The sequence below is a fragment of the Semicossyphus pulcher genome, unplaced genomic scaffold (assembly GCF_022749685.1).
Source record: "Semicossyphus pulcher isolate SPU_LCO1_2020_fin unplaced genomic scaffold, fSemPul1.0.p SCAF_13, whole genome shotgun sequence".
Classification (NCBI taxonomy): Eukaryota; Metazoa; Chordata; class Actinopteri; order Labriformes; family Labridae; genus Semicossyphus; species Semicossyphus pulcher.
This window is the reverse complement of record NW_027211637.1, coordinates 23,453,209-23,992,840: the sequence shown is the minus strand read 5'-3', so window position 1 is coordinate 23,992,840 and position 539,632 is coordinate 23,453,209. Positions and strand designations below refer to the sequence as shown.

General features: G+C 42.2%; 18 protein-coding genes across 31 annotated transcripts; 8 read left to right on the top strand and 10 right to left on the bottom strand.

Moving 5' to 3' along the window:
* The first annotated feature begins 77,733 nt into the window (after positions 1-77,733).
* On the top strand, positions 77,734-83,843 carry hmga1a (high mobility group AT-hook 1a). Of its 4 annotated transcripts, none has more exons than XM_069660326.1 (5): positions 77,734-77,808; positions 78,745-78,864; positions 79,797-79,877; positions 80,888-80,944; positions 81,710-83,843. In XM_069660326.1, the coding sequence occupies exons 2-5, from the start codon at positions 78,766-78,768 to the stop codon at positions 81,770-81,772; spliced, it is 300 nt and encodes a 99-aa protein (XP_069516427.1). In that variant the 5' UTR covers positions 77,734-77,808; positions 78,745-78,765; the 3' UTR covers positions 81,773-83,843. The 4 variants fall into 4 exon arrangements, with proteins under 4 accessions (XP_069516427.1, XP_069516430.1, XP_069516426.1 ...); XM_069660329.1 differs by lacking the exon at positions 77,734-77,808 and adding an exon at positions 77,963-78,047 and having other exon boundaries at positions 78,745-78,849; XM_069660325.1 differs by lacking the exon at positions 77,734-77,808 and adding an exon at positions 77,963-78,047.
* Positions 83,844-84,462: 619 nt separating this feature from the next.
* On the bottom strand, positions 84,463-88,751 carry smim29 (small integral membrane protein 29). Its single transcript, XM_069660478.1, has 5 exons — positions 88,687-88,751; positions 87,951-88,231; positions 87,797-87,822; positions 87,569-87,674; positions 84,463-86,075 (listed from the first exon to the last, which is right to left on the bottom strand). Exons 2-5 carry the CDS (start codon positions 88,050-88,052, stop codon positions 86,007-86,009), a joined length of 303 nt encoding a protein of 100 aa, XP_069516579.1. The 5' UTR covers positions 88,053-88,231; positions 88,687-88,751; the 3' UTR covers positions 84,463-86,006.
* A 1,515-nt stretch (positions 88,752-90,266) lies between these two features.
* Positions 90,267-93,600, bottom strand: LOC138589381 (homeodomain-interacting protein kinase 2-like). Its single transcript, XM_069659643.1, has 9 exons — positions 93,436-93,600; positions 93,128-93,319; positions 92,858-93,039; positions 92,501-92,624; positions 91,820-91,942; positions 91,353-91,507; positions 90,993-91,079; positions 90,480-90,646; positions 90,267-90,379 (listed from the first exon to the last, which is right to left on the bottom strand). The coding sequence occupies exons 1-9, from the start codon at positions 93,598-93,600 to the stop codon at positions 90,267-90,269; spliced, it is 1,308 nt and encodes a 435-aa protein (XP_069515744.1).
* A 4,596-nt stretch (positions 93,601-98,196) lies between these two features.
* On the top strand, positions 98,197-138,694 carry pacsin1a (protein kinase C and casein kinase substrate in neurons 1a). 3 transcript variants are annotated; one of them, XM_069660272.1, is made up of 11 exons: positions 98,197-98,353; positions 104,824-104,895; positions 123,316-123,445; positions 127,617-127,773; positions 127,888-128,123; positions 130,040-130,195; positions 130,756-130,931; positions 133,668-133,788; positions 133,877-133,983; positions 134,555-134,754; positions 136,292-138,694. In XM_069660272.1, exons 3-11 carry the CDS (start codon positions 123,386-123,388, stop codon positions 136,399-136,401), a joined length of 1,323 nt encoding a protein of 440 aa, XP_069516373.1. In that variant the 5' UTR covers positions 98,197-98,353; positions 104,824-104,895; positions 123,316-123,385; the 3' UTR covers positions 136,402-138,694. The 3 variants fall into 3 exon arrangements, with proteins under 3 accessions (XP_069516373.1, XP_069516374.1, XP_069516375.1); XM_069660273.1 differs by lacking the exon at positions 98,197-98,353 and adding an exon at positions 98,505-98,524; XM_069660274.1 differs by lacking the exons at positions 98,197-98,353; positions 104,824-104,895 and adding an exon at positions 117,380-117,444.
* A 1,271-nt stretch (positions 138,695-139,965) lies between these two features.
* On the bottom strand, positions 139,966-143,108 carry LOC138590330 (SAM pointed domain-containing Ets transcription factor-like). Its single transcript, XM_069660945.1, has 5 exons — positions 142,688-143,108; positions 141,425-141,622; positions 141,210-141,254; positions 140,961-141,098; positions 139,966-140,144 (listed from the first exon to the last, which is right to left on the bottom strand). The coding sequence occupies exons 1-5, from the start codon at positions 143,106-143,108 to the stop codon at positions 139,966-139,968; spliced, it is 981 nt and encodes a 326-aa protein (XP_069517046.1).
* A 6,069-nt stretch (positions 143,109-149,177) lies between these two features.
* LOC138589718 (protein ILRUN-like) lies at positions 149,178-157,444 on the bottom strand. Its single transcript, XM_069660134.1, has 5 exons — positions 157,221-157,444; positions 155,371-155,525; positions 155,055-155,252; positions 152,685-153,004; positions 149,178-151,233 (listed from the first exon to the last, which is right to left on the bottom strand). Exons 1-5 carry the CDS (start codon positions 157,376-157,378, stop codon positions 151,198-151,200), a joined length of 867 nt encoding a protein of 288 aa, XP_069516235.1. The 5' UTR covers positions 157,379-157,444; the 3' UTR covers positions 149,178-151,197.
* Positions 157,445-158,824: 1,380 nt separating this feature from the next.
* bltp3a (bridge-like lipid transfer protein family member 3A) lies at positions 158,825-177,332 on the top strand. Its single transcript, XM_069660913.1, has 21 exons — positions 158,825-158,879; positions 161,455-161,617; positions 163,257-163,295; positions 163,491-163,582; positions 163,681-163,870; positions 163,975-164,115; positions 164,241-164,411; positions 164,730-164,910; positions 165,094-165,180; positions 165,883-166,053; positions 168,489-168,634; positions 169,784-169,925; positions 170,360-170,553; positions 170,665-171,863; positions 171,978-172,162; positions 172,249-172,376; positions 172,498-172,648; positions 172,951-173,210; positions 173,401-173,509; positions 173,705-173,796; positions 174,540-177,332. The coding sequence occupies exons 1-21, from the start codon at positions 158,836-158,838 to the stop codon at positions 174,654-174,656; spliced, it is 4,002 nt and encodes a 1,333-aa protein (XP_069517014.1). The 5' UTR covers positions 158,825-158,835; the 3' UTR covers positions 174,657-177,332.
* Positions 177,333-177,815: 483 nt separating this feature from the next.
* On the bottom strand, positions 177,816-179,756 carry taf11 (TAF11 RNA polymerase II, TATA box binding protein (TBP)-associated factor). Its single transcript, XM_069660682.1, has 6 exons — positions 179,500-179,756; positions 179,091-179,305; positions 178,638-178,768; positions 178,441-178,528; positions 178,265-178,361; positions 177,816-178,139 (listed from the first exon to the last, which is right to left on the bottom strand). The coding sequence occupies exons 2-6, from the start codon at positions 179,265-179,267 to the stop codon at positions 178,009-178,011; spliced, it is 624 nt and encodes a 207-aa protein (XP_069516783.1). The 5' UTR covers positions 179,268-179,305; positions 179,500-179,756; the 3' UTR covers positions 177,816-178,008.
* Positions 179,757-180,504: 748 nt separating this feature from the next.
* On the top strand, positions 180,505-254,727 carry LOC138589450 (ankyrin repeat and SAM domain-containing protein 1A-like). 3 transcript variants are annotated; one of them, XM_069659728.1, is made up of 27 exons: positions 180,505-180,970; positions 194,690-194,770; positions 194,995-195,151; positions 195,960-196,022; positions 207,751-208,047; positions 208,678-208,753; positions 208,829-208,930; positions 209,024-209,110; positions 209,218-209,387; positions 209,630-209,680; positions 210,211-210,337; positions 211,883-211,926; positions 212,641-212,734; positions 218,240-218,718; positions 231,360-231,429; positions 234,504-234,616; positions 243,672-243,770; positions 245,148-245,294; positions 245,728-245,835; positions 246,018-246,188; positions 246,273-246,410; positions 246,495-246,566; positions 246,673-246,759; positions 247,825-247,962; positions 249,005-249,184; positions 251,751-251,845; positions 253,074-254,727. In XM_069659728.1, the coding sequence occupies exons 1-27, from the start codon at positions 180,792-180,794 to the stop codon at positions 253,075-253,077; spliced, it is 3,429 nt and encodes a 1,142-aa protein (XP_069515829.1). In that variant the 5' UTR covers positions 180,505-180,791; the 3' UTR covers positions 253,078-254,727. The 3 variants fall into 3 exon arrangements, with proteins under 3 accessions (XP_069515829.1, XP_069515828.1, XP_069515830.1); XM_069659727.1 differs by having other exon boundaries at positions 251,751-254,727; XM_069659729.1 differs by lacking the exon at positions 195,960-196,022 and having other exon boundaries at positions 251,751-254,727.
* A 2,760-nt stretch (positions 254,728-257,487) lies between these two features.
* LOC138590091 (specifically androgen-regulated gene protein) lies at positions 257,488-265,374 on the top strand. Its single transcript, XM_069660647.1, has 4 exons — positions 257,488-257,629; positions 262,583-262,777; positions 263,323-263,467; positions 263,587-265,374. The coding sequence occupies exons 2-4, from the start codon at positions 262,673-262,675 to the stop codon at positions 265,083-265,085; spliced, it is 1,749 nt and encodes a 582-aa protein (XP_069516748.1). The 5' UTR covers positions 257,488-257,629; positions 262,583-262,672; the 3' UTR covers positions 265,086-265,374.
* Positions 265,375-274,710: 9,336 nt separating this feature from the next.
* On the top strand, positions 274,711-360,995 carry scube3 (signal peptide, CUB domain, EGF-like 3). Its single transcript, XM_069659549.1, has 23 exons — positions 274,711-274,810; positions 293,818-293,940; positions 299,457-299,582; positions 308,985-309,119; positions 322,679-322,825; positions 324,945-325,061; positions 329,860-329,907; positions 337,464-337,580; positions 339,858-339,980; positions 345,154-345,270; positions 350,039-350,161; positions 350,269-350,385; positions 350,468-350,563; positions 350,712-350,828; positions 352,498-352,659; positions 352,827-353,030; positions 353,225-353,386; positions 354,458-354,625; positions 354,728-354,889; positions 354,971-355,168; positions 355,268-355,420; positions 356,855-356,934; positions 357,129-360,995. The coding sequence occupies exons 1-23, from the start codon at positions 274,711-274,713 to the stop codon at positions 357,279-357,281; spliced, it is 3,048 nt and encodes a 1,015-aa protein (XP_069515650.1). The 3' UTR covers positions 357,282-360,995.
* Positions 360,996-360,997: 2 nt separating this feature from the next.
* Positions 360,998-366,541, bottom strand: LOC138589321 (complement receptor type 1). Of its 2 annotated transcripts, none has more exons than XM_069659550.1 (11): positions 366,445-366,541; positions 366,133-366,330; positions 364,654-364,753; positions 364,489-364,562; positions 363,620-363,841; positions 363,345-363,539; positions 362,003-362,099; positions 361,847-361,920; positions 361,586-361,765; positions 361,310-361,495; positions 360,998-361,226 (listed from the first exon to the last, which is right to left on the bottom strand). In XM_069659550.1, the coding sequence occupies exons 1-11, from the start codon at positions 366,497-366,499 to the stop codon at positions 361,201-361,203; spliced, it is 1,407 nt and encodes a 468-aa protein (XP_069515651.1). In that variant the 5' UTR covers positions 366,500-366,541; the 3' UTR covers positions 360,998-361,200. The 2 variants fall into 2 exon arrangements, with proteins under 2 accessions (XP_069515651.1, XP_069515652.1); XM_069659551.1 differs by having other exon boundaries at positions 363,345-363,536.
* Positions 366,542-370,032: 3,491 nt separating this feature from the next.
* pfkfb2a (6-phosphofructo-2-kinase/fructose-2,6-biphosphatase 2a) lies at positions 370,033-384,142 on the bottom strand. Of its 3 annotated transcripts, none has more exons than XM_069659827.1 (18): positions 384,057-384,142; positions 383,126-383,325; positions 382,155-382,280; positions 381,645-381,741; positions 381,357-381,423; positions 380,359-380,433; positions 380,213-380,269; positions 379,993-380,117; positions 378,112-378,319; positions 377,707-377,853; positions 377,500-377,604; positions 377,020-377,149; positions 375,415-375,477; positions 375,265-375,329; positions 375,007-375,069; positions 373,157-373,354; positions 371,522-371,590; positions 370,033-371,433 (listed from the first exon to the last, which is right to left on the bottom strand). In XM_069659827.1, exons 2-18 carry the CDS (start codon positions 383,214-383,216, stop codon positions 371,398-371,400), a joined length of 1,722 nt encoding a protein of 573 aa, XP_069515928.1. In that variant the 5' UTR covers positions 383,217-383,325; positions 384,057-384,142; the 3' UTR covers positions 370,033-371,397. The 3 variants fall into 3 exon arrangements, with proteins under 3 accessions (XP_069515928.1, XP_069515927.1, XP_069515929.1); XM_069659826.1 differs by having other exon boundaries at positions 383,126-383,304; XM_069659828.1 differs by lacking the exon at positions 375,007-375,069 and having other exon boundaries at positions 383,126-383,304.
* A 2,648-nt stretch (positions 384,143-386,790) lies between these two features.
* dlgap4a (discs, large (Drosophila) homolog-associated protein 4a) lies at positions 386,791-477,895 on the bottom strand. The gene is made up of 12 exons (XM_069660034.1): positions 477,856-477,895; positions 407,211-408,488; positions 406,602-406,834; positions 406,140-406,217; positions 405,433-405,580; positions 402,825-403,065; positions 393,536-393,966; positions 393,333-393,430; positions 392,174-392,604; positions 390,947-391,038; positions 390,359-390,511; positions 386,791-389,248 (listed from the first exon to the last, which is right to left on the bottom strand). Exons 2-12 carry the CDS (start codon positions 408,417-408,419, stop codon positions 389,024-389,026), a joined length of 3,339 nt encoding a protein of 1,112 aa, XP_069516135.1. The 5' UTR covers positions 408,420-408,488; positions 477,856-477,895; the 3' UTR covers positions 386,791-389,023.
* A 14,821-nt stretch (positions 477,896-492,716) lies between these two features.
* On the top strand, positions 492,717-498,795 carry LOC138589573 (poly(rC)-binding protein 2-like). Of its 2 annotated transcripts, none has more exons than XM_069659927.1 (13): positions 492,717-492,866; positions 493,672-493,804; positions 493,989-494,012; positions 494,104-494,136; positions 494,266-494,382; positions 495,230-495,361; positions 495,450-495,578; positions 495,687-495,761; positions 495,992-496,033; positions 496,398-496,470; positions 496,567-496,622; positions 496,740-496,909; positions 497,552-498,795. In XM_069659927.1, exons 2-13 carry the CDS (start codon positions 493,736-493,738, stop codon positions 497,586-497,588), a joined length of 957 nt encoding a protein of 318 aa, XP_069516028.1. In that variant the 5' UTR covers positions 492,717-492,866; positions 493,672-493,735; the 3' UTR covers positions 497,589-498,795. The 2 variants fall into 2 exon arrangements, with proteins under 2 accessions (XP_069516028.1, XP_069516027.1); XM_069659926.1 differs by having other exon boundaries at positions 495,992-496,051.
* A 522-nt stretch (positions 498,796-499,317) lies between these two features.
* Positions 499,318-510,758, bottom strand: map3k12 (mitogen-activated protein kinase kinase kinase 12). The gene is made up of 14 exons (XM_069660992.1): positions 510,571-510,758; positions 508,395-508,915; positions 506,837-507,020; positions 506,546-506,737; positions 506,288-506,446; positions 505,972-506,130; positions 505,692-505,800; positions 504,507-504,616; positions 504,153-504,269; positions 503,931-504,065; positions 503,096-503,816; positions 502,941-503,008; positions 502,484-502,781; positions 499,318-501,073 (listed from the first exon to the last, which is right to left on the bottom strand). Exons 2-14 carry the CDS (start codon positions 508,852-508,854, stop codon positions 500,918-500,920), a joined length of 2,868 nt encoding a protein of 955 aa, XP_069517093.1. The 5' UTR covers positions 508,855-508,915; positions 510,571-510,758; the 3' UTR covers positions 499,318-500,917.
* A 759-nt stretch (positions 510,759-511,517) lies between these two features.
* aaas (achalasia, adrenocortical insufficiency, alacrimia) lies at positions 511,518-516,382 on the top strand. 2 transcript variants are annotated; one of them, XM_069660560.1, is made up of 17 exons: positions 511,518-511,593; positions 511,826-511,954; positions 512,202-512,329; positions 512,606-512,661; positions 512,745-512,836; positions 512,931-512,977; positions 513,242-513,340; positions 513,526-513,669; positions 513,943-514,063; positions 514,158-514,282; positions 514,484-514,544; positions 514,637-514,727; positions 514,922-515,015; positions 515,126-515,193; positions 515,284-515,365; positions 515,464-515,548; positions 515,811-516,382. In XM_069660560.1, the coding sequence occupies exons 2-17, from the start codon at positions 511,844-511,846 to the stop codon at positions 515,964-515,966; spliced, it is 1,560 nt and encodes a 519-aa protein (XP_069516661.1). In that variant the 5' UTR covers positions 511,518-511,593; positions 511,826-511,843; the 3' UTR covers positions 515,967-516,382. The 2 variants fall into 2 exon arrangements, with proteins under 2 accessions (XP_069516661.1, XP_069516660.1); XM_069660559.1 differs by having other exon boundaries at positions 514,919-515,015.
* Positions 516,383-516,596: 214 nt separating this feature from the next.
* LOC138589302 (collagen alpha-1(II) chain-like) lies at positions 516,597-536,902 on the bottom strand. 2 transcript variants are annotated; one of them, XM_069659524.1, is made up of 54 exons: positions 536,587-536,902; positions 534,561-534,767; positions 533,486-533,502; positions 533,312-533,344; positions 532,573-532,605; positions 532,354-532,407; positions 531,945-532,037; positions 531,565-531,642; positions 531,106-531,150; positions 530,898-530,951; positions 530,555-530,608; positions 530,249-530,302; positions 530,101-530,154; positions 529,936-529,989; positions 529,797-529,841; positions 529,641-529,694; positions 529,484-529,528; positions 529,332-529,385; positions 528,957-529,055; positions 528,778-528,822; positions 528,566-528,664; positions 528,418-528,471; positions 528,201-528,308; positions 528,039-528,092; positions 527,774-527,872; positions 527,551-527,604; positions 527,141-527,239; positions 526,956-527,009; positions 526,800-526,853; positions 526,640-526,693; positions 526,362-526,415; positions 525,769-525,813; positions 525,505-525,603; positions 524,504-524,611; positions 524,335-524,388; positions 524,182-524,235; positions 523,994-524,047; positions 523,642-523,695; positions 523,440-523,547; positions 523,254-523,307; positions 522,013-522,066; positions 521,741-521,902; positions 521,496-521,603; positions 521,118-521,225; positions 520,973-521,026; positions 520,754-520,861; positions 520,610-520,663; positions 520,386-520,493; positions 520,240-520,293; positions 519,553-519,660; positions 519,161-519,449; positions 518,891-519,078; positions 518,535-518,777; positions 516,597-518,429 (listed from the first exon to the last, which is right to left on the bottom strand). In XM_069659524.1, the coding sequence occupies exons 1-54, from the start codon at positions 536,678-536,680 to the stop codon at positions 518,283-518,285; spliced, it is 4,464 nt and encodes a 1,487-aa protein (XP_069515625.1). In that variant the 5' UTR covers positions 536,681-536,902; the 3' UTR covers positions 516,597-518,282. The 2 variants fall into 2 exon arrangements, with proteins under 2 accessions (XP_069515625.1, XP_069515626.1); XM_069659525.1 differs by lacking the exon at positions 534,561-534,767.
* Positions 536,903-539,632: the final 2,730 nt, after the last annotated feature.

The window sequence follows — 539,632 nt, the reverse complement described above, 5'->3', positions numbered from 1 at the left end:
CGAGACAGGGGTCCACAAAATTTCTAACAGGGCAAGATCAAAGGTGTTGGCCTCTCTTCTCTGCTTCCCCAGAAGCACTCGGGTGCATTTAGCGCTCCTTGTGGTGCTTCATGCGGGCAGAAAATCCGAGAGGACCAGGTGGGCTCCACAGCAGGCTCCTGCAGAAAGAGAGGAGAAGAGTTAGGCACTAACAAAAACACCAACTTTTTTTTCGCATTGATCTGCTCATCAGTAGACTTCTCTGTGTGTTTATGCAGAGGGTTTGACTTGCATTAGTCTCCAACAGTCACTCACAGAGTCCTGAATGGCGTTTAATTAGTGTCAAAACTCGCGCGCTCATGATACGAGCGCACAAAACAGTAACCGTAAAACTGATCAGCACTGCAGCATATTGTAAATAGGAGATGTTGCGGCTTAGACCTGGAAACAGTTTAATGTGGAAGTGTGTCTTAACCACCGGATTGGTCAAACTAAACAGCCAATCAAGGGTCATAGTCCAATCAAATGAGCGGAGGCATCAGCCACTGTCCGCTTAATCCCCTCCCCCAAAGTGTCAAAAGTTTTGTCGAGCGAGCGTAGATTCTGCAACCGATCGCGCGTGTTGAGCAGGTGCGATGTCCGATCAGATCAGTTTTATGCTTGCGGTTACTGTCCTGTGCGCTCGCGAGTTTTGACACTAATTAAACGCCATAGTCCTGCTTCAGTCAGCAGATGGGAGACAAGCTCCTACGTCATGCCTTACATCATTTAACTAACATTATGTTCCAAACTGCACAGCACATTTGCATTAATTAGACAGTCGGGGTTTCCGATCTAGTTTGCGCATCCTTACAATTCAAAGCAGAATAATACCTGCACCCAGCTCTCTGTGCTGGAAATCTGGTCTGTGTTGCACCCATGCCTCCACTGCTTTCAGAGCACAGCGATGAATTATTTCTATGTGCCTTGAGCATGACTGATTCGCTGCTGCTTGGCACCGCTCCACAGACTTCATAACCTCACACTGCTCTGCTCATGTAGAGCCTCCCCAGAGTGTTCCAGCAAAAGGTTATGGAATATGACGCTAAATTAACAGCACAGGATTCTGATAATCAAAGATACAATATTCTGTGAGTGTGAACACGTCTGCTCTTTGCGTATCTCCGCCGTCGTTGTCTGTACTACCCTTTAAACCAACAGCAGTACTTGTTCTCTCTCTCTTTGTGTGTGTGTTCTCTCAACAGTGGGCCGGCTTCCTCTTCAGTGGCAGACTAATAGAACGGTGGATCTGCACACAGTTGGAGAGGCCTGCAGCTCTTTCTTTCTCTCTCTCTCTCTCAATTGACCATCACACACACACATATCTGTCAGGCTTTACTTCACGCTGCTTTTGTGTGCTAACATACAAACCCCTGCCGCTGTGTGGCCTGTAACAGAGGACACAAAGGGCATAAACTTAGCATGGCATCAGAAAGTTGGGCTGCACCGCACAGCTGTCAAACCCATCACTGTGGAGACGTGATATTTGCAATAATTTGAGGGATTTCACAGCATATGTTCTTTCTGCTGCCAGAGCTCCTCCAGTCATAAGTTATAAAACACGTATGATGATGACGTCTTGAGATAGCTTGGGATTATGGGAGTTGTTAACCACTGATGATGAAAATGTATGATATGAGTCAGAAATCACACTCACAGACGAGGTACTGTTTTAAAGTTTTATTCATGTTTTGTTATGTCATTATGAATAATAAAAACGCTGCAAGGAACATTAGCTGACAGCTTACAGGCTGCCTTCCTCGCTCTCTGACGTATCATCTGGTGTTTCCAGGGCTTCCCAGGAACTGAGGCGACACCGCTTCCTTAAATAAAACTTTGGATGTCTTATGGTTTTAACATCGCTCCATCCGTTACTGAGTAAAATATTTATCTACGGATATTGCGAGCTAGAAAGAAAAACTGACATGGATCAGACACCAATCAAATGCATCACATCAAGATTAAAGTGTCGAGCATCGCGACAAACCAGCGGTGCCGGCTGATTTTCACTGAGTCCGAAGCGGAGAAGGAAAGCTGGGCTGCAACAAGCCGGGCCCGACGCATAGCGTTAGTGAACCATGAATGGCACAGAAGAGAGTTCGGAGGAAACACCACCTTTAACACAGGCTGAAGGAAGTTTTTTGTTGAGCCAGAAACAGCCGTTAGATCGCTCTCTTCAAAGCCACCAGACTCCATTAACAAAACAGTCATTTTTAAGATAATCCTTTATTGATCCCCAGGGAGGAAATTCGGGATTTTTACCCCGGAGAACACGGGACTTGCTGATCTACCGCTGCCTCGTTACACGCCGTGACACACACTGGTTCGGAACCGAAAGAACCCTTTAATACAGCACACAATAACACAAACAAACTAACCAAACGTGGTAGTGGTAGACCATTAGCAACTCCCGTGTTCTGTGAGGTAAAATTACTGTTTTTGTCAATGGAGTCTGGTGGCTATGAAGAGAGAGACATAACTGTTGTCTCTGGTTAAACAAAGGATCTTACTCTTTCACAAAGGTCCATCTCTCGTCATTTTGACACCAAAACATGCCCAGGTTTGAACATAGCAAAGTTTCATTTAATTTCATTTGCAGAGGATGCATGTGTACGGTAACCATGGATACATTTGTTACTAAGTAACTTTGAGTACTTTTTAAGTGAGCTACTTTTTACTTTTACTTGAATGAATATTTCAGTTCAATTTCAGTCAAATATGTAACATAGGTCCAGTTGTTTTCAGACGTTTTAATAGGGAGCTACATGTTATACCGTGAAGTGGTGTTAAGACGTTTGCTCCGACTCATGAATTAAAGACAGCTTTTCCGTTTGTTCGCCATCTTTGTTTTCTTTCACTTGAGACATAAAATCAAAGAGTGAAGATGGCCCTGCTTTAACACTACACTGAAGCCTTTCTTGTGCTGCCTCTCCCACCCTGCTGGGAACCAAAGGGAGATATTTATACCATCCTGAAGAGATCAACCCCCTAAAACACAGCATCCATAATGGATGAAGGCCTACCGGTCGCTGCGAGGGAAAGCCTAGAAGAGACGGAGGAGGGGAGTGTGGCTTAGCAGGCCTGGCCCTTTGTAAAGGAATGTAAAACAGACAAACAGAAGAAAGGGAGACTGATGCACATGCTCGAAGGGGTGCATGGGTAATGATGATGGCGCGACACCTGCTTTTTGTTTTACCAGCGTCACCTCACCAGAAGGAAAATGGTCCATGTTGTATGGACTGTAATGATTCTCCGGAGCTTTACTTTGAAAAGATTTGCAGCACTGATGACCTGAAAATTGCTTTTTAATTTGAAAATTGCATTTATCTTTTTTGGCATCGTTCATAATATTGTTGGATTATTTTGCATGTAAGTCCTGAAAGTAGCAAGAAGAGCTGCAGGCAGGGAATTTGCTTCTCATATCAAACCAGCATATCCTTCAACATTGTGATTACAAGCTCATAAAACCACAGTTCAATAACGATGCACCGTTGTCAGTGCCGGCCAACACTCTGGTAATTGAGTCAGGTTTTGAGACACCTCAGAGATGAAGTCCTGCCTCTGGAGATCTTTTTTTTTAAAGGGGTGGACAGCAGCGGCCCCTTCACTGTCATCACTCTGCGAAACACTGCATGCACAGCGGCAGCTCCACCAGATGTTTCGTCACGAGGCCCAGATGGGCAGAGCAGATAAACATCAGCTGTCTGCAGAGAGCGGGAGTTAGGGGAAATTGCAGGATCCACACAGAAACCGTCTCCCCTCACTGTGACGAGGGGAGGCTCAGGCTTCCTCTGCACTCCACCACAGTCCCCTGCTGCTGTTTGTACTGCCACACTGATGGCTGACAGAGCTGGAGGCTTTTTACTCCTCAGAGTTTCACGAAGATGGAATTATGTTTTTCTAATGGACTCAACTTTTGAATTCATGAGACAGCTGTGCTTTTTTTGTTTGAATTTATGTTCAGTGAGTGGGAGGCGTTCACTAAAGTTCAATAATCTCCATTTAAATCTGTGTGTTTACATTGTGTTCCCACATTATCAGATATTCAACTATAAACGTCTTTGAAGCAGGTTAAAGCGCACCTGGTGGCATCTAACAAATGCAAATGAAGTGGGTGGGTTAAGTAAAGTCCTGTTTCAGCAGCCGCTCGTACACTCTGTTCTGACGCTTTAATTGAGTGCAACTTACTTAAATTTTTTACAAGCATGGAAAAGTTTAATGCCCACTCGGGAGTTGCTCTCGGGAAGTATCGGAGAGCGAGTAAAAGATAAAACGCTAAACTGAAGGGACAGATAAGAAGTGCCTCTGAAACTGTTTAGAAAAGCACAAATCATTTCTCTGCCAAATGATCAAAGATGGCCGACAGCGAATCTAAAATTTGAACCAGCCTTTGGCGTTTGGCCAGCCACCAGCAAAGCTGAAAGAGAGGGAAGCTCAGTCTGCGTCTGAGGCAACTCAGCCAACAATCAGTAACTGTGGAACATTTTCGCTACTATCCACAGCATCAAAGCCGTCTTTAGAGACGGGAATCACACAAGCACCAACGATAAAATAGTCGATAAGTGTGTCCTTATCTGCTGGAATTTTAATGAATGCTAGAGGAAGCTTCAACACTTGACCCAAGCAGTAAACAAGGTGTAAAGAAAGGGAACAAAACAGTGAAAGCTTTATAGAAAACACTGTGGCTACAGGTGAAGCGCTACTTCACTTTTTATGTCATGTTTTGATGTTTTATTCGTCCTCTCTTTACTCTGAAAAGCGCCACAGACACACCTCTCGATTTTACATCCTGTCTTCTCCGCAAAGCCTCACATTGACATGCGTCCTGCTAATAGGTCTGTCAGAGAGGAGCTGCGACCGTCTGACAGTGACGTCCTAATCCGACGTGGAACCGCTGTTTGGGGCGCTACGCTTCAGCAGAGGAGCTACTTAGACCCAAAAGACCAATATGATCGCAGTGGAGAATGGAGATAAAGACCAGTGTGCTGAGAGTGTTGCTCTGCCTGCGTGTCTGTCTGCTGGTCTGCTCGGATGCATAAATGGCTTTTGTGGCTTCAGATTTGTTACGCATATTTCCCTCGGTGCTTATTTAACCATGACGTGGTGCTAAATTGTAAGGATCAGGTGCTGCGTAAGTTCACCTGCATGTCAGGAAGAGGAGAAGAAATGGTCGCGGTAACTTCTCAGGACTCCGAGCACAGCTGTGTTGCAGTAATTTTTACATTTTGTTCCGGCAATCCATCAGAGGAAAACTGTTTAAGCCGCTGTATAATGCTTCTGTGATATAAGACATTTTCTTCTGAGATACAAGAGAAACTGACGCTTTGTATTATTGGCGTCAAACTGACGACTGTGGCTGTTTTTTTTAACACAGTAAAGGAACTGGGGGGAAAAAAGCCTGTCCTCATTGCCGAGGACAGAAGCGTTAGATGCTGCAGAAGCAGTGACTCACTGGCTTTGGTATCTGAGAATAATGCAGTTTATTTACACCTCTATGTATTGTGGGAGGAGAAAATGTAACGCAATCTACAGCATGTTAGGGCAGCTTGTTACCATGTTTATACATGTCATTGACACTTTATGGGTGTAATGTAAATGCAAGTCGTAAATTACATGGATGGGAATACATATCAGATTTTGTAGCTGCTTTGACTTGAAACATAATCATCCCCTTGGATTTGCAACTACAGTTCCCATAATGCTTTGGCCGCATTAAAAGTATGCCGAATTAGCTCATAGCAGCTTCTGTTTGTAATGCACTCATGCATAAACAGATAACTATCACTGGGTTACTTTGATACTGAAGAGATCTTCAAAATGTTATTTTTTGTAAGGCAAGTTCTGTAGTTCTAAAAGGAGCGCTTTTTTCTCGCTGATCTTTTTTTGTGTATTTTTTCATTTATATTCAAACTTTACAGCTGAAATATTGATATCCTTTGGAACTGCAAGTCAAACTGAATCTAAAGATATGTGCATCATGTCTGTGTGTTCAGATATCAATGAGTTATGACTCAGGGAAGGATTGCAGGATTTGGTACAAGTTGCAGAAATGAGGCAGAAACTAACTTAATACCTTAATTGCCTTTCATCTCACACCTTTAACGCTCCTGCACCTGACAATTTCTAAACCGCTGTGCTAGGAAAAGATCTCAGATGCAACACAGATTTCTTTCAGAGTACAGAACCACCTTTCTGGCCGATGTTACGCAGATGACACCATGCTTTGAGTCAGTGTCACATTAATTCTGTGTGAAACGCTCCTCGTATGATGAGTCAGAATCAAGGTAATGAAGGCGAAAACACAAGGGTGCGGGGGCATGGAGAGCGCTTGAAAGAAATGTAAAACAGAAGGGAGCGTGAGCAAAGCTTCATTACATGCATTGTAACTCTCCATACGAGCCGATCTGTATTCACCTCATCTCTTCAGCAGACATCAGACACCCACCTTAAAGCTAATTCCACTTTTCTCCATTACCCTCTTCCCCCTCTCCAGGACACTGTCCATTAGCTCGCTCCACCAGCGCTGCGGATATTAGGGCCGATTCATATTCGCTCATTAACACTTTCTTCATGCAAAATGCAGATTCCATTAACAAACAGCCTGTGTTTCTGCCCTGGGCTAACAGGGAAGATGATTCAAGATTTCTGTGGAGACGCCAAACAGTGAAAATGCAGGATGGAACAAAACAAGTCTTTAAGGAGGTCATGGAGGCAAAATAATGATATTAAAGATTCACAAGGCTCTTCTTTTCTCTTTATGCTGCGCATCTCTAATCATCTGGCGCCTTTCTTACTGAAAAAATCCCAATTGTGTTTTTTTTTTTCAAGAAATGAACAAATCTACCGATACAGGTTGCCTGCAAAGACACATATCATAAAAATATACCCTGTTTGAAGTAATATCTCTGTCCCAGCTGGAGCCCCTTTATTGCCTCTGCAGATCAGTTTGACAGAAATGAATCCCAGGATTGAGCTGTTGTTCGGACTCAGCGTCACAGCACTTAAACGCCTTCAGATTCTGTGCAGCATGACGCAATTTTCCACAATATGCAGTTTCAAACCATGTCTCCTCTGCACTGCATGTATGCACAATGTGAATTATTCATGGCTGCGTCCTTCAAGGATCCGCCAACACATATGTGCAATTATTGGTAGAGGAGTTGCTTGGGTGGAGCGCTGGTGTTTCCTTTTATTTTCTAATTCAAGACCGATTTTTTTCTTTAGAGAGAGAGAGAGAGAGATAAGGAGTGTTTGTTTGAGAGGCAGTGAAGCATTGAACAAGAGGCACAGGCTGAGGCTTTGTGTGTGTCCCACTTTGCTTGAACTAATTTTTCATGTCGCTCTACAGTTTGCAACATGAACACACAAAAGCACCCTTTGAGCTTTGCTATTTAGGAGTCGGTTTGTTCAAGTCCTCGAATCACAATGTCCTAAATGTGCCAAATGGGACACACTTAAGAGGTGGAACGTATGAAGATTCACCCCGGGTGCTTTTATTTAAAATTTAAAGGGGGGGTATTATGCTAGCTTTCAAGCTTCATATTTCAATCTGCGATACCTGTGGAGTAGCTTAGCGTAATTTACAGTTAAAAAAACTTTGCTCTGTGCAGGCCCTCATTCAGCCTCTGCCTGAAACGACTCAGTCAGCTCTGTCTCTTTAAGAAACCCCGCCCCTACAAGCCCACTTTCTTCTGATTGGCCAGCTGCAGCTGCACTTTGTGACGTCACAAAGTGCAGCGTGTAGAAAAAACAGTGTGAAACCTGGCATTCACAGCAGCCTGCAGACTGAGCTGAGTAGCCTGGGGATTACTCCAACATACTTTTACCTACAGATTTGAAACTTCACCCACATTTAGTTTGAACATCCAACATTGTAAAATGATATATATGTCTTAAAATGTGAAACAGCATAATACCCCCTCTTTAAGCTCACGACAAGCTGAAAAAAGCGATAAATTCTGTTTTCAATTGTTAAATTGCTTATTTGCTTTGCTGTGAATCATGTGTCAAAAAGAAGCCCTGGTATAGATCCACCGGTCTGGACTTTATTAACTCAACAATAACATGGACGATGAAGACGGGACAGCTCCTCACAGTTGCTCCACATGTGGCATTTCATTTTTTCAGCCAAGTGAGAATGAATGCAGCCGATCGAACTGATTGATAGTTGAGCCAGATGATGCTGTGACACTTGTATTCTGCGGATCAATAAACTGCTGTCATGCATGTAGAGATGAAGGATTGGGGAGACGAGAAGGGCTTGTGAAGCCAGAATAAAAGGATGGACTGAATTATAAGTTGATTTTCAAATTAAAGGCTGAGTTTTTTTAGAAATGTTTCAGAGGTAAACAACCATTCTTATGTGGCACTTTCATCTTTTAATTACATCTCTGCCTACAGAGTTCGAAAACAAAGTGATGATTTGGTTCGCTTTGTCTGAAGGAACAACAAAGCTGAACGTTTCTTTCAAGCTTGATCACAGGAATGAAACATTTCTTGTTTCTGCAGCACAGAAATCACCTGAATGAAGACTGTGGCAGCTGCCATGTAAAGCGCTCTCTCAATCCAATAAATCTCTCCCCGAGAGCGGCGCCCTAATAGTCAAGTAATAGCTGGCTAACAGAGCCGAGCACATTTCCAAGTGTGCAGGGGAGATAGTTCTGTCACAGACGCGAACGCTCCGAGAGCACCTCCCTCGGTGGTGACAATAGGGGGGCAAAGAAGACGTATTTGCGAGGAATCACACATTTTGAATCACACATGGAGCTTCTAAGTATAGCCCGGGTTTATCTGTGCTCCTGGAGACAGAAGCCATGAATACTGCATCCCTCCGGTTTCTGCCACCCTGTCAAAGAGGGTTTCAATGTTGAGGCACGCTTGAATGGATAAAGAGGAATTTTTATCATGAGAACACCAGCGTTCACTTCTTTTCTGTGTTCCTCTCACAAACAGGGAAGCGGAGGAGAGCTGACTGCTGCTGACAGACTCAGAGGTAACATTATATCTGAACACATAAAGGAAGAAGAGGAGCATTATGAGAGCTCCCACGTCTTACCCGAGAAATTTAAGCAGCACAAGTTGATGTATGACGGTCTTAAACAGCCACAGTCCCAGTTTAAAGGAGGTCTGTGTACTGTGTCTCTCTCAGCTGCTGGAACTCAGCTGTTGTTCCCCCTTTCTTCCAAGGTTTGGTGAAAGCATGCAAAGTAAATTCTCTCAATTCAAAGAGGCAAGGCTCTGCTTCTCTGCCATGATTCAAATATTTGGACCTCTTTCCCGCTGGCTCTGTAATTGGTGGAAATAATCGTGCATCACTTTCATGAAGCATAGTTTGAGCTCCAAACACTACTGGCACAGCGCTGCGTTGTGCGCCAAGTGGGTGTGGTTTCCACATCATTTAGATTTGGCTCATGAAATGGGATATGCGAAGGCCAGACACAGTTCCTCTTGGAACAAACAATGACGAACTGGAAAACACATTAGTTTCGAACAGTTGAATCCAAATGAGGAACGATTATCTTTGCCAACATCTGCAGGTTGCGCAAACAGGAAGTAGTTTGACATCAATCGTGGCTCCTGCAGCTTTACAAACCCTGCAACTTATAGTTATAATTTTGACCTGATTTTTTTGTCCCCGCTGAGAAGTGCCCCCACAGCTCTAACCCTACAACCTGCCAATAATTTTGTCAATCAAAGTGATTCAATTTCCTACCTGCCATTCTGTCCTCTAAGTGGCTCTCTCCACCCCTGTCACTACACAGCATGTGGCGAGCTGGCGAGGCCGAATGCAGCGCTCCCTGAGTGATTTGAATGAGTGTCAGGAGGTCACAGCAGCAGGACCTTAATAACACGTCTCTGCCAGAGCACACAGCAAAGCGCGGACGCTCGTTTCATTCGCCCTCTGCGCGAACGCTCAGCTGAACTCTCGGGAATTTTAATCTCAGGATTCCTCTCTTTCTTTTTTTTTTATTGCCGTATTAATCACTTTTACTGTTTCCTTTTCCAACGACATCATTGCTTCTAGTGATTTTATCGATTTGAACTCTTCCTGCGTCTGTTATTTTACTGTTTCTAGAACATCTTAGTGTCAGCCGTGTTGTGGGATGTAACCTTTGCTACAAAACTAATCGCCCCTATAGGGAACAATAAAATTACAGATGTGTGCTGATCAGTGACAAACGCTCAAAATATGGCCGGACTGGACGGCTGGACTGGAACAAGTAGCGCCTGGAAAAGGGCAAAGTGACTGCTAGCCTGTGAAGCAAATGTAAATACACATACACATTTTATAATACGACTCATAGCTGAAGCTTTTGGTCCAAAACATTCCCCATTAAGAAGCTAAAACCAATCAATGTACCAGTAATCAAAGACTGGTTAAACTTCAGGAGCTATCAGTCTTGGCTGCTTGTCGTTCAACTGATCCCAACCCAACAAGCAGCTGATTGCGTAACCGGCTCTGTGACACTGATCTGTTATTTTTACACTTCCTGTCTTGTGTACTCGCTGCACAAACAGGAGATCTTTTGGGGCGTTAGGTGTGGTTTCCACATCATTTAAATTTGGCTCACACAATAGCGTTTGTGAAGGCCAGGCACATTTCCTCAGGAAGCCACTAATGACAAACTGGAAAACACATTCATTGCACTCGGTTGAATCCAAATGAGGACTTATTATCTGCGCCAACATCTTCGAGTCGCACAAACATAAATGTATGTGTTTATTTTGGATTCAGGGGGGACGTGTTGCAAACACCGGGACTGTGTCAAACATGCAGACAGCAAATAAACTAGGAGTTATAGCTAATATGCACTCTTTAATACTTGTTTATTTATATCATTAGTTCAATATTGAACAATGTAATTGCACACGTCTCATATCGTGAATGCCTAATATGTAATTAGTTAGCTTTAGAGGTGTTGGTGGTGTAGTGGTTAGAACACACTGTCGCCTCACAGCTAGAAGGTTCCTAGTTCAAACCCTGGTTCGGATGAAGTGGGCCTTTCTGTGTGGAGTCTGCATGTTCTCCCCGTGCATGTGTGGGTTCCCTCCGGGTACTCCGGCTTCCTCCCACAGTCCAAAGACATGCTCGTTAGGTTCATTGGTGACTCTGAAATTGCCCGTAGGTGTGAATGTGGGCGTGTCTCTGTGTGTCAGCCCTGTGACTGACCGGCGACGAGTCCAGGGTGTACCCGCCTCTCGCCCAATGACAGCTGGGATCAGCTCCAGCCCCCCAGCAACCCGGAACAGGATAAACGGTATAGATAATAATGGATGGATGGATTGATAGAGCCAGTCTTTAGCTTAGCTTTGTTAGCCAGCTGCCAATGCAAGCTTTGTTCTTTAGCTTACAGAGAAGGCAGTAGCATCAATCTTGCTATCTTACTGTCTGCAAGAAAGGATAAAAGCGTGTTTCCCAAAACGTCAAATGTTTCCGTTTACCAAGCTAACCAAGCTTTGATCTTTTGCAGACTTCAGCCAGGTGTATTTGCAGCCCAAAGCTAACCACAAGCAGGCTTCAAACCACCATCCACTCTAAATGCATCCATCTGGCTTCCTTGCAATAGAAGAACATCACAATTAATGGGCTAAAAGACATTACAGTTCAACATAATTTATTCTGCTGTTATATTTCCTGTCAGACATTGGCAAAAGCATGTAGTAGTATTTGAAATTAAGGAAGGAGCTGCCCTAAAATATCCCAAAAATGATCAAGCCTGCGTATCTCTTCCTCATCATGTCCTTTGATCAGGCTTCTGTGGACAGGGTGTTCTCACACATCACATTGTTTTGTGGTGCAGTAACTCATTGGAACACTTTGATGGTCAACAGTAGATTGAAGTTGAGCTTGTGGAGTTTCCGGCCAAACACTCTTTGGCACTCCTGAGCTCATATCAAAGGTCCCTGTCAGCATCCCAACCACTATCAGGCACACTCACTTCCTCTCGCTGTCATCCTCCCTTTTCTCTGCTATCATTACTTAAAAAAGTAGATAGCAGAGCCCAGCTTGCTTAATACTGTCTGCCAACACTTAAAACTCTGCACTACTTTTTCATTCATCCCTTCTTAGAGGGATCTATCCGGCTTCAAAGGAAGCCCGGCCAGCCTTTGGTCTGATGACATGGATTTAATCCCCAAACTAAAGTGATTTTTTCTCTCCTGTCGTGTGTGCTCGCTGGGCAGCTGGAGCGTGTCTGAAAGAACATGTTATAAGCATGCCAAGAGGAGTGGAACTGACTATTCAATACAGGGATACAAACAGTGAATCAAAGGGTATTAGGTTGTAAGCTTTGCATCAGTGCTAATTGGGTTGCCAGTGCGCTCTTATTAAAATCTGCCACTTTTCTTTTTTCCTCTTCCAAGCAGCATTCTGTGAATCTTGGCAGAAAGTCTCTTGCAAATTATTAGAGAGGTACAGTACTGTGCTGCAGGCAGGAAGTGCATGGTGATTGTTACAGTCAAGTGAACGTTACAGTAGCTTAGAAACCCAACCGTGCATACAGAATAGCAAACCGCAATAGCAGTAAAAGCTCGTTTAAGAAGTCCACGCCTAATCTGCTTTGGTGCACAATTGGAATTCTCCTCCACCTCAACAATCTTTCTCCTAATGGATGTTTTAGTAGCAGGTCCTGCCAATACTCTTCTGGCGGTGTGAGGTAAGTTTGGTGGAGTTAGTCTGTTTCATGATCCTGCTATTAGGAATCTTTCCAAGGTTATATTTGTAGTTAGATGTGGCCTTACGAAGCATTTCAATTCAAGAAGTACTAAAGATTCATCAATCTGTCCAAGCAGGTGGAGCACGAGGTTCAGTGACAATAGCCTGGAGCTTAGCTGCTGGCCCTTTTCACTCTGACCCGTCGGCCATCAGAAGCCTCTGACCTGTTCTAGGAAAGACGAGTAAGTAACAGCCCTCAGAGGTTACAGGAGCTCTCCTCAGGGAGCGCTGAGTCTGTGACAGCCATCTGCAGAGATTTAAGGTGTTAATGGCTGAATGAGATGTGAAGATGGTCTGTCCAGCTGTCCATCAATACCACCTGGCTTAGACTCCAAAGCCAGGTCAGTAAACACAGTCTATATGCTGCACACTCTCAATTAGCATGATGCAAGAGTACGTCAACGCTCTTGATTTTTATTCTGTAATTGTGTAAAGAAACATGGAACTAAGCCATGACATGACACCAAACTTCAAGGAAACTGAAACATGAATGCAGTCCATTAAGTGATCATCAGAAGGTAGGGGCGCCTGTTTAGACAGAGGCTACAGGCCAGTGTTAATTTCATTAATAAAGTGACGAAAAATGTTTCCATGATGAAGACGAGACACTGAGCTAAAAATAACAAGATAACAAAAACCCTAACGACATGTAGGCTATGTTTTGTTTTCGTTAACGAGACGAGACGGGGGCAAAGTGTCAGATATTTAAAATGCATATTTTCCCCCGCTGTGCGTCTAATCTGCCTGTTAAAATACAGGCAATTCATTCCTGTAACTGGGTAACCCAGTTGGAGGTAGTTGGTAGTTGTGAACTTTTTCTGTTAACTCAGGCTTCCTGCTTCAGCCTGTGTGCGCACTCACAGAAAAAGGGGCGTTTAACGCGTCATTTGACGCCTCTTCTGCACAAAAAGGAGCGATCATCGGCTGACTGCTTCAGTCAGACTGTTTGAATGAGAAGCGATGATGAAAAGTAATCTGTAGATGCAGTGTCTACATCGTTCTTTCGCTGTATGATCTGCTGAAATTGAAAGGGTTAATTTGACCTGAAGCAAAGACCGGAGGGAGGGAGGTCCTTTTCTAGAGAGAAAGTGTTTTGACTGAAAGTAATGACTAAGATATTTTGAGTTTTCGTCAACTAAAACTAGACTAAAACTATAAAGGGTAAAATGTGACTAAATCTAATAAACATTTTCGTCTGAAGACTAAGACTAAATCTAAACTAGCTGCCAAAGTTAACACTGCTACAGTCCGCGATGCGACGGCCCCGGGCTCGACTCCCGCCCTCGGCCCTTTGCCACGTGTCATCCCCACTCGCTCTTCCCCTGTTTCCAACACCATCCCCTGTCCTCTCTCTTGTAAAAGTAGATATAATAGTAGAAGTCACACAGTTTAACATGACGTTTGACTCAATTCTTCAATCTGAAGCGAGACAGATAAACTCAACATTGTACCTCAGTAGATCAGGTTTTCGGAGCCAGGAATAAAACATACACATCGTTGGAATGCATCGATGGCAACGTACAAGAATACAAGGAACGTAAGATTATAAATAATATGATAAAGATGTTCCAAGATGTTCTGAATGTTGTCAGAATCATTAATAACCACAAAAATAGCCTTTTACAATACACAACATCCAGGTTGAGATGAGTCATCGTTCTCTCGCGTCGCTGCAATAAATAAGAAAGCACGTCTTCCGTGTCAATACACACACGGAGCACATACTCGGGGCGCGGCCTTGTGCCTCCTTTGTGGCGTTCAGCAGGAAACAGATTTGATTCCAGGGTTCTTCCTGCGAAGTCTCGCTGCCTGTCTCTAAACTTCAAGGTCTTTGTCTCACAAACATCATTTCCACAGGGATGAAAGAAGGCACCTTAAATTCAGGGATCCTTTGACGTACATGGATTTTCAAACGCTCTCTCTCTCTCTCTCTCTGCAGTATCCATATTTACAGGCTTGCTGTGTGCATCTTGGGTTTTTACAATTGAACACAAGCCATTAATTATACACCCCTCCCTGCTCTATCACAGCCTCCTTAGTCCTATTTATCTCCACTCCCCAGTGCCTTTCGTTGAATTTGCTGCAGCAGATAGAGGGGAGAATGCGAACCTCCCTTTGTAGCACAGTTTAGCATTAAACCGAGCTAACTTTGAGTAAGGCGGTCCTTAAAGAGAAACGTGGGACCTGGTAATTGTTCCTTTCATGTGTCTTGTTAATTCTTGGATCAAAGCAGATGAGGCAGACCATGAATGGGACATTGATTGCAAACGCACACAGCTGAAGTGTTGGACGGTTTAGCAGCCCTGCAACACCGCCATCTGTTCTCACACATCAAGGCAAAACATTTCTTTTCCGTGAGAGACGTCAATTCTTCACGTCCCCGCTTGACATAACTGCTTAAAAAAGCGGCTTCAGCAGAACTCTGTGAGAGTTTCCAGGCCTTGCGTGTGCCTCTTCAGTCATCTTGCATATAGCTGAATTAAAAAATTTTTTGTTCCAGTAATTGTGCTTAAAAATTAATGCAGGTTTTGGGAGCCGGTCTACTGCTAGCATTCATCATGTTCTGACAGCTTCCCCTGAAGATTAAGCATTCACCCTCAACGCCAGAGGAAAACAGGGAGGAGCCCAGATGAGAAACAGGGTCATTAACTCCAGGCTGCACGGCGGAAATATGTGTCTGATTGAGCAGTTGGGATTTTCGCAGAAGAAAGCTTTGAAAAAGACTTTGATCCATAAAAGGATCATGTAAAAGATTTGTTTGAGTATCTTTGTGAAATGTGGGACAGCTGATTGCTGGGTGATGCTGCGGTGAAGATTTGAACTGGTGCAGAGTTTTTCTTTTCCTGGTGCGCTGCTCTTTTGGTTCTGTGTGAGAAAAACAAAAGCTGGTCGCTCTAATCCCATCAGGTGCTGTCTGTGTGGTAATCTACGGCGGATTTGGAGTAGACTCACTGCACAGCAGCTTATCAGTCTAGCTTTACACTGGAGTCAAGTTATTTAGCAGATTAGCTGCTAAAGAGTGAAATGATGACACTCGAAACAAGTACTTTCAGATTTCCACTTAGGAGCAGACGAGGATCCGAATTTATACAGGATCTCGGAATCCTCCACTTCCTGTTCTTCTTTCTAAAGTTGTGTGGGAAACTTTTCAGTCTGAGTACTTGTCAAACAATTACATTATTCCTGAGCACAAAATGATCATTTTGTCAACAAGGTCAACATCATTTCTGTGATTTGTACCATCATTAGTGCAAGAATGGTGCAATTATTGGGCAAAACCAAGAAAATCAGCTGCAAATTTTCTCATTTTGTTGAGTCGTAATTGCTTACTCCGACCGGGAAGGGTGTTGGCAGATGAAAGCCTGGTGCTCTTTTCTGAGACGTGATCCCTCGCTGGCTTCACATCAGAGTAAACAACGAGTATTGTTCGATGGAGCAAGGCCACACCTCCAGGAAGTGAGCCAGGGTCTTAACAAACCTGTAACCTGTGTGTGCCACATGTTATCATTTTGAAGAGTAATTCCCACTCTTGTCGAGGGAAGAATGTATCAGTAAATCTGATAAAGATTCGGTCCTATTGACTAAACCATTGTCCAGGACGTGATCCCTCACTGGCTTCCTGCTTGGGAGAACGACCAGTTGTGTTCGATGCCTCCAAGCAGAATCACATATCCTGTAGCTGTACCTTTAGCCTGATGTGGTTCAAATTAAAAAAATATCAGCACCAGCTGTGCACCTTTATGTTAGGCCAAAAGATGTAAATATATTTTTATGTGTGAAGTATTTTCTCTATAAAAAATGCACTTTGCCAAGTACCGACTACACCTTTCTGCTTACCTTCACAGCTGCACACAGTCGCAGCTGGAGGCTGCAGAGAACACTCAAAGTTTTATCTGTTCGTCACTGAGCAGCCCCTCTGGAGCGATTCTCTTTGACTTACTGCTCTCACTACCTCTGGAAGTAAAACCTAAAAAAAAGACACAACTCAGAAGTTTGCACAGAATTCTTCTGCCAAGCCGGGACACAACTAAAATGAATGTTTGAATTTTCTACACTTACAATCCCTTTTGTGTCTAACTTTAAAACAGCGGTGACTGTGATTATTAGTGTGATGGTAACGTGTTTCCTAGCATGCAGTTGCAGGAAAAGGAGACATTTTTAATGTCCAATGCACCTACCCTGCATGTCTTTGCAAACTGTGTGACACATAAAGATTATCGTTGGAAATTATCTGTTTTTTGCATTGACAACTCGAAGCAGCAATGCAATGATTTGCTTGTATCTTCAGCTCTACAAACAAGGATGCATATGTGTGTGTGCACAAGTATGCATGTTACTGCACTTGCGCAGACGGTAGCTCAGTCTGTAGGGACTCGGCTTGGTAACCGGAGGGTGCAGACCAAACATGGCCTAGCTGGAGAGGTGTCCGACTGCTCGTGGCACAAGTCCACGTGCAGCCGCCTCACTCTGACATCTCTCTGTTAATGCATGTCCATAGAGTCCTGTGTGCATGTGTGTTTTTCGGGCCTGAAAACATTGAATTTCCCTCTGGAGATTAATAAAGTACATCTTCTTCTTCTTGTAACTGCAGGCTAGAGTACAAGCTATATGACGTTTAACCTGCTAATCAAGAGTAGGTAGCAATAATGTATCACAAAAGATTTAAATGCACGTAGTTGAGAAGATGACTCATGTAAATGTGCATATACACATGTTGAAATATTCAAAGAATAAGAAGACAAACACATTTTTTATGCTTGACAAACACAATGCATTCGACAGGAAAGCATCTGCGGGGCGCCTTTTAAAATATGGGCTGTTATATCCAGAATTCATGTATGTAATATAGCAGGACTTAACCACACATGAGTTCACATTTTGAATCCATTTGCACGATATGCAGGCACAGCAATGCGCTCACACAGTGTATAAATGACTGTGGCTGCACCCTCTCTGTGTGTACTCTACTGTATATGCTTCCCATGTCTTGTTGCTAATAAAGGCCCTGTCAGGCTCCGTCTATGTTTGCCAGGGGGCTGCTTCGCTGTGCCACTGCATAATTGTACAGGTCTCCCTTGTCAGCTCTCCAAAGCTCCGAGGGCTCGACACGAGGCATCACAGCAAGAGAACAAGGGTCACGAGCACTAGACATATCATTAATCACAGAATCTGGGGGTTTCAGCCTGGGATTATCCGTCCCCGGGGGTGGGCTGAGTCAGTCGTGGAGTTCCCCGTAGGTGCTGCAGCTGGAGGGAAATGTGAGTCTGGTGGAGCCTGATAGACTCTGCCCCGGGTTGAGGCAATCTGCAAAGAGGATGAAAAGGGCTGGAACATTGATTTCAGTTCAAGAAGCAGGTGGGAGGAAAGGGGAATAGGAGCGAGTGAGAAAAGCCTTAAAACTAGCAGTCTATCCCCAGTCGAGGGAAATTTAGTCCGATAAAGTGTGGCAATGCCCATGTGGCCGCAGAAAAAAACCAGAGTCAAGACTATTCAGGTCACTTTCTCGTCTCCTATGATTACTTGTGCCCCTACTTTCATCCACTTTACATTTTAATCAGGGAAGTAAAACACATAATAGCCCCAGAAAAACTCTCTTTAGTGAACTATTAAGGAGGAATGTATTTTTCAGCCACATTTCGTGCTACACCGCGCAGAACAGTCGAAATGTTTAAAGATGTGACTTCACCCTGAGGATGTGCACCTTCATTTTCATATGTGAGCAACACTATAATTCTAAGTGAGACAAAACAGGTGCGGTGATCAGTATTATACGTAGATATATTCAGAGAGGATTAAAGTCAGAGCTTCTTTCCTGAACACCCCGCTTTATTCTTTATGCAGGCTTTTGAAGGTGCAAGTTTCCTGCCCGTGTTTTGTCCCGTCTGGCTTTAACACTGCAAGGTTGAAATGGAAATAATGTGCCAACACAAAGAGGTGACAGTGCAGGGCAAAACACACAAAGTGTCTCTGAGTACAATATTCTCTCTGTTGTCTCACGGAGCTGCATGTCCGGGGCGTTCGAAAGGATTCCATGAGCGTCAGGGACAAGAAAAACAGTCGCCCTGTTCTCTGACCGCCCCCCCTCAAAGAGAGGAGGGGTGAACTGCCCCCAAGGCTGTTGTCTTAACCTGTGTGATTAATGGTGCATTAACAAGATGGCAGGTCTTTGAGCACATCACGGCTCTCGCATTGCCTCTGCATTATTAATGCGGGCACAAAGAGCCTGTTTAATGAGCCTGAACTCTCTCAGTAGATGTTGATTAGGCATGCAGTGTGTGTAAAGGCTCGCCCTCCTGAATGTATCTACATTTCAGAGGATTGTTATTTATTTATTTGTTTATTTGGACTTTTTTTTTGGACCTGAAACTAAAGTATTATAAGTTATTTGCTATATAGACCAATGCTGTGAAATTACTGAAAACGTACATACAGGAATAGTTAAAGGACACGATCGATACAACTTTAAAGACTGTTTTGGGAATATGAAGCTCTAGCCCGCAGCCATTAGCCTAGCTTAGCGTAAAGACTGAAAACAGCTCACTTAGCATTTTAATAAGTAAGTTGAAGAGGTGCTGGAAGGCAAATTTAATAACCTTTTGACAAAGCCAGCTAACTGTTTACCCATGCTTCCAGGCTTTATGCTAAGCTAAGCGAGCAGTGAATAGGCATATTTCCCAAAATGTCTCACGACTGCTTTTAGCTGTTATAATCACTGCATGTTGTTTTGTTTACAGATTGCTGTGTGAATTTATTTAAGGGACATTTAATTAATTCTTCGATATTCATTAGAGTCTTTTTCCACAGGGAAAGCAAACAACCAACAATTCATGTATAATGTAATATAATTAAAGACAATGGTATAACCTGTTCTTACCACGAGCTTAATGGCTGTTTGTGAGTATCAACTAGCAATTATTTTTTAGCAGTTCTGCTCGATGATTCCCTGAAAAAGCTTGACATAATGCTAGAACATGCTTACTCGGCGCGAGTGTGCGCGCACTGCCTGCGCAAACAACAACAACAAAATTAAAGACTAAAATGTCACAGATACTGGAGCCAATGAATAGAAGACAAACAACTTTCACAACTCTTAATTAGCTAACAGTTAGCTCACATTCTCTTCATTTTACCGGACTTAACAACATCAAACACGCCGAAAATACACTCGTGGAACAAAGCTGAGGTTAACAGAGTGTAACATAAACATCAGTGCAAAACTAACTTACATATTCATGGATGCACACACGATAAAAGGAGTCGGCGATCACTGATGTCTCCGTAGCAGGTGCAGTAAACAAGTCCGGGCATGTCTCCCTAACTCTTTCGGGGGGATGCTGCTTTCAGGTGCGCTCAGAAACGTGAGTGATCAGACACGTGACCTTTTGTACAACAAAGGGTCCGAGATGTCTGCGGTATGGCAGTTTTTGGCCACTACAATTAGAGTAGGCATGAGATCATCTGCACTACAGTGGAGACTTGATGTTCTTTGCAAGTATGTAGAAAAAACACATTAGCCTAATATATCGGTATTGAAATGGGCAAAAAATGGTTTTGAAAATATCGGCATATCGGATACTGGCAAAAAATCCAATATCGTGCATCCCTATGTTATACATAACATAACAGAGCATATCAAATGTAAAAGGTAAGAAGTTCATATTGGCTCTTTTAAATAAAGACGGGTGGGATGTTGAGATCGCGGCCCAGGGAAGCGAGAACTCGGTGAGATAAATATTCATTATTTGTTACAGGCCTAATGAGAATGTGTGAGTGTAGAGCTTGTGTGTATGCTGCAGCTTTTATAGCTTTTACTCGCACTGTGCAATCTCTGAATCTGGAGCAATCCATTTTCCACTCATTAAAAAGAGATAGATTTTCTCATCTGCTGTCACAGAGTCTTTATATGATGATGTATCTGTGTTCATATACATGGCCTACAGCAAAGTGGTTGGTTAATCATCATTTTTGGGACAGTGCCGGACAATTGAAAAAAAAAGTGGGTTATCTTTCTGTGTGTGTTAGGTTAGTAAAACACGACCACAGCGAGGCCACATTATGCGTGCCGTCACATTATCTCTGCCGCTGTGACAGGGTAGGCGTAGGAGGGAGAAGCACAGGCATGGTAATCACTGTCATTGACCGGCATATCAATTTCAGAGGGCAGGATTCAGGCTGCCACTTGCCTTTTACTGGGGAACTTAAAGGTGTACACTTGCTAATGATCATCACTGCATTCTTTGCTTAATTGCATTAATTTACATACCAACCAGAACCGTTTTCCTAATTTGACTTCCCTACACTCCTTGCAAAATGTTCCCTAACTTCTTCAGGTGGTCAGGATTTCTTGCTGGGGCATTCTTTTGCTCATGCAACAAGATTCAGCAGCATCCCTGCAACAATGCCGCAGCTTTGAGAGCAGAACAATAACCAGTTATTACGGGGACGCATTCCAGCACAATTCGACAAATGAATTCATAAAGCGACAATTACTTTGACCGGCTGTTATTATCCTTTCAAACAGCAGCAATGTTGCGACAAAGGTAGCAATTAAGCAACGTTCTCCTTAAAGACTGTGCTACGTTTGTGAACAGCTCTAATTACCGCAGAGAATAAACCTGTTCTGTCTGCCGTGCTCCCATTAAAGGTCCGTGCTGTTGTTACCGCTGCGAGGGCTAAAAAGGTTCCCACATTACAGTAATCACTTTAATTTCCTCGCACAATCAGCATAATCAGAGTCCCTTTTAGATTTTGTGCAACAAGGTTGCAGCAATTCTTTGTCATTGACATGGTAATGATGCTGAAGACCGTTCAGTAAAGACGCTTCATGAATACAGAATCAAATGTTCGGAAAATGTAAATTCATAGACAACCTACAATACTCGTGTCTGTTCCTTATTCTCTTCTAAACTTCACTTCCTGCATTGTTCTCGGGCACTTTGTTAATGGTCTACTGATGGTGCTGAAAGTCTGAGACGAGACGGCACGTTGACGAAAGAGAAAACGCTCGGAGCCTCGTCGTTCATCTCTTTGAAGTGAGATTGCTTAGTAATTCTCCGCTTTTAATGGTTTCTCTTGTCCTTAAGCATATCGGACGCACTTATTTTTTTCCTCTTTTGTCACTTTCCACTGGACACCGGAATCTCACCATCAGTCTTCAGTGACTGCAGCAGATGGATGGACCGTCCTGTGGCAGACACAAACACTAAATGCTTGCCCAGTCAGCCAGCACCCCTGATGGAAATGCAGCTTTTGAAAACGTTGTGTGTGCGTGTGTGTATCTCTCCATCTCAGACTATTCAATATGTATCTAGACAAAGTTAATGATCTACTACAAAAACAATATAGATACATTTAAACATTGTCTTGCATGAATAAAAGCACTACTTTGAGTTATTCTTTTCACTGAAGCAGCATATGCGTGAGTTAGCAGGATGCTATGGGTGACTAGCTTCTCTTGGGCGGTTTGGGAACAAAATAAAGTGGGAAAAAACAACCTGTCACAACGGAAGATAACTGAATATATTGTGAGCATACCTTAAAGTAATAATCGTAAAGATTTTCATTTAAATAAATGTCTATTAAGTCACAATCTATCACCGAATGAGGTAACACAATGGTGATTAAGCCAGATACAACTTAAAAAATACGTGAAAATCCAAAGAAAAATAAACAAATTTGACGCTCAGATGAAGCAAACAGTCTAAAAAGGAGCCAACCGTGGACTTCATACATGCAACATCTGTCTGGATATCTGGGGAGTGTGCTCCTGCAATTATCGTTTATCCCCATAGGTGCCACCAAAGAGAACGATCTTGTGCTTCTGATGATAAGAAGGTTGACCTGACCAAGTAGCCTCAAAGAGCTGTAACAATTGAGATTTCAGGGTCAACTTGTGCTATTCATGGTTTCACTAACAGTTAAGCTAAGCTAAACTAGTCGTACACTAAATAAAAAGGAAAAGGGATTGTTCCGGTTAGCAATTGTACAGTTTCCATCATTTACCAACAGAAGATTAATCCCCTGAACTAATTTGTCTGCTGCTAACACCTACATTATGAGGTATGTTCTACCTCATCACCAGTAGCAACAGCATCAACAATGTAGTTTAATGTGCTAATTCACATGAGGCTTCTTGGACAGGTTGTCCTTCCATTGCTCACTTGTATAATGCAGAGTCACATTACTTATTAATTACGGTGTGACAGGTTTTGTTTGCACTCCATTTCTTTCCAAAATGGTTCAATGAAAAATAAACTGCTAACTTGAAACAGCAGCTTCTTCACTGGAAGAGATAATATTAAGTCATGCCAGTAATTACGCAGGTTATCATGGAGTTTTGCACTACTTTTAAAAGTTGATTTAAATTGGATTGAAAAAGATCTTTTGCTATTTCAATATTATAATACAATATTTTTGTCCGGAAATGAACAAAAACAACAGTTAGCAAAGATAGCCCCAAAAAGGCATGTATGGGCTAATTTACTGCTGACTTGTTTTTCCTTATTTCCTAGTCCAGTGTCATCTTTTAGCATTTCTGCATTTCTAATAAGTTCTTATGGGCACAAGTCTGTTTGACAAATAGTTTTACCATCAACTGGAAGAAGCTATGGAGAAGTTAGTAGTAGCGTTAGCTGCTAATGCAAGCGTTAGCATACTCGTCGTAACTTGTCTATCAGCAACCACATTGCATGCATTAATTCCTCATAGACTTTTCACATAGTTTCAGTGTATGACAGCTGTGTATGATCCCATGAATATTTTCCTCTGTTAACAGTTTCCCAGTACGCATGAGTCTGTATTCCCCTAGCATATTTACATCTCAGGGTTAGCTCGCCTCATTAATACTGCTAGTGTAGTGTTATTTCTTTCATGGTACAAGACTACATTTTGGATGTGAGTTCCCACCAAATGTATCATATTCAACCCTCAGGTCCTCACATGCATTTAAACTTACAGCACTATCCTTTGCTTTGCTTATTAGAATGTGCGTACCTGAGCGTGTGGATATTTGTCTCTTATGCAACCTTGACGGTTCTGGCAAACACTTGAAATGCAGTCAGTTCATTTAAATTGAACCTTGTCTATTTAATCAGTGTTGGTGGTGATTTTATAAAGACTACAAATATTTTACACCAAGGCAAAAGCTCCTGCACAACATCAGGAGCGACTTATCTATAAGTGGATACAGTCAACGCAGCAGAACAACCAGATAACGTGCAACGTGTTTTGTAGCTCCCCATACGGGAACTACATCTTTCCTTTGCCTCTTTAATAAAATACACACTTTCCATGCTTGGTTGATGCCCATAGGGTTTAGATATGGGATTCAAACCATAGAACATGCATTCAGCATCTGCTCCCCCTCCACAGAGACCACAAACCCTCTCTGAATCTTTAATGTTTCATCAGATCCTCTCTGTCTTAGCATGTTCTTGGAGAAACCGCATGCTTATATGGAAACTGCACAGCACAGATGCTCTCTTGAAGTGCTGCAGGAGCCCCTACAGATGCTAAGCTAGCATGCTATAACCTAGAGAACATTATTGACATGGATTTCTGGTCATTAGCATACTGACATTTGACAGTGGACAAGAGAAGAGCTAATGTGCTCCGTGTGACATTTCCCTGTGGACCTGTCAGATGAACTCTCATAACCTCTTTAGCTTTTCTCATCTCAGAGAGTGTCGCTGGAGCGAGGGTCAGGTCGCCGCTTCCTTATCTGTGACGGAGACACAAGAGGACGGAAATTGGCAAACAAGAAAAGAATTCTCCGGATGTTTGCAATATGCGGTTATGGATCTACTGCGCTGTTCTGTGTGACGACTTCAAAATGGCTTGTTGGAGGCGCAGGGAAACGCTGCTTATAGGCACATAAACTGAAAAATGATTGGATGAAGTTTCTCTCCCAAGAACAACTTCATTTAAATGTTTGGCTTTACCAAGTTTCAGTGAAGCTTTAAGCTTTGACCTAGAAAAGAAAACCACCCCGGGGAAAGCACTGTCTTTGGGGAGGGATGTCAAATCATGTGTTGCGGAGGGCCGAGAGTGTTGGCGCTTGTTCCCTTATAACCATCAAGACACCAGAGGCTATACACAAAACTCTCATGTGATGTATTAGATGTGTCAGTAGGAAAATTAAAAAAAGGACCCAAAATGAGATTAAATCCTAGTTAATATTAAGGAAGCATAGAGGTAATAGTGCAGGCTTTTTTGGTGCACATGTTAGAAGTGAGTAGGACTTGTATTGATCTGTGGGTCTCACAGAGGAGGAGAAAATGGGAGGAGGCCCAACAGAAAGAAGCTCCAAATCCTCAGAGAAACATGGATCTATAAGCGTCCCACACATCAGATTGTACGTAGGTTACATTTGTGGTTGATCTCCATCTCATTAGGGACAAGTTTGTTTTCCTTCACTCAATAAATCAATGCTACTACACCATTAACACTGTTCCGAGGCTTCAATTAATTTCATTAACCATAGGATGTGTTCTCCTGTGAGCCAGTGAAGCAGCATTAATGGACGTAGCAGACTCTCCGGTGTTGTTGGAATCAGAGATGAGGCGGCGTGAGCTTCATCTGATCATCAGATGATCACATAAAAGAACATGTTTGTCTTGTTAAGGCTTGGCACTGTGGTCAAAAGAGAAAAACATACACACAGTCCAAGTGGTGATTCATTATCATACAAGGAACACGTGACAGAAAAACAGACTTTGAAAGGTTTGTTAAAAAATCCTCTGAACATATAAAATAACAAAAGAAGCAGCATGTATCTAATAACCATTCTAATTTTAACATGTAGAGACTTTTAATGCACTAATGTTAACTCTACATATAGGCGCCCCTATAAGCATCATTACCAATATGATTGCAGTCTTTTTTAATTTCTTTAAAGGGCCAGTTCGGCGATTTTCAACCTCAGTCCTGTCACACTATTATGGGGAGCTAATGCCATTATGGTAGGAAGAAAATGCAATTTTACTCTGTGCCTTTGGAGGACGCTATCCGCTTCTCCAATGGGCCCTGGAAAACCGCCACCAGACTGCGTAAAACGCTAAACTACACTTCCTCAATCTAGAACGCCCGCCTCCGATGTCATGTCTCGTTCAAAATCGTCAGGTTTGAAATGTAGACTGCAGACATGGAGATTTTTTAGACGATCCACTGTTATATTCTCATCGTATTTCAGATTTCTGTACCGCTCTGAGTCATTGCATGCAGCGAAAATGGTAGTACTTCACTCCAGCGTCTCTCGCTGGGCCGTTGCTTTCAAAGGAAGGGGCACAATGCATGCTGGGTGTTGTAGTAATGTAGAATGGGCGAAACCACGAGCTGTTTGTACAACTTTCTCCACAGCTATGGCGCCAATTTCAAATATTATCGCTTCTATTGATTACAGAGAACACCAGCTTTGACTGACAGAGACTTTTTCGAGGAGCAAATTGCTCCTTTGAGGGCTACATACACATCACGGTCAGCCCGACTTCAGTCCAGATCCAGGTCCTGAACCTGATTGGTAAAGGCCAAAAACCCATAAAGACTATACTTCAGCCATATACATCAGTGGTTACAACAGTGATTAAATTATCCTCCTAATAATTACTAAAAAACACAGATTTTTCTTATCTGTTGGCTACAAGTGAGACAAAAGTTCAATCTTCACAGCTCTGGTTCATCAGGCTTTCTCACCCACGCACATCCTTCAGTGCTTGAACTGATCAGGGATCAGCTTCAACAGCTCAGTGCCCTTTCAGTGCGACCAAATGTGTTGAAATCTGTTATTTCCTGAAGCATTAATGAGACAGAACGGAGGCTAATTCCAGGGTAATTTCAGGTTTACTTTGGCTGCCATCGTCGCAGGAGACAGACCCCGTTAGTGGCTATTTCTGCAGATCACTGACTGAGGTTGTTGCGCTTCGGCGGAGTAAGGAGAGACGTGTGCATTTAGACCTTTTGAACATTTAGCTAGAATGCATTATAGAGAGAGTTTGAGCAGATTCCAGACAGTCCTAATATTGATATCGCTTCCCAATCAGCACAAAATGTGAATGGGGTCTTTGATGAGACGTGTCTGCGATATATTTTGGTTCATTGGAAAATTAATGCCCCATGCAAGCAGACCTTAGGATGACTGCTTGTTCTATAAACGGGAGACGCTACCTTTTGTTTGATGCTTGTCTGCCCGCTGATTCTGATCAGGAGGGCTGAAGCCAATCACAGCTGTCATTGGTCGAGAGGCGGGGTACACCCTGGACTGATCGGCAGTCAGTCACAGGGCTGACACATACAGACAGACAATAGAGTCAAATAAAGGTCAAAAACATTTTGAGCTCGCAGAATAATGTTCTCAAATAACTTCACAGCTCGCAGTTGTATTTCATATTTGTGTGCATGTTGCACTGTACTTTTTGTGTTTGTGTACTTAGAATTTGTGCTACAATATATTCTACTTTGAGCTAGCAACAAGCTACGAGTTTCGAGTTACAAGCACTAAATCTTTACCTCTGAGCTAACCAGCCAATTGGCTTGACTCCACGTTGTCCGCTGACCACCCAAACAGAGGAAGCTAAACTGTCCAATCAGGGTGCGACTGCTTCTAGCGTGCGCGTTCCTGATGGCCTACAACAGACTTATTATTGACGGAAGAGAAAGGGAGACATGACAGTGAATTTATTACTTACTTCTTTAACATGCACAAAACGTCAAATACAACTGCGAGCTGGGAAATTCTTTGTGAACATTATTTTGCGAGCTTAACATCTTTTTGACCTTTACTTGAATCCACCTTTCACGCTCACACTCACACCTACGAGCAATTTAGATTCACCTAACGAGCATGTCTTTGGACTGTGGGAGGAGGCCGGAGGGAACCCACGCATGCACGGAGAGAACATGCAAACTCCACGCAGGAAGGCCGAACCAGGAACCTTCAAGCTGTGAGGCGACAGAGCTAACAAAGGCTGCTACAATAACGCACCAGGGTAATAAAAACATGCTTATCTGGCACGCACAGGGCTCGTTTGGAGGCGTCCTTGTTTCTTCTGGGCTACAACAGATCCTGAATATATTGTTGAGGCATTTTATTGCTGAGGTCCATAAACGTTGAACTTTTGGCTCAGAGGCATTTAAAACGAGGACCTCACTCCCAGCCTTGGATATACATCACTAATCGGAGGTGATATACAGAGATTTTTCACGACTCTTTGCAGAGCAATCGGCCAATTTCCGAAGCCGGAGACAAACAGACTTCATCCCTGAGTTAAAAGTTCTCGTCTTTTCATTTCTCCGAGTCACTTTGTGAACTTTCCTAAATCACCTCTAAGCTGGAAGTGCTCTCTCTAACTCCGAGTGAAGTGTCTGAATGTTTGCGAATACGACCCCAAATGATTTCCCTAATTACTCCCTCCCCTTCTCCTCATCTCCTCATCCTCTCAGAGAAATCACCAGGTATAATCTGAAAGCTCCCTGCCCTTCATGGCTCACCATATGACACGCCTGGATTAGACTCCTTGTTATCCTGTGTGTAGTTGCAGGAATGTTCATGCGCTCCAACACCAAACTGTTCAAACCAGCGGGTCCCGTGGGAGCTGCGTTGGAAGAGCGTGCAAACCCCGCCGCTTGTGCATTTTCAACATCACGCTATGCATTCCTATGGCATGCCGTGTCTCGAAGTGTGCGCCGCTGAGAAGCCGTGTAGCTTTAATATTTGATATTTCCTATGGGGTCCGCTGTGTAACGATCAAAGATGGAGACAACCTTGAAATGCCTCCCTCAATTTACACACACAGGGTATCAATGAGAGGAAGTAGGCTGAAAATGAAGGGGGGGCAGAAGAAGATGCAGATTAAGGAGAGGAGGCTGAGGGAGGAAGGAAGTGAGGAAGAGAGTGAGCTGCATGCAAGCAGTGGGAGGAGGATTCACAACCTCAGACCCCATACTGACAACTAATTAAAGCTGTTAGGCCTTTATTTATCACTCCTCGCTTCTATTAGAGGAGGCCAGGCAGCATGTTGTGTTTTTGCTTTGGACCCAATTTAAAAAGGCTCGTCTGTCGTCCCTCCTTATTAAAACCCAAACACATTTCCCAGACACGCTTTACATCCCCGCGCCATTAACTCAAGAGTCCAATTTGGAACTTCCTTCAGCGTTTAAACGAGGGTTAATTTGCACATATTGACAGAATGTGAATAATGGTGTTTTTATCCGGTTTTTCTACATGGCAGCGCATAGAAACGGAGGACGAGGACTTTACACAGTTCAGCTCAATCAGCTCAAATTCTAATATATAAAAAGATTTATTTATGTGATCTGACCAAAGTGGCATCTTTCAATCATTTTTAAAGCTGTTAACCCTTTAAAGACAGGGACATTGCTGCCTTCAGTTTTCTCTTACAATATTACAATATCCAGGGTCATGCTCATGTGATATATGTCCCCTTGTGCCTGAGATAGTGGAGCAGCTGTCATGAAAGAAAATTGGAAAATATAGGGAAGGAGACGGCTGGTCTGATTGTTCCTGAAGTTGTATTGAGGGTTTGTTTTGTTGCCTCTCTTGCCCTCAGTCGCACAGCGAGAGCAAAACTCTGACTGCTCTGACATGAGAAGGATTTCCATAGCAACATGTAATCTGCACAATCACAGTTGTTTTACAGTTTAATAAGGTGATTATATTTGCTTGCTTTGTATCTTATGGTAGAAGTGTATAAACATGATCAGGGGAAGAAGTGCATTTAATTTCTCTGCTTGTGTTTAACCACAGGCTGCTGCATCATTCACTCTCATCTGAGGCATTCACTTCAGATTTGTGTCACACTGGAAGTTTTACTGTATAATCAATCAATCAGTTATGTCACTGCCTTTTCATTTACAGCAGTTCTACTCTTTATGGTAATATTTACAGAGACCTGACGAACTTGGCGACAGATGCGAGGGGGGAAACTTCTTTAACAGACAGAAACAAACTGGTTTGACGGCCATCAGCCTCGACCAGTTAACTGAAAGAGACCCCACACAAGAGGACAAACAATGATAGATTTAACAGGCTTGTTCCTGTAGTGTGTGGAGAGCAACAGTATGACCAAAACAGCACACCACATATTAATTCACCAACAACCAGAGTGTCGACAAACATGGCAGACGACGGGCAGGAAGTTTCAGCTGTTGAAAATTCATGAAGAAAGAGTTGTGTAGACGGCGTGAGCTTGGGCTGTACGTGTTACTTTATGCTTCACGTTTGCTTTTGCCGCCATGGCTGCGGTTGATGTGCTTCCTTCTGCAGTCAGCTTGCTTCCCACTTGGCGTAATCGTAAATCTTAAATATTGAACATGTTTAATATTTAGGATTTGAAATCGGTGCGGCCCTGGTGTTCTTCGGGGGAAGTAAAATCCCTCTTAACATCCCTCGCACCACAGGAAAATCTGGCAACATAATCTTTACAGCCCACACGCTCAATGCCACAAAAAGTTTAATATGCTAATCACAACGTTTCGACGCAATGGTCTTCTTCGGGCTCTTCCTGTTTTTCTTCGTAGTGTTCTTTGATTGCCCTGCACCTATACGTGATGTGCGTATAACAACCCTTCTTCAAGATAATCTTTAGAACCATCAAAAAATCAAGACTTTGCCGGCTTTTGTCTTAAGGGGGGAATCAGGCCCAAAATCAGCTCGCCTATCTCGTCGTGTGTACCCCGCCTTAGGCTCAGAGAGAGTGGAGACAGAGAGAAAGGTCACACTAGAGATATTGCTGTTGTAATCTATATGTAAAAGTGGTCAGATTCTAAGACGTGTAAAACTGCCAAGGTTGCATATAGAGAGAGCCAGCAGCTTTCAGAATACACACAGCAGTGCTGTGTATGTATGTCGGGTACGTAGTGAGGAGCTTCAGTGGTCTGAAAGCTGCCACAGCACTGCAGAACTGAGATGTTAAAGGAAAGTCAGATTTCTGCTCTGCTCTCTCCAACGTCTCATAAAGTCTTCATGTTATTGTGTTTGTGCTGCTCATGGAAGCTGTTTGACTTCATGCTGCTGATCGTGACGGCACTGCTGAGTTTGTTTTGGTGACATTGGAACATGATGAAGCTCGGTGGGAAGGAAAAAACACCATTCCTGAGAGTTTCCAACTAGTTTCCATTTTCTGTGCATGTTATAAAGTTGTTGTTTTGGGGTTTTCTTTCTAATTATAAAAGGCATTTTTTAAGTGTTCTTCACACTTTTAAATTAGCCACATTTTCTACTTTATCTGCCTTTCATCATGTCAAACTTCATCATGTTTTTTTACTGTGATAAGAGGAACTGTTTAAAATATTTTATGTAGGCCCTAATGTTATGACCCTAAAAACATCCCTGATGATTTTGTGAGGTATAAATTAAAGAAGCTTCTCTTTATTGGTGATTCTGTTTTTCCCAGTTTGTCATTCTGTTATGTCTGATAAACTGAGGTTGTTACCCAGGGCAACATCGATTCTACTGTCACTTTTCATCAGAAAGAAATGTTTAAAGCTCTGAAAAATAACGTTCATAGCATAACTTAACATACCGTTTAAACCATGGACTATATAAAAACATGGACGACATGACAGCTCCCTAAAAGTGAAGCCAAAACCTCTCTGTCGCCCCCTGCTGACTGGCTGCAGTATAGGTCATAAAGCCCGCCTCCTCCATGTTAACAGATGGGACATGAGTCAAACTATAAAATCAAAATACACGTCAAATAAAAGTTTCTCAAACATGGTTTCTGTCATTATAGTTCTTATCATGCTGATTTACATCCAAGTGTTCATTTTTCTGACAAGATTATTTTTAATTAGTTATTTGATGCTGTAAAAAGGATGATTGACAGCTCTGTTGACAAATACGGCTCCTGCAGACGATCTGTTCCGAATTGGCAGAGTAGAGGAGGAACGGCGAGAAGAGACTTAACTAAAACAATCACTACAGTCATTGAAGTTTACATATCTGTGAATGTCTGCTTCAGACCAACACAAGAAGCTGTTCTCCTGTTAAACACGCGGGGTCTTGAAAATTCTCTGTGCTTATTGCCGTTAATGCTTGCTGGACATTTGAGAAAAGTTAAAGCCCTAACCTGCAGTTTGGATTATAAACTATTTGACCTTTTTTCCTTCTTATCTTTTGTGGTTTGTGTGACAGAAGTGACTGGCGGACTTACTTACCCGACACATACACACTTGTGTTTGGTATTCGGCTCGATTTGTCTCAGATGCTCAGATGTCCTTGAAGTTCGGATTTATTTACTTCAAAGATAAAGATATTTTTCCTCCGGTTGTTCCAATCATTTTGCCCTTCCCTTTCTAGTGAAGCGAAAAACTCAGTGCAATTAAACTGTTTATCTCCAAAAAAAAAAACAGATAAATGCACTTTGTAAATGTTATCACTGAAGAGTTTTCTGAGACCATCTGTAAGAGTTTACTTTGAAATATACTTTACTGCATTACACTTAGTCAGAACGCTACATGCTGAAATGACAGCTACAGGATTTTCAAACTCCTTTTTCTGACTTGTTTCAGGTTCACAGTGAATAAATGAAGGTATCAGCCCGGCTATAAGTGGGACGAGAAAGGAGCAAGAGAGAGAGAGACAGACAGGGTACAAATCGGCTTCTTCTGTCTACCGACTTTTAACCAGAACGGCAAATAGCAGTGTCTCTGTGGCACCTCTGAAAAGCCCGACTCAATCCATTAAACTGGCAGTTGTGTGAACTCTGTGCAGCCCTCGGAGCTTTAAAGCAAAAGATATATCCTGATGCTCCCTCAAGGCGCTGATCCTGCTTCAGGAGAGAAGAGCTGCTGCTCATCTAACAAGACTTTAAGTAAGTTCAAGGTCCTGATGTCTATGATACATTTAATACAGGAATCTTGACTAGTAAATACAGCAGATTGGACTGGGTGATCGGTCTGCAGCTTTTTCTTAACCTTTGGGTCGGCTGCTCTAGAAGAAGAGAAACGAAGCACCATGTTTCTGAAGTTTCTCTCAATGCAACATGATTAGATCTGACCCTGACATGATGCCCTGAAGAGCGCTTGCGGTTGAGGCTTTAACTGCTCTGCCATTTTTAATCACTGCAGGCGCCCGGGTGGAGACAGGCGACAGACTAGCACGAGCTCTCATCGCAACATCACCGCTTCCAGCCGAGCCGTCGTGATGACAAGTGTCACCGTGCCACGCTGATATGTTTCCCCTCAAAAAAACGGACGCCTGCAGGAGCACACCAGACCTCTGTTATTTCTGCAGGCTTTTAAGCAGAAAGGTCAGTGGAGATGGATAGACAAGTGTCTGTTAGACCTGTAGTGTTGTTCTCCAACTGCGGTATACGTTGCCTTTGTTCGGATTCGCTCCTGATCATTCAATCTCACATAAAGCCTGTGGGATTTAGAGAGCAGGCGTTTACACTCCCTGCCTCCTCCCTGTAACCTCGGCTTCTCTTTGTTGGCTCTTCCTCAGAGGAGAGAGCCGGGTCCCCTGTGTCAGCACAACCCCTGGTGACAAGCCTCATCACATAACCCCGGGCTCAGAGTGAAATATGCAGCAAAGACGCAGACACAGCCGCAGTGAAGACAGCTTTGATATCCCAGACGTGACTTATTATCGTCAGAAATTACAGCATCTAGTAAGATTATTATTGATGCTGTATCCTTACATTGTCTCTCTTCTGCTTTTTGTATCTTTGAATGCCTCATCGCCCAGTGAACACCAGCCTTATGGCTAAATTTAGCACATTTACATCACGTTGATGTTAAGCCTTAAAGGGGCAAGAACCCAGAAATAATGAAGGAAATTAAGTGTTGGAGGATACATTTGACCCAGTTCATGATTTTTCCCCCCACAAAAAAATTAATGAATGAGGAAATCTCGGGCAAAGCAATAGAAAGGATGCTAAAACGTACAGACAATAACAGACGTTTTACAACATACCTACTACTGATGTCAATGGCAATGTGAAGCCTCACTTTGCAGTTACACATGTTACATATTACACATGCAATATGTCTATCCAGTGGAGCACATGCTGCTTAAACTTTCCTCAGAATGCATAGACACCGATTTCTGCTCTAAATGTCAATGTCCTAAAAATGTACAATTCTTACTACCAAATATACCAATGACCATTTATCCAGGTTTGTGTTGTCAGTCCTCCGCCTTGTACTTATCATTCACTTCAGTCAATCATTGGTGGCTCAGCTGCAGATAGTGTGCACAGTTTGCCCCCATGGATAGATTTCATCCCCTCTATCGTCCTCTCTTGTTCCCTCGTCTGAATCTGATCAGCCACTGAGGGACGAAATTGGCAACAACAATTGGCAATGTTGACAAAAGATTCAGAAACTGATAACCCAGTGAATGGTAATTTGTAGTTGACAAACTGTTGAATTTTCAATGAGCTTAAAGGTATAGTAAGTCGGATTTTTCTTTGCAGTTTGCAACAACACATTCAAACTGGGCCCCTCCTCCTGGGCTCTTAGTCACCAGAAGCTCACTCTCACTCTCTCGTGCGAGAACACGCCCACCCCGCCGAGCTAACACCGACAGTATTACGGTTACCTTTGCGCTAGCATGCTAACCGCCGTTTAGCTTGTCCTACCCGGTTTGAGGCACCTACCTGTCCAACAGAAGGCCAACTCTGCAACGCTCTGTCGCCATGTTCGCCGGTCTGAATGGGGCCCAGTTGCTAATTTGAACCACTCCCACACTCACCTATACGCTGTGATTGGCTCAGGGAACCACGAACAGCGCCCCTCCTGAAAACGTCCCGAGCAAAGCAAAACAACAGAATAGATGCAGAGGGAAGGGTCTCACAAGAGTCTGCACACACTCTCACCAACACACATGTATAGAGGCCCATAAGTGATGATTTATAAAAGTCTGTAAAGTGAAATGTAGGGCTGTCTGTGTTTGTTAGATCTTCTGGTCTGCAAAATGTAAAACTGTAAAGACAAAATATCCAGTCTCACATTTTCTCAGAGCCCGAGGCAAAATCGTCCAATGTGTTGTTTTGTCTGACCCTCGGACCAAAATATTTAGGTGCTAATGAGAACTGAGAAAAACAGCAAATTCTCACATTTATAGGGCAACAAGAAGAAGATGTTTTTGGATTATGTTTGAAACGTCACTGAAATGATACGTTGATAAAAGAGTCTATTATTTTCAGGCAGTAGCAACAACAACAAAAATGTCATTAAGAATGTTTTTATGCTCCCATTTGGGCACCATGTACAACAACAAGGATACAGACATTTGAACTAAAAGTGGCTGAACTGTAAAACTAACTTGTGTCAGGATGTTGTGATGCCGCCGCAAGAATATCAACACTGACAGTTTTTGCGTCTTTTAACCGCTATTGCTTGTGTGATTAGATCTGCATCCCTAGCAACGATCTGTTCTTCATAGCAACAGTCTGTTATCAAGAAATAACAGACCTCTTAATGCCATGATTAACAAATCAGAGTCAAGTATTTAACACAGCTGTGTAAGACCTCTGTAGGCTGTTCTTCATCTCTGCTAAAGGCGACTTGAGGCCACTAAACACTTATTGTTAGCAGGGGATGCATTGTGGGTAATGTAGGCATTAAGTTTTCTATTCTAATCTATTATTATGATGTTTTTATTTTATTTCTTGTATTGGTTTTTTTTTAAGAGGTGAAATGCTAACTCGATGGAGTTGTTTTTTTAAGAAGCATATTGTGATTTATAGCCGGACAAAATGACAAACAATAACTTCCAGATACAGTGAGAGTGCTTTCACCAATCAGCGCCCTTTTCATTTGAGAGCCAGATGAAAATTTCAGCTCCTTGTTTGTTAATTAGCCATTTCCTCAGAGGACCGGCGCTATTAAATCAAAGTTAATTATCATCCGGTGCCCCACGAAGGAGGAGAGTGACAAAGGAAGAGGGAGGCATGTCCAGTAACCTTGGCAAGCGAAAGCCATTTGTGGATCAACAGGCGGGTTAACTGTGGATCGGTCGACTAACAACCACAGACAATGATCCTTTTCTCCAGCGGCATGCATGTACGTTAGCGCTGCCCTCTCTGCTCAATGGAAAGCTCTGTTGTATATCTGAGTCGTATCTCGAGTACATGCTCTTACTTTGAAGGTCAGGCCAAAATAATGGAGCTCACTCTTCTCTAAAGCACCCTGTCAACAACATGTGACTGACGGTTGACTTGCGTGTCCGTGATGTAGCGAGGATGAGAAGCGGGAAACCGCTAACAGTGAGATCTCTCAGATGGATCACGACCTTTTGAATTTAGTTCAAGGATTTTACACAAAAGCATCTTCAGATATTCTGAACTCTTCGACTCTTTTTCTAACACAAAGTCATTGTCTAACAGCCAGTTGTGTTTGTGGTCCTCCGGGGGGGCTTGCTCTGCTGCTGTTATCTTTCAAAGAACAGTAAGTGTTATCAGCCTGCAGATGAGACATGAAAATAATGATCCGAATCTGGGAGAGACCTTTGATAGGAGAGAAAGATGATGAGGAAGGAGAGCGGTGCCTTCTTCGATCTGTCACAAGCTGGATATAATCTCCTACATTGAGACGCACAGGGCGATCATGGTGTCCTGTCACCGCTAGTCCTTGTCGTTGATTAAGGCTTTTCATCCTCCATTGGGCTTAGCTGTGGGCCGCCCGCGCCTTTTCCTGTGACATGCGTAATTTCCTCCTCACAGTCTCCCCCATCTTGATAGAGAGCTAATAGAAGCTCTCTACAGATCGCCTCCTAATGAAGACAGATCCTCAGATGGCCACACGCTCTCACTTATATTAGCAGTCTATCAACTTGTTTTAAGTAGATTAGGCTTGTCCTGTGTGACAAGTAAAGAGCGGGAAACCTACGTGTATAGAAATAATTTGAGTTTTATTGTCATTTGAGTCGTATCAAAGCTCGGCTGAAGGTTTGCTTGATCTCTCGACAATGAGGAGATGAGAGGACTTTACACAGCAGATTGAAAGTGGGATCAGATTGTTGTACATATTCACTCAGGCTTGTCTGGAGGAGTAGATTGGTTTGGATAGGAAGGATACTGAATGGTAGGTTTTGCAAATATCAATTATTTAAACTGTTGATCAAAGGAGAAATTCTCCCCTGGAAAAAGCCCCTGTCAGTCAAAGCTGGTGTAATCGATAGAAGCAATAATATTTGAAACTGGCGCCATAGCTGTGGAGAAAGTTGTACAAACAGCTCGTGGTTTCGCCCATTCTAAGTTCCTACAACACCCAGCGTGCATTGCACGCCTCCCTCTGAAAGGAACAGCCCAGCGAGAGACGCTGGAGTGAAATACTACCGTTTTGCTGCAGGCAACGACTCAGAGCGGTACAGAATCCGAAATACGACGAGAATATACCGGTGGATCGTCTAAAAAATCTTCCGGTCTGCAGACTACATTTCAGACCTGACGATTTGAACAAGACATGACATCGGCGGCGGGTTCCCTAGATTGTGGAAGTGTAGTTTATCAAGCTCCCTGGCCTCCGCCAAAGGCACAGAGAGAAATTGCATTTCTTTCCTACCATAATGGCATTAGCTCTCCATAATAGCATGATAGGACTGAGGTTGAAAATCTGTGAACTGGCCCTTTAATCTGGTTAAATTTGAACCGTTTTCTTCATCTCTATGAAGAGATATCTTCATTTGAGTGATCACTGTCAACTCCATTTTTTTGCATCTCAATATGCAACAATGACCAGCACACTGAAAAAGAATTCCTGCCTAGAATATCAGGTTATGTGCGCGCAATAAGGGAAGTCCAGGAATTTTTGCTGTCGCCCCCCGAGGCTTAAACGTCACCAAACGTTAGCCGATGGGCTCAGAGGTTCTCTTCACATGTGTGTGTAGTATTCATAGACTGTATAAATAGTGAATGTAGCCACCGTGACGTCATCAATTGGTTTCTCGACTGCATAGATGAAACCTCGAGTTAGAGATTTGGCCGTCTCCATGTTGGTTTTTTGTTATCAAAGCTAATTTCAAGCTTCATACTCTGTGATACCCCGAATCCCCGAAAGGCTCCAACAACACATGTTGATGTCTAGCAGACAGACGGCAGCATCTTCTTACAGTACATTTAAAAGAAAAAGAAGCAAATTAATACATTTTAGGTGCCTTTTTTTTGCATCTTAGGGCTGTCAGTAGTTGTGTCAATGACCACTGAGATTTGGCACGCTGCTAAATCATAGAATTCCTTCTCTGTAGACTGACAGCAAGGCAGGTAAAATATGGAAATCAAGCGTCAGTTCACAGGTCCTGTAGAGTGTAGGTGGTTAATGTATCAATACATTAGATCTAAAACATAAAGAGATGTTGCCTCTAAGCTTGCCATGTTTTCCTCTGTAGTTGTGTGCTTTCATTACTTCAGCAGCTGACCTCAACCAGGCTGACATTAGCCTCTAATGATCCTGTGCTTCCCACTCACAGAGCTCCGGGGAGCAGAGCGCTCTCTCTGCAGAGGCTCGGCTTTACGGGGTTTGTTAACCAATATTATCATTAAAAACTCAGCTCGACACTCTAATAGGTAAATATTTCTCTATAATAACATACAGTCTCTCCGCCACTTTAGGCTTTTAATTAAATGTTTCTAACATTTGTTGTTCTTGTGATGTTATTCAGGTTCATTAAGGCCTCGTGCAGAACAGTAGTGTGCTGTTATGTAACAAAGTGGAACGCATGATTGAATATTGATAGTGGTTCTTTGTTTCCCAGTGACTTGAAAACCTTTAAAACAATTCTTGATCACTGAAGAGTTTTACATATTTTAAAGGTTGTTCTTTAGTAGCAACAACTCTGTTTTTTCCTTAAATAATTCCTATTAAGTGTTTGGTGGATAATTTGTCAAACAAAGAAAGACATAAATGCTCATTACGACTCATCAGAGCTCAAAGTGACGTCTACAAATTGCTTGTGTTGCTAAACCAACCAACAAAACCCATCAAACAATGATTTAAAACCAGGCATAGCAGCGAATCCTCATATTTAAGAGACTGAAACTAAAGAATGTTTGAGCTTATAAGTGAAAGAATACTTTCATTTTAGGCCTAGCTTTTGGGTGTTACAACTTTAAGAAGTGCAAAAACGTCAAAAAGGCTCAAATGTAAATGAATGTTGAATACTTACTAAAACATAAGGACGTTTTCTGCTCTTATAAGTGCTTTAATTCTGCCTGGATGGATGTCAAAGTGTGCAGAACCGCGTGCAGGAGGATATTGAACTATTCTTCAAAAGGGAAGCCTCCAGCTCTTTGACATAAATGTTCAATGACAGATGATCGGGGAGTTTATGTAAAATATTTGACTTCATTTAAGGCTCAAACACACTCTTCATTAGTGCAGCTGCGCGTACAGTAGCTGTTTGTCTGCCTTGTTATTTTTGGATGCTTGAAGACTTTGACGCGCTGCATGATGGTCTCATTGTGTCACAGCTACAATTAACAGAACAAACAAATGACTGAGATGAAATGTCTTCACAGGTGGTAACTTAAAGTGATGCATACTCATAATACAACGACAGAGACAACCTATAGATTCAAAACAAGCCGTTTTACACATTCCGGTTACTTCCTGTCTGATTTCAAAATATAATTAGTATTTTTGTTTTGTGTATTTGTGTTTACACCTCTTCCTGGTAATTGATTGATTGATCGATTGATTGATTGATTTGAAGTTAACAAGATAGAAGTGGATAAATAACTAAACAAGAAAAGCAATTAAAATATGAAAAGTAACCTCAACAATAACATCGACAGCCATATTCAACACAAGCCCTGTGATTGGCTGGCGATCAGTTCAGGGTGTACCCCGCCTCTCGCCCAATGACAGCTGGGATAGACTCCAGCCCCCCCTTGTTGATCTTGCTGATGATGATTATTTAAAAGCTGCACTTACTGACTTTGTTCCCTCCTGTCTTGATCGTTGCTTGCGTTGTATTAACTCTCAGATGTATGTCGCTTTGGACAAAAGAGGCTGCTAAAAGAAATTGTAACAACTGTAACAATTGTAACAAAACAATCCATCCATCTATTATCTATACCGCTTATCCTGTTCAGGGTCGCGGGGGGCTGGAGCCTATCCCAGATGTCATTGGGTGAGAGGCGGGGTTACACCCTGGACTGATCGCCAGCCAATCACAGGGCTGACACATAGAGACAGACAACCTTTCACACTCACACTCACACCTCGTCAGTGAGCAATTCCCCTAACGAGCATGTCTTTGAACTGTGGGAGGAAGCAGGAGAACCTGGAGAGAACATTCAAACTCCACGCAGAAACGATCTGAACTGGGATTCGAACCGGGAACCTTCTAGCTGTGGGGCAACAGCGCTAACCACTGCACCACAGGGCAGCCCGTTTTTAAATAAACTCTTATTTTGAAAAGCAAATATTAATTACGAGTATAGTGTTGTAAAGCGTTTCCCTCTGAAATGTAGTAAATATTATAAAAAAGAAGTAATCAAGTAAAGAACCCGTGCCCCGTACTTTAATACAGTAATTCCGTGCATGCGTGGCTTCCCTCCGGGTGCTTCAGTGTTTTTTACCCCTGCATGAACCAAACTACATCAGATAAGGTCGTTGCCATAGCGTTCATATGTTGAGATTCAGCCTAATTAAAGCAACTTGATATTTATTAAGTCCTATGCTGGTGCTTGCAAACCCTTATTTTGGCTCTCCAAAGTTGTCACACCGGATGATCCAAGTAGCTGCAAAGTTGGAAATTTATTTTGCACCCTGTGGGCAAATACAGTGGTCTAAATTCCAATAAACATCTAAGCTACGCCATTACATGCAGCCCCAGCACTCTGTTGGAGGAGATTACTCCCCAATTCAACCCTGTGGTCATTTATGTGGAGTGCAACTTTAGAGGAAGTGTGTTGTGTGTCGGACTCGGTGGATGCTAAACCCTGCAAACACATTAACATCAAAGAAAACTAAGCAGCTCGCATACATTAAACGTCAGACGCTGATCTGCAGTTATCTGCCTCAATTTGTAGCGAGGAGAGGCCACCAAACGGGCTGGAAAATTACAAAGGAAGTCATCTTAAACTCCTTCGCAAAAATCCATAAAACCGCCGCTCACGATACGACTTCCTGATGAAGCTAAAGAAAGGATCCCCCCTCCTTTATAATTGAAACAATGCTGCAGGATAGCAGAAGTCAAAGGCACATAATGCATAACAGCGCATGAATGCATGAGGCTTAATAGATCGTGAAAATAGCAGTCTGATGACAGAGATGGAGCGTTTCATTAGAAAGCCTGAATGGAGTCGGTACGGGTGGTTGCTGCTGCACTCGAACACACTGTGATGAAAGACTGGCTGTTAGAGAGCTCACACAGTACACCTGGAAGGATGGCCTTTTGTTCACACGATACCCTTAATTAGAGCTTCTGAGAGCCGCTGCTATTCTGGGTCCAATTTTAAGTTTGACTTGTTAAGCTCCGAGTGCAATCTTTTGTTTTTATAACGCTGGAGAAATGTACAAATGATTAAAGCAATTAATCCATATAGCTAATTTTCACAGTTCATGTGCGGGGCAGCTGGGATAGGACCCAGACGCAGACACTGAGGAAGAGGATGTTGAATTAAAGCCACATCACTGCGATCGATGTTTGAAATAAGAGCTCATGTTTGGCAACAAAAAGACAAATCTGACAAAGCAAATGCAGGGAGGCAAAACAGCGAATCCAGCACATCTAAAAGACAAACAGCAATAAACTCGCCCAGTTTGGATGTCCTCATAAGCACGAAAGCACTGAACTCTCTCAGACATTATAATCCTCTCTCTCTGAGGGTGTGATGGCTCCATGCTGTGTGAGGAGTGTGGACTGTAGACGGTAATATGCGGACCTGAAATCTCACACTGCTCATGGTTTAACAATCTCAAGTGTTTGCTGAGAAGGAAACACTGAACATATTTGAAGAAAATATAACACCAACCACTTCATACCTCTTATATATCTGGTCCATAATAACATGTTTGTTGGTAATACAGAGAACTTAAACACATTGCTGATTTTACAGTGGGACGTCTCTGAGCCCTTTCAGATGAGGCAGAGACGCTGAAGTAGTAAAGGGGAAATGGGACGCTAATTTAAAAGAGAAGAGCTTGCAGAGGTGGACACCTGTATTTAGGCAGCTGTGTCGGTCGTCTTTCAATTGGAAGGTCGGTGGTTCGATCCCCAGCTCCCTCAGTCTACATATTGACGTGTCTTTGGGCAAGACACTGAACCGCAAATTGCTCCCGGTGGCACAGCCGTCAGTGTGAATGTGATGACTGATTGACAGTTAGGCAAAGTAGCAGCCTCTGCCATCAGTGTATGAATGTGTGTTCGAATGGGTGAATGTGACATGTAGTGTAAAAGCAGCTTTGAGTGGTTGCAAAGACTAGAAAAGTATAAGTATATAGTATATAAGTAAAAGCTATATAAGTACAGTCCATTTACCATTTTACAATATCACCAAGCAGTTTAGCACCACCTGCTATTGAAGATAAGATGAGATAACCTTTATTGATCCCCCATTGGAGGACAAGAGGAAAGCATAATCAAGAGTAAATTAAAAATACATTAATTCTAGCTCATCCAGTTTTAAGCTGTAACAACTGAGATGTTATGAGTGTATATTGTGGTGAGCTATGTGTTTCGTAATTATGAAGAAGATAGCAGTCGTAATACATAATATGTATGCTGTTAAAGGGAGGGGGGGTCAAGACCCTGAGAGATGGAAAGCTCACTTATGGTTCACACTAAAATTAGTAACACAAATGTAAAATTATTGATGTCTATACACAAAGGCATCAACAAGCACATTGTAAGATTACTTAAATATAAGCAAGGCATATCAGCTCGATTCTTTAACAACATCTGAATATAAAAGTCTGCCCCAGTGCATGCTGGGAAAGTACCCCTGGACTGAAGACAGAGCCACATATCTGCACAGTGAATGTAATTTCATCCCCCTCTTTTTCCTTTTAGTACTTCTCATATGTTACATATCTGCATTTCATGTGCCACCCTGTATCATATAATGACGATAACGCTGAACCTGAAACCAATTTAAAGTAATGAGGTTTAAAAAAAGATCATTCAGATTGAGTGACATGCTTTTAACACCCCTAACCAATATCATGTAACATGTATGTCCTATATAGCAAGACTAGGCAGCTGAGCGTTATTTCAGACATGCTCCTTTCATCTCAAGAGGCCCCATATTCCAACCCATACACCCTGCAGTATGTTGGTGGCACAAGCACAGCTAAATCCAGTGGAACGTTTCAGTACATCAGATGCACTCGCTGCCATGTACATATATTTCTCTACATGGAGGACACATCCAGAGAAGAACACCGCAAGGCATTCTTATCGCCCCGCTGTGTTTGCGCCTGCGTGTGTGTTCTTCGTGCCGCCGAGTTATGAAGCAGCTGGGGTCTACAACAGTGTTTGTATTGACTGAGTAAAGTCTACAGAGCTCCTATCACAGCCAGCGCTGTAAACAAAGACAGGACACAGTGTGTAAGTTAGACGGGGAGTCTGAGGGATCCTCAATCATGAAACAAACCGGCTCTGTCCACACGGAACATTTGAAGGAAATGGCACTAAGGCAAACTCTCAAACACTGGAGGACCAAGTACTTTATGTTTCTATGCATTTAATTTGATTTACACTCAGATGACATTAATTTTATTCAAAGATGCTCTTTGTAATAAATGAGGGTAATACATGCAAATTATGCAAAATGTTCACTGAACTTGAATGTGTCTGCAAGACGTTCTTAGTCAACACATTTCATTCGATGTTGGTACTATATCCACTTGTAGATACCAAAGTATGGTAACGGCTTTTATAGTTGTGTTTACGTAACTCAAAGTACTTGGTAAGAAGAAAAGAAAGTGTCATTCTAACACGTATTTGCTTTATTCTCTGCAGACTTAAAGCTCCTGTGAGGAGTTTTTGATGGTCTTGAAACCGACTGAAATTAATTCTGATGACTCTATATGAGCTACAAAAGCAACCCAGAACATCAGCGACAAGATTGATTATTTCTATATAGTTATTTTTAATGGCTCAAACTCCTGGCGGGGGGGTAGGTGTCAGACGAAGCGATTAACTGCACGCTGCCTTTGTTCACATTTTACAGGGCAAAAATTTAAAGGGAGTGATACATGACTGTTAAAGAAAGCATGGTGAGATTTTGTGTTAAACACCACTTAAGCATGTACAGGACAAAATCAGCAAAGAGATAAGAGGTACAGCTTTGTCCACAGGGGGCGCCAAAATCAACACAAATCCTCACAGGAGCTTTAAATGAGAAGATTGATACCACACTCGTCTGTACAGGTCCTACAAGGCTACAGCTAGCATACAGCTAACGTAGCTCAGATGCTAGTGGGTAGATTTTGTTGCCTTTGGACGGACGCAGGCTAGCTGTCTCTAGGTTTTATGCTAAGCTAAGTGAACAAATATTTACATATTAGTTTTTTCTCATCATTACGGTTAGTTTTAACCATAGACTGTGTATTCAGTTGAAGTAGCCCTCAGATTCAAAGTGAATCCAAGCCTTAAAACTGAATTCCTTCTAATGACCAGCAGGGGGCGACTGCACTGGTTGAAAAATTATGTATGGGATCACAATTGCTATTTTCACGTCTTCTTCAATATATCATTTTGTAAATATAGGTCCCGTTTAAAGTGAAAATAGATGTTAAAGGTATTCTTTTAGCTACATGTGATTGACATCTCACTACTTCACAACAGTCACAACTAGGGTAGAGACGTAGCAATGTGTACCCGCCCATGTAAAGGTTGGCGACGGTGTCATGGTGGCCATGTCCTCTTCTTTTATACAGTCCTTGGTTATGATGTAGAGAACAACAGGAGCAGTACATCTGCACCTTTGTACACAGGATTAGCTTTGCTTTTACACACAAAAGTATATTTATATTTCTACATGCTTTATGTATTCCCTCCATGATGTATATGTTGTTCTGTTTCCCGGAGATAGCGGTTGTTTGCTTCGCGAGCCCCCCAAATCTGCCTCTGTGCGTCTGCACATTTGCAATATGAGTAACCGCCTCTAATTCCCTACTTACAGGTGTCAGACATGAAAGCTGGGAGTGGTAGACACAGTATCCCATACCGCCGCCTCTGCATTAGTAATCAGGACCTGGTGTAAATACAGACATCCCATTACGGGAGAGCTGAAGTGTGGTACTGAAGAAGGGCAAGGGCAATGACAAGGATCCTCTGAGTAATGGGCTCTAACAGATCTGTGCGGCATTAAGTGGACCTGCGGTGCACATAGTAGCCCTACAGGCCCATTATCAAGCAAAACACAACCAAGTGAGACAACTTAAGCCTCTAATGGCTGTCTCCCTTTACAGTTTAATGACGTAACACACACCTCGAGGGGTGTTTTTCAGGAGTGCAATATGATTTCTCTGCTCGATAATGTGCCGAAGATGTTAAATAAAACAACCCTGCATGTTTTTACTCCTTTAGTTTATTAATTGATTGTGTGTTTTCCTGTACTTGAGTTAATTTGATTTAGCCAATCAACAGTGACCTGAGGTAATGATGATGATTCACTCCAGCAAAGTCAATATGCTAATGTATTTTCCTGCAAAACAATGACATTGTGCTTCCTCATATTCGTCCTCAGCTTCCTCTAATTCTTCGTTGACATTCGATCGCAGAGATTGTGGACTTAGGCAAAACAAGGAGAATATAGGATTGCAATTAATCATGTCTATTGTCTGTGATACCTATATTGGGCTCTGGACCATCGTAGGTTAGAGGATGAGCGCTGTTTGCATCCATCTTTCTCGAAGGTGCTGGCAGGCTAATGATGAAATTGGATCTGAATGTTGGATCTATAAGTGTTCGCTGTGAGAGGAACAGGAGTGAAATAAGATTACCGCCTAGTAGACAATGTTTGTACGGGATTTGCTTTGCTTTTACAACCTGTCACTCTGTAAACACTCCCCAAATTCGTTCTCCCTTTATGTTAAATACAATTTCTAAATCCCTGCAGTAGGCCATCCAGACCGACTGCACACATAATTGAATATTTCCATGTGGCCCCGTTTTTTGGAGCCAGCCACTGTGGCACACAAATCGTAATCAAGGCCAGGAGCAGAGCACAGAGAGCCGGGTGGCTGTTGACTGCAGGATTTAGGAACTCGGCTGTGCCTTCCCGCTGCTGCTGGCAGGAGATTTCTGCCAGACTCTGGTGTGCAGAACAAGAACTAATCTGGAGTGGTCTGTCGCCGCTCAAAGGAACCGGCCCTGAAGTCATGCATCATGGGAAGAGAGGGGGTAATTTGCCCACTCATTTCTACTTCTTTCTGATTATTAACTGTTGTGTTATTACAATGCCATCCAACCCGATCGATCTGAGTTTTAACAGCTGATTTTTTCACTGTTGCAGAGCCGTCACCTCTTATAACCTCCACAATCAGACTCTCCTCTTTAAGTATGTCGTAGCAGTAACTGTTTCAACTTCTAAGCTCTGAAGGTTTAGTGTTTAAAACACTTGGTGAGAGTTTGTGAGAAGGATCTCTATATTGTGCGGATATGTTCATACATATTCATGAGTAGTGGGCAGACCTTAACATTGACAAAGAATGTGGGAAAATGCCTCGACTCACACTTTGTGAATTTCAATAGAAACAGCAGAAGTGGGCCCCTTTGTGGAACACAAACGCTTGCAGCCATTTTTGAAGCATAGAAATGCAACGGATGGATGAAGCTATGTATGCCTATACAACGGGAATGAAACTTCAGCTATAGGTGTACATTCACACTTCTGCCAAGCCTTTAAAGGTGCATAACTTTCAAACTTCAAATCATACAAGTCATAAAAATCACAATAGTTTTGTCCTCCTTTTCTAAGGACAGTCCCAAACACCACCACAGAAACCACTGAGCTCAGCCGTGTAGGTAACAGAAAATAAAAACTAAAGAAAGACATCTATAAGCCAAGAATTGTGCTTAAGTGAAACAACCTTTTAGCAGCCACAGTCATAAAGACTTTTGACTAAAGTAGAGTTTTTATAAAGCCATAAAATCCTCTCAGGTAGAAGGTCGGGGTGGATGGATGGGACACCAAAACATCTGACTGTAGCACAGGGGACCAAATTGGCCAAAAGTCAAAAGCTGTGTCCCAATTCAAAGGCTCCTTCAGATGCAGCCGACAAATGCGTCCTCCGTTTACCCAACCGCAAAGGATCCATCAGGTGCATCCTTTGCCGTCCATCATATCCCGAGATTCATTGCACGATAATTCAAACAAAATGGCTGACTTTTAAACGGCAGAGGAATACACTTTAAAATGTAAACGTTTTTGGTTTCAACACAGTCGAATAGCTAGTGTTACACATGTTTAAGAAAACAAATGATAAATAATAGGTTATGCAACGTTAGTTATGTGTTTCTTTAAACCTTCCATAACTTTATCCAAATGGTTATTACTGTAACCATGACAACAGCAGCCCCCCTAACCCCTATCCTCAACAAAGTAATCATTCTAACCCTACCTGTGAACTCTCCCTTAACCTAACCTCAACCAGTGAATAAAAGGCATCAGCTTACAAGCCTGAAACAAAGGTGATGGACACACTTAAGTGAGGCCTGTTTTGTATTGTCTGAGATACATACTAACACACCGTGCAGCCAAATCCCAATCTCCATCCATCCATCCATCCATTATCTATACTGCTTATCCTGTTCAGGGTCGCCGAATGCCTATTCCAGCCTGATCGCCAGTCAATCACAGGGCCAACACATAGAGACAGACAACCTTTCACTCTCACATACACACCTACGGGCAATTTAAAGTCACCAATGAACCTAACGAGCATGTCTTTGGACCGGGAGGAAGCCGGAGTACCTGGAGGGAACCCACGCATGCACGGGGAGAACATGCACACAGAAATACCTTGGTCCAAGCCGGGACTCGAAGAAGGAACCCTCTCGCTGTGAGGCGACAGCGCTTTAAATCATCTTCGTAAAACATCCTAATCAACAGGTCTGTCAGATGCACGACAAACCCAATGAGAGAGCAGCCATATCTAGAAGCTTTCCTCATTTGTAACTAGAACCAGTCCTGACTGTTCAGAGTAGAGCCGCTGAACTGAGGAACTGAAGCAGGAAATGAAGACGAAGACATTAATGTAAAGAGAAGCGCTGAGCAGTCGATGTCATTTGCAATCAGTGATGGTAAAACCAGCAGCGTCATTAACACCTATCCCGTGAAGAACGCATGATTTAGAGCTTCCTGCAGCTTTTTCTAACCAAGTGATATTAGAGGATCAATATAACAATCATTCTGCTACTACTGCAGCCATGTGTCAGAGGGATAAACATTACGGCTGTGTCTCATTTTGGGGGCTGCATCCTTCGAAGGATGCGTCTACAGAGGGTGACTCATTTGTAGCCTGTGGAGACCACTCAGGCCGAACTGAAGTTTGGGCTACAGAGGATTTCCTGTTTGCGTCACCAGCTGCTTTTAACCTTGCGTCACCAAACGTGGCTCCTGTCGCCTAGCAACAGGTAGCTAGGGGGCTAACTAGCTATCATAACTAACGTCACGTATCTTAACCTATTATTAAAGTTGAAGCCGTCTCATTTGAATTGGCGGGCAATGAATCTCGGGATACGTTGGGCCGCGAAGGATGCACCCAATGGATCCTGGGAAAAGGAGGACGCATTTGAAGGAGCCTTCAACATGGGACAGCCTTATACGCAATCGGCCTTCAAATACGGTCAGGACACAGCTCACGCACTCACTCAACTCTTTGCTCACTGCTGTTACTTGTTCTTTGTCTCACTTATGTTCAGCCGAAACATTCCCCTGTCTAAGTTACACAACATGTCTAAGTGCTGTGGATCATTAGAATAAACTCGACCTGTCAACAGGGACAAACTTTTTGAAATGTGAGCCGCAGCCAGTTTTGCTGAGGACAGCACGCGTCATTCTAACCTTTATAAAACGAAGATTAATTGGACACCTTGTCAGACGTGTCTCCGTTAGGATGAGGGACTCTCTTGCAGGGACGGAGAGATTATTTGCTCTGTTGTTTGCGTTGTAAATCTTGTAAATTAACCTGAGTGCTCGTGGATGTCCTCTCTGATTAGTGTCAACAGGCCTCTAATGAAGATGTTCAACCATTGGGCGGGCCGCGGATCTCAACCGCTGACTGCGTGATAGAGTGTTGGGTTTTTACACACGAGAGCATCTGGACTTCTTCAAACTTTATCCGCAGCAAACTTCCAGAAATAAAGCTATTTTAGTAACACACGCATGTGGCAGAAATGACAAAGCCATCTGAAACGGAAAGCTTGTTAAAGGATGAAAGAAGAAGAAGAGGAATCAGCAGTTTGGAAAATAGGATTGTGTTGGGAGTGTGAGGAATGGATCTGGAGATCATCAGACTGTGGTCAGCTCAGCGAGGCCACACAGACACAGGCGGCCCCCCCCGACGAACAGATGGACCGCCAGGAGGAGAGAAAGCAGAGGAGGCGATCCAGAGAGTGGACACTCTGCGATCAAGAGGCAGTGATAAGGAACAACAGAGGGATGGATGTCTGAAACTCCTCCAAGACAAGAGAAGACGACGCTCCTTCTGTCTGTCTCCACCCTGTGTGAATATCAGCGCTGACGTATGCTCTCACTTTCAGCCCGAAGACAAGCCGACGGAGGGGAATAATTTATCTGGGCCTGTTCCTATAATGTCACACTAACTCACCGCAGCGGGGAAAATGAATTACCAAAGAGGGAGGAAATGACAGTAAACATATCCTGGATGATTTTGCGGGTATAAGAGGAGCATTATCAGGTGTGGAGCAGATTAAAGAACAAGGATACATGTGGATGCAAAGGTTAAAACTAACAGGCTTTGTGCTGACAGATCCTCTGTTTGTTGGCGCTCCTCCAAGCTTTGCATCTTAATGAGACGTGTCTTTTTGTTTCTGGGACGACGTTTTTAATGAGGGAAAATACTGAATAATCACTTGTTCTGTTAGAAACTTATATAACACTGTGCAGGTATCCCCTTTTAAAGAGGTTTTTTTTTTTTCATTATGCAAGCTTTCTCAGGGAGGCCGTCAACAATAAATTCTGCAGTAATTGTTTCTCCCGCTGAACGAGGCCTCTGGGGGAGCGTTTCGGCCCCGGCTGCCTGCAAATCCCTCCTCTGATTGGCAGAACCCGAGATGAACTGTGGCCCAAACTCCAACCTCGATAACAGAGAGCGAACGCGGACTTTTAATTGGTGGATGGGGTTGGGGGAGGGGAAGGGGCTCCAGAGAGGGGTGTCAGTTCAAAGGAAAGATTGTACCTGCACATTTTGGTGAATTTAGAGACATTTTCTTCCTCAAATGCAGAGTCTGAAGAGGGCGTACAAACTAAAAACGTCTTGTTATTTGGTTTAAAAGCAAAGCAGCAAATAAGTAACTGCAGGGAACATGAAGCTTGGCATATAACTAAAGGAGGAAACCCAAGAATAAGACGGAAAATCAAGAACAAATCTGCTCTGATGAAGACCAGCAAGCCAAAGAGTTTGTCTCTAGCTTTGGATCAGAGTGAGTGAAATTTAGTTCCTAATGATTTTGGATTAACAGGCAAAAGAGTGCAGCTCAGCTTGTCTGCAACTCTTGCAAATCTTATAACGGATCATTTTCAACATTGTTAGAAAGCAAATTTACGATCCACCCGATTTCAGTTGTCCACAGTTGCACATAAGCAGAAGGTTTAGAGGTCTGTCCTTTCCTCCTGGATAGTCCCTATCGTACACGCACTGTGACTGCTGATGGATAGACACTGCACTCAGCAGGATACTGGTCAAAGACAGGAGAATTAGGCCTGCAAACATAGAGCGCACCTGTCCTCTTGTTGTGAGAAATATTAAAGGAATGACCGCAAACAAAAAGGAAAAATGTCCGAGACAAGGATTCCTAATTGAGAGCTCTTCTTTTCGGGCTTCAAAGATCTATTCGTGTTTTTCTAAAATCCAAATAAAATGATGCAAGTAAGAGTTTTAGTGACACTTCTGCAAATGTGACTGCTCTTTAAAGACAGCAACATTGCTATTTTGGGTTTCACTTCATGTTTGTTTGTTTGTTTTTGGGAACAAATGAGGTTTGAACTTGAAGAGTTTCACCTCAATTAATTCATTTCCACAAATTGAAATCCAGTCAAGCATCTAAAGTAGATGTGGATGGTGGATTCAGAAGAGATCCCAAAGGTTATAGGAAGGAAAATAAGAAAACATCCGGCGAAACAGAGAAGAGCATTAAAATTAGATAATAAGTGGAGCTCAGAGATCTTCCAATATGATGCGTGGATCTCTCCGGGACGTCTCTGCACTGTTTCTCTCTTCCCTTCCTTCTTTGTAAAGCCATAAAGAACTGCAAAGTCCCCTTAAATCCTCAAGAGATATTTATACGTGAATGTTTCACCACATTCAGACAATCATCATGTGTTCAACAGCCCACAAGCTGCAGAAATATGAGCAGCAATTAACGCATTCCCTGACAGTGATGCATAATGAAGCGAGGCGTCACCAAACCATATGACCCACCGGGGCGTCTCTGGGAAACGAGTCAATGCAAAGATGGATTCATGCAAACACGCCGGCTGCCTGGAGCGCGTCTTCAGGATTTCCACCTACATCCTCTGTCTTAACTGTAGTCTAAATGAGCGTCTGGTTTAATCTCTGCAGTGATTAGACATATAGTGTGTTCGGATTTGCTCGTGTGTGTGTGTGAAGGGGGGGGGGGGGGGGGACAACAGCGAGCCAAGTGGAGCGGAAAGCAGAGAGAGAGAGTAAGGGGGGCTCCCAGAGACACGCAGCTGATGAAGGGGTTCATTGTATCGCCAAGTCCCCCCCGAAAAACGTCAGCCTCCAAAATCCAGTCAGAAAGAAGGTGATTCATCTGTTGAGTCTGCGATCACAAATTGGGGCAGCAGCCCCCCAGAACGCGTACGCACAGATATTCGCAAAAAAGGGAATTAAAGTCGAGTCAAAATGTCACGAGAAGACGCAATTATCTATAAATACCCTTTAAAGCAGCCCAACATTCTTACAGTAACAGATAGAGATATCTGTGCTGCATATTCTCAGACAGAAGCCACAACACAGCTGCGTAAATGTGATGCATGACAGTCACACCGCTGTGAAAGCAAGGAAACACTCTTACCTTTAAATCCCCCTCACACAAGTGATCCTAAAGTGTTGGAAATTAACTTCTACGATCTCTGATTTCGTCCACTTCTTGTTTTTTCTTCTTTCTCTCTGCGTCTTTTTTTGGCGACGCCAGCTCCAGCTCCAGTCCTGTTTGAACGCTCCTTTGCCAAACCCGCCAAACGGATGGAATTAAAGAGAAAAAAAAGAACAGATGTTGCAAGTCAAAAAGAAATAACGAGAGTTGTTGTTTGCGTGCAGATGCGGTGTTACTCCCAGTCCAGACTCGAGGTTTCTGAACACATCTCCGGTTTCTCGATCAAACTCCTCCTGCTGCTGCTCAGGCGCTGTCCAGAAGCGAGTGGTGCTGAATGAGACTCCGGTGGGTTGCACAGATTTCCTACTTTTCTTCTTCTTCCTCCTCTCGTGCTTCTTGAGCGCACGGATCTCCCCTCCCACCGCATGAGATTAGAAATGATCTCCCCCCTTTTTTTCTTCTTCTTCTTTGAGCTCCAGAAATGAGATCCTCTCCATAGACATTGGGGAGCACTGACACTGCTGGTTACACATTCCACAACAACAACAACATAATGATTAAATAAGAAGTGAGGGGGCATGAACTGAAAATTGATGCTTGCAAAATTAAACTGAAAATCAGCTGGATTTTAAAAACAGATCAATAAATTAACCCTGAGGTCGAAGCTGCTTTTCTCACTGGAATTAGACAAAATGAGGAAATATGTGTTTTTCAGTTTAAAAGTCTTCTTCGATAAAGTTGTAAAAAATAAAAATAAAAAAGATAGTTCTTTATTGATCCCCAGAGGGCAATTCGGTTGTTGCAACAGCACAAAGACAAGTAAGAAGGCAGACACAAACAGGAATAAGAATACATTACATTACAGAATGTATATGATGTAATATGATATGGAATATTAAGTCCAAAAATAAAAAATGTAATATAAAGGTAGAATTATACAGTCTAATCGTTTAATATATTGTAATATAATAAACAGTATATAGTATCACAATATATGTTCAATAGAAACGTAGCAGTGTAATAACAGCATGTCAGATGAATAAGGTGTTGTACGGTACAGAATGTTCTGTATGATATGAACATATAAGTATAAAATACTAGAATCTAATACTAACAGTAACTAGTAATCATAATGATAATATAGTGCAGTATAATATGGAGGTAAGTAGTAATATGAAGATATAACAGTGGGCTATATATAGCAAGTATATAAGTAAGTGGGATGGTGTGAAAGAAGGTTTGAATAATTTCCTAAGTTGAATTATTTGCAGGCAGGAAACACTTTGAGAACGTGCACGCACAGACGCGTCTCTGCCTCACTGCACGGTTTGAACCAAGTCAAATGACTGTATGGCTGTTTTATCTGCTCCTTTATGAGCATGAATGCTGTTATTGGAGGTTTGAGGACCCTCAAAGTTTAATAAACCGCGCAGCTATAGGGCTCCTCTCTCAGTGCACTCTGGTCCTCGTTCACTCCACACGAGAAATATTGAATTTTATTGTGAAGGCGCCGACTAGCGCATCTTCAGCCGCACTGCTGCTCTCTCTCTCTGTCTCTCTCTCTCTCTCTCTCGCTCTCTGAAGACTTCCAAGTTCTGCAGTTACATGTCACGCGCGCAAACACGGTTCAATCACGCGCGCACACGCTGACGTTTATGTACTGTTCACCTATCAATGATCACCTCGGATCATCCCTCGGGTAATTTCGACTTGTCCATTGGAATCGCTTTTCTTTATATGTTGATCATTACGGCGCTGATTGCACGTATCGATTCATCAGTCTAATCAGCGGCAGCGCAGTCAGTCAGTAATGAGTGAAGGGAGCTGATCAGCTGCTGCAGCTCGGCGGCACTTTGAGCTCACAGGTCCGTGGAGCCTCTGGAGCTCTACAGAGTCCTCACAGCTGGAACACAGTCACACATTTTCAACACATCTGAACCGCTCTTTGATAAGACGTTCTTTATAAAGAGTTTATTGGCTGTAACTAATGGCTTTATAAATGGTTATTAAATATAACTATTAGCAGTTATAAAAAATGATTCTTTTCTAACTTTCAGGTCGCCAGGTTGTTGAAAATCTCTTCAGGAAGACCTTCCAAGGGATGTTTGGCTCCTGACAGAATTTTGGGACCCAAATCCATTCATGATCAGCATTTACGATGGCGTACTTGACTGAATAACAACCAGACTTTAGCCTTCACTGGTTCTGGTGAGTGTGAGCATATCTCCCAGGTACGTACATCCCTCCACTTGCTTTCTGTCAGTCTTTGTATTCATTTAAAAATGTCATTACTTGTTTTTATATCACTTCATATTCACTCTCCCAATTAATTTATACTCCACCAAAACCACTCCACTCACTGAAGGTTGTCTCTAGAGCTAGATGGAAGCCCCCCACACACACACTTTAGTTCTTCCCCATTCATTCAGTCATTCGAAGGACAGCTCAAAGCCCACGTTTTTTCTTTATTCACGATCACCACGTTTTAACAAAAAAAAATGTATTAGCAATTTTTTCATCTTGATCTTTGCCTGGTGTCAGCGTTATTTCTTTTCTGTTAACCTTGTTTTCTTTGCCTGCAGCACTTAAGTCAGCTCATATTGTTTTAAATAAGAAATAACTCAACTTGGATTTATTAACATCTAAGCAATAAATGTCGATGAAAGTGACACAGTTTTAAAAGCAAACCTGATGGCTTATTGCTTCCATGGTTTTCACCTGTTCTATAACAATTGCAGATAGTTTGTAAACCTTCAATATACATTCAACTCTTTATATCATAGACTGTTTAAAAAGATGGACGACATGACAGTTCTCTCATAGTGAAGCCGAAACGTTTCGAGCGCCCCCTGCTGACTGGCTGCAGTATAGGTCATAAAGCCCGCCTCCTCTATGTTAACAGATGGGACATGAGTCAAACTATAAAATCAAAATACACGTAAAATAAATTTTTCTCAAACATGGTTTCTGTCATTATAGTTAGTTCTTATCATGCTGATTTATGTCCAGTTGTTTATTTTTTCTAACAAGTTTACTTTTAATGAGTTATTTGATGCTGCAAAAAGGATGATTGACAGCTCTGTTGACAAATATGGCTCCTGCAGCCGATCTGTTCTGGATTAACAGAGTAGAGGAGGAACGGAACGTCTGCTTCAGACCAACACAAGAAGCTGTTCTGCTGTTAAATACGTCGACGTGCGGGACATCACCATCACAAGATGGCGGCGCCCGTCACGGGGGCTATTTTGGCATCAATTTTGTACAATGAGAGTTAAATAGTAGAAATGTAGATGTTAGGAGATGTCTTATTACATTTGTGAGTAAGAAAGTTTCCACTTTATTCCTTACGCTTTTCAATAAGTCATCAAGTCTGCAGTTAATTGTTAATGAAGGTTAACGGCTCTTTTTTTAATAATACAACAATTCGGCAAGTGGAGGATTTTCACCAACCTGGCAACCCAAGAAGTTAAGTTTATCCTTTTTTATTTTAAGAATTTTTCTTGGGTAGGACGGTGGATGGAGTCGGAAAATGAGGGAAGGGAGAGTGGGCTAGGCCGAACCCAGAGCCGCTGTGTAGAAGACTGGTCCTCTATACATGGAGCGCAGCTTTAACCGCTGAGAGTTTATATTTATGTTTAAAGAAAAGAAGGAGACTCAGGGGTTCACATTGCTGAAAGTCTGAATCTGTGTGCTGCAGATGTTTGGTTATTTGTATCCCTCAGCAGATATGACAGATCAAACACTGACTGTGTTTATCCCCATGTGTGCAGTGCATTTATAAAGGTGAACACACTCTAAACACTCTGGACTAATTCCCCTCAAACTGTTTCTATCTTTGGGTTGTCGGTGCCTAATGTTCCAGCTGAGTCAAGTTTGGTTCTCATGAAAAATGTAGATATCATTATTGTTTTGATTTTCACCTCCTCTGTCTGCAGTGTGTCATAAATTATGCACAAACACACCTTGTAAACTCCTCTGAGGGAACTCGAAGAGTAAAAAGACAGCGTGCCTGTCTGATCGTGGAGTCCATCCCAACAAACCATTAAAGCAGAAGCATCCTGTCGTCTGGAACATCTAGTTACAGTAGCATGCTCTGGCATCTCTGCGTCCACGCTGGAAAAACAACATCGGCTAGCCTCATGTTTTTTCCTGCGCTTGTTAGTGCAAAATTCATGAGGAGCTGTCAAATATGAAAAGCTTGTCAGCAGTTATTTTAGTAAATCAGTGAAACAGCTTGTCCCGGCTGCTCGGAAGGTAACACAGCTTTGCTGCGACTCTGAGACGATGTGATGTTATTATTTATATTTCATGTTTTCAGCCACATTTATTCACCAATTTAAAGTCTGAGAGATTAAACCACAAAATCACGACTTCATTAAAAAACACTTGAAGAACAAATGCCCACATTCTTAATTATGTAAGCTGTGTACATATTATTTTTCTCACCTCTAGACTGAAACTAATATAGACTAGACACATTCGTTTCCCCAGGAGCACTCGCACTTTAAACAGTAATAAAAACACCATCAGAAATTTAGACTTTAAGGCAATATGGTGTTTATTAGAGGAAGGTTTTATGAATTTCAAAACCAAAATACAAGTTACCTTAATGATCCACAGGCTTAATTAGTGAATTGATGAAGGGAGGCAGGATAAATAAATAATCGGGGTCTACCTTCACCTTGGACAGAGTCATAAGCTCGAGGGTCCATGAATTATTCTGCTCTTCTCTAACCGTGATCCATCCAAATTGGGCGTGCAGCAGGATTTGATGAGCCCTCCTCGAGCACTGCAGTGATGGACTCACGATCCGGAGAGTGATTCAGCCTCAGTAAATGCAGAGTCACACTTTCAGCAGCTTTAAATCCAAGTAAATCAAAACACACTGTGCTCTTATATGTCTGCTGAATGAATCAGGTAATTACCGGGCGGGGATGTGATGGAGCTGGAAACTCTCACAGAGCAGATGAGATGCTGTTATTTGTTGGGTGTTCAGTATTCCTGCTCATATTTATGTTGCTGTCTGTCTGCTGTTAGGATGGTGATGCAGTGCAGGCTGAGGGGACCGGGCTAACAGGACTCCTAATGAAAGCACAGAAAGAGCTGCAACTCAACACAGCACAACAAATGTGTCTCCTGCAGTGGACTTCAGCTCTGCTCAGATTCAGAGGTTTGTGCAGTTCTGTATTCAAAGTGAGGGTCAAACATGTAGATATTTACAACAATTTTATCATGATTACAAAATTAAAAGGTGATACACGTCATATTTTAGTATTTAGTTGTGAACAATGACTGTATAAAAAGATGGACAGATCGACTCCACCTCCTCTTGATATACAAAAATGACCCCTGGAAGTGGGTGCTGCCATCTTTCACATTTGGAGTCAGAAGCCCCGTTTACACTGCCTTTTCAAGGCGGGATTATTACGCCTCCGTTATGTTCTGCACAGAGGCAGAATGGTGGGGCGAAGTTGTTCTGCTTCTGAGCCGACATCAGAGGTAGTAACCGAGGCGAAACGGCGTCTGTATAAACTGCAGAGCAGGCAGGGCGGAACAGGGCGGTGAGTGTGTATTTGAAGCATGCGCTGTTTGTTTACACCTCGCGCACGTTTTGCTTCCGCATCGCCAGAAAGCTGTGTAAAAGCACACACTCGCCGGGTTGCTTGGTCCGATGTAAAATGGCAAAGGCTGCATGACGGCGGAGCTTCTTTACGGTGCAGAGGTGGAACCACAGCGTGAATAGGGCTAGAGTATGCGCAGTAAAGTTTGCCTTGTGGAGCCACCGTATTGAAGTCCCGCCCCTTCTACTAACCAAAAACACTCATTTAACTTAGCGAAAAAAAATGGCTAAGATCCCTAATGGTTTTGTAAAGTTGAATGACTGCAGACATTTTTTTAGTCCGGAACAGCAGGAGCCACATTTGTCAACAGAGCTGTCAATCATCCCTTTTACAGCATCAGATAACTAATTAAAAATAATCTTGTCAGAAAAATGAACACTTGGACTTAAATCAGTATGATAAGTACTAACTATAATGACAGAAACCATGTTTGAGAAACATTTACTTGGCGTGTATTTAGATTTTATACTTTGACTCATGTCCCATCTGTTAACATGGAGGAGGCGGGCTTTATGACCTATACTGCAGCCAGTCAGCAAGGGGCGCTCAAAATGTTCGGGCTTCACTTTTAGGGAGCTGTTTTATACAGTCTATGGTTGTGAATTTTTGCCTTTAATTAATTGTTACTGTCAGTCAAATGGCACCATGCAGATTGATTAAATGGCCCAGTCCTTCAAAATAAAAGCTCAGTATAAAAGAGCAGTATATTTGTTGTTACGTGCTTAAGAAATTAGGATTGTTTTACACCTTTCTTTAACACATCCTACGTCAATATACAGATGTACAGTCCTATCTTTAGACGTGTGTTCACACATTACGGTCCTTGCAGGGAGAGGTGAAAGTGACACATTAAAGACTGAAAAACCACCTTCAATCCAGTAAAATGCTCTGTAAACAAAGCCGGCAGTTGGGCAACATTGAGCTTTCAGCAGATGAAAGTACCCATCTGTGATTGCACCTCAGTGTAACCACAGATGGATCAGAAATGTGCTACGCGTTACGTAACCCAAACAGGGAATATTGAGATGCAACTGTACAGAAAAAGTTGACTTGTGGCGTGTGCATGTGTCGTGCATACCTCGTGGACGTGGCTGCAGAGGTTACACGAGGAGCAGGTTGGGACACAGTTTGAGCCTCGGGACGGAGCAGCACAGTTCTGGGCGTCGGGCCATGGATCTGTCTGGCCCACTGTCCTGCCTGGCATCACTTGAGCTGTCCACAGATGTAAATGTAACTGCAGGTGGCCTTCATGGCATTAACTAGTGCTTAACAGTGCAGTAACCTCTGCGGGTCGCTTAGATGTGGACTTTTATTAGTGTTGATGTGAGTGTTTATTGTTTCAGCACGAACAAATTGCATTTTCTTTAATCAGCATCTCTTTTTATTTCTGCATCGACAAACTCAAGCTGAGGAACAAGATGCAGCTGCAGAGGGAATTCAACAATTACGAATGATGCAAAGTCTCACCGTCACGACGAATTTTTATCAGATATGGCATGAGAGATAATGTCTGACCTTTGAAAGTGGAAGCAAATAACACTAAAGGCCCTCTCACTCTGTGTTGTTTTGGATGTCCCAGATGAAAGATGAACCTTGGTGCAAGAGAAGTCAGACTGTGAAGGTGTTAGTCGTGTAAGGAATAATGTTCACTATGTTACAATGTTACAATTTCAGTTAGCAGACGCTTTTGTCCAAAGCGATCTGAGAGTTAATACAACAGTTAATACAATTATCATGAATATCCTAATCAACATCAACAACATCCTCAACATCAACAACATCCTCAATATCATGAAGTGCAGAGGTGTTGATGAAGGACCAAATGGAGTTTGGTAACTCATTCCACCAGCTGGGGACTTCAGAGGAGAAGAGTCAAGCTAGCGACTTAGGGCCCTGTTGTGATGGGAGTGATGTTGCTGTTTTGTAAGAGAGCAACAGGGTTTTGAATTTCATGCAAGTTTCAACTGGGAGCCAGTGGAGGGACATGAACAGTGGAGTGACGTGTGCTGTTTTGGGTTGGTTGAAGACCAACCGGGCTGCTGCGTTCTACGTTCACTGTTATTGTTTCATCAGAAAAACTCAAATATCACATGCTGTAAGTAGGGCCAGGGCGCAATATACGGTGGGAAAAAGCCTGTAGAGGCTAGCAATAACCTTGTTCATCCTAACTATGAGCAATGGTAATAAACCTAAATACTCACCCATACTCGTTAAAACCACAAAAATAATATTTTTATTGTTGCCAAAGTAAAGCCTGTTTTAAACACCTTCTCCACAAGTCTTTATTTTTAAACACAATGTCAAAATTGCCTCGAGGCGAGGGTTGCTATATTCGAGTGAATCCTTGACACAACAGGACCAGCACAAAAAACAGTTAGAGGATTAAGAGGAAGAATAAGAGAAGCTAAGTTATTGACACAGCAAGTGAAGACTTTTTTCAACTGGTATTTAAACTTCTTCTGTGGATAATAATGACAAGCTGCCTGAACAAGAGTCTTACATGTGCTTATGTTTGGGGTCATGAAACAGAAGGCAGATGCATTTATATGAATGACTCAGATTTGGGATGGGTCCTTTCACTTCACCTTTCAGGGGCCCGGCTGTATCTGTGTGAGGGCCTGAGTAGAGCAGCTTGTCTTCCTCTATGTACTGTAGACAGATTACTCTGCCACCTACTGGACAGAGCAATAATTGTGTAAATACTTTTTAAAAGCATTTAGTATTTAAAAATGATAACAAATTATGAGTTATTTTAAATATACATATATATATATTTGTATAGGTGCCACATGAGTTAAAAGTGCTGGTCTTGTGTGACACAGTGTGAGGCCACAGATGGAGCTTCAGCGACCAAAGACCCTGAATGTCCTCAGTGATTGTTGCTTCAGGCTACATTTACAAACTAACCAGGCAGAATATGACATGAAGTGACCCAAAGAAAACATGGGTGAGCCAAAAAAAGAAAATGTATTTACCTCAAATTCACTAAAAAATAGGGTTTTACAGTTTTTGACTGCAGCCGAGACTTTATTAAATCCAACTGGTTGTTGTTTGACCAGCAACAGGACCTTTAATTTATGCAACAATGTGGCTCCTTTTTGGAGATTTTAGGTTTAAAAGAATGACTCAACGTTTGCTCCAGCCTGGCATGATTATATAGCAAACATTTCACGTTGTTTTTGCCTTTAAATATGTTGCATCAGTGTCAGCATTATTCCATTAGTCATCATTCATACGAGCTCCAGTGTTTGTGATTCAACATGTGGTTTACATACGGTTTATTTTTCCAAGCATGTGACATTAAATGAGCGATTCACTCCTCTCATCCAGCTCATTTTAAACAATGTTAAATGAAGTTTCTTTCTGTTGCCATTCATCACGAGTTCAGTCTGTCTCACAGGGCTTCACAGGGATCGAAGCCACCAATCAATCACACAACGACATCGTGTAAAACAGAGGTGTAAACAAAACAAACCACAAGCAGTACAAACCTCCAGACCCCACAAACACGTGTTGAAAAGACAAAACAAGTGAGGAAAGAAGGAATAGCTCCAAAGATGGAGCATGTCCAGAGTGTTAAAGCCTTTGAATGCACAGTGTAAGACAAATGGACACCATTTACCTTTGCTAAACACACAGAGCTGCACGCTGGCACAGTTATTGGCAGTGAGGAATATTTCGGTTTGAATAAATGACCGTGCTCTCGCTGGTGATGGCCAAAGATTTCAGTATTTAAAGCGATGTCGAATGTTTTTCTGAATGTTTCCTAAATGTGAATGTATTTCTGTTTTATATAATTGAATATTGATTATCTTTAAAGTTTGTACAGTCGGTCAAACAAGACCAGCAAACTGAGTATATCGCCTCCAAGTCTGGCAGAGGTTCTTGGGTATCGTTCTCAATTCTGTGACATTTTATTGGAAAAAATAATGAAAATAATAGTTAACTTGCACCTTAATCTAAATTAAAATTTCAACTATCTGTGCAATGCATTTCTTCATTGTGATCTTTGAGAGAAAGATGCCATATATTTTTATGAAATATGTTTGATTTAAAGTATTGTTTTTCTAGCTATCCTGTTTAATGACCATGTTTTATGGAAAAGAATGGTTGAACAGCAATTAGATGTTAGATTTGAATAGATGCTGTGTGTTTCCAGTTATATCTGGCTGGTTATTTTCACCATGTTGTCACTATCGTGTTGTTCCACTCCTATGTAGTCAGCTCTACACGAACACAAACAGGCTGAGGAACGAGGTTGGCAATTTTAAAACAGTGGCAATACTTGCACACAGAGGCAACAATTGAACTACATACATTACATAACAGGGAAAAATATGGTACCATTTACAATTACTTGCCAAAGGTATTGTACAAATGAGTAGTACTGTTGGAAAGTAAACTGGATTCACAGAGTATAGACGAGCTGTCAAATGAGTTACGCTGTCCAGTGTGCCAAGAGGTAATTGCCAATAAAACATTTAGCCCCCATAGCAAGTACAGCACAAGAATTATTCTGATAAACAGACAGTGTGCACAAGAGCAAACACTCACACTTAGAATGTAGCAACATTAGGCTAGCTAGAATACATCATCTTTGGCTAATGGCTAGCTTATGGCTAGCTTAATTACCAGTACACTGATGCCATCCATGGCCAAGCAGGTTGAGGCTGGAGCCTATCCCTGCTGTCATTGGGCGAGGTACACTGGACTGATCGCCGTCATCACAGGGCTGAAACATACACAACCTTTTACACACACACATATGGGCATTTTGGAGTCATCAGTTAGCCGAAGGCTCATGTCTTTGGACTGTAGGAGGAAGCCGGAGTACCCGGAGAGAACCCAAACACGCAACTTTCCGAACCAGGAACCATCTAGTTGTGAGGCGATTAACCACTGCACCACAGTGTCAACAGCCATGAGACAAGACTGTGAGCAGTAACAGATAAAGCTCCAGCTGGGGTCTTTTGGTAGCAGATAAAAAGTGCCTGTCAGTATATGCTGTGTTGCCCCTAACAACATAACACCCACCTCAAACCAACCGCTACAAGCAGAATAATACACTCTGACGTTATGAAGGCCGCATACAAGTGATGACACATGATATCTAAGCAACAATAATCAAACTATGATGGTTTATCTCTTTAACTCACCTCACACTGTAGATACGAGGCTAAAGTGCAAAAGGTAAAAGACATTAACATAAAGAAGCTGTTAAAAACACACTCAGGTAATTCTTGGATCTGTGCTGTAAGCTATAATGTGCTTTGCTCCTTTCTAGCACATCCACCTCTTCACTTATGCAAAGAGGCTGATTCCAACAGTTTTAATGCATTTTAATGTTTTAATACAGATACTTGGCCTCGAGAACGTAAATAATGATAAACCCAGGCTGGCATTATGAACGTTCCACATTCAGGTCGGGTGTGTGCAACATCTATCACTTAACAAGAGCCTCCAGGACTACAAAGAAGTCAATTCAGTTGCAATGCTTCACAGAAAACAGAAGATGTTTTAGGAGTAATGGTTATAATTTACGCTTATCTTCAAAGTAATTGAAAATATGCTAATTCACTGTATTGCTGAGTGTTAGATAAGAAAATTGATACACGCTCATATCTCTCTAATATATAACTAATCTTAGTTATAGCTTAGATTAGCTTAGCTTAAGTTTAAGACTGGAAACAGGGGGAAATGATTCACTGAGTGCTGTTTAAAACGGACAAAAACCCACCTACTAGCATCTCCAAATCTAACTAATAAACAAGATAAATTGCATTTATTTATTCCATACAAAAACCAAAGTATCCCTTGTTTCCAGTCTTTATGCTAAACTAAGTCAATCCTGTCATGGCTGGTGCTTCATACACTGTAAACTCTAACAAGTGAAGATTACGTAAAGATTAGGAAACTGGTTAGCTTGGGGAAAGTAATTAAAAGAACCTAACTGTGTCAAGTATATTTTTTCAATAGCTTCCATGTCATGTGACGCAGTGTCCCCAAATCAATGTCAGATGTTAATACTCACTTGGACAAATAAGACACACCTCATTACAGTGGATTTAATTGCTGCTAATATTTGTATTAATATAAATATTTTTATTTTCATCAGACATGCACCGTCATGATCGCCATGGCAGCCGCCACCCTTACAACAATCAATGTTACCGTAGGCTGCCAGCTACCGCACTGGTAACATTTTTGAGTTACTGCTGATTCATTGGGATGAGTTACATCAAAGTTCTTTGAGGATTGAGTTAAGTTAACTTTTCATTAAGATTGACTGTTGGTGTAACAGTGTATTTAACAGAGAGGTATGACACAGGCAAATAAGCAAACATCTTTTTTTTTTTTTAAAGCACAATTCCTTAAACAGTGAACTTTCTTTTAATAAAGGACTTCCATTCTGCATACACACAGCGCTCTTAAGTTTCCTGCTTTCCTATTTCTTTTTTTGAAGAAGTCACTTCTGCCCTCAGAGCTGTGCTTTTGTCCTTCCTCTCCTTTATCCATCGCCTCAGTTTATCTAGGATGAGGATGCTGCCGACCATATATTGTGTGAATGTAATCCAATTTAGAGAAATGTTTGCGGCTGCAGCCAAGAGTCATTGTTATACATTGAGACACCCTATCAGCAGAAAGCCACCGAACCGCCTGTACAATCGCAGCGCGCAGGATAAGTCATGTTTGGTTTTAATCCTCAGAAGCAGCTGCAGTCAGAACACGGCTACAATGCTTTTTGAGAGCAGATGAACCTGTATGGTGAGGGAGAGAAGGCAGCCTAAGATGAACCCGGGAAAATATTTACACATGAAAATTATGTTTATTCAACAGGATTATCAATGGCCAGCTAAGGAGAAAGGCGCCTTTGAGGTTATATTAGCAAAATATACAAAGATTTAGCTACTGTGGGAATGAAGCAGAAATATTAGCTCTAGCATTTGCATCCGGCATCCCATAATCGTGCAAACCCTCCTGGTCACAAAGGAGCATTTTAAATAGAGTTATGGCTCTGTCTGAACATGCAAAAAAAGTACATTGAGCATTAAAGCTTATCTTAATTGCTTTTGCTGCTGATATTCCTCAGCAGTCCATCAGAGCTAAACTGCCTTTACAGTAACAGTGTGGAGGATGTATCCGAGTTTGTTCTTGCTACAGCTGCTTCTATGAGGATTAGAAACAGCTCGAATATGCTGAGAACACCAGATAAACCTGCAAAGTGCTTGAGACAGAAACCTGCGAGATATTTACTCGTATTCATGTAGATTAATAGTAGCCAACAGCAACACTTTTTCTGCTCCCAAAAGGATTTAAAGGGAGCTCTAACAGGCTGTTACCTCAACTTATTGTGGGTCAGCAGCCATGTTTGTATGCTTAAAAGCTGCAAGTTGACACAAATGAGTTATAGATGAATAAAGGAAATCTCCATAAGACGCTCTCAGATCACCATAATGCATTATTATTGTGATATTTAGACCGATGATTTCCTTCTGTGTGTGTTTTCTTTTAGGCTCGCGCGTGTTGTCAAACTCTAATTAGCCCAGCTGTTCTTTTGTCTGATATAAATAGGGGCCTGGATACATTTCTGTGTACACCAGCTTGTGTTTGGTAATCAGCAGAAATGGTTGAGGAAATAATCTGGCTTCAATATGAGCTGCATCAAAGGACGCGCAGCAGATTCTATACATTCGGGAACCTTTTACTGCTGTGACAAATTTCTATCAATCTGAGCATTAGACGAGACTCCAATATCCCCTCACCTCTTTCTGCAATGTGTGCAGTTAATCTGTGTTTTAAATGGAAAATGAAATGCAGACACTTAAACCATTTTTCTCTGTGGTTATTTTATTTTATGTATCTACTAAACATTTCAATAAAACACATTTTTAAGGATTAAAAAAATATATAAGGTGGATCTTGTTACTTGTTGACAGAGCAAGGCTACCTGTTTTCCGAAGTGTCAAGTCTTGATGCTAAGCTAACTGGCCGCTAGCTGTAGTTTTATATTTAATACACAAACTTTACCTTACAGAGTGGTATGAATCTTCTTTGCTAACTCTCTGCAAGTAATGTATGGAGAGGGTTTTCCCAAAATGTCAAAGTATGTATTTAAATTTGCAATTTTTTTGGCCAACAATGTTGACATTTTGTCAACCCAGAAAGTTGTGCTTATTGTGTTTTATACACCATGCAACATTCTGATTCATTTAGAGCCATGGTTCCCAACTGGTGGGTCGAGACCCAAAAGTGGGTCGCAGAGCTGTTGTCAGTGGGTCGCGGATGTGTGCTCGAAAAAAAAAAGAGTTGTGGCAAAAAGCTGATGCTGCGCTTTTATTTTGAAGGACATGGGTTTCCTATGACGTGCGTGCAGTGGTAGTGTACTTCATTCACAGTCCATGCGTCCACTGATTGGGTAATCCCAGCTACAGTTACATTCTTGAAACTTGATGAGCCCTACAGTAGTTGCATTTATGTTGCACTTTTTTAGTTTATTCCTGTTGAAAAATGCTGCTAAGTGCATGAATTGTAGAGGGAATATTTTCCTTGCACTGTTACCTGCCTGGTCAGGTAGCCGTCTCAGGTCCAAACTGCAACACTTTTTATTCAATAAATTTTAGTGGTCATTAAGGAGGTGGTGGTGGGTCCTGAGGCTAGACCAGTTAAGAACCACTGATTAAGAGTGTGTTCTCTATCAACATGACAAGTCTTAGTCAGATATTCACTCTCCTTTTAGCTCTGTTTTGGTCTCCTCCAACTCCCATATGCTCCACTGTTTACACCAGCTAGTTGCTAATTTTGTCTCACACACTGTATACAGTGAGTGAACCACAGCTTTTTTTACCCAAAAGAAAATGATATTGATGATGAAAATAAAAATAAAAATAAAAAAACTAAAGATCAGTACTCAAAACAAAAGAGGAACAATTTATTGCATAGTCAGTTGCACTTTGAATGTGTCACCTTTCACATACCTCTGATGCATATGTCACTGATCTTAAAGAAAAAGCCGCTGCTTACAAACACAAAGCAAATTCCTGGCTCATTTATATTAATGATTACATCTGTAAAAAAGTAGTGTACTAGTTTATACTCCTTTAGTTTCTATGTAATAATAGTGGAATATGCACTTCAAATAAACACCACTATTAGTAAATAAACAGACTTTAGCTATTTTGTGTTCTGTTCTTATGATAAAGTTCAACTTATTCCAAACATTCGGCAGGCACACTCAGACCCAGCGAAGCTTCAACTTTAAAAACTGAATGTAACCTTTAAACTGGAGTTGGTTGGAAATGTCACGTCCACATTTACCTTCTCCCTGTTGCCGTCGTGAAACGAGCCTCACATGCTGGAAATAGAAAAGGGAAAGTTTGTTATCTACTGCGCTGCAACATTTTGAATAGAGAATGGGAAAGAGTAAACAATAGCAGGGCACTCTTTCTCCCATTGACCGAACTCTCCTCCAATTACTTCCTTGTCTTTCCTTTCCTCTATTCTCATTTGTTACATCCTCTGTGACCTTTCTATTGGATGTGGCAGCAGTCAAACGTCAGCGTGTGAGCATATCATTGATAGAGGGATGGAGGTCATTACCAGCAGTTGTCTTGGAGAGGGCTTTAATCCCCCAGAAAGCTAAGGCCAGGGCCTGGCCTCTGGAGCTGGCTTAATTACTGGCTGAGTCTAATTGGCTCCTTGTCCGGGCTGCGATGAAAGCGGGATGTGACACTTAAGGCTAGACTTCCCTCTGCTGTCTGCCCTTTGTGTCAGTACCATTAACCTTTCCCTTCCACCTTCTACTCTGCCTTTTTATGTTCAATTAAAGGCACTATTTAAATCAGATGGAGTAGTAGGACTAAGAGCTTTGTCCGGGGTTTAATAATTGCACCTTGAACTACTATTATAGGCTTGGCCTCTTAGATGTAAAAATCCTTCGTGCTGCTCATTTATTTAGCTGCAGAATATTGTGCTTTGCAACAAGTCTTAGCTTGAAATTGTTGCACATGATTTATGTATGTGGGAATTATGTGCATGCATGTGTGCGCTTGTTTGTTGGTTTGTGGGATGTTCTTTTATTTTCAAAGTGGACCACGCATTGAAAATATGCTTAATTAGTTGCTGTACGTCGGCAAAATGGTAAAAACTTCCAATAAGAATATTCAAAGTGAACAATACTTGAAAGGAAGCAAAAATCTGCAAAGTAAAGCCGTGCTCTGTGTTTGCCCTTTGGGGTATTGTGAGCTTTGGTGTGCATTGTCACTTCTGTGTAATTAATCATACAACCTAACTGCATTCACAGGGTCCCCTTTGGTTAATTGGACTGCAGCTGCAGAATGGACTAAGCGATGATTTATTCAGCAGGCAGGTGGAACGCCACCCTGCAGCCCCCCTCCCAGGTACCGAGGATGGATGGCTCATTCCTGCACCCCGCTACTCCCCGCGCTCCTCCATCCCTCAGGCCAATCGACTCTGAGGGCACACTTACAAGATGGGCCTCAGGGTGACAAAATGAGAGGAGGAAAGGTACAGTGGAATCAATTTCCCCTCTTTTTCCGTATTCAGGACTCGTACTAGTAAGAGCAGGAGAATGGATGAAGATATTGACCAACTGTACAAAGTTGAACAACTGAACTTCCTCCCAGTGCCTGTTGTCACGTAACAAACAAACACTAGAGCCAGCCAAAGGTGACGCCCTCTAGACATTTACTGCACTCTCCACTTCATGGGTGTTTGTTTCATTTACTGGTCGTGCTGTGAGGCAGACCGCCGGTAACTACATCATTTCAGGCTTGTTGGCAAGCCGAGCAACTCTGCCAAGCCTTGTTACACTGTTTTATCTGAGGTCAGGATTGTTTGGTCCTGCACAGCAGAATGAAACTTATGTGGTTAAGACAAAAACATCCTTTTCAGGCGGATTAATCGACTGTAAAGAGTCCAAATTCAGTCGTTGAATAAACCAAAAGCCATATCCAATTTTCTATATTCACACGGGGGGCTATTTTCCTCTGCTAATCTGCTTTATAATGTTCCACAGCTGTGTTTCAGGTTGGTATGTCAAAGGGAATGTGACAAGTTATATTTTCACTGCTTCCCCATTGATCTGTTATTAAAAATTCATTGGATAGTAAAAATCTAAAGGTACATAGGGCCATATATCAAGTAAAAACAACATATTCGATAACCCATTAGCTACCGTTAGACAACAGCTAATCTCTATTTACAGATTCTACATAGAAATGTAATGCGGCGTAATGACATTCCGGCTCCCATCAGCGGCTATCTGAGGATGATTTAGCTTCTTATTAATCTCTATAAACAGACATCTGCATGCTAACAGCTAACAATCTGTTCTCGATCTAAATTTCAACTTGAGATAAATTCCCTGACGCGTTACGAAAGCTGTTCAGCGTTAGGATTTCCCGATTTACTCGAATGCATCAGAAGTGATCGATCCGACCTCCATTCACCAAAAAGCATTTTAAAAGTTGTTTTCTTCTCCTCTTGAGGACAGACCTGACAAAGCTTCATTTTGACTTTTTACTAATCTGCATCATGATGTTGAAATTTCGGCTAAGGTAAGACCCGTTAATTAACAGAAAAACAGTTTCTTTTTCTGTAAACAATGCAGCACGCAGAAAAGGAAGTCTTGACTGGAAGTCGTTCGAGATCCTAAAGCTAAATCGTCGTCCGACTATACCCGATGGGATCTGAGATTGGACAACAGCTAAAGTTAGCTTCAAACAACTTCAGAGCTAACAAAACAGTTTGATAGTGTCACATCATCTAAAAGGCATAAAAACCTAGTTAATTGTAACATTAGCTAAAGGTTATGTGAGCTAGGAAAGCAGTGACATGATAATGTTAGCATTAAACAACTTTCTGGCTAACCTTACAGTTTGGTAGTGTTACACACTGGGAAAGGCATTTAATTCTAGCTAACAGTAATGTGAGCTAGCTTCTAATTATGTTAGCTAGGGAAGCAGTTTAGTGATAATGTTAGCATTCAAGTATTTCCTAGCTTACCTCATTGTTTGATAGTGTTGGGGAAAATATAATATCCTAGGCAACAGTAATGTAAGTGAGCATTTATGAAAGCTAGGGAGGCAGTGATATGATAACCATGTGTAAGATTCCCTCATACAATTTGCCTGAAATACAGCAGTATGAATTAAAGCAGTGTGTGGGCGTCCCACTCGGAGTGTAGTGTCAGAGGAAAATGGCCACTATGTGAATACAGTGAATAGTATCACATTAAGGTTAAAGACTCATTTTAAATTTAGAACAAGTTGTATTACTCCCTTAGATGAGAGTTAAGTGTATAGTTCTTAGGTCTCTTTCATAATGGAATGTGCTGGCCATACAGTAGTTTGTCAGATTACAGTGTTTTTATTTATCTTCCTGTTCAACCCTCTGTGACATTACACAGATAATCCGTCAGATGGAGAATAGACTTTATAATATACAGGACCAATACATCAACATTAGGATCACCCCTTCTCTTGCTGTAGTTTGTTTCAGTGCTGCTGGCGTACCATTACCCTGAGATAACCACACTTTAATAGTTAATGCAGCTGTGGGGCTCCCTCTGCATTGCAAATGGACCCATCCGTCTCACCTAGACCCCCGCGGGTGGCAGCGCCACAGTCCATCTTCAGCAACTCTAATCATTCATCAATAGGCAGCTATCTGACACCCGCTTACACAGGATACCGAACACTGTGATGTGGTCAAGGCCAGAGACGGACATCCTGGTGTCAGGGAGGGGATCTGTCAACTGATATTACTGCAGACACCACTGTGGGACTTCCCAGCTACAACAGCTGGATTGCAGGCTCCAAGTACAATCTAAAACGGACTCTGTTCAAACCTGTCTAGACACCAGAGACAGAAAGGAACCAATGCATTATTTACATGATAAGTGCTTCACATTATATAAGGGGGCGCTCAACAGATTTTACACATCAAAGTGTGTTTATCGGTCGCTGGGAGTACGACTGCTTATGTAAAAGTAAAGTTGTATGACACTAAATGTGTCTGACAATGAAAAAATATCTGGTCGTGTAGAGTTAGAGGAAAAGAGTAGACGAGAGATCACTCTGCACTTCTGCTTGGGGCTAGCGGCTAGAAGCTACATTAGCCGCTGCTGCTAACTGATCCCTTTATTAGGTTTATAAAGGCACTCCAAATTTTATATTTGTACACAGTTTTGAGTCGCATCATGGCGATTGTAGGATCAATGCTTTTGGAAGTTGTTTTGTTTTTTTTGCCCATTCATTTCTTGTGATTGCCTAAACATCAAATTTCTACCCTTTAAATATATTCATAGTGTGTAGATTATGAAGAACAGTTGAACATATATAACAAGTTTGGGGCGGTGTTCTTTAAATGTCACTGCCTGGCCACTCTTTGTTTATACAAATTCAATTTACTCCGGTCCAGAGACACGAGTGCCCTCTTTCCAATTTGCCTGACAGGGGCAGGCCACAAAGAATGCAATCAATAAAACAAATGCTGAAGTGACTCAACTCTGCAGCTGAGCCTGGCACTTGTTTTGTAGAAGGAGTGTGTAAACCTTTTATCCCCAACTGTAAAGCCTGCTCTTATTTGCTGTTGTGGTCATCACATCAGCAATCCGCCGAGAGAATCTGCTCTCTATTCCCGCTGGAAATAAAGAGCAGTGATAAAACTGAGCCCAGATCTCTTCGATAAGTAACCGGCACAGATGCAGCCCAGGCCGGCTGCCTTCTCCTGGGACTGCAGCTGCCATGCTGGGATGTGACAGGCCCCGAAATAGGCAGGCGGGCCCCTTCCCTTTTGATCAATCAGGTAAGATGGAGAGGGGTAGCATGAATTCCAAAACTCCAGATGCACCATCACCAAGGTGACTCATCTATTACCCCTCCCAACCACTCTGAATTCACTCTCATCTGTCAGGCTGACACTGGCCCTTCGCTGTCTCTACTTAAGTTGGCTTTAGACCTGATGAGGGTCAGTAGAATTAAGCAGTGACTCAATTTAGCTCCCTCCGATTGTCATTTCTAGAGGGCAGGCTTTAAATCACCTGCAGTAAGTGGACTCTATATTTAATGAGGGAATTGGAGCCACCTTTTACCTTTACCTTAGGTGAATATTAGCACCTTTTTTCACTTCCGAAAATTCCTAACTCCTTCGAGAAATGTTTGATGGAACAAGGTTGTCACAGTGATTTCTACATAACATCTTTATCGATTCACGTTTCCTGCATTTCTCATGACAGCAAACCTGCAACTCCTCGGCTTCAGGTGAAGAATCATAGCTTGTTGGGTTTCTTCAGGGTAACACCACCATCTGCTGGACATCATCACTAATGTGCCTGGCTGCTTGAGGGAGACGTCCTTGACCACCGGCGCTAAGGTGTGTGTGTTTTATCACTGAGACATGTGGAGAGGTAAATACATCAACACAACAACACTTCAGCAGAGATTCATGTCTGCAGAGAAAATCTGTTCATGGTGGAAGAAGGATAAGAGGCAACAATTCTTCTTCTACTTCTGCTGATGGTTCTTAGTGTTGTTGTTTTTGTTGTTTTCTCCTCACATGTAAATAAGCTGTAAGAAAAAAAGTTATTTTCCTAAAAACCATAGTAACCAGTGCTCTTCATGTTCAAGAACCACCACAAGATGGTGTCATTTCTCAAAGATGTCGCATGTTGGTTTCAGTATTATTTTACAAACCTAATCTGTGACTGCCACCTATTGGTGAGAGAGAAAACTGCACCTTATTAGCAATTATTACAAACACTGGCTCTACATGTAAATATACAACATATAAACATCCATCCATCATCTATACTGCTTATCCTGTTCAGGGCCACAGGGGGGCTGGAGCCTATCCCAGCTGTCAATGGGCGAGAGGCGGGGTACACCCTGGACTGATCGCCAGTCAATCACAGGGCTGACACATGGAGACCATTCACACTCACACTCACACCTACAGGCAATTTTAGAGTCACCGGGGAACCTAACGAGCATGTCTTTGGACTGTGGGAGGAAGCCGGAGTACCCGGAGGGAACCCACGCATGCACGGGGAGAACATGCGCACAGAAAGGCCGTCTTCGTCCGAATGAGGAGCCTTCTAGCTGTGAGGCGACCGCGCTAACCAGCAGCCGCATATAAACATATAAATATAAAAATATAGGTAGCTAAATAAAGCAGGGTGTTGTACAATCTCGATATTAAAATGAAGATGTAAAAAGCGGTTGCAATACAGATCTGTCATCACATAATGAATGTCAGCTTGAGGAGTGGTGCACTGCTGCTGACCCTGACCTCTGACCTCCCTGTAAAGGCACCGAGCAGGAAGCGTTCAGGGACGAATAGATTTAAGGGGAAATATGGGTTGTGTGCATGATTCTTGACATTAATACACTCAATTTATTGGACTGCGTGTGGTTTAAAATGAATGATAAGAAGAAATAGACCCTAATAGTACAACACGTAAGAAATTAGTCATAAAGAAGAAGGACCTTTTGGCACGTGATGGCTGATGTTGCCAAAAGGAAGTTTCAAATATGGCTTTATTTTCACCCTTAGAAATTTCACAGGCTTGAGTCACAGTATGACTGATGCACCCGCTGGATCCCGGTCCAAAAATCTCAGGATGTGGATCTGAAAGTATTCGAAAGGGAGAGTGGAGCGTTGACTCAGTGACCGACGGACGGACGGAGGTGAAATTAGGTAGTGTAAGAGCTGCGATTATTCCAATACTTATAGGAGTATCACATAAATACAGCTCTGTGTTCACTAAACAGGCTGCACGCGCTACTTCCTGTGTTTGTGTGAGTCAGATACTACTCATGACTGAATCAGCCTGGCCCCGGTCCCCCCGCCCACTAACCTCCATCCGCCCCCTCGCAGAAGTATAAAAGACACCCACACACATATTCCCATCTCCGCCCACCTTGCCTTTCAACTGCTCCCACACTTTTCCTCTCCCCTCCCGGCGGATTTTCTCTCTCCTCCTCTCTCTAATGCTCCTTTCTCCCTCTTTTTTTTCTCTTCTCCCTCTCCTCTGAGTGGCGTGTGTGTATGTGTGCGTTAGTCATGTTCGGGCTCATCCAGGGCCAACAGCAGCACAAGCACAAGGGGGAAACCCAGGCGCAGGCAGGAATAGGATGTTTTGTCCACATCTGTTAGTTGGTTTGGCTGCAGCACTCTTGCGGTTTACGCAGCGCCTAAAAATGGATCGAGCTAAAGAGAATGGGCTGCTGGAGGGGAAGACGGATGAGCATATAGGAGGGGGGGGCAGGAGGACATAGGTGGGGGGAGGGGGGGAGCATGCCAAAGTGGGCTAAGACCCCCCCCACCCCTGATGGTTAATAGGATTCTGTCTGCCCTGAGCTGCTGCAGAGTTCACGAGCCAGGAGACGGCTCTGAGGAGGACGTCTGAGGTGGAAGTGTTTGTCTCTTGGAAGATTTGATTAGCATGTAAATTCAAAGTGAGTCACCGGTTTGTTTTTGTGGGGGGGGGGTTTGTCCCACAGGTTCAAATCCGGACCAGAAAACAATTAGTCTGCGATAAGAGGCGGTGATTTGATTTAGCGTGACTTCTGAAATTAATCTCTTTGAGGACCCTGATATAATTGACCTCCGAATGATTGTCATTGCTCAAAATCCAAGAGATATTTTTTAGACTTTGAGTACTCATTAGGAGTTGAATTCAGCGGAAAATGTGGACTTTATTTTGTGCTTTTTTAAAGACACAAATTTTACGAACGGTCAGGACAGGAAAGCATCTTTTATTCAAATTGCTGACACGACTATTTCCTGTGTCTGTACAGTGGTTTTTATCAGTTCTTCGCAGCATCAAAATGAAGCAAAAACAGCATCAGGACATTGTAAACGCGTAATTGCAAAATATTTTGCTCAAATTTAAAGACTACTCTCTTGATGAACGTCAGAATTAAACCCCACACTGATGCGGTTACAAGTGTCGGCACTGATTTCACATTTATTCTAACCAACTGTTTTCCCTCGCGTCTAAAAATGCAAAAAATTTGTTTTCCATCATCGTCCGCCCCGGTCACATTACCCAGTCCCCTGATCGGTCTCCAGGTGGTGCCAGTGGTTGAGGAGGACGACATTCCTCACACACACATACACAGAGCGGACCTATTTCCCTGTCTCCATCCACACACACTGAGGGGCTGGTATGGCAGAGATGTGTGAGGGTGTGGGGGATGGGGCTGAAGTAGTTGTGGAAGATAGAGAGGAAGGAAGTGAATAGAGTGAGAAATGGGGAGGGATGGGGGTGGCATGCAAGGCAAGCACATGCTGAGCGGAACATTGGACTCATTGAGAAAAGCGCTCTCTCCATTCATGCCCTATCCAATCCCCTTCTCACCAAACTCCCACTCCTCTGCTATCATGTACGTACTGTACACTGATATCTATCAGCTGCTTTAAAGAGACAAAATAATGTTTGTTTTATCTCAACTTATTTCTCATAAGTCCTGACAGAACTGATGCAGGAGGGAGATACACACGCAGCAAATGGCCGCTCGAGCGCTCTCAGGTCACTCTACATTCTCAGTATCTGTTTTCAATTGCATAGTGGAGGACCCATCAACTCCAGATGGGCGGCCCATTTACATGTGAAACCCTTGTGTGAAAGTAGTGGTAGGTGGTTTGATTAGAGCACAGTTTGGAGTGTGTCCTCTGTATCCACCACACCCCTGCAACAGACATCACATGTTTGTTTTATATGCAAAATGGGCTCATCAACACCGGCTGTGAGCAACATGGAGGGTTTACCTGTGTGTCTCTGCGGACGAATGAGCGGTAGGTAGCAGACGAGGGTGTTTTAAGGAGCACAAAAACTTGTTTATACTCAATTTAATAGCAGAAAACCAAACAGGATTTGATATGTGCTTTTTATTTTGTGTAATTTTTGTCTTTGTCTTTGAAATCTGCTAAAAAAATTGTCCTACTTACTGTGCAAATATATTATTAAAGCTTGCTATATTTAACTTGGAAACTTCTTGGAAAGTCTTAAAAGCTGTTTCAAGAGTGTTCTGGTCAAGAAAGGTAGCTTTAACGCAGAAATAATGTTTGACATAAAACACAAACTGTTCCAAAAATGAGAACTAGACAAACATGTGTTCATAAAATGATTATTCATTTATAATAAATACAATTTTCTAATACAATCAGTAAAAGATTTCATCCAAGAAACAACCCACAAAGAACCATAAAACAACACACAAGCTGTCAGTAGTAATTTGCTGCGAGAGGTTTTTTTCCACATTTCTCCAATATTTGCTTTACACGATAAAAACCCTCTTCATAGAAAAAATACTTTAAATAATCATTTTCACTTGGTTATAACTCGCAGACAAAAGCTGCTGTTGATGCTGAGCTTGTAGTCAACTTTGCTTCTTGTTTAAAGGTGTTACACAACAAAAAAGTTGGAACCGCTGTGCTAAAATTACCCAACATGCCAGCAGCATAAAGAGAGCGCACACTGTTTCTGCAGCAATACTTTCAATTCAAAGACAGAAAGCACATTCAGTTATGAGTAGTTTGTTTGCACATAAGCTTTAAAAGACAATAAGACGTGTAAAAAGTTGTGCAGAGGAGGTTAAAGCCAAAGTCTTGAGGAAGATACCTCCCTTATAAACATCAAAAGTGACAGACAAAAGATTGTGTATTGCATCAAGGTTACAAGACAAAGCAGTGATTAAGTTAAGTAATAGGTTAAGATGCTTTACAACCATATATATGTAAAGTGTTATAACTCTTTGCTAATATAGACTCGATGAATTTAACTTATGAAGTAACTTACAGCGGAAAGTTTCAGGTAGAAGGAGAAGCAAATATTAAAAGCTCTTTTATCTGTTTTAGTTCAGTCTACAGGATCGAGCCCTGGGAGCAAGGCTCATAGTCAGTTACACCTTTTGTCCTATAAAAATACAAAGGTAAGGTTCCTGTAATCCAATAATGCCTTTGAAGAGTAATAATCGATTCTTTTTTACTCTAGTATGTTATAAATAAGTCGCCGTAAAAACCCAGTAAAGCATTTTTGCCTGGTAACGCACCGCATCAGTCTTTGTTACACCACACCTATACTTGTTTTATCTATTTACACCCCGGTGTTTGCCGACCTAGCCTCGTGTAGCTTGGCATGAATCGGGATAAATTAGTCATCTGTAGTTAAAAAAAAATGGAAGTAAGTCTCAGTGAAATTCCACCAACTCTTACATCACTGAAACGCTTGAGAGAAGCTTTGGGAGACTTACACTTCCATCAATTTCACTTTATACTTCCTCGTTACAGCAGGTCAGGTGGAAATGTTATACTTTTTAACTCCATTTAGCCTATCTGACAGATCATTAAAATAATCACAAAGATATTTTATATCAAGATAAATCTTATGATATACCTATATGTATATATATATATATATATATATATGTGTGTGTGCTGAATTATATAAGTACTCTAAAGTAAATCAAATAGACTATAGCTCCACCTAGACCAGCTATAACAGTAAACTACTAGTTGCACATTAATACGCTGTAATAATAAGCAGGTGAATGGACCATTTGTCTGCCTTAAGTTTACTAAGTTAAAGGTACATTTTACTCATTTCTACATTTTGAATGCAGGACTCTGTAATATTCAAATGGTGGTACTGCCACTTTAAGGCGAGTAATTTACCTGAATGCTTCTTCAGACCGTGTCAGGGGTCATGTTTTAGGAGGAAAATAACAAGAAATGCCTTTCTGAGCTCAGAACCGGCTTGTTTACATTGGGGGAGGTCACAGTTCACCCACCATCACTGTGGAGACTGTGGTATGTAGGTGATGATGTCAATGCAAACCATCATCAGATCCGCTTTATTTTGAAAAACTTTATTTTTCTTTTTTTTTTTGGTGTTGCTAAAAATGTGTTCCAAAACTTTTTACACATGTTTGTGGGTGTTTTGTGATCAAACCTGCATAATATGAAGGATCCCGGCGGAGGAAGAGGAGGTGGAGGAGGAGGACGAGGAGGAGGGGGCAGCAGAGCTCCTTCAGTGCTGTTGGTGGCCCATTTATCATATCTCCGCCCTCCAGTGTTTCAGCTCCCATGAGGGCGGCTCTTTAAATTGCCCCAAAACTGCTCCTGGCTGGCGCCTTTTTCCCCCCTTATCTGCTGGAGACGAGACGCACGTGCTATTTATAAGACGTCGTTGGATCAAACTTCTCAACCGGCAGGTAAGACATTTTAATTCTTCTTTCTTCTTTACATATGTAGTGCTTTTCCTTTCCAATTCATAAGTGTTTTTTCAGCGCTGCATGAGCTGGGATTTGGAAGGGGCGGGCAGTGTGTGTCTGACGAATAAAAGCTGTAGCCTATAGATCGGTGCAAGGCTTTTAACCGGGTACAACCAGCCAGGCTTAAAGGAAACATTTCGTCTTAAATTTAGAGCAGAGGTTATATCAGAGCGATAGAGGTGAGTGCACAAAACGACAGCGGTGAGCGAGAGAAACTTTGCATGCTTGAACCGATTTAAATGTATTTTTATTTTATTTAAAGAGCCGGAGCTCCGGCGAGAGGAGGCTTGCATGCTCTGAGAGCGCTGCCGTCTATTGTTGCTTTGGCCCGGGCTTTCACCGCCGCGAGCGAACCCAGTTACCTCGCTCGCTTGCATTTTTTCTGCGCTTGAAAAAAATCATGCAGGGTCTGATTTAGCCTGCAAATCCCACGGAGCACACACCAGTCATTGTGTATATAGGCGTGTGTATTCGGCGTGCAGACATGCTGTGAGATAGTTTCTTGCGCAGGCCCGATTAACTGGCCACAACAACTAGGGCCTCTAAACATGGTCGGTGCGGGGAAAGGGAGCGTCGGGTTCAGCCGTGTTGTGCAGATTTGTGCGTCCTCAGACCGCCTACGGAACCCGGTGATATCATCCCCGGCCGGTTTGATATCAACCCCCTGTTTGTGAGGCACATTCGGCTGTGTAATGGAGCACGGATGAGACCGAAATAGAGCTGGAAATAAGTGCGGATTAATTGAGTTAAACGCGTTACCGGTTCGGTTTGTTGTTGCGGTCAGTGAGTTTAAATGCCCTAGTATTTTCTCTGCTGAGTGTGAACTCGACGCCCTGTCCTGCAGTAAGCCTGAGCGGTGTGATTTATCTCCTACAGGTCTGAAAAAGCGAGGCAAACATGAGCGACAAGGGGACAGTCTCACCGAAGGAGAAGGAGGCTACAGAGAAGAGGGGGCGTGGAAGACCCCGTAAGCAGCCACAGGTAAACACCTCTGACGTAAGTAATTTTTATTTACATCTACCGGCGAAAGTATTATATGGCTGTTGCATGGAATAACAATATGCATGAAGAGTGTAATAGCAGAAACAAAACAAGCCCACATCTGTTCCAGTTGATGGTCAGGTAGATACTGCAGGTCCATGTCATCAGCCCCTGTTATAATACTGATCAATGTAGATATGGCTGCAGAAAACCCCTGTGACCACGTCCTCACCCCTTATCTCTGTAAATGAAGAAGTCTGCGACAAACTTCCTGTGCGTCTCACTGGTTTGTAAGCAAACCTGTAACCCAACACCTTTAAACTGGTTTTAACCCCCCCGCCTCGCCTTGCAAACCCACCTCAGCTCTCCTTGTCATGTAATGGATGACATAGCAGCGTGGAGGCTCAGAATGGCTCATATAGCTGTCACTCAGCGCCGGGTGTTTTAGGATTGAATTGCTCGGTTGCTACGAGCTGCGGTTGTAAACACTCGAGAAATGCAACAGGAGATGAGTCGGCCATGGCATAGCTTACAACCACAAATTTGCACATGAACAAGATGTCTCCTCTCATACTGAGGTTACCTTGCATGTTGGCGTTGATGGTAATCCCCTAAAATTTTAAGTCAGATGTTCCTCTTTCTACACCTCACTGAGGTGGCTCTGTCACTTTCATTTTGAGTTCTTAGCAGGGTTTAGCAGCCAATGTTTTTGTTTGTCTTATTGAACAGTTAAGTAAGAGTGCGGTTTGTTTACATGTCACACCATGGCAACCTGCAGTTCTGACCACCTGTCAGTCTCCCTGACCTTCAACAGTGACATTTGTATGCAGGAGTTTTGCATGATGAAGTGTGCCATTCATCTATTTTTGCACAAAGTTTGCCATCTTTTGTTTATGTTGTTTTGGTATGCTAACTCTCTTTTCTTCTTCTTCTGTCTTGATTATCAGGAACCAAGTGGATCTCCCACTCCAAAGAGGCCCAGAGGACGGCCGAAGGGCAGCAAAAACAAGACCACCACCAAGGGCAAAGTAAGTCAACGCTGCCTGCTGTCATGTTTTTACACGGTGACAAGTCATGATTTCTGCTTCAGCTAACATGCATCCTGAGCCAGAGTGACATCCACGCCAAAAAAGATGGCATTCAGTATCCCATCATCCCCCTCTCTCGCAGGCGTTTCCCCTTTGCTGAACCCTCGATGCCTTTCAGTTGATGCACATTTTAACGGTAGCTAACCTCATCCTCTTAAAAGGACGTCCTGCTGTTACTTGTGATATATCTGCTGGCTGCGATTTAGCAGCTTCCTTTCATGGTGTCAGAAATAGCCCGGCTAGGGTTTCCCATTGTGAGGACCCTGGTTTACTGCCTTACTTTTTTTTTATTTTGAGTGATGCTCTCTCTGTACTTCCTGTCCTCCAGCTTCCTGCAGCTTGTCATGCACAGTGCGGTGCAGGTGCAGAGGCCGCAAAGACTGTTTCCAAGCTGACACTAAGCACCCCTCCGCCCCCACCCAGCACACAGCCCTAGTTCTTCTCTGCCTGTCGTCTCCATAGCAACAACTGATTTTCTCCCTCGCCCCAACCCTCCAGCTCCCCCGTGCGCTGTCTTTTCTACTATGTATAGGAAACGGAGAGAGAGAGGGAGAAACAGGGAGAGAAGAAGGCACAAACATGTATGATATAGGTTTTAGCAGCGAGGGCCAAGCTGTGGAGGGTTTGTGTCTCTGCGCAGTTCCACCAGCTGTCTCTGAGCCTCAGACCAGGTGGCCAGCGAACTGGAGTGCCCTGTGTGCAGTTCCTGTCGGCCTTCCAGATAATAGCCAATGAACCCAATGCCCCCTTCCATCCGCCTCATTACAGGGGTATTGCTGCCATCTGCTGGCAGCTCCAGGAAGAGCTCTGTGGAGATATGGATTGTTTATACCACAAATTTTGCAACCAAAAATAACCGAGCAAATACGGAGATCACTTGAGGATAAAACATCCCAACATAATGAAAAGGGCTCTTTTTTTTTAAACCTGGCTTTTGTTTGCTTTCCCAGAAGGCAGCAGCAGCCCCATCTGCAGGCGGAAAACGCAGGGGAAGACCTAAGAAGGAGGTAAGAGTTCGTTCAAGAACAGTCGCTGCTCACATTTGTTCAAACCATTCCTCTAGAAATTGAATTACGATTGGTATGACTGTCTGCAGGGCGAAATTGCATTTTCCTAATTCCCCCTGCCTCCTTCCTCTTGGACGAGTCATTTTTTACTCATCACAGCTATTTTGGTTCTCGTGTGTTGATTTCAAGACGCTCCTTGTTCCTTAAAGTGTTTCTACTGGTGTAACCGGCAGCATGGTTTCCTTTTTGTACCAGCAAAGCGAGCCGCCAGCCGGTCAAAGATGCATGTTTAATCTAGGAAGAAATTGCGGTCTTGTAGTAACATTCTGTCATGTGCATGAGTGGTCAGGGCGTACTCTGAAAGAAGAAGTCTGGATTGAATTAGTCACAGAAAGGAATGACCCAGAGTTACCCTCCTAGCGAGCCCGCTCATTTTTATGAATGAACATCTCAGGCTGCAGCGAGTGTGAGGAGGGAAAAAAAAGGCAAAAGCAGGATGCCTCATTGTGACTCACCACTCTTATGAATCACTTTTCACTACAGATGGCTCACCCTTCCCCTGGGTGTTCTTCATGCCACAGTGGTTTATCAAAGAGATTTATAATAACATTTTTTTTCATGTTGGTACTTGGGGTTTTTAAAAGTAAAAACAGTCACGTTGAGGCATGAATCACAGGCAGCCACTGTTGATGCCACTTGAGAGGCATTTTCCTTGTGGGTGCAGTCAAAGCCTGACCGAATGTTCTCCACTTCCTTCTGTCGCAGGAGAAGGAAGAAAAGGCATCCCAGGAATCATCTGAGGAGGAGGAAGAAGAAGAGGACCAGTAATTCACAACGCATGCTACCTCACTCAACATACTGACTTACTGTTAACCAGAACTGGGCTGTATCTCCAACACCAGTGCCACCACATGACCACTGTTCACGACAAAGCCCCTCTTTGCCAAAAAGAGAGGGTTTACACAGTACAAATATCATGCAACAGCACTGGATAGAACGATGGACCTTGCTCAAGCATAGATCTAAGAATTACATGAAAGGTGTCAGCCCTTTTCTCTACATGTCATGTTATCACAAAGTCTTTTATACTGGACAAAAAGTGTGCTCTGAGGAGCCTGGACGTTTCCGTTTGTTCCCCTTAAAGATGGTTCGTAGGACATTTTCTCTGCTTAATGTTACTTATTTGTTGTACCCGCATCTGAGATGGTAGGGCGTATAGATTTTTCTCCATGTTTTGTACTGGACAAAGGTGAATTTTACCGATACTTGCTGGTTTTTTTTGTTTTTTTTTGTTCCTCGTGTGTTCGTGTGAAGTGGTTAACCTCTCCCTTTTGCATCGTGTTATAGATGGAGTTGAGCTTCAGCGTGTAGGATGAGAATAGGTAACTGATGGTAGAAGTGTTTATTCCATTTCTAACCTGCATAACTGATTGTTTCCCCTCCTCTTTTTCTCACTAGTAGAGCTGAATCATGTTAACCACCTCTCCCTCCCTCCTCCTCCTCCTCTTCTCCTGTAGATCAGTTTAGAGTTAGCTTCTCGAACTTCCTGCGCAGTCCTCAGCGTGTAGAGGGGAGATGTAAAGTGTATCGTTAGTGATCAGAATAGACTTACTGTTTTGTTCCTTCGGGTTACATACCATTTAAAAAAACATGAGTGTGCTGCTTTTCATGATATAATAAACTCAACCTTTTTTGGTATATAACGTGTGTTTTTAAGGATACGGTCGGCAGAGTTTTAGGCTGAGAGCATCAGTGTCGTTTCTTCAGGGAGCTTTTACAAATGCTGTTACATTGGCGTCTTTGTCTTCACATGGGCCCTCCGTTTTTCCAAGCGCTCGCCCAATCACTCGTCAGGCAAATCGCAATCGGTCAAACAAGGAGTTTGATTGTAATAGAGGATAGTCGGTGGCACTTCTATCCAACAGGGCTGTACGTTTTTGTCATTCCATCTAGCTCTCACTGCTTCACCTAGCTTGGTCCTTCTGTCATCACTTAGTACAGTAATATACTTTTCTTAGTCTTGAACATGTGTGTTGTTTGTATGCTGTCCGCTACAGGAAATAAAAGATGTTTGTGTATTTCTAAGTGTCAGGGAACCCGCGGTCACAGTCCACTTAACTGGGTTTTTCCACACACCTAAGCTGCTACAACCTCAGTTACGAAACCCGGAAAACTGCAAGCAGGCAATACAAGGCCTGGGATTTCATACCTCACTCAACAGCTTACTTTACCATATAATGATTGCATTTAACTGGTTTTCTGTTGTTTTTAAATGTAACCTCTGGCATGAGATGGAAAGATGTCGTTATTACAAAGTTTGTGTATTTTTTTTTTCTTTTTAACCTGACTGAAATAAATCAATTTGGTGATTGTGTGTGCATACACAGCACGTCTTGGCTCGTCATAACCGGAGCTCGCAGACAGGTTTTTTTTATTTTTTTAAATGTGTGAAGCAAGTCAGGGAGACCTGTCAGCTTGACAACTGTGTTCGCTGACTGTGGTAGATTAGCAGGTGTGTTTTTAAATTCTTCTGGTGCACTGAAATGTTGGTTCAGATTTTCATGGACAAATGTTTGTGTGTTTGTGATAGACTGGGCGCTCTTTCCACTAAACTTCTTCTGTTGGCCTCCGTGTGTTTGGCACACGCAGCCACCCTCGCCATACTCATACAACGGTCATTTCATGTCATTTTTCAAAATCCTCCAACAACTCTCGACAATATCAGTGTCATTTCTCATACCAACAATCTTGCATCCGTTCATTTATATACTGTAAACTCAACAGGATGGGATCATTCTTTTTAATGTACACCGTATATAAATGTACAATGTCTATATTTCTATGGTGCCCTACAACAATTTGTATCAGAAATGGTCAATAAAGAGAATTTTCTTTGTCATTCCTGTTAGTGTTGTCTTTGTTTTTAGGCATATTAGCATAGAGCTAAAATTGTAACTTGTAGCACAAGTCGCTCTTCTGATGGACTAATTTCCAGAACTTCATGTGGAATCAACCTGGATGTTACAAAGATATTAATTTGGAGAGCCGGTTTTGCTCAGCCGTTAGAGCGCGTGCCCCACATACAGAGGCGCAGCCCTAGGCGCGGCCCTCGACGCAGCGGCCCCGGGTTCAACCCCAACCCTCGGCTGTATGTCTTCCCATCTATCCACTGTCCTACTCGAAGGCAAAAAAGTCATCTTAAAAAAAAAAAGTTTTATTAATTTGCTGAATAAAGTGTTCAAGTTTTGACTTGTTACTGCACACTCCTTAAAAACCACTAGATAATTGCTTGACCTGATTTATTTATCAGGGTTCAGGCTCAACTACTCTGGTGAGAGCAACTGTGTCTGTGACATACCGTATTATATATAAAAGATGGGCAAGAAAATTGCTTTAATCTATTTTTCTGTTTGTCAATACATAAAAGGAGGGTATAATACAGATTGTACTTTTCCTTTGTAGCATATGGACTACTAGGCTGGTAAAGCTCCACATACATGACATTAAAAGCACAAAAACAAAGTTATATTACTTTATTTACATCTTCAATGTTTAAATCAGCCTTTCAATTCTTTCAAAGCAAAAAAAAAGGAACGGTCTAAAAGAGAAACAGTGCTGCCAAACTCACATTTACATCAGTAGTTCTTTCTTTTCTAAGTGCAACCTGTGCCTTCAATGAAAAGCGTACCAGTGTTTTCACCAGTGCAAATCAGTGTGAAATGATTGGATTCTTGAACAGCTTAAATGATGAAGAAACATTTTTTCACAGTGCATAGCAAATTAAACAGTGAGATGTAAATATGAGGAGAGCACCTAGGAACATACTCTAGGATGAAGATGTGTCCATCCAGGGAGGATGATAGGAAACATCAATGTAAAAAGTCATGGTGAAGTGATGTCATACTTCATAACATAAAAAAACTAGGCATTATCGGTCCAGGAAATTCATATTCACAATCAATACAACAAATGTTCCCCTCCAAGAACATTTCTCTTGTATATAGTTTACATTCACAAACACAAGGCAAAGTAAGTCTGACAAAGTTACAATTCATGAGGAAATAAAAAAAGCGATGTTTCCTGAGTGCCTGATACAGTCAGACCTATGGCATCCATCTCCGGCTGGAGGTAAATCTGTGCTGGTGCCATGCCTCGTAGACAGGACATTTTTTGGGCACTAGTCACGACTCATTGTGAGGATGAGAGGATGTTGGTGTTATTTACTTCCATATCTGGCTTTTCATGCCATTGATGGGAGTCATAGGATTTGGCAAAACCACAAAGAGATCTGGATTGTGGGGCCGCTAGTTAAATTCTGAGAGGAAATTAAAACCAAAAGTTCAACTTTTAGCTCATAATGAAACTCAAATAAAAATGTACCAAACCCGCCCTAATTTTAACAGCTATTTCTATCTTTATCAATATGAAACTTTGCATTTTAAACTCTTTTTTGGAAGTCATATTGCAGTGTCAACAACTGTGGCTGTTGAATAGCATTTCATCTTGAGAAGTCATATTTGTTTTTAATGCACTGCGAACAAATTCACACAGCAACCTATCCAAGCAGATATCACAAACCCTCACACAGCAGGAGAGAGGACTTTTATAAACAGTGCAGAACAATCATACTCCACCAAACTGTAAACACCCCCCTCAAACTCTACTCAGTACAAATGCCTACTGCAGGAACATAACCGCTTGCATTATGTTCACAACATTGTTCATGTAAACCTCCAGGACCTGTATCTTTAGATACAGACAGTTTGCCTTCCTTTACTTTGAATCATGCCACTCAATACCACAGTAAAAAGTTTGAATAAATAATTTCAAAATAAATAAATGTATCTGTTAGGTACACAGATATGGCAATCAAACCGCACAAATGAACAGTCACTCTGTCTGTACATAAAACAGGAAGATGTTGCTGATCTGCTCAGAGATAACGCTGAATTGTTGCAAAGAAAAATGAAGAAAGTCTTGTGCATGACTTCAAAAATGACTGATCTCTGTGGGTGAGGGTCGTCTCCACAGTGAAAATGTTCTGTGCCATGGCTTACTACCATCATGCATTGACGTCTTTGGTCAGAAGAGGGCGTCGCTGTTGATAACTTCTGGCCCAACCTTGAACAACCTGAGGACATACAATGCAAAGTGCCGGTTTAGAGCGGCACTTTCATCTTTAAAAGGCATGACTTAAGCACAGTAACATTTACAAATAGGGTTTGTTTAACTGTTGAGATTATGCTGAGGGGTCAGTTTATCAAAATCACACACATAAGAACAAGTTTTCTGTCTCACACCAATAATATCACGCTGTGACGATAGATTCAGTTGTATGTGTACAGATTTCTGCGTCAGAGTTCTGCTGGCATGCTGCAACAAGTGATGTAAATGATGTTTCATTTTTTATGGAGAAATTGTTTAAATCTTCTCCACAAAGAGTGTTCTGGTTACTGACAATTTTCCTCACTGCTGACAGTATCTTTATAACTTAGCTTAAGAAATTATCCTACTGCTACAAGCTAATTCTGTGGGCTACACTCATTAACCAGGGCAGTGTTTGTAAACAGCTATGTGGGCTTCTAAGCAGCACAAATTAATTACTATTCACTTTCTACGTATTGGAATGGCAGCAGGAAACTAAGGGACCGTTATCAAAACAAGTCGAGCAGATAAAACAAAAAAACATCAAGTACAAAGTCCAGCAGGAATGATTGACAGAAAGTTGGTTTGTGATTTGCAACCTGTCCTTTAAGGACATGATAGCATCCTCTATTACAATACAGAACTTGGTGTAGTGGGGTTGTTCTAGATTCAAATGTTCACTTTGCAGTAAAACTTGATGAGCTTTGATCTTTGCCTCTGGACAATACTGCCACCTAGTGTTTCAAATGACTCAGTTCATGCTTTTGACAGGAATCAACCAAATCAATAATTGAATGTATTTAGTTTTATTCCAGCTATAACCACCAGTATTTGTACAAACAGGAGTTTAAGATGAGCTTCAAATGCCTTTAATTTGATCTTTATATAACATATATTTGGTTTTCGATCCTGCCCTAAATTAAGGTTAAACAAACCAGGAAATGTTTGAATGGCCAATCTTTATGTATGAAGAGAAGTCTCTTTTATGTTGGTTAAACTAAAACAAGCTGCTGACTGCTATGGTGAGGGTTTTGAGTCATGCATATATAAAACAAGTAGTGCAACCTTTGGACTATACTGATGCTACTTTTACTATACTGTACAGCTATGTTTTTATGTGAGGGAGGAAGTGAATGAACAATTGAGGAAGTGCTGCGCTGTTAGAGTGAATGACGTTACTATACAAAACCACACTGTAATAATAACTATACACTGAGCAAACAAGGAAGCAACACACTCTTTCTGTCTTTTGTGGAAAGTGTGGGTTGTTTCTAGAACTAAGTAAAATGTTTAATCTGACTGTCTACGTTTAGAAAGACAGCAAATTCTCTTTAGGGGAGTTATAACTAAATGTTTTTAGGCCAACTTAATGATCTTAAGAGCTATTTCCATCTGATTCCACAGTGACAACTTGACCCACTTGCAGGTGTCCCGGAGAACCCAAAACTCCTCAAATGTGAAAACCAATGTGCATCTTACCCTCGTGTCCTCTTCTCTCCACAAGATTTCTTGTTCAGCCTCATTAAGCTCCTCTGAAGGATCATATGTGTAAACTGGTAACAGCTGATGTCGCAGTCTGTCAACTCTGAGGGGCAAAATGAAAGGAAATCAAACACGTAATGGATTAAATTTAGACAAAGAAGTGAAGCAATCAAGCTTATTGCAAAAGAATTGGGCCACTAAATCAATATAGAGTAAAAGTCTCACCTTCTTTTCTTACGAATATACATGACCTAAAAGAGATCAAATTAAGAGTTACACATTCTGTGTATAAGAGGTATTAAGTCTAACATATTACAGTGAGTTTTAATTTTGCTTTGAGAAGGTCGTCCTATGCAATCCAACCCCAGTAGCTACTTACCACAGCAGCTATTCCAATGATGGTGATGAGGAAAAATGGCACCAACACAGAGCTGACCACATCCCCGCGTATGCCAGGGGCCTGAGTGGTGCTGTTGTTCATTGCATATGTTCAGTCAGGGGGGACACAGGGGGGCTGCTTTTGCAGGGCCTGTGCAAGCAGCAAACCCCCTCTCTATGGCAGACAGTGTGCAGCGGCTGCCCCTTGTTGTTTATGCCTCATCCTTGTCGTTCATGTGACTACCACATGGTATCACCGCCCTCCCTTAATCAGCGAGAAGTCTGAGGGAATACGGTATGAAGAAAATATGTGCTCAGTTGCAATGAAGGAAGTTGTAAAATCACAAGGTGGCGGGTATCCTACAAAGTTGCCAGTTTTGATTAATAAGCAATTTTGAGCAAATGTCTTTATGCAACCGTCAGCTGCCTTGCTAGTATTTTTTCACCGTTTAATTAAAGCAGAATGCCCTTCCTTACAGCGCTGACGATCTAAACTCAATTATGACTACTACTGTTAAAACATTCAGCATTTAAAAGCTCCATGTTAAAACAGGGCTATTAACCCATTAGCACGCTCAACTTGCTAGCATTATAAACATAGCTGACGTTACCGTTAGCTGCGCTAGTAGATGACACCATGACTGATAGGCTGTTTTATTGCACAGACGAGTTTAATTTCTCTCCTGCACTAATAGACAAACTCTTCTATATTAAATTCAAAGTAAATTCATACTCACTGTAAGATGTGAAAAAACCTGCCTGACTGTCGACAAACGTTATGTTGCGTTTCACTTGTCTTCCGTTAGCAGCTGCACTTCCGGTGTGAATCCTTCAGCGTAAAAGCACCATGACCACACAAAACTGCTCAACTTAGCTACCGGTATGTGTCAAAAAAAAAACAAAAAAACTCAAATGTACCTTGAAGTTATTATCACGCAATTGTTTTTTTACGTGTTGGAAATGCATAAAATTAGTCCCACTCCCGTGTTGCGTTTGGTTTTAAAGTTACATTTCGTTTCAAAATCATCTCATTCTTAGTATTACCTGCTAGCATCACAGCTTCACCGGTGAGTTTAAAGATATTGCCACTGAAGAAATGCACTTAAAGTATGATCAGCAATTTACTTTAATTTACTTGACATTTACTGTGACTGTAATAATTGATGTGCATTCATTTAGACTTAAAACCAATATGATGTGTTTTTTAATTCTCAGAAAACTATCCAGATAATATTGAATGATACTCTTAGCTTTGCATTGGGATTAACTGCAAAGGTTCTTCTCAGACCAAATATACAGTTTCATCTCACAAGAGAACGAAAGTAGGAGTTAAAGAGTAAACAATCCCCCTTTACCCAGGAACTGCTACAGTTCCATAACCTGACTGGTGGCACTTTTGCTTTTGACAGGCCGGGACTCTCTCTGACAAAGACACCTGTCTGGAAAGAATTATTACAGGGATTCATGAAAGTACCTTTCCGATTTGTTTATTATTAACAACCCTTAAAAATCAAATTGCTGCAAGATAAAATTCAGAGCAAATGATCTGCATAAAGATTTAAAGAGATTTCCTCTTATGTGAGAAACATAGCCTATAGGCTAGGCCTACCTCCAGTGTTTCTAGAGTCTCCTGCTTGTCAAGCACGTATCTGTTTATTTATTCAACCATATTACAATTAATACGTTCACTCTCTTCTTTACTACATTGTGTGTGTGTGCCACTACAATGCCCTGCAACAGCCCTAGCTTTTGCAGGGCCGTTTTGTGCATTGCAGCCTTATGGCCAGCAATGCATATTGCACACCAGAAACATAATTGTTGTATGAAACAGGAGAGACATAACTGTTTCTTTCTGAGATCCTCTGGACTACAGTGAGCTTAAACATGCTTGATTACAATGATGGTATTTCCTGAAGTGCTCCACATATTGGAATATTCACAGATGGATAAACGTAACCACCGTAACATATTTGCTATCTAGAAGATTGATTTAGTGTATTTAAATCCCCTTGAAACCTTCTAATGTGTTTCGACTTGTTTTAATTGAGAGTTCGACTCATTGTCACAGAGATGATATACACAGACAGTACTTCACTCACACTCTGACAGAAAAGAAACAAAGCTGAAACAGGACACAGTTAAAATAGAAACAAAAATAAATGTACCAACATCTCTCCCCTTGCTATAAAGGTTTTAAAGTTAAACTTGTGGGGACTTTAGTGTTGAGCATCCAAGTTGGAGTTTGTGCAAATGAAACTAACGGGCTCGAATTAAACTTCATAAAATGAGTTTTATTACAAAACCTTCACAGGTTACTTCACTCAGTTTGGATCGCACGCCCAGGGAAGCAGGACAGAAACCTCCTCCTCATGGTGGAGAAGAATCCTCGGACTCCTTTCTTCCTCCTCTTCTTCTTGGGGTCAGTGACCTCTGCAAATTGAAAGTGGTGTCAATAAATTTAGAAGGAACAGCTGTTAAGGAGAGTGGAGGGACATTACATATCAGACAAGTGAAGGTGAATAATACCTACCAGGTGTGTGCAAGGAATCGATTAGTTTTGATTTCTGGTTTAAAACAGAGTCAGCGATGAACTCCATCTCCACACCACTGTCATTGTCATCGTTGGCAGGTTCTGATACGAGGTCTCTATCATCCGTAGCATTCAGACTCTCTGGGCTGTTCTGTTCATCCTGTGGACTGCACAAACACACAGAGTCATTGTTGGGCCTGCAGGATCAAAGGAGCAGTGTCTCGTCCAGATTAAAGGGAAACAGCGACATTATCTTTTAAAGGGCAAGGGTGCAGGAAGGACCAATCAACCTACTGTGGGCTGGTTTGATGGCTTCAAAAATTAAAACGCAACAATTACGTTTACTGGTGGCCTTATGCACTGATATACTGTGAAGCTGTGCTTGGGCCTCCTCGTGTATCTCTCTAATTTATGAACATGATCTTTTAATCTGATATCGTCTAACTCCATGCATCTTTTCTTTGACTCTCATCTTAAAGGGATTGGTGATATGACCAGAAGAGGCGCTCGTACCTGATGGCTCTGCTCTGTTTGGGGGCGTCTTCCATCTGAACAGCTGGCTGATCAATTGTGACACCATGCGGCAGCTTTGAAGCGCATCTGCAGAGGGGTTCGTATACACAGAGGTTTCACAGGTAAGAAAATAATGCACACTTTAAATATGTTGTGCAGTTAGAGATGATGTCTCACAGCGCTGTACCTGTCATCAGTCTGTGCTGCGCCTGTGCCTGTTAGACGCGTGCTTGTTTCAGCGGCTGCAGTTTCATTGCTACAAAAGGATAAATTTAGACTTTTACCATCATGTTCAAAGTGCAAATTACACACATAACACCAGCCAGTAAAGTTTTCTGTCACTCATACAGACACACTTACCTCGAGCTGTTTCTGTTGCTGAGGTAGCTGCTTGTTATGAACGGGTCAGCCAGGATCTTACTCGGGGTAATCCTTTCCCTGGGATTCATCCGAAGCATTTGTTTTAATAGCTCAACACAATCACTCCATTCAGCGACCTCTGTGCTGTTTTCTTGCTGGAAGGGAAACTAAGAAAGGGTTTGAATTGACATAAGTCAAGTTAACTTACTTGCTTATGAAAGGGGACTATTTTATGTGCTTCTCTACAGGCATCATTAACCTGACAACCTACTTCTTTCAGCTCATCCAGAGACGAAAACTTGTGCTTCCTTCTTTCCAGCGGCATGATGCCAGTTTTTAGGAAATACTCCTCGGGCTTCTAAAAGAATAATAAACCTACTTGAGGTATCTCTTCATCTGAACAAACACTATTAATAAAGCTAATTTAATTCTTATTTGGCAAGTGGAAGCAGGTTGTGGTACTTTACCTTGAACTTCCAGTGAGTTAACAAGTAATACTTGTGAGTTTTTTTAAAGAACTTCTCTGTGGTCAGCCCACCATTCAGAAGTCTTTTAGGAGGTTCACCCAGCAGGTCGATGATGTAACGCAACTGGAGACAAAACACAGCCTACACTTATTACTGAGAACTCTATATGTTTTTAATTTAGTACAAACTAACAGTCATCCTCTGAATTTTCCTCTTGTGCCACCATTGGTTGAAAATTTCAAAACTTTATTCCATTTATTCCCAAAGTTAAGAATGCCAAGGCCCAGTTTGAAATCTAAAAATATTCTGGGGCTCGAACAAACCGCTGAAGACACAACTCAGATTAACTCTTCAGACTAAAATGAAGTGTTTTGCAATATATTTATATTTCATAAATATAAATGATATGTAAAAGTGGGCCTATAGTTTTGCAGTGCAAATAAATTATCCATCTGCATACATGTTACAATTAGCAAAGCAGCAAAATAAGTCCCAAATGTAAATTGTACGTGAGCTGTCGCTAACCACCTGCAGTACAATCGCAGCCCATCAGGGGGCAGCGGCACACACTCCAACCTTTTTTCATCTGAGAACTACTTTAAAAAAATGAAAGTGGCCAAGAGTGACTTGAGTATAAATATGCTCAAAAGAATGTTTAAATGAACCAACAGTAGTACTGACCACATCATACTGATGTTTCCCTGGGAAAGGCGTAAAGCCGACGAGCATCCGTGCCATCATTATGCCCAGAGACCAGATGTCGATGGCTGCGGTGAATCTGTTGCCCAGAAGGACTTCAGGAGACCTGAGTTTTGAAGAATAGCAACACACAAAATAAAGAATAGTCACATGTTTAAAAGCTTCAATATACAACTAATAATTCCTGCCGAAATAAGAGAGCTCTGCATTAGAAGACGCCACAGGTACTTTCTTTTGAGCCCTTGGATTCAAATGTTTACCTGACAAGCTTGTCTAGCTAGACTCTGGTTAGATAGAGTAGCAGTTATATATGAACAACATGGTATTTAAAGTTCCTACCTGTACCAAAGAGGCTGTACAGTCACTCCCCCTCTGGCTTCAGATTTCTCAAGAGTTAAGCCAAAGTCGATTAGCTTCGCCCTGAAAGGCCGTCTCTGATGATCCACCAGCATGACATTGTCGAGTTTTATATCTGTGTGGATCAGTCCAACACCTTTGAGGGCTTTTAATGCTGTGGCCACCTGCAAGTAAAATCAGTCACAGAATATAAAGGATGTACCGACAGAGAGGGCTTTAAATTGTGCTTCCTATCTGGCACTGTGTCCTTACATCTTTGACGATGGTCTTTATGCCATTTAAAGGCACTGTCTTTTTGCCGGACTGGTTCATGTAATCAAGGATGCTTATATCCAGAATTTCAAACACCATGCAGGTCTGGTCGATGTGGTGGAACGTTTCATGGCATCTGATGATGCTGGATTTATCAGGGTCCAAACATCGGAGCTTTTCCAGCATGCGCACCTGAGGATCAACAAGTTTTAAATGTCATCCAAAGCTTACGTGAAAGAGCATTTTTATGATCATTTAGGGAATGAACTCAACAATCCTTGAATGGGCATCATCAAACAGTATCTCACCTCTCTCACGTCGCCGAGCTTAGAAGTCCTTGTTTTTAACACCTTCACAGCCACAGTCTCTTCAGTGTCCTGTTTGACACATTTCATGACTTGTCCGAAGCACCCCTTTCCCAGAACCGACACTATCTTATAGTTTTCTGAGATAGTAACAGGTCGGTTTCCCATTTCTGCAGTGAAAACTAAAAGCAAAATGTGAGTATGGTATCAGCCGAAAAACAATAGTGGAGTGTATTTTTGCACAAATTAACTTTAAAGGTATAATCTCCAAGATTTTCTGTTAAGTGACTATCTATCGCTGAATGAGGTAACACAATGGTGACTGAGCCTATGGCCCACTGATGATAGCCTTTGCATTTGCAGTGTTACAGACTGGGTGTCTGTGGCGACTTTTCGCGGAAAAAATCACAAGCGGCGCCCAGTTAGCGACGCGTTTTCCATCAGCCAGCAGTGGTTGGTCTGCCAGAGAGGGTAGGCGGAGCTAAGCGGCTGCTTTTCCACTCTCTGCAAGTGTTGCGAGTAAACAGTAATCTATTATGGCTGAACAAACAAAGAAAAATGGATGACTACAGATACAACTTCAACAATAAGTGAAAATCCAAAGAGAAAGAAACTAATTCGACGCTCAGATGAAGTTGCCTTTTGTCGCCATAAGGTGCCGCCAAGTAGAACAAAACTGAGATCTTCGAAATTTTATCTTTAAATTATCTAACACATAATTCCACCTGCATACACAGCTACATCATCCAAAACTTGGATGTGAAATTGCCAAAAAGTTGCATCAGCGGCTTTATTTAAAGGCCTGTTTGCAAAGTACACATACTTAAGACATTCCCACATATGCTACACTTTGCATCTTTCTATCTAAATACGTAGCCATGAGGGACATCACTGTATGTTTTCCAGCCTCAAAACACTTTTTTAATCCTAATTAAAGCCCAACCTTACTGGTTTTGATCAGGCTACCCGGCTTTTGTGCAGATAAAACATTTGCAGCTTGTTCCCTGTTACAAACGAGCATCTTACGTACTGTAAGTTTAAGTTAACTAACTCCTTAAAAGGCTCTTACATTCATGTTTTCAGTAGTAAGCAGCCAGGCAAACTACTAAATACACAGTTACTCAGCTTTGACCAGAAAAGGCAGATCAAGCAGTCGCATGCTGCTTCCTCTCCCATCACATCTTGCTCATTTAAATACTTCAGTTATAAATTTAAACGTAGATAGCCCTGTTTTAACTTTAACCCACCTTTCCACTTTTAACTTAAGAGTTTTGTATGTAAAGACTGACTTCAGCTCTGAGACTTTGCCAGTGGTCTTACCTGTATCAGCTACAGATTGCTTCATGTTGTTCACAGTTTGTTATGTTTGCTTCAGTTGTTTAGACTTAGATATGTTAGATTGTTTCAGAGGTTGTGTTCAGAAGTTGTTTTCTGTCCAGTCGTTGAGAGCAGGATGACCGGCTTCCACACTTCGACACGCAGAAGCCACACTAGAACCTCATTATGATGTTTCAGTGTTCTGCTCTAGAACTGTTTGTATTCGAACCAGTGCAAATGATGCAATCACCAAAATGTATGACACAGGTTTTATTGTGTACAGATGTATTTTACATTCATGACTTATAATTCACACAGAAGAGCAAACTTAGATTCTAGTACAGATTTGAGTCACTCGTACTTTAACACTGCTTCTTTATTTCCTCCCCTCCCCTCAGATTAGACCTGTTTACTCCATCTGTAGGCTGTAATCACAATGTAGATCAGTGTTTACATACAAAATATGAATTAAACAGTGTTGGAAAAGCATTCAGATCCATTCAATTAATTCAAGGTTGCAATATAACATAACATAATAACATAATAATATATATGTAAAAATGCACTCTTGCATGTAAAATGCTGCAGTTAAAGTAACTTACGGTCATTATAACTCCAGAAGAATCATCAGACCTGTGCTAACGATGTCAGCTGTAAGAACTCCAGTGACGGTCCAATGGTTTCCAACCTAGGGGTCAGGTCCCACCAAACGGCCACAGGATAAATCAGGGCGGCGGTTAAATGATTAACATGAGAATACAGACAATTAAGACAAAGTCCTCACATGCATTTCTTTGTTCATTTATTGGTCATTTTATAAGTTCAGACAGGCAGCGTAAAACAAGAACAAACCAGTGTGTTTCATAAATGTCATATTCTTTTCTGTTTGTGTCTAAAAAGTAAAGAAACGGTCATTTTGTCTGACTTACTTCTGCTGAAGGCCCTGTAAGAGGAATGAATTATCAGATGTAGTTAAATAAATGGAAGTTGACCTCATTGATAGATTTTCTGTTTACGTGCTGAACAGATGAGATGCAGTAAAGTGACGCAGTCTGCCACAAGTTGTTTGCACTGGTGTCATGTTTTTTTTAATCCTTTTCTTCCATCATGACAAGACATGCAACAGTACTGATATTTTTATCAAAGTATGTAACTCTCTTTATATATAACTAGAATGATTGACCAGAATAGCACCCCTACTGATGCCACCACCACCACCGACCCCAGCATCCACCTGTAGGCTCCGGCTAAAGGGGGTTTATATGATCTCATCACTCCTCCAGATTTCTGCATGTAAAGTAGATCCGCGAGGAGTGATGACGCCACACACAAGCTGTGTTCTGCTGCTGCGATAAACATTTCAAGCTATCACTAACGTGAGTTGTCTGACTGAAATAGAGTCATATTGTGGGTTCCATTTGAAAACAGTTGTTTAGTATGTTTATGTTGTATTGTTTTATAGAATTATAACATAAAACTTCGCTCTGAACTGTTCGATCATTCTAAGACATGGCAAACAGACCAGCTGAAAATAATTGTTTGTATGTATATAAAGTTGTACACATAGTATGTTACATAAAACGTAGCTTATATAATTAAAATAAGGGAGGAAAAGTGTCACAGTGTCTTCACTGTGTTTGCAGCAGGTTTGGTTTTTGCATTGCACTGTCAGCCTGTCGCCACTAGATGTCACTAAACAGCTTTCAGTTCACAAACAGAGGGCATTGTTACATGTGGAATACATACATGCATTCAGATGAACATGTAAATGTTGTATATTCAGTTAAAAACGGCCCACATGTTTAGTAATCGTCCTTTAATGTAAACGTGTGGCATGATCTGTTAGCTAATGCTATCGTGTAGACCAACACTAAAGGTCAGTCACAGTGGATCCCAGAACAAGTCCAGCCCGAGGCTTCTCCTCAGAATGATTCATTCTTTCTAATATCGGGAACTCAAAAAGAATTTGATAAACGCAGAAAAATCTGTCGATATATTCGCCTCCGAGGAGATTAAATTTCCCTCGACAGTTTACAATGTAATCACAGCAGAGAGGAGGAGGCCTTCAGGTTATATTGTTTTATCAGAGTGGAAAGCAAGGAGGGGAAGACGAAACAGCCTCCTAATGTTTTATTGTGTCTTCACTTCTAGAAAGAGCTGCTAGTGTTAAGAATTAAACATTGAGATCAAAGCATCATTGTGTGATTATTTAATGTTCTGTGCAGATTGGGCATGCAGTGCAAACAGTCCCTGAGCACAAGACAGAAAACGATCATGCATGAGAGTGACTGTGCAACCAAGCATTGATGCACAGCTCCAGTGTGCTTCAGCAGTGATCAAACAATGTTCGATGGCAGTTTTCATTACATCATTAGCATAAAGTTATTTCTCCTCAGATTCAGACCAAAGCCAGCATCCTGCTAATCTGCTTCAAGGCATTTGCTCCTCCCTTAACCTCATCTCCCCACAACAAACACCTCCTCTCTTCTTCACCCTCTCTCGGTTAGATGCTGAGCGGCCCTGGCAGGGCGCTTTGCTCCTCTGAGAGCTGAAAGCATCGGCGCTGCAAAAACAAAAATATTCCTTGCCCTGATTTAAAAGAGGTGTTTGATGATATCTAACGTCAGTGTTTTTATTTAGTTTCTTTTGGTAGGGACGTAGATAATTAGCCCATTACTGTACCGTAAAGACTTATTATTGTAGCAGTCCTAAAAGAGAGGAGGCAGATGGTGTTGTGTCCACTAATACAGACTGCATAAACAGGGAAGGTCCACACTATGATCTCTCCATCTCTCTATGCTTGGTCAATCATGTGTTGACAAGGGGTTAGGAGTGTTTTACTGTCATATTACACCTTTATTGTGAGAGAAATGTGATACAAAATGTTATATTTGCATTGTGTACTAACTGAACCTGCAGGTAAACAGACCTTCCTTGTTTACCTGAAACAGTGGAAGCAGAATCAGTGGGCCTGTGAAGCAGCCAAAGGACAAAAACACTCCATCTCCCTCCCCTGCAGTGTAGTGCAAAGTGGGCGTGATTGACAAGAAAAACGTTAACGCCCATTTTAACCATCCCCTCTTCTGATTGGCTGGAAAGTGGAAGTCACATTTGGGGCTCTCCCCATTATAAATTATTAACATTTCACACGTATTTTTAAAAATAATAGTCGATTATTTGTAATGGAAATATTTTCTTTACACTCAAATATGAGCCACAAAAAATGTCGTGCTCGTAAAACTGCTAAATAAATGACCCACTTCCGGTTACAGGCGCAGACAAAACTGTCAAATCTCCCTCAAGTTCATATTGTGAGGACATTTTGAACAGTCCCGTTCTCAAGTTGCATGAGCTCACTCTTTCTCCTGCAGCCTATCTTGTGTCGTCCATTGACAGGAACTCGCTGGGCCATCCCCCCCGGTCGCGCGCCTGTGCCGTGGAGCTCCCCCTCGCTGCGTGCATCGTGATCGTGTGGATGCAGAGTCTCGCAGAGAACGCAGGGTCACCTTCTGTCACTGCAAGGGGAAATACTGAACAAATTGCAGCGTAGACTGTTGGGTAGAGGTGCACCTCGGCAGCAGCAGAAGCAGCAGCAGCGTCTCTGGTAAGTCAGAGTGTGTTTGTGTTTGTGTGTGTTGATGAAGCCACATTGCTGCACTGGGAAGAGAAGCTGAGCATCCTTTCAGCAAAGGGCGACGCGGGGATAAAGGAATCTCGCATCATTTTCTATCGTTTGGATAATGTCTCATCCTCTCTCTACTGCAAGAGCCACTAAGTACTACAGATTCATCACTAATACTTGAGATATTGCCGTTTTCAATTATGCATGCGTCATTTTATATGCTGTCTCGCTGTTTGCATACGCCAAGGGTGAATAGGACCATCTTGCATCATCTTGAATTACTATAACAGGCTGTGCTCGCCTGCAGAAGCCGTATTCTTGGCTCGTTTAGTTTGGTTTTGCACAGTCAACCTAATGTTCTCACTTCCTGTTGAAATGACAGCATGATGCAGGGTGTTGTTTTTACTATGCAGCTGTTTCTGTTGCCCTTCGATTTGTCAGGATGAGCTAATTTGACCTCAGAGTCTACATTGTTTTTGCAGTGCAATATGTGCACCTGGTTGATTGGTGTCTACAGAAAAGAAGCAGAGGCACAGTCAGTGTGATTTCAATGAGCGTTGCCATATTAGTGCACTGTAGTAGAGGGAGACGGTGGTCAAGGCTGGGGAAGGTTTGCCATTTTATGTTCCTTTCCGTGCGTCAAATGGGTAAACAAGAGCAGGAATGTGAGCTACGTCGATCAAATATGTCGTAATCGCCACTATTTGATCTTCGTGTTTGGTTTTATTGGTGCAAAGACGCTGCTGTGGAGCCAGGGATCTATTTTTTTGAGTAATTCTCGGTGAAATGGACGCGAATGTTAATGAGAGCTCTGACGTTATGTAATTGGTTGTCAGAGCGCAGCGAGAAGCCATCTCTAGCGTCATTGTTTTCCTCTCTGACAAACCAGCAGGACCACAGAGGAGGAGCATCCTGCTTTCTACATGGGATTAGGTGCATGTGCTCTTTTAATCATTCATCAAATCTACTCCCGGGCTGAAATGCATCCAGGCTCACAGCTGACATAAGTGCCTCATGGCCATGTTTATGCGTTTGTGTGCCGCGTTTCATCCAGGCTCCATCCACAGAGAATGCATGGCGTATTAAAGGGCTGTGTTTTTTTCTTTCTTGCATCAAACCCCGCAGCTTTTCTCCCTAATGATGACGTAGCGTTTGACAGACAGGTCGCTCGTGCCCGCCTCAGCGTGTTTTGGAGCTGTCCGCGGTGCTGAACTCACTGTTTGCTGGAGCGCGTGTCTGTCAGCAGTCAAGGTGCCCCCAAGAGAGCTGACACGAGGCTGCAGAGAGGAGACGATGACACTGTCAGGGGGGGTAATCCAATTGTACTGTAAAAGGGGGGAGTGAGAGAGTGCTGGCTATTTATTAGAGGACTCCTCACTCTTCATGAAGGACTCAAGTTAAATCAGAACGAAGTGCTATCTATCTATCTATCTATCTATCTATCTATCCATCCATCCATCCATCCATCCATCCATCCATTCAGTTCAGTTCAGTGTCTTGCCCAAGAAAACTTCATCATGTAGGCTGAGTCAGCTGGGGATCAAACCACCAACCTTCCAACTGAAAGACAACCAACTCTACCACTCTACCACTGAGCCACAGCTGCCATCCATCTATATATCTGTCTTAGTAGTAGCGGTTAACCATCTTTATGGCATGTGACCCTTCACAATGAAGTGGTTGTAACCACAAAACACACAAAAATGATGACCTTTGTGGCTTTATTTTGAAAGGTTTTTACGAGCCCAAGGACATAACAAGAATTCGCTTTTTTATGTGGGGTAAATGGCGAATTAAAGGAAAATTATATGCAACTGAAATGTTCTAAATCATCTTTTGAATCTTCAGATTTCTCTTCAGATTTGTCCAGAGGTTTGGAGCCACCGATCTCTATCAGCCTACCGAGGCTCAATTTTTAGCCTGGTTTGTATCACTGGGTATTGAACCTCGATATTTTTTTGCTACTGATGTAAATTTGTCTGTTGCACCAAATAACCAAAAAACTCTTAAGTATCAAAAGCTGGCCTTGGGGTGCTGGTGTAGCTCTGTTGGTAGAGCAGGTGCCTCATGTACAGAGGCTACAGTCCTCGACGTACTGGTCGCAGGTTCGACTTCTGGTCTGCATGGTGCATGTCGTCCGCCACTCTCTCCTCCCCACACTTCCTGTCTCTCTTCAGCTGTCCTGTTGAATAACGGCAAAAGCCAAAAAAAATGTCTTGACAAAAAAACAAAAACAAGCTGGCATCAAATTTCAGGGCTGATTTATAATCTTGTTGTATTCTCTTTGATCCGACAGTCTCCGATTTTAATCCAAATTTCACCCAATCTTGGAGGACTTTATCAGGGCAAAGGTCATACAGCTTTAAAGTATAGCTGCTCGCATTCATGTGTTGAAGTTTTGCTTCTCTGATGTAGAAAAATGTGTCAATAGCTTCAAAGAAGCTCCTATAATAAGTTTGTTTTGCTCTCAGGTATTACCTCTGCCTGCTTTTATTTCCTTCTCTGTGCGTACTACGAGCTGTCTGCGTCCTTGAGATCCTCACAGCTATTAATTAAGTCACAACTCTGCTTCCTCTCTGTTAAAAGACTGTTTATTTTCTAAAACCACAAATAAGCCCTCTCTGACTTCATGTAGTACTCGCACTGAGTCTGCAGCGGTGTTCATTTTGTGTTTCGCTGCTCGACTTGTGATTACGCCGAGGCGGCATCTCCCTGCTGAGGAATTTAATTTGCACTTCTTCAACCACTGGCCTGATCTGCGGTTCATCTTTAACCACAGAGAGAGAGCGGTAGTGGTGAGCTGAGCGTTATCCAGCACAGGGAGGGAACAAAGTGATTGTTTGACCCAGAGGTGGAGAGTGGGATAGTTTGGGGCAGTTTTTAAAAATGGTTTTAGGTAGTTTTTTAATCCGACTCTGCTTCAATTTGGTTTCCTTTTGGCCATGTTCATATTTACTGACAAAGGATTAACAGGAGTGTGGGATTTGTTGGAAGCATTGCACTTCACGCTATTGTCATGGGGCTGTTTTTCTTCTATTTGCTGTTAGATATCTAAAATAGGCGCAGTAGCCTAATTCTGTCAAGTGTTCTGGTCACATTACGAGATGTTTAAATCATGATTTCTTCTACTTTAAACGTAGAATTTCTCCCTTTTTCAGATGAGATTTCACTTCCTGTTTGTTGGTTTTATGGTTTAGTAGGATGCAGGAAACAAGCCTGATATCTGAAAATCAGTTTGAAGATAAGATTTCCGGTTGTTTTTGTTGTTTTCATGCACTGCATTAAGAAAACATGAGGGCTAATAGAGGAACAGCTGCAGAATATTGATACCAGCAAATCCATTTTCAGCTGCAAACATGCATCCGGTTCCTCCCGTCAGATCCGCTCCTTGTGTCTCTCTCAGTGCATCTCACATGTAGGAACGCCGTGTTTACTCCTGACCTTTCCATTGTTGTGTTACATCGTCAGTCTTCGCAGTTTGTCGCCCCGGCCCTGAGACGTCACACGCGATGGGAAGAAGGGGACAACGTGTGAAACAGCGGGGACGTGTTTTTTCGTACCTCCTTTAACGTGCTTGCCGATGAAAGGGTTAAAGGCGGCTGCTCCTCTGGTAGAAGGGGGAGATAGTGGTGTCTGACAAGGTGTGAAAAAGGGGGGGGCAATGTAAGAACGGAGAGAGTCTGAAGGGCAGCCGGAGTGTCTCATTTCCCTGCGTGCGGAGGCGAACACACACACACAGGGGAAGACTCCATCCGGGGTGGGAGATTTATGATGGTAGAAATTCTCCACGGCACCACAGAAAGTCTCATTTTGTGTTTCCATGTGTATCAAATGGAAACACACGTAAGAAGCTATTAATATTTAGTAAAGTTATGCAGCTTTCTCCACAGTATTGGCCCGTTCTTCTTCTATGATCAGAACGAGGTCCATGTTACCTGCTGCCTTTCCTGCAGTGTCATCACAACATGTCACTGCATTCCTACTCATGTGGCTCAACTGAAGCACAACACTGAAGCATGTTTTGGGCAATTCAAAATGGCCTCCAAGCGGCCCAAATCAAGGGTATTAATCATGCACAGGAGTTTGGAATCAATGATCAAATAATGAAGGAGTTTGTGTGCATGGTTTGGTGACGGTTGACTGTCCCTTTGATGCAGCAGCTTCATTGCTCTGAACACTAGAGGGTGTGTTCCTCATGGAGGTTGAGTGGGAGAGACAGATGCTGTAATGCTGCCTTCTTGACTGTAGAGCAAAGGAGCTCGTTATAGTGAGTGTGTTTGTGGTGCTGAGGCTGAAGATCTTACGGCTGCAACCAACCGGTGTTTACCTGATTAATCGTTCAGTCCATAAAATTCAAGAACACAATGAAAAAAGGACATTTTTAAATCCCCAGATGTGTTATTTTTGTCTTAAAACCAAAGAGATTTCATAATTTTGTGCACATCAGGATAAAAATGTGCAAATTTTCACATTAAAGAAGCTTAAAGCAGATATTTTTGGCACTTTTGCGTTAAAAAAATGCACAAAATGATTAATTTTCTCTTTATAGACGTCGTGCATCAAAACGGTTTCTACAACAAGCTGCTCAGTGATCGACTATGCATGCCGGGGTTTCTCCGGGGGAGCTCATAAACCGTCAGCAGTGGCATTAAGTGACCGTGACTCAGCATTTGCCCACGTCTCAGTTTCCTCCGTTTGATGGGTAGGCTGATGTATCCCTGTTTTGCCTGAAAATTCAGTCCACCCGTCTGTTATCTGAGCCGCATATCCTGTTCAGGAGGCGCGGAGGCTGATCAGAGCCAATCAGTGGGTGAGAGGGCGGGTTCATCCTGCACAGCGAGGAGGATTCAAGTCACATGACATGTATGACTGAACGCACAGACTTATGTGATCATGAATGAAGAGAGAACATGAGGCAGCCGCATCTCATTCAGTTTAAGTCATTACAGCCTCATCGACATTCTGCACATGATGTGTAGGTATTAAAGAGAAGACAAAATGGCCGTGTAATGATGAGCATGATGTTGAATTTAGAGCTGCTGTTTCCATTAAATGCTCCTAAATCCAAAGATGGTCTGTTTATAGCGATGCACAGAGAGAGAGCAGCATTTGTTTGCACTATAGGAGTTTGAACCAGTGATTTTTTGCCCTTTTTGCTTGGAAAACGACATGAATTATAAATGGATTTGAATGTAGAATGTGGAGTTTAAAGGGGATGTAAATACAGACAGTAAATCTAGCTTCCCCAACGTCATGCAGGCAATTAACTCCTAAATCTCCTGAGGGAAGGTGTCTCTTTCTACATCCTGTCCCTAAAACATCCAACTGCCCTTTAGCCCATGCACTTAAATTCTACATGCTTTAGTTACATATTATAGTGCAGTATATTTCACATGAAGTTGTCTTATTGCGTCTGTTTGTTCTTGTATTCGAGCAGCTGGCTGATGAAGGCAAACTAATTCACTGTGCTTGTACCGTCTGCATCAACATGTGACAATAAAGATCCTTGTTAAGTTATGAACTCTTGTGATGTTTAAGAGACTCATGAAGAAGTAACTGCACTCTGTCACTGTTTTTGCTTTTCATTATCACTTATTGGAAGAGTCACTTGTTTAATGAATTTGCAAATGCATGTTTGAGGTTTATTAATGCGAGATTCTATGCTTGTGCTGCTGTTGTATTGGATTATAATCTCATTAAAATATAGATATTATAATATTTTTATGCTATTGTCCTACTTCCTTTGTACTAGCTATATTTATGTTCACAGTTTTGTAGTTTGGGGGGCACTGGTTTGGCTCAGTGGGTAGAGCGGGCGCCCCATGTGAAGAGGCTGCAAGGTCAACGCAGTGGCTGCAGGCTCAACTCCCGCCCTCGCCCTTTACTGCATATCATTCCCCATTCTCTTCTCCCCATGTTTCCTGTCTCTCTTCAGCAGCCCTATCTTTAAAATATATTGGTTTGGTGAGCAGTATGTGTTTAATGTAGTGCTCTGCGTGGTCTGACTACTGGTATTATGTGGTTTGTGTTAAGGATAGCAGAAAGGTTACACTATCTTTTAGTGAGTTCTGAATAGAAACATTATAATTCCCTGACCTTTATATGTGTGTAACATGTTGTCTGCAGAAATATAACATCCACTGTACTGTACATTTTTTACCCTTCACTTTATAACTTGATCCTTTTGTATATGAATGTTAGTCATGCATCATCAACGCCTGCTTGTGTATTTGTTTACAACTTAAAGAAACACTTATTCAGTTTGCTTCTTTCCACGTTGTCAGAGTTCACTCATCTCCACTTGATTGTGATCAAATTAAATTCAGCTTATCTCTTAAAGTCTTTCAAAGATAATAAGTGTTTTGACACTTATTAGAGCCATTTAGCCGCACTCACTGTTACCTGATGCTCGAAGCGCTGACCCCGACATGTTCTGTTTTTTGTCTCGACAGGTGATCTCCTGCAGGGGACCAACAGCTTCTCTCTCAGGTTTATGGAAACCTGACCTCCCATTGGTGGAGAAGGTGAGTCCCTACGTGTGCTGTGTAAATCTCCCTGTTTGCTCGATCACTATTTAGATTCACAGGTACAACAGAAGGTCCACATCTTCGGCGCAGACTGTGTTAGGGACCTTTTGTATAATTTATTATGCTAAACACACCACTTTTGGTAATTAATAGCTCTTTGTCAATGGCGTTAATATTTCATGAGGGTGTTCCGGTCTGCCATTAGACTAACTGGAGGACAGGACCAGCATTTTTGTTTCTTATTTGAGACTTTTATTTTGAAATGTGGTCTCCTCTGTGCGTGAGAGTGTGCTGCATGATTGATATCACATATAGGGTTACAATGCTAATGCAGGGCTGCGTTTCAGCTCTCAAGCTAAAGTCGATCCCACTTCCTGATCTCTGTTTGTCGTCGTTACTTTTTCACTCTCTTCATAATTTTCTGTTTTTAGAGGAAGAATTAATTTGATCGCCTCTCTAATCCGAGCTGCGTCTGTCTCACCGGGGAGAATGATAACTCCGGAGTGATTATCGATTTCCCTCTGTGATCTCTTTGTCTTGTGTTCATCATGATAGACCCGCGCTGCAGCAGGGAGGTTAAGCAGCTGTTTGATGATGTTTGTATATGCAGGAGGGCTTCATCAGAACACGGTGGCCCAGTTCAGTACAGGCTCCTCCTGGGATCCTGTGGAGTTTGGACTGGGAGAGAGAGCTGGGTCAGAGGAGTGTTTATACTGTAGGTGAAAGGAAGCCCGAAGGTTAACACGGACTTAAAGGGATGGTTTTGCTTTTTATTGTGAGAATGTGAATGCAAGTGTAACACAGTACAACACACTAAAACATGGTGCTTGGGGACAATAAAGACAGTTATGATCAGATATCAAAGCTCAAAGCAAACATACAAACAGACGACAGACACAAGAAAGAACAAATAAACAGAGAGAAAAAAGGAAGAAGAAGAAGAAATCGGAGGTTTTGTTTGATGGCCTTGAGAGAGTAGGGAGTGAAATGAGAGCGGTTTCTTTGATCTCGCACAGTCTTGTCAAAAACTAAATGTTCAGGAATAGCTAGACAACCGTAAATTAGGTCGAGGTTTGACATTTTCCTGTAGCGAGCTAACACTCAGCCTCACACACACGTGTCTGGGGTTTGTCTGGCGGCAGGTCTGCAGGTCGGTGCGCCCCACGGCTTTCTGTTCGGCCCTGCTCCATCCAACCCCCCAGCAGCTCCGGCCTGTTTCTTCATCTGCCGGAGGACTGTTCACTGTCCCGGTCACTCACTTAAAAAGGATTTTTTTAAGTGGGGTTGGAGGTACTTATTAATACATAGTATATTAGTAAATCATATTTAAGGTATAATCTGGAAGATTTTCATGTAAATAAATGTCTGTTAAGTCGCTATCTATCGCAGAATGAGGTAACACGATGGTGATTGAGCCTATGGCCCACTGATGAAAGCTTTTGCATTTGCAGTATTACAGACTGGGTGTCTGTGGTGAAAAATATCACAAGCAGCGCTCAGTTAGTGACGCGTTTTCCATCGCCCAGCAGTGGTTGGTCTGCCAGAGAGGGTAGGCGGATCTAAGCAGCTGCTTTTCCGGTCTCTGCAAGTGTTGCGAGTAAACAGTAATCTACTATGGCTGAACAAACAAAGAAAAGATGGATGACTACAGATACAACTTCAACAATAAGTGAAAATCCAAAGACAAAGAAACAAATTTGACGCACAGATGAAGGCAAACAGTCTAAAAAGGAGAGCGACGTCTTGTTGAATTGGGAAGTGTGCTCCCGCAATTACCGTTTATTGCCAAAGGTGGCGCCAAAGAGAACGCAACTGAAATCTTCGCGATTAGACACCCCTTAATGTCTTGTAGCACATGAAAACAACACATGGAGATGTCTACAAAGTTAAACACTTGGTTTTCACTGGAGGGGGTCTTTAACCTTTCCATGAGACAGCCCTCTCCTTTGGCACTATGTTTTTCAGCCGCGCCCGTATTCCTACGCATGCAGAGAACTGCACAAAGAAATAAGGCTAGAAGGAAATGCCTCTTTTTCCTCTGTTGTAGCTGTGAACCACTAAATGGCTCATCAGATTAGCGGATTTCTAGAAGTCAATTATCTCGTTTTCAAATCAGGACAAGATGTCTGAATTTGATCCCTAATTTTCACAATATTAATTTGGGACTATTTTTAGGAAAAGAGTTTCATATTCATTGACCAAAACGTCTTAGAATCACTGACAGAGCTTGTTTCGGTGTTTGGTATGTGGGTTAATTAAAGTCTGGATTTGGGACAAGTCTCAATTGAGTAATTGCATTCAAATAAAAAACAACCATTTGATTTAATTTAAATGTTACCAGCTCACAGCCACACTTTGCTCCATGGCCTATTAAATCTCAGAAAGTGGGTTATATTCTAATTTCCAAAGTCAGATTTAGAGTCGACGACTGCTCCCTCCTGGTGCCAGCTGAGGCCGAGTGTTTATGTCTTCAGGCTGTTAAGCCAACTCTGACATGGAAACATTTACACCGCACTTATTTATTTTCCTTCCTTCTTTATTTAACCACCACCAGCGCTAGTTTGGCTCGTGATTGGGCGAACCCATCCATCACTCTCCGAGCCAAACTGGCTTCTGTAGTCGAGGCTTCAAATAAACACCACATACATGAATGTGTCAGTCTGAGGTATGAGATAAAGTTGCTTGGATCTTACACTGAGCTGCTGCGCGCTTCGTTTTACAGGCTCAGTTCTCTTTTAATGTGAGTTTTTGAGTGCTGTGTTTTTGAAACTCAGGTGTGTTTGGGTCGCAGCTCTTTAGTTCTGTCCCTGCACAGGCAACACAGCGGAATCAGTGTCTTACTTTACCTCCCTGTCCTCTGGGTATTAGAGGCAGGTATAAATAGGGAGGTAAGATGATTATAGTCTGGACATTCACTTGACATTTCTCTGCGCAAACTGCTGTCGTCGCTTCTCTTCTGCTCTTGTTCATCATATTTTACCGGAGACTTTCATTGCATTGACACGACATTTTTGAACATATTGCCATGCCAGCTGCTAGCTTTGAGGGAGATAGCTTGTTGTTATGATGTGGTCAGTATTTAAGGAGCATGGGATTTCCCATCCATAAGCATATGAAGCCGTGCTTTGGGTTCCAATGTTGATCAGCTGTTTTTAAAATGTGTGTTGACATTCATGGTCCCCGTAGGATTAGTATTACTGACTTGGGTAATCTCCTTACTTTATCCTATAGCTCCTCTCTGAGACGTTTGTGGTTCAGGTAAATGAAAGGTAGAGTACTGGACGGATGAAAACGTATGAATATTTCTGCTTCTGAATTTTTATTTTTTTGCCATCATTGGTATCTATTTGCCCAATAATTTATACGACGTGTTTAGTGCTAATATGCAAATTTTAGCATGCTAACATGACAAACAATTTACATCTTTCCTTAAGGACAAATATGCAGCATTGTGAAAGATTTTCATTTTGCCACTTAAGCAGCTCCTCCTCATTTCTTTGATGTTCAAACAAAAGCAGAGAAATCATTTTATCCTCAGTTTGAAAGCAGTTACATGTGTAACATTTTTAAAGGGAAGCAAAGGATGTTACTAATGGAGCTGTTGTTGAATAAATGATGTTTAAATGAAAATAAATGTTGATTTTTAAGAGACATTTCAAGATGTATATCCCTTTCTAGTCGTGATATTCAGTAGCACTCTCCTTTCAATGATTCCCTCTTCCACTCTCCGCATACCTCATAAATTCACACACACACATGGACAGGCGGTGCGTTTGAAGACAGCCAATCAGTATTCAGCGCAGCATCAGGCAGCTAAACGGGAAGAAGGCAGAGAGCCAGTGTGTGTGAAGAGCAACATTCCCAGATTGACGGTTGCTCATTTTCTCCCACCCTTCCTCCCTTCCTCTGTCTGCCCGGACATCAGGAAAAACTGGACTGGAACCAGAGCCTCCATCCTCTCTGCTCCATCACACAGCCACTGCTGCATGTCTGCAGTTCATTCCTACATCACCAGCCATCACAATATGTCTGTCTCCCCCTCCTCGGCTCCGCTCTGGTCCGTCTCTCTCTGCCCTCCCCCCGGCCGTTTTTTCCCCCCTGTCTTCACTACACTGTCACCGGGAGGCTGGAGAGTTACATAACCACTGCAGCAGCGTGCGGGACGCTGTGTTAAATCACAACTCAGTCGCAAGTGTTGGTGTGTGTTTATAGGTGCTGCCTGTTGTAGAAGGTTTTTCTCAGCTTAACAGAAAAAATGGAGGATGGATCCTCATTCTCTCTCTGTGTCCCTCTGTTTGTTTACAGCCGTATGGGATCCCTCACTGTTTACCTGTTCATGAAGTAGGATCTTCAGTGTCTGGCCTTGATGGTTGAAAGGATCAGCTGAATGTATGTTAGCGGAAAGAGCAGCAGCAGCTTTATTCAGCTTATTCACATGACTTCAAATATGCACAGGAGCCTCCTGGATCATTTCATAGTTCGATAGTTAATTTTCAACAGTTGTAATTCAACTGTTAGCGACGCTATTGGCTCTGTTGTGTGGTTAGGCTAAATGCTAACATAATTATGCTAACATGCTCAAAATGACAATGCCTAAGTGTCGATGTTAGCAGGTATAATGTTTAACATGTACATCATCTGTGCTTAGCGTGTAGCATGCTAGCATTAATTGGTGAATGGAATGCACTTCAGATTACTCAAAGTGCTTTTACACTTCATGTCACATTCACCCTTTCACGCACTGACGGGAGAGGCTGCTATGCAAAGTGCTAATCCCCAAATGATGGCTCTGTCTTGGGGAGCAATTTGGGGTTCAGTGGACAATATGACATGTAGACTACAGCAGTCAGGTATCGAACCGTCAGCCTTACGATGGAAAGACGACTGACTACCATTAGCACTTTACACATTGTAGGACTAATGCTAAGACTTGTCAGTAGGTTATTTATTTAGCATAGTTTTTCTTACTTACATTTTTTTAGGCCTTTTTATGCCTTTATTGAGAGAGGGGGGGATAGTGTTGGAAATAGGGGAAGAGAGAGTGGTGATGACGAGCTCTGTGCCCCTGCATTGAGGACTGTAGCCTCTGCATATGGGACGTGTGATTTAACCGCTGAGATTAACCGCCGCCTCTACACATTTAGCATAATTAGGAATCAAATATTGGACAAAATGATGTTCGAAGCTATTGTAGTTCATTTTGATTGGAGGGTGAATGTTTGTACCAATTTCATGGCAAATAATCCAATAAAACCACAAGTTTCCATCTAGCGGTGGCCTAAGAGGAACAGTCAGTCACAAGAGTCGGCAGGATTGATCCTCTGAGGACTATAAGTGTCTGTACCAAATGTTATGGCAATCCATCCAATGGTGGTTAAGATGTTTCATAGGTAGCAAACATCAGTACCCTTGAAAATTAGCAGTGAAGATACCAGTCTTACGTCGTAGTAGTTTATAAGAACCTAACAGGTCATTGGTAAATGGTAAATGGACTGATGGCAGAGGCTGCTACTGTCAGTCAGTCTTCACATTCACACTTCGACATGTAAACTGAAGGAGCTGGGGATCGCACCTCCGACCTTCCGATTGAAAGACGACCGACAGCCGCCCGAGCAATCAGTGCAGTTTGCTTAATCTATCTAAACTCTGTGATCGTCTGTTTCTCACTGCAATGCTGGGATTTCTAACTCTGTCATACAGTTTTAATGTTCTCTATCTATCCTTGACTTTTGTCAGAGAGCTGGACGTGTTGAATGCTTTTGCTAGTAGTTTTTATACAGATGGTTCATCAGGGAGTTTAAAGCGCATCCAAGGGTAGAAAATGCTCCAGCAGCGATGAACCAAACTGAAATGCTCTAAATAAGCATGAAAAGGCTGCCTAGTTATGAAGTGATGCTTCAAGTAACGTCTGCACAAAGCCTAATTTGTAGTAATAGTTGTAAACAAGGTTAGAGAGAGAGATGAGTCATGTCATCGGGACTACGGCTCATTGATTGATCCGGCTGAGTGGCTCATTAGATGATGTTTTTCAGCCTCTCGTTCCTAGTTAAAGCTATTAAATTACATACCGTCTTAGATTGCATTACAGAGGTGTTGCAGCGCTCTACAGGAGCATAATAACCGCCAGCAGAACATTTTTCTTGAGCAAGAAGACAACTGAGGTCGCGGTAAGGTAGGACAGAGGCTTGTATTAAAGAGACTGTGTGCAGAGAGGGGAAGATAGAGCAGAGGGGGAAACACAAGGCCAAGTCCTTTCACTTTGTGTCCCGGAGTAACACCGGGTTAATAGGCTGGACTCACTTTAGTTTAAGATCGATAGGTTAGTTTTAAGCTATGTTAGCTGTATGACTCCATATATTCGTATTCACAACTTTTGGAACATTTATAGTCCCTAGAGGATCCACGTTTACCTCCAGCACCATCCACATCTTAGTTTTTAGGTGAAACATCATGACCTGATGATAAATGAATGTTCATGACTTGGATGCTCCTTAAAACTTTCTTCTAGGGCTGAGACTTAAATTCGTCTCATGCTTTTGTTTAAGGTCAAAGTGCAAAGCTAATGACATTTCCATCTGCCTCAGTGATATTTTGTGTTTGTGCTAATTAGCCAATGTTAAGTTATTTAAGAAGCATGTAAACATTGAGTCATTGTTAGCATGCCACCATGCTGCTTTAGCATTTAGCTAATTGTCCCTAAGTAGTATTTTATATGTAGATTTGAATGAGACTAATTATTTTCTCTCTCTAGCCCCTTATACACTGCCAGTTAAAGGCGGGATCATAACGCCTCTGTTACATACTGTCTTCTATGTTTAACGCACAGAGGCGGAATGGTGGGGCGAAGTTGTTCCTCCTCTGAGCCGGCATCAGAGGTAGTAACTGAGGCGAAACGGCGTCTGTGGACACCGTGGAGCTGGAGCGGGCCGTGTGTGTGTATGTGAAGCACGCGCTGTTTGTTTACACCTCGCACATGTTTTGCTTCGGCAAAGCCGGAACACTGTGTAAAAACAACACTCTGGGGCAGCGTTACGCCGGCGTCGCACGGCCATGGAGCTTTGTTACGGCGCTGTGGCGGTAACCGCAGCGTAAAAAGGGCTTCTGTCGGCCATATTTGGGTCTAAAACCAAATAGTCATGATTCTCTTATAGCTTTACTGTTTGATTGTCCACTTGATTTTTTAATCACACTTTTATTACGTTGTCCCGGCAACATGCTACAAGTTCTGTCCTTTAAGTGTCTTTTCTGAGGGTCATTTGTTAGTAGATTAGGCTGATTTTCTTTAACATTTTTTATGAAACACACTGAAATATTTCCATTAAATGTAGTTTTAATCTTATATTGGTCCCTGAAACACTGTGCAAACCTAGTCTTTGTTTACATTTAACGTGTACTCTATAAGCACATTGCATAGTACCATCCTGTTACCTCATCTCTGCGGTGACATTGAATGGTCCTTGTATTAAATATAGTATTGGAGATTGAATCAGATTACAGCTAGTTTTATGGGCAGCGTTGTGTGTCATCATCCACCCTACCGGCTCCATGTGACCTCCAGCTGACCATGACCTCTGACCTCTGTGTGTGGTGGGTGGAAGAGAAAGAGAACATTTCCCTCCAGAGATCAATATAATATTAATGCTGCCGGTGCCTTTTTTATTATTCACATCCCGGTGCTGAGGAAATATGCTGTGGTCTGTTGTTCGGGGAGCTGAGCAAATGCACACCTTGCTGAATCACAAAGTTAAACAGACTCTGATGGAAACAGGCAACAGGAAAGGAGAACCCTCCCCACACACACACACGCACACACCCAACAAGGAGCAAACAGTGAAGCAGGAACTTGATTCTAGTGCAGCAGAGACATCCATGATCAGATAGCTGAGTCATCCTGCGCTTGTTTGCTTGAAATCTTGACCCACACAGCCTGCACAAGCAAAGGCCTCTGTGGACTTGGTTGCTACATTGCAGTATGTAGCAGCTTTAGTCACACAGAGACATTATTATTCTGAATGAAATATGTGATTAATCAGCAGCTGTTCTTTTGATATCAAGACTGGTTCCCGAAGCATTCGGCTTTTATCCTCTGTCTAGTTGTACCACCTTGACAAGGTGCCGTATGAGTTCCCTCTGAACCTCTCAAACTGTTTGAAGTCTTAAAAGCAAAGAATCGAGACACATTATCTCAGGACTCCTCAGGATTATCCACCTGCCTCACCTCCACATGCTGCTTTTAATGCTTTAAGTAAATTCTGCTTATAATATTTCTGAACACTTTAAATGCAAACATTTCTTTAATGTTTGAGTGTTTTTACATTTGGACTTATCCAATGTATGTATGATAGCAACTTTTATTCCTCACATGTGATGTTTGGTGCTTAGATTCTTTGACATTAATTGTAACAACAGGGAGACCTGCAGACTCTCGCGATCTCCTGACTCTTGATCTAACTCCACAAGCAGCTTTAAGTTGTCACTTTTCCAGCGAAATACACGAATATAGTGTATTTTTGTCGTTTTAAAATGACAGGCACAAATCATCGTAATCATTTGTCCAATACTCCCATCAGCATATATGTTACACATTACATTAGGTCAAAGCACCTCTGTGCTTCCGAGGCCAGTTAGACGATTTTCAACCTCAGTCCTATCATGCTATTATGGGGAGCTAATGCCATCATGGTAGAAAAAAAATGCTATTTCGCTCTGTGCCTTTGGAGGACGCTATCCGCTTCTCCAATGGGCCCTGGAAAACCTCCGCCAGACTACGTAAAACGCGTCATCTCATTCAAAAATCGTCAGGTTTGAAATGTAGACTTCAGACCCGAAGATTTTTTAGACGATCCACCGGCATATTCTCGTCGTATTTCGGATTCTGTCCCGCTCTGAGCCATTGCCTGCAGTGAAACTCTCCACTCCAGCGTCTCTGGCTGGGCCGTTCCTTTCAGAGGGAGGGGCGCAATGCATGCTGGGTGTTGTAGGAATGTAGAATGGGTGAAACCACAAGCTGTTTGTACAATTTCCTCCACAGCTATGGCGCCAATTTCAAATATTATTGCTTCTAACGAATACAGAGAACACCAGCTTTGACTGACAGTGGCTTTTTCCTGGGGAGGATTTCTCCTTTAACAATTAAGTGCAGCTGATTGTGGGTGTCATCACATTCTGCACATGGCCAAACATTGCAAAACACCACTTTATTATAGCTTGTAAATGATAAAGAGTTTTGTCAAATGTTTTGCAGAGCATGCTTCGCACAGCTGCTAGCGTGACTGTAGCCTCTTCTTGTTCACAGATCATTTGCTTCCTCTTGAAAACCACATGGGTGGCACATTTATCTTCTTTGCTCATATCAGACATGTTTGTTTTCTACCTGTTCTGCTCATTACTTGTTTGTATAAGGCAATATGTAAAAATCTGTCTCCCTACACAGCTGTCTCAGGGGCTTTCCTCTGTTGGCTGGCTCAGAGTGAGCTGTTGGAGCAGAGAGAGAAGATGAGGGCTGGTATTTTCCTAAATTCTGTAGCAGACTCCCCGTCTGGATCAACACGTCAGTTCAGATTTGACTCTCCTTCTCCATTCCTCAGCGAGCGGTGAGGAGGTCTCACTGCTCTACGTGTTCAACTGATAAATACAACACAACAGCACCGCCATCCTCCGCCCTCACTGGTTCTTCCGTCATCTCCCATATTTCTTATTTACTGCTCTAACTCTGATCACTGCGTCTTCTTAGATCGGCTCCTCTCAGTCCTCTGTCCCTCTCTCACATGGTTCAGTACGCACTCGCACTTCACAAGTTCCTATCTTGTGTGTGTTGTTGCATGAAGCAGGCTTCTTGCTCCTGTCCAAAGCGTAGGTCACATGTCCAGCTTAATGACGACCTCGGCTGTTACGGCGTGTCTGAAGTCTGCACAAGGCAGCTCTGTCTCCTGGCAACATCCAACAGCCTGCTTACTCCGTGCTGCACCATGAGATGAATCACATCTCTGTCCTGATGTGTTCAGCTGCCGTTCTGCCCCTATGGCTCTCTATACCACTCGGGAACAGTCCGGCTGTCTGAGCTAGTCCATGTAACGTCCTGAGCTTGCTGCAGCTTCTCCCCGCCTGTGTCCCCTCCTCTTCTCCTTCACCTCTCTGCTGTCACGTCCGTCCTTTCTTCCATATCAATCTTCATCATTGCCTCAATCCCCCTTCTTCTCGCTGCTTCTTTTTCTCCCTGCTCATATCTCAATGAAAGGCCTCCTTCTGCCTCTCCTTGTGTGTCCTTTTACTCAGTCGCTGCAAGAGGAGGGCACGTCGCGCATATCAAACAGAAGGCACAATAATCAGAATGCATCGTAAACCAACAACTGTATATCAAAGCATCAGCTGAAGGCTCGACACGCCACTTTGATTCTGTCACGTATGGTGGACGCAGAGAGGACCCAAATGCTGATTGTGATGTCAGAGCTGCTGCGGTTTTAATAGAGAAAAAAGGAAGTAGTGGGTAAAACCAGAGAGCAGACAAAAGCAGGCATACAAATCCAGAGTCAAGGAGAATTCAGGAGTCCAGAAAACACAGGCAGAAATGTTGGAACACTTGGCACTTGTGGCGAAGGCGAACTGGCACCGAGACAGAGGAAAACAAAGACTTAATACACTGGGAAAGTGAGACTAATCGGACACAGGTGAAACTAATTAGGCACATGTGAGAACAATCAGGGCGGGGCGACCAATCACACAGGCAGGAAAACACACAAGGACAGGAAGTAAACGTACAGACCAGAGAGGAAAGTAGTTACAAAATAAAACAGGAAACAACAAATACATTCTCAAAAGAGGACACAGAGACACCACAGATTTTATGTTCAGCCATTTTATTTTTTTGTTAATGGCATAGAGAGGAAGAATCACAAACTGTAATCTGAAGTGCTCTTGGACAGTATATATCAGGTAATTATTATATTAATCAGGAAAAATGAACACTAAAGTTGTAATCTCGAAGATCTCAGTTTCGTTCTCTTTGGCGGCACCAATGGCGATAAATGGTCATTGCAGGAACACACTTCCCAGATATCCAAAGGGTGCTACATGTGTGAAGTCCACGGTTTGCTATTTTAGCTGGAGTAGCATTTATATTTGTAATCATTAGAGGTACCTGCCAGTCCAAGAGAACGAGAACCACATCTGCCCTCAGTCTCTTTTCTTCTGTCAATGCTCTCCACCTTGGCCAGGCAACGCAGATTGTAACTCTTGATTTTTCTCACTGATCTTTTTAGACTGTTTGCCTTCATCTGAGCGTCGAATTTGTTTCTTTGTCTTTAGATTTTCACTTATTTTTGAAGTTGTATCTGTAGTCATCCATCTTTTCTTTGTTTGTTCAGCCATAGTAGATTACTGTTTACTCGCAACGCTTGCAGAGACCGGAAAAGCAGCTGCTTAGCTCCGCCTACCCTCTCTGGCAGACCAACCACTGCTGGGTGATGGAAAATGCGTCACTAACTGGGCGCCGCTTGTGATTTTTTCCACGAAAGTCGCCACAGTCACCCAGTCTGTAATTCTGCAAATGCAAAGGCTTTCATCAGTGGGCCATAGGCTCAATCACCATTGTGTTACCTCATTCAGTGATAGATAGAGACTTAACAGACATTTATTTATGTGAAAATCTTCCAGATTATTACTTTAATCAACAAGAGTTAGCTAATGAGCTAAATTTCATCTGTAGTTCCAGGCATAACAGATATGAGGTTGTTTGTTAGTCATTATTGCAGGTTTGATTTAGCCATATGTAAGTCTATGTGTGACGGTTCTTAAATGAGGGCTCTTTCCTAATTCAATAGGTTGTCTAATGAGAGAGGACAAAGTGAGGTTGATTGTGTGCCGGAGTAAAGTTAGTTCATCTCTCTGAAATCTTCTTACCGTAACAAGCTTACATGTTTGTTGTGGTTCCCATTCAATGCTTTAAAAGCCTTGTTATCACTGGGCCTTCTGACTGTGTCAGGAACTTTTGTCTCTGCAGAAACACGGGTTATCTTTTTCTCTCATCAGGTACCTGCAGCATTTAGTGCCATGGTGCTGAAATAGAAGTGCAGCTCTGTATGTGCAAGTTGTGATTAAATTGATATTTGGAAACTTCTCATCCGTCAAAATCACACAAACCCTCATGCATGTGTCTCAATGCAGACACAAAAGCTTTTCTTTCACTATCTAATGTGTTAATTACAGATTAATATCAACATTACAGATCTCGCTCTCTCCACTTCTTCTCTCTCTGTCTCACTTGTCCTATCCGCTTCTTCGCTCCTCTCCCCAGCTAGCACCCTCCCCCTCTAAAGCTATTCAAGTGGCACACTGCAGGATTATCCCTCAGCCTCTGAGACACCCTGCTTCTGTCAGACTTATCGTCCTCTCTGGGTTCACTTTGGCCACCGAGGTCAAAGCTGCAAAAATAAAACAAAAAGTAGCAACTCAAAACAACATATTTGGACTACAATTTCATACATCCATAAGGAGTCTGTTGCTTTAAGGATTTTTGTTTGTTTTTTTTCAATCATGGAGCCAAACATGGTAAGTGAATTTGCAGAAAAAATGTTTCTTATATGTGTGCAAAAGTTTGAGTGTTTTGTCAGCTTCAGACAGCGATACCGCCTCTGCTATCACAACAGACTCCTAAGAGACTCAGAAGAGATGGCTCTGACAGCTGCAAGTGTTTTGGCCACTGAGTGGGCTGGTAACAGTTTCAGACTGAAAGATACATCCAAATGGATACAAGTGTCGCGTACAGACCAGCTTTTATTTTGATATTTAACTCTTGAATGCTATTTTGTTACTGTTCCTATTCAGATATTCTAAACAGGTCTGCTTCATTATTCTATTTATATAAGATTGTTTTGGGAGAATCTATATTAAAACCAAGTATTCTGCTGCACAATGACTTCCTCACCAGTTAATGCACTGGGGACTGGGAGGTGTGTTCACAGCCATTGAGGTGGATTAACCTCAATAACTGTAGTATAAGCCCTTCTCCACAATGCCTACAACCCCCGTCCCCCACCCTTATCTACATCAAGGGATGCTGACAATCATTGACAATGGACCAAAAGTGAGAATTCACTTCTTTGTGTTCTCCCTTTGTCGTAAAACTTTGCGAGCTAAGGCTGACCTTTATGTCTGCACTGTCTCTAATAACAATCTGTCCCAGTTCCCTTTGAGTGTTTTCAAATTAATTATCTTTTTGCATTTGAAAATTCGATCTTCACTTTTCACTTTCGTAAACATCCACATATATTTGTCCGTTCTACAGAATTATTCGACCACAGTCTAGTTTGAGATTTAATCAAATGTCTGGTAAGCTATCTGGGAATTATCGTGTTAATCCTAAAGCCTTCTAAACATCATCAAGTGTCATGTTGGTCGAAGTGTGTGAGTTGGGTTGAATGTATCTTCTTCACGCATTGGTTTTGTTATGAGCCGGGATTCTGGCGTCGTGCCGGAGCTTAAATGGATTTGATGTCACTAGGTGTTGTAGTCACGGATGCAGAAGCTAATTGGAGGACTGTTCTGATTAACGAGTAGATGGTCCAATTGCTGTTAGTTTGTTGTTGCTGGGATGAGGACATTAGAGCTGCTTAGCTGCATGGGGCCTTCTTGCATCACATTGTTGACTTTTTATGTCAAATGGCTTTTAAGGTATATTTATGTCCGAAAAGTTCTACAAATCATTTAAACATTTTTACATCTATTAGGTATGAATTTGAGGACTATGGCAGCTAAAAGTCTAACTGAGATTGGTAGCTAAAAGAAGCTAAACTTAGCAGTGGTTACTAAAGCTATGTGTTTATTGGGAGCTATTTCTCAACAAAAAAAAGTGTGTGATTTCTTTGCTCATGTGCATCATTGCTCAATATTATTAGATGCATTTTATAAGTCCCTTTGGTTACACATGTGAAGCTAGCTTAGCATAAAGACTAGAAAGACACTACAAGACTGTTTTTTTCTCTATGGATTAAACAAATAAGTTAAAAAGTGTTACATGGTTAGCTTTAGGTGAAGGTTGGCCATTTTTTCTTATCTTTAAGTAGAGCCAGGTTAGCTGTTTACCCATGGTTCCAGTCTTTTTGCTAAGCTAAGCAAACAGGCTGCTAGCTGCAGCCAATCTCTTGATCTGGTTCTAGGGAGGAAATCGAAGTGTATTTACCAAAATCCTTTTTTTTATATAAATATAACTCCTCAATTCACTGTGTCCTCTAGCCATGAGTAAAAGCTGGATATTGTGGGCGTTGAATCCATTTCCTTAGCAGAGATCGTGTATGGTAATTGTCATGAACTGTTTTTACTGGTGCCACGCATAAACTTTTGAATTTGTCCATGCCCCCTCAGTGTTTGTGGATGAAAGAACGGTGTCGTGTCCCAAGCGGTAACTTTGGAGCTGAGAAATGAAGCCAATGTGGAAATTCAGCTACCAGTTATGCTAGCAAGGAAGCAGGTGATTGCTAACGTTAACTGTTATCTGATGGTAGCTTTGGCTTATCAAATAAGTTGTTTTCAAAAATATAAGTCTGTTAGCATCTTTTATATCGTATTATATAACACACTTAAAGATAATGTTAGCATTCAGCTTCTTAGTTAATGGTAATATTAGCTAGGAGATGGCTGAATGCTAACATTAGCTGTTGCCTGATGGTAGCTAAGTGGTAATTGTTGTTTTAACTTTAACCAGATGTTCCTTTGTATTTTCACTGTTCATTTTCAGTTACTAATCAATCTGGTGGAAATTATAATAATTTGTCAGATTACATCAATGCAACTTAAAAACTGGAACGCAGCAGTTTGACATTATTTTAGCACAACACGTGATGTCAGAGGAAAAATGGCCGCTGTGTGAATAACTTTCCAGCATATTACGATAACTATAGCAGGGATAATTACACATGTTTAGAGTACTGAAGCCTTAAAGTCCTGCATAATTAGGGGCGTGGTTGTTTTGAGTGACAGTTGGTTGCCTCTAGCTGTTTGCTTGACATCAACACTTACAAATTCAGTCAATGAACTTTACCTCTTGGCCAAGTTTGTGTTGTTCGTGCCTTTGGGGGGTTATCGTGCAAATATTGGACAAATAGTAAGGCTGTCTGTGGGGTTCATTGTACTAAGACCGTCGAAGAAGTCTGTGCTCCAGCTTTTTAGGTGAGTGGGAATCTAGTATTATGATATTTATATGTTAGCACTCATTAACAGTTATCGTAGTCTGCGCTCACAGTACCTGGCTTGTTAGTTTGTTCAGTGTTTGTCATACATTATTACTTATTTGTGGCGGCTAGTGCATTGGAGTCAGGTTGTCGTTAGCTTTCCCCCGCAGGGAAGACGGCGGGCCGTAGTGATGAGACGATGGTTATTTTCAGTTACCCGGTTCGTGCCGTTCATTTGTTGTTCTCTTAGCTTCTTTAGTCTGATAAATAAACAACTCCAATAAACTATAACCACAAATATAATCGTATTCCGGTAACTAGCTCACTTGCTAGCTAATGAATTAGCCACGGGCACAGTTAGCTTTGTTAACTCGTCCAAATATTCCGAATTTGATGCCAAAAAAATGCAGTCAACTAACAAAGGGGTGACGTCACGTTGGCTACGCCCATTATTTATACAGTCTATGGTCGTGTCCCCATTTTCTGGAGTTCGTCACAGTCACGTTCTTTGAAAAATATTGCAGCAAGTTCAAAATGGCCAAAACAATGATACAGATCTATCAGTCATTTTTCACTTTAAATAGCAATGGTGCAAAGCTTCCAACTGTATCAAACCCTGAAGGTTTTTAAGAGAGTAGGTGCACACACATTTCTTTCATTCATTTACTCTCTGAGCCGTGGAGCCCTCTTCTCAGAAAATAAGCTGAATTATGAGTAGACTCTGCTGCTGATCCCTTTCCATCTGAAAAGCTCAAGTTGTCTGGGATTCAGACCTTGACGTTGAAATTGCTAAATCATGAAATACTTCTTTGGCTTTTTGTGTTGTGTGATCACTTCAATAGCGAGTGTCTGAAAGTCTTGACTGTTAAGAGCCCCGCAGACTGCTGGGATGGCTGGTGACAGTAACCAAGGCCTTTGATAAAATACAGCTCTGCTAAATCAGTCGATGTGAAACCCTGACTGAGCTGGAATAGATTGCCTGTTCTGTAGCTGAAGCCAGAAACAATACCACTGGGTACAATTGTTCCCCTGATAAGATTTTGATGAGTTGTCCCCCCTGTGAAAACAATATAAATGTTGCAGGAGCTCACACTAAAAATACTCTCCTTTCAAAAGCTGACCTCATACTTCCAGGACATCTTATTTTTCTTTCAAGGACAATTATGTCGTTACGTTGCGTATAAGGAAAGTGAGGTCAGGCGGGTTCAAATTGAGCCTAACGCAGAGCGTCATTTTTCATGACTCATTCCAGGGATGAAGGATAGTGCAGGAGTGAGTTTGCTCCTGACTGCGGAGGGAAGTTGAAGGATGAAGCACGGAGGGTGCTGGTAATATCCGAAGAAAATACTCCTTGTGATCCATCAGATTGTAGAGTGCAGACTCAGCTTATTATCTGAAATGGCCACGAGTCATCCTTCAACTGCGCTGACCTCTATCTAACACACTTAATTTGCACTGTGCATGCTAAGAATCAATTATTACACCGTGCTCTGCAAAACATTTCACAAAACTCTTTATCATTTTAATTAAAAGCTATAATAAAGTGGTGTTTTGCACTGTTGGGCCATGTGCAGAGTGGGATAAGACCCAATATCAGCTGCACTTAATTGTTGAAGGAGCAGTTGGCCCCTGGAAAAAGCCACTGTCAGTCAAAGCTGGTGTTCTCTCTAATCGATAGATGCAATAAGATTTTAAATTGGCGCCATAGCTGTGGAGAAGTTGTACAAACAGCTTGTGGTGTCGCCAATTGTACTACAACACCCAGAGTGTATTGCGCCCCTCCCTCTGAAAGGAACGGCCAAGCGAGAGACGCTGGCGTGAAATACGACTGTTTCGCTGCAGGCAATGGCTCAGAGCGGGACAGAATCCGAAACACGACGAGAATATACCGGTGGATCGCCTAAACAATCTTCAGGTCTGCAGTCTACATTTCAAACCTGACGATTTCGAACGAGACATGACATCGGAGGCGGACGTCCTAGATTGAGGAAGTGTAGTTTAGCGAGCTCCCCGGGCCCTGGAAAACCTCCGCCAGACTACGTAAAACGTGTCATCTGGCGGAGGTTTTCCAGGGCCCATTGGAGAAGCTGATAGCGTCCTCTTCCATAATGACATTAGCTCCCCATAATAGCATGATAGGACTGAGGTTGAAAATCAGCGAACTGGCCCTTTAAGACCAAGAAAGCATCATTATCAACACACCTCATTAATATTGGCGCAGACTAAATATTGCTCGACCATGTTGGTTGTTGCGAGGCAATGAAGACCTCTCCGTCAAAGGAAAGCCATTAGTCATGTGAGCGAAATGGATTAGGCTTCAAACACAGTTCAATACCAATATAGCCTCCTGCAGTCTCTCCTGTTTTAACCAGGGTGGTAAGATATCGACGAGACGTCAAACAAATAAATATAAATCACCTTAAACGCTGGAGGAAATCCAGCGGGAACTGTAGTCAGTGGGGTGCCTAAAGTAATAGGTGATTAAACCACATTATTAAAGGACACCTTAAGGTGTAAAAATAGATGTGTTGATCTTGTTTCAGTCTATTTGTTTCCATTCTATTTCAGGGTTGTAATTACACAATACTCCCCCCCTGAATTTAACCAGAAAATCTCTTTAGCAAGGCTTTTTTCTTTCTTTGGTAAATTGTGCAAAATGACAGATCATGAGGAAGATTTCACCGATATGATAGACACCAGAAAACAGACACTGAGACGATACACAAAGACAGACAAAGGACAAGGATGACGCACAAAACATACTCTGTAGACTAAACAAACAGCAGGAAAAAAGGGAAACAAGAGCAAATATTTAGTGATGATAACAAGGTAATAACAGTCACTGGGCTTCTCTGCGGGGTACGCATGTGTGCTGTGTGTATCTCTCAGATGTAATGTGCCAGAGGAGCGAGTGTCTGCGCTGTGGATGGATTCAGGGTCAGAGCTGTGTGATGGCGGTGATGCTCCACTCTCTCTGGCTTCTTTTCTAGGACACGGCACTATAAGAAGCCCTTCTCATTCCTCAGGGCACGGCGCTATATGCACAGCGAGCAGAAGACTATTTATATCTCATTATTATAAACGTCTCAAATAGAAACCCTCACGCTGAAAGGTTGCCGGCAGAATCCAGGGGAAAAATCACTACATTGCTTCTCCTCTTGCTTCCCCATGTTCTCCTCTGTACTGCATTGTTCCTGTGTTTGTGTTAATATAATATCTCTGTGTCTGACATTGTCCTTTTTGTCTCTTTCAGTGCATGAGGAACCCAGCTCTGCTGCAGAGGACAGGTTTAGTCATTAGAGTGCTTTGCCACATCCAGGAAAATGTCTGGCTCCTACGATGAATGTGTTGGTGCTGACGACACCATGGACAGCTTCTGGGAGGTACGCACTCACCCACATCTTTCTTCTGACAGGTTTTCAACTAAACCTTTGCCCTCTCTCTTGTAGTGATCTAGATTTTGAAGCCCGAAACAGTTATAGCTGACACCATGAAAACAAGCTTTATAGGTGCTTTTTGACCAAAAGCACCAGGAACTTTTAGATCCAGGCCATTGTTGTCTGCATTTCCACAGCGGCCTAATGTCCCGGGAAGATTATGCAAATCAGGTCAATGACGTGTGGAGAAGCAATAAAAGTAACCGCCAGTCCTGTAGGTGGCGGTAAAAAGAAGAAGATAACGCCATAAAACACAGCAAACAGGCCGGCATCATCATTTGTACGACACCACAGTTAGCCTGTTAGCATGGAGGAGATTCAACTTGTGCTGTTTTTGATCGTGCTTTATTGCATAGCAAATGGTTTCATTTAACCAACACTGGAAAGGAGACGAGCGCTAGTAGCAAAGCGGATTCAAAACGGCAGAAATGCAGCTGCAGTCTTCTAAACATGGCGGGTGAAATAAACCGCTGCCAGTACTCGACCAATCAGAAACAAACAGCGCCTGAAAGTTCCTGGACCTTTGCAGAGTGCTCCCCATTGAGCAGGGACGTCTCAGGAGGTAAATCAATTACCCTAAAAAATTTAGACCCTGGTTCCTGCTATCGAGTTCCTCAAAGGTTCCTAGTTCCTGGGGAAAGTTCCTGCTGTCGAAAAGCACCTTAAGTCACTACATTTTTACATGAAAATTTGCACAACATGATGTAGCAATGCTGTTTGATACCCATCAAGGTTCAAGGCAGAGGGAGAGAGAGATTTAGGGTAACTCACCTACTCGTCCTCCACCGAAAGTTAGATTACAAGATTGATACCACTCTCAAATCTGGGTCTTAAAACTGTATGCTAAGCTACGCTCACAAGCTGCTAGCAAGTTTCATGAGTCGTTTCAGTCTTTCCATCCCCACTTTCAATGTGGAACCATCTTGAAGACAAGGAGCTGAAAAAACTCATTTACTTTGAACAGACTGCTATAATTGTTTTCTTGGTGTAAATTGGCTCCCGTCATTTACTTTCATTAGTTAGACGCAAACTAAATGGATGAAGGAGATGAACACGTGTTCACAATCAGTAGTAGTCTGACATTGTTAAAGATGTGAGTGCTACTTCTTCAGCGTAATCGTTTCTGATTTGATAGAAAGTGTTAAACTTTGTCATCGCAGGGAAGATGACAACAAATACGACCATCGTACTCGCTCCATCCATCTTCACTTGTCCCACGATAAAGTGTGTGTGTGTGAGTGTGTGTCTAACAAATTGGCGTTAATGAATTCCCTCAGCACAGACTCTTCTTTGTATTATAGCTCTTAGCCACAGAGACACAGACAAAGAGCCTCAGTCATCAGCTGCTCTGAGGCGGCCTTTCACCACATGCACCTGCCTATAGCATCTCTATACTGGCAGCACAGCTCTGCTCAGCTCATAGTTTATAAAGCCAGAAAAACACTTTGATGTCAGGTTTACTCATCAGAAATATTGATATTTGACACAACTGGGCTGAGAAGAACAATCAAACCGTGAAAACGTCCCCACCCTGTTGAATAAAGCTGAAAATACAAGCGTTCAAGTGTTTTCATGTGTGGAACGGGTCCACCTGTGTGTTGTTGTTGTGACTCTGCAGTCTGCCACGCAAGCCAACACACATACCGTCACACACCTGTCTCACTGCCTCCCTGCAGCGCCCTCATCTCAAACAGTATCCACACATGCATGCTCATGTCAGGACCAATCACAGTGCAGCTCCGCAGCCAGCGAACACAGCACATACACTCTCCGTGAGCCGTGTGTGTGTGTGAGGATGTAAATGAATGTATGCATTTAGAGCGCACACACACGCAGTCTGTGGTTTCTATGTATTCCCGTCTCTACCTCGTCATCCATTCCTGAGAATCTGTCTGCCTGTATTACACCACTCAAGAGGATTAAAGCGGTCGCACACACACACACAGATACACACACACACAAACACAAGCCCATGTCATTGCATAACTACACATGCACAGGCACGAGCAACCCCCACCCTCCCCCCTTACTACCCTCCCTTCATCATGCACCATGAGCTCACGCCCCCTGCAGGCACCGAAGAGGCGGAGCCAGCCACACGGCCTGGCACTGCTTTTTTTTAAGGCAGTCTCATTTAAGGTGGCGAGACCTCAAAGCGAAGGCAGTAATATTATTTTGACAGAAAATAACGACGGTGTTTTGCACTCAGCAGGGTGATAAAAAAAAACGTAGCTTTGATGTCTTTATGAATGTGGCTGAACCTGTTTCTGTGCAAGGATTTAAAATGCACATGCAGCGTATCATACTGCTTATTTCAGGACGTTACGCAGACATGTTCAAAATATATGAAGCCATTTTGCCAGCCAATAACTTTATAGATTTCTATATCCAAAACAGAGCTGGAGTGCAGTCTTTGTCGAGTAAACAGGGCAAGATGCTCCTCCACATGCAGCTCAGTCAGCACCCAACAAATTCCAGTAACATTCAAGTCCATTTGCTGCCTTTATGCTGTCAGAGCTGACTTTTTTTTTTAACTTTATTGACACTGTTTCAAGATAACAATTAACAGGAACAAAAGAAAACACTGTCACCTTGAGGTTAGGCTTCGTTTCACATACATGTTGATATAGGTGAAGCAGCCCTTCACAGGGTGAGAACATATACTTATCAGTTATACATTGCTACCTACAAATATATTCATTCACATGCATACATTCATTCATACACAAGCACACTTACATACGTATGCATGTAATTATACATCTGCATGCACCTGCATTAACATACACATGCAAATAAACTGACATACTTACCTATATAGTTGTACAAAAAGAGTCCTAACTGAAGTAGTTAGTAATTGCTCTCCATCAGTTGTGAGCTAACATTTTTTAATGTCTGTAATGTGTAATGTAATCTTCCCTGCTTGTGTTTCTGAAATGAAAAGTAGATATAATATATTTAAATGTTCTGTGTATTTTGATAGTATAGTAATGTAAAAACAATATATAACAATGTATATCATGTTTATATCATGTCATTAGTGAGAAATTACCTCATCCTTTGATAATCTTACAAACTCTTAACAACTTGAAATTCACTCATTTTAAGAAATAACTAGTGAAGAGTAAAACAAAATGAGGTCATATATCTCTCTTCAAAATGTAGAGATGCAGAGACAGAATTAGATTATGTTTTATGTACATGTATGTATGTTCGTAATTTTGTTTTAGAAGAGATCCAACTAAATTTTAGACTTAAAAACAGACAAAAACATAGATTAACTTCACCGTTAAATAATATCTTATCGTCTCATTAGGAAAAATCATTCAAAAGAAACGGCTCCAGAAAAAGACCACTGCAACAAAATGTTGTTTTCTGGTTGTACTATTTATAGGTTTGTGTTTCAGTTAAATTATCTTTTGTGTTAGTGTATACAACATTTCTCTGTACTTCAAAATCAAATATTCTGATTCAGGTCTTTTGTTTGCAGAAAATGACGACTGGTTAAGAAAACCAAAAGATGCAAAAAAGGATGTTTTTCAGAGCTCGAATAGTGCAAAGAAAACATGTTCATGTTCAAACAACAGAATATTAATGCTGTAACTCAAGAGTTCACAAATCAGTGTTTGGTGGAATAACCTGGTTTTTAATTACAGCTTTCATGCATCTTGGAAGTCTGTCACATTGCTGTTGGGTTACGTTAGGCCACTCTTTGCTCAAAAATTCAAGCAGCTCGGCTTTGTTCCTCTTCCTCTTGATCGCATTCGGGAGGTTTTCATTGGGGCTCAGATCTGGATTGGGCTGGCCATGACGTGAAGAGAGAGATGACGATTTGAGGAATGTTTGGAGTGGTCTCTTGTTGCATTCAAAAACCCCATACTTTTCTGTAAATAGACAATTTTCATAAGGTGAGCATCCTTCACCATGTGAGCATTAACAAGTTAAAGTGTGTAGTATGTCATATTTTGTTAATGATGTTTAAAAACACATTAATTTCTCTTTTTCTGAGGTTATTTTTTTTCTCATCGTGCATTTTGTGTGCTTGTTTCCCCTCTGAGATAAAAGTCAAGGCTGATTTGTTTTCTGTCACTCATCCTGTTTGTCTCTCCGTCGTCAGGTGGGGAACTACAAACGTGCTGTCAAGAGATTCGATGACGGCCACCGGCTCTGCAATGACCTCATGGGCTGCCTGCAGGAACGTGCTAAGATAGAGAAAGCTTATGGTGATCAGCTAACTGCCTGGTCCAAGAGATGGAGGCAGCTCATTGAGAAAGGTCGGGTTAAATCAGTCAGATAACTAGCTCGACACATTGATGTACGCACAGTGTTAGTACAATGTTTGTGTACTGGTATTATTTATGGTGGGGTTTTTTTTGCCTGATCCGCAGGTCCACAGTACGGCTCTGTTGAGAGAGCCTGGCTGGCTGTGATGACAGAGGCAGATAAGGTGAGCGAGCTGCACCAAGACGTGAAGAACAACCTGACTAACGAAGACGTAGAGAAGGTGAAGAACTGGCAGAAGGAGGCCTATCACAAGCAGATGATCGGAGGCTTCAAGGAGGCCAAAGAGGCCGAGGAAGGATTCAAGAAGGCTCAGAAACCGTGGGCCAAGAAGCTCAAGGAGGTGAGTGTATATGAATCATCATCTTATGCTTCTGTTTAACAGAACATTTCATGAGTGTAAGACGTAGATGAGCTCACACCTTTTGCTTGTCATGTTGTGCTGCTTCGTTTCCAGCTGTGTCACATCTGCATTTTTGTCTCTCCTTACTCATCTATACTCCTCCACTCCCCAATCTTACTGACCATTAAAGCAGAAGAAGTTAAAGTAGCTTTATGAAGACCAGAGGCTCTCAGATAATGAGATAATGTCGCCCACACCTGTAGCTCCCCTCAGCTTCAAATTGATTTTCACCTAATTGTTTTTCTGTTCGGCCCTCAACTTTATCTTATTGATTCATTCCCACCTCTCTCATTGCATCATTGTCAGCAGCAGTAGGCAACGAGCGCTCAAAAACAAATAGCCCCAATAACAGACACACACTGTTGGCGACTAGCTGCTTAACATGATTTAGCGTGTCGTAGCTAAAAATGCTGGAGTTGGTAGAGACCAAAAGTAGAGCTAAAAGAGATTGAATTTCATATTCAGCTTGCTGATTTTCAACCTCAGTCCTATCATGCTATTATGGGGAACCAATGGCGTTATGGTAGGAAGAAATATGCAATTTGGCTCTGTGTCCGCTTCTCCAATGGGCCCTTGAAAACCTTCACCAGACTACGTAAAACGAGCCATCTGGCGGAGGCCAGGGAGTTCGCTAAACTACACTTCCTCAATCTAGGACGCCCGCCTCCGATGTCATGTCTTAAAATCATCAGGTTTGAAATGTAGACTGCAGACCTGAAGATTTTTTAGACGATCCACCGGTTTATTCTTGTCGTATTTCGGATTCTCTGATCCATTGCATGCAGCAAAACAGTCGTATTTCACTCCAGCATCTCTCGCTGGGCCATTCCTTTCAGAGGGAGGGGCGCAATGCATGCTGGGTGTTGTCGGAATGTAGAATGGGTGAAACCACGAGCTGTTTGTACAACTTTCTCCACAGCTATGGCGCCAATTTCAAATATTATTGCTTCCATCGATTACAGAGAACACCAGCTTTGACTGACAGTGGCTTTTTTTGCTCCTTTAAATTGCCCGTTTACAGAGGCTACAGTCCTCGATGCAGCGGCCCGAGGTTCGACTCCCTCCCTAGGCCCCTTGCCGTGTGTCATCCCCACTCTCTCTTTCCCTTTCTCAAACACTATCCACTTTCCTCTCTCTCTAAAAAAGGCCAAAAAAATGTGCGATGGTGCGTTAACAACTTGTTTCTGCTGCCCCTAAGTGGACAAACAAATCTGTTTTTCCAGGTTTCATTATCTAAATGTCAACAAATCTCTGAATCCTGGAGCTTCTCCATCACACTGTCTGTGGCTGCACCCATGGTGCTTTTACTGGCGAGTTCCCTGACTCACAGCCCTCAGACAGTTCATTTGCATGCGATATTTCAAACAAAAACTCTACGAGGCAACAGACTCGATCACTAATTAATTGTCAGTGGACCGTGTCGTGATTTCCAGCTTAGGGAGACACTTTGTAGATGCTGACTTCACTGCCTGAAACCATTGATACAGAGACTGTGCTCAAAGTTGAATTTACCTTTGTCTGACTCTTTTGAAGGGCTGTTTGGGACAGCTTTTTGGGGGTAGAACCTCAATGATATTTTCTTGACTCTGCATGAAAAACATAGAGTCCTTCTTTTTGTACTGATATTGAATGTTTGCACTGACTTTTAAGCCTTAAATAGCAAACTGTGGCTCCTGTCCTGGAAATAAGGACATCATGATTTGCATCTAGTTATAGTGATCACATTAGAATAGATTATTCTGTCCGCTCAAGGTCAATCCTGCTCTGAGTTTAGTAGATGTGTCTCCTTTTTGTTGCTGCGGTCAAATCAGATCACGTATTTGAGACACTGACGATGCCTGCGTTTGCACATGCAGATGGAGGCAGCTAAGAAGACATACCACATGGCCTGCAAGGAGGAGAAGCTGGCTGCCGCCCGAGAGGCCAACGGCAAGACCGAGGCTTCTGTCACGCCAGACCAGCAGAAGAAACTGCACGAGAAAGTGGACAAATGCAAACAGGATGCGCAGAAGGTGAGAGGAAGGCCGGAAAAACACGTTATGAGATAAGAGTTTGCTTGTTTGGTTTTGGGGCGAGTGGAAAAACAAAGATGCTGTGAGCAAAGTCAAGGCCAAACGAGTGAAGAGCATCTTTTGTTACATTGGTGGGTAGATGTAATCAATATTTCTGTTTCTGTCACCTTGTCTTATCCTGATGATCTGGGCTCTACTGGCAGGGTGTTCAGTGGCTAATTGATCGGGCTAATTGATCAGGCATTTGACATATTGTTATTCAAATTAACAGTGGATATTTAGAATTACTTAGTGTCATAATATTCCGTCAATCCCTTTAAAGATTTATTTATGTAATGTTTATTTGTATAGGGGCAAGTATGTAGCATGTAAACTAATGCCACACACTACAGGATATATAGCCTAAGCCAACTTGCAGTTCCTGTCCCTTAGCGTAAACATTTTGGATCAATTAGCGTACCTGAAATCAAGATGGAAGGCCAACAGTTAGAATAGAAATATAACTTTAACCACGCTGGTTCTTTCAGTAATCCGTCTTTTCGTTTTGTTTTCTGTCTCAGGCTAAAGAAAAGTATGAGAAGTCTCTGGAGGAGCTGAACAAGTGCACCCCGCAGTACATGGAGAGCATGGAGCAGGTGTTTGACCAGTGCCAGCAGCATGAAGTCAAGAGGCTGACCTTCCTCAAGGAGGCCCTGCTGGACATCAAACGCCATCTTAACCTCACTGAGAACCCAAGGTAAGCGTTTATGCCGATGTCATTAGAAGAGAACACAAGAGAAGATATATTTTATTACAGTTATTAGAAACATGCTACACACACAAAGGCCTGACATACACACATGCACAAACAGGACCCTTTGGACATGCATTAATGGAGAGATGTCAGAATGTGCAGGCTGCACACGGACGAGCGCACCAAGCAGTTTCAATTTGGTGCCTTGCTCAAGGGCACCTCAGCACTTCCCAGGAAGTGAACGGGCACCTCTCTAGCTACCAGCCCCAGTTTCCATACCAACCTAACAGTTCCCAAGCCCCTTCCCCAAAGTGTGTTTTCTCTGACGCATGATTAAGTAACATGCAACCCGGTTATTCAGCTCTTTTTTCCTCTTGTGATTTTAGACTATTGATTCTGTTTGGGGCTAGTGTTTATTCTTCTGTTTATTATCTCTGTATGTTTCATGCTACATCGCTGTAGTTAATCTAACCTTTGTTTTATTCCCCCTTATTTAGATACATTTAAAGGGATTCTTATATAGACTTACTAGTGATAATCTATGTTTACTTTTAATCAGAAAAAATAACATTCACATTGTGTCACGGTGGCTACACTCCACTTCAAACTGATGGATGTGAACACACTTCTCCATCAGGCATGCTTTTCTCATTAGCGTTTCAGACTCACGGCGCTAATTAACGGATGATTCAGTCAATGACGTTTCTGACAAACTGAATTTTGTTCAGAGTGAACGCCTGTCATATTCCCAGCTGTTTTTAACCTGCTCGGAACAACAAAGCGGCACCAACGGCACAGTGAAGTTCTTTAACCGAACCTGCAGTGGATGATTAAACCGCTTTTCTCTTTAGAAGATTAGGGTGTACTTTATCCAGTTGGTTTCTGTTAACCTTTTCAGACCTCTCCTTCACTCTCCCTGAACTCAATTGTGTTTCTGTAAACGGCTGTTCTCTTAAGGAAGGAAACAAACAAAGTAAAAGAGCAGACACATTCAAGCGCTGCCTTTTCATTTTGTTTATCACTGAATCCAGAGCTCTCTCTTCCCCAGCTACTAAATCATTTTTGGGCATAAAACTAGCATATTTATAAACACAAAAGCAGAGAAAGCTTTCTAAGAAATTATTGTCAGTCAACACTAACAACTATAAAGACTCATGTGTGAATTCCAAACCGAAGATAAAAGCACAAGTAAACAGAGATAATTCGTTTCATGAGTCATTCAGAGGAAAGCCATAAAAATGAAAACTATTCTATTCTGTGTGTATTTTCTTGATTCATGAAGGTGCAAGAAAGCCAAGCTTTATACTTACATAATTCTGTGTTCCCACTTTGACATATACCTGTCACATTTCTGCTGAAAGAAGGCACTTTATTCTCTAATCCTGAGAGACTTTATTAGTTTGAATTCAAAGATGCACAAATGTAATATCCTTAAATATTCCTCCAGGATCCCTTAATAAAACATAATTGAAGCATCGGCTCCACTGCTCGACACCTCAGTACATTATTGCTTTTTGTGAAGAACATAAACTCATCTTTACTAAATCTAATTGTGGAATTTTAATTGGTTTGTTTTCTGTTTTTAAAAATGTGCTTCAATCCAACACACCATCCACTTACAAAACACATACAGACCTAATCTTCATCCTTCAAAAAAGAGTCATAAATAAATCTAATTACAGAGAACAAACAAACCCGCTCCTCATCAAACTGAATACACTAAAATTTAAAGACCGACTTCAAAACTATTCTAATCAAGTACAGGGTAACAACAGGTACCAAACATCCAAAGGTTTTTTTCAACCTAGGGAAAGTAAACACAATCTCAGAGGAAGTACCCGTAGTAAGGCCCAGTACCAAACGGCATTGTGTCACGACAAAGGGGGTTAATCTGGAACAGCTGCAGAGAACAAATGAAAACATGTGAAACAAATTATTTAAACAAATCTTCAAAAATAACATATTCAACAGATAAAGGATAGAAGGACACAGAGCTAAACTTGACTAATATCTCTTAACTAGTGTTATCTGTATTATTTAGTTGTTGCATTTTTGTTGATTAGCTAGTTACCTGTCGTCTTTGGTGTTATTTTGAAAGCTTCGGCCTCGATCAAACTGGTGTAGCTTAAAGATATCCATAGCTATAAGCTATAGCTTAAAACGTACTTCATCCTACAACTGAACAGAGATTATAGAGTTATAAATGGAGACTTTATACAAAGTATGCTGTTCATGCTATTTGCTTTGTTTGCCTGCATGCAGTATTTTATGTTATTTTTATGTTTAAAAAAAATAATGTTCCAGCTCTGGAAAGACATTTGGATGTTTTGCTTAGTTTGTTAGCTGAGACTGTAAATTTAAAAGATATTTTAATTGCATTAAAATCAGGAGCATGCTCACATCGGTTCATCCTTTATTTTAATTAAAACAACTACAAAGCAAGCAGCCCTTTTTAAGTATATTACACATTGCAGAAATGTGGAAAAAACCAAAGCTACATAAACAATGAAATGTAATAAGGATTATTAGGATTATTCAGGCCAAACACTTCCACTGTTGTCTGTGTCTGCTTCAGAGGAAAACTCAGGGAGACACATGGGTCTTGTCCTGACCCGATGTTGGGTCCCTGTCAGCCCAGAATTTGAACTACATTGTGGGTTCTGGAGCCAAATTGGCAGCAGCCCCAGGTCTCTTCTGGCACTCCCAGTGTCACTATTTGTTCCATTTCTCTCTCCGCAGCTATGCCACAATATACAGAGAACTGGAGCGCACGATCCTGGCTGCAAACACACAAGAAGACCTGAAGTGGTTCAGCAACAACCACGGGCCCGGGATGCATATGAACTGGCCTGCGTTTGAGGTACAGTAGACCTTGGTACACGATCGTAAGAAACCTCTCCTCTTTGTGTGAAATGATTTTTTACTCTGCTTTCATGTTTGGTCTCCAGGAATATAATCCAGATCAGGCCAGTGCTCCTCCAAAGAAGAAGAAACCAGACGGAGCCCCACCCACTCCGAGCACCGACCATGTGGCTCCACCTGGTGACCGCAGCAGGTTAGTTCAAGGACTCGGTTGTTTACAATCGCATCCGTCACTTTGAAGCACTCTATTTAATCAGGAACTTAGATTTACTGACAACTGTCATCAATAAGTTGCATAAGGTTGCTTATATTTCATGCTGTCATGCTTTAATTGTAAGGGATAAAACTGGTGAAACTGATACTTGTATTCATTTGTGTTGGTCTCTAATACGTCCTGACTTCTTTTACTTGCTAGTGGCTCACTGGTTCCTACTGAGCACATTCATCTTTAAAAATGAGTCACAAATATCTACATTTTATTTAACAAAAAGGCAAAATAGTTTCTAAAACAATTGGGGTCTGTATATTTTAGTAAATGTGTCTCAAACTGGAGAAAAACTCGGGGACGATTTTCAGCTGTCGATTAACTAAAGAGGCTTTCTGATGTGTTTTTTTTATAGTCTTAGATATAAATAATTAGCAACACAGACGGTAAATGTTAGGAGGATGAAGTTATTGTTGAATTTTATTAAAGTTTTTCTTTTAGTATTTGGTTTTGGGTCACTCAACATGAAATCTCACCCTGCACGTCCTCTCTCCTCCAGTGTGAGCAGCTATGATAAAAACCAAGCCTACTCGACCGAGTGGTCCGATGACGAGCAGCCCGCTGCGTACTCTGGCAACGAAAACGGTGGGAACGGGAATTCATTCGAGGACGATTCCAGCACTGGGAAAACTGGGGTCCGTGTTCGCGCCCTCTATGATTACGAAGGCCAGGAACAAGATGAGCTCACCTTCAAAGCAGGTAGGTTACAGCAGCCAGAGGACACTGGATATATGATTTAGTCTCCCATCATGCAGCTGAGCTTATTTTAACGCATTTATTTATTAATGTATGTAAAGGCGCTGAGAACCTTTAGGCAGGAGTTTTATTATACGATGAAAGCTGCTGCATCACACAGGTGATCAAAGCTCCCTCCTCTATTGTCAACACCAGTGATTAGTCGATAATAGCCACGTGGAAAACAAATCGCACGCACTTAGCACCAATTTAAACAAGCTCTGTAGAAAATGGTGTGAAAACAGGCTTCAGAGTCCAACACAGCGACATGACTAACAATGTAAAGACAAGCTGTGCACGTAAAAATACCGAAGTAGCCCCAGCTGTACAGCTTCGTCTTGATTCCCCGGCTGCACATCCAGGTGCTATTTTTTACATCACAGTTAGAGATCAGTCGTTCAAATTGTCTCAGGGACACCTGGCAGTGAAGGAAAGCGGTCTTAAATTACTTCTTGTACTCGCGCACAAATTCTACTGGATTTTCTGTTTTAAAAAGTATTAAAGGTGCCCTGTGGAGAACAGAGAAGGTTTTTATTTAGATTAGGTAGGTGAATTATTGTGTGTCCTTGACGTGTATAAAAAATGAATGCATTTCTTCACACAGAAAACATTAGAATTTGATCTTGCCCTTGTGTTTTTTGGCACTATTTTTGCGTGTATCAGCGCCTTACTACAGCTGCTAAGCCAAAGGAATGAACTCATTGGCAGGAATTTGAACTTGTGTCCTTGCACTTCCGGTTGGGAGTAGTTACAGGTGCAACAGAGCATCAAACAGGTGTAAAGTTTTCAACAAAAGAGGGCAGCAAAACACTGCTTTTCTGCCTTACAATAAGTTACTCAATAATGATTTTGACAATTTTTTGGGACAGAAAGAAAAAACACAGTATGGAGAAACCTTGGAAACAGCATCTAGATAATACATAATATACTGTAATTTAAACAGTTAAATTAATGCTTGGACATTTTGGGAAGCACACTTGCTCACTTTCTCGAAGGATCTCATGTATGTAGGCTAAATATGAAGCTACAGCCAGAAGATGGTTAGCTTAGCCTAGCAGCTTGTTTGTTTATTCATACAAAAATCTATGTGCGGTTTTATTAGGGAACTGCTTATGGGAACATTAGCGATCTTTAGAGGTGCTGATAGGTGGATATGTTTTACCTTTTAACACAGCCAGGAGTCTTTCTAGTCTTATGCTAAGCTAACTTGCTGCAATCAGTAGCAGCTGCAACAGTGTTCTCATATAACCCTCCAAAAATCACAATCTATTTCTTTCACTTACTCGTTTAAATATGAAGAATTCTTATTATTAAAAATATGTTTTTGTCTTTGGACCATGACCTTAACATTTTTTTAAATACTGGTTATCAAACGGCACAAAAACAGACGTGAGATAAAAAGTATTACAAAAATCTAGGGATCATAAATCAGCAGAAATATGGAGCGTTTTAAGAGATCATTCACATCACTGTTGATTAAGCAGTGCTGTCTCCTTCACAGGTGACGAGCTGACCAAGACTGAGGATGAAGACGAGCAAGGCTGGTGTAGAGGTCGTTTGGACAACGGCCGAGAGGGACTGTACCCGGCCAATTATGTCGAGCCGATGTAGTCACGTTACTGGACAAGGACACGCCATTGGAGGCAGCTTGAACTGTCCCGTCCAATTGCACCGCACATAGCCAGAGACTTAAGAGCAACACATCCCTTGCCCAACAGATGCGCCAAGCAGTCTTGCCTAAATAAAAACTTAGTAACCTAAAAGACAATATATCAGTATAATATATTTTATCCAGCATTTGGGGTGGGTGGACTTACACATTTAAAAACAGGAGCAGCAGTTATTCCAGTATATACACACTCAACTATAACATCAAAACAGTGCAGGAACACATTGCTTCTCTGTGTGGCTGTATTTAACGTATAATGCAGCTTATTTAAACTTGCAGTATACTGCGGTCTGTTCTCTTGTGAAAATGGGAAGATAATATAATCAGTTGAACCCATTCGACAAAGACGAGCTTCTTTAACCTGCATTGTGTATATACGGTGTGATGCCATTTTTGTGTAGCATTTTTAATGCTGTGTGTGGTCAGTCGTCATTCTTACATTGGGAATGCTGTGTAGTGTTAAAAGTACCACAGACAGTATCCTCTAATTTTTTTAGTTTGTTTTTTTGTTTTTCTTTGTGATTTGGTCCAACCTCTTTTCCGGTGTGTGCAGTGCTATGTGTTTTTAACTGTTTCTGAACTTGCATAGCAGCATGTGCTATGCAACAACTTGCATTCCCTGAATCCTGCAGCCTCGTTCAGGCTACAACTTGATGCAACACTTCAACTACAAATGCAGAGTTCACTTTTAAGCATCACAGGCTTCTGTTGTCATGAAAGGAAGCTTGTTCATGAAGTGACTTCCTGTTTGTTTTGTTTTGAACGTCATTTTTTTGTTTGTTTTAGCATCACAAATTCACACCTTTTGACAATATCATCTCCATGCACACCATGGAAAGGATATAGAGTTTGTCCAGAAGCTTTCATTCTTGGTTCAGTAATTCAGGTGTCATTTTAATCCACTACTGCTAACAAGCAACACGAGTCCCTCAGAGCATAGACGGATCAAGTCACCTTCTTGAGTTTGCCACTGCAGTGTAAGAGGAAGGTTTTGAACAATTCCTGTGCCGGGTACTTTTCTTCCAGAGCGAGGGGCCAATGGAGGCATGTCAATGCGATACTGTGCTACAGACATTTGTCTGAAGATCGAAGCCTCTTCAACAGGACATGAATGTACTAGTGTTTGGGCTTGAAAGAGGGCATGTTGTCTAAACATGCTTCTTCAATGTCATTTAGTGCCCTACTTAGCAAAAAGCACTAGTTATGTGGCCCGTTTCCCTGCTGAGCCAAAGAATGACCCAATACCATCAACTATCTGTTTTCTCTCCATGCAATAACCTCACATATCATGTAAAACAGCTTCAGCGAAGATCAACTTGTAGCTGCCTCCAGGTCCACCCAAACTTCATTTGTCTGCAAAACACTGCACATGACACAGGGAATACATTTAGCAGCAGTAGTGCACTCCTCGTAAGAAGACTATTACACAGTGCACTACATGGTTCATTTTAAACCTTTAACTCGCTCCATAGGTATTAAACTTATTACAATTATCAGATGTGAATTAGTGAGTTATCTCGCGACGAGTTGCACCTAAATCTCTGATTAGATGCTTTTTATAACTTATTTGTCCTGAGGTTTTTAAATTTCACTGGACCAACAGCCGTCAGATGTGTTTAGCTCTGTGTCTGGAACAGGATTCGACAGGTTTGGGTCTCACACATGAGGAGAAACACATCACCAGCTCACAAGTTGTGTCTTAGAGTAAAGCTGTCCAGCATAGCAAAAAGGACTCCTGTCATCAAACTGTCCCACATTATCGATGCGCGTATGCACACGCACCCACACGCATACACTAACACATGCATTAAACACACTATATACACGACACACGCAAGATCACACACATAATCCACATTACCAGGTTAATATTTCGGGGGAAACATCTTCATCATCCAGTGTGTATGAGTTGTGTAAATGTATCAGAAAAAAAATGTTTAAAAAAAAATGCAAGTGATTGACTATTAAGACAAAATGTAGTGTTATACATGTAAATGTGTTTCATTAAAATAACAGCAATGGAAAACATATTAAGTAATAGGTACCATATCGTATGAATTTCATTGCAATGGAATTGTCAGTGTATCATAAAAGCGTGACGTTATCCCACGCTGTCAGATTTGTATATGATGATGTAATTTAAAGATTATATTCTATTGTAACTGTACAACTGTGTTGAGTTGAAAATGAGACCTAACCATGTTGAGGCAGTAAAAAGGTGTACATGTAAATGCTTTTTTATGTTGATGATCTCTTCCTTATGCACACAGGGGACAGCAGCTCATGTTGTGGAAACCCTATATTAGCGGTCTAGAAGATGTATGTTCATAGTTAGTGATGTACTTTTATCTCCTAACTGGTGTAGTGCCTGTTCATCTTGATGTAACAAGAAGTTCATTTAAATATGCATAAAGATGATTATGATCACAGATAATAATGAAGATAGTGATGAAAAACCCGACTCAAATTTGTTGTGATGGTGTCAATATTGCGATATTGGTTTGAAAGGGAAACAAGTTTGTTGAAAAAACTAAAGGTAGTGTCCGTGTGTTTTTTGTTATTTTAATAATTCATTATACTATTATACTTAAGAGGAGAAAATACTTAGTGATTAATTGCTTTATTGGAGATAAAGAAACACAAACCCAAAGCAAGAATTGTAAAAGGGAACGTCATTCAAGGCAGGTTTAATAAAATGTTCACTTACTTGTCATTGCTCTGCAACTTCTAAATATTATCTACACTTTAAATGGAAGAAACGTCATTATTAAAAAGAAAAATTTAAAGAATAGTTCGACATTTCGGACATCAAAGCAATAAATGCTTATTTGCTTTCTTGCTGAGCGCTGGATGACAAAAATTGACACTACTGGCTTGTCTGTACACTAATGTTACCTATAGCTAGCTTAGCCTAGCTTCGCACAAAGACTGGAAACAGCTAGTCTGGCTCTGTTTAAAGGTATCAAAAAATTCATTTAAGGACATTTTCAAAAGGATTAAACAAAAAAGATGGAGTCAATGTGTTTTTTTCTACCTCTGGATAGAGCTGGGCTAGATGTTTCCAGTCTATAGGCTACGCTAGCGGCTGCTAGCACTAGCTACATATTAGCCAGACAGATTTGGGAGTGGCGTCGATATCCTCATCTAAGAACGAAGGCAAGAGAGCAAAAAGCCTATTTCTCATAATTTTTTTTAACTGTTTTCATAGTTAGAAGCAGAGATATGTTTCCTTGTGAGGAAACAAAAGATTATATCAGAAAATAAATTTAAAACGAGTTTCACAGAGTGCTAAAGACAACGAATATAAAACAAAATAAAAAGTTGTCAAAGAGTAATAAAGTAGAGTGATTCTGTGATAGGCAGGAGTGCATAGTTCAATAGGCAGTCTTTACAATTGAAACGAAACATTAAATACAACAGGATAACGAGCTTTAGAGTTACTGTATGTCCAGCATATCATCAGGTCCTCTTTAGCCCATTCTCCTTGTATCATCAGATCCTCTTCATCATACAGGGTTGACAAACTGGTAGACCAGTCTGCGTGATACATCCGGCTTTCTAATGATGCCTTTCTTGTAGTACTGACGTATCGAGCGACTCAGTTTGTCGTAGTTCATAGCGGGCCGGTTCTTCCTGATGCCCCATAGCCGGGCCACGTGAGCTGAGTCTTCTATTTTGAAAATCCCTGCGGACAGAAGAAAGAAAACTTACTCAGTCTCCAAGAGTCTACAACGACAGTGGCAGCCATGTGCTTCGCTAACGTCAGCATGCTAACATGATAATGCATCACACTGACAATGCTAACATGCTGATCCAAGCAGGTATAAAGCTTCTGAAGTTTGAACTTTTTGTTTAGCTTGTTAGCATGCCAACGCTTGCTAATTAGCACTAAACATAAACTACAATTTAGACTAACAGGAGTTTAATAAGTTGTGTAGGTATTTTGTCAAATGTTAAATGTGTTGGACATTTAAACATCGAAAAATCAGGGGGTCACCTAAGTAATCAGGTAATGGAACAATCTCTTAAAGAATTTAGTTGCAACTTAGTTTATCTAATAGTTGTAGGATCATTTCACTTAATGTTAACCTTAAGGTGGTGCTAAAGGAAACGTCATTGCATCTCAAACATCAGTCGGATTCATTAACTATAAATGCCAGCACAACATTTAGTGCCAAACCAAACAGTAGAAAAGGTTACATTTCAGGGATGGGCTGGGATACGTTTGTTTTCGAGCTAGTTGAGTATGGCTGATATTTAGTGACTGAAGTTTAATTACTGGTGTAATCTGTTAAACCAAATAGTTTTGACATTTGCTCAGGACAATTTGCTTTCTTGCCAAGACTTAGATAAGAAGAATGATACCACTGTATGCTGACTATGAAGCTACTATAAGGAGACAGCTATCTTAGCTTAGCATAAGGCTTAGCTACCATATTTATTAGGGGTTGTGTATAGGACTATTTTTTGGGGGGCATGTTGGCTTGTGTGATTGTTATACCTTTCTCTTTGTTGAGCCAGCGGATGCAGCGGCTGTAGTTATGAGGCTTAAGGAGCAGCTCGCGCAGGAACTGCCACAGGTGGATGGGCTGGTTGGGATAGTTACTGATTACGTCTGACCAGGAATCATCATCAGCTGCTGGCATAGGAGAGATATTCAGAAACCAGATGTCACACATACTTCCTTGTATCTCAGTATTTTAATCAGGGAAATGTGCAGATTGAAATCTAGTAAGAGCCAAGAACTTACAAGATTTGTTGTCTTCAGGTGGGCAGCGCTCCTTCATTGCTGCAGCTTAATAAACAGACAAAAATAGCAGTTTACCCCACACAGAATACTTAAAGCCAAGTCTTAAATTTGCTCTTAGTCACGGTGCGTTTGCTTCACAACCAGCCTCTCCTAATTTGCCATCAGCAGAGTTAATGTGCTGTAGTTTAATTTCCCAGTGTTTCTGTTGTTCTTACTCGATCTCCAGATGTCCAGATGAGCGTACAGCATGTCCCCGAACTGCGTGGAGCGTAGTCTGAAGTCTGCTTCTGTCATGGAGCACAGATCCCTCCCAGTCAGCTCCTGAAACACGGTGCTGACCTGTGGCAGCCTGTACAGGTGCTCCGTCCAGAGGAGCCACTTCTGAACGTGCACACAGCTCCAGTCCAACGGGTCTGTAGAGGGGAACACAGAGAGACATTTTACTGTAAATTTTTCTTTCAAGAGCTTAACTCTATGAAATTACAACACTAAATTGTTGGAGTACAGCCGACAGAGAAGAGGAGGGAACATAATTAATTTGGCAAGCTGAGTAAACTATAAAACTGTCATTAAATTCAAAATGATTAAAGGATACGGTTAAAAAAATGGTCACCTTTGAAGATCTGTTAACCACACCAAACAAACTGCCGCCAAGGTAATGTTACGTCATTTTAAAGAACTGTTTGACTTCCTCATTGACCTACCAGCCAAAGCGAGTAATACTAAGCCTGTAGAAATGGTTTATACTCCTTATATGTGACTCTACTAATTTAAGCACAGAAACTATCGACCCTCACCGAACAGTTCACTTAATACATTTTAATTGCAAGTGCATATGACGTATATTTGCTGTCTTTGTTTCCAGTGAGTAGGCCCAGGCAGGTGTGCAGAAGTTTTGCTTTAATACCTTTAAGCTGGGATCACAGCGAGGGGAGTTTTTGTGGAGACTATTTAGGCATATATTACAGGAAAGGTCAAACAAAAAGAGGTTATTAGTTGCATTATGGGAAATGTAGGATCTAGGTACAAAAATATCTGGTCTGTTGCATTATTTAAGACCATCTGGTCCTGTAGTTTGATGGAAAATGAACCCCTAATAGTTTTTAATATGATACGTGTATTATGAGCCACCATTAATTTGCCTCCTATTTCCTCAGTTAGGTAAGAAGCGTGCAGTAACAAAAGCAAATAATCTCGCACACAGTGTCTGTATGATTTTAAGGCTCTAGAATAAAGACGTTCATAAGAAGTGAAGTGGATCTTTCAACAGAAGTGTTTGCACAAGCTGGGCAGGGCCCCCGACGCTCTGCAGGTAACACTTGTGTCACTGTGTGGATGTTGATGTGAGAGCAAACAAACAAATGATAGCGTTAAAAGGTGTTTTTCATTAGACTGCAGCCTCTGCCAACACTTTCTGCTGCAGGTTTTTCTGCCTAAATGGCTGTATGATAATACTGTGATGTTTGTTTTATAGCTACCTGGTGCGATGTTGAGCAGTTTGCACGCCGTGTCCACATCCTTCAGCACCTCTCCCACCACCATGGTCTGGACCTGCTCCAGGCAACGCTCCTCCGCCTGCCCCTCGATCTCAGAAGGGGGGTCCTGGGCTTGGCTCGGCTTGTTGGGGCTCAGCTCTGGAGTCCTGGATGGAGGAGCAGCAGCAGGAGCAGAGGCCTCTGTCATCCTCAGCACCCATGGGTTCTCCTCCATAGCTAATCTGTCATAGCAGGGGAGGTAGACCCCCGGCCAGCTGAGCTCAGGCAGCCCCAACAAGCTGCGGGGGGGTTTGACGTCCTCGCCTTCGTCCAGCCAGGCCGTCCTGGAGTCAGTGTGCGGGTTGCTGATGTAGACAGGTGAGTGTGCAGTGAAGCCTGCGTGCTCACAGCCTGGACTCCCCATGCTCAGGTGTTGCTGGAAGAAGAAAGCATAAAGAGTTGTCATCACACCCTGCGTGACATTTTCAGTGGGGACATTGTCTTCAGAGACAGAGATGCATTATTGCCAGGTTCAAACCGTACCCAAATGCCCAATATTTAAACAGCAGCTATCCCAAAGTAAACTTGACATTTGTTCTTTGATATTTACTCTGCTGGGACTTACTTTGAAATAAGGAGTCTGTCAACTGAAGACTGTCATATTCACTCAGACCATTGTTTGTCTTCCAAATGTGTCTTGATGTCGCTCCGAATCGAAAATTATATTTGCAAATCTTCACTCGTTAGTCCATATATAAGAAATACTCAGGTCAAACGGGTTTACCCTGGGTGACGTTATCACCTTATCTGCCATTGTTTTCAACATTTTATAACAACATGAGAAAGAAAACTACTCCACCTTTTCTTAAATATGGATACGTATCAACGCCTCAATGTGTTTTAGTTTGATTTAACATGCATGTGATATAAATAAAGAAGTTATTAATCTCAATTAAACATCACATGCCTTTTTAAAACAATAAGTAAGTAGGTCACCAAGATGGATCACAGGTTAACAGCCAAAGAAAGCTTGATAAAATACAGTACTAAAGGTGGGACGTCTTTAATGTGAGGATAAAGGAGAAGTAGCTGCAGCGTATTCATCACTCTACGAGTAAGACGTCGGCTCACCAGGCTGGGAGGTGCTGTGCTATTAATTCATTCAAGTATTCAATGTAAAGTGATGCAATTACAAATAATTATGCATCTCTTTAGTACATACTACTTTTAATATGTTTTGCCTCCGTTTATCCACCGCTACCCTGAACACACTGAGCAACACTGCGTCTGAAGTTGGCAGAGACGAGTCGATTGATCATGTGACAGCCGATCCTCAGTCTAAAACATTTCCAAAACAGTAGCACATGTTTGCGAGGGTGGTGTGAGAAGCAAGGAGGCAGAAGCTGGACCTCGGTAATAAAACTGAAGACATTAATAATCGATAACAGATCTAATTGTTGTAGTACGTTTGCAGGAGAAAAATAAATGGGAAAATGGCACGACTAGCCATTTAATATTGCCTCTCCAACAAATTACTTGCAAAATTAACCATAAAGGTCCACCATCTTCAGAGTTGTGATTAATTTAGTAGAATATCTGAAAATAAAAATCATTATAAATGTTACATAGAGGAACGTTTGTGAACTGTGACAGCCCAGCTTGGACACATGGTCCTATGATTCCCTCCCTCCAGGCGTGAGCAGTTGAAATGTTTAGCAGCAGTAAAAAAAACAAAACTTGCTCTTCTAGATTATCCTTTCTCTCTCTCTCTCTCTCTCTCTCTCTCTCTCTTTTTCTGTGTGTGTTCTGTGCTGCGTGAATGAAAGCAGCATGCTCATATAAGCAAGTCTTATACTTGTACACTTATGTTTGATGCTGTGTTTAACACGTTAGACAGCAGCCGAGCTGATATGAGAAGCTGTGGTCTAATGGCCTGTGTTGGACAAAAGGGGTTTGATAATACACTTATAAATTGTCTTGTCAGTATAATATCTGATTCTGTGATGAACCTGTGTGCATGCATGTGTGTATTTGTTATAGGCTGAAGGGTGGCAATAGAAGAAGTCTGTATTTTTATCAATACACATCATTTAACTTTTATTTCGGAAAAAAAATAGATCCATTAAATATGCTAGATGTTTTTTACTTAATGGGCTCTTACAAAAAGATTAGTGCAATTTATCCCATTATAAAAAGCGCACATTAAAATGAGAAAAAACACTTATGGCTTTTAGTATGTTCTAGTAGGAAAACAACTGGTATTAGTAACAGAATAGTCAGCGGCTGTGGCTCAGGTAGACTCGGTCGTCTTTCAATCGGAAGGTCAGAGGTTCGATCCCCAGCTCCCTCAGGCTACATGTCGAAGTGTCCTTGGGCAAGACACTGAACCCCAAATTGCTCCCTCAACAGGTATGAATGTGATATGTGATTGACAGTTAGGAACTTTAAGTAGCAGCCTCTGCCATCAGTGCATGAATATGTGTGTGTGTGTGTGTGTGTGTGTGTGTGAATGTGAGAATGTGATATGTTGTGTAAAAGCAGCTTTGAGTGGTCGCAAAGACTAGAAAAGCGCTATATAAGTACAGTCCATTTACCATTTATATAATCATATAATAATAATAATAATAATAATAATAATAATAAACCTTTATTTATATAGCACCTTTCTAAACCCATTTTACAAAGTCCTTTACAACAACAACCACATAAAAACAGATCAGAATAATAAAAACAATGAGCTGGAGAGGTAATAGTGTGGGCTTATAAATACATTAGAGCCATTACAGTATTACCACTAACAGTAGTAGGCCTATATGCTACAGTGAGCAAGTAATAGCTCTGAAAAACGCCAAAAAAGAGAGGATTTTTCAAAATAAAAGCATATGGAACAAGCATGTTAAGGCTTGGCTAAGTTTCATTAACTATCCTTTGATGGGCCTTTTAAATACACAAGAGACAAACTATATACAAACAACAAGACAACCTCAAGCATCAGAGTCATCATGAATGTTTACACTCTAAAAACTGTTTTAACTGGAGTTTTAAAAGACCCCAGACATGATCTGTTGAAAGTTCTGTGGAGAGTTCCTCATTTGGATCCCCCAAACTGTTCACTCTTAATACTTTTACTTCTCTAAAGGGTCTCAATTCTGCTCCCACTTCTGGTACATTAAGTTTTAGTATCATGAGGTGGTAGCTTTATAAGCATAGCAGCAGTAATATCCTGTCAGAGTAGAAGCACTGAGGCCTTTCTGCCGTCTTACCTTGTCGGAGTTTCCAGTGCTGATGCTTCTTCCTCTGAACTGTTCCTCTGTCTCTGCTGGTGTTGACAAATGTCAGGATCTTGTGTAACTTGATTGCCCTCAGGTGAAGATGTGCTGTGTGCAGTTTGTGTCTCCTGCCCCGCACTCAAGAGCTGGATCACTTCTGTCCACTAAAACCGCCGAGACACTTTTATTTGACTCCTGGTCCGAGCGCTGTGAGAGTTTGACTTATTTGGGACACAGTTCCTTCGTGACTTATCAATTCTGTGAGAGAAAGGGTGTGTCTCAGTGAGGGAGGCTGTTCTAAGAGCCTACTTAATAATGACTTGGGGCAGTATTCATATAGAGAGCTCCTAAAGTAAACAAAGCAGGTGAGTCTTAACAACCTGGGGGGGAAGCTGTGTGAGCGTCTTTACAGTTGTTACAGTCATCTCAAGAACGGCAGTTTTTAAGGGTGATTTTTTTTTTGTGAGCAAGAGCCAGAGCGTGTGAAATCATCGGGAAAGTTCACCATTGTGTTTGGATAGTGAGGAATAATTTCTGCTTATTTTAGAACAAATCTGAACCTTTTCTCACAGCGCAAAACAAAAGGTTCAGTCACACTTGACTCACACTCGCAGTGAAGTAGGTGCATTGTAGGAGGATTAGCACAATGTTTGCTTGTAGTAGCCATCCATAGAAGTCAAACTAAGGGCAGTGAGAGTGAAAAAAAAGACAATCATTTGCATTCATTAGAAATATCTCACTTTGTGGATAGGCTTGATTTCGGCCTGAACTCGTATGACACCAGAGAGGCTGTCTGTGTAAGCATACGTGGGATCTCTAGAGGATCCACGATGCATCCATAAATCAGCCACAGGAAGACCATTAGAGATAAGAGTCGCTCTGAAAGGTGGAAACTATTACTGGAAAAGTGGAAGAACTGGTACCCAGAGCGTGTGCGGGAGTCAAAGAGAGGGAAAAGAAAGCAGGAGTGTGTAAATGTTTGCTTAAACTCAACAGTAATGTTTGAGCGGTTGTGTTGAAATATTCTAAGGAGCTGCTGCTTGTGAGTGCTCCCACATAAATAAATCATCTTCTAAGGCTTTTCGTTTGGTAGAATTACAGCTTTAACGGTCAAAAAATTCTACAAAATATGCAACAGAGAAAAACAATAAGATACTATCGTCGAAAAATCACCTTTCTGAGGCTTTTTAGACCCTCACAGTGAGTCATCCAGCAGCTAGTCTCGTGCGTACCGTGCTACCTGAATATTTCTCCCGAGCCTGTAAAACATTCATCCTGAGCAAATGTCAAGTGAGTGTTGCCCCCTCGGGGCAGTTTGGGTCTGCAGACTGCTGCTGGTCAGAGCGGTTGACAGACACAAAAGGCCCTAATAGATGGAAGGGCTCCTTAGACCAGTAAAGCTCCAGGCTAACAGGTAACCTGACACCTTCTACAAGTGCAAAAAAAGAGACAAACCTCATTAGATGAGCTGCTGTAAATCTACCGCTCATGTTGTGACTCCTTTTGAACTTCAGTCACTGTTTTCTTCTAATAGAAAAATGCTCTCACTCTTATCGCAATCTTGAGACACTAAAAACCTTTGCATTTGTCTTGATTTTGACCCTGTAAGCCCTGTTGCTTTGCCTCCCAAAGAGCACACACAGCACAGCACATGCATTTGGTAAAGAAAATATATACTTACTATATTATTTTAAGCATTTCCCTGCCCTTAGAAAAGACTCTGTTAATTCATAAAAGACCTAACCTTTTAAATACATAATTTCCCAAATACAGTAAATGCACAAGAGCATTCACTATCACATTTGGTAAAACTGCCTGTCAGTGAGCATAAAATTAGGGAAGCCCGAAGCGGACATGCATCCATACATTTTATTTACTCCGCTTTCCCGTGATAAAATGGATCTCGACTTATTTATCATGTTATCTCGAAATAATGAGATAGATTAATGTTACAATCGGAAAACCAGCTTTGTTATCTCGAAATAATGAGATAGATTAATGTTATAATCGGAAAACCAGCTTTGTTATCTCGAAATAATGAGATAGATTAATGTTATAATCGGAAAACCAGCTTTGTTATCTCGAAATAATGAGATAAATTAATGTTAAAATGGGAAAACCAGCTTTGTTATCTCGAAATAATGAGATAGATTAATGTTAAAATGGGAAAACCAGCTTTGTTATCTCGAAATAATGAGATAAATTAATGTTAAAATGGGAAAACCAGCTTTGTTATCTCGAAATAATGAGATAGATTAATGTTAAAATGGGAAAACCAGCTTTGTTATCTCGAAATAATGAGATAAATTAATGTTAAAATGGGAAAACCAGCTTTGTTATCTCGAAATAATGAGATAGATTAATGTTAAAATGGGAAAACCAGCTTTGTTATCTCGAAATAATGAGATAAATTAATGTTAAAATGGGAAAACCAGCTTTGTTATCTCGAAATAATGAGATAGATTAATGTTAAAATGGGAAAACCAGCTTTGTTATCTCGAAATAATGAGATAAATTAATGTTAAAATGGGAAAACCAGCTTTGTTATCTCGAAATAATGAGATAGATTAATGTTATGATGGGAAAACCAGCTTTGTTATCTCGAAATAATGAGATAGATTAATGTTAAAATGGGAAAACCAGCTTTGTTATCTCGAAATAATGAGATAAATTAATGTTAAAATGGGAAAACCAGCTTTGTTATCTCGAAATAATGAGATAGATTAATGTTATGATGGGAAAACCAGCTTTGTTATCTCGAAATAATGAGATAAATTAATGTTAAAATGGGAAAACCAGCTTTGTTATCTTGAAATAATGAGATAAATTAATGTTTTAATGGGAAAACCAGCTTTGTTATCTTGAAATAATGAGATAAATTAATGTTTTAATGGGAAAACCAGCTTTGTTTTCCAGAGAGAAAAAAAGTTGAGATCTCAAGAAAACAACCGGAAATAACTCGTTATCACAGGAAAACTGAGTAAATAAAATGTATGGATGCTTGTCTGCTTCGGACTTCTGTATAAAATAATTTCCACTTATATGTAATTAAATCTTTTGCTGGATTTAAAAGTTCCAACAAAATTGGTTTAATATCTAAGAGCAACTTAATCTGACATGTTTAAAAGTATAAAAATGTAATGTAATGTAAAAAAGTATATGAGCAAAATCTTAATGTCATAATGGACTCTGTGGAGAGACAACAAGACACGTCTTTAGTTTTCAGTGATAATTTAATCATACAAACATTCATCAAACACACAGGGAAAAAAGCTTTCATCTGTTTGCACTTCCTCACTCTCAGAAATGTGCTGTTGTATGAGTCGAACGCCAACTGATTCATTCTGCAATCTGGCCGGTGGAAACGTCAGAGAGATTTTACACAGAGAACAAAAAAAACACGTTGCACTTGATGAGCTGACACTGACGGCATGGAGAAACATTGATCACCAGCACGATTATTATTGTGTGAAACAGCAAGTAGCCCAGAGATCCACTCACATGTGTTATTTATCGGCTGGTATTGTCACGCAGACAGAGCTCAGTAACCCTGGGGCTAACAGTTAGCGCCTTTATGAAAGCGGGTGTTTACCTGACGAGGTGGTCTAACTCAGTGTCTGTGGAGGACAGATAAAATCACAGAGGTGATAAACCCTTCAGGACTTAACTGTACTTGTTGAGGAGGAAAGTACGCACAGGCCGTGTCATGGAGGTCGCATTACTCAGTGCATAGATCAGCCAGTTAGTGCAATAAATATGCAGTAATGTGATTCTGTCATGTTCTTGTAGTTTTACTCGTGTAGTTTAAACGATCAAACATGATTGAATTCTCGTGTGTTTAAGGAGCTCATCGATGATTAATGAGCACGTTTGTAGGACTCGAATGTGGAACATCCGAAGTAACAACAGACAGGAAAATTCAGCACAATAATTACACCAATAAAAATGTTCAATGCAAATATACAATGTTGAATCTTTGGGTAAAATTAATATGTTTCCAAATACAATATCTTCTACATTCATCAAATACATTCAACTTAATATGATAAAGCACGTCAGAGACCGCTTTAGGATGAAAATTTAGATAAAAATATGTTTTCATGATGTGAAGTTATTACTTAACCGCCTTATATGGCTTGAATACAAAGTTTTATGGCATACTGTGCATTAATCCTGTTATATTGTATGTTTTATTTTAATGCAAGTATGTAAAAATAAGCTAAATCTTAGATTCTGAAAGTGATAAATCTCTAATACTTCCTTAAAACCAATATTTAATATTCTACTTATATTCTTCTTCATAGGTGTGTATATGCCGAGTGCCAGCAATGACTCTAAATCATTCATTGTAAGAAACCTACTCTGACTCTTCTAGCTGTCATACCGGTTCTTTTTGCTACTTCTATTTCCAGAAACTGTTTGTTTACAACAGGCAAAATAAAACCATTGTCTAGTTTAAGGGGGGAAAAAAACCTGCACAAAAATAAACTTGATGTAATCACAAAAGCTACACAGAAGATTAGAGTTCTTTTTCTCAGTGTTGATCGCGTCTTGTTTGTAGGAGTAGTGGTCGACTCCCTCCAGTGGAGAAAAATGGCATTGCATCTAAAATTGCAGATACTACGACAGCATAGAAACTATTGCCCTTAATACACAAGCTGTTCTGAAAAACTGGCGGCCTTTAAATGAGCTTCAGATATATTTCCTTCTTTTAAAAAGTGTATATTAAAAAATAAGATAAAAGTAAATAATTATGTCTAATATGTTTTTTTTCAGAGACGCACAATGGTTGCACCAAGAGTCAGAGCAGAAACTGGAGAATCAGTTGGCAAAAATAAATGGCTTTTCCTCCAAAGTCTCTCTTTCAGGTTGCACACACATATACACACAGTTTCACAAATACACACTCCTGTCATTTTTTTTTCTTTCATTTGCACTCTGACAACTAAAAAAAAAAATCTGATAAAGAAAAAAAGTATTCACTCAAAAGACTCATAGCACTCAGTTTTAACTTAGCATTCACGCGTGCATACAGTGGGTTGTGGGATGTTGGTTGAGCTGCACGTCAGGAGCGTTGGCCTCTGGTTTCTCAGAAAGAAAAAGTGTAGCTGGAGTTTGCATAAAGTGTTTTTGAATCTCCACACTCTCCGCCAGCTACTGATAAAGCCTCTTCATTCTCTTATTGGTGTGACAGACTCCAGAGGTACGGTTTAGTGCTGCTTCACTGTGACAAGTCCCATGATTTTAAGAGTGCCCAAAAGGATAGGGCTCCTGTATACCCTGCAAGAAAACAGACAAGAGGGTTGCAATGTATGTGGGAAAATGGCTTAAGTAGACAAAACAAGGACTTTTGTGTACGATTTGACTCCACCCTCGTTAGACACTGTGGTAAGAAGTGTCTAATTTTATGATTGAGCTATTTTTCAAGCTAACATTTGCACGTTCCAGCTTCTGCTGTGTGTTGGTGTGCTTTTGGTTTCGGCTGGATGTATTGCTGTAAAATTTGCTACAGAGATTGATACTCTAACTTTTCATCTACATCTAATACCATCATCAGGTCAAATATTTAACCTTGATTATAGTTGGGTTTATGACCAAATAACTGCAAAATTAATGACATTTCCATTGGGCGGCTGTGGCTCAGTGGTAGAGTCGGTCGTCTCTCAATTTGGTTGGAGGTTCGATCCCTGACTGCTATACCCCTTTCCCACCAGCGCGTTGACGCAGGTTTTTCATACCCGGGAAGACCCGCTTATAAATGAAGATTGTCTCTTTTCCCATTGCCAGTGGAGTATACTCCTGTCGGTCTCTTCTCTACTGCGTCACCGTGTGACGTCACAAACGCACCGGAGACAGGGTTAGTAAACAGTGAAGATGGTGGTTAGGTCTTTATTGTATCTATTACTTGTTCTGTCTGTTTATCAAACTCGCTGACAAATTTGGAACGATGTTTGAGGACTGTTATTGACGGAGCATAGCATCGCGCCGGAAAGGGGGCCTAGATTAGCGTGTCGACCCGGGTGTTGTGTTGCTGTCATTGCCGGTCGGAACTGAGGCGATAACTACCCGGGTCTACTGCTGAGTGATTTGAACCTGGTCTGAATGGCAATTGTAGCCTTTCCCATTAAGCAAAAAAATGGGGTATGAATGCATAGACCCTGATTAGAAATTGGCACTTTGGTCATTGCCATCAGTGTGTGAATGTGTGTGAATGGGTGAATGTGACATGTAGCGTAAAAGCAGCTTGCAGAAGACCAGAAAAGCGCAATATCAGTACAGTCCATTTACCATTTCATCAAATGTTCCTGCTTTGAGTTTAGCGCTATTCATAAAATGTTAGCATGCTAAAAGGCTAAAGGCTACTGACATGATAAACCTGGCTAAACATTTGTACGTAGACAAGTAAGACTGTAGTCTCGTTTGTTGAATGATCAGTCTACTGTAAAATAGTCAGCGGGAGGAAAGAACTTCTCTGCAGCTAAAATGAGGGGGGAAAAAAGAGGATTACGGGCATCCAATAAGGTATCTGGGTTGCTTTATTACTGCAGCCCTGAGCATTGTTTTCTGTGGAAAGATAGATTGAAAAGACTCCTAAAGTATGATGAATATTTCAGCTTAGCTTTGTAGATAGATAGATCAGATTGATGGATAGATAGACAGGAAGAGAAGAAAATAGGCCCAACAAGGATCCACTAACACGGTGAACCCCCTCGCCCTTTGATGTGTCTTACCTGGTTATATGAGACTACTGATAAATTGCTTTGTAGACTGTTTGCTACTATATCCACAGAGTTGTGTGAAAGTCCGTTCTGATCTTGCTGCAGCTCGTTGGCACTTCCCTGCCAATGCTCCTCTGCGACCCGGTGACCGCTGGCATCGTGGAGGCTGTTGTTGTTGCTGTTGGGGCACTTCTCTGGCGAGGCGAAGGGGTTGTAGTCTCCTTCCAGGGTGCGGTGAGGCTGGGTGTTGAACTCGGCTTGGAAAGAGGAAAGCTGCTGTGTGACGCCGAGGAGGCCTCCGACCTCCACACTCAGGATCACCCAAATTACATCTGTCAGAGGTAACAAACAGGATGTCATGATAAAACTGCCCCACATTTACTACTTAACAAACGACTAGAAACCTTTGAAACAACCTTAAGTCATGAAATACAGCGCTCCAGGTCTGTATGTCTTTTCGTTATTAAAGCCACAGGGAGACTGACTAAAGTGAAAAATTATCCCAATGAACACCCACATGAAATATTAAAGACAAGTATAATTTTTTATTGAGTATTCCCATGCTGATTAATTTGTGAGTCCCGGGGGTCTTCCTGCTGGGATCCATCATACAGGTAAAACTCGCAGGCGGACATAAATCAAAGAAATGAATGAGCCTCCATTTAATTTGGGCCATCTGAATGGCCATCTAATCTTTTAATGGATTTTACTGAGGGAAACCCAAACATAATTACCTAGCACTTTACAGTAACCACTGTTGCCTTACTACTGCTTACCATTGGGCATGGCTGCATATTAAGTGCATCAGGGTTTGGCCAGTTGACAATGTCCTTTGCTGACGGGTGACAGTCATCTACAGTGAGCTCAAGATTCAAGATGTTTATCGTCACTCTGGTTATACTAGTACAATCGTGTGAAATACTTATGCTGGGACACTCTGATTAGAATATTGAATATAGAGACATAAAATAGAATAATGAAAACATAATAATAATAAAATCAGGAAGCAGTAAAGCTCTCTACAATTGGAAGATTCAAATTTAAAAGTTTCACCTGTCCGCACCAAAACTATTCAGAGACGTTTGAAACAACAGACTAAGGAACGGTCACACGGAGGGATTATGGAGGGGTCTTAACTGTGACTTAACTTGTGTCTGTTTCCCAACGTTTAATAAGCCCCACCCAGCTTCAAGACGTGGGATGCTACAAGCTAACTATATCAGATGGAGCGTGAGACATTGTCCAGATATACTACAATATTGTTGCAGTGCTGCAGGGGGGATAAGAGTGGCTGTGTTTGAAATGGCATTCTATGTACTATATACTGTATACTATGTTGGGCAGTAGTATGTAGTATGGAGTGTGCTACGCCAGGCGCCAGTTTCTGGTTTTGAAAAACATAAGTAAAGAAAAGTCGAACAAAAGCAAATCGCCGCTGCTCTAGCTATAGTGCCCCCTTTGGCTTGAATGCTGCTGCTGTCCGCCATTTCAACTGCTGTTGTAACGTTCCAGCACTTTGCATTGTGGGAAACAGTAGGCGAGGTAGACTGGTCCGATGCATACTGGAGATTTTTTCCAAATCAGTACGACAACCAGGTATTTCTGGCATACTGCACATTTTGCTTTTGTTTGCATACTGCATGTTACATTTTGGTCACATCAGTACGTACTGCTAGTGTAGTAAGGCAATGGTCCCCTTGTTGATGAAATACGAGGGTGGGAACTTTACAGAAATATAACTAGGGGAGTCTTGCTCTGCTTGTTCCCTGGTGCACCAAGCAGGTTAAGACATCGTCATCAGGAGAAGCTGAAACTACCTGATTTTAGCTTGATCATTTACCTCGGGCCATCATTGTTACACTGATTTCTGTCTGGAATATTCCACCTCGTTATATCAGCATTTTTAAAGTGTTAAGGCTGTACGTTTGTGCTTTCTGGCTGGCTGATTTAGCTATTATCATAATGGTGTGCGTATTTGCACAGCATTATGATAATAGTTATGGAAAGAATACGTTTGCTTTGGCTAAGAGAACCACAGGGCGGAGTTCCTCACCTATTGTTAAAAAAGACTATGCCGTACCCTAATTGCATGTTGCAGGCATGGTTTAAAATAAATAATGGTCTATTTGAAAAAGGGAGACCACTTATAACAAATGAGTGGCATTCTGGTGCTCACAAATGCCATGCACACACAGCAGCGTGGGTTCAACACTGGCAAGCTTACCCTTTAATTAAGCAGTTGTTTCAATAATTACATTTTAGAATAACTTCTCTACAAATATTAGCTTTTGCAAACATGACCTTAGCACTGAAAAACCATTACATTCAGCATATAAAGATACCCATAATGTTTGTTTTCAGTGTGAAGTTTGCCGTCCTTACCTCCAAAATAAAGTCCAGTAGCAGTGCACATTCTCCACTGGCCCTGGAACATGCCAGGAGACGCGGGGCTCTGCATCTGCACACTAACGTCAGCCATTTCCTGCGGGTCTAGAGACCGCACCATCACCATGTTTACGTGACCAAACTGATCGCCTCCAACATACTTCAGACAGACCCCGGGAGGCCACGACTCTGCACCTGGAGGACACACAGACGCACATGCTAAATTCAACATCACATTTGAGTTGAATCATTTTCAAAAAGTAGGTCTTGTATCGGCCCTGTGTGATATAAGATTATCATTATGCAGACTTACCTGTGTTCTGTATCCTCCAGGTCTTGGTGAAAGGTGTGTCCGGTGGAACTGATTCGCCCTCCCCAATCGTCACATCCTTCACAAGGGACATACACGGTGCACTGATGTTGGGACTCTCAAAGTCATAGTAGGCTCCGATGGCTGCTTGTAAATTCCTAGGAAAGCATAAGGCAGAAATCCAGGTGATCACTAAAGATATAACTTAGAATATAAAATGTGATTGTTATAGGGGAACCCAATGATTTTATATATGAAAGTCCCATCCCCTTTTCTAGTATTACATTACATCATATCTAGGGCTGTAACTAAAGATATATTAACAATATTTCTTAATTTCCTGCTTAAATTTTGAAGTAGGCTAATCAATAATCACATGGTCTACAAATGTTAAAAATGCCTGTTATAAAATCCTTAAGCCTAAAAATACAACTTAGACCACTTAGACAAATAATACAAATGAAATGTTTCAGCTCTAAACATGTTCCATGAGTCTAAAATATTGCCATTCGGTGACATCAACATGGAAGCTGTAGCTATTGAAAGTAAACAAAATGTCTTTGGTAACCAATATTACACAGAATGTTGAAACCACATGAACAATCTGACAACTAATGGCTTAAAAATGTATTCTACAAGATACATTGCTATTTTTTTGCTTTACGTGATTAAATTATATTTATGACTTGATTTTGTATCATTTGAATGATGGGGTTTAAATGCATATTTTGTCGCAAACAGCTGAGATGTCTGCTGACCAAGAGAGAGTGCGAGTGGGTGCTTCCCTTGACATGCTGGTCATCCATAAACCAGCAGTTTTATTTTTAGAAAGCCAGTTGCAGTGCAGCTATTACACCGCGTCACGTGATATTACTACAGTCTGCACTGCCTATGGACACACTGTTTCTTTAATCTTCTATAGACCTGCACTGGCTTAATTCTGCATCTGCGCAGAAAATATATTTCAGGGACGATTTTAGAATGTTAAAACATCTTCATTTTTAGTCTAGGACTTAGCACTGCTCGATGTTTTATTTTTTAATATGCTGCAGGAATCTCCATTTAAAACAGTCCATCAAATGTAAAAAAAATAATTCACAGACACAGCAAGGTAAATATTCACCAGGCTTGCACAAATACAGTGTGAGCTTTGAGCTGCACTCACGTTACGTCGGAGGTGTTACGTAATAAACAGTTGCTCTCCCCACTGTAGTTGCGGTCAAAGAAAGACAGACATAACGTTAACGTTTCATCATGTTGACTGTATATAAAGAAAGAGTGACGAGTGTTTCTCACATAGAAAAGCATAACAAGCACCTAACAGACTGTAGGACAGTAATAATAAACTTTTAATGATCAGTTTAGGACAGTAACAAGCTACATGGCAGCACCTAGCTTAGTGTAAAAGTGGTCTGCAGCCTCGACAACCATGAAAAACCTTCACGGAAAACACTTGAATGTATCTTTAGTCACATTCCAAACCTCCCAGGATACGGAGTTAAGTTTTAACTGGAGTTTATTTATGGTTATAAGCCTTTTAAAGGGTATACATCCCCCGCTAATCTACGTTCACTGCGTCCGTGACAGGCAGTCAGAAGTCGGAGACACGGTGACTCAGCTAACGCTCGTTACGTTACCGCGGCGTCGTTAGCTGTCATTGTACCCACGCTAACGTAAACGCTCCCACTCTTGTCACAACGAAGGATAACAATCTGTGATTAAATTTCCTTGCTCCCTAACGTAATATTTGTGTAGAATGAGTGTATAAAGGTGGAAAGCGAGCTAGTGTACAGTATCGCTGTCGATTATCTAACATAAAGCACACAGCAGGCCAGACGAGTCACCGAGCTCACCAGTTGGTCATGTCCAGAAAGAAGGCGCATCCGGCGGGGTTAAGCTGAAACCCGAGGAGCCTCTGAAATTCCGATATCAGAATATCTTTGTCTGTTGTACCCATGCAGCTGAATTTCTGCATGAGCTCCTGGTCCAGGTCCAGGTCCATGCCCTCCATCGCGGAATCGCCTGGACAGAGACAGGGGCTACGCTCCTAATTTAGTCCGAGGCCTCGACTTGTCATAACAAACTCAACAACAGGGCCGAGTGCGCATGTCACATGATTGTATTTTGTACCTCAGCCTATGAGACACAGGCCTGGTGGAGAAACGAAAATACTGTTCTCTACTGGAAATATATTCATACTAGGTTTGCAGTTATTTATAACAACAGGGACGAAATATAATTAATGAAAATTCTAACAACTCATTAATTTCTTGAGCTTAATTTACGAAATATTTAGTAAAATACTAAATTTTACCCTAACATATTTGCTCTATGCTCTCAAATGTAAGGAAAATTATAACAGATTTTGGTCGGAATTGACCAAAAAAAAGGATGCAAATGGACGTGGGTTTCCATGATCTTACTGTTTTGTCAACATATTTGTTTGGAAAATATGATGGATATATTTGATTATGTTTCATGAGTTCATTTGAGGAAGTTGAAATGCCATTCAGTCAGGTGCAGGATAGTCTTTTCAAGACACTTTATAGAATTGATGGTTGGTTGTCACACTGTTACAGCTGCAGTTGCATGGTGCCTTCAATAATGTCATTTTTCACCACTGTGCCTTTCCAAATAAGACAAGCATATTTTCCTTGGATATTTACATAAACACACACACCATTTAGTTAGTTCCCATTAACTACCTGAGACTACTTTAAAGAATAAAATTAGTTACACACATCCAACATGTTGCCGTACGGAAGCCTATTGCTCAGAATTGCAAAAAAAGTAACTGTATCACGTTATAATGTGAAAAGTTTTATGTTATAACTAGATATTTTCACGTTATAACTTAATCATTTATTGTTATAACATAAAATGTAACATGTAATAACGAGATAAGTTTTATGTTGTAACAATATAAGTTATCACGTTATTGCATGAGAAGTTTCATGTTATGACAATATAAGTTTTCACATTATTACATGATACGTTTAATGCTTTGATAATGTAAGTTATCAGGTTATAAGGTGATACGTTTTGATAACAATAAATGATCACACGTGTTACTGATCCTTTTTATTTCCATTCCGCTTCTTTATTTTTTCTATTTTCACCTTAATAAAATGTGTTGTCCATAGACTATATAAATAAGGGATTCTCCGCACTTCTGTTGTCCCCAGAAAATCCAGAAGATGGCGTCGTTGCGTCGTAGAAGCTACCGTGTTTTGTTAGTGGAGCTCTAGAGTGTTGGTGTGTTCGTGTGTGTGTGATGTGTGTGTGTGAAAGGGGGTCAGCGGCTGTCCGGTGTTTTAGCGAGGTAGCAGCTAGCCTGTGCTGTGCCAACAGCGGCTAAAAGATGCACACAGCTAGCGCTATGTACGAAATAAAGATGCCTGGAAGCTAGTATATGTTTTTTTTTTAGGAAAAAACGCTGTTAGTGTTACAGCACAAACACTAGCAGAAATGGCCGGGATTATTAAAAAACAAATTCTGAAACATTTGTCAAGGTAAGTGAACATTTTTGCTGTGTGTTAGCAGAGTAGCCCAGCTGGATGATGGTTTTAACGTTAGAGCTCAAAACACAGCAAACGGTAGTTCGCTAGTATTTGAGCTACATTGATTTCCATAGTGGTTACCGTCTGTTAGCTTAACGCTAACGTGTTTGAACAGCCTCACGAGACGAACGTTAGAATAATTGTCAGGGACAGTGAACGCAGCACAGAACCCTAACCTAATAACGTTAACCATGTTACTTTTCAAGAATATGCATATCTGTTCTTATTACTATTTGCTATATGACAAAGACTGCCGTAATGCTTGCTTTGGAAAACAGATATATTAAATATTGTGGGCCTAATACTACCTCACATTACTGTTAAAACGCTCTCCTACTTACTTTTGTCATTAAGTCGTCATGGGCCATAAATACATGTATTTATTTAGCTGTTGAAATATGAAAAAGACTGTACCCTTATTGAATTACCATCCTTCTCTGATTATCTGTCTATCTATATGTCTATCTATCTATCTATCTATCTATCTATCTATCCTATTGAATTTATCCTCACTTCACCTCAAAAACATAGATATGACCTTGCACACAAATTTATTCAGGTACGGAAGCCCCAACTCTCAGAAAGTCTAATCTTATTTAGGTGTGTTGTTCTCGTTTGATTTCATGTATATTAATGAATGAATGAAAATCAGCTTAGGTTTGTTGTCTTTAATATCACAAATTCCCTATCACAATCTTTTTTTCAGGCATTATTTATTGACAAATATTGTATTCCCGTCACCTTCAGCCTCAGCTCCAGAGCTGGCTGCAGTATTTTCTCTGTACCTGCTCTTACTTCCTCTATATGTGATGCTGCTGCTTAGTCGATACACACAGAGCTATGCAATTATGCCTCCTTTTGTATGTTTAGTTTCAGAATGTATAGTATTTTCTGCTGCTGTCAGTTTGACACAGCTGGGAGGTGCTTATGATGGAGGGAAATGTTATGTTTTTAAAAGGCCTGTTTTACCCCAGCTGGATGGCTAGGGCTAAAGATGATGACAAGATTTGACAGTAGCTTTGTGCTAAATCAGTCAGAGCGCTTGTATTTACTGACTCATATTCTTCTCCCCTCTGTTGTCTCCGTTACTGAATAATTGAAATAACTTTTGCACCACATAAGAGAGAGTGGACACATACTTGTTAGGCAGACATGAAAGGGTTAGCATGCACTGCTCGTTTATGTTGTTGACCATGGCTTGTTTTAGGAAAGGAAATGGGTTTATCTTCAGCTGTCTTGCACCCTACTTTCAGAAATACTTAGAACCATTTTGAGATGATTCTTTATTCTTTACTTTTATAAAAACATTTCCTCATAAGAGCTTACCGTAGCAATATTTATGTAAAAGTATGGCCTTTTAAGACAAGATCATGCTATCAGTTTTCCCTGCAATGCATGTCAATATTAAGAATCTGTGTATAAGTTCATAGCTGCTGTAAACCTGAAACTTAAATACAGTGGACTCCTAAAACCACTGTGGCATTGTTGGATTAAAGTTGACCTCTTCAGGGGTGATTAGTTTGAATTATTTGGTATGTTTCATTGTAAAAGTTTGCACAATACCTTCTCTCTTGCCATTGATAAGCTGTGGAATGTCTGTCCTCTCTAAACCATGATAATCTTGGTAATAAGCCTACAATGCTGGTTTTATGAATAATAGTTGCTCTGTATAGTTATCTTTGCACAGATTTAGCTCTTAATTAAGAGTAACATTAATAATATTGCACAGTTGAATCAGAGCTGTATTGTATTTTCAGACATGTGGACTAGTTCTCACTTGATACTTAACTTATTGAAGGCCCTTAATGGGTGCTAATATAACATTTAATCAAAGCAATTAGCCCAGGTTTTGTCAACATTAGTAAAGTGTTGTAGTTGTTTGTTGCTCAGTGTCAAAGGGAAGCTTTTAAGCTTCGACTGTATTTTTAGGCTAATCAGGTAATGTATGTTCTTAGGGTGGACAGTGTCAAATGTTTGGCAAAATTGGACCCCATTCACGACTCATGTCATTTGTTTTATGATGCCATAAACTTACTGTGAGCCACACTGTGTATCTCTTTTGCCTGACATGAAGCCTGCTGCTTTTTCCAACAGTTTCTCTTGGTTGCTGTCTGAAATGTCATGGTGATACTGTTTGTCAGAACAGTTTAGTCATGTGGTTTGTGTGAAATTCAAATACTCAACAAATTGATTTTCGCTCATCGCTGCTATATTTACCCTGTGTGCGGTTGTAGCCTTGTCTCCGTTACACAAGAACCTCACAGAGGTTAGCCAAGATGGAGAGTAGAACTGTGCGAGGATAGTAAGGAGGCTGCTTCCCCTTCTTCCTGGGGTGACTCATTCAGCTGCACTACTTCTCATCTACGCTGCATAATTGAATTTTGTATATTTCTGTCTTCCTCTAGTGACGTACACAGATGATGTCAAGTGTTTTCCTGAGAAATGTTTAATGAACCTACTACAGATTTGAGTATTCACCTTTAAACATTATGTTATAACATTTTATCTGGCTCTTTTTCTTCGACAGGTTCACCAAGAATCTCTCCCCGGACAAAATCAATCTAAGTACGTTGAAGGGCGAGGGGCAGCTGTCCAACCTCGAGCTCGATGAAGAGGTTCTGCAAAACATGCTCGACCTGCCTACCTGGCTTGCTGTCACTCGGGTCTACTGCAACAGAGCCGCCATCAGGGTACGTTAGAGACTAGTCAAACCTGATTGTGTAGCTGGTCTGACCGGTGAGCCTGTCTCCCTTTTTATAAGAACACTATTAAAACACAAGCTGGTACAGAATCACTACATACTACCTGTAATTTTAGTAATTCTCAAACCAAACGAAGGGTTTCTGTTTGTTTATCTGTTTGTTTGAGTGCATGGGGTGATAGAGAAAATGAGAAGTGGCAGTAACACAGAGATAAGCACCACTACAGGCCCCCCTGAGGACATGATGGTCCTTCAGACCAGCGCTGGTTGTTGATAAAAGGGAGACGGGCCGTGATTCAGAGGGACACAAAAGGCCAGAGGCCAGAGTGATCCTGAGATGCACTGGCTGCTGTGCATGGAGCTGTCAGGATGCTTGGTTTGTGCTCCCAGATAATATTATTAATACTACATTTTAGACATTTGCGTCACATCTGAATTCATTTTTATTTGTATTTTTATAACTAAAGAGTATTCTACACACACAAATATTTGAATCCCTTAAATTAAATTTCTTGTTAAGTTTCCATAAAAGGTTGTTCAAAAGGAGCAAGCATTTTTCAATATTGTAGGACTGTATTGCTTATAATATTATGTGTGTATATTACACAATATTTATTAGCTTTCCTCTAGTTGCTTATGTGTCATTTTTAAACCCATCTCCTTGTTATTCAGCCTGACTGAGCTCCTGATAAGTGTAGCATTCTCTTCTGAGCTGTATCTTCATGAGGTTTGTGGTGTTGCTATAAGTAGACAAGAGTCACAGCTGACTCAAGTGAAAACAACTGCCTGCTTTGAGGTGTTAACTTATTTGTTTTTTTCATATTTTCCCTCCATCTGAAGTACCCTGGGCTAACATATTTTAAAGAAGCTCTAACTAAGGCCAAAATATCTTGGTTATATTGATCCAAACAATCTCTGCTTTGATGTACAGTTTCCAGAGACGGTGGCTGCTTCTCAGTGGATTTCTCTAAGTTGAAGTAACTTTATGTTTTGAGAAGTTTCAACTAGAACTACTCTTCTGAAAGTGAATTGTGATGTCCTTGTTTCTCTTTCACCCGTCTTATGGTTAGCAATGTGACTAGGGCATCCACGACTTTGGTCACACTTTTAAAGATGGACAGTAGCAGTGACAGTTTGTATATAAAGTCATGATCCCCAGAGCATGAGTCCTCGTGGCTTTGGTGTCCCCCTGTTTTTTCCCTTTTTAAGTACTGAAGCAAAAAATGTCACTGAAAATATCACATTCCTTCTCTAGGTTTATGTGAAGAATTAATTTTAAGCTGCGCATCTTTGATCCATTTTGTCTGTATTAGCCAGTTGTGATGATGAGCCATGTTTGTAGGCTTAATGTAATCTTTGTTTGTGACCGTACTTTATTCCTCTTTTCCTCTTGTTTAGTTCCTTAGAAACAGGCAGGGTAAGAATATCTTTGTTGATGGTTGAAGTTGATTTTTAAATGGTTGAGCAGAAATACCAGTGTGACTACAAGTATTACAATGTGGCAGTTATTTTTGAGGCTGTGGAAGCTCGCTGTGCCCTTCTGCCCAGTGAATGATAAACAGTGCAGAATGCTGCTGTAGCAACTGTTTGTGACTGACCTTGTGGACCCTGCTGTCCTTTCCTCTTAGATACAATGGACCAAGTTGAAAACCAGCCCCATCTGCCTGGTAAGAATGATGTTATTTCTAATCTTCTCCAGAAATCCTGTAAATGTATGCAACACTATTCATGGTCTGTCGCAGTAACCTACATAGTTATTTGATTTATTGTACTGCCCTGTTATCATCGGTAAACATTAGCATACAATAGGGCAAGAATAAACAGAGGAACAACATAAGATAACTGTTTCCTCCTTTGTGCAGTTCTTGGATAAGGTAGAAGTAGAAATGAGGACGTGTGAGGAGCCCCGTCCACCCAATGGCCCCTCTCCTATAGCCATTACGGAAGGCCAGAGGTGAGCCTGCAGGATTCCTATGCCATTATGATTCCTATGTCATGTATGTGGTGACCACTGCCTTGTCCATTGCTCATGTTTGCATTGTGTGTTCACAGCGAGTACGGCTTTGCAGAGAAGGTGGTGGAGGGCATGTCTGTGAGGATCAACTCCATCACCATCAAGGTGCAGTCTCGTGCCTTCCACGCCTCCTTCGAGCTCTGGCAGCTTCAAGGCAACAGCCTCAACCCCAAGTGGCAGCGCAGTGACCTCCGCTACACCCGTGTCACTGACCCAAAGAGAGGAGAGGTACAGTGCTCACCCATCTCTCAATCTGTTAGAAGGCCCAACACCAGAACATTGTGTTTTGTGTTGATCCTGATTGGATTATTTTATTTGTTTGTTTCTATCAGGTGTTGACATTCAAAGAAATCAACTGGCAGAGTCTGCGAATCGAGGCGGATGCCATTGAGAGTGACGACCAGGACCTCGGTAGCACCCCTTTACGCCTCATCACCAATCAGGGTCGCATTCGCATCGCTCTGAAACGCAGAGTAAGGCTTTGTCACTACCTTCACTGTTTTGTTATTTAACTCGTTAGATATCGCATAACTTACCTCATCTAAATTGCAAACGATTTATCACAAGTCAAGTTTGATTCTTCATTGTTCTCCTCTAGATAAAGGACTGCAATGTGCTGGCATCCAAGCTGCTTTTCATTCTGGACGACCTGCTGTGGGTGCTGACGGACTCTCAGCTCAAAGCCATCATCCATTACTCCAAGTCTCTCAGTGAGGCCATGGAGAAGTCTGCCCAGCAGAGGAAGAGCCGGACGGCTGAATCCCTGCAGGTCCTGCCTCCCTCTTGCTCATGAATGTTTGGAGAAAAATCACTGCAAAGTTGAACTTTATAATATCTTTGCTGACCTTAAGTATGTCTATGATGTATGATGTTTAAATAAGGTTATGGCACTATAAATAAAGCATGTTAACTATATTCATAGATTGTTAGACAGACTCCAGATAAGTTTGTAGATGTACATTCTTCCAGTAAGACTCAAGAGCTTTAAATCCAAATCAGTTGGCACAAGACTATTTCTTGAAATGTTTCTGGACATTGTAGATCATCTTTCAGATTTAGATTTTTTATGTCTCTATTGTGTTTACAGACTGCTCCTCCATCGCCTGGCATCCACAACCTTTGGACTGACCCCCCACCTGCGCCCACTGGCACCCCCAACACCACGAGTCAATACTTCGATCTCTATGATGTCAAGGAATCTTCCTATCATACCTTCATATCCCGCTTGGACTTACACATATGCAACGACAGTTCTTCAATGGATGAAGGTTGGTTGGAAATAAGTCACCATGTGCCAGAAAGCATAAATATGTAACTCAAATATAAGCAGTTTGACATCAGTATAAATCCAAAACTGTGCTCCAGTGAATCCCTGAAAACAGTGAATGTTCTGGTATGTGGATAATTAAAGTCAAGCTGGTTTTAAAAAGCTATCATGTGATATTTTATAGATGAGCCTCCCCCACCGGGCTTGCAAGGTGCCATGCAGCTTACATTCAAGAAGCTGGGTTTTGACTACTACCCCATCCACAGACCGGGTGAGTGTGAGGACTTTCTCTGGCTATAACTCTACTGCAGCTTACCCAGAGGCTCTCTGTGCTCTAACTGTAACCACTGCATTCATTCATTCATTCATTCTGGCCTAGCTGTTAGGAGGATTACTATTCAAGCAGACTAATGGCCCGGGAGAGCGTGCCCGGCGTCATTATTCTTTCTGGAATTCCTGGAGTGTCGAATGTGGGGCAGCAGAGCCTCTGGAGCTGATTATGGTCAATTAAACAGAGATAGAAAACATTACAGTTATAAAACAAAAAGGGATTCATTAAAAACGATGATGTTTTTGAAGTGTAGTCAAAAGCGTAAAGATTTATATATCAACACAATACAACTTTATACACAACATATACAGTATATGTTGTGTATAAAGTTATATAAGTAACTGCACATAGTGAGCTCACATATGTGTGAATACCAGCGTTGAAAAGTGGGCTGCTTTGTTGAAACATGCAAGGAATTTAACTGCAGTTCTCACTCACAGGAACACATTTACAGCACGGCACAGATATCCACCTGATAAACAAACTTACATGTTTACATAAAGACAGCAGCTGGACAGATCCGATTTTTACCATGAACTGTGTGCACAGGCTCTCAGAGTCTGTGTCAGGCGTTCTGTGTAAGCCCTTGAATGACTGCTGACTCATAACTGCCTTTTTCCCTTTGCCAATGCTCTGATACAGCCGATGGATGTCGACACTGGGAACGCCACTGTGGAGCCATGGAGGCTCAGCTCCAGTGGGCTGGGAAACTGCTGCAGGAGTACCAGAAGAGAGCAGAGGCTTCTGGGTTCCCTGGGCCACATACTGAGGCGCCCCAGCCAAACAATGACTCCCATGCAAGGACAGGTGCAGGTATTACAGCATAAGCAATTTCTTTGTGACAGCTAAACACGGTTACAATTATACACACCTAACATGCGTTGAAAACAAGAGGGGAATCTTAAAACACGACTACAAGCCTTGTAATGCTACACTTAGCAGACACCTGACCATCACACGTATGAGCTTGTCAGACATCCTGCTCTATAAACAAGGGCATAAATAGAGTTTTGACCTTCCTCTGTGGCCATAACAGCCCCTCCCCCCTCTTCTGGTAAGGCGTTCACAACATTCTGTGAATTTGTGCCCCCTCAGACAATAGTGCATTTGTGAGGTCAGGCTCTAATGTTGTGTGAGAAGGCCTGGCTCGCAATCGGCGTTCTTATAACTCACAAAGGTCTTCATTAGGATTGAGGTCAGGCCGCTGTGCAGTTTCTGTACACATAAGGAAGCCAACAATGTTTTTATGGTTATGCTTTGTGCACAGGGGTACAGTCATTGCTGAAACATCAAGGGACTGCCCCGAACTGTTGCAATAATGTTAGAAGACCGTTTTTTCAGGGCCGATACCGATTAGTAGTAGTCAAGGAGGCTGATAACCGATATTTGGAGCCGATATTCATTTGCAGTAAAAGTGAAAATATTGGCGTCAAAATTTTGAATAATACAAACTCCAACACTTAACTTTGTTTAAATGCCTTTAAGCATATGTTTATTAAACAAACAAACAAAAAGCGCAGGGAGTTCCCAGGGTCAGCAGCATCTCTTATGAAGTTAACTGAAAATTGTAATAAATAAATAAATAACTTCCTGAAGTTTTATAAAGTAAATAAAACAAAGTTAAATAAAATTAGCAAAGAAATGAACTTTTTCTCCTCTCAGCCCTGTGTGTGAGCACTCTGCATGCACAGCTTTCACTGCTGATTGGCTGTTACCCGTGCCATCAGAGCCAAAATAACCCAGTTTTAAATTGATCGGCCATCGGATTAAAAAAATAAAAAATAAAGGCCGATGCCGATATGCGTCAAAATGCCGAATATCGGCCCTGATAATCGGCCCGGCTGATAATCATCTATCCCTAGTTAGAAGCCCCCAATTAGCTAAAATCTCTTTGTGTCTTGTAGCTTTAAGCAGACCCGCCACTGGAACTGACAGGTCAAGTCTTAACCTGAAAAAAGGCCCCAGATTATTATCATTATCCCAATTCCCAACCAAAATGTCAGTAGCCTGTGTGTATCCTGGTAGGTAGAGTTTGCCTGGTAGCCAACAAACCCAGATTCCTCCCTCAGACTGCCAGATAGTGAAGTATGATTCATCACGTCCAGTAGAGGCACTCTTTACCCCACTCCAGCTTCATGGTCTGCGTTGTGGATGCTGATGTGAGACTTGGTGACCGATGTAATGAAGCTCACAACACGCAGCTCTTGTGCTAATGTTGCTTCTAGAAGCAATTTGAAACACTGTAGTGAGTAATGATAATAATAGGCGCTTTTAACACGCTACACGCTTCAGCACTTGTTAGCCCCAGCTCTGTGAGCATGTGTAGTTTATCACCTCGTGGCTGAGCTGCTGTTACTTCTTGACGCTTCTACTTTGAAACAATAGCACTTACAGTTGTTTGGAACAGATGTATAGAGGTGTGGAAAGGTGGCATCCAATTGCAGTATCACGTTTTTATTCACTTAGTGAGTTACAACCCAATCGAAATGTTTGTGTATGTAGATTTATGCCGACATTCTGGATTTTGTCTGGACTGTTAGAAATGAATGTGGCTGATACACCTAAACATAATAATTAGTGGTGATGTCCACTGACTTTTAGAAATATAGGTATGACCCCATCCCCCATACAAATCAACAGAAGGCTCAGTAACAACACAGAAGGCACAAATTCTAAGCTGTAAAAATATTTCTGATCATCACGACCCGGTTAGAAATTAGTGTTTCTCCTCTGTAAGGGCCCGATCAGACAGGACGCGTTTTGCAGGCATAAAACGCGAGGCGCACCACACTGCCTTTTTGTGAAAGTAAACACCCGATCAGACAGAGCGCATTTTAGCAGCTGGGTGCGGCTTTTTTCCCCCTACTGTTGTTAAGGCAACCACCGAATCATTAGCTGTCATTAACCTAACCGTTACATTGTAAACTGACAGAAGGCTCGCCTCTCCTTTCATCCGATTGCACAAGGAGAAAAAACGCCCATGACCTCGGGCGCTTTTCTGCTTTGAGTTTAACTTTTTTCAACTCGAGGCGCTCGGAGCGTTTCCTCAAAAACGCGATGCGCACAGAGCGGAAAAAGGCGAGGGGCTCTGCAAAGCAAAAGCAGCACGCAAAAAGCGTCCCTCTCATTGAAAACAATGACAAAAAAGCCGCCCCCAGCTGCTAAAACGCGTCCTGTCTGAACAGGCCCTAAGTGATTCTTTCTGCCCTTCTCAATGTGTTCTGTTCTCTCCCATGTTCATACTTCAGATCATCAAACCAGTCCCAAGTCCAGCCCGCCTGCAACAGAGGCGGGATCGAGAAGGACCTCCGCCGCAGCTCCCTCAAGACCCTCTCTGAAGAGGCTGCGATCGTGCTGTGTGGTGGTCAGGATGGATGACGTGAACATTCACCAGGCAAGCTTTTATCATCCGCTAATTTGATTTACTTGCTTTAACGGAGGCCTTACGTCAATAAGTGCACTAAGGGACTGAAAGCAGGCAGGCAGAACCCCTCCTTTAATCATGTTTGATTACGGCTCACATGCAGTTGCTAAATGGATTAGGGGTGACTTTTAACATACATGCAAAAAAATAATTATGTATTGGCTGTAGCTCCACAGATAGCAAGATAACTGCTGTATGCTCATCACTTGCAGTTTGCTAGAACCAGAGGAAGGCGTGTCAAACTGGCAATCCTGCAGACATCTTCCTGACAGGCCTGACAGAGGGAACAAAAGTCTCTTTCACACCATCTCTTACATTGACGTGATGGTGTTTAAATGCTTCTAATCAAATTGCCTTTTTTGGGAAACAACAGAAGATGTATTCTTGTGTAATAATAGCATATGTGACAGCCACAGCTTTGTAATAAAGTGTAAGTTAAACAGAATGGTTACTTAAGTGGCAGTAAAATAGCTCAGTATGAGAAGCATTCAACCCCATACATGCCACCTCATCTGGCTGCTTCACTGCCTCCTTCACATTTCTTTCTCAGGCTGCTTCTGCATTTTCACTTGGGAAATGTCACACTTTGCATCATGACAAATCTTAACAGTTCCAATGTTATTTTAGGTTCAAGACACTTGTAGTTCCTCATTTGCAAGAAACACCCTGGGGAAGTTCTGTACAGGTCTGGGTCTCCACCTTCAGCGACAGGATGTCCCTAATGTTCAGACTCAGGTCTTTTAGTTCTGTTATGTGCAACATGCCTTTGTTGAGAAATAAGAGTTCTTTTTCTTTCTTTGTTATTGTGTCTTGAACAAGGCTAGTAAATGGAAAAAAAATCTTTTTATTTGTGGTATTTACTTGTCTGTTCTGACCTCTGCACCCCTCACCTTACCTGTTGGACATATTTTGTATTATATTGCTTTTTTACATCTTATTCTTATAGTCAATTTTTAAATCTTATTCTATTTAAGGTCCCTGACAGTCGGAGTATTAATGTTTAATAGTTTTTTAAAAACGTATTTTTATTCTACTTTGATGTGAATTGTTCTGCACTTAAACACCAAGTCAAATTCCTCATATGTGTAAACAAACTTGATTCTGATTCTGAACATTTAGGTGTCGACAAGGGGCCGTCAAAACAAGAAGACCCAGTCTTTATTATCCTGCAACCGTAAATCCCTGCGTTTGCCTGACAACGTACCAGCAGTTCATCTGCAGTTAACTGAGTACTACTTTCCTGACAACCCCACTGTATCAGGTATCGCGGAAACGTTAACTTTATTTATTGTTATCAACTTTTATAAGTTTAGTTTTGTAAGAACAATGTATGTCTTTTTGCTTCAACATTTTTCTCTAAAATTCCTTAACAAATTATTTTAATGACAGCACAACCCTCCTTTCATATAAAGTGTAGTAATACAGACTTGTTGACTTTTACCGTATTACATTTACATAACAGAAACTTAACTTTACGTGCAACCTTGTAAAAAGTACTTTTTGATTTATTGGGTGTAAATGTAAGTGTTGGGTTTAACAGTAAATGTGTGTTTGCACAGTATTTACTGAAAACCGGACGTTAGTTCTGAATTTCTTGTTACTTTTCAGCTTGGTTTTGCTATGTAACAAATGATGACGTGTGAACATCAAACTTGTCATCGATCAGCATCTCTTGCCGTTTTTTCCTTCTCCCAGTTCCCACCACAAACCTGTATGCCCAGCTGAATGGCCTCCAGCTCTGTGTTGACCCAGCCAGCGTGCTGTGGATCAATCTGTTCTCCAGGGGTCTGCTGCACACCTTGGACCAGGTCAAAGCTTTCTACCACCTGCAAGACAGCTGCAAGGCTGAAGAGCATGTAGACATCTGCATGGATGCAACTCAGCTCAAGGTGAACAAACGATTAATGGTGTCTTCTTTTTGATGACATATATTTGTATTGCACTTCATACAAATGTTTGTGAACTCCTGGATGAAGTGACTGTTTTGTTTCTTTTTCTAGCTTGTAATCCCTTTGGACTCATCCATATTGGACCATCCAGAGCGTCCGCAGTCCCTCTCTGTCACTGTGCCCCAGATGGTTCTAAGCAACACCCCCTACTGCCCTAATGGCTCCAGGGCTGACCTCAGCAGCACATATGACAAGTTTGCAAGCTGCCCTTTCTTCCAGACGACACCTCCTTGCCCCTACCCCAGAGACCAGAGTGCCTTCCACCCCGTCCCATCCACCTTCTTTCAGCTCTCTCAAGAGACCGAGCCCCGACCTCTTGACATAAAGAAGCTACGATCGCGAGATATCTGGTCTCTCAGTCTCTCCCGTGTGACTTTAGGTTTTGATGGAGCTCGGCGTTTCCCCAAAGGCAGAACCCAACCTTTTGTTGAACCCTTTGCCATGTCTGTTTGGATTTGTCAGCCGCTTGCCTTTAGAAATGGTTCACCGTCTTCCTCCTCCAGTCCCAGCGGGGACCAGCAGGTTTCCTCAGAGCAACAAGACACATCCCTCGCCTCAATCCACTTCTTGGCCCACACCATCACTCCAGTAAAGATGTGGCTCAACCACTACCAGTACGTGGCCCTGCTGAGGATGAGGGACGCCATGGCTCGGTTGGGGGCAGAGCTGGGCCGGGATCTTCGGGACGTTAAACAGGCTCATGGCCAGAAGACAAAACCTGCCACCGTTTGTCTTGCCCTCCTGGTGGACTCGGCGGAATTGGGTCTCTTGTTGCCGGCAGTGTGCACAGAGCCTGAGGGTGAGGTCCCCCACACCCCAGAGACAGACAGCCCGAGCATGACAGACTCTGACATGTCTCCCACTCATCACCCTGAGGATGTGGTCCCCGAGGACAATGGATTAGAAAACGGCCTCTCCATCAATGCCGTCATTGATCAGGACGAACAGGACGGGGTGGTAGAGGAGGCATGTGAGGCAGTGGAGGAGGGGTTAGATGGTTTGACAGCACAGGAAGACACTCCTGTTCTCTCACCTGCACTCTCACCCGGACACTCCCCCGTCCTCTCTCGTGAGCCGTCCAACTTCAGCCTGGAGGGAGAGCTGTCGAGCGCCATCAACGTCACCAAGGATGTGACCAAAGATGCCATTAGTGCCTCGCTGGACCTGACCAAAGGGGCATTTTCAATTACAAAAGACGCCTTTAGCATGCTGAGTCGTGGCTCAGGGATGAGCAAATTGTTCAGCACAAAGTAAGTGCTAGTGCTCTCCTGCTGGGCTGTTGGCATCATAATGTTTGTGTGTCTGGAAGCCATGCTGTGTGCCGCATGCTTATACTGGCAGTTTTTATGTGTGTGTGTTTATAGGGACCAGGTCCAGCGTTCAGAGGAATCCTCCTCCTCTGTGGCTGCAAGCCCACGCCACAAATCCATGAAGCAGTCGCCCTCCCAGCATTCCTTTGATAGTGCTATCTTAGATGGCAGCCTGCCCGATGAAAATCTCTCTGTGCACAGTGATTTCAGCGAGAATTTTGTTGTTCTCATGGACTCAGGTGCTTAAAAAAAACATTACATTTACATGCAATTCTTTCAAATTACAACATGCGACCTCTACTTTAAGTGTGTATCATGTTTCCAGAGTCTATGCGTCCCAGCAACACTCCTCTGGGCAGTAGAGGAAGCGCAACTCCAGGGACAGATAGACGCTCTTCAGCTGAACTCAGCAGCTCTCTGTCCCAAAGCATTGAGGATGTATCACAGGATATGGTGGGTGACTATGCTCATGTAACATCTGTTGCATTGTCAGTGGAGTCCGAGCAAATGCTGTTTTCAAATCCGAATTACAGTGGTTGAAATGTTACATTATTGTGATGTGCTGTTGTTGCAGTCCTCTGTGTTGGTGCTGATCCTGAGTGGAACAGCTTGTACCATGGAGGTAAAGGGAGAAGACCAAGTTGTAGCTGTAGAAACCCAGAATCTGACCCCTGTGCAAATGGGCAACATCAAGGTAGCAGACCTGCATGCTGGACTCGTACAAGGTATGGTTTTGTTTCCTTTCAACAAACTCTTATAAAATAATTTAAATGTAATCCTATTTAAAAAGACTATGTTGAGATTTTGGACAGGATCAAGAAAAAGGTCTGTGAATGTAGAAGAATGTAAAGCAATCCTGTTTAACGTTCTTTGGCATCTTAAGGTCAATTTACTCTTAAATGACAGTGTGCGATCTGACACAGGAAAAGATGCTGATCACGTTCCATTGTGGAAAATATGCTGGAACCTGTTGCATTATTAAATGCCCACATGGCTTACAAAGGTATTTCCTCATTTCTTTCTGCAGCTCAAGGAGGATCCGCTCAGAATGCCGAAGGCAGTAGGCTCTCTCCTGCTGTGTGCATGCGATCAGAAATGGGTCCATCTGCTGCCCGACACTCGGTTCTGGCTGAGTCTATGGGCTTCCTGGATATCAGAATACAGGACTTCAAGGCGGAGCTGTTAGCCTCCACGGTGTCGAACATTGGTCCTTTTCTAGAAGATGAATTCAGTGTTGACGGTCAGCCGATGCAGTTACACTTAAGCAACATCACCATTACTATTAAGGTGAGTTGTTGATGCCGTCAGGATTTGGGGTTATCATTTTGAAATGGCTGTTGCTGTTGAAAATGAATTGTATCTATGATTATGTCTGATATTATCACGCGATTTTGCTCTCAATTCTTTACATTGAATGTGAACAAACAGTGTTGCAGTGTATGCATCTGGTTGACTGTTACGAGTGTGCTTCTTTTAGGATGATAGCCCCAAAATCTACCCAACAGCCCCTCAGCCCGTCCCAGCCTCTTTTATTGTAGATAAGCTGCTCCTCGAGCGCGGTGAAGACGGCCTGATGAGGCTCAAAGGTGAGCAAGAAAATAACTTGTCAGTTTGAGGTTTGTAAACCATTACAAATGTCATGCTTGTGAGAAATAACGTTACACAATCTCAGTAGGATCATGAACCGTAAAACGATAAATACTCCAACTCACAACATCTGCTGACACATCTCTCCAGAAAAGACGAACAGAAAGTTATCGCACCATTTCCTTTTATTGCAGCTGGAGGTTCAGACCCTAAAGACTCACCAGGTGCTCATGTTGGCGGCACGGACAACGCGAACAGTTTCTTCTCGGTTCAACATCAGTGGGAGGTAAGGGAGGAGGGGCAGTACCAAGCACTGTATATGCTTCAGCTCAGTGTGTCTGCAGACGAGGGCAAAGCCAGGGTTTTAGAAATACTGGACCTCAACATGCAGTTGTTTTTTTTTTAATCTGAAATTTTTCACTGCTTGGTTGGATTAACAAATGTCTTAAAAGTTATACTTAAAATACATTTCCAGGCACTTTTTATTATATGCCTCCAAACAATGTTGATGGTGAAATATATTGTTGTAAACTCTTTGTTTTGTTTTGTTAAAAAAATCAAATCTCTCTACAAAATTAATTAGTTGTAATTAGTTGGCAAAAACATCCCCCAAAATACAGAGTAGCTTGGCGCTGTCTGTATCACTTTCACGGTGATTAGGCATACAACAAACAAAAGGACCTCTTTGTTTCGTATTGTAATGTGTATGAATGAATATAGACACTGTACCAGGCATGAGGCTGCGAGTAGCTCTGAGCTACGATACTTTTAACAGGACTTTTTGTTTCTTTAATCTTTTATCCGTCGGGTCAAGATCTTGAAACCTCAGCTGAGTTTCTACTCATGTTTTAATCTGCAGTCATCTGCTCTGTCTATCTTAAACACAGCTGTAATACTGAGGTCCTGTTACTTGTCACAAGATTGTGTAATGGAGTTGTAATTACACCTGTTGCTGTCTCTCTGAATCTGATATCTGCTCCACTTGCCAAAGCTCTAGCTGCAACTAACCAACTGAATAACCTGTTACAGATACAAATCCTGGAGTCCCAGCTCTCTGACACGCAGGCTGCTCTCACCCAGGCCGTCACTGACAGAGAACGCCTCCTCCTGGAGGTCAGGAAGTATGACCCCACATTTAATCTCTGAACACCTCTGGTTTTTCCACCACTCCTGCTGAGGAACAGAGATGGGATGTATCAGGCTGGATGTGGGGAACCAGCAAGTCATTCAAAGCATATCCGGACATTTGGATGTGTTTGTATAGAGTTGCCGCTTTGGATCACTTCCAATTTATACACTGTTCATGAGATTACAAACATCCCCTATAATCACTTACTAAAAAGGGGAACCTAGTGAACTAACTGGTAGGTACATTAATTGTACTACTTTTTATCTGGCAGTCTAGATACTCCTCACTGCTGTACTAAACACCAATTGTTCTGCTTATTTCTCATCCAAAATCGGTGTGAACAGTGAAGTTATTGTGTGGTTTCTGTGTTTGTCAAACAGCATGCAAGGATAAATATCATCAAGCTTTAATTTAAGTATTTGTGTTACAGAGATGTTAAGTCAAGCACATGCCAAAACCTCCTGTTCACATGCACTAACACTGCCAGACAGCTGCTAGTCCATCAGGCTCTTCTTCTCCAGAACACAAGCATGCTTTGTGAACAGTAGCACATGTACAGAACGCTAAGTAGACTTTGTAACGTAGCTTGCTTCTGTTAGGTGTGTGTTCCTTTTGAGTTTTAAGTATTGTAAAGAATAATATCAGCTGTTACATGTTGAAATGTGTCGTGAAAGGTAGGGAAAACAATGCACTTTTTAAAAGAAAAAATAGAAAGCAGGACTTCACTGCTTTCATGGAGATGCATCTCAATTTCCGCCTCTGTTGCTTTATCACCGGGGTGGAATAGTTACACACTCTTATCAAGTTCTCACCTTCTCAGAAAGCGGGTCGAATCATTCCCAGTGTTATTTTTACTTTGTGTTGTGAAATGTTTGATCATGCTGCTGTTGTGCCGTGAAACAATGTGCTCTGTGCTCGAACGTTCACTCAAGATGACTCGCCTTTTTACGATTCCTCCCTCAGCTGGGGGAGAGCAGGTTGAGCAGCTTACATTTTGTAAATGGGTGATTCTGTGTTCACTCAAACCCTTTGGTTTAAAGAAGTTTGCAAGGATTAAACCAGCTACCAGAGCTATACCCCTTGATCTCCTTAAAACTTGTTTTGCAGCTCGCTGAGTCGGACTGCTGGTGTTGCTACTTCTGTGGGCATAGAACAGTAGTGAGACATCACTACTAAAAGCTCATTCTGGATGTTCTCCTTGTTTGTATTTATTTAGGTTTCTTAAAGCATGTTTTTTATTTGTTATACAGCGTTTTGAAGCCATATCAATCAAAGAAAATGACATGAAAAAGGTTGTGGTACTTATAATGTATGCACGCACAACACAGTGTGTCTTGAAAATGACCAAATTCACTACAAAGGCTGATATTTTTCAGTTTGTTAATCTTGGTCTGCTGCAGATTTTCTCTTTCAGGCCAGCTGCCTGACAAATTTTTTTGTCACTGTCTATTTACCATGCATAAATCTGTTATATGCATAAATTGAAACAATGATGATGTTGTTCATCACAAAGACTGTAACAGTATAACATTCATTTTATGAATGCTGTCTTGGAATTGACGTCTCTGTGAGCTACATTTTATGCACAAGTGTTCTATTGTTAAATCAGTGGTTTAGCATTTTGCCTTCGGAGGTATGGTTAGCCATCTTGGTGGTTGCAAAGCTGTTATGTTCACTTACATTTGTCATTGTCCCATTGTGTGCTTGGGAGACCCCTGGTGGTTGTGATGTGCCATTGCACTCCACATTCCAAACATAATTTTTTATCTTTCTGTTCTCCTTTTTTAAACACTGGTGGCCTTGCAAGCTATGAATGACAGATTTGCATTCTTACGGAGGAATGTAAAATATTCAAGCAATAGAAAGACAGCTTTGGTTTAACCAAAAATATTAAAAAATACTGTAACACTACACATTTATAATGTGTAATTCTTTCATTTTTAAGTTGACTAATGTCAAAATAAAAATGGTTACTTGACTCTCATTGTTGAACTGCATGTGGTCATCCTCACTCCATCAGTGTATTAAAGCAGTTATACTGCCCTTTAGCCTCAGTATCACTTCTAGTTATGAGCTCCTGCTCAGTTTTTGATGTTAGTGTTTTTGCATGGCCTTAGTGGAAAAAGATACACTTACATAATATTGAACTTCCCAAGCTGGAAGCAACATGTAGCTGATAATGTTTATCTAGTTCCCCCTCTCCTCAGTCAGGTGTCAGTGTTAAGTAGCATCCATGTTGTGCAGACAAACTGGTGCTCTGAGATCCATCTGCTCATAACCCTGCAGAAGGAGGAGATGGACAGAGAATGAAGCAGGACTCACTTCATGATAACTGGTTTTCTCCCTTGTCATATGACTGACCTGGCAAAACGTTTGCCACTGTAAGCAGATGCATGTACTGAAGTGATGCTGTATAGTTTCTGTGAATTACTTGCACTTGTGTGACATATTCACTGGAAATTGCACTTGTTTTCACTTCGAGGATTGCAGAGGAGTCCTTGTGAAATCTTCCTGAGTGACGCAAATGTTGGAGACTTTGTGGACAGTATTTTTGTCAGTTGTGTGGAGTTGCATTGAATTTTGTAATGTCTTTCACTTCATTGAGACTAATATAAAATTGGTTCTGTGAACCAAAGCTAGTATGTGTAAAATATTTTAAAGGTGAAAGAATAAATGATTAATTGCTGAACACATCTCAGTTGTGCCTTTAAGTTATTATAGAAAATGCATGTTTTTTTTATTTATTTATTTTTTACAATCTCTTGCATCCAAGCACCATTTGCCTTTAGATAAACAGAAACTTGTGTTCAAGTCTCACCCCAACTAGTTTAGTAGTGGTGATTTTGGTTGAACGTAACCTAAAAAAAAAACCCTACACATTTCAAAATAAAATCTATAACAAAGTTCTTTATTGTAGTATTTTGAAACACACAATGAATTCATGTGAGCTGAATGATAACAGTAACATCTTACCTGAAACGATTTTCCTGATCATTAATAAAATAGTCCAAAAAGTTATAACATGATATATATGTAATAGCATAGCATTTTGACTGAATTGGGAAATAAAAACAATTACATTTTTTGTATAAAACTTTATTTACAACCATTTTGCATGAATATTACTTCACACCATTTGAACTTAGGGTTGCATGAAAGATTAACTTGACAATTATAGGTGAGAGTGTTGACCTCTATTGACCAGTCTTAAACACTACAGTCACTGATCTGGACTCTGATTAGTAAGTACAGAGTAAACAGTGTGCAGTTGCCTGCAGAATAGCTACATTGGCTTCACATCAAGCTATGGCACCACATTTTATAGCAGACATCTGTCCATGGTTCGCAAACATTTGAAGCACAGTTGCTTCAGTGAAAGAGAATGTTCTTGTGCTTGGAGTTTGGAATCTGATCTCTGCTCTTCAGCCTCCTCACTGCTTCCCTCATGTGTTTGGGCTGAAGTGGTGGTGTGTCTCCCCACTTCTCACAAACGTCCAACGCTGTAAGGAAAAAGACAAATCATTAAAATACATGGTAGTATAGTTTAAATGGCATGCAAAAGTAAATAAAAAATACAAACTATGCTTGTTAATGTGTTTCAGTGTTCGGTGAGTCTGACACTCACCTTCCTCAACAATTTCTCCGGCGAAAACCTTGGAAATACCAGACATGGCAATCACCACATTCTGGGACACTGATGACCCTGTTATGGACTGGATCAGCTTAAAGAAAAAAATGACAGCAGGTTAATAATGTGGTTTCAGAGATTTACAAATGCTGTCCATGTTTTTGATCACTTACCCTCTTTATAGCAGCCTTAGGGAAGGCGGAGCGTCTGTACATCTCATAGCGATTCAGCTGCTCTTCAGAAAAGGACGACACCAAAACCCTGCAGAAGCAAGAACAACAGGGGGTGATTGGTGATGTCAACTTGGCATGAGACTTCAACACGTGATCTTTTTAATTGAATTATCTTCTGTTAAAAATCCCAGGCTTACTGCATCTTCTGTATTTCATCCTCATCAACTTTGTGGCGTTTCTCCTTTTTCTTCTCTGGTTCCACCTTTAGTCTCTTAGAAGCAGATTGGCCAGAGGTTCCTTCATCCTCATCTTCCCCAGCTGCCATTTCCTTTACAGTGGAAGACAAAACTTTTTAGAGCCACTAAAAGAAAGATGCCCTTGTAAAACGACATTAACATTGCAAAGACAAAATAAATCCAAATAGGCTGTAGAGTGAAGAAGGACTAACTGTTAAGAAAACATTAGTATTGTCCATAGTTGGTCGACTTTTACCAAACTGGCATATAACCATGTCCAAAGTAAGACATCACCCGACAGTAATATTCTTAACATTAGAAAATATCTGTCATTTAAAATGATGCTCTTACTGGCCGTTTATCTTTATTAACCAAACTCCTTGTCCTTTAGTAATCAACTTGAGCAGAACTCACAGATTTAAGCTCATGTTTGGGCTGATCTTGCGAGGATGACTCTTTGTTTTCATTTGTAGGTTTTGCAGTGGTTGGTACACTCTCGGTTTTCTCTGGTTTAGTGTCAGGATGCTCGTCCTTAGAAGAAGATGTTCTTTCAGATGTGCTCTCGGCTTTGATCCTTGCAGGGTCGGCCATAATCACCCAGTCCCTTCACCGTCTGACAGCTTTAGATTCTGTAATATTAACAAGGTAGTTGAATTGTTAACGTAGGTAGCAGTTTGGCTAACGCTTGATAGCCAGGTTGCTATCTAGCATACTTTTTGTACTTGCTATCACGTAACAAATCTCATCAAGGAGTTTACGGGTTTTCTGTTAATGGTCACAAAAAATAAAACTGAATGGTAATTTTAATACAACATGCACCTACCTTCTCTGCAGCTAGGCGTCAACAAAACAGCATCAATAGCCGAGCTAACAGTTATGGTAAGCTAACGTTAGCATCGATTTACTGTATTATAAGTATGCGACGCTAGCTATAAATGCAGCCACCTTAACACATTACGCGAACAAAATCGCACATACAATAATTCAAATACAAAGGTATATTCCTTCCACTTTAGCCTTCGAACAACTATAGCATCAAGATGCTAGTTCTCTCGGATTATTGACACAGCAGTCTTTGAATTTCCGTTTCCGGTTTGAACGAACTTTATAGACACAGCTAAAAGATACAAACACAGAGTCATTCAGAATCAAATACGCTAGTATTAAAGAAATTTTATGTTTTTCTCCTTACAACTGGTATAAAAACAACACACTGTCCCGATTTTACAAATACAGCAGTTCCACCGATGATATAACAGCGAGTTAAATCAAACTTTGCCAGTCATCGCTACTTTGCAGTGATAAAACAAACTAACAAACAGAAAAGGATATTTAAGAAATATGTAATTTTTTTCTAAATATATACAACGGAGGCCAAATATACACATTTAAGGCAGAGGCGGAAATATACAGTCACTGGTAGGTATTGTACATTCAGGAGTGAGTATTGGGAAAAAGGGGTTTAATTGCTCTTGTGTGTGTTGAGGTTTTATTTATTTAAAAGTCCTATTGACTGGTGGAAAAATGTTATGTCGACAACCAGCAGTGAAGATGGGTGACTAATATGAGTAAATAATTAAAAGGGTAGGTTTGGAATTTTGTTCTGGATTCTAAACGTGGAAGTATAACAGATATTATAAGCACTGGATGGGTAAAATTAATCTCTCTGCCCACTTTTAAACTAGAATGTAGTGCAGACGCCATCTTGCTTATGCCCATCCACTTTATCGCCAAAGCAGCTAGGGCGGGGGGGTTGTAGGTGCTGTATGTGTGCGTCTAAAGGGTTTCGGATTGGAGACGCAGAAAGAAAGGGCAGTTTCGAGGAAGTGACGGACGAGACTCGGGGGCCTGGTCAGAGGAAGTTTGCTCGATGATGGTACCGTGCAGCTGAACGAAACTTTTCCCCCTTGAGCGCGAGCGGCACCGTGGATCGGGAAGGACGGATCCAGCGGCGTAGGGAGCTTTTGTTTCCTCGCCACACGAACAGTACTGAGGAATAACTTGAGGCTGGGAGGGGGAAAAAAGGGGGCTCGCAGAGGAATTTCACTCCCACTACTAAGCCCCCCTTTCTCTTCTCTTCCCCGCGCCTCCTCTGTGTTTTTTCTGGGATCCGCGATGGGGAAGGAGCAGGAACTTCTTGAAGCGGCGCGGACGGGAAACCTGGCCGCAGTGGAGAAGCTTTTATCTGGGAAGCGACAGTCCGCTGGCACGGGCAGCGGATCGTCTGGAACCGGTGGAAGCGGCAACAGCGGCGGGCACGGCGCCTCCTCTCATCCGCTCTCCAGTCTGCTCAGGTAGGCTCTGGAATATGTAGAGGAGGCGAATATAACAGGGAGAAAGCCCGCAGTGTTTCCCCTGTCAAATCCTCTCCGATCATGTACTTTTATAGCTTTTAGTGTAGTATTCTAAATACTCTTGCCTAGTTGCGCACAGTGATGTTTTTATTTGTATTGCCAAACAAACAAAACCAGTGCAGCGCAGTAGCAGTGGCATGCTTCTTTGTTAGCTGTGTCCCTGCCAGCTGTACTGTAATGTGCACAAACAGCCTGGTAGGTTATTAATTATGCAACCTAACTACCGAAATCTGCAACAAAACAGCCTATGGCCACTTGAAAAACTAATACAGATGTATAATTAATTGTTTACAGACAGTCTAGACCTGAACCAACACTTATAGTTGAAAGCTAGTTATCAGAGCCAGACTCCAAATTTTTAGCAGCAGTATTTTACTGTACGAAACATTTTTAAACAGCTAAAGATAAAAAAAACAACACATGTATTTAACTTATGCTGTGTAGGTGCAAGCCTGACAGATTTCACTTCTGTAAGTGGTAAGATAAGGTGAACATTTGATGTGGTTTTTCACATCGATGAAACCCCTTTCATGTGAGGTTTTCATGGTTTATGGCACAACGTTTTGCTTGTTATGAATGCTGTTTCACCTGCTCCTTTTATAAACTGTGAGTTCTAGTTTAGAGACACTAAAGTAAACTATTATCAGTATACAGTTCCTGTAATTCTTGCTCTCATGCCACCTGTTTGTTGGCAGATACCCAGATTAAAATGCCAAAAAAAACCAGATATGGTTTGCTGCTCTACAGAACAGGCCTAATGTGCCTAAAATAGAAGATATTAGTGAAGGCTTTGGCGATGAGCTACTTGTTTCGTGGTGCCTGTCCTTTAAAAACGATAGCATCAAAGTCATCACAGTGTTATTAAGAGGCAGCTTGGCCAGGCCTTCGTCTCCAGTACCATCCCTTCATTGTTGTGCAGACGAGGGCTGCTGGGTAATATGAAATTATATGATGAAATATAAAGAATCAGATGAGTTCCAGTTTGTCCTGCAGATGTTATCTGAGTCATAGGCTCACCACAACAGGATTGTTGACTCCTTTGCATGAAAGATATCGTCCTGAAACCATATGATGCAGCTTCTTCATGTAGCCTTGTAGTTAAGACGCTGTATAAACTTCAAGTGACTTCTCTTTACCCTTATTTAAATGCTGAGCACATGCAGGTGAAGGTCTGTCAATCAAAACGTAATATTACTCCTCTGGGAGCCAAATGCCAGCTACCTTCATCTTAGGGACAAGTGTAACGCTGAACCTTAAGGTGATGCATCGCCGTGTTACTTAGCGAAGACTGCAAAATGTACTCAAGGTAATTACATTAAACCCTTCTAATCGGAAATCCAATTCTCAGATGTCATGCAGTCAAGGCTGGCTCGGGCTCTCCCTCGCAGGTCTGTGGGCGGACTGGAGAGACCATTGTGTCATCTAATCTGACTTGGGCAATCAATGTTTGGCAATGATCGCTCTGGGAAAATATTGGCTGGACTTTGCAGGAAATGAATTAACTAGGGGTGTATTATACTTAAAAAAGCCTGTTGCCTGTGGACACCTCAGCTTATTATAGGACAAGCTTTTAGATTAAAACAAGTTGCACGATTAGTGGCCACAGTGCAGCCCGGGGGATTGTTGCTATTGTGTGTGACATTTGATTTAGTTTGCGTAATGGAAATGTCAATATGTTTTAAGAAATCAGAGTTAATTACTGCTGTGGGACGAGTTGTGGGTTGGTGTGTGTGTGTGTGTGTATGGTTCTTTTTTCCCTTTACCGGAGTTTTTTTGTAACTAATTTGTCATTGTTAGAAAGTGTGGCTGTAATCTTACCAGAGGAGTTTTGGTCTGTCGGAACTGTTCTGTCTCAGTAAGTGTTTTAATGTCGACATGTTTAAGGAGATGTGTGTCATTTAAACTCCTGATGCAGTCCACTTTATTACAAGCACATTAACATTCAGTTGTGTAAATAGATATCTTTGTAAGTCAGTCATTTTGTAAGACCTTTTGTCTCTCCTCCTCCAATAGCAGGATGGAAGGCCTTGCACAGTATATAGTCGTTAACAACATGTTTACTGTATAGATTAAACCACAGGCTATGATCTGCCCTAATCGACTTCATCACTATACTTTGAAGGTGTGTTGTTGTGTGTGTTTCCACTAGATTTCTGGCGTTCTTGCTCTGGAATGGGGTGCATGTCAAGACTTGCGGTGTTTTTGTAACCAGGCCGTTGTACGGCGCTCCTCTGCGGAATGTCAGCTTTCCCAGGAGGCTGCATCCCAGCGGTTGCCATGGGATAGACACTGACCCCGGCATGTTTTACACCGCCGCCGCCGCCCCAAACATTTGTTCTGCGGCGGTGCTCCATTAACACCAAAATGAGCTGGGCAGGGCTTCCTATAGTAGAAAGGTCACGGTGTAACCTTAATAGTACCACAGTGCAGTGATGCTTGCAGTTTTGTTTAAGTAGATGTAAGTAGTGCTTGACCGATATTGGATTTTTGAGGCCGATATCAGTACTGACCTTTTCTGTTGGAATGAAAATTTTACTTGCCTACATGGAAATTCAAACCATGCCATGAGGTAGACAGTGACCCCGGCATGTTTTACACCGCCGCCACCCCAAACATTTGTTCTATGGCGGTGCTCCATAAACACCAAAATGAGCTGGGCAGGGCTTCCTATAGTAGAAAGGTCATGGTGTAACCTTGATAGTGCCACAGTGACGGGATGCAGATGTAAGCCTAAGTAGTGCCCAACCGATATGGGATTTTTGAGGCCGATATCAGTACCGATTTTAAAAGGGGGAAGAAATCCATGATTACCAATATTATGGCTGATATAGTGAATTTTTTTGTTGGAATGAAAATTTTACTTTTCTATGTGGAATTTAAACCTATATGAGTATTGGTCTTATAGGTCTACATCAATATTCATATAACTGTGAAAGGTCCTTATCAGCCTGACAATATCAGCTTACTGAAATATCTGTCGTGCTCTGAAAGTAATGGGAAGTTCATTCTGTTTTTTTGTTATTATTTTTGCCATTTTGGTGTCAATTTTTAGCGCTTATTTTAGGGTGTGCATATGCCGTGTTTTCTTCTAATGTCGACTTTTTGCATGACCCCTTCATGACCCATTTCGATCCCAAAGCTCAACAGGAAGAGCTCTTCACTAGCACTTCCTGGCCATGGTTATTCAAACACAAGCAGCTGCTGCAGTCAGACCGGAGGTAAGACAAGTCCCTGGCAGGGAAAGTGCCTGCCCACTGAGGGGAAATTAACAGAGGAATGCATGGAGTTCTGGACAGACGCTGTGAGAGCTTAGCCAGATGAGGGCTCGTCTCCCGGCTTCACAGCCATGTCCTTTGTCCGACTGACAGAGCGTAGAGCGATTGCTTTTCATATTCATATCACTTCCTTAAGTCCATTCTGAAGCTGCTTGGTATTTTTTTTGTTTTACAAAGAAAATTGAGCCGTCATTCGGAGAGAATTGGACCACCTATTTAGAGGACTCTGCTCATTCAGTGTAGTGTTTCCTGCAGGTGGGGCTTCTGCAACATTCTGTGATACGAATCAGCTTAAGAAAGTTTTTCAATAACATGTTATTCCGTTCTCTAAATGCCAGCGAGGAAGGGGTTTTTATCAGTGTGATGACTTGGTTTGCATTTTAAGAGGCTTGGGCACAACTCCAGATCATTCCAATCCATTACATCCACAATTTCTGGCTCGTCCCAAGCAAACCCGAGCTGTCAGCCTGGTGTAAGCTGAGAAAGTATCTGCTGCGCAAGAAGAACTAGCACATACTGTCCTGTTTTTTTAAAAACAGAATTTCCCTGGAGCTCCTCTGTTATTAGGAGCTCGGCGCTTGTTGTATTCACTGAGTGTGAAGGTGCACGGCAGGACTCGGGATGGTGCGTCTGCAGATGACAGGCTCACAGCGGGAATCTGGCACCCTCCGTGCTTAGCAGGATTGCATAGTAGCTATCAAAGTTCACGCAAGCTGTCTCACTGCCTGCTCTTAGTGCAGACAGGCAGCTTCAACAAGGCAGTTTCTACCTTTTACAGTGCTGGAAAGGGCCTCATATCCTTCAGAGGTAGCTAAACGCTGGGCAAACAGCACATCTGGCAGTCACATTTCATCAATTGCTGACCTCTGAACCGAGAAAAACTGTAGCAGCTTCCACCCATGAGGGAGCAGTGGTAGCTGGGAAATCCAACACCACCATGTTAGCATTCCAGGAGCATCTGAGTTTGGGATTCTCTGCTCCGCGCGTTATGTTTACGGCATGTGTTTGTGTAGTCTGAGAGAGCAAGCAGGGAGGCACTCAGGAGCTGTGATGAATTCCACATATGTGTGTGTGTGTGAGGCAGAAACTAACAAATATAGTGTCCTCTCCCGGCAGTCTGTAGCTGTTTTTACTTAATGGTGGTCCGCTAAAAATAGCTTTCATTCAAGTGGGTCATGGGATTCTTGATTAGATTGGAGAGGGGAAGTTTCCTAGGGGTTGTCTGAAGTAGAAAATATACCTTGTGAGGATGCCAATCAATGATTTTATTATTATTTTTTAGGACTTTTCACAAAATATTCAAGTGCTTAAGAATTAAGACAAAATAAACTCTCATTTTGAATAAGGGAAGAAATGTTATTTGCAGTTTCTTCCTCTCTGCGCTTCCTGTTTTAAAAGAAACTAAAAGTTGCTTATGTATGAGTCTTTTGTGTGCATGTTTATGTGAACTCTGTTTCACCCTAGGCACTGAAAACCTTATAAAAACAAATGGACAAATGGAAAAGATAAGGCTGCTGACATTGCGGTGAATCCCTGTATTTAGTAGGTTGAGGTACCAAAACGACCCAGTCTAAGAAGGCCCTAAAATGAGTGCGAGCTAGCAGCCCCCGACCTAGAAAATTTCATGTGTCTGGCCTGCTGGCTGGCGTCTTCCTTTCTCTCCCACTCTGCTGCTCTCAGCAGTCTCTCTATCCCACCTGCTGCGCCCACGCCAACCTCCACCCCACCTCCAGACTTCAAACATGTTGTACTTGGAGCCGGAGTAATGGCACTGCCCTCAATAAGTTCACACAGGAAACAAATTAGCTTAGATCTTTATAAATATAGAATTCCCCCTTGGCTTTGATGTCTCGCACAAACAAAACAAAGTGTTCTGGACTGGATTAGCATGACTAAGCAGATTGGCAACAAAATGTAATAGAGGAACACACCTACTTTCTGACACATAGAGCGTGTAATGAGTAAGGTGTGACAGAGATAATTCTAACTACCTTTAAATATGGCAGTTGCAGAAGTTAAAAATTAATTTGCTGATGCATTTCGTGACCAAACTGAGTCGTATACGACAACATCTTCACCCATGCAAACTAGATCAGACAGAAGTTGTGTGCTATTTCAAGAAGTGTTTTGTCAGCAGCATAGCTGACCGTCCGCCCGGCAACATTTTAGCTTCAACTGAACATCGGCTCACTCATTCACGCAAAACATTCAGGGGATGGTGTAAGACAGTGAGATCTGTGCTGTCGTGCAGTGGCGTCTGCTGTGAAGTCAGTGCGGGAGATGCCAGCTTGTGTGAAGACAGGCTGTGATTGAATGTGTTTTCCTTCTCTTCTCGCCTCGTCTCATTCTCACTGTCTCCTTTCTTCTGTATTCATCCTGCCTTTCCAGCCCGCCACCAGTGTTTTTCATGTCATCCTGATTCAGCTGGAGCCCGTCGGACTGCTCTAATCATAGTCTGTGTGCATACACACTTCATTCACACCTCCTGCTGCAGCAGAGTTGATCTGTGAAATGCTCACTATGGCGTGTTTATGAGCCATGAAGACTCAATCGGGCGTTGTTGAGACTGTGTTGCTACAGTAGAACTGGCAAATTAGCTGAGATATTCTCGTCTTCATTTCAATACTTTCTGTTCCTTTTTAACTGGAGCTGTTCACAGAGAACTAAAACAAGGTTCATGTTGCAGTAGCCTTGAGAGAACATTTATCGTCAGACACTTCTTCAAATAGATCTCTCTAAATGGTGAAGGCTGTAAACTCCATGCTTTAATCATCTTTTCGGCTGTCCTCTTTGATGGCAGTGCTGGTAATCCATCCAATAGCTGTTGACATATTTCAGTATGGACCAAAATAGTGGACAGACCAAGTTTGTACGGACATTCATGGATGAATCCTACTGATTTTACTTACCTGACTTTACACTTGCACCACCACAAACTTTGGTGTTTATTTGTCTGATTTAAAAGATATATTGGCCGGGCCGATATACATTTATATTCAAGAGAATGGGTTGTTTGTCATTGTGGAAAAGTTCAGTATTAATATTGTCAAATCATATTTTAGTTCTTTGTATGGTGATATAAATGTTCATTAAATGGGCCTATAATATTTTCTCATATCGACTGCAGGCCTCTGATTTGAATCGAATCTAAATCTTATCAGACTTTGTGCTATTATTAAGTATCGAATCGTATCATATCGTACCGTAGCGCATCGTACCGTGAAGTTGGGGAATAACGTTGATGTTACCCTCAGAATAAATTGTTATAACTTTGGTTTTTTTTCATTCAAAATGTTATTTAGTCCAAAACTTTATATAAAACTACCTAAAAACTAATGATTCTCCCATCAGCCTTTAGCTATTCTCTGTGTTTGTTGCTAATTGGAGAATGTTAGCATGCTAACAACCTGAACTAAGACATTCTAAACATTATACCTGCTAACTGTAAGTGTGCTAGCATGTTAGTATGCTATAGGCAGCAAATAGCTCAAAACAATATTCTCCCATAACACAGTCCTTAGTACAGAGCTGTTAGCATGGTGTTATTGTGAAACATTATGCTAACCCAGTGAAATATGGGCTCATCAAGAGTTCCAGTAAATTATGGTCTTGCCATAAATGTTATGTAATAATGAATTTTCTTGCTGAGTAGTTTTAAGACACATTAGTCACAGACTTGTTTGGGCCTTGTCATAGCTGTGTCAGATTAGTGTCATCGTTTGTTGCCTAATTTGTTTCCTACTGCTGCTTATTTTGTAAAACCACCTTTATGATGACTGTACTTTATTGCAGTTGCACATCTTTTGGGGGATTTACGCTCATTACAGTCAGGGAGAGTTTTCCTCAGCAGGCCTGGAGGAGTCTTGTAGGTGCTTCAGTGTCTTTGCCGAGAAGATGTTCAGGTTGGCTGTTTGGCTCTGGGGCATCTGGTTTCAATGCCTGCTAGCAGTATGCATAATGAAGCCCAATTTCCCTGACGGTGGCCGACATGCGCCAGTCACTGCTGGGCTCGGTGCCCTGGGGTAGACTAATCCCTGGCTGTGTGGTCACACAGCTAATAAGCTGGAGGACAAATCTGTTTATTTGACACCGGGTTCACGCTCACCTGGGTTCTTATTTGCTTAAAGCCAAGACTGAATTTGGCCCGTCCTATTCCCCAGGCCTCCATAAATATACATATGATCTGATATTGTGACTTCTGCTTCCGCTGAATATTGTTGGATACTGCAAAATAGAAACTTTTAATTTGAATACCAGCTGTTAAGTTGACAAGCTTGCTTATGTATGATTTAAGTTCTGCATAAAAATATTTGCAAAGCATCACAATGAAACTAGTTCATCTGGTTTGTTCTGATCATAAAAATAGCTAGCATAATTAGCATTTTAATCATTAGCATTTATGATGCTTCCCTGCTTTATTATACTTGAATAAAGCAAACGGACTGAATCATGAAGTTTAAATTCTCTTGGTATGAGAACAAAAGCAGAAAAACACCAGTGTCTTCTGTTTGTGCAAGTCATTACTGAGCTCTGTGACAGCTGGAGTTCAAAATAAAGCACAGTGCAGATTTATGTTTAAGCCCACAGTCTTTGGAAAGAACTTTTTAAAACGTGTGACTAACATCAGCAGACTAATTCAGAGAACACATAAAGGAGAGAAAACGTTATTATCCTTCCTCCTCTCGCACTGGCCCGGCTTTGTACAACACAGAATTACAGCCCCCCAGAATCTTTTTCAAACTGCAGCTTCATCCCGCTGATATTCCCTCAGGGAAATTAAGGATTAGCTCAGCCTTTCAAACAGGAATTCCTCAGTCAGTTTGTCTGAATGTGCCCCCTCCCAAACCAAATCCACTCTGTTTTACCCAATGCCCTGCTCCGGGCCTAAGCCCCGTCCCTCGGTTAGGTTGGTTGTGAGCCGTAGTAAGAGGATGAAGTGGATTGTCGAGCACCACTCTGACTCATGCCCTTGAGTGCCATGCTGCCAAAACGCTCAGAGAGGACGTAACACTTTGACTGCACTTAGAGCTGCAACCGCAGGCAGCTCTGCTTATAGCAAACTGAAATAAATGACACTGACAAAATGTAGCGAGCAGACATCCTCACTCCCTCTGCATGTAGATGATTTTGATCATATTGATTGACACCAATGCCCCTGATCAGGGCTGTAATATTAGGGAACTAGAACACAGAGAGTGACATCATATTTAAAGGCTGATGATGCATTGCACCGCTGTCAGGTTGTCTTTGGTCATGTGGCTGCCGTGACACAGTCTCTGTCTTTCTGGGTCAAATTTCTGGCGATGACACATCACAGTCATGACTGCTGACGATGACCAATGTGCAAATACATCAGAAATGTTAGCCTGTATTTTTGATTGTTTTGACGTAAAGGGTAGATCTTGCAATATGTCTCATGATGACTCCATGGAGCTTTATCTTGCACACATTTATAGTGGTGTTACAGTTCATCGATATTGATCGATATATCACATTAATGATGATTCAATAGCATCCATCATCTCTAAGATAAGCTGACTGATATATTGGCCGGCCGATATTTTTGTATATACATTTGTATTAAAAAGAATTGGTTGTCTTCCATGAGGATATCAGTTCAGTTATAATATTGTCAAATCATATTTTAATTGTTTATTTATAAATGTAAATATTTGTTAAATGGACTTCGATCGATTGAAGGCCCCTGATTTGAATAAAATCTAAATCATACTGGACTCTGTGGTATCACTACGTAGCATAGCGTACTGCAGGGTTTCCGTTAAAAATAATTTGTGCCGAAATTATGGTCAAATATTATCTGCATTCATTTAGCTTGAAAACAATTGACAGGCAGGCTATATCAAGGGCGTAGAATTAGGAAATTACTGAATCGTCCCTACCAATAATTTTGTCCCAAAATGAATATATGATACATGTAACTGTTGCACTTTCAACCTGCGGAGGAGTCGTGCATATGAGACAGCCATCACTCCGTCTGTCACTGTAAACAAGGACTCCCGTCTACAGTTCAGTTCATCCACTTGAGATCTATACAGCGGAATAACGTGTCTCATAATCAAACGACCACTTTCTGTGCCGTGTCCGCGCTGTCCGTGCATGCGCTCTCTCTCTCCGTCTCCCTAAATGAGTGCAGTTTGTTATACATACTAATATTAATTAATAAATATTCATTAACGCTGTCATCACAGCAAGCTCATGGCATCGGTGAGAGGGGCCGTGGCTGGTGCTGCTGACTCGTCTACGCCGGTAATTTCTTTGCCAAAATGACCGACAATGGTTCAGTTGGCTGGTTTAGCATATTCCTGAAGCACTAAGGGGACAGAGTTATAATGAATCAGGAATATTTTTTTTGTTAAAAAATATATTATTTACACTGGGCTGAGGGATTTTAATATTTCAGACTTCAACAGATTTTAAAATCCGGCAACTACCGGATAACGGAAACCCTGCCGTACCGTATCGTATCATATGGCAAGTATTCGTAGTATGTTGTGACAAACCCAGTAATTTACAGTCCTGATATTTCAAACGTTTCCACTGTTTAAATTGTGTCTTGGATCCATTATAAGGCTTACAAAACAAGATATGCTAAAGCTAACATTTATGACGCAGAGTCAGTGTCCCACCGTGCGCTTGCATGACATGACAATCAATGCGATTGTATCACTAAGTCATGATGACTATATTCCCAAACCCTTGGGATGCCCTCTTGTATTACTCTAGTGGATGTTACCGCTCTGTGCCTGAATATGTTAAACTCTCCGGTCGTAGTCGCGGCTGTTCATGTTTATGTTAATTTGTTTATGGGGGGGTTTTGCTGTAAGCCCTTACATAACTCTTTATCTAGGCCAGCTGGAGGTCTGTTTCTGTCTCCGTTTTCCCCTTTTGATGCGTTCAGCGTCCACGTACAAGAACGTGCTTCTGCTGCAGGTTTGGTTCTTGGAGGAATAGTGACGAAGTGTGTGATACCTGTCTGAAGAGCTGACACAAACATAGCTCGCACATTTTCCCCCCCTCTCTAACAAAAATGTATCAATCCCCAGCATTTCCTCCCACCACATTTTCCCCGCTCGAGTATTTCCTCCTTGCACGCCCCGCTTTTGATGTCTTCACGGCTGCCTGGCTCGGTAAGATGAGACGCAGAAGGCCCCGCTGTACGAAATAAACGGCTTAGGTTATGACTAGTCGAGTGGTGCATCCCTGTGTGTCTGTGCTCTGTCAGGCCCATTGTTCTGCAGGCTACAGAGCCCTCCAAGACACTTATTTAATGAGACGGCTCTGACTGTGTAATTGCAGGCTGTTCTGAGAGCTATTATGGGAGATGTATTTTAAGGGGGCAAAACAGCCATTACTGCGACAAAAACTGGGCCGTTTGTGTGAAGCGAAGTCACACAGAAGCACTGCTGCAGCACCGTCTAAACAATGATTCCATTATGGTTCAATTCATGTTGGGTCTTTTGAGTGTGTTTGACTCCTGGAGCACTTGTTTAATGTTTTTACTGAAAAGACAGAAAAAGCCGGAGCTGCTGTTCTTTTTCTTGGTCGTTCTCTCCGAAGGCTTTTATTCATTCATAGAAATTACTCACTTGCTTCAAAATCCAACCAGTCATAATTCATGTAGCCGTCCTACTGTCTATATAGCGTTCTATAATAAATCAAAAGCTAAATAAATAGTACAAAGAAATCGTATTACTTTTTAAATGTTCGCCTCCATTCATGATTGATTCTCTGTGAGGCCCAGCGCTTTTGCTCCCATTCCCTTTCTGTTTGGCAAATGACTCCGCTCTCAGATATTTGGTGCACTAGTGCTGGGATTTCCTCGTCACATGATTTATTTAGGATGTGTTAAGGTCTTTCAGAGAGCCTCGCATCCCCGTCTTGGCACTCCCTCTCACCAGACAGCCTTTAGCTTCTTAACCGACTCCCTCCATCTCCCTTTAACCTCCCCCCCTCTCTCATCCATCTCCGTCCTCCTCACCACAGCAGGGCTTTTTTTTTTTGCAAATTAAAAGAAACAAACCGATCTGAGCTGACAGCTGAGTTCAGATCTAGTTGAATGAGAGTGAACGCTGGCATAGCCTGCTCTTTACCCTCTTCGGTGCTTTCGGGCTCCGTCCCTGTGCTTTTGTTTGTTGGTGCTTACACTGCATAACAAAAGCCTATTCTTCTTCAGGCCTTGACCCAGAATAATCAGGCTGGGGCTGCTTGGAGTTACTGTAAACGAGACATAATTAGCTCATCTTAGCCGCTGCTCAGCTGTGATAGTGTTTCTTTTCCTTCCTGGTTTTCTGGTTCCAGGCTGCTGCTGGCCTCCATTCCTGTCCTCTTACACGTTCCTCTAGAGAGAGAGAGAGAGAGAGAGAGAGAGAGAGAGAGAGAGAGAGAGAGAGAGAGAGAGAGAGAGAGAGAGAGAGAGAGAGAGAGAGAGAGAGAGAGAGAGAGAGAGAGAGAGAGAGAGAGAGAGAGAGAGAGAGAGAGAGAGAGAGAGAGAGAGAGAGAGAGAGAGAGAGAGAGAGAGAGAGAGAGAGAGAGAGAGAGAGAGAGAGAGAGAGAGAGAGAGAGAGAGAGAGAGAGAGAGAGAGAGAGCATGATAGACGCCCACACCTGTGTGTACGCCAGGTTAACTTGTGATGTAAGCTAGTCACTGTGAGAAAGGATCAGTCACACCCACAGTTGGAGACTTTACTGAGGGATAGGCAGTGTTTGTTTTGAGACTGACAGTTTTGAGATTTTGAAATAGATACCGATACAGATTTTTTTCCCCAAAATTTTCCTCAAAATCCCAAATTATATATAAATATTATTATTATATTATAAATAAATATAATTATTATTAATATTTTTGTAAATTTTGTTTCAGAGCCTGTCCAATATGGGATTTATGTTATTGATACAGATTTTCTTTTTTTTGGGAAAAATGTACTAATTACCGATATGGCAACCGATATAGAACATTTTTGTGTTGGAATGATATTTGACCTTTTCTATGTTGCGCATTAGGGCTGTAACTAACGACTAGTTCAATAGTTGACATCGATTACTGAAATGATATTTCAACTAGTTGGATATTGAATCGCATAATAACTTAATGGCTCTTATTCAGCTATCAGCTTTTAAATGTAGTTGGAGGTTCTTTGAAGCATATGCTAACTACCGATAAAGACATTTAATATGTCTTTTAATTAGAGATAGACCGATATGTTTTTTTCAGGGCCGATACCGATACAGATTATTAGTAGTCAAGGAGGCCGATAACCGATATTTGGAGCCGATATTCATTTGCAGTAAAAGTGAAAATATTGGTGTCAAAATTTTGAAAAATACAAACTCCAACACTTAACTTTGTTTAAATGCCTTTAAGCATATGTTTATTAAACAAACAAACAAAAAGCGCAGGGAGTTCCCAGGGTCAGCAGCATCTCTTGTAAAGTTAACTGAAAATTTAAATAAATAAATAAATAACTTCCTGAAGTTTTATTAAGTAGATGTGCGTGAGCCGTGTGTGATCGGCGCCGATAATCGGGCGATCCCTACTTTTAATAAACTTTGTGGCTGATTTGGCTCCTACTGATACAAAACATAATTAAAAGGAGGAAGAACAAGAGATGAGAAGGAGAATAAATGTGTGTTCTGGGGGAAATGTAAATGAGAGAAAAGTCACACAGCGTGGCTGAAACTTTGGACTGTGACGTTGATGTTTATAAGAGAGATGCGTCAGGTTCGTCAGTGTTCTATGAATGTTAAAAGCCAATACAACTCTGTCGATGGATAGCTAACGTTAACTACCTGAGATGCTCATTATCTTATCTGTGCGAGTCTGCAGTCCAACGTGCCTTCTCTGTAAATGCTCAAATCTCGCAGCCGATCCTTTTCTTTGCAGCGTTGAGGGTAAAAAGCTCCCAGACTTTAGAAGTTTTAGGAGGCGATGGTGTTGCATCGCCCGCCACCATTTAAATTCGTTCGCAACCAATTTTGTCAACAATGTCGACTAATCGTTGCACCCCTTTTGTGCATTGAATTTGTACCTATATGACTATGCAAAGGTATTCGGAGAACTGGTTTCTCAAACAAATAACTGTTAAAGTATATTTAACTTTATTACACATTTAACCTCAACCCTTTTTAGTGCTGTCACCGTCTCTCCTTATATTGTTTTCCACATCATATGATCTGTAAAATAAGTTTTCATAACACATTGTTTTCCTGTTATATACTCTGTTAAAGACGTTTTTATGTGACCCATATCATAGAAACACTGATATATATCTGTCACAGGCCTGTATCTGTGGGAGGATATCGGCCATACAGTGTCTATGTGTCTGTGTTGTGTTTTACGCCTAACAATCCCTTCTTTTCTTTACAGTATCTGGAGAGGCCCTAATGTGAATTGTGTGGACAGCACTGGATACTCCCCTCTCCACCATGCCGCCCTGAATGGACACAGGTAGACCGGTGATTAATATCTCTGGGAACTGGGAGAACCGTCTGTGTTGGAGCCTGTTTCAGGCCCTGTGTGTATGCTGTGCATTAAATGAGCTCTGCTCTCACAGACAATTGTCCCTCTGGGAAGATGAAGCTATTGATTGGCTGTTTGCGAAGGCTGTGTGTATTTATTAGTGCGGTTTATAGTCTGGGCGCTTTCTGACCTGATTTAACCTGTCCCCGCAGCGAGGTGGTGGAGGCGCTGCTACGAAACGAGGCCTTGACCAACATCGCCGACAACAAGGGCTGCTACCCTCTCCACCTGGCTGCGTGGAAGGGTGACCAACATATCGTCAAACTGCTCATTCACCAGGGACCCTCGCACCCCAAGCTCAACGAGCAGGTCTGACGCTGCATCTACTGTTCTGTTTTTCCGCGTGTGGTCATGCTGTCTCGCTCTTACGGTTCCTGTTTTCAAACACATTGACCAATCGAATAGTATCATCAGTGTTGAAATGATGTCAGAGTTAAAGTCATGGTAACTGTGTGCATAAATTGTGTAACGCATCAGCAGTAGCCGTTTTACTCATCTTTAAAAATAAAGACACATCAGGAAGTAACCACCAGTTGACATTTCTGATGCTTAAGTCAGCAGCCATAGGGCGCCATTTTTAACCTTGCAGTGCCACATGGAGATATTTAAACTCTACTTCAGCATGGCATGCTCTGTTCTGTATTTGAGCTACATGAATGCCAAACATATTGCGACCACAGTTCATTAACATCATTGCATCATGACTCCAATTTGTGTTATTTGAAGCTTTGACGCCATGCTAGTGTGAGAAACGGCTGTTTGCTCTAACCATTTTAACTGTTTTGTTCCATACGTTTGTGTGGTTGCTTCCTGCAGCATCCACACAGTCATCATCTCTGGCCTGTTCTGTTTTGAAGGAGGAGAAATGACCCATTATGAGCATTCAAGCAAAAGAATATATCAACCAAACTGAAGATTGAGCAACAATTCAATGGCCCGAATTTGCCTCATCCTGTGTCATTTCTCCCTGCCTGTTCATGACATCTGATTGTTCATTAACTCAACTCTGATTTTTTTCTCCTTTTCATTCAGTTTGACTCATTTGTGATCATCATTCATTTGTTCATTGCTTGTCTCAACCAAAACCATTGGCCTTTCTTCTCTTCCTCCCTCCCAGAGCTCTGTAGACCATAGAGAGTTCAAACGCTGTGGGCCCTTTGACCCCTATATTAATGCCAAGGTGTGTACACAGTGCTGCTGAAACAACATTTCCTTTTGAAGTGCTTCTTTGCTTTACTGCTCTGCTCTGCTGTGCTTGGGTCTGGTTTGTCGCTGCTGCTTGCGGGGGCACTCTGCTGCAGAGATGTGGGGAGGCTTTTTTATTTGCTGCTGGCTTTCTACTCTTCATGTTTGCTTGTGAGCTCGAATTTTATTGAGTTGTAACGTTTAACAAAGTAACAGGAGATGCGATGCGTTACAGCATGCCCTTAACTATGGAAGGTAATCACTTTGTTACATGTTACAACACTGTTGAACCAGCCTATTGGTCAGTCTGTCCTCTGAGGGCGTCTGTGGGTGATCGGTCAGTCTGGATATTAATGTTTTCTTTTTGGGGCTTTAAAGCAAATTTGTTGTGAAGTCTTGTAACCTGAAGCAACACAGTTTTTTGGCACCACACAGCCAGCAGCCGGAGAAAATATTGACAGGTACAAACCGCACAATCTGTGACAGCAAAAATATTCCAACATTGGAAGGTTCATTGGAGTAGCTAACAGGAAGTCCTCTTTAATGTTGGCTGCTGGATACTGGAAGAAGAAGATTTCATTATTGATTTATTAATCACATTTCTCCCGTTACCATGGTCAAAAAGTAACTTTTAAAAAGTTAAAATGGTCATGACAAGTTCTCTCAATCCATTTTCATCTATAGCTAGGATATGTAACTTAATGAATTTACATCAGCTGCACATGTCCATTGTTTTTTGGTGACTAGCTAGCAAGTGTTAGCATGCTAGCTGTCACAAACTTGCTTAGAGAATGTGACAAGTAAGCAGTCCATGGAGGAGATTTACTTAAAACAAGAGTAATTTCACAATTTTATCATAACATGAAAAGAAACTGGTTGGAACCAGAAACCTCTTATGATGACTATTTACCAGCAGAGAGAAGCTGGTGAATTCGCAAGTAGACAGTCGCATAACATAACTGGAACTGAAACAGAAGAACCTCAAAAAGCAACTGGTTTGTGCGGGGACATAAGGAAGAGCAGTGACGACTAGGATCAGGAGGAAATGAGGTCCATATGCAGCCCAAAAGCAAACAACAATATGTTGATGTCAAAAAGGAACACCAAATCTCATCACAAGTCTGAGAACAAGGACTGCAGCGAGACAAGACAAACACGGTGCTTTATCCTGAACAGCTATCACATGGACACTGAACTGCAAGTGACCCATTAGTGCTATCTAAAAGTGGCATATCTAAAGGTTTCTCTAAACAAGGCTGACCAAATTGAGTTGGCATTTTCGCTCTTCCAGTTCCCTCGAAATAACATCTGTGGTTAATACAAGTTTAAATGTATTCATGTTTTGTGTTGTTAGATGGACTCAGCTAGTCGGAAGCTTCTAGATGTTGGCTTTGATGATGAGCGACCGTGGGGACGATCGTGTAGTTAGCTTTTAGTTAGCTTTTACACTTTGTGAAAAGTATTTTGCTGAACAAAAACGTGCAAATATAAAGTAAACTTTTGTTAGCCACAGAGATAATTTTCTGCAATAATCCAAACCCTAATGGAAAAATCTTTTTGTCAAGGGAACCAGGGCGATGCTAACTTCAGGGTTGGCCTACAAAAATCTGTCATCCCTGTAGCGCTGTATTCTAAGTTCACCGGGTTAAGACCAGGAGGATGGACCCAAGGTTTCCTCTTTATCTCTTATTCATGTGACTTATGTGCAGTAGGTATAATATTACATCAGGCTTTTTCAATTTGAGCACCTTCCTCATTACATTCAGCTGGCCAGGGAAGCCCCTACCACAACCTGTCTGCAGGAGGAGCACTGACAGCGTCTCTGATGGTGTCGTCCTCACAGTTGGAGCAGTGCGAACACGTTGGGTGCTTCATGACTGCATTTTTCAGCAGGCAGAGCTTGAAACCCACCAGGCCTGCAGATAAAGCTGCACACTATTTTTGAACATTGTCACATTTCCCCAGGACTAATCTTCTTAGTGTTGGGATGGGAAAGCTGGATTTCTGTAATGCTGCTATATATCGGACTGTGATTCTCTCCCCCTTATTTCTCTTTCTGTTTAGTCTACTTGATGTTTGAACATGGTTTGCATAGATTATTCAGATGTCTTAATGTGAACACTTCCGGGCTAGTTTTGGGAGCACTACCTGGTCATGCGCCTGAATAATTGAAGCTTTGTTATGAATAAATCACAGACATGGATGCAGTGTGGATGCTCCGGCTGTGGTTGTGGTCATGGTTTGATGGCATCATGTGTGGGCGGGGTGCGCCCTGCCTCCCCGCTCATCACACTCCAGGACCAGAGAGCCATCTCACGAGGAGGGGGGGGGGGATGATGGGAGGTTTTCAGTGTACCAGTCTCTTTGCATCAGCATCAAAGAGAGAGGGAGAGATTTCCATGCCATGCTCGTCTGTGTGACTGTGTAAATGGCTGTATTTGCCCCCCCCTCCTCCTCCTGGTTTGTGCCTGAGAGCTCGGATGCTGAGGAGAGGAAGAGGTGGGACGTTGTCATGGTAACGGTGGCACGGCTTATTGGATGTGGAGCGGTGGTGAGTGACCCAGTGGAGAGACGTGGTCTTGGGGGAGACATGAAAGGCAGGTGATGTGGCTTTGAGGCAGGTCCAGGACTGTGCTTTTCCTTCAAGAAATCCGCCTGGACCGGATCCAGTTCCCTGTCATCCCGATCCAGGAAGCCAGCCAGACCGATGTCTTTTCATTCTACCTCTGTGCTCTCTCCTAATGAAAGTGAGATTGCCCCTTTGTAAAGTTTCAAATGCCCCAGTAGGAGAGCGCTAACCATTGACCGCAGGAACTGAGCAGGACCGGGAAGGATTTTTGCCTTTTATTAGGACAGCTGAAGAGAGACAGGAAATAGGGCTGAGGGCGGGAATCGAACCTACGGCCGCTGTGTCGAGGACCATAGCCGCCGTGTATGGAGCGTCTGCTCTAAGAACAGAGCTTAAGCTGTGCCCCAACCATATGAATCTTTGAATAAGACAGGGTTCATTGCATACTGTTTTTAGAAATGTACTGAAAAACAAGTTATGGACACTGCAGGTAAAATAATGAGTCTGATAAACCAAAAACTGAACTGGCTACAACTAATCAATAATTTTGTTATGGATTTACTTTGCAGTTATTTGCCAAATTAGTTGATAATTTATTCGGTCTATAAAATGTTTTAGTTTTTATTTTTTTTTATCATCCAACCCAAAGAAAAATGAAAACACCTTAAAACAGAGAATGGTTTTAAATGTAAAAAGGACTTAGAACATAAATGTGAACTATGAATGAATAAATTGTGTAATTTCACTCAAAACACATTCATCGTTAACGGCATATTTAAAAAAACTCCAAACGGTAATAGAAGGAATAATGACATAAGCTTAATCAAATCATCATTACCATCAAATTGAGTTATCTAACACCTGGACTGTTGGATTGTTTTTATCGCTGCTCTTTTTACACTGCGGTTCCACCTCAGCGCCATAACGAAGCTCCGCCGTCATGCAGCCTTTGTCATTTTACGCCGGCACTAAGCCGCCCCAGTATGTGTTTTTACAAAGCGTTCCGACTCTGCGGAAGCGAAACGTGCGCGTGGTGTAAACAAACAGCGCGTGCTTCACATACACACACACACCGGTGTTCCGCCCTGGCACAGACGCCGTTTCGCCTCTGTTGCTTCCTCCGATGCGGGCTCATGCGGAACAACTTCGCCTCACCATTCCGCCTCTGTGCGTTCTACATAGTGTAAAAGGGGCTTGTGAGAAAACATATTTTATACTAACTGTAGAGGAACCCTGGTTTCAGTGAAGCTCATTATAATGAATCTCTTCATTGACCTGTTTTATGTTAATTACCGTACATCCTGTGTATTTCTCTAACAGGACATAGCCCTTGGTCAGCCCACACTCTCATCACGCTACCTCTCACCCAGGCTCCATCTCCTTATATAGGTCACACGTCTGATACGATGTACGTTTAGATGAGTTCCTCTGACCCCGGCTCAGATACCCCGGTGCTCTGACATTAACTTTGGACTAACTCAAACTGAATGAAATGATAGCTCAAGAAATGTCAAATAAATGGCATTTAATATCAATATTTGGTCTTTTGGCGGATACATGCTCACATGCAGGAAATGGATCGCGTGTCTTTCTGTCAGGCTCCATGTTCAGTATCTCAGAGAGCTGACATAGTGAAAGTGTTCCTGTCAGCTGCAGAAATAATTTCTTCGGACTTGGTCACCTCATTATCAGCGGAGCAGAGTTTCCCCTCCTTCCTCCGGGCACAGCGCTCGCAGGCTGCCAGCTCGCTCATTTATCCCCTCTGTCTGTCACTTCAGAGTCCAGAAGCACACCACACACACCCTCCCTCCCTTTACCTTCTGCTGCCTGCTCGTCCTCCGGGGCTGCTTCTTGTCTCTGTCGTGCCAAGAAAAGGGGCTGAAGCACATTTGACGAGCCCTTGGGGGGGGGGGACGTGTTGTTATTTAACACAAGGATCAGGATTTCTCCATTGTCATGCATTCACATTTGCAAATTTCAGTCTTTAATGGCAGTTGGAGCCATTTGTTTCTAAAGGGAGGAGGGTTTCAGAGCAGGGATGGTATCTAAGATCTTTAAGGCTGTTTGGTTACTTGTGTTTGCAATGTTAGTCCCATCTAATCAGGTGGAAAATAAAAGGGAAAACTTATCTTTCCTGTAAAAGCAAGAAAAAGTTCACAATACAGAGAGTGAAATCTGTGGCAGGAGGCCAGTTAGATGTTTATCTCCGGCTGCGTTACAGGACCGCAGGGCCTGTTTACTCTGGAATCTGTGACTGTGTCCAAATAAGAATCCTCTGTCGGAGTGGATCCTTAGATTATTGCAGCTGTACATTAAATGAGAAGAGCACTTTGGGAGAGTAGATGAGTATTTTGGCTGCTTGACAAATTGAGAAAAAAACATGGCAATCAATTATGTGTCTTGAAGAATATCAAAGTGGTGAGGCCAAACAGTTTCCCAAAGCTCAAGGTGACATTGTGGGATATAAGTAAGGTGAGAAAAGCAGCAAAACATACTTGGAAGCCAGACCTGCAAATGTTCTGCCTTTTTGCCTCATGAGTTACTTAAACCACTGTGAACAGTTGTTAATTACACATCTATTAGCATACTAATGACCTAATAGAGGCTTATATTTCTAGCTCCGTCCACAAGTCAGTTAGAACCGAAGAAGCCTTTCGTATGAGAGGTAAAACGTCTTCAAGAACCGTAACCAAGTCCAGTTGTCTTTTGGATTAAATTAACAATCTTGGACTTTTTCATTTGAATAAATGTCTTTTAAGTCACGATCACAGAATGAGGTAACACAATGGCGATTGAGCCTATGGCCCATTAATGAAAGCCTTTGCATTTACAGTATATAGTATTTTTATGGACTGGGTGTCTGTAGCGACATTTGCGGAAAAAATCAGAAGCAGCGCCCAGTTAGTGACACGATTTCTAAGCTAAGCGGCTGCACTTCCGGTCTCTGTGTATCAAACTCTGCGCTGACAAATTTGGAGCGATGTTTTAGCGCTGCATGGAGTTTGTAGCTGAGATAACAAGGAGTTGCAGAAGTTACCGACGGAGCATAGCATCGCACCGGAAAGGGGGAGATTAGTGTGTCGACATGAGTTTTTTGGTCCCATCAATGCCGATCGGAGCCAAGGCGATAATTACTAGGGTTTACTGCAGGGTCATTTGACCCGGGTCTGAATGCCGATTGTAGCCTTTCCCACTAAGCAAAATAGTGGGTGTTAACTATTTTTTGACCAGAAGGAAAGCGGCTTAAACACCTTTTCCCCCAGTTGAGTTCTGACCTTTGGGACAGACAGTAAGAACATGTCCTGGGAAGGAAGATTGTAAGCTCCTGCACTCTTCTGTCTAATGTAGGTAAGAAAGTACGATGGAAGCGTACCTAAGATAGACTTGTAAATAAGAATACGCCAGTGCTTTGGTCTATGTGTGGACAAGGCAGACCATCCAACATGTGCATACAGCAAACAGTGATGAGTGAGGGCTTTGAAATTAGTGATTAACCTCAGTGCTCCATGATACTTAGTGTTCAGGACATGTACGCTTTGAGAAGACGCATGCATGTATAAAACATCACCATAGTCCAGCACGGACATAAAAGTGGCAGCAACCTTTTCAACACTTGAAAATGTCCTCTTTTAGCTGACAACTTGTATTCTACAGTGTGTTATAAACTGTGCATTGAATGTGGGAGCTGTTAGCAAAATACTGTAAAAGGTCAGTGGCAGTTGGATCTTGGATTTTAAAACTATTCTTAAAATTTGAACCGATAATGACAGCCTCTTCTGCATGTGGGTGTGTGAGCCATGATTTAGGGATTTCAGATTGTGACAGTCTTCTGCAGCGAGCATGGGCGGCCCTTTGGCACAGACTAGCAGCAACAGCTGCTCAGCCCACCCCCCCCTCACCACCACCACCACCACCAAACACCATGTCCACCACCCACTTCTACTACTACCACCACCAGCGGCCAGGCTGACGTAACCGCTGCCACGCTCTGCTGCCAGCCTGCACGTCACGTGACAGAGGTCGCTAGTCATACCACGTTAGCATCTCCCAGCTCCAGGTTGTGAGAACGATAACATTCTCTGTTCTCTCTGTCACTGTTCGCCCCCCCCACCCCCCCACCCCTCCTCTGAATATTCTGCAGAATGAAAACACAATGAAGTTTAATCTCCAGATGTTTCTAGTTAGGGCGGGCTTCATCAATCGCCAGCCGAGATCTTAATCTCCTCTTGTTGGACATGTGCTGAGGTCTAAATCAGGACGAAGTTTCATGCTGTCTGCAGCACAGTAAAGACAGGATTTCTTATAAAAACATCTTCTGTCCAGGAAGTCTTGGCTGTGCCGTATAAATACTAATCTCTCTCCCAGCCAGGCTGCAAGTCGTTGGTGCCATTTTGTGTAAAAGCCTTCAGAGCTCTGTCTTGTTGCTACATGATTGTCTGACTGCTCACGTGGGCTGTGGCAGTGCAGTGCAGATAAGGCTGATCCTGTTCTTTTGCAGAGTGAGATTTCATGCTGGAACTCTCCGAGTCGGGATTATGTAACAATATAAAAGCGTTGCACTGAAAATCACGGATTAATTTCGTATAAATTGCTTTGAATGATTTTTTATTTTTGCTGCAGGATCTGATCAATTCGTTTTAAAGCAGGTTAAACACTTTTGTTTTCCCATATGCAATACTTCCTGTTTTTTAAAACACTATATTGACTCGAAGGATTGTATTTGGAAATGTAACTCCTGCTGCATTAGAGTTGGTTTACTCTCTAAAAAACCATGCCATGAAAATAAGGCATTTAAGTTGTTTAAAAAATAGCGCCTTCTAATGCAACTCCTATGACGGGATTGTTTCTTAAAGCTCCTGTGAGGAGTTTTTCACTGGTTATGAAACAGACTGAAATTAATTCTGATGGCTCTACATGACCTAAAAAAGCAAACTAGACCATCTTCGACAAGACTGATTATTTCTATATAGTTATTTTTAATGCCTGAAACTGCTGGCGGGGGGTAGGTGTCGAACGGACTGCACGCTGCCTTTGTTTACATTTTCCAGGGCAAACATGTAAAGTAAGTGATACATATGACGAAGAAAGCAGGATGACACTTTTTGTTTACATTACCACTTAAACATGTACAGGACAAAAATCATCAAAGAGATAAGATGTACGTCTTTGTCCACAGGGGGCGCCAAAGTCGACCAAACCGAAAGTTTCTCACAGGGGCTTTAAGTTGTTGTATGACTTTTAATAAACTAATCAGCACATATGGCAATTTCAAGAACTACAAAGAGAACGTTGCCTAGATTTTGGTGCTGACATGTTGACATGGCAGTTATTCAGTAGTGGCACTCGGATGGCAAATCATACAAGGCTCTTTTTGATGATTTATACTAGTTTTTTGTACGTCGAAGCGTGTAAATATAGTACAATATTGCACACAATGTTGAGCTGAATGTGCTTATTGGAGAGCTGCAGTAACTTCCCTTTATGTTCTTCACATAAATTAGAAAAACAGGAGCAAAAAAGTTGTAAAAACAGAAAGTAAAAGACAAACTGTAATCAAAACATAAGCGATGGGAGGAATGTGTTGGTGTTCCTGTAGAGGCGGCCTCTGTGTGTAAAATAAGGGTGGGACAAAATGTGGATACGGCGATATATTATCGTCCTGACTCGTGCAAGGCAATTATCGATAGGCTGGCTCCAAATATTGATATTTTAATTCTGCACATGACTTTTTAGAGGCATTTTGTATTCTTCAATTGATCAGATATTGTGTACTTATATGATTGTCTTGCAGAATCATGATATTAACTTTCTCTTGGGATGTGTATTGCGTGTCGTATCGTGAGTTACCCTGTGATTCCCACCCTCGGTGTGTAACATGAGATCACATCAAAGAAGGCATGACAAGGATCCGTGTCTCATAGCCGCTTGATTCCTATCAGTGAGTCAAGTGGCTGGTCAGCCATGTTTAATGCGATCAGATGCTGGCTGATGGGAGGACTGACCACACACACAGAGGATACACTTAACATAAGAGTTCAGAGTATCAGTCCACTATTGTTGCACTCTTCTTTTATATCGTGAGAAAAGGCCTCATGTTTTACTCATATTCATAATGTTTCCATTTCCCTGTTATTTTGGACGCGTTGTGTAAACCCTGCATGCTAGATTACCTTAGATTACCACTGGAGCAGCAGACCTGCGTATCTGAGGAGGTGAATCATGCTTATGTCATCCCAGCACGTACGTTTGCCTGCTGAAGTCACCAAACACAGTAAATCTCTCTAAAAAGCTGTATCAGATGCTTGATGTCGCGTTACAGATGGAAGGAGGCGTGCTCTTTTTATGCTGAACAGTTCTTTGTTGCTGTGTACTTGTGAGTTTGTTTGGAGAACCCCAAGTGCAGCTGATGAAACCACCCAGGCAGGCAGTGAAAGCTGAGGTCGCTTTGGTCTGCTTCTCAGAGGAAGCCTCTTTGAAGCCTGATTTTTTTCATCTGTTTTGTTCAGTGAAATTCACCCAAAACAAAAGTGTGTGTCGTTTTATCCTCAGCCAGCCTCTGTGCTTTTGATAGGCAGGTGTCGTTTTGTTTCCTGTAAGCCCCGCCTCCTCTGTCTCTGCTGCTCAGGCTGTGACCTGCTTTGACAGAAGCACACAATTCTCTCTTTCTCTCTTTCTTTCTTTCTCTCTTTTGCTTTCTCTCTTTCTCCCTTTCTGTCTTTCTCTCTCCCTCTCTTTTGCTCCCTCTCTCTCTCTCTCTCTCTCTCTCTCCCTCTCTTTTGCTCCCTCTCTCTCTCTCTCTCTCTCTCTCTCTCTCTCTCCCTCTCTTTTGATCCCTCTCTCTCTCTCTCTCTCTCTCTCTCTCTCTCTCTCTCTCCCTCTCTTTTGATCCCTCTCTCTCTCTCTCTCTCTCTCTCTCCCTCTCCCTCTCTTTTGCTTCCTCTTTCTCTCTCCCTCTCTCCCTCTCTCTGTCTCCCTCTTCTTCCCCCCTCTCCCTCTCCCTCTCCCTCTCTCTCTTTCTCTCTCCCTCTAACAATAAAGCAGATACCTGCTGGTCCCATCTGGCTCCAGGTCTTTGTCACGGTCTCATTGAAGGGGCGACTGACACCTGTCTAAAAACTGCCCTGTTGCCCCCTCCTCCGCATGATGCCCCGTCCTCAGTGGCACAGCTGGCACGTTTCTCTGGGAGTCTCCCAAACTGGCATCATGTGTGTCCATGTGGGGGCTTCTGATGCCAGCTGATGCCAGCTGTCAGTGCTTTTGTAGGTGGATCTGTGAGTCTGGAATGACTCTGGGCATGTGCTCGTACAATAGCTGGAATTATCCGCCACACCCATCAGCACACAACATGTAAACAGAGCCAAAAAGCTGCAGAGTTAGACAGGTTTTTATCCACCGATTGGTGTGAATCACATGATTGTTATTCTGTCACACCTTTTAGGTATTGAGAGCAGTCTTTGTCGGGTTTATTTCTACCCTGCCGTTCATTTCCTGTTATAAACAAAGTGGTTTCAATGCTTTTTCTGTGCTAAAGCTCCTCCATTTCATAAACAATCCAGCCTCACAGTCTTAATTATGGCTCTCTGTGTTGTGATTGTGTGTTAGTTGTTTGATTTGGTCAGGGAGTATTTCCACGCCATCGTTTCAGTTCAGCTGCTGGATTGCAGCCTTCGCCCCCTGCTGGCTGCTCACGGTGGAGCTGATACACAGTGCTGTCTGCTCTCAGGTCTGTTAGTTAGGCATTGATCCTGAGAGTCATTAGATCCAATAAGCACCACTTACTGAGCGAACGTTTTAATTGCTGTTTGACTGCTTGTTTGTTTGCTTGTTGATCTACAATGCAGAGCTGAGATCAATTTCACTTCTGCATCCAAATTAATTACTGTAATATGAACATTTGCAACTCGAGGGACACCAGAGAGTTAAAGCCTGTTAAAAGGATTTTTCTTCTAATCTTTATAGAGCCCACCAGTGTTTAAATTACATTATGTTATAGTGCTTAAAAACGTTATTAAAGAGGGGGTATTATGCTGTTTCATATTTGACACAATGCAGAAAAAAGTGATATAAAAACTTGTATAATACTGTTAAATATTCTTTAAAGAGGGGGTATTATGCTGTTTCACATTTTAAGACATATGTATAATGTTCCAAAGTTGGATGTCCGGACTAAACGTGGGTGAAGTTTCAGACCTGTAGGTAAAAGTATGTTGGAGTAATCCCCAGGCTTCTCAGTTCAGTCTGCAGGCTGCTGTAAACACCAGCTTTCACACAGTTTTTTCTACACGCTGCACTTTGTGACATCACAGCAGGAGAAAGTGGGCTTGTAGGGGCGGGGTTTCTTAAAGGGACAGAGCTGACTGAGTGGTTTTGGCACAGAGCACCAGTATGAGAACTGTAAGTTATGCTAAGCTACTCCACAGGTATCACAGAGTGAATTATGAAGCTTGAAATTAGCATAATACCCTCTCTTTAAGTATCAAAATACTCCTTTTGCGCAGAAATCTTTCTCTCAGCTACCCTCGACATCCAACAATGCAATACATCTGCACATGCAACACTCCTCTCTTCCCCTCGCTTGTATAATGTCTAAAACTGTCATGCTTGTTGCCTCTGGTGTGCTCTGATATGTGAGCAGAAACATTAGTGCCTCATAGATGTGACAGGCCATTCTGACGGTTTAAAGCTAATGAACCAGCTCTCACTTTTTGTAACTTTACAAAGCCAGCGCCGCTCTGACCTCTTGGTCTAAGCGGCCCATGTCTTCGCTAATTCCCCACCTGTGTCGTTGCCCTCTGCCCCCTCTGCCAGCACCCTGCCGCCCCTGGCACCCTCTGCCATCACCAACACCTGTCCTCATTAGTTCATGTATGTCTGCTGGTCCTCCAACCACGCACAAACCCCCTCCTCGCCCTGCCAGATATATTCCCTCAAGGCTTCAATATGGTGCTTTTTCATGACCTTTTCATCTGCTAATGTGGTGGGCTCTTGGTTCGACCTCACAATGACTCCACTGAGTCACCTTTTCTAACTCTTTAACAGACATGATTCAGCCCATGTCCCTCTCTCCTGATTATCTTTATTAGATCTATTTTTCACGTTTTCCTGTTCGCTATTTTCCTGCGCTGCTTCTCACCCCTTTATGCTCCCCCAACAGAACAATGACAACGAGACGCCGCTGCACTGTGCAGCCCAGTACGGCCACTTCCAGGTGGTGCGGCTGCTGCTGGAAGAGCTGACGGACCCCACCATGAGGAACAACAAGTTCGAGACCCCTCTGGACCTGGCTGCTCTGTACGGCCGCCTGGAGGTGGTGAAGCTGCTGCTCAGCGCCCACCCCAACCTGCTCTGCTGCAACACCAAGAAACACACGCCGCTGCATCTGGCCTCTCGGAACGGACACCTGTCCGTGGTGGAGGTGCTGCTGGGCGCCGGCATGGACATCAACTACGAGGTGAGTCAACTTTAAGGATTCGGTTTGTTTCTTAATATGCTGTCATGGCTCAAAACATGTTGGGAAACTTAATCTGCTCTTGCAGCACTTCCTCTTGCTACTTCCTACAACAGCAATGAGATTAAATGCCAAACTCATAAGCTCTCTCTCAGTTTGCAAAGGAGCTGCTGTGGTATCAAAGCAGAGCTGCTTTTGCTCCCCCTGGTGGACCCTGTGGCTTTGATTCTGCTCCAAACTGTGCCATCCATCTTTTTTTCCCCCTCTCTCTGCCCTCCTTTTGTCTGATTCAAGGATGGGCAGGATATCCAGTGTCCTTCAGGCCTTGCATCCTGCAGGTTTCAATTAGCATGGCCCTGTGAGCTGGAAAATGATCTGCTTTGATTCCTCAACCACATAATTGTCAGTAGAGAAGCTGACCGGGTGGTGGGCTCAAATCTGGTCACCGTACGCTGTTTATGTAACTGAAATGTGGGTGCTGCAGCAGGACTGCTGCAGGTTTAACAAAGTCTGACTCATGTGGGACTAGTAGGAGGAAATAAACATGAGCTTTAATTTTCATAATTATCATATTCATGTCGTCTCTGTCTGAGCTTCTGGCTGTTTATGCTCCTGTTCTTTTTTTCTGTGCAGACGGAGAAAGGCAGCGCTCTACATGAGGCTGCATTGTTCGGGAAGGCTGACGTGGTGCAGAAACTTCTCTATACAGGTCAGTGCAAAGCAAGCAATGTATGCATCACTCATAGTAAAAAAACAACACATAACACTCAGTTGTTTTCTTCAGGTATCGACGTGAACATTGTCGACCAGAAGGGCCTGACAGCGCTGGACACTGTCAAGGACATGCCCTCGCAGAAGGGCAGAGAGATCACTGCACTCATTCTATGTAAGAACTAGAGAGTGCAGAGCTGTGGTGGGAAGTTCTGTCTTGATTTCACATTCACCAGCTCTGATACAATCTCCTGTTTGTGCGTTGCAGGTCACATGTCTGGAAAACCCCCTGACATTGACCTTCCCCCTCCACCAATCCCGCCGCCTCAGGAGAGTCCCAGTCCGCGGAAAAGGGGTAAGATTTAGCAGATGCAACAATTAAGTCAGCAGTTTAAACAGGAAACGCAAAGCAAGACGAATGCATAAGATGTTGTGTTTCAATGCCTTAACCTGTGTTTTTAGGTGATCTGGAGAAGGTGAGCGAGTTGATCTCCGGGCTGGCCCCGGGGCCCGAGGAGGAGAGCCCGTACGAGGCGCTGTTTGAAGCCACCTCCTGCCACTCTCTGGACAGCCTCACCAGCGGCAAGTCCTCTGACAGGGACTCTGGACGGCCGGATAGTGAAGCTGGCAAGGTTAGAAATGGCTTAAATGAAGCCCACCCACACACCAACAGATGCAGGGAAGCTTGTCACATGGTTTTGTATTGGGGATGAAATGCAGAACTCCCACTAGAGGGTGATAGTGGTCCTTTATGGACATGGACGGGTCTCAAACCCCTTTAGTAACACACTCCATCTGTTACAGAGAGAGGATGCAATGTGTTTGCATAAACTAATAATAATCTATTACCTCTTATATGTCTGGTCGTTTGCAGAAAGATCGCCTGGTCCACTCATCACATCCTGGCCCTGGTCATGAAGAAGAGGTAAGATCATGTTACAAGCTAAGATCATAAAGCCGTCTCACGACTTCATACAACTGTTTTAAGCACAGTACATGTGAGAATCATTTCAGCACGACTGCCTTAAGAGTTTCAAAGGCAGTCATTACTTCTAATACAATGTCACTGATGCTATCAGAAAAATCTGCCAGTGAGAAAGCCTGTGCTTTTTTAGCTCAGACCCCGGTCATGACTGTCCTCTTCACGCCCGCTGCTCAAATCAAACAACTTCTTTATAAATATTCATGTGAAAGCGGCGAGGGATGGAGGCGGCGGAGGCGTAAAAGGAGAAGTGAAGTGGAAAAGAGTTGAGACACAACCTGTCTCGCCTCCTAAACTGTGGCTGACCGTAGAGGATGCTTTGTTGAAGCTTCACTCAGGAGGTTTTATATTGTAGCAAACATTTTACCTGCTGAAGGAGATGCTCGGATGATGATTACTTAATAACAACTTATTTCAAGTCCATTTCAAGTCCATTATTAATGCTCCTGTTCACTTTGTGTCTTTATTTGCAGGCGCAATTTACGAATAGCAGCATTGATGAACGTCGGGAGGAGGAGGAGGAGGATCACACGTATGAGTTGTTACTAACGGCCCAAACCAAAGTCCCACCGCCCAGCCAGGAGGCCCAATCCAGTAAAGGTAACTCTAATTCAGAAGGGGGAAGTACATGTATGTTTCCAGTGTGAGATTTTATGTTTTGGTAAACTAGACTCCCTCTTTTTACTGCTTTGCATATCAGTGACCCGTCATTCCTGGCAGGATTACAAAAATAAAACTCCTGACGTTCAAGCTCAACAAACCCTGACTACATTCCTCTCCTAGTAGCATGACAGCCTACACACACAGCACCAACCCTTTCCCTTGGCTCTGCGTGACGTATGAGACCCTCTTTCGTAGTGTCCGATGAATGGCACTGCGTGTAATTGGATTAAATAGGATTAAATTAGGAGGCCATTCGGATCCTTCGCTGTTGATGTAGATGTTTTAAAACCAGCCCCTTGGGCCCTTCAGCTTAGTCAGCCTCAATGGCGACCATTAGAAAACGTCGCTGAGCTGAAAGGTTGGGGTTTGATCGCTGATGTCATCACGCCTCCCCTACACTATGTGGATAAATGATGCCGTTAGAGAAAAAGGGATTCTTTGCTGAGTCTTCTTGGCTCTTAAACGATGCATTTCCCGTCTGTTTTAAAAGAGCTTCATCACGTCTGCACTGTTTAAACGGCAGAGAGATTAATCCAAAGTCTCTCTGACATGGGCATGAAATGTAGGTATGAATAATACATCATTTTATCATACATCACTTTCTCCTGGCATAATGACCCTCCGAACAGTCAGAAGTGGCGATACGTTGTCTCTAACACTGAAAACATGTCGAGCAATTGACCCATCGCTAAGACCCTCCCTTTAACTGCCAATGTCCAATCCTACGTTAGCAACCGTAACTAGACACGGGAGACCTGTCAAGCTTTCAGATGCCGTAACGGTGTGAATATGGAATCTGCAAGTCCGACAGCAGATTTCCTCAAAGTTTAGAGGGGGGTGTCCTATTTTTAGCTTTTGTTTAGCCAAAAGCTCGAGAGGAGAGATGTCGGACATGGATTATAAGTTGTGGAAGACCGCACTCGCAGCTTAATCCATCGAATATTAAAAAAAACTCCTTCGTTTATGCTCCAAGTTAAGAAGCTAACTAACTTGGCTAGGTTAGCATGTTAGCAAGCAAAGACGGTTGAATATTAATTATACGTTAATCCAGATCCGGTGTACGGATCAAGCCCACGATATACGAGCAGTATCCTGACGCGCAAGAACATTGTTGTTCCTGTATATGATTGTCCTTAACATGAACTGTCACGACGTTGGGTGCCTGACGCTCGAATTGGGACCGGTGAGCTTTTTGCCTCGATTGTTATGTCCGCTTCATTCTCAACACTCAGCTGACAATTTTTTGTCTGCTTCTCTCTGATATTTGGGAACTATTTAACGAGAAATTTGCCATCATTTCCCTTGGAACATCTCTCACTGTTATAGTTAAAAACGGCATAATATTTACATGCCGGTGTGAAAGCTTGACAAGCTTAGCAACAGTAACCAAGGGGGGGCGGGACTTAACAAAGGGTCAATTGATCTCTGACTGACCAAGATGATCTTACATGTCCTAACTCTTTTGCTTTTCTGTCTTCTTAGATGAGAAAACCACTACACAGTCTTCCAACAGTGTCCTACCTCAGGTAACATTCTTCCTTTCATCCGTCTCATATGTTTTAAACCATCCGTTTGTAAAACCTCTGCAAGCACAAGCTGTACAAAAACCATATGGGTGCAGTTATGATAGTCGGAGCAGTATCCCTGCTGCAATTTGAATTGCATATCTGGAGCATGACTATATGATCAGAGAAGGTTATATAACACAGAAGAAGGTCTCTTTGCAGTCGGAGATTGAATCATATGTCTGCAGAAGGCTTAAGTCATCACTTTCCCTCATAACCGGGTCTCCGTGTAAACCTGCCTGCTTTATTTATCGTCCTATCGTATCTGATTTTATTGCATTTTTCAATTTATCATGCAGTTAACAGCTTTTATTATCGCCGCCACCCACCTGCAACCCCACCTGCTGCCCACAATATCTGCTCATGTCTTATATTTTGAGCTCCTATTGGATTAGCTGTTCTCCTCCGCTGCCTAATCATAATGAAGGAGCAGCATAGTGTCGTCTCTGCTCTAATCTGCAGCCTCTCAGCTATGGCTAATGTAGACAAACATGCCACCAATACTGCTCTGCATGATGGCATCTTTGTTTCATGTTAAATGCTAAATAATTAGCCGGCTTTATAACTTGGTTAGCTGCAGATGCTCACGTGATTGTCCGGATACACAGGACGTGCTCTGGAGTTATGTTTTGATTGGCGGATGTGAGAAAACTCTTCTTTTCTGTCCTATTTCAGCGTAAACCCACTGCCCCAAACGACCTCAGAGCCCCCAGCAAGACGAAAGACACCCTGCACCCTCCAGGCCGGGTGGGCCCACGAGCCTCAGGAGGTGAGTTTTATCACTGTCTCTCAGATTTTTACTAACCTAATATAGAGCAACAACTGCTGCTTGCAATGCTGCGAGGGTAAGGAGAGATGGACTGGACACATTACACTTGAAAAACACAAGCCGAGCATGTCAATGAAACGGGAGAAATGCGTCGGAGTTTGCAGAGTGAGATGGGGCCGGCTTTGGATTAGCGCTGCCAGGGAACGCATGACTGGCATTCTCGAGCAGCAGAGCGGATTTGGCTTGTCGGGAAGCAGGCTGATTGACGCTCCCTGGCAAGTGGGCATGACTCACTTCGTTGCCAATACGAAACAGTATTCGTGATCTGATTGTGACATTGCTATCTCAGATTCGCATCCCGCTTAAAGCTGGATTTGCAACGTCATGCAGGCGAGAGCGGAGCGGAGGTAAGGAGCATGGCCTCTGGGATTGTTCTGACACACATACAGATGTCTTCATTGAATAATTATATCTGCAGCATGGTTACATAATGAACTGTAAGCATGGTGGACCAGATGATTTGATGGTGGACACTTGTCTTTCCGTGTTTTTTTAATTCTTAACGTGGTTGGGGAAAGAGTTTGAAGACTTCAGCGAAGTCAGTTTGATTGATATATCTTCTGATGTATCCAGTATGTGTTTGACCTTAAAGGGAATTGAATGGAGATTTCCATCAAGTGTTGATGTAAACTGAGTCAAGTGACGCAATGAATTCCGCAGTGTGCATTGCCTACATGTACCATGATGCATTGTGCGTGAGCAACGGCATCCTCTGCCGCACTCTGCTCCATTTCTATAGCTTCTATCAGCTCAGCTCAAAACAATTGTGTCCTCCTCCATAAAACCCTCTGCGCTCATACAGTATATTCGGATGCTATTGCTGTTTGTGGCGTAGTTTCGTAGCTTTCGTAGCGGGGCTGGTAGAGCAGCATTTGCAGCTTTGTGGAGCTGCACCTTGCAATAAGAAGAATAATTTCATCCATGAGCCTGTTGTTTCATCGTGTTGATTCTTCTGGAACTATCTGATTGATAAGTCAATCACAGGGCTGACACACAGAGACAGACAACCATTCATGCTCCCACCCACACATATGAGAAGAAAACCAAACAAAACAATGGAGAGAAAAAAAATCAGCATCAGAGAAAAGCAGTTCTAAAAAGGTGGGTCTTGATTTGAATGAGGTTAGGTCGGTACAGTCTCGGATGTGTCTGGGTAGAGAGTTCCAGAGGGAGGGGGGCAGCTATGGAGAAAGCTCCGTCGCCCCAGGCTCGGTAAAAGTTCAGAGAAAATCGAGAGTCACCAGCGAGCCTAACGAGCATGTCTTTGGACTGTGGGAGGAAGCCGGAGTACATGGAGGGAGCCCACGCATGCACGAGGAGAACATGCAAGCTCTTTAGTTATTTCTGTAAAAAAGGTCTGAAAGGCAAGAGGTAGCACTTTTGGAAGAAACGCATCTTGAAGAACTGATGTTTACTATTTGAAAAAAAGCAGCATTTGTTGGTAGAACATGTTTTACCACAGGTTTGAAGAATACGTGGGTCAGTTTAACTGCTGTTGTTAAAAGACCGATGTTTGTGTGGACTCAGGGCGTAGAGGGCCTTTTATTTCCCTTTTCCTAATATATCCTCCTCAGTGACTCTAAAATAATACTTTCTTTTCCCCATTTTAAAGCCACAGAAACCACACGCTTGATTTATAAGTGAAAACCACTTTGGTTTTTTTCCTGGCTCTATTTGCACATCAGCAAGTTATGCTTCCCACTTTAGTGTTTTAAATAAACCCACAGAGCTGCCTGGGACAGAATGTTTACTCCTGCACATGTGGATAATGTTTTTAGTTGTGATTGAGTCGATTTGAGGTCTGATTTCTGCCCCCTGTGTGGAGAGCCAAGGACCGGACCTCAGCAGCCTGTGGCAGGTGGGGCAGATACATGCACGCTCAGCAATAGCAGGGTGTTTATCATCTGTCACAGACGCATTGCTGCTCTCAGCAGGAATATAGTGTTTCCCCACAGATTTCCACCTGTGTGTCATGTTTTATAGGGTTTCCAGGCCAGTAGTAACATCCACAGATCATTATAAATTCTCTACAACAGGGATAGTAAAGAAGCAATCATTATTAAATCATGACTTGCTGCTTGTTTCACAGTCCTCCAGTTTTTTCTTTACACTGGATGTGCACACCAAACAGCTCTCCATGTTTGACCCAAAGTGTTAGACTGTTGCTACAGAGATGTGCAGCTGTTTATAGTGTTGTTATGAATAGAGATGACAGAAATGGACGGAGAAGGGAGGCTGAAGATGAAAAGCATCTGCATCAACCTTCTTATTAAGCAAGCAGTGAGCAGAACAACTGCTTCAACCAGATGTTTTAATTCACCATAAATTCTGTAATATAAGACACAGTCTGTTTCAGGGGTATCCCAGAAGGAAAAAGGTTTTCTATAGCTATTTATTATTATTATTTCACCTCTCTTTCAATTTATTTTCATTAGAAACACATTAAAAACACACACAAATTATAGCCTACCATTTGTAATCCCGCTATCTAGCGGTGCGGTGCGGTAATTGAGCCCAGCCTACGGTAACGTTGATTGTTGTGACGGTGGCCGTCGTACACAGACGTCTTACACAAATGTCCTACACACTGAATTTTGAATGGAATGTTGAAAGTAGAGCTACAATGATAATTCGAATAATTGTTTAGGTGGTTCAAAGAAAAAATATTCACCAACTATTTTGTCAATCGATTATTCGTTGCAGGAAATTTTCAAGCAAAAAATATCTGACATTCGCTGGTTCTAGCTTCTTAAAGCCCCCCACCAGAGAAAATCAAGTGTTTAACCTTGTAAACATCTCCTTGTGGTGTTTTTCATGTGCTACAAGACATATCAGGGACAACATAAGCAGTCATCTCCACGGCTGGGCCTGTCTGTTTTTAAACTGCAGTGTACCAAGGACAGGCTGAACAACAGGTTTTCAGATTGGCAGGTTTGAGATGTCACAAACCTAAGGAGCCAATCCCGTTAATGGACGGGGTGACGCTGTGCATATCATTATGTGTAACCTATGGCAACCACTTTGGCAATGCGCGAGCCAGCTGTAACAGTCATCTGAATTTTTGCAAACTCACTACTGACTGCTCACGTTAACGTTACTGCTACTAATTACTAAACTTCAAGCTCGTTAAGTTTCAACAAGTTGCCACTGAACGAGGGAGACGTGTTTTGTTTGCGTTTGTAATTTTACGAAGGGAGAAATATAGTTTCGGGGGGGACTCTGCAGATTCAGGAATTTTTAATGAGGGAGAAGGAGGAGATGCCTTGAGGGGATTTTACAAGGTCATTAAATGTATTTTGCAGAAAAGACAACAGTATTTTATGTCTTAAAACATGACTGAACTGGTCTTTAAATGTGAGAATTTGCTGCTTTTCTTTGACATTTCTGACGCTGAAGGAAGTTTCTTTGGGTTTCAGACTGTTGTGGACGAAAGAGGCAATTTAAAGACGTCACTTTAAGCTCTTGGAATCGATTAATCATGAAAACAATATGCAGAATAATCAAAAATTAAATTAATCTTTAGTTGCAGCCTAAGTTTTATGTGTGTGTTTTAACAAATGTTATATGTATGTTATGGTTCATTGTGTTTACGTGTATGCTGTTGATGAGAAGAGGGACTATAGGTCTTTATTGACTGTCACTATTTGTTTACCCGCTTTTCCGTAAATGTCGAAATATCAATTTCCTTTAGTTCCTTATTGACTGAGAGTTAAAATTGCCTTTAAACCTACATTAAAAACAGAGCAGAGTCGCCACCAGCAGAGCGTGAACCGGCTTTGGAGTGTGTCCATGTTGGAGTGACAGCCAGCACTGGCTGCAAAACAAACATGACATCACTAGTAAGACATGGATCCGTCGCTGCCAAATGAAATACACAACGCACCTCTGCGGTGACCTCACCCATCCATAAGAGCTGCAATAACAGCAGATTGTGTCTGTACACATTTTTTCCACCGTACAGCTGTGTGAGCCGGGGGTTTCAGTGGTCTCAGCGAGGGTTAACACCGTGTGAGATTGTTGGAAGCACATTGATGTTCTCATAGGGCGTTCACACTCCTCAGCTGCCAGGAGAGGGTGGGTGTTTGGCTGTGGTCCTGACATATGCGCACAGTACACTCACTCACCTCTTATAACACACACAAACACCCACACACACACTTTTTTTTTTGTATTCAGACACTTGTGAGAAGGGAGTTCAGGGCGTTGTTGGGCACTGCAAATGGCCCCTGAGATGGTAATGGGGCAGTTTCAGTTTGCGTGTCAAACATTTAAGTGGTTCGCTTCCCCCCCCTTCATGTTCTGTTGATATGACTCCTTCACAGCTAGCTTCTTTTGATGTTTTCCCTCTCAAAGCAGCAGGTTGAGAGATACTAGAGACACAAATTGTTAGAAGAAACTCTTCTGTGAAGGACAAACAAAGTGCTGCAACAGGTCACTACTTTTCCTGTGGTGTCTCTGCCCCAGATTCCCTGTCACCAAACACCCTGACCCTGTCACCCTGGCAGAGACAGTCCACACACACACACCCGTCCCCTGCACACACACTCCTTCACCATGTGTCACACAGCTAATTATCAGGAGTCTGGCTTGCTGGAGGATAGGGTGATTCAAATTTCCATTCCTGAGCCCCCATTAGAGTCTAGAATTAGAAGCTAGAAAACACAGAGGACTGCTGGTCACACGGCAGTCAACAACACGCATCAGCACGGTGCAAAGGAAGATGCCTGAAGGACCACACAGGCTGATGTGAGTTTTCTGAAGTCGTTGCGTTGGCGCTGATATCCCGCGGCTGATTTGATTGCAGAAAAGAGGCTTAGGTGGCAGTAATTCCTCTGAGAGAGGGAGGAGGAGGATCTAATTGTTTTTAATTGCTCTCGTCGTTTGCTCTCATTAAAGAGCTGTTTTTGTTGGAGAAGACAGCTGATGTAAGTTTCACCCCTCTTAGTGGTATTTTTAAGTCATATTCTGTCATGTTTGTCGTGTCTGTAGTCGGTGGTAGTAGCTGTGCGAGTGATTAGTCAGTAGCTTAGGGGGAAGTCTTACTGCTGTGTCATTTTGGTAAAAAAAAGCAACCTAACAGACACGCGGGCCTGTGATGTGAGGCTGGTCGCAAAGATGACAAGCTTCAGCTCCGTGTTATGAAACACAGGCGCTGAAGCACCAGCAGAGAGTCGTCACACGGCTGCAAGCTGGGTTAGGAATTCTGTTATTTCTCCAGCCAACATACGCCTTCTCCTCACTCCTTCTCTCCCTCTTTTTCTCTCCGTCACTCCTGGTAGGAAACAATTACAGATCTGTTTCTAAGCTTGTGTGGGAGGTTTCTTATTAGCCCTGCTTTAAGAATCTGCCCCTCAGTTAGAGGTCCACATTTGAGCCCTCACGAACTCTTCTCTTTTTCAAACTTTTCCATTTCTTCACTGCCTGTTTCCTTGTCTCTTCCTCTAGATAACTCCGAGCTCAGCCAGGATCAAGGAGCAGGTGTACCGGAGCAGTTCACCGGCCTCCTCCACGGATCCTCTCCTGTCTTCGACTGCAGTGAGCAGCCCTTCAGGATTCCGGGTGGCCAGCCAGAATCAAAAAAGCCCGCCAAAGTAAAAGAGGAAGTAGCAAAAGCAGGAGCAGCAGCACCGCCGCCCAGCCGTCCCAGCATGGCCGCCATCCTGACAGACTGTGATCCAAAAGCAATTTATGCAACTGTGAACAAGGAGCCCAGGGACTCAGGGGCAGGGGCTGCCGTTAGGATGCGTCCTCCTGGAGACCTGAAGCTGGCACGTAGCCTCTCCAAATCTGACTCGGACCTGCTGGTGTCGCCTCCTAGTGAGGAGGACGGAGGATTGGGTAACCGGAGCGAATCTGTTTCTAACTGTAGCACTGGCAAGAAGAGGCTGGAGAAATCTCCCTCTTTCACCTCAGAATGGGATGAGGTAAGTGTTGTAAAGTCTCACCTTTTTGGTGGTCTAGCCTTTGCTTATAGTACTGTACGAAGCAATGCTGTAGACTATAGGCTAATTTTGACATAAATGTTTTTTTTAAAGGTTTTATAAGTTCAAATTCAACAGTTTCCTCTATAGTTTAACTATGAGATGCCTCACCAGAATGTCGGAAAAAAAACAATTGAACAAAACGTACTTAAAAGACAGACAAACATGACACTAATCAGAACCTAACACAGATGAATATTATGTGTAACACATTTATTTTGAAGCCCTTCTACAATAGAATATCTCAACATACCAAACGTACCAAAGTTCAATCTCTTATTCCAGCTGTATTTTTTCAAGCATGAACCAAAAATATGCAAGATTTATGAGCATATTGTCTGGAACTCCTCTTGTGTCCCCATGTTAGGCCCAAGTCAGCTTGTGCTTGTGCAGAAACAACAAGATATTTGTCCACAACAACAACACAGATTGAATGAAATCCTCAGTCTCAACTGTAAACAGCTCTGTTTTCTGTAGCGACATTCCTTCCTGAGGGGGAACACGCTGCAATTTTAGCTCTACCTTGTTGACACAAAACACAACACAAACCCTCAGCAAATACAACCGCTGTGATGGAGAGAGTGGTTAAGCATTTAGGTTATTTTATGTAGACGTGTATTTTCACTTTAAAAACCACGTTGCAATAGGACCAGTGTGCACCAACTCTGGCACCACCAACTCCACCAACTCTGGCAGTGCCTATTTTCTATACAAAACCAGTACAGTTCAGCGTTTTCAGCGTCCTCGGCGTCAGCTGTCTTTTGTCGCTGCTCTCTCGGTGCTCTCAGTTGAAAATAGTTAAACTTTCAAACACCGCCGCGCTCGTCAATGTCACTTCTTCATCGACCAATCAATATCAAGAAGGGGCGGGACTTGAGATATCAACTTTGTCAACAACAATGGCGGAGGAGAAGCTAATCCTTTCGTTTCGGGTACGCTTTCCAGGTGTATAGCTGCTGCTAACGCCAGGACACGGTTCCTTTACATTGTTTTTATGTTTTCTTTGTAAAAATTACCGTGAATAACAGCAAATATTAAGCATACGGAGCAATTTAAAACACACTTAACGATCACTACCGAGGGAAGCGGAAGTGCCGCCAGCTCGTAACCTAGCAACAGTAAGCGCCGGTGAGTAGCGCTCTGAAATTGAAAATTTTAGGCAATTTTGCAAGCCTGTCTTGTTGAAGATATTCATAACTAAATATACCCCTCTCCATTCAGCACTTTAATGCTTTGTCTGGGATGTAGATAAAGAGCTGAGCAGAGCCAGGGAGGGAGGAGATTAGACGAGACAAGGAGATGGGGATAAAACAGCTGAGAATCTGGGCGTTAAGACAAGACTTAGAGATTTGGAAATTGAGATTCAGACGGAACATACGAGCTGCAGATCTGTCTCACTTCAGCTCTTTTCTCCTTCTCTTGCAAACGCTTCAGAAACTGACCTGAGTCAACCAATCATACAAACACAACAACACACAGAACATTGAACAAATATTTGATTATTTCAGGGGGAAAAGTGCCTCTTTTTCTTATTTTATTAGAGCCTGCTGCTTGACAAACAGCATGACAGTCAGCTCAGCATATTTTCAACACTATATTAATTTAATGGACTGTGAGATTAGAGCCAATATAACAAAGACTGAGCAGAAGTATACACAGCTTTTATGCTCTTTCACCATTATCCTATAACAATCCTCTTATTGTGAGAAGGATTAATGATATCCTCCAAGCTTCTCAATTACCGTCTCAGTAATTTCCTCCTCACATTGTTAGTATTCTGCTCGGTTTCTGTGGCTGGAAACATTCATCTTTTTGTGCAGCCTAGTAGTCCATGAGAGATGACTTACATTTTATGATGCCAGATGAGCAAATCATGGGCTCAGATAGCACTGCTAATGCTCTCGCTCCACGGTGAGGAGGAGATCGTATTGCTGCCTAGTGTTCCTTTACATGAGGCTATCACAACAGCTTCAGTGAGATGAGATAAAGGCGGCTTTGAGGTCGATATCTCGTATGCGGGTGGTCAGAATCGAACACTTCTTCTATAACCTCTCTAACCTCTTAAATATTCAGAGAGCTGGCCTTATTTGTAGAAGGGTATACAGGGATATTAAGGAATGACATAATATATCTACTAGCTTAGACAGGTTATTGACAAGTGTCACTAATGCAGTTATTTGACTGTTGATGGCTGTCTTGTTTTTTGTTGCTCAATCTGAGCTGTGTTTGGGACTACACAACACACAATAGTAGCTGAATAATTTATTATTGTTGAAACATTTGGGTTTAGTGCAATATGACCCTCTCATTAGCCATTGTTTTCCTTTTCAATTCTCCAATTAGCTCATTACTACTCTCTACTGAAAGTGTGACTGTATTATTTATAAGCGCCTGACTGATGTGGGATTGTTTTTTTTACCGATACTGATACCAATTTAGAGAGACATTTTTCACCAGTTACTGATAGGTCAGCTGGTAAATCATGAAGCTGGAATGAACATTTTCTTAAACAAATAATTAAAGTAAATATAAAAGCTCTGACATCCAAAAGGAGCGCGGAGTAAAGCCGCTACTCCTTCGCATTGAAATAAGTCAGTTGACGAGGTTCAGGCATCTGGTTAGGATGCCTCCTGGGTGTGTCCAACCGGGAGAAGAAGCTCGTTGGTGTGGTTATTTATCCCCCCTGGCCTGGGAATGCCCTTGTAATCCCCTAGGATGAGCTGGAAAATGTTGCTAGCGTGAGGGACGTGTCCTTAGCAACAACTTTTTTAGCCTGCCGCCACCGCGACCCGACCCTGGGTAAGCGGAAGAAAATAGATGGATGGATGGAGACATAGTTTTCATATCGGTGCATATCAGCAAACATAAATACTGATATATCTGTGATAGGCCAATATCAGGTTGATAATTTCAGTTGTCTGATTTATCAGTCAGGCTGTATTCTTTATTTCGGTCGCGTGCAGCAATAAAACTGTGCCAGCTGTCGTGTTGTTATCACTGCACTTCTATGCTCACTGATAACAGTAATAACAAACCCACATCAAGGAGGCTGTAGTTCAGGAGGTCTTTCTGAGGGGCATTTATGCATGACAGCAAATTGGCCGGCTGTTTGTTCTGTCTGGAAATACTCCCGTCAACACTCAGATGGAGAAGGTGCCAGTACACAAGGCCTCTTACAGCGGCTCGTCAAAGTTCAGCACATTTTTCCAGCCTGAAGGCAAAGCACAACACCTCGGCAGAGTGACTCATGCGCTACAGTCAGTACAGTCATTGTAACCTTGTCTTTGGGATTTTATAGCTGTGAAGGTTTTTCGCCTTGATCTGCCTCAGCATGGCCAGACGTTCGCAAACACCAACAACATAACTTCAGTTTATTGTTTGTTCAAAGTCTGCCAAGGAGACACTCAGTGGAAATTGAAGGTAGTATTTGACTAAAGTAACTAACAAAGACTGACCTTCAGTTCTTCTCTGTGTGCAGTGACTTTTATTATAGTGTTAAATACAAGCAATACCACAGGTTGTGCTTGTTCTGTTGGCTTCTTAAGGATATCCTGGACACTGTAGTGATCAGAGCCTAACCCAAAGATGGAATCTGAATGTCATTCAATAAATGTTGAGAAAATTAAATGAAGCAACGAGATACAAAAGAACTGTTATAGTTTGTCCACAAGAGAAGAGTGGCAAGTTAAATAAATAAATAAACAATGAAAATAAGGGAAAAATAGCAAAATAGCCATCCATAGGAGATAAGTTTGATTCCAATAAACGATGCAATAATATTAAACATTAAAAATGATACTTGTAAACTTGACACAAATAAAAGCCAAATTACATTGAAAGCCGGGAGGAGGGGGCATATATGTTGTCCCACACTTGGGATGCTGTTCTCAGGAAACGGTGGGACAGCGTGTGATCGTCCTGTCACATTTGACAGGACGATCACATCTGCATAAACAACAGCTGATAAGACACGTCACAGCAACATCATGTGACTCCTCTGAGGAAGACTTCAGGAAGACAGCAGTCGAAACATGTCGAGATAAAAAAACAAAATCATTGTCTTTTGATAAGAAAAACATTAATAATACATTGAAAGCCTTTTAAAAATTCCAATTAAGTTTGCCGTTCTTTGATTTAAGCGTTTAGGGCCAAAAAAACAGAAAACAGCATCACCAGATTTTCTACTGGACACTTGGTGCTTTTAAAAGAAAGGTAGTGGAACATCTGAGAGTTTGTCTTCAGACATAATTCAATGCTACTGTTTATTATGTAAGGCTGTGTAAATGAGTCGAAGGACTCCAAAAAATATTCTAAAATATTGAGGTCAGTTTATTAAAGCAAATCGATTTGTAACGTTATATCTCTTATTCTCGTGGTGGTCAAAAACCTGGCTCCTGCGTTCTGCTTCCCTTTTTTATCCTCAGATGAAAAAAGATATTTTTGCAATCCTGTTAAAATAGCAGATTAAATTAGGTCCTGCAAAGTAGATTCTGTGGTTACAATTGTTAAAAAGGCTTATTTAAGTGAGCTTTATTAGAAATATGACATTGTGTTATAGGTTGTGAAGAAAATGAAAAAAGGCTGCTTTATCATTAAACAAATAACAGTCTCTGCCTAAAAAAAAATCATGTGGATCCTTTCATACAAAGCAGGTAATCTTCCAACATGTCAGTGCTCTCTGGTGGACAAACTATGAAATAGGGAGACTCTCTTAATCACCACAAACCTAGGTGAACACTTCTGCATTCACCGGCCTCTAATCTGTATCTGCTATGAGCTAATAATGGCCTGGTTGACCTTGTCGCTCTAGCTTTAATACAACTACAATCAAAATGCACCACACCCTAAAGTGGGGACTCATTTTAGATATTATCCTTCACTTGTTGCCCTTTTTAAAAGTCAAAAATCCTCCAAGTGATTCCCTTTTAATGGCAGAGACACACAGGAAAGTTCTGACACTTCTCCTGAGACGTTGTCGTCCTTCTGCAGCAGAACATTGGGCTCGCGTTGGGTTATAAACGGGAACATTTTGAGTGCTTGAATCTTAAAGTTCCCCTTTACAGACTCTCTGGTCACAGGCAGGGCACTGTGCAGTCTCATTATCCAGATTAAAGAACACCCCTCACCTCCTCTGACTGTATCCTGGGGATGTAGCCTTTGGGAGAGTGACAGGACTAACACAAGGCAGGATGACATTACTTGGTTATTGGAGATTTCTGCTCTTCCCTGGAGCTCTCAGCAGTCAGTAACCCTGTACCTGCTTTGTCGTCTTTTGCACAGATGAACTGATTGGGTTGAGGATTGATCTGGTTGTAAAAGTAAAAAGCTATAGGAGGAGGAAACAGAAGGTATCGCTGTCCTCCCATGAGGCGGGAGAACAGGTTGTATTATTGGATCTAATCAGTGAAAAGCAGATACACTTCAGGCAATGGCCTCATTTACTGTATACACACTACACTAGTGTGTGTTACTGAGTGGACTGGCCGGCTTTAAGTCCATCTCAATGCCTGAAAGCTTCTTTGAAATCTTAAAGTAGGCTGCTGGCAAAGAGCATCACAATTCATCCTTAATTATTCATTCATCCCACGGGAGTGGAGTTTATTTACTCTCCTTTCTGTCGGCCTCAAAATGAAATTGTTTTGGGATAACAGTAGCGTTGCGTTTGACCTTGAAAATATATTCTTTTGATGTCAGAACAGAATAAAATGTGTTTCTATCTCAGAGGAGCTTCTGATTGATCTCATGTTTGTGCAGGGTCCTTGTCATGCTCCCTGTCCGACTGTTCAGACTGTAGACTGCACAAGGCAGCTTGAATATATCCATAATGTACAAGCTGCAATACATGGAAAGGAAAGCCCCACTGCAGGCTGCAGTAAGAACTCCAAAGTGATTGCATGATTTAGATCTTTACTCACTATTTCTGTTGCATCTGACAGTAATCAGATGTTTATTATCATCCTTTGTTGGCAGCCTGAAAGGATTCTTGAAGCAGATATTACCAGGCAGTTTCTTTTGTCCAATTTAGCAGCCTTAGTTAATGTTAATGAACTCAGAGGCTCATTTCTTCTCACTTGAATAGCGACTTCGATGCCTGGGAGTTCTGCACTCAAAGCAAGAAAAAATAAAAAGAGCCCTGCATCTTTCTTCTCCCCTCTCCTTTCAGGGAATAAGCCTGCACTCGCTTGAAATGGAAATATTCACACTGTCGATGTAAAGTGCATAGCAAATGAGCGGAGTGTGTGGGCAAAGTAGTTAAAGTTTGATTGGGCGTAACCCAGCCTGCACTCTCTTTAATGATGCCGGGAGTGTCCGCTGGAAACAGAAAACTCCCGTCTCTTTTCACTCCCCGTCTGCCCGCGTTGCTCCGTCTACACTGTTTCTTTTCTGAGATGCTGTGGCAGCCATCTTTGCCGGTCACGTCTTGCTGCCCTGAAATACTCTACTGAGCTGTGTGACAGCACTTTGGCGAGAGGTCCCAGGACATTATCAAACCCTTAACACACACACACACACACACACACACACACACAGCCCTTTTTAAAACATCTTTTTCTTCTTTTACTCTGGTTTGCTAAATATTCCAGTTCTCCCACAATCGTCCCTGTCCTTCACCCCCTTTCTTTTCTTCACATAAGCTACACACACCCTGGGATACTCTGCCCCTGGTTTCAAGACAAGGAGATTTGACTTGCATGAGGTCTTGGCCTATGCATCTCTCCATTTAAGGAGCTCCCAGTGAGTGTGTATGTGTGTGTGTGTGTTCCGGGGTGTGTGCTGGTGTGTAAAGCGCATGCTAATGCAGCTTGGTCGTGGTCCTTGGGATCAGACTGAAGATGACAATCCGGGGGGCACATTGTGTGGGGCAGCACACTGAGCTCCACAGATGGGAGGAGGAGGAGGAGGAGGAGGAGGAGGAGAGAGAGAGCTGTAGACACAGACAGAAGGAGAGGGCCGCCATCCTCAGCCCCCGTTTCACTTTTAACTTGGTTTTCGCTTCGCACTCTGCAGATCCAGTAGCCACTATGAAACCAGCTTTTGTGAGTATTGATTCCCTTCCAGGCAGCAGCTCCACCGGAGGCTCATTAATCTCTTCTACCTGCCTTGAGTGAATTGAATGAGAAAATAATTGATGCTTTCTAGAATTCCTTTGGATATTATATTTCATGTTAAGCTTGTTTGATGATTGAAGCTTTATTTGCTAAATACAGCACAATAGACTGGGAGAAAGAGCTCAAGCCTCTCCTTTATTTTGTCCTTTTTCTTTTGGGCGTATTCTTCAAAAAGTTAATCCTCTGCGGCGTTAAAGACTCTACATGCAGCATTTCTTTTGCCTTTTTGTATTCGCCACGTTCATGAACTCCTCCTGGATTTTGCATAGCTAGTTTTGTTACTGAGAAGTTTCAAGGCTTTGACCTGCTGAGATCAAACCAAACTGTGGGTGTGTGTGTGTGTGTCACGGCCCGGTGCAAGCAGCAGGGGAAATCTATTCTCTTACCCAGCCAGGGGGAAACACAGGAGAGCCACAGGGGGCTGAAACATGCAGCCACTGCTTAGTGTTCGTCTAGTCAAGTCATTGGAGACAACTGCCTTCCTTTCTGTTTTAAGCTCTACAAAGGATTTCAACTTTTTGGGAGAAAACAATGTCATTTGAGGATGAGTTTGCAAAGTTTTTAAGTTGTGTGGATGGACATTATTCCTTGAAACACAAGTATGACATTGGGCTATTTCAGGAGGATGTTGATGGTGCTGCTGACAGTGCTTTGTCCCGCTGTAGCATTGAGGTGCTGGCACCCGCTTTGGCCGATGGTGTGCTTGTGTTCCCCTTGATGCCATTCACTCGTCCATAGATTTCATCCAGCCCTTGTTTCGGTGCCAGCGTGCCCATTTGAGGCCGGTGGTCTGGGCACGCTCTCTCTGCAGGAACCTTTTGTTTCACCCTGAGCAAGCTCCGCCAGGCGTCCTTAAGCTCTCCAACAACCCCCGTCTCTGAGACGCATATTGTTCGACGTTCTCATAGCTGACAATCAAAGAAAGGTTTCTGTTTTCAAACCCTGGTAAAGTAGCAGGCTAGTCAGTCATCCTAGAGCTGCAGACCTGCTGTGAGAAGCATGATAAATGGGTTCATGTGTCTTTAATCTCACCCTGACCATCTCCCATCACCGCTAGCTCTTCAGCTGTTGACCTCCACCTTCGCCGATGACTTCTGACCCTCCTCATTGTATCCCCTTCTTCCTCTCACAATGGACGCCTCTCCATTTCAGGTCTCTGTATTGATTCGATCCTGCAGCACAAAAACACATTCCTCTCTCTCTTCCTTCTATTAATCCTCGTGGCACTGAGCTTCTTAGTCCACAACCATGAAATTTAGAGGCTTTCTCTTGTTGTGGATGTGTTTTACCTTGAGGAAATCACTGGGCCCTGTCCCCTGATAAGGATATATTTACTCAGCTCCAACACTATAGCACACCTGCCTTTCACGGAAGCTGCTTCCAAACCGCACTGGAGCGGCTAGTATTCCCTTTTCCATTATAAAGCATAGGTAAAGCGGATACTCAAGACTGAATGCAGCTGTGTGTATGGCACTTGCATTGTGCTTAAACAGGCCTACCTGAAGTGTGCTTGTGTTTCAAATGCGATACCGCAGTTCAAGGCTTCCAGAAAGGTATCCAGAGGCTGGTGCAGATGTTGCACTGGGGGCACAATGAGGGAACATAGCCATGTATTTTCTTCTCCCTACAATAGAGATGTAACTTGGCAGCTGAGTTACATGTCAGACGGAGATCACGGCTCCACATTGTTCCCCCTCTGCTCATTTCTGAGGAGTGACACCACTGACCGGACCATAATCCTTCCTTGAGTGCAGTCCTCAGCCTCTTTATGAGGCGATAGCACTGCCCCGTCCTCATTATCACAGAAGCTACAGCTGGCCTGTGTATGTCTGCTTTTACATATTGGACCTCTGATTGATACCAGTGTTCATCTGCAGCACTCTAATTGGCTTTGCCCGGCCAATGGTTAATAATTTAGGTCTTTATGAGAGCAACATAAAGGTGACATGTTGAGACTGTGATGCATTCAAACAGAGAATAGAAATGCCGAGCCAAGTCGAGTTTTCATTATTTTGTCAGCTACTAGCTTGTTGTCCTATAATTTAAGCGTTTAATTTATTAATAGGAATGTTTTTAAAATACCAACATCAAATGATCATGTAAGGACAAAGCAAAAGAGGCTGCACGTGGTGACAAACCTGCAGAGTATCATCATCTAAATCTGCAGCTCCACTAGGCTTTAATGAGCTTTATAGCCCATTACTTGGCTATCATGGAAATAGGGTAGCTCTAAACCACTGTTCACTACCTGACTAGCACAAAGGAGAAGACAGACATAGCTAGCTTGTGTCTAGCTTGTGAACATAGTGGAGAATTTAGCAGCTAAAGTGACAAAAACAGCTGAGCTATTTTTTTCATTTTCAACTGCTGGATGTGGAAATAAGCAACTGTTTGCTAATTAGCTAAAAAGACAATGATGTGTTTACTTGTCTCAGTTGCCCAAAAAACAATTAGTTAGCATTAGTTTCACATTTTGGCAAATTTTATTACCAGCTGTGTCACGTTAATGTTAGCACACAATATTAGCCTACCTCTGCTAGCTGTTTACGCTCATTTCCAGTTTTTATACTAAGCTAAGCTAACAAGCTGCTGGCAAACAGCTTCTTTACCGTACAGATATGCAGTCAATCTCGTCATGAAGCTCAATATAAGAATGTGAACAGTTTTATGTCCCAGAGTGTTGAACTGTTCCTTTAAATGGTGCTAACAGTGACTAGAAGTAAAAATGAGGACCCCCAATGAGGACAAGCCTATTAGCCTAGCTTCCGCTGTTGTCCAAATGTTTATCCTACATCAGTCTAGTTTTAGTATAGATTACATTGTATTTTTTGTAGACATACTGTCTCAAAACTATGTGAAGAATGTTTTCAGTTTGTTTTGTATTCTCTCAAGCACGATAAAACTCCTGACGCACACAAAGACACTCTCATACAAACCCTCTTTTTCTGCTGACTCATCCGTGTCTCTGCTCAGGTAGCAGAAATGCTGCCAATTCACCATCAACTTTCTCGTGTAAAGGCTGATAGAGAGAACATGTGGCGCTGGTAGACGGAGGTTATTTGTCAAGCTTGTGTGACTAATCTGCCATCTGGTCGATATGCAGTGTTTTAATCAACAGTGTTGAGAGGTAACATTGGGCAGATGGATAACTTAAATAATGTTATCCTGATGCTGCCCTTCATCTCACACCTCATCCTTCCTTTGCCGTGAATGAGGTTTTTCCTCTTAGGTGAGTGACATACTGTAGTATATACTGCAGAGTGTGACATTCAGGCTGATGGATTATTCATCCTCTTCAACTTCACTGATTCTTCAATCATTTAATCATCACACACCTTTTTTTTATCTACAGTTTTCAATTTAAAAGTGTGTTGCAGTTACATTCACTTTATTGTTTTCTGAACAAACTGTGTTGAAGAATCCTCTTTCCGTAGACGTTACCATATTTACATGGCAGCCTTTTTTCTTTGATGTCAAGGTTTTAAGCCGTATAAAACCAGGAAGAACTGCGTTTTGACTGATCAGTAACTAAACAAGATACATTTAAAATCTGGTAGGCCATATTTCAAGTTAAAACATTTGATGACTCATTATTGACCATCAGACAAAGCTAACATTCACTTTCAGCCACCTCCTGGCTTATATTACCGTTAGCTAGAAAGTGGCTCTATGCTAACGTTACATTTTGATAGTGTTATATTATACGATAAAACAGGATGTAGTTCCTAGCTAGCGCTAAAGTTAGCTACTTTCACTGGTGCTCTGTGCAGGCCCTCATACCGCCTCTGCCTGAACGACTCAATCTGAAACCTGCTGAGGCTGCACTGCGTGTAGAAAAAACTGTCTGAAACCTGGCGTTCACAGCAGCCTGCGGACTGAGCTGAGAAGCCTGGGGATTACTCCAACATACTTTTACCTACAGATTTGAAACTTCACCCACGTTTAGTCTGGACATCCAACATTGTAACATTATATATATGTATTAACATGTGAAACAGCATAATAACCCCTCTTTAAATATGGCCCAGCATTTAAACTTCCCACCTTAGCTGGCCAGGTGTAGGTAGGTACACAGAAGGAAGTCCAAACAAAACCCTGAATTCTCTCTTAGCAGAAACCGACGACTTCTCCCGCTTCAAAACAACGGAGATCTAATTCCTTTGACAGCGTAAGACGTCCACCTTCATATGATTATCTCCTGGTCCTTTTTGGGGGGTGTGGCTCTGTCCTCTTCTGGGGAGTTCTGTGTAGAAGTAGATGGGATCCTCTCAGGTTTCACGAACCCTTTAGAAATGATATAATCTCAGTGATTATTCATTTCTTCCTCTAAGCAAGTCTAGAAGCTTTAATTTATCCAATCCGACAGCAGCTCAGTTAAATAGATGCATCCTTCTTTAATGTAAGATTCCTGTCTCTGCTCCTCTGACCATTGCAAACCATTTCTGCTAAACGCACAGACTGATGATGAGAACCCAACAAATCAGTCTCCTGATGGCATTTATTGCCTTTATATAATTTTACTAATAGGGAAAGATTACCTGCCTGGAGGCTTTTAGAGCTTTTACAGTTTGACATTTAGAAATGATTCTCTATCTAGTGGCACTGCAATCACTTTGAGACAAAATATTTCCAACAATACACAATGTATATATCTAGAGTTGGAGTGACAGACCTTGGCAGGTGTGGCAGCAGCACTGTCAGCCTGTACCTCCTTTATATACTCTGCTCCCAGTGGTCATGCATACTGGGTTTGTTGTGAGGGGCAGCCATGTTTCTGTGATGTCATTTTGCTCCTCAGCGTTCAGTCGGCTGCTTCATGTCCTCATGTGATTGACACTTGGATATTCTTGACTATGCTTGGAGATAACACCCTAATAATGTCTGCATGCATTATGTAGAGACGCATGGAATTATTGCACGAAAAAAACATGGGAATCTGGGCGTGTTTTCCGTTTTATTTATCGCTCTTTCTTCTTTGTGTTTTTAACCCTATTTGAGACATAGATAGTTGTTACATGTGTTATAGGAGAAAACTTTATGAAACAGAAGCAGAAAAAGAATGAATTAATCAACTTTTGCTTTCATATATTTTACATCAGACTTTGAGACAGGGGGTCTTTGAGTCTGTATTGTTTTGGCTGCAGATGAGACATTGCTACCCGCAGCCAGCAGCTAATAGAAATGGCTGTAATGTTGTGACCATTAATGAGATATAAAGGCAATCAACCATGGCGCTATTGCTCAAGATGCCCTTCACATTTTTTATTTATGTCTCTTCGTAAAAACCACTCGGACTGACTGACTAAGGAACCTTTAACACTCTCATTACCTCTTGTTGGGGATCTGTTACATTTGGTGGTTTATCATCTAAAGCATGATGAGGGCATTTCTCTGTATTATTGCTGGTGAAAGGTGGAGGCTAAACTCTGATGGCTCCTGCAGGTTCTTATCCCTCTCTTCTGTTCCCGTCCACAGATCGAGAAGATCATGACGCTGATCGGCGCCGGCATCGATTTCTCCAGAGATCAGCAATATGCTACACCAGGTAGAGTTTCATCATCACTGCCTTTTCATGGTGTTAAATTTTAATTAGAGAACAACACGAAGAAAATTGAGTGTAATTTTTAAATTGAAAAACTAATTATCAATGAATGCTGAAAGTTTGAGGGGGCAAAGATTTTTATCCTTTAAAACTCCTTTTTGTTATAAATGTCACCACTGTTGCATTATTAATCTCTTGTGAATTTTATTGCCAGACCGCCAAAGTTTAAATGTTTAAACCCTAAATTACCCATTTGGTAGCCACTTTAGGTTCTTTATGCTTGGCCTTATGTCAGAGCAGTGGTTGCTTTTGTGTGTGACACAGACCAGCTTGCTTTAACGCCATCATGGCCGGACCACGTGGAATACTGGTCTTAAAGGGCCACTTCACCCATTTTCAACTTTAGTCCTATCATGCTAATATGGAGAGCTAATGCCATTATGGTTGAAAGAAAACCCTGGAGAACCTTTGTGTCATCTGGCGGAGGCCAGGGAGCTTGCTAAACTACACTTCCTCAATCTAGGACGCCCGCCTCCGATGTCATGTCTCGTTCTAAATCGTCAGGTTTGATATGTAGACTGCAGACCCGAAGATTTTTCAGACGATCCACTGGTATATTCTCATCATATTTCAGATTCTGTACCGCTCTGAGCCATTGCCTGCAGCGAAAACGGTAGTATTTCACTCCAGCGTCTCTCGCTGGGATGTTCCTTTCAGAGCGAGGGGCGCAATGCACGCTGGGTGTTGTAGGAATGTGAAATAGGTGATACCACAAGCTGTTTGTACAACTTTCTCTACAGCTATGGCGCCAATTTCAAATATTATTGTTTCTATCGATTACAGAGAACACCAGCTTTGACTGACAGTGGCTTTTTCCAGGGGCAAATTGCTCCTTTAAACTTTGTAAGGCACCAGGTGTATTTTAATTTTTAAGACCAAAGTGCCTGACAGACACATTATACGTTCACGCTTTGAGCTCTGTGTGTAAAGATGTTGTGTTAAGGATTCTGTACCTGCTCTCCTGTTATTCTTTACGCCTCTCAAATCCTGTCGTCAGGGTTGATGGATGGCCCTCGGGGGATTGTAGCAGTCAACACAAAAAAAATCGACTCTCATTATTCAACATTCACCTCCAGTTTACACTCCGCCTCAGCCACATCTGAATATATTTAAGCATTGCAGCAGATCCTCCATGCCTTTGCACAAACTTTTCTGTCTTCCTATTCTTGTTTGTTATGCCCTGCACTGGAGTGAGCTGTTTAAATATTAACCGCTACGCATGTCAGGGGATGAGCTCATTTTGCTTTGGAGACTTGTGGAAAACTGAGACCACTGCAGTGAAGAAGTTAGTGCCCCATCACTGGCTGTCTGTACTGTATGTGTGAGCCTCAATAAAGCTGCCAGGAGACCATCAAAGCAGTCGCAGGAGAAGTGAGAAGCTGCATCACTTTTTTTTTTGATCCCCTCTCTGATTCAGTCCACTGTTCGCCTCCTCGCAGTGTTGACTGGAGAGCAGCGATGTCTCTCGCTGATTGGCTCCGTGCCTGCAGTCTCTTGTACTTTTCTCCTCTCCTCTGATTGACTTATACATCAGAGTAAGAGAGGAGGAGGAGGAGGGTGAAGGGAACCTAACGAGTGAGTGAAAAAGGCTGATACTCAGAAGCTCATAGCAAATGCTCGGAGTAATGAGGGGTGGGAGGTCTGTAGCTGGCGCTGACAAAGAGCAGCCACCTGCAGTGAGAGAGGGAGGGAGAGCGGAGGGAGGGAGGGAGGGGTGGAGGAGAGCGTGCAACGAGAAGAGAGAGAGAGAGGGAGGAAAGGAGGAGAGAGGAATAGCAAGCGGCAGAAGAAAACAGCCAGGACAATAGAAGGACGCCACCTCTGCATCTGGAGAATGAGGTGGTCCGGTCCTCAGCCGAAGTGGACTACAAAGGATTTTCACTGTGCATGCCACAGTCTTAGGAGGGACAGTTTCAGCACTTCTTCGTCTGCAGAAGAGTTCGTTCTCGGGGCCAGTTATTACCAAAGTGCTCTTTGAAGCAGCTGATTGGATTCTTGAGTGGATTTTTTTCTTTTTTGACCCATTTCCAAGATTCTGGAGTGACCAAGACGGGATTTATGACGTGGAAGCTCATCTTAAAGAGGATTGGTTTTGAATAGATGATGAGAGCACTGACGAGGGAGAAATAAGCTTTAAGATGTGCATTTCACACATTCACTGAATGTAATCTTACTTGTCAAATGGTTTACTCCGTTAACTTCTAACTGTGGTTAAGATGCAGTTATCAGATTAACAGTTAAAGAGAAATACAGTGAGGGAACTTTAGCAGTATGTGTTTTTCCTTTGGAAGCGAGTTGAAACAGACCAGTGATATCTCTACAGGAGGAGAGGCAGGCGTTTGTCCTTGTACCAGTTAGGCTCCTCTCAGCTCGGCTGCTGACAGCTGTCACTGTAGTTTTTTTGCTCAATCAATCTCAGCTGGTGACAGCACGTCACATGTTTATGTCAGTCCTGCGTCTTTCCAACACCGTCGGGACTCTGCGTGGTGGATTATATGCTAAGTTGGTTGAATATGGGATGAGGCTGATTGGTAATTAACTGCTTCCTGCTCATTTACTTCAAGTTTCCAAAGAACTTTAAAGTGGCTGAAACAAGTAAAAACACTGTAAAAAATCCCCCCACTGCTCTCTGACCCCTCAGGGTTCAGCCTCTGCACGCGTTGTTTTTTGGACAGAAAATGCTACCTCCTGACAACACGCCCATGCTCCTTGTTGACTGTCAAAGCTAGTTACTGTGTAGCTGGTATCCCACCAGCTCACACCCCCTTTCACCATCTCCATCACCCCTGAGATCAGGGGTACTATATCCATCTTGGGTGACTGTGGTTCGGCCCCCGCTGCCCTGCGGGAGCTGACGCCCTGTCCACACAGGACACTGTCTCCCCCGCCGTCCTGCTGCTGGTGCGCTCGGCTCTGCTGGCCGAGAATGATGTGGCAATGCCACGTCTCCTCCTCAGAGTGCCGCTGCTACCGGCTCAAAGGTTTCTCCCTTCTCAAGCGTTTCCCCCTGTCGGCAGGTGCTGCGGGCCGGCTGCTGGACCAGCCCGTTGGAGACTGGCTGGAGCACGTGGGGCTGCCTCAGTACGAGAGCAAACTGCTCCTGAATGGTTTCGATGACCTGCACTACATGGTGAGTCCCTCACTTCTTTTCTATTATGTCCTAATTGACTTTAATGACCTTAATGTCCCTGCCTGGCTCTTTCTTTCTTCACTTTTCTGTTTTTTTCACTTGTCTTTCACCGCTTACTCCTACTTAACTCCAGTTTGTGTCTTTGTGCATTAATCCAATTGGTGCCACCCTCCATTAGCAGTGAGATGATCCCATTAGCTTCGTCTGAAGTTAATTAGCTGAAATCCTGTCACAACCCTCCCACTTCATCAGAGGTCGGACTTGTTTTTCAGCAGCTAAAAGATTTTTATTAGGAAATGTTTATTCTGTGTGGATTGAGCTCATAATTCAATATCACACTCTTATTTAGTTTCCAATATTCACTCGATGGTACCTTTCCTGACTATCCTGTGTAAGACTCTTAGCCCAAGCGTTCATTGATGTTTGCTGGATTTACACGTTCCACTCCACTCGACAGAATGCAGTTTCATCTCTGCTGTCAGATATTTATATACAGCAGCTTTGACATCATCACAGCTGGTTGTTTGCATGTCGAATCAGGTGCATGTTGCACTCTCAGGATGTCAGACAGTCTGTCTCCAGCTCTGCTGCGGCCTCACACTCCCCGTCAGCGTGCCGGCTGCCTGAGAAGCAGCTTATGCTCGGCCAGGACGAAGTGAGAAATGGGTTGCTGTTGCCAAGCTGACACGTTTATAGAGCCCACAGAGTGCGACGCCACTATGAGTTGGCTCTGTTGCTTTTGCCTGTAATGAGGACTGATGGAGGAGAGAACAAGGGACCCAGCTGGTAGGCTGAGCCAGTGGGTGTGTCGGAAATGAGACGACCATCATGTGTCGTGATGAAATCTCCTTCCTCCTTCATCAGGCCCATCACACACCTTCTCTTTAACACGAGAAGAGTCATGTGTTTGCTGGTTTTCATCCCATAAAAACATCAAACTTAATGTGATTTAACTCCAGGTGGACAATATCTCAACAACATGCACCTGTGCTTTCACATTTATAATTGTATAAATTAAGTTATTATATTATATGAATTTATTCATATATCTTATACAATTTATCCAACTATGTCCACTACATAAGGGCTTATGAGACACACAAATACATGTGAGTCAGGTCCTCAGTGCTGCATAAACATGCATTCAAATCCTACAAAAGTAAGAAAAAATTACTAGAAAACTTCCATTGTTGTCTACAAAAAACTTATCAATCATAAATCACTAATAAAAGCTCTTAAAGGGCCAGTTCGCAATTCGGCTCTGTGCCTTTGGAGGACACTATCCGCCTCTCCAATGGGCCCTGCAAAACCACCACCAGACTACGTAAAATGCCTCATCTGGTTGAGGCCAGGGAGCTTGCTAAAGTACACTTCCTCAATCTAAAACGCCCGCCTCCGATGTCATGTCTCGTTCAAAATCTTGAAATGTAGACTGCAGACCTGAAGATTTTTTAGACAATCAACCGGTATATTCTCGTCGTATTTCAGATTATGTACCGCTCTGAGACATTGCCTGCAGGGAAACGGTAGTATTTCACTCCAGCATCTCTCGCTGGGCTGTTCCTTTCAGAGGGAAGGGCGCAATGCACGCTGGGTGTTGTAGGAATGTAGAATGGGTGAGCTGTTTGTACAACTTTCTCCACAGCTATGGAGCCAATTTCAAATATTACTGCTTCTAATGATTACAGAGAACACCAGCTTTGACGGACAGTGGCTTTTTCCAGGGTCCAATTGCTCCTTTAATAAGTATATAAATGGACTTTACTTATATAAACTGATTGGTAATAAACTGCCTCCTGTCTATATACCTAGAAGGGGCTAATGAATGTGCGTGTGTGTGAATGGTAAATGTGACGTGTAGTGTAAAATCGCTTTGAGCTTAAGTGCTATAGGTTAATTCCATTTACCATTTACAGCAACCCCAGTATGCACCTTCACCCTTCTGTAGACATGCATACAGTACACAGCTGGACTCTACATGTGCAAATAGAACAGGGCATGTTGAGTTTACTCACCTGTGCACATTGACAGTGAAATTATCTTAAATCTCTATGACCTGGGCGGCTCCTGGAAGCCAGACAAGACGTGTTTGACAAATCTCGAGTGTTTAAAAATGCAAATGAACATTTAGTTTATTGAGTCAGCCGTGTCGCTGCAATGTCACTTTGATTTACTAAACACAATGTCAGACATCCTCCCAAAGTGTAACCCACGCAAACCTCAGGGAGAAGAACATGTTCTTCCTGACGTGTTATCCAGCAGCAGGTTGTATCTTCAAAGGTGTTTTCATGAGCCGACAGATGTTTTCTGTCTGCTCGAGAAGATAACATGTTGGCTCGAGGTAGAGCTGCAGTGTTTAAAGCTGGAGAATATTTAAATAATAGGGAGCTGCTTTAAACATTCTGACAGCAGGAGGCACGAGCTGAAGCCAACCCCTCCAGTGAGAAGATTAGAATACAGTGCATCGCATAAACAGCTGGGTGGAGTTATGGAGCTATTTTGTCATCCATTCCTTAATATCAGCGCATGTTTCACTGTTACTGAGTCTTATGTGCTTTAGTATAGACTTTTCTTATATTTGTTGGAGCCAGCTGTGACTCATTTTAATATACGATGATACGCCCACGAATAATCTTTAATCTACTTTGCATAACTTGAGAATAGAGCGATCCTCCCTCTCATCCGGTGCCATCAACAGCCATGTTTAATTCTGCGTTGAAGCCTCTGAAGTTGCTCTCCGGGTTTAATCTTCCTACTGTCTTTTAGTCTTTCACACTCCCCCTCCTCAGCCCTGAGTCCTCTTCTTTTCAAAGCGCGGAGCTGTAAAATGTTCTATCTTTAAACACAGCTTACAGTCCACCTGGCTTTCTGAAATCACCAGAGGATTTTTAAAAAAAAGCTGTAGTCTTTAAACAGCGTGTCCTTCCTCCAGTTAATGTTGACCCTTTTTTTTTAAGAGTCACTGTTTGGTCTCAACTGGAAAAAGAGAATTACCCTCCGAGTCACCTTGACTCTGCTAAACTTTTCTAAATGTGTTTTATGTGCTCTGGTGCATCGGAGTGGATAGAAGAACAGGCTGTGATACAGATAGGTATTATTAGTGTGATTATACTTTCAACCTTTAGGCACAGATTTTTAAGGCCCAATAAAGTTTAGCATAAAGTTTATACATATTTAGAATAGAAAGGAATTTTAGAGAATATTAGAGAATACATTATTGCGTTAAAACATATAGTATAAAATATTTAAATAATCCAATAATTTGTAAAATTTTATAAATATAACATGTGTGGAAGTGTGCTCCTGCAATTACCGTTTGTGAGATCTCTGAGATTATCACTTTAACGCAAATAAAACTTATTATGATTATTTATACGACAGTTAGTTCCGACCAAGTAATCTGATTGGACGAGACGCATTCCATGAGTGCTGATATAGAGAAAAACATCACTGGGACTTTTTACTCTGTGTATCACTCCACCTCAGCCAGGTGTTCTGAATACTGCTAATTAACAGCAGACTGTTTGTTTCTACATTAATCAAGCTGGTACCTCTTAATCACACAGCTGACTCTTATTTCACTAGTTGATGATAAAATAAAGGATACAACGTAGCTGCTCTGTGGTAACTTTTAGACACAAAGTAGCAGAGTGAAGGAGAATGTTTGTGTTGCTTGGCAACAAAGGTCCAGTTTCAGTTAAGCTGTGGAACTAGCTGAGTTGGTGGAGCAAAAAAGAATTTGTTGTTACTGGTTTGTTACTTTTTATTACTATTTGCCGCTTGTTCAGTACAACAGCACAACCTTGAGTGTGATATTGCTTAAATAACAAATCAAAATATTGCTGATGACTTTTAGTTTATTTTCTAAATTTGTTCTCACTTAATTGGTTGATTTATATGTTTTTATTTAACTTATTCATACTTTTTTCATAATGTCATATTTATCTTTTAAATATTATTATTCTGCACTTCAGGGCTCCATAAAGAGAAATGAGATCATTTAAAACATAATTTGTCACCAAACTGACTCACTGTGTAACGGCTGACTAAAATCCAATTAGGACTTTAATACTGCTGTAATGTCTCCTCTATAATTAGGAGGTTACAATAGACAAAAATAAATACAAATTAAAGTGGAGACAGAAACTGTTGTCTGATTTTTACCATCAAATGCAAATATTCTGCATTAATTGAGCTGAAACTGTACCAGTCGCTCTATAATGAGCTTCCTTTGAATCTTCTCTTTGTTATGAAAGGTGTTGAAAACAGTGGCGGGGAAACAGCCGGAGCCCGTGTGCAGCGAGATCGCTAATTAAACAGTGTTTACTCTGCCATTCAGGCTGCTGTGATCTCTGTCTATCCTGCAGGCCCGCTCCTGAAGCGGATCAATAGCAGCAGTGATTGTGTTGTGTTCAAGCACCGAAGCGGAGGCAAGCCTCCTCTGAAACCAATTAGACGCTTTTTATCGACTCGTGGAGCAAATGTCCCCATGAAACAAGCTCTGTGCGACCATGCTGTTCTCCGACGCTCACTGGTACAGACAAGTAACGCCTGCTGGAAATAAAAAGCTTGTTTTCTGCTTCTGGTGGCTGTAACGGCGACTGTTACAGGGACCGCCAAGTTAGTTTGTATTCGAGGAAACTTTATCAGTGATGCTCTGCCGCAGGGACATCGCTTTGTTTGATGCTAGCATTCATGAAGCTGGCTATAGAAGAACAAATTTACATGAAGTTACAATTCAGCGGAGGCGACTCGTTGCATACGAGAAGCAATTACCTTGCTGAAATCTAAAAGTTCCACCAAGCTGAAAGAAAAAACATCTGAACAAGCAACGTCTGATTGAACGGCCGTATTGCATCAGTTTTTTCTTTCCTTTTTTCTGCCCTCATTGTTATTTTCCATCATTAAACAGATGCAAAAGGGGTTGCATTTGAAAGAGTCGATGCCACCAAAGCCTGCAGACAAATTAGGAATTCAGTAATGGCTGCATGCATTAGAAGCTCAAGGATAACAAATGGATTAATAGATTTTTCTGTTGGGGTAATGGTGGTGATGTATTGTCCTTTCGCCCGATTGAAAAACATTTGTGCAGGAATTAGATGAGTTAATTTATAAAACATATCCGTGTTATCTTTGCACCGTGTCCAGGCCTGTGTGGTCGTTTGACAGCTTTTTTAAAAGGACAAACTATGATTTCAGCGCTGTTGGTTGGCTTTCCTTTAGACGCTGGGGATGAGTGATCCGTGCCCTCGAGCCCCTGGCCTGAATTCAGAGTGCTTTTAAACCAGAGGGACCGTCCTTTGGATGGGCCGAGGAGAGAGCAGCATTTTAATGAGAGAGCAGGGGGAAAGCAGAGATGGATGGGGCCGCACAAGCGCAGACACAAAGCCACGTACCTCACACTAATCTAGATGTATTCTTTTCTCCCGTGTTGTGCTGATGTAAGCTTTCTCTCAACTTGTGTATTCTCACTTTTTTAGCCTTGCTGAGCCTGAGAGGAAAAAGTTACACCACATTATTCAGATTCTCCCCACAGAGTTGTCACCACCACACTGTTTGTGTGAGGAGAAGTGGCTAACAAGATACAGCAGAGGTTACAAAATATTTATGTTGTGGGAGATTTCGGGTTTAATCAACTTGGCTATCTTTCAACTTCTTTGACTGATGAGGGGTTTGTACACAGGGGGCGCCAAAATAACATAGATAAGAATAAAGTTCCATGCAAACTAAATCCTGCCATGCTGAAAATGTGTGTATTATATTGAAATAGCAGCCATATGAATTAGATGTTGGAGCTAGCTTCCTAGCCTAGCAGCCTACCTCTTCCTCACACATGGAGATGATCCCAGCTGTCATTGGGCGAGAGGCGGGGTACACCCTGGACTGATCACCTGTCACTCCAGAGACAGACAACCTTTTACTCTCACTTTCACACCTACTACTGATAATACCCCATGGAAATCAAAGATGAACTAAGGTGTTCCAGGCTAATTGACCCATCGTTAAGTCCCGCCCCCCTTGGTTACTGTTGCTACGCCTGTCAAGCTTTTCATATGCACACTGTTTCGGCATTTCTCCTTGTTCTGAAAGCTTGACCGGCCTCCGGCGCCTAGTTACGGTTGCTAACGTAGGTTTGGACAGTGGCCGTTCAAGCGAGGGGCTTAGTGAAGGGACAGTTAGCATAATGATAATTGTTAGAGAAATGTCAGACGAACAAAGCCTACAAATTTACACAATTCAGTTCAGCTTCCAACATTGAAATTTCTAGTCAGTTGAGGCTGCAATTCATCATTATTATGTCTGTTAATTATTTTTCTTAAAAAAAAAAGGTCTGTAAAAAATCTATTGTTTGTTGACAGACAGCCCAAAACGAATGCTTGCCGTTGAAAAATGCTTTAGACAGTTAATCAATTATTAACATAGTTTTTGATTGATTGTTTGTGTATTGACAAGTTGATTAATGAATGGACGAGTTATATCAGCACTAATGTCACTCATTTGGCCCAATAGGCCTCTTTGTATTTGCTGTTTCCTTTGCTTTCCTAAGTGATGGATGATGAAGTGCTTCTTTAAATTCAATAAAGTTCAATAAACTGACATTTTGGATACAATGAGACTCTCAGGACAGGCAGACTAAACGCACAAGAGAGAAACGGCTGTATTAAAACACATCCACAGTTCTTCTGAGTAAAAATTGCACAAAATATGCCTTTAGATAAGAGTGTCGAGAGCAGAGACTTTAGCTTCAGTGTGTTAGAGCTCGACGTCACCCCGCAGAGCCATTTATCAGTTCATCTCCAGTGGGACAGTAATGCAATGATCCATGCACTGTGAAAGTGCTATTATCCATCCAGCTCTCAAATAGTTCCAATCCTCAGCCGGAGAGGCAGCGATCGGCGTGTTGCTGCTCAGAGATAATGGGCTTTACGATGTCAGTTTAGTGCAGAGTATTAAGAAAGGAAGGAGGTGAGTCATGATGCTCGACGTGAGCTCCGACTGCAACGGGGCCGCTCGTCTGCACTCAGTCAGGACGGCATCCGGTCCTGGAAGAATTCATGCACTCGTTTTGGTCTTTTCTGTCTTGCTTTCTATCTTTCTTTGTGTTTGTCCTTCTGTTCTCCTCTCTGTCTGTCTGTCATTCTTTGTCTTTTCTTCTGTCTGTTGCTCTTTTTTGTCTTTAGGTCAGCCTTTCTGTTCTCCCTGTCTGTCTTTCTGCATTTTTCTTTCTTTCTGTCTTAATTTTCTGTCTTTCTGACCATCTTTGTTTTTCTCTGCCTGTCTGTCTTTCTTAACTTATGTCTGCCTGTCTTGTCTTACTGTCAGTCTTTCCCTCTGATCTTCATGTCTGACATTCTTTGTCTTTTTTCTTCTCTATTTCTGTCATTCTTTTTTGTCCTTTAATCAGCCTTTCTGTTCTCCCCTGTCTCTGTCTTTTTCTTTGTTCTTTCTGTCTCTTTCTTTCTTTCTATCCATCTTTCTGTCTGTCTGTAATAGTCTTCCGATCAATGATTCCTTCTGATCTGCCTGTCTGTCCTGCCAATCTTTCTGTCTGCTCCTCCTTTCTTTCTTGCTATCCTTTTTTGTCTTTCAGTCTGTCCATCTTTCTTTTTTTTTGTCTCTCTGTCCCCTGTCATATTGCCTGTCTTTCTTTCTGATCTTCCTGCCTTTCTTTTTGTCTGTTCTTCTTTCTTTATGTCTTGCTCTCTGGCTTTTTGTCTTTCAGTCTTTCTGTCATTCTTAATTTGTGTATCTCTGTCCATTCTTTCTGTCTTCCTGTTTTCTCTCTTTCCTGTCTGTCTTTTCATCTCTATCATTCCATCCATCCGTCTGTCTGTCTTCTTCCTTTTTCTATCCAAATATTCTCAGACAAGCTGATGCAAACTCTTAACCAAATTGTACCACACACTCTTGCACTTTGCGCGTCCTTTCATTGTAAAACTATAAATCAAAGCCTTACTCAGCAATATTGTAATCAACACTGTGATCCTGTGAGCAGCATTACGCATATTACCCTGCAGTTTATACACTCACTGACAGGCTCTCTCCTCCCCTCTGCTCATCCTCTCCACCCCTCGTCTGCATGAGCCGTCAGGTTTGACCTACAGACAGCTTCTCGTCTATCCATTTACTGCTGCGTGTCTGTGCGTGTGTGTGTGTGTGTGTGTGTGTGTGTAAGTGTAAGTGTGGATGTGGATTAACTGGAGTTTGATATTGGAGAGTCAGCCACATGTGTCCTGAGCTGTCACAATTTGCTCCTGAGGCAGCATCGTGATACTTTAACACATGAGCTTTAATTGCTGATGTTTTCTTTTGAAGCTACGCGGCTAGCATTTATGGCTAACTGCTCTACTGGCACAAAAACATACTTGTAGCTCATGCAGGCTTCTCCTGCTCTAACTCACGTCCTCTGACAGTAAAAGCTTGTGATCAGCTAACAGGAAGCTGCTAATAAACGCCCGTCTGTGTAGAAAAGGACTCTTTCCTTTTACACGTCAGTGTGTTTTGATTTTCCCCCCTTGCATCCATCAGGTACAGTCGTATTCTCCCCCTCCATCTCATATCGCTGACCCCTCTGCACTTCTGTCATTGATTTATCGCTCCTTTCCCCATTATCCATTACCTGCCACATGGTCCCGAAGGTGCTGCTGCTGCTGTGTGTAACCAAAGATGGGTTTCACCATCATTCACACACATCCCTGTCAGCCCCCTCCCCCCCCAACACACACACACTCTTACATCTCATTTAAGGGGTTATCGATGTGGCCTCCATACTACAGTCGGTGTTTCGGCTCTCAAGGATTAGATTATGATGTCACTCAAGAGGAACTGACCTTTTTCCTGCAATGGTAGCATTACTTCTGATCAATACTTGCCCTGCAGGAAGCCTCTGCGTCTTAACTAGATGTACAGATGGCACCAAACAGTCCGCGTTCCACAGTTGTATTTCTTATGACTCTTTTGCATGTACCACACAGTTCTAAGAATGTATTGACTATTATTGCCGGTGTTTAACCTTTGGAAATAAGGCTTGTGTTTTTGGTGTTTCGTTGTATAGGGGAGCAACGTGATGGAGGACCAGGACCTGAGAGAGATCGGCATCACAGACCCGAGCCACAGAAAGAAGATCCTGCATGCAGCGCGTTCCTTACCCAAGGTGACAAACGATTGATTACTCGTTCAATACTTAAATCAGCAGTATGATGACCTGATTTAGTGCCCTGCTTTGCATCAGAAGATCACATTGTGCTAATCTCCCCCTAAATAGCAAGACAGTAGTGCTGTGCAAAATAATGAAGTACCTTACCCAAGACTATGCAGAAGTACAATATTGTGTTTATACTTCTACTGCGCTTTGTTTATAAAGGAAATAATGCAGTACAGACCTGTCCAGGGTGTACCCCACCTCTCACCCAATGACAGCCAGGACAGGCTCCAGCACACAAGATCAGTCTAATAGATATCCAACTATCCATCCATACTTCCTCCACAGAAGAGCAGCAAATCCTGCAGCCTTAATGCCTAATGTAACTTTACAGATATCGATTAAAGATTAATGATATGCTTAAGAAATACAATGCATTGTTAAATCATTTATCCAATAGTTTATAAAGTAACCCCTGACAAGGAAATTGTCTCTAGTTGAGGCTAAGTGACGCATTTTAGATATTTATTAGTTGTTTCCAAAGAAACAGTTTCGCTTCTTAACTATTCAAATGGTTTTATTTAAAAGAGTGATTCTCTTTTCCTTGTGCAGGCGCACAAAAACTATGATCATGTAATATTTCACCAAAAGAGATGAGTCCAAACTGTTCATCAGTTTGTGTGGCAGAACTTAGCCCTCTTTCCTCCCCCATTTATCTTGTTGCAACCATTTTCCCAAAACCCTTTGTCTACTTCTAAACAGTGTATAAAGTAGATGGATAACTTCCGCCTCAAAAAGCCACATTATTAAATTCTGCTTACATTGTGTACTTACATTTTTATATGCTTGTAATATACAGCTCCGGAAAACATTAAGAGACCACTGCAAAAATATTCCATATAAATATTCTGTTCTATTTCTAAGTTTGTGTTTCTGTTAAATGAACATTTGTCACTACTTCCAAATAAAATCTTCTCATTCAGGTCTTTTATTTGAAGAAAATAACACATTAAGATGACAAAAAGATGCAACAAAGATGTTTTTCAGACCTCGAATAGTGCAAAGAAAACAAGTTCATCACAATACTAAGGTTTTAACTTGGCCAAAATGTGGCCTTTGTTGTTCTTTGATGGTACAGTTCTTTCATGTTGTTGAAATGGTATGTTTACTGAAGTAAAAGTTCATGACTATTTCCTACATCCCTGCTTTAATGTACGTCTCACCTCTAGTTTGTTGCTTCCTTCCAGTCATGTACAAATCTACATTTATTTGCTTATTGAAGCAAGTTTCCCTTTAAAGTGAGATAAGAAATGTGGTTAAAAAGGCAGCATATATGCCCTGATGTTATCACACAGTCTTCAAAGCATCACTGAATGATTCCTCTTGCAGGTGAAAGCTCTGGGCTGTGACGGCAGCAGCTCCCTCTCCTCTTGGCTGGAGAATCTGGGTCTACACGAGTACTTGCACACCTTCCTGGCCAGCGGCTACCGCTCTCTGGACTGTGTCAAAAACCTGTGGGAGCTGGAGATTGTCAATGTGAGTCACAGTGACGTACGTGGACCGAAAGGAGTATCAGAGGGTGAAATTAGTTTCACAGAGGGTGAAAGAAAACTCCGGGAAAAGGGCAGAGTTTGGCACTTTAGCTCCAGTTTTGAAGGCAACTTTGAGGGAAAATACTCAGAACTTGGAGGAGAAAACTGACAGTGAAGTATGCTGCCTATCAATATGGCAAATGTATGTAAAGGGAACAAACCAAGGTGGTAATACAAGGTGCTTTATTGTGTGTTATTCTATAACACAACATTTAGGGTCTCATTTAAGGTCAGAAGCTTGAAAACAGAAGGGGGATTCTTATTACAAGTAAGGTAGCTGCGTCTGATGTTTCTTGGCATGCCGCCAACTTTCCAGCACGTCTGCCTCCTCAGTTTCTGCTCCACATGCTCACCAGACAACTTCCTCTCTCCTCCAGGTGCTGAAGATCTCCCTACTTGGTCACAGGAAACGCATCATTGCTTCCTTAGCGGAGAGGCCCTATGAGGAGCCTCCAGTCAAGCCTCCTCGCTTGTCTCAGATCAGGGTGAGTTTGTTTCACCGACAACCTTCCGTGTTTCTTAGTTTATACTCATCTGCATTGTTCTGTTCACACATTCTGATATGGCGTGTGTCCACAAAGGCTGCAGCTTTTTGTGGAAGATGAAGTAAACTAAATTTTACGCTCATAATGACGCAATTAACTGTGTCTTCTCTCTTTCTCTCCAGTGCCAAGACCTTCCTGGCTCCCAGTCCTCGTCCCCCCTCAGTCAGATGGAGTCGTACTCCGGACGCTCGATGGACCCTCTGCTGCCAGCAGGAGAACCAGGGCGGAAAAAAGTGCCAGAAACCGACTATGACGTTACCCAAAGATATCGAAGTGAACGACACAGATCACACGTACGTTCAGGTCTATGTTCGTCCTTCAGTATCTTAATGTTATATAGTGATTTTAACGTCTTGTGATATATCTTTTTTTTATAGGAGCGGTATGAAGAGCGGCATCGAGAGCCTCGTCTGACCCTGCGGCCGCCGAGTCTGGCAGCACCGTACGCTCCTGTCCAGAACTGGCACCATCAACCAGAGAAGCTCATCTTTGAATCCTGCGCCTACGAAGCTAATGTACGTTAATGCCCTTTTCCCTCCATGTAATCATGTTTGCATGGAAAATACACCAACAATAAATTAATGTCTTTTACCTTATAGTACCTCGGTTCCATGCTTATTAAGGATCTGCGGGGGACTGAGTCAACGCAGGATGCTTGTGCCAAAATGCGGGTATGTTCGTATCTTCTGTGGTTAAAAGACATGACGTAATACATGTAGTGTAAGTGAATGTTAAATCCCCTCAATGTCCTTTCTGCTGTGTTCTTTGTTTCTGCAGAGGTCAACAGAGCAAATGAGAAAAGTCCCGACCATCGTCCTCTCCATCACATACAAGGGTGTGAAGTTCATTGATGCAGCCAATAAGGTCAGCTACATTCAAGGCCTGTGTCCACTGACAGCGTTTTTTTATGAACAAAACCAATGCAGCTCAAGTGCAAAAACACCCCCAGTCCCAGCTGTTTTTTTTCTCACAGCACTCTCAGTTGGAAATAGTTCAACTTTTAGAACACCTCAATGTTCTCCCTCACCGACCAATTGTTTGCAAAGTCATTACTGACTACTAACATTAACGTTACTACTACTAATTACTACATTTCAAGCTAGCTAAGTTTCAACAAGTTGCCACTAAACGATGGCAGAGACGTGTTTTGTTTTCGCGACGGAGGGGGCGGTTGGGAATGTGCAAAGTGGGCGGGGCCTATGCAGATTTGTACATTTTTAATGAGGGAGCAGGAGGAGATGTCTTGGGAGGATTTTTACAAGGTAATTAAACGTATTTTGCAGAAAAAAACATATCAGACACAATTTATTATTTCAAGCAGAGCATTTTATATGTCTTAAAACATGACTGGAGCTGCTCTCTAATGTTCACTACTGAGGGAAGCAGAAGTGCCGCCAGACAACTTTCGTAGCCTAGCAACAGTTAGCGCCGTTGAGAAGCGCTCTGAAATTGACGTCGTGGGCGCAGGCCCTTAAAGTTCACTTGGTAAACCTGCCTATCTGAGACATGATATAAATCAAAACGGTGTGCAATTAAAAGTCTGTTTTCTTTGTTCCGGTCAAACATCTTACTGCGTGTTTTCTGTTATTGAAAATGTCACGCTGGCAAGTTTATGAGAGATTTGTTGATGTTTGTATTCCCAACAGGAAGCTACTCGCCTCGTTCTGACATTTATTTGATATGAATGAGAATAGACTTTGAAATGTTGTCTTTTGGCTCAGCCTGGTATAACTTTGTATCAAAACACTTTACTGTGAAGGCTGTGAAACAGGATTTATGCATCAGTGTCTCCTCTTTACAGCCTGTCTCTTGTCACTTGTAAATTATATTTCATAATGTATTATCTCTTACATCACTGACCTTACTATTCTGTTTTTGTTGTATGAACACCATGAAATAGATTCTTATACTGCGTCTCTTCTTGTGCAGAACATCATCGCAGAGCACGAGATCCGTAACATTTCGTGTGCAGCCCAGGATCCAGAGGACTTGTGCACGTTTGCCTACATCACCAAGGACCTGCAGACTAACCACCACTACTGCCACGTGTTCAGCACTGTCGACGTGGTACGGATAAACTCACTGCCCCGTCCCTCATATCCAACTAAAAACATGCTGGTTTATCTGTCGCAGAGGGAGGTATGTCAGCTTATTCTGCCATCATGTGATGAGCCTTGAAAGTACTAAGAGGAGAAAACTTTCCTCCCTGTTAAATTAGAATTCCTCCAACATCAGCTCCCATATTTACACTAAGGAGATGTGACACCGTTATCTCTAGACTGCCCTATCTCCTCAAGGTGTCACGCTTCAGTTGGGGTTGATTGCCTCCCCGTGCTACTGCGGCCATGATAACTAGCCCTCCATTACTTACCCTGTCCCCCTTGAGATCTGATGATTATCCTGCTAATCTGCCTCATAATGCAGCCAGGGCCACTGCAGGCTAAAATCAGCCTGACAATGATGCTCACCTTCCTTCTGTGGTTCTCTGAAACAAATGTCCAAACGGTTGATAACCATCGAAAACCACATCCGTCATGAGATGATATCAGTTATTTTAAACTGTATTGACCATACTGCTGCTATCAGCCTCAGCCAGACACTGTCGCCACACAAAGAGGAAAACACAGAGCTGATCACGTCCTGTCTGGCACTTTAGAGTTTGCGGTGTTGCGGGTGTTTGTCTCATGGCAATCGAAAGGATATGCAGAGTGTTTCAGCGCTCTGTCTGTTGCATGTGATTGCTTTTTAACTTCCCAAAGCATGTAGTGAGAAGCTTGCATCCTCTGTCTTTAGTCTGAGGTGCTTTGTCATGTTTGGAATCTGTCAGAGTACAACAAAGAGTGCAGCAGGCAGCAGCTTTAATGCTAAGCTACAGCGGATCTATCCCGTATAGGTACTGAAGGGAGCTGCTCGCTGCTGTAAAATACTCTGGAGATTAGTGCCACTTGTACTTGTTATGCAATTTTGTTTTGCAGAAGGGAAAAGAAACTTTCGTTTTGATACTTTGAGCTTTCTTTCTGCAAACTAAGTTTAGTGCTGCTTTCTGGGATGTGAGACAACAATTCCTAAAAACAGCTTGTCTCACTTCTTCTTTCTCCCTTCTTTATAGAACCTGACCTATGAGATCATACTGACGCTCGGGCAGGCGTTTGAGGTAGCCTATCAGCTGGCTCTGCAGGCGCAGAGGACCAAACAGCAGAACCTACCAGTGGGACCCGGTTTAGAGGTCATTGAAACCAAGTCCAGCCGACCTGTGCCGAGACCACGAGGCAGCGTACGGAAGTCAGCGGTAGGTTGGACATCAAACGTATTGCAGAACACGACACCAAATGCAGTCAACAGATAAATGTATTAGCATTTTATAATATAGTTAGGACAAAAAAAGGGGCAAGTATATGCCAGTGTGCTAAGTTAGTTATTGTAGTTAGAGTGCAGTTGGACCAGCAGCAGAGGATGTGACACACAGGAGGAGGCGGTTAAAGTACTTTAAACCCCATGGTGCCTGATTGCCGCGATTTTACATAAAAACTCACTCCTTGCAGCTCAGTCCAATCAAAACACACAGACAATATACACATTTTAAAATGCAGAGGGACTAACTCTTCCCAAAGACATCCTTATCTCTGACGTCTCATAAGTGTCCATAAAGCTGCTTAGGTATCATGGGGGGAAAGATGCTCAAAACTTGCCTTAGAAAAACCATGTATTTAAAAGTATCAAAGGAACTCTGCTAGTTTCTTTGTACATCCACGTGTACATTGGGAACAGGAAGTGCTACTAGCTATTTCGGCATACTTCTGATGAAGCACATTTACCAAAAGGTAAACATATACAGGCTGCAAAACAACCAGCAAAGGAAAACTACGGCACGATTCCCAATCTCCACAATCACAGACGCATGTACTTTGAGGCGCGTTCCCGGTAAGTGTGTGAGTGCTTAGTGCTGTCCCACCGTCAAATCAGCAAGTGCGTGAGGGTTCTGATGCTGGCCAAATTGCAGACTTTCCGTCAGTCTGCAGACTTTCCTTTGGTAATTACCCAGAGTTCATAGCCAGTATAGAGACGTATAAAAACGTGATTGTCCAGCCCCCCACTAGATATGACAAATGTTTATTGAAGTATATTGAAGTAGTATTCAATAAAGATTGAACAAAAATTTAACTAAATGCATCAAAGCAAGCATGGACGTTTATCTGTAGGTGAAAACATATTATTGTTTTTAGAGATGTTTATGTTTTTCAGTTAAATATTCGCAAAGGATTAAAAATAATGCCTCTGACTTTTGAAAGTTTGCTAAAATAGGTAAACACTTTTAAGACACACAATTGCATGCATGGAGGTCGGCCTTTTTTTCTCATTATTTAATGCTGCATCTTGTTTCCCGGCAACTTGTGATGCCATGACAGTGTGTCCCATTCCTGATTTTTCTGCACTTCTCAAACCCTCACACACTCACGCAGTGCACGTCTGACGTCATTAAAGTCAGTGAGGGTTCAGTGCTTAGGCTTTAGACTGGAGATTGGGATTGGGCCTACAGGTGTGGTTAGAGTTTTGACTTCCTCCTTCCAAACACACGATCGAAGTAGGTGAAGTTGTGCCAGAAACTTCTAGTCTATGTAAAGCATATTATAAATCACTGAGTCATCCTGTTGCAGTTATTACGTTTTTAGGGAAACAAGTCTCGCCTTTTAAGAATGAAACCCTAAAGCACATTAGTCAGATCTGAGGACATTTGTAACAGTCTACAGCCTCCACATCATTATGATAACACTGCTGATGTTTGTTTGGCTATTAGCTTTAAAGCATTAGTAAGTGAGCTGGTGCTGAATATCAATGAGGTCATTTCGCCTCAGGGACTCTTCTTTGGCTGCAGCTTAATGAACTCAACAAAATCATGATGTTTACTGTCACTCCTGATTATGCCTGTTATTTCTTATATATATTTTTAACTTTTTTTTCAATCTAATGCACTTTTGAAGACACGCCTTGCTTCACACTGTTACCATGGTTACTCACATCCTCACCTGTAAGCTGCCACAGTCTAATCTATGTCTGCTATAACAGACCAGACTCCTCCTGTCTCATGCTATGCAAATCTGTGTCTCTCCATTTTACTCTCTCTAAAGCCCTCTTCCTCTGTTTCTTTTGTGCTCTTTCCTTTCTTCTTCTTCTTCTTCTTCCTTCCTCTCTCCTCCTGGCGGTGTTTATCTCTCCCAGGACTCTCCTCCTCTCGACAGTCGTTGCTGTTACTGTTACACCTGCACCACCCACCGTCCCTCCTTCCTACCGCTGCACTCTGCCAGCTCTGCTGCTCAGGTGCTGCTTCACATCCTCGTTTCATCCCGTCCCATCTCCAGCCTCTCACACTGCTTCTTTTCTGCATTCCTATTTTGTTTTCGCTCACTGCCTTAAAGAACCCACACTCTTCCATTTGTGTCTTTAACTCATTATCTCTTTGGAAATTTATATGGCTGTAATTCTATTTTTTACGTTTTGAGACTGATTTCTGTCTGTGGACAGTCACATGTTGGCTGATGAATGCTTTAAATATTACTTTTGACTCAAGCGCCCCCTTGTGACAGTTTGCTAGCAGCACAAGCGATGTTTAAATTGACAGAGAATCTCATTTATTGCCTAGTGCTCAAAAGTGCTACTATAGAGTGCTACAAAGGCCTAAAGGTACTTGTAAAAATGGACATTTAAACTGTGACAGAAGAATAAGACAGATTGTCCCTGGAGATATTTTTCAGACTGCGTTCCCTCTGAAATTTTGTCTGCCTGCTGTTGACCAAACCTGTATTTCACATTGAGTTAGTCACTAAAGGTCCGCTAATGCGCTCTGTTTGTGTTCACAGGGGGACCTCGTGGAGCAGGAGGGGGATTCTCAGTCCCAGGGCAGCACCACGTGGCTCGTGGACCCCAAGGAATCCAAGCGCACTATCAGCACTAAGTACGAGACCACCATATTCTGAGTGGACCCCTCTTCCTCCTGACCTCTGACCTCTGGGCCTGGTCTCACTTTACTCTTCTCCCCTCCTCCTCCTCCTCCCTCTGTGTGCCTTTCACTGTGACTCTGCCTCGCTCTCTTTTCGGGCTGGACTCCTGCCCTCCCCTCAGCCTTTTCATCACTTTTGTCCTCGTTGGACAACAACACAACCTGCGACAACTAAACCACCTCCTCTTCTTCACCTTTTATTAATTATTACTGCAGCCCTTCCACATTATTAACCCTCCTCCGGCCTGCCACTCACCTCCACTGCACTCTCCTCTCTGTTTACCTTGAATGCTTCCTGAACTCTGTGCACAATGCTTCCTTTCTTCTTCACCTCCGTCAACATCCAAGTATTGACTCCTGGTGATAAGCTCTTCTTTTTTTTCTCGGTGCTTTCCCTGCTCTGCTAGGCGACGGCCACTCTGAGGCTTTCCCCTCTGATCTTTCATCTCCTCTTGACTTCTCCGAGTGCTGAGAGAAATCTGCAGCGGAGAGCGACACACGCTTCGCACGTCCTGTACCTGGATGGACATGTTTCCTGAGGAAACTGAGAAGCCGGTTTCTGTAATTCTGGGCTGTAGCAGAGTGTTCAGAGGTCGCGGTGTTAAAGAGGTTACACAGGATTAACTAAGGGCGATATCTTTGTCTCTGTCAGCGGTCTGCTGGACGCCAAAGGAGGCTATGATCCTAGCACTGTGATAAGGTCCTTTTGGAGCTAATAAGCATTTTGGGGGATTTTCTAAAGACAGGGTCAGCATGTTAGTGGTCCTTGTTGCTCCAGAAAAGAGACCTTCTTAAGACTTGTAGCCCTCCTCTGTCTATCAATCAGAGCAAAAAAAAACATGCTTCTTGTGGAGTGAACTAACTAAAACTAAGCACTTTTACAAAAAAAACATAGTGTGTAAGAATAAGTGCATCTTCCTCTGTCCTGTCTCTTTTTTTCTTCTTTTCACAACAAATGCCTTCTCTGTTCTTCCTGTCACCATTGCCTTTTGTTTTGCCAATCACACCGGGTTAATATTTCACGGATGTTGGTGAAAAGAGTTAATCATTGTACACTTGGAGAGGGTGGGGGTAGTGTGTTACCATCATGCTTGTTTGTGTCCATTCGTTCAGTGTTATTTTTGACTTTATTTTAACCTCCGTTTGCTTTGTGTGTGTGCGTGTGTCTTGTGTCCCCTTATAGCTGAACACTGTGGCCACTCCCAAGCCAGTAAGAAAGGACACGACATTATGAGCCCTGTTGCATGATGGGTAGGATGTTTTTTTTAAGGAAAAGTGACCTACTTCCCATGCGCCAGATTGCACCACCAGTTGGATCGTGCTCACTACAGTAACACACGGGGGGGCCTGGAGGCGGACAGACGTAAAGGTTTCAACACTGCAGGGTCCATCAGTTCATCAGACCTCACCGACTTCAACACTGCACGCACACACACACGCATACACCTACATTTAGCTTCCTGTCCCACAGGAAGTGATTATGGTTCCAGTCAGATGTATTTGTTCTGCTTTTGAATGCTTGCCTCCTTAAAACTATAAGTATGGTGGCCCAGAAGGTCAAACATTCTCCAAAAGATTCTCATTAGGAGAAATGTAAACCCAGTCCTCACAGCGAAAGTGCTCCAGGCCTAAAGGGGGCGCTAATTGGATTTTAGTGAAGCATATTTTATGGAGAAAATAATTTACACAGGAGATTTGATTTTGCCCTTGTTGGCCATCATATTGTATACAGCCATTATTAAATGCAGCTGCAATGTGTCAATGCAGGGGAAGTAGCTAAAACTTTGTTTATGTTACGCTACAAAGGTACAAACTATCAGACGGAGACCTCACACTGTCGGTACACACTCCCTCCTGGATCATTCGTCCTGTAGCAACACTTTGTACATTTCTCATCCATGAGATACACATATAACTGTGATTAAACAATGTAATCTTGCACGGGAGGAACTATCTAACCAAACTCAAAGGGCAGAGGAGCTGACACTACAAAGACTGTTTTATAATAATGATAATATAACAGGGGGTGGCTTTTATTTGATTTGAAAGTTTTCTCTTCTTCTGTTTGTTTTAATTGTTTTATAGGACAATTGTTTGTCCTAACGCTGGAACTGGATCAGGTGTGGTTCACTGCAGTTCTCTCTCCATCCCTGCTCCTTTGGTTTCATTAGATTAATCATCAAACCTGCCATGCAGGCTGGTACGTCTTTAGCTTTTAGCTGCAGAACAGAACAATAAGACACACAGCATGTTTCTCCTAGCTAACTCCCCGAACGTTGACTGTTAACGGTACTTTTTGTTCATCCGATGTGTATATGGGTACATATGATTTAACTGTTGTATATGTGGTACGCTGTCAGTGCGATAACTCCATGGTACACTGTCTTCGGCTGGCTGGTGTCGGCACCTTCAGCCATCAGCCTGGGTCCCGTTCTGCTTTTGCACATTACTGAGGATTCAGGAGAGAAATTCTCGGGACTAATCTGATGACGTCAATGATGAGAATGATATTGTACATGAATCTAGCGGTCTGTATTTTGATACTTGAATGATTTTTGCTTTTATAGATATCTATATATATGTATATGTATGTATGTACGTATGTAATTTTTGACGTTTGTCAAAAGAGAGAAAAGGACTATGTCTTATAAAGTTAAACATATCGTGAATAAATAAATACCCTGTGATTAAAAAAAAAAAAAAAAAAGGCTGAGAAAACAATGACTCAGAAGAGGGACCTCACTTCAGAAAAAAAGATTGTAAATAATCTTGGGCTTCCAGTCTTTTTTATGATTATTTTTCATAATTGTACAACTAATAAAAGGTGCGATTAGAAATGCTGTTCCTGTTGACTCTTTATTTGTCCATTCACTGATCCCTTTTACACGATTGTCCGTCTATTTTTTAACAGATATTTCAATCACAGGTATTGCCTGTATTGATGTCTTTAAAGTGTCTCGATTGATCAGAGGGCAAACAAGGTTAGTGGACGTGTCAGGGTGAAATGCTTGCTCATTACATAAACCTTGATCTCTGCTGAAGGATGGACAGCAGCAGCAGCAGCAGCAGCACAGAGGCACATAAAAGATTCAGGCACACAAGCTGACTGTATTCTCTCGTCAAAGCTTCTTTCATCCTACAACTCGCTGCAGCAGTAGGTACAGACTGCAGTTACATTTCTTTGCATTTAAAGTCAATTCCAGCATTACATGATTAACTCTCTTTTCATCTTAAATGGGTTTTTTATTGACTTCTTGACTCTGTTTACCTTAATCTATCTCAGGAATACTTTGAGGCTTTAGAAACCTAACAAGCCGAAGTATTAATAAGAAGTAGGAAACTTTAAATAACCTCAGTGTTCTGTTAATGTTGTGTCATGTTGACTTTGGGAAGTTTAGATTAATTCAAATATTTCTCAATTTGGCCCGGCCGCAGCCTGTCCACAGCGATTATTTTTATCTTTGTAGAAGGGAAATGAGTCAACAGATGAAAATTACTACAGCCATAATTCAAACACTGACTGCAGTGAAATATGTCAACATTAACGACTCTTTTGACTGTAGCCTTAAAAAGATTCTGGATTTTGTTAATGTATAAACAGAAATGTTCAAATGTAATATGTTATTTTTATGTTTTTTATATATAAACAACTCACACCAAGAGCATTTTCATGTTTTTATTCTCATAAAGGACCAAACTTTATTTTTTGGCTGAATCTTGGTCCTGAGGCTGGATTCAGATCACAAACAGATCCAACTAGTTTATAGCATATTAATTATGTTATCTGAGTCGTATCCATAGCAGTAAATTTGTCTGTCAGCCATAAAAGTTTTATAATAATTAAATAAGTTTATTGCTTGAGGCTAAAAATAACGCTGATAGAGGCACATAAATATTATGTCATAACCCCAACCAGTAATCATGTAAAAACATTGTCCCTGCTCTAAATGTTTTTCCTGCTGGTGAGCATAATGTCCCTAAACCTGTCATGCTACATTACCATCAAATAACACTACAGCTGCATCGTATCTCTTATACAAAGATGTGACTGCTGGTATGGAAAAAATGTACTCCTTGTAGTGTGACGTCATTCGCCATCATGAACATGTGAATTTACACATAAGCTCATTTCCATAGATATGCGGCAGACGTCACAAATGTCTGCCGCTGTTCCTGGTAAACGATTGTCGAGGCTGATATCTGCAGAAAGGACTGCTTTGTTCTCAGGATCCAAACTGGTACAGGCTCCACACAGCGTCCGGCCTGCAAACAAAAAAACATTTAGTCAAACAAGCCGGACTGTGTTTATTTCTCTATAAAGCACAGAACAAGAACACAATGTGCCACTCTCTGAAAAAGCACCATTTATAAGGATTTATTATTCTATCAATTATTTATTGGCTATAATATATTAACACGAGCAACTTTACGAAGAAGTTTAAATTCCATGTTAGTAATAATGCTGTTATAAATGCATCAACAGCAATTGTTGCCACTTATAGAAACATAAGTAACAAAGACCAAGGATACAACTGACCTTGTGCTCTGATGTACAGCTCATAAAGGCTTTCACAGTTCAACTGAATCCTTTGTAGGCGGATTAGCTGACTATAAGGTTTGCTCTTCGATTGGAAATGTTGTTCCACCACTCCAGACAAAAGTATCTTAGCTATTTGATGGATTGCCATGAAATCTTGAACAAATATTTAACGTCCCCAGTTGATAAAGCCAACTGACTTTTTGATCCCCTGATTTATCATCTGGTGGGACAATGAAGTTGACATCTGTAGTTCAAATTGAAACATATTGGATCAATTGCCATTATGTTAATGACGTGGGTCTTTTCTCTCGCATGAGGTAAAATAAGTTCTTCAATGAAATATCAGCAATGTAGAGTGAGGAAAATATTTTTAGACATTTGTTGTTTTCATATGATGTATCCTACTTAGCTTGGTGATCTCCTGACTTTTCCTTCAGCTAGATTGACATATCATTGGTTTGTTGACGTGTTTTCATTAAAGTTGGTAGACATTCACATCCCCCTCAATATGAATTGTAATAATACCAAATACATGCTAGACTAATAGCATTCCTACAGTGTACACAGCTTATTAGCTTAACTAAAACTAAACTAAGGCAGCATACATAGGTTACAAATTATACCTGCTTAACATCGTCATGCTAGCATGACTATTTTAGCTTGTTAGCATGCTGATATTAGCGTTTAGCTCCGAGAACCACTATGTCTAAGTTCGTCCTCACATTAAGTAAAGTCGATGCTGACTTTTAGTCTTGTTGAATTAATAAGTAGCTCTTTTGACATGTAGAAAGTTCACTTTTTCTTTCCCACACTATTTTTTTTTTGTAAAACTTGTATAAGGTTGTGAAGAATAAAATAAATAAATTATAAATACAAAAATAAATAAACTTTATTCAATCTCGGTTGCGTTTATTTAGATGCTGTTATTCTATTGGCTGTCTTGCTCAGACATTCACTGATTGGACAAAAGCCAACCTGTCCGGAAGCTAAGTGGCTAACCTGGCTGTAATTATTTCCCACCTGTTCCGTCAGTCACTTCTCGTCGTGAAGGTGTGTTTCCAAGAACAGAACTCCGGCTGAGGGACTGTGAGAGCAGTGAGGTGCACCGCCGCTATGGACTGACCAGAAAACAGCTCTTTGGGGGTTTTTAATACGCACAGCTGTACGGTTTTTCACACTTCGTTTCACTGACATATCCGGTGAGTTATCAGGAAGTATTCTGCTTCAAAGTGAATGTCTATGTCTGTATTATTAATAGATACACAGCAGTTAGAAGTTATTTTAAAAAACATACTTCTGGTCTGATAATCAGTCAGACTTGTGTACTAAGAACACACTTTGAACTCAACACTAAAATAATAATATAGTATACTTTTTTAAGGCTTTTATTTTGTTTCTTCCTGTGTGTTTTTTTAAGGGTTTTACGAGTGTGACTGACCCCATTTGCGCAGATAGAGTCAGTTATCAGCAGTCTGGGTCGAGGGGACTTAAAATGTAGGGTCAGGTAAAATAGTCATTCCAGAAATATTTCCACATATCATCAGCACTACTTATCACTTTTCATGCTGTGTGCCAGCCCATATTCCTTATCAAAAATTGCATATTTATCATGAGTGTTAAATCATTAAATATTTGGAGCATAAGTGAGGCAGATACAGTGCAAATATTTGCACATAAATGTCAATAATAGTCATTTTTGTGGGACAACAAGCCAAGCTAAACATTAATGAAGTATTTCTGTTCATGGTAAGTTGCACAACCTGCTGTTCACCATGAACTTTTGTTTACTGTTAATCATTAAACCAGTTCTCTGGCTGCCCTTGAACACATACTTAACATTTTAGACCCTCTTTTTTTTCACCATGATTTGTCGCCATAGAGTGTGAATGATGATTTCTTGGATTGTAAATCTGGCTCACAAACCTCGCAGCTGTTCTCACAGCAAACACATTAAAGAGCTGGAGCTGATCCGCCCCCTTTCATAGTTTAAAGCAGTTTTATCTGCCGACTTGTGATTCAAGTGCAACGCCCAGGCGCATCAGAGCGCTCGGCTGAATTTAAGAGTTGTCTGTAAGATGTGGAAGCAAGCAAAGTGACATTCCTGTCACTATTAAATCCTGACTCAACTGTGGGTGTAGTGAGCCTCGCCACAGCTGCATTACAGGTTTAGTGCATGTTCAGGTTTGAGAGGTGTTGGCTGCTCTAGTTTGGACACTTGTTCCTCATTCTGCTGATCTGAATGTCTAATGGGAGGGACAGTAATTAGCAGCTAATAAAGCTTTCACCTAGACGGGCGCCTTGTCAACCTGCTTTTGGTGCTGGAAAACATGTGAATGTGGGTGTTGTTAGTGATGTTATTCCCCAACTGTCCTTCCTTACTATGTCGTCATGTCAACAGGACCTAAATGTCAATGCTGTTTACCTGGTCACAAAGCAGGATCACAAAATCACTTCTTCTTCTTCCCTTAAACAAGTGAAAACCTTTTATTTTATAGGTCTTTGTGAATTCAAGTATTTCTTAAAAGTTTCTATAAAGTCTAAAAATCTTTCTTGACAGTCATTAAAAAAAACCCTAAAAATAATTTCTTATTAATACTTATAATGTATATCAGAGTTCAGCCACTCCATAGTTTGTGCTCGCAAATCATTAAAGCTGAACTATTGATCACAGGCCAAACTGTTCATTAATTACTGTTCAGATTTGAATCCTCTCCAACAGTCATGATGATCATAAAGCTCAAAATCAAGTGTGATTGGACGAACCAATCAGCAAGTTCTCCATAGTTATACCATGATCCCTACAAAATAAAAGTCTTTTTTTCTCTCATTATAAACTGTTTTGTTATCTTTGGCCTTTTCCTTCCTTGGCCTTCCTTAAGATGACAAGATAAATAAACCTTTCATCTTGAGAAAACAAACAGATTAGGAGGTGACGAGCCAAAAACGTGAGAGTTTCAATTTAGATGACACACGCGACTAAGTCTGCTTTATTATATTTTAAGTTTAAAATGTTAAAATAAAATAGTTTAGGAGCAAATCAAAAGAAAAGAAATCCACATTTAAGAATAAATGGTGGAGAAAGTCATCTCAATGTAAAGCACAGGTTTAGTAAAACTCATAGCGTCATAGCGAATAATTAAATTGTTACTAATATTTTCTTTTTCTAAATTATTTATTGAGTTAACTGTTCAATATCATTTCTTTTCATTTTTAAAGTCCTATCATCAAACTACCTGGAATAAAATTCTAATAAACAATGAAGCCTAGATGCACTTTCTAGATGTAAAATATATTGAGTCAAAAATCTGCCTTTGAATCCCCCAAAGGAAGGCATGACCTCACTGTCCTCAATGCCATTTCCATCCATTTAATGAAACTCATCCTTATCTTGATTACTTTAAATCCTTCCCCTTGTTGAAGCTGCTGCCGGGAAATTATATAATATGATTTAATTAGATGAGCCATCACAGAGGCTGCTCCTTCTCGAAACACGGCCTGTGTCACACTCAGCTGTGTTTTTAACTTCCTCGTCGTGGCCGAGGGTTTATTTAGTTTATGGTGAATGAGTGTCGGCGTCGTCCTCAGAGGAACCTCATGCTTCAGTAATTACAAGCCTTTAACAGACACAGACAAACAGTGACGTGAGGGAAGCTTTAATTAGGTTCCTCTTATATGTTCCATCCACTGCTCTCTGAGAACAGAGAACAACAAAGGTAGCTTTGCCCTGCTCACATGAACACACGTGAACCTGACTGTGCAGCTGTGGCTACATGACGAACAAGCACTTAAAGCTTTTTTGTTGCATGTTTGACCGATTAAGTCAAAAACAATGACAGACTCTTAACCTGAGTTAATCAAACATTATCCCTTCATGCCTCAAACATTGCTCATTGTTGATGGCATTCACTTTATGCGTTTGCTAATGCACTTTAAGCTCTTAAAAGACAAACTGAGGCGGTACGAACTTTAAGTGGCCTTTTCTTCCCCTTCTCCTTTTCTCTTGAATGACTTCATTTAGTATTTGTGTCTAAATCTGCACTCTATTAGTGAGGACTGTGAATATCTCCATCCAGCAGTTAAAGAGCCAGCAATAATCCTCGAGTTTTTCTCTGACATGTTTTCCTCATGCCTGACCTGTCAGTAATAATACACACACAGGGTTATTAGCAGGAAACAACAAGTAGACGTGTGGTGCTGCAACGTAATACCGCATATCAGCTGTCTTTACACACATTGTTAGTGACGTGAAGTATGTCCTGTTGCATGTTCACAAACAGAGATGAGTGTTTTTCTCTGAACCAAAGTGCCTGGAAAACCAAGAAATAGACCACGCAAAGCATCACTGTATGACTTCTAGTTATTAGCACAGCATTACCTGAGTGCTCCAATGCAAAAACTTCCTCCCAACTGTTGCTGCATTAATAGCTCAGAGAGCAGATCTTGTTGTAACTTATAATATAATACAGCTTTAAACTTGCATCTTAAAAATGAGTTAATTCCTTTTTTACTTGAAAACGTGTACAAATTAATGATTGAATAAGATAGTTGTTCATGTTATTCATTCAGCTCTTTAATCTACAGCAGTGAAACATTCCTGCAGCCATTGTGGCCTAAAATGACGATGTCAGTTTAACGGTAAAACAAGGTGTTACAGCAACACAAACAGTCATAAAGCAAGTGAACTGACCCACTTGTGTTATATAGCTTTACATATCTAAAGTCAGCAACGTTAGCTTAGATAAGCCAGCATAACCTACTGATCCAGAGCGGTGAGGCCGAAGCAGAAAGAAAACAATTGTATTGTATTATGTTGGGTGTGTTTAAGGGTGTGTTTTTAGATGATTAAGTTAACTTTTAAAGACAGAATGGCACATGACAATGTGTCAGAGTTAAAAAGTTTCCAAAACTGGGGCGACGGTTTAGCTCAGCAGTTACATCATACGTCCCATAGAGCAGTGGCTCTCAACTGGTCTAGTCTCAGGGCCCCGCTTAATGAAATTTTTCAACCACTCAAGTTTATTCGATAAAAAATGGTGCAGTTTGGACCTGAGAAGGTGAGAAGGAAACATCACAGTATATCAACTTCACGAAACACAACAGTATAATATAAAATATTCCCTCTACAGTTCATTCAATTAGCAGCCTGTCTTCTACAGAAATACATTTATAGCTCTTTCCCTACTTCCAACACTATCCACTGTCCCCTGTCTGTCAATAAACGCATAAAAGGCCCCAAAAATAAAAAATAGGGGAAAAAAAGCTTCTTAAAACTAAACAGAAAGAGAAAAGATGATCCTGTTTATAAATTGTGGCACATCTTATATATGTATGTATGAAGGGAGGCCTGTCATTAAACTTAACATCGTAACGTAAACAAACCCATTACAGTATGGTCTTTACATTAAAGGATAGGTGTCCTCCTGTTAATATAGACTTTTAACTATCCCTTCCTAATGCTCTTGCAGTGTAAGTAATTGTCGACACAATCCAAAAGTCCTTAACCTCTTTTGTACAAAAACACAGTACATTGGGTTTTTCCCGTTTAAGTACATGTTCCCTTTTTTGTGAATATCCTTCCACTGAAGCTCAACAAGGAGTTTTATACTGAACCTGTTACTCTGCTCTACTTTAGATAACATTTGGAATAGAGGGAAATTCCCATCTCTGACATTAAAGAACACTTTAAGGATTTTTTATTGGTCAGGTTGAAAAGGATGAATGATGACAGCAAGGAAACCTGTTTTGAAGTTTTCATCATTTTTACATAACAAACCCCCGTCATTTATGGACTACTTTTTAAAACCAAGCCACGTCCGATGTGTACTTAAAATGTTTACAAATTCATCCATTAATTTATGTAATGACTCCATTAGCATAACTGGTAATGTTTAATATATCAGTGCCTGTGACAGCACATTTGACATCTTAAGTAGGAGAGCTATTACATTATGAGGATAATTTAGCTATCAGCTGTAATTTAATACATTCATTTATCCTACTAATGGAAACATTTGACATTAATAGTTATATTGTGATGTTTACAAATTAGTTTTGTTGACTATTTTTAGCTTCAAACAAAAGCTTCATCTCATTTTTAGTGTTTGTAGGAGATCAGTCTTTGTGTCTGATCTGCTCCGATGTTTTCTCCTCAGATTTTTCCTCAGACTGATTCTTGGTTAAGTTTGCACGATCTAAAGAGGACCGTGGAGCCCCGGTCCTGCCCTGGTCCTCTTCCGTGTGCGATGCCGAAGAGTGACACGTGGCCAGGCGGCGTTGCCATCCAATCCTTGAGCAATATGGACAGTGCTGGGAGCTGCGACAGTGTGATCAGCATGAACTCTGGCTATGTGAGTGCTGCTGTAGATCCCACTGACTCTGCTGCTTATCTGTTCGTTTATATAACCTTAAAGATCGACACGCTTAGACCCTCTGTCCTATCTGAGTAAACATTAGTTTGGACAGTGCTTCTGCCCTCTGTGGAAAAGAGGAAATAAAGAAGTGAGAGTGCGTCAGGTGGTAAAGACGTCTGCATGGACGTTTACAGTCAGTAGGAGAGGAAGTGAATCTGTTTGAGGGGAGGCCTTCGAGGGCTTACAGTGAGAGTTGTCTCTAAAGACGACCAGAGGGGGGAAGATCTCGAGCTGTTCACAGGCACCTGCAGTGATGTGACAGAAATTCTTCTGACAGGCCAACATAGAATGAAGAACAGCCAACAACAGGACAGGAGCAGCGTAATTAGTCGTTCCTTTGCAGCAGTTTGAACACAAACCCCCTTTGACCTACTGAGACTGTCCTGTCTCTCATGACCCTGGTTGGTTAGGATTAAATGGACGACAGAGATTGCTAAAGAGTTGAGAATACATTTTAAAGTCTTTGTTTATTTTGGTTGCAGAGTGAAGACAGTATGGAGCACTTATCTCCAGAAGAGAGGGCGTGTCTCATGTATCTGGAGGAAACCATTGAAGCTCTGGAGGTGCAGGAGGACAGCGGCTTATCCAACGATGAACCAGATTCTTTGGAAAGAATGAGAATAAATGGTACGTTCATGTCATGAAATATTCTATTTTATTTTTTAAGCTGGTTATGTGTTATTTTTATATCTAATAATATCAATATCTGCAATAGTTACTGGAACAATTATGCTTTTCTTTCTCAGACATTACCAGTTCCAAGTCTGATGAGTCCGGAGGAGATCAGATATCAAACGAAGCTGAGCTTCCTGCTCTAAATCAAGCCTCAGAACCACATTTCTCTCCTGGCTCTGCTGCAAACACGACACATCTCGAAACATCAGAGAACCTCGTGACCCAACCTGGACCTCCAGACCCTGAATCAGTTCCTGGTAGTGAGATCCACCCAGCAGCTCCTCGGACCACGGAGTTGTGTGTATCCAAGGATGAAGATGGTAATCTAAGGATTGTCCCAAGTGCCAGCCTTTCTCCAGATCAGCCTCCTAAGGCCACTGAGAGCAATCTGGCCCTGATCCCTCCTCCCTCTGACTTCATGGATGAGCCACGACCTCCTCCACAGCCGGAGAAAGCAAAAGACCCTCCTCCACCAGCACAAATATCGAACAACAAGCCGGGAGCAACTATTGACTTGGAGCAGCTTCGTGAGAGAGCTTTTGCAAAGAGTCATTCAATGAGCTCCCCTGAGCCTCCCGACAAGCCCCAAGAACTGAGTCCATTAGCGGTCAGTTCAGGTCATGCATTGAGTCCTCCTCCTGAAGCTGCTGAGCCCAGAAGTCCTCCTGCTGTAGCTCCTAAACCCAAGAAGCTTCCGGCTAACATCATCCTGAAGTCACACAAGGCAGCAGTGGCTGATGGGAACTCAGGGCACGCAACGCCTGCTAGCAGTGACCGGCTGCTGTTGGACCCTCAGAGAACCCGCATGGAGGCACTCCGAAAACTTGGCCTGCTTAAAAGCGAAGATGCAGATCCAGGCCCCAACCTGAGTCCTAAACTATCTCCACAAACTCGAAGGTCATGGGCGGCTCCTTCTTCTCCACTCAGCCCACGTACACCTCCTTCAACACCATCCTACCCCCGGGTCCACAGCCCGTCTCCTGCCTCCGCCCCCCTTCATTCTCCTGCAGCTGGATCAGCAGCGGGGACTCTCACAGCTCCTGTAGTCCATGTTTCAGAAATCCTCCCAGTACCTGTTGCTTTCAGCGACCCTGAAGGATCTTTGCATTCAGATAATGAACTGTCTGCTGGCAAAGCTGTGTTAGAGGTCACGCCACCTCTCACCCCTCCTGTCCCAATCAAGCACCTAATGCCACCCAAGTTCCTAGGTGTCAAATCAGCCACCCTGGAGCGCTCCGGTCCGGGTCTAAGCAGCTACATGGCCGCTCAAGACTCGGAGGCCGGAATAAGTGGCAAGTTGAGCCCAAGCCAGATGCGCAACAATCGCCCACGTCCCGCCTCTCTGGGGAGCAGGAAAGAGTTTTCAAGCACACAAGGAGACAGTGCGAAGTTGGGCGGCGCCACCAGCAAAGAGCCAGACTCACGGAGGTCCCTGCCTGCCCCTCAGCACTCCGATAACTCTCAGAAGCTGCCACGATCGCAGGGCATCAGTGTAATGATCTGCCCCCGTGCAGAAAACGGAGACGACCGGCGCGAGGCTCTGAGGAGGCTCGGGCTGATCAGGGACTGAGGCAACAAAGTGTAGCACCTCGTCTGACTTCAACTGACTCTTTAAAGAAACTGTATTTAAAGGAACATACCAGAGGTTGGTGCAGACGTTACAAAACATTGGGCGAAGCAGTTTAACCACACATTTATTTCACTTTTACTGCAGTAACCTATTATAACCAGAGACTAACAGTGACTGGCTTGGCACCACTTACATCTACTTGTCCTCATATTTTGCTTCCATCAGTACAGTGTTTTATTTCTTATAGATTTGGCAATTGAGAACTGTTTGGACATTCACTCACTGTCATACTGTAGCTGTTTGTTGTACATTAAACACTGTTACCTTTTAAGAGTCACGCTGCATTATTCTTACTTTTAAATATGTTTCATCTTGATCTACAGGTGTTGGTGCGTCACTTCCTGCTTTTTACAAGTAATTGGTGACAGGTTTTCATCTTAGTTCTTCTTTTTTGATGCTCTTAAAAGTCCTGATTGTATTTGATTTCACTTCCCAAAAATGTGTTGGAATTTTATGTCTGGCTTTCTTGACCCCAGGTAGGAACTATTTTCTGTTGCAAACACAGACTGCATTAGACCTATGACATCATAACTGCAGGGTGTTTATTATTAAAGGAATAGAAATGCAGAAAGTATGTCTGCATTGTCAGAACATACCTTACTAGAGCTCAGAGTCAGTGGCCACAAGGTGAGAAGAATCTGAAACATGTGGGTTGCGTGGTTGCATTGTGACGCACATGTCAGAACTCACGAGCTTGTCACACATCAGTTGCATATAGTGTTGAGGGTTTTTATCTCATGCTTAATAACATATTTGAAGTTTTTGTTGACCAAATGTCAAAGTTCCCTTTGTGTGCTTTTAAAACGTGTCATTTCTTTTCCCCCGTTAGCTTCTGAGGCCCTCATGTGTCATTTCAAATCCCAAATAGAGGCGCCGGCTGTTTTCTGGCTCAGCTTCAGCACCTTTTATCTGATGTGATGGCAGAGAACTGGTGCAACCTGTTTTCTCACCTCCTGGTTGAGCCTTTATGCAACACCTTCGCTGCACTTTTACAAGCAGTTGGTGTGTCTGGAAAAAAAAGACTTTATCACTCCTGCTGGCTTTTAGAGACAAATAGATTTGCTCTTTCCTGTAATTTGCAGATAAGGTCACCTACTGCTGAGAAAATTGAGCCCAATTGGAAAGATGTTTCACTGAAAATGTATTAACACCAGGCTGCTGCACTGTAGGGTTTGTAACACAGCAAAAGTTGTTTGAATCAACTGCTTTTTCCATTTTTGGATGAGAAAAAGTATTTCAACACAGTGTTAGAAGCCTGCCACATCTAAAATGTTTAGTATTTTGCTGGTGGCGCAGTATTATGTGTCTAAACTGATAATAACTCTTATCTTTTATTGTGCAATTACATCTACACTTGGGTGTGTATTCCCCCGAATGACAGCAGTGCTAAGTGCATAGTTTTCTTTATTTAGTCTCTTTATGTTCTCATCACACCCTGGACTACTTCTGGGCCTGCATTTTAATCCATAATGTAAATTGCATAGTCCATAAACAGAATATTTTAACACGTTTCTCCTCAGGAAGTAAATCACTGATCAATATCTGTCGAAGAAAAACATATTCACAGGCAAAGTGAGAGAGGATTTGAATATTGTTATGAATATTTGTGGTTAAAAGATAAATCATGCATGCATAATTTCCTATCAAGATAAACTAGACTATTTATTGTACTTTCAAAAAACCCACAGGTAGAACATTGTTATTAGTTAAGCTTATAGTTAACCTCTTTCACTGCAAAGTCAAGAGAGAAGTAAACAGTTCTGTGCTGTCAAGCCAACACAGGCTGCTTTGTGCTCCGCTGTGACATGTTGGTATGTGGGCTATCTCTCCTTTCCACCTGCGCTGTGTGTTGTCCCGGTGCCAGCAGACTTGACTGACAAGGCCTCTGTGACAGCTCCTGTCACTTTCACTACTAACCTTGTAGGCATCATAGATCAGCTGCTGTGAATAAGAACCAAATCAGTCTGCATTCTCTTCCCAATCTCACCAGTCCTCAGTCTGAATAATGCAACAGTATTATATAATAGCAAAGATACAACTTTGGTTTATTAAGTAGCGTAGAACATTTGTGTTTATATCTCGGAAGAAATGTAGATAGTGGTACAGTTTGTCGTAAGGTTTGTAAAGTGTGAACACCTGTTCATCACTCTGCAGCAGAGGTGTGTTCAAACTGTCAAATGCAGGGGGCGCAAGAGAGTTCGACACAGGTGTTTTTAAGACAACCGGATGTTAGCCCACTGATTTATCCTGCGTATCGTCAACGGTCACCAGTTGGAGCAGCACTGACGAAGTTAAGGTACTTTAAAAACGAAGATGTTTTAAGATTCAGACATTCAGTGAAATTTGCTGTTATCCTTCATTAACGTCCATAAGATAGAAAAACCTCCCATAACTCCAAAGCCGTAACTGAAACATTACATGTTTTATTTTTCTTCCGCATTAAAGTAATACAATAATATTTTTCTGTAATAATATAGATATATTATTAAAATTAACCGCTAATACAAAATTCGGCACACTTTTTATGGTACCAATTGGCTGACGTAAACAAATACAGCATTACATAGGCTACATGCTCAAATTTTAGCCCAGAGCTAGCTAACGGTCTCCTTGGAAACGTTATTCTTCCTGTTTACTGCCCATACATTATGGAAATTGTAGTTCCAAAACTTTGATTATTTTTTTTGTTATTAAAGTAAGCCAGGGGAAACAAGTGTTGATGGTTTTTGATAGTACTAAGACTAAGGATGTCGACCATTAACATGATTTTCCAGCCTAATGTCTCTCAACACAGATATTTGCTCTGTGTTGGGATGAGAGGGAGCGGGTATAGAAGCAAGCAGTTGTTTCAAAACTTTGAAAGCCCCTGATTTACAGAAACAACTCGACCGCTAGAGGGCAGTCTGGATTCATTTGTTTGTACCAGTACAACTTTTAAAGCTGTAACAAGACTTTTCAACTGTCGTTTTGGGCTCATATTGACAGCATTTAATAATTTCTTTTACGACGCAATCATGCTGATGAAAAACACTAAATATAGACTTAACTCTTAACACAGAGAAATCTGCTGTGTTTCAGCATTTCTACTTTTCCTCTGTATCACAAGTGACATTGATCCAAAAATAGTTGAAAGAGGAAACTGAGAAGAGCAGAGTAGTGCATTATACATCTAGTGTTGCAACTAACAGCTGTGTTATACTTTTCCCTGATGAGTCCTAAAGTTTTAATGATGATTTATAATGAAGCTTGCTATGAGGTCATCAGTGCAGCAGATCATTCAATACAAAAGGACATAAATGAGGATTAGACTGCATTTGCTGTAGATATGATCACACTCGCTAATTCACAATAAACTGCAGTATAATAATTGTTTTATCATCCATCTGGAAAAGGGTAAGAAGTAAGCTTTCCCTTTGATGTGGCCAAAAGGATATGAGTTTGCAAGAACCCAATTCAATGACTTTAACTCAATTTCCATTTCATGTGCCTCATATTTCCAAAAAGCACAGTTGTTTAAACTGTGGGAACATCTTGTGATTTCTCCTTTTATAAAAATGAAATTAGGTCTCTTAGTAAATTGCATTTGGTTTAGCTGTTGATCCCTGAAATGTCTCATAAAACGTATTCTTGTAAACATGCGACTCTGGTCCTTTTTTTGTTAGGCATGGGACTTTTTTTTCCAGTACTGTTTTTGAGGTCATGGGAGGTCTGAACCAGTGCGACTCTAAACGCTCAGCCTGGTCTTTATCTGCAGTGTTTATCTTAACAAATAAAATAGCTGAGACTTGTTCCTTCCTTCAATAGGAAATGATTCAGTCCAGAGTATTAGCAAAGAATGCAGGCGCTGAATGTGGGCTATATTTACTGAAAGGTTTACTCATCAGAGTGTTACAATGACCCTTGCACGCCATCATCAATGAATGCAATCTCAAGTTTGGTCTTTCACTCTTCAGGAGATTTAAAAAGGCCAGGATCTCGCAGGTTTAGTCATTTTTTGGTATTTAAAGAAACACACAGGAGCTGAATCTCCTCGGAGACACTCCCTTGTGATACAGTAGCTGGAGCAGGTAGGCGTAGCTGCTGCGCTATCAGGCTAGACAGTGAGCTCATGGGACTTCCCCACCGTCCTGGTCCTGTTCTGTACTTACCTACTTACAGAGAGTCTGCCTGTAAAAAGAGGCCGCCGAAAGCCTCGTCCTTTTCTCCACATATGAGCTGATCATAGAGGATTAGTGGAGACAAAGTGGCAGGGAGCCACTGCTGAGTGTGCTGGAGTTTAAGCATGCCCCGGCCCAGTTCTGTGTCATCAAAAGAGTTTACTTAAAATATACGGGTATTATCTCTGCCCTCTGTGTGGGCGTGTGTTCATTCAGATAGGCAGGTAAGTACTGTTATACAATTTAGCTGCATGATGATTGATACTTTGAATGATACGGGCTCATCAGAAAGGATTAAAACTTAGGATCTTAACAGGACAATGTCTCCCTCTCTGTCTCATTTGATCTTGATGAGTCCACTTGATTGTACACACACACACACGCCATATACAGTACGCGCACAGGCCTGTATCCCCTCCAGCACCCGCATGCTCCCTCACGCAGCTAACAAGCCTGTCCGTATCGTGTCTACCTCCCTGCTGCAGCAGCATTAAGGCTCAGGTAATATGACTAGGGTTCAAGGAAAACAAGCCTTCATAACCTCAGTTTTCAGTTCATCTGACATCTTCAGCAGTGCTATGTTACAACATAAATGCCTTTTATGACACAGGGGTTGTTTGAATCCATCATGCTGCAAAAGTAGCCTTTGACAGGCCAGAATAAGTCCTTCAGTTTGTCAGAGCGTCTGTGTGCAACACCTCAGTTTCTTCCGCTTTGATAACTGTATTTCCCTTTCCCCTCTCTTGCTCCCTGTTAGTGCCAGTGACTGAGGCTGTGGTCGGGATGCATTCCTGGGGCAAGCCCGCAGCATTCGCCGGGATGCCTGCACTGAAGTGTGGAACTCAGCAAGCCACTCTGCTCCCCTGTGGTGCCGCCATGGTGAGTACCAAGAGACCCCGCTGGGCCTGCGGTGGTGTCGGTAACCTCGCATGTGAAGCCCCTGCAGAGAGGAAAAAGAAGGGAAAGAGAGATGGGAAACTTCTGAGCTCGGAGTCTTGGCATTTTCACACATAAATCTTTCAGAGAATTGGGGAGCATAAATGTCAAAAATCGAAGAAGGTAAATGAGGAGTGGAGGTGATGTGTCGCTGTGTATGACCATCTGGCAGAGAGCATTAGGCTCTCTGCAGGGCTTCCAACTCCTGCATTCATTAGCATGCAGTATAGGACAGTGGTGGCCTCACAACATGCATCCATCTTGTATTTATCTTACAGCAACAGCTGTGCAATCATTGTTTGACTTCGAAATTCAGAGTCAGAATAAAAAAAAGTAGCAACTGGTTGCCACTTATTTTATTCCCTTCTAAAGACTAAAAAAAAGGTAAGATTAGAACAACTGTTGTTGTAGATGTAACCATTAGATGCTTTATGTAAGTGAGCATAGCCTCTGATTACAACATGGGGAAGTGCCTTCAACCAGCATTCTTTCTAAGGGCCAGCAGTGGTACGATATGATACGATACAATACGGTATGATACGGCACAATGTGATACGGAACGATATGATACGGTACGACACGGAACGATACGTTATGATACGGTACAATATGACACGGTACAGTACGGTATGATGTGGTACGATACAGTACAACATGGTATGATACGATATGAAACGGTATGGTAGGACACGGTACGATACAATAAGGTATGATACGGCAAATTTGTGATATGGTACGATATGATATGGTACGGTACGACATGTAACGATACGGTATGATACGGTACAATACGGCACGGTACGATACGATGCGGTAAGATACGGTACGAAACGGTACAGTACAACATGGTATGATACGATACGATATGGTACGATACGGTATGGTAGGACACGGCACGGTACGATACAATGCGACACGGTACAGTACGGTACGATACGTTACAGTACAACACGGTATGATACGATACGATATGGTATGGTACGGTGTGATACGGTACGATACAAAGCGATACGGTACGATACGGTACGATATGGCACAGTACACGATACGATACGATATGATATGGTGCGATGTTGTACGGTACAGTCTGATACGGTACAATATGGTACGGTACGATACGATACGGTACGATAATTACCTCAGTAAACATTTTTCTAATGAGTTTATGGTCTTAATCCCAAGTTTCAAGTCTTCTTCAATACAGCGTGATTTTCATTTAGTCAGTCATGTACATATGTAGAGTAGCAGGGTATGCTTTAGGACAGGGCTACCTGTGATCAAACATTCCCTATCATAGCGGTCTGTCAACAGTAACGAGACAATGCGTTGCCACCCTGTCGTCCAAATATGATCACTTCTGGTTTCATAAAAACAAGATGGCGACAGCAAAAATGCCACATAATAGGTTTCAAAAGGGATGGTTCAAAAACCAATGGGTTACATCACAGTGCATGCATCCAGTTCTTTCACGTTTTCACTTTCACGTTCATATATATTTATACACATCTAAAAAGTTGCATGCTTCAACTGTTTAAAAGAAACAGTTAAACTGATGTTGCCTCCAAATCCAAAAAGCAAACAGTGCCACACACTCTGCTAAACAAGTCCTGGCAGGTCGCGGTCAGCTACTCTGCAGCAAAAACTCACGAACATAAAAACAGCCTCACTCTCTCTGAAAGTCTGCGTCGTGCAGCTTCGTTTGACTTATTATCTATGAATGATCCTCGCTGCTCTGTTGACACCTTCCACACTCTCCCACTCCTCTTTAGCAAGCGTGTAGCTCCAGTCCTTTTCATGACCAGCATCATAAATTAAACATGGCCTCGGCTTCCCTCGTGTGTCTAGGGGTGTAAAAATAGCTCAGTTTGGTGCACAGTGTGACGCCCGTGCACAGGCCCTCTGTCTTTAATGAAGTGCTTCCATGAAAAAGTGTACCGATCCTCCAGCGTGACTCGTACTCGCGCTCTGTGGCAACCCGTGTTCTGACTTTCTCGAACTCCCCGAGTGACTCTGAGCTCATTTGGTTATACAAGTGCTCACAATTACCCAGAGATTTGGACACAGGGACGTGGGATATTTCCATATCCCTGACGGATGTTATTTTAATTACACCGCACTGCTTGACTTTGCGCTGTGGATTTACATGTTTTTTTTTTGTCTTCTGTGGATGCAAAGAGGGATTTTCGGAAGGTTATTCTGTTGTTCTGAATCTCTTATTTACTGAGGCGTCTTAGTCTGTAGAAAAACATGAGGGAACCATATTAAATTACACTGTTTAATCTTTGAATCCAAGGTAGTTACATCCTGACACTTAATCTTTAAAGAAAAGGCAGTGACAAACTTCTGATTTGCGATAAGACAATGAAAAATAATCCTCTCTCCTCCCTTCTTAGCATCAGCAATAACTCTATTTTCAGCTTGTGTTTCAAATCCTCAGCATCTAAAAACAGTAGAGCTGTTATCTCCAATCAGCCTTATTGTGAGGTCCTAATTATAGTTGATTGAGAAAAGAAAAATCACACATTGGAGCGGGTGTGATAATTATAGTGTGGAATCTTCCCCGTACGTTAAAAGGCAAACATAAATGCATCAACACAGCTGATTAATTTGGGTGCCGGAGGAGGCGGCAGGTGTTGGGGTGTACAGATGCTCTTCCCTCTGCAGGACGCTTCCTGAAAACAAATGTTTCATGTGTCATCGCCGGTGAAATGTGCCACAGTAGCTCAGCGGGCTGTGAGAGAGGTCTGATGTGATTCATGGAACTCCTCCAGCCTCATTCCTCTTCAGGTCTGGGGGGTAATGGTGTGCAAATGGTGCCTCATGATCTGCAGGGATGGCTGATGATAGGGGTTAAAAGGCAACCGTCTTTAGCTTCAAAACTCTTAACATCCTCGTTTTGTTGAAGGGGAATTAGTCTTTTTTACAACATGCTTCACACATACCTGATTGTATCTCTGTATTACTGATTCCTCACACCAGGCAGGGTTTTAGTTATTCAAGGCCAGGAGCAGAAATCAATGAGCCCAATGTAGCAGTTGAGCCGAATCTCCTGCAGGGAAAAACCCAATAATCAATACAGGCGAGCGGATAATGTGCTGTTGGTTTCGGTTTTGGAACCACATGAGACAAAATATAATTTGTTTTTCAGGTTTTATGTTTTTGTTCCCAGAGGATTATTATAGCGCTTTAATCAGTGTTCCTGTAAACAATTATGGAGTGTTAGTTATCATACACGAGAATATGATTCATCTCGAACAATATTTACAACAGCTGGAGTTCATTTATCCAACATAATAAGTTAATATCAACAGAGCTGTAATTCGCTTCATGTGTGTTTTTATTAAAGTTACAGGTTTTCCGTTCAGGTCCGGCTCAGGGAGATGGAATTGCTCAGAGACCCCAATTGACCTCAGAATAAGGGAGATATACAGGGAAATGAGGGGAAGTGTAGAATAAAAACGTCACGTTTCCATTTTGAAATCATTTTTAATTTAGTGCTTAACTGTCTCAGTGAACTTTTAACTCCATCAGAGGAGAGGAAATGAGAAGAGGAACTATTTTAATTGAATTTTTTCCCCCTTTTAATTTATATTTCTGCAACATCTGTGTCTTAGTTTGACTTTCTCTAAATGTCAACATGAATTGTTTGAACATTAATCATCTACCACTGATTGCAGACATCATCACACAAATGCAGCACCCTGTATGACCCACTGAAAATGGGTTCTTATTGCTTAGTTAGCTGGGCTGGATGAGCTGTAGCCCCCCACAGCCTGGAACAAAATGCAATCTCCGGGCTATTACTTTTCCCATCTGAGTCATTTAGAAATCCATCCGCCCTCTTGTCCCCCCTTTCAGCCATTTCTTTTTACCACGCGGACGTTTTTGCCCTTTCTTGTGCGCAGGTGAAACCGGCCAGGTAATATCGCACGAGCCCAGCCTGACCCACCGTGCACGTGGTAGCTCTGGTCCACTTTCAGCTAAACCAGCACCTGTGTGTAAATTCCTGCTGAAAAAAAACAGAGAAGAAGAAAAAGAAAGAAAGGGCCAGTGAGAGGAGAGCAGGAGCAGCGGAGGAGTCCGGAGCGCAGCGCGCGGACGCTTCCTCTTCTCTCCTCCCCCTTCAGACCCCGCCGCTCCACTCCACTCCATCTCTCTCTCTCTCTCTCTTTCCTCTCTCTCTCCCCCTTTCTTAAATTGACATTGGTCTGGCTCGAAACATGATAACAGAAAAGCCTTCCTCCGCTCCGCGCTGTCGGGCTGTCCTCAACCCCGATCACTTGAAACTCAAATAAGCAGGCGTGAAGAAGAAACCAGAGGATCGCACAGCACTATCCTATCAGCGGGGAATAACACGAGACCTTTATACCAACACACACACACGCACACACACACACACACACCCTTGTATGTGCTCTTTGCGTATCGCAGACCTTACAAAGTGCTCGTGTTGAACTGCAGTGAAAGTTAACATGTATATGCACGCTGTGATACGCGCGAGCCTTGGATTTGTAGGTTTCTGCTTGGTCGCCTTTGTCCAACAGTCTGCTTCAGGAAGTAAAACCACTCAAGGTAAGTTTTTACGTCAAAATTAGCGTCTTCTTCTTCTACGGTTTCTTAAAAATGTTTTAATTTCACTCCAAATTGCTGGGAATAAGCGTTTCTTTTTAGACTGCTAACTGTTTGTTTGATGTATTTTTGGAAAGCTGAAGAAAACCACTCTTTAAATTTGAAACCACTTGTGTAAATAAATGAAACTTAAATTTATGCTCCTTAGAATCAGAGTGTTTCGAAATGTAAAAGGATAAAAGTGAAGTTTTTAAAGACTTTGATTTATGAAGTTTTTTTCCTGCTGCTTCTTTTGATGATCAATTGATTCCTTATTAGCTGTATCGGTGTGCGCAGTTTGCTTATGCTAAGTCACAGAAGAAAGGCAACATAATGAGGCTTAAATTAAGTTTCACTGAGAGCTGTCTGTCATCAGTAAAAACACTTGTCTTTGATCTGCAAGCAGCAGTGTGAACAGTTATGTTTCATAGCCGATCCTGCAGGTACTTGTAGTGAGACTACCAGGAGGCATTTGTCACAGTCCAGACAAGTATTTGACACCGGCCTGTAACACACACACACACACACACATGGAGGGAGCCTCAGTCTGTCAGACACTGCAGCTACAGTGCCGTCCTGCCCAGCTGGCCGCCCTCTTGCTCTCTTGTCTTGTGAGAAATGATTCAGAGCAGACAAGGGCGGCCCGAATCAGAAACTCTTGGCACCTTGCAGGAACAAGAAAGACCCGGCGGTGTGTTAAACACTCTGATTTCTGATCCGCTCAGCCTTCCCCTCCAGGTTTTCATCACTTAATTTTCCCACAATACAAACGCCGAGCCGGGGCTGCCAGAAGTATTTGCATGCAAAGACACATCATGGGTTTGTGTGTGCGAGTGCTGATTGTGGTCGGTGATGTTTCGCACACACAAAAAGACATCTCTCGGGCGGTCGACAAGGCAAAAAGAGAAAGGGGGTGGGTGACTATTTTGCATCCTGGGTGGTCTGCCCCCACTTGTGGGAAAACTCAATATTTACATTTTGCAATTAGAACTACTTTTTTCTCACTTTATTTTCCACAACATCGATTACACACTTCCTTGTTGCGTGGAATGCTGCTGTGTGAGAGTCCGGCTGTAATGGCATGCACCTGTTTGTTGGTCACCGAGTTGGACGGCCACTTGATCGTCTTCTCCTCCTCCGGTTCCTGTTTATCATCAAGCTCCGCAGTCACATTTTATCTGCCTCTCAAGTTATTTGTGCGCATATTTTGTGCCTTACTGCAAATAAATATCGCGTTGGATGTTGGTGGCAACTCTGAGGCACTGGCAAGTCTGCGTGCTGGGAATAACTCTGAAAACTTGACGAACAATGACTTTTAAAAAGAGGCACAATTTGTCAGCTCAATATTTATTCAACACAGATGTTGCCGACAAGACTCCTCGTCTTTCATCAGTGTCAGGCTAATCATGGCACCGTGTTTCAGGCATCAGTCATTACTCTACAAGGAGAAAGAAAGAGCGAAAGAGGAGTGGAATGAGGGAGGGAAGATTTGAGGATGTGGTGGAGAGAATGACAAAGAGGGGAAAAATGAGACAGGGGAAACAGGAGAGATTAAGGGTGCAGAGACAGACAGACAGACAGACAGGGAGAGAGAGAGAGGAGGAGGCTTTCTTGGTGAGCGAGCAGCAACAAGCGAGGGAATAGAGAAGGGAGAAGGAAAGAGGGGAGCCACAGACGTCATGGCAAATCACTTTTCCCTCGAAACAGAGTCAGGAGCTCTCCGTTAATGCGGCGGCACCAAGGCAACGGTTGGTGAGGGGCTGACATGCTGCCGTGGCTGGCTGTGTTGGTGTAACCTCTGCTCCGGGAGCCTGGGGGTCTAAAAGACGCAGGGCCGCCCGAGCAGGGGAGGAAAGCCAGAGCCAGGCCCCCGGACACACTGTGGGAACCGAGCAGCCTTGGCAATATGAGGCCCAAGTGACGGGGAGGCTTTTACCTAGAGATGCTGCCCGAGTCTCAAGATGGAAAGGAAGAAGAACCCCTCCCCTCCCACCCACCCCCAACACTCACTCAGCCCTTTCCTTTTTCTTTCTCTTGCTTTGTTTGCTTTGTCCTCGCTTCCTTTCCTTTGCGCTTAATGAAGTAGCCGTGCTTTTTTTTCTGTCAGCCATAAGCAACGACCGCATCACACCAAACGTGTCAGAAAAGCCCCGCTGTCAGCCCGTGTGTGCTATTTTTATATTTCTGCTACCAAAAAAGACATTCACAACTTTCTCCTCTGTGCCGAGTCCTGTCCAGTCGGCTCTGCATGTGTTGCAGGTGTGTGAAAGCATGTGTCACTGTGTGTGTGCGTACGTGTAATTGGGACAGTGAGAGAGTGCCTGGGCTGTGTCGGTTATTTGAATTTGTATGTGAAGCCACATAACTGAAGCGTTTAAATGGGGCCTTTATTGCTGCCCATCCCTTTGGCCTTGAACTTCTCGCAACATTTAGCAGAAAGAAGAAGGGAGGCGAAGAAATGGCAGGCGGACAGAGACTGTACCATCTTCTATGGTCATCTCGCTGGAACATTTTTGCTTTCATCACTTTCACACTCGTTTTCTCCGGCTGGTTTCTGCATTGCCCCCGAGTCCTGGCAGTAGTATTAGTTGAGCTGTTGCACTTCTCCCCTCTGAGACTGCCTTTAAAACAAGCACAAGTCCCCATTTGCCTGCCAAGCCACCGGAGCACAATTTTCGGCAAAGTAATTTTTAACAGACGGAGAATTGAAGATGTATTCAGGTCAGCCAGGACAAAAGGACTTCTGTCCTTCTTAGGATGCTCTGTGACTTAGAGGAGCGAAGGACAATGCAGGGAGGATCACCTTTGACTTAAGTGACATGTCAGCTTGTGATTTCTCCATCCGGTACTTCTCTCTAGCCCTCTCTAGCCCATCCAGTTTTTATCCAGTTTCCAGTTACGTAGCGTCTCTAAAGCCCCTTTCCCACTGGTCAAAAAACACCTGGCTTTTTAGCTTAGTGGGAAAGGTTACAATTGCCATTCAGACCTGGGTAATTATCGCCTCAGCTCCGATCGACAATGATTGGAACACAAAAGCCTGGTCAACACGCTAATCTCCGGCCCCTCTCCGGCGTGATGCTATGACGCACATTGAAGTACGCTGTCACCTTAATACAGACGAACAACATACAACGCTGAATTTGTTGTGTTACGTGCAAGATGCAGCACTGGCAAGACAGCGAGGTGAGAGCTTCTTCTGATCCGAGAGAACAGGCGACAACGCGACCCTGTTTCCGGCGTGTTTGTGACGTCAGATGGAGACGCAGCAGAAAAGAGCTCGAAAGGAGTATACTCCACTGACAATGGGAAAACAGACAATCGCCATTTATTAGCTGGTCTTCCTGGGTCTCGAAAACCCGCATCAACACGCTAATTATATATGGGTATATGTCAAACTCACGGAGGCGGAATGGCAGGGCGAAGTTGCTCCGCCAGCTGGCATTAGAGGTAGTATCAGAGGCGCAACAGAGGTGAAAGGACATCAGTGTAAATGGCAGAGCAGGCAGGGCGGAACAGCGCCGTGTAGGTGAAGCAAGCGCTGATTGTTTACACCTCACGCACGTTCTGCTTCCGCAACGCCCGAACACGATGTAAAAACACACACTGGGGCGGCCTTACACCAGCGTTGCTTGGTCCAAAGTAAAATGGCAAATGCAGCATGATGGCAGAGCTTTGTTACGGCACTGTGGCGGAACTGCAATGTAAAAAGGGGTACTATGTAAGGGCAAGCATTATGTGACCTCATGTGATCTAACAGGGAAGAAGACGTAGACCAAAAGAAGACTACAACCCGCTGTAGTAATGCTTTGCAGTGAGGAAAAATAAAAGCAGACAGCTTCATGAATTCAGCACATTTTTCAGCTAGAACTAGAGGTGAGATGTGCCTGCTAGGTTTCCGTCAACAGTTGTTTGCTAGCTTATGTTAGCCTCAAGGGCAAGAATGTTTACAGTTGATTGACAGCACTGTCAGCGGCTCCGTCTCCTTGTAGACTTCTCTCGTGCAGGCTTTTGTGATCCCGTTCAAAATGTGCTGACATGATCGTCCAGATTTCAAATCCTCAATATCAAAAAATGTTCCAAATTATCAAGACGGCCTTGAAGAGTCTGAGAGCAATTCTGAAGGTTCAAGACTGGATGTGTTATCCCCTCAAATTACTAGAAAATCTGGGCCAAACATAAGCACCGACCAAGATACCTAACCTCATTCCTCCTCTGGCTGTCAGGGGAGCTGAATCAGGTATAAAACTCCTCTAGTCCGACTGACCTTATTCCAATTAAAGCAGATGAGCTCCCATAACCTGTAAACGCCTTTTTCCCTAAACCGGAAACACAGTGGTGATAAAAACAGCCCTGCTCGTCTCACTCTGTCTTCTTCTGCAGCGGCAGGAGCACTGTGTCAGACAGTCGTGTTCTCGGTATGATCAGAGCGCGCGGCAGGTTGAGCCTCGGGGTAGCCCTCGGTCACTCGCTGCCGAGTGGGTGGATGGGGGATCAATCCAGCGTTCACTTTTGCACTCAGCAGACACTCTGAGAAGAGCGTCTGTCTGACAAGTGGTGCTCCAGTACCACTGTACATGTTGTTACAGAGCAGCCGAGAGAGCACAGAGATTATTATCTTGGCATTACTTGAGTGGTGAAAACACTTGATAACAACTCAGTCCAAGAGCAATGTGGTGTGATTCATGAGGGCTTTGATCTGTGGGTGTGCTGCAAGGACAAGTGAACAAGTATGACTGTGATGAGTGATTTCAGACTGGATATTAATGATCGCACTTAGCAGGCAGGAGTGCTTTCGCTTCCCGAAATGAGGCTCAATTACATGCGGGAAATCCTTTAAAAACAGGGAACGGTTTAGGTTTATTGTGCCTATTTTATTTCTAATTCCCTGGATTCACTGTGGCGAAGCCGCAGCACGAAACATTTTATTTCAGTGAAGCTGGACTGCAGCTACAGGACGAGTAGCATGTTTGCAGGCACATGTAAAGTCGAAGCTGTCTGGCTCAAGCTGTGACCCAAAGGGGCGAGTCAGTGGGCCTTCGTTCCGGACAGTCGCTCACTTTCATCCTGCCTGCTGGAATGTCAAGACATTTCCCTCTCTGCATCAGAGTGTCAAAGACTTGCTGGCCTTAAGAAATCTCCGCTCACAAGTTCACCACATGATAAACATTTAATCAATTTCCTCAAGTAACCTTTTTGTTTTATAATAAGCTGCATGCTACAAATCTGTCTTTATCTTTATCTGCTAAGAAAATCTGATTATCATTCCACTTTTTTGCGGGGGATAAAGTTTCACTGCTGCGTTTAGAGTTAGGAATTTATCAGCCTCACATATAAGTTTTTAAGTATTCATTTAAAAGAATAATCAAACATTGATGCCACTCTCATGCCTGTGTAATAAAAGGCCACTGCCAGCTGATGCTTCGCTTAGCACAAAGACCATAAGGCAACAAAGCTAGCCTGGCTTTGTCAAATGGCTAGAAAATACATCTACCAGCACCTCTGACGCTCACTAATGAGCACATTACATCTTGTTTGTTTAATCCATTTGCTTCCCAGAGTATTTACTGGGTGCCTGGCAACAGTTCAAAGCCTCCAAATAGTCCATCCATTAAGTGCAGTAATTATACGTCGGTTCTTGAACGGATTGAGCAAAAAAGTAAGTGAGCTTTTAAGGTGCTCGAAAGTGGATTTTGTAACCGTTTAAACTGAGACAGGCTAGCTGTATCCCTCTCTTTTCAGTGTTGATGCTAAGCTAACTGGCTGTTTGCTCTAGCTTCAAATCTAACCAGCAGCTATGAGAGTGGTATTGGTCAAAGTTTCATGTGAGGACATTTCGCGACAGCTGCCTCCTCCAATCATCTGCATGCAAACACTGAAGCTGATTTACACATTTTGTATTCAGTGCGACTGTTAGGTCACAGCAAAACAAAACCCTAACCGGTGGACTCTGCAGAATCCCTGTTGCTCCCCAGGGGATCAGCTGTTTAGATCCCTCTGCCATGCTACCTTTTCCCCCTTCCTCGAGCAGAAAATCACTTTATCAGCAGCTAGCGAGACCCTTGTGACCACAATTTGTCACCTCATTTAGAATGGTTGCCGGGCTGACAAAGCTGTACATTGCATGTGCCGGAGAGGAAGTGAAAGAATGTAGTTTAAATTGCCCAAACTTTTCTAGAAGAACACCGGGGTAACTGCTTTGTATGCAACACTGGTGTCAAATCTAACCCTCACCCTTGGAGGTACGGAGCGCAGAGCTTGTTTGCAGCCTGTTTATTTCTCGAAGCTTTAATCTGAACAATATGTTCCAAATGAGGCCAGTGATGCTTCTTTCAACTGAGGCATTGTGCTTAAAATTAGAAGACTCTCCTGTGCTCACATCTCTGTCCCTCTCACCCTGTCAGTGGCCTTTGTTCTCTGTGCAGATGCGGCACGGTGCTGACAACATCCCTGTTGGTTTCGGGGGAGGATGGAGTCAGTGTTGACGGCACTCTGACCCCCCAGACTTAAACTCACCTCTAGAGCCCCCTTCACATGCGCTGACGGCTCGCTGAGGAACCTCAGTGCCGTCCCTCAGCCAGCTGCAGCGGCTCTTAGATCATTAATCCTCTAAGCCCCCCCACCACAGAGCCCACATTTGTTTTTCTGCTCCATTACTCAACGATCAGGATTACTGTGACTCAGGAGAAGATTTCAGAGGGACTGTCATCTCCGTCTCTGTACTTTCTGAGGCCCATGCCTGCTCCACACCATCCTTCCTCCTCTTTCGCCCTCCTCCCCGCTCCCTCCTGTGACCTCTTGTGCGAATAATGGGGCCGCGTCTCCTCTTTTTTTTGAGAGTTTCTTGAGGGGGGGGGGTCAGCGAGGGACGTCATTAGGCTGGTCTGCGGTGGTCAGCGTTGTCAGAGGGGGGTTGGGGGTCAGAGAGAGCCTTGTTTACAGACTGTGTGTGTTTACATTCCTGATGGTGAGCGCCAGCTTTAGAGACTGCTGGAAGTGAAAGGAAATGCTCTTATTCTGCTTAGTAATGGAAAAATCCAACCCAATACATCAAGGAGTCCAGATGAAAAAAGCCAAGTTATTTATTTGGTGGGTTCTGGCCAATGCATTCTGGGTAAAAAGAGGGATGACTTCACGGGTGAATTTGAGACTTCCTCAATGGACAGAGGCATGGGAAAACCATACGGCCCTCTGCAGTATTTAATCACCCCCAGTGAACTCTCTATATATATATTTACTGCAGACAGTAATAGCCTATACCGCTGATTAATGGCAGGTAGTGCTGGGGCTCTTTGTTTTTAATCAATACACCTTCCATCGCACAGGTATTTATGGCAGCAGCTAAGGTATACTTTTGTCAAATAATCTACCCATTATTTTCTGAAATTATTGATCAATCATTTATTTTGTTTTTAAACATCATCCAAGCGTAAAAAAGCCATCAAATGTTCCCATAGCACATTGCAACATGCTGAAATGTCCTGTGTTGTTTTGGAGTTACAGTCTTAAATCCAAAGACAAAAAGACTGAAAAAACACTGACATCTTAACATTCAAGTTGCTGGAAACAGAGAGTCTAGGCATTTCATTTCCTTAAACTGTTGTCAAAACATTTGTTGATTAATTTTCTAACAAATCATTGCAGCTTTGAACCCCTGTCTGCCCGATATGCCTTAGTTTTATGTTGACACTCACATGCTTCCATTTGGTACTTCCATTGGCCAGATGTCTGCAATATTGCAAGTATCTAAAATTTCGGCCCATTTAAAACAACAATGTCAGTTGTGTTGTAGTAATTAGCTTTTTTCTGAGGACGTTTTGTCAGTAGAAAAAGAGAATTTCAAAACAAAGTAGATCCACAAAATTACAAGCACGTCCTGAGAAGACAATCACAAGCTTTGCATCAACTTGTCTGGGTCAGTGGGAGTCCGTTGATGAAAAGAAAATTTGCATAAGCTTTTAAACTTTTTCAAATGTCAACACTGTTATGCTTTTATAATTATATAAACCTTTTTAGAGTTGCCAGACATGACATGGTGCTGCTCGGATTAATTACAGGATAGACTTTGAATTTAGTCTGTAATTCAAGTGATGACACACAACAAAGACTTTATGGAAAAAGCTGCCGACAGAGTGACAATTTAAAATATGGATTTATGGAAAAATGAGGCAATGTCTGCACAACATTTATTGTTGCTTTAATAATAATCATAATAAGCATAATGGCTTCGAAACAGCTTGATCGATTGGTCGATGGACAGAGAATGAATCATTTTTTGAGCGCAAATGCCCAATTTTTCAGGACTTTCATTTATGATATTAAACTTCATATTTCAGGGTTTTGTTGGAAAAAGCAACACAATAAAGAGGGGGGTGCTAAACGTGGGTGAAGTTTCAAATCTGTAGGTAAAAGTTTGTTGGAGTAATCCCCAGGCTTCTCAGGCTTCTCAGCTCAGTCTGCAGGCTGCTAAAATGGCAGGTTTCACACTGTTTCTTCTACACGCTGCACTTTGTGACGTCACAAAGTGCCGCCTCAGCAGGCCTCGGAGAGCTGGCAAATCAGAAGACAGTGGGCTTGTAAGGGCGGGGTTTCTTAAAGGGACAGAGCTGACTGAGTCGTTTCAGGCAGAGGCTGTATGAGGGCCTGCACAGAGCACCAGTGTGAGAACAATTATGAGTGTTTTTAACTGTAAATTATGCTAAGCTACTCCGCGGGTATCACTGAAATATGAAGCATAAAATTAGCATATTACCCCCTTTAAAAATGTCTGCCAAAATACACACTTTCGGCCCTTTTTCATTATATGGGAACATTTTACAGACAAATAGAACCAGATATTCTCTGCAGATAATTCAGTAATGAAAATAGTTATTTGTTGCAGATGTAAGTTTTGTAAGTATTTTGGATTGAATGCAGGCCACCTAACAAATCGGGATCGTTTCATTTTGTGAGGGGGGGCGTTGGGGTTTTAGTGGCAAATATTTCCCAGGAACGTTTTGCTCCAAACTCTCCCTTACATATTCCCCTCGTGGCTGCATGTGGAGGAAGAACGATTCTGATGTTTCATTTTCCTCTCTGGCGTCCCCTCACGCTGTCTGATTGGAGCAGTAATGGAGAGGCCATTAAACACTTGATGTGTCCGCTTGAGTGAAATGTTTACATGAAGTGATCGTGCCGTCTACATGAAGCATGTATCCAGTCAGTTCCAGCCCGCTGAGCTGTAGTAGTTAATGCTTCACAGCTTACACAGAGCACCATTCACTTTATACCTCCGTTTGACAGGAAACAACTAAAAATATCACACTTGTGCTGTAATTGCTACGTTGCCATCTTTATAGTTGGTACTGTATCTGGTTAAAGCAGCCACCAATGAATGTAATTGCTGTGTGCAGAAGGCCTAGTGTCATGTCAGTTAGCTATGGCTGTATAAATATAAGGTATACAGCTGGACTAAGTGCCACCCTTCCCGTGTTTAAAATATTCAGCATGAAGCCAAGAAGTCATTAACAGTAAGGACACATGCCATGAAGGCTGAAAGCCTCTGAAAGGTACTAATGAATTTCTTGTCACTTTGGCTCTTAATGGGAAACGGTTACAAGTTATGTTCAATTATCCTGTGTGGTATACATTAGGCATCCGACACTTAGGAGGGTGTCCTGTCAGCTTCTCCCTGCGCCCTCTTAGCATTGCTCCATGATTCACTTAATTACTGTAATAAGTGTTTTTGTACAGGAGGTGGTCAGGAGGTCTGTGACTCATACTCTATTAAGGCCCCCGCGTGCCAAAGGAAAAGGCTCCGCACCAGATGCTCGGCATACGATCAAAATCACAGAGCATGTCCATCATTTATTCAGAGTTTACAGCCGAGGAATGTTTTATAACACAAGGTGAGGTCACGTGATCTTCACCCTGCAGGATCGTGTTTGGTTTGAAATCAGGTGTCAGATACTCGACAAGTAGAAGCAGATACAAGAATCTTGCGTGTTTGCTTGAGTTGATGGAACTTCTATAAAGAGGACGTGTGTTAATACAGCAACAGACAGACAGTCGTAGTATTTTATTCTCATTGACTGAAGAAGCTGAGCCAGAACTTGAAGGCACTACAAAAATGTAGAAGTTTACAGGGTGACAATTTATTTATTTTTTAAGATTATTTTTTTTGGCTTTTGCCTTTATTTAAAGGACAGCTGAAGAGAGACAGAAAATATGGGGAGCAGAGAGCAGGGGATGACATGCACCCAAGGATCGACTGACTGGGAGTCAAACCTGCGATCAGTGCGATGAGGACTGTAGCCTCTATACATGGGGCGCCTGCTCCATCAATTGAGCTAAACCAGCGCTGCAACAGGGTTCCACCATTGTTCTACTTCTAATAAAGTCATGGGAAAATAGTCATGTGACTAGAGAGTGGTACTCATTTTTGTAAAATGTAAAAAGGGATCGATACACAAATTAACTAATGAGACAAAGTAAATTAATTAAATAAGAGCTTCAATATTAAAACAACTATGATTTTGAATTTTCAGTTTTTCATTTTCTAACATGAGAATTAACCTTGTAATATAGATTAAATATTATTACCGCTAATGTTTTATAGACAATTACTAAAGAAAATAATCAGCAGATTATTCAATTAAAAAAAACCATAACACAAATTTAAGGGCTAGGTGTTAAAACACAACATAAGAAAGTAATTGTCAGAATGTTTACAGAGATCCTGATTTTCGCCTGTTAGTCTAGGTCAAACTTTAAAGCCATTAAATCCTACATTTACCATAATGCAACAGCCATTCCTGTTATTTCATAACACTTTCAGCTATCTTTGAAACTTTTAGAAACAGCAAACTTAGTCTTCCCTTGTCAGTGAACTTAACCTCATGTGTAAAATTGCACTTTTAAGGAAAATTAGATCCAGTCTTTACTGTTGTCGTAAACTAATGACAAACAATCAGTTATAAGAAGATAAAAGTAAAAAGGGGAAATGTGAAGTCCTGTGCGCTTGCTGACATGATGTTTCTGTCCTTAAACTCTGCGTGTTCTCGTTCATTTTGCCCTGGCCCTCAGATTAATCTGAGGCTTCATGGTCGGTGGACATAAGCAGGGAGGGCCCCGGGGGTTTGAAGTTTTGATCACAGTTTCTAAAAGCACAGGATCAGTCAGTGGTCATGATTCCTAAACATTTAGAGTGTGTGAAGGATGAGTGTAAATATCCCGAATGGAAGCAGTGGATATTTTTATTCACAACTTTTTAGAAGCCTGCTGGACGGCCAACAGTGTGTCCCTTCATTAGCTGAAGGGGATGTTGGCAAGCAGGGGGGAGAGATGCTAAATTCTGTGTTCATGTTGACGTCTGCATTTCATCAAAACCTTTTTCTTTTTTTTCTCGAGGTTGGTCCATCTGCTCCTCGCTCGACTTGAAAATCCACGACATTTTCATGATTAGCGGCCGTAGTTCCTGTCCTTTCTACAACCTCCTCTCAGGACACGAGATAAAAGACACATCACTTTACATTAGTGTGTACCATGTGTGGCTCTGGATATAGACACACTCAGTATTCCTTATTTAGATTGTTGAAAGATTGAAGTACAAGAAGCAGCATTGTGGCTGTATGTTGGTACATAATTGATATAGATGCGCAGATGTTAAAGTCTTCCCCATGACAAAATTATGTTTGCTTATGCTGGGTTCAGAGTGCAGGACATCATCCCCGTTATAGCCTGAACCGACAGACGTAGGCCTTTAGACATGGAGCAGTGAAAAAGAGGAATAATGATGTTGCTGCCTTTTTTCCTCGATGGACTTGTTTTAATTCGTCCTCCTACCTGATTATATCACACACAATGTGATGGGCAGCAAGCGCTGATTGGTCGTAGAGCACGGTAGTCCGTGTGAAGTGTGACATACTCTGTAAAGCCCCCACTGAAGGGGAAAAGTCAGCGCCACAATATGATGCAACGCTCCAAAACATGCCTCTCTAGCTAGCTAAAAACATAAGATATCAGCATGTCAAAGGACTATTACAGCTATCAGATAGGACAATGTATTTTGTCAAACACAATATTGTCTGTCTTCTGCAGTGTCCTTTCTCCTTACCTTGGGTTTCTTGGAGAAATAAGATCGTATAAGACAGGAATATTGTGTCAGCGTTATTGTTGCTTTGATGTTTGAGCTTCCCTGTGCAGAAGGATAACAGTTTGACACTAGAAGGCCGCTGTCCATTCATTTACTAAAGGTAGAGGTTTCTCTGTACTCGCCTTAAATCGGAGTGCATTATGGGGGATTGTTTTTAATTTGGCTGATGTTTTTTTCACTGATTCATTGAGTACAAAGGATCCTTTTACAGGTTGTTTAAGAGTTGAACATCATATCATCAAATGGGTCGTTTACATCAGACAGATAAAAGAGGTGTTTTCATCCAGCACGGCCTCTCAGGCTCTCTGCTGCTCTGTGCGCAAAGTAATTATCCTGACCTTAACCCCATCCTGCTCAACCACAACCCTAAGTATAGTGTAAGTGTGGTTCTAAGATGCATAATTACCATACGAGCTCCTTTGTAATTATACAGAGTATGACATACGCTGTGATCCCAAGAACACCTTTTTATGGAGTTGAACCCAGCACCCTTCCTCCCCTGCCGCACGCAAAATGACGGATATTGTCTGAAAATGTCTTTGTCAAGACAGAATGTTTTGTCTACAATGTTTAATCACGAATGCTGCACTGAATCATTGTGTCAGGAAAGTGCTGCTCTCGCTGACTGAAAGCATAACTTGGTCCATATTTCTGACTTTTATTTTGAAGTTGGCTGCAGGCAGCGCGAGTAAAGCTACACCTATGGGTGTCCCAGCTCCACTCAGTCTATTTCTGTCTCTGAAGGAAAGGTGATGGGCTGGAGGGGAGGGAGGGATGGGGGCAGGTTTGGGGCAAAGCAAACAGTGAGGGTCTCAACACTCAAAGTAAACATTACCCTATGTTTGAACTACACACCTTCAGCCCTACAGTTCTCCCACACACCCTCGCTCTCCCCTCTGAGTCTTATTCCGGCTAACACCCCCTCCAGTTGGGCCGAAGCTAAATACACTGCTTATCCCGGGACCTTCCAATAAATCAGGGAGGAAAAGCACCTCTGACAGGGTCTCACCTCCACGGCCAGAAACCCTTAGCCGGCAGCTCTGGCTTACATGAAGGGAGGACTTTAGAATTAAATGTACTAATGTTTTTTCAAAGTTACTTTCCTTTTAACCTGGGAGGATGTTTAATCTGGCAGATTTCATACAATTCTAATAAATCTAATTTCTACTGTCCCTGCAAGCCTCCTTCTTCCAACCTGGAGATGCATTTAGAAATTTGACATTAGAGCCTGACTGATATGGGATTTCTGAGACTCCTACCGATACTCACTTTAGAGGGAGAAAATTCAGCTGATTCCAAATATTGCATCTGATCCGTTTTGCAATGTTATGATAAAGCAAAGGCTCTTAAATTGCTGCTTTCTCAATGAAAAAATAGTATTAGCACATAACAGCATGACCGATATCTCGATGATAGGCCCATATCGGCTCGATATATCGGCCAACAGAAATATTGGTCAAGCTGAATAAAATGAAGTGATCAAAGCAGTTTTAAATCACCCCATCATCGGACCTGCATTGTTTTTTAATATGGGCACATACTGCCGCCAATACCTATATCTCTGTGATAGGCCCATATCGGCTCGATATATCGGCCAACAAAAATATTAGTCAAGCTAAATTTGAAACGTCAAAGTTTAAAGTGTAGGCAGAGTGCGCTCCGCTGAAACAAACACAGTGATCAAAGCAATTTTAAATCACACCAAGCCTTGTTTTCATCATCATAGGACCTGTAATGTTTTTTGATATGGGCACATACCGCCGCAAATACCAATATCTCTGTGATAGGCTCGTATCGGCTCGATATATCGGCCAACAGAAATATTGGTCAAGCTGAATAAAATGAAGTGATCAAAGCAGTTTTAAATCACCCCATCATAGGACCTGTAATGTTTTTTGATATGGGCACATACCTCTGCCAATACCAATATCTCTGTGATAGGCCCGTATCGGCTCGATATATCGGCCAACAGCAATATTGGTCGAGGTACATTTGACACACCGCAAGGTTTTAAGTTTTATTGAGCTTGAGGTGAATCCGTTCCAAGGCAGAGAAACCACCCTTCATTGTTTTATGACTCGGTTTCATCCAACAAAATCATCGAATTCAATATTCTGAGAACGTCAGCGGGTTTAAACACAGACTTAAGCAATTTGTGGCTTTAATGTGCTAAAGTCTATTAGCCAGATGAGAGCTACAGCAGCAGCAATATTCAAAGTGACACATCCCCCAAAGGAAACTGTTTAAACATCTGAGCATTGCCCAACATCTCTGTCTTCTTTGGTTTTGTTGTTTTGACTTTGTTTATCCATCCTTGTCTCGAAGCGCCGGCTTCATCCTCCGCTGCCTTGACTTGTTCCCAACAACTGTGATTCCTCAACACAAAAGAATGAAAGAAAAAATCTTTTCATCTTGGGCATGAGTCAATTACCAGGGCAGCATTACTGAACACGCTCAGCGTTCAGAGGATCATCCTCTGGAGTGAGCTAAAAGGATGTATTGATTCTGACATGTTTGTTTCCGTGGCAGAGACATGTTGGGTTTCCAACAACACCAGCACATTTAGCTTTTGTTGTCCATGTGTCTGCTGGAACACTCCCAGCGTCTTTTATGGGTGGGTTGTTTAAACAATGCTCTGACAGACGGCGGCCATTGTAGTTTGTGGGCCAGGATTTCTTGATTTTGTTTTTATTTCATTTTGAGCAGCTTCCACCTAAAGCGATGGGAATGTGGGTGTGTTATGTTTAGTCAGTTTTTATCAACACAAATAACTTGTCTCATTGTGTCCCAGTTAATTTGCAGATCTTTGTTTCTCACTGTTCATTTTTGTATGTTCATTTTCATCTGTTTGCTGCTGCTTACTTAGATTGGAGAGAGATTTTTTAGCCTCTTTTGTACACTTACACATCATTGTACTGGCTAAGGTGGCTGTTTGGCTTGTTAAAAACCCTACGCGCTTAGCAAGCTGCTCTTTGTCATCATTTTAAATCTCACTGAAGTCATTAGGTATCATAATATGCCTGTTACATAACATTAGAGACGTTTACAGCCTCATATTTGGTGCCGCGCTTCTGCACTCAACAACTGCCTGGAGCAATAACAGCATCAAACTGTTCTGGATGCAAATTAGACTAAATACAAAACCAGAGTTGTGCTGAAAACTAAGACGTATGGTTGTCAGTTCTGCTGCACTGCTTGTGTGTAGATGTTTTGCCTTCTTTATGCAGAAGAAATATTGCAGCCATACAAGTTCAGCTGATGTCTTGAGCTGTCAATCTTTGATTCCTTCGCAGTTTTCAACATCAAGCATGATTGAAGAGCGCGTTTGGGGGCCTCAGAGTGTGTGTATGTGTCGGCAGCCTTACAATATAAAGTGAACTGATGCTCCAGATGGGAACAATAATAACAAAATAAACAGAGTGATTCTTTGAGTTTCTGTCATAATGAATATTAATAACTACAGAGACTTGGTTCCAAGAAACCTGACAATAAGACAGATATTTAGTTGTGATTAATGCCTCCTCTATTGAAAAACACTTCCTCACACGGCCTCTCCTGCTGTTATTCTGAAAGGAGAAAAGACCAAGGCTGCTCCTCTGGAGAATTCACATTGTTCTTGCATAATATAAATCAATACAGAGCTTTGGGAGCTCTTGCGTCACTTAATGGCTTTGTGGAAAGTTAGCAAGAGAGGAGCCACAACTGTCCAAGGTGCTATATTCCTGACTAAATATTACACCAAGAAAAATACTGACACATAAAACCTGACAACTCACTAAGAAATACTCAAAAAGATGGTCGCAGGTTTGAAACCCAGTGATGACGCTCAACTCTTGTACCAAATGTCACAATGAAATGTTTAACATCTGCTTTTTGTCATCAGATTCATCTCTAAAGCCCGTTAGTTTAATGTTTTTAAACCTATAACCCTGACATTTGACAAGCTTTAGCAAAGATAGCATGGCTCAATGCTTAGCAATGTCCGTCTGTCCACCATCAGTCCAGACTGAAATATTTACCGTCAACTCCAGCAAGTGTTCCTAATGTTCTTATTGAAGAGGGGATGTGGTTAATTGTCCTATTTCATCTATTAACAACGCGACCAGATTACCGTTCTAGCATATGTTCACTTAACTATAACCTGAGATGAAGGATTTTCACCGACATTGAATTCTTGCTGGGTTTGTTCCCTGCCAACCTGGGGCGTAACCCCGCCGTCGTCATCATCCCCAGAGTCAGAGTTCTAGTTGCTGTAAATCACTTTTGAACTGTACTCCATGTCAAAACTGGTCCCCACTGATCCCTGTCTACTTGCCCAGATTTGGTGCTTATTTTGGGGCCACACCCCCTTCAGCATTCCCTGCTGGGTACCTCCTGCCAGGGGGGCTTGAAAATTTGCTAGCGGTGTCAACACTTACAATTCAGTGTAAAACTGAGCTAGCTAGCTACTAACAGTAACAAGTATACAAACTGTTCATCAAGAAAGTCCATGAATAGTCAAAAGTTCAGGCAGAGCAGCTGGAGGTTATCAATACCCCAAATCATTTGATCTTTTACATATTTTCCAAAGTCCACCATGATGACATAATAAAGCTGTTTTTGTACAGTTCATGAACGTTCACTTACATCCAATAGCAACGTCTGGTCTTGACACTGCGCCTGTGCCAGCTTGGAGGAAGCTGACTACATGCTGCTTCTACTACTGTCGAACGTCCTAATTCCATTTTAGCCAACAGACATTGGTGGTCCCCAAAGGATGAACCCTTGGCTTTTCTTTTAGATCCACCATCAGGGTGACATGTTTTTCACTGAAATATTTTGTCAACTTTCGGATGGATTGCCATAAAATGTGGTTCCCCCTCTGGTTGCCTTTGAAGCATTTTGGAGATTCCTTAACCGTTCCTCTAGCAACATTATCAGGTCGAATTTCATTAGCGAAATGTTAGCATGCAAGTAACCTATTGTACAAAAGCAACGGGATCTCTTATGTGTCACATCCAGGCCAGCCTTTGTTCCACCTGCTTCGGTTACTCAATGCAATATCTAGTTTGACACAGATTTTCCCCAGTTCTGTACATTCTGCGCTGTCACTGCCCTCCTTTCCCCAGCAGACCCCATGTCCTCCAGGAATAGGCATAAATAGCCAATATGCTAAGCCCAGGGGTTTAGGTTGCAGGTCATTTCCCATTGGGATCAGCCAGCTCCTGCAGAGGGCTTGTGATAAGGGTGGATATTGGGAGCTATGTAAACCTTGTTAAGCTGCCCTTCCCCTGTGAGCAGGGGGGTAATCCTAAACACCTGGACTAGTTAGCTGGGATCTAGTGGGATTAGGGGCTCCATGAGGTAAACGTGATCATGCTTCTGGTGAAATTCATTTCCATTCTTATCTTTTCACATTTTCTCTTCATTACCTAAACTCAATCCAGCAGTTACACAACAGTTAGCTTTAGACTGATGGATTTTATCTCTACCTGTATCTGTTCTTCATGGCTATGAAAACAAGACAAGCATGGATATGATTTGTACATGTGGGCGAACCTGCCTTCCTCCGTCTTTATATTGTACTTTACATTTTAAAAGCTGGAATATGTAATAATTATGACTGCTAGCTTCTTATTTTTTAAGATGTTAATGGGTTGGTTTTAAGCGGAAGTAGCAGCATGGTGCGTGGGATGGTGTCTGCTGGTTGGTCAACCAATTTGGTCTGAATTATCTCAACTACTACTTTGGCCATGCACTGACTTCTCCATGCCCTCATCATGAAGTTATGTATCTCTCAAATCCTTGGGTGGATTTCCATCATCTAGCCCACATTACAATATGTCAGTGTTTCAGTGTGTCCAATCCAAATACGTGCGAAAGTCATGGCATGTCCTTCAGCCACGCCTGTACTTTAGTGCTGATTATGTAATGTTCGCATTCTGACACGCTAAACTAAGTAGGGAACATGGTGAACATTATGACATCTAAACATCTGCATGTTGGCATTGTCCTAGCATGGTGGCATTAGCATTTAGCTCAAAGCACTACAGCGCCAACAAGAGCAACCAGCATGGCGATAGCCCTGGAGAGCTGCCTTCCTGCATGTTTCAGGTTTCACCGTACTCTAACACACCTGATTGGAATCTTTTGCTCATTATCAATCCCCTGAGACCTTTCAGTGGGTCGATAACGAGTCGATCTTTCAAATCAGGTGTGTTTGAGTACGGAGGAACCTAAAATGTGCAGGAAGGTAGCTCTCCAGGAGCAGGGTTGGAGACCCCTGCTCTAGTCTTCCAGCCAAAAGACTTCTTTTTTTATTATCAATTTTATTATTACAATTTTTACTTAAATTGACAAACTGACAGCAGAGAGATGACATGGCGGATGACTTGCAAAACATTCCCTCCAATATTGATGTTGATGTCCATGGTCTACATTTTAACCTACAGTAGGTGTAAGGAATAAGGTGCCACAAGATGTAATTGTTTTAACCTTTTTCCTCTAATTGGGATTTAGGTTATTATTAGATCTATCTGGCCAGTTAAAGGTCACAGCAGCACAATCAATATATGATTATTTGCCTTTAATTAGACAGAAAATGCTTTTGTTCATGATTTGGGACAAATATTCTCAGAAATGTCACCAATTAAACCAAGTTAAACCTCACAACTATGTTTTTTTAATTGTCCTGTTCTTATGTGTCACTTTTGTATTTGGTCTTTTACTCTGGTGAAATCTAGCAGAATCAAGAACATGGAGTGTGACATAATGAACATCTGTATATTGTGGTAAAACTACGCTCAAGAGTGTTGCAGCTTCATCAGCTAACCTCCCCTCTCCCTGTTCCCTCTTTTTTTAGACGTGGACGAGTGTGCAGAGGCGCTTGACAACTGCAGCATCGATGCCATCTGCCAGAACACCCTGAAGTCATACAAATGTATCTGCAAGTCGGGCTATAAAGGAGACGGCAAACATTGTGAAGGTAAAAGTCTTACTGGATTAATGCGCTCATTTACACCTGTGGTTGGAGGCACAAACTTCTGCTCCCCTGTGTGGGAGGGTTTTTACAGTACATTGAAGTTAAAGCCACATTTCTCATGTTGATTTGACTTATCTCTCTGAACGTAAGCCCCCTGGGCCAGCGACAAGCTTGGTAAGAGCTTCTGTCTCACTCAACATAACTCATTAGTTGCAAGACTCTGCAGAAGAGGGAGGAGAGACGAGGGAAAAAGTGGCGGACGGAGGGGAAAGGAAAGCCAGGTGCGGAGGGCTCCTTTGTGACGAGATGAAATGAAGCAGTAAATTTCCTACACATGTTGGGGGAGAAAATTAAGATAGCGGCTGAAACGGCAGTCGCAGCGCCTGCCAAGCTGTCAGGGATATTTCCACAGCCAGAGGAAGGCCTCACGGACTGTCAGACACAAGTCTGTTTTTCTAACCTTTTTTCAATGTGCCCAAAGCCGCCGGATCATTATATCCCACAATTTTTATTAGTGTTATTACAAAACCATATTTCACAATGTCATTTTTTTCCCTCTCTGTTATTATTCTTTCATTTACTTGACCGAGTGTTTTTCATGGCCTGCTGCCTGTAGGTCATAAAAGTTTGCTTTTATTGAATCTATTGTAAAATATGTGGAAGGTCAGGTTTCCTTTGAACTCAAGGTTTGCTCAAAGCTTCTCAAGGCTGACATACTGGTAACATTCAGAATTTAAGCAATACTCATAAAAATAGAAATAAATATTATATTTTAGTAATCTGTGGTAAAATTTGAGGTCAGTCCGACTGCCTGTTGAATGTAACCTTGCACAAAAGTGCTGCACCAATTTAGCATCAGTTTGTTTTAAAAGACGGCATCAGGAAAGGTAAAGATAATGAAGAAGGAAAGCTTTCCTTCCATGCGGTTAGCTTTGTCCTTAATACCACGTCAACAGCTCCTCCACCCGGCTCGTCTTTATGTGCCATAGTACGAATTTGGTTTTTAGGTTCTAGTGATCTAAAGGCTTGGATCAATAGCTGAGATTTTACAAGTCTGTTTGAGTTGAGGCACAAGCTTTTATCTTTTAAGCTCCTGATTTGTCCTCTGCTGCCAAAGGATATGTTCACCATTATTCTTTTTTTCTTATAAATGTCAGTCGCCCAAATGAACAGGAAACAGTTTTACTTCCTCCTGTTCATCCTGACCAGTAAAAGATGTCTTCAGAAGGTGCTTTAATGTCGATATAATCTACAGTGCTCGTTGTTGGCGGTTATGTTTTCCAATGTTTAACTGAAGCTATCACTTCTTTAGTATAAAATTCCCTCTTTGTGTTTCCTCAGAGTTATTTATATCGTTTAATCAGTCTTAAAGCCTATGCATGTGACGATCAGGCACATGAACGAAAACATTATCTTCCGGCCTTCCAACCAACTATCCACTTTTCTGTGTTGAAAGCTTTGACGGCTTCATTTCCATGGAAAACACGCTCAAGCAATTTCCTCAAACAGTAGCAGCTACAGGAGCTTTGAAAATAGCTTTATAAAGATATAAGATTGGTGTGTAGTTTATGTGAAGAGGTTAACCCCCGTCTCTCAAAGGCGATGTCTTTGACAGCATCGGAAAACTGTTTTTGACGAATATCAAATTAAGTTTCTTGCTGTCATGCCAATAAGTTAACGTTAACTGTCAGCATGCAGGGATGGTGTGTTGGCCTCTGTAGCAACTGATTTCAGCTAAAAATGTCAGATCACATGGTGCCCATTAGATCAATGCATCACACTAATGCATCACACCCATACATGTTTCATTGTTAAGTGAGGACTTGTCACAGAGAGTCATGACGGGGATCTTCAAGACTGATATCGGGTGTGATCATTTGAATCTGAAGTTTATTTTCGAGTTAATGATAATTATCCAGTGATCTCAGCAGCGCGGGATGAATCTGTCTTTATTTTCTTGAGATGATCATATAACCTAAAACGTTGACGGCGTTACAAGTAATTACACATATGACTGTTCTCAGCATCTGTGTAAGTAATTTTTTAAGGCACTTCAATTGGCAGAATATGACAATGAACCCAAAATGACCACTTGAAACACAAAAAAGAGTTTTGAGGGTCATATGATTTTATTCACTCTCAGTCCGTTTCAAATTTAATTCCCTTATAAATTAGATTTCATTCTGGCCTTCATTTTTAACAGTTTAATATCTTTAAAACATTTGCTATCTTTTTCCGCTTTAGGAATAAATGATGATGTGATTTTTTTTCCTTTTAACAAAAAAAAAAAATCAATAGTTGGTTTTTCTGATTAACATTGGTGAACTGAGAAAACGGGAACGGCATTGAATAAAATTCCAGATCCTTTTTATCCTTGAAAAAAGTATTGATATAGTTTTTCACTAAATGTTATAATCCCGTTTAGTCGTGGGAATCGCAGGGTAACTCATGATATGATACATGATACGATACACGATACGATAGGTAATACACGATACGGTACGTGATACGATACGATACGTGATACGATACGATACGATACGTGATACGATGCGCGATACGATGCGCGATACGATGCGCGATACGATGCGCGATACGATGCACGATACGATACGATAAGATACGATATGCGATACGATACGCGATACGATGCACGATACGATGTGCGATATGATGCACGATACGATACGTGATAGACGATACCGTGCATGATACCATGCACGATACGATTCGTGATAGACGACACGATACGCGATACGTGGCCCATGATAACATGATATCACGATACAGCGATTCTGCAATAATTGATCTATTGCAACACAATCATATCTTGATATATGATTTACTGAAGAATACAAAATGCCCCATAAAAGAATTTGACACAAACTGAGATGAAACTATGTTCGTGTTTTCAGTCTACAAATTAAATTTACAGAACTATAGAACAACTATGAAAACAAATCAGGACTTTAAATTTGGATTAATGTCATAAGCTCCACCGCAAGGAGTCATGGAGTAGTGTTTAGAGCACCATATGTAGCAGTTGTAAATTAAAGTATCGCTATTTGGCGCCAGCTCGTCGATAATTGTATTGCACGAGTCAGGACGACTATATATTGCCGTATCGATATTTTGTCCCACCCCTAAACCTGTCAGTCAACCTCACAAGCCCTATTATTACATCTTCAACATTTCAGGTTTTACAATCTAATTAATTTATATAAAGAGTTCGTCTAGAAGACAAATATAAAGGGACAAACTTTAGCGTTGACTTACGACATCTTGACAAGCATCAAATAACAACAAATTCAAATCTGCTGAGGGAAAGTCGCTTGTGGTGAGTGTTTCGGGTTTCCAGAGGAGCTGAACAGTGATGTGTGATTGTGTGCTGTGATCGAGGAATGACAGAGACGTGTGGGAAGAGGAGACGCAGGGAGCAGCAAAGTGTTTCTTTGTTTTAGTCCCGTCCCTCTGCTGTCACCTCTTATTAAGCGCGGAGTGAGACGGCCTCAAAGAGGAGCCGAACGGCCGGGATCATCGGCCCTAAATGGGTTCGTAAGTGCTGGTTGGAAGTGCGCCGCGTTCTCAATCCAGCTTCTCTGGGTCTCCTCAGCACGGACCCCTCCACCATCATCGTAACTGTAACAGACAACTCCACTCAGGCTGTCACACCAATCTGCAGGCGCTCTTTATCTTCCTGCCTCCTCGCTCTCATTTATGTGTCACATTTCTTCAGCTAACTGACTTCGGAGTTATCAGTGATGGTCAATATTAGCATTTGATTAGCTTTTATCTTCCATGTCAATTATGTAAGCCACGTTTTAATAGATTCCTTACTGCGGGCGTACATTCACATAAGATAATTCAATTTCCTTAACTTTATGTTCTTTGCGCTAATGTGCATAAATAGACTCTAATAAACGTATAAATAGCTGCAAATATTAACGCTGACTTCATTCTCTGGAGCTCAGTAGAAAGCTTTTAGTACCTACTGGACAAAAAGCTGTTTCATCCTGCCAACAATAAAATTCCAAAGGGAAAAAGCAACGTCTTGGCATGAAGCTGGTCAAATAATGGGATATTAAATATGGCATAAAAACCTCAGGATTTAAAAACAAAACAGAATCAGTGAGACTCTGGCATAAAACCAAGTTACATCACTAACAGGTGAACTGCCTAATCGCCGCAGCTGTTTTCTCGTCCCTGTTTGCCTCTTAAGAGCTCTTATGAGAGTACAGATGGAACAAATACATCATCTTATCCTATTAAATGCCCCAAACGACCTTATTGCAATCTTCAGGTATATTTTTATATTATAGGGAATATGCTTAATTGCTTTCTCGCCCAGAGTTGGATGAGAAGATGGATAGACACCTCCGCAGTGTGCTTAATAACACATTACATGTTATATGTTGAAGCTGCACAGTTGAAGAGTTCATACTAAAAATGACAGTTTGTGATTTGTTGTGTGACTTCCTGGAGGCGCCTCGTCACCTTGAGGTTTGTATGTAAGCAGGAAGGAATTCAGTGTGAAACCCGGAGGGGGCTTTTACGACTTGATTAATGGCATTAGTTTTTTTTAATGATGAGTCAAACAAAGCATGAAGAACACCACACCAGTTTATTTTCTCAACCGTGAAGTGAAAGGGATCTCCTTCGCTATTAACTTTAGATGCTAGCTCTACAACGAATGAGCAAAGTGCTAATGTGGTTTAAAAACTGTCAGCATACCAAGAAATTTTGAAGAATCTGGAAAAACACTCACCAGAGAAACTCAGTGTCCTAATGTAAACAAAGTTTGTTCATGTTGTGTTCTTCTCTCTTAAAAGATGTAAATCTTTTCATCACTTTTTGGCTAATTACTTGTTTCTAGTCTCATTTGATGATGTTTCTTAGAGATATTTAAATGTGCCTCTTTTAAAACACTGTGTACAGAAAAGCATTTCAGTGCATTAATCTGAGTATTCCTGATTGTTACCTTGTTATTATTATTGGGTCTAGTTAATCACATTTAGAAGTTAATTCTTAATAAAAGGAGTTATTATGACTTTTGGTTTTAGTATGGTTTTACAGGTTAGGTTTAATTTAAAATTCAATGAATTTTTGAGGCACTGGAAGACAAGTGTTGTTACTTTTTTGACAACCTGTTTCCCCCTGTTTCCAGTATTAATGCTAAGATAACCAGAGGCTAGCTGAAGGTTTATATTTCCTGACAGGTATGACAGTGGTATTTATCCTCTCCTCGAACTCTCAGCAATAAGGCAAAGAAGTTTAGTTCCAAAAATGTCAAAATGTAACTCCTTACTGTAACTTAATTTCTCCATGTTTTGAAGAAAAAGAAAGAAAAGTACTAACTACCGCCTGTCAGCACCTGTGTCCGATCGCACTTGAAGCTGTTTGTTGACTTTGTTCCCTCCTGTCTTGATCGTGTTGTATTAATCCTCTTTGGACAAAAGCGTTACATGAAATCATAATTATAAGGCACCACTCTCAAACCCCTTTGTATCCTGTCTCTGCAGATGTCGACGAGTGCGCGACTGAGTACAACGGCGGCTGTGTCCACGAGTGCATCAACATCCCGGGAAATTACAGGTGCACATGCTATGATGGCTTCCGCTTGGCACATGATGGGCACAATTGTCTAGGTGAGTGTGTGATGTTTGGGAGTGTGTGTGCGCACTTATCATAGCATAACTGTTTTTTTTTTTTATTCCTTACATTTTCCTGCTGCTGACTTAATTATGCAGGAAAGGGTTGTTCTATAGGCTCTTTTGTCAGGAGAACATGTGCATTAAAGTGCATGTGTCAGGCTCCGGCTGACATTACCCATGTGGCTGCATAACTTCCCTCTACGTGCGTGTCTAATGTCACATCATGGATGGTAATATATGTTTCAGGGCTGAATTGAGCTCCTATTAGACTCCTGCATTACATATTAGCTATTCCCTCATTTCACAGCGCAGGTAGCCTCTGAGTGTGTTTTCACTGAACACAAAAGAAGACTTTTTTCTCTCTGACGAAAAGGGTGAATTTATGAAGAGCTTGACCCTGAGCTGGGAGCTCTGAGTGAGCCGTCAGCCGACCGTACTTTCCCATGGTTTAATATTTCACCAGTGTGCCATTCATATTAACCTCGCAGAGAATGTATTACACTGAAAAGGTTATGAAATGAAGGGGGAAAAAACGCTCCTCTTCCTGCTGCTGGGAGCTGCTAAACATAGACATCCACTCCCCCTCTGCATGTTCTGTCTTTCTCTCCTCCTCCTTCTCTCCATCCTTCCTTACTTTGTTTTATTTTGAAACCCCCAACTGAGACCCCGCCGCTCCTCAGAAAATCATCCCCCTTCTGGTTTTAACCTCAGCATGGTGCATTACTCTTGATATGGAAGCCGGCTAACCCTCGGAGCTGCTGCAGTTTTGTTGTAAAGGAAAATAGCAGACGACTTGCTCCAGCAGACTTTAACATTCAGGTGAAGTGATGACAGGAAAACTTATCAGCACTTAACGATGATTCACTCTTAAAGGGCTTTTACATGCAGGCACACAAGGCAACAAACTTATATCAGCCCCAAATCATCTTGATGAGATGGGATTAAGGAACACTGGAATGGAAAACACATCTTTAAATCGATAATAAACCTGCTCTGACATGACGCTGCCCGCTTTCTTTCTCCCACTTCTCTTTCTCATCTTCCCTCGCTCTCTGTCTCTCCCTCGCTCATGCGCCGGTATCTTCGGAGTAAAACGGGGCTATTTTCCAAGCCATTTAGCAACGGCGTTCAGCTGTGCGTGGATCATTTGCTTTGCCGCGGATCAGCTCCTGCCTTGCGTGCAGGTGTGTAATTGCAATATATGCTTGTGTGGCTGATGCTGTTGCATCAAACAGAGATGCATCCATCGATCCCTTTGATATAATCTGTCATAGTGAAACACACACGATGTAAGACAAAGAGAGCTTTTCTTCTTCTGCCATGTTTTATTTCTTCCTGCGAATGACCTGCAGAAACTTCCCCTGAAGGCTTGAGAATCTCGGCTCTGCAAAGGCGGCATTAAGACGCACCGGATGGCATATATGTATAGCTGTCGAGCACAAATCCAACTCTTGCCCTGAGACCTGAAAGGACTCGTAAGACTTCTTTTTCTCAAGAACTTAACTCATTCTAATGCCCCCGCTCTGCGCCGCTAAGGAAATAATCCTCAGCACAAACACAAGAGAGGAGAGGAAGAGGTATAGCCGAGGTTTCATGTTAAGGCCCCAGCTTCCTCTTCCAGGTTTAAGCTCCTTTTTGGCCCCTGAGAAAAGATTAGTCCCCTTGGCCCTGGAGTAGAGAGCCTAAGCAGCTGGTTCCCAGACGAGGTCAGACCCTCAGAGCCCCTTATAGACCAGATGTGCCCGAGGCTGCACAGGAGGAGACGTTCACCTGATCCTCTAAAGTTCACACTGAGTTTAAAGTCTGGGATCTTTAAGGTGCTTCTCTTTGGATTTACCCCATGTTGTTTTTCCATAAAGCTCCGGTGATTTTGTTTTATTTCCTCTGCTTTTCATGGTTACAGTTCTGTATAAACTCCCAGTTGTGTCTATAACTTCCTGCTCTCACCTCCTTTCAGGCTGTTCTCCAGCCAGTAGGCGCTGGTGTGTGTGTGTGACTGTCAGCTCAGGGACACCGAGCTAGGCCGGCGCACGCACGTCCCCGTCGATGTCTTCTTTGTGTGCTTGCATCCGCACGTGCCACACTGCTCCTTGTAATTGGATGTGTTGGCAGCATAATGACATTGGGCGGTGGCAGGAGGCGGCAGAGCGTGAAGCAGAACGCTGCCTAGCGCGCCTCACCGGGGACGCTCTGGTTTCTGAGGTCTGCCCTACACCCCACAAAGATGTCAGGGAGTCAGCAAGGTGGAAGCAATGCAATATCACAGCACGCTGCCCCTGTCTGCACAGAGTGAGATGTCACTCACTGTATAATTTACCTCAAGAGCAGCTATTGTGCCCTCTCGAAACTCCCAGAAAAGATGAAGTGGAGCATATAAGAAGCTGATTACGTCTTTTATAACTGCCGTGTCTATTATCTCGCGGAGGTGAGGGAGGGAAGGTATTTAATCAGCACACCTCCTTCATAGCGAGGCTGTAAAGGATTTCTAGAGTCTTAGGAAAAACAGAGGAATCAATGTCAATTTAATCCAAAACACACATCCTCTTTAGAATGAAAACCAGATGCAGGAAGGCTATTAGTTCCCCACTGTAGCACCACCGTCCCCACATTTATGACCTATGTGTTTTGTTTGAGGTCCTACAGAAACCAGAATTCCCTCTTATCATTGCTAGTTCGTTAAACGCTCTCAAGTAGCCTAATATCCTAAACATCTGCACAAACACTACTTTCTTTGCGACCACAAATCACAACATTTCACTTCCTTCTGGCACTAAAAGACACAAATAATGATATTTCTTTCGCTACCATGAAGTGGAAACGGCACGGTTGCATGCAGCCTGAGTGTGACTCACGAGGAGAAGCGAAAGCTCACTTAAAAAAAAGACATTATTAATGTGTGACAGAGTGCAACTGTGCTGTAAAATTAAAGCGTGTCTCATTGCATTGCTGGCTTTTATTAAAGGGCCAGTTCGCCGATTTTCAACCTCAGCCACTATTATGCTATTATGGGGAGCTAATGCCATTATGGTAGGAGGACGCCAGACGACGTAAAATGCGTCATCTGGCGGAGGCCAGGGAGCTCGCTAAACTACACTTCCTCAATCTTGGACGCCTGCCTCCGATGTCATGTCTCGTTCAAAATCGTCAGGTTTGAAATGTAGACTGCAGACCTGATTTTTTAGACGATTTAAACGAGCCATTGCCTGCACAAAAACGGTAGTATTTCACTCCAGCATCTTTCACTGGGCTGTTCGAGGGGGCGCAATGCACACTGGGTGTTGTAGGAATGTAGAAAGGGCGAAACCACGAGCTGTTTGTACAACTTTCTCCGCAGCTATGGCGCCAATTTCAAATATAATGGCTTCTTTCGATTACAGAGAACACCAACTTTGACTGACCGGCTTTTTCCAGGGGCGACTTTCTCCTTTTAGCATGCCCTGCTCTGTTAGCCGTGCATGTTTCTAACTGTTCAAGAGAGCTGATTTGGGGGTCTTGGGCTCCACTCCTGCAGCTTGTTCCTTTGATTTCCATTGATCAACACTGATTTGCTTTGTATTGATTCGGCAGACCTCAATTCCCCGCGCAATCTATAGGGAAATGAATGCCCTTTTACTTTAACCTTGCCCAAAGACGTATCATGATCTATAACACAGAAGCAAAGTCATTACAGCTGTGAGATGTGCTTCTGGAACGCAGCTTTGAAGGTCCCATCACTTTACACTGTTTGGGTTTTTTTGCCTGGAATCGTATGGTGACATTATTTTACTAAAACCTTCATCTATCATGTTACTCAGAGTGTCCTATCTGAGCCTTTGTCCCCGCTCTTGTAATCCTTTGGGATGGTGTTGCAGGCTCTGCTAATCAAACAGGAGGTTTCAGACTGATGTATTATTGACCAGGTCCTGATGGGAGAGGTAGTCATCAAAGAGCGTCACGCTGATTTGCTCCACAGCCTTTGCTGCGCTCTTAAATGCATTCCTTTTAAGTGCATTGCCCACTCCTCCAAGGCGGCGTTGATAACCTCCGCACCTTTTGCAGAAAACGTTTGATTCTTGCTTTGAAGCGGGGCTTTTAACTAGCACCTTTAAATCCTGAATATGTAGGATTGCGTCAACCCCTTTGGCCGTCATCCCGAGAGGGGGAGCGGGACACCGCAGACCCAGATCGAGCTTAGCACTAACCCTTCTCTGCAGATGCAAATACCCCGCCGTCTCCCCGGTTAGCAGTCACTTTGCTTTTGTTGTGACACGCACGGATCGAGTTTGGACAGGAGAGCCTCTCCACAGTTCAGAGGAGCGGAGCTGAAGTGATGAGTTAAGGGACGGATTTAAGATTGGTGCATTAGCCGGCTCCTGAAGACTGTATCAACACACCCTCTCTCTCCTCTCAGGATTGTTCAGTCCCATCTACCATGAAATGAACAATTCCAGCTGAGCCCATTGGCAGGGCTTTGGGGGAAACTCAAGCCTGAGATTGGGCTTAGGGATGTAAGCATGTAGCAGACTGGGAGCCGTCAAGACGTCAGTGCAGGGCCTCTTGTCTCTTTGGCATGAGGCTGTCCACCCCAAACACTTATCCTGGGGTTTGTTTTTAAAATGCTTCCAGACTTGTTTTGGAGGAACAGAGAAATAGCACTCACCATCATCGTAGCTCATAGTTTTTCATGTAGGAAAGAACTCGGCGAGCGACTGGACGTGGAATCAAAGTCTGTGCTTATTTACCAAAATGGTTGCTGGGAGACAAAAAGCTGAAAAAGTCTGACTTCAATCAAAGCTGTATTGTTCTGTTTATGTAAGAGCATAAAAATCAAACCTGGTTGCTGATTTTAGAATGACATTAAACAGATTTTACTCGTGTTTGCTTTGCAGATGTGAATCAGCTGCATTAGACACAGTGGTTCAGGCAGACAGGAAGTCCTGGAACCAATAAACAGTTCAAAGCTAAATACTGTGAGTGTTTTCATCCATCAATTTTCAGTTTGCAAATGTCACACGCACTTCTGTGATTTAAGTGAGTGTGTGTTCTGCAGATGAAAGATCAGGACTTCCTGCAACATATCAATTTATACAACCCGAGCTGACACGCAGCTCGCACAAAGCAATCTGTCCGTGCGCTCGGCTGTCCTCTCGGGCCGGGTTCAAACACGACGGCCCGCTCCCTGCTCATTCAAGTGGGTGAAGAAATGTGCTGTGTCATTGAACTCCTGCAGCGAAAGAGAAGAAACAGAGGAAATCCGGTAATCCTTTTGACTTAAGAATCGGAGCTGCCTGTGTATGTGCCACTCCCTCCTCATTGATGCCTGATCATCTACCGGAGACGCACGGTCGGCCCCTGCAGTCCGCCAGCTGTTCTGCCGCACATGGCTCCGATTTGCTGCCTTATTAAAGAGTGTGTGCCTCTCCGACTCCTGTAAATGAAATGCCCAAAGAGGCCAGTGTCAGTCCACTCACCTCCTTGTCTCTGGTCTGTCTGGACCACAGAGACAGTTCTGTCTGATCCAGACAGAGGCCAAGCAGTGGGACGGACGCAGGGACAGCTTTGACAGCAGTAGTTTTTCACTCCCCACCCTGCAAAAAAAAGAAAACTCTGGGTCAGCAATAAATGCCCCCAGAGTTGCTGAACCATTAAAAAAAATGAGAGCGAAAGAGTTCTCCAAAATAAGAGTTCAGGAGTTTCTGTAAGGCAACCACCATGTTTACATGGCTCTAAAGCTCTGCGCAAGGCCAAATGTTATATATACAGCCAAGGCTATCTGAGAAACCAGCGGACATGGCCTCCGCAAACACAACCAATCTCTTAATCTCTCTCCGTTTGAACCTTCCCTTGCCCTGCGCCTCCTCCAGTGAAGCAGGGATAGAGCAGAGACATGTCTCATTTTTCAGGAGTGAGGCAGCCCTTTTAACTTGATTAAGACGTTTTTTTTCCGTCCTCTCGAGAGAATTTTTAAAAAACTGTTTAAAGTCCAAATAACATGAGCACTTCTCCGGGCCATGCCAGAACCCCTTTCCGCTTGGAAATATTTGCTTTGGACGCCAGCCTTGCCCAGCACACAACACAGGCAATTATGGGAGCTATTTAAACAGGAGAGATCTTCTGACAGGCGACGCCTCATTTGGAGGGATGAAGGAATCAGGAAATGAAACCTTCATTGATGCGCTGAGGGTATGGAAAGAGAATTCCCCTGGGCCCTCTGTGGCTGGTTGCATTTCTCATGGGCATTTTGTGCATGCGTTAAGGAGCGTTCTGTGTGTGTGCGTGTTGCCTTTACATGTCTGAATTTTTGTTTGTGTGTGTGAGAGAGAAAGAGAGAGACTTTACGTGTGTGTCGCGAGGTTTTCCTGTTTGATTTGCAGAGTTTGGGTGTTTGGTGCCCGCTAACTGTTTATCTCCAAAGGTGCAGCTGGAGGTTGCTGGCAGCTTTCGTCAGCTCAAAGGTCCTCTCTCTGTTGCTGCCACTTGCATGATGGAGAAATAAGACCATGAGGTCGACAACAAGGCCGCCGCGCGGTTAAATGAAAGCCCGCCCGACTATTTTTTCCAAACCGTCCTCCCTTGACTCCGACTAAAAGTCGAAACGTTAACTCAGCCGAGCAGCTTTTCTATAAGTGCACTTCTTCACCTGGCTGCCGAGTGATGCTTTTCCCGTCGACCTCATCTGACATGACACGTTGTTTTTGGAGGAGAGACAGTTTTACTGATGGAATGTGAGAAGAGGACAGCAGACTTGGCACGCCGACGAGGGTCATGAGTGCTACCTGCCACTGACCTACTTATCCACCCCCAGAGGTTTCTGCCTTGCCAGGTGCCACTTTGTGAGCACAGTACGTGTGTGTTTATGCGTTTGGTGAATCCACATTTCTCTGCATTTCTGTGTGGAAAAAGAAGAAAGAAGAGGAGCCAGTGAAGTTTAATTTCAAACTCTGTCGGGCTGAGAATTCCCCAGAAAGGAAACTTAATCTCGAGGCCTTCTCAGACTGGACAAATAGACAGTAAATTAGTTTCGCATGACGGTTTATTAAAAAAAAGCCTTGTGTATACAGCGGATTATTGATGCATTGAGCAGAGGGGTGGATAAGGTTCCAGTGTTGTTGGTAGACAGGGACAGATCCCAGGTCTCTGGGGTAAGAGGGAGTATGGAGAGTCACCTCTAGAGCCACAGTGCAGTCACGCACAGGGGAGGCCGGGACCTAAGTTCTGCTGAATGCCAGACACAGAACAGCAGTGAAAGTGACATTGCGCAAAGAGCTTGCATTTTGAAAATAAACAAATTTATCAAAAGATTTATAGATGTTCCACCGCTGCTCACTTCTTGCTTTTGTCCGGTAACATAATGAGCAAGGGGAAAGAAAGTTTCATGCCTTTGGACGAGAGCAGCTGGAAGTTCACAATTCATTATCAGTGGAAATGAAGTCAGCAACTCTCGTTTGCGGCCAGTTTCCCTTTCTTGCCCGGAGGCAGGACGGGGCCTCAGGCGACACCTTTGTAAATGCCTTTGTATGCTCTGGAGACGGATTCACATGGTCGCTTGTTACCCTCCTGCTCATGTCGACCCCCTCATTTCTCAAACTTTCTCCCCTTTCCATCCCTACTTTCCCTCTCCCTCCTCGTCTCCCCCGCCTCCTTCCTCCCTCTCCCTGCATTCCTCCCGTCATGGGGCTGACAGACACTCGTCATCAGCAGGTACTCTGGCCCAGGTGGATCAGGTTTCCCACTTGCCAGGAGATTGTGCTGCATGTGCACATTTATGGCTTAGTGCTGCACAGTTGGAGGTTTTCAGTGCAACTCTTGTGTGCTGCCAGGTCAGATAACCATTAAGACAGACACGTCTCCTCAGACAGCTTCAGACAAACTCCTCCGGCTTTTCATAATATCCAAATACTCCTTTGTGTGCCTTGTGTTTGCCTTTTGAATGACATTTTGCACAAAAGGCAGGCGCTATGGTTGTTACACCTTCTTAATTATGAAAGAGAGTAGTTTGTTTATTATTTTATAGATCATTTTAACATTAGAAAATAAAGAAATTAATCTGTATTGTTTCCTTTTTACCAACATGGCGATCAGATAGTGGTAATGCTTATTTTAAACATTGACTAATGTCTGGTTTCAAATCACTTTTTCGCACAAAAATTTTATTATTGCAGCAGTTATTTAGGGATAATATGTTTCATTTTTCATTACTGAAATGTTACTAAGAACATTTACTCAAATACTAAAGGTACTTGCGAGGTACTTATTTCCACATATAAGTATTTCCAGTCTATGGAACTTTTCCTTTTCTTTTTCTTAGGTCCTGCAGCTTTCTTAATGTCACCAAAGGTGTGCCACAAGGTTCGATTTTAGGACCCTTCAATTTTACAATTTATATCAAAGATTTCGGCCAAATATCAAATTAATTTTTACATCTTTCTGCTGTTGTATTTTTCTGTGGGAGTGCTTTGCCCTTTTTGGGGGTTTCTCTTGTACATAGTATTAAATATCAGACCACCACTTTGACCCGTTTGCACCAACACATTCATGATTTGTGTACCTGTATTGAATGTCCCGTCTGTCTGTTACTTTTTGTTGTATTATTGCTGTTCTCTTCTACAGTTCTCTCATTAAAATGGATCCTTTGTCTGGATGAGATTACCGAGCTAAATAGAGATTTACAAAATTAACTTGGTTTATAATTATCCCACTAAATGGATATTATATTTGTGTCTCCCTAAGAAGGTGGAGAATGGCCGTGCTTGCATTTTTCTTTTATTGCCTACTCAAAATCACATGTTCAATATATTTGATGATAATGAAGCTTGTGTTCTTGTAATAAGTGGTTAATTTATCTCTTAACAAGAAAACAGATTTCTCGAGATAACTTGTTAATTTACCAAGAGAAAATAACTTCATAAATGGATTCATAACTGATGCTGCAGTTATGTCATTAGAGCAGAAGAGAGGTCAACCGACCATCTCTCCACTGCTGCTCAAAAAGAGCCTGTTATAATGACAGAGGTAAGGACAATGTATATCTTTAAATCAGTTGCTGCAGTTGTCAGGATGCCATCGATGCACGCTTGCATGCCACTCCTGATCTCTGATAAACATTAAAGTAATAAGCGGAAATAACCCTTTGTTTTCTTGTGATAAATAGGTTTATTATCTCGTTTTCTTGAGATAACAAAATAATTAACTTGTCATCTCGAGATAAAGACATCAAACATAATTGCAAGCACCGCCGGCCTTGGCTTCCGTATGTTCCTCTCATCTATGTTTGACAATGATATACAGCTACTTGTCCTTTAAATGGGTCATGACTTGATCCCAGACTACCTTCAGCCAAGCAGTAATCTGGGTTGCATTTGTTCTGTCTTGAAGTGATCTTATTAATTTGGTTTTTATGCGTCTGTCTCCCGGCAGATGTGGATGAGTGCTCAGAAGGCAACGGCGGATGCCAACAGATTTGTGTCAACATGATGGGCAGCTACGAGTGCCGCTGCAGAGAAGGATTCCTCCTGAGTGACAACCAGCATACTTGTATCCAAAGGCCTAAAGGTTAGTCACGCTCACACTCACACTTTGATGATTTATGGGAAAGTGATGGGACTTTTTTGATGTAATTATAGTATTGAAAGTTTATTTAAGTAACATTTGATGGAGCTGAATCTTTATAAACAGGCTAATGTTCACATCAAGGCATTTTTAGATATGATGAGGTGTGCTGATTTAAAGTGAGTATGGGATCGGCCCCAACAAGCCTAAATGAAAGGTGAGCAAAGGTAAGTGTCTGCTGTCTGAAGAGGGGGGTAAAAAAAAGAAGAACGGGGATAAATCTCTTTGTTGTTTTCCTCCCACCCTTTCAAATTGAACCAATCTAGAGCTTGGCAGCATTTTAAGGTATCGGTGGTATGAGAGTGGCCCTTCGGGGGACTGTGAGCAGAGAAAACAATTAGAGGTGTAGCCTCGGGCAGACACACCTCTTGTTTATAGAGCATTCCTGTGGGATGGAGACGTGACAGGAGGAGGTAGAGAGCCAACCTGCTCTCAGGCTTACTCATCAGACACAGGAGCGCTGCACACATACATACATTCATAACGTCATGGCTGCATTTAGAGGGAGCTGTCAGGAAAATATCTCTGTTATGCATTTTGTCTGGCAGTAGTTTTCTTCTTCTCACAGTGGTTAGAGTTTGTGACGGATCCACTCTTGTTTGTTAAAAGCACACAGTACAATAATACATCCTTAAAAACACCAGTTCCTCAGCTTTGCTTTGAGAGCTGTACTGGTGTAGCTGCATTTGGCACTTCCTTGAGTGACAGCTTTGAGATTTCTTTTTAATTCACCTAAACTGTTTAACGGCTCTGTTTTAAAGGTATTTTTCATTTGGACCGTTGTAAATTGTTCTAGTAGCGTTTCCATTTCTAGCGCCAAGGACATTCTCAAAGTCCAAACTACGATACTGAAATTTGACAGCAGACTTTTCCACTGAAAACAGATGGACTGTCAAGTTTCATGGCTAACTGCTGAGTGCAGCATGTCAAAATAATAATACCAGACATTTTCTTCCATTTCTAATCAACCTAACATTTTTCTGTAACATTAAATGAGCAAGCTAGGCTAAACAGCTGCCACTTGGAATGTAGAAACCAGTTAGCCTAGCTTGTCTATGTTAGAGCTTAATGAAAATCACGAAAACATCGTGTAGTTGCAACTTGTTGAAACGTAGCTAGCTTGAAATGTGGTAATTAGTAGTAGTAACGTTAACGTTAAAGTTAGTAGTCAGTAGTGAGTTTGCAAAAATTACGATGACGGTTACAGCAAGCTCACGCATCGCCGAAGTGGTTGCCATACGTGGCACATAATAGGGACTTTAGGCAGCGACAGTTGAAATGACGGCTTCGGTGTCTGGAAAAAGAAAAAGTACCACTTTGTGCACTTCCTGTCGTTGTAGCCCAGCTGTCTACTACGGGAGAAAGTTTGCCATAGTCAGCCAGCGTCATAGTGTAAGCAGTAATTATATGTTTTTTATCCTATTTCACACTGTCATTTTGTTTATATTCAATTCTACCTTTAGTAGTTGTATGGATTATTAGTATATTTGTTAAAGATACCCGCTAATTTGACCGTTTTCCATGTTTGTTATCCACATGTCATCCGTTGCCAGATCAAATCGTTGCTTAGTGACATTAGATTTCTACAACTACGGCAACTCGTTGGAATGTTTCATGGGCGTTGTAGTCATCCCTCAGCACGAATAATATGCATAGCGTCACCCCATCAGGTTAGTGACGTCTCAAACCTGCCAATCTGAAAACGTGTCGTTCAGCCTGTCCTTGGTACACTGCAGTTTAAAAGCAGACAGGCCCAGCCATGGAGATGACTGCTTACGTTGTCCCTGATATGTCCTGTAGCACATGAAAAACACCACATGGAGATGTTTACAAGGTTAAACACTTGATTCTCACTGGAGGGGGTCTTTAAATTTCTGCTTTTCTGGTTGGAAAAAGTGTTCAGCAGCACCAATGATTCAGCAACATTTTGCCTGATCTTTGGAGAGAAGACAAATCTGTGTCACCAGATCCTGAAAGAGTGTTTGCTTGTCTCAAACAAAGTCAATTTCCTCCTTGAAGACCTGTAGAACAAACACCTTTTAAGAGTTAGAATATTTGGAATATGTGTGGCTTGGAAAAATGGGTCCTGTATTTACTTTGGTGTCCGTTGGCTGAAGGAATCAACTATAATCTGTGCATATAGTCATCTGCTTATTTGAGTGAATAGACTCAGGAGCTGCGGGGGCTGTGGATAAACCTACCCCACACAGGTAGAGGAACTTATTCTCAGCACCATCATCAACTTCCTGAACTGTGTCTGGTGATTGGAAAAACTATTTTTAAATGTCTGCCTGCACAGATTTTTAACCAATCAAATTAGAGTAATGGTGTCAGTCAATACCAAAAATGTACTCCCCCTGGGATACAATCATGTAGGAGGTACGATCATTGAAGAACTCTTGATTAAAATGGGTTTTATTTCATTTTGGTTATTATGATTTTGACTGGATAAGTAAACAAAACACTTATTTCTTAGGAAATGTGATTTTAGTGTGACTGTAAAGCAGACACAGTTTGCTGCTGGAGATTTAGGTGTCTGTAATATTGACTCCAAAATGTAAACAACCTTGATTCTGCTCCCTGTTCCTCGCTTGTTGTTTGTCACAAGACCAATGCCTCCGTTAGTCATTGGGTCGATTATGCCGCAGCTCAGAGAAGCAACACTAAAGAAAATGAAAGCTGTTATCTCTATCAAAAAACACATTTATTCAAGGTGTAATCATCCAGCTGTCTGAGGACTCCTCAGCTCGGCAAGTTCAGGGCTGAAGCTTTGTTGTGGATCTTCTTGTTGTTGGGATTGTAATTCAGAGAGGCCTGACGGCTTGGAGGTACAGCCGGATTCGAGTCTCTTCCTCTCTGCCCTCCTCGTCTCTCCTCTGTCTTTTCTTAGATAACTGCGCACGCTGGGAGTCATTAGACTGTGGTGTTCCTGTGTCCCCTGGACGGTGAACCGAGGATTCTGGGACGTCTGGTTTATGAGATCAGTCTGGCCTAGTGAACTGTCAATGTTTACATTTCATAAACGCAGTGTTATTTGAGTGGAGTGAAGAGCTGGATCATGTGTTTCAAAGCACTACTGCTATATCAGCGCTGTCAGAGGCGGACTGCGAGCACCCGTCGGTCTCCTTCACTTCCTCTCCCCTCTCTGTCTGTCTTTATGAATGCCTTCAGTTCCTGTTGATCCTCCATTTTCATATTAATTTAGTCTTTATTGCTTCCAGATGAGAGCCATTTGGATGAAGAGATTAAAGCTCGCTATAAATCTACAAACTTCCTTCGCTCATCAGATAGCTTCCCGATCATTGTTTCATTATTTTTGAAAGACTAACGGACAGCACAACTGCTCATCTGCTTATTATTACTGCTCTTATTACAACAGTGTGTGTGCAGGCAAATGGAAGTGGTGAGGGATTGGCCGGGCGAGTTATTGGACAATAACTCTGCAGATTTGTTGTAAATATCACTTTCCTCGCTAGCTAGAAAAAAAACTTACGCTCGAGTGAAGGGGAAAAAAATCTCCTTGAAAATTAAATCTGATCGCCGAGTCGCTTCGAATGCGTCCCTCCATCCATTCTGCCGAGCTCCTCCTAAAGAGCAAAGCCTGGGGTGCAGTTTGCTCATGAGCTTTATTGTTCTCATTAAAAAGACATCAGCTTTCCATTTCTTTCGTTAATGGGTCAGGTGCTCCCTCGGCAACTTCTACGAGTCTTTCCGGGGACAGTGGAGAGCTGGTCACTGCAGTGTGCGCCGCTAACAGTCTGTTTCCCCTGCTGGTAGGAAGCCCTTGTTAGCAGTGAGCCTGTGCCAATTAGGCAGCAGGGGTCTGCCAGCCTCTCAGCTAATGACAAGACTGCTGCTGGCCTGTCTCTTATTAGACCTGCCCCTGCCCCCCCTGAACAGGAATAACTCCGGCCAAATGAAGGCTCCGTCGTCGAGCTGGACAAAATGTAACAGTTCATTTATTCTCCCCCAAACATTTCTCCCAGTCAAGAAATAAAGCCTTTGAAAGCCCGGCCAAGGTGCTTAGCGGTTGATAGGAATGCCATTTAGGTCAAGAAGGGTTCCACTGCTTTGCATTTGATTTATTGTCTCTATATATAGGAGGATAACAGGGGACGGACTATATGTGCGCGAGACGGGATCCGGCACATTGGAATCCTGGAATTTCAGGCTCAGTCAACCCACACATCCATAATTTCAGTCCTGTGCGTTTCTGGGTATCCGGTAGGGCAATTACCTTAAGTGTGCACTGATGGGCTGTTATAGAAGTCACATACTTTTACTTTTGCATTCACTCTTACTGTCCTCAGGATACATTAAAACGTGATTATGCCATTTGGAAATCGAACCATGAGCTCTGCAGGAGGAAGTAGAGCTAAAGTGGGACAAATTAAGGTGGAGATGTAACTTTTAATAAGACCTCTGGATTTAATGTCCTGTCATTCTGCCAATCAACACGGCAAAAATGTGGCTGGCATAAAGTGCTGCAGGAATGTACGAAGGGGTATTAGGGCCAATACGAGGAGATTTTTTTTTATTCATTTAGCATTTCGAGAATAAAGTTGAAATGTCGAGAATAAAGTCGACTCCTCAGGTCAATCAGATATCTGATATCTGTGTATTATTTCATGGTATCATCATACCTGATACATTTATGTGACGAAACTCTAAAGTGGAGCTACATTTAACTCGTTTAGATTCTGTAGAGTAATTTAATCTGACATTGATTGATCAGGTCCAGGAGTTGACTTTATTTTCAACAATGTTTTTTTACTTGATTCCCCACTTTTCGATTTCATTCTCGACATTTTAATTTCAACTTTATTCTTAAAATTTCGACTATAATCTCGAAATGTAAAAAAAAGAGAGAAAGAAATTCCCTCATATTTTTTCTTTCTTAATGTGGCCCTAATACTCCGTCGAAGGAATGAGTCCTCAAACCAGGAAGTGATTTACCTTTTTTGGAAGAAAAAATAAGACATTTTTCCATTTCTTTTTTTAGATGCCTGAAATAAGATATGTGGTTTACACAAACATAAGAAATTCATAATATTTCTATTATATAAAATAAGCCATTTGAAGTGTCGAACAGTTTTTTTGGAGCTCAAACAAATTTGGTTTCTAACATGGAGCTAAATGAGACTTCAATGTCAGGGACATTAAACGTCTTCAGGTCGAATACACACACAGCAGCCCCTGCCATCAGATTTTCATTTAAATAAATGTCTGTTAAGTCACTATCTATCGCCGAATGAGGTAACACAATGGTGATTGAGCCCATGGCCCACTGATGAAAGCCTTTGCATTTGCAGTATTGTGGACCCAGTTAGTGACGCGTTTTCCATCACCCAGCAGTGGTTGGACTGCCAGAGAGGGTAGGCGGAGCTAAGCGGCTGCTTTGCTGGTCTCTGCAAGTGTTAGTTAGAGTAAACAGTAATCTACTATGGCTGAACAAACAAAGAAAAGATGGATGACTACAGATACAACTTCAAAAATAAGTGAGAATCCAAAGAAAAAGGAACCGATTTGACGCTCAGATGAAGGCAAACAGTCTGAGTTACACATGGAGCCAACCGTAGACGTCACGCACTGTTTGGATATCTAGGAGATGTTCTCCCGCAATTACTGTTTATTGCCATAGGTGCCGCCAAAGAGAACGAAACCTTAATACGTAGGCTTGCATTAGCTTTTTACTTCTTGTGATTGCATGTCTAATACAGAAATCTATACATGGTGTTCATTTGTGAAGACCTTGCTTAACAGAGCAGAATGTGTAAGGATCATAAACTTCTGTTTGTCATCTAACTTATTTTCTGCAATCATCCAAAATCAATCGGACAGATCCCATTTGCTTTTTGTCAAGTGAAACGGGGCGACGCTAACTTCAAGGTCGGTCTACCAAAGTATGTGATCCCTGCAGCGTCTAATGTGCGGAGAGATGTGGGATAGCAGCAAGGAGTCTGGTCTGAAAGTTTGCACCAGCAAACTGATGATTTTATTACAGCCAATTGCAGAGAAAACTTTGGTTATATACGAGTCCAGAGAGGCGCCGTTCACTGCTGGAAGAAATCAATTAGTAGACCACTGCACTCAAGTGGACAAACACAAACAGATAACTCAATGTTCCCTCTGGGGCGCTAAAAGACTTTGTTTCATTTCATATTCAAATTGCGGGTTGTAAAAGAAATATTTACTTCTTTTAGCATTTTAGAAACAATACTAGAACATTTTCTTCCAAAGATTAGTGCTGTTGTTTTCTATCAGTCACCTGATGTGCATACAAGCGTTGCTCTCTCTACAGTAGGCCTTGTGTTTCCAGGAAATGTTTACTTTGTCAACGAGAAGCTCTTCCTGTGTTTACAACTTTCATTAGCTTCCCAAAGGGGTTGTTACCCCTCGCACAGCCAGTCTCTTCTCTGTCTCTGGCGCTCTCTCTTTCCAATTCGAATATGAACACAATGGAGATGATGGACATGCACACAAACAAAGAAGAGCATGCACACGCACGAGTAAACACATCTGAGTCATTTTTCAATTTAATCCCGCTGGAGGCACATTCAGACACGTGTCGTGGCATTTCGATGCAGACCGTGGCATGTTGACTTCAGGATATGTGTTTCTGTGCTGGACAGACCTGCAGCAGTGTGAGGAATTTTTCCAATAAATGTGATCAAATCCATCGCAAACGGTCGCATCATATTCTCAGTTCGTTTTGCTTTCCAACCATGACATTCCTTTTGAATGAAATCTGGCATGGGGTCGTTCAGCCCTGTTTTTTTATTGTGCTTCTTCTTATCGTTAATGGATAAAATAACTTAGTGCAGTGTAATATCCATTAAGCAGACTGTTGTAAATCGTTATTTAATGAAGTAATGTGCTGGAAAGGGCCAGTTTCCATCATTCCAATGGTGCTGTTTTTTTTAAACAGTCAAATATATGAGTATTAGTGTTTAGATTAGATTTTATGGGGTTTTCTGTATGTCCGTGTCCTGTGCTTTGTGGTCGTCCTGCTGTGCAGAAGCCGACATGGCTCTTACATGTTCCCCCTGTTGCTTCTCAGCAGGCCTGCCTGCCTGCCTGTCTGTCTGTGCATTGGCCACAGAACTGTTTTTACAAGTGTAGAAGTCGCTGCTCCATTGCTCTGCAGCCCAACCGTATAACCAGGCTCTTTTCCTATTCTTGGGAAGTGAAGCAAAGGGAACGCCTCGTGCTCCCTTTGCTACCTATTAAGCCTCTCCTGTCAGTCCAGCAGCAGAGACAAAGACACACGGGACACTTTCCTCTGCCTCTTGTCTTTCTCTGTCCATCCCACAGTTTTTCTCCCTCTGTCTCTTCCTACGTTATCATCCTTCATCTTCCCTCTTTGTCCAGACTTTAACTTAACCCAGCGCCCCCGCTGCCTCCACCCCCACCCTTGAACAAATATACACCAGTGGCTTGGGCTTCAGCAAACGTTGGCTGCCTTGCCACTGAATTCTCCATAGCTCATTTGAGACGGGCATCCCTTTTGGTCGTGGGTTTGTTGAAGGCCATTTCTAAGCCGGCCAGCCCAGCATGCTGCTGCGGACTGCCTGAGTGCCAGTGGGGTTTTTCCACTAACACTTGGCTGTCATGGCTTTAACCAGAGGACCAGACTGAGCTCTGCACAGACAGATGCCTCCTTCAGCTGCCTCTCCCCTTTGATTTAGGAAAGAATGCAGCTCTGTAATAACATACAGTATCTCATATCTATTGTACGTCTTTATTAAAGGAAGCTCTGCCGTGATGTCTCCGGTGTTGGGAACATGCCTCCTCTGGGAGTGCACGGTGCGGTGACCTTGATAGAACGAGAGGAGGAGTGAAGGGGAGAGTGGCACGTCCCCAGCAGGTGCTGCACAACTGTCTGTGACACAGATGGGCAGGCGCAGACAAATGCGCGTGCAGCATGCATACATTATGCAAATACACCTGTGTGCCGATGCATACATATACATTAATTCATGTATGCATACCAGGTCACACAATACGCACATTTTTATTCTATTGCCACTGCACACAGAACTGTAGAAAGATCCTTAGGAGCCTTTCATAAGTACACTGTATCTACTCTACTTGCCTGTTTAACCAGACATAAGCACTTAAAGCATATCTCATCACTTTAGGGACTAGAAAAGTATGCCTGCCTTGTGCTGGAGCATATGTTAACTGAATGTGCTTTATTTCAGTCTCAGGAGCACAATATACTCATAAAAGTTGTATATTAAGCACTTTGGCAGAGATATGTATCCATCTAGGATACTCTGTGCTGTCTTTTCCATTCTCCCGTTGTTTATGCGTTCAGTGGCTCCTCTCCGAATAAATGAGTGAAACGAGCAGCCTCAACAAGGCCTTGGGGAGACGGAGAAAACCGGTGCTCGTGTATCAGTCCAAACAGTAGCACTTGGATGGATTCTCCCTGCTCTCTATGAACCGAGTCGGTCGGGGAAGAGCTACTTCCTTGACCGGCTGGCCGCCCCGGCGATCCGTCTGACCATCTGCGTTGCAGCTCAGCCCAACCCAGTCCAGTTCAGCTCCTTTCCCATTCTCTTTTTCATGCGCTGACATTTTTATCCTCCTATTAAAACTTTTAAGGGCCCATTATCTAAGAGGAAGGAATGCTGCTTTAATAGTGTGGTGGCTCCATGCTTAGGCCCCTTCTTTTTAGTTTGCAACCAACCAACACTAGCTAGCTGCTTAATGTTCTCCAGCCAGCGTCGGGCTAAAGAGAGGGGACCGTATGACAGCAGCTCAGCGCGGACCGTGAGCCCTCCTTTCACTGCCCCGAGCACTCAGAGCAGACTATAAACCCTTGGCATGCCTTCCACTACTTCAACCCCATTGTTTGACTCTCTCCACTACATGGGTTTTCAGGTTTAAGAGAGCTTGCAGCGCTGTGGTGAAGAACTTGTGGCCTCCTTGGAACTTTTGTTCGAGGATCAGAGAAGTCGGCGTCTTGGCTGGAGAACCCATGTTAACTTTTCTTCTTTTGCACAGTTTCCTCATGTTATGTCATGTAAGTGCACACTCGGTTCAAAGTTGACTGTAATTATCATCTTCGCCGGCAGATTTTGGCACAGAAAGACAATCATACAGAGCCTGAAGCTTCTGTGCTTAAAACAAGGTCTAAGTGAAACTTACTAGTAAAGTGTAGTTCGAGCTGGTTTGGTTTTGAGAGCTTTTTCAAATAGCTTTTTACTTTCTAGCTCATCAACTTAAAGGTATAATAAGTAGGATTTTTCTGTGCATTTTGTCAACAACACATTCAAACTGGGCCCCTCCTCCTGGACTCTTTGTTACCAGAAGCTCACTCTCACTCTCTTGTGGGAGAACACGCCCACCCCGCCGAGCTACCGACAGCATCACCGTTAGCTTTGCACTACCATGCTAACCGCCGGTTACCATTGTGCTAGCATGTTAACCGCCGGTTAGCTTGTCCTACCTGGTTTGAGGCACCTACCTGTCCAACAGAAAGAAGGCCAACTCTGCATCGCTCTTTCTTCATGTTCGCTGGTCTGAATGGGGCCCAGTTGTTAATCTGAACAACTCCCATACTCACCTATACGCTGTGATTGGCTCAGGGAACCACAACAGCGCCCCTCCTGAAAACGTCCCGAGCAAAGCAAAACAGAACAGATGCAGAGGGAAGGGTCTCACAAGAGTCTGCACACACACTCACCAACACACATGTATAGAGGCCCATAAGTGATGATTTATATTATATTTGTAGAAGTCTATATTTTATTTTTCTAGGAAAATCCAACTTATTAAACCTTTAAGGGTTAAAATTGAAAGCCAGTGGTTCAGTTGGTTGCTTGAGCTCTAATCAATCTCTCCTTTTAGACTCGCTTGCACAAAGGAGTTGCAATCATCAGTAAATCCTTATGTACTCGTGCTTTTTATTTCTGTTGTCCTGACCTGCTGGTTTTCAGAGAGGCAGCTGATGTGACCCGCCCTTGATGCTGTGTCCTGCAGGCGATCTGACTGAGCTCACTTATTAAGTGCCTGACTCAATGACAGACACGCAAATTGATTCTGCTTCAAAAGATCGAAAAATAATTTACTGGGTTCACCCCAAGGATCATGGTTTTTTTTTAGGTATGAATAGAAAAGGTTGAGCTTTGTGTATTTAGTTTGAGCGCACTAACAAAACAAGTCTTTAGGTCTACCCTCATGCCATTTTCTTAAAGGACATTATTCTCGATCAAGTTATCGACCGAAAAAAACACGTTTTACCACAAAAAAACAATTTCAGGGCTGAGTCAGAAAAAGATGTTCTCACATGTTTCTGTGCACCATCAGGATGCTGCCACAGTTACGTGTTTGTGAATAAAATCTGACCCAAACACTGTTTAGGGACTACAAACAGTTTTACAAAACAGAAAACACTTGTTATACCAAGTTTTACAAAGTGCAAACTAAATCTGTATGAAAGTGATTAAAGGGGAGGTATAATGCTAATTTTAAAGCTTCAAATTTCAGTCTGTGCAGGCCCTCATACAGCCTCTGCCTGAAACGACTCAGTCAGCTCTGTCCCTTTAAGAAACGCGGCCCCCTACAAGCCCACTTTCTTCTGATTGGCCAGCTCTCCGTAGCCTGCTGAGGCTGTACTCCGTGACGCTGAGACGCCTGGGGATTACTCCAACATACTTTAACCTACAGATTTGAAACTTCATCCACGTTTAGTCTGAACATCCAACATTGTAACATTATAAATATGTCTTAAAATGTGAAACAGCATAATACCCCCTCTTTAACATTAAGAGGAATCGCTGTATTCTCTTTCTTACCTAATGTCTGAACAGTGAATATCAGGCTACAGCCAGGTGTGTTAGCTTAGAGTTTAGCTTAGCTAGCCTGTTTAAACGTTACAAAATCTACCTTCCAGCAGCTTTGAAGCTCAGTAATTACCTTATCAGATCTTATTGTTGTAATCTTTAAAAAACAAAGTGAGAAAACAAGTTGAATCTTCAACTACAGGGTTTTAAACAAACATATATCTATGCTAAGCTAAGTTAGCAGGCCACTGCCTGTACAAACATGAGTGGCATCAAAGCATATGTCTGCACACAAGCTTTTATTACCTCGTATAAAAAACAAATGAGGGATTTATTAGCTTCTGGCATCAGCGTCACCTCTCAGTGCCGGTACAGAGGTCATGACCTGTCCGGGGGGGTAACACTGTGGCTCCTTTGCAGAGGAAACACTTCCACATGTTATCATGGCTAATTGCAGCGTTCCCTTTCTTCCACATGTGCAGTTTTGATGACGCCTGTCTGTGTCAAACCCATATACACTCTTTTTAGTCCCTTGGTAGCTGTTTGTAAAGACTCCTTTAAAATTCCAACAGTTTGGACTGTATTTCCTGTCCAGCTCTCTGCTTATAAAATGCTCTGTGATAGTTTTTTTTCATATAGGGTTATGATTTATGGATCAGCAGTTTGTTTTAGGGGGAACACGGCACACATGATCTATCGTTCAGTTTCCCATCCACCTTCTTATGAAAGGATGTTTGTCTTTCTGCTCCCCATCATTTAGTAATGATAAAAACTGGAGCCAGTTAGAGAGAACAGCACACGGTGGATGATAGCTGGGCCTGGCCTGGAGAAAAGCGCCATTGTGTCAACACTTTAGCTTTTATTGGTCCTCAGAGAGACGAAGGCCCGGGTTCTGGCCCCGGCCTGACATGTTATTGATGGATTGGTCTGTAGCATTGGGTTGTGGGGCTGCATAAAAATAAAGGGGGAGTGAAGTGAGTTTTGGGATGCATAATACAACCTGAGTCAGTAATCTTGAGTCCGTCGGGGTTACTTAGTTGGAAATTCAATCCTCTGTTAAGTTCATAGATGTCTGTTTCGTGCTATGGCCCCTGGTAGACAGAAAGCGAAGGAAAGGGACCGACTGAATTCCACATCCTACTTAAATATCCACATGACTCACTGTGAAATTTGCAGCACTATACAGCAGCTGCTCTGCTGCCGCTCATTCATGGTCACTTCGCTCGGCCCCGCCGCGTCTTTTTTCTCTTCTTTGCCCTCAGAGCAGAAGCGCTGGCCGAGTGTTTGTTCAGCGCTGACTCTTTGTGTTGCGGGGATGTCTGCTGCTGCAGTTAGCGTCTGATAGCTCGCCTCGTCTGCAAGAACTGCAAGCGCTCGGGCAGGAAAGTCTGAGAGGATCGTGTGACCTTGTGACACTTGCTGACAGACATAAAGTGATGGAAAGTGTTTAACCAGGAGGTCAGAATTGTCTGTCAAACTTGTGTTGTCAGCTCCTCGCAGAGAAGAGAGACTGAAAATAGATTTCAGCCATGAGTGGAAATACATCGAGGGCAGGTTGAGCTCTTGGCACAACATGTGGAAAACAAGAGGGTATAGTTAGGGGAGGCCGTGATTGCAGGAGTTGCAGCAGATGATAAATAAGTAATTAAGGGAAGGATAATGTGAAAACGTCGTTTCTGTCAAGCTGAGATTGTTTGTCTGTGTAACCCTCGAGGCAGGAGCAGAGGAAACGTACGACAGCACTCAGTCGTCAAGGCTGACGCGCTACTTTTGGACTTTATAGGAAGAGTTGAAAGGTTATAAGAGCTTTCCTAGGTGTTGACATTTCCACACACATATGCAAATAGTTACATTTATAGCAAAAAAAAAGTTGGCTAATTAAGAAAGTTAGACCTCCAAACACCCTTCAGTGCGACAGCAGATTTAATGAGACGTTAATGGAGACGTCTTCGTGCTCGCTGCCTCCCTGTTCACCAGAAGAGAAGGAAAAGCAGAGGGATGTGTTTGGTTTTTAATGAGCCGGAGAGCTGGGGTTTGTCACTGCGTCTGCAGCGGTGGCACAACGAATAAGTCAAATATCAGTCTTCTCCCGCAAAGGCAGCAAGGATTATCAGAGTGCGGAGCAAAGCAGGGGGAGGGCTGCGTCCGTTTGGTGTAATAATTCATGACACGAGGGTCTCGAGTCATTGAAGTGCATGCTGGGTTTTTATCATCAAGCATTTATACGTCACCGAAAATGATGCATCTTTGTGCGCCATGAAACTTTGAATTATGAAAGTCCTTTTTTTGTGTAAGGAGTGTTTTAACCTTGATGACTCATGAAAATGTCCCGTTTGATCCGCAGTAAGACTCGAACCAAGGAGTTAATTTTTTTCTCTCTGTGTTCCTCCTTTCTTTTCTTTATGGGGGATTACCTCAATTAAAATTACAGGTCTACGGGATCAGCTCCTGCTGGGAGTTTTATCCTTTTTGTCGGCAGCCTCCTTTTTTATAGCCCGAGCAGAGTGAGCATGTTCAAACAAGCTCTTGAGTCTTTGTAAAGGGGTACTGGGCATGTCAGTCACCAGCGGTGGGCGTGAATGTGACTGTGGGTCAGGCTGCGTGACAGAACATTTGTACCCCTTTTTACCAGCTCTTTGATATATAAATCAACTCTTTTACTGAATGCTCTTTGGTTTATCTCATCTCATCTCGCTGTTTCCTTCGCAGTGCAAGGAGAAGGCTCGAAGGACGGACCCACCTGCATGGACAAGAATCACGGCTGCGCGCACATCTGCAGGGAATCACAGAAGGGTGGCATCTCCTGCGAGTGTCGACCTGGATTCCAGCTCACCCGCAACATGAAGGACTGCAAATGTAAGTCACGTCATCCTCAACACAAAGAGGGAGACACACAAGAGGAGGATTTATAGGCTCCTGATGAAAAGGTGATCGGGGTGGGAACCTGCCGATGATGGATAATTACACTCATTCCACACATGCCTTCAGCAGATCTGAAGCAAGCGTCTGACATTTACGTTACATTACCAGGCCGTGACTAATCCTCCGAACAGTCCTCGTAAAGAAAAACATGTTTATCAAACAAGCAGTGATCATTTACACAACCAGGGCAAGTGTGGAGGTTACTCGAAGGGGGCCGCTCTGATGGACAGCGCACACTTCCTGTTGCTGTGCAACCGAGATCATCCTGTCAGAGCCGGGGCTGGGGCTGATGGGGGATTTGTCTGTGTTTGGATAAGGATTGGAGAAGTGTTATTCTATAGTTTTTCTGTGACAGCCCAGGAAAAGGGCAAAAAGGCGCAGGGATGGTAGGGTGCAGACAGGATGGCGGTGGAAGCCTCGGCTCGCTCGTGCTCTTTTTCACTCTGTCATCACAGGTGTGTTAAAAGTGCCGAGGTTAACGCTCCCTTCGCCCGACAGAGAAGACACACACATGAACACACTTGCATTGAAAATCTTCCTCTTCCTATCATTGAAGTGTTCCGGAGTGTTTGTTGTGTTTGTGTAACAGAATGATAAAAATATATGCACTTAAAGTTTCTGCTCATTCTGTAGAATTAATGAAATACAATAATTAAATGTGTAGCCCGTAGGCTGACACTCTTATTCAGAGTGACTTACAAAGAGTGAAGAAGTTCAGCCTCCTGCTCAAGGCTAACTCGTAGGATGTTGGAGAGTATAAAAATACGACCTCTTACTTCCTCTGTGGGTTAATGCATAAATAAAGCCACAATATTGATTAATGTAATTAACACAGATGAGGTGGAGAATATCTAAAATAAGGCATGCCCTTCTTGACATAATGATGCAGAATTTGACCTTTATCAAGTAAGCACAGTTTTGATAGCATTGGTGAGCATCTGCATCAATATTTTCTATACTTTTAAAACTGCTTTTGAGTCGTGACTTTATTAATCCAATCATTTTGAGGAAAAGGAAGTTTTACGTCTCCTTGGAGCGCGCCGGGGGGCAGCTTAAATCCAACCGCCACTGTTTAAGTCATAGCGCATAAGTCCAGGAGCAAGAGTGTGTATTATCCTTTGTCATGTTCCAGCTGCGGACTAGGGATGCACGATATTATTGGTACGTTATCGGTAACTGCAGATTAGGGCTTGAAAATGACATCGGCAGATATGTTTTTTTTTACCAATATTTTCTGCCGATAAAACAGAGCTTTAATTCTGCCTACATGTTCGATGATTCCCTAAAAAAGCTTGACGTAATGCTACAACATTAACTCAGCATGAGTGTGTGCACGCACTGCCTGCGCAAAGTTATCAACAATACACACATAAAGACTAAAAAGTCATAGAAACTCGAGCCAATGAATAGAAGTTAAACAACTTTCACAACTCTTAACAAGCTAACAGTTAGCTCACATTCTCACTCATTTTACCGGACTTAACGTCAAGCACGCCAAGAATACACTCGCAGCCAAAGCCGACTAACTAACATGTTCATGAACACACACACACACGATAAAAAGAGTCCGTTGGCGATCACTGATGTCTCTGTAGTCGGTGCAGGAAACAAGTCCGGGCATGTCTCCCTCACTGCCGTGTTTCGGAGGGATGCTGCATTCAGGCGCGCTCAGAAACGTGAGTGATCAGACACGTGACCTTTTGTACAACGCCTCTTCCCTCAAGTGTGAAGAAAGGTGCAAGGTGTAGAGTAGGCATGATATCAGTTCCACTTCAGGGGAGACTTGATGTTCTCTGCAATTAGGTGGAAAAAAACATGTGCCTAATATATCGGTATCAAAATCGACAATCGGCAAAAAGGGTTGGAAAATATCAGCATATCGGATATCGGCAAAAAATCTAACCTTGTGCATCCCTTTTGTTGCATGAAATACCTCTCTGCCCTCGTATCATGACATAAGGCATTAAAGCATAAAAATGTTCAAGGATGTGTGTGGATGATATGTGTGTTATCCTGCATGTTGAATTTGTAATAACTGTGTGCTCTTCGATAGTGACGTGTAACTACGGTAATGGGGGCTGCCAGCACATCTGCGAGGAGACGGACCACGGCCCCAAGTGTTCGTGCCACATGAAGTTCGTCCTGCACAGCGATGGAAAGACTTGTGTAGGTGAGTCATCTCACCCCGATAAATCCACCAAGGGCAAAAAAAATAATGGCTTTTAAATAAGAAAATGTAGAATCAGAAATTAATTCAGCGCCCAATTTCCTACAGCAAATTTAATTACTGTTTGGAATGAGGTTTATAGCCGTAAAACGCAATTATAGGCCTTGTTACAGTAGCTGTAAGCCTTCTGATCTGTGACATACAAGGACAAAAGGCTACCATCCACTGTGCTTTCCACTCTGCCGCTGCTGCTCCAGTAACCTCTCAGTTCCTGCACCTGCTTTGGCTCCTCTTCCTCCTCTTCCTCCTCCACCTCCTCTTCACTGGACACTGTGCACCAGCTCTCCCTGTTCCTCTCCGTCTCTCAGCCGTGCAGTCAGTCGCCCACCTTCTATTAGCCCCTGGGTCAATTCCCTCCGCTGCTTCCCCTCGGGGATTAACTCACATACACCTGACCTAACCTTCCACTGACATTTCTCAGTGTTTGCCTCAGTTGACTTAAGTTGAGTAAAAATCATTCAGCTACTCAGGCATATTGAGCCGTTCTGAAGGGCACTGTGCCATTAGATGGGACCTGCAGGTGCAGTAGAGTCGCAGCACAGGTCTCAATAAACGGGATTGCGTTTAGTCATGCAGAATTACACATTCCATCGACAATCGTGGAGCGCTGGCGATAAAGTTGGTCAGGTGGAAATTTGAAAGTGACCATTACTGCAGACAGGCCTTTATTTTATCCGCATCTTTAACCAAAGTGTCATTAATAGTTTCTGTATACAGTACGAACCCATTAAAACCAATTTAGCTTGCACTTTGCTGTACTGGAAGCTTCACTGAGTTGCATAGGACATATTTTCATTGTCAGTAATAGAATAATAAACTGATACTCGCCTGGTTTAAGCGGCTGTTGAGTCTGAGAGCTCGGTTTAGGTAGCGGCTGATTAGCTCAGTGTTTCTGTATCCCCTTTATTACCGCAGCCCTGATGAGAGCCAGACCTGTGTCAAGGCCCTGGTCAGCCAACCTGTCATTATTGCTGTGCCCTGCTAGGCCGGGGGGACGCCACAAAATTGACCGCAACCAAATTATACGTCTTAGCCTGTCATGTTCTCCAACGTACATTTGGTGTGCCAGATTAGGAAGCCAGTTAAAACCTCCGATTTCGCTCCCGTTGGAGTCTGGGGTTACAGAGGTGGAGCGAGGGGCTGCTCTGCGGTCGACACAGGGGCGCTCAGACTCCCAGACACTCTGTTAGTTAATAAAACCTCAATAAAACAAACAGTCTGACGGAGGAGTGAGTGACAAGAACGTTGGAAGACCTTCAGTAAGGCACCACTACTGTGCACTAATACTGTAAATGTGTCTGGTTTCCTCTATTAGAAAATGTTCCAAAGCAGTGCCTCATGAAACTATGGTTGCTTTTTATGTAACCTGCAGAAGCGTGCGCAGATATTTCAAGTCGGTGTGCCCGGTTTAAAACAATAATCTTATCCCTGCGGCAAAATGTATTATTGTTTTTTGATAAATACGACTTATTACACGATGCAGCAGCTAAGTCTCCTTTAAAGAGAGACAGTTTTATATATTTCAAGGCTTCAAACAAAAGATTCTCTCGGAAACAGAAAATTAACATCGGTTTCAAATAGTCTTAACTGTCATAAACAAGATAAAAATGGCTCGTTGGGGTTGTAGTATTTTTACGCAGCGCCTGCATAACACATAGTGATAATTACTTCTCAGCCGCTGCCTTCGGAAATAGTTAATGATGTATAGAGTGTAAAGGGTATCCATGGCAACCACACAAAGTGAAAATGGACTCAAGATTTAGCTGCACTATTGATTTGGAAATGTTTATGATTCATTGAGTCGCTGCATACTTCATCCAAAAGGAGTACTAAACAGCTTCTGCCTCCTCGGTGGGTCTGTTGTTCGTGTGGTGGGCTCTTTCTGTGTGCTGTAGCTTCACTGTTCAACGCATCTTTTGGGGTGTTTCATATGCATTCTGACACTTTTACATTCATCTTGTGGTGTCTCTCCTCAGCCAGGCTTGGCCATGCCTCTTGTGATCGAAAGTGTTGTTTCTTTATCCTTCCTGTCTCTCCTCTGTGGACACCTCGCATACTGTCGGTGGGGATTTCAGTGTCAGCAGGGGTGTTTATGGACTGTTCCCTCGTTCACACACACACAAACACACATGCATCTTAGAGATAATTGCTCTATCGCCTACTCAAACTTTAAAGTCAGATTGCAGCAGTCCCAACTAAATCAGGTTTATTTATGCGTCGATGTGTGTGTATCGAGTAAGTTCACATATCAGAGAGGAGCAGCCTTCATGTGGAAGCATTCACGCTGTTAGCACAGCAAATCATAAACATTCACAAATAGCAGGCAGATGCAGACATGCTCAGGAGTTCAATCATCTGAAGAGTTGGCAACAGTATGCCTGCACACACACACACACACACACACACACACACACACATGGATAGAGAGCAGGAGATGCCGTTTATAATACAAACAGAAAGCTATACAAACAACCACACAAACATACTGTACATATCCAGCATGCATGCATCACATGCATGTAAACACGTGTAGTCTACATGCATATGACATAACATAAACACACTGCGCTCTCATTTCGGGTGGTCTGTTCATTCATGCTCGTGTATTCAGATAAATCGCACAGTCCTCTAACTGCTGGAATCCTCCTGTCTGGACGCTGCATGTTGGGATTTGGAAATGTTGGTTGAACTGTGGCAGTCGATGTAAACTGTGCATGCTTCATGGTGCTGACTTGTTTCTGTCAGAGTTGAGCATCTGCTTCCTCATCTGGCACCTTCAAAGAGCTCTAGCCCTGTGCATTCAGGGGAATACATGCTTTATTGCAGGGATTGGAAGTGATTTATTAGGAAATTACACTTTTTGAAACTGAAATAATTCAGTGTCAAACATGAAAGTTCTTCCAACTTTTTAAAGGCCCCTCAAAACACCTTTTACCTTTTTCCATTTTGTAGACGTGCATTAAAGCCCAGCATGGTCCTCATGCTAAATGCGTGCAATGTCATTTAGTTTAAAGCCACACTCAGTGGGCCACAGAAATGGGATTAAGGTTGCAAATTTGGCTTGTAGAGTTTGATGAATTAAAAGGAAATCAATTAAGTCCTAATTTAACATAAATTATAGGTAAAAACCATCATAGCAGACTAATGCTTCCTGAAAGTGTTTTTAGTGACAGCACTTAAAGAGTACAGCTGGGCCGCTGACAGTGCTTAGAGACTTGACATAACAGTCTAACAGCATTAATTCTGAAATGATCGGACCATAAAAGGCACCGTAAAGCGCAGACATGAATCTGGCTGTCTCTGTCTTTCAGCTTGCAGCACTAACCACCACTCGCTCTGTCTGTGAAGGCTCGCAGCGCTCATACTAACTAGCAATGGCCTCATCTCACAATACACAAACAACACAACTGCTCTTTGTGTGCACTGAGTGGAATATGTATTTGCATGACTGCATGTTGAGAGGTAACACTTTTGCCTTGAGATGTCACCCCTTTCATTTTAGACAAGGACCTGTCATCTTCAGTTTGTTGTTAGGATTTGGACAATAATCACTGCTGTTTGCTCAGTTGTTACCAGTAAGAGGCTGTCTTTTCTTTTGCAACAACATAATGTCATTGTCATGTCATTATCGCCTCCTGTGGACATAAATGGACATTTATGATTTGTTTAACTGAGGAGAGATGATCCGCTCTCATACATGCTATCCACCTTACTCCAAGCTCCATGATACCTTGCGTGAATTACATTCTGATTATTCTGAACCATCATTGTTAGCAAGTTAGCATTAGCTGTGCTATGGTGTCTTCTTTTAATTCCAGGTTTGTTTGGAAATGATAAGTATATGTTCAAACTGTAGACTGCATATAAGAAGTCGACGTAGCCTCTGGTTTACAAAGTGAAGCTTATGAGGAAGTGCCTTAAACCTGCATTCTTTCTTATGGCCAGCAGGGGGAGACTCCACTGTTTGCAATAGGAACATTTTTGAGTTTATTGTCTCGATTACCAGATTCTGGACTTCTTCAATACAGAATTATCCAAATTGTATAAATAATGGTCCTATTTACGGTAAAACCTACACTAAGCAGGGTATGCTTTAGGGTACGGCTACCTGTGTTTGACAATTCAACCAAAAGAGAGTAAAGCGTACCACCCTACCACCCTGCCAGAAAAACAAGATGGCGACTGCCAAAATGTGGAAATTACGGCTTCAAAAGGAAGGTGACATCACACTGGCTATGTCCCCTTCTTTTATACAGTGTGGTTCACACCATAAACAAGATATGATGATAGGAAGAGGATGACTCGAACAGGTAGCTTTGGAAAGCTGCTACAAACTAAGTTAGCTTAGCGTTAGCTTAAATGTCTTAAAGTTCAGGGATAGGTTGAGCTGTTTATACCTACACCAACAGTCTAGCTAAACTAAATTTGTGGTTTAAAAAACATTGCCTTAGTATTAGAAGGCATTTAATATATAACAGGTTAAGTTATACATCATTTATTCCCCTAATATATTTGAGAAAAGGGAAGACACCGTTAGCATACTGCTAACAAACACAGACCCCCATAATTCAGGCAAGTTATCGTGGAGCTATGAAGATAAGGTGGATTTACAGTATGTAACATCAGATTAGTTCTTGTCACATGCTCATGATTTACATTACTCCTGAATGCTGCGTGTACAGAGAACTAAAGTGGTGTTTTTACAATGTGTGCGTGTGTGTGGGTGTGCGTGTGCATGCAGGGGAGAGGAGTGTCCAGTCCCAGGCAGCCCCACAGCTGTTCCCCAATGGTAAATATGTGTTCCTCTGACTCCTCTCTCTGGGGGTCTGTGGGTGTGGGGAGTAGAGGAAGCTAACCTAGCAGACACTGATCAGGCCCTTCCCCTCCCCACAGGGGCATCATCCTTCTGACCCTTGACCTTTGACCCCACCCCCTACCTTCCTCTTCCTTCTGTGAATGCCCTCTCAATAACAACCACTGCCCATGTCACACCACACCTTTTCAAAACACAGCTGCGAACAGGAGCTTCTGACCAGCAGGAAGAACATTATGTAAAGAGATAGAGATGCTCTGTATCTCATATTGCCAAATAGAGTTTTCTTGTCAGAATCCCTTCTTGCAGTCATTTTGACACCGGTGGATCTAAGTTTACCTCCTCAGGTAGTGTACTTAATTTCTGTTTTATGGTACTGTGTTTCAATGTCATGCTATATAAATACTGCAATTTAGAGCCTCATATTAACACAATATCAGCACTGCTGTGATTCGGTCGTAGCCACGAGCCTTGAAGATAATCACAGGGCTGATATACAGAGTGTGATATTGCTTTTATACAACAGTTATACAAGCAGGAAATAGTAGTAAAAAGTTACATTCAGCTATTATTTTTTGCTCCACCAACTTAACTAAAAGATGACTTTTGTTGCCAAGCAACCCAAACATTGTCCTGCACTCTGCTGCTTTGTTCGTGTCTAAAAGTGATCACAGAGCAGCTACTATGTATGGGCTACTTTAAGTAATTAAGAAACATGTAAAGTAAGAGTCTGCTGTGTGATTCAGAGGTACCAGCTTGATCAATGTAGACATACACCGTCTGCTGTAATGCTTATTAAAAGTATTCAGAGCATGTGGCTGAGGCGGAGTGATACACACAGTGAAAAGTCCCAGTTTTCTATATCAGCACTCATGGAATGCCTCTTGTCCAATCACATAACGTGGTCAGGACTAACTGGTTAGGTTAAAGGTTAAAGATTAAAATGTTCAAAAACTGAATCCAGATTTTTGTAGTTTATTTTGTTAACAAAAAGTCAACTACACTGCCTTGCTACATATAATTAGGAGTTAGATTAGCTCCATCTTGACCAATTACAACAATGAAAAGCTGATTAAACACTGATTCATTATTAATTATATAAAAACATTTAAAATAACACTTTGGTTTAAATACTCTAAGTACATTTGGCTGTAGTACTAAAGCAGGATTCTGAATGCAGGACATGTGCCCGTAATGGAGTAATTTAACTAAAGGTCTGAATACTTAAAACCAGAGAAGATTAATCGACAGATTAAGGATCTATGAACAAGTGTAAGTAGCCTTTATCCACAGTCCAAGACGCTATCAATTTAACTGTGATGGCTCTTAAGAGGCACACCAAAGACTTTTTATTTGTGTTTTGATACGACTGAACTGAGTGAAATTTAGCTTGCGGCCACAGTGTTCCCAAACTCCATCATCACGGCCTATTAGCCGTGCTGAGTGAGCCAACAATAAGTCCATGATTCAGCATCGCTTTATACAAAAGACTCCCTCTGAACTTGCTCTTTCATGCACATTTAATCTTGTGCCTTTAAATGGTGAAAATAATCAATCAAGGGGAATATATCCATGTTATTACAGCCCTGTTTACTCTTCTGTGTTACGGGCAGAAGTAATTTGTTTCCCCCCTTTGCAGTAAAATAAACATGTAGCACATTTGGGGGGTACAACGAAGAAAAAAAGCCTGTGTACTATTTTGCATTATGGTAATATTAGTCGTGTTATTAGGCCCAATTTACTCGATGAGATGTGTTTTATTAGATATGGTAAAGATGGCAGGAAAAATAAACTCATAAATCTGCGAGGATGTTTCAAACACAGATACATCAAAGGCATTTTACGATTTAATTACACCATGTAAGAGACTGAGGGAGGAGGCCTGTCTCAGAGGGGCACTGTTCAAGGTAAGAAGTGATACAATAGTGTTTTAAGTCACTGTATGTACACTGAGTTTCCAACATGCTACAATAAAACAGTCTGACCTATTTTAGGATTTTGTGTCCTAGTTTTCTCAGAAGTAGAAACATTAGGAGCAAGAGACACACTGTGTTACTGTAACATACTGAAGAGCAACTTTGTGCTTTACTTTCACAGTTGCATCCCCAGAGAGCGCTAGCAAACTGTTCTCAGTGCTTTTATTTTCTTATTGTGTGCTTCATGTTACTGAGAGAGCATACACCTCGAGCGTTCGTCTGATAACATCTGCACCTTCTGAGTAACTTTAATCCAGCTGCATGTTTGCTGTTTGGTCAAGAGAACACAGTGTTTATCTCGTCCTGGTGATTACCACTGAGGGAAACTCTGCGTTGAGCCTCATCCTTGTGAATTTTGTCCACTCACCTGTTGATATATTTTGTGTGCGGCCATCATAAATTGCTGATGACAACCAGAATTGTACCTTTTTCTCCTTACCGATGCTGAATCTGATTAAATTTGTCAGCCGATATCAGATACCAATCTAATTCTAGTGTGAATATAAAAAATGCACTTATCATTATTGCCAAACTAACACTGTATGGCAACACTAGATCTGCCACTCAAAACTAAAGCCTTACATTGTGTACACTGACGTCTTACAGTTCAGATTTAACAGTTAAATATCGGCACATTGCATTTAGCTAACGATACATTTTCTGCTAGCACAGCGATGCTGTTGTTTGCTGGCATTACATGATAAATTCCCTTGAATCAGTTCTTCTTCGCTGTTCTTAAACAGTAGCTGCTGCTCAATCAATCAATCAATCAATCAATCACATAAATGTTTTTGTCATTTAAATTTGTATCTATTTTATATTTACTACTTACAAAAACAAAAATACAAATGATAAAGACGTTATCACAATCTATAGGAAAGAAAAAAGAGGGACACCCCGCTCCCTTCAAAAAAACACCCCAATAGGTCATACATCAATATATGCATCAGAATCAAGTTTATTGCCAAGTAGGTTTATACATACAAGGAATTTGACTTAGTGTTTAGGTGCAGAACATAGAACTAGAATTTAAAAAAGTATTTAAAAAACAAACAAACTATTGAACGGCAGTATTCTTACTAGGCCGTAAACGTCTTCTATTTTTGGCTAGTTTTGCTTTGGACGTTATTTACCCGAGCAATCACATTTTCCTTTTCTTTTTAGATTTCTTTTTTTTTGGCTTTTTGCCTTTATTATATAGGATAGCTAAAGACGGACAGAGAGTGTAGAGAGTGGGGGATGACAAGCACCAAATGATGGGCAGACCGTGAGTCAAACCTGTGATCAGTGTGTCAAGGACTGTAGCCTCTGTACATGGGGCACCCGCTCTACCAGTGTTCCCCAATCATGTTTTCAAAGGTAGCATTCTCGGTCATGAGTTCAAGCCACTCTGTGAACTCTGGTTTATGTGGGCTTCTCCAGGTGTGCAGAATTAGCCTGGCTGCTAAAACACAGCCCGTCATTATCAGTCCATACTGTAATGCCTGGTAGCACCAGAGATTTGTCACCCAACACAGTCAATCACTTTTAATTTATATTGCGCCACATCAGCTATCTCATGACACATTAGATAAAGAGCAGGTTTAGACCGTACTCTTTACCCAGCAGTAATCCACCTTGAGCAAGAACTTGGCAACAGTGGTAATGAAAAACTTTCTTTTAACAGGCAGAAACTCACCAGAGTGGTAAAACCGGACTCACCGGTGAACAGCCGTCTGACACGACCGGCTGGACCGAGGAAGTGGTATAGAGGGAAAGACAGGAGCCCCTTTTACACTGCCAGTTCAAGGCAGGATTATTATGCCTCTGTTACGTTTCGTCTTCTACGTTAAGCACACGGAGGGAGAATGGTGGGGCGAAGTCGTTCCTCTTCTGAGCCGGCATGGGAGGTAGAAACGGAATCAGAGTAAAAGGCGGAGCCGGCAGGGCATGTTTTGCTTCCACAACGCCAGAACAGTGTGAAATAATACACACTCAGGGGTGGCTTTACACGGACGTTGCTTGGTCCAATGTAAAATGGCAAAGATGGCCATAGCTGATAGCAGAGCTTCATTACAGCGCGGTAGCAGAACCACAAAGTAAAAAGGGCTAGGGAGAGGCTATAGCACTAAAAAATCCACAATCCACACCTTCTAGGTTTTGAGCAGTGAAAAGTTTATTTTCAAGGCTAATACATGATGGTATCAGACCAGTTTCTAGACTGGTGTACTCACACATATACAATACCACATTTTAGGTAGCATCAGCACCATTTCTGATGACAAGATGTACTGAGATTGCTTGTCCAAACTTCTGACGTGAGTCAAGAATAGTGCAGCTTGAAATCCTCTGGCTTGTGTTAAAGGCTTCTGTTCACTGTCTGCACCTTTCTGTATGAGACGTATCCTTTAGAGGCTCAGCATTATAACAAACGCGTCACATCGGAGAATATCTACGAAAGTCTGCCCACTCTTAGTTACGGTAATTGCGGGTCCCAACCTGGTGCACTGCAGAAGTGGCTGGTGTTCATCCAAGACACACAAACCCACACACATACCAGAGCGTGTGTCTCCCTCCTGTCTTCACAAAACCATAATGTCAGAAATATTTCTTTGCTCTCTTAACACATGATCATTACAGTTTGGTGAGATGGCTGCCTGACTAAGCGTTTTGGAGGCATGTCCTGACACTGTCTTATCATCTCGTCTGCCAACTGTCTCTGCTCACACTTTGCAATTATGTGAAGCCACAGTGCTGCTCTCTCAAGCCCGGGTTGGGACTCGGGTATTAACTGGAAGCCCCCACCCTTCGCCAAATACTCCATAAAAGGTGTCGTTTCCCTGCAAAAGATCAGAGGGAAAATCACTGCGCTCTGCCAACCGCAGAAAATAACCAAATGATGGAAACACATCAGAGGAGAGGAGTTCAGCACTGAAGTAATTTAAAGTGAGCCTGTGTATCTTTTCCTTTATAAAGTGGCAGTTATGTAACATGTAATGTAACAGTAGCACAAGTGTAAGAGTCATCAAACTAAGTGATTCCAGTTACACAGCAATATCTATGTAACACCAAAACAAAGTAAAGCTGAGTGCATTACATCTTCTAAAGATGAGTTTTAATGATTAACACATTCACAATTATAAACTGAAGATGACTTCTTCTTTAGAAAGTTACATAGTCTGACTTTAAACACAGTGTCAAACATGCTTGTAAGTGCATAATGTTAGGTAGACAGCTTTTACAGAGGCCAACTTTTCAAAGAAAATCTTCATAGCTTTTCCCGGGAACTGTCTCATAGAAATCATGATGACATTGACACATTCAAAGGGAAGCAGCGGCTGAAACCATCCAAGCAAGACTGTTGAACTATACAGTAAGGTAGACACGGGGTCACAATAATTAATGAAGTAACACTTACTTAAAGCTCATGTGAGGAGTTTTTAAAAAAAAAATGCAATTTGGCTCTGTGCCTTTGGAGGACGCTATCTGCTTCTCCAATGGGCCCTGGAAAACCTCCACCAGACTACGTAAAACGCGTCATCTGGCGGAGGCCAGGGAGCTCGCTAAACTACACTTCCTCAATCTAGGACACTCGCCTCCGATGTCATGTCTCGTTCAAAATCATCAGGTTTGAAATGTAGACTGCAGACCTGAAGATTTTTTAGACGATCCACCGGTATATTCTTGTCGTATTTCAGATTCTGTCCCGCTCTGAGACATCGCCTGCAGTGAAGCGGTAGTATTTCACTCCAGCGTCTCTCGCTGGGCCGTTCCTTTCAGAGGGAGGGGCGCAATGCACGCTGGGTGTTGTAGGAACGTAGAATGGGCGAAACCACGAGCTGTTTGTACAACTTTCTCCAGAGCTATGGTGCCAATTTCAAATATTTTTCGCTTCTATCGATTACAGAGAACACCAGCTTTGACTGACAGTGGATTTTTCCAGGGGCTCTTTGCTCCTTTAAGCATGTTCAGGACAAAATCAGCAAAGAGATAAGAAGTACGGCTTTGTCCACAGTGGTCGCCAAAATTGACACACACTGAAAGCTTTAATTACTTGAATAAATTACTTAAATTAAGATGTTTACATTTTTTCAAACATAATCTTTCCCTTTATTGATAGGACAGTGGATAGAGTCAGAAATATACTGGGAGAGAGAGTGAGGAAGACATGCAGAAAGGTGCCGAGTGCGGGAGTTGAACCTGGGGCCGCTGCGTCGAGGACTTAGCCTCTGTACATGGGACACGCAATTTCACTGGCGCCCCATTTCCGAGTCTTTGAATAAAGTTTCTGAATTGTTTTCCTCTCCCTGTGTGTTAAAATGTGTCCCAATATATTGATGGATCATGTTACACCTTCAGTAGCAACATCCACTGAACTGTTCTGTTCTATAAAATGGCTATAAAAAGTATAATTAGATCACTTTAAGCACCTGTTTTGCTTTGATACTTAACTCCCGTCTTCAGTTGAGCTTTTTATTTGGAGAAAGATTTTCATTTGGGCTGCTGCAGGCGGAGCAGTTTTAGATTTAATTGAGGAGGCTTTGGTGTTTCCCCAAAGAGATCCTCGCTCTCCATAAAGACCAGTACAGCTGCAATTCCTCTTTAGTGCCACGTGTGAGCTGCCGTCTCCTCGCTCGTGTGAAGCCTTTAACTAGCCCAGCTGTGCTAGCTCCTTTTTTTTTCTTTAGAAAAGCTGCGATCGAGCAACCTCCAGCCCATTACAGAGAGGTGATGAGCTGTGAGGATGACCGGTCAGCTTACACAGAGTTTAAGTGATCGTTCCAGATCGTGAAGGTGTTTCTTATTTGTTTTCGTTCTCAGCTGTGAGAGGATTTCTGTAAAGCTGCCAAAAACTATTAAAGCAGACACCGGCCCCCCCCCCTTATGTGAGAACAAATTTCACCTGTTCTGTTGCTTCAAATGAAAGTCTCAGTGAAATTTGTCACTGTCTCGAGAAGAGACCTCAGCTATCCTTTTCTGGACTGACTACCTCCCTTTTTTCAAATCAGTCCAACCAGCGCACAGGCCAGGGAGCTGAAATTGCTTTTTTATCCCCCCAAAATGCCTGGGAGGTTTTTTGTCCAAACCCGGAAAAAGTGTTGTTTTTTTTTCTGTCTGGAAGTCAAACCTCTGCCCTCACGACGGAGGGGAGACGGATGCCCTGCAGTGCAAAGGATATTTAGAGGTCGTCATTCGTCTTGACCAAAAAGAAGCAAACATGCACCCACTTATGATCTTTTACACACACAGAGACACGTGTGAAACCTGGCTGTGTTGGTTGTAATATTTCCTTATCGCTGTCTCCTTTCATTAGTCACAAGCGTCCCTCCTCCGTTCCCTCTGTGTTAATCCCATCCAGCTGCATTTATGACCGTTTTCCTCCTCTTTTCTATGTACCTGAAAGCCTGCTCATCTTACTCCTTTCACACAAAAAATGAATGTCTCATAATAGTGTCTCTTCTTATGTGTACTATAACACCAGTTTGCATGTGTGCTCTTCTAATGGGGAGAAATAAGTAGGCCAAACACAGTGTCTGTGGTGTATTTGTCTGACTGCGAGTGCTTGTTTCCCTGCAGAGACCTGTGCAGTGAACAACGGCGGCTGTGATAGCACATGTCATGATTCAGTGACAGGAGTCCGCTGCAGCTGTCCTGTTGGCTTCACTCTGCAGCCGGACCGAAAGACCTGCAAAGGTAAAGCATCATCATTCAAGCCGCACCTGTCCAGCCGTCACTGAGCTAATCTCCCTCCCTGTCGTGTTGCCACACACACACTGGAGCGTCTTTCTCGCCACCTGGAGCTCACAGGAATTATTATCAAGTTATTTACACTGTCCCCCTCACCCTCCTTGTTTTCTTTATATTGTACACTATCATTGTTTTTCTACGATGTCTGTATCCTTCTGGTGCCACCGCTGTTACACCACTCTCTGCTTCTCCGCTGCATATTTTGAGTAATAATTTGTCATGCCACTAGTTTTCTTGACAGTTTTTCCACTAAATTACCATCATCCCTCTTGCTGAGTGTTGGCAGAGCAGCCTCAACTCAAGCAACCTGCATGCCGCGGAAAAGTTTTCTTGTCTAATAAAGTCAATTCTAAACTTTAGGGATAAAACTGAGAATTATATTAGAAAACAAAAGCACCTCTGACAGTCACACAGACGACGACTTTGGAGAGAATGAGGGCAATCTGTTTTCCAGAAAAACAGGAACAGAAATCTGTCAACTTTCTGCAGCTTGTAATGCTACAATAACAACTGTGATAAAAGTACATTGTCTTATATTAGTTAGGAAACAAAGGGGGAAACAAACCCAGGCAGCTCTGGCACGAGAAGACAGGAGCTTGCTTCAGGCCACACACTTCTGAAGAACGGAGACAAAGATGGAGAAAGGAAAGGATTATTTTATTCCATTTCTGATGCATTTATCTTAACCAGATGATGGAGGCTCCCTCCAGAGACGGGCGCCTCATTTGGTATGATGACTCTGAATTAATCAGAGCTGCTGCCAAACTCGCCAAAGCCATCAAAAGCAGGGATGAACACATGATATATCGATTGGTTATTGGCTGCAGAAGTAAAGAGCAGAGTAACAGAAGGGAGACGGACAAAGATGACTTAGAGGCCTCACTGCCGCGAGGCTTTACTGTGTGAGAGCTGCATCCCATTACAGCCACACGCAAGCTGCTTTTAGCCCTTCTGAGGGCCAGTACGAAAACAACTGCCTTTGTTTCCTCCTTGTTTTTAGAGTCTATAATCATATGAACTTTTATTAAAGCTGCTATAAACGATGTATTTATATCAACTATGATGACAAGACTACTTGTATTTGAAATAGATCACTTGTAATGATTGGCCCTCAGAGATTCTGAGCGTTTTAGCATCTTTCATCACTTTGTTCCTGATGTTTTCGCTCCATACCTTCTGTTTTGGTTAACTCTCATGTAAATCATCAGTGTTCACAGGCAGCTGGAATAAAAACACTTTAAACATCATTAAATACAGTGGAACAGGTAGAGCTAATGAAGCAAATGCTTTTGTGGGAGTTGGCACAGACCTATAACTGTATATAAGGATGGACGACGCATCTCCATCTGCTCTCATTGCACAAAATTGAAGCCAAAATAGTCCCTGTGATGGGCGCTGCCATCTTGCGCTGGTGACGTAAACCAAAAACCGTTAACCAAAACACATATTTAAATTACCCAAAAAAACAGCAGACATCCCGCACGTCTGTGTATTTAACAGCAGTACAGCTTTGTTTTACAGATATGTAAACTTCAATGACTGTAGTGATTGTTGTCTCCTCTCGCCGTTCCTCCTCTACTCTGCTAATCTGGAACAGATCTGCTGCAGGAGCCATATTTGTCAACAGAGCTGTCAATCATCCTTTTTACAGCATCAAATAACTCATTAAAAATAAACTTGTCGGAAAAAATTAACACTTGGACATAAATCGGCATGATAAGAACTAACTATAATGACAGAAACCATGTTTGAGAAACATTTATTTGACTTGTATTTTGATTTTATAGTTCGACTTATGTCCCATCTGTTAACATGGAGGAGGCGGGCTTTATGACCTATACTGCAGCCAGTCAGCAGGGGGCGCTCGAAATGTTCTGGCTTCACTTTTAGAGAGCTGTCATGTCGTCCATCTTTTTATACCGTCTATGGTAGAGACCAGAAACAGAGTGTATATTGGAGTCTATCAGTTTACCACAAACACATCTAGTGGTCATTGGGCCAAATATCTCTGGGGCCTCCCAACTTAGGTCCATAAATGCTTTATGTTGCTCAATAACTGCTAAATATGTAGATGTAGATACTTGCTTGTGAGAAAATATATCAGTGTTTTAACCACAGCTTGTTCTCGCTGCCCCCTAGTGGCCAAAGAAATCCCATATAGCAGGTTTAATTTTCTGCTTTTTTGTGACGTTTTAAATCTTCTTAATAATTTCCCCTTCACAGACATCGATGAGTGTCGTCTAAACAATGGCGGATGTGATCACGTGTGTCGAAACACGGTTGGCAGCTTTGAGTGCAGCTGCAAGAAAGGCTACAAGCTGCTGACCAATGAGAGAACTTGTCAAGGTAAGAAGCTGTTTCCTGCAGCCAAACCCTTTCTGTCTTATGGATGGTGATGCATTGATTTTGTAAGAATTGTAAACTAAAAATGTCTTCCTGGAGCACAAAGAGTTGCTCCTTCCATCCCACAGAGAGGCCAACCCAGGCGTCTTCTGGATTGTTTGTCTGGTATATTTGTTGGTAGTCATCACTCAGCAGGAGCTGGGAGGACTATCTGCAGAACAAATAAAGAGTTAGCCACGGCCGAACACAGGTGTGGGGAATTAGAGCTCTAACTTTCAAACCTCTGCTTCCCGGATAAATCAAGCCACTACAGAAACATCTGGTGAAAGACGACAGGCAGGCTAGAGCTGCGGAGCCCAGCTCAGTCTCTGTGCGAGTGGAAAAACAGATGACATGCTATTTTTTAATTCTCTTTTCTTTATTGATGTGGTCGATCGATATCCAGCCTGGTGCACGTCAACGCCATGCAATGGATTTAAAATTGCTGCACTGAATCGCAGCATTCTGCAAACAGTACACAAACATCTTACGCGGTCAGTGATAATCTATCCTGCATTTCTGTGCTTTGCAGTCGTCACTTCACATCTATTTTTGGTGGGATGCCTTTCTCTCATTATTTGGAGACAAACAATGCAAAGTTTATTTAGCCAAAACAATACAGATAACTGAGAAAATGTGCTCCGTGCATGTAGGAATGTAAATCACTGCTTGTTTTCTGTGGCACCATGCCTTAACCAACTCAGCCTTGTGCTGTTTGGGTGCACAGGGGCAACATTGGAACAGTGATATCCTTGTTTGGTGCTGTGTGTTTTGTCTGGAGAGGAGGGTTGTGATAAAGCTCACCTCCTGCTCACTGAGGTTTTGCCAGGCTCGCACACACACTCCACCGCACTGAGTCACCTGTCTGCTCCTCATCCTCTCCGCTCATTCCTGTCATTTTTCTCACCCACGGAACGAGAGCCATGCAAAACGCCTCTCAATAACAAAAACAGTATTATTTTCCACCGACTTTAATGCATTGTTCTGTTCCCTGGGACAAAAGATGCTAATTACCTGCATGCGAACTTTGGTGCAACAACTTTTAATTGTTTATTGTCCCTGCAAAATAAACACTAAATAAAGAATAAAGGCTAAACTTCATCCTTGGTATTTTGTCCCTGATGCAGATCTCTGATTAAAGGGGCACTCCAAGGATATATAATATTACACTTTGATCAAGTTAGGAGTCTCACAAGACACAAAGGACAATCAAAGTCAAAGCTGCAGACTCATTATGGCTTTTAGTCTCTTGTATGGAGAAAGCTCACAAACACTGGACCCTACATTTCCCATAATGCAATAAAAAGACATTCCAAACAAGACAGCTTAACTACGGTATAACATCTCCACCAACTTTAAAGTAATAATCTCGAAGATTTGAATGTAAATAAATGTCTCTATCTATCGTCGAATGAGGTAACACAATGGTGATTGAGCCTATGGCCCACTGATGAAAGCCTTTGCATTTGCCGTAATTCAGACTGGGTGCGACATTCGCGGAAAAAATCACAAGCAGCGCCCAGTTAGTGACGCGTTTTCCATCACCCAGCAGTGGTTGGTCTGCCAGAGAGGGTAGGCGGAGCTAAGCGGCTGTTTTTCCGGTCTCTGCAAGTGTTGCGAGTAAACAGTAATCTACTATGGCTGAACTAACAAAGAAAAGATCGATGACTACAGATACAACTTCAAAAATAAGTGAAAATCCAAAGAAAAAGTAACAAACTTGACACTCAGATGAAGGCGAACAGTCTGAAAAGGAAAGCGACCGTCAGCGAGAAAAATCAAGAGTTACAATCAGAGCCAACCGTGGACGTCACACATGTTTCAATATGTGGGAAGTGTGCTCCCACAATTACCGTTTATCGCCATAGGTGCCGCCGAAGAGAACAAAACTGTCACAGAAGACACGATATAGTTCTTTTTCGGCTTATCTTCGTGTGTGCCCCTTTAAAGTTCCCAGAAGTAACGGTGTGTTTCAGAGGTATTATTTTTAATAAGACAACATACAATAATCCCATCATGCATCTCTTCTTTGAGCATAAATCCCTAAGATGATTAAGTGTTAGCCTCATAAGAACAACAGTATTTTACTACAGTTTAGATAATTGTGATTGCTTCAGTAGCACTCAGACAGGCGCTTGCTGTCTCCACGAGGTGTTGAGATGTGTAAACTGAACTCTGGGTTTATCTCGGTTTAAACAGTCACGGTGTTTCCCTGCTGTCAGTGGACCGTGGCCCATAAGTCAGGACGGGGCTTGTCTGCTGAGCCCCCGTCGGCATTCCTCCACCCTCAACACCCTGCTTTTTTTTTTTATCTCCTTCTCACTCCTAATCCACATGAGGGCACTCAGAGGGAGATGCCCATCAGAGGGAACATGTGTGATAGAGCTCTTATCTGTTCTGTGTAAACAGCACTGACCTTTAACTAGTTTAAGGCAACCTTAGTTGACTCCCTAGATTTTTAGATTGAGGTGTAATGAGAGGGCAGATTAACAAAGAAGGAGATGTAATTGATGGAAACTGATTTGTCATTATCTCTGTTTGCACTTTATCCTTCCATGGTCCCCTGCACGTACATCACCACACGATGCCCACCCACTGCATACTTCACCTGAGCCGCCTGGTAAATAAGGGTTGCAGGACTCCCACATGTCTTCACACATATACTCTGTAGCGTGGCACAACACAAAACAATATAATTATAAGTTGCAGATCGACTTCTGGCGTCGCTTACTGCAACATTTTTGGAGGGTACGCTCAGTCACCACGCCTAATCCTCAGACGGTTTTCAGACTCTTTGCTTAAAAGTGCGCTGAGCAAAGTTCAGGCTTAATGTGCCCAAAACAATCACTTCTGCGATGCATCATGTGTGCAAACCCATGCTGCTCTCATCTACCACTGCTGGTATTAATCTCCAGGGCCCGACGGGGGGGGACGTATGAGTTTGTTCTTGTAAAAGCTTTAAAAAGAACCACTGAATCAGATTCTGAAAGACAACTTTGTTTGATAAATGTTCAATCCACATTGTGCGTATTTTTTTAAGTGGACACATTATTTTGATGAGGTTGAATTAAGTGCATCAATCAAACATTTTAGCGCTCTTCAAACTATTCAGCATCAACCTGTGGATCTCCTCCAAAGTGCGTGTGCTCTGTTGTAAACCGATCACTTAATAAGCTTTTAATCTTCCCACATTTTCATCTTTTTAAAGCTCTCACAACCAGCTGCCAAGTATCAACCTCAATGCCTGTCTGAGTTCAGCTCATGAAGGATTATACCTAGCGTGCAAATGTGAATATTTTGTGCAAGGCTATACAAAAAAAGATTTGTGCAGTCATTTATCTTGGTCTGTCTTGTTGTTTTCTTCAAGGTAACCCATTATTTGAGTGAACTCCTGTAATTGCTGTGAAATACCTGCGTCATCTGTTTGGTTTTAGCTGCAGTGGCCTCATAACCGAGAGGAGACTCGGATGAAACCTTTATGTTCCTCTGGAGATCCTGGAAACCTTTCTTACATTAGCCAATTAGACATCCTGCAAAGTTATAGCACTTCCTCATTTTCTCCCAGCATGCCCCGGCCTGAGCTTGACTCAGATTATTGCTGACATTAAGTGAAACCTTGATCGAAATAAAACCAAATGTCATCCATCTCCTATAGCTTCATGTATAAATCCTTATGGTCTTTAAGCGTGTGACATTTAAGAGACTTAACAGGACACAAGCTCAAAACGATAAGACAGAGAGGCCACTGACGGGCAGAGAGGAGCTGCTGCAGTGTGGATTTGTAGCTTTAATGAGGCTTAAAAAAGGACCAAAGGCACTAAAAGCAGACTTCCTTCTATCTACATCTCATATTTATCTAATTGCTAGGGATGCACGATATTATCGTCACGTTATCGATATCTGCAGATTATGGCTTGAAAATGACATATCGGCATCAGCAGATATGTTACTTTTCTGCCGATATTTTCTGCCGATAAAACAACGCTTTAATTCTGACGTAATTGACGTAATGCTACGACATTAACTTGGCCTGCGCAAAGTTATCAATAATATACAAATAAAGACTAAAAAATCACAGAAACTCGAGCCAATGATTAGAAGTTAAAAAACTTTCACAACTCCCAACGAGCTAATAGTTAGCTCACATTCTCGTCATTTTACTGGACTTAACAACATCAAACATGCCGAAAAATACACTCTTGGCCAATGCCGACGCTAACAGAGTGTAACATGAACATCAGTGCAAAACTAACTTACATATTCATGAACACACACACACGATAAAAAGAGTCAGCGATCACTGATGTCTCCGTAGTCGGTGCAGTAAACAAGTCCGGGCATGTCTCCCTCACTGTTGTGTGGGAATGCTGCATTCAGGTGCGCTCAGACACGTGACCTTTTGTACAACACTGCCTCTTCCATCAAGCGTGAAGAAGGGTGCAAGATGTCTGCTATATGCCAGTTTGTGGCCATTACAATAACAATAAAAATATGTTCTCTGCAATTAGGTGGAAAAAACATGTGCCTAATATATCGGTTTCGAAATTGGTGATCGGCAAAATGGGTTGGACAATATTGGGTATTGGCTAATTACAATGATTTTTCCGTTTTGGATGATCCACCTCTGAACAAAAGAACAAGACGTCAAACTGTTGCTTCTCTGGCAGCAGCACATCATATGGTATGTGACAGTTAGGAGGAGAAAAGGGAAAGTGATTGACAGCTTCTATGGGAGGAGAAAAGAAAGCTGCACTTCAGCTCCCATTATCAGCTGAAGAGCAGACTTTCTTTGACTCCTGCTGCGGCCGCTTGTTATTTCAAAAATACTTTGAAAATTCCATTTCAGTGCATCGAAATGGAAAACTGCATGACTCCAGGGGTCAACCGCTGCAACGAGAATTACACAGAAGACGACTTCTTTTCAAAGGACACCTTATGTTTTTTTTTTGTGCTGCGACATGTGATTTGACCCATTTCAATTCATGGCCAACAATGAATACAATACAGCACAAAGGATGAAAACGGGAAAATATGCCATGAAGGGAGGATGGAATAGTCCTGTTTGAAAAATGGAAAGGGTTTTTTTCTGTAATTTTAAGTGAGAAGTTTCTAACAGCATGTCTTTCTATCCTTTCAGACATTGATGAGTGCTCTTTTGACCGCGCCTGCGACCACTTCTGTATCAACTCTGCCGGCAGCTTCCAGTGCCTCTGTCACAAGGGCTACGTCCTGTACGGCCTGGCACACTGTGGAGGTGAGCCAGCACGTCTGTTCTCCCCTCGGCCTTGTCTTTTGAGTCATTTTTCTGTCCATCACTCCTACACTGCATCCCACACCTCTTTGCTAACCCTCCATTAGCTGCTCTTATGTTTGGCAGGAAAAAACCTACACTAGAAAGATCATTAATGTTAATATAAATGTCTGCTGACAGCTCATACAAAACTGTCAACAGTTATCCCTGTATTAATGGACCATACCACATCGTTCTCAGCTGATGACTTAAAGCATTTTATGAACTAGCTAACTGCTGATTGATTGATTTCCTACTTTTTGAAGTCCAAGAATTTGGTCCAGGATCAAATATAAAAATAAATAGTTCATTAAAAATGTAACAATTTGAAGGCTCCTTCAGATGCGGCCGACAAATGTGTCCTCTTTTGGCGGACTCACGGCATGAGGAATACACTTTTAAATGTAGACGTTTTTGGTTTCAACTCAATCAAATAGCTAGCGTTACACATGGTCCCTTTAAACAAATTATCTTTAAAATAATAGTTTAACTTATGCTAGCTAGTTAGCCCACTAGCTACCTGTTGCTAGGCGACAGTAGCAGCATTTGGTAAGGGGCGGGAACAGCTGGTGACGCAAACAGGAAATCCGCGGTAGACCGGACTGTGGCGTTTCAGTTCGGCTTTAGTGGTCTATGCGGGTGCATGAATGGCGCATCCTCCGTAGACCGCCTCCTTTGAAGGCCCGAGCCCCTGGATTGGGACACAGCTGTTGTGTCACTGTGTCCTTATTATTAATCTTTTCACCAGCAGACTTAAATCTGATTGTAACTGCATCCTTAAAAAATGAAGCAATGGTAAAGTCAGTGCACGCAGCTGCATTCGTGTACATGAAATAACTGTAATAAAAAGACTCCTATTACCCATCTAAAGCCAGCTTTAAGTTCCTGCGACTTGATTGACTGAGGACTGAAATGAGCTGAAACAGGTTGCTGCCTGGAGGGCAGGAAATCAATCGCAGAACTTCTGCTACACTTGGCAGTAAAGTGTAGACGATTTGTCCTGTAGTTAATGGACTAAAACATAAAAACAGCAGTTCCTTCAAGGTAGAGTATGACCATGTCCATCAGACATTAGCAGGTACCCACTGTACTCTGGCGTGGAACTGATAGCAGACACAGCCTTTGGTGTCAGGAGGAGGTGTGTGGGGGCACGTCAGATCTGCCTGGCAGGCAGCAAGAGGCCCCGTCAGAGCACATCAGGGTGTTTCGGCGTCCCTTTGATGGAGTGTGTATCGCCAGTAAGAATCTGCTGTTGTCTCCAGCGCCTCAGGGCCTCGCAGTAGTTCTGGAGGAGACGGAGCAGACAGCATATGTACTCGAAATACATAGCTTGGCACTGATTTGTTCTGTGTTTTTTAGTCTGTAGTTTGACAGGTCGTCTGATCAGGGAGGTTGCAACAGAATGTAGAATAAGGAATAAGACTAGTGGAGTGGTGATGCTTACATGTGTGTAATCAAGGGTGTGACACAAACGCAGCTGGGCAGTGACGACCTCAAAAAGTAAAAGATGGGATGCATACCTCTTTAATGTTGCACCTCTTTTTCTGTGCAAGGTTTCTCTCCTGTCTGTCACAATCTTAAATAGGGCAAAGTGTCTTTAAAAAGCCTTTTAAAAATCTGTTTTTTCTATGTGTCTGCCACAAACTGGAGACTGACAAATCAACAGGAACATCTTAGAGCATTTTGCAACCAATTAAAGTGACCCAGCTTTAAATACCCTTTTCTGATGTTCGTATAATGCTTAGTTGAGGTGATCTTATGATTGATTTGTATTGTAAGGGAGTGTTTCATAGATTGTATTAAAGAAGAGGATTTAGCCACTGTTAAGTCACCATGACTGTATATATAGATGGACGACGCGTCTCCATCTGCTCTCATTGTCCGAAATTGATGCCAAAATTGCCCCTGTGACGGGCGCTGCCATCTTGTGCTGGTGACGTCATTTGGAGCCAGAGTTGCGCAGTAGAGATCGGCGGGTGGAGCAGCCGTAGTCACTTCCGCTAACCAAAACACACACTTAACTTACCGATAAAAACAGCAAGGATCCCGCATGCTGGCGTGTTTAACAGCAGAACAGCTTCTTGTGTTTGTCTGAAGCAGACGTTCGCAGATATGTAAACTTCAGTGACTGTAGTGATTGTTTTAGTTACGTCTCCTCTCGCCGATCCTCCTCTACTCTGCTAATCCAGAACAGATCGGCTGCAGGAGCCAGATTTGTCAACAGACCTGTCAATCATCCTTTTTACAGCATCAAATAACTCATTAAAAATAAACTTGACGTAAATCAGCATGATAAGAACTAACTATAATGACAGAAACCATGTTTGAGAAAAATGTATTTGCCGTGTTTTTTCATTTTATAGTTTGACTCATGTCCCATCTGTTAACATGGAGGAGGCGGGCTTTATGACCTGTACTGCAGCCAGTCAGCAGGGGGCACTCCAAATGTTTTGGCTTCACTTTAAAGGAGCTGTCATGTCGTCCATCTTTTTATACAGTCTATGATTTTACAGCCTTGAGTTCAGCATTTTGGCTGTCACCATCAGCGACTTGTCAATTACAGGACGCCACATGCTAAAGAACGCCATATTTATCGTCTAGTTTACTCTCAATGGGAGCATAATTTACTGAATAAACATGCTGTGTTAAAGAAGAAGTTAAAAGTGGGTTCATTTTCACATCCGCGTCTATACAATCAGATGTCTTTCTGCAACCAGTCGCCCCCTGCTGGCCATTGGAATAATTGCAGGTTTGAGGTACTTAAACATTGGCTTCACTTCCACTTCTTTCAACGTTTCCTGCACTGCCTGTGTACGGTTGAATTACACAATCTGTACTTGAAATGGCTCTAAGAGCTGCATGGGATCCATTCCACACACAGCCTGTTGTATTAGCTGTCAGTTCAGGCCATAAAAGCCCCAGAATTGGATTTGTAAGGCTTTTACTCACATGATGGACTGTGATCGGGCCACACTGAGCTGCTGAGAGGAGACGATGGTCAGGCGTAAATGACTCTCTATACCTTTTGTTGAGCGAGTCGGTGATGAATGATTTCCTCTCGCTTTTCATCGCCTCTGTCGGAACCGTTAGATAACCCCGAAGATTTACGACGCTCCCTGTTGTACTCTCTCTCCCCCGGCCGTATAACCACGGTTGTGTTATTCCCTGTGCGGTTTATCAGCCAAAATATAGCTGCCAAACAATCCAGAAAGCTGCGCTCAGTGTTTAACAATAGACTCACCCTAAACAAACCCAATTAGGTCAGTGACCTGCCGTCGAACATTGTGCCGAGGCCTGTCAGCATTCTTCTCATGTGAGAGTATGTCCAGCCACTCTGCCGCTCAGCTAGCAAAACAATCCGCTCATTTTTTGCTTATCTGGTAGGAAAATAGACCCTCAGCAGTTGTGGCTAAATACTTTGTAAGTATTTTTCTAATTTAGCTCATTTTATCCAACCAACAACAGAAATGCTTTCTTCTGGTACTGACAAATATTTGTACACAAAGATCTAAGAAAAAGACAGTTTATCCCTCAAAACCACACACAGTTTAACTCGATATCTTAACAGTTAGAGTTAATGGGAAAAAGACAAATTGTTTTCGGGGAAAAATTCCTTTTAAATACTCAAATTACGATGTTGTTTGGACTCGGAGCACACAAGAGCGATCAGAATTTAAGGATGGCAACATTTCCACAAACTCCCCGACCCCTCCCTGAATTCCTCGCCAGTACATGAAGCAACTGTTGAGTCTGAATGTCAATTTGTCTTTTATGTGCCTCCGACCTCTTCCTTCTTCACTCGTCTCTTCTGTAAGAAAAAGACTCTTATGTGGAGGAAGGTCAGAGTACATTTATTTGGGAACATTTCACATATAGGGTGAATAAAGTAGTGACAGCATCAGTGTCTGGCAGACCGTCCTCTCTCCCATCAGATGTTCATCAGACTTCTTTGTCTTCTTAAATTGAGTGCTTTGATGCGGTTGATAAGCGGCGCATCTCTCCAAGCCGCTCTGCTCTGTTGATGAAGCCATCACCTTCCTCAGCGAGCGCACAGCCACGCAGACCTTTTTTTTAATTTAGGGTGAATAATTGAATGAGACAAGGAAGAGCGTTTCATATCAGCAGACCAGATCATCAATCACTGCCATCATCTCGTCTCTACTGCGTCTCCTCCTCTTGTCCGCCGCCTGCCGATCCTCCGCTCCACTCGCTGAACTCATTCCCTGTCTGGCGTCGACGGCAGCCCAGCCTGCATCTGGATCCCGGATGCTTTTTCTTTTTTTTTTAAGCGCAGCATGTGTTTGAAAGGTGATTATAATTTACTGCTCCCCGCAAGTCTTCCTCGCTGAAAAGCAAAGACGTTTTTGACCATGAAATTGAATGTGGCGACATCAAAACGAGGAATTATTTCTGTTTACACGCCAGCGACGTTAATCTTCCCCAGAATGTGACTCTGTGACAGGATGAAGAGAACTGACCTCTCAGAAACTCCTTATTCACAGCTGTGCTCTTTCTGAATAGACCAATTTCTCCTTTTATTCTATTCAACAACTGACTGCAGATCTTTCTGCACTGACCTCATTATTTGTCATCTTATAATCCACAATAAAAACCCTCCTCTTCTCTCATATTTAGCCTTTAAAATGAAGCAGAGTAGATGTACAATAAGTCCTCTAACTGATACTTATACAAGCCCACTTGTAATATCTGTGTAAACATATTTTCCCCACAGATATTGATGAATGCAGCATAAACCGAGGAGGCTGTAAATTTGGCTGCATCAACTCTCAGGGGAGCTACGAGTGTACCTGTCCACCAGGACACAAGCTGCACTGGAACAGGAAGGACTGCGTTGGTATGCAGCAGCTCTGCCCCCTTGTGGCCATTCCACTGACACGAGCTCGTTTCTCCCACTATCTCAGCTTTCTTTATCCAACCTGTGAGTGTTTTATCCTCCCTCAGAGCTGGTGAGATGTCCTCCTGGACTTGTCGCACCGAAGGCCACTCTGACCTGCAGCAAGACGGGGAAGAAGGAGAGCTGCTCGCTGACCTGCGCCTCCAAGGCTCACTATCTGGCAGGTTTGTCACTGACGAAGAGCAATCACAGCAGGCCTTTTAAATCAGATTTATAAGCATTGTCTTTGTCTTTGACCTTTTCCAGAGTCTGACAGCAGCTACTCGGTCAGCTGTGGCATCCCCATCCTCAGAGGGAAGTCTTCCGCCAGGCTCAACTCCAGCAGCAGTCAAGGCTGCATAGGTTCGCTGCACGCCAGATTCCCATAATCAAACACTTTTCAACAATCCAGTCTGTCCGTCACAAATGCTCAGACAGTTGGTTGTCTTTGCTGTGGCAGCAGTTTGATGATGCAGTGTGCTCCTACCCACTGTGCTGTGTTTGTCTGTAGAGACTTTGGCGCCTCCAGTGAAGCAGACGGCTTCTTTCAAGATTAAAAACGCTAAATGTCACCTGCACCCGAAGCTGACCGGCAGGACGGAGGACAGAGGACGGACACTCGGACCGGGTCAGTGCTACTCTCTGTGTGTGCTACTGTATAAGCATGATGTTATATATAGACATTTTAAATGATATACAATATAAAAAGAGTTGAAACATTTATTTAGTTTTTTATTTCAGTTCATGGATTAGTCAAAAGCATTTTTTTAAATAATTAATCAATTTGATACATTTTCAAGCAAAAGTTGTTAAACATTAACTGCTTTCAGCTCCTCAAATGTGGCGATTAGTGCTGTCCAAATTGTTCCGTTATTCCCTCATAGGTTATTATGAGAAATAACAAAGGTTCAAACTATTCAAATAACTATTTTTGTGCAATATGTCCCCAAGAGGACATACCGATATAACGCGAGACAAACTTACTCGCAAAGATGTATTTATTTAAAACATAAACATGCTTTTTAAAGGATCAACAAAGGCTTCCTACACCTTCAAAATAAACAAAATAATTAGGTTACAGTACAACGGACAATCTGCGCTCCATGAGCTGTGTGTGACAGGTATATTTATTCTAACATAAACATGTCTTCTAAAAAAATCTACCTAGAGTCTCTCTCTCTCTCCGGCCGGGCTGGGATTTGAATTCTCCTCCATCATTACCACACGCCACACTTTTGTTGTAGTAGCTCGTTTCAGCTAGATTTAAGTTGATTATTGACATATATAATATGTTTCTGTAACGATCCAGGTCACTGTATTTATTGTAAAAATTCTGCTAGTACAAAGCTGAGGGGTGGGGTGTGGGTGAGTGAGTGAGAGTGAGGGTGAGCGAAATGTCTGTACTGCTGTGTATGTTGGTATAGTGTTGTTTTTGGTTAGTTTGTTTGTACATGTTTTATAATTTTGTATTTGTGTTTATAGGACCCCCTTGAAAATGAGATGCTGCATCTCAAGGGGCTATCCTTTGAATAAATTGAAATAAAATAAATGACGTTGTGATGCATTCAAAGATGCTTCGTAACCAAGAGAGTGCGCGCAAGGATGTACAAGAACACACAAGAACTCTTAAGAGTCGGTCGTCTTTCAATCAGAAGGTCAGAGGTTCGATCCCCAGCTCCCTCAGGCTACATGTCGAAGTGTCCTTGGGCAAAGACACTGAACCCCAAATTGCTCCCGGTGGCATAGCCAACGGGTATGAATGTGATATCTGATTGACAGTTGGGCACTTTACGTAGCAGCCTCTGCCATCAGTGTGTGAATGGGTGAATGTGATATGTAGTGTAAAAACAGCTTTGAGTGGTCGCAAAGACTAGAAAAGCGCTATATAGTACAGTCCATTTACCATTTACATTTAAGACAGCTGCGCTAGTGCTGATTTTTTCCACGTTGAATATTAATTTTAATATCCGAATATCCGTTTTTTAGAATATTCTCTGACAGCCCTTGTAGTGATATCTGTCTTACTTTGTCATAGGATTAATATTATTAGGATTTTAGACTGTTGGTTTGCCAAAAGGCGATTTTACACACATTTTATTATCAAAACAATTAGTTGAGAGAAGGAAACAATCTGCAGTATAATCAATCATTGAAACAATTATTACTTGTCTGCTACTGTGTCTCATACCGTCCATAATTATAGATCTTAACTCTCAAACAGTAATTATTTATAATCTGGGAAAATTATTGATATCATGTTATTTCTCACTCACACTGTGATATCCTGTTGTCTGCAGGAGGAGGGCAGCCCTGCAGTAACTGCCTGGTGACGTTTGTTAACCTCAAATGTGACTCCTCTAAGAAAGCTAAAGGGCGTCGTGCTCGAAACCCTTCGAACAAAGAGGTGACACGCATCACTTTGGAGCTGGAGGCTGAGGTCAAACCTGGAGACACAACAGGTCAGTGAGTCAGGTTACTGTCTGTGTTCGCCTTTGTTTTATCCAACAGTGTCATTAGTAAAAGCATGTATCATTATGTTCAGTAAAGTCTGTTTTTTCAAATGTTCTGTTGTTCGGCTGTTTGTCTGTGGCTGAAACACAGTGTATTTTATTTTACCCGTAACCAGGCAGTTGTAATTTAAGCTGCCTGCGACAGCGCATGGAGAAGCAGGTGAAGACGTACATCAAGGCTCTGAAGAAGTCCATCAACCAGGAGCGCTTCCTGATCCGAGTTGCCGGGTTGGAGTACGAGGTGGCTCAGAAACTTCCACAAGCTGGTCCCATTCCGGAGAACTGCGGGCCGGGCTGGGAGAGAGAGAGTGGACGATGTGGTAAGAACGGAGAGGTGGACCTCGAGGCTGCCCTCAATGAGTTATTCTCAGTGGTGATGTTGTAGTAGAGTACCACGTACTGAGAGGTGTTTCTAATAATCTGCTCCTAGCATGCATTTAAACAGGGAGCTAAGTAACCAAAGTAAAGAGTGTTGTCTCTGACCAGAGCTGTTTATATATGTATATTCTCTCAGTCAGATGCTTGTCAGGGTCTTACTACCACGGCGAGCAGGAGCGCTGCGTCCAGTGTCCACCCGGCACTTTCCAGGAGAAGGAGGGGCAGCTGGCCTGCGACCTCTGCCCGGGCACTGACGGCCACGGACCTGTAGGGGCACGAAACATCTCCTCCTGTGCAGGTAGTTTAAAATCGGCAACACAATGTTAAACATGAAATTCTGATCCTGTGGAATGTACGATACGATACACTACAATATGTTACGATCCGATTCATTATGATATGATATGATATGTCACTATACGATACAGTACGATATAATAGAATACGATATGTTGCAATAGGATATGATGCATTATGATATGAAACGATATACGTTACGATACGATACATTATGAGACGATACTTTATGATACGATACTTTACGATACGATACATTATGATACGATACTTTATGATACGATACTTTATAATACGATACTTTACGATACGATACATTATGATACGATACATTATGATACGATACTTTATAATACGATACTTTACGATACGATACATTATGATACGATACTTTACGATACGATACTTTATGATACGATACTTTACGATACGATACATTATGATACGATACTTTACGATACGATACATTATGATACGATACATATACGATATGATATGTCACTATACGATACAGTACGATACAATAGAATACGATATGTTGCAATAGGATATGATGCATTATGATATAAAACGATATATGTTACGATACGATACATTATGAGACGATACTTTACAATACGATGCATTTTGAGACGATACTTTACGATACAATACATTTTGAGACGATACTTTACAATACGATGCATTTTGAGACGATACATTATGATACGATACATTATGAGACGATACTTTACGATACGAAACATTTTGAGACGATACTTTACAATACGATGCATTTTGAGACGATACATTATGATACGATACATTATGAGACGATACTTTACGATACGAAACATTTTGAGACGATACTTTACAATACGATGCATTTTGAGATGATACATTATGATACGATACATTATGAGACGATACTTTACGATACGAAACATTAGGATACGATACTTTACAATATGATGCATTTTGAGATGATACTTTACGATGCAATACATTATGATACGATACGATACAATACGATACGATGTATTATGATATAATATTAACTTTCCTTTCTCCATGTGCTACAAACCAAATCCAGGCCAGTGTCCAACAGGGTACTTCTCCAATGATGGCTTCAAGCCTTGCCAGCCGTGCCCTCAGGGCGCCTACCAACCAGATTTGGGACGGACGTTGTGCTTCTCCTGTGGGGGGGGACTGGGTACCAAGCGGGAAGGTGCCAGCTCCTTTCATGACTGTGAAGTCAAAGGTCAGTTTTTTGCTCTTTTTGTAGAGCCAAAGAAAATAAAATGTACTTAAAAAATCTACAAAACGTTCCCACTTAATGTTAATCTTCTTTTCTTCCGTGCAGTCCAGTGTTCTCCAGGTCATTACTACAACACCTCAGTGCACCGGTGTATCCGCTGCCCAGTGGGGACCTATCAGACAGAGTTCAGACAGAACTACTGCATCACCTGCCCTGGAAACACCACCACTGATTTCGATGGTGCCACGAGTGTCTCGCAGTGCAAAAGTGAGTGAAAATTACTGTTTAGTGTTTTCAGAATTCTCCTAAAGAGCCGAAAATCAACAAGCTTTGTTTGTGTGCGTCTAGACAGGCAATGTGGTGGTGAGATGGGCGAATTCATGGGTTACATTGAGTCACCAAACTATCCCGGTAATTATCCCGCCAATGTGGAGTGCATCTGGAACATCAACCCGCCCAGCAAGCGCAAAATCCTCATCGTGGTGCCGGAGATTTTCCTGCCCTCGGAGGATGAGTGTGGAGATGTGCTGGTCATGAGGAAGAACTGTGAGTGTTTGCACCTTCAATAATTCAATAATTGTACCTCACAAGGTGCAGCTCTGTAAACCTAATGAGTCACCTTTGTCCTCTCTGTGCCCCTGTAAGGGTCAGCAACATCCATCACCACCTACGAGACGTGTCAGACATACGAGCGGCCCATCGCCTTCACAGCTCGCTCCAGGAGACTCTGGATTAACTTCAAGTCCAATGAGGCCAACAGCGCCCGCGGCTTTCAGATCCCCTACGTTACTTATGATGGTATGAAACTAAAATGAAACTAAGAAGCTCTTTCTTTATTCACTTAAATATAAACAGGTTTTTTTTCTCCTTTAGTGATAGCTAGCAATGCAGATAGATGTTGGTTTTTACATTTCCTCCTCCAACCCAAAACAACGAAGAGGAATGGATTCTATATTTTTTGGTGCTCACAACTATAGCTGAACTTACTCTAGCTAACTGGATATCTTAATTTTAAAATCTTTGAGATATAATCTCGAAGATCTCAGTTTTGTTCTCTTTGGCAGCACCTATAGCGAGCGCACTTCCCAGATATCCAGACAGTGTTGCATGTGTGACGTCCACGGTTGGCTCCGGTTGTAACTCTTGATTTTCCTGGCTGACGGTCGCTTTCCTTTTTAGACTGTTTGCTTCATCTGAGCGTCGAATTTGTTTCTTCTTCTTTGGATTTTCACTTATTTTTGAAGTTGTATCTGTAGTCATCGATCTTTTCTCTGTTTGTTCAGCCATAGTAGATTACTGTTTACTCGCAACACTTTCAGAAAGCTAAAAAGCAGCCGCTTAGCGCCACCTACCCTCTCTGGCAGACCAACCACTGCTGGGCGATGGAAAACGCGTCACTAACTGGGCGCCACTAGTGATTTTTTCCTGTGAAAGTCGCCACAGCACCCAGTCTGTAACACTGCAAATGCAAAGGCTTTCATCAGTGGGCCATAGGCTCAATCACCGTTGTGTTACCTCATTCGGTTATAGATAGTGACTTAACAGACATTTATTTAAATGAAAATCTTCAAGATTATTACTTTAAAAGAGATATTAATATGTCAGCCAATCGTCTTTTATCCATAAACGTTCATTATTGGTTTGCATTTTATCCATAAAACAAGTTTTAAATTTTAACTTATTAATGAGTTGAGTGACTTGGATATGTACTACTAAAAGCAATGCTTATTGAAAACACAACTTTATTAATGTAGCCCTTTTCAAAAGCCAGTTTCAAAGTGCTGTAATCATCTGATGTGAAAAGCAATACATACAAATAAGTATATAAAGAAGATTGACTCAGGCTTGGAAAGGTTCAGTGATGGGGTGAGATGAACTCTTGTCATGGAATAACTTGTCAATCAGTGCCCTCTGGTGGACAAACTATGCAACTGTTTCTAAATTTCTCCAGGCATACTGAATCAGTGCCTCACCTTTTCTTGTTATATTGCCAGCCAACTCTTACACTGATAAATCATCCTGACACAGTTTCCTGGTTTCTTTAGATAAAAGTTTCATTGGAACTTCTTTGAACCAAAGAAAAAGTCCCTGTTACGGCTGTGACTGTTTACTGTGGTTTACCCACTGTGGAGTAATAGTGACACTGCTATTGGGAAAATAGTCTTTTGAATATAAAATGTTACATTTCAATAAGTGACCTCTTTGTTATATCTTTTGTTTATATAAATTCAGAGGACTATGAACAGCTGGTAGAGGACATAGTGCGGGATGGAAGACTCTATGCCTCCGAAAACCATCAAGAAATCCTCAAGGTTAGCCTTTATACTTCTTCTTCTTCTTACAGTGTTTATTTCTGGCTTTGTCCACTGTTGGTTCATCAGACCACCTGGGAGAGCTGATTCAGTTAAACACAGCTGCTGCTAAAAAAAACCATATTAGTGCTTGTACGAGTTAGAAAGTACATGAATGTTAAAGAGTTCACACTTGTTTTTGATCTTTCTTACAGGATAAAAAACTGATTAAGACTCTTTTCGACGTGCTGGCTCACCCAAACAACTACTTTAAGTACACCACTCGGGAGTCCAACGAGATGCTTCCTCGCTCCTTCATACGCCTCATAAGCAGCAAAGTCTCTGCTTTCCTGCGACCTTACAAGTAAAGCTCACACAGCTGCTGCCGAGGCACCGGATCATGACCCCCCCTCTCCCCCCCATCCCCCTCCGACACCCCCCTACACCTTTCAGACCACATCCCCAAACTGTCAGAGGACTTAAAAACGTATGTTTACCCTCTTTTTATTTTCCATAGGCTTTGACAATAAACACTATGCAGACCTGAGAAATACTGAAAATCATTTGTGTTTTAGGGTCTTTGTCCGTTTCCGTTCAGCGCGGGTCTGCAGTCCAGAGCTCAAACATTTAGCGGGGATGTAGAGTATGTGAGTGGGTTCGGTTTCTGTCGCCTTGTGCAATGAAACCACAAAAAACAAACAATAGAAAACGCCCATTTCAGGCGGTAGGAGCGACTTTATGTGTGTGCGGTCTTGAGCCTGATAGAGCTTGTTATTGTATTCGCTTAAATGAGCGGTCTGAGTTCCAGCGCCGACTCCTACCATTAAGTATGACTGTAAGTGTTGTGTAAGTGTTGTGTAACCCTGGTCCCATCTTCAGCGTCTGTGTGCTGTCCTCGAGGAGGAGCGGTTGTTCGGTTCATGTCGCAGCATCAGTCAAAGCCTTACTATATTTGAGCTCTTAGAGCGGTTTTCCAGGGGTCTTACTGTTAAAACAGTTAATCTATGTTTTGTTCCGTCTGTCTCGACTGTACCGGCCTTTTTTTTAATTTTCCAATCCAACGTAAAGCGAATACAACACGGTGGTTAAACATTCCAGGAACAAAGAGGACATTAGGGAGGTGAATAACAAACTAATAATTGTGAGAGGCACAGAAATGAGATAATGTGATGTCTAGAGGAACACGTCTCTGAGAGAGAGAGAGAAATGTCTTTGAGGGACATTATGTTTGCTGCTTCTTTTAAAAGGTCACTTTAATTCTTCAGTCTCATTGTCTTTCTGGTGTACTCCACACACTCATAGTCTTTAGGTTTAAAGCATCTGAAACACTTCAGTAAGTTGGTAATCTCACGCTGCCCGTCTATGGACGACCAGTCTCATCATGTTTTTATTTCAATCTTGTAAATAATGAAAATAAATTAGACGAGGGTTGAATTCTTTGATCCTAATTTTCTTACGCAGGACCCCCCCTCCCTCTAAAAATAAATCCCTTCCTGCCCCTGATGCCCCACCCGTCTCAAATCCAAAGACACCCAGAGCCCCCTTCAAACACCCCGCTCACGTCTTGTTCTGTCCCAATGAAGACAGCTCTTCCAAAGACCGCTCAGAAAAGTCGAGTCACTTCGTTTTGTGCACTAAATTCAGAGCACGTCATCCTTCCTTTGTCGTAAACAAAGGGCAATGAAAGAGAAATAACACACCTTCATTTTGGTTACACCCTGTTGTGACCAAAACAAGGCTTGTGAAATGTGTGCGACTCATTGTATTGAAGATGAATCAGTCAGTATGGGAAGAAGATATTTCTCTTGTTTAGAGAAGTCTGTCAAAAAAAATTTGGCGTGTAAAAAATGTTCTTTGGGATTTGTAGACAGCGACCATAACAGGGTAAAATCATTAAGCTCAGTAAAACACTTTGTGACAAATAATTCAAAGGAAGAGTTGGATATTTTGGAAAACTAGCTTTTTCACTTTCTTGCCCGGAGTAATAAAACATCCATTCTTATGTCTTTCCTGTAAGTATGAAGCTGTAGCCGTGAGACAGTTGGACAGGGAAAAAAACTAGCCTGTCTCGTTGGATAGATGACTAAATCTGCCTGCCAACACCTCTAAAGCGTTTAGCGCAAACAATATGTTGTGTGCTTCATGTGTTATTATTTCCCGCCCAACAGGGTTCTGCTGAGTACCGCCCTACTGCTGTGATTAGCTAACACTACTGTGCTGTGATTGGCTAGGAAGGAAAATGGGTGAAACACGGGGGCGGGTCCAGGCCCAATAAATCTATGAGTAAAAGTTTATTTAAAATCAAAATGTTTATGCATTAAAAAGCCTGTTCTGTATGCTGTGTTGCTGAAGTGCAGTGCCTCTTCAAGACATCAGTGTTTACATACATGCTTCTGCTGAATCGATAAAATCTGACACATCCATGACAGGCGAGGTCAGCACGGAAACCTAAGCAAGACGTTCTTCAAAAAGAATGTGCCCTAGACTTTTACCCAAGTGGCCACACTTCATTTCAGGTGTAAAACTAAATTTAAACATTGACTTGTTTTAACCGAAACCATGTTCTGTTCCTAAACCAAACCCAAGTCCATTGTTTGACGTTGTTAGGTTTATGCACAAACACAACTTTCAAGGTGTAAGAAAAACACTCTGGTTTTGGTTAAAGCTCCTGTGAGGAACTTCTCACTAACTCAGTTAGTGTTGATTTTGGCGCCCCCTGTGGACAAAGTGGTACCTCTCATCTCTTTGCTGATTTTGTCCTGTACGTGCTTAATTAAGTGGTGTTTAACAAAAAATCTCATCTCACTTTCTTTAACATCATATGTATCACTCACTTTACATTTTTGCCCTGGAAAATGTAAACAAAGGCAGCGTGCAGTTAACCGCTTTGTCTGACACCCCCCCCCCCCCCCCCACCTGTGGTTTCAGGCATTAAAAATAACTATAGAAATAATCAATGTTGTTGCTGATGGTCTGGTTTGTTTTTGTAGCTCATGTTGATTAATCAGAAATAATTTCAGTCTGTTTCATAACCAGCAAAAACAGCAAAACAAAATACGTCAACATTGACTTTCACATTGGACCTGAACAGCAGGGTTCTGCGTGAAAGAGCTCTCTAAGCGAGAAAGGCTTTCTGAAGCCCTGAAGGGAAACTTCAGGGCAACAGCAATCACAGCACAGTGGGACCAGCTACAGAAAACTAGGACGGCAGCTTGTTAGAAAAAAAGTGAGTGTTACGGTACTTATTGAGAAAGTAAAGTGGCTTCCTGGAGTTACAAACAGAAAAACTCTCAGCAAGAAAATGAACAAGTATTTCCCAAAATGTCAGGGCTATTCCTTTTAAAGACATAACCACCACTGCAGTCAAATTAGAACAATTATACCCCCTCCCCTTATTGTGTATATTTGACCTCTCCATTATGTAATTAAGTTTTCAGGGAGAACATTTTGTCCCCGCTCGTGTAAATAAGAAGTACGTGAGATGGTACGCTTCATACGGAGTACCAGACAGTATTTTACGTATCCAGACTTTAGGATGACACAAAAAGGGATTTCATTTTGTCACAGTTGAGGGCGATGCTGGGCCGAGCCACAAAGAACTCGTCAGATTAAAATTCCTCTTTACACGTCTCATAAACTTCACATTACATCACATCTAGACCGTTTTATCTACTCCGTGCACACAGGCGGCTCCCAGCATGCTCCCTTGGCCCGTCAAACCCTCCTCCCAACCAGATTTCTTTCCTGCAACCGGTTTCTTTTCTTTCTTTGAATTGTTGCCTTTTAACGAGAGTTTGCTATGATGTATCATAGAGTTGATAATGATATTTGCACTTGAATTGTTCTTGCTCATGTAAAGAAATGTCTGGATTTTGTATTGTCTTTTTAAATGAATGGAATTGGTGTTTTTATTTTCTTGTAGCTTGTTTGTTTCATGAAATGCTCACTCACCGTTTAGTCTATAGAGATGATACACATAACATTATCAACTGTAAGAAAAGAAACTATGTACAGAGGTGAATGAAACAAGTTTGTTCTTGTTACTGCCCAAAACACTTATCAAATAAACATACTGTACTTCAGCTTCATGTCAGGCATGTTTAATGTCTGTATGACGACTTTATAGCAAATAAGAAAATATATCACTTTTAGTGCATTATTAAAAAAAGTAGAAATACATTTTTATGATAGAAGCTTTGTTTGCTTCAGAGATGCTTCTTTTTCCTGCAGGCGAACAGCTCAACACTGCTGGGATCGAATATTGTAGCTTTACATTTCAGCTAGCGGTTAGCCCCTTCCCTGGTTGTAATACGCTGAAATTACAGAAAATCAATAGAAGTTGTTGTAATTCTCAGAATATCACTCAATTTATATACAAGAAATAATTGATACTTACATTTGCGAGTACATTTCGGGAGGGAAGGCAACCATCGGCCATCAGCACCACAGGCGAGAGTGCTGGGGCCGGACATCCTGTAGCTGCGAATGCACCTGATCGATAAGACTTCCCCGCGCTCATACACCTTCTTGTGAGCAGCCCTCCAGAAGGCACCGGGCACATTCGGAGGCGGACATGTCATCTCTGAGGAAATGCAAACAAGTTTACTCTGTGGGAAAAGTTATGAAAAGATGACTAAAAAAAAGGTGCCGTGTCACTAAAAGGATGTCGGACCTTTGCATGTAGGAGGAGGATGACTCCACGTCCCGTCCTCGGTGCACCACAGCTCCCTTTTCCCAGTCATGACTCCCACCTGGCACTGGTAGATAATCGCACTCCTGTATGTGTAAGGCGGCTCCCTAAGGCCGACTATGTTTGCATTTTCCACTGCTGGAGGCTCTTCACACGCCACAGCTGGGGGAGACACAGCAGTGTTGGCTCAGCTGAAGAGAAAATTAAAGGCTACCAAAATAAAAGGATGCGACTGTAAGTTACCTTGACAGACAGGAACACGTCCGTTCCAGCCTTCGCTCATGCAGAGTCTGCGGGCTTGTCCCACAAGTTGATGCCTGATGAAATGAAGCCACAGTTTCAGTCGGGGAGGATGAAAAAGAAGTAGTGCAATTATAAGTTTATTTAGAACCATCTCACCCCTGATCACACTCAGCTGTAGCAGTGTCTCCAAACTCCACTCCTGTATAGATAAACTGTCCATTCTCAATCTCTCCTGCAGAGCCACAGGACTTTCCTTCATGGAGGAAAATAAGAAATTATGAAGATGTTAAATACAGTTTCAAATATTTATATACACAGTGAATTTAATGCGACATTGTGGGACACCCATCAACAGTACTGTCCTGTCTTTAAAGACATACCGGTGTTTCAGCACAAAATTCATTTCTTTAGATTTTTCTAAAGTTAAAAAATAAACCACAATAATCAGACTTTTTCCATTTAAGCTGCATTACTGATATAACGCTAATTAATTTGCAAAGTCTTCACTGCATTATCATGCAATTAGGATGTTCTTTTGAAAAAGAAAAGTAGAACTGCTGTTCTTAGGATGAATCTCAGGATGAGTTAGGAATTTCCCTTCAGCTACAGTCTGATGATGATAAAGCCTCTGGGGACAGCGGTGAATATGTTTGGCGTGTCCGGCGTAGCCAGCGGAGAGCAATAAGGACTTCCTTTTCTGTTTGCCGCTTTGTTTACAGTCCAGTTAGCAACTTGAGGAGCGAGCGTGTGTTCAGATCGAAAGTAAAGCGAATGTCGCCGCTCTACATATGTCTGCTAAATAAATCATTTCACGGTTCATTAAATCCCCCGAAGGAGCGCCCGTTCAGCGGTTCCTGGTGAGTCTCAGTTTCACTGTAACGAGGAAGTCAGAGAGGCTGCACTGGCTTACTACTGCGATATGAACCCGAAAAATAAACAGTTTTTCTTGTGATTTACTTTAATTAACAGGTCTTAAGTTACAAAATGTCATCATGATGCAGATTTGTAAAAAGTAATAATGAAGCTTTGTCAGGTCTGTCCTCAAGAGGAGAAGAGAACTACTTTTAAAATGCCTGTTTGTTGAACGGAGGTCGGATCGATCATTCCTGATGCATTCCAGGACATCAGGAAATCTGAACGCTGAACGGCTTCAAGCAAATTTATCTCAAGTTGATTTTTTGCTCTCTAACAGATTTTTAGCTGAACTTGCTGCAGATGTCGGTTTATAGAGATTAATAAGAAGGTAAATTGTCGTCAGATGATCACCAATGGGAGCCAGGATGTCATTACAGCGGATTACGTTCCTACATACAAATTTAGAATCTGTAAATAGAGATTTTCATTGCGAGTTTGGAGGGAGGAAACCTTAAAAGCACTACTTAAAAAAGCTGAATTACAGAATGCTCTTGGGAATGAGCACCAGTAAAAAAGGAGGAAAATACAACATTTAAAAAGCTTTAAACAAAGACGCGACTTTAAAAGATATAAAAGTTCTTACGTTCACATTTGAGCCTCAGAGGTGACCACTTCCCCTCGGTGCAGCTGCGATATCTGCTGCCCCCTGCTTGAACGTATCCAACATCACACACGTAATGCACTTTATCACCGGAGGAGAAAGACTTCATCGTGATGTATTTGTCAGCCAGGTTGGCGTTGGAGTTCTGGCTGGTTAACGGCACACTACATCCACCTGCTGGACAGATAAACCTGTGGTTACAAACACAAACTTTTAACCAACAACTGTAAAAAACAAAAACCAGTAACGTAACTCACTTTCTTTATCAGGCAAGTCAGCCTTAGTGGGTGACGGCAGGCACAAAGGGGGCTGTGGCTGCCACTGGCCATCAGGACCACAGGTGACGCTCTGAGCTCCGTCCAGCTGGAAACCCTGACTGCAGGTGAAGTTCACAGCGTCTCCCACCTGGTACACAGAAACTCCACCACTGCTCACAGAGTTTGCCACTGCGGGGGCGGAGCAGGTGGTCAGCTCTCCCTCTGAAAAGATTAAAATAATGGTCATTTTTTTTAGTTAGAACTGTGTGTCCGTTACATATAAATAATGAACCAATGGTGTTTAGTTGGAGAGATACACCTTTGACGATTTGTGACTTCTAACAGTCAATCTGCTTTTTAGTTACATTTCACACTATGTCCCTCATAGGAGAAAATTGCATCAAATCATCACAGTATGGTGGCCCAGAGGGTCAAAGCACAACACAATCTCATGTAACATTACATTTGAGGAAACACATGTTGTAATTTAACCCTGAGGGCCTTTATACCAAAATAAAAACTAAAGTTTAACATGAACCTTTTTGAAAAGTTTAAGAAAATATCTGCATCTAATAATCCTTCTGTACTCTGAAGACAATTTGCTCGTAAGAATATTTAACTCTGGATACCGGACGCAAAAGAAATTCCCAAAACTTGACCGCCATACAAATCTGAACATCCAAATGTTTCTCAGCTAAATATGTTTAAATGAATAAGATTAAACGATGTCACATGCAGGCAGCAGTTACTCAGTTTAAGCGCAACACTGCCCCTCTCCGATCACCTCAGAATGCAGCCACCACAGTGTATGAGGATCATGAACAGGTTTCAGATCATGAGTAAGAAAGCTCTGATGTACTGTTGCCCACCTTCACATGATGGGAATTCATCAGACCAGCCGGTCTTCTTACAGATCATGAAGTTTGGTCCTTTCAGAGTGTATCTGTCGACATTGAGAAGATTAACTGTGCAGTGAAAACACAAATTTAAAGGCTTCTTCTGACCGAGATTTAAAGGATTTATTTTTAACTTACCCCTCATTGCACTCAGCGTAAACTTTCTCCCCGACGTATGAATTCCCTTCATAATGGAACTGGCCGTTAAGCAGATCCCCGGCGTTACCGCATGATTTCTCTGTAAGAAATCAGATACAGAGAACACGGCCAATCAGAGCAGTAATCTCTGGTAAAATGTGGTTTGCCAGATGAAAACAGAAGTCTCTTTGTTTTACCAAGCTTAAACAAACCCACATACAGGAAGCAGCTGCAAAGCCCTCTCATGACCCTTAGTAAGTTTTGCCAAAATGATCAGGAGTTTTTAAAGCAGTTAACCGAGAGGTTACGGAGGGTACTTCTGCTACAACGCTCAGGTTAAAGATCCCTCTGCTGTGGAGTCTGGAAATATTAAGATTTTCAATAATAAGTTGCATCTGTCCAGCAGCCAGGTTTATGGTTTATGCATTATTGGTGTCATTAGGTGATCAAATAGACTAAAGGTCATGAAAAAAAACCCCCAAAAAACAGTAATAGAGTAGACAGATCTAAGGCTCTTCTTAACCAGTAAGAAGACATTAAAGCTTAAAAAATGTCATGGTGTGTTCAGTAAAAAGGAATAACAGATTTTTACTGTCTACTTCCTCCATTCATAATAAAGGATAATTAAAATGTTTAAAACACCTGTTTCTGTTTGCCTTTCACACTCTAGAAATTCCTTTGTTCTGTATATAAAAGGCCTATTAAAAGGCCTTTAATATAGAGATAGAAATCTATATTGGTATCTTCAGGATCCATCAACATACTTTACTGTAGCAATTCATGTTTGTTTGTCAGGAAGTAAAGTAGACTTGGGAGTTTTTAAATATATGGGGCTACATCGGGTAATGTTTGCAGGGCAAAGCAAGAGGGATAAGATTAAAAAGAGGAGTACTATTACTATTTTTTTACTGAAGCACCTTCTTTATTCACTTTACTGTTTTTATTTACTTGTCCATTAATTTCATGGTAAGATGTAAAGTTTGTTTGGATTGAAACTAAATAAATACAAATATTGCTTTAAAAGAGGATGCTTTTTGAAGGGAAAATAGGAGGCTTTTTGGTTATTTTTAATTCTGATGAAGACAGTGTTAACACCATCTTTTTTTCCTTTGGGCGTATTGGTAATAATTAGAACAGATAAAAACAACATAAAACATAAAAAACAAACCAGATTTTTCCTTAAAACTAGCGAAATTATTCAAGTTTGTGGAGATATTACCTAGGGAAAAAAAGGGGCAGAAATAAATGCATGTTTTCTCTTTCTAGTCTACACGTCTCGCGAGTTATCCCCTGCAGTTCTCCATAAGGCCGCTAGGGGGCTCTACAGCCAAAGCTGCTTCTAAACTAAATTGTTATTCCTTCATTTAAATCAAATAATATCGCTGTAAAATCAACCATATTAGTGAAAAACAACATTTAATCGCCTCTTTGCATTTTAAATAATTAACCGGATAGCGAATAAGTGTTTCACGGACTTACTTTCGCATTTTAGAGTCAGTTTGGTCCATGCTCCGTCAACACATTGCACTTTTGGGACGCCCTTTGATGGGGTGAAATCTTCTGCACAGCGATAATAAACTTTCTCGTTATGGCTGAACTTCTGTTTGCCGCTGGACTTCCGGTCCATTATGGTGTGCGGGTACTCCGGAGGTGCAGAACATTCCTTTGGTTCTTGGGCTAAATGTAAAAAACAAAAAAAACAAATTTAAAAAAAAATCAACGACAGTCAGTTAAAATATCAAAACAATCAAAATCTGCGAAACGTGAATGATTTTTCTTTTATTAATTTACCTGAAGCGAGTAAAACGAACGATAAAAGCAGAAAATTCCCCACGATGTTCCTCATGTTGGTCGTCTGTTGCGTCTCTGTGCGTGAACTAATCCTCAAAACCCCTCAAAGCTGCAACAGGAGGATCACACGAAGCAATTTATAGAGGAGGAGGCAGACCTGAGACCAGCTGTGAGCAATCACAGACATGAACGCAGCACAGGGGCGAACATAATGACAGGACACAAAGAAAACAGGCAAACAAACAAACACAAGGAATATTTATTCTGAACATTGACGCCTTTAATACCTCCCAGGGCATAAAGTATTAGTCTAAATGTATCCTTAACAAACCTCAGCAAGCACATAATATATGTGTATTGCAAAGGTGTTTTTTTATATAATCCATTACAAATAGAAATCAGAGTTACGTAGGAAAGCCTTATAAAGATGGAAGAAAGTCCTTTAAAACGTTTGAAATAAATATCCTCATTTATGAACCAAACATTTGTCCTTTAGAGGGGAGAGAAAGTCTTATAGGATTTCAGATTAGAGGAGATTATATTGAAACAATCGCAAAGGACTTTTGGAAAGAATGGAGCCAATTCGACAAAAGAATTCCTCTTATAAAACTGTTGATCATAATGATTTTGTAATTTTTTTCTGTACGATTTATCAATACCATTAATAACCCTGAAATCACTCTAGAAAAACCTACTCTTAGTTCTCAATTTATTATTATCAGGCACTAATAATGAGTAAAACCACAGTTCTTCAATAAACTTTATGACAGTTATAATTTTGGGTTTTTTTGGCAACAAAAAAATGGTGACAAAAGTGAAGCTAGTGTTTGTTTTGATTGGACCCATCTTAAATACAAAGTATGTGGTAAGTATACAGCCAATATAACAGGAAAAAAGAGGAAGTGCAGTTTGAACAGAAAGACTCAAAATTCAAATATTCTGAAAAATAAAAATAGCTTAACACATTTACAGGAAGATGAATGTTATTTGCATCTCTGCCCAGCGTTGATTTAGTTTCTCTGCATGTTTCAGCAGGTAAAAAGACAAAGTCATCTCATTACAGTCCCTCTGACAAACACTTAGGACGTCTGCAGTCTGTGAGAATATTATAACTAACTGTCAGCCCCAGGCCTCACTGTGACTCAAACCATCAGGACAATTTGGTTTAAGTTCTGTGGTTATTAAAAGTATTTCTTGATAGTGTTTTTTTCAATGACTAACACACTTATGTACATCCCTTTTGTTTTAATATCTGTCGCCTATTTCTTGTTGAATATCTGTAATCAGTGCAGAAGTTAATCACAGCTTTTTATCTGAATCATTTATTCAAGGATCCTTTCAGGCGTCAAAATAACTCGTCGATTAAATTCTCTGACATGCGACTGATTATTTGAGCCTTTTCCAGCTTTGTTATCCTGCTGACTCACTCTGCAGTTTATAACAGTAAATCACATTCATTTAGAGAATGTTAGATACATTTGAAGTGTCAGGAAGCAGAGGAAACGTCACAATCACAACTCCTGATACAAGATAAGTTTGTCCACCTAAGCAATGTCAATAAGGGAGCGAAATATAAGACACAATACAGTTTAGAAGTACAACAAAATACATCCTAACAGTTAGACTAATTAAATTGTCCACGAAGTGTTTTAGTATTTAATATCATATTTGCATCTCCTCTTTACAACATTCTTTAGTTGTACACTCCTTGAACTGCATGAGGCTCTTGACTTGGCCGCTGTATTTTCGGACTGTTTATATCTGGATATTTTTAATCCACACAGCGAGCTGGATGGATTTCCTGAAGTGTTTCCTGGAGAGTCACAGCAGAGATTTGCCAGCGTGTTTCTGACTCACTGTTACCGTGAGTGTGCAGGCGAGCAGTCTGCTTCTTTATTTAAGACGATCCCACAATGTTAAAAATAACCTGCATTACAAGGAAAGGTTCCAAACTAGCTCCTGTATTAGCAGCTTCATGTACATAAGTGTTTAAGTTTTGTAAACAACTCAGGGTATTAGATTGATGCATTAAATGTAATTTTAAGTAGTAGCTGCTCCGTCTGTGTCCCTTAGTATAGGTATATTTGAATGTGTGCATGTTTTATGACAGTGGTTCCAGACCTGCAGCACTGTGGTGCAGTAGTTAGCGCTGCGGCCTCACAGCTAGAAGGTTCCTGGTTTGAATCCCGGTTCGGACTTAAGGGGCCTTGTGTGCATGTTCTCCCCGGGTGCTCCAGCTTCCTCTCACAGTCCAAAGACATGCTCGTCAGGGTCATTGGTGACTCTAAAAAATATGTTAATTTGAGCGTGAAAAGTCTGTCTCTATCTTTCAGCCCTGTGATTGACTGGCGATCAGTCCAGGCTGTACTCTGCCCTCTCGCCCAATGACAGCTTGGATAGGCTCCACCCCTATGGATGGATGGATGGATTCCAGACCTGAGACTCAGGATGGATCTAAGAGGTCAGAAGATGATTAATAAGTTCTGACTTTTCTCCATTTTCATAAATACAAACTGAATAGTTTAAAAATCATCAACATCAACAAAAAGTTGGATATTATTTTGTCTTGAGGGGCCACAAGCTAAAACGTGTTTTTCTTTTGTTGGACACATCTTAACTACAAAGTTTGTAATAACTATACAGCCAATAGAGGAATATAAAAGAGAGAAAAAGTACATTACTTCCATCTGAGAGGATGTTATTTTCACCTCTGCCTAGAAATGATTTAGTTTCTCTGCATGTTTCAGCAGGTAAAAGTCATCTCACTACAGCCCCTGTGACAAACAGTGGAGACACTAATGATGCAGCAGTCTGTGAGAATATTATAACTAGATGTCAGGCCTCACTGTGACTCAAACCTTCAGGACAGTTTTCAAGTCCAGTGGTTATTAAGAGTTATTTCTAAGTAGTGTTTTTTCCTAAAATGACTAACACACTTATGTACACCCCTTTTGTTTTAATATCTGTCGCCTACTTTTAATTAAACATCTGTAATCAGTGTAGAAGTTAATCACAGCTTTTTATCTGAATCCGCTCATTCAAGGATCAAAAGCAACTTGTAGATTAAATTCTCTGACATACGACTGATTATGTGACCCTTTTCCTGCTCTGTTATCCTGATGACTCACTCTGCAGTTTATGACAGTAAATCACAGCAATTTAAAGACTGTTAGATAAATATGTCAGGAAGCAAAAGTCACAACTCCTGATCTCTGTGTATAAAATGTACATCAGTATAAGATCAGGAATCCGTTGGCTTTTTATCCTCATTGTAAACAGAACAGACTGTTAGACGGTCACTTAAGATTGCTCGATTTCTAGCTCATCCCCTTTAAAAAACATTTCATTTTCTGGCTCAGGATGTCAGAAGAAGTGTAAAATATGCACTGAGATTTCACATTTTTCAGTAGCTGTGATGTCACTATGTTTTGCTCTGTGGGGACTTGAAGTCCAGCAAACAGGAAGGATCCTCCCAATGAGCTCACAAACACTAGTTCACCAAACTAAAGACTGCTCCTTAGGATCTGATTAAAAAAAGGACAAAGTCAAACAGAGTAAAATCAACTTAATTTAATCATACAAGTTCAGTACAGTGTGTCGTTAATTACATTAAAGCTTTTTGAACGTATTGCCTTTAACTCAGGTGAAACATGCTTTTTTTCATATTGGATACACACCTGTTAAATACCTTTGATTACTATTATCACAGCTGCTCAGTCCTTTACATAAAGGCACTTTAGCAAATTATTAATTTAGTCCTGATGAAGGATGTTATCCATTACAAGAAGGTTGCTCTTGAAGTGATAATCTTGAAGATTTTCATTTAAATAAATGTCTGTTAAGTCTCTGTCGATCGCTGAATGAGGTAACACAATGGGGATTGAGCCTATGGCCCACTGATGAAAGACTGATGTGACTTTCACAGAAAAAAATCACAAGCGTCTTCCATCAGCCAGCAGTGATTGGTCTGCCAGAGAGGGTAGGCGGAGCTAAGCGGCTGCTTTCTGGTCTCTGCAAGCGTTGCGAGTAAACAGTAATCTACTATGGCTGAACAAACAAAGAAAAGATCGCTGACTACAGATACAACTTCAAAAATATGTGAAAATCCAAAGAAAAAGAAACAAATTCAACGCTCAGATGAAGGCAAACAATCTAAAAAGGAAAGCGAGTTACAACCGTGACAAAGGGAGCCAACCGTCGTAGAACGAAACTGAGATCTTCAAGATTATAACTTTCACAGTGCCTTTGTTGTGTCAGAACTACACGACTTATTTGCTTCTAACTGCTTTTGAATACTGGAGCACTCAGTTTGAAATACTTGCATCAGTTACGTTGAGTTCAAAGGCGATCACCTTTACATTATCGCGGCTAATATATCAGAGCTGTAGAAGGCAACATGTGCAGGCAGGCTTCAGTGAGGAGAATCACAGTAGCTGCTGCACCTTTTAAGGCGAGACAAAACAGTTATTTTACATTGCTTGTGTCTGCCAGCTGCAAGCCAAGTTGCAACTTAATTTGCTTCAAGATACATTTCAAAATAAAACTAGCACTACACCAGGAGGGATTTAACCTGGGAATGTTTCACTAGGAACAATAAAAAAAAGAAGAAGAAGAAAATCGAAGGCTGTTCATGGCTTCCTTCAAGGCAATGTCTTCCAATGAGGTATTCTATTCACAATCAACACGTTCTACATCTAATACAGCATCATAAGACTGTAGACTACAGTATGTGGAGTGTGGTAGGAGCTAATGAATGGCTTATTTCTGAATGCATCTGAGGATTACAGCCTTGATTTCAAGGCTATTGTGCAAAGGCATTGAGTTTATGTACCTACGTGCCAATGCGAGCTTATACACACGACCTTCCAAACAAGTGATGACATACATATTGTTACACACATATGGTGTGTAATACAGTGTTTAAAAACATAATGGCTGAAGCTGGCTGGGATTTTACTGCTGGTCCTCCCCGTCCTTATGGAGAGAAGCCTGTGATAAATAGCAAAACAAGAGTGAGATATGAGGTAGAAAGTACTGAAGTTCCTTGTGATAGATAAGAGGAGAAGTCCGGAAATACCTCTGTTTCTTCCTTCTTTAACTTAACACACTCCTCTGTGTCTGCTGGACTGAAACCGTTCACAGAGTCCTGCAGGACGCAAAAGGAGGGAAAGAAGACGGCATTAAAGAAAACACCAGACCAAAAGAGGAATGAGGGGTTTGTTTTCACTGGCACTGACTGCACTCGAGCTAATATTAAGACCTGAGGTCACCAGCCAGATTGAAACACTCAGTGTCTTGCCAGACTTTGAAGTTCAGTTAATTTAATAAAAGGTCACTGTATGGGCAACAACACAGGCTTAAAAAACACTGGAACAGACGACAAGGTTTATCCCTGCATGTCCCGCGGTGCAACAAGTTAAAAGTTAGTTGTTTTTTTTCTCTTCTATTTATACAACCCTTGCTGTTTCTCCATAGTTTTCCTATTTTCGTAGGTCTTGGCACTAATTTAATTATTAATTTATACTCCTATTTTTCCTATTTTCCTCACCACATTTCAAATGTTCCTATTGCTTTTATGTTAACAAGTCAGTGTGCGTGTTTGTATCACTTCAGCGGTGACCACAGACGTGAGCAAGCAAGTAAGACTGTTACAGCACTAGCTAGCTAACTTTGGGAGTGTTGGCTAGCTCGGGAAAAGGCTAATGTTATGAGAGCATGCAGTTCAGTATGTGGAGAATTAGAATTATGTGCAGTGGCTGGTGTAGTTATATAAAGGAATTTAGCTTAAGCTAGCTAGCTAACTGTGACGGCTAGGGCTCAGTATGTGAAGCTAGCAGTGTTTTCAATTTATCTAGCTAAACCAGCTTTGTTATCCCGGCAGAACAAGATAAATAAGTCAAGATATCGAGACATAAACTATAAAGCTCTTTATTTATTTTATAATTAACTTTAATTTAACAAATAACTTGTGCTGCCTTTGGTCAACTTTAGATTAATGTACTAATATGAAGATACTGTATTTTCTTAGTTCTTAATTTGGCCTTTTAGACGCTTTTTTTAAACATTATTATAAACAAACTGACTCAAATCAATCTAAATTGTTGCCCCCTATTCTCTTTACTTTTCCCTACATTTCAAACATCTTAAAGGGGACATATTTTAGCTATGCAATCAATTTTCTATTATTCTAATGTTGAATAATTTTGAATCATGTTGGTAAAGTTTGTTTCGTTTTAAAAATTGTATATATATTCTAATTTAATTTATTTTTCAGAGCCTCTCCTTCCTCCTGAAACGAACAAGCCGTTTTGCCATTCAAAGGTCAGACCTTAGCCACGATTGGCTGACAGTATTTGGATTGACTGTGCAGCCCCTCCCCCACGTGTGCGATCCCACGGCGACCGCGCTGCACTGTCACTCCAAAGTTGTAGAAAACATGGCTGCTCTACGATCGGTTATTCTGCCTTATATGTACGAGCCAGAATCACCAGGAGGTATCAGAATGGTAAGCTGAACTCTTGATAACGACTCGACTACAAGCTCGAGCAAGAAGGCAGCCTGAGGTGAATGACGATTGGTCGATACCTTTTTAAACATGTCATTCTGGAAAAACTGAATTATGCAGTTTTCACCCACAAATGTAAAACCCGTGAAAATATGAGAATATCCATTTAAAAGTTATGGCCCCTTTAAAACTATACACAGCACTGACCTCAGTTTGTAGCTCTGCTCCCTCAGACGCCTCCGAGAATTGCATGCTGGGTAAAGTAGGGGCCTGGGACATGCGGGCCTGCTGAGGGTTTCCTGCGCTGTACAGACGAGGTCGTTTAATCTGGTCTTGGCTGGACAGCGGAGTGAAGCTGTTCCGTCGGAAAAAAGCTGGCGGCACAGCATCTGCTTTGCTTTTATTCTGGTCGGTGAAGAACAGACAGACAAAGTGGACTCTTTAACACGTGGTATTCTTATGTCATACTAATCAAAGCTCTCCTCGTGTGGGTCTGAAATCCCTGCGTCCTGGTGACTTTGAGGAGATGATGGAAAGAGAAAAAAACGACAAACAGGAGAAAATATAAAAGTCATTGTTATGTTGGTTTTAGCAGACAGGATATTTCTCACCCCATTAAACAAGAGCATTTTCAGTAAATGTGTTTAAGTGTGAACGCCCACTCTGTCTAGGACTCTTAATTTCAACCCACTAATCAGCACAAACTCGACAACAGATCTGTAGCTGGCTGCCGAGGAAATGAAGACAAAAGGCTCAGTACTGTATTTATCTTATATACTGAACATTCAGTTTCTAAAATACTGTTGTCATAATCAATATTTTTATATAAACAAAGGCTCAATGGCTCCGTGAATGTGGGAGGGGTTTCTCATGGTTATGAGTCCACCCGTCTGTCCAACTGTCCTCAGTTTTATGGAGAATTTTGGTGTCTTTCTGTACATTTCTTAGGCTGTTTTGATCACTCTGAGCACTCTAATCAATGTTGCTTCCATGTGCGGGACGCTATTTTCAGCAAATTTAATTTCTTAAATGATTTCAAGTCACTGGCTCAGTTCGAGGGTAACAGAAATCTGCGTACCAGCATCCCACACATTCTTCTTCACTACTTCTGGTTCTTGAACTTGTTTGTTTAATGTAACTTTTTTTTCATGACTTTGTGGAGTCGTAGCAGCTTGTCGGACAACCTTGTGGTGACAATAAGATCCAGTCAAAAAATAGAACATACAGTAACCTTAGAGGTGCTGGTAGGATGGCTTTGTTATCTTTACATAGAGCCAGGCGAGCTGTCACTGTGTTTCCAGTCTTTTAGCTAAGCTAGAAAAAGGGTCCACTAATGGTGTTTTTTGCTCTACAAAACCAAGGCAGTACGGCGTTTTCAGCGCTCAGCGTCCTCAGCACAAAAACACCCTCGGCGTGAGCTGTTCTTTGTCGCTCTTTTTACAATAGTTCAACTTTTGGAACACCGCCACAGTCATCAGTGTCACATTTTCTCACCAGCCAATCAAAACAAAAAGGGGCGGGACTTCAGATATCAACTTTGGCTAAACAATGGCGGAGGAGAAGCTAATCCTCTCGTTTTATCAGGAGTACAACTTCCCGGTTGCTGCTAATGTCAGGACACGATTCCTTTCCTTCGTTTTTATTTTTTCTTTGTAAAATTTCCGTGAATAAAAGCAAATATTAAGCATACAGATCAATTTTAAACAGACTTAACGATCACTGCCAAGGGAAGCGGAAGTGCCGCCAGACAACTTTTGTAACCTAGCAACAGTAAGCGCCGGTGAGAAGTGCTGAAATTGAGGTTGTGGGCGCTGCAAGCGCAAAAAACAGTGTTAGAGGACGCAGGCCTTAAGTCGGCTGCTGGCTTATATCTTATGATAACAGAGTGGACGAAAAAACATTTATCCAAAACCTATTTTTTAAGCTGTTTCTCCTGTTTTATGACTAATGGAGACTGTGAAAATCCCAGATTGTATATGTATCAAAGTATAAACATGTCCTTGTGTATCTGAAAAATATACATATGTTTCTCTGTTTGAGTTTAATTGTGAACCTACATTGAGTTTGATGCATCTGGTGTCGGGACTTTTTAGGGAGACTGGATTTCTGGTTCCTGAAAGCTGAATAAGAAACATCATTGCGTAATTGTTTAAATAGCCCTGGTTATAGCAGTCTGTCCAGTCATGTCTGTGTGGGTTAAACTGATCATTCATTCAGGCTGCATGGACACACGGATGTTACTGAACTGAGTGGACAGTTATATGTTCAGACACATTATATTACATGGTTATAACAAAAAATAAAGAGCAGCTTACTAATGGTCTGTCCCTGTGAGTGTTGACAGCCTCCACCTCCAGGTCAAACATGTCCACTTTACAGCCTAGAAGAGGGACGCAGAGGAGAAGACGTCACAACCCGACAAAGGAAACAGTGAGTTTCTGTTGTTCAACATTGAAGTGACTTACCATAAGCCACAGGGGTGAGCTTTAGGACAGTGTGCAGGGGACACTTCAAGTATGGTAGATCATCTGTGCCAGTAAAAAGAAGGAAAACTTCAGGTGGTTATGTGCAGTCATGTCTGTGTTTCCTCCTACAGGAGGGTGGATTTTTCTCTTGAGCTCACGCTGTGATTCTGCAGTGCTGCATGTTTTAAAGGGGGTTGCAGCGGGATAAACAGTCAGCCAGAGCTGCACCCACACTGGTTTGTTTGGCTGTGGTTTAGGCTTTAAACAGATGCTGCCGCGGTAACCACTTCCCCTGCTGCCTGACGAAACCCTCCGCCTGCCCATACCTAATTACGGATTTGTTTTGCGCCACATTTTCCACTCTAAGCACCCAGTCAAGCTTTTTACACTTCATCAACTGTGCTGTACATGTTTCCTTTTATGTATTTAAATTCAAGACATTTTTGATATTCAAATGGGGATCAACATTTCACTTCTCCTTTCAAAGGGACTAAAACATGTGCAGATGCGCAGGTAAAAAGCCACAGTCATATTTCAATTAATTAGTTTCTTCCTTACTATCCATCCATCCATTATCTACACTGCCTATCCTGTTCACGAGCATGTCTTTGGACTGTGGGAGGAAGCCGGAGTACCCGCAGGGAACCCACGCATGTACGGGGTGAACCAGGAACCTTCTATATGTAGGATGACAGCTCTAACCACCACACGTAAATCTCTACTGCATTAAGACATCTTAAGGGTCTTTTTTAAATTGGGTCTTGACAAAGGCCTGCAGCTTAGAGACATGTAAAACCTGCTGGGCAATACAAGCCCGACTACCAAATCTTTCTCTCATCCTGTTCCATGAGTTAAGACTACATGGACTTACTGATCTAGGCAGGATGATGCCTGAATACTATGAAATTAAAAAGTTATTTGCACACAAAGCACCACTTTTGTGTCACCATTTTGCACCGATCTTGTGCTTCTGTACTTCTGGATGAATCAGTTAAGATATCCACAATCAAATTCAGTTTGCATTTTGCAGCATCTTGTCAAATCTTTCACCTGACTTGATATTTTACGTAGCATGGAACCAACGTACTTTATATGCTTAAACTAGAAGTGTTCGAATGCCTCCCCTCATTTAGGTGTAGCTCCTCTTTCATTGCCCCTTGCTAGGCACACCGTCAAACTCTACAGTATGGTAACAGTAGTTGGAAAAGCAGAAGTGCTGCGTGTGTCCTTCTCCACAACACAAACAAAAATAGAAAGAGATTGTTTGGAAATTGCTACTCATCTACTCGGGCTGCACTCTGCAAACTATATTTAAGAGTAAATCTGCTGACTGGGAGTATCTTAGGTTAAGCTCTGTAGCACGATCACAGAAGATGTTCTGTCTCAAATATTTTAACTTGATTTATCAGCTGTCAGGTGATTTTAAATGCCTCGTCTGTGTTTTGTTTTAGCTGAATGCTGCAGCACTCAGGGGATCAGTGTGGCCTTGACTTGCTTGTCTGAGCTCTTTTGTTATAGCAGTGAGTAAAATTAACAGTATACAGTAGTCTTGATGAAGCCAGGCGCTGTCTGGGCATGTATGATGTTTTGGTTTGCGCATTTAACCTGCACTCTTGTCCAGGAAGTAGGCGAGCAAGCAGCGCATGACGGCCTGATGACAGATGACCAAGACGTTGCCCTGGCGCTCCAGCTCCATGATGACCGGCTCCAAACGCTGAACCAGGTCCTGGTAGGACTAGAACGAAATGACAGGTATGTAAAATCTGATATGCAGCATATTTAACTTTCATTTTTATGGCCTTTAACGAGAATGAGAGGACAGTGTGTAGTGTCGGAAACAGGGGAAAAGAGAGTGGGGATTACATGCGACAAAGGGGCCGAGGGTGGGAGTCGAACCCGGGCTGCCACATCGAGGACTGTAGCCTCTGTATATGGGACACGCGAGTTAACTGCTGCGCTAAACCGGCGTCCTGCATTGGTTTTTCTTTTACTGTAACTATTAGGGGCAGTTACACAAATCCTCAGCACATATCAGACTTCAGGTTGAATCAGTGATTCATAAAGGGAGGAGAGAGATGTCTTTACCTCTCCTCCAGGGTAGCGGTAGTGGTACTTGTCCTGGTCTCTCATGACAAACTCTTCTGGGTATGTTTCCTCAATCGTCTTATACGTCATCTCTTCACACACTCCCTGAAACACAAAGTAACAGAACAATCAAAGACATGCTCTCAGCCTGTGTGTGTGTGTGTGTGTGTGTGTGTGTGACTTCTGTGATGCATCAGAGGAACGTACAGCATCTATTTCATTGAGGATCTTCCACTGCTCGTACGGGACTCCCAGCTCCTCTGCGGTCTGAATGGTGCGTCTCAGCTGGCTCGTCCAAACTTTCAGGTCTGACAGACGATGCTCTCCCACGAAACCTTTCAATTCTGCTGCAAACTGACAAAGACCCCATTTGAAAAGAGACTTTATAGGTGAACAGAACAAAAAATTACTCCATAAAGGCCCTGATTTCTGTTGATTTGTAGCAGTAGGACTTCATGTATCCCCTAAGATCCTAAGCTAAGCTGCAGTTTCATCTTTTAAAAACAGCTATAACAGTGGTATCAGTGTGTTTCCCAAAATGTCAAACTATTCCTTTGAGACCTTTTGATATGCTGCTATCTGTACAAAGAGTGATATCGTCTGTTGAAGCACCTGTTTCCCTCTCTCCGACAGTTCAGAGTCTCCCCCGATGCGCGCCTCCATATTGTGATGGCTCTCTCCGTGCCGACATAGGTAGATGGAGTGGGAGTGTACGTGGATGTTCATGAGGTAGTACACTATTTTACTCTGGATGTAGTCCTGCACCCTGTTCACCAAGAAACGCCGGCCGACATTGATGACCTGGATGAAGGAGAGGTTCCTGTGGGTCAGGGGGAAAAGAGAGGAGAACAGAAAGTGAAACAGGAGACATTAAAAGTGATTCAAGGGTGGGGACGGGATATCTTGTACTGTTGCCGTAGTCTAAATATCCTGAGATTTTCTCTCTCACGCACTTCGGAGGTTTATACAAGGTTTTAAGAGATCAGCAGTTTTTCCTCTCTTAAAAATAGATTCAAAATGAGGTATGTGAGCCTCCTCTCAATTATTGTGGTTTTGAATCTGCAAATGTATAAAGAAATTGAAACAAAATGTCTTTTGGGTAACGCAAATCAGCTCCACAAATCAAAACCCATTAAATAGCAGACAACAACAACCTGTATTACAAATGGGCTCCTGTTTCCCCCTGCTGGACAGTTTCTGCAAGTACAAGTTCTCACCAACACAGTTCCCAGATTATCTACAAGCACAACTCTTAAAGGGGACATATTTTAGCTATGTAATCAGTTTTCTATTATTCTAATGTGTTTTTTTAATCATGTTGGTAAAGTTCGTTTCGTTTTAAAAACTTTATACATATTTTAATTTAATTATTTTTCGGAGCCTCTCCTTCCTCCTGAAACCAACAAGCCGTTTTGCTATTCAAAGGTTAGACCATAGCTAATCTCTATTTAGGCAAGTGCTCTGTTTGAACTATGCTTGTAGTCTGAGTTATATTGACCAATCACGTATCAGCAGGCTGCGTCTGCAGGAAAAATAGTCCGTGAGGAGAGCAAAAGCAGGCAGAACGTAATCTGCTGTAATGACATCCCGGCTCCCATCAGCCGCTATCTGACGATGATTTAGCTTCTTATTAATCTCTATAAACAGACATCTGCAGGAAGTTCAGCTTCTGTTCTAGATTTAAAATTTAACCTGAGATGAATTTCCTTGATGCTGTCACGAAAGCCGTTCAGCGTTCATGCATCAGATCGATCCGACCTCCGTTCAACAAACGAGCATTTAAAAAGTTTTCTTCTCCTCTTGAGGACAGACCTGACGAAGCTTCATTTTTACTTCTTACAAATCTGCATCATGATGTTGAAATCTCGGCAAAGGTAAGACCTGTTAATAACAAGTTAATGACAAGAAAACGGTTTCTCTTTCTGTAACAATGCAGCACGCGGAAAAGGAAGTCTTGACGGGAAGTCAATTAACGCCCGGCACGTTCACTGGTGTCCCCAGCAGCTATATCGTCTCAGACTGTAGCCGATGGGATCCGAGATTGGACTTTAGCCACGATTGGCTGACAGTATTTGCAGTGACCTCATAGCCCCTCCCCCACTTGGGATCGCACACTGCACTGTCACACCAAAGTTGTAGAAAACGGTAAATTTAAATCTCGACAACGACTCGGCTACAAGCTAGTGCAAGAAGGCAGCCTGAGGTGAATGACGATTGGTCGATTTCAGTGAAAGCAAGGTTCTACGTAGAATCCTGCAGCTGTTCTGAACGGCCAATTTTAGAGGCAAACTTTTTAAAAATGTGATTCTGAAAAAACACAGAATTATGCAGTCTTCACTTTTTCACTGTGAACAATAATAATAAATGTGAAACATGCAAAATATGAGAATATCCATTTAAAAGACATGGCTCTCTTTAAATATTTTTTAGGCCTAAATGTCTAAAATATTTAAACAATGAAACACAAACACCTCCAACAAAACAACCTCTTACTTATCGTGTTCGTCCGGATCTAAAGGCTGGTATGTCACTTTGTAACACTCTATTCTCTTCAGAAAATCCTCCATGACACTTTCTCGGCCCTGCTCAGGGTAATCTGGACTGGACACCTTCACATCCTGTGTGAAAGAGACGTTTGCAGAGATTCAAACAATTTAAAGACAAAGCAGTACTCTTGATGAAGCTTAAAGGCATAAATGCATTTATAATTTACCAGGATATTTGTAGCGATGACATCTGGATCGTCACATACAGACTCAACAAAAAACACCTTTAAAAAAAAAGACAACAATCATCAGAAATTCACGTGAAAATAAATCATCTGAGCTAATATCATTAAAACGTAAATGAATCTCTGACCTTGTAGGCATTATCCTTCGCAAAATGAAGGATGAGTTCCCTCCTCTCTCTGGTGGTGTTTGTGGCATCAAAAACCTGACAGACGACACAGGACATTCAGAACACATCAATTAGAAGGGTCTTATACCTAAAGAAAATACTAACTATGAACCTGGTGGTTATATATTACTTTATATTTTGATAATTAAAGGCTGTTCATTTGCTCTTATTGACAGGGATGAGGCAGCAACCTGCTCTTTTCATAACAATCCTCAGGGTGGCATCAGAGGCCCACTCATCAATTAATCATTAACTTCCCTCCTCAGACAAACGGCAAAAGAGATCCATGTGTCATTATAGTGGTATGGCCAATTTCCTTAATGATTGGGTGATTTAATTCAAATGTACTAGCTGAGGAAATCACAGGCTGGAGTTTATTAGCTATTAAAAAAGAAAAAAACATCATCATCCATAGCGATGCTTCACTCTAGACGTTTTCATTTGGCAATTTGGTAGATATTGCTCAACCTGGTGCATTATGCTTTGAGCAGAGGCACCTTTACTTCATCTTTACACAAACTAAACTTTCATCCATCCAACTATAATCAACACCACTTATGCTGTTCAGGGTCGCAAGGGGGCTGGAGCCTATCCCAGCTGACATTGGGCGAGACTGTGATCGCCAGTCAATCACAGGGCTGACACATAGAGACCGATAACCTTTCACACTCACACCTACAGGCTATATTAGAGTCACCGATTAACCTAACCAGCATGTCTTTGGACTGTGGGAGGAAGCTGGAGTACCCGGAGTGAACACACGCATGCACGAGGAGAACATGCAAACAGAAAGGCCCAAACTATGGGCAGCACCGTGCAGCCCCCATACTAAACTTATGTGAGAGAATGTTTTCTGTGCAAACATCTTGTTACATTGACTATAAATGTGATCACCATCTTTGATTTGTTCTGTGATAAAACACAATACAGATGTCAGGCTCAGTTTTTTGTGTCCTTACAGCGATCTGGCCTCCCTCTTCATTCAGATAGGCCTTTACATCCTCCAGTGCCACCAGAGCGCACTGTCTGTGGAAACAAGCGAGGAAAATGAGCAAGAAATCAAATAGTAGGCTGCTAAAGACAAAATGTGCTGTGGTAATTGTGGTAATTCCCATAAGCCTGCATGAAAAAAAACCTAGGTGTTTGAAGTCACAACAGAAGGACTGCTGTTAAACATGCAGGAGGACAAATGTGGGAATGTACTTCACCTTTAAGGATTCACATGAAGAGGAACTCTCTTTACTCACTTTCTAATTTCCATTGCTTCCTTATTGTCATGTCTGAAGAAGTCATAGGACTTGTATGACTTCACTGCTTCTCTTCTGTAAACTCCAAGGTTAAATACTGCAAGAGAGAGAGAGTCAGAGAAAGACATTCAAGGGCAGTGAAAAGGATTGCTGTATGTTCTTTCAGGGCAGTGACCTACAACTGTCTCCACCAAACCAGTTCTTCTGGTTGTACTTTCCATTTAGGTGAGCATAATATTGCACACAGAGCCACTTAATCAGAGGCGTTGAATATAACTTTAATTTAACAGCATAGCTTAAAGCAATTAGAGTCTTCATAAAAAGGAACAAGGCTTCAAGGTAAAACCAGAACTATTTCCCCATCCAAACATAACTAAATACTTTCATCACCACTTATACTTCCCTGATTCTTATCTGAGCCTGCATTTCAGAAGGCTTAATTTCCTGTGGTGGATAAATTAAATATTACAACATGAATAAAACTCGAACATTTGTTGCTTCTGTACTGACCCTTAGTTGGCACTCCGATCCAGTTGAGGTAGCGGGTCAGCTTCTTGGACATGTAGGTTTTCCCCCTAGCTGGCAACCCAATCATCACTATCACAGTTGGAGAATTGGTCATGTAGGAGGCCCATGCTGCAGTTTGCACACACACAAAAAACATGCATAAAACACACACATAAACACAACGAACAATGTCAGTCATTATGCATGCAAAAAAATACATTTATGACACAAATCTTAAACTCTATTATGTTTACTTTTAATGTCCCCCTAATATGTTCCATGCACAATGAAAGGGCTGACATTCATACTCATGACAGAAAGAAGATCGAAGGTTGCGAAATAATCCAATTTCACTCCTGCAGCGGACCTCTACCAGCTGGCTAACTTTTAATGAAACATTTCCGTCATACCATTCTCATTTTTCGTCTTCTGGTTAATGATTCTAAACGTCCTGCAGCTCATCAACCCAGTCCACTAATCATCTGTAACCTTGTTGGCTGGGAAATGAAATGGAAATTTTTTTTTTCTCTCTTTCAGTGTCCATGAAAGACAGCTCAGTTTAGTGGAAAACCACTTTAAAAACAAAGACAAGGCAGGACCAGGCTTGACTGCAAATTATATGAACAGATGTCTGCATGTTTAAGAACCAGCAGGAAGAAATAGTTTTGTGTTCAGGGCACATTTTGATGAAGATCCATCTCACCTTCCTTATCTAACATTCCTGAGAGACAGATGTGAGCTTAAAATGAAGGCAAGCGCAGTGACATTTTTACAGGCCTTGCTCATTCCAGTATTACTATGCATGTAAAGTATGTTGTATAATCTGCTTTTACAAATACACAGGCATACTACATACACTGCATTATGACGGCATTATATTAAATGTTACAGTTATGGTGCACAGGGTTCAATAATTGATACAGGTCAGATAAGATAATGAGTCAGTGCACACAAAAGAAACAATAAGCACTCACAGCACTTCTTCTCTTTGGCCCTGAGGTCTGTCCTTTTGGCCTCTGCTGAGCCCTCTGTGGCAGCTGCAGTTTTCTGCTCTCTGGCAGCCATGACTGTTGTGATCCGTGTCCTGCTGTCCTTTCTCGGTTGGTCTGGTGAAGGTGAGCTCCGTCACAGGTAGGATGAGGTCAGCATCATTCTAAATGGGAAAATGACTTTGCTGTATCATATCATACCGTGCCCAATGATACAGCAGCAAATGCCAAGTGAAATTAACATCCAATATAAGGGGATGATAATTTTGCAGAGTCTAAAGACATACAGTGAATACAGAAATCCTTACACTGGTGGAGACATTAACTGTAGGAGATAAAAGAAGTTGAATGTTTCAAGAGCCCAAACTGACATGTTCAACACCTTTCCTTGTCTTACCATCAGTGAAAAACCAAAAAGATCATTGTAACACCATAGATGACTGACGCATCCAGCAAATATTCACAATGCCAGCTTAATGATTTACAATTTTTACAAGCTAATTGTCTGAGCTCAACCTAATTTAGTCTGTAACTTGTGGGAAGCTGACTCTAAAACATAACCTTCTCCTGTCCTTATACAATTACAGGTGTGATGAGAGATGCTTTGTCAAAGCACAAGCCACAAATACGTAGCTAGTTAAGTATTATTCTGTCAAATTAGTAATAGCAATATGTAAGTACAGTCCTGGTATTATCGCATAAAAGCCTAGCAGTGCTATTTCTTAATAGTCAGAGCAGCAGTTGTATCACTGTGCCATCCTGTTACAGCACAGCCTGCCTGGTTGATTAACACTGTATGTACACTCTTGGCCTGCAAAGTTCATAACTTCTGCTTCTAAAGGACAAGCTTCGTCATAAAAGACAAAAACTAACGTTGAGGGAAAACAGGGATAAAAACCAGAATGTATAAACTTACCAAACATCAGCAGGTGCCTAAAATTATTCGTTATTTTCTTTTGTTACGATGTTGCCATCAGTCAGGTTTCACCGCCGGCGGGGACTCCTTCTTCTTCTTCTCGGATGATTTAGCTCCGCCTCCAACCCGGGGTCTACTGCTACCGGAAGTCCACCGCTGTCTGCAGTTTCCGGTTATGCATTCCAAAATAAAATATTTAAAAGACAATCCCACCTTTTTAGAAATGTAGATATTTTTTCAAAATACAGAGTTGGACTTATGTCACTCTCAAATTATCATAGTGATACAGATTTGAATACAAAGTCAGTTGCTTGCCAACAACTACAATTAAGTGTATGAAGTTTTCTTTGGATGTTACGGTTTGTTTTAATCAAAGTTTGAATTTTAAGAAATACCTAAGATGTCAATTTCCCACTTACTGGTTCCACGAGGTTTAAAAGCAAGGATAAGGATTTTATTTTGAAGGCAGTCTTTATATTAGTTGTCTTCCGCTGACTTGACGCACCTGCTCAAGATTCTTTGCCGCTCAGTCATCATGAAGCCTGCGGGAGGCGCTATTGTCAGGGGCTGTGACGCAAGGAGATGCTCGTGACAGCATCCTATCGCATGTTCATTAAAGGGGAATACTACTAAATTTAGGAAGTTCATGTTTTTTTCGCCCGAGAAACGTATTATAAGGGAGTATTATTGTAGGACAGGAAAGTCCCCTTGTAATCCAATAACTCACACGTAAATGTAACCTTCCTCATTTCTGTTGCCTCTCTAATTATTCACTCTTATGTAAGCTGGTAACACATCCCATCATTTCCTATATCAAAGTACTACTTATTGATTTACCTTTGCCTCTATGGCAAGTCTGTGTTATATACATTTTTATGGCAATGTCAAAAGGTCATGGGCCTACAGTACATAATCAGAAAAACACTTTCACTTAAAAGTTACAGCACTTGCTCATAATAAAAAAACATTGTGCTAAAACTTCCATCACTATGTGATGCTGGTGAGTAGATGTGAATCAGGGTGGAGGGGATTTTAGGAATGTTGTTTGACAGCAGTGCTTATGTATTTCCTTCACTCTGATTTCATTGTTATTTTTCCTGCTTTGATTTGTCTACACTATACGGCCAAAAGTAAGTGGCAACTGCACAATACACCTAGATGTAATTGCTGAACATTTCATTGCAAAACCATGGGCATTCATACAAAGCTATAGCGGTATCAACATTGCTGGAGAGGCCTAAAACATGAGTTTAGAGCTGCACTGCCCTCACATCAGGGGGGTTAGACACTATTGCTGGGCAATAAGGCCTGGCTTGGAGTTGGAGGCCCAATTATAATCTGACAGGTTAAGAATGGGGTTGATGTCGGGGCTCTCTGTCAAGGTGTTTCAAACCAAGCATTTTTTTAATGGACCTTATCTGCGCACTGGAGCATTGTTGAATTGACACAGGAAATGGCCCTTCCCAGACTAATTGCCATGAGGAGATCTAGAGTAACACCCAGAGACCAAAAGTCCTCTTCCTGTTAGTACTAAGAAGACTATTGTTTGTATGACCACATACTAAGGTGGACTAATTGAAAGTGTTTTGCTGACCCTTGTTTTATTTTAAGTTATAAAACAATTAAAACAACTGAGCACACAGAAAAAAAGAAACAAAAGTGGCTTTGGGATCACACAGAGGGTTATTTTTGGACACTATTATCCTACTCCAGAACCAAGAACAACAATGAATAGGGTTGAGGTAATTTGTTTTAAACATAAAACCAAGGAAAAAACATACATGCATTCAAAAAATGAGTGGCATTCCCCTTTAATTCTACAGCTTATCTCATACAGAAAATATGCCACATAAGTCATTGCAATCACAATAATTTATTCTCTTAAAAGAAACTAGCCTCACAGTGTCTAACTATTACACCAGAACATAAAACAACCCTTCGTCTGTAAGATATGTGCTTATTTTGTAAAGTAATGTTCGTCAGTACAAGAAATATTCTGGAACTACATAGTTTTTGCTCGTTTTGCTAGCTGGACCTCTGATAGGACAGTAGATATGTAGCCAGAGAGAGATGACTGTGAGGGAGTAAGAATGGGCTTATGATTCTGTGTTTCTGTCCATCAAGCATACACAATGACCCCAATTTTCTCCAAACATATTCATTAAAACTCGAGCACATGTCTCAGGCAATTCCATTAATTCTAGAAATCACTAAACAGAGAGAAAATTGCCTCGTCCACATGGTGGCACATCCGCATCATCTGCCTCCAGAGTTGCGTCTTCTGGTCATCGTTTGTCCATTTGGTAGCCCTTAAAACTCAGGAAGTACTGGTAAACAAACTGTCTGAAGATCCCTGATCAGGTCATGCTCTCTTTAAAGTTCAGTGTGTGGGCAAATAAAGGGATCCGGCTCTCAAATGATATGAAAAAAAGGAGAGGACTTTCCACCATTCTGTCACAGTTACAAACTCTTATGCACAGTACAGACCCTGAATGCCTTACAAAAGTTTTCATTTGCAAGACCCAGTTAAAGGAGTACTGAAAATTCACTGGCAAGGGTGTTTGTATATTGTTATATGTGAGAAGGCCATGCTTTTAGAGATTACACAGTAACAATAGAAGGTCTAATCTAATCCTTATGATCTATTTGTGTGTAATATTAACTCTGCAGCTAATATTACCATTGTATTATGGATGAGTGCGATAAAAAGAGAGCAAGAATGATGACCAGGACATGTAGCAAAGGGATGTTTAATGATTTCTTTGGACAATGAAATGCACATGTCCATTGTTGATGTAATACAAATAAGAGAGAATAAGAAAAACAACAACTCGGTGTTGTGTCAGCATTCCCAGTTCAACTGCATTTCTCGTTTGATGTTAACCAAAGATTTAAAATGGAGCAGAAAAGGATGTGTGGAGTGTAAAGGACTGACCAGTAGGGGGAGAGCCAGCTCTTACTAAGAAACAAAAAATCAAGTGAGTGAACCAACGTTTGTGCACGAGTATCTGCTATGCCCAGCTTCGCTCATGAACCCTTTGGCACTCGTGTTTCCATTTGAGAAAACACACAGGAGAAACATCAGTCCCATCGTCAAAGTGTCATGAGCTCAGATGGAGACGTGGGCATAGCGTATCGGGAGTGAGCAGATGCAAACACAAACAAACCTTGCTGAGAATGCGCACACAGACAGCTGAATTCATGAGCACATTAAATAAAAAAAATCACTTTAAATAAAAGCTGCATCAAATGACACTGAAATGTTGATCATTGCCGTCTTGGCACAATACGAAGTCCCACGCAGCACCATTAATTATTATAATTACAGAAGTCGAGACGTGCGTGCCGACCTCCTCTTGGATGAAACACGTTAAAATTTAAATAAAAATTATGTACCACAGTTTTTCATTCTCTACAAACGTGGGCGGGAGTTTCAGCTGCTAGAAGGGGGAGTGAAGGAAACTGCTGATTTTAGCAGCAGTCATATTACACCTGTTCTTCACAGCACCAAACTGAGCCAATTTTTTATCTTATTTTAGAACACTGAGTAGGTCTGGAATTGAAATATCTGGCAATGTGTCTGAGCATTTGGCCGATCCATTTGTTATATAATAAATAGTGCATCTATAGTGGTTTTAACTGTCGAGTTTGAGCGATCAACCTGAGATTTTTGTCAGTTCATTAAAGAAAAACATTCATCCCTCAAGAAAGGAAAGTCTTACTGATTTAAATAATTTAAGACTGGGTACCTACTGCATTGCTTGCACTAATACGACTTTATTATTGCTATGCTATTCCATTTCCTAGCCAGAAGCAAGCAAACCCCCACCCTATCACACATGGTCTGGTTGAATGGGAATGCCATATCAAGTGGTGAATGTCTTGGTCCCCTACATCGCATGAGGATGCAGTGAATGTCAGAATGATCAGGCAAACAAAAAGGTGGGCAAACTTGATCTGAGGGGAGTGGAAAAGTGCAGTGATCAAGTCGACATGAGCTGTTAATGCATAACAATTCATACATTCCTCTGTAGCTCGATGGCTGGGCAGTCATTACCTCGCATCCCTTTACAAAAACAAACTAATGTAAGACTTTAACATGAGTTTTTTCACAGACACAGACTGTGTAGTGTGCGTTTGTGAGAAAGGAGAGGAAGAGAGAGAGAGAGGGGGGCGGAGTGAATGATTGCATCAAGTGCTAATATATCATGACAGTACATGTACTCGATCTATAAAAAACTACCTTGGTACTGAACACTGACCTCTTTCTAACAAATAATCTGGTATACAACATTTACAAAATGAACATTGTAATAGTGTGATATTTTAGAATATATATGCTACTGCCTTCCTCTGGTTCTCTGCATTTTTAAACCTCTGAGTACATTAACACCACCTTATAATTCTTACACAGTAAAGCGTACACACCACACCCGACGAGTGGCAGCCTAATACAAATAGAGAACAGGAAGACTCTGTGGACAGTGAGTACACCTGCATGTGTGTGTCCTGAGTGTGTGTGGATGGTAGCTCAGCTCGTAAACCAGGCAGCCACGAATTGCCGGTAGACTCAGCAGTGAAGGGAGTTTTTTAAGAGAGTAAACTTCTGGGATACCAAGATTTTTCTTCAGCTCACAAGGTACAGGATGTCCTTATTCCAAGATAGTTGCACATTTAAGACAGTCCTGATATACTTTAGGAGATAATAATTATTATAATGTCAATAATAACAATAACAATAGTATTAAACATCTGTCAAGGTTATTTCAGTCCCATGGCAGCAGGGTGATGATCTGCATTATTCTGGATTGTTTCTGTGCCCTGTGATCCCCTCCTGTCATCAGGGATCAGGACTCTGTGCATCCGTAGTACATCTGTGTGTTCGTCTCAGATTCGTTTGTGTGTTTGTGTCAATGAATGTCAGAAGTGAGTCAGGGTTTTGCTCGATGATCGGTGCTGGTTCGCTCTCAGAGGCGGGTCTGGGCCTCGGGGACGTAGATTTCGATGCTGTCTGCGCTTTCCGTGGCGGAGTTCTGTCGTACTGATGCCGCACGCTTCGCCGCCATCAGCCGTTTCCTGGCTTCTTGCCGCTGCTTGTCCACAGCCGAGTCCACGCTCCTGTCCTTCCCCGCTGACAGCTTGGGCTTAGACTGCTTCTTTGGCACAGATGATGGAAGCTGCTTGTTTTCATCCTAAGGAAATCATGTCAAGAAGTGAAAGAAGTTAAAATATTCAAGTAACTTGCTTTAATGTAACAACAGTCCAAAAACCCAAAGCTGTTCGATTTACACACAAATCACAGCCTACCATCTGTTGTGAGAGTGGCGGGTGCAATGGCGATCATGACGGTGCATGTCGGTGACGAAGCGTTAGCAACAATCAAGTTAGTTTTCCTCGCTGTTTTAAGCGCATTGTGTGCACAGCACTGCGGCATATTGTAAATAGAGCTGTTTTCCCACTGGTCAAAAAACCCTCTACACCCGGCTTTTTTGCTTAATGGGAAAGGCTACAATTCAGAACCGGGTCAAATGACTCTGCAGTAGACCTGGGTAATTGTCGCCTCAGCTCTGATCAGCAATGATGGGAACAGAAAACCTGCGTCGACACACTAATCTCCGCCCCCTTTCCGGCTCGATGCTATGCTCTGTTGGTAACTTCTGCGACTCCTCGTCATCTCAGCTACAAATTCCGCCCGTCTCCGTCCGAGCAGTGAACATCGTTCCAAATTCGTCGGTGCCGAGTTTGATACACAGCCTGAATGAGTAATAGATACAATGAAGATTTAACCGTCGTAACATCTTCACTGTTTACTAACCCTGTCTCCGGCGTGTTTGTGACGTCAGACGGTGACGCAGCAGAAAAGAGAGTATACTCCACTGGTAATGGGAAAAGAGACAATCTGCATCTATACGCGGGTCTTCCTGGGTCTGAAAAACCTGTATCAACGCGCTAATTTCGGTGGAAAAGGGATATAGGAGACGTTACAGCGGCTTGGACCCGGAAACAGTTTAATGTGGAGATGTGGGGTCACCACTTAACAACCGGATAGCGCCATCATCTGGGTAAAATACCCTAACACAATAAAATCCGTCTCTCTGCATTTTATACTGGTAAATTGGTCGCATCGGTATATAGGGCGCAGACTATTTTTTAGCTGAAAATAAATGTATTAAAAGCGCATCTGATACACCGAATTTTACGGTAGTTGATGTCCAAAACAGTATTTCAGTTTTCAGCTGAAAGGCTAATAGATTTATCACAACATTTCAGTATAATGAAAACCGTCTGGCACCAGACGTCACCTTCTTCTCTGGTTTCTCAGGAAGTTTCCAGTTGTTGGCTTTCAGTTGGTAGAGCTCATCGAACTTCATGCTGATGTCTTCTATCGAGAGCTGCAGCAGATCCCAGAAGCCTGCCAGGTCCTGTGCCGTTGGTCGTGGGTTGGCGTTTAAGTTCTAGTGAGAAGAAAGTAATACAGGGCAGAGACTTGATGAATGAGTGGCTCTGGTCAATGCATCCCTCCCTACACACACATTGTCAGGCAGAAATTATATTTAAGAGCAATAAACTTTGAAGGATTATTGAACATTATTATCAACCTGTGACAGAGAAAATCTGTCCAGGAGAAACAGAGGGATGATTGAGTCAAGTAATAGAGATAATATGACTTCATAAATCCTCAGCAGTTTTCTGCTTTAACTGATCATTTCCAGTTTAAATGTAATTTAATGGGACGTTTTCTGCATGTCAGTGTGTGCAGAACAAATGAGGTTAGCAGGAGAAAGATGAAAGAAAACTGGGTCAGTTGGAGAATGAAACTCTAAACGGAAACATGTAGTAAGAAGGTTTGTGGACAGAAAGATTTAACAGGATGTACGGGAGCCACTCACCAAGTTCTCATTACAGAGGCCTCTGAACTGCTCAAACTTCTTTGATATGAGGAGCTGAGCGCTGCCTACTGCACTGCGGATCGTCCCCAACACTACAACAGAGAAGGGTTTGATAAATCATCAATACACTGTCGACAAGAGGAGAGGAGATAAAAGCTACAGCAAGTAAATACTTAACAAAACAAAAACGATGCTCCGACTCTGGACAAGAGGCCTTCAGCACTTTAGAGACACGCTCCATAAAAGGGTTAGAGAGCTGCATCAGGACGGGATGACTGTACAGTTTATTGCTGTTGTCTACTGATGAAATATTCATGTTAACATTTACAGTTTAACATGACGGGTCAGTAAATGATTTCCTTAGAAGTAACTCAATCTTTGGGAGGATAACAAATGACTCTATATTCAGCTATTTTCTGCTGAGTATTTGCATGCAAATGGAAATTCATAATTCAGGCCCACAGAGAGCAGGCGGAATGATAATCTGATGGAGCCTCTACAGCTGGTCTGCTTCTTGCTCATTCATATTTAAGACACTGCAGAGATGGATCAGCCTAAAAGCCTGAGTGGGATTCTGGGAGATGAGAAATTGAAATGCCTGTGCGGTGGCTGCGTTACAGCTAAAACAAAGCTTCCTCCCACTCTAATGAGCGGCGTTACAGCGAGTCGATGGCAGCAATGAGTGTGTCGTGCTTTGTCTCATTGTCTGCAGTCAGCATGGACGAGGCCTGACCTAATACCCCGTCTGTGAACCTCACTAACAGGAACAAACATTCTTCCAATGGTCCTGACTCAAAGAGCTGCTTACTGTACTTTATTTCTCTTTCTATTGGACATGATTCTGTCTTTTATGACGTCTAATCTTGAATCCAGCTTTAAACCTTACTTTCTTAAGAACGGGGCATTTAGCTCTGAAGGCTTAACATCTTAATGAAGTCATTGTGAGAACACTTTTTAAGCTTAGGCCGCATTTTAAGTGTCTTATATCTGCATAAAAGCCAAAGGAGTTTTAAAACATTCATATACACCTTTTTCCACATATGTGTCTCTGCGTCATACTGTATGTTTAACCTTTTTTGTTGCTTTAATGAGAGAGAAAAATGGCTACCTTCAGAGTTATTTCAAGAAAAATGTGTGTATTTTATCCCTTCTAAATTAGTATCTGGATACAAGACAACTGAACTGACATGTAAATATTTCCATAGGCACTTCATGCAACTCACTCACCCTCCTCTGACAGCTTGTTGTCTTTGGTCTCCTGCTCCATCTGCTGACACCAGCCCTCCATGCGGCCCGTCTCCGCCTGCAGCAGCTTCAGAAACCAGTTCCCATCTCTGAGGCATGCTGGCGTGCTGGACTGCACAGCGTCTCCGGGGGTGCTGCAGTTTCCGGTCTCCAGGCTGGGATCTGGTGGCGGCAGCGAGGAGGGGTCTAAAGCCGGGTCCAAAGTCTCCGGAGGCGAGGTTGATATCCTGGATGGGGCCGAGCTGTTTTTAAGGGGTTCCATGGCTTTGTCCTGTCTGTTGGGCGCGCTGGTATTCTCTGTTTTACTGTTGGTGCAGTTAGCTGTGTTGTTTTCTGTGGGTGCGGCATCCTGGGGCTCCTGAGGCTCAGTCTCTGTGTTTTGTCTGGAGGCCATGCTGCTGTCCCGGCTGAGGCTGCAGAGACATGCATAAACATCAGCTTCTGACAGACAGTTAAAGGAAAAAAGGACATTGAAGTGATGTGTCAAACATGTCCCACGGTAACAGATTGAGGTCAGTGAGTAAAACTGTCAGGACATAATGGCAGCTGATGGTGCAGCATCCTCTTTTGCAAAGGAGCACAGAGACTGGAGGATGTAGGCAGAGGGGGATCAGGACAAATCAGGTACACAACATAAAAGCCGGTGGACTGCAGGCTTCAGAGATAATGAGCAGGAAAAGGGGAGGTTAGCTGTCGAACTGACGTGATTAAGGGAAATTACATTGCATTAAAAAGTTTAAATGACAATTTTCTCTCCATGTTCAGCTCTCTACAGTCAAAACAGGAGTAAAAGGACATCAATCAGTGCCCCGGGCTGCTGTGCCGCTGTCAGACTGACTGCTGATGATTTTAGAAACACTCTGCTGCACAGGCTGCAAATTCACCCGCTAAACGGATGAAAGAAAGAAGGTAACAATGAATGTGTGCAGCTACGGAGGAAAAAGCAATGTTTAACAGCAATAATCATTTACATTAATACATGAATATATATATTTAAGACTCATATTATACTGTCAGTAAGGGCAATAATAACAAATACGAGTTAATACCCTTTCCAAGTACATCCTGTAAACCTAATGTAAACCACCAGGTCTCTTGTAGCTACCCTTCACTGATACATCAAACATGAGAGTATACTTACGGCCTTCCGTTCTCCACTTGAACTCCAATTGACTGAAACTTGAGGGGTGCAGTCAGGGGAAGGGGTTCCTCTCTTAAGACTGGCAAAATGCAATCCACCTGAAAAATGTACAGGCATCAGAAGAAGAGTCAAATACATCTGTGAATGTGATTTGAGTCCTCTCCATGTACTCCTGTGAGTAAATACAAATGAAAAGTTCTTACCTGAATTCCGATAGAGGACAGTTTCCTCTTGGGTGCAGTCGGGGTCTGCTCAAGGGTGACACCAATGCTCAGGGTGTCATTTTGGGGCTGGGTAGATGTGGAAGTAGTGCTAGTGATGCTAGTGGTGGTGGGATGGAGGTCACGAGGGGCTGGGACAGGAGGTACAGAGGCTGCAGTGGGTGCGGGGGTCGCAGCAGGGACAGGGGCCGGTGGAGGTTGGGTCCCCTTAGCCAGACTGCCCGTGCGGATGCTACAGAGACTGTCAGAGGAGTTGCTGCGTCCTGATTGGCTGTTGGCCTCGCTGCCACGGTCCTGCTGGTCAAGATATGTGTCTTGGGCTGACTCGGTGCTGCTCTGCAATGTCACTGAGATGAGGGGCTTGGATGTGGTGCGGGGTGGGACTGGAGGCGGAGCTCTCCTATTGCTGACTTCTGACAGAAGGAGATGACACAAGAAGGGGGAAAAAAAGCAGACTTTAGACACCTGCTCTTTGTCACTTAAGTTCAGACAACAGACAGAAGCAAAAGTAAAACAAAGCTGTGCTGTTAAACATAAGCCAGGTGGTGTCTGTCAAGCGCCAAAACATATAACCATAAACATGGCCTATCTGGAAAACAAACCTGCCCTTTGCCCTTATTGTTATCAGCCTCTTTGTAAAGCTTGGTCTGTGTTTCCTGTATACCTGCTGTTAGACAAGTTCCACTGACGTCAGCCTATCTCTGGGGATCTTCTCTGACATGCTACACCTTCACAGTCCTTTTGCTCTGAGGACTGTCACACACGGCAACTCTGCCCTCTGGGACCAATTTAACCACAGGAAATAGAATGTCATTTTTGGGCTTTCCTGTATGTAAGAAACATTTCTTTTTGGAGATAGATTAACAAGTATCAAATGTCTTATTCTACCTATAAGACTTGCATATTAATACCCTTTTTTGTCATTTGTGATGTGAAAAGCACTGCTCTGTTATGTTGCCCTCTATTTCCATCTCCATTATAGATTTTAGAGAAGAGTGTTAAGTGTACTGTCAGACATGATGTTATCCAGGGATGTCCTGTATACAATGATGCAGCTTCAATAAAAGTAATGATTTGACCGGCATAATGACATTCGACACTGGGCCTCTCGACTGATAATTTCAATTATTGACGTTTAGGGAGCAGCTCTAAGTGGATGTTATGAGTCAACAAAAAGGAGACACGGGTGGAAAAGAAGACTGAAGACGCCACAACGCCCGCCTCTTACATACTTCCTCTGGAACTACTAAATAAGCAACTGTATGCTTAAAGTGTGCTATATTCAGGTGAAATGACAACTATTTCTACTGATTCACTGTTTTTAATGGTTCCTAAATCAGTCTCGATTTTTCCTTTTTATAAAATATGAACATTTATTTCTTTTTAAATAATAAAGACCAGAGAAAAATCTGTTTTTGTTGAACAAATCAAATCTTTGTAGCTATTGTTTAACGCTGTTTAAGTGATCAGAGCCATCAGGGCCCACACAGGACAGACTAGTCAACACAAGTGACATTTTTTGACACTGACACACATGTGAATCTTTGTCTCAAACTCTTCCAACAGAAACTGAAATGAGGCCTGAAAGCGGATCACCGGCGGTAGACGGTCTGACTCAGGCACAAGGAACGGGGCTGGTGCCTCTCTCTCTGTCATCAGTCTTGACTACAGGGTTGTGGTGGATAACAGAGTTAACCACAGCACTACAACAATATGAGAAACCAGGAGCAACCACAGGCTTTCTGTAAGAATCGAGGGGATTTTGTGTAGATGCTATTTAAAGGCTGGCTGACTGTTACCATGTGAATGGTACAAAACAAACAGAGGGGCAAATATTTCAAACCAATAACAGCATTCATTGACACGTTTGATGGATGAAATATGTCTTTAGAATAAGCTGACCAAGAAAGTAATTCAAGGCTCACCACGTTGGGTCAATAATGAAAATGTAGTGTTTATTCTCTCCGGTAGTGGCTTCAATCTAAATAGCAGCCTAACACCCTGTAATTGGGAGGGTGCTGCACTTCCATCATCAGCCGGTGACTCAGAGCACCAGTGAAGCCCTCGTTACATTCCACCAACGTACACAAACATGGCTGTGGAATCCACTCCATGTAGCTCATGAGTCGCTCATGCAGCCTTGGCCTGCACTGACAATCTCGTCATCCAACGAACAACAGAACAGGTATTCCCACAGAATGATGCGCTTCTTGTAGTACACATAGCAGACATGCATGACATTCCCCGAATTAGTTACTGAGTCCAGGCTGCTGCACCCTAAGCCTCAACACATGCCTCTGTCCCTTTTGTTGTGTCTACATATCTCACTGACACACACACACAATTATAAAGCTGATCATAAACATAATAGAGCATCTTCTCTATGCCAAGTACCCTATAAGCATACAGTCTTATTCAGCTCCACAACAGCAAATAGGCTGAATAATGTTTATGAGCATCCAGTCGCAGTGAAGTGGGCTAAATACAGATTATTCACACCTTAGTGCGATATATGGTGGGATGGCTGGCTCCAAGTCGCCTACCTACAGCAGAGGCACACTGCCAAGAGGTGATTAAGAGATGGATAAGCTGCCCAGATCCGGGATCTCTGGGGCAGGGCGAGCTAATAGCCTTCAGCTGAACCCTATATTTGATTTATTCTGAAGCATTATCTATCACAAGTTCATTTATCTTTACTGTAATGAATATGATGCACAAAGTTGGCTGAACTTCTTTTGATTTAACTTTGTAAAAAAAAATGTTAAGCAAGTCTTAGCCAAACAAAGTCAGTATTTGTCGACTGTATTTCTCGGTTTAAACGATTAACGACAGATGCATCCTCTTTCACCATTTGCGATATCATCTTTTGCATAACTGAGGTGTCAAGTATTTATCTACAGTAGATAGATTTTTTTTCTTTTACATTGTTTTTTTCTACTCTTATGTTTGTTAGTGATATAACAACAGGCAGGGTATGAGCAGAAATATACTTAAAATATACTCAAAATTAAATTACAATTACAGCGACGTGCATATGAAAACATGTCGGCTAAGCTAACAAAAGTTTGAGAGAGAGATGCCATTGCTTTACAACTCATGTGGACAGCAGCTGTATTAATCACTTCTTTGAGGGGCCTGAATGAAAACAATTTGGATCAATTACAACGCTGTCAACACTGCTATGATCCCGTAAATTGCATCACTTATGTAAGCCACGCCGTCTCTAACTCAGGATATGCTCCGACTCCATCAGCAGGTCTGTCTGAGAGCTATCAGATGACCACTAATGGGTCCTCCACAGCAGGCTGAACTTCGAGTGAACATGACTATTTCAGTGCCGTTACCATCGGCACCATTTTATAAAAGGCAGAACTAGCTTTTTTTTCATTTGGGCGAGACTGTTAAGTTGTCTGGTCTGGGATTTAAGAAGCCTTCATTACCGCTGAGCTCATTCTTGAGTGATTTTGACTCCCAGTCAAGTGTGTTAATTAGGCTGAAGAGTGAATTTCTTTGTGAGAGGAGAGTCTGAGGTTCAATAATGATGCCTGCTAAAATGCCGAGCTCCAACAAAAGCTAAATACAAACACACCAAACCTTATAACAGGATTGTGGCTTATTGTGGAGGAACCTTTGTGAAACTCTGGATACGAGCCAAGTAGCATGAAAAGAGGTGATGGCAGAAGCTCTGTCAAAGATTAGCGGTCTCATTGTAAGAAGGTAGGCAGGCTGACAGGCTGGGGGAGCCACAAAGTGAAAGATTAGACCAGGACACCTGGCTAAGTATGATTTCTGACTAACAGATTGAGGCACCATTCAGCAAAATACAATTCAAACCTGATCAGTAAAATAAACTATGATCAATTACTGGAAAAGTTGGCATTCAATTTAATCTGTCTCAGCCCAAGGATCAATCTTATGCCAAGTAGGACACCTATATAACTGCATTATGCTTGGGAAAACGTACTGCTGAACTACATGTTCCTTGATGTTGTAACAGATGAGTGTTGGCCCAACACATGCCATTTCCTATGGTGAAGCCACTTATCAGTAGGTGTTTTGCTTAGAAGGCTAGTTCTATGTTCATCAAATTGACTACCTTACTCTATTTAGGTTCTCACTACACTGCTGCAGCTTGTTATTTTATCAGTTTACGTGATCTATATTCTTTTTTGTTGACACCGAGTTTCCAGAATCCAACTTGGAATCTGTGCCGATTTCCCAAAATAGCTTCATGAATAAGAGAAACAACCTCAAAGGTAGGCACGGTGCACAGACTTCATGACAGAGAGAAGTATCAGGAGAGACAGAAAGACAAGCAGGCTGCCATTTTGCACACAACACTGACATCGTTACAGGAGAGTGACAACACCCAGAACCAAAACATAAATTAGGACAACAAACAGCTATGACTTCATTAACAGTAAGCTCATTTGTTCTTCAATAGTCACTACTGCCGCTTCTATTTCAAAAGCAAATGTTACATAAAGATGTCCACAAAAAGAAAAGACCAGCTTGCCTTGAGAGCATCCATTGCAATCGAGACAAAATCCCAATAATTTCGTCCAGCCTTTATACGGCTGGAGAGCTGGTTTGTGCATCCTTATCTGCTGTATAGTGTGATGTCCTAAGACCTCATGTGGTTCCAAGACTGACCTGCTGGACTGAAGCAACAGTCTGGGTTACAGCCTTATCAGCTGACGTAAAGGCACGTGGCAATGGCCTCTGAGGTCAAAGCCTTTAGGATGTGAAAGCAGGGGCCTTGTCATGGCTCAAAGAGTGCTGAACCAACTTTTACGTAATTGTGATACTATACTGCTCAAAAAAAGAACAATGTTTTTTGGATAGTGTTCCAGTGTGTCTCGAGTGAAGATGCTGTACAGGCTTGAATAAAGCTGTTGTAAACCATCGCTTGTAGAAATGCATAAACCTGATACATATCAGCGATCAGGATTTAGTCAAAAAGTATGCAAATAGGCAACCATGCTGAAAGTAAAGTCACATATCAGATCAAACTACATGTAGAGCAGTTCATGATGAAACAAGACTGGGTCAAAACTTAGTATGTGGCTGACCACATCAGGTCAATGTGCGCTTTTGTGGGCAACAATGGAAGTGTCGCGTGTGTGTGACGGCTGTGGGACGTGCTCATTTTCATTTGAAATGCATGAAAACAGATGAGTCTTCACAATGCTGGCGTGATGCACGTATCTCGTGCGAACATTTTGAGAATAGGAGGCTCGCCTATTTTTACCAAAGGCCGCGTGCAGTTCTCGGTTAAAATACACGGTGAAATTGAATTGTGATGAGTCTAATTGATCTCTGACAGCAATATTAACATCTCTTCCTGTATTAAAAATCACAGGCATGGAGAGTAAAGTAGGTCAACACTTCCGGTAAAAGCCCCATCTTTAATTCTGACTCCCCTCGTTTGTACACAATGCTTTTATTTTTAAGTGTTTCCTGGACCGTTGTTGTTTTTTTTACTTTTGCTCTGAAAGTACCATCACTCACTCACTCAGTCACGTACTGACCCCTGCGGTCAGCCAAAAACGAATCCAAATGCATCCAACAATTACTTTGATGGTTGATTTATCCGATTACTTGTTGCCTGGGACCATTAAAATATTAGATGATGGTATAGGATTGCTTGTTTTCTCTCGCTAAGACTTAAAGATCTATCGTTTAAGTAAACATAAGCAAAAGAAAGCAGCAAATCTTAATAATGAATCATGTAGGCTATCAAAGGAGTTGGAGTATTTTTCTGTCTGGACTAATGAATTAAACAACAGCTCCAACAGTTATTCATACACACTGCAAACAATAAAATATGTCATGTTCTGGCATACAAAGACTATTTATCAATTTGTAATAAGGTCACAATCGGATGTTATACCAAGTGTATTTTTGAGTAGCCGCCAAAACTGTTCTATCTTAAAGTAGTTGTCAGATAAGTGCATTTCATAAGTGCTGGAAATGCATAGGCCTCAAGTTCACTGTCTAACCATGTTAACAAACAGCTCCACACACATCATTATGAAGCACGTCTGCTGTTGACCTTACTGTAAAGCTACAGTAGCTTCGCCCATTCAGTAAAGAGATTACCTCATCAATGAGGGTGAGAGGAAGAGCGGGTAATACAGTGAAGGATGACTCACAGTCTATCCATGGTGATATTACAGACGTGCCATGTGTTGTGTAATATGGTGCTGGATACAATGAACACGCCTTGTCAGTACAATGAAGTCTCAAAGCCTGTGTTTCTGATGATACCCAGCAGCCTGTTTCGTAGTCTGTTCTTTTAACTTCAAAAGCGTAATTTACTATACACCAGTTAAAATAAAAAAAATACCTTACAGGCAATACAAACAATAGCACAGATCAAGTTACTGTGATTGTGTCCCACTAATATGATGCTGTTTTTGTCTGTCAATCCCTCTCTTGTCAACTGTCCTTTTAAAAGCCAAGTGAAGTGTATTTACTGCTGAACTGCAAAGCACTACCCAGGGCAGGAAGCTGATAAATTATTGATTGTGTCCTCAGTTCTCTTAACACATGGTTGCTAGCTACAGAATAAAAATGGCACATGAAACTGTTGGACAAAAAAACTACTTTGACCTGATCCGGTCTATGCAATGAGATAATTCACAAATAGCAGTAGGGAAGACAAGAACTGTACATTTTGCCTTTTGTAGATGAGCTGATTGATAAAGCTAATCATGATTAATAGCTTCCTCCACGCCTCGCATCGGTGTCACATGTTGAGTCTGGCACAAGAGAGGAGAACCGGTTAACCTTACTTAACTTATTTAACAGCTAATGTTAAGCCTAAAGATCAAAATGAAGGCAAATACTCAATCACAGGTTACAACAATGTGACTTCCCATAGTTCACATTGGATTCTTTTTTCCCTTTTTATGAATGATCCGTTACGACGGCTCTATATCAGACGGTTGTCAAATTAAATGGCAGATATTACACACTGAATAAGCCAATGTTAGCTATCTGCTGTGACAGACGTGGACGGTTTGGTTCGCCGAACTAGCCGGTTACCGGGCTGTCCATACTCTGCTGTTAACGCCTCGACTACTGTTAGCTCGTGCTAGTTGCTAGTAAAGGCTCATTACGGCGTGAGATCACACGGGGCATTTAACGTTGAGAAACGTTAGCCGGAGGCGTTAAAGGCAGAGATAAGAGCGAGCCAAGAAAGGCACGCTGCTACTGGTAGCTTTACGACTCGTTCCCACCACAGTCACCACAATACTGTCGATCAGCCTCGCCTGTTCGCTAACAACTCGTATTAGGGTTTCATATCCTTTCTTCCACGTTAGCTATCGCTAGCTTACCTAACACACCATTAGCTTACGTTAGCTTGCTATTGCCAGCGCTTACACTATACACTGACAGTGTGAGAATTCGCGCGTATTCTGGAAAAAGCGACAAAACCTTACTGTAGACTGGTCGACGGGAAAATCCTTATTTTCTGGTCATTCATGAAAGGCAGACAAGATGCAGACGGGCTACGGAGTCCTGCCGTGAGATACACAGAAGCGACGCTGTGAAGAAAAGATTTGTAGTACACGCCCTTGACGACGAGGATTGGAGTCCACGTTTTTGTCCGTAACGGCTTCTCTGCTAACGATTGGACACTTCTGCACCGCGAACTAATCGAACATGAAGCTGATTGGTTCAAATCTCTGTTTAACGTTGTCGGTGCCTGTCTTTGCGATAGGCGCGTCTCATTTGCTCCTAACGCCGCGGGAAACAGACTGGAGCCTAAGCATAAAGCTCATACATATTCGATCCATTGTGACCTGAACAATGGAGCTCTTTTTAAATGGAGGTAAACCCAGTTCCTCCCTGTTTTGTGAAAGCCAGCATTATATTGAATATATAAATATTTAATATATATAGGAACCAACCAGTACACACCGCCTTATGTATATTTTGCAAATGAGCTGAAAATAACATTTTGTGACAATAAATTATAACCGCAAATGTGCATTATATAAGGAAGATGTAAATAAAGCCTATAATATATTAAATTGTGATGCATTTATACATATGAAGCAATAATACATATTATTGGTAGTCTAAAACTACAATTGCAATTTAGCAGAGAAAGGATACTTGTGTCCATATCATTTGGTTGTGTGGATGTGTAACAAAAGTTTTAATATATGGAGTTGAAGCACATTATTTTTATCCTACAAAATCTAACTAATCCATATTACCTCTTTTGAGTGAATAAAATAAATTTTAGATCAATTCAATTCAATACTTAAATCTTGCCATAGGCCATTCTTTGTTTTCCTGTAAGAAAAACACAATAACACCTGTCAGGGAAAGAGAGCAGAGGAAGAATACTGTATGTAACATCTTTTTGTTTTTCATATAAAATGCCCTAATATACTTCACTAACACTTCACTTCATCTAATACATCCACATTAACACAGCTAAAGTAAATGCACTTCAACTCAATACATCTCTTGAGGCAGCGACTCCCTTTACGACTTATCCTCGTCAAAAAGGGATAAGGTCAACATTTCTTTCAAACAAATACATTTATAAAAATATGACTCATTTTCATTTCATGTGGCAGCATTCGTGTGTCATTCTAACATTCTAGAAATGCTGAATGGTGACATTATTACAGACTCAACCTTGGAAACGGAACACTTGAAAAAGATGGCTGGTTGGCAAATTCAATCAAACTTTCAGAAGTTGTAGTTTGCCATCAAAGTTCAATGTATTTGTCATAAATCAAACACTGAAAAATGGTGTTTGGTGGTAGCTGAATGGAAAAGAAACCTTCAAGTTCACAAAAACTATGATTCAATGAAAATGAATCATAGTTGAATCATCATCCTCTTTTATTTACTCATCTATTGAGAGGAGGCAGATGTTACCCAGCTCTGCGTTCCAGTAGGTGTATGAATGTTGTTGATGTCAAGGCCAAAAGAAACCAAAAGACCTTAATCAGACTGAAATGTGACAATTATTTAATACCAACACTGGGCACAATCTATTTTCTTAATCAGAAGTGTCACATATATTATATACTATACATGAAAAATACATCTAGATTAGTGTAGGGGCTGTAAATGTACTACCAAAGAAAATATGTTTTAAATGATGGTTTGTATTAGTCCATAAATTGTCCTACTAGCTTATGAGGACACTTTTCCTCCTAAATAGTAAATGGTTGTGTCAGTGCTTTTTAATGGCAAGTATTTCTACCTTCAGCATCTCTTTGTCCTCACTAGTACTCACGTGTTTTGGAGCTGTATCCTGTTGTGGTTGGTGGTGGCGAGTCTGAGTCCACAGAGCCCGTATCTTCATCCTGGGAGCAGCCTGCCTGGATGGCCCGCAGGTAGCTGTGGCTGCGTGACCGGAAGCACGTAGGCGCGGGCAGATCCAGAGCCTCCACTGCCTGCGATTCCCCCTCGATGTACGGTACTGCGTGTCCAAAGCCCTGCCCGCATACCTGAAAGAACGTGTGCAGACTCACACGCTGGGGGCAGAGGGCAGAACGTGTGAAACATGCAATCACTCGCTGTGTACCTAATGGAGGAAGAAGTACTCAGATCTTTTATTTAAGTCAATACAACAATGTTAAAATACTGAAGTACAAGTGAATAATCTGCATATATACTCATAAGTCCTCATTCAACAGAAAAATGCTCCCTGTGACTGATATATCATTATATATACAGCAATTAGCTTGTTAATACTGATGCACTAAAGTGTAGCCAGCATTGTACTGTTGCTGTTCGAGGTAAAGCAAACTTATATAAAGCTTAAACACTTTATATAAGAGGCGCCAGTTTAGCTCAGCGGTCAACTCGGCTGCCCATGCACAGAGGCCACAGCCCTGGATGCGGCGGCCCGGGGCTCGACTCCCACCCTCTGCCCCCTGCCACGTGCCATCCCCACTCTCTCGTCCCCTGCTTCCAACACTATCCACTGTCCTCTAGACAAATAAAGGCATGAACGGCCATTAAAAATCATCTTTAAAAGAAAGAAAAACACTTTATATAAAATAAGGTACTTAAGGGTTTGGGCCACATTACAAGGTAACTTTTATCTTTTGTAAATATTATAACATATTAGATCATTCGAGCTGATTAGGCCTTGAACAGTGACTTTACATGAGAAGTTTAGAGGCAAATGTCTTTATTTCGGGACTGCAAACAAGTTATTAACACCTGAAACATGGCAGAGGAACAAGACGCTGCTTTTTTGTAAGAAGTCAAGAGTGAAAAGGGTTAGTCAGCAGTAGCTTAATAATTAACAATGCATTATATTTTACAAGAGGATCATTTGTTTTTCTAATGTTAAGTCTTATTCAGCAAAGTATCTATAGCTGTCAGAATAATCCAGGTGAGTATAAAGTACATTATTTAGTAGTGGTATAATAACAGAAAACGGATATACTATGGTATTTTGAGGTACTTTACTTTAGTAGATATACTTAGTTACTTTCCACTGGTGTCTACATCTGTGAATTGAGATGCAGGTCACTTTGGTATAATATTCCTTTTTATGGAGGTACAGGACCACGCCTCCCTCGCTCACTCCATCACCTGTGTCTCGCCAGCTCTCACACTTGTGCCTCCCTAATGCAATTACCTGTGCGAACACTGTCTAACTCCTTCCCTCATGTTTGTTTCAGTTCTCAAAACCCTCATTCCCCAAACCCCATCCCTCTCTTCTCACCTGTATCAACACAGGAACCACGGGGGGGGGGGGGGGGGGGGGGGTGCTGAATCAGAAAGCGCATTGAGACATGCCCCCGCCCTGAGTCTCGACCCCTAGGTTCCTGACAGCTACAGTTAACTCAAGCCTTTTCAACGCCCTTTCATCCCGCACTACTTCTACCCCTCTCATCCCAATTTACGTCGACCCCCTCTCATCCCACCCAACCTCGACCCTTTAGCATATTCCAATACACTACTTGTAAACCGTACAATGGCGCGGTCTTGTTAGTGAAGTGTTAAATGGTGTAAAAAGCTTTACGAAGCACATAAAAGCTAGTAAAACTCTGACTCTGTTTTGTTCTCGGTGCCAGAATAAAGTATTTTCTGCAGTATAGTATCACTACTAAAAATAGCTTTGTCTCTATCTCTTCTCTGCATGGACTTCTGTCGTCATGGTATGATGTGAACAAGCAGTGACACCCGGGAACATCTGAAATGTTTGATCAAGCAACATGAAAAAGAAGCAGAAACAACCAGGAGGAGTATTTCATATGTTTCGCATTTAAGTAGCAAATATTAACTGGTACATAATGATCCTGAGAAATCAGCTGTCCTAGTTTATCAGCCACAGATCTTTTACTCTAATATACTTCACTGTCAACCTGAGAGAAATTGAGTCTCTCAGTTGTCATTTGTTAAATGTAACAGCTCCCGTGTGAGAGACTGATGTCATCGCTTCTTTATTAAAGTGTTTGCATTTGTCAGGTGTGTGATTCTGTGTCCCAGTGCAATCCGGCTGATGAAGACATACAACGAGCTCCCTCAGGTTTACACTGAGGCATACCCACTTTGCAAACACGCTCAAGCATCTCTTCTATTCAAACGGCTTATTCCCTTGCTGGCTTATTCATATACAATCTCAGCAGACATCACATACACTTCAATATTCCCTCACTGTAGCTTCAAAACCTTAGAGTTGTGTGAATGTGTGTTATGTAATTAAAGTAATTCCCTGTCAGATTTTGACTTTGATCACATTTATTCTTCATTTGAGTGACTGGAGTCGGTCCAAAATAATTTAATTAGTTTTTTTAAGAGATCTGGAATTAGAAATGCCAGCCGAGTAATAATAACGTGATGCTAAAGCAATAGCAAAACATACGATAAGATAAAAGACATACCTGAGTGCCCGAGCCTCTGCCCAGCGTGCCAGAGCATTGGCTGAAATCGTTGTTCCTGTGGCGCAGCGGGGCCTCCAGCGGGCTCACCAGACAGTCTAAGTTATCGAGGCTCCGGTTGGTCGACAGCTCTTTCAGGGACGGCAGGGAGCTGCAGGAGTGAACGTTATAATCAGCTTCTCTGAAGTCAGACAGCGTAATAAGTGAGGGCTGTGTTTAATTGATGGTATCCAGGAGTAACGTTAAATTACACTCCGAACAAGTTCCCCTGGGTGTTTTGAAATTAAATATGGTTGAGATGTGCGAATAGTGATATGTGAGGATAAGGTTTTAAACACCAGCGCAGAGGAAACAATTAAGAAGTTAAATGGTTAAATATGCTTTCATTAATTGGTCTAGGTCATTTTTTTAAAGTTCCCTCTGTTCTGGGAGGCCTGTTTGGCCACTGGCGTTAGTGAAAATGTGTGTGCGCTGAACAGCAGGGTGTGGTGGAGTGATTTACATGAAAAATTTGCATGTTATGAATCCAGGGCTTTGAGGAAGCAGGTAAAGGTAATAACACACCATTCAGGGTTAGAGATGGAGCAGGAGGGCAGAGAGGAAAAGTACCGGGAGGGTTAGGGCAAAAATAGGCGGGGGAGACGTGGTGGTTGTTAGGGCAAGTGAGGGTGGGTGGAGGGCCACACTGCCTGCCTTAGGATGACACTGACCTCAGATGCTGCATAGAGCAAGCACTCTGCAGCGGAGACCACAGATAATCCTCCCGCATGAGAGCGTAGCAACGAGGCCTGTCCGTGTGGATGTAGGGGTAAAAAACATGGCAAAATTTCATCCGCTAATGATTTGGTACTAAATAAAGATGAAATAGTTCGTCATTATCCCTCATCTTATTAATCTACAGCTCTTTAACCATGCTTGGCTTTTACTTTCTGCTGCTGCACATGCAGGCATTATTTGTGACAAGATGCTGCCACCTGCTGACTACCTTTGGGGACAGTAGAAAAATGATCATTCCCAAAGTTTTATAGCATCGTCCCCTTCAGTGTCTGTTTCTGCTTTAATGAATGTAAAGTAAAAGAGCACAAACACAACTATGGCAAAAACAATGAGCATGATAATCAAAGTATTTTTTCCAGTATGGTGACTTTGATTCTTTATGATTTTGCACTCACTTGCGAGGAGGTGGAGGCGGCTGCTGCTCGCTCAGGGAGTGCTGGGTGGCCTTCAGGTAGCTATGGCGGCGGGCAGCAGATTTGGGGGAAGGTTTGGGGCTTCCCTCTGAGTCCTCACTGTCTTCTAGGTCTCCCATAGCTTTCACATAGCTGCCGCTGCGCATCCTTCGACAGGGGATCTCCGTTCCTTTGCCCCGGCCGCGACCCAGAGTTCCTGCCCACTCCCCTGGGACCTGAATCATGTCACATACATATCGATGTGAGACCCTTATGTGATGTAATCCTCATAGTTTGGATGTATCCCCTTCAATATAGATGTATTCAATGCTTTTTGTCTGACTGTGTTCACCTTTAGGGTGCTTAAAGAAGAAACTATGACTGTGAGAACTCATGATTGATGGGAAAACTCTACAAACATGAGTAAAAGCAGGATATAAGGGTAAACTATATGTGATAAACAGAATTAGGGTAAATCTACTCAAATTATAAAGTAAAGCATAATCTGTCTGCCAGTGCTCAAAATTAATCAATTAAAGCAACAAACCTCAGAGAAATTATAAAAAAAAACATGCAAACTTACAAAGAACGATGATGAAGATGAATACTCACTGTCCCTCCTACCTGAAGGAACTGCTGTGCCAGGTCTTGGTGGCATGACTTTGATTTAAGCAGCGTCCTGTTGACTGTAGCAGAGCCCTTCTGCAGCACTTGCCTGGCCTGGCTGAGGGTCAGAGTGGACCAGGAGCCCCTCTTCACCAGCGTATCGTCCTTGCTCGCCCTGCTTCTCCCCTCCTCTTCCTTGCATCCTACCTGCGTCGCCTGGCACGCCAGAAACTTGAGGTCACTGCTGCTTTTCGAGGTCTTGAGAGTGTGTGCAGAAATGGTGTGGTAGCCCTGTGGGATGTGTCTGGCCTGGCTGTCTGACACCGCTCTGCCCAGAGTCATCATGGTCAGCGGGTTGCGGTAACCTACAGCGATAGTGCCAGCTTTGGTGGTGTCAGTGTCCAGGGCGTCGTCCGAGCCCCAGAGGCCTAGTGCATTAGGCCTGGGTCTCTGCTTTTGCCCCTCAGTTTTAGCCCTATCTTTACTCTTGCTCCTGCGCGTTGGTCTCCCACCATCCTCGCCTGCTCCCGTGGTCAATGCTGCTGCAGATCGCCCATTTAAGCTGCCTTTGATTGCAGAGTTTTCCAGTGATTGGGACTTGGCAAAAAGCTTCTGAACAGAGTGCATCAGGTGGCGTATGCGTCCCGGGCTCTCACTGCGTTGCTTAGACATACGTCCTCTGTGAAACTGCAGGGTGCTGAAGCCGTCCCGCTGCAGGGGGAGGTGCCTCTCCAGCTGATCCAAAAGGTTGGAGGGTAACCGGTTCATCTTTGCCGCCGCTGCAGAAGAGATGGTGGCCGATCCGCTGGTGATCATAGGAGCACCAGTGAGGCCCAGACCTAAGCCCATACCCATAGACAATGAGGTGGACAGTGGACCCGCCCTTCCACCCTGTCCAACTCCACCACCGCCTGCCATACATGCCTGCGTGCAGTCCACCTGCTCAGCCTGCGAGGTGAAGTGCAGACGAGGGAAGGTGCTGCTGTTGGAGATCTGGCTGAAAGGCAGCAGGCAGTCCGGGGTCAGGGCGGTGGGGCTGGTAGGCGGGCACTGGTGGAGATGCGGGTCCAGGGTGGCATAGTGGTTTATGGTGGGGCTCAGCAGAAAGGAGCCGTGAGGGTCAGAGGTCAAGGGACAGAGAGGCTTCTGGGGGCAGCCCGTTGGTTCACACGAGTCGGACAGGTGGCGACTGCGGTTGGCTCCTAACCCTTTCATGGCGGCTGAGATGTCGTCCTTAGAACATTTCTCCAATCAGCGCGGGTCTACTGACCGGTAAGGATCATCCTGCAATGTAAAGACAGAATCACTTACTTAACATGGAGTTCAGTCTCTGCTTTATAGTCATGCATTCTTCTAATTCTCTCTAACTGCAAGAACACATTTTAGTAATTTTCTATGATTAACCACATCCTATCCTTCAGTGGCTAATCCTCTCAGCTATGTTGAATAAAAGCGTAGCAGCGTTTGTCCCTTTACAGAGATTATAGTTAACAGCGCAGATCAGTAAAACCGCAAATTGCATACAACAAGACTCAGAGGGGGGGCGTTTCACACATCAATACTTAAAGTTAATGAAACATTAGAGTTAAAGCCCATTTAGGAGCGTTTCTCTCAGTGTGCCCTTGACTTTCATGAACGGTAACTGTGCTAAAAAAGACTTAATAGATCGTCTCTGCTGCATCATAACACAGGCAGTAATGTGGAGCTCTACAGCAAGTGCTCATGGAAGTTGCTTCACACAAAAGACCAGCAGGTGGAGCAGCAGCAGCAAGAAGGGAAACACATGAAGGTTGTATTTGGGTTTTTAAATCTTACATTTCCAAATGAGTGAGTCTAGTTTTTATTAATCATGTTTGTGCAATATTAAAACACTCCTCCTGCATGATGAACGCTGTGATTTAAGTGGTTTCATTCTTAAATGTTGAACAATACAAGTGCTTACAAGCTTCCTTTGATTCATTGTCTCCATCATGCTGCCACTCACAACAGATAAGCACAATGGTTGCATGAGGGTAAAAAAACACTTAAGACAAAGAGACTAAATCACATATTATTCCAGCTGAAAAGGACAGCCTATTCAGTTTACTGCATGAACAGCTCCAGCCAAGCAGGAAACAAGATAGCCAGAGGCCCAATCTACAGCTCCACAGTGATGTATGGCCTGGAGTTACTCTGCTGACAATGCATAGGAGAGAGAGATATTGTGACTCATACATGTAAATGAGCTTTATATTTAACAGAGCACTATTTGCTCCAAAGAAATGAAACCTCATTTCCTCACAAATCTTCTTTGGTGCTTTTGCCGTCCTCACGAATCCACTTAAAGTGGGAACAATAAGTCTTCCTTAATGCTCGCGAAGAGATGAAGAATTCTGGGGCAGAGGCAAATATATCAGATGTGTGTTTCAGTGGCCTTTGTGTAAGTTTCAAGCAGGCATGAATTCAATCCGCTAAAAACTCACATTACTGTCCTGTTATTATTTAAAGACTATTTTATGTCTTCGTTTTATTTTGTAGGAACGATTCTAGTCGTAGCGAAGATCAAAACAGATCACCGTAGAGCTAACAGGGAGAAGCAGCTCTGATGTACGGCTAATAGTCTTTTTCACTGCTCTCCTGGGACAAAGCTAAATCTAATATGGCCTCTAATCAAAATATATCTGACACTTTCACATACATCTCTGCTATAAAAGCAAACATTGTGGCCTAACCGCAAGTATAAAAACACATGCATGCAAATGAGGGAAATAAAGGTGATTTAAGGCGGCAGAATCATCTCTTTCTATCACAGGCCTACTCATTCTCAAACTCACTATGAGCAGACAGTAATATTGCATCAAGGTTATGAGAACTCATAATTCACACAGCACAAATCCATGCTGCAATAAAGTCACTCTAACAGATGCTGTGTGTATCACAGTGGAGTGACTCACTGATCAGTCAATGGTAAGAGCCCTCTCCCACAGCAGGCATGAAATCCTGCCTGGGAGCTCAATGTGGAACGTTAACTGAACACATTTTCATTCCTCTGTGTCGGCTTGCCACTTCTTACGTCTCTCTGACCTCCCGTACACTCTGTACAGTGTGAGAGCAGCCACTTATCTGACTCAGTGTTCCTGGACGGGGCACAGCGGTGTGCTGACAAATACACCAGCGTTTTTACAACCGCGCAGCCTGCTCTAATTCATCCACCCGAGCAAGCTGACTGTAGCACCACGTGTTCACGTCCTGTAGGCGCCACTGCTGACAAACTGACACACACCTACATGCTGACACACCGACACACACTGACACACACATTATCGTGCAAAACGCCCGCCCACCCACCCGTCCACAGCACCAACAAAACCCTGTCAAGTGTTGCGCATCACAGGGGCAAGATGAGAAAGAAATAATGTTCACAGTTCATATAACTCTGTCGCAGGTTCAGTGCTTCTGTCTCTGTCTCTGTGGTTGTGTGCTGGTGGCCAGAAGGCTCCTGAATAATTACAAGGTGAATGAATCCTTGGACTGTGTGATGTGTCTCTGCTTCACACACATACACACACACACCATAGGGAAGCTATAACTGGCTGTGGGAATAGAATCTCGCACATTCACAGAGTGACAGGAGTGTTACGTCTCTTTCAGAGAACAGCAAACGCATCATCAAAAGTGTAACCCTTAAATGATCTCATATGTAACCATAGCGGTGGCAGCTGTAGTCCCATTATGTAACGCAAGAGGGATCTTAGGGTTATTTGTGTGTTCTGGTCCTGTAAGGGTCATTTGGAGGGTAAAAACTCATTTAGGTGATTAGAGGTGAACAATGAAAAACAACCATTAAACATTACGGAATATGAGATTAGACATTTGACTGCAATATTCTACATGTTTGGCTCATCGACAAGCTGCAACCAAATTCTCCCAGTGTCAAATCACATAACAAATAACACAAAGTAGAAGAGATGAAGGAAGCACTGCCTGTTCCCCCTACATTACAACACAGTGCTTATAAGGTCTTAAGAAGAAAACATGACGGTTGATCCACCAGGGCCTTTTAAAAGCCTTGTGATGTCTCAAGCTTTAACATATGTAACAAGGAAAACTTCTTTTTATCACGGAGAGCCAGAGCAGGTTGGAGGGAGGGAGTGTGCTGCAAGTATAAGCTGCACTCAGGTATAAAAACTGGCACATTTTATTAGACTCATTTCAACAAGCTGTGCCTCTGTGTATTTTTCTATAGATTGTATTAAAATAAGTGCGTTGTTTCTTTTCTTTACCCCTTCGCTCAGATTAATATTGAATCAAATCAAACCAAACCTGCTTCAGATGTAAATATATGCCGGTATACTATTTCATAAATCTGCAATAACTGATATTTTGGCCTCTTGGGGAAGCCAAAAACATGTGACCTAATTATTAATACAGTTACCTATTCACACATCCAGCAGATAAGCAGCACATAAATATTCACTCAGAGTTGTGTCTCCGAATAGCAGACAAAAATAAGGAGTCCAAAATTCACTTTCTTTTTAGCTCTGTTTTTGGTCTCCACCAACTCCTGAGGAAAATATGTGGCTCTTGAGCTGCATACGCAAGCTAGTTGCTAATTTTATGTGTCTGCTGTTTGGTGCTGAAAACAATGAGCTAAAAATACACAGGAAGGGTAACTGCAAAGTCGAATGAGAAGTCTCTGTAGGTTCGTCACCATCACAAGGTCCTTTCACAGCACATGAAGTCATTTGATTCATGTAAAAGTTTTGAATATGGCCTTTTTAATTGGAAAATTATTTCATCCATCACAGTTATACAGCTGTACCAAAGGATGTGCTACTTAATCTTAGTTAGAGAGGGAAGATTAACTAAGAAATTCTGTTTTTCATTTGAGTCACTTAGACAAAAGAATGTCTGTATCTGCATTTTTCTGTGTGAAAATTCCGTATAAATGGACTCAAATCATTGTTACAAAAACAATCCAATGTCTGCAAACTGACATTTTCTCAAATAGGGTCTCCTGTGGTCCAAACTCCCTCATTTATTAAAGTAGTACTGGCTAATACTGTGTACATGAGCTTATGTGACTGTCTGAGCTGGCTGCTTCACTGTGTTGCTGTCACATCTTATTATTTAGGAAACTAAAAGCCAGATGACAAACAATAAACAAGCACAAATGTTATCTGCTGATGCAGCTTGGCAAGAGGAATAATATAGATTGTTGGAAAAAGTTTGAGACTTTCCAAGAACCCTGTCGTTATGTAATGTAGAGCCTGCTCTGACAAAAAAAAAGCCTAGAGGGAAAAATCCTTTTTGTAGTTCTTGAAGCTTTGCATCAAATTTTCATCTCTCAAGGTAAAATGTGTATGATACTATGAGCCAGGTAAACTAGACCTTTTAATTTAGAAATGTTACATATTATAGCCTTCCATTAATTTCAATACTTAAGCATATCAATACAAATGGATGTGTATATTTTGCTACATAAAAAGTAATAGTAATGTTTTGATGAAAATATGTATGGAATAAAAACTAATAAAAACAACTAAACAAAACTCATTATTTAATTTGGCGTAATGACGTTTCAGGTATTTGCGTGGGGACGACCGTTTACCTTTGCTGCATGTTGTGTGATTTTTTTGGCTGTTTCCTATCACTCCAAGTCAGATTGCAATGTGGGTTAACATCAACGTACAAAAGTTTGTAAAAGTTTACAGTCTTGCAGTTAGTACAGGAGTCGAACTGACTTAGTGACATACCATACGTTCTCCGTTCTTCTGTGTTTAAAGTAATGAGCTAAGTATTTACCGTCTTTCTATGGAGTGAAGGATTGGTGGCGATGATTACCAACTTTATTAATCACCATGCTAACGTGGTAGAGGACATTGCGATGCCAAACATGGAGGATACTGAGGACGAAGAAGAGGAGGACTGTCTGAACACCCCGCATTATAACGTAAGTTCACGTTGTGAGCTAAAAGTGGAATATTCTGTTACATGCTGTGTCTCGTGCTAATGTGAGCTACAGCTAGCGAGCTGCTGGAAGCTAGCGGGAATTGTAGTGTATTGCTGTTACCATGGTAACGTTAGACGAATCTGCTTCATCATATCAAACACTGACAGGTGCTACATCCGGTTTAACTCACAACTTAAGTATTTTATAAATCCACAGATACTTTTATGTGACTATAGTCTGGATTGTGATTGTCCAGGTTTGTTGTTGTGTACTTTTTGTATGAATTTGATTTGTTAAGAATTAACGGGATAATTGTGCTTGAGTTGTACAGTTGTATTAATAGCGTGTATTTCAAATCGGTATAACTACTTCCGTTAAACTGTAGTAATATTTTTTACCTACCGGTAAGCTGCTTTTTTGTGTTAAAAAATAAGCAACAAGCCACAAGTTTAAGTCTGTTAAACTTCATTATTAGGATGTGGAATCAGTTTTTAACCTGTGCATCCCTCAACATTTTTTGAGTCTTTTTTTAATGATGCTTTGTTGGAAAAAAAAAAAAAAAAGGAAATATAACCTCAATTAAATAATAATTAATACATGTTGGGATTATTTTTACACGAAGGGTTTAAAACTTAACAAAAGGGCCCGGCGCTCTGAACATAAGTGTACTTTGACAAAACAATCATCCTCTCAGGGCCAGTAAAATCATTGGCCCAATGGGAGGTGATGTCACGCAGCCCCGGTGCTGACATACAGCCCCTGTTAGATCAACACGAGGCCTGCTAACAAGCAGAAACAGGGGATGCTGTGCTGTGTCCCACAGAGCCACCGAGCAGGCCTGTAATAAATGTCTCCTGTAGCTGTGCACTTCCCCTGCAGCCTCCAGTGATGAGCAGAGGGAGGGGGGGCCGGTGAAGAAAGAGAGAGGTATCGATCTGGGTCTCGCTCCTTGTTCTAAGGGTGAATATACAGCTGCTGGGTATTGGCTTTTGCAGTCTCCTTCAATAATCACCTTCTTTCTCATTGCTTCTCGCGGTCATCCACTCTCTGTCAGCCACACGTACAGTACATTTACACTACAGTCAGCTACATACATAAACTGTGCCTGTTTTAATTCTGCTAATTCGTTTTTTTATCCCACTTTCTTTCCTCCGCAAACTAAACATACTCATTTCATATTAGACTATAAAATGTTTCATAAGCTGTGAAAATGCTCCCCTGAGCGACAACAAGTACAAGGTCCAAGTTAACGATATTAACACCTTAGATGAGCCAACAGCATCCGTTATCCCCACTGTCTGCTGAGAATCCACTAATAGCTTGTTTCTGTCACAAAGTTATGTCATCGGGGCTTCCTGTGGATAAAGAGAGTGTTGTTCATCACTGTTGCAAATGTTATTCTCTACTGCCTGGGGAACGCAAGAGCAATAAATCTCATTACTGTGGACAACAGGGATAATTAGCACAAAAACACAGTACTTCTTACATGCGTTATGTACTATTATGTATTATTATGTTTCTTTTAAGCACCAAAGCCTCTTTAATAATGGATCACATTACGCATCATTTTTGTCACTAGAATTTAATCAACATTAAAGTAGTTTTGATTTTAGAAATAGGTGTCTTCTTTATTTGCTTGTTTAGAGTCAGCAGATAGTTAGCTTAGCTTCTCAGAAATACAGGAAACAGTTTTTGTGGTGTAAAAACTACAGTTCCCTTTTTTGCAGGTCAATTTCCTGAAAATAGGCCAATACATAAACCATTGTAAAACAATGAATCGTAATGTTTACATGCAGTATTTGTACATATTAAACAAACAATGTAGTGTATGTGGTAACTATTGAGCTGGATGATTTTCCCTTGTAATGCTAGTAGTTTCCACCTGTTTCCAGTCTTAGTAAGCTAAGCTACTGGCAGTTAGCTGTTTCCTCATCTATCCATTATCCTGTTCAGGGTCGTGGGGGAGCAGAAGCCTATCCCAGCTGCGAGAGGCGGGGTACACCCTGGACCGATCGCCAGTCAATCACAGGCTGACACATAGAGACAGACAACATTCACACCTACAGGAAATTTAGAGTCACCAATTAACCTAATGAGCTAGCTTTGGGGTGTGCAAGGAAGCCGGAGTACCCAGAGGGAACCCACGCATGCATGGGGAGAACATGCAAACTCCACACAGAGAAGCCCTCTTCGTCCAAACCGGGATTCGACATAGAAGCCTTCTAGCCGTGAGGCGACAGCACTGCACCACCGTGCAGCCCTAGAAAGTTATAAATGTGGTAGCAATCTTCTCATCTTACTCTCCCTCAAAAAACTAAAAAGCAAAAAAAATCTCCAAAAATCTTGAACTATTCCTTTTATGTTGACAAGAATCATTTCGTGCTGCATAACCCTGCTGATAACTTACTACTCTCAGCAGACTAATATTGACCTTACAGACATGAAATGAATCTTCTCATCCAACTCGCTGCAAGAAGACTTGAAAGGAAAACTAATTATATTTTTAAAATTTCGAACACTTTCTTTAACACGACCAAAACAGGCAATTAATGCACACACACATACACAAACCGCTTCCTCCCTGTCTTGTGTTTATGTGTTGCTGAAAAAGTCCATAACCAGCGGGGATGAATGTTACATTTGACTCTCAAGACTTCTTTCTGTTCTGGCTTGCCTTGATAGCAAAATGCATTTTGTATTTCAAGGAGTTTCAGTGGGATTGAGTGTCGAATGAGCTGGAAGCTAAAGATGCTACAGATATAACAGAGTGAGTCTGACAGTGTAGCTGTACGTATCCAACAAACCATTGATTCCAACAGAATCTATACACCCAGCAGGCTGTACTCTCTAAGACATTTCTCTCTGCAGAAGGGATGTAACTGCCAAATGTTGGTCAGTCACATTAAAGAGAGAGGCAGAGGTTGTTAAAATGGTTAGAAGAAAGAATCAACAACAGCCAGGAGCATTTCACTCCTTAACACAGTGTGTAATGAGACTGCAGATGTTTGCAGATTCTTTCCGGGCTTTGGCATGGTTCGCAATCTTTGCGTTTAAGACCTGCTGCCCAGATTGTCCTTTATGTGCGACTTTAAGGTCTTGTGAGTGTGCTGTGTGAGTCTGTAAAGACTGTGGGAAAGCCAGATTGTTAAACAGATGGGGGACTTTACATTACAGCACAAGCCTGAACAGCTGACAGCTTTCACATCACTCCCTTGTATTTACAGTAGGTAGACTCTTTCCAAAACACCTGCTCATCCCATTCAGAAACTGGCTTGTCAGGAAACTGAGGGGAACTTTGTTGCTGGCATACACGCACGCCTTCCAAAATCCGAAAGCATCTCCCTTCACATTGTTGAACACGGGGGGGTTGTTGCTCTCAAAATGTGAAGCCTGCTGAAATATTCAGAGGTAGGCGCATTCGGCGTTCATAGGATTCTCATCAGTGCTTTGCCCATTAAAGCCATCCCAGTGCGGCGCTCTCCCTCGTTCACCCGTGCACACACTGAAGTGTAATTAGAGAGAGAGGTTGCACATTTCCCCTGGGCCATTTACCATCCTCACTGTACCGCTGCTGGTTCCTCTCTGCATGTTTTCATTTGGTAACATCTTGTGCTGGCACTTCAGCGCTGCCTGACCACAGCGATCCAGTTCAGTGGCTCTGCAAGATTGAATGCATGGCATGGTGCTGAAATAGATGGGTCAACATTTATGGGCTTAATTTAAAATTCAACAAGGCTGTAACCCTAATATTGTCTTATTGGATAGCCATGCAATAATGACAGAATGTAGAGCTGTGTAAATTACTACCACTATCACATGCATCTAACAATAATAGGCCTAAAAGCAAACTCTAAGTTTGAAGAGAATGACAGCATTTTGAATGTGTGCATCTTTGTGTTTCTGAAGCAGAACGGCAGCAGAAGCTGTGAGGCGAGAGTGGAGAGCTGTGAACTTCCCTCCTGACAGAATGACTCTGACACTGTATTGGTCTCAGGCAAAACAAGACATAAAGCACCCAATAAGCTGTGTGTTATGCATTAACCTCTACAGTCATGTGCAGTTGTGTCATGCATGGTAAGCATGCACAGCCCAGTGTCTTCGCAGTTAAAACACGCTACCCATACATTGAGCACAGCCCCAGGCCCCCGGGGAATTATTGCATGCTATTGGTGAGTAGCTGCCAGGGTGAATCCTCCACCAGTGCTCGTTTAAAATGCTGTCAAAGCTTTAATAGTCCCGGGGGCTCGCGCTCAGAGAGGAAACGCTTCAGTCTACTTTGAAACAGAAAAAGGCAGAGACAATGCTGCGCCATAGGAAGAGGCACAATTGTTTTGTTTCAGCTTTGTTTGAGTTTTAAACTAATCTGCTGTCTGGCACAACTGCATCTTCATTTCTAACCCGTTTCCAAACTATCGGGGTTAATTCTTTGCAGGCTGGATTAAATCTATCCTTCTGGGGGTCAGCTAGCTTTGAAAGAGATAAACCACACACAGCTTAGAGTCAGAGTGCACATGGACTTTCTCCAATATTCAGCAGGACAGTGACCTTAAATCATTAAATCATGTGCACATGAGGTCAGATAATGATCCTTTATGCTTAAACATTCGCATTTTGTGCGTCTTCTGCTTTTTCTGAAAGAATTAACAACTAATATGATACCAATCTGGTTAATATTAGATGAAAAAAAATGTTCGCTAACTAAAATTTGCTCTGAAAGTTGACCCATTGCGTAATTATTTAAATATAAACAACAACATATTGCTCCAGTGGGGGTTTGAAGTTGCATTACCATAAACCACAACAGCTCCAGCTGCATCATATTCCAGCCCGGGGTGTCATATTAAACGGATTTCTCAGAGATAGTCCCACATAAATCCTATGGGAGGCAAGATCAGGGCAGCCGCACAGCAGCTGTCCCTAGCTGCACAAATTGGCCCGGGCACTAAAAAACAAAATGAAATTAATATGCTGTTTTGCTCTCTGTAATGTGAAGGGATTAAATCACGCAACAGAATACGGATTTAGGATTCAGCGTGTTGTGCACATGACCAGGCAGCGCAGTTAAACTGCAGCGGACATGATCAGGAAGATGCTGTGGAGTAAAAGGCTGGAAGAGGAGGAGGAGGAGCACTTCTGTCCATTAAGAGACACACTTAAACAAGAGCAGAGGCTGTTGTGAGGATTACACCAAGGTCATATTAAGTATGCGCTGATTTTTCTTTTTTTCTAAAAAGAGCTGCAAAATGGTCTAATTAGGGTGAACATCAAAGCTTGTTAAGCCAGCAACAAAAGTAACAGGATCACTTTAATAACTATTAGCACTGAATATAGTCAGCTTGACATGGTGAGACAGTGAAGACAGGGCTCTTCATCAGTACTACAGTTTGGCAGAAATCAAGAGCATAGTACTGGAAATGATGAACCTAAGAAAAAAAAAATGTTTTATTTGTCTCTTATTGTCATGCCCCTAACCCTGACCACCTACCTCTAACTGAGGACCAGGTACCACCCGGCCACCTAATGATTTCTCCTCCACTGCTGGATAATAGTCCTGCTCCCCATCCTCCAGTCTAAGCATCGCTTTAAAATTGTAAAACTAGATAGTACCAATAAATTATCCGTTGGCAGGGTCACTAGAGGAAAATGGTTTCTCTCTCTGCCAGTAAATCATGCTGTCCATTTGCACGTGTAGTGTGTTTAGCTCTATAATAATATCCTATTCCAAAGGTTACTCATTTCTCCTGTATGTGTCATTAAAGGTGCCCCGAGAAGCCTGAATGTAAATGTGCAAATTGTGCTGTAGAGTGAGATTTCTTCCAAAATGGAAAATCTTTCTTTCATTAATTTAGTGTTGAGTAAACTCTGGGATAGAGCTCTCCTTTACTATGTTTACATACACAAAATATTCCATCTTTTGCTTATTCTGAAAAAAAAAAAAGAAATATTCCTACTAAGCTGTTCACATGACAAATGTAAATTCATATTCAAATTATATTCCTCTTGTCATGAAGCCATGATTATGCTGATTAGTCCAACTAAACTGCAATCTGTTGGCTGTTTGGTTTGTAGACAACAAATAGAGCTGGAGCTAAACAAGCAAAAAGCAAACAGCAGTAAATGCCTAATCAGAATGCACTGTAAACTACAATTCTCACACTTACTAACAGATCCCTTCATGGTCAGGCCCCGGCATATGTGGCTGAACTTATTCACCCCTACCTGTCCACTCCCTCCCTCAGGTGCTACATTTGCTGTTCCACGTACCAACCTTAAGACCCGTGGTGATAGAGCTTCTCAGGCTATAGCACCAAAACTTTGGAAATGCTCAAACATCAGTTAAAAACATACCTGTTTAGACCACAGACTGTATAAAAAGATGGACGACATGACAGCTCTCTAATAGTGAAGCCAGAACATTTCGAGCGCCCCCTGCTGACTGGCTGCAGTATAGGTCATAAAGCCCGCCTTCTCCATGTTAACAGATGGGACATGAGTCAAACTATAAAACCAAAATACACGCAAATACATTTTTCTCAAACATGGTTTCTCTCATTATAGTTAGTTCTTATCATGCTGATTGACGTCCAAGTGTTCATTTTTCTTACAAGTTTATTTCTAATTATTTATTTGATGCAGTAAAAAGGATGATTGACAGCTCTGTTGATAAATACGGCTCCTGCAGACGATCTGTTCTGGATTAGCAGAGTAGAGGAGGAACGGTGATAAGAGACGTAACTAACAATCACTACAGTCATTGAAGTTTACATATCTGTGAACGTTTACCTCAGACCAACACAAGACGTGTGGGATCTTTGCTGTTTTTTCGGTAAGTTAAGTGTGTGTTTTGGTTAGCGGAAGTGGTTACGGCCGCTCCACCCGCCGATCTCTACTGCGCAGTCTCTGGCTCCAAATGACGTCTATACTGTGCCTATCACGGGGCTATTTTGGCATCACTTTCGTACAATGAGAGCAGAAGGAGACGCGTTATCCATGTGAATATACAGTCATTGGTCGAGACAGACATTTAGCTAATTAACCTATGTATCATTAATTTACTGTGTATTTTATTATTTGCTGTATCTGGCAACAATGTTTTAATCTTGTGCACACTTTAATTTGTGTGGCTTTTATGGCCATCGTATCTGTCATGTTTATATTGTCAGTGTAAAGCACTTTGTGACTTTTGTCTGTGAAAAGCACAATATAAATACATGTTACTTTACTTATATGTTCAAAGATTTCTCCTAAAACACCACTAATATTGCATTCCATGTCTTAATTGAAAAAATGCTGCAATCAGAATAAGTCATTACTCAAACTATCAAAGCAGAATATGATGTTAAATGACTTTTATGAAATTTAAAATACGTTGAATAAGAGTGGGAAATGAGTGCATGTAATCATACTCAATCTTTCCTTTACATGGTCTCTGATAATAATAACCTGCATTCATTAGAGAAGTGGATACTTCAGATGAGGGCACTCTATCTATCTGCTTGGTGGACTCAACTGCAGATATTTGGTGCTTTCTAGCCAAAAAAAAAAAAGCCTTTTCTATAGACAGTCATTATAAAATGATAACATTTTGCGTCAGACACATTCTAAAAATATTATTGCCACTGTGGATGAGACAGGCCCTCTCTTTGTCAGCTGTGAGGACAGGCTGGTGGTGCTGTGGGACCCTGTGGGCTTTGGAGCTTCAGCAGGGGGAGCATTGGTCACAGGGCAAACCGGCTCTGCCAGCTGGGCCGGGGCTGGGAAAGGTTTGAGGCTAGAGACAGACACAATGACCAATGCCATGGTTCTGCACTTATCTCTCCTTTTAGGCGTTAACACTTTGCCTTGTCCTCTGGCCTGGAAAGAAGCGGCTTCGAGGATGCAGCTTTAAAAAGCAACTTGGTATTTCATCTTTCTTAGAGGGGCTTCTCTGAGATCTTTCCTGCCCTTGTTTTGTCAGCAACATACTTGCTCACTTTTTTAATCCATTTTACTTAAAGATATTCCAGGACAAGGTCGAGCTTCTTGGCTGCTGTATTAATGAAAATCCAGTTAACATATTCCACCATGTCTTTGTCATTAGCCACAACCGAGGTTAGATTTCTCAGCCCTTAGCATCTTAGACATCCAGGTGCAAAGCATGATGCTGGCATATCGTGAAATGAGAAGGAAGGTCCTTGCAAACAGTATAGCATGGAATTATGTGATCAAATTTGACAATATTGGCAAGCTCAAGCTGTCCTCAAAAACTTCCATGACTTAGATGCCCGTTAGCAGGCAGTTTGTGCAGAGATGATGGACCGGAAGTATGCTAAATATGGGCAGTGCTCGTGTCAAGGATGACACACTGTGGCTCCATCTTGGGGGAGTGCTGGGAGTTCTTCAGTGCTGCTTCTGCTGCCATCTTGCCGCCGACAAAGCTCATCAGTCATCGCTCTCCAGCTGGTCTGTGATCCAATGAGTGCTTGACACCAAAGGACATGCAGCAGAGGAAATGCGGATCAAGGCAGTGACCAAGACGGGGCATGATGGGCAGTGTTTAGCCAATGCGGTGTCAGACTAATTTATCCTTGAATATGCTGTCATCCCGCAACTGAGATGAGTGGCTAAGCCTGAGCAGCGGGCGAAGTATATATAGAACATGTTTCTTAGAGTTTAGAGGCTGTTTTTCAAGCTTCTGAGAGCTGGAGGTAAAGTTATTGTTAAGATTTCTTCTTTCTTTCCCTCTGTTTTGAAGCAGCAGATGCTGTGTATTTCCAGTGTATCCAGGGTCACAGAGATTTTACCTGTATCATTACAGTTTCAGTGGGAAGTCACATTGCATTGCTACAGCAGGCGAATGTGCCTGCAAATGTTATCCCAACTGTGTCACACACTTGCTTGACTCATCTTCATTCTCAGTTTTATATATATATTCACAGCTCATGATGTGCTTGCCAACACACTTGTGTTATAGTACAGTAGAGCCTCTACATATTTAACTTCCCCAGTGATGAAAGGAAGAGCAGCTTCATTATGAAAGAAAAAGCATTTTATAGTCAAGGCTCAACGAATACAAGAGAATGGAAAAGAAGAGAGGCATTAAATGATTAAGCTTTCACTCTTCAACAATAGTATTATATAGGAGTTTCTGCTGGGTCTGTAAGTATTTTTCTGGTTGCATAAGGGCCTGTGTCGCTGGAAAAAACGTGTTAGCATCAGCTGTTTTTCTTCGTTGCTCTAACAGCACTCTCACTTGAAAATAGTTCAACTTTTGGAACGCCAACACGCTCGTCAATATCGCTTCTCCCTCACCGACCAATCAAAATCAAGAAGGGGCGGGACTTCTGATATGTCCACAACAATGGCGGAGGTGAAGCTAATCCTTTCATTTTTTCAAGGGTACAATTTCCAGGTGCAGAGCTGCTGCTAACGCCAGGACACGGTTCCTTTGCATCATTTTTAGGTTTCTATTTGTAAAATATCCTTGAATAAAAGTAAGCATACAGACCAATCTAAAACACACTTAATGGTCACTATAAAGGGAAGCCGAAGTGCCGCCAGACAACTTTCGTAACCTAGCAACGCTAAGCGCTGGTGAAAAGCGCTCTGAAATTGAGGGTCGTGGGTGCTGCCAGCGTTAAACCCCATTAGAGGCTTATATTATACATATATACAGCATATATACATCTAAGCTCTGTTTGTGATAGCTTGCTTATCAGTTAATTAAATATGTCAAACAACTCCGTAACCCATAAGCCTACGGGCTGTAACATTGGTAACCGCACACTGGCCAAAATTATTCCAACAAGGCCTTAAGTCAATCGATAATTTCAGTCTGCCACTGTAGGCATTAAAGAAAATAGTTTTACACAAGTGAAACGACTGGAGATCAGTGCATGTGGAGCAGTGCTGTTTGAGGGTTGCATCACTGAAGCTGTCACAGCCAGCAAGAAAAACACGAGTTGCAGAGCTATGGTGGGCTAGCTTCAATCAGATTAGCCTTCTGTATAGTGGATACATTCTTCATATGTTCATCCACCAACTGAATCAGAAACATATTACCAGTACACACAGACTTTTTAAATCTTTCAAAGGTATCATTAAGGCTTTCATACAATTAAACTTGTGCTGTACTTTTCAAGCCATGGGCAGACAGTTTGTTGTTGAAGGGTAAAGATCACACCAGTATGTAACAGACTTAAGTGACCTTTGCAGCAAAGTTACATTTAGTGCTGTTTAATGTGCTGTTGCTGAGAGGCTAATTAGCTACCTAGCTTGCTGACGTTGGCAGTGTAATGTGTAGCTTCATGTTTCAAAGTTACATAAGAAGTAAAAGTTTAGCAGGAGGCTATCATGGGTTCTCATTCAAAGCCTGCGGTCTTTGTGTTGTGTGTGTGTATCAGGCTTTCACCCTTTAACAGAAGGTAAAATAACTGCCTTATTGAAGATTTGAACTGGCTGTATTTAAAAGTCCTTCATCTATATAGTCAGAAAACTGAATTCAAACAAATAAATGCATAAATGCAAATGTCTCCCTTTAGTTTCTGTTTGTTTCATAGAGGATACAGTGAAGGTTACTTACAGAGATAGCATATGTTGCATGCCTGAGCAGACAGCCAGAAAAAGCTCTTATATTTAATTGGACTTTGAGATATGACAGAGGCTGAAGGGACCACAGACCAAAGCAGGGGACAGGTTCCTCCTGCTTCATCTGCAGCCAGATGGCCCCGTCTTTAAAAAGTCTTCTAAAAGAAAAGCAGACAGAAAGTCAGAGTCCACTCCTGCGGGGCTGCTTAACGCTGCAGGACAGAGCTGGGTCGAGCAGGGCCCGTCTCCTGGGTGCTCTTGTCTCCCTGAGCCTGCTGCTAGGCACAGATATAGAGCGGTGTGCTATGGATAGGTGTGTGGGCCACAAGATCACAGCAATTACTAAAGGCAATCACAGCTTTGAGTAAATTACTGTTATCAGTGAAACATTTCCAGCGAGGCCAGACATCATCTGCACGAGCTGATGTCACTGAGTGATTGAAGACATTTTGTTTGATCCCTGCTGAACATGTCTGAATAGACGTCAGTGTGACCTTTATAGGTCAGTGTAAGGTGGGCAAGTTTCTGCTCTTGCTGCTGTCATTTTCAGCGGCACTTTCACACTTGACTACACTTCAGGTGGTGGAGGTTGGCTAACATGCAGAAAAAAGTAGGCACCAGGGTGTCCTAATGATAACAACAACACCTAGTGTTACATTATGAGCTATAGGAGGCCTCCATAAGTGTGCATCTGTCAGAGGCGGACAAAGTGCACAACTTCCTTCCTTGAGTCAAAGTATAGATACTCCTAGTCAGTCAACTTAGTACTTGAGTTAAAGTACAGGAACTTTTTATATTTAAATAAATATCTGTTAAGTCACTATCTATCACCGAATGGATTAACACAATGGTGATTGAGCCTATGGCCCACTGATGCATTTGACTGGGTGTCTGTGGCAACATTCGTGGAAAAAATCACAAGCAGCGCCCAGTTAGTGACGTGTTTTCCATCACCCAGCAGTGGTTGGTCTGTCAGAAAGGGTAGGCGGAGCTAAGCGGCTGCACTTCTAGTTTCTGTCGGCATTGCGAGTAAACAGTAATCTACTTTGGCTGAACAAACAAAGAAAAGATCGATGATTACAGATACAACTTCAAGAATAAGTGGAAATCCAAAGAAAAAGAAACAAATTCGACGCTCAGATGAAGGCAAACAGTCTACAAACAAAATCGAGGAAAATCAAGAGTTACAACCATGACAGAGGGAGTCAGCCGTTGACGGAAGTGTGCTCCCGAATTTGCCTATTATCGCCAGTGGGTGGTGCTCAAGAGAACAAAGGTTTTTTTTTTTTTTTAAGAGATTGTATCCTATTCAAACTACTTTTTAAAAACATCTCAAAAAGTTCACAATGCATGATTAACATGATAAACATTATTTACATTTTTAAACTCATATTTCCAGATTTGCAGCTCCAAAATAATAGGAACAACCAAAAAAACCCTGATGGCCAGTGAAAATGTCAGCCGTAGCCAGTTTGCTCTGCGTGTGCTCTATGTTCAGCCATGGAGACGCGCGAGGTACAGGTACGGCAACACCACTTAGACAAACCACACGCAGAACTACATGAACACAGATTATTGTCTTTCAGATTTAAGAAACGAAAGGAAAATTCATCAGCTGACTTCAGAGCAAAAAGTAGCGAGTAACGAGAACATCGATAGAGATGTAGTGGAGTCGTTTTATTAGTGGTTTAATTTTATTTTTCACTTGTTATATTTTTTCCTTCAGGGTACTCCTTTTTTTTTGGCCTTGCCGTTATTTATACGACAGCTGAAGAGAAACAGGAAATGTAATGAGGAGAGAGTCGGGGGTGACTTGCACCAAACGATCACAGACCGGGAGTCGAGCCTGCGATTGATGCGTCGAGGGATGTAGCCTCTGTATGTGGGGCACCTGCTCTACCAACTGAGCTAAACCAGCACCCCCTTTCAGGCCGGGGTACTTCTTGTTAAATGTGCAACTACTGCTACAGTGAAACTAATTAAAACAATAAATTAAGAACACATTGGAGCACTCATTCGGTTTCTTTATTGAGTTGTCTTGGAGCAGTCCAGCGTACTCGCGGACAGAAAGAACACCATATCATATTTGTGATAAAGGACTCGGTAAACAAATCTCTTGCTGTACAATGAAACTCCCCGAGGGACACATTTCTAGTGATATTTCTCCAGGAGAGAGAAAATGAGCTTTCTGATAAATACATTCAGTTTTTGTGCGCTGACTACACAACATATTTTATTTTACATCAGTGGTAATAGAAAAGACACTAACTGCATAGCTGCTGAAATGTTGGGACAATAAACAGTACCACATACCTCCATAATGTGTGTAGATTATATTTAACACATGAACAGCAATGTCCCCCATTCATTAAACTCTAAACTGTGTATAATTTCTTGCTCTATGACTGACACTCATCATCATTTGTGTGAGCACAGAATGGAGTCTTAACATTCATCTCAGAAGTGTATTACTGATTCGCACATTATCACCACCACTAACGCCTATGGGATTGTGTGGTCGAGTCACAATACTCGTGACAACAATGACAAACGCCCCGGCTCGCTTTGGCTCCGAGCATCGTATCGTCATAAAGCAATTCCACAGACAAAGCTCGGCCTCGACAATAGCATTCTACTTTGCTGTGAACAAAAATACATCTCAAAAGCTTCCAAATATGCAGAATGTTTTATTTAGCAAAGAATGCCTCTAAAAACTCTCCCGATGTGCGTCTAAAGCTCCACAGAGACTTCACTTTTCTTGGAAGTCATCCATCTGTGGCTGCCATTGTGTGTCTTCCTGTCTCGTTGTAGCTGATTTACGTTGACACAAAGAACAATGAAACTCTATTAAGATCTTTGGGCTCGTAAAGACTCCTGAGTAACAAGCTGATGTCAACTAAAATCATGAAGGCAAAACGTACTCATTGCAACCGATTCTACTGCCATGTAAATGCTCTGCACTTATAAAGCGCTTTTCCAGTCTTCAGACCATTTAAAGTGCTTTTACACTACATGTCACCCTTTCACACACACATTCACACACTGATGGCAGAGGCTGCTATAGCTAACAGCTAACCATTCACACGCAGAGACACAGAGATGGCTATGTCTTCAGGAGCAATTTGGGGTTTAGTGTGTTGCCCAAGGACACTTCTACATGTGGACTGCAGTAGCAGGGAATCAAACCGCTAACCTTTCGATTAAAAGACGACCGACTTTACCACTGAACCACAGCCACCCCATGTGTTTTTGGTCCACCTCAATTTTACCTTCTTGGTTTATTCTCAGCGCTCTGATAGCGTCGCTTTCGGTCAAACAATTCTAGCAAAAATGTTCTAATAGCTCACCTTACGCTTTCTACTCAGCACCAAACAGCAAATAGAAACAGTAAGTGAACTGGTGAACATAGAGCAACTTTTAGCCGCTACACAGTCAGATGATTCCCTCAGTGGTTGGTGGAGACCAAACACTTAGCAAAAAGCAGAGGAATATTAGGGAGGATATTGGACTTTCAGTCATCTTATGGCCAGAATCATGACAACAAATGAATGTAGCTTTCTGTATCTGTAACAGGTTCACTATATAAACTTAAAAGGTTACAAGCTGGGTCATATTTCTTGTAGCTTGATTCAGCTGGCCCAACGTGGCTTCATAAAGTAGTTACTGTTGGTCTACAGGAGCTGTACGTATCTGTGAAGGTTCTCAGTCATCCAGGTCGTGGTTATTCTAAGATTAATCCAAAAGGCAACTGGACTTGACGTTTCTAGCTCTGTCCGCCAGTCAGCTAGAACTGAAGAAGGCTTTCGGATGAGAGGTGAAACGTCTTCAAGAACTTCAACCTTTAACCTTCCCTTCCGCACTTGTAGGCGTACCTGCAGTGGTGTACCAAAAAAATTTGAAAGGCCTCCACTAGTGCAGTGTTTGGTTTGTCCATTCTGGGTTACTGTAGAAACACGGCGGACACAGTGGATGAGACCCCACCTTCTATGCTATGCTAAAGAGCTCATTCGGAGGTAGCGAAATCACGTTAATTCTTATTTATGACACACAACTGAAAACATACTTCTGAATATATTGTTGAGATTAAGTTGTGAACATATGGAATATAAGCGTATAAAGCTGTTTAGGCTAACGTGCAAACAATTGCAATTCCTATGCGTCCATTTGGAGTCTGTATTTGGCTACATGATATTCATACTCATTTTTACTCTGCCTGCTGCTTACATTGTGTTTCAGATGCTTGTGTGCAGGTAGCAGAGCAGGTAGCATACAGCCTAATAACAAAGCTTTTTATGAGGAAATAAAGCCGCCTGTTGTGGGCAATAACTGTTGGAAGACGGCAGCGGGAATGAACCAAAAGTCAGACTTTGAGACCGAGATAATGAGCTGAGAGAGCTGAGAGGAAGTGCACAGTCTGGAGATAACTCTCTGGGGGTTTGTTGCTATGAGTAACCTACATTTCACATAGCACATAGTAATATAATCCTTTGTTAATCAAAATATTGATTAGCGCTGCTTTATTATCAGTAGCTTGACCCGAATAAGACTTTTAGCGGGAAATCGGTGGTACTCAGCAGCACTCGTTGCAGAATGCTGATATATTCTTGTGTGTTTCATTAAAGTCACAGCTTTATACAGACAGCAGCTCTTTCATAAAAACAACATAAACAGCATGCTGACAACAAAAGAAACGTATGAACATTTAAGTCAGAATAAAGACACTTAAATGTGTCAGTCGCATGGGGTTATAATGGAAGAGAGAAACCATGACAGTGCAGGACTACTAAGGTAGCGTGTGTACAGGTTCACACTGTAAATGAATGGGGTCTAATTGGCAGAGTGACCCACAGACCGAGCATTTGTTCAATTGCTACTTTCTCCGATAAGGAAGTGTTGAACCGGGAGGCCGAGATAGCGCGGATGAGTGCTAAACCTGTGACTGATGAACACAGAGCAGGCTGCATTTCTCAGAGTACCCTCTGCTGGAAGGACACTCATTTACCAGATTGATGGGGCGCTTTATTGCCTGCCACCTCTCTTCCTACTTTCCCACCATCCCCTCATCTCCTCCCTCTCTTTTATACCTATTTCCCTCTTTATCTCCCCCTCCCTCTCTGTCTCCGGCTCTCTCTCCCTTTGTCACACACACACAAACACACACTGTAAATTCAGGCACACTCCTCTCTCTCTGTCTCTACACTCCATACACACACACACCCTTATACAATCTTCTTCTGGCCCTGTGATTGCTTTGCCGAAGGACAATGAAACTCACTTTCACCTCTTTAACACCAACACCACCTGATTGGTGTTCAGCTTTGTTCATCATCAGAACATCATGCAAGGAAGAACACACACATGCGTGGATCCCAATTAACCATCACGCTCGTGGTTTTAATTAAGACTGCAACTAACATGGTTTTCATTATCGATTTACCTGTCGATTCTTTTTTCAATTAAAGGTGCCACGTGAAACTTTAGACCACTTGTAGTGATGGAGCTGTGTTTCCTGCACAAGCACAAGGGTGATGTCATAAACATTCCCTGCCAATGGATTCATATCACTCTACTGCTATACAGGCAAGACATGCAACAATGCACCAGCAAAGGGAGTGAACAATAAAACTACGAGAAAGTAGGGGTGGGACAACATATCTAAACGACAATATAACGTCATCCTGAGTTGATAGGCTGCTGCCAAATATTCATATTTTAATTTTCAAATATTTCCCTACGATTTTGACTCACCACCTCACGACTTCATGACTCCTCGAGTTGGAGCTTATGACATCAATGAGGGTAATGTGAACGGAAGTTAGAAGTTAATCAGACATCGTGATGAATCATTATATGATTGTCTTGCAATACATCAGTTATCGCAGAATCACTGTATCGCGATATTATCGTTATCGTGGGCAGTATCGCGTATCGTGAGTTACTTTGCGAATCAGAGGTGGGATTCAACAAAGTATCGATACTGCAATATATCGTCGTCCTGACTCGTGCAATACAATTATCGACTGGCTGTGGCCAAACATCGATATTTAAATGTACAAGCATTTGGTGCTCTAAACAGATTTCCCTGCGATTTTGACTCACCGCGTCACAACTTCATGACTCGCGGTGGCGCTTATGACATAACTGGCCAAAGACGAAGTTAATCAGATATCGTGACGTATTATTACGTGATCGTCTTGCAATATATCAGTTATTGCAGAATCGCTGTATCGCGATATTATCTTATCTCGTATCGTATCATGAGTTACCTTGTGAATCCCACCCCTGCTAGAAGTAAACATGGATGTAAAGAACTGAGGGTTTCAAAACATCTGCAATTTTTGCAATTTTGAAAAAAAAAAGTGAAATGGATTGAACCTCAGGAATACACACAAATGCACTCTGCTGAGTAATGGTGAAAGAAAACAGCACAGGGCACCTTCACTCCTTAAACTATTCAATGCCAGAAAATCGTGGAGGAAAAAAAATCCCCATTGCTGTTTCACTTCTGTCCATTCTATCTGCAGTAAAAAATGTGTGTGGACACAAACATGACTCTAAAATGAGAGATAATGTTACTTTTTTAAATGCTTGATGCATAACTGAGTAAGTGGTTGCTGTCATATTTGCAAAAAGCAATACACTAATCATTAATTTACTAATCGTTTCAGCTAAAAGAAGCAGGGATTACAATGAAAATAGTCCCCTGCCAACTATTCAGGATGATGAGTAGAAGTCCTGAAGGTCACGATGGTTGATAACCGCGATCAGCGATATCAGCTTAATGAAATGAAACAAAGAAAAGAGACAAATAGTCTGAAGCAACGTACATTGTGCAAAGTACATTTGTTTAAATAGTGTGAAAAAGCAGAGTGTTAGAGGTGCAAATTTATTCAAATGTACAAATCACACTAATACATGTTTCACTGTAAAGGTCTTTCTTTATCCAGCACGACTTCTGCAGTCGGAGAGATCTCAGGAGCGATCGCACACGGCAAATCAAATCAGTGATCCGCTGGAAAACTGCTGCCTCATGCATAAATAAAAGCCAACCCCCTGGCCCTTGTGTGCTCTACACACTTGATCTTATACACACACACACACACCGCACAAACATTAAAGCCTTATCTAACCAACGGAAAGCGCAAGTCACACTCATATGATGACTTATTCATGTGCGGGAACATGCAAGTAGCAGACCATAAATTGCAGGTGACATATGGATTTTTATCCCCGGGAGGAAAAGTGACGTGCATATGAACACACGGCTGCACAGACACGCCAGTCAATGCCACTGAGCTCATTGCCTCTCGTTGACCTGAGGGAGGCCAAGGGCAATAAGTGATGAGCGAGTGTGTTTTTGACCCCGAAGAAACTCACAATAATACTGCATCCATACACTATCAAGTATTTCCCCTCCTCCCCTCTCCCTCTCAGTTTCTGCAGATGAATACGACACAGTCTGACTCACCAGCTGCTCTCACTGAACAACGCGATTGTGTTCACACCGGCTGGATGAGACAATGCAGGTTTTTGTTTCCTTTTTGTTTAGTCTGTTTGATGTCAAAAGAGGCCTGAAGTAGCTCGGGCCTCTTTCTCAAACCCCTGTGAATAAACGAATCACCTGACACAAAGCTACTTCTGAATTAAAGCTCCTTCTCTGCTGGTGAGTTTTGCCAGAATTGTGCGTCGATGGATGTTGTTCCCGCAGAGGGACCATTAATAGTGTGGTGATCATCATCGATTTCCCCCAGGTAATCATCATTTGTCACATTTTAGACATCCGAGGGTTTAATGCGGCATCACAAATGGCTTTCTGATTAATAGGAACAATGCTCCGAGGAGGCAGCAACACAGAGGCTGTTCTCACAAGATCTGTGGCGCCGCGGCTCTGCCAGGACTGCCCTTCTTTGTCGCCTCATCGCATATTCAAATATACAGCTGATGTGAAGCACAACAAGCACTGTGGCCTGGAGAAGAGATGCAAATTGAGACCGAACAGATGAGCAGAGGAACGGGGCACATTTGGGGTAACGGTTCTTCGCTTTCAGAATGCACACAGGGAGGTACACAGCAGACCAGAGTGAGCTTAAATGTGAGTCCTTTAAAATTTAAACATGTAGCACAACTCTTCTCCGAGGCTGTTCCTGTTTCACTTCGACTTTTTCAGTGACGTTACAAATATACAAAACGTATACCAAATGTACAAAACCACATTATTGTCACACGTTACTTAAAAAGTAAGAGTTTACAGACGGGCTAGCAGCTCCGTGAGGCTGAACTCAGCACATAGAAGCTAAATGCTAATGTCAGAATGCTCCAATTGACAATGCCATGTTTACCATTCCACTATTGTAGTTTAGCATATTAGCATGATAACCTGTACTAATTAACATTAAACACAAAGTAGAGCTGAAGTTAAAGGGACAGTCATTATTTTTGTTGCCATTTTAACAAAGTATTGGACTAGCTAAAATTTGGACTTACGTAGGAGCCAGAACATTATCTTCAACAGTGATGTAGCTTTACCGTCCATTAGCCGTGCTAGAATGATTGGTCTTGCTGTCCTGATTTTGATTCTTTTTAAACAGTCAAGAGATATCATCTTTTGTACTCAATGCATTCTACTTCCTTCCTCTATTGCTAAAGCCCAGCATCTTCATTACCCACAATGCACTGTGACCACTGGCTGTATTGTTTAAGATGTATGTGTTATGCTTGTGACCATCTTGTAGTCTTCAGCTCCAAGTGACACTGACTTAAAGCTCCTGCTGTGAGGAACTTTCTGTTTGTGTTGATTTTGGCGCCCCCTGTGGACAAAGCCGTACCTCTTATCTCTTTGCTGATTTTGTCCTGTACATGCTTAAGTGTTGTTTTTTAACAAAGCTCTCAAGCTTTAAGCTTTAAGTGACATTTATGGCAATTTACTGTATCAAATTTGCACAGTTCCCTCTGGAGCCACAACATTCTTTACACTACATCGTTCACATATGCAGTAGTCGTCCTAAACAACTAGACCTAAATTATATATTTTGTTGAATTATCTAATTAAGTTATCACAAATATTGGCATAACGTTGGTCTGTGCATCGGACAAACAAGGGAAACATTAGATGATGCATCAGAAGGTTAGTCAGGAAGGAACTGTTTAGGTAACGTTACTTTTAGCAGTTTCAATGGAACTAATAGACATAACGTGAGTAAACATACATGAAACCCAAAGGCAGGAAAGTAAGCTGCAAAAAAAAAAAGCATGGCATTCAGGAGAAGAGTTGTGCATCTGTTTTAAGTTTAATGAACACTGGGGAGAACAACACATATGTGGAATGATGTATTTGACCTAAATCCAGCTCCTCTCGTATTAAAACATTCACATAGCCGTGTGCTTTGTGCTGCTCAGCTTATAAAGACTTTGAAGAGAGCTCAGAGATGCTCTCCTCCTCAGCAGCACCAAAGGTCAGGACCCTGGACAGCTCCATCAACACCGACCTCTCTCCCAATCAGCTCAAAGAAAAGGCGACTTAAGCATTCAATAAGCACAGATCTTTAACCCTCTGTGGAGACTAAACCTCAGCTTATACACAGCTACATCCTCTCCAGCTGTATCTCATTTGTGCCTATGGGTTGAAGGGTCAAAGGTCAAGCTGTTTTGTCTCTTCATCACACTTAGAACGACTCTGGGATCTGGAGATAGCAGTCTTAACTTTAATCTCCCTGGGATGAGTTAAATGTAAATTATTGGGTGCACATGCGTCATTACTTTTTATATACACTAGACTTCAAGGAGGTCAGTTAGTGAGTGCTGATTTTACACCATCAGCAGAAACAGCAGTTTGTCTAAGAAAGTACATTATATCCACTAAACAGTCCATTATCTATTACAAAAGACTCACTGATAAATAATCATGCGTTGGACTTTGCTTGATTAAAAATTTCACACCTGCATGTCTTTCCTGAAAGTCACAGTGACTCAGGAACACATGCAGGCCGTTTTCACAACAAAGAAGCTTCTCCTGATCATAGAAACAGAAAACTGCACAACAGCAAACATGTGGACTGTGATAAGAACCATGTTACTGTTTTCAATTGTGTAGTTGATTGTGATGTAGTGTTTTCTTTGTGTTTCAAATACTGCTTTGAGTTAGATGAGAAGGTCGATACCGCTCACATGTCTGTACACTGAATATGAAGCTACCAAGAGCAGTTTGGCTAATGTAGCTTAGCATAAAGACTGGAAACAGAGGGAAACAGCTAGCCTGCTCTGTCTAAATAGAGAAGAATCAACCTACCAAAACCTCTAAGAAGAACCTTTTTTCTTCAAGTCTGACTTTTAATTTCAAATTAAATGCCAGTACACGAAAGGACCCAATTATGTACGAATGTAACAACATTTAAAGTTGAGCTGAAGCGGCATTTCGAGAGTATCTAGCTTCCGTATCGTGACGTATTTCTGAGTGAAACAGGACGTGCAGGCGGGATTTGATTTAATCGTTGAGAAGTGGGCGTAGACAGATGTTCTCCACAGCGCAGTAGCTAGCTAACTGACCGAGCGTTCTTGGTGCTCTGCAGCTAAATGTTTCAAATTGATTGGTTGAAATTGTTTGGTGCTAACTTACGTAAGCACGCATGAAATTTAGTTTTACCGGAAGAAAAAATGATCAGATTTTGATATAAGAATACGAAGAAATTGATTTTCTGTATTTTTTCTGGCCTATATTGTCAAATAGATGCACAATATTACCGGGGATGTGATGGAAAAAGATTAAAATTACATTTTTTAATTTCACCTCAACTTTAAAGTGATTATCTCAAAGATTTCAATTTAAATAAATGTCTGTTAAGTCACTATCTATCGCCGAATGAGTTAACACAATGGTGATTGAGCCTATGGCCCACTGATGAAAGCCTTTGCATTTGCAGTATTGCAGACTGGATGTCTGGTGCGATATTCACGGAAAAAATCACAAGCGGCGCCCAGTTAGTGACGCGTTTTCCATCACCCAGCAGTGGTTGGTCTGCCAGAGAGGGTAAGCGGAGCTAAGCGGCTAAAGATGAAGGCAAACAGTCTAAAAAGGAAAGCGACCGTCAGCGAGGAAAATCAAGAGTTACAACCGTGACGAGGGAGCCAGCCGTAGACGTCTGGTTAAATTGGGAAGTGTGCTCCTGCAATTACCGTATATTGCCATTAGGGGGTGCCCACGAGAACAAAACTGAAATCTTCGAGATTGTCAGTTTAACACATCACACAAATTCAATGTAGCTTTAGTGTAAGATATTTTTGTGGATATGTGGATTCGTTTAAAAAGTAAGTAGATATCGCCCAACAGAGAGTTAGCCTCACTTTACTGCACAAAAACAGCTCGTTACAAGGTTTCAATTTCATTTAGCAGACGCTTTTGTCTAAAGCGACGTACATCTGACGTTAATACAACACAAGCAACAATCAAGACAGGAGGGAACAAAGTCAGTAAGTGCTAAAAAAAAACAGCCTCAAGTGCGATCGGACACAGGCGTCAACAGGCAGCGCTAAAAGGCAAAGCACAGGGTGTATAGAAGCGTGGGCTCCCTCCAGGTACTCCTGCTTCCTCCTGCAGTCTAAAGACATGCTCTTTTTTTTCTCATTAACATTATCAACAACACCAACAACGTCATCAAAATCATCATCATCCTTAATATCATGAAGTGCAGAGGTGTTCATGAAAGAGCTGGGTCTTCCAACTCATTCCACCACCGAGGGACGACAGAGGAGAAGAGTCTAGGGAGCGACTTAGGGCCCTGTTGTGATTAGTTCTGATCTGTTTGGTATTCAGTCATTTTCATGAATTATAAATTTGTACATGACGTTTTTTCCTCGCTGAACTAAATCCTACGTAAATGAGAAAGAAACTCAAACCAAACAAAGCTGATTCTTCTTTGAAGGTTTAATGCTATCAAAATAAAAACACATGAAGAAGAGGGGAAGTCTAATATACCTTTTATAAGAATCAACAATCCTCTCTTCGGCTTGTTTTAATTAAGGTTTGTGGTTTAAGAAATATTTCAGTCCTCATTCAGGGTTGATCAAAACAACTCTAATTCCTAAACCCTTCAGTGATCTCTTTCACTCTGCATGTACGATTTCTATTGATTTAACTTGATTAGAATATTTAGCTATGACACACAGATTAATACATATCAAGTGTGCACCCTGAAGTCGGCCCCATTCCAAATGAGTTTTTCTGAAGTGCGTAAAAAGCTGAACCAGGAGCATTTTTTTACATCTTTAAAAGAACAAAACCATCTTGCAAACAATAGGAACAATACTTTAAAAGCTCTTCATGGTCTGCATAAATTGAGAGGATTAAACACAAACACATTAAACCCAGGAGACCTGAGCCAACCTTCTGTCATTGTATATGTATGAATAGGCCCTCAAGGTCTCCACCAACCCTTCATGTCTTTTCTTTTTTCTTTGCCGCGACATTTTCTCTGGTAGATGGCTGAGTCAATGACTTTGAAGGCAGCAGAGAAATGGAAAAGGGAAAAAAAAAATAAAGCAGACAGAGAAGACAGAGGCAGGCAGACGGAAAGAAAAGGAGTTTGTGTGAAAGATTTAGAGGTTGAGATTGAAAATTCATAAAGGCAAAAGAAGGCTTAGCTCCAACTCCAAAACATTTGGCTATTTCACTGACAGCCAGGACTTTTTATTTGATTCCAAAGCAGAGAAAAAGCATTCACCAAAACTCCTCTGAATACATTACACAAAGTAAGTAAGCACATTTGAACCAGGATGGCTCAGGGGACACAGGACCACCTCTGGTGTCTGTAACTTGACGCAAGCTGATGTAAAGTTTACCCACAAGACAAAAGCTCCGCCCACTCTGTCAATTCATGTCTGAATTACATCCCAGAATTATAGGTTACTACAGAAGCTTCCTCCAGTGCTTCCAACTGCACCATACACCCAGCCAGAGAGGAAATGTTAGCATTATATGAAACACAGTAGGTAACACTATGACAGTGAAATGGAAAACTTCAGCTGTCTGAGAACGCAAAGACAGAAGCAATCAAACCGCTGTGCGGGACACTTTTCTTGGCATCGATATCTCCACAGTGGCTGAATGGATTTTTTCCATTTAAGCTGCTTTTGAAACATCCATCCCTCTTTCTTCTTTTGCCTTTTGCACTGCTAATGTAGTCCTGGGCCGGTGGTGCAGCGGTTAGCGAGGCTAGAAGGTTCCTCGTTCGAGTCCTGGTTTGCATGTTCTCTCCGTGTATGCATGGGTTCCTTCCAGGTACTCTGGCTTCCTCCCACAGTCCAAAGACATGCTCATTAGTGACTCTTAAATTGCCCGTAGGTGTGAATGTGAGCGTGAAAGGTTTTCTGCCCTGTGTGTCAGCCCTGTGATTGACTGGTGATCAGTCCATGGTGCACGCCAGGATAAGCAGTATAGATAATGGAATTCAGCCTGGTGACATAGGGACATAGCAGGCTAATCTGCTAGCATGTTAACTTCCTGCTGGTCTATAATAGTTAGTTATCATAGTTATATCATCGACCCCGATGAATGTTGGTTTCATGATGTGTATTTTTAGCACAGAGTTTAAAAATGTTAAAATGGACACATTCCAGTTGGAGTAACTGAAAAAATGTCTTTGAGCTGCATCTTGTTCCTTTCCAATGGTTTGTAGAGTAACACCAAAAAGAGCCACTGGAAGTCTTTAGCTGAATGATGGAGACACATTTTGAAGAATTTGGCTTAAAAAATAAGTTGGTAACAGAACTGTACCACAGAAAATGGAAAATAAATTGAATCTAAGCGATTATATACTCCATGAATATTCATGAATAATATGTTTTTTAGTCACAAGCTGCAGCTAGTTTCTTTTTTTATATCTGTGTAGAAATTTAAATACAGGGTTGCCTTGTCCAAGTAGAGCAGCTAGCGAGGCAACCTACAAGTATCCACATTTGCAGGGGCGGATCCAGACTTTTTTTACTGTGGTGGCCCAACTGGGCCACTGACTTATGCAGGGGTGGCATGAAGTATGTGTCCACACACGCAAATGAATAGCATTTAATTAACACTTCCTTCTCAGCTTAATTCTTTAAGGACTCAAACAGAAGATGTGTGGTCAGAGTAACAATTTAAGTACTAAAGGAAATGTCCCGCCTCTGACAAGGCAAATAGCCAATCCTAGTTTAGGATTTTGCTTGGAGTGGGGGGCCCAGGCCATCCCTGGCCACCCCTCTAGATCCGCCCCTGCACATTTGGCTGTTTCCTTCTGTCATGTGACCATCAAGAGTCAGGAGTCCAAATACATACAGGGGACACAATATATATCTCTCTATTTAAAAGCAGTCATTATAACACTATCTATCTTATGATGGTCAAACTATCTTGTTTGAGGAGGACCATGCAATACAGTTGAAAGCTCATATAGAAGTTTGTTTAGAGGTTTGTTTTCAACTGGGCAAAAGTTCAGTGCCTTTCTCAGGAGCACCAATAGATGTAAGTGCTAGAACAAGCACAAAACGCTAATGCAGTTTAATGAAAGTTAGGCCGAACATAAAGGGAAAGGGAAGCAACACGTGACTGTGACCTGAGTCACGGAGAGCAGGAAAAAAATCTGCTTTAAATGTTCCCATTTTCTGCCACGATTACCCATTATTATGAGCATGATTACATACATTAATTAATCAAAAGACTGTGCATATTACACTACGTACAAGTTAGTAACTAATCAGGGATAAAGATGATTTACTTCTCAGGCAGAAGTGACATGATTTCACTTCAGACTTGCTTTCCCCCCTGTCATCCCAGAAAAGCTGTCTAATTATAAACCCAGTATTTACCTCAGGTCACAAACTTACAACAAAGACCAGGCGAGATGTCCTGGCTCGTCACGCAGCTCTCTCTCACACACAGTGTCTTCTCACTTCTCCAGTTTCACATGAATTATTCATCGCGGCAGAGATAAGGAATTATGTAAAAGAAGCGGCACATAAATCTCTGTGGTTAGGAATAGTTAATCAGAGTATCCCAGGGGGAGGTGATAATGCCGGTTGAGACGGCTTCTCAAAGTTTCTTTTTCAGCTTTGCAGCTCGCTGTGCGCGCCGCCCAGGTGTGGAAGTGTGAGCTGGTGAAGGGTAAAGTCACTCTACTTCAGAGCTTATACTACTTAGTTTGGTAATGAGCTGCAATGGATGCTGATGAGAGTAAATAACAAGGCAAGGCAGTGATTGATCAGCCTGCCTGTGTAGTGGGAGTAGAAAAGACAAAAGAGGCTTCATAGCACTGAGTATCAAACCGGGCCTATTTTGACTTTTTCTGACACTTTAACGTCTGGTCCACAAGGTGTGACATCGCCCGAGTGCTAAATCTCGCTACCTGTGCAGCTTCGGCTCACGCATAAAGACACCAGCAGCACATCGACCTCCGTCATCCCATCTGCTCGGGGAAATATCTCTCTGCAGAAATGGGGTGGATTACGTTGACCTAGTGTGACACGGGTTACTGGAGCAAAGCGAGTGTCAAAATGTGACAAATCTTGCTGAGCCCTCAGTTCCCAAGTCGCTTTTGTCCATTCCCACCTCCATACTAAAGAGGCACTCTGTCACAGCAGGCAGTGCAGCGACGGAGGATGTGGCTGATTTAACAAGAACATGGTGGATTTCTTCTGGGATCGAATAAAAGATGTGATAGCTAAAATTCACCTCATCTTTTCTTGTTAAGGAAAATGATTATTCTGCCTATAAACACACGTTGTATTGTCAATATATTCTGGGGAGGGAGAGTGATTGTGACGGTCACCGTACTGATCCAACAGTTCATGAAACTCGGTGGCTCACGTGTGTCTGTGCAGCACCCCGGGCAGGCCGGGGAGACGAGACTTATAGGGACAGAAATGGGTGTGAACAGAGATCCGCTCCGACACAGCGGCCCTGATGTGTGAGGCCAGAGTGCACAGGCCTGTCAGGCTGTAGGTAAAGATGGCTCCACATTAGACTGGTGTTAATTATGGGGCCAAAGGCTTTGCCAAGACTGTCATGATGAGAGCTCTGGCAGGCAAAGGACACTCATTTTTTCTTTATGTAGAAATGAACGACGCCGCACGAAGAGAAAAGAAAAGACAAACTTTTAAGCTCTCTCATGAACAGGATGTGATCATTCTTTCTGTTTCATTGCTTGAACTGTCCTGAACAGTCTTTTCTGTACAACAAATGCACTACCAACATGTCCTCACTCCCTATTCTTCAAATATGGCACCAAGTCTGTGAGCCTAAGCTTCAAAATGTGAAGATCAAGTTACCACTCCATCTGGCATGTGCAGGGTGACACAGTCCAGTAGCATATCATTAATATGCATGGTTTGGGTTAGAATTTCAAAATAAAGCAGTCAAGCTAGCAGTTATAAATATACCGTAAAAACTGGAATATAAGTCGCAGTCTGTTTTTGGGGGTACGCCAGAGAGAAAAATGGTTTTCTATGGCTATTTATTAATAAAAACATGTACACAAGTACAAGTTATTTCGACACTGTTTCAAGTTATTTTCAATTAAAACACATTCAAAATTCGAAATAATTATAGCCTTCCATCTATTTTCGCCATGTCGAGTTAACAATCCTGCTAGCTACCAGTGCGCTAGTTGAGCTCAGCCTACCGTAACGTGGACTGGCGATCATGACTGCACATGTCCGTGACGAAGCTTTAGCGAGATTTTAGCTCCCTCGTCTGGGTAAAGTACCATAACACAATAAAATACCTCTCTCTGCATTTGTCGCACCGGTATACAGAAGCAGACCACTTTTTAGATGAAAAACAATGTATTAAAATGTGTCTTATACACCGAGCATTACGGTACATCATCTGGTTAGATTTTCAAAAGCTTGCTGAAATCGCTCCACATTTTATGACTGTTGGATGTGCAACATCAGTAGACCCAAAAATAAAGTTGTGTAACGGTTTGTAAGGTTAAAGATCTAATAAGTAGGATTTTCTAGAAAAACAAATATAGACTTTTACAAATATGATATAAATCATCACTTATGGGCCTCTTTACATGTGTGTTAGTGAGTGTGTGTGCAGACCCTTGTGAGACCCTTCCCTCTGCATCTATTCTGTTGTTTTGCTTTGCATGGGTCGTTTTCAGGAGGGGCGCTGTTGTGGTTCCCTGAGCCAATCACAGCATATAGGTGAGTGTGGGACTCGTTCAAATTAGCAACTGGACTCCATTCAGAGTGGCGAACATGGCGAAAGAGCGATGCAGAGTTGGCCTTCTTTGTGTTGGACAGGTAGGTGCCTAAAACCGGCTAGGACAAGCTAACCGTGATGCTGTCGGTGTTAGCTCGGCGGGGTGGGTGTGTTCTCCCACGAGAGAGTGAGAGTGAGCTTCTGGTGACGGAGAGCTCAGGAGGAGGGGCCCAGTTTGAATGTGTTGTTGACAAAATGCAAAGAAAAATCCTACTTATTGTACCTTTAAGTCCAGTGTTTGTTTGACCCACCTATTGCCCCTGACGGTTGCCCTAAGAGGACATTTTCCCCTTACATATGCTTAAATGCTGTATCAAAACAAAAGCAAGAGGACAGAGTCTAGAAATTATGCTATTTTTGTAACTACAGCATTGTTATTTGACGAGTTGGGACACTGACCAAGCGGCCAGGCTCTTCAGACATTCAGCAAGTTAACTTTGTGTTATCTTCTAAACAAACTATCGACTGGGAGGTATTTCCAGTCAGTTATCAATTATTCACAGGACAGGCTCTTCTTTATGTTCCCTCAAAATAATGACAGTCCAAAATATTCCCTGATAAAAGGGCTGATTCAGAGCGTGGCCACAGACCATTACGGTTCCCTCTAAGTGCAAACAGTCTCCCTATGAGTCATCACAGCTTTCTTTAGACCTGCTCAAAATGAAACACGACGGTTTTTACGTGTACAAATATTCATAGTTCACTGAGGCTACAAGGGAACACAAAAGACTCCGCAGAGTCCTCTTGTCCCGTCATCCCTCTCGGCCCGATCCTTTTTGACACAGGATCCGTGTTGAGAGGGGGGTGGTGGGTTACTGTTGCGTGTTTTCTGGATCACCTGCGTGTCCCCCTGCGTGTCCGTCACCTGTCTCTGCTGCTGCAGCCTGATGGGCAGCAAAGACATCTTTCTGGATAATTAAAGCTGTGAGTGCAGAGTGACGTGTCCTGCAGTGAGAGGCGATTGCTCAAAGAAGCAGAAGTCCGTCTGTGTCCAAGTTTGCCTGCTGCGATCTCGTACTGTTGACCCCATTCACTCAGACGGCTTCCATCTAACGTTACTCGACCTCTGTGGGTGAGAAAGGTCCGAAAAGCTGACAAATAATTGCAGATAACTCGACTGTAATCCTACCGTCACTTTTAGGCCGACGATGTATATTCATTTTATTGCAGAGTGAAGTAATTGCCGTCATTGTGGTAATTTGTAGGGTGAAGAGCACAGACAAAACATCCCCTTTAACTCCCTGCAGTTAGGCGGCTCCAACTAAACAGCAGGTATAATTACTATTCTAATTGGGGGCAGGATTATCAATTATATTGTCCAGCAGTGATATGCTACTGTAATGCTGTGGATTGCACGGGCAGCATGCATGCTAACACCCCGGCTGTTCCCCCCCTGTTTGTCTCTGTGACATCAGAGAGCACATGTAGGCATCACATCTCCCAACAATCTACCTGAGAGCCGCAGCTCACGGCGCATTCACTGTCACACACACACACACAAAGCAAGCGCGCTCTTATCTTCGGCGCTGCATAAACGCTTCCTCATGTTCTCCTCCTCTTTCATCTCATTGTCTTCCTCTCGCCCTCCCCCGCGCTCAGAGCTTAACACAAAATGGGAAAAAAAAAAGTGCTGACTGTGGAGGGGATGACGCAGTAAACACAGCGGCTCTGAATATCTAAATTAAATGTGGCCTTGTGTATCGTTTGAATTATTCATAATGGTAAACTGGATGCAGCTGCTACTACAGGGTGAGAGAATATCTGTGAGTAACAGTTACAGTCAGGTAGATTACTCTTTTTAACTTGCTGCAGTGTTAGATTATACTTAATGAACTATAGGGCTATAACAACAGGCAGAGACATTAAATTAAATCAGTTTTAAATGTGCCTTTAACACCACTCTGAAATTAATGAGATACTTTATAATCAGTAACTGTGCAAACCTACCACAATACACTTAACAGATTAAAGCACACTCAATAACTGTAAACCGTGTTTGCAAATGGATTTAAACACAACATAATGTCTTGACATCAAAACAGCTCAACAGATACACACTATATACACTCTACGCAGCGTGTACACAGGAATACCAACCATTAAAGTCAATAATGATAAATATGGCGATGTGTGAAATGACTTGATGATGCAACCTAAATGTAAGTATTTGGTATTCATGTGCATCAACATACTGTATCCTGTTGTTGGGGTTTGTTTAAGAATAAATGCATGTTTCTGTGTTTGGTTTTGCTGTTTTTTGGTCCTTGCCTAAGATGCAATCTCGGAACCCATCGGCCATTATCTGACTGCGATATACATCCTCTGGGGACAACAGCGAACATTTTGGGCATTTTGGTTTAGCCAGCAGTTAGCGATACTGACTCCCAGCCGAGACTCCCTTTTCCGTGCGCTGCTTTGTTAACAGTCCAATTAGCAACTTAAGAAGCGACCGTGTGTCCAGATCAAAAGTGAAGCAAATTTCGCTCCTCCAGAGATGTTAGCAAAATAAATGCTGTCATTTCTTGTTTTATTAAATCCCCCTGGAGAAGCACTCGTTCATCTGTTCTGGTGAGTTTCACTGTAAATAGTTATTTACAGGCTGAACTCTGGCTTACTTCTGCTGTATGAACCCGAAAAAGAAACAGTTTTTCTTGTGGGTTTTTTTTAAGTTGCCGAAATTTAAACATCATGACGCAGATTTGTAAAAAGTAAAAATGAAGCTTTGTCAGGTCTGTCCTCAAGAAGAAGAAAACTACTTTAAATGCTTGTTTGTTGAACGGAGGTCGGGTCGATCATTTCTGATGCATTCGAGGAAATCTAAACACTGACCGGCTTTCGTGACACAGCGTCAAGCGAATTTATCTCAAGTTGAATTTTTGATCTAGAACAGATTGTTAGCTGTTAGCATGCAGGTGTCTGTTTATAGAGATTAATAAGAAGTTGTCAGATGAGCACAAACGGGAGCTGGGATGTCATGATGGAACATTACGTTCCAGCTGCTTTTGCTCTCCACACGGACTGTTTTTCCGGCATACGCCACAGCCTGCTGAGACGTGATTGGTCGATACTACTCCAACTACAAAGGTACTACAAACAGAAACCAAAACACTTCTAATAACAAAATCCTGTCTACATTTTTATCAGAATCTGTAAATAGAGATTATCTAAGATGTGACTGTTTGGGCAAAATTATTACAAAGCAATCGGTCTGTCAATCGGTCCACCACTTTTGGATTACAGTGACTCTTTGAATAGACATTCATGCTCCTCTGAGGATGAACCCTAATGACATTGGTGATCATGTGACTTGCCATCCATCATCACCAACAGCTAATAGTTTAAACTTATCCCGGTTGGATTGGTGCAAAGTTTCGTATTTCCATTCGTGGTTCCCAGATGATGTATCCTAGCGCCATCAGGAGATTTGTGGTCTTGGTGAAATAGCTTGACAACGACTGGATGGATTGCTTTGAAATATGGTCCAGACATTCATGTTACCCTCGTGATAAATCATACTAACTTTGGTGATTTGACTTTTCCTCAAGCGACATCATGAGGTCAAAGTTCAAATTGTCCAATACTTTGTTTTATGACCAAACACCTGCAGAGTTTCTGACATTCTTGTCAGCCATGTCCATCAGCGCTGTACTTTGTGTTAACCACCAATTAGCAAATGTTACCATGCTAACATGCTAAACTAAGATAGTGAACATGTTTAACATTTGATCCAGTAAACATCAGCATGTTAGCACTGACATGTTTGATTTAAACAACACTGTGGCCAAGTGCAGCCTCACCGAGCCCCGAGCATGGCTGTAAACTCTTAACCTTGTAACACACTGCAGCAGAATCCATCTACATGTCTTGTATAAAGGATAAACTGTGTAATAGAATTATAGAAGTACCAAAAACATGAAAAGCCACATTAATTTTATTCATTGCTTTGAAAAATGCAAATGAAAGCGAACCGTGACACTGTGCATGTTTCTTCTCCTTGCTTACTACTGCTCTGCTTTTATATTAGACACGTCACCTATGGCACGGTGTCAAACAGCGTAAATTAAAAGCTTTTAAGCGCTTCCTTGTGCTCATTAGCATAAGTAGTGAACAGCAGGGACCGTGGCGGGTCTTTAGAAGACTGAGATAACCTCCTGAAATGACAAGCCTTGAACTTCACCTCTCGGAGGTTTACGGGAGAAACAGAGGGAGCGATCTGGGCTGCCGTTTGAATGAGGGCACCTGGTGTGGGCCGTTGTTCTATCCACCCCTCCCACTGAGCCTTTAAATCTCATCCACTTCATGAGAGGCACGTCTCCACTTAGATAATGAATTATGGATCCCAGCCAGGGTGATATTCAATTTTAGATGAACTGCATATCTTCATTTGGTGACAGTGCTGCCGCTGCCATAAGGGACAATCCCTTCTCAGCAGCATGAAGCAGATACAGAGGAAAAGCTCATTACTATCTATATTCATGATGGGGTCTTAAGCAGTGTGCAGGCGCTGCGTGCATGCATACTTGTGTTACGTGTTAGTGTGTGTGTTCTATTTGTTTATATGAGAGTTGGTGCTTTGCAGGGGAACAGAAGATTTGCTCGACTCCCGAGCAAGCAGGTTAATTCTGCATGGTCTTTCTAAAAACGGAGAGGAAGACAGAAGTCACTACAGTCGCTACAGAAAGCGCCCGGCTGTTGTTCCTTCTGCCTGAATGCACATGAGTGGCCAGACTGATCTTTTCCCTGCTCTTTCCGCGCTGCAAAAGACGAAGATGCTGAACACAGACATGTATAGTACATTTATGAGAACACGGGCTGATAGTCTGTCTGAAGGCTCAGTGGAGCGTTAGCAAACAGAAATAAACAGCGTGACGAGTGGCCTTTTACTGCTGAGCTAATGCTACACTCTACTGTAGATATTAGTCTCAGTTCATAGACTATTACTGCCGCGATGCTGCTTGTTTTTGTTGCTACATTCAGGCCATTATTACGTCAAAGGGTTCGGCTGGAAATAGGCTGGCATTTTAAAGGTTAAAAGGATGTTGCATAATACTATATAACCTGAGCTGCATGAAACACGATGGCAACAACGTCAGAATTCCCTTAAAATAACTGGAAATAGATCAGAATAGGTTATTCAGGGGTCTCAGTAAACAACTCTAACAGATGGAAGCACTCTTGTTTTATGTGTGTTGTATGTTTAAATATTCTCTATGTATGTGAAATGTACCCATTGAGACACATTCAGATTCAAGAAGAACGTGCGCTGCATTCAAAACTGAATCTAACAGATGTTCTGTGCTGTACTGTCGTCATTTTCAGGAGAGATTTTGTGCTAAATCTTATAATTAATTTCAAGATTTCAAGATTTGAATAAAAAAATATTTAATTTATTTGATTTATTACACGCCAGAGACATTCTTTTTTCTTAAATCACTCGTTTCTGGAGGAGTGTTGTCAGGTCTGTGAAAATAACACCTGATGATGTCATTGTTATGTCATCAGGGTTACAGAAGTTTCTGGAAAATTGAAGCATGTTCCTGGAGTTTTCTCTCTTTACTTAACTTTCTAAAACAAATTGCCATCCGCTTTAGCAGGTACTAGAAAAAATTAAACATTCATGCTTTAAATAAAGTTATAACACGGCTGTGTCAAATACTTGATTCTGGTCGGTTAATTACGGCATTCCGAGATCTGCTATTTCTCGATAGCAGACCGTTGCTATGAAGAACAGACCGTTGCTAGGGATGCGGCTCTAATCCCAGAATCTTGAGGACTAACTGTAATCATATCAATCCGCTGAAAGAAGCCTGGTAAATTTGGCATCAGTCTGTTTACAGAGTTTCCAGTCCACTATAACAACCAGCTCAATTTACATGATCCCTTACTTACACGATTACACACAAAACAAACTCTCTTTATTTCATTTTTTCATTTTCTAGTAGCCTAAAGAAATTCTACTGTGTTTATCCTCTGTCCAGTTGTTATTACAGACATGTCTGAACTAACCAAGACCCCTTGACTCACAGGGATTTGTCTCTTTTGTTGAGTGTGGACGTTTAGCACACAAAGCTTTAAAGCTCATGGGAAATGTTGTTTGTTAAAAGCCTCAAAAAAACGGCAAATTTGATCATTTTTACCGGCCTATCTTGACACTGTTGAGAGAGGTTTTGTCACCTCTGGGATAGAATCTTTTAATTCTGGTTTGTTTCACTTTCTGCTCTCGATACAGGCCTTTGTTAGTTCAGCCCATAGACTGTATAAAAAGATGGACGACATGACAGCTCCCTAAAAGTGAAGCCAAAACACATAAGCGCATAAAGCCCGCCTCCTCCATGTTAACAGATGGGACATGAGTCAAACTATAAAATCAAAATACACGTCAAATACATTTTTCTCAAACATGGTTTCTGTCATTATAGTTAGTTCTTATCATGCTGATTTGTGTCCAAGTGTTCTGACATGTTTATTTTTAATTAGTTATTTGATGCTGTAAAAATGATGATTGACAGCTCTGTTGACAAATCCGGCTCCTGCAGCCGATCTGTTTCAGATTAGCAGAGCAGAGGAGGAACGGCGAGAGGAGACAACAATCACTACAAAGATTAAATTCCATACCTGTGAGCGTGAACCTCAGACCAACACAATTAGCTGTTCTGCTGTTCAACATGCCGGCATGCTGTTTTTTTCAGTAAGTTAAGTGTGTGTTATAGTTAGCGGAAGTGGCTACGGCGGCGCTACCCGCCGATCTCTACCGCGCAGACTCTGGCTCAAAATGACGTCACCATCGCAAGATGGCAACACCTATCACAAGGGCTATTTTGGCATCAATTCCGTACAATGAGGGCAGATGGAGACATGTCGTCCATCTTTATGTACAGTCATTGGTTCAGCCTAACAAGTAATGCTACTGAGTAGCCTTTTGGGAGGTCTAAGATCCAGAGTAATTTGGCCTCAGACCATATGAAGCCCTAACTTTAGGATATTTTGAGGTGTGCTGCACACCCAAGTTTTTTGGCTTTCATTTTGTCACTTGTCACAGAAGAGTGACAGGAAGTATGGGGAAGAGAGAGCAGAGAATTACATGCACCAAAGGGCCGCGATCCGGAGTTGAACCCACGGCAATGCGTCAAGGACTTTGCCTATATACAAGGGGAGCCTGCTCGACCTACTGAGCTGTATGGGTGCCGCTATTTTGTCACTTTTGAGTCCCAAGGATTTTTCATGAAGCTAAATAACTCAATTACTCCTTTAAAGTCAGCTCTCTTACCAAACAACTGCCCTGTTAATTAATGCCAGGAAGTCTTAAGGGCAAGGTTTGAATGTGAGAATGCAGTCCTACAATATAAATCCTTGAATGACGGGACCCTAGTTTCTACACCTTTCTAAACACCTAAATCTCAAACTGCTGCAGTCTCAGATGAACAGTCTGTAAAAGCGAGATGATAATGCGCTGGAGAGGAACCTCTGCTGCCTCCACCGTCTCCCCTGTGGCTGTCAGAGAAGAACTGAAAACAACACATCACACAGAGCACTCAGCGTCAGACAGAATGAGACGTTTTAAAGAGCACATGGTGTACATCTGGCCACTCCTGAGCTCATTTCGGATTCAGGTGGGAAGATAATTATCCGAGCACGCCATGGCAATTGTCTTCCAGTTCTAACTACGTTTAGAGTGTGTGGATCAAACAGCTAAAAGTTGCATCCAACTTGGATTTCATATGGATGTAGGACTCTTGAGATGATGCTTCACTGACAGGTCTCCTTGGCAGGGTATTAAAGCACATAATGTATGAAGGCCATGGTATACGTTTAAGAACACACACACACCTGCTCTATTTACATACACAGGTAGTCAAACAGCACACACACCAAATTGGAGCACACATACACTCAATGTCACACTATGCATACAGCAGTTTTAAGTGACAAAGCATTGTCCTTGGACGCTCAGCCGCACTTTGCCGCAATGTATTCGAGCAGACCTCCTCGCTGTCATGCTGCAGCAGTGCGGTCGACTCATTATCTTGTGTCATGTGACAGCTTCTCTGAATCATTTGGCCCTGGGAGCTGAACCAGACGGGGGAAAAAACTGCTGCTAAACTCAGATGACAGGGAAAGCGAGCGAAAACAACGTCCTTGTCCCTCCACGGATTACATAACAAATTCCACTGATGTCAATCATGCACTAATAGGCACTGCCCTCTAGAGACTCTCCCCCTGTAGAAAATAGGTACTGCGTGTTAAGCAGCATCACAGACTCTGTCAGATGTGAGCTTGCATAAGTTTGTGTGTGCATTAATTCCATTAAGAGTCTCCTCATCAAAATAAAGATATGTAAACTCTGTCAGCATAATAAAGTCTATTCCTTCTATCTTCTGTGAGCGCGACAGATCCTCTAAACAGACTTTTAAATCCTGAGCTGAAAAGTCTGATGTGACAAAATAAGCCCAGGATACATTTCTACAGCTTAAACTACGTCGTCGATTTTTTTTTTTGTCGTGGGTTAAAGAGGGGAAAAAAAGAAGCAGAGTTCAGAGGTGCTTCGAGTATAACACGTAAAAACAAGCAGTGAGCTGTGAGAGCTTAGCTACATTCATAACTATCACTTACTCTTACATAAGTGCTTCTTCTCATTCTCTGGTTACCTGTAAGAGAGGACTGTTCTGAGAGTACAGATTGCAAACCTTTACATGGTGTTAATTTGTACTTAAAAGTTATACTGACATTTAAAGTTCTGCTCGCGCTCTGTGTAGGAAAACTACAATGATACTGCAGCTGATACGAGACGGTTTTATCCCCCTTTATTATAAGTTAGTATACATGTAGCAATTTCCATCAGCTATCAGTCAATCAATACACCTCACTCCTTACCACATTTGTAAGGGTCCATCGTGCTGTTCATTTTGTACCCTATTTGAGAAGTTTAAGCAAGTAGCTTAGCACCTTAGCATGCTAATGTTAGCGATGATTCCCACTACACGACGTGTGTTTCTTCTTCTTTTTTCTGTAAATGACCCATTAAAAGGACAAAAATGTACCAAATGTAATGTTTACCTTCTTAATTGTTGTTAGTCTTTCTCTATTTTTGGCTGTCTGTATGTGACTGACTGTGTGACTGAGTAACTGATGGTACTTTCACAACCGTAGAGAGAGAGAGTTGCGACATCGCAATGGCGGATCATGGAGCACATTGGACCTCCACTGATGCGACTCTCTGTCTATACGGCTCTGGATACTTTGTTCAGGGAGTAGGCGGGGCTGCTCTTCCGCTGCTCGTCCGCTCTCCTCACCTACGTCCGCAGCGCACACCTGCTTTCAAACACGTTGTCATCGGCCTCATAAGGACAGTCCTTGTAACACATCGCACACAAAAGCGCACACTGACCTGATGCGGTCAGCCACATACAAGGTTTTGACCTAGTCTTGTTTTTACGGTGTTGTTTTAAAGGTTTTTAGGGGCTGTTATTTTGAAGGCAACTTTTCAACTGCTGCCAAACTGGATATTAAAAATTCCTGTCGGTAAGCATCAGCTAGGCCAAGGAAACTATCATTATCTTGTCTCTGCACGATGTAGCAACTAGCTGGAAGGTGTAAACGTTCTTATGGTGTGTTTAAGAAATTAAGGCTCTGCATAACAGAAAATTAATAAACCATCCGTCAAAGGGTCGACCATTGCTCTAGCTGGGGATGCTACAATTTCAACAACTGCTAACTCAACAGCAGGTCCTTGACACTTAGGTTCGACATCATAGAAGCATCGGGTGGCTTTTAGCTTGCGCGGTTGTGCAGCGGTTAGCTGTCAGTCAGAGGATTTTCATGCGTGTTCTCCCCCGTGCATAAGTGGGTTTCTCTCCCGAATTTTCCGACTGGGGATCAATAAAGGATCATCTTATTAGATTATCTTTTTATCTTTTATTGTTGCACAAATAAGACAGAAACAAACTGTTAATCCTAGAACACTGCGAAGCAGGAAATGCACCCCTAACTGCTCCGCCAAGCAAATAGCATCTCTGTGGCCCGGTGCTATTTGTATGGACTTAAATTTGATTATATGCATACATTTGTTGCCAAACTGGCCCCTTAAAATGCAAATGAGCCTTATTTAAAGTCCTCAAACACCAGCGCTAATAGCCACAATCAGTAAGACTGAGACTTGGTGGTAACTGAAGCACATTTTTATGGATGAGATGATCAGACTGTCCAGGAATCATGGCAGTGGGGATTGTAGAAAGACAAAAGCTTCTGAGGCAAACACTCAGCTTATATGCTCACAATCACACCAGTCAGAGTGCCCTGTAGTGTAATGAAGAATACAACATTCAGTTTCTCAGTTCAATCACTAAATCAATGCACTGCAAAACAAAACTTTTCTTTGTTATACAATATGGCTTTTTCTTCGTTCCATCTTTAACCTTACTTCAAAATAAAATGAGTTAATTCACAAGAAGAGGCACTCTGGGAAATGAAATCAGTATTTACAGTAAACATAGATACGCCGAGTGATAGTGGATAGAAATACATTAACATGAATAGAAACATCCGGTCAGCAGATGTTTAAACATCTGGTCTGTGTGCCTTTCATTATCTCAGCTGTCTTTAAGCAGGGCTGGATAACGTCAGTGACAGCAGACTGGATGAGAGAGAGAGAGAGAGAGAGAGAGAGAGAGAGGCTGCAAAGACAAGACACACGACACTGGAGGACATGACAGCACACTGCAAACAGCTTAGCAACATCAGAGAGCTGCACAGGCGTCATGCTGATCACTTACTTCATGAACAGAATTATACGGCACCAACTTCTGTGGTTCAACAAGGGCAGGAAGCAGAAACACGAACCAATGAGCCCATGCACCCGCGGGGGGTCTCGCGCAGAAGTGGAAGAGCATTGTAATTTCTTTTAACTGCACAAGTTTCAGCACATGGATTTATCTTTGTTAAAAAAATACAAAGGAATACAACAGAAATTGCTCAAATTATTGTTGTTCATGTAACAGCATGAATAGATCATAGAAGAAGAGGATGCAGTGGTCTAACGGACGATTAGGCGCTGCACAACGAACCTTAATCCTACAGGCATTTCTGTTTGAGTATTTTCCAAATCTGTGAAAAGTTTGACATAGAAGTACAATTCATTTTAAATGCGATAACTGTAAATATAATCCACTGTAAATCAACAGTTGATGGCTTCTATTGGCGTTCTGAAGCTTCAAGGTTACTAGTGGGGTTCCACAAGGATCAGTGCTAGGTCCTTAACTGTTTGTACTATATTAAATGATCTGTAAAGTGTCTAACTTATTTGCTGATGACACATTTCTTTTGGAATAGTTTGTACCACATACAGTGAGAGTCGGTAAAAAAAATTACTACTAAATAAATACTGAATAGACGCTGCAATGGCAGCACACGGGATGGCAGTGACTCTTACTCCTTACATTTGATAGGACCCATTGTGCTGTTCAGTTTGTATTCCAATCATGAAGTTGAAGCTAGTTAGCTTAGCATACTTATGTTAGCACTGATTCCTATCCATCCATCCATCATCTATACTGCTTATCTTGTTCAGGGTCGCAGAGGGGCTGAAGATGATCACAACTGTCATTGTGCCAGAGGCGGCGTACACCTTGGACAGGTCGCCAGTCAACCACAGGGCTGACACATAGAGACTGACAACAATTCGCTCTCACATTCACACCTACGGGCAATTTAAGACTCACCAATTAAACTAACAAGGGGATGTCTGTGACTGTAGGAGAGGAAGCCAGAGTACCACATGCAAACTCCACACAGAAAGGCCCCCATGGCCAAACCAGGACCTTCTCGCTGTGAGGCACTGCACCAATTCAGCCCTTGCACTGATTCCCCCTCGATGTTATTCTTTTAGAGGTTGTGTGTCTATATTGTTGTTGAGGTCTGACTTTTGCTTGTGATGATATATTCCGTGTAGGATTTTGTCCCATCCTGAACAGTGAACAGTAAAAAGATGAAATAATGTCTTCCCAGTCCATTAAAGGCAGTGATGTAGCTCATACACAGTTTACAGAATGGACGGATGGATGGATAATAGAGAGCTCACTCTTTGTTAATTTGATCTCACTGGATACCTCTGCCAGATGGGCCTTTTTCTGAAAGACGGTCCTGTTCCACTAATAGGCTTGAGACTACATGTGACAGCACAACAGACACTGCAAATAGCCATTTCAGACAAAAAAAGATCAGACACAGCTTGATTAATAGAGAAGTGAGTTGGCAGAGTAGAAAGGCTCATCAATATCATTTCCTCTTCCAAGCGAATGAGACGCAGCTTAACTGTGCTTTGGAAGCATTCGGCCTGTTGCTTACGACAAGGTGTGGGATCTGGATACAACTCGCTAACACCGGTTGATCTGACTCACAAACAGTGGTGGAAATCTGAGCTCTGAGTGCCTTTATAGTTAGCAAATGTTAGCATGCTAACATACAAAGCAAAGAAGATGATCATGGTCAAAATTATACCTGCAAAAAACCTGCATTTTAGCAACATGTTTGCCGACCAACCCTACACAACTAAAGCAGATTTCTTCAGGATTCTTCAACTGTTTCCGGAGAGGGAGATGGCCGCTTACTAGCCCCACCGCTTGATCACTGTTCCTCAATAACCTCTCCCTATCTGTCCTTGTAGCTACTAGAGACAAACCCCCTCTGATCAAATGTCTGCCAAAGGGGCTTCTAGAGGACAACACCAGGGAGACCGCTCGCGACATGTTATCGATCTGATGCTGGGATCAAGCCTGAGTGAGCAGCCTGAAGTCTGAACCACCGGATCCATGGCTGCAGGTACTACATGCAAGCTTTGACATGAAGACAGACATGATAAATAGGAAAGAAAGTATCTCCTTGGGGTGCAATCCTCTTAAACTTGTCAATTTTCCACAGTAGCATTTATGAAACCTCGGTCAATATCACCAATAAACTGAAGAAGGGCTTATGCTATTAAAGCCTGGATAGCATCACTCATAAATCTTACTCACAGGGGCTAAAAAAAGCTTGATAAATGAAGTGATATGAGCGTCCTCTAAAACGCTTTAAGTGTATTGTATGAGGGTGAGGTCGTGGCTGTGTGGGTGCGCGAGTGGGGATCCATTTCAGGTGAGCCTGGCCCCGGAGTATCGGCTGCAGCCTGTGCACCTCTCATTACTCTGGTCAGCCTGCTGTGAGCACTCCATCACACACAGCCATCACGCTGCTGTCAGGCCAGCTGCACCAAAACACACACACACACACACACACGCACACACACACACACACACACACACACACACACACACACACACACACACACACACACACACACACACAAGGGGGGGGGCTTGGTACCACAGCTTATCACGCAGCCTTTCACGCCGAGAGCTACTGTCAGGACGAAGATCAACTGCATCAGAGGCGCTCACATACGTCATGAGAGAAATCTTAATCGCTAAATTGATGCACAGTCGCTGCGCTTCCACTCGTTCCCCCTCACTGGATTGCTGTCCGCTCCACTGAGTTACAGCTTTAAGAGGGAATTGTAAACACTGACCGGACAGTGACAGATGTCGTAATCAATACAAATCATCTATACAAATCATCCGTACTTTAGGGCCTGTATTATCCACAGGCTATGATGGGGACTCATTAAATGATCAATTGAGTATGATCGACTGATTCATGAAATCAAATAAATTACAAACTTCTTGTTTCTAAGATTTTACTTGAGTAAGTAGTTCAGGAGGTATAACAGCAAATAAAGTTTATTAAACATTGACAAACCCATGGAGAATATTTACCAGACTGTGCATTTTATCAGCGCTTAACTTTATTACATAAAATTCACTGTTTTGGTTCACTCTCACTAGACTCATGAGTGTCGTTTGTGATTACAGCAGGCAGTTGTTTATAATGTTGCCTGATTTCGTGGCAGCTTTTTGAAAAAGTTGCAATGCAAGTTGCGATGTTTTGAGGCTGTGTTTTCTTTTAACACCTTACACATCCACTGTAATAAAGCCATCTATTGGCTGATCAAGCTGTTTGTCTTCTTACATCACTTCTGGTCGATTTCTGTGACAAGCCGCCAAAAACAATGTGTAAAAACTGAATGAAGTCACTAGGCATTAAATGCCCATTTCGCACCGCACATGCACATTCAATGCTATCCATATGCGCATATAAGAAGAATATATACATATATTACATTCACGCTGTTCTGCTCTACTCATATTTCAGCTGCTGAGGCAGTATACAGCTCCGGAAAAAATTAAGAGACCACTCCAAATGTGTCTTAAATAAGCTACTCTCTCTACATGTCATGGCCAACGCAATCCAGATCTGTACCCCATTGAGAACCTCCTGAATGTTATCAAGAGGAAGATAAATGGTCACAAGCCATCGAACAAAGCCAGACTGCTTGACTTTTTGCGCAAAGAGTGGCCTAATGTCACCCAACAGCAATGCGAAGGTCTTCCAAGACGCATGGAAGCTGTATTTAAAAACCAGGTTATTCCTCCAAATATTGATTAATGAACTCTTCCTGAGTTAAAACATAAGTATTCTGTTGTTTAAAAATGAATATGAACTTGTGTTCTTTGCATTATTTGAGGTCTGACATCTTTTTTGCATTTTTTTAACCAGTCACCATTTTCCTTTTATTAAAGACCTTAATGAGAATATTTTATTTGGAAGTAGAGAGAAATGTTGTATAGAATAAAACAAATGTTTATTTTACAACACAAACCTATAAATAGAATAGGAATAAAGAACCAGAGAACAACATATTTTTTGCAGTGGTCTCTTAATTTTTTCCGGAGCTGTATATATAAAACAACTGATAACAGATCAGGGGGATTGCTATCTCTCTGAGGTGACTACTTAAAAGTGGACTGCCAAGTTTCAGTACAGAAACATGGTTTAATGATCACAAGAAGACATTGAGTATTGGATTTATTGTTATGGATTTACTGTATTGAGTTCTTAAAGACATTGTAGTTGAAGGGCGGATAAGGAAGCTCATGAAAAAGAGAACACCACACCAATCAGCTGCTCCACAGACAGCTTGAACTGCAAAATTGCAACCTGCTGGACTGGCATATGGCATATGATTGATCCTATAACCCTCGGGTTACTATGGCTGACCAAATAAAGATAAGGTCTATGAAGTGACTGAACATTGACTTAAGCTACACAGATGCCACTGTTTTGGGTCTCTGGGAAGTTAGTTTAAGCGAGGTCCAAAAACTGCAACTAACGCTTATCGCCGTAGGTGCTGCCAAAGAGAACAAAAACAGAGATCATCTTGATTTTATGGTAAAAATGCTCTTTAACTGATGGATGTGTATTTATTTAATTAAGCTTTTTAAGTCTTTAATTTATTTGCTGTATTGAGGCTAGTTAATTTATCCATTCATTATGAGAAACCCTGATCTTGTTTGGGTTTATCCTGACCTGAGACCGTATGCTTTCTACAGACATATATAAGGTGTGTCAGAGAGGTCAAACATCAACACACACCATTAGCAAGAAACATGTACTGACATCTTTCTGTATCTTGTACACAATGGGGGACATTTTTCCTAACTTAAATGAGTTAAATGACTGAGAAGCGATTTGATTACTTGACTAATCAGGTCCCTTATTTTTTAGGACAGGACAAAAGCATGAGCTATTCAAGAGGATTTTAAATTAGCTTTTTTTTTGGTAGGATTTGGCTTTTGTCCTCCGACATTAAAACCTCACAGGGCCATTATGGGGCCTTTCACCAGTTTAAAGTGAGATTTGATCTTGGGGGGGATTACAAATAGAAACCATTTTTATTGCTCTAATATCAATAATCAAAGAAAGGAAATGGCTGTGTGCTGAAATCTCAAAGTGGCGCTGGCTTAAATTTATAATCTGACAGCTATTGTTACTGCAGCTATTCCACACTTGGGCTTCGGCCATGTTTACAGCCCCCTCGTACAGAGTAGAGAGAACAGGCCAATTTCTGCCTCCAGGAGCTTAATGTGGTTCTGTTTTATCATTAATGTATGTCCTTTATAGCATGTAATGTAGACGAATAACATCTGGAATCATGCATTAATAAAATATAAATGGGGCTGTATGTATTTAGATTAACTATTTAGCATGGTAGTTGATGATATAGTATGTGGTACTGCACTTGTGTTATATAAAAAAATAAAAGCAGCATTTTTACCGTATGTTTTCTGGTTTAAAGTTGGGTTTTTTATTCGTTTTTTTTGGTAACACAACTTTCTTAATCAGTTTGAATCAGGCGAAATAAAGCTTTAGACGATGGAGAAAAAAGTGTCTGTGATTCAGACACTGCAGAGCTTTGCTGCAAGGAATAATTCCTGACATCAGCACAACCGGTTGATCACATCAAACAACAAGCTGCTGTGAGTCAGCTAGTTGGCGGGCTGGTTAGTTAGAGGCTAATGATTCACATTTTCTTCTGAGGCAAACTTAAAATGCATGTATATCGGCTAGTGGTTTCTGCCGAGGAGCAGATTCTCTGGAGCAAAAGAACAATACATTAAGTGGTTAAATAATATGTGCTATCTTTAATCTGTAAGTGGGTGCTGTAGAGATAAAGGGGTCACTTAGTTGAGCTGTTTTGAGAGCAGCAGGGATAAATAAAAAAAATACACACTATAGTCCTCAAACTTTCAATCTGTTGTCCTTTTTTCTCTTGATTGCGTCACTGCTGGTCCCGGTCAGCTGGAATCGCCATATGTCATGGGGAAATAAATAATAATGTTCACCATTAGCATACCAAACACACAGTACATAAATAATGCAGAAGTTACAGTTTCTTTGTTCAAGGATACATCACTCAGAAACAGGGATCAGCATTTTAGGTGCCAGGCCGCGGACTAAGGTCTTTGATAATAAAATGCTGAATGCAAATCCTGACCAGCATGTTGATCACAGAACAAAGTGGGTTCAATCGATACAGGAGGTGTCCCATGAATCAAACCAGGCCAGGACACACGCTGATGAGTTTTGGAGAATTGATTTTCTTGTGCTTTTTAAGGTGCTGCATCTTCACCCTTAAGTGTGATAAAAAGGACTCATCAGCGACAAAGTAAAGGTGTCGAGACCCAACATTTGACCATTTGCTAAATCACTACTCAAAAATTTAAATGGAAATTATTCTTAATTTCAGACAGAGGTAGACACAATTTTCAATTTTACCAGCTACAAGACAGCTGTCACTAGCAGGTTTTATCAGCTCTAGCTAGCTAGCTAATTAAGCTAACATTAGCTCCGGACTTACTTGCTAAGATGCTAAAGCTCTAAGACGCACATCCATTAGTTTTTAATAATTGGCGGCTGTACATTAAAAAACTCCAGAAAACTACATTTTAGTGCTTTAAGTCACCATCGCTTTTAACTATACAATATAAACGGATGAAGACATTTAGTCAGCTAGTGAGCTAAAGTTAGAGACAGCTTGGCAAGCAGCTTCCAAACCCCCTCGAAGAACATCACAGAGACAGTAATTTTAACGTGAAACTGCTTTGTTCAGTGTTTTTACCAGTTTTAATATGCTGGTTCCTTTATTTAGGAGAGGAGGAGACCTTTGTGCGTAATTTGGCTCCCGGTTAAAACCTTGTAAACAATGAACAGTAAAGGGATGCTGTCCTAAACACAATCTGAGCATCTAGGAACAAGCTAATGCTAGTTAGCAGCAGTTAGTTGAAGTCCTGTCTCCGCTGAAGAAGAGTGTTGAAAAAACACAGATTTTTAATGTGAAACTGCTTTTTTCTGTGTCTTTACTGTTTTTTACCCCCTTGTCTATTTGATAACTCTAATTTGGCTCCCTGTTAAAACCTTGTAAACAGTTAGGGGGTGCTGTCCTTAAAACAATCTGAGCATGTAGGAACAAGCTAGTGCTAGCTAGCAGCTTACCCTGACATCCTGTCTCCGCTGCTGTAGAGCGTTAAGAAACACTGCATGTCTAACATTCTGTGTCTTTATCATCATTTATTACTGTGTCACAGCCTGTTAGTTCACAGCCTGCTGTATTTTTGGCCCTGCATTACTCTGTGTAGAATGATGCAGCTAAAAACAATGTGAAGTAATTCAGCTGACAACAGGCGCATAAACTAAGAGCCTTCTCAGCTGATGATAACCTAACTTTCTAAATGTAGAGAAATATGAAGTTTGATAAATTGCTAAGCTAGCAAGAGCTTTAGCTAACTTCAAGAGAGATTGATAGGTGCATTTGATTACCTTATCTTGAATGGCAGCGTATTTAAGCCCATTATATGACCACTAACAATCCTCTTTACCAGACCACTACCACCATTACTTTCGCTGACATTTCCTCTGGTGTGTACACCTGTTCGGCCGAGTCCACTCTGCCTGTGAGGCTTCAGCTTGTGACAAATGAGCCTGCGCCGCCCAGTTTACCCTCAGGAGCCGCTAACACAGCTAATTCTAACCCAGACCTCCCTGATTATTAAATACATTTTCTGCAGGTGTTTACTTTTCCATCTCTTCCAGGCGGCTGGGACCTGCACGGCGAGTAAAGGAGTGGGGGTATTTGACCTTACTGTTTATTAAAAACTACATTCATTAAAGCCTCAATGAAATGAGAAAGGAGGAGAGGAGAAAGACTGAGCTAAACTGAAATCCGAGCCAGTGCGACAGACACGGTGCCAGGATTGCAAGAGCGTTTAAAAGAAGGAACTGACAGTAACAAGGACGGAGACAAGGAGAAACACTTAAGAGAAGAAAGGAAGAGAGAAAATAAATGATGAAGGAGCATTTAGGATAGAAAACACGCCAGAGAAGAGAGTGAAAAATAAAAGTAGGTAAACAGAAATGTGTGGGAGTATTACAGACAAAAAAACGCAGTACAGGATGAATGAGAGACTAGAAGTGATGAGGTGAGGCGGCTGCTCGACAGACCTGTCAGGTTTGATGTATGGGCCTCTTATCTTTCAGGACCAAATGCATTATCAAAAACACTGAGACAACATGTCAATATGTCTCACTGTGAGAACATGAGGAACAAAACTGGTGGGTGTCAGTGTCTCAGAGTCCTGCCTGGAAAAAGATCACTTCTGTGGCACGCGTTTCATGGAGCAGGAGGAGGAGGGGGAGGGGTTTAAGATACCATGATGCCTGAAATGTGGTTTGATTTTACTGGTAATGGAAAGCCGCACAGCAGGGCCTCGATTCAATCAAAGCACATCTAAGCCACATATTTTCTCACAATTTACGTAATATCAAAGTGAAGCTCTAATAATAACAAAGTTTTATGCCTGATTTCTTAGGTTGTGCGGCGTTTTGAAGCACAGTAATACAGGAATAGATGAGCCAGTGCTGTCAAGGCTAAAAACAGAATATTGCATTATCAGGTGACTTTGCAAAGGCAAGCGCAGTTTCATCCCTTTGTCATACTGATTGAACGAAGTCCAGGAGTGATGACATAGCAGCAGGGAGTGAGAGGAGAGTTTATCCTCTGGCCTCCAGGAGGGACAAAGGACAATGGCTGTGAGTGCGCAGAGAGAGAATATATATAAACATCTCTCGGCTCAGCTCTTTACGTGCTTATACAATTATCCCTTCCGTCTATTCAAAAACCTCGCTTACTTTAATGCTTTCACAGTGGGATAAAGAAAAGGGCAAACATGAAGCCTGTCAGGGCGCGTTTGAGATCTAAATAAGGTTCTTAATGTCCATGCAGCCTGTTTGTCCGTCTGTTTAACTCAGGACAGAGCTGCTCAGTAAGTGCTTTGCTTAAAATGAGACAAATATTGTGCAATTACTTGCTTGACAGGCTTACTTTACAAGTTTGGCTCTAGCTTCAGCTGGTAGCAAGAAAGCACTGAAGGTCAAACCAAAGAAGAAGTTGACAGAGAAAGCTAAGAAGAGAAAAGAGAGTAACAAAGCAAGAGGCTGAGAAGAATGGATTTTTCTGGTTTTACTGGCAGGTGTAGTCACTGTAGATCTCTCAGAGCTCTATTTGCTGATTTTTGAAGGTTACTTAAGACATTGTAGCACTTAATTTTTTTTTTGATCAAACAAACTGAACTGAACAAACAGTGGGAGAAGGCGAGCTTTAGTTGTTTAAAGTGGTAATCTCAAAAATCTTAGATTCTTTCTCTTTGGCGGCACCTATGGCGTTAAATAATTCGCTGGAGCACACTTTCCAGATATCCACACAGTGTTGCATGTGTGACGTCCACGTTTGGCTCTGGTTGTAATTGATTTTCCTCGCTGACGGTCGCTTAGTTTTTTAGACTGTTTGCCTTCATCTGAGCGTCAAATTTGTTTCTTTTTCTTTGGATTTTCACTTATTGTTGAAGTTGTATCTGTAGTCATGGATCTTTTCTTTGTATGTTCAGCCATAGTAGATTACTGTTTACTCGCAACACTTGCAGAGGCCGGAAAAGCAGCCGCTTAGCTCCGCCTACCCTCTCTGGCAGACCAACCACTGCTGGCTGATGGAAAACGTGTCACTAACTGGGCGCTGCTTGTGATTTTTTCTGTGAAAGTCGCCACAGACACACAGTCTGTAATACTGCAAATGCAAAGGCTTTCATCAGTGGGCCATAGGCTCAATCACCATTGTGTTACCTCATTCAGCGATAGATACTTTAAGTGCACAAATTGTTATTTTTGGAGATAACCAGATTGGACGTTTTACTGTCTTTATGCTAAGCTAGGCTAACTGGTGGCTGATTGTAGCTTCAAATTTACTATACCGAGTACAAAGTGTATTTCCCAAAGGATGAAATTACTCATCAGTCTCCTTAGGTCCTCCTGGAGGCAGTTTAGTAACTTCCAGTGTTGTCCGGTCAATTTTTAAGGCAGTATCTAAGAATTATAGAGTTGAGCAGCCGCTTCATCTTGACTTTATGTTCTCTGGGCCTGATTCCAGACCTCTACAGCTTCCATAACCCACCAGTGATACTTTTTACTATATGACAAGACACTTCAATGATGTGGTTTGCTCCCTTGTAATGATTTGAGATTGCCGACTTCAGGTTTTCTTGGCCTGCTTGTCTCTGTGTGCTCCAGAAGTCTCCTTTTCACACTTTTTTTCCCTGTTGTCGTTCCCCAGCTCCAGAAGCCGGGCCTGTGGCACAAACATGTGTTTGTTCTAAGCGAGGTGTTGGATATCATAAACAGCATCACTTTGCTGCTCTCTGTCACTTTCGTCCTTGGATTGTACCATATTTCAACACCTGTGATGCTATAAAAAAGACGGTAGAGCTACAGCCAAAACTGTCAGAGTAAACAAACAAATATGCTAGGCTGTCAGTTTTCACACATCTGAGACTTGTTGAACCTCCTCCAACTAAGATTGTATGAAAAATTGCTAAAAAAATACACACTGGAATTGCATCTACAGTATCAGCCAAGCTTTAAAATCACAGGTCAGCTGTTTTCCAGAGAAAGACAGGAAGCATGGGCTGAGAACGTGGGGTAGGACATGCAGGAGCCCCTCAGATTAGCTGTTCCCATCTGCCTACATGGTATTCATTTCTTCTTCTACAGCCTCCATAGGTTATATAAAGTATATTTATACATTAAATCAGTTTAATTAAAGCAAAGTCCTTGCATGCATTTAAGTCGTCTTTTACAGCCGCTTGGTGGCCACCATTCATTCTAACGCAGGCTTTATGTTTGCATGTTAGCAGTGATAATCATAAAGGCCTCTTTTATCTTTCCTGTTCCTTTTACTTCATATAAACATGCTTCTCTGTGCCGCACAACACACACACACACACACACACACACACACACACACACATTTCCTTTGCTTGAATCATGACATTCAGCTTCTGACGCTCGCCCACATTTCAGTCATCCTTGGAGGAGACAGAGCTGGCAGCCTCACATCGGCCATCCAGGGACAATGCGGCAGGCAGGCAGGCAGGCAGGCAGCTCTACTACAGTAGTGGCATGGCAGGTTCAGCTGAAGGAGAGGTAGTGACACCCATACTAATGAGACTCTACGCAGCGCAGTGACCGAGCGTATGCAGGAGGATCAGGCAGAAACAATCACACAGCTACCAGAGAGCATATTGCCTCGTGGAAACCCTCCTCTCTCCGCCGTTCAGGGGAGAAAAAACTTTCTCTTTTCCATCTCAATCCACTCAAATGCTGAAATATTTTGACAAATATGTTGCACACTACGCATTCACAGCATCACAGCCCTGTCAACAACCAAACATCCATCATGATGCCGCAGGGAGAGCAACACTGTTGGTCAGTCAGTTAAAGAATACGCTGCAGGCCGAGCTCTGACTGTCTGCGTCAGTATTTGATTACAAATAGATGAGGCCTAACAAAGACAGAGAGATAAAGACGAGGAGATTTATCTTTATTCTGGTAAATTGTTTACACAGCATGTGCACTGCAGAATCCCCTGCAGCAAGGCAGCAAGACATAAACACCCCCTTCCATTCAGTATTATCAATAAAATAGAAGTCTGTATACTGTGGAGTACAAAGGTTTGTCAAGTTACTACAGTGTGCTGCAATAATTTATGAGGTGTGTTGGCAAGAAGACAGTCTTAGAGAAAGACAGCGGCACATTATGGAAGCATCACTTTCTAGTACCCAGTGACGGTATATATGGACGACGCGTTTCCAACTCCTCTCGTTGTACAGCAGCCAAAATACCCCCGGAGCTGGGGCTGTCACTTTTCAATCCAAATTCGATATATTGTTCGAACCTGGTGAAATATTAATAGTTCGAACTGTAATCGTGTGATCGGATTTAAAATTTAAGCACAGCAGATAACGCTTGCCCACGAACAAATTAGTAATCTGCTTTCCAGAGTCGCAGTGCTACGTTTAAAGAAGTGTGCCTTGCATTCCAACAGATGGCAGTAATCCGCTGCCTGCTACAAACCAATGGAGGAAACTAACGACAACAGAGCTGTCAATCATCCTTTTTACAGCATCAAATAACAAATTAAAAATCAACTTGTCAGAAAAATTTACACTTGGACATAATCTGCATGAAATTAGCTAACTATAATGACAGAAACCATGAAACGGCATTTCGAGAGTATCTGGCTTCCGTATCGTGACGTATTTCCGAGTGAAACAGGACGTGCAGGCGGGACATATCATTAGAGGGATTTGATTGGATCGTTGAGAAGTGGGCGTGTCATATCACTCTTGGCGCTCTGTGGCTAAATGTTGCAGATTGATTGACAGGTGGATGTCATGATATTATTGGTTGAAATCGGTTACGTGAAATTGCTTACGTAAGCACACGTGATATTTTGTTTTAAAGGAAGAAAAAATGATTGGCTTTTGATATAAGAATACGAAGAAATGGATTTTCTGTATTTTTTTGGCCTATATTCTTAAATAGATGCACAATATTACCGGGGATGTGATCTAAAAGGATTAAAATTCCTTTTTGCATTTCACCTCGACTTTAAGAAAAATGTTTTTGACATGTATTTAGATTTTAAAGTTTGACTCGTGTCCCATCTGTTGACATGGAGGAGGCAGGCTTTATGACCTATACTGCAGCCAGTCAGCAGGGGGCGATAGAGATGTTTTTGCTTCACTTTCGGGGACCTGTTCTGTTGTCCAATATTTTTATACTATGGTCTACGGTAGTACCTATGTTTAGAGATACAATGACTTGAAATTCTACTAATGTATAGATTCGGATAAAGCCTCCCACCAAACATAAAGGCCAAATTCTAATGTTTTCTCAGCTTGCATGACATGATGGTGTTTACTGTGTGTTTATGCTTCTGTGTGATGCACAAATTAATATAGAAGAGAGTGGGATTACAGGAAGAGATGAAGAGATAGAGGAAGCAAAAGTGCAAACAGTGACCTTTGGGAGCCCTTGCAATTCTCCAGATGAAATTCATTACCACCCCCAGCAGATTAATAAAGAGAGAGATTGCCTTGTGATGACGGACAGATGCTCTCCAAGCAGGTGGCGAAATCTGAGCCTAATATTAGTTCTGCCATTAGTCAGCTCCTAATGCAGCTCCTTTATCAACGACCTGCAGTCAAGCTTCCAGACGGGATCCCTTTGGGAAAGGCTGGAACTGCGTAACATCTCTGACTCGTACAGGATTTGCCCTCCAGCCTCCTGTGAGCATCTTACTGCCCCATTACCTGCCAGTCTTCAGGAACAGCTGCCTCCCTCCTGCTGTGAATTATGCAACAGTGGTGTTTACAGTGAATGCGCACTTCCTGTAGAAACACAAACATGCACGTATGACCTCGGTGTTGTGAGGAGGGAGGCTGGGCGCGCTGATGTCGTACAGTAAGCGCTGTAGCAGTCTACAACAGACAGCTCAGGGTGACCTGCTCGTCGACTGCAGAGAGACGACAATGAGACAAGTCACGTTCAAGAAATCTAAGTATAACGGACAGCCTGCTGCGGAGACTGTGAGGTTCACACAAACACAAGACAGCAGAGGAATTGCAGAAGTCAGTTCTTTGCCTGTGTTGCTAATCCTGCCGCAGTGGCAGACTAACACAAGTTTCTCCATTACATCACAAATCCTCTCTCTAAATCCAGTGAAAACACACAGCGCTAATGTCCATTAGCCTGCGTAAATGAGCAGGAAAAAACAATCTATTAAATACTGTGTTTGTTTACTTGATTCCATTCTGTTTGTGCCTCGTTCTATCTTCCAAACATTCAGTTTTTAACATACGAGGAGCGGGTCATGACATAATTAATGAAAGCGCTAATATGCCAACATCCCATGCAATGTGCTCGCTATTGTTCATGCAACATTGAGTGCGACTTAAACACAACAAGCTCCACTTTGTGCAGCGAGTGTGAATGCACATGACTGCACCATGAATAATATATAAGAAAGCAAACTGAAGCAAAGAAACACAGGCAGCCGTCGCATGCGCTTAAGCCGCTGTTAAGTGTGAAGACGGGACCAAATTGTTATGCAAATCTCTCGCAATGCTAATCGCTAAGCTAATACGGAGAGCACTAGATGGTGTATCAACTTTGGAGGGCTCACACTGCAGGGATTAACAAAGGATAGAAAACTATGTTTAGCAAACTGAAACACCTTTAGGTACCATTATAAGTGTACTGTGTATATTTGTGTTGTGTTGGCAACGGTTTATCAGGAAGTAACGACACAAAAACTAGCTAATGGATGAAAACTAGCATTCTTGCTAACTCTAGCGTGTCTACATCCTGTTCTTTTACACTGATGTTCATTAACCTGCTCCATCCCTCCAAGTAAACAGCAGCCAGGCTGATAGACTGATAGTGGAAGGAGGACTCTTTATAAAGTAGTACACCTGGTGTCATGTTGTAAACCGTTGTATTTAGCTTCAAGGTTACAGTGAGTGTTATTGATCATGAGTAAGTGTTTAGCAGTCCTCTGGGACGTGTGGCATCTATCTGTGAAAAGAGAGACCTGCTTCAAATTGCCTCACCACTGAGGATGACACAGTGCACTATCACTCCTTAGAGCAGTCAAACTTTGTGTGTGTGTGTAGGAAGAGAGCATGCAGGTGCGTAATGTCACAAGGTTGAACGTTGCTCTTGACTCTTTGTGGCCCTGACAGTGAAAGGGCTGTGTGGGTGCACTCCACAGTCTCTCCTGACCAAACATGGTCGGTCAGGTTGGTTGCTAAAGCAATAAACAAGGCACGGGGGCAGAAAACCAGCCACCAAAACACATTAAAACCAAACAGCACCACGAACCAGCCAACACATGGAGAAACACTCCTACAAAGCTCAGACTCCGTGACAGTTTGATTATGGTGTTCACAAGCAACCCTGTCTGCAAGATATTACACATCAACGGTAATTTGCAACATAAAATGGAAACTTGAGAAAAAAGCAGAGCCATTACTTTTCCTTCAATCAACTTAATGCAGAGAGAATGTCTTCCTGGATTCTAATGAGCAACTTCCTGTTATAGTTCACTCTCACTATTGTTTCTAACTAGCAAACATAGCAGAGCATTTAGCTGCAAAAGACCAAATTCTCAACACATCTTTATTTGCCTTGCTAAGAATGCCTTTTCACTGGTACATACATAGTTGTCTCTAAATGGAGAACTCGAGCTGCCCTGATTTCACACTTGACAAGCGTCATTCTCCACAATCAGCCGACAAACACTTCCTCCCAGTTTGGCGGTCTATTTAAGCAGCAAGATTTGCCATTTGTCATTGCCACCGCTGCCCTGCACCACCGGCAGGCTCCGGCTAGGGGGGGTTTAAGATATTATCTCATTACTCCTCAAATTTCTGCATGTAAAATAGATCTGCAAGGAGTGATGAGGTTGGAGCCTAGACGTCAAACACAAGCTGTGCTCTGCTGCTGCAGTAAACATTTCAAACAACAAACGTGAGTTGTCTGAACTGATGCTGCCGGAGTTATTTACCTACGAGTCGACTCGTAAACATAAAGTAATTCCTATAAATTTCAAGCTTCATATTTCACTCTGTGATACCTGTGGAGTAGCTTAGCATAATTTAGGCTCTCTGAAGCCTGCTGACATCACAAAGTGCAGCGTGTGTAAAACCGGGCGTTCACAGCAGCCTGCAGACTGAGCTGAGAAGCCTGGGGATTACTCCAACATACTTTTACCTACAGATTTGAAACTTCACCCACGTTTAGTCTGGACATCCAACATTGTAAAATTATATATACGTCTTAAAATGTGAAACAGCATAATACCCCCTCTTTAAGTTGGGTCTTAGCAAAGATAGCAAAGACTCAGCCAACAATACCGGTCTTAGAGGAGAACAGTTGGTGCAACCCAGTCAAGTTGGCCAGAAGCCTCAAAATAAATGACCATGTTGCATATTGTCTGCTGGATGTGTAAATCAGCACCTGCTGGTTTAGTTTTATCATCTTAATTTTCTAAACGTATTAATAAGTCAATGTTGAGTTCACGAGTGGTTTTGGATGCTCCCAAGATGCCAAACTCTTGCAGTAATGTTCTGCAACAAAAATAAGTAGTAACTATGGGGTCAGACGGGATTTTCCCAGTTGCAGTGATTGTTGATGGTTTTGCACTTTATTCAGGCTACAAACCAAAGTTGTGATATCTCTGCAGTTTTCTAACTTTTCTGTTATCTCAGGCGACTTTACGTCATTATGCAAGATCTTGACACCGTGCACAGGCAGGATTAAGTCAAAGCAAAGCCCTGGTGTGATTTCTGAGTCTCAAACTCAAGCTTAGTTTAATCTGCAGTTCACACAGGGCGACTGTTTCCCTTCCTGAAATCCTCCACTCAAATGTGTGTATGTGAGAGTGCACGTCAAACCTGCTGCTGTTTGAATCATGACCGTGGCATGACAGCTGCACATTGTGCGCACCCTCCATGTGCAACACTTTAATGTGTGCATGTTTTTTTCGTGGCATAATTCAGTGGGAGGTTACATGCCTGGCTGCTGCTTTCGCTGTAGAGACACATTAACATATTAAAAAGGTCAGTCTTTTAGCACACTAAGACCTAGATTTTTTTTTGTACACTATGATGAATTCTCTAATGTGGTTTGAAATCAAAGGGCGTGAGGTAATCTCAGTCCAGCTGTTATGTTGCACCATATGTCCTATTGAGGGAAAACTTAAACTTAGCATTCATAACACGATCACTGTGTTACAGATACTTTATTCTCCGTATTCAGAGCAAATTATAAGAATGCTCTTCTTTTTTTTTTCCTCAAAAAGTATTTTAACAGCCCCGTATCCTATAGGGATTATATCAATACTAGAGGACTTTATACCTCCCAGCTTACATCCTGTGTCTACAACCAGGAAGTGGTTTGTTCTTTCACACCTCAGCACAGACCTGCAATCAACCTGCGTGTTTTATTAACCATAACCATCATCTTTCCCTAAACTTTACCAAGTGTTTTGATTACCCTATACCCACAGCTTGACCTTACATGCAGGATATAAGCCTGGTATTATATATACCGTACTGTAATAAACCCTTACTAAGCCCCGCCCCCTTCATTGGACAGGGTAGAAGAGCTGAAGAGAAAGCGGTTCAGTTTAGGCTGCTGCAGTGTGTACACGATATCTTATAGTATGTGATGGAAATATACTGTATTTCACTATGTTAACTTTTATGAACAAGGCAGATGTGCTGCTGCAGCACCTAGATGAACAGAATCGACTGGTTATAGCTTCGGGAATATAGCAAACATGTCTCCTTTGGCACAGTGAGGGTGTCGCTTAAACAGGCCTCCCTTTGAAACGTCTTTAAAATTGTGTTTTCTTTTCAACATAGACAAACTTAACATACAGTATATCTAGCTCAGTAGACATGGGTAGGGAAAGTTGACGAAGGCTCTGCTGGGTATCAAGCTTGCTCAACTGTTATTGGAGCATAAAGCGAAAAGGGGGCGGGGCTTGGGATGGATTGGTTGCTGTGGGCTTTCATGGAATCAAACCATGTTTTTGATACTTTTTAAGGTCTGATTTTGTCTGAAGTTGTTATTCGATTTGTTTACATGCTGTAATAATATTCTTATTTTCAAAAATGTATTGGTTGTGGTGGAGTAATTCCTTCAATTGAATCAGCCCGCGCTCCCCAACACGAGGTATCCACAGGGAAGTGACACAGGCGTGTAATCCAGCTGCAGGCTGCAGGTAACCAACTTTACTGTGACCTGCTGTTGTGAGGCTCACGCTGTGTGTAGCATAAAATAAAAGAGCGATTGTATTAGACTGACTTCTGCATTCAGACAGGTTAGTTTGGTTCCACTTTAGACAGAAAACACAATGTTTGCTTCTTTTGTGTTTGTGACGGAGAAGCTGCTGTAGTGATGTTTGCTGGAGTATTAAAAGACACGAACTACAGGTCAATTATTTTGTTGCTACAAGGCTAATTAAAGGAGGGGGTATTATGCTTATTTAAAGCTTCATTTTTTACTATGCAATACCTGTGAAGTAGCTTAACATAATTTAAAAAACTCAGTTAAAAATTTCTCTGCTCTGTGCAGGCCCTCAAACAGCCTCTGCTTGAGACGACTCAGTCAGCTCTGTCCCTTTAAGAGACCCCGCCTCTACAAGCCCACTTTTCTTCTGATTGGCCAGCTCTCCGAAACCTGCTGAGGCTGCACTTTGTGACATCACAAAATGCAGCGTGTCAAAAAAACTGTGTGAAACCCGGTGTTACATACTTTAAGGTACAGATTAGAAACTTCACCCACGTTGAGTCTGTACATCCAACTGTAAAATGATATGTCTTAAAATGTGAAACAGCATAATACTCCCACTTTAAACAAATGAAACTATTTCATTTGCACACATATCTACAATCAGTGTTGGCCAGATCTCTATTGAGACTTGGGACAGTTATACAGCTATCTGTGCATGAAAGGATGCGTTGCCATCCATGTCAGGAGGTGACAAAAAACTTCTGGTGTGGCAGGAGAGGATCGGCGACGGCAACAGGCACGATCACACGAGATGCCGCGTCCATATGGTGGTCCGCGGGGCCCGGCCGAGGCTCTGACACAGGCACACACCCGGGGTCAGGTCTCGGTTTGAGTGGATGTACTCGGTGGCAGGAGCCAGAAGGCAGGCGTCCCATGGTGTTAATCTTCAGAGGGCTCCGATCTGCTCTCTGACTCCCTATCAAGCCCAGTGTCTGTGCACGCTGACGCTTTTGCAGAGAAGCATTAGGAGAAACAGCTAAGACGTTAAATCACTATTCGGCTAGAAAAATGTGTGAACTTAACGATGACACAATTAGTTTAACTTTGCATTAATGAGAGGGAATCTTGCTGCAGGCTGGCATTGATCTTTGTCCTTGCATAATTCCCAACAAAGTACATTTTTTCCTTCCATCTTCTCTGCATGCTTAAGTTTGTTTGTGGTCATAAACACATTAAAGTCAACATAAGAGCGTTTTTTTCTGTTGTCCCGCGGCTCTCTCGAATATGTACATGAATTTATGAATTTGTTTGTGGACCTGCCAGAGGGATGCAGGTTTCCAAAAGGCAAAAAAATCTGTTTGTCTTATATTTACATGAAAGGAATTAGAGCCAACACGGATTCAAGGGCGGCAGATATTACAATGAAACCCTGTATGCTCCGTCCCTGACCAGAAAAGTATATATATATATATATACACAAACACAACCACCCACGGACACAATCACCAAGAAGTGCCCGAGAAAAACTCAAGTGAAGGTTATAGAAATTCTCTTTGTAGTCGCGAAGCAAAATATCCCTGAGCTTTTGAATCTCACCCTGTAATATTTCCGCAGCATCCTGGGCGCTGCTCTGTTGCCTCTCAGTCATGTGAGGAAGCTTCTGTATTGTATTTGATTGTAAACTGCAACCAGGATACATTCATTAGCTGCATGTAATTCAAACCCAATTTTAAAGCCTAATATCTCCAAGAAAGTGAGTGAAAAATATAAAAACAGTGAAATGAACAAACAGATGTTGCGGGGATCTTTCCCACGTCGGACACATGAGACACATTAATCACCGGGGGACACACACTCATTAATTGCTGTGTGCTGATTAATCGTCCCTGGTGAGGAACGTTCAGCTTAACATGCAAATTCGTGTCAGAGGATCCGTTCAGCGACGCGGCCCGGCCAAGGACTTATTGTAAAGTGACACACGCGGGGAGATAACAAGTCGCCTGTCAGGAGCCGACTGTAAAACAGTTGTTTCTATTTTCAGCTCTCATTCGAGAAGTGGAAAATGTGAGATGTTACAACTTGACGAATCCGGAGACGCGAGGAGGAGAGAAGCATTTAATGTGACGTACAAGAGTGTTTATCTTTTGATTTGCTTTTTCTCTCGTCTTTTGCCGCATGAACATACCGATGAACAAGAGAGGAGAGAGGGGAGAGGACAACGAGGAGGAGAGAGGAGAGATGTGTAAGGATAGAGAGGAGATCGAGGAGACAGGGTAGAGGAAAGGAAAGGAGAGACGAGGATAAAAGCATGCGAGAGGAGAGGAGAAGTTTGAGATGAGGAGAAGGAAATGGAAGAAAAGGAACAGAGGGGAGCAAAAAGGAGAGAAAAGGATACAAGAGAGGAGAGGAGAGGAAAGGATAGGGGGGAGAAGGAAACAAGAGACAAGGAACAGAGCGGAGCAAAAAGGAGAGACAAGGATACAAGAGAGGAGAGGAGAGGAGAGGAGAGGGAAACAAGAGACAAGGAACAGAGGGGAGCAAAAAGGAGAGAGGAGAGGAGAGTAGAGGATAAGGAAACAAGAGACAAGGAAAGGGAGGAGCAAAAAGGAGAGACAAGGATAAAAGTAGAGGAGAGGAGAGGAGAGGAGAGGAGAGGAGAGGAGAAGTTAGGATAGGGAGGAGAAGGAAACAAGAGACAAGGAAAGAGAGAAAAGGATACAAGAGAGGAAATGAAAGGATTGGAGAGGAGAAGAGAAGAGAGGAGAAGTAAGGAGATGGAGAAGGAAACAAGAGACAAGGAAAGGGAGGAGCAAAAAAGAGAGACAAGGATAAAAGTAGAGGAGAGGAGATGGGAGGAGAAGTTAGCACAGGGAGGAGAAGGAAACAAGAGACAAGGAAAGAGAGAAAAGGATACAAGAGAGGAAATGAAAGGATTGGAGAGGAGAGGAGAAGTTAGGAGATGGAGAAGGAAACAAGAGACAAGGAAAGGGAGGAGCAAAAAGGATGCAAGAAAGGAAATGAAAGGATAGGAGAGGAGAAATTAGGATATGGAGGAGAAGGAAACGAGAAAAGGAATAGAGGGGGGCAAATAGGAGAGAAAATGATACAAGTGTACAAGAGGAGAGGAGATGACAGCATTGGAGAGTAGAGGATGAGAGGAAAGGACAAAAAATGAAAAGAAAGGAGGAAAAAATGAAATTATCAGAGAGGAGACGAGAAGGGAGGACAAAGTAAAGAGGAAATGAATGAAGGGCATAGGAGAGGAGAAAAAAGGAGAGAAAATACTAAAAGGACATAAGAGGAGAAGAGATTTGAGAGGGGAGGTGAGGAGAGGACAAAATAGAAAGGAGAGTAGTGGAGAAGACAAGAGGCAAAGGGAAGGAGTGGAGAGGAGTCAAAGGGATGATACGAGAAGGAGTAGATGAGACTAGGAGAGAGATGAGGAAGATGGGAGAATGAAAGAGAGGAGGAGATGAAATGAGTAGAAAGGAGATGAGAGGTGAGGAGACAAAGGAGAGGAGGGGTGGTGGACGGGAAAGGATGAAAGGACAGGGAGGAGGTGAGATGAAAGGATTGGAGAGGAGAGGAAAGGAGGAGGCAGAGTAGAGTGGAGGAGAGGGAAGAGAAGAGGAAAGAAGTGGAGAGGAGAAATAAGGAGAGGAGGATATAAGAGGAGAGGGGAGTGCAAAGGGGAGGAGATAAGGAAGGATGAAAGAAGGGAAGTGATGGAGAAAAGGAGAGGTGGGAAAAGAGGAGGAAAGAAGTGGAGGAGAAATAAGGAGAGGAAATGAGGATTTAAGAGAAAAGTGAGTGAGATGACCAAGGATTAAAGAAGAGGAGAGGAAAGGAAAGAAAAGGACTGATGAAAAGAGGAGAGGTAGGAGGAGAAAAAATGAGAAGAGGAAAAAGGGATGTGAGAGGAGAGGAGGTGAGGATGAAGAGAAAAGTGGAGAGAAAATGGCAAAGGATTATAGGAGAGGAAAGAAAAGAAATCAAGAACAGACGGGAGGTAGGAGGAGAAAAAGGGGAGAGAAAAGAATTGGAGAGGAGAAATGAGAAGGGGAGATAATAGAACAGGAGAGGAAAGGGTGGAGGAAAGAGGAGGAGAGATGGTTGGGCAGATTGACCTGATGGCAGGAAAGGTCACCGACTCAGCAGCACAGAGCGGCGTCAGAGGAGGCCGACTCTAATCACCTCCAAACACTCCATCAGCTCCTGCAGGAGACGCACTGAGAGCGAGAGACATAACCAAGGTCATAAAATCTCTCTCTCTCTCCACAGCAGTTCTGCTCTCCATTCGAGTCCTCTTTCTCCTCAAATGTAAGAGGCCGCGGTGAGACGATCGCTGATCAGATGGAGCATCAACACACTTGAGCGGCGGTGAGCAGGAAGTGTACACACGGCTGAAGTGAAGTTACACTGAAGCCTCGCTGCTATAGAGAGAAACAACAGCTTGATATTACATATGTGCTAAATTTAAACGGTTTCTTCCACATAGGCAGTAAACACATCAGTCTTTACTGTAGCAGACGTAATAACAGAGGAAAGTAAGTAATCCATCCTGACGCCGTTATCCATCATTCAATATAACAGCCTGATGAGTGACATGAGAGGCTGCTGAACGCACTATATTGTAATTACCTTGTTGTGTTTGTCAGCTGACCTTACACCCACCACACGCGGCTGATATAGTGCACAGATTGGCAGAGGAAAGCTGGAGAGTTAATAAAACAGAAGAGGAGTCTAAGAGAGGAGACTGGGCTCCAGAGACGGTTGTCCATGTTCATCAAAATGCCAATTAGGAAAATTCCTTCTGACATTTGTGCTCTTTCCCTTCTCATGATACGGCTAACGCGCCCCAGCATGTGCAGTCATACTTAACAAAGCCTCATAATGCTGACGCTGTCACACAGTAGGTCGGACACACAAGATTGCAACACTTATGCGGTTTTCCAGCAGATGGAAAACTCTCTTACAGTGTTAGCTCAGGGTAGAAGTAGTTGCATATTTGCGAAAGAATTATTTGCAAAACAAGCAAGTAAATACTCCATTACATTAGAAAGCCCTGCGTCAAATTGTCTTCTGAAAGTAGGAAAGTATTGTCAGCAAAATTCAACAGTCTTATTATGTAAGTATTATGTATCTAACACCTTTAGATAGACTGCTTTTTTTTGGCCATTTTGCCTTATTGATAGGTCAGCTGAAGAGACACAGTAAGTATGGGGAGAAGAGAGAGAGGGGTGACGTGCAGCAAAGGGCGGAGGGCGGGAGTCGAACCTGTGGCCGCTGCGTCGAGGACTGTAGCCTCTCTGTATATGTTTTGGTTTGTCTTTTTGGTCTTGGCAACCCCGCCCCTCGGCCCTGACGTAAGCTGTTTGTGGTTGGAGACCAGCAAAGAGTTGGTGCCGCTCTGGAACCTGTTTTCCTGGCCGAGATCCGGTTCATATGCTGTCAAAAAACTGTTCCTCAATTGAGCACCGGCTCCGAACCGGCCCTGAAACTGCCTCGGTCGAAAAGGGGTATATATGGGGCGCCTGCTCTACCAACTGAGCTAATCCAGCACCCCTATTATCTGCATTCCTTAATTGATAATTGCAATAGTGATGTTCATTATATTACTGTTAGTGATGCATTGATATGGAAGTTAATTGTACAGTTAGATCATTCAAACTGCATTTTACACTGCAGGGTAGTTTAATCCAGTGGTTCCCAACCTTTTATCGGCAAAAATGAACACCAATCAGTCTATAGTTCACAGAGGTGTGGCCTACAAAGTAGCTACTATATTTGAATGAGGACCGAAAAAAAAAAAATATTTTTTTATAGTTGGACAGACTTTTGATTATCAAATTAGTGCTTTTTAAATTATTTTATTTAACGTGCAAATCTAATCTTGACAATCTCAGTGCAAACAAAGCCTCACGCACCCCCAGCGATCTTTGGTGGCCCCCTAAGGGGGGCCCGGACCCCAGGTTGGTAACCACTGGTTTAAATCATAAATCATAATCAGTAAAGTCATTTAGAACAACAGCTGTCTAATAAATGCAGTGAACTTAAATAATCTGTGTACTGTACAGCCACTAGGGGTCTGTCAATCAAAACAACAAGAGATCTAGTTTGATGTGATGAAGTAGCGTGGGCTCGTGGGAGTTGTTGTCTTAATTGTTAAAATAACACCTAGCCAATTAAATCTATCTGACCTGACTCAGGCAAAGTTCAAATTCACAGATGAGGTACTGTTATGTTTTTTTTCACGTTATTTTTAGTCCCATTTATTCAAACCACAAGATGGTAAGACTATCATCTGTTTTTAACATGTTTCCCAGAAGAAAGTCGATGTTATGTTGGACAGTGTAACATTTTTCTTTGGCTACAACATTGATGGAAACATTTGGTATAATGTATGTACACTGCTCAGCTCTATAACATAGGTCCAGAGGTTTTTCAGACATTTTAATGCAGACATTTTACATATTTTACCTCAAAGTAGTTACTTGTATTTCCTTTTCTTCCACTACATGTTAGAGGGAAATATTGTACTTTAATTCTCCACTATGTTGCATCTTTAGATAGTTACTTTGCAGATTTTTATCATTCATACAAAATATAATCTATAAAATGTAAAAGCAGGACTCACAGAGTGCACGTTTCTATGACTGACTTAAGTAAGTGATATGTACCACCACTGAATCATTGAAGTAGAGTGGAAGTTAAGCAACATACAATATATGCACTCAGGTAATGTAGAAGTACCTCAAACGTCTACTCAAGGACAGTAAACGTACGTAGTCCACTGATAACCAATATATCTAGTAAGACATAAATCCACCAACGCAATTGTTTCAGACAATAACAAACATTCAAGCAGATCATTTAACATGACAATAATGTGAATGTCACCTTCATGTATCAATATTAGTGCAGAACTCCTCAGTGTGTCAGTGAAAAGACTTTTAAAACAATGTGTCCTCTGACGTCACGCTGATGTGTGTGTGATACTGTACAGCATCTTGTCTAATCACTCCCTGCAGTAGCCCTGACTAAGCCAGTTTTTAAAAACACCCACCACCCTGGACCGGAGCCAGCTGGGTTTTCTTCAAACTCTCTGCTACAGTATCATCGCGGCTGTTGGCCTCCTGGCAGCAGATTTGACTTTGACACGTATAGTGAGAGCCTGCAGTCCACCACCAACTGAGCTGTTTCGTACAGGAGACCCAGAGCTTTTCCACGACTCTGTTTGGAGCTTGTATGCTTTTATTCTCCTGCTGTTTATTTCAAGAGCAAACGGTACCGGCGTGTAGAGGTTGACAAAAGAGAAAAGAAGGGGTATTTACCATTCAGCCTATGTTGTATAAACCTTCCATGCTGTCCAAGCAGAGGCTTATACACTGCTGCACTGACATCCTTCACTGTGCCATCCACAGATTTGTGGTCCCATTGAGCTGCGGATGAATAATTAATCAGCCTTCCACTAACAAAATGGGCTTTTAATTGTAGGGACCACTGTTGGGCAACAACAACTGAAACACAGGCCTCGATACAAAGCGGCTATCGATCAGCCCCCAGCTGCTTTATATTAGAAACCAGGAATGTGCTCCTGCTCCATCCAGAGGACAGTATGTTTCTCACATACTACTTATATTTTATAGCCCAAAACAGCTGCATTATTTTCCTGCTTATCCAGCAGTGAGAGATGAAACTTCAAAAGGAAGATAGAAGGAGTGTGCTGCTGTAGATTAAGGATTTTACACTCATCAAAAGCCAGAGAAGAGCAAAGCAACCAACACAAGTAAATGGTAATTTAGTGCTGATTAATTCCAACTCTGCACCGAGTTAAAAGCTAACAGAATTTCGCCTAATTGCACATAACAGACGTGTTTTTCCCTCCTCAAACTCTCACTTGCTGTCTTTCCCCACAGCAGGTTTCATAACTTTGTCAAACACAGGATATAGCCTACACATAGCCTACGTATTGTGCTCTCTACATTATAACACTTCCAGAGACCCAAATGTTTTATATAAACTGACTCTGGCTCTGGCAGTCTGGAGGCAGCTCTGCTCCAGAGTCAGATTCAGGAACCAAACCATGTTGACATGACATTTACAAGTCACATCGGCATCTTATCCACGTTCTCACGAGTCGACAGGTGAAAACGACCTATTTTAAACAGGCAAATTCAACTCAAGAGGAGGGTTGACGATGTTACAATGCAGCCTGATGAGCTCAAATCGAGCCGTTAGATTTTTTTTTGACTGAAACCCGCAACGCCCGATGTAAAAACCCCCAAACGTGTCAACAAGCTTACCTTTTTCATGTTATTGTAATCAGCTGCGGATTGGTGTCGTTCACGCGGGGAATAGTTATCCAGCTCTTACATGTCGGCCGTAATATCACTGTCACCCGGCTGTTTATCTGAAGGTAAACAAGACAGTCCTACAACATGGGAAGAAATAGCCTTAAATGTTTTTGTTTTTTTATCCCTTTAGATGTATGGCACAGTCTCGCTGCGGTCCTCGCGCGGCGGTCCTCCTCCACACAGTTGAGCGGTCCTCTGATAGCAGCTCACCGGCGTTCACAGGGATCCATCACGGCAGGGAAAACGCAGTTTGGAGGCTGCCGGTGATGCCGCTGCAGCAGCGTTTGGTCCGTCGAGACGCGGGATGAGGGAGGTGGGGTGGGGGTGGTGGTGGTGGTGGGGGCAACCGAGGGCCCACGACAAAACACTCAGCTCCGAAAATGAACTCATCGGACCCGAAATCACGGTCTCATGAGCAAGCGGTGGTTGATGAATCATAATGCGCACAGTAGAGGCAACATGCGCGCGCGTGAGTGTGTTTTATTGAGGAGTGACGCTCTTTGATGATTCAAGGGGAGAGGAGGGAGACTGTAAAGGGAGAATTCATTCAAAAATATATCTTGCGTAAAAGCAATGCGAACTATTTTGGAATATGGACAGAAAAGTCATACTGTTTGGACTTGTCCCTCTTAGGTTCTAGGACTACAAAAATGATTATTTTCTCGATTAATTTGAAATGTATTGTTATCCACTTATCCCAGAGCCCAAAGTGTCATGTTCAAAGGACTTCTTCAATCATCAAAACTTAAAAACATTTGCATTACATAAGACTAGAAAATACGGTAAGAAGAAGATTAGAGAAGCTCGAGCTGACAAAAATGACTCAATTTAGCTAAATAATTGCCAATCAAATCTTTGTGGATCAATTAGTCTAATTGATTAATCGACCAGCAGCACAAATTGAGCTCAACACTGTGAGTGATGACTCTCTGACTCAATGTTCATTCAAATTTTTTTTATGTGAAAGTGAATCACAATCAGAACATCCCAACACAATAGTGGTGTCAAAATTTGTAGCTCTTAGACACCAAAAATCTCACTTGTAACACTTTAAATTAGCATTAATGATGTAGGCCTACATAGGCACACAATAATAAGTGTCCTTGTCACAGCTGGATGTTTAAATAAGCAACTGTTTGCTAATAAGCTTTCCATATCAAATTCAATTCACCATATTCAAAGGCAGCCATTTTCCTCTGATGTCACTCTCAGTGTGGGAAGCTCAAATGCTGTTCTAATGTTTTACAGCGTTTGTTCATCAGGGGCGGATCCAGACTTTTTTGACTGGGGTGGCCCAACTGGGGCACTGACTTATGCAGGGGTGGCATGAAGTATGTATCAACACACACACGCAAATGAATAGCATTTAATTAACCCTTCCTAAGCTTAATTCTTTAAGGACTCAAACAGAAGATGTGTGTTCAGAGTAACAACTTAAAGTACTAAAGGAAAGGTGCCACATTGAAATGGAAAGAAAAGAGGCCTCTGGTCAGGTGTTAAAGGCAGGATGTGACTTCACCAATTTGTACAAAGAAAGTAAAACAAAGTCAGCAGAAGGATGAGGGAGCTGTCAGTCAAGCACGTTTTGTTCACGCCCCCACAGACCTGAGAGGAGGTCCAACAAGGAAACATAAAAACACCAAGATTTTATACACAAATGATATCAGCTTTTTATTAAATATGAAGCATTATTATTGATTCAATTACCAAACAGTGAAATAACTTGTTATAATGACCAGCACACAGTCAATCAGTTCAAAAGCATTTATTTGTTCACTTCCGGGGGCTCCGGTTTCCTCCCACAGTCATAAAAACAAGCAGCTTGTAGGTCAATCGGACACTTTAAATTGCCCCTTAATCTGTCAGAGAAGAAAAAAAAAAAGGTTAATTAACAATTTAAAAAGAATTTAAACTCTGTGTTGTGACTTTGATTCAAAATAAGTGAACAAATAAATGCTTTTGAACTGATTGACTATTTGCTGGTCATTATAACAAGTTATTTCACTGTTTGGTATTTGAATCAATAATAATGCTTCATATTTAATAAAAAGCTGATATCATTTGTGTATAAAATCTTCAGGTGTTTTTATGTTTCCTTGTTGGACCTCCTCTCAGGTCTGTGGGGGCGTGAACAAAACGTGCTTGACTGACAGCTCTCTCATTCTTCTGCTGACTTTGTTTTACTTTCTCTGTACAAATTGGTGAAGTCACAACCTGCCTTTAACACCTGACCAGAGGCCTCTTTTGAAGACGCTTAACCTGCACAAATGAGACAACAGAAACTGACTGAAAAGAGATGCACCCCAGACTGTGCTGCAGGTGAAACAGCATCTCTGTTGGATTTATAGTAACTTAGTCTTATTTAAGCATTTAATATTATTTTCTATCTAAATAACTCATCATGCAGACATTTGAGCCTCATGGCAACAAAAAACCAAACACCAGCGCTAACAGCCGTCTGCAGAGAGCTGGTGGAAACTGCAGTGGCGTATTTATAAGAGGTGTCACGCTCAGACTTTCCAACCATCATGGGAACAATTCCACCTCTGTGTGACCTAGGAATCACAATCCTGTGTAAATAATAGTTTGACATTATTATATGTAAAATCAGGGGTTACACTCGCCCCGGACAGTCACACTTTCCCCGATGCTTGGAGCCAGTATGGAGCCGTTACAAAGGAGCGGTTACAAAGAGTCCCAGTTTCCGACAGGCAGCCCCGCGTCCAGTGTCAAAGTGCAAGGAGGAGCGTCATGCCATCATCTTGTGTTGCATTTACTTGCACTCGGACATTGGAGTTTCACTCTTCTGAATTTCCAACCAGCCTCAAATACATGCATATATACGTTTGTTTTGGATGATGTTTAATGTGATCATTCAAAATTGGGGTGGCAGCTGGGGTGGCAAGGCGTTTTTCAAGGGTGGCAGCTGCCACCCCATGCCACCCTGGTAGATCCGCCCCTGTTGTTCTGCAAATCACATTGGAAAGCTGAAAAATCACTATCAGCCTATATCACGGAGTCCAATCATCAGCTTCTGAAAAGACAATGGTGACATACTAACCACATACTGCCTTACAACTCCATTTCAAATTGTTACAGGACAGGACAGGGAAGGCATAAAGCCTAGCTAACTACTAGCTAGCTATAGATAGCTTGTTAGCAAGTCAACTGTGTGCTCCTGTTTGCAATACACATTCAAAATCTAAAAAATCATTATTATATCACTGCTGTCCGATTCATCAGCTTCTGAAAAGACAATGGGGAGTGACAATCCTTGATTACTCGCAAGCTTGACATTAGCTAACATCGACATTGAACCACGTACAACCTTAGATCTCTTACAACATTTAAAATTGTTAGCAGACAGGATAGGAAAGGTGTAAATTCCTAGCTAACAGTAGCTAGTAGCAAGCTAAAAATAATGTTAGCTTGTTAGCTAGTCAATAGTAATGTCAGCTAAGAATTTGTTGAATGCTAATATTAGCTGTTGCAACTTATCTATTTTTTTTTGTTTACCTTGAAATCCGGCAATTGTCTTTTCAGTTGCTGATAAATTAAGAAGCAGTAAGATGTAAGTTTTACATCCAGTAAACTTTGCTGCCATTTACTGTACACGGACATTCGACCGTCTGGTATTAATGTTCAATTCTTTATTGACACTGTTTTACAGAGGCATTGATTCAACTGTATGTTCATTTTAGTTTGTGGTGCTGTTGAATTGTTGAACCTTTAACATGAGGTGCATTCAGTGATTTTTTTTTGCTTGTTACAGAGTGCCTGCTAGAACAATTTCTATATTAGCTCATATTTTTTTCCCTATAACCTTCATAGTTCAAGTATTTATACTAGAGAACCTAAATGTTTGTATGTTTTTGATGACCACTGGCTCATAACCAGTCACAGGCCTCAGGTCAAAGACCAACGTCTGTGTTGTGGTTACATAACAAGAGCCCTTCTCTGGATAATGACATGCAGAACAACAGCAGCGCATGCTACAGCCTCCTAAATCATAGTAGAATCAACACTTATTTAAAACATATAACCCGCTGACTCTTCACCTAAAAAGTGCATTTGACTGTGAATACCACTCAAACATTGCAATGTATACCATTTTACAGAGGACAGGATCACAGTGGCATATCACACTTCCAGGCAAAATTACCATGATGCTTTTATGTTGCTCCATTATTTACTGTCTGTTGAGCAGCTACGGGGTTTTAGTCTACGGATTACATCACCGCTACAGTCTGTCTATGCGCTATTTAGTCTTAATAACGTACATACAATATGGGAAAGGGCTATTTTAGGTTTAATTCTCTGTGTAATCTATGACGCTATGGCTACTCATGAACATTTGGCAAAGTGAATAATTAGCCACACAGATGTTTGGAGGCACAAATGCAAATATTTCAGTCACACACACACACACACACACACACACACACACACACACACACACATACACAGGCTTGTGACACCAGCAGCGGCTTGAATATGACTAATCTTCACTTTGAAATCAAACTGACAATAAAAGACAATCTGTCCTCTCCACAGTAATGCCCAGTAGCACAAGCATTAAGGATGGCTGATTGGATGGGACCATGACTAATAACTCTGCATCTGATCCAAGGGTGGATATCCAGAGGGGCACCAGGCAGCCAGTGGTTGTGTTGAAAGCTGTAGTGGACTGTAACTCTACCCGAGATTTATCATGACTTCATTTAGCAGCCTTTTAGACTCACCTGGTTTTTGATACCCCCTTAAGCTTTGACTGGATGTGGGTTAGTGATGTGCAAAATGTGCTTTATAGGTAGAAGCCATTCAAATAGCCAGCATCAGTTGCCTGAAAGTCTGTGACTGTGAAAAACAATCAATGACTTTATGGAGACGAGGACGTGTGTGACGACACACTGCTGAAACATCTGAATTTCCCCTAGATGATCAGTGAACTCACCTGCTGTTGTGAAAACAGAATCGCAGGTATAAATGATGAATGATGCTCCTGATGAATGTCAGCAGAGCAGAGCAGACACATTCAGGTGGAGTGAGAACAGAAAGAGGCAGGAGGGGAAAGCCCGCTGTGGTGTTTTGTGAGACTGAAGGACAACCTGTATAACCTTATGTAAATAGGGTATTGTTTGCAATATACCCCTTTGACTTAACTATGTTAGCTTGACTTAACTTAAAGACCCCCTCCGGTGAAAATCAAGTGTTCAACCTTGTAAACATCTCCATGTGGTGTTCTTGCAAGACATATCGGGGAAAACATAAGCAGTCATGTCCATGGCTGGGCCTGTCTGCTTTTAAACTGCAGTGTACCAAGGACAGGCCGAACAACACGTTTTCAGATTGGCAGGTTTGAGACGTCACAAACCTCAGGAGCCAATGCTGTTAATGTACGGGGTGACGCTATGCATATCATTATGTGCAACCACTCCGGCGATGCGTGAGCCAGGTGTAACTGTCATCGTAATTTTTGCAATGTTAGCTTGACTTAACCTAACCATGTTAGCTTGACTTAAGTATGTTAGCTTGACTTAACTTAACCATGTTATCTTGACCTAACTTAACCATATTAGCTTGGCCTAACTTAACCATGTTAGCTTGACTTAACTTAACCATGTTATCTTGACCTAACTTAACCATGTTAGCTTGACTTAACTTAAGTATGTTAGCTTGACTTAACCATGTTAGCTTGACTTATCTTTGACTGGACTAAACTTGACATGTCTTATCACTTATCTTATCCACTTATCCGATCTTAACTGAAACTAATCTAATAAACATTTCATCAACTAGTTTACTTTAAATAAATAAACCTTACTTAGCTGAGCTCTCCTTTTACTCAGTTTGAGAGTAAATAAACTGAGTAAAAAATTTATCATATAATAAGGTGCAGTGCCAATAATTTACTTTTCTTTTAACAGCAAAACAAATAAAGCCTTGAACATAGGTTAAACGGCTTTAACATGTTTATCTGGTCATGGTCTGTCAGAATAAAGAAGTTGCAATAAAGAATTAAAAACAAAGCTGCTATAGTAAACAGAAATGAATGAAGATCCAAAGTTGCTTTGCTGCATTAGAACTAAGAGAGAAAAGTGGTTAAATTGTCTGTAACAGATTTAATGTGAGACAATATTTTCTCTTCTTTAACTGAAATGCTTGTGAGATAAGCAGACCATGTCTAAATAGCTTAAAACCAACAGCCTGTAAGTCAGGATGGATTTAGTCAGGTTGTTGCAAAATAAACCGATTACTGTGATTTTAACTGTCTCATTTTCCACCCAAAATATTACAGATAAAACTATTTGCTATCTTTCCTTTTTCTTGTTGTGGGTTTTATGTCCCAGATGAAGAAAAAATAGAAACTGCTTTCAAAATCCATCCGTCACTGTCAGTGCACTTTACTTTGTGTGTTCATTCAAATGCAGAATTTTCCAGTGATAAAAGGCGCGCAGCTGTATTTTCTTTTAAAAATGGATCAATATGAGGTTTTACTGGTTCCTTTGTAGCATTGTAACCCATACAGAATCGTGACACATTGTTGGCAGAGAGAGTGAAAATAGTGGGACAGTCTTTGCTTTGTCTCTGGCCTCCCTGTGAGTAGTGTATGATAATATAGTGAGTGTTTTGGAGGAGGGTGAAAGCTGTTCCATCATCAGCTGCCAAGCTCCGTGGTGAGCTTGATCAGATCAGTCCTTTCTGTCATTGACAATCTGTTTTATGGAACAATTACCTGATTCAGTACTCGTTCCAGGACTGAATAACTGTTACTCAGATCGGGCCTACTGAGACAGCGTCGCCTGTGCCTGTGTTGCTCCATATGTCTGATGATTAGAGCTGCTTTAGATGGCCATCTTTGATTATTTTGAGATTAATTTCAAGATACAAACTTTCCTTATTTGGAAACATCGACAAAGATTGAAGGTGGAAACATAGGTTTGATATTGAACAGTCTACCGCCATGGTAGCAGGTCTGTGAGGCGGAGCTGAACTCAAGCGTGCTAACATGCTCACAATGACAATGCTAACATGCTGATGTGAGACAGTTAAAATATTTACCATGTTCTCAGGCTTTGTTTAACTTGTTAGCATGCTTAAATTGGCTAAATTGCACTCAATAAAATTAGCTAAAGCTAAAGATAATGTTATTTGTTTTGCAGACTTCCAGCCATTTGCACCGGCCCAAATTTAGTTTGAGAATAGTTTGTAAGAGCATAAGTAGTAACACAACAAGGCTGTAGAGGTGAGTGAGTAGATTAGTTTATGTGATGCATGAAGCCGGTTAGTGTCCTTGACAACTTCTTCGGGTTCATATGACCAAAGATATTGCTATATATGAATATCCCGAAGATCTCAGTTTTGTCCTCTTTGGCAGCACCTATGGCGATAAACAGTTATTGCAGAAGCACACTTCCCAGATATCCAGACAGTGCTGCATGTGTGACGTCCACGGTTGGCTCCGGTTGTAACTTTTGATTTTCCTCGCTGATGGTCGCTTTCCTTTTTAGACTGTTTGCCTTCATCTGAGCGTCCAATTTGTTTTCTTCTTTGGATTTTCACTTATTTTTGAAGTTGTATCTGTAGTCATCGATCTTTTCTTTGTTAGTTCAGCCATAGTAGATTACGGTTTACTCGCAACACTTGCAGAGACCTGAAAAGCAGCCGCTTAGCTCCGCCTACCCTCTCTGGCAGACCAACCACTGCTGGGTGATTTTTTCTGCGAAAGTCGAGTTTTTATTCCTCACTCTGTTTGGTCATAATAGTAAGAGTTTTGACCTGATGATGGCCCTATGATGTTCAGGGATTACCAAAGTAACATTGGTTCGGTAGCATAAATGTCTGCACCAAATTTAAGGGCAATCTATATCACAACTGTTAAGACTTAAAAGAATAATATAAATCTAAATTGGCTTCAATTTCTGGGAGTCAGCACAAGATGTCATTACAATCCAATAGTTGTTGTGATATTTCGCTCAAAGCAGTCGACTGAAGCTCCATAACGTCTTCTCAAATAGCTGAACTAATGTAAAATAGAGATTAACTGATGTCGCCATGAGAGAGAAGATTTGTCTAAAATACAGCTGATTTGTAAAGCATGTGTAGTTCATTTTCTAAGCAGTATCTCAAACATTTCACATCTATTTGTACTTTATCTCTAAACTCCATACCCTCTCCAGAGCTCTGCTCTAATAGCATGTGCTTCCCTGAACACACAGAGTCCAGAGATCGTGCCCACCGGCATGCATAGCTGGCTTCTTCCTGTGGAGCATTGGCATTAAAATGCAGACTGCTCCTCACGCTCGTGCCCCCGAGATATCACGCCAATTATTTGTCTCTGTGGGAGCAACCTATTTGGGGAAGATCTCCTTAAAATAAGATAGGGAGCCACAGCCGCTCTACATCCTCTCTGCTTCCTGACTGGACAGATTACGTGGGCACGTGTCACCTCTCGCTGCGACCCTGCAGGAACGTCTAACTTTGGCCGCGGAAAAGGTAGTGACGTTGCAGTCTCTGTACAAGCGCAGGCTTTTGGTTGTGTTCACACTCCCGCGGAGAGAATTCAGCCCCACTGTGCATCTCTGCGTCTCCATTTTAGTGAGTTAACAGATCTGTACAACTTGCCCACGGCTCTGTCAAACATGAATCCCAACCTTTCCTCTGCCACACACACACACGCACACGCACAGACAGACACACACACTTTTCTGTATTGGGTGTCACAAATCACAAACAGAAACTATTATCATTTTACGAGCTAAATCATGACGCAAATTGAAAACGATTCTAGGTGCATGCTCTGGTTTATCCCTTTGTTTTCCCTTTCCATTGAAGACCTTTGATTCTTTGAACAACATTCACTTGCTAATTAGGTGACTAATTGGATACTCCTCTTTCTGGCTTTGAGTGTGTCATCAGGTTTACACTGTAATCCAGCTAATTCACTTTAATATGCACAGACAATATACAGCAGAGGAGAAAAAGTCCTCCTTTTTATCACTGTAAATTAAAGTGTAGTTAAAGGGTCACAATCCAAACACAGTAAAGTGATGGCGGATGTGAATCCACATCACAGCGAGGTAATGCAACATTAAACAGGCTGCCAAAGACGGTGTGCCGTGCACAGAGGCAGTGGGATGTCAGGGGCAGCTGACAAGAGGGTGTTAGGTGGGCGAGTGGCATTTCATCATACAATCCGTGCACGGTAATCAATGACCACTCACCGGCTGAGGGGAGAGAGTGAGAGTGTCAGTGGGCATGTCAGATAAAAGCACTGAAGGAGAAAACCAGGGAGCAGGGTTTGCATTGAATTTGGTTTTCAGGGGTGCGACAGGGGGGAAAGTGGGGACGTGTAAAAGAGCACAGAACTGTGGGACAGATGCAGAGATTAGGGTAAGCAGATGATTATGTAAGCAATGTTTGACAGGGGGAGACGCACATAAAAGGCCGGGCTGATTGGAAAAGCTGAAGAGCTCACACCTCCTCTCTGCCGCGCCTCTCAGCGATCGCTCTTCACATCAAGGAAACAGGCATTTTTACTCTAATTAAACCTCTTTTGTTGCGACAAAAAAAGCACTTCTTTGTCTTCCACTTTTTAATTTATTTACCCTTCAGTGTTCTTTTAGGGAGAAGTGGAGCCGGCGCCGTTCATGCAGTATGCAGGGGCTGTACTTACAGTGAATGTTTTACCTGCTACTGGAGCGTGACGGTGTCTGGTTGGGGCAAATCTGGTCAGCTATGCTTCTATTTTAAAAACACCAGCAGCCCTTGTAAGCCTGCCACCCGCATTCAGGCGGCACTGCAGATGGCTTTGTAAAACCAACATGTACTGCCTGGATTCATGTTTGAGGAGCGGAAAAAAGAAAACAGGAAGTGCTGAGACAAACTGCTTTCAGAGTAGCTGAGCTCGATTTCTTCCAGTGTGGAGGCAATTTATCGAACGAGGGACGATTTTGAATCCATTACGCCGAGCCGGGCGTGATTCATGAGTCATGCATGTTAACAACAGCGTGTACACCACATCAGTCCTGATAGAGGATTGGATTTATACAGGATTAATGAATCAGGGGAGTGAAGGATTGGTTGCAGACAATAGCCGGCTATTCTGACCATTGACTAATTGTATTGTGGGTGCTGTGATGTGATGTGCACCAGATTAATGAACATGTGCTGGGTGAGTTCAGGCAGAAAACAGCGTCAACCAGACCATGAACACATGGTTATAGGGCTATACTGTTCCCTTTTAGTCATTCCCTCTTTCTCCTCTAATATAATAACACACAGGGTTTTAACTGTACAATCCAGGGGCTTTGTTTCCACTCTCCTAATACAGAATAAACACCAGCAGACAATTAAGATCCTCATTTATCCCATCAATCATGTGACAAACCAACAAAACAAAAGCCTCGCACAAAACAAAGCAATCCATCACAGAGCGGAAAGTCATCAATCATATTCACTGCATTATAAAGAACACACAAATATTAAAGCTGAAGTTCATTATTTCCAGGTCAGAAGGTGACTTCCTGAAGTGTTCCTTTTGGCCACGTTGATACTGTATCAGCAGTTTCACTTTTAAATCATCGTGTCAGGTTTTCAAATATAATCAGGGTGAAAGCCTGGAGGTACAAACACACAGCCATATTTAGTTTACAGTCAAAATACTCCAGAGGAAATGTCCCCTGACTTTAGTGAAATTACTATTATTTACAGCAGTTTACAGCCATGTTGAGCAGCCAGGGCTATCTGACCAAACTACAAACCAGTCGTCTGCTCTTCTCTGTTAAACGTTTACAGAAGTACTGGAGCCGACAGAGAGGACACTGAAGGGACGTGATGGAAGGTAACTAATTACATTTACTCAAGTACTCAACTTAAAGCTCCTGTGAGGAGTTTTTTGCTGGTTATGAAACAGACTGAAATTAATTCTGATGACTCTATATGAGCTACAAAAGCAAACCAGACCATCAGCGACAAGATTGATTATTTCTTTATGGTTATTTTTAATGGCTCAAACTGCTGGTGGGGGGTAGGTGTCAGACAAAGCGATTAACTGCACGCTGCCTTTGTTTACATTTTCCAGGGCAAAAATTTAAAGTGAGTGATACATATGAATGTTATTGAAAGCAGGATGAGATTTTTTGTTGAAAAACACCACTGAAAGGTACAATAAGTAGGATTTTTCTTTGCATTTTGTCAACAACATTCAAACTGGGCCCCTCCTCCTGAGCTCTTCGTTACCAGAAGCTCACTCTCACTCTCTTGTGCGAGAACACGACCCACCGAGCTAACACTGACGGCATCACGGTTACCTTTGCGCTAGCATGTTAACCGTTGTGCTAGCATGCTTGTCCTACCTGCTTTGAGGCACCTACCTGTCCAACAGAAAGAAGGCCAACTCTGCGTTGCTCTTTCGCCATGTTCGCCGGACTGAATAGGGCCCAGTTGCTAATTTGAACCTCTCCCACACTCACCTATACGCTGTGATTGGCTCAGGGAACCACAACAGCGCCCCTCCTGAAAACATCCCGAGCAAAGCAAAACAACAGAATAGATGCAGAGGGAAGGGTCTCACAAGGGTCTGCACACACACTCACCAACACACATGTATAGGGGCCCATAAGTGATGATTTATATCATATTATATTTGTAAAAGTCTAGATTTTATTTTTCTAGGAAAATCCAACTTATTATACCTTTAAGCATGTACAGGACAAAATCAGCAAAGAGATAAGAGGTACAGCTTTGTCCACAGGGGGCGCCAAAATCAACACAAACCAAAATTTCCTCACAGGAGCTTTAAGTGCAATTTTGAGATACTTGAAACTATTTTCGTCTACATTAAACCTTAACAACTAATTTGTACTTTCCTATATTTATGTGAAAACCTTAGTTTGAGTTACTTTGCTTTTTCTGATTATCCATCCATTATCCATACTGCTTATCCTGTTCAGGGTCGCGTCGTGTGTCTATCCCAGTTGTCATTTGGCAAGTGGCGGGGTACACCCTGGACTGATCACCAGTCAGTCACAGGGCCGACACATAGAGACAGACAACCTTTCACGCTCACACTCAGGTTTAGAGTCTCCAATGAGCCCAACGAGCATGTCTTTGGACTGTGGGAGGAAGCCGGAGTACCTGGAGGGAACCCACGCATGCAGGGGGAGAACATGCAAACTCCACACAGAAAGGCCCACTTTGTCCGAATCGGGATTCGAACGAGGAACCTTCTAGCTGTGAGGCCACAGCGCTAACCACTGCACAGCCCTTATTCTGATTAATAATATAAAATATATATTTGACAAATAAATGGTGGCATGAATTTATTAGTAAGAGTTTATTGATCGCTGGAGGGGAATTCTTAAGCTACCCAGCAGTATAGAGAGTGATTTAAGTTAACTCTACTTTTACCAGCTGCAACGGTTAAAGGAAACGCTTCAATGCATCCATTTTTATAATCCAATAAAAGAATGTTCATTATTCTGAAATGGGCCATTTGCATGAGTACTTTTTGTTCCTTAGTGATATTTAGATAGTAATACTTTTCCTCCTTGTAAGATTTTGAATGCGTAGCTTAACTTGTAACAAAGTAGTTCTACAGTAGCTTTCACAACTGCTGACAGATTAACAGCAACATTACAATAGAGCTATTCTGAAATAAAACAAATTAGTGAATACATTTTTCTTTATATAGCACCAAATCATAACAAGTTATCTCAGGACACTTTACAAATAGAGCAGGTATGAACTGTACTCTTTGAAACAGTATATTTACAGATGCTGACTCATTCAGCCAAGTATTCCTATTTGGTTTTATAACTTTATAAAAAAATCTGGTATAGATTGCTTTTATTCATGCGGCTGTGTTTAGTGAAATACACACTCCCAGCTCTGGATGATTTTCATCTGAGCATGCAGGAGCCGAGGCAGGGTTTAAAAAGAAGACTGTAAACAGTAGAGTTATAGTGCCATCTGTTGGATTTACAGATAACTGCGGTTGTGTTTTATTTAGTGCCAGGGATAGGTAAGAGATTCAGAGGCCTCATATTTAAAAAGTAAAGATATTTTGCTGGAAAAATTGTGTTATAAAATACAACCGCCACAAATCACAAAATGTTTTGTACAAATTCTGATTGCTTAATTATGGGAACTACAGAAGAACTACTATGCTGGAGTGAGATATTCAAGATATTTTTCATGGAACAAATGTAACACAGTGAAATGCCCCTGTTTCTTTGGGATTGTAAGCTCTCTTTTTCTGTCTTCATTTTTGTATTGGAGAAGTTGCTTTCATGATGCAATTCAAGTACAACTACAGAATGCCTGCAGCTACTGGTTATGGTTATGAGTCGTTACATTGCAGTGTCACTGTGTATGGTAATTTAAAAACACTTCAACTACTTTTTTTATATGTAAATAACTTTGGCAGCCTTAAATGTGGGAGTGGTCAATGGGATTAACATTAATGAAGACACTGTTTGCATGACAGTAGGAGAAAGGGAGGTGAGAGGACAATAGGTATGAGCTCTCTTTTCTTATGTAAAAGTTAAATATTTATATATGTTATTATCACATTTCATGTAGTAATGGTTAAAGTCTGTTGATCTGGTTTCTGATGTGTTTGAGAAGAGGAGTTAGGTGTGAACTCTTGTCATCTAAACGGTAATATCAGCTCATTTCATGGTAAACCCTTTATCAAGTTATACCAAACAGATAAAATGATTGAAACTGTTCAAAAACATGAATTCAATTAGTCAGAAACGGATGTTCACCTCAGCATGTCGTGATACCTTGGGAAAGACTGCTCCTGAAAGTTTTATTTATTTCTTTAGACTGATGAAAGTCAGGAGCAACCTGAACTGCAACTTCAAAAAGTGGATGAAGTGCTTTTCACAAACTACAAAGACCTACAATCTCTTTGTAATTCATATTGTAAGTTGGAAAATCAATTTGTGCTTTTGCTTCAGTCAAAGTGATTGCTTTAACCCCTTAATATTCTCAGCATTTTTAGCTCTTAACATATTTCACGTATGTTACATCCTGTTGCCTTTGAAGACAATCAATACAGATTTTTTTGTAGGCTCCATTTTCCCCCAAAATGATCAGAAACAGAATTATGCAGGAAATATTCACTACCATGCAAAGTTATTATAGGTTTGACATTTTCATTAGTTTTTTATTTTTATTTCGTCTTTCTTTTTGGTTTTTGATTTCAGTTTAGTTTTAGTTAGTTTTAAGAGTTCATAAGTTTCATTATGAGGAATTGACTAGTTTTAGTTATGCTTTTAGTTTTAGTTTGTCATGTATGAAGAGGAAAGCCTTGATGTTAAAGAAGCTGAAAAGGGTAGGATGACATCAAATATGATTTTCATGAGGCCTTTTCATTAGGCCAGTTTCTCTGAGAAGTCAAACAGAGCAGGACAAAGTGGCTATAGCTAGGCAGCAACCACAGTGTTAATCGAGGGGGAAAACGAAAACTAAGCTGATTTTACCTACAATTCAATTTAGTTTAAGTTCGTCTTGCATTGTTCATTGTAGTTTTATTCAGTTTTATTTTTTTGAAAATTGTAGTTTTTATTTTTATTTCAGTTCACGGAAATTATTATAGTTTTAGTCTTCGTTAACTATAATAACCCTGCTACCATCTAACGGTAATATCATATCGACCTGAAGTAAATGAAAAACAGTGAACCTAAATGACCCAAATGTTATAAAAAAAAAAACATCATCCGCCACAGCATCCCGGTGGGCGGGGCTGACCCGCGGAGAGGGGCGGGGCAGTTGAGAGGTCAAAGTTGAATTCATTTTGTCTTTTGTGCCAAGCAGAAGAGTGGAGTCGGATCGAACAGCGGAGTCTTTTCCCTCTTCCCCGGATCCTTTTAAAACTCCCTCCCGAACCTCTCCCCTTCCACCCTTGCCACCCTACCCACCCCCTGAACACTCTTCAAGGGACGGTTCGGGTAAGACCTCCACAAATATGGCTTTGTTGTTTTTCCTCTCAGAGTGAAGGACGGGGATAACTCGGCGTGCCTCCGTGCGCTCCCTAGGCCGCGGGATCAGGCTATTTCCTGGATCAGGCTATGCTAACCCTAGCGACTTGGATGGAAAATTACCGAGCTGTATTTAGCTTGATAGCCGAGTTAGTTGCTCGCCGCCGCTTTTCAGAAATAGCTTATAGATGTTGTAGATAAATGCCCCAGCAGGAAAAATATTCCTAAATTTCTGTAGTTGCGGTATGAATGATACGATGCTAACTTAGCCCCCAAATCTCGCTTGCGTGACTAGCTGTGATGCTATCTCTAAAATAAGATTTGCGATGTTATTCTCTGAGGCTTCTGCTTTCACTATCGATACATGTGCAATAAAAAGTTGCTGTTACAAAGAGAGGACGTTTTGGCAAGTTGCATTTAGCATCTAAAAATTAAAATGACAAGCTACATCGCAGTTTTTCAATGCCAGGATATAGACATAGCCACAGAGAGACAGTGGGTCATTGTGCTAACGTGAATGAGTGGACTCGGGCCAGTCTAATGTCAATTACTGGGCTGAAAAGTCTCTTTCTTTCGGAGTGGCTGGCTAACGTTATTAAAGTACAGTAACAAGCTCGAGTCGACAACATGTTAACTGCCTGCATCACTTCATTCATCTGCACTGACAGCAGCTTTTTTTTTTTTTTTTAGTAAACATGGCTTTCCACTGACATGTTCTCATAGTTTCCAGTAGCTACATTTGTCACTGATGGTCACATTTTCCACTCTGTTGCAGACATTCAGCCAGTGACCAAAGACCCAGTTTTTTCACCAGTTTAAATCTGGATTCAGCCGGAGAAATGGACTCAAGCCTGGTCGAAGGGGGACTTAATGTCACCTTAACCATCAGGCTACTCATGCATGGGAAGGTGAGTGTCTCTGCAAGAAATGTTTGATAGCAAGGTTAAAACCAGAGCCTCCACTCTCCTTAATTGAAGTCTCAGCTGTAGTCGACAAAATAAAACAAACCACTTCAGTTTCTCCTCTGCCATTGACCGACATTGCATGCATTTATTGCGTTAATGTGGATTTTTGTTTGCTTCTCTTCTGTAGGAGGTTGGAAGCATAATTGGCAAGGTAAGTTGTTTTTACTGCCACAATCATAATATTTACATCTTGCCCACCTTTTAGTGTTTTGTAAATATTGTGTATTTGTGTCTCCTTACAGAAAGGAGAGTCGGTGAAGAAGATGAGAGAGGAGGTAAGATGTTTTATTTAAACAGAGGACATGTGGGTAATCTAAAAGGACCATGTTTACTTTTCCAGTTACACTGACTCATGGATCATATGATAACGCTGCGACTGATTTGATGTTTCCTGTTTTGTCCAGAGTGGAGCTCGGATTAACATCTCAGAGGGGAACTGCCCGGAGAGGATCATAACCCTGGCGGGACCCACCACCTCCATTTTTAAAGCATTCTCCATGATCATTGAGAAGCTGGAGGAGGTACGATGTGCACCCTGCAACTAAGATCAGTTGTGCTTCATAGTGATCTTAGAAGACCATTTCTTTCTTAGCTATGCTGATACCTGAATTCAAGATTTGGCCAATAAGGATAAGAGTTACTAGCTGAATTAATGAACAGTCACTACTGAAGAAAACCATTAATAAGTAAATTTAGGAATAAATAATTCCTTATGGTATTAAATACATTTTTAGACATACCCCTTTCCCGTGTCTGCCTCAGAGCATCAGAGAGACACTGATTACTAATGAGAAATTCCTTTATTCAATGTTAACGTAAGTTTTAGTTACAGGTTAGTTTATTTTGGAGGGGAAGAGACCAAACGTATAATTTGGATTCGGTTCAAAACCTCTTGAATGATGAACACTGAATGATCTCTCACATCCAAACAAGCTAAAGACAAGCTAAGCTAACGTTAGCAACAGCTGGGTTTACAGCTCCTCTGGCTGTGTGGATGCTGTGTCTGTTAAATCACCAGAGTAACAATTATATTTAAAGTGAAACTGCTTTATTCATTATAGCTCTGAATAAACCGTTACTTTCTCCTCTGGCACCATACTGCTGTAATTTGTTTTTGCTCATCATTGCTTGTTTTTAGCCCATCCTAAACAATAGTTGTGCATCCATGGAGCAGCAAAGAAGAGTTGAATCCCAATTGATTATATACATTTTTCACACATATTATGGATCTGTGCATAAAATGGCATATTTGCCAATAACCAATTCTGCATTTTAGGCTGTGTCGGAAGTATAATACTGGTATCAAACAACTCTAGTGTCTAGCAAAGGATTTCTCTAAGCCCTTTTGTTGTGTCACCTTCCCTGCAGGACATCAGCACCTCAATGACTAACAGTACAGCCACCAGCAAACCGCCGGTCACCATGCGCCTTGTTGTGCCTGCCAGCCAGTGTGGCTCTCTCATTGGCAAAGGTGGCTGCAAGATCAAGGAAATCAGAGAGGTTTGTCATTCTTTCTTTTTGTAGAGTTTGAACCTCTGTGTTATCCCCGACCTATTCTAACTTGTTTTTTGTTGTTGTGTGTTTGCAGTCAGCAGGAGCTCAGGTACAAGTAGCAGGGGACATGTTGCCCAACTCAACAGAGCGTGCCATCACCGTTGCAGGGACCCCACAGTCCATTATTGAGTGTGTCAAGCAGATTTGTGTTGTCATGCTTGAGGTACGGACAGTTTATCGTAATGTTGTTTTTACTCTTGTGCTGCTTGTGTTACTATTGATGTTCATTTTTTCCCTGTGTTGTTAATGTTGGATATCTCTGTTTTCTCAGTCTCCACCAAAGGGAGTGACCATCCCGTACAGACCCAAACCCTCAGGCTCTCCTGTCATCTTTGCAGGTGGTCAGGTAAATAACGAAACCAGACTTTGTGTGTTTCAGTGTCTGCCGTTTTTGGAGCACAAAATTGCAAAAATGAATCAAATTATACACCGGCTATCGTTCTTGTTGAGGGTGTGCTGTCTGTAGCATGTCCGGCTTTGTTCTAACTGCAGACCAAGGACGGTGGACTGATGGATATTGAAGTTCACCGTGTGTGACACTGCCACACCCTCCTAAGTGCTGTTCTCTCCTTGCAGGCATACGCTGTCCAAGGACAGCACGCCATTCCACAGCCTGATGTAAGTGAAGGGCCCTCTGTAAGTGATCCAATATATTTGCAACTTCGGTCCTGGGAAGCCATGCCACCTTCTTATTTCATCCCTCTGACTCTTTATTTTTCCAACCACCACTGCCTGATTCAAACACCCATTTCACTATTGCACTGGTTTTTCTTACTTTCAACATTTTAAAGCTGATATTTATTTTCCCCTTTAGACTAAATCCATGTAGTTTTACCTTCCATTTCATAATTCCTTGCATCGTCACTACAGCCACTAACAAAAGGGAAATAATTTCAAAATTTGAAATGTATTCTAGATTTTTCCTCACTCATAATTTGTTCTCTGTTTGTTCTCCGTGTCCTTTCCTCCTTCGTTTCAACAGCTCACCAAACTTCACCAGCTGGCCATGCAGCAGAGCCCCTTCCCTATTGCACATAGCAACCAGGGCTTCCAGGGTAGGTGCACAGATTGAAAGAGAAACTGCGATTGCTGTAGATTTGTAATAATCCACCGTGTCAACACACTCACAAGGTTTCTTTGCATTTCTTCAGCTGGGATGGATGCCTCTGCACAAACTGGCTCTCATGAGCTGACCATTCCAAATGATGTAAGACACATTAATATTTTTTGTTCATTCTTAGAGAGGAAACATTTTTTTAAAGCAGCTTATTTCTTGTTGTGTGTGTTGCTGATGTGTACTCGTGTTTTTCATCATCTCCTTCAGCTCATTGGCTGCATCATTGGCCGCCAGGGCGCAAAGATCAATGAGATCCGTCAGATGTCAGGGGCTCAGATCAAGATTGCCAACCCTGTGGAGGGCTCAACTGACAGACAGGTTACCATCACTGGCTCCGTTGCCAGCATCAGCCTGGCTGAGTACCTGATCAATGCTCGGTAAGAGGCTTTAATTGTGTCTCAGCACATCCATCACAGAGCAGCCAAGTTGATGAGAAACAGCAGCATTTTAGGTCCGGCTGATTACTTTACATCTGAAATGGTGAAACTCAACTGCGTGCATATTGTCAGTGTTGAAGTGATGGTTTAAAGCGGAAGATAACGTGATAAGAAAATTCCAGTAAATCTGTGAACAGAAGCTCATTATGTGTTCATTTTGGCCAGCAGCAGTGTTATCTCATCCGTGAACATTATTTCTGCCTGAATCACGTCCGATTGATTTTCATTGGCAATGTAGGTCGTTTAAATTTTTATCAGCTTGTAAATCGCTGAATTCTTCCGAACGGTATGAAATTAGGATTGAATATCTGATTAGAGTCGAAAGATAATTAAAGTATTGATTATTACCAGGGCATTGGCCAGGATTTTACAGACATGAAATTAGAGCGGGTAAGAAAATCGATGGAAGTTGACGATAACATTTGTTATTCTCCTCACTTATCTGTATTTACCCTTTTGGGGGGACATTTTTGTTATTGCGAAATTGCATGAAGTTTGATAGTCCAGAATTTGCTTGCTGTCTTGGCTCTGATATTATAACTCAAATATTAAGGTCATCCTGTTTTCTGTTGTGCTCCTCAGGCTGTCTTCTGAAGCTACTGGACTCGCAGCCAACTGACATGGAGGATCTTCATCAGCACCTAATGTAACCCCTCCCCCTACTTTTTACCAAGAGGTCCCTTATTGAACTTAATGCAAAAACCAAGTACTCTAAACTCACTGTTTCTCCTCTGCTTTGGTTAAACACCTACTCAGTTGTAATTACACCATCATCATGATATTGGTATTTTATTTATTTATTGTTTTTAAATTCCCTTTGCATATAGTTTTGAAAGACTCCCTTCTGTTGTATTTTTTCCTCTTATTTTACTGTATATCTGTATGATCTTCTTGATATAGGTAAAACGTTTTAGAAAAATCTGAAAAGGCATAAATAATGTTTTTCTTATGTCAGATTTTTCTTAGAAAATGTAAAAATGAAGAAAAAAAGACACAATAACATTATAGATGGACTGTTCTTTCCCTTCCTTTTTAAATATCTATTTATTTTTATTTAATACACAGCTCCTTGTAAGAGTAGAACTCATTGATATTTGCCATCTTCTTTTTGAAGCTGTACTTCCTGAATGAGGCATTGTGGGTTTTAACGGGTTTCAGTGGGTGTAAATGATCACCAGTTGAAGATGTATGCAGGTATAAACCTTTTTTTAGTCTGATGGTAATTTATCCCTTGTTGTTGAGTGCGGGTTCAAAGGAGAATTTTAAGCTACATTATGTCTCACCTCTAATTTGCTGAGTAATTGTTTTGTGTCATTCCTGTGTTTCCATCCGTTTTATTTCTCGATCAGGACTTTTGAGCATTGTTGTGTATTGGATTCTGATAAGGGTGGGTGGGCCTTGGTCACATGGGGTGGGCCTGAATGAGAGGAAAATATTTTCTTTTCTCTGAAATTACTAAGACCATAGTAATGATGATGATGATAATAATAACATTGAAATGTTTGTTTTAAATAGAGAAAATATTTTTTTTAACTGCAGGGCTGGGGAATGCTGCAAGGGGCAAAACTACAAGACATATTTGTCTTTATAAGTATATTATGCTGAGGTATTAAATTATGATTAACTAGAAGGAGAATTATAGAATTAACACTAGTTTCCTGCTATCCTTTTTTGCCTGGGTCAGATTTTATTTTTTATTATTCTTTGCAGGATGAAGAAACTCACGTTTTTGTGCACGTTTTCAAACTATTGTAGATCTGGGTGCAATTAAATTGTTGAAGAAATGAAATGCAGAAATAAAAAAAAAAGATGTGAAATGCTTAAAACAGTCCTGGCTCATTCTTCTGTCGTATTGTTTACTTTTGTGACTAGAACTATTTTCAGTTTTGATTAATTTGTAGTTTATTTTCTTCCAAAGTTGTAGTAGTTTATATTTTAAATACTCAAACATGTCAATCCATTTCATAAACATCAAATGATTAACATTATACAGCTCTCGCTTGCATATTTATAGAGGTAGCTGACAAGTCAAAGATAATCCTTTATTTTTTATACAATGGTCTTGATTATGCTTGGTTCTTATTGGCTGCAGGGTGTGTTATTATTTCCCAATAATAGACACCTCTTCCAGCATTATCTCTTATATCAAGCCCAGGAATAATAATGTCCCGTGGGGGGAATCTTTTTAATTAACATTCAGGTGTGAAAGAGCTAAAAGTTTCGACATGCATAAAGTCATTAAAAATAATTTATTTCTGGTTCAGCGGTCTTCTGTGACGCAGTAACAGTACTTACTGTAGCTATGACAACAGTCCCATTTTAAACAGACATCACACGTTTTGTTTTTTTTAACCAATACATTATTTATTGTTGCTCATAATATTTTGCTTTTGATATAATTCCTATGTTACAGGTACAATGTGCAATGCTGTATAAAAACAAAACATTTCTATTCAAACCCAAATGATACTTACTGTTCTACTAGTTACCACCACGGAGAAGTGCGCTATTCCTTATCTGGCTACTTCTGCAGTTTTCTTAAAGGGTAGAAGGAACAGTTGAGGTTTTTATGAAGCTTATCAACTTTGTGAACAGCAGGAGCCTTTTTGGTTGTTTACTTGAAGAGGTATTTTACACATTAAAATCGTTTTTAAAGGTCTAAGGTAGCAGTACAATGATTTTATACAACTAAACTGTCTAAAGTGATGTAGTTCGAGTCAGCGTCGAGTGACGTCTAGAATACGTTAGCACCTACTAGCATACAGACGTTAACTGACACAGCCGTTGTCGGTCGAGTTGAATTGTGGGTAATGTAGGTAATGTAGGTTTTGACAGGGAAAAGAATGTGTCGAATAATGAAATAGAATATCTCTGGTTCTGTTGCTTTTTTTGTGTGTTTGTTTTCTACCATCTATTTCTGACAATGTTATAGAAATGCAATGCTAAATCGACAGAGCTGAGATATGACCTTAATTAGCTATGCTTGTGCCCACTATTTCTGTGAACACATGCACTACCCCTCAAATTATCAGCCTACTAATGACAACAATTTAAGAAAGTGATAGAGTAGCGCCAGTGTACTAATAAAGGCAGACGTGCAGTAAGTAAATTCAAAGGTCTCCAATCGTGTCACACATTCGATAAGCTTCATAATACCTCAAGCATGTCTTGTGTATTTGAAACTCAGTAGTAGGCGGGTTAAAAAAAATAATGTATTACCTACTGAGAATCCTAATTATGCATCATGATGTCTTGGTGAGATTTTCATTCCATTCTGACATTTTTTTTTCTTGAGTGCTGACATTTATTAACAAAAAAACATAATAACTGAAGTAATACTTTCAGGATTAAAAAAGTGTAAACTCTCACAAAATATAAAACTGACACATTCGAACCATAAATTATAAACATGTAGTCATGCATTTGTTCACAGGGCTGCATACCGTTTAGTCTTACATTTTTATCTTACAAATAAAATAAAGTTAGATATTTCTCATGTGGTATGTAATGGATATTTACATTATTATTCATTAGTATTTGATGCATTAGTGTGTGGAGTATCATGGAGGATGCTCCCAGAGTGAGGATTAGAGTGTTTAAAGGACAACGAGTGTGGTATCTTGTGCGTGCGTGTGTCTGTGGAAGGGTTTTTGCTGAACTGGAGCTATTTTGCCTAAAAAAACCCTACTGAACTTAAAGACATTATCTGAAGTCACAAGCTGCCAAAATATCTGAAGTCAGGTTATGACAAATATCCTATGTCGTCTCATGAAGGTTTGCTAGCAAACAAACTCATGAGACACCAGAAGTCCACTTGTCATAGTCTGAGCTGTGTAGTAGGTGCGATCCTCCTTGACAACAGTACTGAACTGCACTGACAGATTGGTGTACGCCTGTGATGGTTGTTCACTGGAGGGTATCTGGAGGTCTTTGTTTGTGTCCAGTGATCTATGGAGGTCCCGTGTGAGGTGCTTGTGGAGACCCCTGATAGGGTTGGGATGGGGGCACCCATGCTCCAGCACTGGGAGGACGGCTGGGCTCTCCGCTGCCGGACTGATCCAGCTCAGCACTGTCGCAGTCGGAGTCGTCACACAGGGCCCGACTCTGAATAGAGAGAGGGAAACCATGTTATACACGACCTTCAGAAACAATAGATCAGATTCATGTAGGGCTGCCACTAAGATATGTTCTCATTGTTGATGAATCTGTCAATTATTTTTCACCATAAATTGTTTAATTTTAGTCTTTAAAGTTAAAAGATTTCAGTTTTGTTCTCTTTGGCAGCACCTATGGAGATAAACGGTAATTGCAGGAGCACACTTCCTAGATATCACGACAGTGTTGCATGTGTGACGTCCACGGTTGGCTCCGGTTGTAACTCTTGATTTTCCTCGCTGACGGTCGCTTTCCTTTTCAGACTGTTTGCCTTCATCTGAGCGTCGAATTTGTCTCTTTTTCTTTGGATTTTCACTTATTTTGAAGTTGTATCTGTAGACATCCATCTTTTCTTTGTTAGTTCAACCATAGTAGATTACTGTTTACTCGCAACACTTGCAGAGAGCGGAAAAGCAGCCGCTTAGCTCCGCCTACCCTCTCTGGCAGACCAACCACTGCTGGGTATAGTCCCCACAGACACCCAGTCCGTGATAATACTTTATACTGCAAATGCAAAGGCTTTCATCAGTGGGCCATAGGCTCAATCACCATTGTGTTAGCTCATTCTGCGATAGATAGTGACTTAACAGACATTTATTTAAATGAAAATCTTCTATAGATTGAAGATCAAAATGTAGGAAGCTGAAATCTGACAATTTTCTTTAATAAATACTGAAAAGAGTTATTTGATAGATGCTAAAACGCTTCATCTTTAGATCCTCTACTGAAGTAAAAACACAAATGCACGTTAAAAATACGTTACAACTACATTTCCTGCACCCAAATACGAGACAGAAAATCTACATAGGAAAATGTACTTATCAAAAAATAAAAGCAGTCATAAATGTATGACATGTGATTTTTAATATGGATGTGTAAGCAGCATTTTACTGGGGTAAAACCTAGGGGGTCAGGCTTCTTGTAAAGGTCACAAGATAAATCTGTGGGGTCAGGAGCTCATTGTTAGGAGGAGAAGACAAATTCTGTCACACATAAGTTTTTATTTTATAGATGTTTCTCTAATTCTTTTTGTGAAATTGTTGAAAATTGTACCTTTTTTTCAAGCTGTTATATAAATGAAAGCATCCTAGTATCATTTAACAAAGGGCCCCAACCTGACACTGTCTGAGAAAGGGGTCCCCAAAAAGCCCAAAAGGGCTGGCTTGTTTCATCTGTCGCAATGCTTTCTATCATACGTTTTCCCATTAAAATGTAGTGGCTAATGTAATTTAAAATACATGTACTTGAGTAAATGTATTCAGTAATTTTCCATCCCTGGTTTTTGGGGTTGTTGTTTTTGCATCAGTCTAAAAGGATGACATAAACTGACACATGCAATCCTCCGTGGAGATGCTCTACCTCATTAGGATTCTGCCCGGCGTCCAGCTGAGCTTTGGCCTGGCCCAGCGCTCCGTCTCGCTCCGACAGGCCGTCCGAAGCCTGCGCGGGATCGGTGTTGTCCGCCGGGATCTCGGACCCCTGAGAGAGGAGGTCGTCGCTGCGGTCGTCCAGCCTGTCGTCCGTGTTGGTGCTGACCACGTCGGGGGTGCCGCTGTGAGAGTGGTCGGTGGTGTGGCCCTCCTCGCCGTCCGACACCGACAGGTTCTCCGAGCTGAAGGTGGACACCGACTGACACTTTGTGATGCTGGTCGGACGTCTGGGGAGATTAAAAAAGAAGAGAGATATTGCTGAGTTGATGATGTGGAAGAATGGCATTTAAAATCATTCTTTGTTCTCAGAATAAATCAGCATCTTGTCAGAAAGGAAGGATAGCTTCAGGGAATTTTCCAGTGACGAAGGACGACAAGTTACTCACCGTCTCCGTGGTAACTCAACCTCACTGTCAACTTCACCCTCCTCCTCTTCTGATGACACTCCACGCCTCTGTAGTCGGAAAAATGCACAAATGAAAATGATCAAAGTGTTACCAGAGGAATGCTGAGGAGGATGTTTAGATCTCAGGCTCTGTACCTGTTTGCGTGTGATAGCTGCTCTGTACAGAATGGCTGAGGGAGTGAGGTGCTGACTCCCGATCCCCCCTGATGCCCCTCGAGGCAGCCTCACAGCACCTGCTCCATCCTCCTTATCCTCCCCGTCATGAGGCAGACGTGGAGATCCCAGAGACCCCCTTCCTGCCGCCGCCCCCCTCCCGCACGGCGAGTCCGGGCTGCTGGAGAACGGGAACGACGCAGCGTCCTCGCTCGGCGTGTCGCTGCGTGGAGGAGTTTCTGTGAGATCATCGAGACCAGCTGCCCCCACCTCTGACCCCCCTAACCCTGCAGAAGCACTGAGGCTCCCACCTCTCTCCAGCCCGCCCACTGAGGTCTCCCCTTTTCCCTTCTCGGCCTCCAGCGTGGTGCAGATGAGGTCAGGGCTGGAGGAGGAGAGCTGCCTCTGCTGCTGCTCGTGGCTGAGGCCTCGCAGGGCTGCAGACGGCTCCAGGAGCTGCTTGGAGGTGTTATTGGTGGAACCGTTAGCCTGGACAGCTGAGTCCTTGTTAGGGCAGGACTGAGTCGCTTTAAGTCCAGCCAGGTCCCCGCTGCTGCCCTTACCGGGCTTGCGATGACGGGTCTTTACCCTCCGAGAGCGACTGGGAGAGGTGGAGCTCCTGTTGGGGCAGGCTGGGATTGTGACTTGCATCACGGAGGAATCCATTTTGGGAATGATTACCTCAGACTTGAGGATGTCTGGCCTGGAAGAGAAGAAGGGATTAGTCAACAATACAACCCACCAGCCTATTGAATATTCATTTAGCCGTCTCAGTATCAATCTTTTATCAAAAAACGACTGAAATGAGATGTCACACCTCTTTCCTGAGGGCAGTTTCTGTGGGACGTTTCTCTTCTTGATGAGTTTGTCCATGGTGTTGGAGGAGCTGCTCTGTCTGGAGCTGTGGTGCTTAAACAAACCGGGGTACTTCTTATCCAAAGACTGCTCCCTCCTGGAATAAATAACACCAAAGTTTAAATGCATTGCGGCTATTATTTGTAAAGAAAGATAAACCCTGTGTTCATGGACTGATTTGCACCTCTGCAACTCTTTCTCTTTGAGCTCCAGCTGCAGCATGACAGCGCTGAGCTCCATGTAAAGGTTGTTAGCCCTCTCCAGTTTCCTCTCATAGTGCTCGCGGATGTCCAAAGCATGCCTGAGAAGAAAAGAGGCTGCTGTCATTGTGCATCCGCATGAGAGATTCCTAATTCTCCACAATAGACATGCACTCAGGGCACTTATTTCATGCACAAGGGCGGACAAAGGCATGACATCGAGAAATGGGACACGCTGAGAGTGGCCTCATACAGGAAAGCTAACAGGGATAGTGCCATTGTGTACTGGTTGGACACCCTGAGATACCGTGAAGCTATGCGTCTGAAATCTAACAGACCTGAGCTCCTCTCTGCGTCGGTTGATCAGTTCCTCATCGAGCCGGTGGAGACAAGTACCCTCAGATTTAATCTTCTCAAAGTGCTGTTTCACCTCTTCTCGCCATTCAGCCTGATGAGAGCACATATCTGTTAAGCAGCGTCGCTCAGCCAGAGTTCACATCAAAACCATGTTAATGTTTGATAACTGTTCAAAAGCATGTGTTCATGCATGTATATTTGTGTCTCTTTGTATTTAAATTAGGGTTGCAACTTAAAGGGCCAGTTAGCTGATTTTCAACCTCAGTCCTATCATGCTATTACGGGGAGCTAACGCCATTATGGTAGGTAAAAATGCAATTTCGCGAGGACGCTATCCTCTCCTAACGCGCCATCAGGCGGAGGCCAGGGAGCTCACTAAACTACACTTCCTCAATCTAGGACGCCCGCCTCCGATGACATGTCGGAAAAGTTTTGAAATGTAGACTGCAGACCCGAAGATTTTTTAGCAAACCACCGGTATATTCTCGTCATATTTCTGATTCTGTCCCGCTCTGAGCCATTGCCTGCAGTGAAAATGGTATTTCACTCCAGCATCTCTTGCTGGGCCGTTCCTTTCAGAGGTAGGGCCGCAATGCAGGCTGGGTGTTGTAGGAATGTAGAATGGGTGAAACCACGAGCTGTTTGTGCAACTTTCTCCACAGCTATGGCGCCAATTTCTAATATTACTGCTTCCATCGATTACAGAGAACACCAGCTTTGACTGACAGTGGCTTTTTTCCTGGGCTGAATTTGTCCTTTAAAACCATTTCTCATAATTGATTAATCTTCCGATTATTTTCTCTAATAACTTTTAGTCCATAAAATGTAAAAAGAAATAGTGAAAATCTTCTTAATATAATTCCCAAAGCCCAAAGTGACATCTTAAAATTCCCTCTCTTGTCAAACCGACTGTCAAAAACCCCAAAACTCCTCATTTACTGACATAAATGACAGAAAAACAGCAAATCCTCACATTTAAGAAGCTTAAACCTGCGAATATTTTGACATTTCTGCTTGAGAAATATCTGAAAAGATGAATCAATTACCAAAATAGTTGGCGATTATTTTAATTGTTGTGGCTCTATTTGAAATGAATGCTTTCTGTGCTTTTTGGTGCAGTTACAGACCCTCCATATTCAGACAGGGATCCAGAGAGGTGACCATACCTGAGACTTGAAGTAGGTCTCTTGCGGAGTGGACAGCACATCAGCTGAAGCTATATCCAGATGAAGAAGGATCTGACGGAAAGAGGGCCTATTCCTGGGCTTACAGTTCCTGCAAATCCATGATGTGAAAGACAATAACAGATAATCAATAAAGTCCCTGAACCACAGACTAACGCCTCCCAATGCATCTACTCTCGACCTTTGCTTCTACCACTCTGAGGAGCTCATTTTCTCTGCTTCCTTTCCTCATTCTAACTGTCTATTTCCAGGTGCTACTCACCAGCACTGTCTGAGGAGGATCTTGAAGCCATCGGGGCAGCTCTCAGGTACAGGCAGCTGCAGGCTGTTGTTTCCCACACCCCAGATGATGGCAGATGAGTCAACATCTTTGTATGGGATCTCTCCGGTTAGCATCTCCCACAGCACCACTCCAAACGACCTTAAAGGTAAGTTAAGCTTGATTTAATCAGGAAGTCTCATTGAGGTCAACGACAACAGTTCACTTACTCAAAATATCGGTAAAAAGAACCTTTAATCCCTCAGAGAAATTAAAGTCTGCCCCTCGTGATATTGATACATTTCAATGTTTATCTTACCAGATGTCCACTTTTTCAGACACTGGCTCATTCCGGATGACTTCAGGAGCCATCCAGGCTACCGTGCCAGCAAACGACATCTTGGTGCTCTTGTCACTGAGCTCCTTTGAGGTGCCGAAGTCAGAGATCTTCACCAGGTCGTCATGTGTAATTAGCATGCTGCAAAGGTGAGGTTACATGTACATTTTACATGGCAATAAGGAGGAATCTGACATTTCAGGTCTTGTGTTGATTAATGTGTTGAGATCAGCTGCTTACTTGGGGGACTTGAGGTCTCTGTGGATGATTTTGTGGAGGTGCAGGTAGTTCATGCCACCAGCAATGCCCATGGCCCAGTCAATCAGGAGGGAGGGGGTGATTTTACGACCCGCCCTCAGCACCTCGTACAGTTGTCCTTGGGCACAGTACTCCATCAGGATACAGTAACAAGGAGCCTGGGTGCACACGCCCCTGCAAAGGAAGCACGGCAGTCAGATAACACATCATATCAAAGTCAGATTTATGCAATTAAAGACACGTGACCCTGCAGGATCTCACGAGTTTCCTCACTTGAAAGTGATGATGTTGGGGTGCTTGAGTTTGCGGAGGTGTTTGATCTCGGTCTCTTTGATGTCCCGCACTTTCTTTACAGCCACGTCTTCTCCGTGGAACTTGCCGAGGAAGACGGCCCCCTGCGCCCCGCTGCCCACCCACTGCAGGTCAGAGATTTCCTCGAAAGGGACTTCCCAGGACTCTAAACGCACACCAACAATTCCAAAAAAACAGAGGCTCCATGAGTAAATGTGAGACGTTACACAGGGATTGCAACAGATATTTCAGTAGCATCCAATGAGTAATTACTCAAATTAAATCCTTCACACGTTGCAAACCCTCCGAAAGTCAATATGTACTCTTGCCAGTTTGCTTAGCAAATGCTAGCTCCATGCTACACATGAAAAGGGGCTGGCAGGACACAATTACATCATACAAAAGGCCTGTCATGTTCAAACAAATGTTATATTGACAACTTATCCAGCAGACCATTACATTTCTACCCAGAGATAAGAGAAAAATCGAGGGGAAAAACACAGTCCACTCATTCTGTAATCTGTCTGTCATCTGTCATATTGACTCTTCTTAAATGACTGTGAGAGCTCGGTCACTAAGGAGAGACGAGCCCGGCAGAATAAGAGAGACAGGCAAATCAATTCTTCATGAGGTCCACAGAAGTGTCGAGATCTCTGGAGAGCTGCCGCAGCTCAGGCGGATGCACATGATGCCTTCCCTGGCCAGCTGTGAAGACTCACAGTAGCCGATGACTGAGCGTGAGTCGGGCTGACGGAGCCGTGAACACAGTCACGCTGCAACCTAGCTGGACACGGTGTCAGTCACAGAGGAAGGAAGATAATGGGGGGTCTAGTGTCGGACAATAACAAAGTACACTTGAAGTTCTTGTAGTTTGTTGCAACTCGACAACTGAACTCTGCATTTCAGGGGACACTATCTTCAGCTGTGGTCACAAAAGGCTCTTTGCAGATTGAGATTTAGAATAAAACAAATTCTAAGTTTATAAAATACTGTTCATTGTTTTAGGCGTGTGACTCAAAAGCAGTGTACAGCTGGAGCCATGTCACAGAAAGTCAGAGAATGAGTTTCTTCCTCCTCATCCTGTTAATCCTCTCGCGACCTTCTCAGATTGATCTTGTGACCCTTTGGAGGAGCCTGACCCCTAGATTGGGAACCATCAGACTGTATTTAGATAATCCACCTCTACCAGCTTTGCACTGTTGCATCCCTAATAATCGATCAAGTTGCTCAATATTTATGCAATTTCTGTGCAGGGTGACGACTTTTACTTTTAATACTTTTAAATACAGTTTGCTGGTAATACTTCTGTACTTTTATTTTGGGTTTTGTAATTTGGCATATTTTTAAAACATTGTATCATAGATTTTTCATAAAATAAAGGTTATCAATACTTTCAGCAACACTGTGGAGTTCAAACTTCATCCTTAGATAATTCTTAGGTGCATCTCCATGTTTAAAAAGCCACCACAGTAATATCATAGGGAAAGCATGACATGTTAAAGTGAGACATCCTAGAGGTGGAACATTTACTGACATATACCTTCATGGCTGTGTTTGTGTTCAGTGGAGTAGGCCTTTCCAATCATCGTCCAGACTGGCTTTAGGCAGCCAAACAGTCCCTCCAAAAAACCTCCACTTCCTGATTGTAGCCGGATGTTCTCCGACTGGCTCCGGACAGCACCGGCCTCCGGACTGTGCCCGGCCTCTGCCCCGCCGCACTGGCACGCCTCATGTTCATGTAGTTTTAGCACGCTGTTGTCAAAGTGGGCCGAGGGTCCATCGCTGGGTGTGGGGCTGCTGCCGCCCGGCGCCGCCTGTCCGCCAGTGTCAATGGACAGCACGTTACGGAGGACACACTGTGTGGGGGTCAGGTCCGTTTCGGGGGTGCACGCAGGGGTGTCTCCATCGAGTCTTCGATAGGGGGGTTCTGAGATGGGGGTGCTGAAGCCTGACAGGGAGGGGGAAGGGGCACGGGGCTCATGGATACAGGTCCCACTCATCAGGGGTTTCCCCAACACAGCAGGTTAGGTTGGATGGAGGATGGTCGGATGAGAAGTAAGCCTGGAGGAGAAGATTTATGATAAGAAGCACGTTAGAATGACTCATAATTGTTTGTGGAGCCATATTTTATCTGTGTTAACAGGTAAACAATGTTCAGACTGCTTTTTAGGATAGAAACAAGTGTAGATTAACTTCAGCACTGGACAGCTCCAGGAGAGGATGGGCAGCTACATTTGCAGTAAGGAGCTGTCCAGTGCTGAAATGGTGCTACCTTTACTTCCACTGTTTCTCTGTTTATAAATCTGTAAAGTATACAGTTGTTCACTACGGACACCAACATCAGTACCGGCCCCTGACACTGCCAAAAATGTGCTATAGGGTATCTGCAAGAATGCCAATCAATTGCACCGATTCAATACCATAACCAGCCCCAGAAAATCAACAGGTTTAGGTAAATGATCATGTGAAGATGACAAACAACAACACTGTGGAGCAAGCCAAGAGTGTAATGTAAGTCAAAGCGAGCTAAATGTCAGCAATGAGTTCACCACTAATCATATGTCATATTTTTAATCGCACTGGTATCAGAGGGGTACTCAGTATCGGGCCTTCTTAACTCTGAGTATCTCATTATGTATCGAGGAGGAAGAACATTGTGTCAGAGCATCTCTACTTAAGTAAGCACTAACTTTTGTTTTATTCAAGCAAATGCCAAAAACAGTGGAATCGTGCTGTGAACTGGGCACTCATCCAGTCCCCCAGTTTAACCACTCACAGTCACTCTTTTTCCAAAACCAAACCCAGTCTGAATCATGTCTCTTCTCTGTGTGTATGAATGGGAGAACCAGCCTGCCCAGTGGAGCCATCACCCAGAGTGGAAGTGGGCTTTATGAATGAAGCGAGCAGAGGAGGTTGCACAAGTCCTCAGCTCTGGATGTCACCTGTTCTTTAACTGTCCCTCTGAGGAGCATCAGAGTCCTACAACATCAGAGCAGAGCTACTCAGCAGCTCCCATATGTCGTCCGTCATGCCTCAAGTAAAGAGCATTGTGTGCATATGAAGAATATGACGAATTGCATAACCAGCACAGTGTGGATGTATACGTAGGTCCGTGCGTGCCTGCCTGCCTGCATGTGTGTGTATGTGTGTGTAAGAGAGAGAGAGAGAAAGAGAGAGAGAGAGAGAGAGAGAGAAAGCACATGTATCCAATTCACATATCCTACACCAGCTCCATTTCTTGTACTGCACCACTGCACGAGAGGAGCGAAATGAGAGCGTGAAAAAACGGGCAATAAACAACCACGGGGCCTGTGCGAAGACGGAGCAGTGCACACACGCACACAAACGCAGGAAGATCAATCTTTAAATAACCGAGGATGTGATGATGACACTCAGCAGCATCATAGCCGACGTGCATGAATCGCGAGCCCGATGCCCACTATAGTCCATGCCAAGTCAAACTGCCGCAGCGTCTCAACATTTAACTCAACGTTGGCATCAACACAAATATTCCGTAATGTGGGCTTCCTCCCTGCACAAATATGATTTTCTAGCATTCATCGACGATGATTGCTTTCTTGGCAGCATCAGTTCAGTGGTGCAGTGTGAGCGGCGTGAACGCTACCGCACCAAGCAACGGCATCAAACCTAACGTCCCGAGATACCTGATTTCTTATTCAATCGGCATTTAACCGGATAGTATGACATTCCCATACCTTTCTGCCTGCTTGATGTCGCGTTGTCAAGTGAAAGGGGTGGGCTCGGCTTTCTATTTGTCGGTGATAACGAGCAGATCGTTGTTGTTCTTCGGTCCAGGTTGTCTGTTGTATTTCCAGTCCCTGTATCCACGAGTTTCACGCTACTGGGATGGATCCCAGCGGGCAAATTGTGTTATCAATAACCGGGGACCCATGCAACGTGAGGCGCGCTGGGTTTTTTGGGGGAGGGAGCTGTCTCCTTCCCAGTGCTGAATTGACGTCACGGAGATGCGAGTAGCGCCGCAAGGGGGCGCCACCACCATCCTCTCTACAAACACAGACACGGAATTGGCTTTTTCCATCATCGCATCCATCTTTTCAATTCCAAAAATGTGTCTTTATGAGGGCACTTTCATTCACTGATTTCTATGCTGACTTTCAACCAAAGGTCCCGGTTCATGTCACCCAGCATCCGTCCTCCTCCTTCTCCTCCTCCTCCTCCTCCTGCTGCTGCTGATGTGTCCTTGAGCAAGACACACTGAATCCCCGCCGGATCCAGGGAAGCTGGATTGCAACTGACCGCGCGCCATGCCTTCAGTGTTGAAGAGGGAAAGACGGCATTTTTTTTATCTTCATCATAATCACGATACAGATGCCTGTTTATAATTTCACCAATAACAACACAAAAAACATATATAGAGTATGGATAAATTCATGTGACAAAAGCACATGAAACAAATAGATTTTCATCAGTTAAAACATCATAAATGTATTTTAGGTGCCTCAACTTCATAACAGGAAACACTTGGTACCTGTTTGGCTTAATGTGTGTGCAATGTTACTCTGTATCCTCAAGAGGGCAGCACATTCAGCTTTTTCGCTGCACTCCGCACTGTATGACCCTTCGACTTGCCGTAGTTTACACACGGCGGGATTGACTTGAAGCAAGGAAGCCAAAAGTGTCACAACAACAACGTAGCGTGTAATGTTGTTTAGAAACCTCGCGCGCAGTTGACTACAATACGTATTGCACACTTAAAGGTAATTTCTACGATTAATAAAACGAGGACTTAGTGTTATTGTAGACAGAACAAAGCGGACATAAAAGTGGTTAGCTAGAACCAGCTAGCTAGCTTACTTTGAGTTTAACCGTTAGCTAGCTGTTTGTGTAGTGTTTTCCCCGCGTGTAACTGTACAGTAAGCTGTTGGGTTGTGAACACGACGTCCTCTTCTTTGTGTTTACTTACGTGACTGATTCATGGTGTGTTTTCAGGGTTTCACCGACTTGAAGATGTGCTCTCTGGCGTTGTTTCCCCCTCCGCTGCCCTCCGGACAGACCACTCTGTGCGAGTCCAACAACGAGCTGCTGTCAGGAACCACCACCGAGGACCGGCTGAAACAGGTCTGAATCAAGCCTGCTGCCCGTTTACATGACGTTATGATTTATAATTAAGTGCTGAAAGACACAGGAATGAGCCAGCTTCAAGTGAGCTCAGTTGTTGACTAATTGTTGTTTTGGGGTATAAGCAAGGGTCCAAAACCACAGCCCAACTTGAACCTCCAGAAAATCATGTAATTAAATTGTTGTTAACTTTGTGTATGTGCTTCGCCTACTAAAGATCTATGCCATGGTTGTGTGTTTCCTGCAGGACTCCAGTCCCCTCAGTTTGTATTTTCCACGAGAGTCTTTGAAGCTGCACAGTCGCACTGAAAGCAGCAGCAAGGCAGCTTTCCTGGACCACTCTGAAACTCTGTGGATGAGGAGTGCTGCAGCATGGTGCGCCACACACATGGAGATTACATGTTGGAATTGCAGCATACAGTGACACATTATTTACAGTCAGTTGCCAGTTTATGATGACACTCAGATGAAATTAGAATGGTTTTAACCTTAAGCAAACACAGCAATATTGTACACATGTGCTGTGAGTCAATTTCAAGAAGCCATAAATTGATAACAGGCTGCACCTGTCAGTAAAAAGCACAGTAAAAAACAGCTGCACCTCATAGTCACTCAAATCATCACAGCTTCACTTATCTCTGTCCATTTCAGGCGGGATGGTGGCCTCATGGGGCTTCTCACGGAAATTACAAACTCATACACAGAAGGTACGCCTGTTTTCCTTTAACACATATTGACCTAATCCTATGTGTATTTGTGTATATGATAACCGTGTCTGTTGCTCTTGTAGTGCCTAAATGGCTGTCAGTAAGCTCTGGTTGTACCCTGGCGTTGCTCCAAAGAGTCTCATCCTTTCACGGCTCCCTGTTTCCTCATCTCACTGTGAGTTCTGTTCGCCAGTTTAATGTGTACTGATGTCACAATACACTTTATTACAAGATGTTTGTGTATTACCTGTTTGTTATTTTTTCCACAGTTGAGCAGTGAGGACATGATTGCTGAGTTTTCACAGGTACTGAACTGGTAAGTTCCAATGTCACAATCTGTACCTGTATTTATTATGAAGACAGTGGCTTCTAAGGGATGATATAACTTCATTCTTAACAGTTGGTTGTATAAGATAAGAATACATTTAAACACTTTAAAGCTCTTGGACAATTCTGATGGAAATGGCTTGAAACTAATTTTAAACTAAGCTTAAACATGAAAATGACAAAAAACTTGTCTTCAAGTTCTTCACTTTAATAGTTTGTGACCTTTCCTGCTTTTTCCGGCTTGCTTTACCAGGTCCGATTGTGTAGTGCGAGCCTTTGCCTGGCATCCTCATGCGGATAAGTTTGCTGTAGCCCTGCTGGACGACTCCATTAAGATCTACAACCCCAAAAGGTACTGCGACAAAGCCCCGAAGGAGGTGGACGCTGACTATCTTACATTTATAAGATTGAATCTTTCAAACAAACATGTAGCAGTATAAGTCTGAAACAATTGTAATTTCAGAGTTGTAATGTACTGTATTGAGCCTCTGTTGCATCACAATCGAGCTGTGTGTAACTCTTGGCTCTGTCTCTCAGTGCCACCACTCCGACACTGAAGCACCGTCTGCAGAGGAGCGTTGCAGCCGTGCAGTGGAAGCCGCTGTGTGCGTCTGCCCTCGCTGTCGCTTGTCAAAACTGTTTACTGGTCTGGCATGTGGACCCCTGCTCTCTGTCAACCAGGTAGGTAAACTCTAGTGGGATCTGCAGGTATTTAAGTCTTAAAATAATGGGAATAATTATCCTCAATAAAGGCCATAGGAGTTTAGAAGTTCTTTAAAAAGGTGTTTTTTTTGTTGTATGTGGTTGTCAGTTTTGAGACCTTTTATACATTTGTATTTTTAAAAAAGTATTGTTTTAAAAAAGTTATAAAAAAGTCATTAAAGTTGGTGAACACTGCAGGAACCCTGACATTTATTTCTTGTGCCATGCTCCTCTTCCTCCCGACACATCCAGGCCTTCCTCTGGTTGTGCTCAAGTCTTGTCTCATCCCGGTCACTCTCCCGTCACCTCCATCGCCTGGTCTCCAAACGGCTCCCTCCTCGTGTCGGCCTCGCCCGTGGACACTGCAATGATGGTACACGCATCCTTCACAAAGTGTCTGGAATCTTTTACTGCGTTGCTGTGGTTGTGTTTAGTTTTTTTCCGATTGACATCGACGTCTCTTTCAGGTTTGGGATGTGGCGTCGGAAATCTGTGTGCCGCTTCAGCGTGTTGGCGGAGGAGGGGTCACCTTCCTGTCCTGGTCCCCTGATGACAGCCACGTCCTGGCCTCTACACCATCAGCTCTGTTCAGGTTAGATGAAAAGTTTCACAAGAGTTTTTTTCTGTCATGATGAGTGTGTGTGGCCACTTATAATAGAGGCACTCACCTCATGAATACTTATGAGCATGTCAGGGATTAGTGGCATTATCTGTAGTTTAGCAGGTGTTCAAAGATAATAAGTGGACAGGAAGTGGAGTTTCGACACATGGATAAGTAAAGTCTCTTCTTCAGGGTCTGGGAGACCAGGATGTGGACCTGTGAGCGTTGGCCATGTGTGAAAGGGCGCTGCCAGGTAAGAACAATGTTCTAAAGTGAATGTCCAATTAGGTTACGAAATATTTTTGTAAAACATCTATTAAAAAACATGATTTTGTTTGTTTTAAGTCTGGCTGTTGGAGTCCGGATGGGAGTCGGCTTCTCTTCACCGTACAGGGAGAGACTGTCATCTATGCTCTGACCTTCACTGATGCACCAGGTTATCCTTCTGTTTTTGTACAAAATAATCTGTTGTTTTTTTTTAACACAGCCTTGTTGGGAATTAATTTGCAGCCTAATTAGTCTTCCTTTTAAATTTATATGTTTGAGCTTTAATAACTTTTTCAATTTAGCAGGTTATTTGATGTATTTAAGAGACGAGCAGCATTTTTTGATTGCATTGTTGCTCAGCAGGTGTACCTACATGCACATCAAAGGGGCCACAGGCAGCAGCAGTTGTGGCCGACCTGTCAGAGACGACCTTTAACACACCAGATGGAGACATAATGTAAGAGCTTTGCATCACTTATTGTCCGGCTCACAGGCAATCTGCAACCACTTCCTGTAGAGCTAGCACAGCGTTCAGTGTCACTCACCTCTGTCTGATTCTTCTGCCAGTGTTGGTGGGGAGATCCAGTCTTTAGCGTGGGACCCAACAGGAGAGAGGCTCGCTGTGCTTCTCAAAGGTCTTTCACACTTTCTCTTCACCTTGATGAATCTTACACTCGTATTTTATTTTATGTCTCTTATAACTCTCAGTCTCCGTCTTCTCTCAGGCGATCTACAGGCAGCAGACCGGACTGCAGTCATAGCCGTATTTAAGACACGAACAAACCCTATTTTTGAGCTTCTGCCATGGTGAGTACTTTCCTCTGTGGTTCTGTTCTTATTTGTGTAGCTTGATTAGATCTTGAATGTATTAAAGCACTGAAATATTTTTGTGTTTCTGTGTTAAGTGGTTTTGTTCAAGGGGAGCCCGGTGCAGAGCCAAGACTGATGCAGTTCCACCCCAGTTTCGGGCACGGAGCTCTGCTCACTGTGGTCAGTCCTACCATTTTTTCGGTCCTATTATGTTTCACTGAATAAAGTGGAAGTCTCAGCCGTAAACAGGATTATCGGCAGGTGTTGGATTGAATTTCCTAAAAATAATTGCCTGAGAATGTATTAAAAAGCCTACATTTCATTCACAAAATGTAGACCATAGAGTTTGTTATATATATTACTTTGTATTCAGTTGCAGGCTGTTTTGAAGAGGTTATGCATTTACTAAAAACGGGATCATTTCAACTCTTTGTGTTCTCAGTGTTGGTCCAGCGGAAGAATCACCCACGTGCCTTTCTACTTCCTGAGTTCTGGCGTCCCTCAGTCCGGACTCAGCGGCAGCCCGTCACTACAACGACCTAAAGCAAGACCAGCAGACTTTGCCAATCAGTCGCTTTTTACAGAGCTCATCTCATGACCGAGCCCTCACCCGCCATCACCTGCTCACAAGTGATTTCTGTTTTCTTGGATTCTCAATAAATGTTTAGAAAGTTCTTGCTATAATAAGATTTATTTTCTGACTTCTTAAAGTATTTAAAATGAATAGGATGACCAGGATCAGCACCTTCTTTAAGAACAAGTACTTTATGTGAGTTTGGTACACAGCTAACAGGTTTTTTTTACCCACAATGCAACTCGGCTTCCAACATTCAAATAGTGGCTGTGTAGCCTTGGCGGAGCTGAGGTGCGACTCCATAGGTCAGGGAAACACTTCTCTCTTACTTCTTAAACTTCTTTAGCCCTAGTAAACAGTGACTCAAGTGATGTCATATGAGGCAATATATCAGCCCTGTGGCTGCTCCCTCCAGCACTTTTTTCTGCTAGTTTTGTAAACTGACTGATGTATTAAATCAAAGAGTTTCCCATCAAATCTGATTCACTTCATCTGTCTTGGTGTTTGGAGTGTCGCTAATGACCAATAATATATCACCTGGCTTGAGTTAAGCTTTTATTATAAGGCAGACCAGAGAGGAAGTTAGCCACAGTACAGACAAACAGTAATGCAGCTACTTGTATGCATCATAACCCTAAAAAATTCGTCATTCCAGTCAAAAAAAAGTTCTTTATTTATGCCTAAAAGTTCAGACAAACAGGAGCCAACTACGCCCAGCCCCACCCTGACACCGCAGAACGAATACAGTACTTTTGTTCCTTTTTGTTATGAGATTCTCTCATAGCAAAATACACACTTGCATCACAGTCTTAAGCTTTCACGCACTCACACACACAGACTATGCACTCACAGTCAAGAGTAACTGACCTCATGAAATACAAGTATAATAAACAAAAAACATTAAAAGGTTCTGTTGAAGGAAGAAATACGTCCCCACGCCATTTCTGTTTTTATTCGAAACTCAATTAAAAATCAACTTCATTCTTAATTCGGTTTTCCTTTTATTTTCCAATTTACATCAATTAGAAGTGTAACAAAATAAAAACAAAAAAAATGATCATAATAAAATTAGTTCAAAAAATGTACACGCCCTCACACACACACAGACAACCCACCCTGGTTGTGTTTGAGCGACCGTCCCCGGAGCCCTACGTTCAGCTTTTGGGGGTTTTGGACTCCAGAGGACGCCTCCAAAGTAGCCCCCGTCTCCCCTGTCTTAACCCGACTGCACCCCTCCTCAGGGTGGAGTGTGAGTGTGTGGTGTGAGGCTAGTGGGAATTAGGGTTGGGATGTGGGGAGTTTGGTGGAAACTGAATTACAGAACTCATAGCACCTTCTGAAGAGAGAGAGCAACCCAAAGCAAAGACAGCCCCCAGATCCACCTGAAAGCTAATTCCTGGTCAGCTCAGATTTTAACTCAACATTTTCACTTTGTTTGTCAGCGTGAGGTAGCTTTAAACAATCTGGATGACTACAATAAAAAAAAAAAGCAAAACAAATTTCCTTATTCTTCAAAACTCGTTTTTTTGGATGTGAACTTGGCTTCTTGTGATGGGCAGTCAAGGGGTAACAGGACATGGAAACAAACATCCCAAATGTAACCTCACCTTCCAAAGTGTTGGTGTGCATATAGACACATGTACACACATAATGTGGAAATATATATAAAACCATCTGGTTGTTTATAAACACAGACTTTTACAACAATAGAACCAAGGATTTATAATACACAGTAAAGGTTTGGCTCAGGCTCTCGATGGACAGGAGCTCCTGGATTTGATTTTACTTACTGAGAATATTTAAGTTTGTCTACACTGATTCAAAATGCCGTGTTAGCGTGTCAGGAGGGAAACAGGGAGGGAGGTGGAGTAGGACTGGGACAGAGGCTGTGCGGCTGTTCTGTAGTGGAAAAAGGGGGCTTGTCTTACTTACAAAGTGAACCCGTCCAGTCCTACCTCAACTCTGCCCGTTCAGGTTAGACAATAAATAAGTGACATCAAGTCATGTTTCTGTTCTCCATAACTTGTTCGCTTGGTCCCTCTTCCTCCTGGCTCGGACTCATTCCCGTCAACGTCGGGCCATGGGAAACATGACTGGATCTCAGGAGGCGGGTTGACAGAGAATGCTGGTGTGATGTACAGATATTGCCGGTGCCCTTCAGTGCTAACATCCAGGGAGTACGACTTGGAGAGCACTTCGTTGTGAGAAAAAAAGTATCAATTTTCTTTTCTAATTTCCAGTCTTCTTTATTGTGGAAGCGTGTGTGTGTGTGTGTAATGTTCCATGGTTGAGTTTATTTATTTCCTGTGTTCTTTTGGGGGGCCATTGTGATATTCCACTTTACAAGAAGCAGACTGCGCCTACATCCACTCCGAACTCCTGATTGGCTCCTCCGATGTCCATAGGAGCAATGTCCACGATTGGCAGACGGGAGGTTTTCTGTGTTTTGTACTGGAAGACAGTCTTGCCCCACTGGCCTGTATGTTTCTGTTGGCAGAGAGTAGATACATGTGTTAACAGGCGGTTTAAAGAAACTCATTATACACACATAAGACTCGGGTGCGAGTTTTGTGTCTGTGTTTTGTAGCTCACCTTGCAGCCATCCTCGGACACGCTGTATGTGAAGCGGCTGTTGCCCTCTGCGCGGATCTCCACCTCGTTGGAGCCCTGCAGCAGCACGGCCTTCTTCAGGTTGCCTGTGGCCTGGTCCATGTAGGCAACGCTGTTCTTGCAGTGGTAAGTGAGGTTTTGGGAAGCTTCAGTGGACAGAAGCCTCAAGAAGGTCAGCTGGACACTGGCAGTGTTGGCAACTGGGCCACCCTCAGCGTAGCTGAACTGTACAGCGAGGAGATGATGGGGGGGATTCATTAGCAGATGTCACATTAAAGATCTCAAATCTTTCAAACTGGTTAATAATCTGAAGCGATGTTTTATAAAAGTGCACTCACGTGGAATCCTCCATCCATGGTCTCTCCGAACCAGACGTGTTTGCGGTCCTTGCTCTTGCTGGTCCACCAGTTCTTCTTTGGTACATTGGCGATGCTCGGGTAGACGCAGGTCTCTCCACTCTCCATGTTACAGAAGACCTTGATGGCATCGGCTGTGCTGCCAATGTTGGGATCAACCCAGTAGTCACCTGAGGAGACGACAACATTTTAAGGCAATAGCTAATACACCTGCAGACTTTTTTTCTGTCTTTGCCCTATCGCTCCACTTACCGCTCTTCCACGTAGGGTGGCACAGTTTCAGGTCTCTGCAGGTGCGAGCAGGGTTCTTCTGGGAGCCGTCGGGGCTGCGCAGGTTCTCAATCTGGTTGTTCATGGCCTTGAGTGAGGAGTCAACCTCCACGTCGTGCTGCCTCAGGGAGCTGGAGGCCTCGTCAGCCCTCATGTACCTGAGAGGATCGGGGGACTTCTCAGTCTGACCCAGGCCGGCGAAAGCAGACAGGTCGATGCCAGGGCCAGGGGGACCAGGAGGGCCGGGGGGTCCGGCGTTACCAGGAGGACCCTGAGGGAGGGAAAAAGCAGTGGAGCATGTGCGATCAGATGTAGCAAGACAGCACTGAAAAGGCACAGTAAATTTGAGTGTGGTGGTTGTTTATGATACATACAGCAGGGCCAGACTCTCCAGAACGTCCACGAGGTCCGGGGGGTCCGATGGGGCCAGGCGTTCCGTTGGATCCGTCTTTGCCGGCAGGTCCAGCAGGTCCACCTGGTCCCTACAGAAACAGTGCGAGTTCAGTTTTATGTTGTTTGAAACAAAACTTCATGAACAGAACTTTTGCAGTCTATCTGATGTGTAGAGCTACATTTTTAGATCCATCGTGCATTCTATATAAAAAACCTCATAAAGCGATTCAAACGTTTGAGCCACTTCCCTCTATTACCCCCGCACCACCCCCAGACCCTCTGCCTCATTATGCATGAAGATTATTTGTATGGCGACATTTTCCTTCATTTTTCTTATCACGCTCGGTGCTCGGCTAATCTAGAATAGATATTAAAGTCCATTTCCGATCTCAGCAGGAGTGGTTTCACAAATCGCAGTCCCCCCTGTCAGTCGGCCTCTCCTCCATGCCAAGAGTAATTACAAAGCGCCTCAGCTGCCCATCTTATCACAGCGGTGGGTAATTAAAGAACGTGGCCTTTCCTGTCCCCATCTTCGGCAGGTGATTGGAGAATTACAGGAAGACTAACCTGTGCCCTTTATTACCATCGCACATCTCGGATGTTAAAGCTGAAGGATGGAAACGTGAAAAGAGTTTTTTTCGCTCTTTGCTTCGGCTCAGTTTTCTCACCTTAGCTCCGCTTGGTCCGGCAGGTCCGGAAGAACCGGAGTCTCCAGCGGGACCCTGTCAGAACCAGGACAAGGTCAGATCACATGAATGAAAGAGAGATTACAGCGTGTTCTGCAGGGAGGTGCTTTTGGATTTGAATCACTTACAGGAGGTCCGGGAAGACCCTGCAGACCGGTGAAGCCGCGGTGACCCTTCTGTCCCCTCTCTCCAGTCTCGCCAGCCTCTCCCTTGTCTCCACGGGGTCCTTGGGGTCCCTGGATTAAAGGTTCAATGTGTATTCAAATGCACGGCTGCACATGGGTAGCACTTTTAATTACAGAGATCTAATTAAAATCTAAAAAAGCTCGCAGTTGGAGATGGAGATACTCACAGCCATGCCTCGAGCGCCAGCGGGTCCGGAGGGTCCTGCGGGTCCTTGAGCACCCTGAGGACAAGTACCAATAGTGTGGGTGCTCTCTCATGGTAACATCAACAATATATGCTCCCTACAGTGTGTTCGTAACTTGTAACTTACACCCTCTCCTCTGTCTCCCTGCTTTCCGAGAGGTCCAACAGGTCCGGGGGCGCCAGGGGCACCAGGAGCTCCGGGGGCGCCACCAGGGCCGGTGTTACCTCGCTCTCCCTATAGGAGACACGAGATGATGACTTAGGATAAGATAAAAAACTAGCAGATCTTTAAGTCAAACTTTTGAGGACTAGTTTTAGATCGTTATGTGATGCTGAAGGCTCTCACCTTGACTCCAGTAGATCCGTCTCTACCAGGAGGTCCATCTGATCCGGGGGTACCCTGAGATACAGCGACACATGTTTTAATGATTAGACTATAAGCTTTAATGATGCAAGATTGATGTCCTTGTGTTGTGACTTGTCATTCTGACCTCTCTTCCGGTCTCTCCAGCAGGTCCAGTAAGTCCAGGGGGTCCCACAGGTCCAGGAGGTCCGCGGTCGCCAGCAGATCCAGAACCTCCTTGTTTACCAGGTTCTCCCTAAAAACAAGTCAATATCATCGTTACATTTAAGTAGCTGCTTTGACACAGAAGAAGCAGAATAATCTTCACTATAAATAGAATCACTGTTCAGAATCATGCTCTATTCAATGATAATATAACTAAAAAGAATATCACTAAATAAAACATACAGAAAATGAAGGAATATCCTTGAAAATTGTATGAATTTGTTTAATTTGATTCGATCCACTAACATGAAAGCTTAAACGAGCTAAAAATGATACATCCTTATTATAAAGAAGCACTTACTGAAGGTCCAGGGAGACCAGGGAAGCCTCTCTCTCCACGCTGACCAGGCAAACCAACAATACCGCGAGATCCGGCAAGACCCTGAGGACCTGAAGGCCCGTCAGCACCCTACAGAGTCAGCAAACAGAAGAGTTAATGACATGTTCTGATCTTGCACATTCATCTTATGTCTGTTAGGTGCAGTGTTTACTCCGATTATTTGTGTATATTGGTTTAAAATAGCAGGTGATCAAAATTAAACTCACAGGGGGTCCATCCCCTCCAGGCTCTCCCTTCTCTCCCTGTGTGCCAGCAGGTCCACGAAGCCCAGCGTCTCCCTGTCTTCCTGGGGAGCCGCCATCACCACGAGCACCCTTTGGTCCGTCTTTACCAGAAGGACCAGCGGGGCCGGCAGCACCAGGGTTACCCTGTGATGAAGAGAGAGAACTTTAGTTGGTAAGAACTCACCAAGTTTGTACAAAACAAATTGAATACAGTTGTTTTCCTCTAAGGGAAATTGTTTGTGATAAGCACTCACATTAGGGCCAGGAGTTCCAACTCTGCCAGCAGCACCAGGGAAACCAGTAGCACCCTGCCAGAGACAAAGAGATCAGTAAACATAAACATACCCGACCTTTGAACATGCATGTATAAATATAACTCACTCCATCACTCAATCAATACCTAAGGTCTTAGGGTGTTTCAGCAGACATAAATAATGCATCTAAATTCACAGCGGTCTGGTGTAAGGCCTCACATCAAAGTAAAATAACCTTTACTTTTTTAAATGCACAGAATTCAGCTACTGTATATTTATAAAGCAGAGCTTTGAACCTTTAAGGCATTATAAACAGACAATACTTTGACATGTCACATTAGAAAAGGTACAGATTAATGATGGCTGAATTCCATTTAGCTTCCTTGCATAGTGCATGCTGGCTTACTGAGACATGGAGCCATCCTTATTGGAAATGCTGTTAGTATATGTTGGAGCTTCTTCTGTTAATCTCACACCACAATTTTTCCTTGATTTTTTTCTCTTTTTTTGAGTTTTTCATGATTTAATTGGAGAGCTTTGAATTAGTCAGAAACCATCACTGCATTGAGCCTGTAAAGCTCCAAGACACAGTGCACGGTGTGGAATATTGGGTCATGTAAATAAATGTCACTTGACTTAAATCTGAGGCAACCCTGTCGTGCTCTTAACTTTTGGAGCTCACTCTGACTAGATGTTAAAGAGGCGGTCTTTATGTATATTTAAATAGATAAAAATGTAAGTAAGTAAACTGACCTCTGTTGACCTATGATTGACCTGTTTAACAATTTGATTTACTGCGTCATATCCAGCTTAACTACACATTTTATTATATGTGCTAATGTAGGCTGCGTGTCTGAACTGTCATTGTATCTACAGTATATGTCCAACAACAAAATTATTGAGTTTATTCCCTCAACTTTCACATAATACAAAGAAAAACAGAAAGTCTTCACAATTTAAAAGTTAGAACAATTGAATTAGTCAATGTTTAATGTTTTTGCCGGAAACATGAATTGACTTTTGTTTTATTGACAGAATTTATTTCAATTAATCGACCGGCATTTACCGTATTTACTCACTACGCACTAACACCCTGATCCGTATATATCAGCGTACTTTAACCTGAAGTGTTTTATATATATTTATATAACGTAATGTGTGTAGTCTGTATTTAGCAGCAGTTTTGTGTTGTGGAAGGTGTTTATGTCTTTTACATGATAATAAAAATAGGAGTAACTTACAGGAGCTCCCTGAGCACCACGCGCTCCTTTAGGTCCAGATACACCAGTAGGTCCCTGAAAAAGACAGTAACAGTTTGAAACAGAGATCATGTTGGCATCACACTAGAGCGACTTTAAACAGTGTGAATATCCATCATTGCGCCCTCAGATACGTCAATCTGTTCCCAGGGCTGTATTAGTACCCACCACAGGTCCAGGAGCGCCAGATGGTCCCTGAGGTCCAGGAGCACCACCTTCTCCCTTCTGTCCGCTCTCACCGAGCTCTCCCTTAGCACCAGGCTGACCATCTGCACCCTGGATGTTTTAAACAGAAGGTATCATTAAGAGAATGTCGATTCTTTGTAAGGAGTTGTATTTGAGCAGGAGGTATTGTGGTGACTTTACTTACAGGAGGTCCAGCAAAACCAGCAGGTCCAGGAGGACCGCCCTCACCGCGGTCACCCTGTGAGACAGAAGAGACCATTGGTTAGGGCCAGATTTGGGCGAGACACCTGTTTATACTTTTTATTTAAAGACATGTTTTCCAGCTCTATTTGCACTCTTGTTCCTTTACTCTGGCTACAATCCAAGTGGCAGATCATCAAAACTAAGGTGTTTGTCTTTACCTGTTACTGTAAAAGTCACTTATTCAAAGGCAATATCATATCATGTCTTTTTAGTTTGAATTCAACTTAGTTATTCCCTGAAAAATGTCCGTTTCCACTAAGATGTACAGAAAACAACAACAAGAGGGGACTTACAGGAGCACCACGAGCACCAGAAGCACCGGTAGGGCCACCTGGTCCAGTCTCACCCTGAATAGGAGAAAACCAGTCAGTAAAACCACGTAAACAAGGTATATAAAAGTTAATACACCAACGGGTTTATAGTAAGTTTGTTCATAAAAAGCTGACAACATTTCCCTTTATTTAACCTAAAGGGTTCTTACCTTGGCGCCGTTGGGTCCAGATGGGCCAGGAGGACCAATGGGACCAGTCAAACCCTGAGGAATGAAAAGGAGAGTTAAAAGGAGGAAACAAGAGTTTGTGTGTAACTGAACTTCAAATCTTCACTGCGTCCAGAGGATGTATTTTGAACTCACTCTAGAACCATCTTTTCCAGAAGCTCCCTCAGGTCCTTTCTGTCCGTTGTCACCCTGTTGGACAAAGAGCACAGCTGCATGTTAGCCACACGTGAAACCTCAAGACATTTACTGTACTGAGTGTACCATGAAGCAATCACTTATATTAAAACGAGAATCTGTCACTCACTCTGTCTCCCTTAGGTCCTGGGATGCCACCGGCTCCTCTCTCTCCAGGCATACCCTGCAGGCCGGGGGGTCCCTGAGATCCACCAGCACCAGCTGGTCCAATAGCTCCCTGAATTAGAGACAGAAAGAAACTATGTCAGCGTATGTGTGGACATGCTGGTCATGCTTTTACTTGTACTGCAACAGGTGTCTCACTGAACATAATTTATTCTGTAAATGTTCTGAAACGCCTTAAACATATCCTAACCAGGTTTAATTACTCATCCAAAACTTGTCCTCATTTCTCAGAACATTAGACCTTGACCAAAGCTGCAGACTCATGTTTAACACGTCCATCAGAAATTAACGGACCAGAACGGTCTTCATTAATTCTTCTTAATTTAAAGCAATAGTCTGCTATGATAAGTATTTGTTCTTTTGCTAAGAAGTGCAGAAGATTGATATCACTCTTATGTCCACGCTGTAAAATTTGGCTACAGCTAGCTGCCAGTTAGCTTAGCATCAAGACTGGAAAAAGAGGGAAACAGCTAGCCTGACTCTCAGGGGAACAAAATCTGCCTGCCAGTATATCTAAAACTCACTAGTTAACATGTTTAATCTTGTTGGTTTAATTCTGACATAAACTTAAGTGTTAAGAAAACACTTTTTGTTTTATAGGGTGTTATGTGCTGGACTGTTTCCCAGCTGGGGTCAGTGACTTCCTGGATTTTGTTGTCTCTGTGAGGTTGCCAGCTGATATGCAGAGACTCCAGGAAGTTAGCCAGCCAAGAAATCCAAAGCTACAAATGTATCACCCTGTTTGCTCAATTGTATCCTTGAATTAGCAAATCAATTAGTCTGACACAACAATGAGGTATAATTTAGATTGAGGGGACTTGTATCTTTTACTATGTTCACAGACAGCAACCTAGTCGGTTTAACTACATCTTCTTTCAGGCTCCACATTGTACATGGTGGGCCATTAAACCCCCGTGAACACATGAATCTCATTCATCAACTGACCTTGGGTCCATCAGATCCGGGTGTTCCAGGAAGTCCACGAGGTCCCTGAAGACCCTGCGCTCCAGCGCCGCCCCTCTCACCAGGGAAACCACGCTCACCCTGTTAGGAGGCAAAAAGACACCGGGTCAAAAGGAGGAACTAAAAATGGCAGCAGCTGCTCAGTTATGTGATGCGAGGAAGAGAGTTTATACAAAACCAATTCGGGATTTGACAGCATGGCAAAAAATGTATGACTGGCTATATTTGAATAACATAGACACTCACTCTTGGTCCAACAGCACCAGGAGCTCCACCCTCTCCAGAAACTCCCTGCAGAGAGAAAAGACAGACGGGTTTTATTTCTGTTATACGGTGATTACACACATCTTAACTTCTGTTGAGCTGTCATTGTTAGTCCTTGTAGGAGAGCTAAGACAATTAACCTTACAACTAAAAAACAACCTTAATCCGGACTGTTGCAATGCAAAGAAAGTTATTACATTCAGACAGAGGTACATACAGAGGTCTTTATTAGATACAAGAAATATTTGTTTCATAATTTATACTACTAATTGATACTTGATACTTTAGCATTAGCAATGGGACGAATAAGAAGCTGCTTTTCATGTTGTTATAGAGAGCAGTCAGTATTGCTGTCGAAATGTATACTGGACTGGTGCTTAAGTTAAGTGAGCTTTACTTTTATAATCTCAAAGTTATTTTTTTCTATTTAGCATGTTTTTCAACTCTATTTCAACTAATTTTTTATATATATTTGTATACAGTGTTACCTCTGTATGCAAGCTCGAGGATACCTACAGTTTGCATCCAGAGGGTTGAGGGAGTTTTTCAACAACAGGTAACAGGTAAACACTCACCTGGTCTCCAGGTTTTCCAGCCTCTCCTGGGGCACCAGATGGTCCAGGTAGACCCTGTTCAACAACAGCAGAGGGATTAATTATATGATATATAGACTAAATATAGACTTTGTCATTATATATAGGTGTGCTTTTTTCCTGCATAAAAGACTCCGGGGTGATTGTCTGTCCAACAGGCTTTAGTGTCCCAAGTTTAAACTTCTACTGGAAATGATCAACCTTTGGGGAACACTCAGTATGTTGTTGTATTTTTGGTGTCTTGGTTTTGTATAACTCACCTGGAAGCCAGAAGGTCCAGGCTGTCCTTGCTCTCCTCTCTCTCCAGCAGGTCCCTATGATATACCCAAGAACAGGTGATCAGTCAAGGACAGAAAGCTCTTCTGTAAACTATTATAGAAAGACACATCTCACAGCGTGTAAGTACACTGAAATACTCACAGCAGGGCCGGGAGGTCCAGAAGCACCAGTCTCACCATCTTTTCCAGACAGACCCTGTTCAGAGAGGAGTGTTTAGATTATGGACAGAAATCCAGAGACAGAGAATGATGATTCCATCGGTGAGGTTTGAAAAAAGGAAGAAGAAAATGTACTCACTCTCAGACCAGAACGACCAACAAGACCCTTCTCTCCTGGCTTTCCAGCCTCACCCTGTTAAAAAGAAATCACAATGTCTTAACAAGGCAAACGACAGTAGTGCTTTAGACTGTGTATTTCATATCAGGTTTTCATCATGCTGGTGTGTGCAATTATGCTAAGACTCCACTCTTAGAACAACTCACATTGGCTCCCTTTGGTCCGGGGAATCCCATCACTCCTGGCTGTCCACGGGCTCCCTGAGGGCCAGGTGGGCCGGGGCGACCGTCCTCACCGGCAGCACCCTGTCAAAGGCACAAGGTAAGAATCAACAAACAGCATAGAAACCAACAGGTCTTTATAAAGTCTGTATAGCTGTCTGTAGCTTCCTGGCTCTGTGACTGCAAGAAGACTTAGCTAACTTCTCTGCCGTAGCTATATAGACTCAGTAAAGCTACAATGAAAGAGTGGACACTAGTTAACTCTGCATGATAATACAGTGTATAGTCTTATTTCACACACAGCTTTCAGTTTAGAACATGTGGTGACCTCATAATGGTGATGAGCATTTATTGCTTGGAGGAACTAAAATATAGAGTCTTGATATTGTACTCACAGAGGCTCCAACTTTTCCCTGAGGACCAGCATCTCCAGGACGACCGGTAAGACCCTATGAAAGGCAAACAAATGTTCAAGATCATCAGAATCATGAGACAAATCATGACGATGCTAAAAATCAATCAGATCAAACCAATCCGTCCAGAGACTGAGAAGGTTACATGACAGCATCAGTGTCTGACAGTTTCTGGCCTGGTAATAAGATCAGATTCAGGACTCACTCTGGCTCCGGGGAGGCCAGACTCTCCTGTGCGTCCGGGGTCTCCAGTAGCACCTTTAGGCCCAGCAGCACCAGGAACACCACGGTCACCGGGGGCACCCTGAGGAAGATGAAGGAAGGTAAGCCTTAAACATCAGACAGTTATATAGCAAACTGGAAGAAATATGGCAGCTACCTTAATGACAATAACGTTAAAATGTGTATGGTGTCATTGAGCAGAAACCAGTTCCGGCTGTGGCTAAAATGCAGTTTTGCACAGGACCCACCTTAGCACCAGCAAGACCATCCTGACCTGGGAAACCACGGTTACCAGGAGCACCCTGGAGAGAATCACAGAAATCAATGTGATTAGATTTTTTAAGAAAACTGTAACAAGTAATTAAAACCGTCACTTTCTATCAGTGTGACTGTTCATCCTGATGACTCACTCTCTCTCCTGGAGGTCCGAGTGGTCCAGCAGCTCCGGGCTCTCCTCTGGCTCCTCTCTTTCCTTCTTCTCCAGCAGGGCCGGGGGCGCCTTGAGGACCAGAGGGGCCCTAGACAAATAAAGACATGTAAGTTCATCTTCTCTGTTGTGTAACAATAAAAGATGTTTCACATTGGTTACATTGGTTATTGGTCATCAAGTCAAACTGAGAAACTCACAAGCTCTCCCTTGGGTCCAGCTTCACCTTTGAATCCAGGCAGACCGGGGTCTCCCTAAACGTGGCAAGAAGGAAGACAGTCAGAACAGTAAGTAATCAGAACAGGAACAAGGTTTGATAGAGCTTCAGATGATTCCCAAGTGACTCACAGACTGTCCCTTTGGCCCAAGAGGTCCTGTAGCTCCCTGTGGTCCAGGTGGGCCACGGGGGCCGGGGAATCCAGGAGCACCAGCAATACCAGAAGCTCCCTTTAAGGAGGAAAACACAACAGAACATCAGAATAAAGTCAAACAGTAATACTATGAGATATAAAGAATCGACTGGTATTGGATGACTCTAAAACTATCGATGGAGGACTTACAGCAGATCCTTTAGCTCCAGGGATACCATCAGTACCGGGGTTACCCTGCACAGAAAGAGAAGAAGCTATGCATCACATTGGGCGAAAAAATAGAAACAACAAACACAGTGAAGAAGAATGGTACTGCTGTATAAACGGATCAAAATCCAGATGATGAGGATGAGATGTATCAAACGTACGGATGCTCCAGCAGGTCCAGGAGATCCTGGGGTTCCAGCCTCGCCACGGGGTCCCTGTTGTCCTTCAGATCCACGTGCTCCAGTAGGACCAGCTTCTCCCTGAGAGGACACAATGTATCTGTCATTATATATCTGTTCTACTTTACTTTAACCTGTGAATCCATCATTTGTATAATGGGGTGTTTTGCACCCATTTTGTAAGTTCCAATATATAGTTAAGGAATAACTCATATAGGAGTTTATGGGTTTTTATTTCATGTCTGAAGCTGAGGATAAACCATAATTGGTTTGGTGACACTCACAGGGACTTTATTGCTTTATTTTACTACTTGAGGTCTGCGGAAAGTTATTTTTGAAAGTGTGGTCTGTACAAACCTTGGCTCCTGGAGATCCTGGGAAACCGGGAGCTCCAGCAGGACCAACAGGCCCCTGCAGACAGAACAAAAATCTGTAAGTAAGGCTTACAAAGGCAATAACATTATAAAAACTGGTTTAATTTGATGCAAAGTGGGAACTGAAATACGTACAGGTGGACCAGCAGGACCGGGCAAACCATCATTTCCACGAGCACCCTGAGGAGAAAAAGACAAGACAGTGAGTTGTGTGGACTGTAATGAAGAGACAAGAAAACTATGACACAGCAAACTACAATCATATTGATGGTTTGAAGCAGATTTCACTCACAGCGGATCCAGCAGCTCCAGAACGTCCCCTCTCACCAGGCAGACCACGTGGGCCCTACGACAGAGGATACGATGGGTAAGTTTAAGTTCTGTAACCTTTTCATGTTAGAAAAACTGAGAATAAAATGGCAGAACAACTAAAGCACTGAGGACTCACCATGGGTCCAGGGGCTCCGTTCTCTCCGGCGGTACCAGACTCACCCTGATGGGAACAGAGATCAGAGGTAAGTGGAACAACTTCTACACAATGACTTGTAAGATAAATATATCATGAAAGATACATGTGGTGGCCTTACCTTGGCTCCTGCAGCACCAGTTTCTCCCTTAGCTCCATCCAAACCGGGATGACCCTGCAGAAAAACAAGACAGTTATCATCAGGGTTCACACACCAGTCAGTACTCGGGTGCACTGCACCATCAGGACACATAGCAGTTTGTTATCTCCTTATTTAAACACTCACTCTGTGTCCTTTGATTCCGGGAAGTCCAGGAGTTCCAGGGAATCCGCGAGCTCCCTGAGATACAGACACAAAATATTTACATCAGAAATACTGAACTAACATGTGGTGAAATCTTGACAGACAGATACATTATTTTGCATATGCTCACCTGAGGCCCTGCAGGTCCACGCTCACCAGCTTTTCCAGGTTTGCCAGCCTCTCCCTGGAAACAGACAGGAAGTAGAATTGTTATTAGTTAAAGCAGTGTATAGTAGCTGCTTTATAGGCTGCACCTGCACTGCATGTCACTGTGGTGGAAAGAGATGCAGCCAGTGTTTTGTGAAGTCATCATTTTCACCATTATTGTTAGGAGGCAGACAGTGCCCCCTGGTGGTGAATATTGTTTAGAGTATAAGGAGCTTATAAAAACGTGTGGTGTTGGATGAAGATGATATGAAGAAACCCTGACACTTACATCACTTCCTGGTTTTCCAGAAGGTCCAGGTGGTCCACGAGGTCCCAGCGATCCCTGTTATAAGAACAAGCAAAGGTGAATCATTAGTGACAGTTATCTTATTTATCTTCCTTAGTGCTCCACAATGGAAACACTAAATACTGTCCTGTCATTGAACTTAATTTGTTGCTCTGGTGCAAAATTTAAATATCATTGATCTTCACTTAAATATGCTTATGATACCAATCATCATCAGGATGTGTTTCTATGGAAATTGATTGTAAAGAATAAACATCACAGCTAATTGTGACCTGTACAGTCTGAAGTCAGGCTGATGCATTCTGGGATATGTACTAATACTCACAGCTGGTCCAGGCTCTCCAGCCTCTCCAGGGCCACCTTGGAAACCCTGTGGCCCCTAAAGATGCAAAGGACAGGAAAAAAAGCATTAGTGACTTTTTTTTTTTTTTTTAAATATATGCCATCAAATCTTCTCCATGTGTTCCTAAATTACTGGCTTAATCATAAAGATCAATCATGTGATGATGCATTGTTGTAATGATTGTACTTACAGGAGCTCCAGAAGGTCCAGGGGGACCACGAGGACCCATGGGACCCTGCAAGAGAAAGACAAGACATGCGTAAGTTAAGCATCATTATGTTTACCACACATGCATAGCTGTTGCAAAATCTATGTCTAGAGATTTCTAAATTATAACTTATTTTAAAAATATGTTTTTAAGGCGTGTAATAATGTGCTTCATACGCCAACAAACTCTCCTTTAAGAAGTATAACACTCAGAGAGAAGTAAATAAAAGTCAGCTGACATCTCTGTGTTCCCGGGGAACTGCTGAACCACATGGTGGCAGCATTGTCATCAACTGCACTTTGTGTTTCACCACCTCTCCTGGGCAGCAGCTCTGAGACCAGCTAGATGTCAGTAATGTTGTATCATTGTTGGAGTTAAACTGGTAACACACTACAACTGCTCCCTCTGTAGAGTACACACTCTATACAAGGCAACACCTACCATTGGTCCTTGCATCACACCCATCTGAGCACCTCCAGCCTTCTCATCAAAACCTCCAGCCATCTGAGCAGCAAAGTTCTGTAAAACACACAACAGACAGAAGTTTCTGTCACTTATCCTGTCTGAGCTGCCTCCGCTAAGTGGGCCATTACACAGAGCAGCAAGAAAACAAGATTAACCGAATTACTGACAAAAAAAAGAAAACAAAGGGGAAAAAAGAATGCCTGCACCTGCTCCACATTCTTCCCTCCATCTTTTAATACATAATGGATTCCTCTTAAGCTCTTGTAATGGCCAACATTTTATGCAACATGGGAGTATAACTGCGGTGTTGGGACTAAAATTTCAGTGAAAAATCATTGTTTAAGCTTTAGACTCACTCCTCCAAGCCCTGCCGGTCCAGGTGGGCCGGGGGGTCCGGGGTTTCCAGGGATGCCAGGCTCGCCATCTCTTCCTCGAGGTCCAGAATTTCCCTAGGGAAAAGAGAGAGGTTCATAATCTCTAAGTCTGACATCATCGGGAAAACTAAAGATGATTTCAAGTACATATTTGAATCTTACTGAAAACCCAAACAAGTGGCTGTTTTCTAAGACTATTTCTGGTTGTTCTAGTTAGTTGTTTATTGAATCAATGGAAGCGCTGACATTTAAGAAGTAATAACACTGAAATCTAACTATACAGAACTCCAATTGTTCTATTATAACAAATCCTATAGCCACATCAACATGAAGCAGCATCCTCTGAACCCTGTACTGAGTAGATTTTTGGACAACGTGTTTTGTATCTTACCTTGTCACCCTTAGCGCCAACTTCTCCACGTGCTCCCTGCTCACCTGGGGGCCCCTGCAAAAACAAAGATATTTGTCTCAGGAAGATTACTAGGGAAGGCTAAAACTCCAATTTAAAGCTAGAATGCTAATATCGTGCATAAATAAACAATCCCATCAAACATTTGTTGAAATAAATCCCTGTCCTCTTGATAAACCCAATAAAATGTGTGATATTTACCATCGGTCCTGGTGGTCCTTTTGGTCCTACGACCTGCACGAAGGTGAAAAGAAAGCTTTTGTCAGGTTTCTTTTTTTTAATAAAAGACTTAATTACATGACTAATCTTTCATTTTGTGTCTGGTTCAACCAGTTTCTTAGGAACATTCCAACTTTGTAGGAGGCGGACGTTAAGCTGAAAACACAATGTGACGAGGATTTCGTTTGACAGGACAAGTTTTGCTAAAAACATCACCTCCTTTTAACCTCTGCTTTGGCTGACTTTATTCACCTGACATGTGCACTTGCAGCAATGTTGAGAGGATCTAAGAGGATTTGATTGGGTTCATTATGTCCCAGGAATGCAGGGTTTTCCCGCATATAATAGAAAGTTCAATGAGGGATTAATGGACGTTGTAGTTAGACTTTTATCAGCGAATAATTGTCCCTCTGTTTGAAGCTCAAGAAAATGTGGCATAATCAGAACTATGGATGCTTTTTCAGGATTTGAGGACAAGTCATGAGAAATATGTGTACTGTGTGGGCGATTATCAGGGGCATGAGTGGACACAGTGCTGCCCATTCATTCTGTAGTTATTCACTCCAAACAGAAGCAACAGATGCTAAAAGCTTTGTGTTATTAGTGTTCAGACTTCTGAGGCCAATAATCAGTTTGTGCATCAAGCTGTTTAAAGTGAATTATTTTGGACGGCAACAGCGTGTCAATTATTTTAGACAATGCTTCATTCATTCATACTTACATCTGCGATCTCTCCTGGTTCACCTTTCTGGCCCTGGTTGAAGAAAGAAGAATATCATTGGTCTGATGAACATAAACTTATTGCTACAGATTGAATGAGAAACATTATATTTCTTTGCTTTCGTATTGTTACTTGTTGCGTAAGTGAATATTTTCCCACAACCCTCTGGCTCACCTTAGCACCAATCGTCTCTGATGTTGCAGATGGATGTGTGAGGGGAGAAAAAAAGAAAACATTACACGTGGTAAACATGTCGGACACTTCATTGATTTGATGTCTACTCTGTGATTCTTAGAGAAGGGGACCTGCAAGGAAATCTAATGATGCTAAAGTGATCAAATACCATTTACCAAACCCAAGTGTGCATCCAGATTATATTAATGGTGAAATTTAATATCAGGAGGGATGAAGCAGAAGCAAGCAAGCATTGACTAGGAGATGAGAATTAACTACATATATCCAATTATTAAAGTAAAATGTATAAATAAGCAAAGGCTAGGGAAGTGTAACAAACATTACATTATTATAAAAGAGTGTTTATCTTAATACTTGTTCTATTTCTGATGGCCTGATTGATTCATACCTAGCAGGAACTTTATCCTACAAACCCATCCCGCCTCTTTAACAGCTTGTATCTGTCTGTTTAATTAAATCAGACAACTGGTTGTAAATATGGTACATCAGAAGGTCTCAGAAGACGCCCACAGGAGTACAGTGGCTCTTTACAAGGCCTTGAACCTTTGACAGGTTTATCTGTCTAGTTTGAAGGCCTCACATATGAGGAGATGTACAGATCTTCAAATAAGTCGAATGATTCTTTGACTTTAGGCTTATTGTGAATGCAGGCTTCATCTTAGTCTTGAGTTAAAATCAGCAGAAGCGTTTCCATTGATTTAGGTGAGAACCAGGAAGCACATGTCAGGATGCATCCCATTCTTCATGATGTCATCGGGAATGAGATGATCCTGATTATGATGCTACTCTGGTTCTCAACCAAAGTAAGCATGTAGAGGGCCGCTTTAGAAGAGGGAACATCAGGATCTGATTGGGTAAATAAAGTTATTAACTAAAGAAATAACGAGATTAAAATGTTTAAGAGCAGCCAAACCAATTAAGACTATAATCAGTGACGACTCCAGTCAAAGTATTCAGATCCTGAGTTTCCTATTCAAAAGTGTCAGCCAGGGTGAGATAAATGCAAGCTAGACGAGTAATTTATTTATGGGTATGTGAATAAATAAATTACAACCAATGGGGGCACTGGCATCAGCAGGGCAGATGGGACAGCACTCTCCAGATGGGATGATAGGGTTGGCACACTCTTTGATCTCCTCGCAGATAATCTCATCACACAGAACCGCTCCGCTGTCGCACACACAGATACGACACGGCTCGGGCTTCCACACATCCTTATCATTATACTGATGGCCGTCCTGGATGCAGCCGCCTGCCTCCTCTGCGGTTGGCCAGCAGGGGGCGCATGGCAGGATGGGATAGGAGCAATGAGAAGACAGGGAGGTTGAGTTGAAGAGAGAATTAGATAGGGGAAAGTTATTGGGAGTTTATACAGTGTTGTGGGAAGAAGAGGATGAAAAGGGGTCAAGGGGCACGGCAAGGAAGTAGGAGGAGTAATAGCGGTATGGGGGTAAAATGGAGGAGAGGTGATTAGTGAATGAGGGGAAGAAAAAAGATAAAAGTTATCTTATATCAAATAAAAGTTTGAAACACTTTAAAGTAGCACCAAGTCTAAAAACATTGAGGTAATGAAAAACTGTTACACAGGAATAGAAGGCATTTGACTGCATAGAGTAAGTGTCCTTGTTCCTTTGATGCTGACGAACAGGTGCTGCTTTGACCCCAAAAGTACACTGCCACCAATCAGTAGCTGTGGAGGTTTAAACATAACTCAAGAGGCAGGCAAGAAAAAGCTGCAAGTAATTTTTTAGCAGCTTTAAATGTAAAGTCAACAACAGCCACAGTTAACAGTAGTGTGTGAAGCCCTGCGTGAGGTATTTCACGTCACCGGCTGAGTATATTTAACCTGCAGGCCTGCTCTCCTGCTCGTATGAATGAACCTCTCTTACAGGGATACTGTGCCCGATTGACAAGCCGCTGCCTTAAGCAAACACGGGGTCCTTTCTAAATGTCTCCATCTGGGTCCCATAGCTGTGTCAAGGGCCAGTGCAAACACATTGGGGAAATAAGAATGGGTGATTTGTTTAATGTGCACAGCTCAGGGCTGCGCCTACTAACTGCCTCTATTTGTTTTTTAAGCAGATTTGTGAAAGTGATACTTAGCACGTACATGTTACAAAGCTGCTTAGTGCCTGAGCTGGAATGAGTTTAGCTACTTAGAAGTGAAATCTTTGCTTTTCTACTTCACCACTGTTTATTTTTTATTAAAATGTATTGATTTATACTCAGAGCTGATTAATGCTGCAAAAGAGAGGGAATTGAAAGTAAAAAAAGTAGAGCAGTTAAGACCAACTTTCTATAAATACAACTACATGTCCATCAACTGTTGACTCCCCGCTGTGCCCCTTGTCCCTTGTCCTGCTCCCCTTTGAGCCTGCTAGCCTGAGGTCAAGCTCTGTCTGACCCTGTCACGTCACATCATGAAAGTCCTGAGACTGCTCCTGCCCAAATCCTGTGTTTGAGGTGAACACTGTTTCTTGGTCTGTTAAACTCTGTATTTGTCAATTTGACAATCTACAGACACGTTTTTGTGTCACTAAAGGGTAAAAAAGAAGTAAGTGAAAGCCACCTGGGGCTTAAATATGCCACTTTGGCAGATTTGCTGCTGAAAACTTGCCCTACAATGCAAGCAAACAGCAGAAGGAGAGGCTGAGAGGCAGGACGCAGGTGGGGACAAACAGGCACTTGTTCACCTGGTCCTCCATCCCACACAGATGTGCCTTGATAGCCTCACCTATCACACACACAGACATGGACTGGCTTACTTGCAGAGACAGATTATAGTCTTTCTGACATTATGCACCCACTTAATGATTATAGTTACCAGCTTCATCACTGTAAATAGTATGTGATTTAGCAGAAAGAAAAGCTGCAGCCCAGCCTAACAGAGGTGTACTCCTCACTCTCCTTCATTGACTTAACACCCCTGCACTTGATTTTATTTACACAATTCCTCTGAAACATCAAGTAGAGAAGATTGACAAGGCAACAAAAAAGGCAGAAATGTCATCAGAGTAACAATCCATCATTATTTTGCAAGTAAAAAGGACAAAAAAATCAAGAAAAACTGTGAAACTTACGGTCGTCCTCTTCCTGACATCTGACCACGGATAGTAAAACAACTTGGGATGCTACAAGTAGCAGAACAGTCCTTGAGTCCACAAAGCCGAACATGTCTAAATATTAGACATGCAGTAACTCGGGTGAGAATTGAAGGGATGGACGAGACCAGGCTCTCAGTCAGTGGTGTGTTAAGTTGGTGATCCCAAAGACTTATGGCACCATGCAGTCAAACCCTTCCGAAATCTAAGTGGAATCCAATGCGGGGCCCCAGCTGGCACTCTGCACCCACCGCGTCAGGGCAAGCACCGCGGTTTTATGTCCACTGTGCCTTGTATGGATCTTCGTATATTCCAAAATACCAGTCCTTCCCCCAGACCCCCTGTAAGGCTGAAACCTGAACCTCATCTCCCTCCCCTCAATCCAGCAGCATCTACTCTCCCAGGGAATTTTTTTTTTTTAACTCCAGCCTCCCTTGACCTGCTTGGCCTGGCCTGGCCAAGAGATGCACCTTCACTTTCACATTAAAAGAGAGCTACAAGACGCAGAGCAGAAGTTAAGCTCTGACCTCACATGCCACTGTGAATAAAACTGAAAAGCTGACTAAAAAGAGGATGTTAAAGAACAATTATCAATATAAAATGTAAAATAGCTTTATTTTGGGCAACCCTGAAAAACTGGAGTACACATAACTGAAGGGGTGAAGCCAAATACGCTAAGTGTATATGTGTACATGATAAAATTAGGTTTGATATTTAGAGGAAATGACCACCTGGAGACAAACTTAAGTACTGTCTTCACTGAATTAGTTAAATTATGTTGGCAGTTCTTGTAATCTATGGATGTTTTTCTGAGCAAGACTGTAAAGCCCTGGTCTAAACCTGGTCTCAGTCCTAGGTCGGTCTTTTCTAAAGATGTAGATTTAACGCCAAAATAAAGCAGCTACAGCAGAAGGATATAAAAGTAAATGTGTATAAATGCTTTCTTGATAATGAGGTGCCACTTTCACTCAAACCCTCAGGTTATGAGAACTCCACACTGGGTCAGCAGGGTTGTTTGTTTCTGTCTAATCTCTTGGATTATAGATTAATTTTGCAGATCCTTGGGCAACCTCAGAGAGTTGAGCTGGCCAATCAACGGTGCGGTTATGTCATGTTCACATTGCAGTCAAACTTTCGGAGAGCCTTGTCTGTTTGGACAAAGACCATTGACGAGAGGTTGCGAAATCCCGTTAAAAGAACAATCCCGCTGTGGTTTGGGAAAAGGGGAAATTTCCCGACAGATGGATCTAAATTTTTTCCCCTTTTATGAGTAAAATTTTGTGCTCATGTCTGTATATCACTTCCTCATATGCAGTTTAATTGTAGTAGGTCTATAACAAGATTTATTACAGTTCATGGCAACATTCCTGACAAAATAGCACATATATGCCAAAATTAGCTATTGTGAAGCCGAGCCAGAGCAGCGATGAAACGTCCGTGTGATCTTTATCATGTACCACTCTCTAGATAGCCCAGGTGAGTGAGCTTGAAAGGTGGTCTTTGTCATGAGTAGAGGCACAGTAATTCCAGGGTCACGACTTCTAAAGAGCCCCCCTCATTCCACATACAGGAAAGAAAGATTTGAACCCCTCCTCATTTTAGCTCTCGTCTAGGAGGTCTTCGAGCTAAGTTCAGCATTTTGGAATTATGTTTAAAGTTTGTAGAAAACTGCTAAGCAAGCAGGGCAGTAAGCTGATCCTGGTTTCATAGGTTCTGGTTTTAGTAAACGGGGAACCACAATTAGCTTGGACGCTGACGAGTCCACCAACGAAAACATTTCAGGAATTCAAACAACCAGTTTCCCAGCTGAATACATAATCAGTGGCCTTTGGACAATAAAGGAAGTACACAGTGTCGTTGACGCTGTGTCTGGTTCGCTGTGGTCAAGACATTTTTGCTGTGTCACATGAAGACAGATGAATTTGCAGCTCTGTTGGAAGAGGCTTTGGGAATAACAAGAAGCTTGTTGTAGTACCGATGTTGATGTTTGGTAGGCTATAACAACTTTCCTACAGTAAAGTAGTAAAAATAGCCAAAGAATCCCAACAGAACCACCTTTAAATCGTGCATATCAGCAAGTATGTGAAAGAGATGAGTTGAAAAGAGTTCATTGGGCCCGATCACAAGAAGGCTACACTGAGGGAAAACAGTATTCACAATCAATCAAGGTGTGCTAAAGAAATAACTACTGCCATTTATAGCATCCCACAAGTGCAGAGGCTGCATGATCTCAAAACAGCAGCACATCTAAGAGCTGTGGAGCAATCATATACCACGGCTCACTTTAAAACCATGCTGCAGCAATGTCACCGGCTACATGAGCAACTTCTACTTCAGGTCTGTCTCAATGTACAGCAGGAATACTGAGTTCATTTCAGCTCCACACATCCTTTTTCTCCGGTGCTCTCACTGTATGCTACCTTCTGCCGTCTCCCAGCACACACAATAGGCCTCTGTGTGCACGGCCCGCGGAATGCTGCGAGATGGCAGGGCAGTGGGATAGCTGCATGGTGAGGATGGGGGTTGGTGGGTGAGGAAGGGTGTGGAAGTTAGGAGGATGAAGGAGGAGGAGGGGGGTTGGTTTGAGCGTAGGGGAAGGGGAAGAGATGGCAGTGACGGACGGAGGGTGGTGATGGGGGGGCTGACCTTTCACAACTGTACGGGTGCGCAGAGGCTCCAGGGGTCTAGAGGGTGTCTAGGTTTCGGCACAGTGACCACAGCGGAGGGGTGGCTTTGGTCCTCTGTGTACACACAAACTGGGAACGGGAGGGTTGTCAGCACCGACCTGGGGAGAGGAGAGGACAGACGGGTCCTGAAGGCTGACAGTGTCAACAGTGTATCCTGTCCCTTACAAAAACTGACAGGGTTGTTCAGGCTTTAATTAAGTAAAGGGAATCATCAGAGGACAGATAAGATGCTAGTGGCTACAACAATCTCAATGTGACATTGTTGGTATAATAAAAACACTGTCAATGTGACTCAAGGCAAAAGCAAACTTTAAGAGCTTAAACAACAATTTAATTAG

What these genes read in the sequence shown, in the direction of transcription:
- dlgap4a (XM_069660034.1), bottom strand. Translation starts at nt 408,419, where the DNA reads ATGAAAGGGTTAGGAGCCAACCGCAGTCGCCACCTGTCCGACTCGTGT. An exon ending in AGGATACAGCTCCAAAACAC is followed by an intron (nt 393,967 to 402,824) that starts GTGAGTACTAGT and finishes TCCTTCTGTCAG; the next exon opens with AAGTCAGCAATAGGAGAGCT. An exon ending in GCCTCTGTAATGAGAACTTG is followed by an intron (nt 390,512 to 390,946) that starts GTGAGTGGCTCC and finishes TCTTCTCACTAG; the next exon opens with AACTTAAACGCCAACCCACG.
- LOC138589573 (XM_069659926.1), top strand. Translation starts at nt 493,736, where the DNA reads ATGGACTCAAGCCTGGTCGAAGGGGGACTTAATGTCACCTTAACCATC. An exon ending in GGCTACTCATGCATGGGAAG is followed by an intron (nt 493,805 to 493,988) that starts GTGAGTGTCTCT and finishes TCTCTTCTGTAG; the next exon opens with GAGGTTGGAAGCATAATTGG. An exon ending in TAGCAACCAGGGCTTCCAGG is followed by an intron (nt 496,471 to 496,566) that starts GTAGGTGCACAG and finishes GCATTTCTTCAG; the next exon opens with CTGGGATGGATGCCTCTGCA.
- hmga1a (XM_069660326.1), top strand. Translation starts at nt 78,766, where the DNA reads ATGAGCGACAAGGGGACAGTCTCACCGAAGGAGAAGGAGGCTACAGAG. An exon ending in CACAGGTAAACACCTCTGAC is followed by an intron (nt 78,865 to 79,796) that starts GTAAGTAATTTT and finishes CTTGATTATCAG; the next exon opens with GAACCAAGTGGATCTCCCAC. An exon ending in GGGGAAGACCTAAGAAGGAG is followed by an intron (nt 80,945 to 81,709) that starts GTAAGAGTTCGT and finishes CTTCTGTCGCAG; the next exon opens with GAGAAGGAAGAAAAGGCATC.
- pfkfb2a (XM_069659827.1), bottom strand. Translation starts at nt 383,216, where the DNA reads ATGGCTGCCAGAGAGCAGAAAACTGCAGCTGCCACAGAGGGCTCAGCA. An exon ending in TCCTCAATGAAATAGATGCT is followed by an intron (nt 377,605 to 377,706) that starts GTACGTTCCTCT and finishes TTTGTGTTTCAG; the next exon opens with GGAGTGTGTGAAGAGATGAC. An exon ending in GAGCAGAGCTACAAACTGAG is followed by an intron (nt 371,591 to 373,156) that starts GTCAGTGCTGTG and finishes TGCGTCCTGCAG; the next exon opens with GACTCTGTGAACGGTTTCAG.
- taf11 (XM_069660682.1), bottom strand. Translation starts at nt 179,267, where the DNA reads ATGGCCGACCCTGCAAGGATCAAAGCCGAGAGCACATCTGAAAGAACA. An exon ending in CCAAACATGAGCTTAAATCT is followed by an intron (nt 178,769 to 179,090) that starts GTGAGTTCTGCT and finishes TCCACTGTAAAG; the next exon opens with GAAATGGCAGCTGGGGAAGA. An exon ending in CGGAGAAATTGTTGAGGAAG is followed by an intron (nt 178,140 to 178,264) that starts GTGAGTGTCAGA and finishes TTTTCCTTACAG; the next exon opens with CGTTGGACGTTTGTGAGAAG.
- LOC138589450 (XM_069659727.1), top strand. Translation starts at nt 180,792, where the DNA reads ATGGGGAAGGAGCAGGAACTTCTTGAAGCGGCGCGGACGGGAAACCTG. An exon ending in ACCCCAAGCTCAACGAGCAG is followed by an intron (nt 195,152 to 195,959) that starts GTCTGACGCTGC and finishes CCTCCCTCCCAG; the next exon opens with AGCTCTGTAGACCATAGAGA. An exon ending in CCAACAGTGTCCTACCTCAG is followed by an intron (nt 211,927 to 212,640) that starts GTAACATTCTTC and finishes GTCCTATTTCAG; the next exon opens with CGTAAACCCACTGCCCCAAA.
- scube3 (XM_069659549.1), top strand. Translation starts at nt 274,711, where the DNA reads ATGTATATGCACGCTGTGATACGCGCGAGCCTTGGATTTGTAGGTTTC. An exon ending in CAACATGAAGGACTGCAAAT is followed by an intron (nt 322,826 to 324,944) that starts GTAAGTCACGTC and finishes GCTCTTCGATAG; the next exon opens with TGACGTGTAACTACGGTAAT. An exon ending in CGGCCTGGCACACTGTGGAG is followed by an intron (nt 345,271 to 350,038) that starts GTGAGCCAGCAC and finishes TTTTCCCCACAG; the next exon opens with ATATTGATGAATGCAGCATA.
- aaas (XM_069660559.1), top strand. Translation starts at nt 511,844, where the DNA reads ATGTGCTCTCTGGCGTTGTTTCCCCCTCCGCTGCCCTCCGGACAGACC. An exon ending in GCTCGCTGTGCTTCTCAAAG is followed by an intron (nt 515,194 to 515,283) that starts GTCTTTCACACT and finishes GTCTTCTCTCAG; the next exon opens with GCGATCTACAGGCAGCAGAC. An exon ending in ACGGAGCTCTGCTCACTGTG is followed by an intron (nt 515,549 to 515,810) that starts GTCAGTCCTACC and finishes TTGTGTTCTCAG; the next exon opens with TGTTGGTCCAGCGGAAGAAT.
- LOC138589381 (XM_069659643.1), bottom strand. Translation starts at nt 93,600, where the DNA reads ATGGGAAACCGACCTGTTACTATCTCAGAAAACTATAAGATAGTGTCG. An exon ending in AGCAACAGAAACAGCTCGAG is followed by an intron (nt 91,080 to 91,352) that starts GTAAGTGTGTCT and finishes ACCCCTCTGCAG; the next exon opens with ATGCGCTTCAAAGCTGCCGC. An exon ending in AAACAGAGCAGAGCCATCAG is followed by an intron (nt 90,647 to 90,992) that starts GTACGAGCGCCT and finishes GTGTTTGTGCAG; the next exon opens with TCCACAGGATGAACAGAACA.
- LOC138589321 (XM_069659550.1), bottom strand. Translation starts at nt 366,499, where the DNA reads ATGAGGAACATCGTGGGGAATTTTCTGCTTTTATCGTTCGTTTTACTC. An exon ending in ACAGCTGAGTGTGATCAGGG is followed by an intron (nt 361,921 to 362,002) that starts GTGAGATGGTTC and finishes TCATTTCATCAG; the next exon opens with GCATCAACTTGTGGGACAAG. An exon ending in ACGTGTTCCTGTCTGTCAAG is followed by an intron (nt 361,766 to 361,846) that starts GTAACTTACAGT and finishes TGTCTCCCCCAG; the next exon opens with CTGTGGCGTGTGAAGAGCCT.
- LOC138590091 (XM_069660647.1), top strand. Translation starts at nt 262,673, where the DNA reads ATGCCGAAGAGTGACACGTGGCCAGGCGGCGTTGCCATCCAATCCTTG. An exon ending in TCAGCATGAACTCTGGCTAT is followed by an intron (nt 262,778 to 263,322) that starts GTGAGTGCTGCT and finishes TTTTGGTTGCAG; the next exon opens with AGTGAAGACAGTATGGAGCA. An exon ending in GGAAAGAATGAGAATAAATG is followed by an intron (nt 263,468 to 263,586) that starts GTACGTTCATGT and finishes TTTCTTTCTCAG; the next exon opens with ACATTACCAGTTCCAAGTCT.
- LOC138589718 (XM_069660134.1), bottom strand. Translation starts at nt 157,378, where the DNA reads ATGGAGGGCATGGACCTGGACCTGGACCAGGAGCTCATGCAGAAATTC. An exon ending in TTTCTGGACATGACCAACTG is followed by an intron (nt 155,526 to 157,220) that starts GTGAGCTCGGTG and finishes ATGCTTTCCTAG; the next exon opens with GAATTTACAAGCAGCCATCG. An exon ending in TACTGGACTTTATTTTGGAG is followed by an intron (nt 153,005 to 155,054) that starts GTAAGGACGGCA and finishes TACCTCTGACAG; the next exon opens with ATGTAATTTGGGTGATCCTG.
- map3k12 (XM_069660992.1), bottom strand. Translation starts at nt 508,854, where the DNA reads ATGAGTGGGACCTGTATCCATGAGCCCCGTGCCCCTTCCCCCTCCCTG. An exon ending in TCTGAAAAAGTGGACATCTG is followed by an intron (nt 506,131 to 506,287) that starts GTAAGATAAACA and finishes CTTACCTTTAAG; the next exon opens with GTCGTTTGGAGTGGTGCTGT. An exon ending in AAAGAGAAAGAGTTGCAGAG is followed by an intron (nt 504,066 to 504,152) that starts GTGCAAATCAGT and finishes TATTTATTCCAG; the next exon opens with GAGGGAGCAGTCTTTGGATA.
- LOC138590330 (XM_069660945.1), bottom strand. Translation starts at nt 143,108, where the DNA reads ATGGGGAGTCCAGGCTGTGAGCACGCAGGCTTCACTGCACACTCACCT. An exon ending in TCTGGACATCTGGAGATCGA is followed by an intron (nt 141,255 to 141,424) that starts GTAAGAACAACA and finishes CTGTTTATTAAG; the next exon opens with CTGCAGCAATGAAGGAGCGC. An exon ending in CTGGCTCAACAAAGAGAAAG is followed by an intron (nt 140,145 to 140,960) that starts GTATAACAATCA and finishes TTCTGTCCGCAG; the next exon opens with GGATTTTCAAAATAGAAGAC.
- bltp3a (XM_069660913.1), top strand. Translation starts at nt 158,836, where the DNA reads ATGGCCGGGATTATTAAAAAACAAATTCTGAAACATTTGTCAAG. An exon ending in GCAACAGAGCCGCCATCAGG is followed by an intron (nt 161,618 to 163,256) that starts GTACGTTAGAGA and finishes CTTTCCTCTTAG; the next exon opens with ATACAATGGACCAAGTTGAA. An exon ending in CTGACCCAAAGAGAGGAGAG is followed by an intron (nt 163,871 to 163,974) that starts GTACAGTGCTCA and finishes TGTTTCTATCAG; the next exon opens with GTGTTGACATTCAAAGAAAT.
- smim29 (XM_069660478.1), bottom strand. Translation starts at nt 88,052, where the DNA reads ATGAACAACAGCACCACTCAGGCCCCTGGCATACGCGGGGATGTGGTC. An exon ending in TCATTGGAATAGCTGCTGTG is followed by an intron (nt 87,823 to 87,950) that starts GTAAGTAGCTAC and finishes GATCTCTTTTAG; the next exon opens with GTCATGTATATTCGTAAGAA. An exon ending in TATATTCGTAAGAAAAGAAG is followed by an intron (nt 87,675 to 87,796) that starts GTGAGACTTTTA and finishes TTTGCCCCTCAG; the next exon opens with AGTTGACAGACTGCGACATC.
- LOC138589302 (XM_069659524.1), bottom strand. Translation starts at nt 536,680, where the DNA reads ATGTTCGGCTTTGTGGACTCAAGGACTGTTCTGCTACTTGTAGCATCC. An exon ending in GTGGACCTGCAGGGCCTCAG is followed by an intron (nt 530,155 to 530,248) that starts GTGAGCATATGC and finishes TCTGTATCTCAG; the next exon opens with GGAGCTCGCGGATTCCCTGG. An exon ending in CTGGTGCTGCAGGAGCCAAG is followed by an intron (nt 529,842 to 529,935) that starts GTAAGGCCACCA and finishes TGTTCCCATCAG; the next exon opens with GGTGAGTCTGGTACCGCCGG.
- pacsin1a (XM_069660272.1), top strand. Translation starts at nt 123,386, where the DNA reads ATGTCTGGCTCCTACGATGAATGTGTTGGTGCTGACGACACCATGGAC. An exon ending in GAGGCAGCTCATTGAGAAAG is followed by an intron (nt 127,774 to 127,887) that starts GTCGGGTTAAAT and finishes CCTGATCCGCAG; the next exon opens with GTCCACAGTACGGCTCTGTT. An exon ending in GCAAACAGGATGCGCAGAAG is followed by an intron (nt 130,196 to 130,755) that starts GTGAGAGGAAGG and finishes TTTCTGTCTCAG; the next exon opens with GCTAAAGAAAAGTATGAGAA.